Consider the following 442,532-nt stretch of genomic DNA (forward strand, 5'->3'; position numbering starts at 1 on the left):
TTAGGGAGGTGTGGAACTAAATCAAGCTGGAGGTCCAATCCAGCTCTGAGGTTCTCCTGTTTACTCAGCTATCTCATGGAGACTCATGATTCTGACCTAAGGAGCTGAAGTCAATGTGACATTAAAACAGCCAAGCAGGCACACAGATGCCCTCAATTAACAGGATTAGGACCTCAGGCCACAACTCTTCTGTATCTCTTTGAACTGCCTGGTGTCCAAAGAAGGGACTCTACACTTATCTGGCCTGGACATCAGAGATCCTGCAGTCGAGGTCACTGTGCAGGATCCCTGGCTCTGGAAACAGCCTTGCTCTGAGCTGCCCAAAGCCCACAGGATAGAAGATGGTAACTTTAGGGAGTGCCTCTTGCATTTCTCGACCATGAAACCAAATGCTCAGAATGGTGCTTCCAGCTGAAGCTGGAACCAAGTCAAGGAAGGGAATGACAAGTTGGGGTCAGATACGGAAACTAGGCAGAATCCAGATTTGCTCAAAACTAAGGTTAAGGGTGGAGCCTTGGTTCAGAAACTTAACCAAAAAAAGCATGGTGCCATGGAAAGAGCAAGTACTTTGGAAGCAAACAGACTTGCATTCAAATCCCAGTTCTACTGCAAGATCTTCAGGAATTTCTTTGTTTTACGAGCCTCCATTTTCCTCATAGGTAAAAAGAGGCTAATAGTTTTTTCTTTGAGAAATTACATGAGAATTAAATTAGATAGAATATGGCAGGGCAGCGAGCTAGGCTCAGAATGGGCATTCTATAAATATAAATTATCCTGCTCCCTACTCCTTGGCCCAGTGACTGCAGATTAGAATCAACTGGAAAAATTTTAACCCATTCCTATGCCTGAGTCTCCCCTACCCCAGAGGTTCTGATGTAATTGACAAGATGCGGTCATCAAAATTTTCAAATGTTTTTAAAATCTTTCCAGGAGATTCTAATATCTTCCTAAGAGTGAGAACCACTGTCCAAGCATATCAGAATGAGTATAACCCTTGGATTTGAGATGTTCTATTATGGTTTAGGCAAATATTTTCTTCTCTGAGGCTTAATTTCTTTATTATTTTAAGAAGGGGAATAATATTCTGATTTTATAAGATTGTTTTGAATATATCATGAGAGATATTAATAAAGCTCCTAAAAGAAGGAACTGACAATTAGTAGATGTTCAATGAATATTCATTTTTCTCTTTCTTTCTTGTTATTCGTCAGAGAACACACTTGGCCAAAATATTAATAAAATAAATAAGGACAACAGACACGAGATACTGCCAATCAGGCAGTTTTGAAGTTAAGATAATTACTGTCTACCTCAGGCAAAACTTTCTTACCTATCTTGTGGTGGAACATGAGGTTAAATCCTAGGATAGGGATGACAAATACGGTGCCCATTTACCCCAGTCCTCCCTGCCATGCTCACGGCAGACATAACTAATCAATTACAGTACTCTTTCCTATTGGGCCCTGATGAGGCCACAAAGTCCTTTACTATACAGCTCTCTCAGGCCTATGCGAACAATTAATCAGAGCTAGTACATGTCTTGAAACAAATCTGCCATCCTTATTTTAGGTCAGGGCTGCCTTAAGCCTACAAATGTGGCATATTTCAGAGATGATCAAGTGGGTTCCCTGGTCAGAAGGGAGTGTGTGGCCAGAGATAGAAGCAGACCCTGAGAGCACCCAGCTTTATGCAATCTGATAAGCAAATTAAGCTACTCGAAACGAAAGAGCCAACCCTACACGCTGCCTGGTGCACTCAAGGGGTCGCTACCTCCCACAACTTCCAGAAAGAGTTATCAGATTGTTTTCCCAAAGCCAGATTATTTCTTGGACTTAGGAAATGTGAAAGGAACTGTGGCAGGGTTTCTCCCCTAAGGTGATAGGCAAAGGCTCTGATGAGAAACCCCAAAGAAGCTCAAGTCAGTGGGTGAAGGCCTGACCTTGATGCCTACAGGCTTGTCACAGCTGAGACCTCGTGAATGCCAAGGCTGGAGGACTGGTGCAAATGGCTGGGACCCTCGCCTGCTGTGCCTGCCCAAGGACAGCCAACACTTCGGCAATGGAAGCTTCTGCTAATACTCCTTATGACTGATTGACGCCTTTGAAGGCCATCAGTGTGTTCACTTGTTACAGAGCAGCGTTAGCCCGTGCTGGGCAACATCAGGAAGGCTTTGAGCTGATTTCACAGCAAGCACAGGTTATCATTCTAATAGCCTGTTAAAAGTCTTCTGCTTGGGCCGCATAGCACAGGGAGATCAGCTCTGTGCTCTGTGACCACCTAGAGGGGTGGGATAGGGAGGGTGGGAGATGCAAGAGGGAGGGGATATGGGGATATATGTATACATATAGTTGATTCACTTTGTTATACAGTGGAAACTAACACAACATTGTGAAGCAATTATACTCCAATAAAGATGTTATAATTAATTAATTAAATAAATCCTTAAAAAAAAGTCTTCTGCTTGGGACTTTAAATAAAATTGTAACTTGCTCCACTCCATCGTTCCCTTTCTCTTTTTTTAAAGACTCGGTGCTTTTCTCTGTAAAAATTTAGGAACAGGACTTCCCTGGTGACGCAGTGGTGAAGAATCCACCTGCCAATGCAGGGGACACAGGTTCATTCCCTGGTCCGGGAAGATCCCACATGCCACAGAGCAACTAAGCCCGGGCGCCGCAACTACTGAAGCTCGCGCACTCCAGGGCCCACAAGCCGCAACTACTGAGCCCGCGTGTTGCTACTGAAGCCCACATTCCTAGAGCAGACTGTCTGACCATTGATAGATACATGATAGAGCCCGTGCTCCACAACAAGAGAAGCCACCGCAATGAGAAGACCTCACACTGCAACAAAGAGTAGCCCCAGCTCACCACAACTAGAGAAAGCCTGTGCACAGCAACAAAGACCCAACACAGCCAAAAAAAAAAAAAAAAATTTAGGAACAGGAATTAAGAAATAGAACTACTGCAAATGGAGTAAATGGTTTTGTTCACTTGGGTTTTATCCCTTCAAAATGTGTTGCCTGCTCCCTCTACTTCCCTTCCCAGCATGGAGAACTCAGCACAGCAACTGAAATCACAGGATGGTGAGGGGGTTGAGGAAGCCATGCAGAGGCATGGAGGCAGGGCAGGAGGGGGTGAGACACAGGGCAAAGAGGCAGGATGTGGAGGTGGTGGGCGGAAGAGACAGCGGGCGTGGTTGGGAGATTGAGCCAGTAAGTAAATATACTAGGATAATAGGAGCCAAAATTCTCATTGCCGGAGAAGGTATTTACAAACATTGAAAGAGGAAGTCTAGAAAACCATGAGGGTTTGGATTGAAACCACAGTATCAGTATGAACTTAGCTTTTATTATTATGTGTGTTGGTGTGTGTAAATATATACATACACACAGATAGATACAGAAATAGTTACAGATGTATATGTGTGTATGTATATATACATATATTAACACACATATATATCTCATATATATGTGTGTGTGTGTGTGTGTGTGTGTATTTCCTATGTCTGTCCACGGAGTGAATGAGCCTAAAAGCAATGACACCCCAGTAGCAATTAAAACATTGAGTGCCCAAATCTTGGTCTCTGAATATACCCTTTATTAAAGGAAACCAGAGGTCCTTGGGAAAATGGCTGATTCCAGGCCTAGAACAGGGAAAGTACAAGTTGAACCTGAAACATCATCTTATGCCAGAAAATAAGGAAATGCTTAACAAACAATGGGGACATGCAATGACATGGATGAATCGCAAAAACGCAAAAACGTTATGCTGAGTGAAAGAATTGTTACACAAAAGACATATTGTATTATTCTATGTACATGAAGCTCTAGGATGGATATCTATGATGGAAAAAAATCAGAGCAGTGATTGTCTGGTGGGGGAGTGGTGCGGAGGCAGGGAAGTACCCCAGGGCGAAGGCATGAGGGAACTCGCAGGTACAGTAAAGTTCTCTCTGGACAGAAGTTTGAGTTATGCAGATGCACACATTAGTTAAAACTCATCAAATGGTTCACCTAAGATTTGTGCATTTCCTGTGTGTAAATTTTACCTCACAGGAAAGAAAATGAACTATAAATAAATATTAAACTATAGTTGTTGATATGTATACTGAAGCACTTAGGGAAAAATGTACTGACTGATGTCAGCAAATTACTCTGAAATGTGTCCCCAAAAATGAAGTGGATCAATGGGTGCATAGAGAAATAAGTAGATTTGTAATAAAGCAAGTATAGTAAAATGTTAACTGTACAATCCGATGATAGATACATGTGTTCCCTGTAGATTTCTTTTATCTGTTCTGTATGTTTAAAAATTCCCATAATAAAGTGTTGGAAAATGTTTTAAACCTTGCCATGGACTAAAAGTGAGAGTGGAATGAGCTTATTAAGGTGAAACAGCATAAGGCAAAGAGCAACCAACTGAGAAGCCCAGACAAATTGCACTGGAGTGTTTCTCCCAAGAGCGTGTCCTAAAAGAAATGAGATATAGGAACATCTATGGGTCAGTTCTTCCCATCATCCCTAATGTTGAGATCATTCAGAATGACTATCCGTCTGACCATTGACAGAATACTCTAAACCAACAAATCAACCTAATCATTTTTACTTTCTCTTCTTCTGAAAGTGTTACCAGTTCATCAAATTGCATGAAAACACCGTGTTTGGATATAACTGAATGTCCTTTCATTCCTATTCTAGATCAGTAGTTATCTACTGGGACTGTGTCTCAGATTTTAATATATCATTTTTTGCTATTGTATTATAATGGTAATGCATGATATACTATATGTAATGTTCTCCTAGCTGCTTTTTGCCTGTTATACCCCTGGACAGCTTTCCATGTCAATACATATAAATTACATCATCTGTAAATGGAAACATGATAATTGTGAAGACAAATTTAGTTAATATTTATAAATAACTTAGAGCAATGTCTGGCACATAGTAATTGCTTAACTAAGATTAGCTATTTTTATTTCATTGTAAAGATGTTTCATGATTTGAATAATTTATTGATGGGCAGGTTACTGTTAGTTTTCCCCAACTACAAATAACGTGGAATTAAACAATCTTAAGCATATGTCTTGATACGTATAAATATTACTAGGATAAATTCCTAGAAGTGGAAGTTCTGGGTCACAGAGAATGTACCCTGTACCAATTATATATCTATTGTTTCTCAGCCAAACCCCATCCTCCCACACTTTTTTTTTCCCACCCTGGGGTAGGAATCTGTAAATTCCCTTTCCCAGACTGCCTTACAAGCTGGCTTCTTTTGGGTTTCCAGGAAGATATTGCTAAATCAACCTCCAAAATGGTTGCATCAGTTTGAATTCCCACCAACAGCGTATCAAAGGGTCTCTTTCCCTACTTAAGGAATTTTTAAACAAGAAAAAAATATAGCTAAAGGGCCCCAATCTAGACCTCCTAAGTAAGAATCTTCAAGGGTAGGGCCCAGGCATCTGTGTTTTCTAAGAGCATCACAAGTGATTCCAATGCACAGCCAGACAGGAACCATTGTTCTAGATCTTTGATTCTCAAAGTGCGTCCCTGGACCAGCAGTGTGGGCACCACCTGGGAGTTTGTTAGAAATACAGAATCTCAGGAGCTGCATCTTAACAAGATTCCCCAAGGGATTCAAATGCACATTAAGGCTTGAGAAACACTGCTCTATAAAGGGTGCTATCAGATGAGCAGCAATCGATCCAGTTCCTGTGGGGCCTAAAGCTGATACAATTTGGGGGCCCTTTTTACTGAAAGAAATTCAACATCACAGACAAGAACTGAGCACAGATCGAACATTTGTTTACAATGAAGTGAGAAATCATAATAAAATACTAATTTCTAAAACTGAAAAATTCCACAAACATCACAAAATCCAGGGGGGAAAAATGACAAAACACGTTTCCTAATGAGCTGCCTAAAATACATGTATAATATTTTTCGAAATCTGTAGTCATCTCTTTACATGATAAGCCACTTTTTTCTGCAGCCTTTCTGTAAGGAGGTGAGAAAGACAATTTCTGCAGTCTTTCTGTAAGGAGGTGAGAAAGACAATTCAGTCTAGCAGAAATTTGTTTTTTCATTATTGATAATTTAGAAAAGTTTTTTCCAACTTCCAACTCATTACAGCGTCATGTAACATTTTTAGAGTTTTGTCAAATTTGCGCTAAGCTTATCCAGTTTCCTTCACCTATGACCTAAAAGAGTCATGGTATTTCAGGCTTCTTGAGCAGTAGCTAATTTTATTTTATTTTTTTTATTTTTTGCGGTACGCGGGCCTCTCACTGTTGTGGCCTCTCCCGTTGCGGAGCACAGGCTCCGGATGCGCAGGCTCAGCGGCCATGGCTCACGGGCCCAGCCGCTCTGCAGCATGTGGGATCCTCCCGGACCGGGGCACAAACCCGTATCCCCTGCATCGGCAGGTGGACTCCCAACCACTGCGCCACGAGGGAAGCCCATCAGTGGCTAATTTTAAATACCCTTTGACACAATGACCAACTCATTAACTTTTCTGTAGTCCATGTCCTCATGCAGACCATTACTTTCCTCCTCCTGCTCTTCTGTTCTTTGTCCTGGAATGTCCCAAATTACATAAATTTTCTCTCTCTTCTGTTATTGTTTTATCTATACTTTCCTTGCTGTTGTGATCCTGTTTCTTGTCTTTATGACTCTGGCCATCAGAGTTTTTAGCTTCTGTTGTGATAAGAGAGTTTTCAACATTTTGAAGTCTCTGATACTCTCCTTTCTTTTAGTTTAGTTCATCAGTTTCCAATAGGATACATCCTTCCTTTCCTCTGAGTTTTAGTGTATCAACCATTCTGAAAATAGATACAAAATTAATCCGAAATTAAGGCATGCCCAAATACATTTCTAAATTGTGTCTACAATATATTAAGCTGTGTAATAGTATAATCGAACTACTCTTATTCTCCATCTATCACCTTACTGAGCAATATAGGCGTTCTGTCACTAGAACCCTTGTTTCTTGAGGACTTTTTAATGCATTGTGTCAATACTGCATGCTGTTTCATCTAAAACCAGCACAATTCATCTTGACAAGATGTGTCAGATATGCTAAGACTTATTTTGAGATGCATAAAACCTACAAAATCACAGACTTACTGCTTATAGTACTGTACTTAGCAGTACTTACTGCTTATAGTACTTAAAGGTTTTTGCTCCTACAAACACAGGCATTCTGGAAAATTCTATTTCAAGCACATATAATAAAAAAATAGAGAAAAGAGTGTGTTTATAATTGTATATGCTACATTATTAAGTATATTCCTGATGGAAGAACATTTCCATTTTGTTTAGGCATCATTGAGAACTGAAACCTCCATTTATAACTTTATGTGTCAGACAACTGGAAGAATTTTCAACAGACTAGCTTCTGGCTCTGTACATTTCACACTTGTCTCTCTCCCAATCCCCACATGCTTCCAGTGCCAAGAGTTGTAGGATAAGTTCATTCCATGGCACCATGTGTGCCTTGCACCTTCATGCCACACTGGTGAGGGAGCATGCATTGATATAACGCATTAAAAAGTCCTGAAGAAACAAGGCTTCTAGTAGCAGAACTCCTATATCCATCAGTAAGGTGACAGACGTAGTAGAAGAGTAATTTGATTATATTCTTATGTAGCTCAAAATGTTATAGACACAATTTAGAAATGTATTTGACTTGCTCTTGTGCGTGCTGGATGGCATGAAATATTCTTGGAAGCCATACCTAGATTAGAATGACGAGTAACAAGGTAACTCTACACAAAAGTAACTCTAGACTACATAGAAATGTATCATTAATATCCTCAACACAATTTCCCTTTATCTGAATCCCAAAAATGCCCACAGCCGTTTCAAGGCCACCCCACACCTGGGGAATTATAATGAAGGGAGAGAGGGAGTAAAAAGAGACAGCTGTCGTAACCAATTTCAGTTAAAATATTTTACTTTTGGAACTTTACAAAAATATACGACCATGTGAAAGATCTTATGGGGCCCTTCCCAGGGCTTCCGAAAAGAGCTGTGCAAGCAAAGATCCCTGACGCTTAAGCTTCATTACGTTCACAATCTGTCCCTACAGAGCAGCATGTAGGATCAAAATGATAAAGCAGAGAACTATCTTCAGAGATCCCTAGGAGAACCCTCTTGATATAAAGATGGAGAAGCTGAGGCCCTCAGAGGTTGTGTGACTCCCCCAGGATCACCCACTGGGTTAGTATCAGAGCTGGGACCGGACTCTTGACTCTAAAAGTCCAGTGCTTTTCTCTAGAGTGCTTCTAGCTTTGTGGGTTTTCCCATTAAGACCTTTAGGCTTTGAGAGCTAAATTTAATTGTGTACTGAAGGAAATAAAGTATTAGAAGAGGTATCCCTCCAGATTTCATTTAGGCAAAGTGCCAAAAAAATACCCTTTACTCCTGTGACCAGTTTGACAGCCTCTCACAAAGTACTTGCCAACAGAGATTTTTTGCTGATCCACTGAATCTTACATGGCAAAGAAAATAACCCTTTCTATAAGTCACAACACACGTGTTGATGAGATGTGGTTTGATACCAAAACAGGCATTCTCTACCCCAAAGAAGGAAGGATTACCTAATGCTAATACTAATGCTGATGTTCTCCTGTTACAAGGGTCTCGTGCTGTGGCTCTATTCTGATTTGTGCCTCGAGATAAAGATTTAATATCCCTCATTTAAATTATAGTATCTATTGGGCCTTTATGGGCTGCCCCATGTTCCTATACTAACATTTCAATGCAGTCATTTCTACCCCAAAGATTTATTTCGTCTGACAATTCAAACACATCCCACAATTAACTCAAATATCAGCTCTCTGGGCCGTATTCTATTGTCCTCATGCATGCAACAGTCATTTATTGGATGCCCCTGCTGTGCTGGGTGCTGTAATAGGGGAAATAGGAAAGGCATGCGACATTGAAGAGGGACTACAAAGGTGAAAGACACAAGATGTTTGCCCTCGTGGAGCTCCTAGACGAGAGGGAGAAACAGATACCTGGCCCCGCTGGTTGCAACGCAATAGGGCAGAATCTGAGAGCACAGAAGAAGGGAACTGTTACTGAACCGGGGAGAAGGAAATTCAAGAAGACTTTGGAGAGCTGACCTTTGAGTGAATTCTCAAAATAAAATGTTCACCAGAGAGAGAAGAGGAAGGGCATTAGAAGTGGAAGGGCCAAACTGTGCAAAGGTTTGGAGATGTGTTGGAGAATATTTAAGAGACAACTAAACCTTTATTTAAGCTACCACCTAGAAGCCTGGGGGCAGGGAGGGTGATAGCAGGAAAAAAAACTGAAATGCAAAGAGTGTCATACCTGCCTGCTAAGTCGCTGTGGACTTGCTTCTGCAGGAAAGGGTAAGCTTTTAGGCAGCGTGGTGACATAATCAGACCTGGGTTTAGGAAAGCCAAGTATAGGAGGCACGGACTTAAAATGCTGTGTGTGGCAAAGGTCCAGGCAAGAAATAAAGAACCTGTACTAGGAAATTCCCAATGACTAGGATGACGGCATCCACTGGATATCAAGAGATATCTTCCGAAAATCATCTCATTGTAAAGGTCTATAACTAGAATTGTCAGGGCTGCATAACCGGACTAGAGCCCTCCCCATTGTCTTTCATATAGCAAGCAGTCATTTACAACAAAAAGTTCCCAGATCATTTCTCTAAGTAAATGAGAAGTGTCCCAGGATGACCTGTGTCTGACCATTCTCACCTGTTCAAGCCTGATGACATCACATACTGTTCACTCTTTTTTCTTCTTTTTCTTTTTTTTTCATTTGGGGCTGGATCTAGATAGGCCAATAAGTCTGATCCGTAGAGAAAACAAACATGTACGAGGCTTGGGACCTGAGTCTCAAAGCTCCTCCCTTCTAGGTCAGACAGGAAAACACAGAAATGCACTGGCCCGGTGGGAATGAAATGATCAGTTTATTACTAGGCCAGCAAGCACCCAATAATCCCCCAAAGGCAGAGTTCACTGGTGAAAGCTAAACTGAAGAAAAAAAGATTAAACTTTAAGATAAACGGGGCTTTTGCTCCCCTCCCAAATCTATACCTTGGAGCCAGAACACTCCAGCATATCTATGATAAATGGGCCCTCAGAACGGACTGCAAGTCCACTGAATCATTGGGATGGATGTGTTCTGTGGTGGGCAGCAGGAAAAAGGGAGAGTATCTACCTCTTCCCCATGAGCAGCCCTGCTCAGGGGCTCTTTCAAGAGAGAGGGAGAGGAAGAGACACCTCAGCGCTTGTGTCTAGGCAGTGTGAGCCAAAGGAAGTCAAGGGCCTTGCCTTAAACACAGTTATCCTTGCCAGTCAAATGCAGCCAAGGAATTCTGCAGATTCTGACCAATCAGAGTAATCAGAAGGTCCCAGTAAAAGGATGGAGAGAGACAGAAACACCCTCCCCACGTAGTGAGAGGGGCAGATACGTTTGGTGGAAGGCAGAAGTCGCCAAATAGGATATAGAATGCCCAGTGAATTTGGATTTCAGATAAACAGCAGATAATCTCATAGTACAGGTATGTCCCAAATATGGCATGCGACAATGCACTAAAAAAATGTATTCATTGTTTATCTGAAATCCAAATGAACTGGGCATCCCATACTTTATTTGAGAAATCTGACACTGCTAGTAGAAGAATCTTCCTCCATGGCCTAGATGTTCATATCCCCACATCTAAATTAGAATCTCAGGGTTCCAGAAATGGAGAACTTTAAAATCACCCAGTCCCTCAGCTTAAATGTATCCATGATGGGAGTAAGGAGACCCAGAAAACTGCAATAGCTTGGCCCAAAGTCACACTTCTAATTAATGGCAGACCAGGGCATAAACTACATCTGCAGATCCTACTGCAATGCTCTTTCCCCTCTGCCACCCTCAGCCCCTTTGTCCCTTGGCTCACTAGCTCCTGAATTACATGAAAATTCCCTAAGGGCAAAGAGAATTATTTTTTAATACCTTCTCCCAATGCCTAACACAATGCTTTATGAGCCCTGGCAGCAAAATCTATATTGTGGAGTGGCATGCCATGGGGCCAAATTACCTGGATGACGGCCACCTCTCTCTACTCCACTCACACCTGTGTCCTCTGCTGCTGAACCCATTTGGGGGGCGTTGCTAGGAGGCTGACACAGCCTCCAGCCAGGTGTGAAAATTGTCTCAGCCCTCCTGAGAGGCCGTGAAGTATGACTTTCTGAATAACACACAGCCTTTGGGAGGGATCCTCTCTGCGGAGGTAATGGGTTCAAGGAAAACACAGCTGAGACCTGCGAGCTTCTGTGAAAGGCAGTCGTGTTTTAATCAGAATTTTCAGCTTCCTCCACAGCAAACCTTTGACCAGAGCTGCCAGCAAAGAGCCAGCTGGACCTGTAGGATTTCCTTCTCTCCTTTCCCTTGCCTCCCTCTTGTGGACAAGCAGGCGAGAAGTTAGCACAAGGAACATGAGGAGGCAGGAGCCTTTAAACACACGCTCAGACGGATAGAGCAACGGCTCTGCTAAGTAAGACGCTGGTCTGCCAGCCCTTGACAAATGTATGAAGTGGGGTGATCTCGACTGCCCCCTGGCACTTCTCACAGCTCACACCACTGTGTCTTCTCCTTGTTCCCAGGACCCTGATCATCTTCCCTCAGCCCCAGCCTCTCCTCATCTCCCTCTCTCTGTTCCTGACCTCCTTCTTCTATAACTCATCCAAGACCTAGGCTTCTTGGCATCCTAGTGCCCCTGACAAGCAATTCCTTACTCCGCCAGGGGACAAACCGCATCATTTCAATTAGAAGAAGCAGCACAGTCTTAAGCAGGATACTGAGATGCTTAATGACAACAATAATAACATTTATTTAGTGCTTAATAAGTGTAAGCTCCTTTTGCGAAACACATGACACACATTATCTCATTTACACTCATACTTCTCACAGCAAACCAGTGAGGCAGATACGGTGCTTATGTCCATTTTACAGAGGAGGAAATCGAGGTTTGGAAACGTTAAATAATACACTCGAACTTTTACTCTAAGTGGCAGAACTGGGATTCAGACTGAGAAAATCTGACTCTAGACTCTAGAAAGCCTTGCAGTAATGGAAATGTTCTGTGCTGTCCAATATGGTAGCCACCAGCCACAAGTAGCTACTGAGCATTTGAAATGTGACTACTGCAACTAAATTTTAAATTTTATTTCATTTTAATTTAAATAGCCACAGATGACTAGTGGCTGCTTTAATGACTAACACAGCTTGGAGTATAAGCCCTGTGTTATTCTCGTTACTTGCTTTCCCCTTCCCCACACACAGACGCACAAGCACACCCTGAGTGGGTTAGGGAGATATTTTGGTTACATCATTCCCCTGGCCCTTACTCCACATAGATTTAAAGTAGACCCTGACGAGAAAATTGATAGTTGATTTATGTCCTCTTTGATGCAATGAGGCAAGGGAAAGTGAATCTGTGACAGAAGAGATACGAGCTCTTATCCTCACTCTGCTAGTGACAAGTCATGTAATTTCTCTGGGCCTCAGTTTCTGCCTCTGGACAAGGACAGACTATACTCCCTGATCTCAAAGACCATGTCCAGCTTTAGTGTTCTGCCGTTGGAAAGCGCCTCCACAGAACCCCTCTCTGGCTCTCAAGGTGGCACATTGAAAACAAGACCCCCAGGCGAGGAGTCTGGCACCAGCAGTGATTACCTGGAGGAAGAGTCAGCAAGCACGCTTGATTGTGCACATCCAACACCCCATAATATATGGGGTTCTTTTTTTAGAATCCTAATCAGAGATGCCATTTGCATAATTAACATCTTTAGGCTTAATTGCAAATGACACATCTGTTCACCATCACCCCCTCCCTGGCAAACTATGTGTTATAAACACAGCTTCTTCAGCTCTGTAAACACTTGGTGCCTGTCCTTTGCTTGTTGCTTTAGTCACTTTCCACCTTGGGGCAGTAATAACCCCGTGTGACCTGTCCCTGTGTGGTCCCATCCCTTCTGCCTGCAGTGCTCAAACCAGATTAGGACCTGCTTGCGACAACTACCCATTTTGACTGGCTACAGTGCATGAGTTCTTAATCTTGGCTTCCTAAAGATGTTCCCTAAAGGCTTCAAAAGAGGCACAAACATTTTTGAAGTTCTGGGTGAATACACTTGTGTATGTACGTTCTGGGGAGAGGGTTCATTTCTTCCATTTGAGTTTCGATGGGTCTTCATGATCCAAAAAACTGTTCAGAACCACATGCTCCATGATTTCATTCATATGAAAGTCTAGAATAGGTAAATCTACAGAGATAGAAAGTAGATCAGTAGTTCCTTAAGGCAAGATGCAAGGGGGTTATGGATAGAAGGATGAGGGGGTAATCGCTAAAGGCTACTAAAGTTCTTCTTGAGGTGATGAAAATGTTCTAAAACTGACTGTGGTGGTTGCACATATCTGTAAATAAATACCACTGAAGTGTACACTTTAAATGGATGAATTGTATAGGTGGATTATATCTCAATAAAACTATTTTTTAAAGTGGCTAAGAACCCCTGCTTAGAGAAAAGAGCTGTAGACTGTGGGTGACCACAGACAGTGAGGCTGAGCCCTCTCTGCTCCCAGAAAGCCTTGGGTGGTACCAAGCACAGTTCTTTACTGGAAGTAAGGCCACGTTTATGTGGGTCTCCCGTGGGGTGTGAGTTAAAGGCATCAAGAAGGCTCTCTAGACCCATGCTCCTCAAACTTCAACAAGCATGTGAGGCACTTGATCTTGTTAAAATGCAGATTCTCATTCATGTTCTGGGGTGGGCCCAAGATTCTCCTGGTGGTCCAGTGAGTACACTACAAATAACAAGGCCCTAGACCAAAACTGCGATAGCACCCTTTTGCCTCCCTGGAATCTTCATGTCATCTAGCTACTTATGACGATACTTAATTTCCTGAGATATATGGCCCTGGGTACACTTCCTTCCTGACTACGGCTTTCTCCCCAACTAACTTACCTGCTCTCTTGCTCTAGTGAACTAAGCTGAACAGCTTGGAAACCTCAAGGGCCCCCTTTATCCTTCTCCCTTAAGTCTAAGCCAGATACAGACCCAATCAGCTCATTAGTTTTATTTCCCCTCAGTTCCACACTGGCCCAATTTAGCTCTTCAGAATGAGGTGGCATCCTGCAAAAGGCACACCTAGCTCAAATAGAACTTTGACAGAATAAGTTAGTCCATCTGTGTGTCCTAAATGTAAATGTTCTTTTGCTCATCTCACTAAAGATTTCCCTTCCCCAGTACTGGATAAGGAAAGATGTGACCCTAATGCTTATTTTGAACCAAGGGGATGTTCATCTAAAGGGAGAAGGCTGTGGGTGTTCTCCATGAAAAAGTTGCCTCTAGAAAGAATAAGGACCCTTTCACCAGCCTTATTCGATTAGAACAATACCACAGATGCTATAGCAGGGATTAAATGGTGGAGTAGGTTGAAAAATATGATCACAATATTTGGCAACAACTCGCATCAAAGTGTGGTGTCTGTTTCTGTGCCTTGAATCTGGGCTGGTCCCATAATTTGTTTTCACCAATTGAATACTGGCAGAAGTGCCACTGTATGAGCTCCAGAGCCCAGCCCTCAAGAGGCCTAGCAGCTTCCTCACTCTTGAAACACTGCCCTGAGAACGCCGTGTAAAGAACCCAGTCTAGCCAACTAGGATGAGAGGCTGAGGGAGGAGAACGAGGCACCCCAGCCGACAGCCAGGGCCACTTGAAGGGCAGACCAGTGAATGAGGCCATCTTGGATCCCCTCCCCGACCCCCAGTTTAACAGAGACACTGAAGTGAGTCCAGATGAAAACAACAGAGGAACTACTCAACCACCACACCGAACTGTGAGAAATAACACACCACTGTCATTCTAAGTCACTAATTTTTGAGGTCGTTTGGCATACAAAGCAGATAAATAAAATAGATGGGATGATGAACTAGATAACATCTAAAGGTTCTTCAAACATGATTCTGTGTTTTAAGAAATGCTGGGGGGGGAGTTGATTAAGCCCCAATCAAGCTTTTTTCTTCTGTCTACTTACAGCTCTCTTCTCCATTCACAACCAGTTGGCTTCCACATGTGCTTGTTGCCGACCTGCCATGTGAGGAAAACAGTGAATGCCCCCAAAGGGCCTCTTCACATCTTTAGTGACACTATTGCAGCAGGATGTCTTGCTTGAACTGCTGCGGGATTCAGGTATGTTCTAAGGGACTAGAGTTAGGTCACATCTCCCCCCGCCCGGAAGCGCAGTGCCTGGGGGCTTTGGGATTTAGATTGAACAGACTTGGAGAGTGCTGATATGGGGTGCCTAGGGGAAGAGAAGGGACAGCAGGATGGCAATGGTGGGGATGGAGTAATAGTCCCCCTTCCCCCGACTTCAAGCTCACTGCACAGGAGTAATTTTGAATCTCTAAGAAAAGAGGCATTATGGTAGAAGCTGAAGGAAGACCTTAAGAAAATCTAGGTACCCAGGCTGCTTTAGAGTCCCAGAGACAAAGCTGGAGACACGCCTCTCTTCCTTTACTCACCCTATCCCAACTCCGCCACACGTGCAAAGCAGCTTGGGCTTTCTAAGAAGGGAAGACGACGGATGTGCTTACTGGGGTCCCATTCTCACTAAGGGCTCGGTCATCCAACACAGGGAAAGGGCCCCTGACAAGGGAGCCAAAGCACATGAGCAAACTCGTTTCCGAGCCCAAGTGATGTATTGTACAAACACCCCAGGGACCCCCTTGAAATAACTAGAGGAGCCTCTGAGGGGAAGGTGTTGGAGGTCCAGCGTGGGCAGAGAGAGAGCTCTGTGGAGCATCGATGTGAATGTGTTCAAACGTGTACACACAGGCTGGTTACACAATGAAATAAAGACCTTTTTCAGTTTCTATTCTGATGGTCAGAGGTCTCCTTGACCCTGAATCAGATGTTCCGATATTAACCAGGTGCTTTGTACATTCATCCATTTTCAAGAGCTGTTTTTCTACAGGTGTTTTAGGTTATGTGAAAAACAAAGCTAATTGCCCAACCTGGGTATATATTTTAACTAAGTTTGAAGATAAAGCTATGGAATGAAGGTTTGGTGTTCAGATGGATAACTTAGATCCTCTCCTCCAGCTACTTATGGTAGAATAATATAGAGATGTATTATTATAGAGACTCTAATAATATAGAGTCTAGGTATTTTACCTCAAGGAGGATATAGATTGTATTATACTCTGATTTCAAGAAGGGAAATACAACCATAAATATCATGGACCAGGTTACAGTAAATAAACACAGTTTGCCTGATTCAACTAGTTTTTTTTATGTCTTGTTGCTATTGGTTTACTACAGCTTATTTCTCTATTAGTCTAACCACTAGGGGAATGCTATATGAACTATTTTTAAGTGCACAGTTTAACAATTTGGTAATTAAATGTAAAATTTAAGAAACCTCGTAACCCAGCAATTCCACTCTTAGGTATAGACAGACGCTGAAGAGAAAACCTCATACATGGACCTGAGGAGACTTCAACAAGAAGATGTATTGCAGCACTTTTTGTAGTAGGGAAAACATGTTTATCAATAGGGTAGAGTGAAATAAATTTGGAGTTATTCATACAAAGCAATACAATGCAGCAGTTAAAATCATTGAACTAGATCAACTGGTATTAACATGGGTAAATTGCAACATAATGTCACATGTAAAAAGTGGTTAAAGGTGGACCTAGAAATAATCATACTAAGTGAAGTAAGTCAGAAAGAGAAAGACAAATACCATATGATATCACTTATATGTGGAATCTAAAATATGACACAAATGAACTTATCTATGAAACAGAAACAGACTCACGGATACAGAAAACAGACTTCTTGTTGTCAAGGGGGAGAGAGATGGGGGAGGGATGGATCTGGAGTTCGGGATTAGCAGATGCAAACTATTACATATAGAATGGATAAACAACAAGGTCCTACTGTACAGCACAGAGAACTATATTCAATATCCTGTGATAAACCATAATGGAAAAGAATATAAAAAAGAATATGAATATACATATATATATAACTGAATCACTTTGCTGTACAGCAGAAATTAACAAGGCATTGTAAATCAACTATACTTCAATAAAATAAATTTTTAAAAAGGTTAAATTGAGTTACAAACACATTTTTTAAGTTGTTACAAGATACGTTCAGGGGCTTCCCTGGTGGCTCAGTGGTTGAGAGTCCGCCTGCCGATGCAGGGGACACGGGTTTGTGCCTCGGTCTAGGAAGATCCCACATGCCGCGGAGCGGCTGGGCCCGTGAGCCATGGCCGCTGAGCCTGCGCGTCCGGAGCCTGTGCTCCGCAACGGGAGAGGCCACAACAGCGAGAGGCCCGCGTACCACAAAGAAAAAAAAAGATACGTTCAGAATATATCCCAAGGGTTAATATTAAAAGTCCACCTTCAAAGAGGGCTACATATTCTGTCTGCATATGTATCTATATAGTAGAAGTAATTTTAATGAACAAGAAAGATAAAGTCTAATGCTGTAATAGCACTTCTCTCTGGAAAGAAAGAGAAAGGAATAAAACAGTGGGATGGAAGTACAGAGATGTAGCTATATTGTAACATTTTGTTTCTAAGGAAGGAAGGAAGGGAAGACTGGGAAGGGAGTAATAATAACAATAATACGGCAAAATAGCAACTCTTCAATCCGGGTAGTTGATACATGAGTGTCAATTATGTTTTTTCACAGTGTTCTTATGTATTAAACTATTTTTTTTTAATTTAAAAATGGACAGCTCACCAGCAAAAGGACTTCACCCCCTCTGCTGTAGTGCCTACTCACTTCTTGGGTTTATTAATGACCAAGGCACAAATAGGCACACCCGTGGATTAAACACTTATACCCATCTCTTCTCATCCCCACACAAGCTATTTTTCCTCACTGTTGCACACATGCATCACCTTTGGTTTCTGCAGAGGATACTAGCCCCAGGAGACAGGATAAGAAGGAAAAGGGGGGAAAACACGAAACCAAACCCTTGTAAGACAGAGAAACACTTGCTCGGTTAGAGCCCACTCTGGAACCTCTGCGTTTCTGTCACCTCAGGCACTCAGAGTCATTCTGAGCATCTCCCCCAGATACAAGTCACTCGGCCAGCCAACAGGAGTAACAATCACTGCTGCCTTAAAAGATTGGTTGATTTCTCCAGCGTCTATTTGCCTGCAGTTCTGGCTCTCTGACAAATCAAGTCAGATCAATTTGTACCCTAAAGGGTAAGTGGGAGGATGTGATTATTTTCTGGTTCAATAGAAAAACATTTCATCTCAAAAGGCTGCTGCATAGCATTTCTTCTGGGATTCACTAGGAAGGGGTCAGGTCTGTAGAGAGTAAATGATGGGTTCTCAGGAGGACAGCTCGGTTTTGCTTCCCACCTAAGCTTTGGGAACAGAGGCAGTATGTGGGGTTGAGCAGAAAGCATGCTCCACAGAGAGGAAGGCTCTGTATAGCCCATTGTCTTAGTTCGGGCTGCTGTAACAAAATACTATAGACTGGATGGCTTATCAACAACACAAACTTGTTTCTTGCAGTTCTAGAGGCTGGAGGTCTGAGTTCAGGGCCCTGGTAAGGGTCCTCTTCCAGGCTGCAAGTAGCTGACATCTCTTTCTATCCTCACAAGGCAGAAAAGAGAGCTAGCTAGCTCTCTGGCCTCTTCTTATAAGGGCACTAATCTCATTCATGAGGGCTCCACCATCATGACCTAATTACCTCCCAAAGGCCCCACTTTCAACTACCATCACATTGGGATTAGGGTTTCAACATATGAATTTTGGAAGGACACAAACATTCAGTCTGTTGCGCCCGTGTTTAAGGGATATTTTCTTTGTCTCATCAGGCGCAGCGAGTCTTCTAAGAGTTAGAAAACCTGCTAGAGATTCTGGAGGATTGAAATATAACTCTACAGGCAGCCACGTCAAGATCTAGAAAATTACCCCTGAAATGGAACAACAACAATGACCACAACAAAAACCCAGAAAGTTCTGAAGAACAAGAGGAAAACAGAGGTGGGAAAACATTAGAAGCAGTTTGGTCCTTGACATTCAGATGCCCTTTACTTGCCTGCTAACAGATCTGTTGGTTGAGACACAGCACTGGGGGCTGCTTCTGGGTTCCCGTGACTGAGGGCTTTCCCTGTGGGCTCTGCCTTCTCATATGTTACCCAACACTTGAACTCAATGTTCAGGGTTAGACTCAACCCTCACTCCTGCAGATTTCCTATTCCCTCACCCCACAGACATTACAGTTGACACATAGGAGTTGGAATAACGTAGGGGAAACACTGCAGCTTTGGAGGCAGACTGCGTGGGTTCAGTTCTCTGCTCCGTGGTTTATTAGTCATAAGACCTTGACAAACAATCTATGCTTCAGTTTCCTCATCTGTATCACAACAGTATCAGTGCCTTCCTCAAAGGGTTGTTGTTAAAGGACATGGTGGGTATGAAGCTCCTAGCACAGTACCTGGTGTGGGTCAAGCGCTCCACAGATGTTCACTTTGATTACTGTTGTTGTCTACTGCTTCGGCTATGTGATGCTCTTTGGTTTCCTATGAAGGACTTGGAGATTCTAAATCCAAATTTTTGTGGGAATATGTTTGTTACATGAACATCAGATATATCCATTTTAGTGGGGCTCTAACCTTAGAGGTACCATCAAGGCTGCCTCTGAGTCATTCCAGTCTATCATGGAATTGTCATCCTTCCCTACAGTGATCTCCATGGCAACCAGATATTTACTCTTGCTCCCCAACTCTACAACACTCTATGTGAGATACGTTTATTCAGGAGCACCATCGTGTAGCAATGGACACGAAGGCTGAAGGCAAGAGTTCTGGTTCTTTCTGTGGCGATAACCAGTGGTCTGTGAGCAATTTGTTGACCATCTCTGCCTTTCGGTTTCCTCATTGGTAGACTGAGGGTCATTTTTCATGCTCTATTTATTTCATCAGGTTATGAAAAACTGAAAAAATGAATGTGAAGGTATGTTGACTTGTAAAGAGTGAGGAGGAAATGCAAGAGATCACGGCTGGCTGGTTATCTTTATTCTGACATCTGCAAGTCCTTGAATGCATGAACCCAACCGTCCAACATGATCACACAGAAGGCAAGAAGCACATCTACGTGATACTGCTTTCACCGGCCTCATACTGTAACAACAAGGGGCTTCATAAATATTGTTGGTAGTGGTGGATCCCCAAGTAAAGTTTAAAACTTTTCAATATAAACTATAATTTCTATCTGTAAACTGTTAGTTGCTGCCACACATTACATAAACTTGGCAAATTAAAAGTCTTCCTTCCTTAAATTAGAAACCAATCATGCACAGTTTCTGGTTGGTTCATATATCACATTTATGTCTGATTTTAAAGTCTAATTTTCATAAAGGATTGCTAAGGGAGAAATAAATTTTTGGCTTGTTTTCTTTTTATTTTCAAAACACAATTGTCATGTAAAGGATTAACCAACTTTGTGTTTTCTGGCTATATTTTGAAAGTCTCTAGAACTGTCGCCAAGCCCATTAAAACTTTGTTTGTAATGGGAAATGGCTGCCACTTATGAACATTTTCTTTGTGTTTCTGTTAAGACTGGGCTAACACCTACTGTTACCATTATCTGCCGCACAGCTCCAACAGAAATGATGCTTACAAAGTAAATTGTAAACAGTTTATTTGTAACAAGTATTTCCCGCTGCTAAAGACTTATGAACACCCTGCTTCATATACTTGAGCAATTTGGAGGTGATTAATCACCACTCCTGCTTAGAGTATGCAAATATAGGCAACTAGGGGAAATGCATTTATTGATATTAATGGGATTTATTTCAGATTTTTTTTAAGTGTTCTGTCTCCCTAGTTATGGTGAGACTAGAACTCTCAGACCCTTTTGTTCCAGGGAAATTACTTTGTCCTTATCTTCAAGCCTTTGTTCATACTGTTTCCTCAGGCTGGTTGCCTCCACTCCCCCATTATTTCTATATCTGTCAAAATCCTTTCATATGCCACCTATTCTGTGATGCCTCCTTCCCCCTGCCCAACCCCAATCCAACTCCCCTTCCCCTAAGCTCTCATAGCCATGTGCTTGTATCTCTGCATGATATTTATTCTGTTCAGCTTTTTAAATTCTTCATCTCATATAGGATTTTATGTTTCTTGAAGGACTGTGACCTATGCACTTCAGATTTTTATCTCTCTCTCTCAATACACATGCAGGTACAGCACCTACATGATGCTTTGCACAAAGTAAACACACAATAAATAATAATTGACAGATCATACCAGCTGTAATGTACTCATTCAATAAGCATCTACTAAGTACTTCCTGTATAACAAGTACTTCCTGGCTTGCGCTAAACTCTGAAATTGGAAGGGGATAACAAGGATGAGTAAGACACAGTCTAATGAAGGAGAAGGCCATGCCAATAAAAATGACAACACATTGTGATAAATTCCCGGATAAAAACATGCAAAATAATATGGATGCCCAAGAGTGGGAGAGACCAACTCCACCAGGGGGAGTCCAGACAGGTTTCACAGAAAAGGCAAGCTTTGAACTTCAACTGAAAGGATGAGAGGAATTCACCAGGTGACAGGGGTGTGGTGGGTGTGAAAGGCATTAGAAGAAAAGGGAGTCACTTGTGAAAAAGTCATGGAGGTGTGAAAAGAATGATGGTGGGGCAAGGGGGGTAGGGTCATGTGATTGGAGCCTTGGGCAGGTGGAGGTGAATGTGGTGCGACAGGCTAGAGAGATGGAGCCAGGTTGTGAAACATGCCAGGCTAAGGCGCTTCTCCTTGACCCAGCAGGCAGGAGACCTGTGTCAGGTTTTGCAGCAGGAGAGAAAGTGGATCAGACCTGGGTTTTAGAATGATCATGCTGATGGCCGGCTGCTCAACTGACCGCCCCTTTTGGCCCTCGTTTCCATTTCCTGCCCCTGGCACTGGTGTTTCACTGTGCTCTGGGGAATTTAGAGCAAATGAGGGTGAGTTCCCAGGAACTGTTAATTCCCTTTAACGCTTCAGTCCAAAGCAGTCACATTCTCAGAATATAACTTTACTTTTGCATACTTTCACGTAGGTAATCACAATAAAATAAAAGTTGCTAATTAGTGTTGGTCTTAAAGACTAACAACATTTAATTTCTCCCCCCTTCCCCGTGAAATGGCGTTGCCTTCGTAAGGAGTCAGAGAAGGAGGGAATGGGGCAGGTGAAATACATGAATAAAGCAATCACAGTAGTTTAATTAAGTGAAACTCTGACAGCTGCTGTGAATGTGACCCCACAGCCTTATTTTGTTTATATTTCAAATCATCCTTTCCAACGAAAGAGAAGAAACGTGCCTAGTAAGAATCTTCCTACGCTGCCCCCCTCCGCCCCATACACACACCCACACACACGCTGTTAGGCAAACTAGATCTAAGTGGAATCATTTCTCAGACCAGCAACAGTGAGAGGCAGTGGGAGCAGTTGGCAGTGACCCTCTGAGCCTTGCTAACAGCACCTAAAGTGCTTCAGGATCCTGCAGGGAGTGGAAATACCCTAAAGCTTCCCAAAAAAACAGGAAAGAAGCAGTGGGGGATAAAGGATGCTCTAATTCTCAATTGGTTCTGTCGCTTTGGCTAGTCTTAAAGAGCAGGGAGGGGCCTTACTATGAGCTGAGAACCCTAATTTCCTAAATACCATGCTCTGTTTTTCAGGACCATAAGTTTTAGCAGCCCAGAATGCAAAGATCTCATTCCAAACAGCCAGGTTCCTTCTTCCAGTCCTTTGAGGGAAAACAATAAGGCCTGTTCATTTTAACTGTTGACTTATCTCTAGCCAGTGAGAGCAACAGTTCAAGTTTGGACTTGAAGGTCAGACCTGCCAGGTTCTGATCTTTAATCCACAACTTTCTGTGTTATTTGGGGCAAATTACTTACCCTCTCTAGGCCTTGAGTCTCTCATCTGTAAATGGAAGTAAAGAAAGCACCCACCCCAAGAGTTACTGTGGGGACGAAGTAATATAATGGATGTTGTCTGACACCAAATAAGGACCTTATAAATGTTAGCATCATCAGCAAGTGTCAACCAAAACTTATTACCTACTACGTCTTACCTAGTAATGCTAATTAGTGTGAATTGGTTTATCAAGTTGCTTTAGAAATAGAACTGTAGAATCTGGGTTGTTAAAAAAAAAAGTCAAAGAACACAAAATCCAACTCTTCAGAGAAGGAAACTGAAGTTCAGTGATCTGTCCTTGAGCCCCTGACTCTTTAGTGGTCAATCTGGGACCAGAGCCCAGGGTCCCCCATTCTAGGTAAGTGCCCTTTCCACCATGTCATGCTTTGCTCTGTGAGAAGAGAGACTACAACCACAGAAGGTCACTGAGTACCTGAGAAGCTGGTAGTCATACACTCAGCTCCTTGATAGTGCTGAGCTTAGGGCTAGGGTGACCAGTTGTCTGAGTTTTCTCAGAACTGAGGTGGGGGACTTCCCAGTTGGTCCAGTGGTTAAGACTCCACGCTTCCAATGCAGGGGGCATAGATTTGATCCCTGGTCAGGGAACTAAGTTCCTACATGCCGTGTGGCATGGCCAATAATCCCACTACTGGGCATATACCCAGAGAAAACCATAATTCAAAAAACCACATGCACCCCAATGTTCATAGCAGCACTATTTACAATAGCCAGGACATGGAAGCAACCTAAATGTCCATTGACAGAGGAATGGATAAAGAAGATGTGGTACATATATACAATGGAATATTACTCAGCCATAAAAAGGAATGAAATTGGGTCATTTGTAGAGACGTGGATGGACCTAGAGAGGGTTATACAGAGTGAAGTAAATCAGAAATAGAAAAGCAAATATTGGATAATAATGCACATATGTGGAATCTAGAAAAATGGTATAGATAATCTTATTTGCAAGGCAGAAATAGAGACACAGACGTAGAGAACAAACGTATGGATACCAAGGGGGAAAGGGGTGGGGAGGGAGGAATTGGGAGACTGGGATTGACACATATACATTATTGATACTATGTATAAAATAGACAACTGATGGGAACATGCTGTATAGCACAGGGAACTCACCTAGTGCCCTGCGGTAACCTAAACGGGAGGGAAGTCCAAAAGGGAGGGGATATCTCTTATGTGTATGGCTGATTCATTTTGCTGTGCAGTGGAGGCTAACACAACATTGTAAAGCAACCATACTCCAATAAAAATTAAATAAAACTAAAAAAACCCCAAAACAACAGCAACAACAAAAACGAAGGGGGTTCCTGGGACATAGTACTTTCAGTTCTAAGGCCAGGACAGTGGCAGGCAAATTGGCAGTTGGTCACCATACTTAAGGCAGACTCTTGGTAAGTATTTATGGAACAGGTGAATGAACGTCTCCTAAGGCCAGTTAAGTTCTCTGTATGAAGGTGCTGGCTTATGCTGGGTCAGGGAGACATGCCAGAAAAACAGAAAGCGGAGAGGTGGTTTGGCCCCTTGTGTCAACAATGAGAAGTCTGGCCAGAAAACTGTACCTTCTTGGTTAAAAGGAAAGCCTCTCAAAATGGATTCTTTGTGAGAAAAGAAAAACTGAAAAGATGAGCCATGATGGGCTTTGTCTAAAAGAAAAAAGCAGGTTAGCCAATAAAACACAGCCACAGCCAGGGGGGCTGGCTGGCTCTGGTTCATTTTTTCTTGAGGCCCCCTCCTAGCTGAGGGCTGGGAACTAGGCTAGGGCTCTCCCTGAATATGGAGAGGGACACCTGCACTGCTGCAGGGCAGGGACATGTCACGTAGGCACCCCCAACGGCTGCACGGCACAAGAGACGCTAGTAGAAAAGAAAGCTTCAAACCTGGAGAACTAACACTGCCTGAGAGATAGAAACGGAAGGACAGAAGAGAAAACACAGCCAGCCAGCCGGTTTCAGAATAATTAAAGGATTCTTATACTGTGAGTCACAGGCAGCCTAGCGAGACAGTCAGGAAGTACAAAGCAATATTTCAGGGCCCAAGAATTTGCTGTGCATAAACAGCCATCACTGTCCCTCCAAAGCAAATGGTATTTCCCTAAAATCTAGTGCTGCATTAAACTGGTAAAACAAGTGCCTTCCCGCCACAATTTATGTAAAATTGCATATTAGCGAACATATGGCTCTGGTTCAGTCGGTGAAAACAACACTGAAACATGTAGAAGACATTTATTCCCTTTTTATTAATAATAGTTTACTGCACAAACTCCACCTGATGGTGAGAGGTAATAATCAAGCCCACTGGTAATTTCTAATTCCTTTTTGGAAAGTTTCCACTTCCACCAGACACTCTTCAGGTGATCCTGGGTGAATCACAGCCCCCCTCCATACCTGAGCCTCGTCCTGGACATGGTGAATGAAAGAGCTCATTCCTGTTCTTCCATTCTATTCTGTGACAGTGGAATACTGGAAATATTTTGCCTATATTTTCAACACAGCCTTGAGTCTGACCAGTCTTAGACTGCCCTTAGAACTCACTGTCTGTAACGGACCCAGGGAAAGATGAATGGGACAGGTGTCTTGAGCTGCTAGAGGCTGGGTTTAGGAGCCCAGCAGACAGACTTGCCAAAATTAACCAGACCAACCCTCCAAACACCAGACGTGTATAAAGGGGCAGAGAGGTTGCCATCCTCCAGGTCCTCAACCAGTAGCTTTACCTGTTTCTGTTGGCAATTCATGCACAAGTTATTTTTGCAGCTGGACCAAGATTACTGAACTAGAAAGAATAAGGTCCATATGTCCCCCTGATGCAATTTGGCAGGAAGTCTGGGATTTCCTTCCCCAACAGGGCTGTGGATCTGGATACCTTTGGCATAAAATCAACTAGCTAGGAATACACCAGTTATTCATTCCCACCCCCATCGATAGGGCACTTTTTCTGATCTGCCACTACTGCTTCTCCTGCTGCTTAACTAACGACGCTAAGCAGGGCAAAGTATAGGCAAAATTTAACAGTACATGGAGTCTGCCTGAGAGATTCTCTCCATTTCTCTTTGAACATGATTTTGGCTATGCCAGTTTACCTCCTCCAGCTGCTTCAAGGTCAACAGGACACCACGACCTGGGCACCCCAGCTAGAACTGCCACATCCATGGTATTATGCTCTAGCCCTTCCTAGAACCAGGAATTACCTCCCTCTGTCCTATTTTCAGGGTCTTTATGGCCACCAAGCTAATGAATCTTAGTTAATTTAGATGCTAGTAAAGGATTCTGGTATATTTGCACTTTAAGTCCTTCACTTTTGTAAAACAAAGAAGTTACATAATAGTAGAACAAATGTCTCATCCAAAATGCTCTTCTAAAAGTAGCAGAACTGGGATTCAAAGTGGTCTGACTCAACAGAGACACAGATGTAGAGAACAAACGTATGGAAAGGGGGGAAAGTGGTGGGGAGAGGGGTGGTGGTGGGATGAATTGGGAGATTGGGATTGACGTATATGCACTAATATGTATAAAATAGATAACTAATAAGAGCCTGCTGTATAAAAAATAAATTAAATTAAATTAAACAAAGCGGTCTAAGTATAGTTCTCCCACTATTGTAAATAGAGATGGAGCCACACTCAAAGATATTTTTCTTAAGATGTGTTAGCTCAAAAAAAAAAAAGATGTGTTATCTCTTTTCTATCTGATGTCCTCAGTCTTTCTCTAATAATGCCTTATTTTGAGGGATACAATTGAGCAAGAAAGATCTGGTAACTCTTTGAAACTTTCTCCGGTAGAACGCTGCTCTCTGACAGAGATCCATGATATAAAATAATACACGACTTTATGCCTTTATGCTGAGAGTCAGTCACTATACTGTGACAACTCTGAACAAGAATCATCTTCCATATCTGCTTGTTTATACTTCTTTAGATCACATCCAAAGATACAAACAAGCCTAAGGACTTCTCAGGACATTTCCTGGCAATTGAGCAGAACATTTCCCAGACGGTCAAATGAAGCTGAGAGATAGCAGGAAAATTTGAATAAATAATCATAGATAAATAATTCCTGGCTTTCCTGGCTCCCTGAGCCATGATGCTAGAACAGGATCATACTGCTTTCTCCCCAGCTCCTCAAGGCATTCTCTTAGCCCACAGAGTCCCGACAGCTAGATACCAGGCTGTTAATGTTGAAAATGCTGCCCTTTGTTAGTTGGGAAGAAGTTCTAGAAATTTAGCAAGTGCAGTTGCGTGAGAGAGAAAGCAGAGTCCGTCTTAAGAGAGTTTGGGGAAATTTTATCAGTAAGCGTATTTCTTGGAGCAAGTTATTTTAGTTTTCTTTTCCCCTCTCTATATATAGTCCTAATGAATTACTTCTTAAAAAGAGGAGTAGGAGAATGGGGTAAGTGATAGGGAAACCATTCTGTAACTATTTCTTTTGTCTTCTTCTATCTCCATTTCAGACTTTCTTCACTTCTCTTTCATTAACAATAGTTAATTTGGTAGTTATTTTATAAACCTAAAAAAGTCTTCGAGTATTTCTTATAAGACCTCCTTCAATGATTATGCAAAATATGAAAATGCTGCATAAACTGTTCAGAAGTCAGGGCAAGGAGAGAATCCAGTTGGTATCAGGATTCATTATAAACTAAAATGCAAGAGACCAAGAGCTTAGGATAAAAATGGGGAGGGGGGGTGGAGAGTGTCAGTGGGGTGCTGTGGTCATGAGCAAGCAAAAGGTATAGGAATCAAAAGGTCAAGTGTAAGAGGAAGGAGTGAGTAGGTCCCGTGGGTCAGGGCAGATAAGGTCAGGAGCCAAGAGGTCAAGTCCATCCAAGGAATGGCCCTAGGAAGTAGAGATCCTTCCAAGTGGGCCAAACTGGGTCAAAGGTTCCATTCCACTTTGTTTACAAATCCTGCCTATGTAGAAACCAGCCTGGGGGTGAATCCAATGAGCAGATGGACATTTCTGATGAAGAAGAAAAGGGAACAAGAATTAATGAACCCCAAAAGCATGCCAAACATTGGACATACTTGCTTGGTTTTCACCACACTTTGAGAGGGAATGTACGTCATGTTTTCGGGTTGCCTCTCACCTTTTGTGCGTTTTGCTATGTTTGGGCAGTTCCCTGCCTTATGGGGTCTGCCTCCCTAAAGTCAAGTCAGAGAATCTGCTTCCCCAGAGACCTCAGCAGCTAGAACAAAGGCATGACGCCTAGGGTCTGCCACTAAGATGCTCCCAGGCAACAGTTTGATCAGAAAAGATGAACCAGAGGAAGGAGGTGATACCTGGGACCCATTTGCTGACAAGGGTGGTGGCAGAGGCATCCAGTCTTCTGGGGTACCAGTTGTTGTAAGAACAGTTCCTGGCCCAGAAGTATCAGTGCTGGCAGAGCTCCAGTAGAGTGTGCATTCCCGGCAGCCATTCTGGGCTCTGGGGGAAAGCAGGGTCAGGAGCTTCCTTATTGGGTCACTTCTGCAGCGTAGTTTCAGGCCTTGACCCCAGAAGCTTAGCCTTAAGCCTGCTTCTCTAGCCTTGCCAACTGCTCTGTGAGCTCCCCAATATCTTTTCTGCCTAATCAGCGTGAGTCAGCTGCTGTTGCTCATAATTAAGAGCCCTGAGTGTTTAGAGATAAGTATTGCTACTATCCCTTCTTACTGAATGGAGGCCAGGATGGAAAGATGAGAAGAAGCTAAAATAAAAGAAGAAAAGTAACTTGGGATTGACATATATACACTAATATGTATAAAATGGATAACTAATAGGAACTTGCTGTATAAAAGAATAAATTCAAAAAAAAAAGTTAAGTAACTTGCCCAAGGACATAAAGTTCAAAAGCACCAGAGGCAGAATTTGAAGCCAGGACCGTCAGACTATAAAAATCGTGGGGCTCCCCATTTATAACAGGAAAAAGATCAGGGAAAGTGCACTTCTGTAGGGTAGGATAGGGAACAGCTTGCATTTCTACAGATTCCAGATACCTTAGTAGTTGGGACACCTTTTTCTCTTTCCTTGCCTCAGTCACTTTTCTGACTTAACTGTGTGCCAATAAGCATATGGGCGATGCTAAAGATAAACCAGCACCACCAATTTCCATTGCTACCTTCAAATATTGCCGTTCACAGTTTCCAAGGGGTGGGACCACTGTCTGTGGATTGCTGAGGAGGTGGCCAACTGTTGGGGCTTTGTTTACCATTGCTTTTGATGAGTCACGGCGAGTTATGCATTATTCATAAACTGAAGGTTTGAAGAAAGTTCCCTTGTGCAATTTCTGCTCATTGGTTCCTCCAATCCAAGAATGAAACAAAGAGCAGCAGACAATGAAGTATATGACCCCACCTGCACTTTCTAGTAGTGTGGACTAATACCCCGAGAACAAGAAAGACAGGCTGGAAGAGCAAGTGTTAATGCACAGTCCTGCCATGTATATGAAAAAATGAAAACTGGGCATAGTGAGAGATACATAACAGATTGGAAATAATCTGTTGACACCTGAAAATGCCAATATCCTTTATTTTTTCTTGATTTTTTAATATTTATTTATTTATTTGGCTGTACCGGGTCTTAGCTGCAGCATGTGGGATCTAGTTCCCTGACCAGGGATCGAACCAGGGCCCTCTGCATTGGGAGCGCAGAGTCTTAACCACTGGACCACCAGGGAAGTCCCATGAAAATTCCAATATCCTTTAAGGTGAAGAAATAAAAATGAAAACTACCTCAAAAAAGTGCCAGGAATTAGCTCAGTTCCAACGAAAATGTGAAATAGCAGAAGTCTGTCTTAGAGCCCTCAAACTTCCATTCTTTCCTCCTTTATTCCTCTAATGGTTCCCTCAACCTTTCCACTCCTCAAATACCGAGATTAAATTCTCTCTCTCTCTCCAAACTCGATGCAACAACCCACTCATTTGCCTTCAAACCAAGATACAAATGACTAATAGCAACTTAAAACACTGCTCCTTTCCCAAGCATTCACGCTTAAACTCAGTCAAAACCTTAAGAACAGGGACTACATTTTGTAGTGGCCATCAGTCACTTGTAGTTATCCCCAAATCCTTCTTTATATCTCATAACGAACATTGTATTCTTTGATATATATATAAAATTGATGTGTGTCAATTTTGACTGGGTCACGGAGTGACCAGATATTTGGTTTAAACATTACTTTTGGGTGTGTCTGCGAGGCTGTTTCTGGTTGAGATTAGCATTTGAATTGGTGGATTGAATAAAGCCAATTGCCCTCCCCCTTGTGGGTGGGCCTTTTGAAGGCCTGAGTAGAGTAAAAGGCTGAGTGAGAAAGAATTCTTACCCTCTGCCTGATGGTGTTTGAGCTGGGACATTGGTCTTTAGCCTTCAGACTCAGACTGGAACTCTTATCATTGGCTCTCCTGGGTCTCCAGCTTAGCCTTCAGACTCAGACTGGAACTCTTATCATTGGCTCTCCTGGGTCTCCAGCTTAGCCTTCAGACTCAGACTGGAACTCTATCATTGGCTCTCCTGGGTCTCCAGCTTGCCAACTGCAGATCTTGGGACCTTTCAGCTTCCATATTCACATAGGATAATTCCTGATAGATAGATAGATAGATGCATACATACATAGATACACAGATAGATAGATAGAACGATCTTATTGGTCTGTTTCTCTGGAGAAGCCAGACTAATACACATATGTATTCATTATAAAGTATTAGAAAAATAATAAATCCTGGGAATTCCCTGGTGGTCCAGTGGTTAGGACTCCATGATTTCACTGCCAAAGGTGCGGGTTCGATCCCTGCTGGGGTAACTAAGATCCTGCAAGTGGCACGGTGCAGCCAAAATAAATAAATAAATAAGGACTCCTTGTGGGCCTACCACCCAATCCAAGAAGTCAGTTCCTACTGCTCTTCCCTTTTCTATTCTCCAGGCTCCTTCTCAGATGTCCAAAAATATTTTGAACACCTTCTTAACATTTTGATAGTTCTTCACTCTGTAGCTCCTGTCTTCTCAACAACAAATAAATAAAAACTTGTATTTCCCAGTTCTTGTGCAGGATACCTAGGGTGATTCACATTCCACCAATCAGATGCACCCATATTAGACTGATTCAAAACTGAGTTGTAGGGCTTCCCTGGTGGCGCAGTGGTTAAGAGTCCGCCTGCCGAGGCAGGAGACACGGGTTCGTGCCCCGGTCCGGGAAGATCCCACATGCCGCGGAGTGGCTGGGCCCGTGAGCCATGGCCGCTGAGCCTGTGCGTCCGAAGCCTGTGCTCCGCGACGGCAGAGGCCACAATAGTGAGAGGCCCGCGTACCGCCAAAAAAAAAAGAAATGCTGCCGGGTGTCCTGGTCTTCATTCCTTTTTAAATTGTTAGGCAACTCTAAGGTAAAGTTGGACTTCCTCTTCATTGTTTTGGCCTATTTGGGCTGTTTCTTTTTATTCTGTGTCCTTGCAGAGATTGGACCACATGGGACCTCAGGAGCAGGACTCAGCTTCCCCCTGGATGGAAACCCTCTATACATGAGCCCAGAGGGCACTTTTCACCAAAGCTGCCGAAGAACAATAGTGCAAAGAGCAGAGGTTGAACAGGACCAAGCCGTAATAGTCATTTGTAGAAAACTGAAAAGCCAAATGAACACTGACAACACAACACCATAGTCAATGCTACCAAATACGGGAGAATGCATGGTAAGGAGGCAGTGTGCCAGCCACAGAACCAGCCTGGGCAGTAGAGCACCTTCTCAAACTGTAACCAAACACAATCACCTGCGGATCGGATTAAAATGCAGATTCTGCACTTCACACCCATTAGGATAGCTACTATCAAAAATAAACACAAACAAACAAAAAAACCAGAAAATAACAAGTGTTAGCAAGAAAAGAGAGATGCTGGAATCCTTGTACACTGTTGGTGGAAATGTAAAGTGGTGCACCTTCTGTGGAAAACAGTACGGGGGGGGGTTCCTGAAACTTTTAATAATAGAACTGCTCTATAATCCAGCAATTCCACTTCTGGACACACCCAGAAGAACTGAAAGCAAGGTCTCGAGGAGATATCTGTACGCCCGTATTCACAGTAGCACTATTCATGATAACCAGGAAGTGGAAGCAACTCAAATGCCCACCGACAGATGAATGGATAAATAAGCTGTGGTATATACATACAATGGAACTTCATTCAGCCTTAAAAAGGAAGGAAATTCTGACACATGCTACAATATAGATGAACCTTGAGGCATTAAGCTAAGTGAAATAAACCAGTCGCATGAACACGAACACTGTATGATTTCACTTATATGAAATACCTGGAATAGTCGAATGCATAGAGAAGAGTAGAATGGTGGTGTATGGTCAGGCCACTCAAGATGGCTATTCTCTCGCTCTCTCTTGTACATCCCCTGCTCGACCAGTCACTGCAGCACCTACACTCTGCTCAAGTGAAACGTGCTCGCCCCCTGCCCAGCTAGTGATGATTCTAATCCTTAGACCAGAACAGCCACCCTCGTGATAACTGTTGACCTGAGGGGTCGTGAGGGATGTGTCTCAGCTGCTGGTTTCCCTGGTAACTGATAAGCCAAACTGACATCAATTCCCGCTATAAATGGTAGCCTCCTCCCCCAAGTAACAAAGGTTGCTGCCATGTTCTACCTGCCATCTGCCATATATGATGAGGTGTCGCTCCAGGACCCTTGTTTTGGACGTGTAAGATGCCCTGTCCAATAAATCATGGATGTCTCTGTTGCTGTCTCCCGGCTCTTTCTTTAGTTTCAAGGCTGGGCAACTACAAAGCTTGCCGGCCTGCAGAGTGCATCCCACACAGAGCCTGGAGAATGGGAAGTTGTTGTTTAATAGATATAGAGTTTCAGTTTTGCAAAATGAAAATAATTCTGGAGATTGATTGCACAATAATGTGAATATACTTAGCAGTATTAAACTGTACACTTAAAAATGATTAAGATGGTAAATTTTATGTTATGTGTACAGTTGACCCTTCATATCCATGGATTCCATATCCGCAGATTCAACCAAAGGTGGATTGAAAATATTTGGGAAAAAATTCCAGAAAGTTCCAAAAAGCAAAGCTTGAATATGCCACTCACCAACAACTATTTACATAGCACTTACATTGTATTAGGTATTATAAGTAATCTAGAGATGATTTAAAGTATACTGGAGGGTGTGTGTAGGTTATATGCAAATACTACACCATTTTATGTAAGGGACTTGAGCCTCTGCAGATTTTGGTATCAGCAGGGTTCCTGGAACCAATCCCTTTCAGATACTGAGGGATAACTGTATTTTACCACAATTTTTAAAAATTTATATGCAAATTCTGATTGTAAGATCTGGAGTGGGGCTAGAGATTGTGCATTTCTGGGGGATCTCTTTAAAATTCCAAAGCCCAGGCTACACCCCAGACCCATTCAATCACAACCTCTGGGGGTGGATCCCAGGCATAGGCGGGTTTCGAAGCTTCCCCAGGTGATTCCTATGTGCAGTCATGTTTGGGAACCACTATACTCCACTGAATTGGTTTTCACAAAGGATCCACCTCACTCTCTTCTAGTAAAGAACTGATTGAACAGGGACCCCAGAACAGGGACTCTCCATCCAGGCTGCACTTTAGAAGCATTTGAGGAACATTTAAAAACACCTGCACTTTGGTGCCACCATCTCCCACGTCCCAGGAGGTTTAATTGGTCTGGAGGAAGGCTTGGGCAGATTTTAAAGCGCCTCAGGTGATTCCAGTTGAAAACTCTTAGCTGAGATGTTTCCTATTAACTGCAGCCTCTGCTTAGCCCACCTCTCTGCTCTCTGATCTAGCCCACCTGCTCAGACTCTGCCCTTTACCTGTCCTCTGTGCATCCCACACTCTGACATTGGTTTGATTATCCTAGTATTACAGTGTGGTTGATGATTCAGGGAGCACAGTACCAACTAATCAAGTGTATCCGGCTGGCACTGAATGCTGTCAGAAATCACCAATCTACTTTTGTGCCAGTTAGCTCCATGCCCAGAAAATTTTGATCTAAACCATCCACTTTAGCCTCACAAATGCATTCATTCCTTACAAAAGTCACAGAAAAGGTGCTTGGTTCATGCAACTTGTCCTAAAATGGGAGTAGGATGGGTAAGGGATTTGGAGAATATATACGTGTCAACTTGCCTGGACCACAGGGTGCCCCTGATATATGTTGAAACATTATTTCTGGGTGTGTCTCTGAGGATGTTTCCAGATGAGATTCACATTTGAATTTGTAGATTGAGTAAAGCAGATTGTCCTCCCCAGTGTGGGTGGGCCTCATCTAATCAATTGAAGGCCTGCATAGAATAAAAGGATGAGTAAGAACAAATTTCCTCTCTCTGCCTGACTGCCTTTGAACTGGGACATTGATCTTCTCTTGCCTTCAGACTCGAACTTGGACTGGAATTTACTTATACCATTAGCTCTTCTGCTTCTCAGGGCCTTCAGACTTGAATTGGAACTATACCATTGGCTCTCCTGGGTCTGGACTCCTCAGTCTCCATAAGTGTGTGAGCCAACTCCTATGTATACGTATGTATGAATTATATATGTTTATATACGTATGAGTGTGTATACCTGTATATATACACACACACATATACCTGCATCTGTGCCCTAGTAGTATTTCATTTATTCATTCATCACTTAAAAACATATATTTATTGAAAGCCTACTATATGCTGGACACAGTTCAACATGCTTGAATAAAATCAGCATGCACTCTCCCAGCTCTGGAGGCCTCTCTTTCCCGATTAGCAGAAAACTCCAAATACCTGTACCTTATATACAAGACACAGATTCTGTACAGATTAGTATCAGGACTCGTTAGCAGAACTTCAGCAATCAGGCACCATATTAAGTCCCTGCCTGCCATCTCTGATGTGAGACCCAGAGGTTCCTGCCACCTCTGGGGTACAGTGCCAGGCAGGGCTAAGGAGAAAACCTACTTTATAAACACTGATTGCTTCTTGTTACACCTTGCTAATGTAATCTGTGTTGCAGATTAGAATTAGCATAATATTATCGGAAACGCTGGGCGAAAATGGTCTGAGGTGCTGTGCTGTTAGTGGTTTGGGTTCTGTTCTTCAGGAAGTTGTTTTAGGAAGGGCATGGCAAGACCTTGTATTTTCTTGCCAGAGTTTTAAGACAGAACAACTTCTTTGCCCTTTTCTTCTTCAAATAATGAATCATGAGTAATAAGCTACACCACTGCGTCATGTATGACTGCTCCTGGCCAAAGAACATTTAACAAAATTCTGGTAAGTCACAAGTTTTTTTTTGTTTGTTTGTTTGGGTTTTTTTTCCAGTTCTTTTTGACCTTTCAGATCAAAACTGTGACTAACAGCAATGTTTGGGACAATTCCATTTATGGTGCACTATTTGTAAAGAACCTAAGACATGGCCTTTCTAGAAATAGGAGCTTATACACACCTACACATAAGTACAACTCTTCCAAGCACTAGTTTTCTGCTGATTCCATGTGAGTCTCTCTCGTCTGCTGTATTTTACTATAAATCCCTCGCAGGCAGAAGCCTTGCCTGCTCATTAGGACACATTTCATGCCTGCTGGCCTGTTGGAATTTTGTGACTCTTGGAATATTGTTCGCTCACCTCCTTTAACATTAAGTTCAGACTATGAAAGGGACACTAGCTACTGATTCTCCAGTCAACCTTGGATACAGAGCGGTCAATGGCACTTGCTGGGTCCTCGGAAAATTCCTGTTGAGTGCGTCAGGGAGATGCTTGAGTCCATCTGCAGGCTTAGCCACTCTGAATGTGGCTCATTCTCTCAGACTCGACAGCCCCTCCCCTGCTGAAAGACATCCTACATTCTGACGTCAGCTTGAACACCCTGGACTGGGTCTCCAGCTCACTTCTCTTGAATCCCCTAATTCCCACACCTCTTTCCTGAAAAAACTGTTTCCTGACTAGAATGTTAGCAGTCAGGTTCACTCGAAAGTAAAATGAGGGGGCACCTTAAGATGGCGGAGGAGTAAGATGTGGAGATCACTTCCTCCCCACAAATACATCAAAATTATATCTACATGTGGAACAACTCCTACGGAACACCTACTGAACGCTGGCAGCTCAGACTTCCCAAAAGGCAAGAAACTCCCCACGTACCTGGGTAGGGCAAAAGAAAACAGGAAAAACAGAGACAAAAGAATACGGATGGGACCTGCACCAGAGGGAGGGAGCTGTGAAGGAGGAAAAGTTTCCACACACTAGGAAACCCCTTCACTGGGGGAAACGGGGGGTGGGCGGGGGGGGGAAGCTTCGGAGCCACAGAGGAGAGCGCAGCAACAGGGGTGCAGAGGGCAAAGCAGAGAGATTCCCACACAGAGGATCGGTGCCGACCAGCACTCACCAGCCCGAAAGGCTTGTCGGCTCACCCGCCGGGGCAGGCGGGGCTGGGAGGTGAGGCTCGGGCTTCGGTCGGAGCACAGGGAGAGGACTGGGGTTGGGGCGTGAACACAGCCTGAGGGGGGCTACTGCGCCACAGCTAGCCAGGAAGGAGTCCGGGGAAAAGTCTGGAGCTGCCGAAGAGGCAAGAGACTATTGCTTCGGGGTGCGAGAGGAGAGGTGATCCAGAGCACCGTCTAAACGAGCTCCAGAGACAGGCATGAGCCGCGGCTATCAGCAGAGACGGGCATGAAACGCTAAGGCTGCTGCTGCCGCCACCAAGAAGCCTGTGTGCAAGCACAGGTCACTATCCACACCCCCCTTCCGGGAGCCTGTGCAGCCCGCCACTGCCAGGGTCCCATGATCCGGGGACAACTTCCCCAAGATAACAAATGGAGCGTCTCAGGCTGGTGCAACGTCACGCCGGCCTCTGCCGCCGCAGGCTCACCCCGCATTCGGACCCCTCCCTCCCCTCGGCCTGAGTGAGCCAGAGCCCCCTAATCAGCCTCTCCTTTAACCTCATCCTATCTGGGTGGGGAAAAGACGCCCTCAGGGGACCTACACGCAGAGGCGGGGTCAAATCCAAAGCTGATCCCCAGGAGCTGTGAGAACAAAGAAGAGAAAGGGAAATCTCTCCCAGCAGCCTCAAGAGCAGCGGATTAAAGCTCCACAATCAACTTGATGTACCCTGTATCTGTGGAATACATGAATAGACAATGAACCATCCAAAAATTGAGGAGGTGGAGTTTGGGAGCAACTGTAGACATGGGGTTTGCTTTCCGTATCTAATTTGTTTCTGGTTTTATGTTTACCTTAGTTTAGTATCTAGAGCTTATTATCATTGGTAGATTTGTTTATTGATGTGGTTGCTCTTCCAGTTTTAATTTTTAGATATATATATATTTTTTTCTCCTTTTTCTCTTTTTGTGAGTGTGTATGTGTATGATTCTTTGTGTGATGTTGTCTGTACAGCTTTGCTTTTGCCATTTGTCCTAGGGTTCTGACTGTCCTTTTTTTTGTTTGTTTTTCTTGTTTTTTTTAGTATACTTTTTAGCGCTTGTTATCATGGGTGGATTTGTTTTTTGACTTGGTTGCTCTCTTCTTTCTCTCTCTCTCTTTTTATATTACTTTCTTATTTTTTTAATTTAAATATTTTTTTCTATTTTAATAACTTTCTTTTCTTCCCTTCCTTCCTTCCTTCCTTTCTTTCTTTTTTTTTCTCTTTCTTTTCTTCTGAGCCGTGTGGCTGACAGGGTCTTGGTGCTCTGGCTGAGTGTCAGGCCTGAGCCTCAGAGGAGGGAGAACAGAGTTCAGGACATTGGATGACCAGAGACCTCCCGGCCCCATGTAATATCAAACGGTGAAAGCTCTCCCAGAGATCTCCATCTCAACGCTAAGACCCAGCTCCACTCAATGACCAGCAAGCTACAGTGCTTGACACCCTATGCAAAACAACTAGCAAGACAGGAACACAAACCCACACATTAGCAGAGAGCCTGGCTAAAATCATAATAAGTTCAAAGACACCCCAAAAAACACGACCAGAGGTGGTCCTGCCCACCAGAAAGACAAGATCCAGCCTCATCCACCAGAACACAGGCACCAGTCCCCTCCACCAGGAAGTATACACAACCCACTGAACCAACCTTACCCACTGGAAGCAGACACCAAAAACAACGGGAACTACGAACCTGCAGCCTGCAAAATGGAGACCCCAAACACAGTAAGTGAAGCAAAATGCGAAGACAGAGAAACACACAGCAGATGAAAGAGCAAGATAAAAACCCACCAGACCAAACAAATGAAGAGGAAAGAGGCAGTCTACCTGAAAAAGAATTCAGAGTAATGATAGAAAAGATGATCCAAAATCTTGGAAATAGAATGGAGAAAATACAAGAAACTTTTAACAAGGACCTAGAAGAAAAGAGCAAACAAACAATGATGAACAGCACAATAAATGAAATTAAAAACACTGGAGAAGGAATCAATAGCAGAATAACTGAGGCAGAAGAACGGATAAGTGACCTGGAAGATAAAATAGTGGAAATGACTACCGCAGAGCAGAATAAAGAAAAAAGAATGAAAAGAATTGAGGACAGTCTCAGAGACCTCTGGGACAACACTAAACACAGCAACATTCGAATTATAGAGGTCCCAGAAGAAGAAAAGAAAAAAACAAAAGGGACTGAGAAAATATTTGAAGAGATTATAGTTGAAAACTTCCCTAATATGGGAAAGGAAATAGTCAGTCAAGTCCGGGAAGCACAGAGAGTCCCATACAGGAAAAATCCAGGGAGAAACACGTCAAGACACATATTAATCAAACTATCAAAAATTAAATACAAAGAAAAATATTAAAAGCAGCAAGGGAAAAGCAACAATTTACATACAAGGGAATCCCCATAAGGTTAACAGCCAATCTTTCAGCAGAACTCCGCAAGCCAGAAGAGACTGGCAGGACATATTTAAAGTGATGAAAGGGAAATAGCTACAAGCAAGATTACTCTACCCAGCAATGATCTCATTCAGATTCAATGGAGAAATTAAAACTTTTACAGATAAGCAAAAGCTAAGAGAATTCAGCACCACCAAACCAGCTCTACAACAAATGCTAAAGGAACTTCTCTAGGCAGGAAACACAAGAGAAGGAAAAGACTTACAATAAGAAACAAAAAACAATTAAGAAAATGGTAACAGGAACACACATATTGATAACTACTTTATTTTTATTTATTTTTATTTATTTGTTTTTGCGGTACGTGGACCTTTCACTGTTGTGGCCTCTCCCGTTGCGGAGCACAGGCTCCGGACATGCAGGCTTAGTGGCCATGGCTCATGGGCCCAGCCGCTTCGTGGCATGTGGGATCTTCCCGGACCGGGGCAAGAACCCGTGTCCCCTGCATCAGCAGGCGGACTCTCAACCACTGCGCCACAAGGGAAGCCCTGAAAACTACTTTAAATGTAAATGGATTAAATGCTCCAACCAAAAGACATAGACTGGCTAAATGAATACAAAAACAAGACCCATACATATGCTGTCTACAAGAGACCCAGTTCAGACCTAGAGACACATACAGACTGAAAGTGAGGGGATGGAAAAAGATATTCCATGCAAATGGAAAGCAAAAGAAAACTGGAGTAGCAGTTCTCATATCACACAAAATAGACTTTAAAATAAACACTATTACAAGAGACAAAGAAGGACACTACATAATGATCAAGGGATCAATCCAAAAAGAAGATATAACAATTGTAAACATTTATGCACCCAACATAGGAGCACCTCAATACATAAGGCAAATGCTAACAGCCATAAAAGGGGAAATCAACAGTAACACAATCATAGTAGGGGACTTTAACACCCCACTTTCACCAATGGACAGATCATCCAAAATGAAAATAAATAAAGAAACACAAGCTTTAAATGATACATTAAACAAGATGGTCTTAATTGACATTTATAGGATATTCCATCTAAAAACAGCATATTACACTTTCTTCTCAAGTGCTCATGGAACATTTTCCAGGATAGATCATATCTTGGGTCACAAATCAAGCCTTGGTAAATTTAAGAAAATTGAAATCGTATCAAGTATCTTTTCTGACCACAACACTGTTAGACTAGGTATCAATTACAGGAAAAAAATCTGTAAAAAATACAAACACATGGAGGCTAAAAAATACATTACTAAATAACCAAGAAATTACTGAAGAAATCAAAGAGGAAATTAAAAAATACCTAGAAACAAACGACAATGGAGACACGAAGACCCAAAACCTATGGGATGCAGCAAAAGCAGTTCTAAGAGAGAAGTTTATAGCAATACAATCCTACCTCAAGAAACAAGAAACATCTGAAATAAACAACCTAAATTTACACCTAAAGCAATTAGAGAAAAAAGAACAAAAAAACCCCAAAGTTAGCAGAAGGAAAGAAATCATAAAGATCAGATCAGAAATAAATGAAAAAGAAATGAAGGAAATGATAGCAAAGATCAATAAAGCTAAAAGCTGGTTCTTTGAGAAGATAAAAGTGATAAAGCATTAGCCAGACTCATCAAGAAAAAAAAGGAAGAAGACTCAGATCAATAGAATTACAAATGAAAAGGAGAAGTAACAACTGACACTGCAGAAATACAAAGGATCAGGAGAGATTACTACAAGCAACTCTATGCCAATAAAATGGACAACCTGGAAGAAATGGACAAATCCTTAGAAAAGCACATCCTTCTGAGACTGAACCAGGAAGAGATAGAAAATATGAACAGACCAATCACAAGCACTGAAAGTGAAACTGTGATTAAAAATCTTCCAACAAACAAAAGCCCAGGACCAAAAGGCTTCACAGGCAAATTCTATCAAACATTTACAGAAGAGCTAACACCTATCCTTCTCAAACTCTTCCAAAATATAGCAGAGGGAGGAATACTCCCTAACTCTTCTATGAGGCCACCATCACCCTGATACCAAAACCAGACAAGATGCCACAAATAAAGAAAACTACAGGCCAATATCACTGATAAACGTAGATGCAAAAATCCTCAACAAAATACTAGCAAACAGAATCCAACAGCACATTAAAAGGATAATATACATGATCAAGTGGGGTTTATCCTAGGAATGCAAGGATTCTTCAACATACACAAATCAATCAATGTGATACACCACATTAACAAATTGAAGGAGAGAAAGCATATGATCGTCTCAATAGATGCAGAAAAAGTTTTCGACAAAATTCAACACTGATTTATAATCAAAATCCTCCAGAAAGTAGGCATAGAGGGGATTTACCTCAATATAATAAAGGCTATATATGACAAACCCCCGGCCAACATTGTTCTCAATGGTGAAAAACTGAAACCATTTCCACTAAGATCAGGAACAAGACAATGTTGTCCACTCTCACAACTATTATTCAACATAGTTTTGGAAGTTTTAGGCACAGCAATCAGAGAAGAAAAAGTAATAAAAGGAATCCAAATTGGAGAAGAAGAAGTAAAACTGTCACTGTTTGCAGATGACATGATACTATACATAGAGAATCCTAAAGATGCCACCAGATAACTACTAGAGCTAATCAATGAATTTGGTAAAGTAGGAGGTTACAAAATTAATGCACAGGAATCTCTTGTGTTCCTATATACTAATGATGAAAAATCTGAAAGAGAAATTAAGGAAACACTCCCATTTAACTCTGCAACAAAAAGAATCAAATACCTAGGAATAAATCTACCTAAGGAGACAAAAGACCTGTATGCAGAAAGCTATAAGACACTGATGAAAGAAATTAAAGATGATACAAACAGACGGAGAGATATACAATGTTCTTGGATGGGAAGAATCAACATTGTGAAAATGACTATACCACCCAAAGCAATCGACAGATTCAATGGAAACCCTATCAAACTATCAATGGCATTTTTCACAGAACTAGAATAAAAAATTTCACAATGTGTATGGAAACACAAAAGACCCTGAATAGCAAAAGCAATCTTGAGAAAGGAAAACGGAGCTGGAGGAATCAGGCTCTCGGACTTCAGACTATACTACAAAGCTACAGTAATCAAGACAGTATGGTACTGGCACAAAAACAGAAATATAGATCAATGGAACAGGATAGAAAGCTCAGAGATAAACCCACACACATATGGTCACCTTATCTTTGATAAAGGAGGCAAGAGTATACAATGGAGAAAAGACAGTCTCTTCAATAAATGGTGCTGGGAAAACTGGACAGGTACATGTAAAAGAATGAAATTAGAACACTCCCTAACACCATACCCAAAAATAAACTCAAAATGGATTAAAGATCTAAATGTAAGGCCAGACACTATCAAATTCTTAGAGGAAAACATAGGCAGAACACTCTATGACATAAATCACAGCAAGATCCTTTTTGACCCACCTCCTAGAGAAACAAAAATAAACAAATGGGACCTAATGAAACTTAAAAGCTTCTGCACAGCAAAGGAAACCATAAACAAGATGAAAAGACAACCCTCAGAATGGGAGAAAATATTTTCAAATGAAGCGACTGACAAAGGATTAATCTCCAATATTTACAAGCAGCTCGTGTAGCTCAATATTAAGAAAAAAACCAACCCAATCCAAAAATGGGCAGAAGACCTAAATAGACATTTCTTCAAAGAAGATATACAGATTGCCAACAAACACATGAAAGGATGTTCAACATCACTAATCATTAGAGAAATGAAAATCAAAACTACAATGTGGTATCACCTCACACCGGTCAGAATGGCCATCATCAAAAAATCTACAAACAATAAATGCTGGAGAGGGTGTCGAGAAAAGGGAACACTCTTGCACTGTTGGTGGGAATGTAAACTGATACAGCCACTATGGAGAACAGTATGGAGGTTCCTCAAAATACCTGAAAATAAAACTACCATATGACCCAGCAATCCCACTACTGGGCATATACCCTGAGAAAACCATAATTCAAAAAGAGTCATGTACCACAATGTTCATTGCAGTTCTATTTACAATAGCCCGGAGATGGAAACAACCTAAGTGTCCATCGACAGATGAATGGATAAGAAGATGTGGTACATATATACAATGGAATATTACTCAGCCATTAAAAGAAACGAAATTGAACTATTTGTAGTGAGGTGGATGTACCTAGAGTCTGTCATACAGAGTGAAGTATGTCAGAAAGAGATAAACAAATACTGTATGCTAACACATATATATGGAATCTTAAAAAAAAAAAAAAAAAGAATAGGTTCTGAAGGACCCAGGGGCAGGACAGGAAAAAAGATGCTGACGTAGAGGATGGACTTGAGGACACGGGGAGGGGGAAGGGTAAGCTGGGATGAAATGAGAGAGTGGCATGGACATATATACACTACCAAATATAAAATAGATAGATAGTGGGAAGTAGCCACGTAGCACAGGGAGATCAGCTCGGTGCTTTGTGACCACCTAGAGGGGTGGGATAGGGAGGGTGGGAGGAAGATGCAAGAGGGAGGAGATATGGGGATATATGTATATGTATAGCTGATTCACCTTGTTATACAGTAGAAACTAACACAACATTGTAAAGCAATTATACTCCAGTAAAGATGTTAAAAAAAAAAAAAAAACAGGGCTTCCGTGGTGGCACAGTGGTTGAGAGTCCGCCTGTCGATGCAGGGGAAACGGGTTCGTCCCCTGATCCAGGAAGATCCCACATGCCGCGGCCCAGAGCAGCTGGGCCCGTGCGCCATGGCCACTGAGCCTGCGTGTCCGGAGCCTGTGCTCCGCAACGGGAGAGGCCACAACGGTGAGAGGCCTGCGTACCGCAAAAAAAAAAAAAAGCAAAATGAGTCCTTGAACCAAAAAACCTAATTAAGCTTGTAATTTTTCTGATGGTAGATCCAAGAGATGAAGCTGCGGTTTTTATTTTTTCCCATGTGTAGAAACAGGAAGATGTAGATTACTGTGCTCCCGACTGACTCTGGGAAACCATTTCTCTCCCTGAGATTGGCGTTGACTATGAATACCCCTTATTAACCCCATTTTCACTTTTCCCTGATTTTAGACAGTTCCATCTTTGCTATTGCACGTTAATTATAAAGAAAGGTGATGAATTTTTTCTTAAGTACTTAACTCAATGGAGGTTCTAATTTTCAACTTGCAAAGTACTGGAGATTAGGATGCACGAATTGCATCATATGGAAAGTTCAAGGTAACGTTATTTTGTGCAACTGATATTTTCGTGTTTTCCCCCATTAGAATATCCCCATTATTTTTCTCTCCATATAAAAACAGTACTTGCTCATTTAAAAAAATAATCAAGCAGTATAAGACTGTGTACACAAAGAAATGAAAATTATCTACAATCTCACCATCCAATAACTTCTGTCAATTTTTTTAAATTGAGATATAGTTCACACACTATAAAATTTATCCTTTTAAAGTGAACAATTAAGAGGTTTTCAGTATATTCACAAGATTGGGCAATCATCACCCGTATCTAGCTCCAGAAGTTTTTCAGCATGCCAAAGAAACTGCTGTACCTATTAGCTGTCACTTTCTATCCCCTGTACCCAAACCCCAGTCCCTTGCAACCAATAACCTATTTTCTGTCTCTCTGAATTTCCCTATTCTGGACATTGCGTTTAAATGAGATCATACAATATGTGATCTGTTGTGACTGGATTCCTTCGTTTAGCATAATGTTTTCAAGGTTCATCCCTGTTGTAGCAGGTAAAAGTACTTCATTCTTTTTTATGCCTGAACAACTTTCCATTTTACAGATAGACTACATTTTTTTAAACCACTCATCCTTCATTGGTGAATATTTGGGTTGTTTCCACTTTAGGGCTATGATGAATCATGCTGCTATGAACATTCATGTACAAGATACGTTTTCAATTCTCCTGGCCTAAGAATATTTTAATCAATAACATTTCAGACTTTTTCTATGCATATCTATATTTACAGATAAATATATTGTGATATATTATTGTCCCCAACTATTTACTCCCATTTCCTGTAGGAGAAATAATTCCTGTAGGCAATTAATCAGTTGCAAAATGACTTGCAGTGCCTTCGGAGAGAATATATATCCCTACCCCGCCATCAACCCCATCATGTTGCTTCCTTGGTCAATGGTCTGTGAGTGCATGCACTATACGCCACAACTGAGCAGAAGTTTTAGAGCCAGTGTGTTTTTCTGTTAGCTGTCCTGCTCTTTCCCTCTGCTGTGGGTAGGAGACTGCTTTTTCAGTTTAGGTCCCAGAACAGGACCAAGGAGCTGAAATGCAGCTGACTGTAGCCGTTAACAATGTGAAAGAGAAATGAATTAGTATTATGAGCCACCGAGATTTGGGGGTCATTGTTTCTGTAGCAAAGCTGACTAATGCATAAATAAATCATAGATTTTCTGTTTTCCCCACTTACTGGTATAGTGTTGACATTTTTACAGATGTAAATTTATAACAGTGGAGTTACTGCAACTGAGGTCCAAACAGACTAAGTGACTTGTTCTAGGTGACAAAATTAGTAAGAGAGACAAAGTCAATTTTATATCCCTGCTCTGACTTGCAATCCTGTTTTCTAAGTAAAGCAAAGGAGACGGTAATCTGGGACATTCTGGTGGGGTTACAGGACATTTATAAAAATCCTCATGCAACTGCACAATTGTTGGTCTGAAAATTCCAAACTGGCTCATGTTGTACTAATGAATGAGTTAATACTAATTGGAAAATTGTAAAAAGCTGAAATGTGTGTGCTGTGCTTTTTGCAAAAATTTCTCTTTTAAAGCGGGTAGCATATTATAAGAGTTAATCCTTATTCTTTATCTCTGCAGCCTTCAGGTCTGGAATCCGTACTGACAAATAAGTAGTTCTCTGCTTTCAATCCATTTTGTGTGCCTCACCCAACTGCCACTGTGTTTTGCATGATTTAACACAATCGCCTGCTTTTGCCCCAGAGGCTGGATGGTTTAGCCTCCAAGGAACCACGAAAGGAAGGAAATCTTGGCCAGCATCTGCCCACACTCCGTCTGGTTTAAGGCAGTATTTCCATCTCTTTTTCTATCTTAAACTCATAAGTAAATAACAGTTTTCCATAACTAATTTTCAGAAAGAAAGGATTTTGGTAAATCACCACTATTAGTTAATAATAGCCAATAGCTTACAAATTACCATGGTTAGAACATACAAGTTTTAGTCTTACTATCACTTATAGGTGATAAAATGGCCACTGGAGGTCTTCAGAAACCTGAACCCAATACCGGAAGAGTTTGTCTTCCTTATTTTCCACTGAGGAGGCAAAACTCCATTAAAAATAATTGACTTCCATGCTTTAAAAGAGGTGAGAATAGTTGTTTCTTTTACCAATTTATTTTTTTCCCTCTGATCTATTGGCACTTATACACATAAATATAGAGCATATGACCAGAATGCTACAAACTGTGAACCTTTTATACCAAATCTATTTTATATGTATTACAGCATAGGCTTTTAGAGATTATCTTAGTCTAATCGCCTCAATTTACAAGCAAGAACGGTAATATCCTCAGAACGTAAAGGGCATTTCCTAGGTCATGAAGCAGGTGGCAGAGCTGGGCCTAGAACACCCATCTCTTGAGCCTTAGCCCAGGTCTCTCTTCTCACTCTAGGCCACTCCCTTAGCAAATGTGTAACCCAGAGGGAATTTTTAAGACCTGTTCAAGATGGGAATAAGATGACACCATTGAATCTTCCAGAAAGTTGAACCACCCAGGGAAAGTGCCCTGTGAGTGGGCATGAGCCCTGTGGAGGAATAGGAACAAAGATACCTGCTAAGGTGACGGATGGAAGCAGACACAGGCCTTTATCTAGTGGCAAAATTATGACCAAGTAAGTTTCTCCAATCCTCGGATTGTCCCCCGAGTGGGACAAGCCAGGGCTAGTCAGTGACATCTAACGCAAGAGCAGTAGAACAAGGAACCCTGAGGGGGGTCAGTGGTTAAGACACTGCCGATATATTAACCCCTGAGCCCAGCAAGATCTGGATTTGGTCTATGAGAGGTAGGAACAACTTTGGCCTCGCAGCTGCTGTGAGGTTAATTGTTCTCCTCATCCAGCCAGGAGCCTTCAGTCCCTGGATCTGAAGGGAGAGCCACATCCTCTGGCCACATTCACCAGAGTCCACATTTCACCATGACCCAGGCATATCCTGGAACTGGGAGAAAAGTCAGAGGAAGCAAGACCTTGACAAGGCGGGTGGAGGGGAAACTAGAATCAGCAGGTGACCCCCAAATAATACTACCAACTCTGATCCAAGCTCAGGCTTTTAAGAGGGAATTAGAAATGCCCTTCACGGGAGGCTCACACAGGGCTTAGGCTATTTGTTTTTAAACCACCAGGTTATTCTTAGGCACAGGGTTTCATAAGGTCCCCAAGATAAGCCAGTGTTTGGAAGGCTGAAAAGGTGAGACACCCAAGCTCAGTAATAGGACTTATGGAAAAAATTAGGTCAGCCATTGTTCTAAGGCCACAGAGGGCCAACATTTGAAACGATTTTGCTTTTCTAGCTTTAGACAATTGCTAGGAGCATGGGGTAGGAAAAGGAACCTCAGATTATGAAACAATGTGGAAAACAGACATGGTGTGAATAATCATAATCAGAAGATCTTTTTTATATAAGTAGAAAGAGTTGTCAATCAGTAGAATTTTTGGTAGATTATATACCTAGATTATTGCTGGCACTTAAACTTTCTTTCCCTTTTCTCCTTTCTCTCAACTCCCCCAAATAGCCTCTGCTTACTGAAAAAACAAATCCAAAATGCCAAATAAATCTTCATTCTGATTACAAAACTCCAATGTGTAGGCATTCCGTCACTGCTTGTTATTAAGCAATTTCTGTTTCCAAAATGTAATTTTTTTTCCCTTTTTTTCTTCCTTTCAGACTTCCCCAAACATTTTATACTCCCAATCAGCTGTTTCTCATAACATACCTCTTAGGCAGGTCAGGGAGAGTTTTATCTGCACATTCCACTGGCACCCAGAAAGCAAGGTTAAGTGTAAGATCAAGGACACAGAGCCAGCTGGGGCAGAGCAGGAGTCCGGAGGCCCTACCACCCAGGGCTCCACACGCCTCATTATTTTTTTTTTTTTTTTGCGGTACGCGGGCCTCTCACTGCTCTGGCCTCTCCCGTTGCAGAGCACAGGCCCCGGATGCGCAGGCTCAGCGGCCATGGCTCACGGGCCCAGCCGCTCCACGGCATGTGGGATCCTCCCGGACCGGGGCACGAACCCGTGTCCCCTGCATCGGCAGGCGGACTCTCAACCACTGCGCCACCAGGGAAGCCCCACACGCCTCATTATTACACTGCCTTTTGAAAACCCTTGCTGAGACTGGAGTTCCTCCCCTTTTATTGCCACCCTTCAAATTATTAATGGTCCAAGAATCCAGAATCCCAACTAGAGTTTTGCTGAAATACCTCACCACGGTTGAGGCACACTCAGTGTGAAGCATCATTAAACTCACTGCCAATGGACCAAGCAAGACAAAAGAGCCACAGAATCCTACTTGTGAAACTAAAGGGCTATTAAAGTCACTTTCATTAGGCTGAGTTTTTCACCCACTTTATACTCGCTCCTCTGTTAACAAGGGGATCCCATTCCAAAAGTACTCTGGTGTCAGCATCATCATTACCAGAGATAGAAATTATATCTGAGATGTTAAGATGTGTTTAAGTGCTGGCTTTCTTTTCCTGGGAGGGCATGGGTTAATCACTCCTCTATCTCACCATCCCCTTGTGTTCTAAGCTTTGCAATTATTCCTTTCATGTTAATGATGGAGCAGAAGTATCATTCTGTTCCCATGAAGCTGAGCTATGTGGGCTCCAAGGGTGACCCTGCCCTCGGGAAGCTCAGAACCTAGGAGCACCTCCAATAGCATTGTCGGCTGTTGGTCTTCTTGACCATGACCCTGCGCTGGAAGGATCAGAGCTGCTGCCTGAACTTCATTAGTCAAGGCCGAATGGGGTGTATTCCCCCACCTACCCAGGCCTACATTAAACATATCTATCAATATAGCAACATTCAACTGGATTTAGAGCACAAATCTGGTGCTTTAAACCAACATTTGGACTGTTCACTATGAGAAACTTGGGGCTATAACTTTAAATTCTAATTTTAATCATTCATCCTGAGATGTTTGGTACCAAAGCAAAAAGTCCTCAAAGGTTAATCCTGGAAGCCATTTGCGTGAATCTATCTGACAAAAGCACAAAGGGGAAGAACACCTGTTTTCTAGTCTCATTTTCATCCATAACCAGCCATCTGACCAAGTCACAGGACCTCTCTCAGCCTTCTCACTTTCCTTATCTGGGGAAAGACAATACGTCACACTTTACCTTCAAGTATTTCAAGAATGATGTTAAGTAACACAGGCAAAGACACATGGTAAAATGTAATGCACTGTGTTCAAGAAGGAGAAGATTGTTATTTCTTTGTTCACTTGTGCTAGCATCCATCCTGCCATGTGAAAACTTACGGAGTCCGGTCAGCTGGAGCCAATGTCAACCCAAAGATTTTAATCATCACCAGTGTAGCCTAGTAGCTGTCCAAACAAGACTGAGCAACTGTCACAAATCGGAGAAGTGTAAGGACACAATGACTAAGTGTATTGTGGTGTCCTGAACTGGATTCTGGAACAGAAAAGGGGCATTAAGGGAAAAACTGGTGAAATCTGAATAAAGCCTGTAAATTCGTTAATAGTAATGTCCCAGAGTTAATCTCTTAGTTTTGACAAATATACCATCAATATGTAAGATGTTAACATTAGGGGAATTTGGGTGAAGGATTCACAGGAATTCTCTATGCTGTGTTTGAAACTTTTCTGTAAATCTACAATGATTCCAAAATAAACAGTTTATTTTATTTTATTTATTTATTTTTGGCTGTGTTGGGTCTTTGTTGCTGCACATGGGCTTTCTCCAGTTGCGGCGAGCGGGGGCTACTCTTCCTTGCAGTGCACAGGCTTCTCATTGCAGTGGCTTCTCTTGCTATGGAGCAAGGGCTCTAGGTACACGGGCTTCAGTAGTTGTGGCTCGCGGGCTCTAGAGCACGGGCTCTAGAGCGCAGGCTCAGTAGTTGTGGGGCACGGGCTTAGTTGCTCCGCGGCATGTGGGATCTTCCCGGACCAGGGCTGAAACCCATGTCCCCTGCATTGGCAGGCGGATTCTCAACCACTGCGCCACCAGAGAAGAGAGAAAGAAAGACTTCATAAACTTATCCACCAATCAAATTGTGGGACTTTATTTGAACCTGGATCAAAGAAACTATTTAAAAAAATTTATTTATGAGACAACTGAAAATTTAAACACTGGCTCTTTGATTATATGAAGGAATTAATTATTAATTAATTTTAGGTGTGCTAATGGGATTATGGTTATAGTTTTTTAAAGGAGTCTTTACTTTTTACAGACACAAACCAAATTTATAGATGAAATGATACAATGTCTTGAATTTGCTTCAAAAATAATACAGGAAGGGGAAGTTGGTGGGGGTGTGAAAAGCATGAGTAAATAATTACTGAAAATGGGTGATGGATGTTTGGGAGCTGATTATTTTATTTCACCTTCTTTGGTATGTTTCAAAATTTCCAGAATTTTTAAAAAATTAATTTAAAAGATCCAGCAGAGAAAAACCGTAATCCCGTACATTTTGATCACATCGCATCATCTCTGCTGCTGTATCTGCCACCTCAGCAGCCCCTCAGTTATTTTCATGCAGCCTCCCACCCTTACCAAACCCAGAGGCCAGCTTTGGGATCAAAGTTCTCCCCGGATCGCCCACTCACTCCCATGTGCCTCTGGGACAGGCTCAAAGGTACCAGAACATCATCTGGTACCAAGGAGGACTCTCAGCTGGGAAACCAACCCCGGGAACCTAAATCGGTTCTCCAGTACTCTGGTAGCCACACGGGCCACCCAAGCCCAGCAGTGAGGGAAGAGGGTGTTTATCATGAGTCTAAAGGCAGCCCTATCCTTCAGCCAACTCTAGGAGCAGAGAGGTCCCTTCTCTCTCTCTCAGTGATGGTTTTGACATTTTAGTTCCTTTCAACCTCCAAGCAAATTGGATCTGAACACAGATGAACAGGAAGAGAAGTGACGAAAAGTCAGGGCTTTATTTTAATGCCGAGTTTTTTTTCTTCCCCAGTGCAGAATTCATATTAAAGAAACAGCAGGATGCTGACAGGAAACTGTTGGTAAGTAGAAATAACACTTAAAACAAGTCAGAACAGCAGGCGTATAAGTTGGTTTGTTAATTATATCGGATTTTATTTTCTAATGAATGCCCTAAGAAAGGGGGGAATCATTCTGACAGCTGTTTGAAACCAATTTTTTTTTTTTTTTTTTTGCGATACGCGGGCCTCTCACTGTTGTGGCCTCTCCCGTTGCGAAGCACAGGCTCCGTACGCGCAGGCTCAGCGACCATGGCTCACAGGGCCCAGTTGCTCGGCGGAATGTGGGATCTTCCCGGACCGGGGCCCGAACCCGCGTCCCCTGCATTGGCAGGCGGACCCCCAACCACTACGCCACCGGGGAAGCCCTAAAACCAAATTCTAAGTCCTCTTAGAAAGATGATACGGAGCAAGAGCAATCAGATTGCTATGAAGCAAGAGGAGGTCTCCACCAGCCCCCGTCGTCGATCGGATCTGTGAAGCTTAATGATTTATAATCCTGTGGATGAGGATCTAAATTCCTGTTTTAACTGATGCCTGTGTTACTTGGTAGAGAAAGTCTTTTGCTCACTTATGGGGAAGGTACTGATCGAGACATACACAAAATGCACATGTAAGTTGCCCACATTTATAACAAGTAATCTATAGCTCTTTTCTAAGTATTATATTCCCAGAGAGAACAAAGTAAATTTGCCTTAGAGGAAAGTGTTAATTTTATCCTGATTAACTAGCTAAATGATTTACACAGTCATGAATCAGAAAGAAAGATATAACTTTTTAAATGATTTAAATGAGAAAGCAAAAAACTATTTGGGGAGCAAGGGTGGGAGTGAATTAACTGACAAGAGTGTTTTTAAATTGCCCTAGGGTGAATTAAGCCTCCTGCTTTTTTGTCAGAAATGAGTAATTAGTAAAAGGAAGCAGCATAGTTCACATCTTGGCATTTTTATCCAGAATTAAGGTTTCACATTATACATTCCCACTCTATGTGGCACTTTACAGTCTAACTACAAATACCTGCACATCCAATCAAGGACACCTTGGACATCAGGTCTATGCAGACAGAGCAGTCTGAATCATTTAGAACACAATATGTGATGGATAAAATACAATAATTAAGGGAAAAAGCAGACTTGTCATCTAGATAATCCAAGCATCATCTCAGTTCCCAGAGGGATGGCCCTCCCTCCTCTTCCCTTCACCCAGACCATCTTCAAAACTCTGCTTTGAATGGTGCCTCCTACAGGAAGCCCTCCCTGGTTCACTGACCTAATCCTTTCATTTTGCTCCTCACTGCCACAAGTAGCATGTCTGTTTTTTGCACTTGGTCCGTAGTAGCTTATCTTATATCATTATCAAAGTGTTCCTTTGCCTTTGTGTCTTTATTTTATCTACCCCCTTATAGAGAAGTGCCTTAAGGACCCCACTGTGTCTTCCATTTGCTGGGTATTTCCCCAGGGTGCTCCCTGTCATCAAGGAGGACTCACAGGAATGTTGCCTATCAACTGTGCACAGCCAGCATCAAATTGATGGCTTTGGCTTGGCTATCAGTCCTGTCTAAAAGTTTGGAGGGGGGAAATGTGAAATTATATAAATAATTTTTTTTTTTTTTTTGCGGTACACGGGTCTCTCACTGTTGTGGCCTCTCCCGTTGCGGAGCACAGGCTCCAGACGCACAGGCTCAGCGGCCATGGCTCATGGGCCCAGCCACTCCGCGGCATGTGGGATCCTCCCGGACCGGGGCACGAACCCACGTCCCCTGCATCGGCAGGCGGACTCTCAACCACTGCGCCACCAGGAAAGCCCTATATAAATAATTTTAATTAGATTCTTTTAAAATCTCCTGGAACCTGTTTCATTATCTGTTATGTAGAAATAATGTGAAATTTCCATCCCTCATCCTCCACCCTGATTTTCTTTAAATTGGCTATTCTTGGTTTTTTTGAATTGAAGGTTTCTTCAGGCTTGCTTGAATTTTACTAATACACTCAAAACTCAGCCTGTGGGCTAGATGCAAGGCTGTGTCAGCACAGATGCCAGCTCAGGGCAGCAGTGCTTCCTTCTCAAAGAGACTGGCTTGGCCACATTCCGAAGTTAATGCAATGTCTGTGGCTTGGGGGAGTTTGGCACAGTAAAGGGGTCTGAATTCCTACAGTCACTGACTCTGCAGTCCCTCTGGGGAGAAAGAAGGAAATGAAATTCTTTAACACATTCTCAAGTCCATGGAATTCTGGCAAACAACAGACGCGGTTAATTCAAGATGGGGCTGAATTAAGATAGAGCCAGAGATTGGGAATTGATTTCCCAGGGATTGACGTAAAATATTTTCTATTTGAAACACTTTCAAAATGGAATTTCTTACCCTCTCTTTATTAATATCCAACGTATTCAGGAACCTATCCTGAGGCTGTTTTAGCCAAGACATGTAGGACATGCAAGACATGCAAGACATGCACTTAAGAATGAGTGTATGTTGGGATTTGGGAAGGGAGGAGAAACTCGCTGTGAAGAAATGCATCCCTTCTGCTTCTGAGAGCCAAGGACAGCAATCCAATCTGCAAAATGTCTCTCATCAGCTTTCTTTCCACCAGCATCTCACAAAATTTCCTCAGAGTTTTCAAGAAAACTGGTGGGAGAGGTCATGCTGACAATGAGGGGCAGCTGTAGGCAAATTAGCTCAGGTGTGGAGTTAGGCAAGAAATCAGTGGCTACGGCTCCATGCTCCCAATGCAGGGGGCCCGGGGTTCGATCCCTGGTCAGGGAACTAGATCCCACATGCCGCAGCTAAAGATCCCGCTTGCTGCAACAAGGATCCCGCACACGGCAACGAAGTTCCCATGTGCCGCAACTAAGACCCAGCACAGCCAAATATCTAGGTAGATGATAGATATATAGATAGATAACAGATAAATAGAAAATAGTTTTTTAAAAAAGAAAGAAATCAGGCTAAGGGTTGGAACAACTAATGAAAGTGCTAAGAGCAGAATGTCCAGTTGACAGCACCGGTATGTACCCCAGCTGCCCAACCGTGATGACGCTGGGTAGTGGGAGAAGCCCATGAATGGGAAACCAAGCGGTGGGAGCAGTTTCCAACTGTCCAGTGACCAGGTTCTAACCATCTCTCCAGCACCCATCAGTGGGGGCCTGGCAGTGTCTTGCTATGCCTTTCCAGACCTAGGGTCCCCCATCTGTAAAATACGCAGGGCCAGCTCCACGGGCGTGCACTGGGCTTAGTGCTCGGCTGACACCATCTTGAAATTCTTAATAACAAGGGACCCCATATTTTCATCTTGCACTGGGTCCCACAAATTAGGTAGCTGGTCATGGAACTAAAAGTAGGATATTAAGGGGTTCTAGTTAAATGAATTGATTCATTTATATTATTTTGTTTTAAGCTATCTATAAAATTATCCTATGAAATCAGGGTGATGAGAGGATGGAAACTAGAAAGAGACCACACTTTAAACATGCTTTATTGGCAAATGGTGTGGTCTTGATCAAGAGGCTACTCCAATTAACTGACAAGGTTAGCTGAACTCCTCCATATAGATTAACTGTCAGCAATAAGATGCTGAGTTACTTACTAAACACAAAAATTTATACTCAAGGTATCTTAATCTCCTGGCTCTTTCGATGTCAGGGGATGCTCATTCTAAATTCTCATTGAATAATACAACATAGAAAATGTATGGCTGTTTTAGATTCTGGTGATTTTAGTTATATTAAGATCATAGTAATATTCACAATAAAAAGCAAGCATTTATTAAAGACTGACTATGAGGAGGGATCTTTTTTAGGCTCTGGGATTTGAGATTTAGGGCTAGGATCAAAGTCGGGATTAAAGTTATAGGGGTTAGGATTAGGGTTAGGGGTTGGGATTATGATTAAGGCACAGTAGCTGCCTTGGAGACATACTACACACAGAAACCTAGACAGACTATTCATGTGTATAAACAACATACACATGCTTGCACACACATACACACACTGTAGAGAAAAAGAAGGAAGTTTGGTTAAGGACCAGTGAGCCTCAGAATACTGCAGGAGTTCAGGGGAGGGCAATCTCAGGAAGCCAGTCTAAACCCATCATGGTCCCCCTTGGTGACAACAGGGTGGGCCCCATGGTATTCCCTGCAGCTGGTTCCTGTTCGAGTTTGGGAGTCATCGTTGAGTCAATGAATATGTGGTGACACCGCTTCCTGGGAGGCTCTGGCTAGTCCTATGGAGACCCAGAGGTGAACAAGCTGAGGCTCTGGCCTCCACACAGCTCCAACCCAAGGGAACGAGGAACACAGATGTGTGATGGATGCCATGACCACCACCCCCGCCCCCTGCAGCTGAGTGACAGGAGGACACTGAGAGAAGATGCTTCAATGTAATTCTCTTTGGGTTATTGATGGAGACAGTTGGAAAACGAGAAAATCATCAATCAGGGGAATCAAAAGAAGCAATCTTCCATCAGTAGGAGTGCACCAGGGAATGGTGAGGTGAGAATGTGACTTAAGATAGCTGGCTGCCGGGCAGTCCCAAGATCTTCCCAATCCTATTTGCTCAGAGTGACAATCACAAAAAATGTTACCCGACATTTCTAAAAGTAAAGAAATATGCAGCATCATTTTGCTTTGCTGTAAACAACTCTGATTTTTAAAACCCAAAGAGATAAATCACTGAAGAATCCCTGATTTTATAAAATGTCTCACTACAAGATGGCCTTAAAAAGGAAATTCCCACAGTAGTACATTTTAGGTAGAATTTGACTTCCACCCAAAAAATTTATATGCAACATGGAAGCAGCCCATGTACTATATAAAGTCAGGTAGGCTTGAAGTCGATCCAAGTCATAAAAAAAATATGAAGCAGTCATTCTTCACCAAGATTATTCAATTGAGAAATCTGGAAGAGCAATCTAAACAACAATCTTCCTGTCAGTGGCTATATTATTAGCCTGCAGCTTTCCAGTTTCCTGTATGTTGACAGGAAGCTGATCTCCTGAAGTAGAAAGAATAAGACAATGTATACCCGTGGGATAATTTCTTCAGCCCCATTAAATGTTAGTCAGGGCCAGTTTGTCTACACACAGCCCCTTCCACTGCAGAGAAAAGTCTGAAGTAACAGATTGGCATACAGGGATTTCCAGGAAAGTTCCAGAATGAAGTATTTAAATGACGACTTGTGAGCACTTAGAAATTGAGAAGTGATCACTGATTTGTATTTTCTTGAGCAGCCATCCTAAATGATTGATGAAAAGACTCATGTGAAGCCAGAGGGAGGGCCCTAATAGAATATCACAGGGCTCTTCCCTGCTCAACATTTTTTTTTTTTTTTTTGGCGGTACGCGGGCCTCTCACTCTGTTGTGGCCTCTCCCGTTGTGGAGCACAGGCTTGGGACGCGCAGGCCCAGAGGCCATGGCTCACGGGCCTAGCCACTCCGCGGCATGTGGGATCTTCCCGGACCAGGGCACGAACCCATGTTCCCTGCATCGGCAGGCGGATTCTCAACCACTGCGCCACCAGGGAAGCCCCTTGCTCAACATTTTATCAACTCCTAGAATAAACATTTGGAAAGCCCTTTTATCAAAATCATGTGGTACACAAAGCTGGAAGGCTAACCTATTAGGTAGCAGAATCTAGATTCAAAGAGTTTCAGTAGTATGGAAGAAAGAATCAAAACAAACAAAATATAGTTTATAAGGGATAAATGTGAAATTTTACATTTAGGATTTTATATAAAGGAAAAAATCTGGCTTGATGGAAGGTCATGTGACAGAGAACTAGGTGTCTTGGCTGGACACAGGTTTTACATGGGCCCTTAATGAAATATAGATATTAAAAACAACAACAAAACACTAATGGATTCTTGGCAGTTAACATTTATTTTCTCCTTGGTTATCAAGGATTCTTATTTTCTTTATACTCTTCTGAACTTTTCCAAGTTTTCTACAATAAGCATATGTTATTTTTATGAACAAAAAAAAATTACTCTTAGTCTTTGAAAATATTTGAATGACTGTCTATGGAAGTTGGAACAGGGTATTCTGTATAGTTGTAGAGGCTGGAACTAGGAAAAATGGCTAGTATCCAGTTCACAGTGGAGTGAATTCCTACTCCTGGAAGTGTCCACATAAATGTTGGCTAACTACAAAGGTAGCATAGTATAGCATGGTGGCTAAAAGCTCTGGTTCTGACAATGGCCTGACAATGGGTTCAAATCTTGACTGTGCCCCTTATTACTTGTATGACTTAGACAGGCATTCTACTATTTCTCCATCTATGAAAGATGCATGATGGCAACTGTACCCTTATGGTTACAAAGGATTCAATGGATTCATCTGTATCAATGTTCTTAAGACAGTAACTGGTCTATGCTCAATAAACATTAGCTACTAGTATCTGTCAGAAGTGGTACAGAAAGGATGTCTGCTTCACTCGAGAAATTAAACTAAATGATTACCAAGGGTTCCCTGCAATTCCATGATCTTATTGTTCTAGGTGGGAGATTGCCCCCCTCAGGTGGTACTCTCTTATTACCTAAGTCTGAAGTTCTGAACAGAATCTTGATAATGACAAAATTATTGCAGGAGAGGAAGTGTCCACAGGAGGATGCCGTCCAAAGGTTATGCAGAATCTCATGAGTTTCCTTACCAATAATAGAAAGGAGACCCAGCAATGGCACTGGACATGTAAACCAAATTCATGATTGAGGTTCCAATGACTAGATAAAAGATAGGGCATGGGTGAAACAGTCAGAAGAAAAGGGAGCCAAAGGAATTACAGTAAACAAAAGTCCATGTTCATTTATTTATTCATTCATTCATTTGTTCAACAAATGCATTTCCCAAGCATCTTCTATGTATGTACTAGGTACTGTGCTGGCTCTAGGCACAGAAAACCAGGCAAAGTCCCTACCCTAATGGAGTCTACAGTCAGTGGGAAGTTTATTTGAACCAAATAGTTATACCAATAAATATAAAATTACAGCCATGATCAGCATATGAAGGAAAAGTACCCAGGGTCATATGGTAGAGATTTGCCCTGGATATAGAGGTCAGGGAAGATAGCCCTGGGGAAGCCATGACTGAGCTAAGATTTGAAGAAAGGGGGGAAGTTACAAGATGAAAAGGGGCAAAAAGCAATTGGGGAGGGGAAGCACAGCAAGTAAAAGGAAGTGAAAGAAGACCAGAGTGACTGGTGTGCAGGAAGCATGGTGGAGCATGGTTTGAGATAGAGCTGTATGGGTGCAGGGCCTGTTAAGAATATTGTACCCTAAAATAATGGAAAGGCATTCAAGTATTTTAACCATTTTCAGGTGGCGTGGGGGTGGACATGAAGATCAGGTGAAGAAATCACTCTGGCTACATTGTGAGAGGCAAAGGTCAAAATGGCTGCAGATAGACCAGTAAGGAGGCTTTTACAGCAATCTGGGTGAGAGATGATGGTAGCTTAGGATAGTGGGAAAGGACGAAGGGAGAGGAGTATGGATTCAGGAGAGGTTTAGAAGGCAAAATTGAATGTGAAGGGTAAAGCAGAGGAAAGGGTCCTGGAAACTCCCAAGTTCTGGCCTGCTTAACCCTTCAGTGAGATAGGGAGCACTGAAGAGATTTGAAGTGGGGCCTGGGGGAGATCAAAAACTTGGTTTGGGGACAAAACTATAATTCAAGAAGATACATGCACCCCTATGTTCATAGCAGCACTATTCACAATAGCCAAGACATGGAAGCTACCTAAACGTCCATGAATGGATAAAGAAGAGGAGGTACGTATTATATATACAATGGAATACTATTCAGTCATAAAAAAGAATGAAATAATGTCATTTGCAGCAACATGGATAGACCTAGAGATTATCATACTAAGTGAAGTAAGTCAGAAAGAGAAAGACAAACACCATACGATATCACTTATATGTGGAATCCAAAATACGTCACAAATGAAACTATCTATGAAACAGAGACAGACTCACAGACATAGAGAACAGACTTGTGGTTGCCAAGGGGGAGGTGTGGGGGAGGGATGGATTGGCACTAGCAGATGCAAACTACTATATATAAGATGGATAAACAACAAGGTCCTACTGTACAGCACAGGGAACTATATTCAATATCCTGTGATAAACCATAATGGAAAAGAATATAAAAAAAGAATGTGTATATATATGTATAACTGAGTCACTCTGCTATTCAGCAGAAATTAACACAACATTATAAATCAACTATACTTCAATTTAAAAAAGTAAAATTGGAATAAAAGAGTTTGGTTTTGGATGTGTTACATTTTAGATGTCTGTGAGACTTCCCAAGTGGAAATGTTAAGTAGGAAGTTGGATACGTGGGTCTAGAGCTCAGAGGAGAGATCTAGGCTGGGGAAACATTTTTGGCATGAATAAAATATAGAATAAGGAGAGAAGAGTGTCCAGGAGTGAGCCTTGGGTGTTTTAATATTTATTGACTTGAGAAGAATAGATAAGGCTACAAAGGAGATAGCAAATTGGCTGTCAGAGAAGATAGAGGAAACCAGAAAAGTCTTGTGTCACTGAAGCCAAGAAAAGACAGTGGTTGCAGGCGGAGGAGTGGTGAACGGGGTGGACCACTGTTGGGAGGTCAGGGAAGAGGAAGAACCTCAGCACAAGCTGTTTGGTTGGGTTGATGGGTCAGGACCCAACCTGACAGTGACCTGAGGAGTGAGTGGGAAGTGAACAAATAGAGTCCACAAGTATATTCTTTCTAGAAGTCTCTAGAAAGGGGAGAAGAGAATGTGATGGTTTGAGAAGAAGGTACGGTTGGGATACGGTTGTCTCCACTCATCCCACTCCACTCTCAAGGGGAGTCTTGAGTATGCTTTAAAGCTGACAAGAAGAATCCAGTTGAGAAGAGACTGAAAATAAAAGCATGAGGAGAGAACATGCAGCACCACAGTGGGATAAGGGGCTAAAAAGGATACATGGCCAGGGACTTGCCTTTTGGCCAGGGAGATGACGCAGGAAGAACTGCCTGGTCACAAGGTGGTCACAAATGGTAGGACTCGATGTTATGACAATGCTGGTGGAGAATGAAGCAGCTGTGATCAAAGCTCTGTGTTTCTCCCTGGTTTAGGCTTCCAAGCCAAATATTTGTGAGAAATTGGTACGGTACTACCAAGAAATCTTAGCTCAGGTGTCCCAGAGATTGGATCCTTGCCCCAGATAGAAATAGCAGTAGTCGCTGTGGGTGGGAGTTCTTAGGGTTCTCTTCTGAGTTGAAATCCAGACCAATTATTATCTGAGGAAATGATATCAGGTATGTTTCCTCATTCAGGTCACAAGATTATTTCCCAGAACCATAACATTTTGCAAATGAAGAAACTGAGCTGCATCCCTAGCTATGGCTCATCTCAACCAGAATGGAAGAATTTGGAGTTTGCACGAGTCCAACTTTCCAGTGTTTTCTAAAGTGTAGAATACCAACATGGCTTGAAGCCATCGTCTGGGACACAGTGTCTTCAGACACCCACTCCCAGGCCTTATGAAGTCACAGCAGTGAAGGAAATCCAGTTTGTCGCGAGCATCTGCTAGGTGCCAGGCTGTGTGTCAGTCTCATTGGCAGGCATCATCTCATTTAATCCTCCTAACAGTCTCTGGATCTGAGCTTCTACCCAAGAGAAGAGAAATCTGCTTGACACCTTTCTGAGAGCTCCAAGCTGGTTCTTTTACTTCCCTGGTGGCCTTCACGTATGGCTCCAGGCTAACCTGGCCTGCCAGGCCCATGACAAAGTAGATGTTTGAGTTTATGGCAGCACATTTCCCTGAGCTTTTCCATAATTCTCCCAGCCAACCCAAGTGCCAGGAAAGGTCTGTATTTTTATCTCAACTTTCCTTTCTTCCAAGTTGTGTTCCAGACAAATATTTGTGGTCATTGCTCAATGAGACCAAAGTACACAAATGTCATGTGCTAATTAAAAAAAAAAAAAGATAAAAGGCAGGAGGAAGGATTTTCTGAGTACTTACCAGAGACCTAATACATTACTTTTTAAGCCAAGCAACCCAAGCTTAATTCCAACCCCCATTGTCAACATCCTTCCATCTCTCAACTGACAGAACCAGAGCAAGCCACTGAGCAGGGCTTCGAGGAGGAAGTGAGGTTTCCAACAAATAGAAGGCAAACTTCTTCTCCTCTCCATTTCTTAAAGACATATTTTGTCTGTGCTTGGCCACTAGGGACCCTTAGGATCAACACTTTCCTTGTTGCTAGTCCCCCTACCATAACTGCAACACCTCCTATGAGAATATCTCCCTAATCAGCTTCTATGTTCTGAATTTCTATAAATGTTTCTTGGTATCTTGTTTTTCCCAGTTTTATAATCAGGTGATATAAGCATAAGTAGAATGCTGACCACTGACCCCAAACTCATAAAAGCAATCCCTAAACAAGTTTGTTCCTAAGAAACAGCAGCTCTGATTCCAAAGGATACTCCTTCACAGGGCAAATAAACATGATGTGTCTGTAATTCCAGAGGGCCCTAAGGATTGCTGAAGTGGGTCAGGGATTCAGAAGGCTGCTCCATTCCCAACTGGGAGGAATTCCTACTTCCTTCCCTCTCCACCCTTTGCCTGCCCCCAACTCCCCACACTTCCTCCAAGTAAAAATGAGCGAGGCTTTCCTCCTCCAAGTTTGCACCCACCTGTCCCTGAGTTCAGTAATGAATCAGTCAGTAACAATGTACTGAATACCAGCTACATGGGAGACTAGATTACCTTTCATTACCTCTGTCTGCATAGCTCATTAAGAATGAGGAACATAACTCTTTGAAAACACATACTGTAGAAATGCTGAATAATAATGATAACTATTAATAACACATCAGCCTAAGTGGAAATCGAGTTTTACTCAGGTGGATAAAATTACCTGCAGAGTACAATACATCTATGGAATAAAGTGAGTCAGCACCCAGACACTTGTGCTGTTTGTAACAGCGATATTCTTTATTCAGTTTGTAAGTCACACCTGGCATTCAAAGCCTGTTTCTCAAACACAAGGCCCTTGAAAGCTTTTCCTTTTTAATATATATGCGTCATTGTCTTTTTCACTAGAATAATTTCGAGTTACAGGCTCTTTTCCCAACAAGATCAGGTAGGAAAAAAATGTTGATGTGAACTTATTGTGTGTTTAATTCATTCTTTCCTTCCTTCAGCGAGCATGTGTTGCAGGCCTGCTATGCTTCAGGTATTAGGCCAGGCACTGAGCTACCAGGGTTAGCAAGACACAGTCATGCCCACAAGTTGCTCACAGTTTAGCAGGTACCTACCCAAATTACAGCAACTGTTACAGGTGCCATGACAGACATCTGTGAAGTCGTTACGGTAGGGGCCCAAAAAGCCGATAAGGTGGGTTCTACCTATGAAAGGTCATAAAAGACTACAGAAGAGATGGAAAACAATCGCTTGGCCAAAAATGCACACCATTTCAGATTCACATTCAAGCATCATGTTTCAATGCATTTTTTCATTAAGTGACTAATCTCTCTAAATACAAAAGGATTTGTTATTTCTGGCAGAAATGATAGTCAAGCTTAGGAATTGCAGTACTGGCTCGATCAATATGTGAGATGTTTTTAATTGAGGTCTGTGGTTTGTATATTCTTCTATAGAACAATCCACAATTGCTGTCAAATTTTTCTATTCTCAGCTGGCTGATCTACAACCAAAATAAAGCAACAGTTTCAACCCATTCTGCAAAAATCTTCTGGCCCAGAATCTACTAAATTTGCACATCCTAGAGTAGTGACTTCACTATTTAAAATATATCTGGTGAAATTTGAATAATCTCTGCAGCTTAGTTAATAGTTTTGTACCAATGTTAATGTCTTCATTTGGAAAATTGTACTACGGTTGTATAGAGTTAAAATTGGGAAACTTGGGTGAGGGAATATATGGGAAAGCTCTGTACCAGTTCTGCAACTTTTCAGTAAATTTAAAATTAGTTCAAAATAAAAAGTAAATAATACATGTGTGCGTGTACAGATGCATTTACATTTTTATGAGATCAATGCTACACAAAATGTGTTTCATAAATTCTTTTTTTTTGGTGGGGGGCTTTGAGTCACCCATCCATGAGGTCTTTTCTCCAAGCAGTTTCTTTTATCTCCATGAAGATTTTATTTATAAAGTGCAGCTTATTTATAAAGTGCAGCTGTTAATATCTACTTTTTTTTACTTTACATTTTTTAAACACTTTTTAAAAAGTAAAATTATTTTATTTATTTTAATTTTGGCTGTGTTGGGTCTTCATTGCTGTGCACGGGCTTTCTCTAGTTGTGGCAAGTGGGGGCTATTCTTCGTTGCGGTGCGCGGGCTTCTCATTGCGGTGGCTTCTCTTGTTGTGGAGCACGGGCTCTAGGCACACGGGCTTCAGTAGTTGTGGCACATGGGCTCAATAGTTGTGGCACATGGGCTCAGTAGTTGTGGCACGCAGGCTCAGTACTTGTGGTGCACGGGTTTAGTTGCTCCGCGGCATGCGGGATCTTCCCGGACCAGGGCTCGAACCCGTGTCCCCTGCATTGGAAGGCAGATTCTTAACCACTGCACTACCAGGGAAACCCTACCCTTTTTTTTTTTAATTGAAGTACAGTTGATTTACAATGTTGTGTTAGTTTCAGGTGTACAGCAAAGTAATTCAGTTACATATTATATATATCAAAGAATATATATAATATGTATTATATATATAAGAATATGTATTTTTTTCAGATTATTTTTCCATTATAGGTTATAATAAGATATTGAGTATCGTTCCCTGTTCTATACAGTAGGACCTTGTTATTTATCTATTTCATATATAGGAGTGTGTATTTGTTAATCCCAAACTCCTAATTTATCCCTCCCCTCCTCAATATCAAAAAAAACCCCAAGCAAGCCAGTCAAAGAACGGCAGAAGACCTAAATAGACATTTCTCCAAAGAAGACATACAGGTGGCTAACAGGCACATGAAAAGATGCTCACATCACTAATTACTAGAGAAATGCAAATCAAAACTACAATAAGGTTATCACCTCACACCAGTCACGATGGCCATCATCAACAAGTCTACAAATAATAAATGCTGGAGAGGGCGTGGAGAAAAGGAACCCTCCTACACTGTTGGTGGGAATGTAAATTGGTACAGCTATTATGGAGAACAATATGGAGGTTCCTTAAAAAACTAAAAATAGAGTTACCATAAGATCCAGCAATCTCACTCCCAGGCATATATCCAGAAAAGGTAAAAGCTCTAATTTGAAAAGACACATGCACCTCAGTGTTCATAGCAGCACTATTTATAATAGCCAAGACATGGAAGCAACCCAAATGTCCATCAATAGATGGATGAATAAAGAAGATGTGGTATATATGTACAATGGAATATTACTCAACCATAAAACAGAATAAAATAATGTCATCTGCAGCAACATGGATGGACCTAGAGATTATCATACTAAATGAAGTCAGACAGAGAAAGACAAATATCATATGATGTCACTTATATGTGGAATCAAAAAAATGATACAAATGAACTTATTTACAAAAGACTATTATTACTATTACTAATCAGACTATTACTAATCAGAGAAACTAAATATGGACACTGAAAGCAAGCATTTAGAAACTTTTATAACATTTCCACAATATTTAAGCATATGATTGTTTTCCTAAAAGTTTATTTTTATTGCCTTTTTTAAAAGTATCAATCTATATGAGTCAGAGTTCTCCAGAGAAACAGAATCAACAGGATATGTGTGTGTTTGTGTGTTTGTGTGTGTGTGTGTGTGTGTGTGTGTTTATATATACAGAATTCCTTCTTGCTCAGGGGAGTTCAGTCTTTGTTCTATTAAGGCCTTCAACTGATTGGATAAGGCCCACCCATACTATAGAAGCAATCTGCTTTATTCAACTACTGATTTAGCTGTTAATCTCATCTAAAAAACCACTTTCACAGAAACATCCAGAATAATGTTTGACCAAATATCTGGGCACCCTGGCCTAGCCAAGTTAACACAAGTTATCACATAGTCCATGACAGGTTGGAAGATAGTTTGAGAAGCATTGTACAAGACAACTTTTAGTAGTCTACCAAATAGTTCCATTAATAAAAAATCATTCAGACTAAGAATGTTCATTTTATGTGGAAACAGGGGAACTACTGTGAGCAGTGCCCTGAATGGTCTGGGGGAAAATAAATAGAATCACTTTTCTATACTCACCATTGAGCTTAAGCCATTAAAATCCACCTTTGCCCTTTGAGACAGTTTGTATAGCTCTAATCTTGAGGTTCCCAAACTTTCCCAATTCACAGCATCTTAGTGTCTCAGTAATTTTTTCACAGAGCTCCTAGGCCAAAAGAAAAAAAAAAACCTAACATAAATCTCATTTATCCAGTAGAAAGTTCCCAACAACTTAGCCATTTGAAAATATAATACACTTAAGTTGAAAGAAAAAATATTTTTATTTTGTTCTTAACCACAGTTATTTATAAAAGGATATGTATGCCAGGCATTGAATATTGTCTCTCAAACCTTGGAACCTGTATAGACACCACCAGTTATTCACCTCGTATTCACACTGATTTTCACTTACTACTTGCATTTTATAACAGCTGCTGAAAATCCAGCTTCTCAAAGATAAGACATCTTTGAAAGGAGTGCAGCACAATCTAATGTTGAAACTGTGAACAATCTTGACCAAGTAGCTCACCTGGTGGCCAACAAATGTCAAGCATCACCACATCTCCCTCAACATTTAGCCTATGCCACGGGATGTCCGTGAGTTTGCTGTGGTGTCCTGGGCACCTAGCGCATAGTTTGTGATTCCTGGCTCTATTCTTTTTCCATTTTTGATTCTATTTTCCCATTTGTAAAATATAAGCACCCACTTTAAGTGTCTAGCAACTACCTCTGTTAAAGCTGGGATTAAGCAGAATATAACATTTACTGTCATGTTATAACTCTGACCTTTCACTGCTAGCACTCAAGAAGCTGTGTATTCCATCCTCTGTTCTTTGTCTCTGGTAAAGGCTGTAGCGGATGAGAAGGCTCCCAATGGCCAGGCATACCAAATATGTGTCTCGGAGAACAGAACAAAATCTTTTGCTCTGTTATACATTTAAATAAAAATACAGTTTTTAAACAAGTTCATAAATAAATACAGAGAACAGATGGGTGGTTCCTGGGGGAGTGAGGGCGGGGGACAAAATGGGTGAAGGAGGTCAAAAGGTACAAACTTCCAGTCATAAAATTAATAAGGCATGGGTATATAACGTAAAGTGTGGTAACTATAGTTAATGATACTATATTGCATATTTGAAAGTTGCTAAGAGAGTAGATCTTAAAAGTTTTCATCACAAGAAAAAAATGTTGTAACTATGTACGGTGATGGATTTAACTGGACTTATCATGGTGATCATTTTGCAATATATACAAGTATCAAATCATGATGTTGTATACCTGAAACCAATAAAATGTTACATTCAGTTATACCTCAGTTTAAAAAAAAGAATACAGTTTTTAACTCATGATGTTATCTTTTAACAGATCATTAGATCAAGACTGAAAGCAGTACAAAAATAAGTAGAATTTGGTACCTTTCTCCTAATTTTTAACCATTCTCAATCACATTTTAATCTAATCCTGATTTTTCTATCCAATTGTATTTATTTCACTCACCCTAAATTCCTGTCCCTTGGGTCATGTAAATGGCTCTAACAGGAGTACTTTGGGACTTAAGCATGGCTTGAAATCAAAGCCTTTGTTTTTTTCATCTGGGTCTATATGTTCTCTTCATCATTATAGTTGTCGTCATCATCATAATATGAACAATTTATCCTATTTGGCTGGCACCAACATTTGGAGAGATGGCCTCCCTCTGTCTCCTGTTTCTAGCTTTTCCTGGCTCCTTTTCCATAGGCAGAGGCAAGGGGAGAAAGAGAGAGACTCATATATCTTGCACTCCCTGCAAGATTGTCTCTTCCTGGCAACAACAAAAAAGCCTTTCTCCTTCTCTGCCTCTCTCCCCACTCCTTTTCATAAAGATCCCCTATGTTCTTTTATCTACTGTCTATTACCACCTTCATATAGTTGATACCACCTACCTCTGATATTAAGCTACTGTCTTGTAATGGAAACTACATTCCATCGCCAAGGATAAATCCAAGCTTATCAGAATATACTTTTTAAAGCATATTTCATAATAAACAGCACACAATTGTAGATAGCGGCACAGAGCCACTGGGACTCCAGAACAGGTATCTGATGCCGGAACGCAGGAGAGCAGTGCCCTTCACTGCTGCTCCCATTTCACCCAGCCTGATGTTGAACTCCCCCCTTCCTTCTTGCTGGAGATTTTCTATAAACCAGATGTCAACAAATATATTGGATTCTTTATACTTTAATCTGTTTAACATTTCGAAAGTGTTGAAAGAGTTGGGCACATTATTCATTTCAACTATAGCTACTTTCTGATTACCTGGGGAAGGGATTAGCAGGATACCTGTTTGAAGCAAGGTATCCCAGAAGCTACCTCACTGGGTTTAAAATCTAACTGGTACACAGCCTTCAGTGGGAAGACTGATGGAGGGCGTTCAGTAAAAATTAAGGGCCTAGGAAACACACAGGCCCCCAGGCCAGAACAAAGCAACTGAATGATGGTTCCACCTGGGAGTCGAGGTGGGAGTTTTTCCTTGCCATGCTCCTGGGGACAAAAGTGAAGTCAAAACTTCCTCGCAGCGGTGACGAATTCCTCATCAGAGGGCCTCCCGCTTTTGCCAAGCTGATTTCGTGAGTGGTAAATGAAGTGGTCCTCAAAGAGAGAGCTCATAGAGGAGGAAACAGGAAAAGCACAACCGAATCCCCAAACATGCTCCACATAGTGAAACAGGAGGAACTTTCAGAAGTGATGAGAGAGACCAGCCTAACCCCAGCTCTGTCTCAGACACGTTTTCTTTCTTCCTGACTCATCAGGTTTCTTTAGGAAAGCCTGGTGAGAAGGGATTAGGAAGCAGGCGAGGGAGCCAGCCTTTTCTGGCAACACGGGGCTTTGTGATTTCAGATTCTGCAAGTCTTCAAGAACAGACTCGGTGTGCTAGCATTCTAGGCTGGAGGTCAGCAACAGTTCAGCTACAATGAAGCACATGAGATGGCTGCTGCTGTCAGCCAGAGACCCAAGGACTTTCCTGGGGCTGCACCTCTCTGGAAGTTTGAAGCTATCGGGACAGGTTTGCCTTCTTGAAAGGTGCAAATGTCACCAGCCAGGAGTGGCAACCTTCTTGAAATGCGCAAACGTCACCAGCCAGGAGTGGCAGATGCCGAGAGGCATCTGAAAACAGATCTCCATCTGGTAATGGGTTAGGCTTCCTGGGACGCAGATTAGAATAGTTTGAAATAAAGCGACGGAAGCACCGGTTTGGCTTTTCACATATTGTTATGGTCTGTGGGTCATTTCCTGCCTTTGGAATTTATTTCCTTTCCAGGTTCAGCAGAACCCAATGAATACAAGAAAGAGATTGGGAGTTTTCTTTGCCTCGGGCCCAGCAGAGGGGTAGCTCTGTATCTGTGAACTTGTACCATCTGCTCTCACTGAGCCCAGTAGGAGGGAAGCTTTAGGAATGGGACAATAAATGGGGAAGGGAGCCATCTCCAGTTAAGTCAGATGAATCCTCTTGTTCCTAGAAAACAAAAAGGGAAAGAATCGATTGGGAGGGTGCAAAGGATGCTTTATGTGGGGCAGCTCTTTACTATCAGTATCCCGTTCAGGGAGGGACACAGCCCCTCTCGGAAAGAGGCCGACACCAGCTCCATGTAGTTAGGTCCTGAGGACAGGTTGCTTCACAACCATGACCTGTTTTGTTTTATTTTACTAACCTTCGTTTCCCACTTTGTCCCCCCAGAGATTTAACGTAGCAACAACTGTCTTCCTGGCAGCATTTTAATGCTCATTCTGGGCACTTTGAAGCTGATGTGAATCCTTACTGCAAAATTTCTCCACAGCTCCCAGTATGCCCTGAACAGCCGCTGTAGTTCTGCAGTGCAGGGATGCCCCAGAGGTCGGGGTGAACCGTGTAACTCAGAGGGCCGTAAGAGCTGGTCAAAACTTAATGCAGAGGCTGCTGCCACTGCCGTCTCTCTTAAGTCTGAAAAGGTTTGTCTCTCTGGAGAGTGATCCACAGTCACAAGTTCCTTCTGAAAAGCCAGCTCATGCAGGCCTTGCTGTCAGGAGGAAGCTCGTGGAGTCTGTTCACATGTCCACAGCCCAGCTCTCTCTAGACTGAGAGATCAGAGTTCACAGCTTTAGAGGAAGGGCTAATTTTTGCCCCAATCCTCAGCCTAAGCACTGCTAAATTGGCAGCAAGTGCGCTGTCAATGCAAAGGAAGGGGCAGCTGGTGATCAACCTTGATCCTGGTGGCCCCCTCCCCCATTCCCAGAAACAAGAACCAGAACACTCTCCACTGCCTTGACAGGAAGCCAGGAGAGAATCAAAGTGACCTTTCTGAATCACACCGTCTCATCGTCTCATCGGGTGTCCACAGAAATGGTCTGTGACCTTCACAGTGATGTTTCCAACACTGAGGAAGTTCCAGGGGAAGTAAGTAAGTGGCTAGGGGCAGACTTGGCTCTATAAATAAGCAGCGTCAGAAACACCTGTATGGTATGATTTGCAAAGCAAGGAGAAGTCTGCTGAAGAGCCCCATTCTTCCTCTACAAAAGAGCACTCTGGAGGATTAAGGCATTGTGTTTCCATGTAAAAGTGTAACCTGGGACTGGTTAACTTTCTACGCCTTTGCTTTTAAACTTTAGAGAGTCTTGGTTGCACAGGTCTGGCAGGAGGCCAAGGATCTGCATTTTTTATCAAGCCCACCTGCTGATGCTGGTACAGGTGGTCTGTGGCCCATACTTTGTAAAACTGTGCTGAGAGAATTGTGAATTATTGTCATATTAACATGGACTAACTGGTGATACCTGGATTCCAGGCCAGGCTTTGGTGCTCTGTGTGGGCAAGATAGTTTAATTCTCGGAGACTGAAGGCCTCAGGACCAGATGGTGACCGCTATAAATTTAGGTGGAGGCTGGTTTCTAAAATTATGGCTCAAAAGCCTGCAAAGTATGAGGATGGGTCCACAGGGTCAAAGAGGGCAGGACTTCTGCAGCATGTCCTGAGCACTCACTGAAGTTCTGTGGTGCAGAAAACCCCAGAGGCCCGAGAGGACCCTCTGACCTCAGGGCTGCAGTCCTGATATCCTACATCTTGGGGTACAAGAACTGAAGGAATAGATATATCTCCTTTCCTTGCCCTCAGCCATTTCCAAATGGGAAAAAAGAAAAGGGAGAAAATAGATTTATTCAGTGCTTTATATGCCTTTATATCTTTTAAAGTCTCAAGTAGCCCTAGTATCATTAGTCCCATTTTGAAGATGAGAAAATTGAGGATTAAAGATGTTGCACAACATTGTACTTCAGCTATACTTCAATAAAAAATAAATTTAAAAAATCACAACATTGTGATTCAAATATACTTCAATAAAAAATATATTTAAAAGTAAGATATCGGATAACTTTCGAAAATTCCCAAGGTCAGATGACTACTGAATGCTTGAGCTGAAATTTGAACTCCTGTCTACCAAAGTCCAAGTTCCATTTTCTTTTCACAAAACCATTCATAACTAAAAGTTATGCTGTGACCGTTCTGAGGGCCTAGATGTTTTGAGACCCTCAACATACCCTCGCCTCTCCCTGACCTTCATCCATACCGGTTACCCACTCTGTTTCAGAATCTCACCTCATCTTTGATCTTTATTCCATCCCTGGTCTGCAACCAATCTCTCAGTCCTGCTCATGTCTTATTACCATAAATTCTTTAGCCCCAGGGGTGAAATATCGTCACCTCTCCTGGGCCCAGGAGGACTTTTCTGATCCATAATTACTCCAGCCAATGACTTTAAGACCAGTGGGTCCTAGAGAACCCAGGATATCGCCAGAGGTTTCCACGGACTGAGAATCCTCAAATGCTTGAGTGGCATCCGTGTATTTACCGATCTGAGACCCCTCCCCTCAATCCCAATCCCTGTATTCCCTATGCCCCACCCCCAGATCGCTTCTCAAATCAGGGCAGAGATGCAGGAAACCTGGATCAGCTGTTGCCCTTCTATTAGGAGGAAATGCCGCCTCAAACCTCAACTTCCTAGTAACAGTGATTATTCTGGAATGCTGGGCACCCCCTAGTGGGAGTAACAGAGAGAAAAGACAGACTTTTGATGCTGTTCTCAATAACCCATCCACCCCCAGCTTCCTGCCCCTCAGCTGTCTTTGCCTTTGCGCCCATCTCACTGTTCTTGAAATGATTCATTCTTCCCATGATGACTGGGCCTTTTGCCCCATAAAACCCTCCCTGTCTTTACAGACATAATGAACTAAAATTAAGCAGAAGGCAACTCAGGCAGAACAGCAGGAAAAACTTCCTATAGTGAGAGCTCTTAAAACTCTAAAATTCCTTATAAGGCAAACTACGACCTAACTGCACTGGGAAAACAATAGAGAATATCTCGGAAAGATAATTTTGGAAGTGGGGAGGATAAGGGAAAGACTGCTTTCCTGATTTCGAAATACATGTTAATACACACGTCTGACCCCCTCAGCCTGAACTGAAGACTTACATTAATGCCCTGTACTATGTTTAATGCCCTGTGCTATGTCTTACCTCTTCTAAGGCCAAGGGAACACTCAACATTTACCCATTTTGGAATAAACTGATAAAGCCCTGTCCTAGCAGAGGGGCAGCCCATCTGTGGACTGGGCGCTGTAGACCGCTGTGGGACATTCTGAACATTTGTCACTATCACTCACTCTTTAAAGACCCTGGCCATAGCCCCCCCTCCCACCCCATGACAGGGGATGAGCCCTATTACATTATAATCAATAAACCATTTTCTGAGTACCTACAATACACAAGGCTCAGGTAGACCCGATCTTATGCATTTTAAAGATCTGCCCACATCTAGTTTAGTCCTTTGTCCAAAAAAGGGCTTTAACAAAAAAGAGAGAGAGAGGGCTTCCCTGGTGGCGCAGTGGTTGAGAGTTCGCCTGCCGATGCAGGGGACACGGGTTCGTGCCCCGGTCCGGGAAGGTCCCACATGCCGCGGAGCGGCTGGGCCCGTGAGCCATGGCCGCTGAGCCTGCGCGTCCGGAGCCTGTGCTCCGCAGCGGGAGAGGCCACAACAGTGAGAGGCCCATGTACCGCGAAAAAAAAAAAAGAGAGAGAGAGCTAAAGTTTTCAAGTGCATGCATTAAGAATTCTTCTGGGCATATTCACAGTCCACATTTTAGTTAAATACCTCATCATTTGCTCACTGGGCAGGGGTCAGCCAATCTCATCCTGCAGCCCAATGCCTGTCCCTAGGGGATGTTATAATTGCATAGCATCTCACCTCTATGCTTTTGGTTGTTATGGTCTTACTTGTTCCTGGATTTGAGTCATCAACTCATTAGTGCCCATTCAAGTTAACCTTTCCTGATAAGTTCCCTGAAACCTTGCTCATAATGCTAGCAATTCCAGTGCAGAATTATCTCTGCTCTGGCTTCTGCCTCATCTTGAACCAAGTCGATTGGACAGTCTAATCTCCCAACGGCTTACAATGTTGATCTCTTTCAGCTTTTCTTTCAGAGCCATTTGATGATGTTCATCTCTCCGACAACCAAGAACTTTGGAAAAATCTCTCCCCTCGGGCATTTCCATTTTTGTGTCCTTGCAAACTCAGCAGAGGCCTTTCACGAGGAACCTCCGTGGGGGGTTAGAGGACACACTGGACCCCAGTTCACGGGACCTCTGGGAGGCAGAGAAAGGTCAAGGATGCTCCATGGTCAGCCTCTCGGGCCTAACAGCAGAAGCTGGGACTCCTTCCTGCATAACTTGGGCTTCAGTTAAAGGCATTTTTTAGTCTGGAGACCTTTGACCTCCACTCTGAATGGAACACTCGAAGGGTGAAGTAAGGTTCTCTGTTGGCAAGAAAGACACACTGATCTCTGGCCCTGGTGTGTCCGCCAACCTGGAAAGACACCCAAACTGTGGTGAGTTAGCTGAGCCACCTAGAGTGCTACTTACTGGCAGAGTCAACCATTCCCCTTCATGTAAGCTGGCCTTGACTTTAGAAGAAAGGGTAGTGATGTGTTTATGTGCTCAGAGGAGAAAACACTATGGAGAGAGAATGAGAATTAAAAGGGATAAACCCAACTAGAGGCTGCTTTGGGTGACTGGCCAAGAAATCATAGAGAAGCTCTGACAGTTAGAGGTATAGGAACTTCCACTACTTCTGTCTCTATTTTAGAAGAAATAAAAATTAAATCATAAATCTAAAGATGAAGGTGCATTCATTTGGGGAGAGGAACAAACAAGCTGTTACATTTCAAACAGATATCAGGGCTGCAAAAAATGAATACTTTTAACCTGCTAGTAGAAGGGCTTCTTTCCTGAAAGTTATCATCGATTAGACACCAACACCAAAGAGAAGGTTACAAAAAATTCTTTTTCATGCAGGTTAAGAGGCATTAATTTGGGCTGTCTGTAGTTAGCTGGATTCCTAGTACTGGATGCTTTCCAAGAAGAAGAGAAAGGTGGGCAACCAGAGCAGTTATGCGAAATTCAGGTGTGCACTTTGTGGGTAAAGGTGAGGAGAGTGTGCTTCAGCTGGCCCAGAGCTGCATCAAACAGAAAGCAATGGTTATGGAGTTTGGGGGGTGCCCAGCGGTGATGGGGTCCCTGGATCAGGCCTTGAGAGACCCAACATTGAGCCCCCATGGCAGTGCTTGTGGGCAGGGGGAGAGGTCTAAGCTGCCTGCCAGTACCTACAGCAAGTTTGACCGATATACATTATCTGCTAATATCCTCAAGGGAAGGGAGTTATGTGCCAGCTGTTAACCTCCCAGGAAAGACAGGTGTGCAGCGCTTAGATGGCATTCAAGGAAACCAGGTGAGGGCTTGAACTCCGGCCAGAGAAGCAGGGTGTGTGACACTTGAGGGAGCTGAGTGGGAGTCATTAGGACTACACTCAGGCAGGGAAGAATGGGGTGTGGTGTGCCCATGAAAGGTGGGTGTGAGCATTCCAGAGCCTCGATAATGTTAATGAAAGAAGCTTTGGTAAATATAGACTGTAAGTCATTCTGACTGTCCTCAAACATTTTCTCCAGCTGAGCTTCTGGTTCTTTTAAAGCTACAACATAAGGACATTCTCAATAAAGTTGAAGTTAAGAAACAGCCTCAGGGACTTCCCTGGCGGTCCAGTGGTTAAGACTCCGCTTCCACTGCAGGGGGTGAGGGTTCAATCCCTGGTCGGGCTGCATGGCCAAAGAAAATTAGAAACAAAACGAAAAAAATAGCCACAGATTGGACGAGATGATAGCTGTGTTTTGGAATCATAGTAGCTGAAGTTAAAGCAAGCGCTCCAGGCCTTCATCAACTTGACTTTCTTCCCCTCACTTCTAGGAAGGCTGTAAACCACTCTACTGTGTCCTTTCGACCCTTTATTTCCTGGAGTGCGCTGGAGCCAGTGTGTGCCACCTCCCAACCCCGTGTTCAGTTAACCTCATGGCAGCTCACAATCAGCCATGGTGGGAGTATTTATACTATGGAAATTGGCCAACACTACAAATCAGAGCTTTATGTTTGTTTCTGGAGAGCCAGTACACCATGTACTGTTGCTAAAAGTCCTTACATGGGAGAAGGGACAGTGAACTGAGGATGAAGGATGTCCAGGGGTGGGGGAGGGATGGTGAAGCCCAGAGTGTCCAGAGGGAAGCGGTAGATTGCCAGGATTGGGTCTGCCTGCCTCACAAATACCGCCCCCTGCAACACAAGCCTTGCATCCAATATTTCACCTGCTGTGTGTCTACGACACATGGAGATATTGCTTTCTGTTCACTGGGGCGAAGCGGGGTGAACTTGTTTTGCGGTTTCTGGTGCAGGTATAATAACGTAGGTACAGAATGTTTTTTTCTATTACGGATTTTAAAGTGTTTTCACGGAGATTCAATCCCACTTTTCCTCTTCCAACCTCCCCTGCCTCCTGGCTTCCCCGCCACCCCCTTCCAACAATACGTGCTCTCTCTCCTTCCCCTATATGTGCTTCCCACTGACCTTCGGATGCAACATCTTATCTATTATAAAAATATCCCTGAGCCAGATAATTATTACTCCCTCTAGAAGGGAGTTTTTTATTGTACATGTAAATCACCTGGAGAATCTTGTTAAAAAGCAGATTCGGGGCTTCCCTGGTGGCGCAGTGGTTGAGAGTCTGCCTGCTGATGCAGGGGACACGGGTTCGTGCCCCGGTCCGGGAAGATCCCACATGCCGCGGAGCGGCTGGGCCCGTGAGCCATGGCCGCTGAGCCTGCACGTCCGGAGCCTGTGCTCTGCAACTGGAGAGGTCACAACAGTGAGAGGCCCGTGTACTGCAAAAAAAAAAAAAGAAGAAGCAGATTTGCATTCAGTAGGTCCGGCTGGGCCCTGAGATTCCTCATTTCTAACAAGCTCCCAGGTGATACTGACGCTGCTGGTCAGCAAATCTCTCTCTCAGTAGCAGAGCTGTCGGCTGGACACGTTAATCAACATGTCTCCAACAGTTGTCTCGCGCTTCTACCGTTTCTACTTTAAGAAGTTCCACCTCCATTTCTGGAAGAGGCAGCGCCTCCCAGGCTATTGGACCAGGAGGAGGATCATAACCCAGCAATCAAATCTATATGCCAGGCGGGCTGGATTCTCTTTCAAGAATCTGAGCTAGAATGCTGTCCTAGCCTGGGTTCCCCCACAAAACAGAGCCTGAGACAGAAGTTGGCACATAGCAATTTATGTGAGAATCCCATAGAATAAGAGGGCAGGATATGGGGAGCAAAAGAAGGAAGGAATAAAAAGCAGTACTAGGATGTATTTGTTCTTGAACTGATCCTGGCAAGGCGCAACAGGCACTCAGTCCCATGGGACGTGCCAGTGGGCCTTCTGCTATGCATCTCATTACTATCTCAAGCATTTATATGGCCTTTCCTTTACGAAATTACTGATTAAATGCTTGATAACCCTTTACTTTCCAGTTTTCAAATAATTACTTGGCTCCCTAGCATGGTTAGTCACCAATAAATTCTATTTTATATGATTATGAACTCATGGATTTAAATATATTTAATGCACTTCAATCCACTGCAGTTATTATTCTAATGGGTGCTCAAATTATCCCATCTTTGGTCAGTGGAAGCTTATTCCTGTTGGTTCCTGAGTTTTGTGATACAACCCCAGTAGTCTTTTATGGCTTCCTTCTTTTCTGGTATGATAAGATATCCAATAGAACTTTCTGTGATTATGGTAATGCTCTGTATCTGCACTCTATGATGCTTTAGCCACTAGCCACATGTAGCTATTGAAATGTAGTTAATACAACTGAGGAACTGAATTTTAAACTTCATTTAACCATTGATTGATTTTATTTTAAATAGCCACATGTGGCCAATTGCCACCATATTGGCCAACACGATTCTATTTTGTAACAAATGAAGAAACTTAGGTACAGAGAAGCAGTGGGATTTGTCTGTGATGTAGTTCAATTCTTATCATTAGAATCGTGCAGGGAATGACTGCCTCTAAATAATCTGGGAAACGTTTAAAATACTGATTTCAGAGCCTCACCCTCAGATATCCTGATTCATTACGTATGAGGTGGTGCTCAAGAATCCGTTGTTTTAAAAGTTGTTATTTTAATATTACCATGCGGGGACTTTCCTGGTGGCGCAGTGGTTAAGAATCCACCTGCCAATGCAGGGGACACGGGTTCGAGCCCTGGAAGATCCCACAAGCCATGGAGCAACTGAGCCTGTGTGCCACAACTACTGAAGCCCTCATGCCTAGAGCCTGAGCTCTGCAACAAGAGAAGCCACGGCAATGAGAAGCCCGCACACCACAACGGAGACCCAACACAGCCAAAAATAAATAAATAATTAAAATGTTACCATGTGATTCTGATGAGCAGCTAGGTTCCAGAACGATTATATTAGATTACTGGAATGTAGTATTTACGTTACAGCTATGGTTCATTGAAGATCATTCCAGTGAATCAACTGTACATCTTTAACTCCTTGTGGTAAGTTTCTGAAGTCAGAGGATCCACAACACTCTGCTAGTTATGGGATCAAGAGCTACAGGTGCTTACAGAGGCTCTCCTCTCTCTGGCTTCAGTACAGGTCTCTGGCCTTAGTCTGTTTTCCCTGCTATAACACACATACCATGGACTGAGTAGCTTATAAACAGTAGAAATTTATTTCTCACAATTCTGGAGGCTGAGAAGTCCAAGATCAAGGCACCGGCTGATTCAGTGTCTGGTGAGAGTCCGCTTCTTATACATCATCTTTTCACTGAGGCCTCTTTTATAAGGGCACTAATCTCATTCGTGAGGGTTCTGCCCTCATGACCTAATCACCTCTCAAAGACCCCCACCTTCTAATACCATCACCTTGTGGGGTAAGAGTTCAACATATGAACTGGGGGAACAGAAACATTCAGATCATAGCATGGCCCGCATTCATGCATAATTTTAAAAGACACAAAGCCAAGCCAAGGGCGGACAGCCTTCACCCTCAGACCAGCCTTCCTAACCCACTGTACCTTCTGTGTATGTCCAGAATTGTGAAAGATCTAAGATTTTACCCTGTTTACGCAATAACCAGTTAGCTGCCACAGATTCATGGATGCTGGTAGAAGACCCGAGACTCCTGGGCCAAAGACAAAGGACTTCATTACATTCTACACACAGAGCAACATGAGATTCATGTTCATGTCATTTCCCCTTGCCCTCCTCCAATCCCAAGGGGGTGACAGGGTAGCCCATGTGGATACCACACACACAGTGGGTTTCCAACACAGCTGAAGAACCCCAGTCTTTTATAATGGGCTGCCCAACTTTGAACTTGCCCAACTTTGCCCCAGAGGGAGACACTGTCTTTATTATAAAGTACAGAAAACAAAGCTTCCTTCTGCTCCAGAGGGAAGATACTATCTCTATCTGCCAAGGCTGTTCAATATAAAAATACCCCTGAAAAGACAGTCTCAACAAAAGGCTGCCGATGCCTTTGCTTGAAGACATGCAGAAACATGAAAGACCCATGGAGAATAGTCTCCCCACAGTGTACACCCCAGGGCTCTATTCTTGGTCCATCCTCAGCACAGTGAACCTGAACCAAGACTAAAGTACCTAGAAGGAGACCCTCTATGTTCTCCCAGCTAGGATGGTTTTGCACATGGCTCTGTCCCCTAGCAGGAGGTCGTAATGCATAGAAGAGCAGCCTCTAAAGTCACACCATCTGGGTTCGCATCTCAGCTATGCCACTTATTAGCTGTATGTCATTGAGAACTTTATTTAACCTCTCCATGCCTCAATCTCCTCATCTATAAAATGGGAATATAATAACACCTACCTTGAGGTTATTATAACAATTACATGAGATTACCAAATTATTATAAATATTACGTGACATTGTAAAGATTACATGTAAAGTATTTAATACAAGTTTCAGAGCGAGTTCTCTGTAAATATTAGCCATTGCTATTATCACTCTTTTATTATTCATGCATTCTCATGACTTTTCCTACCATGGTAGACCTACTTGCTCATATAGAGCTCCAACACTCACTCGCTTTTTTGGGTTTAGCTAAAATGTCCAGTTCTGACCTGTGTCTTCCCACTGCAACCTGAGAGCCAGTGTGACGCCCTGTTGGGTTTGCTCTTTTCTAGCATGGGCACACTATGGCCTAATTAGCCACATACAACCTGCCACCTGTTTCTTTTAATAGTGTTTTTGGAACCCAGTCACATCTGGTCATTTACATATCGTCTATGGCTGCTTTAGAGCAACAACAGAGTTGAACAGTAAAGACTAAAATATTTACCATTTGGTCCTTTAAAGAAAAAGTTTGCCAATCCTTGCCCTCTTCTATTCACAGCCTGTAAACCAACCCCATGCAACAGTCTTGGGGTTATTGATCACCAAGGGGACCAGGTAAGGGTGGAGAAGAATCACTACCAGCTCTCTTCATTTGAAAAACAACTCCGAAGTACTGTTAGTAGAGAAGGCATCAATTTAACCTTTTAAGAGCAGTGCTTTATATTATCCTTCTCTGAATTGGACTATTGACATACTTTATCATTTGGCTAATATCCATCCAGCAAGCAAAACGTTAATAAACTTTCTTTGTGTAAAGTTATTGGCTTAAAAACAGAAGACTATTTCTAAAGGAAACTTTCTTTGATTAAAGGATTTTATCAAAGAGGACTCTAAAAATAAATTAGCCTTTCAAATAAGAGTAAATATAGAAAGAATTTATCACTTTCATTTTCTCCACAAATACCTTTGACATGTTAATAACCGTCTAATGAAGACAGACATTAGATGAATATTTATGATGGCCATGGTTGATGAATATGATCCATGAACTATGCTTTGAATACTGGATTTCAGAACAAAGTCATAAGATACAGTTAGTCATCATAATTGAATATGCATTGAATGACCACTTTATATTAGGCCCTCAACCCACATAGAACTTTCAACTTCCTTTGTGCAATACTTTTTCAGGGCAGAGAGACAGAAAGTTACTTGAGAAGTCCAACTCTGACCAAATAACAACATAGATGCTTTTATCATGTTCAGAGGGCAGGCTTCAACAGCCTTCTGAAAGCAGCCCCAAACCCAGAAGTGCAAAAAGCGTGAGTGGGGAGGGAGTGTTTGGTAATTAGTGTTTTTTTGTAACGAAAACACTATAATATTTTAGAAGAGAAAAACTCCCTTTCTCCCTGTACCCCAGTCCATTTGCTCTTTTGTGTGTACATTTTTGTGTACTCCCATTTAGACTTCATCCAAATGCATCCACATGTGCACGTACTCTGAGAGTCTATCCCGATAAAAACCATTTTTAAAATGTGTACAGAGGTTTATCCACAACATGTTCATCACAGAGGAATCAACAGCATCACGTATCAGAGCTGCAAGCGGCTCTCAAAACTTGCTATACATGGGCACCACCTGGGAAGTTTGGGTTTTTTTAAATACTAACATTCTGGGCCCCCCTGCCAAACATCCTGATTTAATGAGGCTGAGGTGGGATCAAGGGTTGGCTATTATTTTAAAGCTCCCCCAGGTAATTCTATAATGCACCCAGGCTGAGAGCCATTGACTGAGCCCAGTACCTTAATTTTACAGGTCAAATACTGAGCTCTGGGGGTGTACTTCAAACCTGCTGCCTTTTCCCCGGCCTGGATCCCTGGAAACGACAGCAAATAAACAGCCTCTATGAAAAGGAAAATACTCAAAGCGTTCCTTGGGTGGGCAGGTTGGATGTACTCCAGGGGTCTGTGCATAAGGATTTAGCCCTTGCAAAGCATAGAACAAAACTTTCTTGAAATATTCAAGATCTATAAATAGAGGGTCTGGTATCATCCCTTAGGTGGAGCTGCACCTTTGACCTAGTTAGAATATATTGTCCGAATGTTTGGGATTGTGTTCTCTCAGCCATCCTCTCCTGAGAGCGTAGGCTCCAAAACTGAAGCTTCCGCTCTTCTCTTTTCCCTGTGGTTGAAATTTAAAGTGCTTCTGTGTCGTCTCTCCCTTTGGGAATAGCCTCTGGAACTGGAGATTAATCATTATGCAAATATTAAATACTTTGAAAGCTCAAGAAAGGAAGGGAACTTGTTTAAGCAATCCTGTTATTGTAGTTTAAACGAGAGATAACAAACAGCAGTTGCGATTTGACCTGCATTCAAATTCTGTACAGTTTATGTGATTTCAAATTATATTTAATTCTTCTTTGAGATTTATATGTACCCTTGCCAAAACTTCTGGATTCCCATAAATCTCCAGATACATTGTCCCTCACCCGGCCTGTCTGCACTTCCTCCCAGACCTAAAGGCTGTTCTGGGAAAAGAGATTAAAACATTTCTCTCTTGGAATGTTAGTTTGACTGAGATGTTATTTAGATTTTTAAAATAGCCTAAATGCCTGGGATGATCTGAAAGGAAATGCTGCGGAGTGTAATGTTGCCTAATAAATAGGGCAAGTCATGCTCACTCAGGCACAGCCTAGAGGGAAAAACAGTCTTCACTCTTATCCTGAAGGTCAAAACTCCTTGGGTTCACTTGTCATATTTTCTCCGTGTCCTCACGGGTTTCTAAACAACAGACTGCTAGTTAATAATTCTTTATATTAAACTTCCCCTGTTCAAATCACTGGGTGGTTTCTCTCTCTTGATCTGACCCATACTGATACCAGGCCCTTGCTAGACACTGAGTTCCCCAAGAGCAAATGAAGTGCTCTAGGGCTGGGACTGGGGTGAGGTAAGCAAGGCACATAGGTTCATGGCCTTGCAGTGTTGTTCAAGTGCAGGGTGGGCACCTGAGGGTGGGCACCTCCTATAATGCTGGGCCCTAGGTCACTTGTTTGCCTCTCCCTAGTCCAGGTCCTGCTTTTTTTCCTTTCCTTTCCTTTTCTATTCTTTTTTTTTTTTTCCAGAGCTTAGTCTAACATATTCCAGAGAATTCTAGTTAGTACTTGTTATCGACTGAATGTTTGTGTGTCCCCTCCCCTCAGTACACATATTGAAGCCCTAACCTCCAATATGATGGTATTTGGAGACGGGGTCTTTGGGAAGTAATTAGGTTTAGATGAGGTCATGAGGGTGGGGCCCTCATTTGGGGATTAATGACCTTATAAGAAGAGGAAGACAGAGAGAGAGCTCTCTCTCCACATGCATTCGCCAAGGAAAGGCCATGTGAGCACAGAGAGAGGCCAGGAAGTGGGTCCTCACCAGGAACTGAATCTATTAGCAACTTGATCTTAGACTTCCCAGTCTCCAAGACTATGAGAAATAAACGTCTATTGTTTCAGCCATCCAGTGATGGTATTTTGCTATGGCAGCCTGAGCTAAGACAGTGCTCAATTAGCATTTAGTGAAAGGTTGAATTACTTTTCCCTTTCAGAATCATTTCTCTAATTCAGCTTAAGAAAACAGTTGAATCTAGAAGCAGTACAGGGTGATGTTCAAAACTGAGACTCCGAAGTCTTGTAGACCCAAGGTAAAACCTACCACAGCCCTGATCCAGTTATTCTCTGTGCCTCAGTTTCTTTAGCTGTAAAGTAGACATAATAATACCTACTTGATGGAGTTGTGGAAAGGATTAAATAAGATTATGCATGTAAAAGACTTAGCTCAATGCCCTCAAATATCAGCTTGTAGTGTTGATAAGTAAGCTAAAGTTACTCCCCATCAAATTAACCAAAACTCCCCCTACTCTGAGGCACAAAATGAGGAAATTAAAAACCAAAATTCAGTATGTCAGTAAGTAGTCTTTCAGAGAGGGTCTAAAATCACAAAAGTTGAACATTGCCTCTCTGTGTTCCAAGAGCCAAACAAAAGCCAAAGTAAACAAAGTTTAGGAAGGAACGTAAAAAACAGAGCAATGGCATCAGTCGCCTTTCCCATAAGAGAAGAGACTGGTTTAGAGTAAATGTTCAGTCAGTTCTTTTTCTTGTTTCCCTTTCAAAAAGTTGAAACTTTATTCAAATTCAATTCAATGAGGATATTTAGTGCTTCTTCCGTGTTCCAGGAATTATGCTAGTTAGTAAAGATTCAAAAATAAGATATCCTTGCTCTCCAGCAGCTGAAGGTCTTGAGGTACAGACATAAGTATGTAAACAAAGCAAAGGTTATTTTGAGTGACGGTTACTCTGAGGTGAAGGTCACGGGTTCTGCAGGAGAGAAAGAGGGAACTGGCAAGGTCAGAAAATCACTCCCAGAGAGAAAAAGGTAGTATTTGTATTGCTATTGCCCTGCAGAAGTGGAAAGGGAAAAATGGAAGGCATGACTCGCATTTTTCAAGTGACTAGAGGAAGATGGTGTTTTGTCTGTGATGTGACCGACAAGGGTGTAATTTCCAAAATATACATACAGCTCAATAACAAGAAAAAACAAACAACCCAATCAAAAAAATGGGCAGAAGACCTAAACAGGCATTTCTGCAGAGAAGACATACAGATGGCCTATAGGCACGTGAAAAGAAGCTCAGCTTCACTAATTATTGGAGAAATGGAAATCAAAACTACAATGAGGTATCACCTCACACCCGTTAGAATGGCCATCATTAAAAAGTCTACAGGGCTTCCCTGGTGGCGCAGTGGTTGAGAGTCTGCCTGCCGATGCTGGGACACAGGTTCGTGCCCCGGTCTGGGAAGATCCCACATGCCGCGGAACAGCTGGACCCATGAGCCATGGCCGCTGAGCCTGCGCGTCCGGAGCCTGTGCTCCACAACGGGAGAGGCCACAACAGTGAGAAGCCTGTGTACCGCAAAAAAAAAAAAAAAAGTCTACAAATAATAAATGCTGGAAAGGGTATGGAGAAAAGGGAACCCTCCTACACTGTTGGTGGGAATGTAAATTGGCGCAGCCACTATGGAAAACAGTATGGATGTTCCTTAAAAAACTAAAAAATAGAGTTACCATATGATCCAGCAATCCCACTTTTGGGCATATCCAGAGAAAGCTCTAATTTGAAAAGATACATGCACCTCAATGTTCATAGCAGCAGTAGTAACACTAGCCAAGACACGGAAGCAACCTAAGTGTCCATCAGCGGATGAATGGATAAAGAAGATGTGGTATACACATACATAAATATATATATATATGTATATATACACAATGGAATATTACTCAGCCATAAAAAAGAATGAAATAATGCCATTTGCCTCAACATGGATGGATCTAGAAATTATCATACTAAGTGAAGTAAGTCAGGAAGAGAAAAACAAATATCATATGATATCACTTATATGTGGAATCTTAAAAAATGACACAAATGAACTTATTTATAAAACAGAAACAGACTCACAGACATAGAAAACAAGCTTATGGTTACCAAAGCAGAAAGGGGGTGGGGGAGGGATAAATTAGGAGTTTGGGATTAGCAAATACAAACTACTATACAAAACAGACAAACAACAAAGTCCTACTGTATAGTACAGGGAAATACATTCAATATTCTGTAATAAACCATAGTGGAAAAGATATGAAAAAGAATATACATACATATATAACTGAATCACTTTGCTGCATACCAGAAACTAACACAACATTGTAAATCAACTTTACTTCAATTAAAAAGTAATTATCTGAAACCTGTTGTTAGAGTATTTGTTCATTCTGAACTAATGATATTGACAATGATAGCTGCCACTTATTAAGTACTTACAATATACTAGGCATTTTGTATGCCTTAATTCATTTCAATCCTTTCCCAAACCCTGGAAGGTCAGAATTATTATTACCATTTTACAGCTACAGGAACTGAGGCTCTGTGAGATTAGGTAACTCTCAGCCAGAGTAATAGAGCAAAGACCACCACCTTCCCCAGCTCTGCTCTTGGCCTCCTGCTGTTGCCTTTGTCCAATTTCTAATAATCTCTGCTTGTATACAAAATCACACAGGGCCCAAGCATTTCTAAACCTAAGCAAACATGACCTAAATGTCTTCATGAAACACTGGCTATTACATAGGCCAGATTCAACCAGCTTTTATTTACAACTGAAAATTATATTTTAACAGAAAAATAGATGTGCTACCCAAACCCAATCAACTTATTATATCACATCTCTAAAACAGGTCTACCAGGTTATTAATTGCAGCCACAAAGAATAACAAAAGAAAATGTTCTTGGATTTATACCATCCTCAGCCCAATTAGTAAGGCTTCCAGCACATAGCCTAACACACTATTCTGTCTCCTTCCCTTCCTCTGGTACAAGTTGTAGAAATGAAACAGTGAGCTGTGCAGGCAGATCAGGAGAGAACAGCTGGAAAGCAAGGTATCCAAAAACAACGGGATAGAGAATTACAGGCTTATCACCCACAGGCGTGGCTCACAGTCCTCTCCAAACCACCTCTTGAGAGACACAATTGCCAGTTGTGGTTTCACCCAGGAACTGGCCTTGGCCCAGAGCCTTTCATTCACTTGGCCAGGGACACTACACACCTAAGAGGTCATTCCCAGCCAATAGATATGCTCTCCATGGTCCCTTTAATCAAGCCCTGTATTGATGTTGGAGATAAGCTCATTAAAAGTAACCAAAGGACAGAACTGGGAACCATGGAAGTAGGATAGGAAGAGTAAGCTACATAAAATGGAAGCCCTTGGAACAATTGTATGAAGAGCCCCAGGGAATAATTTTGAGGTGGAGGTTAGAGGGAAACAGGACATGTCTACTTAGATTCTGGCACTCCAAAAAGAGAATTTATGACATTTGAACACACATTTCCTAGTTTGGGAAGGAATAATAGTGAGATGAGATTACTCTATGCTGAGCACTTTGCCCAGTCCATAGGAAGCACTCAATAAAAAAGAGCTGCCACTACTATTATCATTAAAAATTTGCTCCTGGGCTTCCCTGGTGGCGCAGTGGTTGAGAGTCCGCCTGCCGATGCAGGGGACACGGGTTTGTGCCCTGGTCTGGGAAGATCCCACATGCCGCGGAGCGGCTGGGCCCGTGAGCCATGGCCGCTGAGCCTGCACATCCGGAGCCTGAGCTCCGCAATGGGAGAGGCCACAACAGTGAGAGGCCCGCGTACCGCAAAAAAAAAAAAAAAAAAAATTTGTTCCTTATCATTAAGACCAGTTAAGGATGTTATACAAGATATAGTGCATCTGTGTATATAAGGGGCTGCCAAGGTGGGTATTGTGGTAGGCTTAAAATGGCCCTCCTGAAAGTACCAGGTCCTAATCCCTGGAAACTATAAATGTTACATTATTTGAAAAAATCAGTCTTTGCAGGTGAGATTAAGTTAAAGATCTTGAGATGGAAGAGTTTATTTTGGATTACCTGTGTGGGCCCTAAGTGCAATCACACGTGTCCTTATAAGAGAGAGGAAGTTTACACACACACACACACACACACACACACACACACACACACACACACACACACACATGCTGGCAATGTGAAGATAGAGCAGAGAGAAATTTAAAGATGCTGGCCTTGAACTGGCCTTGAATATTGGAGTGATGAAGCCACAAACCAAGGAGTACTAGCAGCCACCAGAAGCTGGAAAATGCAGGGAATAGGTTCTGTCCTGGAGCCTCTGGAGGGCACATAGTCCCGCCAGTACTGAACTTAGCCCAGTGATACCGAGATTGGACTTCTGACCTCCAGAACTGTGAGATAATAAATTTTGATTGTTTCAAGCCACCAGGTTTGTGGTTTCAGTAGCCACAGAAAACTAATACAGGTATTAACTGGCTTTTCAACCTAGCAAAACTTATGGGTAAACTGTTGTCCAGCATGAGGCCTAGCTAATAGGTATTAATTGGCTTATGCAGTTTCAAAGGTATAGGCAATGATGTGCTGATAAACCAGTACTCTGGAGAAAAAACAAAACAAAACCAAACCCTGATTTTTAGCAGATGCCAACTCCTTTGCTATAAATACTCCCACCATGGCCCAATTTCCAAAGATTTAACATCTGGCTCACACAATTCTTTAGTACCGAACAATCAGCTCCCACAAACTGGTAGGAGCTGACTTCAGAACCTCCCTGTAGAGGTGCTCCAAACCACTAGCAAAATTGCTCTCAAACTGTACTGAGCATAATTTAATTTCTCCTTCATAATCCTAAAGGGTACTTCATGGTATTGTAGTTCCTGAGAGTCAACATGGGGAACATTAATTACCATTGCACTGTGTACGTGCAGAGTTGCTAATGAACAGATTTGTGGTGGATAGATTAAACACCGAAGGGCTGAGAAGGAAAAGGCAGAACAGAATGTCCCATCGGTTGTTAGCTGTATGGTTTTATTCCTTGGGGAGCTCTGGAAGGAATCCAGCAGAGGCTAACCCCTTCCTTAGGTAAATTTATTGTAGTGTAAATAGTAATAACTGTGACAGAAATCAAAATCATTTTCTTTCAATGGAATAAGGCTTTACAATTTTCAGAGTGAATTGGACTTTCACCTTGAGGAAAATAGAATAGAGGCTTTATCTCCAGAAACAAATGAAGTGTGTAAAATTCAGTCTCTCTCTTCAGCCTCATTCTACTGACTTCTCAGTAGCATTCCAGTTGCACATATCTGGGGCTTGGGAAATTTTCCTAGCTCTTGGGAAGGAAATTAACTGAAACATACAACATCTCTGGCAAGAGGCACCATTTCACACAAAAACTTTCTTGCAATAACTTCATGTATTGCTTCCCCCGGTGGAATCACTGTCTCTAGGGAAAGCTTGGGTCTAAAACAACAACTCTGTTTTTAATGAAAGTGAGAGCTGAATGCTAAAACCAGAAGCCTTTATTTCTCAAGGAGAAGTCTCCATCTTAAAAATCACTTTTTACGGATGCCGACATGACAGAGATACGTTCTTCCAGATTTTTTTCTTTATGTTTTCAGAGCATAAAAACATTTTAAAACTTCTTGAGTCAAAAAAATAAGCAAATATGGTTACTACTTCTGCAACTCAACAGTGTTTCCTATAGATGAAATATTCCAGAGTATCTGCTATTTACTGATACATGAAATTGGAGGTGGTGGGTGGTCACTGGAGAAAGATTGGTGGTTATGTGATTTATTCCTCAGTTAGGTTATGGGAATCAATGCTTTCAAATTTCAAAATTGCTTTATATGGCATATATGTATGCCATATATGATATATATTATATATGTAAATATATTAATATTTATTGTACATATTATATAAATAAATTATATATATTTATGGAAATAAAAGCCATATAGTTATTAGCCATCGTTGCTAGTAAAGGACAATAAAACCATTTCAATATTAAAGGATGAGGTTACCACTTGTGTTTCAATATGGATGCAGTGCATGCCCTTTATGTTCCCATGTGTACAAGGACCAGGATCTGAACCACAGGCTGTACTTCATGGTGTACCCTATTTATAAAAGATTTTCAGAATGCCTTTGTTGATCATCACAGTAATGAGATGGTATTAAGATGTTTGACAAACGCCTACTGCAGGCAACATGTTCATTCCTTAGAGGAAGGGGAGGGTCAGAGCTAGGAGGGTGAAGGACCAGATTTATGAAGCTTCAGTCCCTTCACCAAAGAGTGACAGGGAGCCAGTTCAAGCTCTCTGACTGTCCCATAGGCATTGTGGTATAAAAGTAGATAATTTGCTGTGAGCTTAAAATACAAAACCAGTAACCACTCTTAACTTTGCTACTGGATTGACTAATTGTTTTGCTTGTGAAATTATGTATACCTTGCAGAAAATTTTAAGAAAATCTTTGCAGTGTACATCAATTGAGCCCCCAAAATGACTTCCCTCTATTATAACACAAATGTCTGTCTGTAACAATTTTAACTAGCACTTTCCCACATGTGAGTGTGTTCAAAAACCTCTAAAAAGATTCTAATAATCAGATGTCAAATACAATGAGGTAGGAGGAGGAAGGAAAGTATGGAGAAGTAACAATTCACAGATAATCCAGTAATGCAACCTCTTAAATTAAAATATATAATCTCAACAGCTACTCCAAGAATTCCAAAGCATGTTCTTGCTCTTGGATAAAATCAGTAACAAAAAATGAGATGGTCAAAAGATAACAGCAAAAAGCGATCAGGAGAAATCATGATTTTGTAATATCCCCAAGCCAAAGGAACAATCCCCAAAGAGTGAGAGGAGCGGCTTCCCTGGTGGCGCAGTGGTTGAGAGTCTGCCTGCCGATGCAGGGGATACGGGTTCGTGCCCCGGTCCGGGAAGATCCCACATGCCACGGTGCGGCTGGGCCCATGAGCCATGGCCGCTGAGCCTACGCGTCCGGAGCCTGTGCTCCGCAACGGGAGAGGCCACACAGTGAGAGGCCCGTGCACAGCAAAAAAAAAAAAAAAAAAAAGAGTGAGAGGAATGTGGGTTTGTGGATTAAGATATAGACCAAGGTTTGAATCCTGGGTATCCATTTACAAGCTGTGGAATAACCTTGGGCAATTCACCTAATTCCTCTGAACCTTAATTTCCTCACTTCTTTTTTTTTTTAACAAAAATTTTTTTTAATTAATTAATTTATTTTTATTTTTGACTACCCTGGGTCTTTTTTGCTGTGTGCGGGCTTTTCTCTAGTTGCAGCGAGCAGGGGCTACTCTTCGCTGTGGTTCGTGGGCTTCTCATTGGGTGGCTTCTCTTGTCGCAGAGCACAGGCTCTAGGCGTGCGGGCATCAGTAGTTGTGGCACGTGGGCTCAGTAGTTGTGGCTCGAGGGCTCTAGAGCGCAGGCTCAGTAGCTGTGGCGCATGGGCTTAGTTGCTCCGCAGCATGTGGGATCTTCCCGGACCAGGGCTCGAACCCGTGTCCCCTGCACTGGCAGGTGGATTCTTAACTACTGCACCACCAGGGAAGTACCCCTCACTTCTTTTTTTTTTTTAACATCTTTATTGGAGTATAATTGCTTTACAATGGTGTGTTAGTTTCTGCTGTATAACAAAGTGAATCAGCTATACATATACATATATCCCCATACCATCTCCTTTTTGCCTCTCCCTCCCACCCTCCCTGTCCCACCCCTCTAGGTGGTCACAAAGCACCAAGCTGATCTCCCTGTGCTATGCAGCTGCTTCCCACTAGCTATCTATTTATTCCCTCACTTCCTAAGTAAGATAATTACACCTACTTCATAAGGTTTTTGAGAAGACGCATAGTAGAAGCTCAGTAATTCTAACTATCACCCAACAGATAGGAAAGTCTGCTGTGTGGTTCTCTCTGAGGCTATGGGTGAGTGGATAAGGATGCCTCTAGCTGATGTGTGTCAGGGGATATAGCTGTTCTGAGAGGCAGGAAGGGTTGGGAGTGTGTGAAGGCTCCCCTGCTCCTATACTTCATTTGTATACTTTTGTCACCACCACAGGAGTCACCTGGCTGTGGTTAAGCCTTCACTGAGATGGTATGCATCATTCCAATTCCCATCTGGACGGAGGAAGGCCCAGAACTATTGCCCTGCCTCTCAGCAAAGATTCACCGACTGGCCCCCTCCAGGAAGTCATCTGAGGGGCGGGTGTCCCGCGGTGCCAAGAGGCCTTGCAGCTGACAGCATACATTCTTTGCCCATTTTACGGATCTTGTACTGAGAGGCAGAACAGCACAGTAATAAGGAGGACAGGTTTTGATGTCAAACAGACCTATTTTCAAAGCCTGCCTCTGCCATGTGCCACCTCTAAGCCACAATCTTCTAAACAGTAAATGATGATCATAATAGCATTTACCTCACAGGGTCATTAGGAAAATTAATGGCCAGCATATACTGAGTGCTGTCTCCATGCAAGTACTATTCTAAGGGCTTTGTTTAATTTAACTCATTTTTCACTTCAACTCTGTGAAGTATTTAGCATCCCCATTTTACAGATGGAGAAACTGAAACACAGTTTCCACTGCTTGCCCAAGGAACCAGAGCCATATTAGTTTGGCTCTGTGACCGTGTTGTTAGCTACTCTGCAACCTGGCCTAAGGAGAATAAATGAAAAACGTACATACAGCACTTAGCAGTGTCTGGCACTTAGAAACCAATCCACGTGTGGTAGTAGTGTAGTAAGTTTAGCTACCGTGCATCTGATACTGCTTTATGGATTCCTGTTGGGTTGCTACCTGAACCTCTGTTGGTATGTGTTCACAGCATTTGTAGTCTGGCTCATCAGTAGATAAAGCCATGATGCAGATTTTGGGGGGCCATGCTGGCTGCATTTTCCCAAGTCACTGGAACTATCAGTGAACGGCTGAGCAGACGGATCAATAGGACCTGCAGTAACTGTTATTCATCCCCTGGGTAATTTGGCACTTGATCTCACCAAACCATTGAGAAATTGGTTTTATGGGCAACTAACTTCAGAAATGATGAATCTTGGCAAAAACTATATGGCCATCATTTAGGCTAATAAATTTTTCTATGTGGTAATTCCCTATGTGAGTTACAAACTTAGTAACATAATTTGAAAGGAAATTATTTTGTGTTCATGGTTGTGGGAACAGGAGAGTAAGAAGAGAGGGAAAGTTAGAGGTTAGCAGTATAATTCTGCAAATATCCCAAGTGGGGAAAAAAAAACCAAATGACAGAAGAAGGAACTATTAAGGAAGATGCAATTGCATTCTTATTGGATATATTTTTTATCACCATTTACTCCATGTCTTGTAGCTTTTCTGAAAATCAAGACTATCAAAGGGATCATAAAATGATTCCACTCTGCATCAACTGTTTTTTGTAGAGGAAAGAACGAAGGTTCTCAAGCACTACCACCAGATGGGCTGGCCTTTTAATACCAGTCTTCATACTTACCAGCTGCGCAAATCTGGCTGCATTACTTAACCAATGTGAGCAGAAATTCCCTGACAGCTAAAATTCAAATAGTATCCCTCATCCAACAAATTTGCGGCAAGGATTAAAGTGTGTTAAAGTTTTGTCACATAGGAAATGCTCAGTAAATGGTAGTTAATGTTGTTATTACTATCTTAGATTGGTTTCTCTTTAAATAAATGTCTGTGACTTAAATGAGGAAGCTCGTTCAAGGCATATATCCAGATAGTTCTTAAAGGGATTTTTTTCATCCAAATTATATGCATCAATATTGTTTACTTGAGTGGAAGAAATTCTAGAGTGGAGAACTGACTTTCTAATGACCAGACAAAATTAGTCAGGTAAATTATCCAATCAGTACAGGAGAAAAAAAAAAAACAGGGTTCAAAGGTTTCTTTCCCCCCTCTGCCTATGGGTTCAGTTTACTGCTGCAACCCTCTAATTTGCTTTAGCTGTGGAGACATGGCCATTCCATTGCCAGTTTTACCCAGAAACTGGAACTATATTTCAAAATAGGACAATTGGATTTAGAAAATTACTTTTATACGAACAGAACTCATTTATAACTAGTTATTCAAATATCCAGTGATGGCATAATAAAAATTTAGGGCTTCCATTTAATTAAACGCTCCGGTTTACTCTTCCCTGAAAGTAGTTACACACATTTGGGAACAGCTCTCTTTCACGTATTTAAAATCGCATCTAACATTAAGACAGTAATTTATTAAGAAATAACCTGCTGGGCTTCCCCGGTGGCGCAGTGGTTAAGAATCCACCTGCCAATGCTGGGGACATGAGTTCGAGCCCTGGTCCGGGAGGATCCCACATGCCGCGGAGCAACAAAGCCCGTGCGCCACAACTACTGAGCCTGCACTCTAGAGCCCACGAGCCACAACTACTGAAGCCCGTGCGCCTAGAGCCCGTGCTCCACAACAAGAGAAGCCACCGCAATGAGAAGCCCGTGCACAGCAACGAAGAGTAGCCCCCGCTTGCCGCAACTAGAGAAAGCCCGCGTGCAGCAACAAAGACCCAACGCAGCCAAAAATAGAAAAAAAGTAACCTGCTGATCTGAAAGTGCTGATGTGATTTCAAAATGTATTTAGGATGAATCCAACTCAATGAGGCTTACAGGCATAGATTTGAGGAATAAGAAGCTTATAGGATTTTCACGGCTACCTCAAAATGGCAAATGAAGAAAAATTGCAGAAATCAGGACTACATGTTGTAATCTAAAAGGAACCTTCCTACAGACTGAAACAAATTTGGAAAACAAATGAATGGAAGGTTAAACAATGAAGTCTGAGTAATATTACTTGTTTCCCTGTGATTAAAGCCTAACAGGAACCGTGAGTCAGAATGTAAACACATGCTAGTTATAGTGGACCTCACTAGTTTATACTTTGGTAAACCACAGCTGCCTCAAACTTACCATTGAAAAGGTGTTTTGAGGAAATGAAACTAGCCAGCACTTTTTTTTCATGCATGTGATATATTATTCATAATAAGTACTTCTTATGATAGGAGCAAGCATACTTATAATATTCTAATGATTCTGCAAGATATATTTATAATATATGATCCCCTTCACCTGAAACTAATATAATATTATGAGTCAACTATACTTCAATTTAAATATATATATAGAATTCTTTTATATTTCTCATACCTAATTCACAAAATATTCAAGCATTTCCCGTTATGTGCTGAATTTTACAGTCTAAATTTTTAGATGCCTTCCTTTTTCTGAGCTGGCAGCTTTACTAATGCACTACTACAAACATACATTGCCAGTGTCTACAGCCAAATGCTAAGTGATTTCTCTGCTTTGTTAGTAATTTTTATCAGCTTTTATATGAAACTTCCTTTCTGTAGGTCTAACTGAAGACCAAAAGATAAAACCTCCTTTTCTATACTTTAAGCTAATTTTCACTAAAGTATCCTGTCATCAGAAACCAACTACTAAGTCTAAAAGACCTTCCGTGATTTGGACTTTTCATTCACTCCTCAGACTATATTAACTACCTCCTGTGCACCATGCCCTGGGGTTACAGTAAGACATGAACTCTGCTCTCAAACAACATTCAGCTTATTAACAGAGACATGTAAACAAACCATGGCAAACACAATGTGCAATATATCACATACGAGAGGTAGGTAGAATGGAGGCCCAAAGGAGGAAGTAGTCAATTTTCACAGAAAAAAAAGTAAAGAAAATTCTAGAAGGCTTCATGGAGGCACTGACACAAAAGGTAGTCTCTTAAATGTAGATGAAAATCTGTGGCTCTCAGTGGTTGTTCAATTTACTTGCATGCTCAATCTACTTTTTTTAATCAAAAAATGAATTGTTTAAAAAAAAAACATAGGATTCTACATCTCTGTCACCTACTCTCTTATACTGTTTTACTTCCTATTCCTGACATTCTGTTTCTTCCAGCACCTATCTTTTTTTTTTTTTAAACATCTTTATTGGGGTATAATTGCTTTACAATGGTGTGTTAGTTTCTGCTTTATAACAAAGTGAATCAGTCATACATATACATATGTTCCCATATGTCTTCTCTCTTGCGTCTCCCTCCCTCCCACCCTCCCTATCCCACCCCTCCAGGCTGTCACAAAGCACCGAGCCAATATCCCTGTGCCATGCGGCTGCTTCCCACTAGCTATCTACCTTACTACGTTTGTTAGTGTGTGTATGTCCATGACTCTCTCTCGCCCTGTCACAGCTCACCCTTCCCCCTCCCCATAATCTCAAGTCCGTTCTCTAGTAGGTCTGCATCTTTATTCCTGCCTTACCCCTAGGTTCTTCATGACATTTTTTTTTCTTAAATTCCATATATATGTGTTAGCATACGGTATTTGTCTTTTTCTTTCTGACTTACTTCACTCTGTATGACAGACTCTAGGTCTATCCACCTCATGACAAATAGCTCAATTTCGTTTCTTTTTATGGCTGAGTAATATTCCACTGTATATATGTGCCACATCTTCTTTATCCATTCATCTGATGATGGGCACTTAGGTTGTTTCCATCTCCGGGCTACTGTAAATAGAGCTGCAATGAACATTTTGGTACATGACTCTTTTTGAATTTTGGTTTTCTCAGGGTATATGCCCAGTAGTGGGATTGCTGGGTCATATGGTAGTTCTATTTGTGGTTTTTTAAGGAACCTCCATACTGTTCTCCATAGTGACTGAACCAATTCACATTCCCACCAGCAGTGCAAGAGTGTTCCCTTTTCTCCACACCCTCTCCAGCATTTATTGTTTCTAGATTTTTTGATGATGGCCATTCTGACTGGTGTGAGATATCTCATTGTAGTTTTGATTTGCATTTCTCTAGTGATTAATGATGTTGAGCATTCTTTCATGTGTTTGTTGGCAGTCTGTATATCTTCTTTGGAGAAATGTCTATTTAGGTCTTCTGCCCATTTTTGGATTGGGTTGTTTGTTTTTTTGTTATTGAGCTGCATGAGCTGCTTGTAAATTTTGGAGATTAATCCTTTGTCGGTTGCTTCATTTGCAAATATTTTCTCCCATTCTGAGGGTTGTCTTTTGGTCTTGTTTATGGTTTCCTTTGCTGTGCAAAAGCTTTGAAGTTTCATTAGGTCCCATTTGTTTATTTTTGTTTTTATTTCCATTACTCTAGGAGGTGGGTCAGAAAGGATCTTGCTGTGATTTATGTCATAGAGTGTCCTGCCTATGTTTTCCTCTAAGAGTTTGATAGTGTCTGGCCTTACATTTAGGTCTTTAATCCATTTTGAGCTTACTTTTGTGTATGGTGTTAGGGAGTGATCTAATCTCATACTTTTACATGTACCTGTCCAGTTTTCCCAGCACCACTTATTGAAGAGGCTGTCCTTTCTCCACTGTACATTCCTGCCACCTTTATCAAAGATAAGGTGACCATATGTGCGTGGGTTTATCTCTGGGCTTTCTATCCTGTTCCATTGATCTATCTTTCTGTTTTTGTGCCAGTACCATACTGTCTTGATTACTGTAGCTTTGTAGTATAGTCTGAAGTCAGGGAGCCTGATTCCTCCAGCTCCTTTTTTTGTTCTCAAGATTGCTTTGGCTATTCGGGGTCTTTTGTGTTTCCATACAAATTGCGAAATTTTTTGTTCTAGTTCTGTGAAAAATGCCAGTGGTCCAGCACCTATCTTGACTTCATTTTTTCCTTTTAAGTAACTAATCAGTTTTGCTATCAACATGAAAATTCTTTTAAAAATAGTTATGATACAACCCAGTGATGCCTCACCTAGGTATGTAACTCTCACAAGGAGATATGTACAAGAATGTTTATTCCTGCATGATTTGTAAGAGGAAGATAACAGAAACAATTCAAAGATAAAATGTGGTCTTTTTATACAATGGAATACCATAAAGCAGTTTAAATGAATAGAAGATGTATATTAATCCATGTGGAGTGAGAACTTGAGAAGAAAGTATAGAATATATTATTTAATAAAGATGGAAAACAGGCAAATCAGCACTATTTATTGTTTATGGATGCGTATATAAAAATTAAAAAAACACACAAAAATTAAAACTGGAGATTCAGGATAGGTGTTACCTCTACAGATGTTAGGAGAGGAATGGGACAGATTAGTTACAGGGGCTTTAACTACATGTGTAAGATTTTATTTTGGAAAGAAGGAAGAGAGAGAAAAGAAAGAAAGGAAGAAAGGGAGGGAGGGAAGAGACGGGGAGGAAGAAAGAGATCTGGAGCAAATATGGCAAAATTTTATTATACGACTGAGTTGGATGGTTGATACATGATGTTCTGTTATATCATTCTCTATAGTTTTCTGTATGTTGGAAATAATCTACAGTAAAATGAAAGATGTGCTAATCTTTATAACTTCAATCTTCAGTGTTATTAACCAAATCTAATAGTCAAACAAACATTTTAAAGTAAAAAATTAGCAAACTGAACATACAATTTTCTAATTTTACTAGTAAAGAAACATACTTGCTTCTAGGGAAGATACTATGTACAGTGTAACTTTCCCACTCCCCTTCTAGAGCATCCTTAAGGAAGACGAAGTGGGTGTCTTGGACATGCTGGTGCTTATCAACTACTCTGCTGTGAACCAATTTGTGAAAGAGCTCCTGAAAGACCAGTGAAGGATTGACAATTTGCTCAACCCTTATTTACACCTTTTTTTTTTCAAGTCCCCTCAGAATTTTTAAGAAGAGTTTCACAGTTCAGCAGGCCTCCAAATGAAAAAGCTTAATGTTAATTCATTTGTTAATAATCAAATTATTAGTTTGAGAGGCCAAATTAAAGCCTCAATATGGCAAATCAAGGAACCAAGGTCAAATCCATATTGGGTCTCTGACATCAAAATAGGATGAAGATCTGAAGAGTGGCCATTTGTAGGGAAAAGAGCCCAGGACTGAGAGGATGGAGATCTAGCTCCTGGGGCTAACTGCCACCCAGTAGTAGGGTGGTTTTAGAGTATTTGCTTAACCTCTCTCTGAACCTTCATGTCCTTGTCCCATAAAGTAAACTATTGAATCTGATCATTCTGAAGTTCTTTCTAGGTCTAAAAATCTGTAATGTGGTATCCTAAATCACAGCAAGATAAGAGCACTTAGATTAAACCATGGGTAATAAGAAATTCTCATTAGAGATTTTCACAAGTCAATAAATGAGGTAGAAATATGTCTCTAGACCTAAGCTTAAGCAAATCTTTTCCCCTTATTCCCCAAAAGAGGAGGTAGAGATGGAGAATATATATGATATAGAAATTAATATAGTCTCTTTGTAATCTGCAAGAAATCATGGAAAACTAAAGCCAGAAAATGGAAAATGCAAATGCAGCCGTTCCATTAACCTTTCTGAAGCTATTATGTACAAGAGCACTGTTAAGCGCTAAAGGATACAGTCCTAGCCCTCAAAAGCTTAAGATTTTGTAGAAAAGGATTTGGATGCTAACTACATTTTTATATGTAATAGAGGCATATAAAAATGTGTTACAGGACCGAATAAGAGCACTTAATCCTGACTAGGGAAATCATGGAAGGCTTCCTGGAGGAAATAAGGTTTAAACTAAATTCTAAAGGATAAATAGGAACTAGCTGAGGGAAGAAGCAAGTAGGAACCCCACATGAAAATGCAGAGAAGGGCAATTCCCTGGAGGTCCAGTGGTTAGGACTCTGCACTCTCAGTGCCGAGGGCCTGAGTTCAATCCCTGGTCAGGGAACTAAAATCCCACAAGCTGCATGACACGGCCAAAAAAAAGAAAATGCAGAGAAGTAATATGAGAGCATTGTAATTTCAGTAAAGAGCAACTAACGTGGTATGGCTATAATTCAGAGTAGGGGAATATGGCAGGAAATGAGCGTGGCAATTTAGGCAAAGGTCAGATCATGAAAGGTACTGATTGCCAAAAAAAGGACTTTAGGTTTTATCAACAGTAATGAAGAACCACTTAAAACCAAGGATAGGGATCAGATACAAGGTGAATTTTAGCTAAATTTCTCTGAAAGCTCTGTGGGTGATAGATTGGAGGTGTGAGAGACTACAATCAGGAAGACCAGGTGTAAGACACCAATCCACTAATCCAGATAACAACTGACAAGAGCCTTGGCTAAGACAAGTGTTCTGATTCTCAAAAGGGTTCTTTAGAAAAGGATAGATTCTGGAAACTATAGATTGGTTAACTACATTTTCCTCTCTAGACAACTGCAAAAAATCACCTGAAGGGTCATTGGGGAGCATTAGAAAATGTGTTGAATGGTTGATCACTAGGAACAACTAACGAATGGTTCACCCAAACCAACCTCCTCTCCTTTTTGATGGGGCTGCCAGATTGAGAGACCAGAGAAGGAGGTATGGACCATGTGCCTTGACTTCTCTGCTTTGATGGTTCGTGTTCATCTTGGAGTGTGGACACTAGCCCCATCCCATGCTTTGTTTTCGGCCTTGCCCTTCGTCACAATAACCTAGATGAAGATTTCTTCGTAATTATTACGACCTTGGTGAGACCCTCGCAACTCAGAGATGGGCATTTAAATCTAAAAAAAGGTCAAACGAAAGGTACTGGGCCTTGCCTAAAAATATTGTCCAATTTCAGAGGTTATGGCAGCCAAATCACCCATGGGCCTTGACACTGTGATTTGTCAAGAATTCAACATAATACTCCAGATGAGAATTGACCAACCTGTCAAAGCCAATTGATTTTGTTTCATATCAGTTATTCTCAGCTTTAATCCTTATGTCAACTTGTACGATTCCCAATGGACAGCTGTGTATTCCCCAGATCCTGCCAGGCTCTCTCTTCCATACCAAGTTCTTTCCCACCCTTGGGCTTTTGCACAGCTGTTTCTTGCCTAGAGTGCCCTTTCCAATTGCTTAACTTCTCTGATTTCAGGTCTCATCTGAAGGCTTTCCTTGACCACCCTACCTAAAGTAGGGTGGCCCTTGGTTTCACTATCTCTCACCCTTGTTTTCCTTCAGGACATTCATGACATCCTGCACTGATTTATTTGTCTGTTAGGTTTGGTTTGGTTTGGTCTTGTCCATCTCCCAACAAGAATGAGGACAGGGACCAGTTCTGTCTTATTCATCACCGTATCAACAGCATGTAGCATGGTGCCTGGAACAAAATAGGTCATCAATTAATATTTATAGAATGAATGCATGAGTGAATCTCTGGCTTCCTTGATTCAGAGTGGGCTCATCTATATGAGACTCCACCTTGCCTCAGCCTCTCTAGTCTGCTTTCTGCCCTGACCAGCCACCAACCTTCTCATCCACAGAGAATCCTATATCGCCCATCACCCCTGCCTGGCTCAGCCCTTCTAGACTTGCTCTCTCCCCTCGGGCTACACAATGAACAGTGTGTTTGTCTTGGAGCTGTTTCTCTTGCTGCCTCAGTGATCAGCTAGAGCCGTTAACCTCAGCTGCTCTTTGCTGCCTCTACTTGTCAAAAAACAAAAACAGCCAAAACCACAGCTGTCTTGGGATCCTACAGCTAACCCTTGAGAACTGCCTCTAATTATCAAATTTACATAAGGCACAAAGTTGACAGTGTGGCTAATACAATGGTGAATCAATATCACAGTGATCTTCACCGGCTGGTTAATGACATCTCTGGAACATTGTTTTCAAGCTGGGGTCCGTCCTTTAAGGGGTAAAGATTGAAAACTTATGTCCAGAAGAGGGTAAGTTTGTAAGCTATTGGAATAAAAATGGAGCTAAACACACAGACTCTGGAGCCAGGCTGAGTTTGAATCCTGGCTCTAGTACTTACTATGTGATATTTGGTAAATTAAATAACCTTGGTTTCCCCAACTGTGAAGTGGGGCTAATAGTAGTGCCCATCTCATAGAATTACGAGGATTAAATGAGTTGATACATGCAAAGCACTTAAAACAGTGTCAGGCACATAGTAAGTACTGTTTGAGTGTCAGATATTATTATATGAAGAATGGTTTGATTTGTATTTGATTCATTATTCCTCAAGACCCTTGCTACTCACAGAGTGTGATCTGAGGACCAACTGCATTGGCTTCACCTGGGAGCTTGTTAGAAATACAGAATCTCAGTCCCTGCCCTTGACCTACTAAATCAGAGAGGACACAACAGAAGCCAAGTTGGGAGTGGGGAGAGACATAGTAGGATGTTGAGTCCATGTAAGAATAAAATTAGTTTTTTCATTCTTCTTACTGCCTCTTCTTCCCCCTCCCCCATCTCTATTTCGGTCTTTTTTTCTTTTCTTTTCTTTCTTTTTTCTTTCATTCTCCTTTTTTCTTTTCTTGTATAATATATTTTTAAAAGGGAAAGACACACCCATCAGATAAAAACAGCAACAAGCTTGGAGGGTGTGTCCCCTACCAAGTGTAGCACCATTGGGCTGCTGCCCCACATCGTCCTAGGCTAAAGGAACCCCGGACTAAAGCAGCCAACAGAGTTATCTTTCTTCACCCGCCAGAGAGCAAAGTCAGAGTCAAAAGTGGGCCAAGCGGGGCTGGGGTGGGGGGAGTGGGCCAGGTCTCCTGCCGGGCAGGAGTAATACTGACTCCTCTTACCTCCCTATAGCTCCTGACAGGAAGAACGTCCCCAAAGGTAGAATCCCAGCTTGACCAGCTAACTGTGCTCTGCACCACAGTCTAATGGAATGTCCTCACTCTGGACCCGCCCCATCCACCTGGGAGGAGTAAGAGGAAGCAGCCACGGCAGAGAAAAAAACCTGGAGGCCCTCATACTGAAGTGGCCAGAGAAAGGGTGTGTTTGAGTCCCCACCATGAGACCCACCCATGGGAACTGGGCCAACCATATAGTCAGGTCTGGCTCAAAATGGCCCATGATGTCTACTAATGAAACCCTACTTTCCTCCTCATGAAGAACTGTGACATGTAAGGGAAACACAAAGAACCTGGTAAACAGACTGCAAAGACATGCCAAGGAAATACGGGAGGAATGGGTTCTTGCTTGGTTCCACTTTGAAAGCAAAATATAGCTTATTTTGAGGTGTCATATTAAGAGAAACTTTGGTTGGAAAGGGAATGCCTTGAAAAAGGCAAGACCATTAAAAAGGAAAACAGTTTCACCTCACTGAAGAGATAAAGGAAATATGGTATAACATACAGCTTTTTAATGTCATTTTCTGTGCATTTGGCTTCCTAACTAGTATAAGATACTAGATGTCGGGGGCTGCATCTTTTTCTTTCAGTTTCCCCAAACAGAACCTAATACACTGCATTACACGCGGGAGGTGCTCACTAAATACATTGCATTTCAGGAGATGCTGATCTCACCAGAACTTAAATCAACTTGACAGTAATCAGATGATTAATAGCATTAACATGAAGAAAGTACATGGCACCAAAAGACCAGAATCTGTTAAAATCTTCTTCCTGTGTTAACCAGGTATCTACGTAGGAAGGCGGCAGGTGGGAATTGTTAGGGAAAAGTGTAAACAGATAAGAACTGAAAATCCTTGTTGCTCCTCTAATTTATTATATGAGTCCTGCTCTTAGTCACTTAACATGTATTATGACTTCAATTTCCTTATGTGAAATAAAGGTGGGAGACAGTAGTTATCAAAGCAAATAAGATTGATGGAGATGGGCATCAAACACATATCGGGGCAAAGAGTCATTTCTGTTGAAATTCCTGGCAGAGAGATGCCTGGTCTCACTCTGGCAGTGTCACAGCTTCGCAGGTTGTCCCACATAAGGCATTTATCCTCAATTACCTGCTGCATTTGAAAAATGAAGAAAATGAAGGTGGTCAGGGAAGCCTGATTGAATGTTTGAAAAAGACTCTAAATACATCCAGGTTCACAGTCAAATCACCCTTCATTACAACTCCTAAGCAGCATTTTAATATAGACGGTCTAACACAGAACTTGGGAGAGTGGGGGAGAAGGGGCTAAGTACTGGCTTTTGGGAGATGGAGCAAGATGTGGAATCAGTTGGTGCCCATTTGGTTTTTTTTAACAACTTTATTGGAGTATAATCGCTTTACAATGTTGTGTAAGTTTCTGCTGTATAACAAAGTCAATCAGCTATATGTATACATATATCCCCATATCCCCTCCCTCTTGTGATTCCCTCCCACCCCTCTAGGTGGTCACAAAGCACCGAGCTGATCTCCCTGTGCTATGTGGCTGCTTCCCACTAGCTATCCATTTTACATTTGGTAGTGTATATATGTCAATGCTACTCTCTCACTTCGTCCCAGCTTACCCATCTCCCTCCCCGTGTCCTCAAGTCTATTGTCTATGCCTGCATCTTTATTCCTGTCCTGCCCCTAGGTTCTACAGAACCTTTTGTTTTTTTAGATTTCATATATATGTGTTAGCATACGGTATTTATTTTTCTCTTTCCGACTTACTTCACTCTGTATGACAGACTCTAGGTCCAACCACCTCACTACAAATAGTTCAATTTCGTTTCTTTTTATGGCTGAGTAATATTCCATTGCATATATGTGCCACATCTTTATCCATTCATCTGTCAATGGACACTTCGGTTGATTCCATGTTCTGGCTATTGTAAACAGAGCTGCAATGAACATGGCACTACATGACTCTTTTTGAATTATAGTTTCCTCTGGGTATATGCCCAGGAGTGGGATTGCTGGGTCGTATGGTAGTTCTATTTTTAGTTTTTAAGGAACCTCCATACTGTTCTCCATAGTGGCTGTATCAATTTACATTCCCACCAACAGTGCAAGAGTGTTCCCTTTTCTCCACATCCTCTCCAGCATTTATTGTTTGTAGATTTTTTGATGATGGCCATTCTGACCGGTGTGAGGTGATATCTCATTGTAGTTTTGATTTCCATTTCTCTAATGATTAGTGATGTTGAGCATCCTTTCATGTGTTTATTGGCAATCTGTATATCTTCCTTGGAGAAATGTCTATTTAGGTCTTCTGCCCATTTTTGGATCGGGTTGGGTTTTTTTTTGATATTGAGCTGCATGAGCTGTTTGTATATTTTGGAGATTAATCTTTTGTCAGTTGCTTCAGTTACAAATATTTTCTCCCATTCTGAGGGTTGTCTTTTGGTCTTGTTTATGGTTTCCTTTGCTGTGCAAAAGCTTTTAAGTTTCATTAGGTTCCATTTGTTTATTTTTGTTTTTATTTCCATTTCTCTAGGAGGTAGGTCAAAAAAGATCTTGCTGTGATTTATGTCAAAGAGTGTTCTTCCTATGTTTTCTTCTAAGAGTTTTATAGTATCTGGCCTTACATTTAGGTCTCTAATCCGTTTTGAGTTTATTTTTGGGTATGGTGTTACAGAGTGTTCTAATTTCATTCTTTTACATGTGGTTGTCCAGTTTTCGCAGCATCACTTATTGAAGAGACTGTCTTTTCTCCATTGTATACTCTTGCCTCCTGTGTCATAGATTAGTTGACCATAGGTGCATAGTTTTATCTCTGGGCTTTCTATCCTGTTCCATTGATCTATATTTCTGTTTCTGTGCCAGTACCACACAGTCTTGATTGCTGTAACTTTGTAGTATAGTCTGAAGTCAGGGAGCCTGATTCCTCCAGCTCCATTTTTCTTTCTCAGGATTGCTTTGCTATTTGAGGTCTTTAGTGTTTCCATACAAATTGTGAAATTTTATGTTCTGGTTCTGTGAAAAAGGCCATTGGTAGTTTTACAGGTATTGCATTGAATCTGTAGATTGCTTTGGGTAGTATAGTCATTTTCACAATGTCGATTCTTACAGTCCAAGAACACGGTATATCTCTCCATCTATTTGTATCATCTTTAATTTCTTTCAGCAGTGTCTTATAGTTTTCTGCATACAGGTCTTTTGTCTCCCTAGGTAGGTTTATTCCTAGGTATTTTATTCTTTTTGTTGCAATGGCAAATGGGAGTGATTCCTTAATTTCTCTTTCAGATTTTTCATCATTAGTGTATAGGAATGCAAGAGACTTCTGTGCATTAATTTTGTATCCTGCTACTTTACCAAATTCATTGATTAGCTCTAGTAGTTTTCTGGTAGCATCTTTAGGATTCTCTATGTATAGTATCATGTCATCTGCAAACAGTGACAGTTTTACTTCTTTTTTTCTGATTTGGATTCCTTTTATTTCTTTTTCTTCTCTGATTGCTGTGGCTAAAACTTCCAGAACTATGTTGAGTAATAGTGGTGAGAGTGGGCAACCTTGTCTTTTTCCTGATCTTAGAGGAAATGGTGTCAGTTTTTCACCATTGAGAACAATTTGGCTGGGGGTTTGTCATATATGGCCTTTATTATGTTGATGTAGGTTCCCTCTATGCCTATTTTCTGGAAAGTTTTTATCATAAATGGGTGTTGAATTTTGTCAAAAGCTTTTTCTGCATCTATTGAGAGTATTATCCTTCAATTTGTTAATGTGGTGTAACACATTGATTGCTTTTGCGTATATTGAAGATTCCTTGCATCCATGGGATAAACCCCACTTGATCATGGTGTATGATCCTTTAATGTGCTGCTGGATTCTGTTTGCTAGTATTTTGTTGAGGATTTTTGCATCTATGTTCATCAGTAGTATTGACCTGTAATTTTCTTTTTTTGTGTGGCATCTTTGTCTGGTTTTGGTATAAAGGTGATGGTGGCCTCATAGAATGAGTTTGGGAGTGTTCCTCCCTCTGCTATATTTTGGAAGAGTTTGAGAAGGATAGGTGTTAGATCTTCTCTAAATGTTTGATAGAATTTGCCTGTGAAGCCATTTGGTCCTGGGTTTTTGTTTGTTGGAAGATTTTTCATCACAGTTTCGATTTCAGTGCTTGTGATTGGTCTGTTTATATTTTCTATTTCTTCCTGGTTCATTCTTGGAAGGTTGTGCATTTCTAAGAATTTGTCCATTACTTCCAGGTTGTCCATTTTATTGCCATAGAGTTGCTTGTAGTAATCTCTCATGATCCTTTGTATTTCTGCAGTGTCAGTTGTTACTTCTCCTTTTTCTTTTGTAATTCTACTTATTTGAGTCTTCTCCCTTTTTTTTTTTGATGAGTCTGGCTAATGGTTTATCAATTTTGTTTATCTTCTCAAAGAACCAGCTTTTAGTTTTATTGATCTTTGCTATTGTTTTCTTTGTTTCTATTTCATTTATTTCTGCTCTTATCTTTATGATTTCTTTCCTTCTGCTAACTTTGGGGTTTTTTTGTTCTTCTTTCTCTAATTGCTTTAGGTGTAAGGTTAGGTTGTTTATTTGAGAAGTTTCTTGTTTCTTGAGGTAGGGCTGTATTGCTATAATCTTCCCTCTTAGAACTGCATTTGCTGCATCCCATAGGTTTTGGGTCATCATGTTTTCATTGTCATTTGTTTCTAGGTATTTTTAAATTTCCTCTTTGATTTCTTCAGTGATCTCTTCGTTATGTAGTAGTATTGTTTAGCCTCCACGTGTTTGTATTTTTTACAGATTTTTTCCTATAATTGATTCCTAGTCTCATAGCATTGTGGTCGGAGAAATACTTGATACGATTTCAATTTTCTTAAATTTACCAAGGCTTGATTTGTGACTCAAGATATGATCTACCATGGAGAATGTTCCATGAGCACTTGAGAAGAAAGTGTAATCTGCTGTTTTTGGATGGAATGTCCTATAAATATCAGTTAAGTCCATCTTGTTTAATGTGTCATGTAAAGCTTGTGTTTCCTTATTTATTTTCATGTTGTATGATCTGTCCATTGGTGAAAATGGAGTGTTAAAGTTCCCTACTATTACTGTGTTACTGTTGATTTCCCCTTTTATGGCTGTTAGCATTTGTCTTATGTATTGAGGTGCTCCTATGTTGGGTGCGTAAATATTTACAATTGTTATATCTTCTTCTTGGATTGATCCCTTGATCATTATGTGGTGTCCTTCTTTGTCTCTTGTAATAGTCTTTATTTTAAAGTCTATTTTGTGTTATATGAGAATTGCTACTCCAGCTTTCTTTTGATTTCCATTTGCATGGAATATCTTTTTCCATCCCCTCACTTTCAGTCTGTATGTGTCCCTAGGTCTGAAGTGGGTCTCTTGTAGACAGCATACGTATGGGTCTTGTTTTTATATCCATTCAGCCAGTCTATATCTTTTGGTTGGAGCATTTAATCCCTTTATATTTAAGGTAGTTATCGATATGTATGTTCCTATTACCATTTTCCTAATTGTTTTGGGGTTTTTTGGTAAGTCTTTTTCTTCTTTTGTGTTTCCTGCTTAGAGCAGTTCCTTTAGCATTTGTTGTAAAGCTGGTTTGGTGGTGCTGAATTCTCTTAACTTTTGCTTGTCTGTAAAGATTTTAATTTCTCCATCAAATCTGAATGAGATCCTTGCTGGGTAATCTTGGTTGTAGGTTTTTCCCTTTCATCACTTTAAATATTTCCTGCCGCTCCTTTTTGGCTTGCAGAGTTTCTGCTGAAAGACCAGCTGTTAACCTTATGGGGATTCCCTTGTATGTTGTTTGTTGCTTTTCCCTTGCTGCTTTTAATACTTTTTCTCTGTATTTAATTTTTGATAGTTTGATTAATATGTGTCTTGGCATGCTTCTCCTTGGATTTATCCTGTATGGGACTCTCTGTGCTTCCTGGACTTGACTATTTCTTTTCTCATGTTAGGGAAGTTTTCAACTATAATGTCTTCAGATATTGTCTCAGACCCTTTTTTTTTTTTTGTCTTCTTCTTCTCGGACCCCTAAAATTCGTATGTTAGTGCATTTAATGTTGTCCCAGAGGTCTCTGAGGCTGTCCTCAATTCTTTTCACTCTTCTTTCTTTATTCTGCTCTGTGGTAGTTATTTCCACTATTTTATCTTCCACACCACTTATCTGTTCTTCTGCCTCAGTTATTCTGCCATTGATTCCTTCTAGAGAATTTTTAATTTCATTTATTGTGTTGTTCATCATTGTTTGTTTGCTCTTTAGTTCTTCTAGGTCCGTGTTAAACGTTTCTTATATTTTCTCCATTCTATTTCCAAGATTTTGGATCATCTTTACTATCATTACTCTGAATTCTTTTTCAGGTAGACTGCCTCTTTCCTCTTCATTTGTTTGGTCTGGTGTGTTTTTTACCTTGCTCCTTCATCTGCTGTGTATTTCTCTGTCTTCTCATTTTGCTTAACTTACTGTGTTTGGGGTCTCCTTTTTACAGGCTGCAGGTTCATAGTTTTTCTTGGTTTTGGTGTCTGCCCCCAGTGGGTGAGGTTGGTTCAGTGGGTTGTGTAGTCTTCCTGGTGGAGAGGACTGGTGCCTGTGTTCTGGTGGGTGGGGCTGGATCTTGTCTTTCTGGTGGTAAGGGCTGCATCTGGCGGTGTGTTTTGGGGTGTCTGTATGATTTTAGGTAGCCTCTCTGCTAATGGGTGGCGTTGTGTTCCTGTCTTGCTAGTTGTTTGGCATGGGGCGTCCAGCACTAGAGCTTGCTGGCCATTGGGTGGAGCTGGGTCTTAGTGTTTAGACAGAGATCTCTCGCCAATTGACAATACGTGGGGCCAGGAGGTCTCTGGTGGTACAGTGTCCTGAACTCGGCTCTCCCACCTCGGAGGCTCAGGCCTGACACCAGGGCAGAGCACCAAGACCCTGCCAGCCACATGGCCAGGTATGTGGGGATTTTCTTGCCTTTTTGGAAGTCTGAGGTCTTCTGCTAGCGTTCAGTAGGTGTTCTGTAGGAGTTGTTCCACATGTAGATGTATTTTTGATGTATTTGTGGGGAGGAAGGTGATCTTTATGTCTTACTCCTCCGCCATCTTGCATCCCCCTACAATAGGAGACTCCACTGACGACGCCAACCTCTGCAAGAGCTAGAGGTGCAGAGGCATTTTTTTCAGAGGGTTCACAGCTTGCTTTTTTTCTTTTCTTTCCCTTTGTGCTTCGTCTAGTTTCACTTGTTCACAGGGTGCTTCATGCAGAGGCCTCACACGCCGCACTTCAGATCAGAGTGTCTAGGGAGAATTGGCTGCACTGTCACTTCAGCTCGGCAGGCCAGGCCATGTTCAGAAGTGCTGCCCCTGACACTGCAACTCAAGATGGCGGTGGAAGGCCATGAGCAGCCTGCCCATTTGTATATGGAATTCAAGGAGCAAATATCCCTCCCTGCCAGGTGAGGGAATGGGATGGGTAGTGGGGAAAAGAAGGGAATCCAAATTATTCTGATTCACTACACCCTAGAGATACCCAGACAAGGTTGCTATATGTCTTAGTCCATTCAACTTGCTATAACAGAATACCATAGACTGGGTGGATTATAAACAACAGAAATTTATTTCTCACCATTCTGAAGGTTGGGAAGTCCAAGACAAGGTGCCAGTACATTTCAGTGTCTGGCGACAGCCCACTTCCTGGTTCACAGATGTTAGTCTTCTCACTGTGTCCTCACTTGGGGTAAGGGGCAAGAGAGCTCTCTGGGGTCTCTTTTATAAGGGCACTAATTCCACCTTCATGACCTAATCAACTCCCGAAGTCTCACCCCCCCAAATACCATCACATTGGGGATTAGGTTCCAACATAAGAATTTTGGGGGGACACAAACACTGAGTCTACTGCAACATACTTGAAAGCGTAAAAGAGGCTTACTTTCTTCCTAGGCTCCTCATTACTAAACCAAAGGTCAAAAACAGTAAGTACATTATTTATTGTGTTAAGACTGCATTGTAGTTTAATCTTTGTTCAAAGAGAATGGAACAGACTGATGTTTTAACGTCAGAATGGTAGCAAGAAAATCTGGTGCCAAATATGAGAGTTTATTATAATCAGAAGTGGGATGGGAAGCAAAGAATTAACAGGAACATAAGTAACACATACGCCCCTAAATTTTCAGCTATCTCATGATGAGTATATTTGTTGAAAGCAGTATTTCAGGAGGGCTACACCATATTTCAGGGCTATGTTAAGTAACAGAGTGAAGAGGAAGAGAAAGGAAATAGAATCTTATCAAGAAGGAAATGAGTCAAACAAAAGCAAAAAAAAATTTCTAGAATACTTTTGAAGTAAATCTATTTAGAAACTTCAGAGTCCCTTAAGCCTTTGGGGAGGAGAACCATGAGTCTAGGAAAACCATTAATCTAGGTCCCTTAAACCTCTGGGGAGGAGAACCATAATCTGGTTTATCATTTACAGTTCGGAAACTTGGCCAAGTTCAGTGAGAACCACAGGATTGTGTGTGTGTGTGTGTGTGTGTGTGTGTATATATATATATATATATATGTAGTATTACTGGAACATCAACTTGTCATTGAAAAAAACAACAAATTTCAAAGGAACAAGAAAAAGATGATGTAAAATCAAATACTACAACATACAGAAATCAACTGATTTCTGAATCAAAATGTTTCTAGCTCCAACTGGAGATTATTACCTGTCCCAAGAATATTATTTAGACAATGAAAGTTGAGCCCAAAGATATAACTCAAATTATTGGTAGGGGTTTGTGAAGTGGCTTACAGAAATAAAATTAAACAAATATTCTACCTATAGCGAGAGTAAGTTACACATACTGGATTCTGTTTACCAGGCAATTGTTATTGTCCTAATTTACTGCTTGATTCTTAACTCTTCCTTTCAAAAACAATAGCGGCTTATCTAACAAAATTCTATTCATTCCCTCATGCTATAATTGTAGAAATTTTTCACTCTTAAATTCCACTAAATTCCATTAATTATCATTAAATTAGTAGATTAAACTTTGTTGAGACCTTCTTTATTGAAATGTTTTTTCATCCAGTTCTGCCACTTGTTAACTCAAAATTCCATTATCCTTATCTCCACCTCCCCTAATTCTAGTAGTATCTATAGACCCCTAACACTAGGCAAGTGCTACCTCAAGCTAACACATCCCGTATAAAATTCATATAAAGGAAGGGACCTCCCGACCCTCTCCCCCTGTCTTACATTATTTCAAAAATACCACTCAAGGCTCAATGGCACACATTTATTAAGGCCACTAGCAATTTTTTTTTATTATTTTTAAAGAGATCATCGAACATTCGAGTTGATTATACTTGAACTGCAGAATCATGGAGTTACACGCAACAGCCCTCTCCTTTTACCTCAGAGGTTAAACGACTTGCATCACACAGGTCAGTAAATACAAGGCTTGCACCAGAACTCAGGTCTCGCTCCCAGGTGAGTAATCCTGAGTGTGTGTACTATAAGATAAACACAAGTAACAGCGTCGGGTTCTTTACTGAAGGGAAAAGGAGAGTCAGCACTCTAAAATACCATTCAGCTCCATAGGTTTCCAGGCTATTCCAGTTCTGTTCTAAATGAGTAGGAATTTGTAGAGTTTATAAAGAGAGCCAAATTTTCAAATAAGGGAATAAGACAACTGCAGCCACATAGGAGGTATGTGTGCTAAAAAAAGAATATGCCTCTCCTTATCTCAGAAACACTTCATATACATTTTCTTAACTTGAGCAAGTCAAGCTAAATTTGATTAAGCACATTTCTGCATATCACACGAGCCTACCACTAGTACAGAAGACAGTGCAAACCAAAAGAAATGCCACATATTTCATGGTGTGATTCAGCTTCTTTCCAAATGACATGTCCTTTGAAAAGGCATAGATTTGAAATCTGCCTTTTGGAAAATGCTTCTTTTCAATTTTCAAATATAATTGTGATGTAATTGACCTAATCTGCATTTCCAAGCGTCTAGAGCTGAGCTTACCACCAAAACTAAGCATGAGATCTCCTTTTATGGACCAAAATAAAGAACAGTGTATTGAATTATTAGATAAGCTTTTGTTCTTTTCTTCAAATATTTGCATTAATTATTCAGGCCTTGTATGGATGGAGCTTTGAAATATTCAAATTCCTTGAAATATTTCATTATTTAAGGTTCATACTTATTAAATCCTGTAGGATGTACTTTTCCTGTGAAAGTGCACATTCAGTTCAGTTATTATTTCTTCAGTAGAGAGTGTATATGGAGCAGAATCTCAGGTGATAGAGGAGATACAAAGATAAGCAAGACAGTCTTTGGAGATTTTACCCACGGGGGAATACAAAGCTATAAAATACTTGTAAACCACAAGTTATAGAGTTTATAAAGAGAAAGAGATACCTTCCAGCCAGGGGCTAAAGGACAAACTTCAGAGAGCATCTGGCATGTCAAATGGGCCCTGAAAGACCGACAGGAATTTCACAAGTAGGAGAGCCATTAAATGACGGGGCTGAGATCTCCATTTGACTCATGCCCTCAGTTTCATCTATGAAACCCCTTTTAGATATGATAACCCATGCAGTCATCTTCCCAGCCATGATGCTAGCTCCTCTGGTCTAAACCTTGATTTGGTCCCCCACCAGGCAAACACATTCTGACGAGCCCAAGAGCCCCTGTTTTCTGAGGGCTGCTCCTGCATTCCTTCTCCACAGATACTCCCCCATTCAGCAATTCTGGTCACAAGCAGCCCTAAAGAAGCAGTGCAGAGCAGCAATCACAATCTCATCAGAACCCTTAATACATACCCATTCCTTCTCTCCCTTAAATCCTGCTTAGCGAAAGATGCAATCCAAATAGCTACAAATGCGGCCATATTACCCCACGCCCACTTCCAATGCATCCATGATACCCCAAACAGTAGTCCTTAACTTGGAGTGGAAAGCTTTTCTGTCCAGCTTCATTTATCTCCATTCCCCCGGCTCACAGTGGCTCTTTGTAGACCCCAACACACACACACACACACACACACACACACTCACTAACTCACTCACAGGCACCATGTTATATTTTGGTTTGCTTATGCTTCCTGTTCTATCTGGAATACAAGCCTCTCTTCCCCCGGCTGTCAAAATAGGTTGTCCTACTCATCCTTTAAGTCTCAGCTCAAATGAATTTTTTTCTGTTGATAGTGTCTTGCTCTTTCTAATAGAAAAATTTAGCCTTTCTGGACTGAACCCACAGTGTGTGTGATCAATACAATACAACAGTCTTGATGTTTTGTCCATACAATAAAGGATTCTTCCTCCTCATTAGGGGTAAGGTGGCAGGGAAGAAAGGTATGAATATTTATAAGTTAAGTCTTTTCTGGAAGGGAGTTTCCAGAATCATAAACTTTGACACAAACTCATCAAAATTCTGCCACTTTCAACTACCCTGCTTTGTTAGGAAAACATTGAAATGGTCTAAAAGAGGAATGATAGGGGATCACAGCACATGTGTGAACAGTGCAATGGCAAGAAAGAGGAAATTTAAGGCAAGAGGATCAATAGAATGTGTAATTAACTGGCTCTAGAGAAAGTAGGAGGAATCAAGGATGGGTATGACTTTGACCCTTAGAAACTAGGAGAAAGTATCTGTGATGGAATTGGGAAGATTCAAAAAGGGAGGAAATGAGATGGAACAGCAAGACATCAAGTGGAACTACAACAGGCAGATGGATAGCTATAGAACTCAGGCAGAAAAAGTCCTGGGGTAAAGATAGGGACTCCATTTTAGAGACTACTGAAGACGTGAGAATGTGTAAGGGTAAAAGAGAGACTGAAACAAGAGGTCAAAGGCCTTGGGGACATCTACAGTTACAAAACATGGGGAGGAAGTGAAAGCAGTTTAAAAAAAGGAAGAGTCAGGGCTTCCCTGGTGGCGCAGTGGTTAAGAATCTGCCTGCCAATGCAGGGGACATGTGTTCCAGCCCTGGTCCAGGAAGATCCCACATGCCGCGGAGCAACTAAGCCCGTGCGCCACAACTACTGAGCCTGCGTGCCGCAACTACTGAAGCCTGTGCACCTAGAGCCCAAGCTCTGCAACAAGAGAAGCCACTGCAATGAGAGGCCCACGCACCACAACGAGGAGTGGCCCCCACTCGCCGCAACTAGAGAAAGCCTGCATGCAGCAACGAAGACCCAACAACGAAGACCCAATGCAGCCAAAAATAAAATAAACAAATAAACTTAAAAAAAAAAAAAAGCAAGAGTCAGAAGAGGTAGTGAACCAAGACAGTGGAGCACTGTATTAGCCAAAGACAGAGAGGGGTAAAAGGAAGAGCGATTAACATTGTTGGATGCTGCAGAGGAGTGAAGAAAAATGAGGGCTGAAGGAAAAAGCCATTTAATTTGGTGACTGAGTAATCACAGTGGTGACCTCAGAGAGAGCAGTTTCTCAGAGAAAGGTGGGATGGGAGGAAGCTAGATCCCGAACAGTAGAGAGAGCAAATGGGAGTGGACTTACAGTGCTCTGAGGACCACTCTAATACAAAATGATAGTGATAACAGATGAAATATAAAATGGGAGAGATGTCAGACATGTTTACACTCAAAAACACCTCTGCTGCCCAGAAATGGAATGGAAATAATACAGTAAGTGGCCTAGAGCTGTAGACCTGCAGGATTCGGCCAAAAGCCAACAGAGGCATTCAGGAACTGGACTCATGCAGGGTATTAAGGGCTAGACATCTCCCATGTGAGGCACCTGAAATCAAGGGCTGGACAGGGCTGCCCCCTTGAAAGCAGCTGCCTAGGACTACGGGCTTGAACAAACTGACATACCTAGGGAGGGTGGAAGTGTAAGGCACAGTGTCACAGCCAGAAGTTGCCTCTGGAGAAGGGATTGGATCTACAATGCTATAGAATAAGATCAAGGTCTGGCCTGGGAGTCCCAGGAACTAGATGGAGGAACCACAAAACTACTAAACAGGGAAGGTTGAGTTTGGAGGGACATAGGAAGGAAGGGAGGCAGGAAGGAAGGGAGGGAGGGAGGAAACTAATGCGAAGAAAGCAAGCCAAAAGTAGAAGCAACAACATGGAGAAGAATTCACACCAGACAAAAAATGGAGGGGAAGGTTATAAGACCAAAGAAAAGAAATCAGAGATTTAAATATTGAAAATATTGAAAGAGGTTTAAATACGGTAGTGGACAGCTTCTGTTTTCGCTCTGCCGAGCATCTATTTCCCCTTCTTTTGATAATGGCATTCCAATTTTCCTTAGAGAACCAGTCTTACTTTCTGTCTATACGTATATTCTAACACACTTACTGAAATGATTGGTTCAGAGATGAGCATGTGACCAAATCAAAGAATCAAAACCATCCTAGAATTTCGGCAGGTAGCAACAGGTAAACACTAAAAAGGAAGTTCTGGCTTTTGCTGAGAGAATACATGATGTAAGCCATCTTGGCACTACAGGGATATACTGACTAGAAAATGGAGACAAGACAGAGGGAAGTACACTAGAGGGACAGAGAAAGCAAGACCAAGATCTAATGATATTATCTGATAACCTGGATCCAGACACATTGGCTTCTTATTAGTTAAGTGAGCCCATAGTTTCCCTTTTTTGCTTAAGTTAATTTGAATTAGGTTTCTGTTATTCTTACCTAAAAGAATCCTGACAAAACACATGAAGAGACGTAGTGGTTTCTATTTCCAGATAACATGATCAGTTACCTAGAAACCCAAGAAAATTAGCTGAAAACCTATTAGAACCAATGATGCAACATCAATAAGCAAAAAAAAGTCAGTATAGGGCTTCCCTGGTGGCGCAGTGGTTGAGAGTCCGCCTGCCGATGCAGGGGACACGGGTTCGTGCCCCGGTCCGGGAGGATCGCACATGCCGCGGAGCGGCTGGGCCCATGAGCCATGGCCGCTGAGCCTGTGCGTCCGGAGCCTGTGCTCCGCAACGGGAGAGGCCACAACAGTGAGAGGCCCGCGTACTGCAAAAAAAAAAAAAAAAAAAAAAAAAAGTCTGTAGACCAATTATTTTAAAAATAGAAAGTGTGATAAGGAGAAAAAAATAGGTTCCATTCACAACAGCGACAAAAACTAGAAAACAGCCGCCAAAACAACTAATAAGATACGTGCCAGAACTACAGGAAAAAGCTATGAAACCTAGATAAAGACCTAAATAGGAGGACTTAATGTTGTCAAGATAACAGCTGTCCCCAAATTATCCATAAATTCAATAGATTTCCAACAAAACAAAAATTGATCAATAGCTCAATGGAAAAAAAGAGAAAGCCCAGAAATGGGCCCATGTTTATAGGAATTTAGTATGTTATAAAGGTAGTACTTCAAAACAATAAGGGAAGGAATGGACTCTTCAATAAGTGATGTTAAAACAATTGGCTATTATTAGGAAAAAAATTAAGTGACTTTTTTTTTTAACCTCACATTATTAAAATAAACTCTAGATAGATTTGGGTGAAAAAACAAAGATATTATCAAACTATTAAAAGAAAATGTATAGAAGACCATGTTTCTGATCTTGGGGGTAGGAAAGATCTCCTGAAACAATATACAAAATGCAAAAGCCATAAAGAAAAGTATTGAAAAGGTTAAGAAGCTTCACTTTATCAAAACTTTAAATCTGTTCAACAAAAGAAACCATAAATGAGATTAACATTCTAGTGATAGACTGGGTGAGATCATGGTAACATACATAGCAAAGGACTTACTCTTACAGATCCTTAAAAAAAAGACCAACAAAATAGAAAATGGATAAAAAACATGAACAGGCAATTCACAAAAGAGGAAACGTGAATGGCAAACATTTGAAAAGATGCTCAGTCTCACCGTTTTAGGGGGAAATGCAAATGAAAGCATGGGGATACCATTTTCCACATTTAACTGGCAATAAGTAAGAAGATTGATATCAAGCACTGACAAGCATATTGGAATTGAGGTACTCTCTTAAACCACTGCTGGGAATATAAACTGGGCAAGCCTATTTGGAGAACAAATTGGGCAGTAGCCCTTCCAACTGTAGATGCATCAATCCTTTCACTCTGCAGTCTCACAACCTTGGTATCTACTCTACAGAAATACTTGCATGGGTGCAAGAAGGAAAGTGGTAAGAGGTTGTTCACTGAAGTACTATCCGTAGTAGTGAAAACCTAGAGCAACCTAAATAATCATCAAAAGAGGATCAGTTAGATAAATAGCGATGCATCTGGCTTATGTAAGAGTATGCAGCAGTCAAAAAGAACTAAAACACACTGACACAGAAAAATCTCCAAGAGGCGTGGTTAAAGCATGGCTAAATTAAAAAAAAAAAAGCAAGTTGGGGAACAATCCACACTGTATGATACCATTCAGGTCAAAGCAAAATTCTCTCTCTTTCTAATTCTGTGTGTGTGTGTGTGTGTGTGTGTGTGTATACACACATATGTATAAAAATATATAATATACAGATAAATAATACATATATTTAAATATCTGAAAAGATGCAACGATACAGTCCAAAGTGAAATCTGTGTTGGCGGAAAGTAGAAACCTGAAAAGGAGGTGAGAGGAGGGGTAGAAAGAAAAATTCTTTATTTACCTGTAGTGTGTGATTTTTTTTTTTTTTTCAAGATCCCTTGTAGCTCTGTGAATGTAGGCATTCACTCTGTTTAGGAAAAGACCCTCCCCTTTCTAAAGGCCTGCTCCAGATCAGGCATCTGCGCCTCTGCGCTGCATTCCTGGTGAAGCTGTGACTCAGCCCAGTGTGCCGCAAGCCAGGCCGGGGTGCAGAGATTCTGTGCTTCAGTCCTGGGTCAACATTCACGCAGACCGACCATGGGCAAATCAGTTTCAGTTCCTTTCTCACCACTAGCTCAATTCGGAAGCAGGTACCTCACAATGTGGTGAGAACAAGGGTGCAAGCAAATCGCCACTCTACAAGCTTCCTCTCCCCGTTCCCTCAGTGCCTCTGGCCTTGCCAGTGGGGAGGTGGAGATTTCAGGGAAAATGTCTGGGGACTTTGTGCACTGCTCACAGCAAAAGGGCAAGCTGAGAATACCATGGCTGGAAATTCTTTAGTGCAGCCAAGTGTTCCTCGCCCATTTGGTTGACTACATGCAATTTTTCTTGCACTTCTTTGGTAGTTGTAGGGCAGACAAAATAGCCCTTCACCACGAATGAAGCCCTTGGAGAGATGATTTACAGACCACAAAGACAGACTGAACTGGGAAGGGGTACCCAAATGCTGTGAACAATCTCCTTAGGAGAATGCCATAAATAAAAACCCTACTTAACAGTCGGGGGTGTCCTAAAAGGAGAGGAAGTCAGCATGTATGATAAAACAGCTGTGTAAATTACACAGCTTCCAGGGTACTACCAACCACATCATGCTACTTCCTAAACACTGGATTCCTTTCTCCCTCTCCTCCTCTACCCCAAAATAATCTAAAGCCATCTTACAACAATTACTAAACTAGGGGAAAGGCAAACCACTCTGGGAAGGAAAAAATAGCAGCTGCTCTACATATCTTTTTCAGAGTTTGGCTACGATCGCTGAAGTTATCTGTCATTTTCCTTTCTTCGTGGCTGCCTTGACAGCCCTTCAGGATTTCAGCTGGTTCCAAGCACCTCTCAATAAAGATCATTCCAGAGAAGTTTCATATTCCTAAGATTCCTTACATCTCTCTTTCTTTAATTTAGGAAATGAGGCTGAAAAAGATGAAAAACAGCCCAGATTTCACCACTTTCTATGCAAGGTTCTTGCAAAGCAAGCTGTGTCTCCCTTTCCAACAGGGACGGAGAGAGGCAGTTCTGATTGGGAAGTAGGCGGCAAGGCCTTTGGAGCAGCAGTCGGATTAGGTGTCTTTGGAAAAGGCCCCAGCAGGCCCAAAGGCTGTTTGAAAACTTTTTGTAAAGGAGGGGAAGAAAAAACAAAACAGCAGACTTTGGTGCACTCAGCCATTCAAAAAGCCTGTGTCTGCACCATGGACTTCATTCATTCACCAAATGTTTATCTTGCACCTATGCGGTGCCGGGCTCTGTTCTAGATGCTGAGAGTAGAGCAGTGAAGACAACCAAGTGTCCGATCGCTGTAGGGAGTTTCTGTGTGAGTGGGGATGGGGCTGATCTATGAAGAGAGCTTCAGGAAGCCCTCTCCCCTGTTTCCTCCCAGCTGGGTGCATGCTGGCCCCTCCCTTCTTTGGGTTCCATAGTCGCTTCCTTCTGCTGCGTCCTTGGTTTATTATTCCCTTCACCTTTCCCCTTGATAATCACTTGTCCCTTTGTAAACATCAAAGCAGGACCAGGGAGCTGATGAAAGTGAGGCCTGTGACTCATAGGAGGATGTTTTTCTCTTTCTCATTTATGCGACTCTCTTCTCAGGAGAACCTTTTTGTTATGAAACTAGCTTGCCTCCTCTTTTTAAGAGGTTCCTCATTTCAGCTCTGATTGTCAAAATCTACTCTCAACTTTCCACTGGTGTTACAAATCACCTACCACTCAGCGGGGCCCTCGGAGTACCCTGGCAATCATTTCTTATTTCCCTATGCAGCTTTTTTGGTGGTGGTTGTTTTCATCCTTCATTTAGACTATTTCCCCCAAATCTCCATACTTCTCAGAGCTCCCTACACATAGCCCACCCCAACCTCCCTGCTCACCCAGTAAGCTTCAACAGATGACAGTGCCCATACTTCACAGAGAACATAGAAACCAACAGAAAAGAACTCCCTCCATTTCCAGTCACCTGCTATAGACTGAATGTTTGTGTTCCCCCAAAACTCATATGCTGAAATCTAATCACCAGTGTGATGGTATCTGGAGGTGGAGTCTTCGGGAGGTGATTAGGTCATGAGGATGGAGCTGTCATAACTGGGATTAGTCTCCTAAAAGAGGTCCCAGAGAGCTCTCCTGCCCTTTTCCCCATGTAAGGACACAGTGAGGACCAAGAAGGGGGCTTTCACCAGTCACTGAACGTGCTGGCACCTTGATCTTGGACTTTCCAACCTCTAGAGCGGTAAGAAATAAAATTCTGTTGTTTGTAATCCACCCAGTCCATGGTATTCTGTTACAGCAGCCCGAAAGGACTAAGACACTGACTATGAAGTCATCTGCACCTGCACACACTTTTTCCACCCCTGCACAAAGCAACGGTATCCTGCCATTTAAGGTGAGCCCCTGCACCAGAGCTTAGGACCACCCCATTTAACTTTCTCAGGGAGAGCACCCCATGAGTTATCCCTTCTTCACCTCACCCTCCATTCCTTCCCCTCTGCCAGATCCTTTCCTCCAGCCTAACACAAAGCCCCTAGCCTTTGCTTCTATGAACTAAAAGCAGATCCAGAAACCAAGGATGAATATAAATAATAAAAAGAACCAGGACAGGGACTTCCCTGGTGGCGCAGTGGTTAAGAATCCATCTGCCAATGCAGGGGACACAGGTTCGATCCCTGGTCCGGGAAGATCCCATATGCTGCAGAGCAACTAAGCCCGTGCACCACAACTACTGAGCCTGTGCTCTAGAGCCCACGAGCCACAACTACTGAGCCCACGTGCCACAGTTACTGGAGCCCGCTCCGCAACAACAGAAGTCACCAAAATGACAAGTCCACGCACCATAGTGAAGAGTAGCCCCTGCTCACCACAACTAGAGAAAGCCACACACAGCAATGAAGACCCAACGCAGCCAAAAATTAATTAATTAATTTAAAAAAAAGAACCAGGACAGGATCTACATAAAGATACTGTTAACTGACTGTTGGATCTTTTGAAATCATCCTTTACTTCTCTCATCTTTTCTCTCATATTCTACTTTTTGGGATATTTATGAGATCTACCTTCTAACCCTTCCAGTGAAACTTTTATTTTGCCAATCATATTTTCATTCCCAAGACTTCCTCATATTTCTGATCATTCTTTTTATCACATCCTTGCTCTTGTTTTAGGTAGGTAATATCTTCTCAAGTTTCTGAAAGCACTAGAGATTGTTGGGTTTTGGGGGTTTTTTTCGGGACGCGGGCCTCTCACTGCTGTGGTCTCTCCCGTTGCGGAACACAGGCTCCGGACGCGCAGGCTCACTGGCCCTGGCTCACGGGCCCAGCCGCTCCGCGGCATGTGGGATCTTCCCGGACCGGGGCACGAACCCGTGTCCCCTGCATCGGCAGGCGGACTCTCAACCACTGCGCCACCAGGGAAGCCCTGTTGGGCTTTTAAAAAATAAATTGACTTCTGTTCCCTAAATTATTTCTCTGTCGGCCTTGTGGGATCCTCATCATTACCAGGCATATACTGATGAGCATACACATTATATTGCTACTCCAGGTCACGCTCCTGAACTCCAGATATTCATCTTTAATTGCCTAATGAAAAACTCTACCTTGACATCCTAAAGGCACCTCAGACTGAACTCATATTTTCCTCCAAATAAATGCTTTTTCTTTCATCTCACTACATGGCACTACCATCACCGTTACCTGAATGAGAAACCTAGGAGTAATTCTTGACTGGCCCTATTTTTCCTCACCTATATCCAATACATTAATTCCTGGTGATTCTATCTCTTTAATATCACTCAATGGTACCCTAATGTTTCCTGCTTTGTTGAGCACACATAGGTGGTGTTAACTCCTGGCATCTCTCCATGCCATTTAAGCACTCTGTCTCAGGGAAGGTGGACTGACCCCGGATTTATCTGGGTGCGTTAGGTCTGAGCCACTCTTCATCCTCTTGGCCGCTAGTTACAGGGGACAGACATTCTAATCTTCCAGGTATAGCATTCTCCAGAGGTGTCACGGGTTGGGTTCACTGGGAAGCAGGTTCTCAGATAGATATTAGTGTGCAGGAGGTAGTGCTTCTGGAATCAATACTTGGGGAAGGAAAGGGAAGGGAAGAAAAAAACAGGAAGGTGAAAAACAGGATAGGATGGGAAGAACAGGAACAGGAAGGGAAGAGAAAGGAGCAAGATTGGGCAAAGGGAGAAGTTTAGCTGAGATTCAGTCTCAATAGAGGCCTCAGCTGACCTTGGGGGAGCTCCAAAGCCCGGATGACCTTCCAGAGTTGTCTCAAATTGGGGGTGGGGGACCAAAGCTTTGTTTTGCTCCCTGATCAGTCATTGGATGCCGGCCACCCGAAGGAGACGTAACTGGGCTAGTGGGTTTTTTTAGCCAAGGCCCTCCCTAAAAACAGCTCCTAGCTGAGGGCAGAAGCAGCCCTCCAGGCAGCCAGAGGAATAAGTCCTTTATTTCTGAAGAGGGATCCAGGTGGCACACCTCAACATTCACCTCAGAGAAGCCTGCCCTCATCTGGGGGTTTACTTAGCATCTCATCTGGCTCTCACACTAAGCTAAGACCTCTATGGTAGTTTTCTTCAGCAATAAATGGCAGGTTTTGGAGTCCATCTGCCTATATATATATTTTTTCAATAAATTTATTTATTTATTTTTGGCTGCGTGGGGTCTTCGTTGCTGCACGTGGGCTTTCTCTAGTTGCGGCGAGCGGGGGCTACGCTTCGTGGCGGTGCACGGGCTTCTCATTACAGTGGCTTCTCTTGTTGCGGAGCATGGGCTCTAGGTGCGCGGGCTTCAGCAGTTGTGGAGCACAGGCTCAGTAGGTGTGGCTCACAGGCTCTAGAGCACAGGCTCAGTAGCTGTGGTGCACGGGCTTAGTTACTCCGCGGTATGTGGGATCTTCCTGGACCAGGGTTCAAACCTGTGTCGCCTGCATTGGCAGGTAGATTCTTAACCACTGAGCTACCAGGGGAGTCTCTATCTGCCTATCTTTTGTTTTATTGCTTCATTTTCTCAGAGACCTAGGCTGAAACAAGGGATGCTACTTAAACCTCAGTATTCTTCCTGCTACTCGCTGGGATAAGGCCAGTCTCAACGCCTTCCTAGACTACAGCTGTTTGCCATCTGGCCATCCTACCTCGATTGTTGCCCCTCTCCAATTCTTTCTCCACACTTTAGCCAAAGGGAAATTCCAAAAGCACAAATCTGATCAGCTCACCCCTGCTTTCCCTTTGCCTTCAGAGATAAAGTCTAACCTTTTTAATGAGGGCGAGAAGGCCAACAAGATTTAATTTGAGCTCCCTTGTCTGGTTTGATTCTCTTAACACTCCCTTATCCCTCAGCTCTGTATTTGATGCACCAGCAAGAGAAAAGTACTTGCAGTCTCCACCAGTAACCCAATGGTTTCTTGACTCTGTGCTTTTTAAATATTTCCTCAGATTAAAATGTATTGAACTGCTTCCTTGTCCATCTCTCTCATTTGAATATGAGCATCTTAGGAACAGAGACATTTCCTTGTTCTTACACTAGGCACTCAATAAATATTAAATGAAAGCGTGAATATATCTGGAAAGGATTTATGGCCTGTTACATGTTTATTTATTAGCAAGGGCCACTGCACATGGAAAAATGTTCAACCTCGCTATTAAAAAGGTGCTCTGAAACAAGGAGATACAATTTTTCACTTAGAAATTGGCAGAGCTACTAACAATAATATTTGAGGCTAGCAAGGGGATGGTGAAATGAGCACCCTGATACACTGAGAATATCCGAAAAGCATTCTGGCAATATATGACAAGTCTTAAGATGCTTAAGCCATGTACCCTAATAATTGCACATCTAGAAATCTATGCTGTATAACCAGAGAGAGAAGTAAAATTTATGTGCAAAGGTATTCATCACTGTATGTTTTTCTATTATACTTGCACTCTTAAATTGTCCATCTATTCTAAATTGGGTCTGTTACAATTTAAAGATCAGCAAAACGTTAGTAAAATGCTGACAAGGTTAGAGTTGGGAGCCAGCCTACAGGATAGCCTAATGATTCTTGCCTCCTGGTATTCACACGCTGTGTGGTTCCCTCTCACATTGTTCCAGAAGTAGTGTCATCACTTCTGCCGTGCAACTTTCATGATAAGGTTATAAAAGACTCTACAGCATCCAAGTTAGCCTTTCTCTCAGATCACATGCTCTTGGGGAAGGCCAGCTGCCATGTCTCTCTCCATGGGGAGACACATGTGGCAAGACGTTGAGGCCTCTTTTTTTTTTTTTGGCTGCACTGTGTAGTTTGTGGGATCTTAGTTCCCTGACGAGGGATTGAACCCGGGCCCCCTGCAGTGGAGTCCTAACCACTGGACCGCCAGGGAAGTCCCCATTGTGGCCTCTTGATAAAACCACATGAGTAAACTTGGAAGCAGACCCCCCAGCCTAAGTCAAGCCTTCAGGTGACTGCAGCCCCAGCTGCCACTTGACTGCAAGCTTATGAGAGACCCTGAGCCAGAACCACATGGTTAAGCTCCGCCTGGATTCTTGGTCTAGAGAAGCTATGAGATAACAAATGTATATGGCTTTAAGCTGCTGAATTTTTTTTTTTTTTTTTTTTTTTGCGGTAAGCAGGCCTCTCACTGTTGTGGCCTCTCCTGTTGGGGAGCACAGGCTCCGGACGCGCAGGCCCAGCGGCCATGGCTCACAGGCCCAGCCGCTCCGCGGCATGTGGGATCTTCCCGGACCGGGGCACGAACCCGTGTCCCCTGCATCTGCAGGCGGACTCTTAACCACTGCGCCACCAGGGAAGCCCTAAGCTGCTGAATTTTGAGTAGGATGATCAACTGTCCAGGTTTCACCAGGACTGAGGGGTTTCCTGGGATATGGGACTTTCAGGGCTAAAACCAGGGAGGTCCTGGGCAAACTGGGACAGTTGGTTACACTAGTATTTTTAAATACAACTTTATTCAGATATAATTCACATACCATAAGTCGCCTGTTGAAAGTTCAATGGTTTTAGTATATTTGGAGTTGTACAACCATCACCGTAATCCAATGTTAGAACCTTATAAAGAAATCCTGAAAAAAAAAAAGAAAAAAAAAGAAATCCTGTACTCTTTAGCTATTATCCCCCAGTTTCCCAACTCCCCCCAGACCTAGGCAAACCACTAATCTACTTTCTGCTTGTAGACATCCTAGTTTTGAATAATTTATTATACAGCAGTAGATAATTACTATAGGGTTATGGATAATGGGATAAAGGATGCTTGCTTTTGCATTAGTCCCTTACCTTACACTTTACTGAATTTTGCAAATTTTTTACAATAAGCATATTTTCACTTAATATAAGAGAAAAAGTAGTAGTATTCTGATTTACTGAAAATATGATGTATGATTTCATGGAACTGCTGTTTGGGCCTACCCAGTATCCTTCTACTCCCTGCTCTTCTAGTAACAACACTACCCCTCTTCCTTAAAGAAGAGCCTTTCTCCAATTCCAGGTTGTTCTGATTTGGTTGCCAAAGGACAAGGTGGATACTTGACTCAGGCCAGAATAATCAGATTTTCTCTCCCAATAATTTGAAGCTTGAGTAGAGGCACAGGGGGAAGGAAGGTATTTAAAACTAGTTATCAGGAGGCAGAATCCTAGAAAATTTGTTGGGGAACTTCTGTTTCTGAAATCTCTGTAAACTTTCTGGTTCCTCTTCTTTCCTCTTGGGTATTCAGTAATTCCTTTGATTCTGTAAGTTACTCCTGTATGACTCTGTAAGTCTCTTTTTTATTTAAGCTAGTTTCTGTTGCTTGCAACAAAAGAACTCTAACTGATCCAAATAATAGAGAAAATATTTCTGTTGTGCTGGGGCGGGGGGCAGGGAGGGTGGCGGTTATCCCCTCACCCCCCCAAAAATATCCATAAATCTATCACTCCAACAGAAAAGTTTTTAATTTTTTCATATTACCCATTGGTTCATTTTCACATAGTTAGAATCATGGTGTACCTATCATCTTATATTTTTCTACCTAACACTGTACCTGCAAAAACTTTTAGTGTTTCTACAAAGTCTATTCATCATTTTAAATGTATGTTATCATCTTGTACTGGTATATAATAATTTATTAAATCTTGATCCACTGGTTGGATATTTGGGTTGATTTTAGCTAGCAGACATATATTTAAAATGAACATTTTCAAAGCAAGCTTTGTGCTTCTGTTGGATTATTTCTTTCCTTAGGATAAATGTACAAAATTGAAAAATGGATCTGCTATGGTGTTATCCTTGTTCCTTTCATGCATTTGATGTGTTGCTTTGTAAAGTGAAAGGTGCTTTTGTACTACAAGTAATTTTCTATTTTGAATGTTTAGATTTCCATTTATAAGATATTCTTAGATTGGGCAAATTCAGATAAATAGAATTTACTTAGTTCAAAGTCTACATTATGACAGTTATACAAGTATTCATGTGATTGTAACTATTTAAATACACCTTTTATTGAATATAACATACATAAATAAAAATGGCACAGATCATAAGGGTAGAATCTCAATGAATTTTCACAAAGTGAACACACCCATATATAACCAGTACGAATATCAAAAAGTGCTACTGGCACTCTAGAAGCCCCCTTACGCACCCACCCAATTATAACCTTCTGTCAGATAACCACAATCCTGATGTCTATTACCATAATTTAATCTCTTCGGTTTTTGAACTTTAAATAAATGCAGCCTTTTGTGTATGGTTTCCTTCCCTCAACATTATGTTTATAAGCTTCATCCACGTGTAGCAGTAGTTCATTCATTCTCATTCTGTGTAGTATTGCATTGTGCAGATACACATCATTTATCTACTGTTGAATGGATATCTGGGTTGTTTGCAAATTTTGATTCCTACAAATAGGACTAATATTGTTGGGTCATGGGTTATGCACATATTCAGCTTTCTTAGAAACTGCCAAATAGTTTCCCAAAGTGGTACCAATTTATATTCTCACCAGCTGTGGAGGAGAGTTCCAGCTGCTTCACATCTTCTGGTTTTGTGCTTTTTCACATGTTTGTTGGGCACTTGGATATTCTCTTTTTTGAAGTACCTGTTCAAATCTTTGACCAATTTGGGGGGGGGGGTGTCAACTTTATTGAGATATGATTTTCATACAGTGAAATTCACCAATTTTAAGAGTACAAGTCTATGAATTTTACAATGTATTCTATAATGTAATCATCATCATACTCATGATATAGTTCCCTTTTGTCCTTTGAAGTCAATTTCCTTCCCCACCCCATGACTAGCAACACTGACATGTGTCCTGTCACTATACCTTTGTCTTTACTATAATTTCATATAAATGGAATCATACAGAAAGGAATCTTTTGTGTCTGGCTTCTTTCAATGAGAATAATGTTTTTGAAATTCTATCCATGACATTTTATGTATCAGTAGTTCATCGGGTTTTTTTTTAAGTGCTAAATAGTATTCCATTGTATAGATATGCCACAGTTTGTTTATCCATTCACCTGTTGATGGGACGTTTTGTTGTTTCCAGATTTGGGCCATTATGAATAAAGTTGTGATGAACATTCAAGTACATATGTTTGTGAATACACGTTTTCATTTCTCTTAGGTACATATATCGGAATGCGATTGCTGGGTCCTACGGTAAATATATGTTTAACTTTATAAAAAAATTATCCAATTTTTCCAAAATGTCCATATCATTTACATTCCTACCAGAAGTATATCAGTGTTACAGTTGCTCCACGTCTTTGTCAACACTTGGTACTGTCAGTGTGGTTAATGTTAACCCTTCTAGTGGGTGTGTACTGGTATCTCACTGTGGTTTTAATTCCATTTCCTCGATGACTGATGATGTTGAGCATCTTTTCACGTGCTTATTGCCGTTCATAAAATATTTATTCAAATCTTTTGCCCATGTCATAAACTGAGTTCTTCTACTTTAATTATGAGTTCTTACTGAACTGTAAGCATTCTTTTGTATTCTTGATACAAGTCCTTTATCAGGTATATTTAATAAATATTGTCTTCCAGTATGTGGTTTGAATTTTCATTTTCATAACAGTGACTGTACTTTTCTATAAGTTTGAACTTATTTCAAAATAAAAGACTACCAAAAAGAGAAGAAATTACTAGTTTGCTAAGAGTTTTAAATCATGAATGGATATTGAATTTTATGAAATTCCTTTTCCGTATCTATAACGATGATCATATACATTTTATTTTATTTATTATTTTAGATTTTATTTATTTATTTATTTATTTTTGGCTGCGTTGGGTCTTTGTTGCTTTGTGGACTTTCTCTAGTTGCAGCGAGCAGGGGCTACTCTTTGTTGAGGTGTGCGGGCTTCTCACTGCAGTGGCTTCTCTAGTTGTGGAGCGTGGGCTCTAGGCGTGCAGGCCTCAATAGTTGCAGCACACGAGCTCAGTAGTTATGGTTTGTAAGCTCTAGAACGCAGGCTCAGTAGTTGTGGTGCATGGGCTTAGTTGCTCCGCAGCACGTGGGATCTTCCCTGACCAAGGATCGAACCCGTGTATCCTACACTGGCAGGCAGATTCTTAACCACTGCACCACCAGCGGAGTCCCTACATTTTATTTTATTAATTTGGTAAATAATAAGACTATCAATGTTAAACCAACCTTGAATGCTTGAAAGAAACGCACATTTTATATATTATATATTACTGGATTTGTTTTGCTGATATTAAATTTAGAATTTTTTTCATCTCTGATAAGAGAGAGACTGGTCTACAGTTTTCTTTTCTTATAATGACCTTAGGTTTGGGGATCAACATTTTATTGGCCTCATAAAATGAACTGGTACTTTTGTATTCTCTGAAAGAGTCTGTGCACTATTGTTGTCCTTTCTTCCTTAAATATTTGGAAGAATTTAATGGTGAAGTCATAAGAATCTGGAGATTGAGTGTGTGAAGATTTTTAATCACTATTCAGTTTCTTTAGTAGATATAGAACTATTCAGGTGTTCTTTCTTTCTTGTTTTTTATTTTTTTGGTGTCACTTTTTGTATGTTGGGTTGTCTAGAAATTTCCCATTTCATCTAAATTTTCAAACTTACTGACTTTAAGTTGTCTAAAATAGTTTTACTTCAGGTTTGTGGTATCTGTAGGATCCACAGTGATGTCCCCCTTTTCAAGCCTGATAGAGAATATGTATCCTATTTGGGTTTTTTTCTTTCTGCTTTGTATGTGTGACCAGTCTTGCTAGGGATTGGTCAGTTTTACTATTTCTTTTCATTGACTCTTCTCTACTGTACATTTATTTTCATTAATTTTTTTCTCTTCACTTTACTATTCCTTTCTTTATACTTTTACTATTCCTTTCTTTATACTTTCTTCAGGTTTAGCTGTTCTTTTCTAGGTTTTTGAGATGGATACTTAGGTAATTCTTGTTTAACACTATAAATTTCAGCCTTTAAAATTATAAATTTCTCACTAAAGACAGTTTTAGCTACATCTTAAAATTTTTGATGTCATATTTTCATAATAATTTGGTTCAAAATATTTTCTAATTTCTACTGTGATTTTTTTTCTTTGACTGATGAATTACTTAGAAATACATTGCTTAGGTTGTATGTGTTGGGGAATTTTGCAGTTGTTGGGTGCAATATTCCATATATATCCATCATGTCAATTTTGTAAGTCATGTTATTTAAATGTTTTGTCTCCTGTTCTATCAGTTCCTGAGAGACGAGTTAAAAGCTCCTACTGTGATTGTAGATTTGTCTATTTCTCCTTGAAATTTTGGCAATTTTTTTTTTGCTTTATGTATTTTATACTATATTGCTAGTTGTCTGCAAAATTAGAATTGTTTTATCTTCCAGATGGGTTAATATTTTTATTATTGTTAAATATCACACTTTGTTTCTAATAATGCTTCTATCTTTAAAGTCTACTTTATATGTTATTTATAGCTATACAAGCTTTCTTTGGGCTAGTGTTTGCATAAAATGTCTTTCTATTCTTTTACTTTTAACTATTCTGTGTCATAATTTTAGATTATTACTCTTGTATCTTTTATACAAAGCACATATATTTTTAAAACCAGTATGAAAATCTTTGTTCTTTTTTTTTTTTTTTTTTTTTTTTGCGGTACACGGGCCTCTCACTGTTGTGGCCTCTCCCGTTGTGCAGCACAGGCTTCGGACTCACAGGCTTAGTGGCCATGGCTCACGGGCCCAGCTGCTCCATGGCATGTGGGATCTTCCTGGACCGGGGCACGAACCCATATCCCCATCATCGGCAGGCGGACTCTCAACCACTGCGCCACCAGGGAAGCCCAATCTTTGTTCCTTAATAGAATATTGTGCCATTTATATTTATGGTAATTAATGACATATTGGGGTTAATAGCTAACATCTTACTATTTTGGTTTCTATTTATTCCACTTGTTACTTGCTCCTTCTTATCATTTTTCTTGCCTTCCTTTGGCTTAATTGAGTGTTTTCTTTATTATTATTCTGTATTCTCTCTTTTACTATTTATATAATATATTGTTTATACATACTTTTACTATTCTTAATAGTAACCCTAGAGTTTACAACATGTACCCTTGACTTGTTTAAGCTTAGTATAAGTTAATACTTTTACTACTGTTTTTATTTTGTTTTTTGTGGTACATGGGCCTCTCACTGTTGTGGCCTCTCCCATTGCGGAGCACAGGCTCCGGACGTGCAGGCTCAGCGGCCATGGCTCACGAGCCCAGCTGCTCCGTGGCATGTGGGATCTTCCTGGACCGGGGCACGAACCTGTGTCCCCTGCATCAGCAGGCGGACTCTCAACCACTGCACCACCAGGGAAGCCCTACTACTGTTTTAAAAATAAATTTATTTATTTTTGGCTGTGTTGGGTCTTCGTTGCTGCATGCGGGCTTTCTCTAGTTGCGGCAAGCAGGGGCTACTCTCTGTTGTGGTGCATGGGCTTCTCATTGTGGTGGCTTCTCTTGTTGAGGAGCATGGGCTCTAGGCACATGGGCTACAGTAGTTGTGGCTCATGGGCTCTAGAGCACAGGCTCAGTAGTTGTGGCGCAGGGGCTTAGTTGCTCCACGGCATGTGGGATCTTCCTGGACCAGAGCTCAAACCTGTGTCCCATGCAGCGGCAGGCAGATTCTTAACCATTGCGCTACCGGGGAAGTCCATACTTTTACTGCTTCTGAGACACCATATCCTTGCTGGCATCCCCGTGGAGGTCTAAACCATTCTGATCTGTTATTTGGAAGTGGACATGGCTCTTCACCATTTATGGAAACTGACTCTTGTCTGGTTCTCTCCTCCTTCTGGGCTCAGGAGATCCAAATTCTCCTGAAGTCAAGCCATTCCCACTTTCTTAGAACCCTTCTCCTTCCAGATAACTGAGTCTTCTGTCTCCCAAATCACCACATTTAGAAAATCACCACATTTTAAACTTCCCTCTAGAGAAGAGAAGGGAAAAGGACTTCTTGTCTTTCCATGGCAAGCCCAGAGACAAGAAAACAAGATGTGATTTCTTAATCAACTGCCACACCTATTAATATTATTTCGATTTTGTGGCCTTGACTTAGAATGTAACCATAATCAACCACACGATTTCCATGGGAAATCAATTCCAAGTTATAAACACTTTTCTTTTAGGGAACTTTGAGAACCCAACATATTCATTGGATATATTCTCTTTATAACAGCATTTTTCTTGCTTCTCTTTAAGGAAAGGAAAAATTGCAGAGAGCAATGATAAGATACATCATTAATATAAAAATACTCTGGTCACTGCTTTAAGGCTTTGCTTCAACATTAATGCCCACAAATGAGGTGAACATGAGGGAATATATTATCTCTTACCAAACGGCAAGATATTTTCTTCGCCAGGACACAAATGACATAGAGATAGAGGTGGTAATAATTTTAAAGATATAACCTCCCTGAGGTACACTGTAGAGTTAAGAATACCATCATAAATACAGATGTAGGTAAGGCTTAATTTAAGGAACTGTATTTTGGGTATTGTAGCGCTTAGGCCAAAGAACCATGAGATAGTGGCCTGGTTTAATAAAACATCACAAAGGTCCATTAGGAAAACTCACCAGGGACAAAATGGGGGTAGTTTTGAAATAGACCATAGGAGCTGCTGCTTCTGCTAAAAGTAACCACACTGATTCCTAAATTTATCTCATTCTGTGATAACCGACTTTTCATTCTGAGGAGAGACAATGCAGTCCAGACCTCTTACCATTTCCTATGCTCATCAGCTTTCCTCCTGGGCCTAGTATAGACTCACCTTTCACTCTGAGGTGTTAGGTGAGGTGGTTGCCTCAAATACAAGCACTTTTTACAAGATAGACTAAGGGTAAATTGAACTCAAAGTAAATTTTTTTTTCTCCAAAATCCTTCCCTGATTCCATAGGTGGAAAACCTTTTGTTTTTTAGTTTCATCGGACCACCATTCCCATGTCTAGTCTAATAAATACTGGAATGAAGGCAGAATGATAACAAGGTACATTTGTGTGTGATTATGCAACATATCATGAGAGGAAATATTTTTCAAAATAATTTGTAGGGGCTTCCCTGGTGGTGCAGTGGTTAGGAGTCTGCCTGCCAATGCAGGGGACACAGGTTCGAGCCCTGGTCCGGGAAGATCCCACATGTCGCGGAGCAACTAAGCCCGTGAGCCACAACTACTGAGCCTGCACTCTAGAGTCTGCGAGCCACAACTACTGAGTCTGCGAGCCACAACTACTGAGACTGCGAGCCACAACTACTGAAGCCCATGCACCTAGAGCCCGTGCTCTGCAACAAGAGAAGCCACCGCAGTGAGAAGCCCACACACCGCAATGAAGAGTAGTCCCCACTCGCTGCAACTAGAGAAAACCCGCGTAGCAACGAAGATCCAATGCAGCCAAAAATAAATAAATTTATATAAAAAAATAAATAATTTGTAAGTCTGGCCTAGGAGTGTCTGAAAACTGGAAATAACTATAAAACAATTCAATAGTCATAAAATGAATTTTTAAAACCTGCTTTTCCCCATAAGAGATTATCCACATTTAATCATTTAAGAGCTGATTATCCAGAATGTGTAATATACAAATCCATTATTTCTTCTTTTCCCTTCTGCTGCCTGATTTTTGGTCATTTCACAGCTCATTAGTATTCTCTCTCTTGGAAAATAAAGGCAAATGTAGCACAAACTAGTATTTTCAACTTTCTATGTAAAGGTTTTGTAGGAAGGGTTATGGTTTATATATCACTTTTCTTTAATAAGTATCTGGTTAGGCTCTACTGGGCACTGGTGAAGAATTAAAGACATTTAAGACATTGTCCCTGCTCTTAAGGCTCTTACAATTGGAGAAACAAGGTTTACGTGTAAAGTCAAATATTAATGCAAGACAATATATATTTAAACAACAGTATGAAAGAATCTGGTCATAAATACATAGTGTACAAGAGAGACTTATAGATCTATCATGGTTTTGAAAAGGGAGAGCAATAGTTTGAACTGACAAGATGGTCACAGAAATTCTCAGTAAGGTAGTGAGACTTGAGCTAAGTATCAAAGAATGGATGGAATTTTAGCATGGGCAAAAGAAAATAAAAGAAAATTCTGCACAAAGTAAAAAACACAAGAAAATCCCAGAATTCCAGGGTTCAAGGACCACAGATACTTTTAAATGGAATATTCTAAGCATACAGAGTATAGAAAATAATATAACAACTTCTTTTGTCTTTCCCGCCCAGCTTTGTCACATATTTACTTTTTGCCATATTTGCTTTAGATCCACGTCTTTGTTTTTAAATACAGATTTGGCTAAAGGCTTCTACATACTCTATCATTATCCTGCTTTCTCAGCAGAGGTAACAACTATCCTGAATTTGGTAATTTATCATAACCATGAATATTTTAAAATGTTATTACAAACGGAAATATGCAGTATTGTTTGATGTGTTTAAAGTTATGTAAACAGTAGCATACTTATTGTATCTTCCGCCACTTGGTTTTATTCACTCAATATTCTATTAGTTGAGATTTATGCATATTCTAATTCTAGTTCTAGTTCATTTATTTTAACTATAATATTGTATTCCACTGTGTGATCATACATCAATTTACTTATCCATTCTCAGGTTGATGAACATTTAGGTTGTTTCCAATTATTTTCCTGTTATAGACAATGCTTCAATGAACAGTCATTTACATGTCTCTTTATGCATTTGAGGGAGAGTTTCATTTATACATGTAGAAATGGAATTGTTAGATTGTAAGGGCATCTTTAGCTTTGAGAATGAAAAATTGCCTTCCAACGTGGTTGTACCAGCTTATTCTCCTCCCCACAGTATACGAGATTTCCCATTTCTTCCTTACCTTTGCAACTCTGATGACTACATCATAGGCATGGAACTGGAGAGTACCCCGGAGTCAGTTCTTGCTATAAACTAGCACTCTGTGTCGGTGACGCTCAGCTTTGGATCACACCATGAACCTGCCCAGCCCCAGCTAAGACGGGATATCAAACCTCTGGCAGAGAACTGGAGAAGAGCAAAGAAAGGACTGGTTGAGTAGCTGAGGATTGGGAGAACATTTTATTCATTTTTGCAACCCCAATATCTAATATAACCTGAAACTCAGTAATCAAAGCTCAGTAGATGTTCAACTGACTGAAACTAATTATAAACCCTGATCTGTTTCTGATTTTCACTCCTCTAAGCTTCAATTTCCCCATCTGTAAACTAAGGACGATAATAAATGAAGGAGTCTTTCCAAAGATAAAATGAGACATAAATATGAAAATATTTATAAATGCTAAAAAGTAATGCAAATTAAGTTATAAAAGATTTGAAAGCTGCTTCTGTGTCGTGACTTCTTACATATAACCAGATAATATTTTAGCAGTTCGAAAGTATTGGCAAATTTCTCATTGGCATTCTTCTTTTAACCTTAATTAATCCTGGGATCCCACCTACCTCAGACTCTGCCCAGGATCACATATAAAGATACATTGCAATCTTAAAAAGGTGTTCCAATCCTTACTTGCAGCTGTCAAAGAGCACCTATGAGGAACCCATTCATGGTTACAGAGCCACGCTTGAGTTCCATTCTATTCTCTCTAGTCCTAAAACACAAACTCTTTCTCTAGGACCCAGTTTATTGGGCTCTTGGTTATTTTCTCCCTTCTCACTTTCTTCCAACACCTGAAAGGTTGATTTAGCTCCTTTCTGGCTAAATTATTCCCTTTGTCTTCCTCCTTCCCCACCATCACGTCTCCACTGTCCTTTCCTTAAATTCCACGTCACAAATATATCACGCAAAGACAGGCTGGAAAACACTGCCTGGGGAAGAATGGTTACATATTCATACCTTAATAAATTATCCCACAGCATAAATTCTTGTTATGGAAGGTACATTATTTTCACTTTAAATGTTTAAAAAACAAGGCCCAGAAACATTTTCTATTCCTTTTAAGTGGCCTTCATTTAAAAAAAAAAGATTGCTCACCATTGCTCTACACTCTCAGACTCTCACTTAGAGATCTCATTATTCTACCGTCTTTATTTGTATGACTTAAATTTACACCTGATGATCTAATTTCCTCTTGCACTTTCTAAATCTGTCACTATCTTTGCAATGGCTTCTCCTTAATGCCCTTTCATCTTCTCAAACATAATATGCCTAAAAGTGAGCTCACATTCATTCCAAATTTAGCTTCCCCCCGAGACTTCCATATTTCCATCATTGGCATTTTAAGAAGCATGTTTCTTGGCCAAGTGTGGTATATCAGAAGAAGAGAATGGGGCCCGAGAGACAAATTAAGAGGCTTGTACCTCGTAGCAAAAACCAGACTGCACTCAGATTTGCAGACATGGTGTTTTGGATTTATTTGGAAGGACCAAAGAGGGCTCTCTTTAGATCAGAAGTAAGCCCTAAATATTGGCATCAGCAGTGTAAGAGTGTTATACTTTCAGGTATTGAAAGTTCATACAAACATTTTCAGATATTGATGCCCACTTAATGGTATTGATGTTGAGACAGAGAGAGAATGCCTGTACAGCTCCACACTTATGCTTGAAAAGGACTATTCACAAATTTCATGTAAGAGCTTAGCCATTTGTAAATGAAATACAAAGCAGCAGGGAAATTTTCATGAGTTTCCTTCCTTTTATTCCTTTTACAATGAGAACAATTATTCCATCAACACGTTTAAACTATTTCTGATGGCATCGGGTACTCAGCTGGGAAAGTTTATACTACCAGATGAGTCCTAATTTAAACATAATTTTTAAAAAAAGTATCTTAAGTAACCCAGATGATCAGATTCCAGACTGAAGTTTTGGCTCTAATGCTGAGAAGAGGCCCTGATCCAGTTGGGCTTTGCCATGAGCTCAGACCCAGCATGACCTATTTCCTGGGGCAGAGATCTGGGTCAGTTTAAGAAATGAGTCACCTTCACATCTGCCTTGAGCTATGAGCAGAGGGTAAGGAATAACGAAAAACTCCTGGCACATGTTATTTCAATTACTTAACTGGGCTTTTATTTCTGTTGTTATTTTTGTTTTTGTTTTGTCAAGAAAAATTCCAGTCCATGTTTAAACCAAATTCACGGATTTTTTTCTCCAAAGAGATGAACTTTTTAGATCTATGAGCAGATTGCTTTCCTAGAGGTTTTGTCGAGGGCAGGGGCTGGACTCCTCCTAAGGGAGTAATAGCAACTAGAATAAAGCTTCTAAAGAACAGGCCAGTAGGATAGCACTCTGGGCAGTAATCTACCCTGGAAACACAGTGTATGTAACTGCATTTGTTCTGGGTCAGCTCGATCCAATCTGGCCCAACCGTGGCCTCACTCTGTATTTGGGAACTAGAGGACAGGGCAATACCCTTTAACTGAGGGCACCTAAGGGGAATTTTAGGCTAGATGTTATATGAAAGGGAACCAGGGAAACACTGTGCACTGACTTATCAGGGGATAAAAGGTGAATATAACTAGGATTTTTATCGGTAGATTATCTCAGCATCTCTTGATCTCTCACCCAGACTGTATTCAGCCTGCCCTTCTTTACAATCCTTTAGTATTTTGTCTATGTTTCACAGAGCCTACACCCATCAAGGATTAGTTGGGTCTAAAGAGATATCAATTCCCTACAGTGCAGGCCCAAGAGCACCCCCTTGAAATTCTGGCTTCTCAAGAAGATAGGAGGTTCTTGTCTATAGAGACAAGGTTCTTGTCTAACTTGTTTGTCTTTGCAAGATCTCACCTGATAGCAACACGGGGTAGGTGTACTCTATGCCCTGTTTTGTTGGTGTGTTTTATCTGCTTGGTGATGAGAAGATGCTATTTGATCTGATAAACTGTTAGCAGGAATTTTACAGTAGGATCTATGAGATCAGGTTCTTGTCCCTGGCACTTTATGGCAATGGGGGTTCAAGAACACCTCTGATGATCTGATTCAGAGGGGAGCAAATACGTTTTTTGGAGATGTTACTTGATGGAGACCCAGGGGCCAGTTGTAGTTGAGGATTATATAATTATAGATTATAATCTGATCCCCTGGAGTTGGGCAGCACAGTGGCCCTGAGTTTGTTGCCAACTATAAAAAGCTGAATCAAAGTTTGGGCTACGATATAGTGTTGAGATAATAGGTAGTTATAGTCTTCCTGTAGTCAATACTGACCAGACTGCATGTGGAATACTGAGCTCAATGCTTAGTGCCAGAGTTTAGAAAGATATTAATACATTACATGTGTCCATAAGAGGGGGGTCCAGATGAAATGTATGAAGATCATGATGTATGAGAAAGGCTGAAGGGGATCTGGGAGGATATAACTAAGAGGACACACACTAGCAGGAGAAGAACTATGAACATCAATAGTTAGGTCAGCACTGACCTCCGTGATGACAAAGCTAATGATACTTTTTTTTTTTTCGGTATGTGGGCCTCTCACTGTTTTGGCCTCTCCCGTTGTGGAGCACAGGCTCCGGACGTGCAGGCTCAGCGGCCATGGCTCATGGGCCCAGCCGCTCCACGGCATGTGGGATCCTCCGGGACCGGAGCACGAACCCGTGTCCCCTGCATCGGCAGGCGGACTCTCAACCACTGCGTAATGATACTTTTATATCTCCCTCCTCAGTCTCTCTTTGGCATTTAACACACTCGCTCATTCTCTTCTTAAAATTCCCTCCTTCTTTGCTTCACTGATATTAATTGTACTAATTCTGTAGATGGTAAAATTGAATTAGAAGTGCAAGAGACTTATCTGTGGAAATACCTGGAAGGATGAAGAGGAATGGCGGAGTAAGCGGGACGAGTCTCAGACTGCACAGCAGCTCTGAGAAAGGCTCAGTGAGGCCACTGAGGAGCTCAGAGCAAAGACTGCTCATTAGACGATACTGCATTACATATTCTCTCATCTTGTCTCCAGTCCTGCCATCTGCCTTCAATTCATTCTCCACCTGCAGCTAGCAGAACATTTCTAAGGCACAAGTAAGATCATGCCACTGCTGTGCTGATAACCCATCAATAGCCCCCTTGTGTTCTCAAAAATCCAAATTATTTAACACAATAGAGCCCAGATTTGGCTGTATGTATGTATTACCAACAGCAAAATATTTTATTCTTTGTTGATTGCAAAAGCCCTTTTATTTATGTTGTAACCCATACGGCAAATCAGGCCCTTACATGCAAATCCATGTCTTTTCAAAAGGACTAGCTTGGCCTTGCCAAAATGGAACAAACAAAACTTTAAAGGCTGCTTCAGCCCTACTGAAACAATGCCCCTTAATGTACTGGTCCCCGTTTACCACTCTAGCCTCATCTGTTATTCACCCCAAACAGAACTACTTTCACTTCTTTGAATGTAAACTTTCTACCCTCAGTATGGAATATACCTTCTTGCCTGGCTAATTCTCTAACTTGTCTTTTAAGTCTCAGCTTAGAGTTTCCTTCCTCTGCGAAGACTTCCATAACCTGCAAAGACTAGATTCATTGCCCTCTTATGTGATCCCGGAAACTACATAATAAAGGGCAGGTGGAATCTTGGTTGTGCATCTACAGAGGGCAGTGAAATATCACTTGGGTGCTAAATATTGGAAATGTAATAAAAGGGACAATGTTTATATATCAGGACTTCTCTCAGGGAATATATTAAATAGAAAGGAATTCTATGATAAATAGTTCGGTGTGGGTGATAGTTTTCCAAAGGGACATGATAGGCAAACATTTTCACTAGTCACTACCTTCACCCCCCAGCCCAACCCTAGGCATATGGAAATGTTGATGTCAGTATGGCTGGGAGCAGTACTGACGGCGGGGCAGGGATGTTATAATGCTTGGGGACAGTCCCATGCAAGCAAGGACTATCCAAAATGCTAATGAAACCTCCACTGAGAAACACTGTGCTAGGATGTATGCAAGTCTGGAAGCAGAGCTGAATTGCTCAGAATAACAGAGAGGAAGCTGACAGCTGACACCTGAGGACTTCCATCTCCACCCACTCCCCATGCAGGGTTCCACCTCATCTGTAAATAAATGTCGAGTACATGCTTTCAAAAATATCCATTTACTATCTTAAAAAAATTAAGAAATTCATTTAAAGAAATTAAAAATATATATATAGGTTGAAAAAGAACCAAATTATTAGCCCAAGTGGCATCTAGTATCTTCTTCTTGCTTTGCTTCTCTGCACCTCAGTACTTATCTCACCGTCAAGAAATTATATGAGAACTTGTCTGTAGCCCCAACTTGAGTTCAGGGACCTACTGCATTGCCAGAACCTAATATATGTTTGGCACCTAACAGATGCTCAACAAACATTTCTGAACTATGGCTCTCCAAATTTAAAAATTAGTCCCGAAATTTTTTCTAAGTTTCAACCCTAATTTTTACTAGTGATAAATGTAAAATTTATCACTTATTTCACATTTCTATTTGAGCACCTCTAATTTAACAGATACAAAACAGAATCATCTATTTTGATCCAGTGTTATAACCCTCCCCCAAATAACCCCAGTTCCTCTTATTATGGCAAATGCTACTACCTTTTTGGGATCTTCCCAATAGTCTGAGCCAGAAACCTGCTTGTCATCCATGTCACTGTCTGCTTCCTCACCGTCCAATTATTTCCTAGTTTCCTTCCCTTTTCTCCATCCTAGGCCTCCCTGGCCTTAATTCAAGGTCTCTTATGTTATTGCCTTTGCTTCCTAAATCGTATCTCCATCCCCATCTTCATAACTGTCAGCCTTTAAAACATTCTAAAATGTACTCAAAATAACAGTAATTAATACTTTGTGGGATTACTGTGGTGCCAGGTACAGCTGACTTTTACAGGTATTTTCTTTTCGACTCTTCATAATAGCCCCAGTTTGAAATAACTTCCCAAGGTTGTTCAGTAAGGAGACAGAGACAAGATCTGAACCCAGGTAGCCAGGCTCAGAACTGTGTTAGGCTAGGTTATATAACCTCCTGGAACTTTCTGCCATATTGTTTCACAGGCATGTCTGAGTCTGATTCTCCTTCCCTGGCAGATGTAATGAGTCTTTTCTGTGTGAAGTCTGGCTCAGTATTCCTTTCCCAGAGCTGGTGGTATACTGAAAATGCGAATGCTGGCTATATGGTCAATAAACCAAAGAAGTGGATCCAGTGGGTTATTAGACAAGAGGTCCTGAAGATGAAACTGAAAGCTGGGGTGAAGACCAAGGAATTTTTAAGCCACAGATGCACGAGGGATGGGCTAACAGAAAGGTGGTATGGATATGGTGGCAACTGTTACTGTCCACCTTAGCCTTACATGCTCCCTACTGTGTGATGCTTATGTGGCTGGATGCTTTAAGGACCTGGGGCTAAGTGGTCAGCCTGGAGTATACCACCTCCCCCCTGTTTGTCTGGCAAATTCTGACATATTTTTCAAAATTTACTTTAGCATCATTCCTACATCTTCCTGTCTACATTTAGGTCCCTCCTTTGTTTTTCTCACACTTTGTTTTTCTCACACTGTTTTGTGAGACTGCAAATTCCTTGAGGTCAGGCACGCTGGTTTTTCTTCTTTGTACTCTACACCACTAGAATCTAATAATCACTGACTCCAATTGAGTAACAGGGAGTCAGATTTTGGCTTAGCATAAGATAAATTTTTTAAAGTAGACTTTAACTACAGACTAGTGGCTAAGAGCTTGGTCTTTGTGTCTACCTCTATTCAAATTTCAGCTTTCTGTATTACCTTGAGTAGCTTAATCTGTCTGTGCCTCAAAAAATGGAGATAATAATATCTATGTCATCAAGTTGTTGTGAGAATTAAATGAGATAATACATGGAAAGTACTTGGCTCAGTTCCTGGCACGCTGTAAGCACTTGGTAATTTTAGATATTTTTTTATTATTGTTATGATTATTCACTAGCACTATCTTATAATGAAGCAGGGTACTTCGGAAGCAGTGAGTTCCCTTTCACTGAAGGTATTCAAGCAGCAGTAAATCCAGGAGAGATGCTGTAGAAGCAGTTTAGGACTTCTAAGGATGCTTCTAATCATAGAAGAGGGAAGTTATTTCTCTGATTCAAAGAAAGTGTGATCATTAGTGTTACTTCTAGTGAAGCTGAGGAGTGTTAGAATAGAAAAAAAGACATCAGATTTGGCTGTATGTATGTATTACCAACAGCAAAATATTTTATTCTTTGTTGATTGCAAAAGCCCTTTTATTTATGTTGTAACCCATACGGCAAATCAGGCCCTTACATGCAAATCCATGTCTTTTCAAAAGGACTAGCTTGGCCTTGCCAAAATGGAACAAACAAAACTTTAAAGACTGTTTCAGCCCTACTGAAATGTCTTTTCCCTTTGAAAGAAGTCTATTAGTGATGCAAATGCAAAGTTATCTGCACAGAAGATAATCCTTGCAAACAAAACAGTGAAACCATTAGAACGTTCTTGTGCAGCATTCAATCCTGAGAATTTGGCTTTCCAGCATTAAAAAGGCAGAAAAAGAGAGCAGAACTGGTTCCTATTTGAGATCGTTTATTAAGTCTGCTTATCTGAACCCTGGGCTAATTATCCTCATGTTTGGCTTAAGGAGGCCAAACAATTCTCCAAAAGTGGACAGGCTGAAGGAAGTCTTGCCTCTGGGCAAGTGCCTTAAACAGGCAAAAAAGAGGGTCCTTAGCCATGGAATAATATTTATAGTCAGGAGTTTAATTCTCAAGATACCAGAGTCTTTTAAGGTCGATCCATCTAGAAGAAACCCAATGATAAGCATTCACAGGGCAGCAGTGTAGGTAATATGCTCCTAGTACTGATGCTTTAAAATAATTAAAAACTAGATAATTGAAAGTCTACTTGTATAGGTGAAGAGATGGTCATTTTCCAACATCTTTTAGTCAACAGATAGGGCAAACAACTTCTTTGAGAATTTAGTAAACATGCAATCTTACTGTAGGCAAAGAGATGGAAAAGATAAAAATGTACGTGGCAGTTAACTGTAAATAGTTCGCTTGACTATTATTTGATTATACTTATTTTATATTTAACGAGTTTGATAAGACCTAGTTTTTCGGGGAGCCACGAGGCCTTAGGGAATATTAACGGTCAGAAGGTGTGGTGCCTAAGGGTACTAGGAAACAGCTTCTGAAGCAAAACTCCAAAGCGGTATTGCCGAAGTGGCCATCACCTACCTACTTGATTACAGCTTTTGGAAATGCCTAGTGGGCAGTTTATTGAAAACAGAAAATTAGCCCTCCATACCCACGGGCTTTCTTGGACAGATAATAAGAGTTGAAGCTGGTGTCCACAAGGCTTGCAATCTGGGTCTGAAGCAGGGTGGGGCTTTGGGTAGTTAAGCTGTAGAGCTTGCGGACCATCACAGGTTGACATTTCAGGTATGGGAATGGATCTCGTCCACGCTCCACCCTTCACCCCCCACCCCACCTCTCCTTTGCAAGGTTGCTAGACAGCTTGCTGGTCCCCTCCCCCGTCTTTGATAATCCACACGCCTCTGGTGAAGGTCAAGCACTGCTTTAGTTCTGGCCTCTGGCTGCCTCCCACGCCCTCCACGCGGAAGGGCTGGCGGCCGTTTGGCGTGTTTTTCCTCCAGAGCTTCCCATGGCCTACCCACTCCACACGCCTCCCTGGCCGCCCTCCTGACCTGTCCTTTTTTGCACCCTGTCAGGTCAACTCAAAGGGCCCGAGTGTCAGGGGTCGCAGCAAGCACAGCTCACTTTTTTCAGAGGATTTCCTCAGGACAACAACCCCTTCCCCGCAATCCCAGAAAGTCTGTGGGACTCGGCTGTGTCCTATGTATAGTTGATTCTAAAAAAAAAGTTCGGGACACGGGCCGTCTTGCAAATTAAAACTATACTACCTGCTTAGGATGGGGACCTGATGCGGCGACGTCAGACTTTGTCGCTGGGTAAATGAGAAGCGAATAGGAGCTCCTTTCTGCCTGCCCCCCCTCCGCCGTCCCGGGGAGCAGGCGAGCCTTTTCTGGCACGGCACAGCGGCGGTCGCGCGCGGGTCCCCAGCGCGGGGAAGCCGCGGCCGTTTTGGCCGAATAGGGCCCGGGGACCGGGCCTCGCCAGGCAAGCGCGGGGAGCCGGAGCGCGCACGGGGAGGGCCGCGCGCGGGTCCGGGGAGCGCTCCCTCCGGGCTCGCGGCTGCGCAGTCGGGCGGGAGCCGGGAAAGGGGAGGAGGGTGGAGGAGCCGGAGTAAGGGGAGGGGGAGGAGCGGCGAAGGCGGAAGCCATGTTGGAGTTTCACCCCGAGCGAGGGGCTGCGAGCGTCCTCGGCTCTGTGTGGGTGTGACCCGGGTTCGGCGCCGCGGCGGGCTGCGGGGGGCGGGGACGGTTAGGCCGGTCGTCGTCGTCCGCGGCGGCGGCCGCAGCGTGGAGCCGGGCGATTGTGACCGCCGGGGGAGCAGGGGGCCCGCCGCGGCTCCCACTCTCCGTGTGGCCCCCTGAGCGCCCCCCCTCCCCTGCCCGGGAGGGAGGCTGGGGGCACCCGGGGCCCGCCATGAACCCCTGCTTCGATCTGTCCCGCCGGAACCCTCAGGAGGACTTCGAGCTGATTCAGCGCATCGGCAGCGGCACCTACGGCGACGTCTACAAGGTGAGGGCGAGGGGCCGCGCGCCGCTGAGGCCGTGGGGCGCTGACCCGCCGCGGGGAGGGCGAGGGGCGCCGGCGAGTCGGGGCGCCCGAGTCCGCGCTGCCTGTCGGCGGCAGACGCTGGCGCCCGGGAGCGGTGGGCGAGGAGGAGCGGCGGGTGCCCAGGGCTCCGCGACCGTGCAGAGAACAAAGGGCCAAACGTTTAATCCCGAGATCCCCGGGTCCTTACCTGAGCCTCCCCCGGACGCGCGTTTCCCGGGAAGCGCTGAACGGCGGCGGCAACTCCGCTCCTCACCGCGCGGAGAGGGTCTGCGCGTTTGTTGCATTGGCAGGGTCAGTGCGACGAGCCGGACAGCAGGGGTTTGGCTTATGTCAAACCTGCATGCTCTCCACGGACCTGGGATTGTTCGCGGTGGGTTGGCATCTGCTGCCCACCAGGCCCGGCGATAGTCATTTCACTGGGCAGCGTCCATCGACAGCCCCTCAACCTTAAGCCTCCTAGCATCCGCATACCAGTTTCTTTTAATTTTCCAAGTAATGACTTTCTTTTGTAAAAGAGATCTGGTTAGCATGACTTCTTTCTTCCTTCCTTTCTCCCTTTCTCCCTTTCTTTCTTTTCTTTCTTTCTTTCTTTCTTTCCCTCCCTTCCCTCCCGTCTTTCCTTCTTTTTTCCTTTCGAAAGAGCAACTTTTTCTCCAACTCGAATTGGACCGTGATGCCTTATTAAACTTGTTTTTGTCAGTGACACATAGGATTCAGCTTTTTTATATATATATATAAGTGAATTGAATACTTAGGAAAGGTACTGGTTTGGCAAGGTTAGAATTCAAAGCCCATTAGTAGCATAGCATTCCTGTTGTAGAGGGACCACTTCTAAATGTGGCAGATAAATCATGCTCCTCTGGCCAGCTCAACTCTTGGCCTCACAGAGACTGCCAAGAAGAGCAGGCTTGTGCCAAATGTGGCAGCAGTCTTGATTTGGTTGTGTATCTTCTTACTGGTAACTGAAGTGGAACTCCGCCTGTTTCACATAACACCTGAGGATGCACAAAGAAACTTAACTTTACTTTGGAAAGTTGAGTCTTAACTTTATTTTGCCCACCTTTAAGCAGTAGGTTTTTACTTTTACTTCACTTGTAATGCATATGGTAACTTAGATATTTAATACAGTGCAGCCAGTATTCTGCATTAGTCTTGTTTTGTGGATGATTTGCTTTCCATCATCAGTTATATCACCACTTTTCTCCATAGACAACACAGGTGTCTATGTTGTCACCTATGTGACACACCTACTGTGTATAAGGTACTGTGCATCTATCTAAGCACTTGGGTTGTAGCGCTAAGAGAGAGACATGTTCCCAAGTCTTACTTGTTTATATTTTTTGGATAAGAACAACATTAAACAACCATTTAAACAATTATTTTATTGAGTTTTCTTTTGTGCTGCCGAGAGGAGAGAATTAAGATTAGGGTTAGGAGAGTGTATAACAGGAGGACTTCATCTCCGCTGGGGAGTCAGAGGCAATGGGGAGAGGGAATTATGCCAGATAGAGGAAGCATGATCTGTGCAGGCTTGGAGGCCCTAAAGAACAGGGTGAGGATTTGAAAGAAGGCCTATGTGGCCTCAGTAGCCGGAGAGGGAGGATGACCCTAGATCATGCAGGCCTCTTTGGTCTTGTAAGGAGGTGGGACTTCTCTTTAGCACAATAAGGAACCATTGCAGGGTTTTAAGTAGGAGAGTGAAATTAGACTTGGATTTTTACAAGCTTTCAAGCTTTACCTACTGCAGTGTGGGGAGTGGAGATGGGGGGGCAGAGGTAAAGAGCAGTTAGGAGGCCACTGTAAGCATAACCATTACGGTATTGTGCTTGGAATTTGTAGTGATTGTGAAAGTTGAAGTGAGTGAATCCAGGTAGCTTAGAGTTGGTTAAGGGAGTCTGGTTAGGGCTTCCCTGATGGCACAATGGTTAAGAATCCACCTGCCAATGCAGGGGACACAGGTTCAAGCCCTGGTCTGGGAAGATCCCACATGCTGGGGAGCAACTAAGCCCATGTGCCACAACTACTAAGCCTGCGCTCTAGAACCCTTGAGCCACAGCTGCTGACCCCACGAGCCACAACTACTGAAGCCCGCGCACCACAACTACTGAAGCCCGCGTGCCTAGAGCCCATGCTCCTCAACAAGAGAAGCCACCGCAATGCGAAGCCTGCGCACCACAACAAAGAGCAGCCCCCGCTCACCACAACTAGAGAAAGCCTGCGCACAGCAACGAAGACCCAACACAGCCACAAAATAATAATAATAATAATAAATAAATAAATTTTTTAAAAAGGGAGTCTGGTTATATTGAGATGAAAAGTTAACTGAAACTTTGCTAATGTGTCAGGCTTAGGTGGCAGTGTAGACAGTAAGTTCTTTTTCAGTTCTTTACAAGAATAATTGGCCATGTATTTACTATATTTAGAAAAAACAGCTGGTAGTTAAGCCACACGATTAAAACGTAAAAAAATTAAGGCCTGTAATTTCCTAAGGACATCTAAGTGCAGTGCAGGTATAAGTTGATTAATCTTGTCATCTGTTTAAAATAATGATAATGGAAACTAACATTTATAGAGTGCTTATTACTTGCCAGGCACTGCTCGAAGACTTCTCCATGTATTACCTCAGTCCTTACAATAGCCCAATGAAAGAGATGCTGTTACTAACTCCATTTTGCATCAGAAGAAACTAAGGCACAGGGAAGTTACAGTAACTTGCCAAAGTTCGTAGGTGGCAAAGCCAAAATGTGAACCAGTTTGCTCTAGCTACTGTGTCCTTAACCAGCATATGGGCAGATAATGTATTATCGAATTTCCAGTGGAGAAACGGAGGCACACACTTATTTTAGCATGTTAGTTGCAGCCACACTCCGAGTTAGAGTGGATCTTTAGGTAGTAGTTAGAATACCTAACTCCTGCTGTGCAGCCAGGCCTCACTGTTTTTGTAGAGTCTGCCAAGTGGACATCAGATAATAGATACTTGATCCCTGCCTGCCAGACTCTTCTAATATCAGGGGCTCAAAGCAGAGAAACTCTGTGTGGTTTTTGGCGTCATATCCCGTTTGCTGAATGACCCAAAGCTTAAACTATTTGTATTTTTGTCTGTATATAGTCATGTTCATGCTATAAAGATAACAGATTTTTTTGTATTTTGCTGTTTTCGATTTTCATTATTTTTACAAATGGTGTTGATTAGAGAGTAGTGCCTTAAAGAATTTTTTTCAAAAGCCGGTATATATAATTTGCTCCTTAATTTGTCAGTATTTAGGTGCTAAAAATGGAATGGTCCAATTAAGTAAGTAAGTTAGAGGCCTAATTATTTATAGTCATTCTTAGAAGGTTGGTGTTTTAAGGGATTTTTATTTTGAAAACTATATCCTATGCAGTGTAATAATATGCTTATTATATTTAAGGTGGCATGGTTTAGTTAAAAAGTACTGAGCTAGGATGTGGAAGATCTAGAATTTATTAGCTCTTTGGCCTTATAAAATCACTTAGCCTCTCAGGGCTGTTTTGTCGTGAAGATATTATTACCATCATATGCCCTTCTGTTTATGGTGTTGACTTGTTTCACTCAACAAATATGTTTTAATTTTTTTGAGGCCAAAAAAATGCAAATATACATTTCCTCTGCACTGTCTTAAAGTACATGAAAATATAGTTTAAAAAGAAAAGGCTTACACACTTCTAAATGTGCTGTAACTCTGGGCTTTGTCAGATGAAGTATCTGTAGCAGGAGTTACTCAGGGGCTTGGGAGTTGACAGCTAGAAAGGGCTCTGGTTGAGCCGCAGGGGGCCCACGAAACCCTTGGAAATTTATAGGCTTAATGTTGTATGTGTGTGTGTTTTTCTGGAGAGATGGCTTTTGGTATTCATTACATTCTCAAAGAGTTCCATGATCCCAAAAAAGAAGAGAATGAATGAGCTATAGGTTTGTCACTTGAAAGCGATTACTTGGAGAAGCTTGGAGAAGTTAGGTCTTTGTATACCATATCACATTATCAACATTTATCAACATTAGTATGATTTTCACATGCATTATGCTATTTTTTTCTCAGGCAGTTTTCCAGTTTAATTTGTATTATTCCTATCTTAGAGTCTTCATTTACGGATGTTTTTCTAGATTTATTGCTAGAGAGACGATACTAAAGCTAGAGGTAGGGTAAGGCAGGGTTGTTTTGAAGTACTGGTCTTCATGTGTTTCTCAGGGAGTATCTCATCTGGTCTTGTGGAGTTAGCTTTGTCCCTGTGAATGACTCCCAGATGCCTCCAGCTTGTGCTTCTGAGTTCTAGCCCATTATCTCCAGCTGACAAATGGAGATAAGGTCAAAAGCCCCAGTAGTGTCAGTTTGTTAAGGCTTGAAGCCTTGGAATCATCTTTTACTTCCAGACTGGACTTCATAAGCATTTTCCAAACTGTGACCAGGGGGCTTCCCCGGCAGTCCAGTGGTTAGAACTCTGCACTTCCACTGCCGGGGGCACGGGTTTGATCCCTGGTCGGGGAACTAAGAAGATCCTGCATGTTGTGGGATGCAGCCAAACAAGCAAACAAACAAAAAACTGTGACCAGGATGCTCCAGGGAAAGTAGTACTATGAGTGTATCAGAGGCCGAGGAGTCCTATGGTAAAGAAACCTGGTAAACTTTGCTTAACCCAGCAAACTCCAAAGTTACTTGATGATGGGATTCTTCTCTGTAATACCGATTGCTTGTCCTTAGAACTGGTGTCTTGCAGAACATGCTTTGGAAATGTTGATATTGATTTTATCTATGTGTGTTTGGAAGCCATTCCCTCTGAAGCAGAGGCTGTAATGTGGCTAAGCTCCAAGGTAGCACTCACATGGTGATCTATGTAGAGAGACTCTGAAAGCTGACAGGAGAAAAATTGAAGGTTAGACAGTGAAATCAGGAAATTAATTTGTATGTTCAAGTATTTAGTGAATTATGTGTTGACTTGTTTGTAACTCTGCGTCTCTCATGGTATTCCGATTAATATCATCAAACACTAATTCTTTCATTATAGTCAGGATTTATAAGAACTTTTCTGGAAAACTCAGTTCTGAAACCTCGCCTCCTATGAGGGACATGAAGACCTTAAGCATTTAGAAAAGAACAGCTGAAGGAAAATAAAACATGTGTATCCGGATTATGCCCATTTTTACTTTCATGGAGGACAAAGTCTAGAGGGACCAGAGGAAGTGGTCCTAACTTCAGAATGATTGAGTATTTAAGGTAAATTAAGGTAGAGTTTTCTCGTATCAGTAGTTATTTTAGGTGGAAAATGACAGTGGAACAGATTGTGGGATAATTTCTGTAGATACAAACAGTTTACCTGACTTTGATATGGATCTGATTCCGTAAAGGAGGTACTTACCTCCAAAATTTGATTTGTATGTATATTTACTTGTGAAACAACATCTAATTATTTTGTATTGAGAGTGAGTAGTTAGTCATTCTCTCATGAGAGTCCATTTAACATTCATCCTACACTGAATAGCTGTAATATGAAAGGAAAGGTCCTAGGGACTGTGTGTGGAGTAGGAAAAATGACAAGACTTGGTACTTTATTTACAGGGACATAAATTGTAAACCTACTTTTAGCTATCGTAGTTTGAGATCAAAACTGTGTTGATTTCCTCTTTTCTAGCACATTAAATCTCTTACTGGCTGAGAGATTGTCTTGACACTCCATAATCTAGACAACTGACTTCTCTGTAGCACAGCACAGTGATTTTTTTTAACATCTTTATTGCAGTATAATTGCTTTACAATGGTGTGTTAGTTTCTGCTTTATAACAAAGTGAATCACGTATACATATACATATATCCCCATATCTCCTCCCTCTTGAGTCTCCCTCCCACCCTCCCTATCCCACCGCTCTAAGGTGGTCACAGAGCACGGAGCTGATCTCCCTGTGCTATGCGGCTGCTTCCCAGTAGCTATCTATTTTACATTTGGTAGTATATATTCAGCAGTGTGATTTAAGAGCAGGTTCTGGAGGCAGACTGCCTAGTTTCACCACCCACTAGCCAATTACCTAATCCTTCTCTCTGTGCCTCAGTTTCCTCAGTTGTAAAATGGAGATGCTTAGAAAAGTACTTGGGGGACTTCCCTGGTGGTCCAGTGGGTAAGACTCTGCACTCCCAATGCAGCGGGCCTGGGTTTGATCCCTGGTCAGAGAACTACATCCTGCACGCGTGCTGCAACTAAGAGTCTGCATGCTGCAACTAAGAAGCCCGCGTGCCACAACTAAGACCTGGCACAGCCAAAATAAATAAATAAATATTTTTTAAAAAGTACTTGGGACAGTGCCTGTCACATAATACTCAGTAATTGTTAATTGTCGGTAACACTGTTTATTATTATGTATTTCTCCTGCTCCTGTCTTCCTGACCTACTCTGCTCCTCGTGCTGCTGCCTCAGTGGTTCTACACTTGCTGTCTGTGCTCATAACCCCGCCCCCCCAATATCTGTATGGTTTGTTTCTTCATTTCCCTCAGGTCTCAGCTCAAATGTCACCTTTTAATGTGCCTGTTCCTTATCATCCTATAAAAAACAGCTCCTCCCCACTTCTGTCTTTACCAGGGATGGATCCAGATTTTGTAGGCCCTGAACTTTATATAGTAATTTGGGTACCCTCATTGAGAAAACAAATAAATTAGAATAAAAAGTTTGGTGTGAAAGTGAATAATTATTTGGAGTTAGAAAAGATGTCCCAACAAAATGCTGTAACCTTAGAGTCAGGTCCCTTTCTTCTGAGGCCTCTTTAGGCATTTGATCAAAAATGCTATCATGTAGTGCTTCCACTGGACTTCTCTTCCCCACCAGAAACATTCTACGTGTCCCAGTAACTTTCAGCACTCATAGAGGCCCCGGCGAAGTGAGGAGGCCTGAACTGTAAGTTTTATTAGCTTTATAAAAAATTCAGCTTTGCCTCCTACTCTCCGTAATTTTCACTGTGGCATGTATCACCTTATATTTATTTGTTTATTGCCTTTCTTTTCCCCCTAGAGTGTAAGTCCGGGAAGCTGGTGGTTTTGTTTTGTTCATGACTGTATCCCCAGAACACAGAAAAGTGCCTAACACATATTTAGACTCTCAGTAAATATTTGTGGAATAAATGAATGAACTGGCATGAGAGGAACAAACCGTGTGCTACTACCTAAGTTTAGAGGAAGGAGATCATTATTTCTGGTTGGGAGAAATCATAGCAGGTTTTAAAGTGGAGATGACATTGGGCTTGACCTAGATCTCTGGCCATAGTGGGTATAGAATGAATTAAACATTGTGGTTTATTATTAGGCCTAAACTAAATCAGTAGGTTTAATGTATCTTCTGCATACTGAGCAATGTTCATAACTTACATGCATATGAGAATACTCTGTCATTTTAAAGTAAAGACATTTAGTGACTAGTGAATATATAGCTATTACATACTGGTTTTTGTTTTTCGAAAATATGATTAAATTGGACTTCTAATCAGGAAGAGGACTTTGTTCACCAATACCAAAAGGCCTTAGATTTGAGAGAGGAAATCATGGTTGTTTTCCACTTTTGTTTTTTTACAGTTTTTTTGGTTCTGGAAGATGCCATGTTTCAGAGTTCCAGTTGCCTTGACCTGAGATTTTAGGTTTGGATTCCTAACGTGACAGTGTATCACCTCCCTTAGTCCTTAAAGTCTATTGGAAAAATCTTAGATTTGACCGTAAATTTAGGTATGTCCAAAGAAGACATTTATTTAGTTTGTTTAAACTCTTCTTAGAAACGTGAGATGGTAAGAACATTCTTTCTGTATAAATCATCCACCTTCTGCTCAAAGAATCTTCTCTTCATTGCCTATAAACTAAAGTACACATCTTTTTTTTTAAATTGAAGTATAGTTTCTGTACAATATTATGTAAGTTACAGGTATACAATATAGTGATTCAAAAATTTTAAAGCTTATACTCCATTGGTAGTTTAAGCCTGACATTCAAGGCATTGTCCTTTTTGCTCTCTGGGCCCTTACGATGAGAAAGTTTAGATTGGAGGAGGCAGAGAGAGAGGAGGAAAGCAGAGGAGGGAATAGGGGCTGGGGGTGCTTTCCAGGTGAGCATTTAACCATAGGAGTAAAGGGTTAGAGACTGAAAGGGAGGATTAAGTAACATGGAGACTTGTGTTGGGGAGCATGGAGAAGTAAAATTTGCTAGATAAGGCAGGGCCAATTTATAAAGTTCTTGAAAGCCAGGTAAAATTGTGTAGATAGGAAGTGACAGGATGTTGGGAACACTAAGGCTTTTGTGCAAGAAGTAATAATGTTGAAAGTGCCCAGGATTATTCTGGCAATCGTAATGAGAGTGAACCAGAGAGGAAGGACAGAAATATCTGTAAAATAGAGTCTGTTTCAGAATCCTTTTGTACTCTTAAAAATTATTGAGAACACCAAAGTTGTTTATGTTAATTATATCTATTGCTATTGACTATATTAGCAATTATACCTGAGAAATTTTTTAAAATATTAATTTATTAAAAAGAAAAATAAACCTATTACATGTTAACATAAATGACATTTTCATGAAAAATAACTATTTTCCAAACAAAAATTGAGTGAAGGGAGTGGGATTGTTGTACATTTTGCAAATGTCTTTAATATTTGGTTAAATAGAAGACAGCTGTTTCTCAGATGTGTTTCTTCATTCATCCTATTGGGATATTTTGTTTCGGTTGACATGTGAAGAAAATCTGGTCTCTCACATGTATTTATTTGGAAAAGGAGAATATTTTAATAGCCTTTTCAGGTAATTGTGGGTATTTTCCTCTTCTGCATCTCTACAACTTGACAATTAAAAGTTAGTTGCAGGGCTTCCCTGGTGGCACAGTGGTTGAGAGTCCGCCTGCCGATGCAGGGGACATGGGTTCGTGCCCTGGTCCGGGAAGGTCCCACATGCCATGGAGCGGCTAGGCCCGTGAGCCATGGCTGCTGACCCTGCACATCAGGAGCCTGTGCTCTGCAATGGGAGAGGCCACAACAGTGAGAGACCCGTGTACTGCAAAAAAAAAAAAAAAAAAAGTTAGTTGCAGAGAGAAGATGGCGGAAGAGTAAGAGAGAGAAGATGGCCGAAGAGTAAGATGCGAAGATCACCTTCCTCCCCACAGATACATCAGAAATACATCTACACGTGGAACTGCTCCTATAGAACACCCATTGAACGCTGGCAGAAGACCTCAGACCTACCGAAAGGCAAGAAACTCCCCACGTACCTGGGTAGGGCAAAAGAAAAAAGAATAAACAGAGACAAAAGGATAGAGACGGGACCTGCACCAGTGGGAGGGAGCTGTGAAGGAGGAAAGGTTTCCACACACTAGGAAGCCCCTTCACTGGGGGAGAGATGGGGTGGCGGGGGAGAAGCTTCGGAGCCACGGAGGAGAGCGCAGCAACAGGGGTGCAGAGGGCAAAGTGGAGAGATTCCCACACAGAGGATCGGTGCCGACCAGCACTCACCAGCCCGAGAGTCTTGTCTGCTCAGCCGCTGGGGCGGTTGGGAGCGGGGAGTTGAGGCTCAGGCTTCGGTCGGAGCGCAGGGAGAGGACTGGGGTTGGCGGCGTGAACACAGCCTGAAGGGGGTTAGTGCGCCACAGCTAGCCGGGAGGGAGTCTGGGAAAAAGTCTGGAGCTGCCAAACAGGCAAGAGACTTTTTCTTGCCTCTTTGTTTCCTGGGGCACGAGGAGAGGGGATTAAGAGCACTGCTTAAAGGAGCTCCAGAGACGGGCGCGAGCCGCAGCTATCAGCGCGGACCATGGGGACGGGCATGAGACGCTAAGGCTGCTGCTGCCGCCACCAAGAAGCCTGTGTGCGCGCACAGTTCACTATCCACACCCCCCTTCCAGGGAGCCTGTGCAGCCTGCCACTGCCAGGGTCCCGGGATCCAGGGACAACTTCCCCGGGAGAACGCACGGCGCGCCTCAGGCTGGTGCAACGTCACGACAGCCTCTGAAGCCGCAGGCTCGCCCTGCATCTGTACCCCTCCCTCCCCCCGGCCTGAGTGAGCCAGAGCTGCCAAATCAGCTGCTCCTTTAACCCCGTCTTGTCTGAGCGAAGAACAGACGCCCTCTGGCGACCTACACACAGAGGCGGGGCCAAATCCAAAGCTGAACCCTGGGAACTGTGTGAACAAAGAAGAGAAAGGGAAATCTCTCCCAGCAGCCTCAGAAGCAGCAGATTAAAGCTCCACAATCAACTTGATGTACCCTGCATCTGTGGAATACCTGAATAGACGACAAATCATCCCAAATTGAGGAGGGGGACTCTGGGAGCAAGATATATTATTTTTTCCCCTTTTCCTCTCTTTGTGAGTATGTGTATGCTTCTGTGTGAGATTTTGTCTGTATAGCTTTGCTTTCACCATTTGTCCTAGGGTTCTGTCCGTCCGTTTTTTTCTTTCAAAATTTTTTTCTTAATAATTATTTTTTATTTTAATAACTTTATTTTATCTTATTTTATTTTATCTTCTTTCTTTCTTGCTTGCTTTCTTGCTTTCTTTTGCTTTCTTGCTTTCTTTTTTTTTCTCCCTTTTATTCTGAGCCTTGTGGATGAAAGGCTCTTGGTGCTCCAGCCAGGCGTCAGGGCTGTGCCTCTGAGGTGGGAGAGCCAACTTCAGGACACTGGTCCACAAGAGACTTCCCAGCTCCATGTAATATCAAACAGCGAATATCTCCCAGAGATCTCCATCTCAACAACAAGACCCAGCTCCACTCAACGACCAGCAAGCTACAGTGCTGGACACCCTATGCAAAACAACTAGCAAGACAGGAACACAGCCCCGTCCATTAGCAGAGAGGCTGCCTAAATTCATAGTAAGTCCACAGACACCCCAAAACACACCACCAGACGTGGACCTGCCCACCAGAAAGACAAGATCCAGCCTCATCCACCACAACACAGGCACTAGTCCCCTCCACCAGGAAGCCTACACAACCCACTGAACCAACCTTAGCTACTGGGGACAGACACCAAAAACAACGGGAACTACGAACCTGCTGCCTGCGAAAATGAGACCCCAAACACAGTAAGTAAGCAAAATGAGAAGACAGAAAAACACACAGCAGATGAAGAAGCAAGATAAAAACCCACCAGACCTAACAAATGAAGAGGAAATAGGCAGTCTACCTGAAAAAGAATTCAGAGTAATGATAGTAAAGATGATCCAAAATCTTGGAAATAGAATAGAGAAAATGCAAGAAACATTTAAAAAGGACCTAGAAGAACTAAAGAGGAAACAAGCAATGATGAGCAACACAATAAATGAAATTAAAAATACTCTTGAGCTTCCCTGATGGCGCAGTGGTTGAGAGTCCGCCTGCTGATGCAGGGGACGGGGGTTCATGTCCCGGTCCGGGAAGATCCCACATGCCGTGGAGCGGCTGGGCCCGTGAGCCATGGCCGCTGAGCCTGCGCGTCCGGAGCCTGTGCTACGCAACAGGAGAGGCCACAGAAGTGAGAGGCCCGTGCAAAAACAAACAAACAAACAAAAACCCCAAAATACTCTAGAAGGGATCAATAGCAGAATAACTGAGGCAGAAGAACGGATAAGTGACCTGGAAGATAAAATAGTGGAAATACCTACTGCAGAGCAGAATAAAGAAAAAAGAATGAAAAGAACTGAGGACAGTCTCGGAGACCTCTGGGACAACATTAAACGCACCAACATTCGAATTTTAGGGGTCCCAGAAGAAGAAGAGAAAAAGAAAGGGACTGAGAAAATATTTGAAGAGATTATAGTTGAAAACTTCCTTAATATGGGCAAGGAATTAATCGAGTCCAGGAAGCACAGAGAACCCCATACAGGATAAATCCAAGGAGAAACATGCCAAGACACATATTAAACTATCAAAAATTAAATACAAAGGAAACATATTAAAAGCAGCAAGGGAGGGCTTCCCTGGTGGCGCAGTGGTTGAGAGTCTGCCTGCCGATGCAGAGGATGCAGGTTTGTGCCCTGGTCCGAGAAGATCCCACATGCCGCGGAGCGGCTGGGCCCGTGAGCCATGGCCGCTGAGCCTGTGCGTCCGGAGCCTGTGCTCCACAATGGGAGAGGCCACAACAGTGAGAGGCCCGTGTACTGCAAAAAAAAAAAAAAAAAAAAAAAAAAAAGCAGCAAGGGAAAAACAACAAATAACATACAAGGGAATCCCCATAAGGTTAACAGCAGATACTTCAGCAGAAACTCTGCAAGCCAGAAGGGAGTGGCAGGACATATTTAAAGTGATGAAGGAGAACAACCTACAACCAAGATTACTCTACCCAGCAAGGATCTCATTCAGATTTGATGGAGAAATTAAAACCTTTACAGACAAGCAAAGGCTGAGAGAGTTCAGCACCACAAACCAGCTTTACAACAAATGCTAAAGGAACTTCTCTAGGCAAGAAACACAAGAGAAGGAAAAGACCTACAATAACAAACCCAAAACAATTAAGAAAACGGGAATAGGAACATACATATCAATAATTACCTTAAATGTAAATGGATTAAATGCACCCACCAAAAGACACAGACTGGCTGAATGGACACAGAAACAAGACCCGTATATATGCTATCTACAAGAGGCCCACTTTAGAACTTGGGAAACATACAGACTGAAAGTGAGGGGATGGAAAAAGATATTCCATGCAAATGGAAATCAAAAGAAAGCTGGAGTAGCAATTCTCATATCAGACAAAATAGAGTTTAAAATAAGAACTATTACAAGACACAAAGAAGGACACTACATAATGATCAAGGGATCAATCTAAGAAGAAGATATAACAATTGTAAATATTTATGCACCCAACATAGGAGCACCTCAATACATAAGGCAAATAGTAACAGCCATAAAAGGGGAAATCAACAGTAACACAATCATAGTAGGGGACTTTAACACCCCACTTTCACCAATGGACAGGTCATCCAAAATGAAAATAAGGAAACACAAGCTTTAAATGAAACATTAAACAAGATGGACTTCATTGATATTTATAGGACATTCCATCCAAAACAACAGAATACACATTTTTCTCCTGTGTGCGTGGAACATTCTCCAGGATAGATTATATCTTGGGTCACAAATCAAGCCTTGGTAAATTTAAGAAAATTGTAATTGTATCAAGTATCTTTTCTGACCACAACGCTATGAGACTAGATATCAATTACAGGAAAAGCTCTGTAAAAAATACAAACACATGGAGGCTAAACAATACACTATTTAATAACGAAGTGATCACTGAAGAAATCAAAGAGGAAATCAAAAAATACCTGGAAACAAATGACAATGGAGACATGACGGCCCAAAACCTATGGGATGCAGCAAAAGCAGTTCTAAGAGGAAAGTTTATAGCAATACAATACTACCTTAAGAAACAGGAAACATCTCGAATAAACAACCTAACCTTGCACCTAAAGCAATTAGAGAAAGAAGAACAAAAAAACCCCAAAGTTAGCAGAAGGAAAGAAATCATAAAGATCAGATCAGAAATAAATGAAAAAGAAATGAAGGAAACAATAACAAAGATCAATAAAACTAAAAGCTGGTTCTTTGAGAAGATAAACAAAATTGATAAACCATTAGCCAGACTCATCAAGAAAAAAAGGGAGAAGACTCAAATCAATAAAATTAGAAATGAAAAAGGAGAAGTAACAACTGACACTGCAGAAATACAAAGGATTTGAGAGATTACTACAGGCAACTCTATGCCAATAAAATGGACAACCTGGAAGAAATGGACAAATTCTTAGAAATGCACAACCTGCCGAGACTGAACCAGGAAGAAATAGAAAATATGAACAGAACAATCAGAAGCACTGAAATTGAAACTGTGATTAAAAATCTTCCAACAAACAAAAGGCCAGGACCAGATGGCTTCACAGGCGAATTTTATCAAACATTTAGAGAAGAGCTACCACCTATCCTTCTCAAACTCTTCCAAAATATAGCAGAGGGAGGAACACTCCCAAACTCCTTCTACGAGGCCACCATCACCCTGATACCAAAACCAGACAAAGATGTCAGAAAGAAAGAAAACTACAGGCCAATATCACTGATGAACATAGATGCAAAAATCCTCAACAAAATACTAGCAAACAGAATCCAACAGCACATTGACAGGATCATACACCATGATCAAATGAGGTTTATTTCAGGAATACAAGGATTCTTCAATATATACAAATCAATGAACGTGATACACCATATTAAGAAATTGAAGGAGAAAAACCATGTGATCATCTCAGTAGATGCACAGAAGGCTTTCGACAAAATTCAACACCCATTTATGATAAAAAGCCTGCAGAAAATAGGCGTAGAGGGAACTTTCCTCAACATAATAAAGACCATATATGACAAACCCACAGCCAACATTCTCCTCAGTGGTGAAAAACTGAAACTATTTCCACTAAGATCAAGAACAAGACAAGGTTGCCCACTGTTATTCAACATAGTTTTGGAAGTTTTAGGCACAGCAATCAGAGAAGAAAAAGCAATAAAAGGAATCCAAATAGGAAATGAAGAAGTAAAGCTGTCACTGTTTGCAGATGACATGATACTATACATAGAGAATCCTAAAGATGCTACCAGAAAACTACTAGAGCTAATCAATGAATTTTGTAAAGTAGCAGGATACAAAATTAATGCACAGAAATCTCTGGCATTCCTATACACTAATGATGAAAAATCTGAAAGTGAAATTAAGAAAACACTCCCATTTACCATTGCAACAAAAGGAATAAAATATCTAGGAATAAACCTAAGGAGACAAAAGATCTGTATGCAGAAAATTATAAGATACTGATGAAAGAAATTAAAGATGTTACCAACAGATGGAGAGATATACCATGTTCTTGGATTGGAGTAATCAAAACTGTGAAAATGACTCTACTACCCAAAGTAATCTACAGATTCAATGGAAACCCTATCAAACTACCACTGGCACTTTTCACAGAACTAGAACAAAAAATTTCACATTTTGTATGGAAACACAAAAGACCCCGAATAGCCAAAGCAATCTTGAGAACGAAAAACAGAGCGGGAAAAATCAGGCTCCCTGACTTCAGACTCTACTACAAAGCTACAGTAATCAAGACAGTATGGTACTGGCACAAAAACAGAAATATAGATCAATGGAACAGGATAGAAAACCCAGAGATAATCCCACGCACATATGGTCACCTTATCTTTGATAAAGGAGGCAAGAATATACAGTGGAGAAAAGACAGCCTCTTCAATAAGTGGTGCTGGGAAACTGGACAGCTACATGTAAAAGTATGAAGTTGGAACACTCCTAACACCATACACAAAAATAAACTCAATGGATTAAAGACCTAAATGTAAGGCCAGACACTATGAAACTCTTAGAGGAAAACATAGGAGGAACACTCTTCAATATAAATCAGAGCAAGATCCTTTCTGACCCACCTCCTAGAGAATTGGAAATTAAAACAAAAATAAACAAATGGGACCTAATGAAACTTAAAAGCTTTTGCACAGCAAGGGAAACCGTAAACAAGACGAAAAGGCAGCCCTCAGAATGGGAGAAAATATTTGCAAATGAAGCAACTGACAAAGGATTAATCTCCAAAATTTACAAGCAGCTCATGCAGCTCAATAACAAAAAAACAAACAACCCAATCCAAAAATGGGCAGAAGACCTAAATAGACATTTCTCCAAAGAAGATATACAGATTGCCAACAAACACATGTAAGAATGCTCAACATCATTAATTATTAGAGAAATGCAAATCAAAACTCCAATGAGATATCATCTCACACCGGTCAGAATGACCATCATCAAAAAATCTACAAACAATAAATACTGGAGAGGGTGTGGAGAAAAGGGAACACTCTTGCACTGTTGGTGGGAATGTAAATTGATACAGCCACTATGGAGAACAGTATGGAGGTTCCTTAAAAAACTACAAATAGAACTACCATATGACCCAGCAATGCCTCTACTGGGCATATACCCCGAGAAAACCATAATTCAAAAAGAGTCATGTACCAAAATGTTCATTGCAGCTCTATTTACAATAGCCAGGACATGGAAGCAACCTAAGCGTCCATCAACAGATAAATGGATAAAGAAGATATGGCACATATATACAATGGAATATTACTCAGCCATAAAAAGAAACGAAATTGAGCTATTTGTAGTGAGGTGGATAGACCTAGAGACTGTCATATAGAGTGAAATAAGTCAGAAAGAGGAAAACATACAGTATGCTAACACATATATATTGACTCTTAAAAAAATGGTTTCGAAGAACGTTGGGGCTGGATAAGAATAAAGATGCAGATGTAGAGAATAGACTTGAGGACACAGGGAGGGGGAAGGGTAAGCTGGGATGAAGTGAGAGAGTGGCATGGGTATATATACACTACCAAACGTAAAATGATAGCTAGTGGGAAGAGGCCACATAGCACAGGGAGATCAGCTGGGTGGTTTGTGACCACCTAGAGGGGTGGGATACGGAGGGTGGGAGGGAGGGAGACGCAAGAGAGGAGAGATATGGGAACATATGTATATGTATAACTGATTCACTTTGTTATAAAGCAGAAACTAACACACCATTGTAAAGCAATTATACTCCAATAAAGATGTTAAAAAAAAAAGTTAGTTGCAATGTAGAATCCAAGACCTACCATTATGGTAAAACACTTATTATTGGTCTCTGACTTAAAATGGATCATTTTTACCCACGTATGATTTTTTTAACATCATGAACTGGTCATTTGGAAAATATGGATTCATGATGTTATCCAGATCTTCCCAATGTTGCCATGTTTCATTACACAATATCATAAATCATCACTCATCTCATCAGAAAAGTCTTAAAGTATTGATGGTAGATACAAGTTTTCCAAGATTCAAATTTCTCTTTGAAAGTGCTAAATGCATCACATGCAGCAAATACTGTTGTTTTTCATTGAACTGACAGGTTCATTTAGTTTATTTTCAAGAGAATGTCAGATACCTAAACATGAATAATCATGGTTTGTCAGCTGTTCTCTCAAGTAACAACAGTGTTCTGTGGAAAAAGTGGCTTGTTCGGTTTGCAACTCAATCACCGGTGCTGTTCTCTGAGATAAACCAGTGTACTTGGTATGCAGAAGTGTTTATGCATTTCATCAAATAGAATATTAAATTGATAAGTATTTAAGGGTCAAGATTTAATAAAATTAACAATGTTTATGCTTCAATAAGGGGATTCTTAAGTGAAACTGGCTTTTTTTTTTTTTTCCCAGCGAGTGCATCGCAGTGACGAATACACTTGACTGCTGTACATTGTGGGTCTGCTGCCTTGATTTGTGCTAAGGCACCAGCAGTTTTACCACCATTGCTTTTGTATTATTAGTACAGATGTCAACATGGTGAAAGGGGGCCAATAGCATTTCAGTATTATTATGAAAATAGTTTTGACTTTTTGAGACCCTCAGAAAGGAATCCCAGGGACCTCCACAGTTCTTCTCCACAGAACTGTGCTAGAAGATTATGTGGAGTAAGCTAAGGGTAAGGTAAGTGGTGATGGATCAGACAAGGCAAACAGTAGTGAAGAACAGAAAGGAAGAACAGATAGGTGAGAAGCATCTTGGAGAGAAATTCGACAAGGCTTTGTGGAGAAATACAGGGATGGAGAGAGATGATTCAGAGAGGACTTAACAATTTTAAGCCTGATGGAGGAGCACGTAGTTGGTGCTTTATAAATACTTGTTTAAATCAATTAATAGTGGGAGAATGGCATCAGTTACAAAGACAGTAAAGTTGAGAAGGGGGAGCTCTGTTGGAGATTGGATTTTCTGTTAGAAAATAGGTATCTTTGAGGTTTTTGGTTTTTTTTTTTTTCATTATTTTCTTACTGTGGTTACTCTGAAGAAACAGTAGTAATAATTACTTCCCTTCATTTTTCTGTGGAGAATAACAATTCTTTAACAGTGTCTTTAGGACTAATAGAGGCTGATAAGAGCCAGAACCTTTCTCCCAGGTCTTACTGAGGGATTATCAGGAGGACGTGTAAAACACGTCCTCCTATTGAAGAAAAATGCTACAGATTGGGAGGGTAATTGGTATAGGGGATTAGTGAACGGAACAGTAAAGTATGAGCTAGCTATTTTTATTCTGGCATAAATTTGCAGAGTGTGTTGTATTCTGATTATAACATGTACATTTTTAAAAGAAAAAATAGACAATCAGAAAACTATAAGAAAACAAAATGATGAGTAATCTTACTCCCAAGAGGTGGATACTCTTAGTATTTTGATGTTTCTTTGTAGACAGATATTTTAGAACACTTGTATGTTGTTGCATATTTTAAAAATTAAATTATGGCTTACTTAGAGTGAATGCACAGATCGTAAATCTTTCAGTTTGACAAATAATACAGCTGTGCAACCCATGCCTTTATTAAGGTAGAACATTTTCTTAACCTCAGAAAGTTCTTTTATATCCCTTCCCAGTCATGCTGTCCCCCCTCTTCCCCCCAGCCATTGCAATCACTGTTCTGATTTCTATCACTATAAAAGCTCTTCTAGGATGTGATATAAATGAATCATAAATGGATTACCTTGGCACCTTTGACAAAAATCAGTTGACAGTACATGTGTAGGTATATTGCACTCTATCTTGTCCTGTTGAGCTGTTTGGCTATATTTTCAGCAATACCTCAGTCTTGCTTACTGTAGCTTCATAAAAAGAAAGTCTTGAAATCGGGTAGTGAGTCCTACAACTTTATTCTGCTTTTTCAAAATTGTTTTATCTATTTTAGGTCCTTTATTTTTACCATACACATTTTAGAATCAGCATTTCAGTTACATGAAAAAGCCTTCCAAGATTTTACTTTTTATTTTAAAGTAATTCAAAATTCATAGGAAGTTGCAAAAAAAGTACAAAGAGGTCACATGGACCCAACACCCAGCTTCCCCCAGTGGTGATATTTTTGCCTAAATATAGTGCATTATCAAAACCAGGAGATTGATTGACACAATGCAGTTAACTAGACCTTAGTCAGATTTCATCACTTTTTGCAGGCACTCATTTTTTTCATGCCTGTGTGCATAATTTTGTGACATTTTATTATGTATATAACCTACTGGGATTTTATTGGGATTATGTGGGATCTGTAGCTCAATTTGTGGAAAATTGAGATCTTAACAGTATTGAGTCCTTTGATCTGGGAATACAGTATGTCTCTCCATTTATTTAGCTCTCCTTTAACTTACTAATGTTTTGCCTTTTTTTCTTTTTAATTTATAAATTTCATCTTTCACCTTTTCTACTTATATTGTAGTAAAAGATAACTATTATGTAATACTTCTTCAAAGTGGTACAGTAATTGTAATGTGAGGCACATTTTCAGTTTTTATTAAAATCTTCACTGTACTAGTGGTGTCTGACTTCCTTTGATTTAACCTTGAACATTTTTAGCCGTGAGCATATGGACTCTTTAAAGTTGGCAAAATGAAAACAGGGAAATGACTATTTAAAAAGCTGTCCACTTCACCTATATTGTCTAAAGATTAAAACAAAGTCCTTAGAACCTGATTTGTTTTTATGTATGAGATGTATCTGTTTATTGGTGCATATTTTGCAAAATTAATATCTTTTGTGCTTATTAAAGGAAAATAACTTAAAGTTTTCTTCATCCTTAAGTGAAAAATAAACAACATTGTGCTTGATTGTTTAGGAGATCCTAAAGAATTTCGTTCTGATCTTGACGAGCTTATGATCTGATTTGAGGAAACAAAATATGCCTAAATGGAACATCTAAAGAACATTTATAAGGCAGTATTTTAACAATTAAAAGAGCAATCACGGGCTTCCCTGGTGGCGCAGTGGTTGAGAGTCTGCCTGCTGATGCAGGGGACACGGGTTCGTGCCCCGGTCCGGGAAGATCCCATATGCCGCAGAGCGGCTGGGCCTGTGAGCCATGGCCGCTGAGCCTGCGCGTCCGGAGCCTGTGCTCCGCAACGGGAGAGGCCACAGCAGTGAGAGGCCCGCGTACTGGGAAAAAAAAAAAAAAAAAAAAAAGAACAATCACATGTTTTAAATACTACAGAAATTCAATTCAATTTAAGGGAAAGGTGAGTTGGTGTTAATTTGATAAAGATTTTCTGGAAGAGTGAATCTGATTTGGGATCAAAGAAATAATTGGGTTTTCATTTGTAGAGAACATTTCATTTATAGAGGACCTTTCATTTGTGAGGGAAGCCATTCCAAAAGAGTAGATATGGATAAAAATACAGCTGTGGGACAGAAGTGGGCAAAGAGATACTAGATATTCTGACTAAAGCAAGGGTCCACATTTTTGAGATGTGATAGATAATGTTTCACATATCCAAGATACAGACAAACAAATGCTTGGAGAACGTGCAACTCATTTGATTTACAGTATAATATTTTCCAGATTCGTTAGGGCCACTCTTGTCTTTCTGATCTTCTTGTGTCACTATTTGGATGGTATCAGTAAGTTTTATTTCCCCCCTTTCCCCTCTGTTGGGTTAAAAGTTATACATTTTATTTTTATACTTTTGGTGTCAAATTTCAATATGCATAATAAACTAATACATCTCTCTCTGTTCCCTTTCTGGTCAGTACATGGACTTGGGAATGATTCACTTCAATTACCACCTTCCTATTTTGTGGTGTTGTCTGTTATTTTGGTTCTATATTGCTTTCTTGTCTCCCAGATGAGTGTTTATTATCATTGTTTTATACATACAGTGCTGTTTTACGGTTACCCATATGTGTTTTCAATTTCTTTGCTCACCATTGTTTCTTGGCATCTTGCTCCATCATTCTGGCTTCAGTTTTCTTCTTCGTAGTGAGCATTATTTGGTAGGGTTCTTCCTCCCTCCCTCTCTCCTTTTGACTGTGTAAAGGTAAACTCAGTCTCTTTTTTTCAAAAATGTCTCTTTTGTCTTAACCTTTAAATCATAATTGAGTGTAGTGTAACTAAGTTGACAGTTATTTTCTCTCAGAACTTTGAAGATATTCTGTTGTTGATGCTAAGAAGTCTGTGGTCAATTTAATTGTTACTTGTAGCTAGCTAATCAGTGTTTTCTTTCTAATTGTCTTTTAAGATTTTTTTTCTTTGACTCTGGTGTCCTTCAGTTTTACATTGATGTTTCTAGATACGGATTTAAATTAAAATATTTGTTGTTTTTCTTTAAAGAGTAACTTGTTTCATCAGTCCTGGAAAATTCTAAGCTGGTGTGTCTTTGACTATTATTTCTTTCCTATCCCTCTGTTGTTCTTTCTTTAGAACTCCTATTGTATTTTCCTTCTATTTCTTCATGTCTCATAATGTCATGATTTTTTCAGCTCTGTATTCTGTCTTGTATTATTGAAGATATTACTTGAAGATATTACTTGAAGATATTACTTCATATCTTCAATTGTATCTATGTCTCATCTGCTATTCAAAATGTCTGTTGCTTTAAAAAAATAATTTGAACTCACAGGAAAAATAGAAGAATAATATAAAGAACTCTTATATATCTTTTTCCAAATTCACCAGTGGTTAACACTTTGCCACATTTGCTTTATCATTTTTCTCTTCTCTCTCTCTCTCTCTCTCTCTATATATATATATATACACATATACACACACACACACACATATTGTTTTTCTCTGAACCATTTGAGAGTAAATTACAGACATCATGCTCCTTTACCCATACACAACTCAATGTATATTTCTCAAAATAAGTATTTTCACTTAAATAAAACCACAGTACAGTTATCAAAGTCAGAGACTTTTAATATTAATATAATAATATTATCTGATCTATAGACCTTATTCAGATTTCTATCAATGGTCTTAATAATGTCCATAAGAGCATTTTTTCCTCCTAGTTCAGAAACTAATCCAGGATCATAGATTGCTTTTAGTTTTCAATCTCTTTTCATCTAGAATAGTTTTTTTAGCCTTTCTTTGTTTTTCTAGACACTGATATTTCTGAAGAGTATGTGTCATTTATTTTGTAGAATGTTCTTCATTTTCAGAGTGTCTGGTGTTTCCTTTTGGTTAAATTCAGGTGACACATTTGGGGCAGAAAAGTATGTAAGTGATGATGTGTTCTCAGTGAATCATATCAGGAGGCACATGATGTTGATTTGTCCCATTATTAATGTTAGTTTTGATCACTTGGTTAACTTGGATCTGCCAAATTTCTTCACTATAAAGTTGCTATTTTTTCCTTTTTTTTAAATTTTTTTAATTTTGCGTCACGCGGGCCTCTCACTGCTGCGGCCTCTCCCGTTGCGGAGCACAGGCTCCGGACACGCAGGCCCAGCGGCCAATGCTTACGGGCCCAGCCGCTCCGCGGCATGCGGGATCCTCCCAGACTGGGGCACGAACCCGCGTCCCCCGCATCGGCAGGCGGACTCTCAACCACTGCGCCACCAGGGAAGCCCTATTTTTTTCCTTTTGTAATTATTATAATAAGTAATTTGTGGGGAGATACTCTGAGACTATATAATATCTCCTTCCTCACCTAACTTACACCCATTAGTTTTAGCATCCATTAATGAGTTTTACTTGAATTATTAACTATGACGGTTGCAAAATAGTGGTTTTCTAACTCCATTAATTTCTTCTATATTTATTGGTTGGCATTCTGTTGTGATGAGGAGCTTTTACTTCTTGATTTATTTATTTTTGGACTTACGGATTCTTATTTTATTCATTGGGTTCCAATTAATCACTGTCACTTGTTTTGATGGTCAAACTATTTAAGCTTTAGTTAGCTGGATTCTATCTTAGCTCAGGCTGCCAAAACAAAATTCTATAGACTGGGTGGCTTAAACAACAGAAATTTACTTTCTCACAGTTCTGGAGACTAGAAGTCTAGGATCAAGGTGTGCCAACACGATTGGTTTCTGATGAGGGCTCTCTTCCTGGTTTATAGCTGGCCCTCATCTGCTTTCTTACTGTGTGCTCACGTGGCAGAGAGGGAATGAAGCTCTCTTGTGTCTCTTCTCTTAGGACACTAATGCCATATGAGGGTCCCTACCCTCATGACCTCATCTAAACCTAATTATCTCCCCCAGGCCCTGTCTCCAAACACCATCACCTTGGGATTAGGGTTTCAACACATGAATTGGGGAGAGGGGGGGACACAGTTCAGTCCATAGCAGATTCAGTTGCTTTTTAAATTTTAATAATTATATTTCGAGAAATTATATTTCTTTTTCAAGTCTGTATTATTTTTGCATAGTTTCTTGTTTTTAGAGTTTTGACCCTTTTTTATAACTTTGATTATTTTAACATACTTATTAACATTCTCTTTCAAATTACGATTCTGTCTTTTCAAATTGGGGGGGATGTTAATCTTTCTGTGTGTTGGTTTGTTGTGTTTGCTGACTCTCACTTGTGGATTTTTATTTTAATTTTGAATTCATCTGAAATTTCTCTAAGAATCTTTTGTGGCTTAAATTATGGAAGTGTCCTTCCAAAACAGTTTTGCTTTCACTCCTATCAGGAACCTCATGAGTCTCATTGGTCTGGGACTAATCTTTATGTTAAGTGCTCAGTTTGGAATTTCCCACACCTCATGGGTAATGCAGATTTGAACCCCAGACCCAAATGAGTAGCAGGCTCTTGGTTTTGAATTCTTTAAGGGGCTTTGTTCTTTCCTCCCTGCTTTAAGCATCTGTGTACAGAGGTTTTTGTGTGGACATAACTTTTCAGCTCTTGGGTAAATACCAAGGAGTGCAGTTGCTGGGTTGTGTGGTGAGACTGTGTTTAGCTTTGTAAAAAACTGCCAAACTTTCTTCCAGAGTGGCTGTACTGTTTTGCATTCCCACCAGCAGTGAATCCTGTTCCTGTTGCTCCACAGCCTTGCCAGCATTTGTGTTGTCTGTCTTTTAGATTTTGGTTATTTTTAATAGGTATGTAGTGATTATCTTGTTTAATTTGCAGTTCCCTAGTGACGTTGATCATCCTTCCGTGTGCTTATTTGTCATCTGTTTATGTCATTTGGTGAGTTGTCTGTTCAGATCTTTTGTCCTTTTTAAAATTGGATTGCTTGTCTTCTTATAGTTGAGTTTTAAGGGTTCTCTGTATATTTTAGATACAAGTCCTGTATCAGATACGTGTTTTGCAGTTATTTTCTCCCATCTGTGGCTTGTCTTTTCATTCTCTTAACAGTGTCTTTAGCAGAGCAGAAGTTTTTAATTTAGTGAAGTCCAGCTTATTGATTATTTCCTTCATTGATCGTGCCTTTGGTGTTATCTAAAAACCCATTGCCAAACCCAAACCAGGGTCACCTAGGTATTCTCTTCTAGAACTTTTTTAGTTTTACATTTGACATTTAGATCTATGATCTATTTGAGTTGATTTTTGTGAGAGGTGTTAAGATATGTGTCTAGATTTTTTTTTTTTTATTTTTTGCATGTGGATATCCAGTTGTTGCAGTAACATTTGTTGAAAAGATCATCCCTTTTCCCTCTAATTGCCATTGTTCCTTTGTCAAAGATCACTTGACTGTATTTGTATGGGTCTGTTTCTGGGTTCTTGTGTTAGTTTGCTGGGCTGGCAAAACAAAGTATCACAGACTGGATGGCTTAAACAACAGAAACTTATTTTCTCGTAGTTCCTAGTTCTGGAGGCTAGAAGTCTGAGATCAAGGTGTCAGCAGGGTTAGTTTCTTCTGAGGTCTTTCTCCTTGTCTCATAAATGGCTGTCTTCTCCTGGTGTCTTAACATGGTCTTCCCCCTGGAACTGTCTGTGTTCAAACAAGGGTAGTTTGAGAGTATTAAAGAGTGGTAATTTGGAGTCAGGTATAGCATAGAACTAAGGGAAGTAAGGACTGGGTGTCCATTGAGTCTAGTTAGGAGGACTTACTTGCTGTCTTTAGAGTTGTTTTCTGGAGTGGTTAGAATGGTTGGCAAAGTATCCTGTTTACAAGTGATTCAGAAGGTAAGAGGAGGTGGTGACATCTTCTGTAGTCTCTTGTTGAGGAGGTTGATCCTGTTACTTCCTCCTAGTATCATATCATTTATATCCTTCTCTTAGTGTGTTCCCCAGCAGTACTTACTGAGCATCTCTGCTGAGCTCTGTACCATGGCTGATGCAGATGGTGTGAGCCCTCTTCTCAAGGAGGTGGCAGACTAGGTATATGGGCATAGTACTAAGTAGTTTAATTACAGCATTAACTTGAAGCATTCTTTGATTTATGTATTGAGTTATGTGATTCTTGATAGACGTTCAGAAGATCAGAAAATGATTACAGTCCATGGCCAAATAGAAAAGGCTTTTTAGAAGAAACAGAATGAAAGCTAGTCTTTAAAATGTGATTTAGATTTAAATTGGTGAAGTGGAACGACATTGTAGTTGAGGTGAATATTGGAAAATGAAGACCTGCTGGGGGGAGGAATAAGTAAGAAGGGATCATGCAGGAAACAGGTCAGACTGCATCAAATGATTTGTATTGGGGAATAATGGAGAATATTGGATATTAATAACAACAATAATTATAATAATAGCAAATAGTGTTTATGGAGTACTTACTATGTACCAGGCATGCCCCTGTGTAAACAATGCCTAAACAATCCAAGGGTGAATGGTAATGATGTGAATTAGATTAATGACAGGGCAAGTTTTGGGCATGGGTGGCCTGGAGAGATGGGAAACTTGAGTAGAGTAGAGTTAGATTTTGGACAGATCGATTGAGAGAATACATTTAAGTAGAAAGGTGTTGTCCCATTACCCTCCCCATCCCTACCCCCACCCCCTGCAGTGGTAGACTAGCAGATTGGAAGGGACCAGTGGGGACATGTGGTAAAGAAGGAAAGAGTGCACATGAGAACAAGAATTCTTCAGTGATGGGAGCCAAGAGAAGGGACATCTTTTGCCTGGAGTTTTCAAATGAAGAAGAGCTCTCATCTGACTTCCTCCTCACCTTTAATGTCTAAGGAATTCAAAGGATTCAAGATTCGTGGTTTCAGTCTTTCTTTTGAGGTGTCATGTTTGAGTGAGTGAGTGAAATATGCCATGAAAGACCTATGCTGTAAGTACACATGTATGTGAAAGTCGTGGTCTTTTAGGAAAAGGTTTGGTATTACAAGTTACTGAATATGTTCTAGTTGAAACCGTTAAGAATAATGGAGAGATAGTAAGAGCTTACCCACCATTGTTATCAGAGTTTTCTTTCAACACCTGTGCCTCCTTAAAATCCTTTTTTGGGTTCCGTATTCCTTTCAGTGCCTCAGGAATTGGTGACTTATGATCTCCCACTGTCCCTACACAGGAAGATTCACACTTCTCTCCCTCCATGTCATCCTTAGGAGGTGACAGAGTTGATGGAAAGAAGAGAACAGTGAAGGTACCAAGTGATAGGAAACCCAGATGGACATGGTCATTATTAAAACTTGCTCATCTTTCCCTTCTCTGCTTCTTGCTGCATCTATCCCCACCCCCTGCTCCTTCACCCTTTCTCCCTTTAATGAAAACTCAAACCCCAAACCTTTAAAGAGGGTTGAGTAGAGACTATAAAGCTTTTTGCAGAAACAGGCCACACACAGAGTTATGTTTACTTTTTGTATGTCATTCAGTTTGAACAGTAATAGGTCAGTCACTGTCATTTCTATTTCATAACCATTATGTTGGCATTTTTCTTTGGGGTCTCATGTTTCTAGTTAGTGCTGTGATGTTCATTCGCTAACACTATTGGAGTCTGCTAATCGTATAAGATGTTTTGATTTGGAACGTAGACTTTTTTTCTTCAGTAAGCTGTGGTTGCATGAGGCTTGACAAACTTTTTTCTTTTAAAAACCAAAATTGAAGGTTACTGTTAATTACTGGGCAGAGTTGCTATTTTTACAAAAGGTTTGTATTGTTTGTGTTGAGATTTCCTTAGCTGCTTCTATCACATTATAATATAGTATTTGAATTAAAACTTAAAGAACATTTCTACAACATAACCTATATTGTTTTATAATAAGTGATCATATAAAAGGTGTGAAATTTAAATCTGTTTTATAAGATTTCAGACAAAGTACTTTAAAAGTATAATTTAACTTATTTTGGTGGGTTTTAGAAAAGTCTGGAAACCAACTTTACTTTATACATCAGTAAAGGGATCTGGGTTTTCTAGCAACATTGTTTGCAGAATATGATCAGCTGTTTTAGGAGACAAATACCTTTTTGTTTATCTGGCCAAGGTTTAAACTTACCTTTTTAAACTCATACCATTTTAAAAATTTAGTTTATTTTTTAATTCTTTGATAATTGAGATTAAAAATACTTATTTTAGAATATTTTTAGATTTATAAAAAGTCACAAAAATAGTAGAGAGTTTCTGTAAACTCCTCACCCAGTCTCCCCATTTGTTACCATCTCACATGACCATGGTATGTTTGTCACAACTAAGGAACCAACTTTGGTATGTCACTATTAACTGAACACCACCTTTTATTTGGATTTCACTGTTTTTTCCCTAACTTCTCTTCTCTGTGCCAGGATCCCATTCAGAATAGCACGTTAGATTTTCTCATCATGTTTCACAGACTTTGTTTGTGATGACCTTAATAGTTTGGAGGAGTGCTGATCAGGTATTCTGTAGTGTGTTTCTCCATTTAGGTTTGTCTAATGTTTTTCTCATGGTTAGACTGGGGTATGAATTTTGGGGAGGATGAAGTATCCACGCTATTAATTTGACTTATCCTTGTTGATGTTAACCTTGATCACCTGGCCGTGGTGATGTTTTCTAGGTTTCTCCACTATAAAATTACTTTTTCCCACCTCTCCATGTTGTGCTGTCTGAAAGCAAATCACTAAACACGACCCCACACTTAGTGGGTGTTGAGGTAAGCTTCATCTTTTTGAGAAAGGGAGTAGCTACATAAATTACTTGGAGCTTTTTTGTATGGAGATCTGTATCTTTGCCCCTCAGTTTTTTTATATCAGTATGGATTTATCAATATTTATTTTATATCCTGGGTTATAATCCAATACTCAGATTGCTCAAATTGTTCCAGCTTGGCCATTGAGAGCTCTTTCACATTACCTCCTATATCCCTTTGATATGTCCCCATCATTTTGTTTTGAACACTTCCTTACTCTGGCAGTATAAGATATCTCAGGCTCATCATGTATATTCCCTGCCCCCAGCCTTATGATCAGCCATTTCTCCAAGGACCCCAGGTTCCTTTTATTGGAGAGTAGTGTAAGAAACCAAGATTTGGGCTCTGGGTGTGCTTGTTCTTACTGGTGTGTCATTTCTTCTAGGACCTCTCAGTAGATGGATCTAGGAAATATATATATTTATATATAATGTATAGTTAATATATAAAATATGTATTATATAATATATATTTATAACATGTTGTATATAAGTATATGTATTACTGGTTCATGTATACATACATATCTATAGTTTTTTCTGTATTTATATAACTGTATCCATTTTAAGCTAAAGGTGAATTTGTACTGATGTCTTTGAATCTAATCCATTCCCACATGGTTCATTCTAGCCTTCCCAATGCTATCTGTAGCCTTCTTCTCTAATAGTAAGAAATCTGGCTCCCACCATCCGCCATCCACTTGTTTTTGTTCAATTTTAGTATATCTGTACAGCTTTTGAGGAATTGTCACAACTCTGTTTTACAAGTTTTCAAACCAAACTGTTCTCATACTTTAAGTTGCTCATTTACTCTTTGAAATAATAATTATTATATATCATGTGCTAAGCCGTTTTCTATGAACTTTTACCGATAATAACCAGTTTTAATCTTAATCTATACTATGATGTGGGATCTTTAATTATCCCTATTTTACAGATGAGAGTAGAGGGACACAGAGAGCTTTAGTGATTTGCCCTAGAGTTCCCAGCTGGTAAGTGGCAGAGCAGCAGTTGAACCCACAGTCTGCCTGTGGAGTCCGTACACTCAGCTACACTGCCAAAATTAGGTGTGTGAAAACACAGAGCTATACATCTGTTGTGTTGGTTTCTACTTTTTTAAAAATAATATTTTTTTTGCCAAGGAAGGAGGATTGGAAGTGATTCAGTGATATCAGGAAAACCCCAAGGTATCTCACTGGACATGAGAGGTGACAGTGGTTAGAAAAGAGTACATTTCCTAAAAAGGCAACCATACAGTGGGACTGTATATTTACTAAAGGAGAAGGTTTGTTATCTTCTGGTTAGTTGAAATTGAGTTTCTGAGGAAAGTAGTTTACGCTTTTGAAAATGTTCTGGTGTGAAACATGGACAGCTCCCCCTTCTCCGCCCCAAACCTTCCTCCATTGTTGTCAGAGTATTATTTTTTCCTTCTAGTAGAAGCTTGTGGTTCTCACCCTCTTCAAATATGTCCCTTGCACGGAGGGGAAAGGAGTGGGTCAGAACTGCAGTTACCAAAGGTGTTCAGCTGGCCACTGATCAGGTCAAGAACCCAATCGATTGAAGGGATTTCTTTATTAAAAGACCAGAAGCATTGGGCTTCCCTGGTGGCGCACTGGTTGAGAGTCCGCCTGCTGATGCAGGGGACACGGGTTTGTGCCCCGGTCCGGGAAGATCCCACATGCCGCGGAGCGGCTGGGCCCGTGAGCCATGGCCGCTGAGCCTGCGCATCTGGAGCCTGTGCTCCGCAATGGGAGAGGCCACAACAATGAGAGGCCCGCGTACCGCAAAAAAAAAAAAAAAAAAGACCAGAAGCATCAAATCTGTTCTATTTCACCAGAGCCTTTCGGTTTCATTGGTCAGCTTATATAGAAAAGCGTAGTTATTCTGGAGCTTTATTTTCAGACACTACCCGTCCACCCCCCTCGCCCCCTTCTCCCAACCCCAACTTTTGACTTAAATTTTTTTAACTGCTTGAGATTAAATTCACATACCGTACAACTCACCCCTTTAAAGTGTACAATTCAGTGAGTTGTACAATGATCTGACTTAAATTTGAGTTTTAAAATCAGAGACAAGATAGAGATAGAATTTATTCTTCCGAATTTATATATTTTATATAATATTTTATATAATTCATAATTCTGTTTTTACATTAAGTACTGTTAAGGCATACCAAAGGTGACTATTATTGCCTAACTTTGTTAACTTTTAAGGATTGGAGAGACATTAAAAGCCATTTGAAACGATCAGAATGTGGCTTTTTTTAGTGCTGTTTGAAATAATGTACATAATTGCCTTGTTTTCATCATAATTCCATTTTCCTTTCTTTACTGCTGTCTCCTTTTCTCCCACTCAGTTTTAAAGGGCATTCAATCCTGTAAACGTGTTTCAGCTAAGTCATAATTAAGCTGAAGCTAGATTCTGTTTATTACTTGTCTACCAGTAGGTGCAAAGGGAAGAGATCTGAAAATTCCCATTTCTTTAGTGTGGAACATGCTAAATTTCTCCTGTTGCTTAAGAAGAGTCAGATCAGTTAGCATAGCAAATCTGAAGGAAACTTTAATCATTAATTCTGATGCTTGTTCAGGTGGGCAACATGCTTTTAAAATGACGACCATACATTTGGAACTGTTTGAGAACCGTATCTTTTCATAAAGCACCTTACTTCCTAGAAGGAGTTTGGACTTTACAAGTACCAGCTGTCATTTCACAGAAAAGAGAACCTGATTGTGAACCACAGCCAAGTTGTGGGCCATTGCCCCTGGCTCGTATAATTGCTTATAGACTCTTGAAATTCATAGTTGTTCCCAAAATTGTTGGTGACATTAGTTAGGATTCTCTATGAATTTGGTGGTTTCATTTCAGAGAAATGAATTACCATTTATGTAATGAATTACCATTTACATGATATTTGGTTTTCATACAACATTCAAAGTATTAGATTGGTACATACTCTTAAAAGAATTGAGGCACAGTAGGCAGGGTAGGAAGTAGAGATCTGTAAGCAGGTGGCAGTGAAGGTGGGGCATGGGGGCAATTTCTCAAAAACATTACTGACAGATTTTCTTAAGAAAACGTATTCTTCTGAAAAGTTTGCCTAATATTATTGTAAGTAGCGATTTTGAATTACTGCTTGCCTCTCATTTGCCCCAGAATGATATGTAAAAACTATTTAATAGAAGATTTTAATGTAAAATTCTAAAATTCCCATGCACTGGGATTTGACAGTAAGATATTAATGTTAAGAGCAGGATTTTCTTTTTCTATTTCTTTTTCTATTTCTCTTTTTCTTTTCTGCATCTGGGCACCACTAATGTTTAGAGAAGATTGGTGCCTCTCTTTGCTTCTTGTTTTTGGCTTCTGATGCAGAGGTTGGGGGTTATGTTTCTGGTTTCCAGACTTGTCTGTTTCTATAAAGATTAGCAACACTGCTTGTTGTAAATGTATCAAGACAGAAAGGAACAAAATCATATTTAACTGTGACAGAAAGTTTTAATGCTGACCATGATAGTCGCGTTGTTCGGCTTGCAGATACTCCTCGAGCTTCTCTTCTTTTGGGGTCACCTTGGGAAAGTATAATGGGAAAGTGTGAATAACTGTGTGTGCTGTCAATTTAAAGATGCAGAAACTGATATGAGGGGGAAAGGAATGATGTGCTTTGGGAATGTATCAGAGTCTTGTACGTGCTCTGTAAGAAGCAGGAGATTAAAGCCCCCGTGAGTGGCAAAGTGATCCAAAGCTGGGCTTTCCCAGGAACTTCTTAGTCAGCATGTATGTGGTGCAGCCTGGACATCTTAATCCAAGAACTCTCCAGGTAGCTCTGGGAAAGACAGTTGCGAGCAGACTCCTTTGTCTGGTGGCACAGTGTGCCTGTCTCTACCTGGTCTTGCCTTTGTTATGAATTTTTCTGATTGTGTTCTCTTCTGTTTAGTCCCTGTTCCTGACACCTGCACATCTACCATGTTTGCTGTTCCATGTGCAGCAAATGGATTCTCACGGTTAATCTCAGTCTTTGTAGTTACTGGCTATGACCCACTTTTGGCTGTTCGTCTTTGGTTTCATGTATTTTATGGTTGCGCTTGTTTTTATCACCAATACCAGTATCTGACCGCTGACTATCCCCAGTGCGTCCTCCAGGCTGCTCTGGAGTTATCAGATTTCTGCCCTGATCTGGGCCCCATCCTCCAGGTGTGAGGATAATGGTGGAGAGACATTGAAGAGAACCTTGGTGCCGCTCCTAGCTCCCGCAACACTTCGATAAATGATTGTGGTTCAGTTACTTAACTACTCAGGACTATCGTCTTCTCATCTCTTGCTAAGTCCTCTTTAGTGTGTGTTGGAACTTGGTCGTTCCTGTCATTCATTATCTTCTGGTCCGAGGATGTTAGCTTGGCTCTTTCAGTGCCACTGTGTGCTCTTTGATGAATTCCTTTATATCCTGGGTAAAACTGAACATCGGGATACAGTTTCTCCTTTTGCTAAGAGAAAAACCGTACAATCCTTTGTTGGGTCTCCGTACTGGTAAATTCAGGGAGGTAGACAGGAGTTAGTTACGTGTGATAGACAATGAGAAGATGCAGGAATCTTTGGCCGCGCGGCACCACTTGCGGGATCTCAAGTTCCCTGACCGGGGATCGAACCTGGGCCATGGCAGTGACTGCGGTGAATCCTAACCACTAGGCCACCAGGGAACTCCCAAGAAATCTTAAAAACTGTTGAAATAGCAGTTTAGTATCAGACAAGTAGATACTGCTTGGTTAGATGGCCACATAGTTAGGAAGTTAGCCTCTTGAACTGGTGAGTTGGATTTGATTTTAAGCTCTGCTAGTTTTTTAGCTTTGTGACCTTGGACACTTAATTTATCTTCGCTATACCTGATTTCATTTGTTAGATGAAAATGATGAAATAGTACTTACCTCAAAAGGTTATTGTGAGGTTTAAATAAAGCATTTAAATCTTAGTATTTGTTCCTATTACTAATTATGTAAATTTGAGCCTGTATTCATGGGTCTGTTTAGCAAAGCCCTTCTTAGTGTTTCCAGGGGGTTTTTTGGTTTATTTTAGTGTCAGCCTGTCTCAGTCATACTCTCTCTGTCACATCATCCAGGTTTTGTTTGTTTGCTTTTCCTCCTACATAGGACTAATCAGTCTGATTTTTTTTTTTGCTTGTTTGTTTATTTCCCACAACTGGAATGTAAGCTTTGTGGGATCAGGGACCTTCTGTGTCCTCTTCATTGTTACATCTCCAACTTCTCGTGTAGTCCCAGGAACAGTAGAAGCTCAGAGGAAGACATTAATTGCAACAGTTACCTGTTCAGTGTGTCGCTGCGGGGAGATGGCAGCGACTGCAGCTAGGAATTGCGGGCATTTCGCCTCCTCTAGAGCTATTTTGTCATCTTCTTTCCAAGTCCCTGACCTTCTGGCCATCAGGTGACTTTGCCTCTGGGAGTATGTTCTCTGACACAATTCTTACCTCATTTGGTACATTAGTGTACCAGGTTTCCCCAAATTTCTTTTCTGGAACATTAGATTCTTAAAGTGATCCTTAATTAAAGGATTAAAGATTCTGTGATCAAATGAATTTGGGAAACGCTGCTATTCCCTTCCTCCACATGGAGATTCACATTATATATTGGCGTATTAAAGACTCTGAAAAGTCCTATGATAGATGTACTTTCAAACTTTGATCAGTTATTTTCCTAAATTAATTGATCCTAAATGTAAACACATTAATTTCTTAATTTTTTAATTTAATGACTATAATATCCCAATTCCACAGAACACACTGGGAAATGCAGGGCTAGCCTACTTCTAAAGGCCTGCTTTACCCTCTCTCAGTTCCTTCCTATGTAAAATTATAAGGCCAGGAAAATTAAAATGAAGTACCTTAAGGCATTCATTGTTGTCAAGCATTTAAACCTCCTTCTTTAGCCATCATGTGAATATGGTAACCAATATCGTTGGAATCTGAAGGTGTTATGTCTCATGTCTCCCTATCTGCAGACCTCCAGATTTTTTCAGTGCTAGTAGTCCCAGTTGTTCTTTCCCTTAGATTTGTTTTTTTCAACTCGAGAAAATTTCCGTGCCCATGTGTAGAACAGAGATACCTGACATATCTAGAACAAAGTGAGTGATGAGCCCTTGACAGATAAAAGTTCATTGGTTCCATCCACTTTCTCACCAATCTCACATGGTCATCCAGGGGAATGGGCTTTCAGAATTTCAACATTATAGTTTTACCATTTAAGAAAGACACTAAGCATATGCTAACAGTAGCTTTGTGTCCCAACACCTAGCACCATACCTGGCATGTATTTGGCTCCCAATAAATATTTAGTAACTGAACTAGACACTGAAATCATACACCACTCTTTCCTCGTTCTCATGTAGTGAAATGGAGACACTGGTTAGAGAGGGAATATGAATTGGTGCACTCAATCTGGAATATGCATCACAAGTTTAAAGTATAATTTAAGAAGGAAAAATGTAAGCAAAACACCTGCATTTATACCAGAAGTAAGGGAGTCAAACTTACTGTCTCTCTGTACTGTGCTTTCAAGTTGGATCTCAAATAACAGCCTTTGCTAAAAATAGAGGTCAAGAAGATTTTCTTCTCAGATGTAGATGTCCATTTATTTCCCAGTCCTCTTAGGAAATCCACTCTCAATTTAAGGCATAAAATTATATGGAGTATATCTTGCTTTAAAAAATTACTGTTTAGGGGCTTCCCTGGTGGTGCAGTGGTTAAGAATCTGCCTGCCAATGCAGGGGACATGGGTTAGACCTCTGGTCCGGGAAGATCCCACGTGCTGCGGAGCAACTTAGCCCGTGTGCCACAACTCTCTAGAGCCCGTGAGCCACGACTGCTGAGCCCCCGTGCTACAACTACTGAAGCCTGCACGCGTAGAGCCTGTGCTCTGCAATAAGAGAAGCCACTGCAGTGAGAAGCCCGCGCACCACAACAAAGAGTAGCCCCTGCTTGCCGCAACTAGAGAAAGCCTGCGCACAGCAATGAAGACCCAACGCAGCCAAAAATACATAAATAAAATAAATAAATATTTTAAAAATTACTGTTTAATTACTGTCTTACATTTAAGAGAATGTTGACTTCTGTCCATTTTTGTATAACTTTAAGTAAAACAGTATAATGACATAAAAATCTGCTGTTCTTTTAAACACATTTTATTATTTCTAAAAGGTGAATGCCTATGTGAATGATATGGCATGGTCATATTTCATTTGAATGAAAAAATAATATAGAAAAGCATTGCCAGAACATCAGTGTCATATATGAGATATATATATATATCTTTAATGTCATTATTTCATATAGCCTTTTATATATTTCAAATGGCTATTCTACACTTTGGTTTAATTGCTAGAATAAGAAAGTTTCATTTTTGAGAAGCTGGAAAGAGTTTCAAAAGTTAGAAAAATGTTATTATATTTTATATTATCAAAAGTACTAGTTTATGATATTTACCCAGTCAAAAGTCTTAAAAAAATAATCCTTTAAATATTATTTTCATTATTAAGTAATGAAATTAACGTTTACCTCTTGAAGACAAATTCTGGTTTTCTTCACACATTGTGTGTTTGTTCCAAAATCAAATAATAAGATTTTCGGCTATTACAATTAAATGGCTATAATGGTTTTCAGTAGAGTTTGTTATTACAATATGTGGGCATAGAATCAAAATTTATATAGATACAAAGTTTTACAAACACTTCTAAGATTTTTTTAATAATACCACTTGGCTTTATGATTATATTACTCTTAGTTTTCTAGAACTGTGAAATTCTGTTATTAAAATGTGTGCAAGTTGTTGCATGAATACAGGGCACTCAGAATTCTTGATTCCAGCTCTTTGTGGTATGTCCTGCCAATCCAGCGAGGGTTCTTCTGCTTCTCTTACCTTAAAGCAGTGGCATGTCCCGGAACTGCAAATGAGCCTTGTTGTTAAGACAGATCAGCAGCCTCTCCTCCAGCTAAAAGAAGCCCCCAGCTTCTTTTACTTACCTTCATTATTGTGAAATTTATCCATGTTGTTGAGTGTGTCAGTATTCCTTTTTATTGCTGAGTATTGTTTCACTATAGGGATAGAAGACAATTTGTTGGGGCTGCCCTGATGGCCCAGTGGTTAAGAATCCGCCTGCCAATGCAGGGGACACGGGTTCGAGCCCTGGTCCAGGAAGATCCCACATGCCACGGAGCAACTAAGCCTGTGAGCCACAACTACTGAGCCCACATGCCGCAACTACTGAAGCCTGTGCGCCTAGAGCCCATGTTCTGCAACAAGAGAAGCCACCGCAATGGGAAGCCCGTGCACCACAATGAAAAGTAGCCCCCACTCTCCTCAACTAGAGAAAGCCCACGCACAGCAGCGAAGACCCAAACACAGCCCAAAATAAATAAATTAAATAAATTTGGAAAAAATTAGATATTTAAAAAAAAATAAGACAGTTTGTTCATTCATGGTTCTTATTCATGCTCTTTTTATTTTATTTTAGAAATATTTGCCAAACTCAAGTTCACTAAGCATATCTCTTATGATTTCTTCCAAAGAATTTTTTGAAATTGTTTTTCAGCTTTGTTGATGTATAGCTTACAAACCATAAAAATTACCCAGGACTGTATGCAGTTGTGCAGCTATCTGTACAGTCTAATTTAGAAGGCTTCCCTTACCCCTGAAGGTTTCTTTATGTGCCTTTGATCTCAGTTCAGTTTGATTATGATGTGCTTTAATGTTTTTCTGCATGTTTCTTGTGCTGGGAGTTAATTAAGGTTTCTTGGATCTGTGGATTTATAGTTTTCATCAAATTTGGGGAAAATTTGACCATTATTAAAAAATTTTTTCTGATGACCTAGGCTGCTTGAAGTTGTTCCACAGCTAACTGATACTCTGATCATTTTATTCCAGTCTTTTTTCTCTCTGTATTTCATTTGGCATAGTTTATATTTGCTATTTTTTCGAGTTCATTAATCTTTTTGTCCATGGTGTCTAATCTGCTGTTATTTCTATCCAGTATATGTTTTACCTCAATTATGTTAGTTTTCATCTTTTAGCATGATTTGTATCTCTCATATTCCATGTTTGTAGTTAATTTGCTCAATCTTTGCTTTCTTTAACATATGGAATTCAGTTATACTGTTTTATTTCTTTTTGTCCTTTACTATCCTAATAAATTATTATTTATTATCTTATTATTATATCATCTTATTATTCTTTATTATCTTATTATTTTCTTGACTCTTTTTTTTATCAATTTTCCTTCTCATTTTACGGGCTGTATTTTCCTACTTCTTTATGTGCTTAATAATTTTTACTGGATTCTAGACATTGTGAATTTTGCCTCAAGTGTGTAAGATGTTTTTGTGTTCTTATTAGTGTTCTTGAGCTTTGTTGTGTGTTGCAGTGAAGTTACTTTGGAAGAAGATCCTTTTGAGGTTTGTTTCCAAGCTGAGTTAGGTGGGAACAGCAGCAGCCTGTAGCTTAGGACTAATTTTTCCCAATACTGGAGTAATATCTTTCTGAGTACTTTTACCCACTGCCTCTTAAATTATGAGGTTTTCTGCTAGTGGGAACATGAGCTGTTCTGCCCCTTAATGAGCTTTGGGAGTTGTTCTTTTTCCTCCTTTCTGGTGGTTCTGTTTTAGGCCTTATGCACTGGGGATCAGTACTGAGCTGAAAACTTAAGATGCAGATGGACTCTCTACAGATCTCTGAAGCGGTCTCTCTGTGTAGTTCTTGGGTACTTGTCCTATGAATTCTAGCTGCCTTGGTTTTCCCATGTTCCCAGCTCCATCTCCTCAACTCAGGGAGACCATCAGACTCCATCTGGATTCCCCCTCCCTGCACTGAGGCATGAAAATTATCTCTAGGCTATAAGCTGGGACAGTTGTAGAGCTCTGTAGGGTTTTGTTTTTCTATTTTCAGGAAACACTGTAGTTTACTGTCTGATGTTCATTGTCTAAAAACCATTGTTTAAGATTTTACTTTTTTAGTTTTTTCAGAGGGAAGGGTAAAACTGGTCCTGGCTACTGTATCTTGGCCAGGTACCATACTTTTGGAAGCTAAAAAACCACTCCATTACTCATTCGTTAAAGGAAGAATTACAATAAAAATTAATAGTAATCTTGTCAGTGAAAAATTGTCAAAACTATGGATAGATAAAGCAGGATAGATAGATAATTTGCAGTTGCTAATTTATTTATTAAAAAACAAGAAAGAACAAAAAAAAATAAGCATTCACCCCAGGAATTAGAAAAAGAGCAAAGTCATAGACACTGGAAGACATGTAAACAAAAAGGAGGGACGGAAATTAAATAGAAAAAAAAAATAAAAAAGAGAGAGAGGGACAATTGATCCGGAAAACCTAAAGCTGGATATTTGAAAAGACATGCCAAAATGACAAGTCTCTGACAAGATCACCTAAGAAATGAAAGAGAAGCATTCACCCCAGGAATTAGAAAAAGAGCAAAGTCATAGACACTGGAAGACATGTAAGCAAAAAGGAGGGACAGAAATTAAATAGAAAAAAAAAAAAGAGAGGGACAACTGATCAGTAAAACCTAAAGCTGGATATTTGAAAAGACATGTAAAAATGACAAGTTTCTGACAAGATCACCTAAGAAATGAAAGAGAAGGCATACATAGTATTTATTGATTGATTATTATTAAGGAAAAAAAGAGGGCATACCTACTAATCTAGCAGATGCTTTAAAACTCATAAGGAAATACTATGAGCAATTTATGCTGATAAAAGTGAAGGCCTGCTAGATGCATAGATTGTAAAAGTCAAGACAGAGTCCACGCTGGAGATAATCACAGTATTCCAGAGAAGAGATGATGGTGGCCAGAAGCCTAGGGCACTAGGAGTGGAAATGGAGCAGCAGAAAGATTCAGCAGACATTTATAATCCTGTGAGTGGAGAGGTGGAGAGTGTCAGAGAAGAGTTAAGGTGTTGGGTTATAGGATCCTGTCTTGGATGGTATTGTACAATATCATTACACCTGAGGAATAGCAGAAATTGGGGGGGGTGTTGAATTTGAGGTATATGGGGGACAAGTGGCATTGTCTAGTTGGTTTATATGGGTCTTGAACTTTGAAGAGGGGTCTGGGTAAATTGTCTGCTTATGTTGCCACTGGATTGGGTTCTTGTTTCTAAACTCACCAGCTTGTTTTTGTTTTTGTGAACATGCCTTTAAAAGTTCCCAGAAATATAAAATACCTTTTTTATCAGATTAAACCCTCCTCCATATAAGTATTATTTACCCAGTTAGATCTTAGATACAAGAACAAAGATCCTACTTAGAGCAGTCTCTTCTAATAAACACTGAAACGTATGCCTGTAACAGGAGCCCTTACATTTTTGGCACAGTTCTGTGTATGTACTCAGATTACTCTAAGTGATGTGGCTGTGACTTAGATTCTGATTCTCTGGAAGTCATTGCCAGGCTTATCTGACCCTGATCCTAGGCAGCTGGGGCAGCCTTTACTAGACTATAGTCCTTTCATTTTACCTTTCATTTCACTAATTGGTCCCAAAAATACTTTTTAAATGAGCCACTTTCACTTATGCTAGCGAAGTGCTAAATGTAGACTTTTCTTTCCTCTCTTTCTGGTCCTAAACAAAACTCCCAACCACCCCAAAGATGGAAGCAAGATGGTTTCCATCTTCTTTTTTGTTCTCTTTGGTAGAAGAGACTGACAGATATTGGAAGTGGCCTTTCCTCATGCTTTCATTCCTTCACTGGATTGAAGGCTACAGTTTACCGCCTCCACCCTGCCAGTTGTAGCATCATCCCAGCCTGAACTGCACTGAGCTGGCTGTTATTAAAACCTTTATCTACACTGTCACAAGTATTTACTGCCTGTCCCAAGCGTTTGCTCTTACTGCTGACTTCTTGTTGACATGTAAAGAGCAACTGTGTCTCCGACCAGGCGAACAGTGTGCTTTTGGCCACAGAGTGCAACGTGAATTTTCAAAGTGCAAGACGTTCTCTGAATTTAATAGATTGCTTTGAAATTTGCTATGAGCATACAGACAAGTGTGAGCGTGTTTGTGATGCTGATGTTTCACACAGTGATTAGTATTGCTGTCATTTTAGTTATTCCTTTAAATATCACTCAGAAGAAGGGCTTACACAATGGTCCAATAAATTTTTTTGACCAAACATTAACCAAGTCACCAGTTTCTTTTTATCTCTTTATTTCAAATGTAATTGTTAACTTGTAATATTTTGAATAGGGAATATATTTATTTACAGTGTTCAAAATCAAAATGCTATTTAAAAAAATGTATAGGGGCTTCCCTGGTGGCGCAGTGGTTAAGAATCCGCCTGCCAGTGCAGGGGACACGGGTTCGAGCCCTGGTCCGGGAAGATCCCAATGCCACGGAGCAACTAAGCCCGTGTGCCACAGCTACTGAGCCCGCGCTCCTAGAGCCCGTGCTCTGCAACAAGAGAAGCCACCGCAATGAGAAGCCCGCGCGCTGCAACGAAGAGTAGCCCCCGCTCGCCGCAACTAGGTAAAGCCCGCGCGCAGCAACGAAGACCCAACGCAGCCAAAAATAAATAAATAAAATAGTAAAAAAAAGACTAAAATATAATGAAAACAAAGCAGTGTTATTAAATTCCAGCCTGTGAAAGCAGAGGCCAAAATCACCTCTCTTTAAAAAAAAAAAAAAAAAAGGATATACCCTGAGAAGTCTTGCTCCTACCCCTCCCTATCTACCACTTCTCCCTAGCCCATTACATGGAACTGTTTTTACAAATTTCTATTTATTCTTTCCGACTTCCTTTATGCAAACAGCTAATTCAAATACATATTCTTGTTTTCCTCCTCCTTTTACTCAAAAGGTAACATACTGATATTTTTCACTTTGTTGTTTTGTTTTTCATTTTTATACCTTGGAGCTTTCTCCATATTAATACAATAAAATCTTCCTTTTTTTTTTTGACTGCATAGTATTCAGTTGTGTATATGCCATAGTTTATTCAACTAGTCCTCTGTTGCTGAGCCCTTGAATGTGTTCGATCTTTTGCTATTACAAGCAATTTTGTAGTGAATAACCTTGTTCATGTGTTATTTCATATGTGTGTAAGTGTCTTGTTTAGATTCCTAGAAATGTGTTTGCTAGGTGAAAGGGTAAATGTATTGGTGATTTTGGTAAGTATTATTACAGTCCCTTCATGTAAGGGTTGTACGTTTCGCATTTACACCAGCAGTGCCTGAAGATCCTTCGAGCACCTGATTCTCCACAGCTTGATGAGAGAGTGGTTGGACTTAGATCAGATTTTGCCTCTGATAAGAAATGCTGTCTCATTTCTGTTTTCATGAGTTAGGTTAAGGATTTCATGTTTATGTTACCTTATTTCTATTTATTTTTTAATGTAATCTGTCCATTTTTCTATCAGATTGTTCTCTCTGTTTCTGAAAACTATATTGGTCTATTTCTGGACTTTCTATTTTGTCCCATTGGTCTGGCCATTCATTTGCCACTTCTACACTGTTTTAACTCTTGAGGCTTTAAAAAATATGCTTTAATATCTATTAGAGTCGTTTGCTCATCTTTTTCAGAGTTTTCTCGGTGATTATTGCTTATTCGTTTTTCAGTAATTAGTGCAGTATAATTAGTGAAAACCCGATGGTTGACTGTATGTAATGATTGACAAAGTAAACCAAAGCCAGTATCATCAGTAATGGAAAAAGCTACTTACTACGGCCTGGTTAAAACAATTATGAGTTTAAAATGTGTGTGGAAGAGCGAGGGCAGTTGTGTGGTAAAATCTACTTTTTATGTACTTGTTTTAGATTTGTCAACGGCAAGTTATTAGTTTCCACTCTTAATTTCTGCAATATTTTTAACACGTTGAGAGCCCGGTGCAGATGAGTTTATTGCACATTATGATATTAGTACTTTATTATGAGTTGGTATTACTTCTTGAATGGAAACAATGGCGTCAGCTTTTTCTTTTTTTAATGAGTGTCAGAATGCTAGAAAGTTGATTAATTTCAACAGTGTATGGCTGAACTACTAGTATTTTGTCTGCTCTTAATACTAACTCAGTTGGACTTCCCTGGTGGTCCAGTGGTTAAGACTCTGCTTCCAATGCAGGGGATACGGGTTCTATCCCTGCTCGGGGGACTAAAATCCCACATGCCATGTGGCGTGGCCAAAAATTTAAAACAAAACAAAACAACAACAAAAAATCCACTAACTCAAATGATAGATTCTGGTTGCTGTCACAGTGGAATCAATGCTTTGTTTTTTGCTTCAGATTATTAAGAATTAGGAAATAAAAATGTTTTTTATTTTTGTGTGCTTGTACTTTAAAGGTACAAAATTTCGGTCAAAAAACATGTTTTACACATAATATCAGATCACAGTTGTATCATTAGGGAATCCCTCCCCGACTTCCTTAGTATCTAAATAAGATTCTGTCCCATTTATTCTCACAGCACACATCACGATTTCCAGTCCTGTATCTGTTTTTCTTCCACGTTAGACTATCTTCCCCTAAGAGCTCATTGTAAAGAACATCTTGCACAGAGCTTGACACTCTGTATTTGTTAAGTGAAGCAGTTGATGCATTTTTAAGCTTTCGCTAATGTTTTCCTCAAAAATGAAATCTAGGCACAAGTGACATTCACAAATGAATCTTTAATTTTTATGCCAGGCACTTGAAAGTGTATATGGTGTCTGCATAATGAATATTCATTTTCAAAGAATCTTTTCTGAGTAACATTCTTGGTTATGGGTAACTTGGTGATTAAAAGCATAGTTTTTTGGAATCAAGACAGCCTGGGTTCAAATTTGTTAACTTATCTGAGTGCTAGTTATGTCATTTATAAAATAGATTTAATAATGGTGACTACCCCATAGGGTCATTGTGGAATAAGTGAGCTTTACACATAAAGCTCTGACACAATGCCTGGCACATAAGTGCTTGGTAAGTGGTAAGTGCTTGGTAAGATGCCGTTCTTTAGTGTTTACTGCTGGTATGGTATCATCATCCTCATGATGTTCTGAGCAGTACTACCATAATTCATATGTTGAATTAGGGACAAAACATTCCCAGGTAGGAAAAGTGTAAAATTACATAAAACGAATATCCTGCTGAGTTAGGATGCTAAAAATATACCATTGGTATGAGTTAATATTTTATTAAAGATATCCCCTCCGCCAAAAAAAAAAAAAAAAACCCTTTTGGGAACAAAAAACCCACCTTGTTCAAGCATCATTAGCTTGTTCTAAGCAGATGTACTTTTTGAAGGTTGTAGGATATTTTATAATCCTCAAAGATTGATTATCCTTTTTGAGCTCCTCTGATATTACTAACACACATAAAAGAGGTTACTGGTTTTCATCTGCTTCACACTAGGAATTGTTACTAGAGTGGAAGTTGGCAAAAATCGCTTTAAGAGCCTGGTATCTGCATTGCAAAACTGTTGAAGAGATAGACCATGATCTGAAATGAGTACGTTGACAAACTAACATAATCCTTCTGTCAGTCTCATGAGTTGTTTTTTGCCTTATAATAGTTAATCTTTAAATATGCTTACTTTGAAATGCCAAGATTACTAACTGGAAAATACACGTATATTACTAACTGGAAAATACACATGGTTTAGCAAAGTTGCATTTCTTCATATAAATCTTTGCCTTTTCAGTTAGAAGCCTTAGGGACATTCTCTCATGTTTTCATGGAAAACCATAAAACTAAAATCTTTGTGCTTTTATTTGGCTCTATGCGAGATATGGTACCACTTAAAGCCTTCAGAGACTGAGAATCTGCCAGTACTCTGAATAATTTCGCTTAAATTGTAGCTGAATTGCATCCTCAGTTTCTTGTGTGCAATTCTTTATGTTGTATGTAGATTGTTGTGGTGCTTTTAAAAGTTATTAGCACAACTTTTTTACATTTTTGCTTTTCTCTTTTTGTTCTTAATCACATTTAAAAAAAAATTTTTTTAAATAAAAAATACTGAGAGTCCCTTCCTTTCACCTCCTCCTTCCTGTTACCTATATGTAACCACGGGTTACTGGTATGCGTACATTTGTAGAGCTTTTCTATATGTATGTGAACGGTCTGTGTGTATGTTTGTGTATGCTGCATTCTCATACATGTAGTTTTATTTTTAATACTGTATTATCATGCAACTTGCTCTTCTAATTCAACACCATGTTATGGAAATCTCATTATGTCAGTACATAAGGCTTTACTTCTGTGGTGTTTCATAGTATGAATTTCCTATAATTTTATTTGATCATTTTCCTAATAATGGACATTTAGATTTTTAGTTTTATTATAAATATTGCTGCAGCAAACATTTATATACATATATCTTTGTACATTTTTTAGAATATTTGTGGAACGATTGTTAGAAGTGAAATTGTCAGGTCAAAGGGTTTGTGTTTTTAAATGGTGATATTAAAAATTGTTCCTTTAAAAATTATTTTTCCAACATATACCCCCATCCTGATTATGTGGGAATGTCCATTTTCCTCATATTTTTTCCATCCTTTCATGTCCTTCATTCATGTCCTTCGTTCATTTGAATTTTGCCAAACTGATGTGCCAAAATAATGTGTTAAAAGTGTTAATTTACATTCTTTGATTTTTACTGAGGTTGATAATTTCTTAATAATATTTATTGTTTAGATTTCATCTATAAATTGCTATTTAGTATCTTCTTTTGTCCATTTTCTACTTAATTATTTTACCATGTAGAATTCTTAATTCGTATGTGGTCAAGTATATTGCTATTTTTCTCTGTGACTTCTGGGTTCATGTTACGTTTGAGAGGCCCTCACTCCCCGATTATCAAAATGCACTCTTTTTCTCTAGTATTTCAGTAATTTTTTTTAAAATTCATTTTTGGCTGCGTTGGTTCCTCGCTGCTGCGTGCGGGCTTTCTCCAGTTGCAGCAAGCGGGGGCTACTCTTTGTTGTGGTGAGCGGGCTTCTCATTGCGGTGACTTCTCTTTGTTGCAGAGCGTGGACGCCAGGCACGTGGGCTTCAGTAGTTGTGGCACACGGGATTAGTAGTTGTGGTGCACGGGCTTAGTTGCTCTGTGGCATGTGGGATCTTCCCGGACCAGAGCTCGAACCCATGTGCCCTGCATTGAGAGGTGGTTTCTTAACCACTGTGCTACCAAGGAAGCCCCTATTTCAATACTTTTGCTTTTTACGGTTAAGTCTTAAAACATCCGAATTTATTTTTGAGTATAACATGAAATAGTTTAACTTTTTTTTCCCAACTGAATAGACAGTTTTTCTAAAAATGTTTTTCATCGGTGATTTAAATTGCTATCTTTATCATATTGTAAATTTGTTCCATTGATCTGTTTGCTTATTCCTGTGCCAGAAATACACTTTTCTAAATACTGTATATTTTTAGTATATGTTTTAATACTTGGTAAAGCATTTTATCCTCTTCACTAATCGTTGAAAAATTTTCCTTGGTTAATCACACATTTTCACTTCCAGATGTGTTTAGAGTTTGTGTAATGGGATGTCACGCCCTTAGGCTATTTGCGAATGTAAGACTTTTAGGCTCAGGTACTCTGCACTTATACAGCAAGGCTTTGATCATATTTATTCTCTGACTTATTTCCCATGTCTGTTATCACTGCTGTTACTGCCTCTTAACCTTTTCTGTTTACCATTCCGTTCTCTAGCTGCTTACCAGTACATCCACTCGATTGGGTTCTTTGCTTCTGCTTTTCAGCTTTTGTGTGGAGCATCTAAGCTTCTCTACATCTCACTGGCCAATCAGCAAACAAACCATCATAGTATATCTAGTTATGATCTTAGGTTTCTTAATTCTCAGCCCTTTCATTATTGCCGACTACTTAGAGCACACTTCACAAATGCCAAACAAACCTTTAAAAAGAAATCATGCTTTTGGAGCTATTTCATTGCTCAGATTTGCAGGAAGTGTGTTCTAATAACTGAGATATTATTGGATAGTCATTATGGTAGCACGTTTGTGTCATGCACAATTTGAGATAACATACTTACTTGTTTTGCTACCCTTGCCCTAACTTTTCAACTAAGTCCTTAAATGTTGTATTAGGATATAATAGGCCAATGAAATCAGACCAAGTTTGGAATTAACTGGTACGATTAACTACACAGTCTCTACTGTTGGGTAACAGCTTCATGTAAATTTGTCTTTCCAAACCAGATAATTTTAAAAGATTTAAAAAATTTTATCTAATGATTATTTGGTTTGCACAAATGTTATCTAACTAGACACCTATGAAGCTCCTACTTGATTTTAAGTGCTTTCTTAAAGAAATTGGAATTAACTGTTTTTCCTAAATTCACCTAGTATAGTCCATTTAAAGCATATAGATTTTTCAGTATTTTCCCAGTTTATCCAAATTTTATCCAGTGAGTTGAGACAGTGGAAGACAAAACTACTGACTAATCCTCACAACTACAATGAGGTCGTTTACCTCACTTATTATCTTCATTTTGCAGATGAGGAAACTGTAAAAGGTTAAAGAACTTGCTCGATGTCATATAGGCTGCTAAATGTGTTATGTATGTATTCATAATAAATGATGGAGCTGGATCCAACCTCGTAGAACATACCAAGAACCACAATGCTGTATTGCCTTTGTATACATTTGTTTGCGGTTTAAGGGATTCAAATTCCATCTGACTCAGGAACGTCCCTTTCCGGACTTTGGGAGGAGGATATATAACTGGCCGAGGGTGTCAGAAACTCATCGTCCAGTTTCCTTACTTTAGCCCTTGCAGACCTGTGTGAGATTATCATGGGAGACCACAAGCTGTCCCGCCAGAATGTGGTACCTGAAAATAACATTCATCAGTACTGGCGAGATCAGTTTCAGTTATTGTCAACAATCTGCGTTTCTAGCCACTGCCATGCCTGTCTCTGTTTGGTCTTGTCTTTGGCCTCATAACTACATTCTCCCTGTCTTAGTCTCTGAACTGGTCTTCTTTTTTCCGTAATCTGCTCTTACATTTCTTTTTCCTGTCCATCTGGCCAAGCTCTTTTTGAGGATATGCTGTCTTCATACTTGGCAGCCTGCGTGAGCTCAGGTCCAGCTTTGTTGGAGAGGAACGGCCCTGCTCCATTATGGTCCTTTCTTGGAGGACTGTCTTAAACACCCTTGGACTGACAGTGCAGCAGAAAACATAGCTATTTATTCCTGAAAATAACTGCTTAAGCAAATAAAATGTGGGTCTTGTTAATTTTGGCTCTGGACAACCACAAACTGGAAAACATGGAGTAAAGTAGAATTTTAACCATTTCTGTCCACTCCCATTAAATTACTTTAGTTCAAGCAGTCATTGTTTCAGGCCTGCTCTAACACTGTGTCCTTAGAGATTGTCCTGCCTTCTCTTGGCCCCTCTTTTCAATTTATCCCCTGAGATCACCAAAGTATAATTGAAGTAAAAGCCTAGCAAGAACAGAAGCAAATAAGATGAGGTTGAAGGGTTCGGGGAACAGAGGAGAAATGTGAAAAAAGTGGTGTATTCATATTGGTCATTCTCCTGTAATAATAGATGGATTTTTAGTGCAAGGAGGAATAATAGTAGAAAAAATTTTATATACTATGATAACAGAAAAAAATGTTTCTAATATCATTGCTAAGAGTGCTTTGTGAAAGTAACATTCATAGATTTCATGAAGCTAAGTTCGTCTATTTGTCTTATAAATATATTTAAGTTTGAAATTTTGTGTCAGGCAAAAAACATATGTATGTTCTACTAATAGCACTGTTTTTAGTGAAAGATATAAATCTAGCCCTTAAATAAAGGCACATTTTCCAGTAATTTGTTTACTCATCCCAGATCTAAACAGAATTTTAAATTTAAAAGATGAAGTTGGCTTTTCCATTTTTTTTTTATGGATAGATTCTGATTATTACAGGCAAAAATGGGGTTCTCAAATGGATAAGTGCTAGGTTTCATGACTGATGTATTTGAAGGATATATTCTTTTGTAAGATAGAAATTATCTTAACATATTTAAAAATAAACAGAAGGCTGCTAGTGAGACAAAGATTTTATTGGGTAGAATATTTTGTGTCTTTTTATAATTAATCTGTACCACCAGTTATCTGAATAAATAAATATTCAGTTTATTTGACATAATATTTGCCACCAGTCAGTTTTCATGGTTTTATTTTCTTATTCACTATATTTGTAGGTGAATCCCTCAGTGATTTAATGAAAACACATTTTCTAACAAGCTCACTTATTTTAGCCCAGAGCAAATTAGGAGGTAGGCATGCCCTAAGCAGCACACTGACAGTAAGACGTAACCGTCGACAACCTGATGACACAGGAGGAAACCGAAACCCTTCAGATTCAACAAGCAGAGCAGTCAGATTTATTTGGAGAAGCGCATCTTAAACCTTGGGTTATGTACACCTTTGAGATACCTGATGGACGCTGTGGACTTTCTTCCCAGAAAGATGCATAAACATGTATCCGGTTACATTCAGTGTTGGGATTCTTGGGTTCCCTGAAGCCCATCCTTGGGCCCTTACCCTTACCATGGGTAAGAATCCATGATTTAGTAAATGAGCAAATAGCTTTACATACCTCTGTAGCCTTTAAGAGCATCACTGTATGACGGTTTATGGATAATTGACAAGACTAAGTTTACAGAAAATGTTAACATTTGTGCCACACTCTTAATAAATATACAATATTTCTTCTTTGAATTAAAAAATATACATTCTCCACTTAACGTTTATCCCATTATCTGGAAAACTCAGTCTTCATTCCTTAGGGGTACTGGTTAGTGAGGTGGTATTCTGTATTTGCATAAAATAAGCTACATTTTAGCATTTTAGTAATTGATGTCCCAGAGCCTTTTGGTGTTAGTGAGATTATGAGCATCTCTTCCCAAGCCAGTGTTCAGAGCTGTCCAGTTGGTACCTTGTGATCGCCATGGTGGGAATGTTTACAGTGCTGAAATACGTACTGCCAGTCAAGGCTTGCTCTGCCTCTATGCCCCACTCTGGTTTTTAAACATTTACTACATTCAGTTGATTTCAGTTACCCATTCAGCAAACATTTTTTGAGGGCCTTTTGTGTTCCAAATACTGTTCTAGGTACCAAGGATACGGCAGGGAATAAAAAGCATTTACTTAAGTGAATATAGTTTTCTAAATCTTAAATTCCCAAATAAAGACAGGGAAGTATTGGGAGTTCCTTAATCAGATCATGGAGGGAAATGTGGAGTCAAACAAAAGTAAATGGATGTCCTTGCTGTAGATCTTCAGAATCTTTTAATGTGCTTTTGTTCATTGTTATGCTCTAGGAAGAAAATACAGTATGTACTATTTTCAATACTTACTTAACCAAGGAGCTCTTTTTTTTTTCTTTTCCCAGAACATATCTAACATCTTTTAGAAATATGTTCTGCTGCTCCATGGCAGACACATCCCAGATGTTAGGAATTGATGTATGAAGGGCCTTTACCCAAGGGGTGTAGATCAGAGTGTGGCCAGGATTTCTGAAGACAGACCTTCTCACCATCTGGTTTATGGGTGGTCCATTTGTAGGTTGTAGATTGAATTATTTTACTGATGGTGTCCTGAACCATTCTATTGTATTTTCATTTCCAGTATTTAAATGAAAAAGCATCTTATATAATGAAAAAGCACTGTTCCACTTATACTGTTATTAATTTTAGAAAAATGCTTTCCCTTCTACTCTGCAGTTTCTGATTTGGGGACACCTAACGGTATGTGTATGTGAACTTCTGCCCCCACCTACTCCCTGCTGCTAGATTTCTCCTCAGCACTGGGTATCGCTTGCTCCAGATCCTCTTCCTATATGGGGGTCTCTGAAACCCCATTCATCTACCACTTCACCCTCACTAGGCTGTAGTGTTTCTCAGAAGTGTGGTTGATGGACAGTTGCATCACAGTCACCTGTGTGGTTATTAAAATCATAGGTTCCTGGGTCTCACCTCAGAACCTGTTGATTCAGAATCTGTTATATATGGAGCCCAGGAATCTGTGATTTCAAGTACATCTGCAAGTGATTGTTATTGAATTAATTTCCATGTTGAATTGGAAATCCATTTTTGGCCAGTGTATACAGTATTTCTCAGTTGTAGGTGCTCTTGGCATTTTGACCAGGACTGTGTCACTGTGTGGCACATTGCAGGCACAGCAGGACATTTAAAATCCTTGGTGCCTACCTGTCAAATGCCATTGTCATCCCCAGGTACTGGTACGACCCACAATGCCTTCACACATTTCCAAAGACTTCTTTTTCTACCATATGGAGGTAGTATCCTCCTTAATTGAGAATCACTGCTATATACTACTTTTATTACTCTAGAAGTTACTCTTAATAATTTTATACGTATAGCTAACCTAAGACCCCAAATTACTAACTGTGCACTTCCCAAGCAATACGAGGCCCTTAGAACATTTTAACGTCAATCACACCTCATTTACATGCTGTTTTGTTCAATATTTGAATTCCAGCTTTTTAAAAATGACATAAATTAGACATTATTATTATTATTGCCCTGTATAGTCATCAATATTTGTTTATATTGACCCAAGATTGCCATTTTATTTGATTTTTACTCCTTGCATTTTAGACTTTCCTTCTGAGTTTTTTTTTTTTTTAATCTTGAAATATACTTCAGAAGAATGTATTGCATGCTTTTTGGTGGTAAGCTTGGTTTTTGTTTGGCAAATAATATCTTTTTGGGAATGATGTTTTTACCTGGGAATATAATTCTAGATTGACTTAATTTCTCTTAGCACAGTATTGTGATTTTTATTGTTTCTCCGAGAAGTCTAATTTATTGTTCCTTTGTAGATAATCTGACTTCTTTTCTCTGACTGGTTTTAAACATCACCTCTTTATCTTTGGTGTTTTGCAGCTTCATATGATGTGTCTGGATGTAGATTTCTTTTTTATTTATCCTCCTTATGACTTGTGTCTCCTGAATCTGAGGTCTTATGTCTTCTATCTATTCTGGAAAATTTTCAGCCGCTGTCTCTTGAAATATCGCTTCTCTCCATTTTTTTCTGTTCTTTTCTTCTGAAACTTTAATTAGATGTATGTTCATCTCTCTTTCACGACATGTCTTTATGAGATAAGATGATTTTAAAATGTCTCTTAATCTCTCACATCTTCTGTCTTTGTCTCTTTTTGCTGTTTCAGATCTGTCATTTGGTTTACTAATTCTGTCTTTGTGTCTGCTCCAATTAGGCTTTTTTTTTTTTTTTTTTTTTTGCAGTACGTGGGCCTCTCACTGTTGTGGCCTCTCCCGTTGTGGAGCACAGGCTCCGGATGCGCAGGCCCAGCGACCATGGCTCACGGGCCCAACCGCTCTGTGGCATGTGGGATCCTCCTGGACCGGGGCACGAACCCGCGTCCCCTGCATCGGCAGGCAGACCCTCAACCACTGCGCTACCAGGGAAGCCCCCAATTAGGTTTTTAATCTCAAGAATTATATTTTTTATTTCCAGAAATTCTGTTAGGTTCTTTTTTTCCTATCTTTCAAGTCATTTTTGTTAGCCTCTTGTTTCTGGTCCATGTATTTAATACTTTCCTTTAGTCCTGTAAACTTCTAAAGCATACTTAACTGTAATTTTATATTATGTATCTGTTAATTCCAAAATTTGAACTTCCTGCAAATTTAATTTGTTGTTTATAACTTTTGCTGCTCTTGTAGTTTGTTTCCTTGTGGTTTGATAATTTTGTTTTAATTTCATATTTGGCTAAAGTAATTTAGGAATCTCCTGGGGCATGGATTGAAGGTACATTTCTCTACAGAAAATTTGCTTCTCTTTCTGTCAGGTGCCTTTCATTACCACCAACCCAGAAACAGCTTAAATTCATTTCTTGGCTTGAGGTTCCTGGTCCTTGCAAGAAGTCTAAATTTATACTCAACTGAGAATAGGCTGTAATTATGAATTTGAATTTTCAGGGAACCCCCCTCATTCTAGTGATTCAATGGACAGACACCCCCTTCCTCCCCTCCGATCACTGAGAGATGTGGCCTTTCAGGGGCATTGTTGGTTTTATGCAGTGGTCTCAATTCCAGCTTTCACTACATCCAATAAAAATCAAAATTTAAGTCTCTCGATTCTAAGTTTAAGCTAAGGTCATGGCTTTAGCTCTTGCTTACCACTCCGATTTCCTTCATTAAATGCATTCAACAGATACTTTTCGAGCGAATGACTGTTTTCTCTTTGTTTTCGCTTCCTGTGGATTTCTTTCCTTGTGTGTCCAGCAGTGCATTTAAAAGAGTACTTGTTCTATCTTATCTGCCATATCTAGGTATTTGTAATGGGAAGGGTTTTCATATCTAGTCTTACATATTTCCAAAAGCAAAACCTCAGGTGATTTTTATACATACCGGAGTTTGAGCACCTTTGGGTTAGAGATGCTGCTTCTGTCACTTCTGTAGTGGGAAGTGGAAATGTGGTTACATGGTCCCTTATGTTTTCCCAAACTTAATACCACTATTAAGTTTTATCCACATTGTTAGTTCATTTGACATTTGTGGTCTGCCAATTACCATTTAAAAGTGTTTTGTTATTTTGTTTGTTTGTTTTTTGCGGTATGTGGGCCTCTCACTGTTGTGGCCTCTCCTGTTGCGGAGCGCTCCGGACGCGGACGCGCAGGCGCAGCGGCCATGGCTCACGGGCCTAGCCGCTCCGCGGCATGTGGGATCTTCCTGGAACGGGGCACGAACCCGTGTCCCCTGCATCGGCAGGCGGACTCTCAACCACTGCGCCACCAGGGAAGCCCAAGTGCATCTTTTTTTAAAGTTAATGTGGTAGTCTCAATCTGTTTTTTTCTTTTTTGAAATTAGCATCATACAGTCCTAGAAATTTAGATATTTAATCATCTGCTTTTAAGAAACAAAGAGCCATTCAAGTTAATTCAAGTAAAGAGAGGCTATTGTGAAGATACATGTGATAGGGAACTGGAAAGCTGTCAGGAACTCAAGGCAGCTTTGGAGATATGTTTCTTTCTCATGGTCTCTTATTTTTTTCTGTGCATTTGTTCTGTTCTCTGCTCTTTATTGTCTGTCTGCTCACTGTATCTTTCCTGTTTCTTCAAATCTTTATTTGCCCAAGGTCCTACTTGCTAAGACAGTGGCACAACTTTATGGCATCATTTACACACTGGGTTATATTGCATGGTGGTTCAAACTTCTTAGAGCTGTGATGTCTAATACAGTTGTCACTGGCCACACACTGCTTTTAAAATCAAAATGTGTAGGATCTATGTGCTGAAAATACATAATGTGTAGGATCTATATGCTGATAATGTTTTTATAAAACATTCATGAAAGATATCAGAGAAAACCTAAATAGAGAGTAGTGTTCGTGGATTGAAAGATTCTGAATAGTCAAGGTGTCAGCTCTCCACAAATTGATCTATAATTACAATCAGAATCTCAGCAGGGTTTTTAAAAATTAAATATAGACAAGGCAATTCTAAAATTTCTGTGAAAAGGCAGAGGACCTAGAATAGCTAAAGGAACTTCGAAAAAGAAAAATAAAGTTGGAGGAATCACAATATCTCATTTTTAAGACTTAACTGTAAAGCTCTAGTAATCAGGATTGTGTGTGGTATGGGTAGAGAATAGACACAAGATCAATGGATCAATATAGAATCCAGAAATAGACCGACACAAATATGGCCAATTGATTTTAACAAAGATGAAAGGCAATTCAATGGAAGAAAGATAGTCTTTTCAACAAATAGTATTGGAAGAGTTGGACATATACGTGCAAAAAAGAAAAAAAGGAAGGAACATTGACCTAAACTTCACAAAACAAAATTAACTTAAACAAAAATTAACTCAAAATATATCATAAATCTAAATGTAAAACTTCTTCTTTTAGAAGAAAGCATAGGAAAAAATCTTTATGACTTGAGGTTAAGTAAGGTCTTGGACATGATACCAAAAGCATAATTCATAAAAGAAAACAGTTGATAAATTGGACTTCATCAAAGGTAAAAACTTTTGCTCAGTGTGTTAGTTTGCTAGGTCTGCCATAGCAAAATACCACAGACTGGGTGGCGTAAACAATTGAAATTTTATTTTCTCACAGTTCTGGAGACTGGAAGCCCAAGATTAAGGTGTTGTTAGGGTTGGTGTCTCTTGAGGCCTCTCCTTGGGTTGTAGGTGGCTGCCTTCTTGCTGTGTTCTCACATGGCCTTTTCTCTGTGCACACACAACTCTGGTCCCTTCCTCTTATAAGAACACTGGTCCTATTGGATTAGAGCCCATCCGTATGGCTTCATTTAACCTTAATTACCTCTTTAAAGGCCGTGTCTCCAAATACAGTTACATTCTAAGGTACTGGGGCTTAGGACTTCAACGTCCGGATTTGGGGGGCACACAATTCAGTCCATAATGCTCTGCAAAAGGCACTGTTAAGAGAATGAAAAGACAAGATATAGACTGGGAAAAAATATTTGCAAATCATATGCCTGAAAAAGAACTTGTATCTAGAATATATAAAGAACTCTCAAAACTCAACAATAAGAAACATCCCAATTAAAACATGGACAAAAGATAGAAGACACTTCACCAAAGGATGGCAAATAAGCACATGAATAGATGTTCAATGTTATTAGCCATTAGGGAAATGCAGACTAAAATCACCATGAGATACCATCACCTACCTGTTAGAAATGGCTAAAAAGTACAGTCCCAACTTCTAGCAAGGAAGTTCTGGAAGAACTGGAGCTCTCATACATTGCTGCTGGAAATGAACAATGGTACAGCCACTCTAGAAAGAACTTGACTGTTTCTTTAAAGATTATACATATACCCACTATATGGCCCAGTCTCTCTCCAAGGTCTTTTTATAATCTGTACACAGATGTTTATAGCAGCTCAATTCACATTTACCTAAAACTGAAAACAGCCAATATGTCCTTCCAATGGTAGTGAATAAAATGTGGTATATCCATACAGTGGAATACTGCTTAACAATAAAAAGGAATAAATTAATGATACATGCAGCAACTTGGTGAAAGAAAATAGTCTCAAAAAGTTATATGATGATTTAATTTACATGAAATTCTTGAAAAGACAAAACTGTAGTGGCAAAGAACAAATCAGTAGTTGCCAGAGGTTGGACTGAAGGGAGAATGTAACTTTCAGGGAGGTTTTGCAGTGCTGGAACTTTTCTGTTTCCAGATGGTTGTTAACTCATTTTATGCAAATCTATGCATGTATTAAAACTACTAGAACTATATTTTTAAGAGTTGATTGTTTTCCAGTTAAAGCTAAACGAGTCTTGGGGATGTAATGTACAGCATGGTGACTATAGTTAACAATACTGTATTATATATATGAAAGATGCTAAGAGAATAGATCTTAAAAGTTCTCATCACAAGAAAAAATTTGTAGCTATGTGTGGTGATGAATGTTAACTAAACTTATTGTGGTAATCATTTAGTAATATACACATATATCAAATCATTATGTTGTACACCTAAAACTAATACAATGTTATGTCAATTATATCTCAAATTTTTAAATATTTAAATGTCTCAAAAAAATTTAAAGCCTTTCCAATTTAAATATTGCGTACACAAATAATTAAATACAGCTCAGTTCTTCAGTTGTATTAACCACATTTCAGTTGATCAGTAGCTCCATGTGGCATGGGACTACAGTAGTGGACAGCGCAGGTATAGAACATTTCCATTAATGCAGAAGGTTCTACTGGATAGTGCTGTTTTAGAGTGGGGGTCAGCCAGTTTTCTCTGTAAAGGGCCAGATAGAAAATACTTCAGGTTTTGTGGGCCACATGGTCTCTATCTCAGCTGCTCAACTCTACTGTTGTATTGTGAAAGCAGCCATAGACAATTCTTAACCAGATGAACATGGCTGTGTTTCGGTAAAGCTTCATTTACAAAAACAGGCATGTTTGCTGACCCCTATTTCCGAGAATCTGATTGGCCTATTTCCTTTTTCATGTCAGCTCACGGTTTATTGGTAGAGTGACCTTATAATTTACCATCCAAGTTAAATAAAATTTTAATTATAAATTTGAGAGTGAAAGTGGGCATTGTTAGTAATTCTGCTAGGACAGTTGGCATAACCTGCAAATGTCCTGGGCAAACCAGGAATGTACATCACCCTGGCTATCAGTCTTCCTATGAAGTGGTTGCCTTTGTAGTAGGCTCATACCTAGTCCAAGAAACTGTGGAAAAGCAAACCAAACTATTCCTTCAGCAGGGGCTGTGGGTTAGCCATTTTTCTCTGAAATGAGTATTTATATGGGAGGCACCCTGAGGTTTGGCCCGCCCAGTACACTCAAAATAGCCTGTTTTCTGTCCCTGTGCCTTTGTTCATGCTTTTTTTTCTATGCCCTCTTTCCCATCCCTCTTCTGTGTTTGTTGTAATCCAGCCCATCTCTCAAACCTCTGCTTAGGTGGTATCTCCTTCATAAAGCCATCCCTGTAAACACCCCTTGCAGACTTAAAAGCCGGTACTTATATTTTATAAAATTCACATGGCACAGTGCCTTAGACCAGGTGCCCAGGCCTGGCTGAGCACCAGAAGCAGCACTTCAGTAGCTTTAAATACAGATTCCTGTGTCTCATCCTAAATCTGTTGATTCAGAAATCAGTGGCAGTGTTTTTATTGTTTTGTTTTTAAACTCCTCATATGATTCTTGTATAACCAGCCAGCTGGTTCAGTATTTGGAATCTGTTAATTTAGAGTTAAATTATTTGATGTAAACATTGACTTTCAGAATTAGAAGGAACCTTCTTAGAAGTAGTCTTTTTTCACTTTCTTATTTTTAAATTGGGGGGAGAAGACACAAGGAGATTACTTGCTCAGATCCCGTTGCGTGTTACTGGCAGAGCCAGCACTAAACTTTGCATTTTTTCACTCCCATTTCAGAACCTTTCTTCATATTCTCGTTGGACAGCCCCTTCTGAATAGTAAGCTTTGGGTACCAGAAGGTGCTTGTATACCGTAGATGATCAGATTTGTTATTGATAGTTATTTAACTCACTTTATATAACACATAGCACTTTTTTTTTTTTTTTGCTGCTTAATGATCCATTCTTTTTTTTTTTTTTTAATGATCCATTCTTGATTATGTTGTTTACTCCCATTCCCACACTCAAGGAATACTTTACTGATAATTGGAGATAACTCAGCAGTTTGCATGAAATCATCTCAGAAAAACCTTTTACCAAATTAATGCTAATATGAATGGCTTCTAAAAGTCTGACTGAATCAAACTGAATTTTGGGACAGCTTTGAAATGTAATAGTTTCCAAGAGCTCCTCTGAAACTGAGATCAGCTCTAGATCCGCAGGATTTTTCTCACCAGGTCTAACCTTTCCCATTTGAGAAAGGTTACTGAGGATCTGTGGGAGTGTGTGTGTGTGTGTGGGGGGGGAGTGCCTAAACTTGAATGGGGATCAGGAAAATTCTTGTGGGAAGTGATAATAACCTAAGTTGAGCTTTAAAAGATGTCTAGAAGTTAGGCCAGGGGAGGGAGTTAGGGAGAGCGTTTGTCTAGGCATTAAGTGCCAAAGGGCAAAAAGTGTGGATAGCATTGGAGATGGCCAGTTGTTTAGTTTGGTTAGAGCATAAAGTGCAAATTAAGGAATGACTGGAAATATAGACAGGAGCCAGGTAGTGAATGGTTTTACAGTAAAATGTTGTATTTCGCAATTGGCTATCCACATGCAAAGGAGTGAAATTTGAGCCCTGCCTGACACCATATAAAAAGTCACTCAAAATGGATCAGAGACCTAAATGGAAGACCTAAACTATAAAACTCTTAGAAAAAAACATAGGAAAAAAAATCTTTGTGACCTTGGGTTCCAGGCAGTGGTTTTTCAGCTATAATACTCAAAGCACAAGTAACTAAAAATAGGTAAGTTGGACTTCATCAAAATTTAAAAGTTTTGTGCTTCAAAGAACACCATCAAGAAAACAAAGACAACTCAGAGTGGGATTAAATATTTACAAGTCATGTAATCAATAAGAGGCATATGAAGATTTATAAAGAACTCTTACAAGTCAACAATAAAATTGACAATTAAAAATGAGCAAAGAATTGGATACACATTTTTCCAAAGAAATTCAGATGACTAACCAGCATATGAAAAGATGCTCAAGATTGTTAGCCATTAGTGAGTTTTAAGTCAAACCACAGAGAGACAGTACTTCACATTCACTAAGAAAACAAAAGTTAAAAAGCCAGGTAATAATAAATATTGGCATGGATGTAGAGAAATTGGAATCCTCATACATTGCTGGCGATAATATAAAATGGTGCAGCCACTTTGGAAGAAAGTTTGACAGTTCTTCAAAAAGCTAATCATACAGTTACCGTGTGATTCAGCAATTCCACTATTAGATCTGTATCCAACAGAATCGAAAACGTAGGTCCACACAGTGTTCATAAAAGCATTGTTCATAATAGCCCCAAATGGAAACAACCCAAATATCCTTCAACTGATAAAAGGATAAACAAATGTGGAATTGCCATGCAATGAAATATTGTTCAGCAACAAAAGGAATAAAGTACTGATATGTGCCGCAACATGGATGAACCTGAAAACCTTATGCTCAGTTAAAGAAGCTAGTCACAAGGGACCACATTTTGTATGATCCTATTTATGTGAAATATCCAGAACAGTCAAATCAATAGAGACAGGAAGTAGACCAGTACTAGTTGTCAGAGTCTGGGAGGGGGAGGAGTAGGGGAGCGACTGCTAATGGGTCTGGGGGTTTCTTTCTGGAGCAATGAAAATGTTTCAGATTTAGAGAGGAATAATGGTTACATAATTATGTGAATATACTAGAAACTGCTGCATTGTACACATTAAAAGGGTGAACTTTATGATATGTGAATTATATCCCAATAAAGCTGTTATAAAAAGTGCTGTATTTAGTAAGTAATTTAAATTCTCTGATAGGGAATTTGAATTTGTGTCTTTAAAGCAATGGTGTGTACTCCTGAAGAGTTTTAAACTCAAGAACAACGTGATCTGAACATCACTTTCAGAGCATGTTAGAATGGTGGTCAAATCAATGATGTGGCAGAAGAGTGGGTCTAGAAGCTGAGAAATACGTATCCTCAGTTTTCTGCCCTGGGCAGATCTGTAAATTTTATGTTACTGATACTGATTTAGAAATTTTTAACTTTATACGTGGTAATATGTTATAATATTTACCTTGCTCTCATTTTTTTTCCTAATCAGTTTCTCTAGGTGATTGAAAAAAGAATAGTAGGTACAGAGTATTAGAGTTAATATTAATTTTTAAATTTACCTGTGTGTAACCTTGGCTGCTGTGAGTTTAGAGACAGCAAAATATGACTTATTTTAGCCAGAGGACCAAGATTCTTGATGAACCATAATGCTTTAAACATCTTCCATTAATAAACGTAAGGATTTTGATGGGGAAAAAGCTCAGAAATTCAGGTTTACTGAGGGTTTTTTGTTATTCTCCTTCCCTTTTTGTGATTTATCTTGTCTGTCAAGTAAGTTACATATTGGAGAATTCCAATATTTTAAAACTTTTTATCCTTTAGAAAATTCTAGACTGATTTAAATTTTGAAAAATTGTATTCATAAGTCAAGCCTATAGTAAATAATTGACTTTAGTAAACTAGTTATCACTAGTTTACTGTCATAGTTTTTCTGTTAAATATGTGCTGGTGTAACCATTAATAAATCTATTTTTAGAAGAGAACATTGTGTACTGCAGCCATTTTGGACACTTTGTGTAACTTGTGTTGTCGGTAGAGATCGTGCCCTCTTGTGGTAAGCTGGGAACAGAATTTCAGCTGTAAAAGTAATCACCCTAGCTTTCTTTGAGTTCATATTTTTTGCTAGTGCATACTCTGAGTTTATTTTCAATAAACAGAAAACAAAACTATAGCAAAATTTTTAAATGGAGAATTGAGAATTGGAGAGAATAGTATGTTTTGTCTTATTTTATTTGGAGAAGTGCTAAAAAAAGATGTGGGTTAACGGACAGAGTATCAAGGAGGAGCCTAACAGGGAAAAGATTTCTCAGTGTGGAAAGGCAACGCGTTCTGAGAGTGTTTGAGAAGGTTTATGACTAACGTTGATGTGATACCCTGAATATTTTACAGGTACACTGTGCCCCATCCTCCTTAGAAAATGCTCCCAGAATGTCTATTCCGTGTGTGTGTGTGTGTGTGTGTGTGTGTGTGTGTGTGTGTATACCTTCTCATCCTAGGGAAGGGAATAAACATGTGGCACTATTTGAACTGTCTGTCTCATATAATGGAAATTAAGTTTAGTTTGAAATAAATGTTGAAATCTGTTTTGAACTGCCTGTAATAAGTTGGCATCCTAAGTGTTTATTAGTCATGGGGATTTTTTTTCCAAAAGGAATGAATTTTCCCTGAAAATTTTATTTTAATGTTTTCTTAATTTATATTTTTTAATACCTTTGTTCTTCTTTGAGTTTAAAGGTTAAATTTTATATTTCAGCAGTGACTGTGTCCCATATATATCTTCTTAGAAACTGATTTTTTTTGTTTTTTAATGCCCCAGTATTCGTAGAAGGATTCCGATGTTAATGCTGTTATCATCCCTTGTGGGTGATTCACTGATCTTTACCAATCCATTAATAAGAAGTGTTACAACTAAGTATTATTCTCATCACATGAATGAATTCTTCTGTGATCAGGGAATTGCATATATTGATCTTCATTGGTTGATATGAAAATCAGTTTATTAAGTTTCAGTTCATAGTTTAAAATATTATTTTGAAAATTCTGATTCAGTTATAGAACATTTTAAATTGACAAAAATAACTGCCATTTTTATACAAATTGAAAAGACAGTTTCTGCTTATTTATACCTAATTACAGCTGTAAACACCGGCAATCTAACATTATGGATTGATTTTTTTTAATATTTATATTTTTAATATGTGGCTTGTAAAGATATATTTGGTTTGTATTAACTGCACTTATTTCATTGTACTATCAGGTGTGTTTAAACAGATGCAGGGAGGTTGTTTTTACAGTTAAAAAATGGTGCTTGCTTTTCATATTATGAAGTTTTTTAATTTACAAGTTTAAAGCTAGTTAATTCAAGATTTTAACAAACCTTTGAATGAATGGCAGTAGAATGTAATGCTTAGAAAAGCTCAGACTCTAGCGTTAGACTGCCTGGGTTAGAATCCCAGCACCGTCACTGACTAGGTAGATGGCCTTGGCAAGTTCTTTAACTTCTTGGTGCTTCAGATTCCTCATCTGCAACACGGGAGTAGTATTAGTACCTACCTCATAAGATTGTTGTAAGGATTAAACGAATTAATATAAAAACACTTAGAGGGCTTCCCTGGTGGCGCAGTGGTTGAGAGTCCGCCTGCCGATGCAGGGGACACAGGTTCGTGCCCCGGTCCGGGAAGATCCCACATGCCGCGGAGCGGCTTGGCCCGTGAGCCATGGCCGCTGAGCCTGCACGTCCGGAGCATGTGCTCCGCAATGGGAGAGGCCACAACAGTGGAGGCCCGCGTACTGCAAAAAGACCCCCAAAACACTTAGAATAGTGCCTGATGTATGTATACTAAGGTCTGTGCTTCTGTTAACAATATTGTTATCACCATTATTAAATTTATACATAGATTAATGTTGAAATTCATTTTGAAGAATATACTGTTTGTTTTGTAAATATAAATCACTTTCGCAATTCTTGCTTTAAAAGACTTTTCTGAATAATTGAAAATAAATAAAAGCTAAAATTACATTTTATGAAGTTTTTATGAAAGCTTTTTTCACAATTATCTTTTCTTTTCTTTTAGGCACGAAATGTTAACACCGGTGAATTGGCAGCAATTAAAGTAATAAAATTGGAACCAGGTAAATTCATTGAAATTTGGTGTTTCTTATTGCTCTCAGCCACTGGATAGCTTTCAGGCTTGTTTTAATGATGTTTGGTCAACCTTCTCTTGTTGTTCCCAACATCTGGCAAATAGGACTAGTGTCTACTCTTCCCTTCACCTCTTTGAGACCTGTAGACATGTTGCCCAGTTCTTCCCTGAAAAATAGCTAATAATCGCGGGAGGGAGGGGAGCTCCTGAGGAGACTTTGTTCCTTCTGGACGCAGTTGAGCTCCCTTGTCACATGTCGTTAGTGGTGTATTTCCAGGTTAACACTGTCCAGTGATGAGGGGCAGTGTGACGCAGTGGAAAGAATGGGACTGAAATTTGCTGGTTGTAGTCCAGCTCTTCGTGTCCCACTGTCTTGCTCTGTGAACTTGGGCAGGTAACTTAAGCTCTGAGTCTCGGTTTCCCCAATAAACCTAGCTCTCATATTTCACAGGTCGTTAAGATTGTAATAGCTACCTTCCACCTTTAGTAGCTTGTCAAGCCTCTAGGACTGCTCCATATGTTTCGTCTGCTTCAACTGTATTCTATCCCTGAATTCCCCCCACTCCCTGCAAACATACCCTTCCCTCTTTTTCTCCCTCCCACCATAAGTAAGTAAGTGTACTAGTGTCTAGACTGAGTTCCACGGCGATGATAGTGCCTTTCTGAGGGTGCCTTTCAGTATGGGCACAAATACATCCAGTAATTTTTTTTTTTTTAAGTGTAGGCAACTTTTTCTATGAAAGTCGAGATAGTAAAATATTTTAGGCTTTTTGGACCACAGGTAGTCTCTGAATACAGTTCTCTCTCTCTTCCTTCCTCTCTCTTTTCATCCTCCTAAAATATAAAAACCATTCTTTGCTGAAAAGCCATTCTTAGCAAACCAGGCCACCTGCGCTTGTAGTTTGCCCACCCCTGATTTAGATCATCAGTAGACTTTTTAGAAGTGCTGTTAAGATGAAGTTTGAAGGATGTGTTGACTGACTGTGATCAAACCACACTCAAATATAATGAATTAAAAAAATACTTTTTAAGTTACAGGTATTTACAGATTTTTTATATTCTAATTATATTCTAGCATCACATGACAAAGCTTTTTCTGTTCTCTGAATCTCCTGTTGTTTAGCGGAAATTTGAAATTGACAAAATCTGAGGTTAAGAAAGAAATTAAAGGTTTGACATTTGAAGCAGGGCCTCCATTTTTAATCATTAAGAAGTGGCTATGTTATTGATGAAGTAGTCTCTAACTGGTAGCAGTATGTACATACATCATTCCTTCAAATCAGTTTAGTGCCTCCTCTTTCAGGAAGCCTTCCTCCCCTGACCCCTGCCCTGACTAAGATGACTCCTGCAGGAATAGCTCTGGAATACCACTTACCACAGGTGTGCTTCCAGAGTCGTCTTTCTTTGTTCCTAAGTTTTAATCGAATTTGTGTCCACAGCACTCAACTTAGCATCGGTGCATAGTACACATTCAGGACATCTTAAAATTTCCTTTAAAAAATTAGGAACTTAAAATCTTATTGTTCATCAAGTCATTTGTTTACTGATTAGTGAATTTTTTGTGTTATGTTCATCTTGAACACTGCCTTGTATATATAGATCATTGTAATAAAATAAAACACAATTAAATAAAAAGAAAAAAGCTTATTCCTATTCTGCCACTCAGAGATAACAAGAGTTACTACCATATATGTTATTAGTTGTACACTTAAATTTAGTTTATATTGGATTCCCTACTTGTGTGTTCATAGAAGTCACCTGAATTTTTTTTTTGGCTGCGTGTGTGGCTTGCAGGATCTTAGTTCCCCGACCAGGGATTGAACCCCGGCCCCCTGCAGTGGAAGCCGGAGTCCTAACCATTGGACCGCCAAGGAATTCCCCCTGAATTTTTCCGTTTAATTTCTTTATTTTAATTTGTTTATATCCTGTGAGAAATGTTTAACTTGTTGGTGAGCTTGAAGTATATGGCACAGTGGTTAAGTGCACAGACTCCAAAGCCAGACTACTTTGATTCTAGTCTGGCTTGACCACATTGCTTAAGCTTTTCGGATGGACCTCTGTTTCCTCATCCCTAAAATGGGGATAATAATAGTAACTTCCTCTTAACGTTGTTGTAAGGATTAAGTAAGCTAATATATCTAAAGCACTTTAAGAGTTTCTTTAAAAGTTTCTTAATTTGCCATAATGATGTAGCAATTCCACTCTTGTGTATCTACCCACACAATTTTCACACACAGATGTTCACAGCAGTGTTATTCATAATAGACAGAAGCTGGAAACAACCTAACTGCCCATCAACTGGTAAATGAATAGACAAAATGTGTCCATACAGTGGAATACTATTCAGCAATAAAAAGAAACAAACTGTTGATACATGCTGTGACATAAATGAACCTTAAAAACATGTAAAGTGAAAGAAGCCAGATAAAAGAGACTGCATATTATATGATTCCATTTATGTGAAATGTTTAGAAAAGGCAAATCTACAGAGTCAGAAAGTGGATTCGTGGGCTGATGTATGTGGCAGGAGGATTAATAATTAATGGGCATGAGGGATCTTATTGGGTAATGGAAATATTCTAAAACTGATTTATAGTGAACTTGGTGAATTTACTAAAAAAATCATTGAATTATGCACTTGATATGGATGAATTACATGATTTTAAAATATGCCTTAATACAGTTATAAAAAATAACCACAATACCATTGTAGTCTCTTACGATATTAATAATAGCTTCTTAATAACAAATAAGTTTCACACATTGTAATTAGTTGATGTGTCTCAAATTTCTTTTATATCCATAGGTTGTGCCTTCATCTCTGTTTGTCTTTTTCTTTGCCTTTTGTTTGTTTGAAGAAACTTGGTTATTTGTCCTGTAGGATTTTCCCTCAGTCGGGGTTTTGCCAGCTGCCTCCCTGTAGGATCATTTAGTGTGTTCTTCTGTGAGTTAGTGGTTAGTTCTAGAAGACTGGTAAGATTCAGGTTTGATTTGGCATGTGGTGGAAGAGGACAGCTTTGTTGGTGGTATTATGTTCTCATTTTTCTAAATTACAATTCTGATATCCAGTCTTTGACATTTTGAAAAACAGAAACTAAATCTGAAATAGTCAAGTGTAGTGGGAATGATTTTAAGAATTTGCATCCAAAGTTGTTTTTTTTTTCCCCCCTCTTTTTCTTTATAACGGATATCCAGTTTGAACGTGAAGCTAGATGAAAACTTCTTTGGACATTTGGACAAAATTGTTTACTTAAGTGTGAATTTGGTCTAAGTATCTCACTGGGGCTTCTAATCTTATTCCTGTGGCTTTAATTTAGATTTGATTTTCTCAATTGTTCTTTGATTAAGCATCAGTCTATAACATTTTTTAACTTAAGTTGCAAGGACAATGTTTGATCATTGTAATAAAAGTTAAAAAAATACAATTAAACAAGAAGAAGAAGCTAAACATCATTCATCATTCTGCCACCTCTATAAACACTTGACTTTTAGTGGTTTTCTCCAGATTTTTTTGTGTATTTATGTACAGGCATACCTAGTTTTATTGGGCTTCACTTTACTGTGCTTCACAAATACTGTGTTTTTTACAAATTGAAGGTTTGTGGTGATCCTGCATTGAGCAAGTCTGTTGGCACCATTTTTCCAGTAGCTTTTGCTCACTTTGTGTCACTGTGTCACATTTTGGCAATTCCCATAATTCAAACATTTTCATTATTAGTATAACGTGTTATGGTAATCTGTGATCAGTGATGTTAATGGCAAAAAGATTACGACTTGCCGAAGGCTCAGATGATGGTTAGCAATTTTTAGCAATAAAGTATTTTTAAATTAAGGTATGTACTTTTTTTTTTAGATATAATGCTATTGCTTAATAGACTACAGTTAGTGTAAACATAACTTTCATATGTACTGGGAAACCAAGAAATTAGTGTGACTTGCTTTATTGCAGTCTTCTGGAACTAAACCCACAACATCTCTGAGGTATGCCTGTACAAACACCTAACATATATACTACACACACAGAGACACACACACTTACCTACGCAGACCACAAAGGGCTGGGCAGAGTTCAGAGATGGATAAGAATGTCCTGAGATCAGCTTGATTTGCATGCTTACTGCTGAACCGGTAAACAAGCATTGCAAAGGATAAGTAAGAGAAGAATACCATGAGTGGGCACAGCTCCCCAGTGCTTCCCCAGGTCCTCAGAGGTGACCCAGACTGGTAGTCCGTGCAGTGCGTGATTTGGCAACCACAAAACACCTGGCTTGCTGCCATTTATGCTATCAGGCTTGCGGGGGGACAGCATCAATACTCAGCGAGTGGTGTAACTCTTCTTAGAAAAGGCAATTATTTGTTGTGACACTGTTCAGTAGTTTTGTGTTCTACTTCTTACTATGTCCTCAGATCTGTAGCTGGCCTGGCCATTGCCTACGAAAGATGCAAACACATGTATATGTACATGAGTGTGTTTTATCCATAAATGGGTTGATTTTTTACGTTTTCTTTTCATTTGAAAAGCAGTTCATGAATTTTTTCTGTGTTAGTATTTCTACACCACCATTTTTTAGTTGGCTGCATAGTATTCAGCAGTATAAATTATAGCTGTTTACTCAGTCCCTAATGATTATAACACTTAAGCTTTTACGATTATAAACCTTGTACCTCTATTTATTATGTATCATGTACCTATGAGGACATCTTTTGTCCTTGTACATATGATTATTTTGTCATGATAAATTAATTAGCTGGTCAGAGGATATGTACATTTTTAGGAGTTTTGACATATACTAGGGATTATGCCTGACATTTCCAGGGTTTGATTTTTTGTTTTTTGGTTTTTTTCCTATACATTTGCCCACAAAAGGATATCATTGTAATAAAATCTTTACTATTGATCAAAAAGTGATGTCTTACTGTTAATTAACATTTCTCTGTCTTCCAGTGATTAGGTATCTTTTTTCCCCATATACTTCTTGGCCTTTTATTTTTATTTTATGAAGAGCTTGTTTGTGTCAGTCATTTAACAAATATTTATTCATTGTCTGCTACGTGCCAGGCATTGGTCTAGGTGCTGGGCACATAGTGGTAAATAAGGCAGACTCTTACCCTTGAGAAGCTTATATTTTAGTTCAAAGTGACAGGAAACACGTAAACAGATAAGATAATTCATGAACTAAAATGAGGTAATGTTGAAAGTGGCCAGAGGCTACTTTAGCCAGTGTGGTTAAGGGAGACCTTCAGAGCAGGTGGCATTTGGGTTGAGACTTGAACGATGAGAAGGCAATAGTCATGTGACAGTGTTGCGGGGGAGAGCATCCTAGGTGGTCAAGGGCAAGTGCAGTGACTCTGAGACAAGAATGAGTGCTGCAAGGCTGAGGACAGAGAGAAGGCGTGTATGGCTGGATCATTGTGAGCCAGTGGGAGCAGGGTGTGCAAGGGGGCTGGAAAGCTAGTCAGGGACTAGGTTATAGATGGCCTTGGGCACTGTGGTAAGGAGGTTAGATTTTACTTGAAGCTCAGTGGAAAGCTTTTGGAGGATGTTTGGCCTGAGCAACTGGGTGATACTTTAGGTTCTGTTTACTGACATGGGGAAGACTTGAAGTGTGGATGGAATCAGTAATCCTCTATTTATTATGTATGTTTTAGGCATCTGCTAGATATCTAGTTGGAGATGTTGAATAGGCAGTTTGACACATGCATCTGGAGCTTTAGGAGAAGTTAGTTTACACATACAGATTTGAGGGTCCTCAGCATGTAGGTCGTCCATGAAGCCGTGGAAGTAGATGAGGTTACCTGAGAAGAAAGGAGAGATAGAGAAGGATGGCCCAGGTTGTAACCCTGGGTGATTTCAATACTAGAGGTCTGCTAGAGGAGGAGGTCCCAGCAAAGAAAACTTGAAAACAGGTAACAAATTAGGTAGGAGAAATATCTGCTGAGGGTTTTGTCAGTGAAGCCTTAGAAGAAAGTCTTTCAGGCAGGAGGGAGATTAAGCTGTGTCAGATGATGCTGAGATATGTGGAGTAAGATGAGGATTGAGAATTGGGCATTGGTTTTGATGACTTTGATAAATCAGATTAGTGGTTAAGGAGTGAATGAGAGGAAAGGAAGTGAAGATAGCAAGAAAGATTCTCCTCTCAAGGCCTTTTGCTGAAAAGGTTAGCAGAGAAATGGGGCATTAGCTGGAGTGGGACCTGGAGTTTATGGAAGGTTTTTCTAGAATACATGATACTCAGTTATGTTTTGTGCCAGTGCAGTGAGAATAAACCAGTAGAGAAGAAGAAATAGATGTTGCAGAAGCTAATGCAGATAACTCCAGGAATAAAGTCCGAAAAAATGAAGAGACAGGATCCAAGGCATAAGTCTAAGAGCAAGGAGACTTGATTCATTTTAACAGGAGATAAGGCAGAGGATGAGTATATAAGCAGGTAGGAGGACAGAATTGATAGTGGAAAGATTGGTTATTACCTGATTGTGCCCCTTTTCCTTTTGAACTATAGGACACGGTTATCAAAGCTTTATGCTTTGAAAGGCTTGCCAATCCCACTATTTATTTATATGTATGTGTATATTTTATATACACATATAAACTTTTGACTTTCGTTGTACTTTTTTTTTTTAACATTTAGATCTTAGATCCATGTAGAATTAGTTTGATGTATGATGTGAAGTAAAAATCGAACTTAATTTTTTTTTCTCAAATAGTTAAATCTAGCTCTTTGGTATAATTGGCTCTGTTTTGGGCTTTCTGTTTTAATTTAAGGAATTGCCTATTTATTTTGTTGCCAATACCACACTGAAGCTAGCCTTTAAAATAATACTTGTTCCTGAGATAGGTTGTTGCAAAGAATATTTTTTATAGAACCTGATGAAGATTAACATAATGATTGATAATGACATATTGTTTGGATATCAGAGATAGATAAAATAATGTAAGATACTCAATGACATCGGAAAATAAAGGATTCCATAAAGGTGAGTTTTCTAAAATCCTCTTTAAATTGCAAAAATTGTTTTAACCATTGTGTTTGTAAATATTTCTCAAATGCATTTCACCTCAAATAACATACTGAGAGTAGTGTAGTTATCATAATGTAACCAATAGTTATAAGTTGTCCTCAGCAGCTCATGACAAAGAGAAATATTGTGGTGCCTCTCAGAAAAAGGCTCTAAATGACAGTGACTGAACGACAATGATGTTTCTCCCTCTCTCCGTGTCACTAGTTGCTTCTTTTTGGCCACGCTGAGCAGCTTGTCGAGTCCTAACCACTGGACCTCCAGGGAATTCCCTAGTTGCTTCTCTTTAGGTTGGTAAACATTTACTGACATACATTAAGATAAATGGTAAGGCACATTTCTTGATTTTGAAGTCTAGCCCTTTATATCTGCCTCCTCTGTCTCCTGTTTCTGTTGTGTTGTTGGCCAGGAGATTGGACAATCAGATTTGTTAGAATTGCATCTAATGAAAAAGTGAATATGCTGTGAGCTTATCAGAAGAACTTTCCTTTGAACTTTGAGTCATCTCTTACCTTCTCAAGGTACTTTTTGTCCATGCCTGGTTCTCATTTATGTCCTGAAAAGTTAAAGTTACTAAATAAGTGCTTAGTTTGAAACTTAATCGTTTCTACGATGGGTAGTGGAAGTCAAAGAGAGAGCATATAGCATAGTGGTTAAGAATGCGGACTTTGGACCCAGAGTGCTTTGATTAAAATTGAGGCTCCATCATAGTAAACTGTGTGACCTTGGAAGATTATTAACCTCTCTACCTATTTTTCCTTTCTGCAAAGTAGGGGCAGTAATAGTTCTACCTCATAGGGTTGTTGTAAAAATTTAGTAGTTTAATGTATTTGAAGTACTTAAAATAGCTGTAATTTTTATTAATAGGGACTTAAAACTGTTATAAATACATTGATGTATTGTGCAATTAAAATGAATAAAATTGTAAGCTATTATGTTTTCTTGTTCTAGAAAACAAATGCAACAACTGATTTCTTATACTGTCTACTGACTTAATCCTCTCTCTTACTATCCACTCCCCCACCTCTCCCCGCAGTACACATGCATACACTCTTACACATGCCATAGAGCTGCTAGAGATACTGAACATGCTTTGGGTGTTAGACTTTTCTTTGTGATGCTCTGGGGGCTGTGGAGTGAGGCAAGCTTATAAAATTATTTCCTTAAACTTACCTTCTTTCAGTTACTACTCATGTACAGTGACATAAAGTTCAGGAATTGCCTTTTTTGAACTTAAATATTATGCCTACAGTAGACTATAAAATCCTCAATGGAGGAGGCTTTGTCTCTTAATTATAACCTTGAGACATTGTACAGCTCTATGCACATAAATGTTTGGTAAATATTTTACTGAATGAATATTGTATATGATAAACTAAAACATCCAGAATGATTTTTTTTTATGTGAAAACATTTTTTATGTTCAAAAAACCCCACAACTTACGAGTTCTGTTCCTAGAGTTCTTATACTTTGTGGAACAAAGCAACTTTCTAACCTTTTGAGCATACCCATCCTACTTGCTGGAGAAAAATATTTATTATTTGTAAGATAAAATAAAATCAATCTCCAGGTAAACAAATTAACCCTTTTTATATGTTTAGTTTGGATCTTAGATATATACATATTTAGTCTTAAAAGTCTATAGGTGTCATGTATATAAGTAACATTAATAGGCTCTGAAGTACTGACAGGTCCTTTTAAAATTAAAAACCAGGGGAAACACAGCTATCATATTGAGTTTGCTTTCTATGTCAGAGGAGGTACAGGGGAGAATTTGGCAGCAGAATTCAAACGGGTCCAGAAATCAGTAGAAAATAATGATGATGTGCAGAACTTGGCTTAAGAGGAATCCACTTTCTTTTTTAAAATATTGATTTATTTATTTTTGGCTGTGTTGGGTCTTCGTTGCTACGTGCGGGCTTTCTCTAGCTGCAGCGAGCAGGGGCTACTCTTCGTTGCGGTGCGCGGGCTTCTCATTGCGATGGCTTCTCTTGTTGTGGCTCACGGGCTCTAGAGCACAGGCTCAATAGTTGTGGCGCATGGACTTAGTTGCTCCGCGGCATGGGGGATCTTCCCGGACCAGGGCTCGAACCTGTCCCCTGCATTGGCAGGCAGGTTCTTAACCACTGCACCAGCAGGGAAGTCCCAGGAATCCACTTTCTTATTAGTGTTTTTCCAGATGGTAGAATTATTTTTCTTAAATTCACATATCCACATAGCAACTGCAACAGCAACACTAATGGTGATAAAAGTCACAGCAGCCACTTTTTGGATACTTGCTTAGGACAGTGTGCCAGACCCTGTACTGAGCTCTTCATCTGCATTGTCTCACAGTAATCACGCTGTGCAGTAGGTATGGTATTATCATCCCCATCTCACAGGATAGAGGCACAGAAAGATTAAGTAATTTGCCTAGGGCTGTATGACAGAGGAGCAAACTTAAATCCAGGTTATGTCTCCCTAGAGCCTGTGTTATTATGTATGTTGCTTTACAGATGCTTCCTGGAATTTTTAGAATAATTCCCAGTTCTCCAGCAATATTTTTTGAAAGTTTGCCTCTCTACTATAGAGCTCATTATTCATTTATTTTCAATGTTAAATTAAATTTTAAGTTTTTATAGTTTTTTAAAATTTATTATATTTATTATTTTTGGCTGCATTGGGTCTTCGTTGCTGCGCGCGGGCTTTCTCTAGTTGTGGTGAGCGGGGGCTACTCTTCGATGTGGTGCATGGGCTTCTCATTGCAGTGGCTTCTCTTGTTGTGGAACACGGACTCTAGGCGTGCGGGCTTCAGTAGTTGTGGTGCGTGGGCTTCAGTAGTTGTGGCTCGCAGGCTCTAGAGTACAGGCTCAGTAGTTGTGGCGCATGGGCTTAGTTGCTCCACGGCATGTGGGATCTTCCCGGACCAGGGCTCGAACCCGTGTCCCCTGAATTGGCAGGGGGATTCTTAACCACTGTGCCACCAGGGAAGCCCTATAATTTTTATTTAACATAATTTCAGACTTTAGGGGAAATGTTGAAAGAATAGTACAAAGAATTTCAATATTTCATCAAGATTTCTCAGTATTAATATTTGCTGCATTTGCTTTATCTTTTCCTTATCTTATCCACTTAAAGATACCCTCTTCCCCTGAATACTTTAGTGTGTACTTCGTTAGAGCAATGAAATGTCATTCATTGCCTTACATAACAGTACAATCATCAAAATCAGGAAATTAATGCTGCTACAGGGCTGTTATTTAATGCACAGACCTTATTCAGATTTTGTCAGTTGCCCCAATAATACCTTTTTAGGAAAAAGAAAATCTGGGATAATGTGTTGCATTCAGTTGCCAGGTCTCTTCAGTTTTTTTTGTCTGTTTGTTTTTCAATCTGAAAGAGTTACTGAGCCTTTGTTTTGAATGCTAGGTCTGTTTATTGCTACTGATGCATAGTTTCTACTAGGTTGTCTTAAGGGATAGAGCCAGGAAATAGATGTATGTATGCACACATAAATATGTACATACCCACACACCTCTCCCTTCCCTACCCCCCATCTATCTTTATCGAAAATTATGACTTCATGCTTATACCTCCAATACCAGTCTAACACCATAAAGTTCATTCTCTCTTTTCTTTCCATATATGTAACTTCCTTCTCCAACAGAGGGAAACCTGGTTTCCGTTATCGGTAGTATATTTACTTACTTGCTTAATCCTTGAACATAAAAGTAATTTCAGAATTGTTAACCTATGCCTCTGAGAACTCAGCTACTAACTGGAGGTCATCGTTTGTTTAGAATATTTATCTCTAGGCTGAGGAAGTATAGTGTTCTAAAATCTGGTTCTCCTTGTGTCTCTCCCTTTGAAAATTGCTTATGTTATTCTGTTGACGTTTGTATGGTGTATTAGTTTCCAGGCTGCCATAACAAAGTAGCACAAACTAGGTGGCTTGAAACAACAGAAATTTATCCTCTAACAGTTATGGAGGCTACAAGTTGGAAATCAAGGCGTCAGCAGAGTTGGTTCTTTCTGAGAACCCTGAAAAATATGTTCCTTGCTTCTCTAGCTTCTGGTGATGGCCAGCAACCGTTGGCGTCCCTTGGCTTTTAGGTGGTTCCAGTCTCTGCCTCCGTCATCACAAAGCAAACAGCCTGTGTCCAAATTTCCCCTTCATATGAGAACACCAGTCCTAGAGACTACCATAAAGGCCTCATCTTAGCATGATGACAGCAAGACCCTGTTTCCAAATAGGATCACGTTCACAAGCGCTGGAGGTTCAGTTCACCATATCTTTTGGGGGGACACATTTCAACCCATGATACATGACCAATTTATTTGTTTCTGTTTGTATTCATTTTGGGGATGCCTCCTTCATCTTTGATTTTATTTCTTTTAGAGTATTTTTTTAAGTATGTGCAACTTGAACATGATTCAGGGAAGTGTCATTCTTTTATCTTTTTTTATCCTATTCCCACTCCTCCGCTGTTGATAACCACTATTTTTGGTCTCAGGTTTATCCTTTCCATGTTTTGTTTTGTTTACCCAAATGAGCAGATACATGAATATTTTCTTATTTTCTCTTCTTTTCTTTTACAAAAGGTAGCATACTATAGCTATCCCTTTGAATTTTGCCCTTTTCACTTAACAGTCTGTCTGGGAAATCATTCCACATTAATTCTCCTTCTGCATAATACTCCATCGTATGAATCAGTCACTGTTCTATGTGTGCGCCTCTAGGCTGGTTCCAATACATTACATTTACAAATAACGCTGCTTGTAAAATTTATGTCATCCATATTGAGAAATGCTACAAAACGGTGAACCTCGGAAACGTTATGCTAAATGAGAGAAGCCAAACACAATAGGTCACATACTGTGTATTTCCATTTATGTGAAATATACAGCATAAGTAAATCCGTAGAGACAGAAAGCAGATTTGTTGTCGCCAGGGGCTCTGGGGAGAGGGGGATGGGAAGTGACTGCTTAGTGGGTATGGGGTCACCTTTGGAGGTGATAAAATGTTTTGAATTTAATTTAAACATCCTCTTGTTTTTCTTGCTGATGTTGGTGCTGTTGACATTTAGGCCACTGGATAGTCAGTGCATCTTTAAACGCCTCCCACAAAGAACAGACCCTGAAGTTTATCATTTTAATGACAGTGTGTGTAAAGTATACACTGTCTGTTCACACCTTTTTTTGATTGCCCCGTCAGAGTTAATTTACCTCCTCTGTCTTTCACTTTACAGAGTTTTGTTTTTCTGTTGCCCTGGAGAAAGTTGAAGTCTGATGATGCTGGCGCTAAAGTATCTGTGTGGGAAAATGGGGGGCATGGTCCAGGATGGGAGTGGGTCATAAAGGATGTAAGCCAGAAAGATACTTAGGGCCAGATTGTGTACCATGATACCTTCTATTTCATGCCAGAATGTCTAGAGCTGTGGCTCACTGAAGGTCATTAGAGAGAAGACTAATATTTAGTCTGTGTTTTAAAAGATAACAGGCAGTAATGTGGCGAATGTACTGAAATGTAAGTCAGTACTGGAAACAGGGAGACCAGTGAAGAGGTATATTGAGAAGGGTTTTAGGAAAAGAATGTGGATGTGTGTATAACTGAGTCACTTTGCTGTACAGCAGAGATTGGCACAGCACTGTAAATCAACTCTACTTCAATAAAAAAAAATTTTTTTAAAGAAGGGTATTAGAGTTCAGGTTAACTGCTATAACAAAGAAACCCCAAAATAAAGTGACCTAAACAAGATAGACATTTATTTCTTTCTCACATAACAGTTCTGAGGTGAGTCCAAGTTGGTAGTTCAGTTCTGTTCCATGAGGTCATTCAGGGATACATGTTCCTTCCATTTTATGCCATCACCCAGTAGAGCACTCATTCATCTGCTTATGTGAGGTTAGGTCACTGGTATGTCCATCTTTAGCTTGCTGGAAGAGAGACAGGTATTTTAAGGCAAGCAGCTTTTCTTTTAAGGAAGTGAGGTTGGAAGTCACATACCAGTCGCATACTCATTTTTGTGCTAGAACTTAACTTCCATGGCCACACAAATGCAAGAGAGGCTGGGAAATGTGGTCTTTAGCTAGGCAGCTACATGTCCAAGAAGAAGGAAAGAATGGCCATTGGAGGCACAAATCGCAGTCTACCCCAGGAGGCAATTGGGGTATTATTATGAGGATTTGAACCAGGATAGTTATAATAGGGCTAGAACTGAGATGTGTTTAGGAAGTAGACTGAAGAGAAAGAATATATTTCCATTCATCTGAGACATCTTGATTACGAGGTGTTTAGAGACTGTGTAGTTGTGTGCAGTTGTTAATTCGATCTACAGGTCTGGAGCTCAGGAGAGAGGTCTTGGCTGAAGGGGTGGACTTGGAAATCATTGGTGTTTGCTGGTAGTTGCAGTTGGAGAATTTCAAAAAGAAAGAGGGAGTCACTAGTACCAGATGTTGCTGATACGTCAGGTAGAATGAGAATTGATAAGAGGCCTTTGATTTGGCTCTTAGAATGACATGGACCTTTGCAAGAGTAATTTCAGCAGAGTCATGGAGTGAAAAATAGATGGTAGTGGGCTGAGGAATGAATGGAAGTCATGAAAAGGAAGCAAAGCTCAGACAGTTTTTTGAAGAAATTTGACTGTGAAAGTGGGGACTGGTTTAATATAGGAGGAGCAAGGTTAAGGGAAGGTTTTTCACGTTTTTAAAAAAATTAATTAATTTTATTTTTGGCTGCGTTGGGTCTTCATTGCTAAGCGTGGGCTTTCTCTAGTTGCAGGGAGTGGGGGCTACTCTTCGTTGCAGTGCGCGGGCTTCTCATTTCAATGGCTTCTCGTTGTGGAGGAGGGGCTGTAGGCGTGCGGGCTTCAGTAGTTGCAGCACTTGGGCTCAGTAGTTGCGGCACGCGGGCCCAAGAGTCCGTGGCCTTCAGTAGTTGTGGTTCGCAGGCTCTAGAGTGCAGGCTAAGTAGTCGTGGCACGGGGGCTTACTTGCTCCGCAGTATGTGGGACCTTCCCAGACCAGGGCTCGAACCTGTGTCCCCTGCATTGGCAGGTGGATTCTTAACCACTGTGCTACCAGGGAAGTCCGGGTTTTTCACTTTGAGGTAAGTTTGAGCATGTTTGTAGGCTGAGAGGAAAATGTGAGTGGTGATAGAGAGAATAAAGGTATCAAAGACAATATAAATGATGGAGCAAGGTTCTGAGAGGGCTTGGAAGGAGACAGGATCAGGAGGTACCTCTTTTGAAAAGAAAGAAAGTACCTCTTTTGGGATCACAACTTTGTAAAGGGCCAATAGTGGGCACAAAAAAAGATCAGTTTTAAGGTTGAGGAGAAGGTAGCGAAAGAAGATCTTTACATCAGGGTCTCCATTTTCTCAGATGTAGGAAGGTAGGTCCATAGCTGTGAGTGAAGTTGAGGTGGGTAGGTATGATATCTGAGGAATAATGGACGTGACTTTTTATTGTTGTTTTAAGAGCCGTTGTAGGAAATAGAAGAAACTGACTAGTTAACAGTGGTGGGACTGTTGTGCAGTGTTACATACCTAATTGAAGTTAGAAATCAACCATTTTTATTATTCCCATTGACATAGCTATGCTACTATTCAAAAGCTGTTGCTAGAACATCACCTAAAAACAATATGTAATTAATTTTCACCTATTAAAAGATCTTTTCTCTAGAAATTAGAGTTATGGGGAAATTAGTATTAAGAGAATTAGACAAGGTACTACCCCACGGTAGGTACACTTGTCTCTATTTTATTTTATTTTTATTTTTATTTATTTATTTATTTTTGGCTGCATTGGGTCTTCGTTGCTGCATGCAGGCTTTCTCTAGTTGCAGCAGGCGGGGGCCACTCCCTGCCGCGATGCGCGGGCCTCTCATTGCGGTGGCCTTTCCTGCTGCGGAGCACGGGCTCAATGCACACAGGCTCAGTAGTTGTGGCATGTGGGCTCAGCAGTTGTGGCTCGCGGGCTCCAGAGCTCAGGCTCAGCAGTTGTAGCGCACAGGCCTAGTTGCTCCACTGAATGTGGGAGCCTCCCCGCCCAGGGCTCGAACCCGTGTCTCTATTTTTAAAACTGCTCATTAGTGCATTTCCTGTCCTGTTACATGAATTATCCATCCATGTTACCTTTTCCCCAAAGTCTCAGAGGATAACAAGCATATATTCGTAAATTTATCTTCAGCCTTCCTCGTAAAGTGGGTAAAAAAACAAACCTGAGAAATGCTAAACAGTTGTTTAATGAGAGATAGAAAAGGGAAAAACAGTACCCAGATATGTCACTTGATGATCTCATCCGCCTGCAGAAAGTCTTCTTGATTCCCAATGTGTAATGCAAACCATTGACTTCTGGCATTTTACTTAAAATGCTGTTAATATAAATTTAATATTTATTGCACTCCCATAATATACCACTATAGGAGCAAGTCCAGTTTCCATTTAAGACTATTGCTTCTAACAAGGCTTACATTTTCTTGATGTTTTATGAATTACATTGTAGTCCCAGAGATCTTAACAATAAAATACTAACCTACACTTGTTATCTCATATTTTTTATGATAGCCATTCTGACAGGTGTGAGGTGATAATCTCGTTGTGGTTTGATTTCTGTTACCCTGGTGACTAACGATGTTGAGCACCTTTTCATATACCTTTTGGCCATTTGTGTGTCTTCCTCAGAAAAATGTCTATTTAGTTCCTCTGCCCATTTTTAAATCAGATTTTTTGGGGTTTTTTGCCATTAACTTCTGTGAGCTTTTTTAATATATTTTTTGGATATTAACCTCTTATCAGATGTATGATTTTTAGGTATTTTCTCTCATTCTGTGGGTTTCATTTTCTTGATGGTCCCCTTTGCTGTACAGAAGCTTTTTAGTTTTTTATCATAAACAAGGCAAGAGATAAGTGTTGGTGAGGATGTGGAGAACAGGAAACCCTTGTGCACTGTTGGTGGGAATGTAAATTGGTGCAGCCACTGTGGAAAACACTATAAAGATTCCTTAGAAATTAAAAACAGAGCTGCCAGGTGATCCAGCAATCCCACTTCTGGGTATATATATCCAAAGGATATGAAAGGATATCAAAGAGATATCTGTACTCCTGTGCTCATTGTTCACAGTAGCCAAGATAAATAAACAACCTAAGTGTCTGTGGATAAATGGATAAAGAAGATGTGTATTTATATATACAATGGAATATTATTCAGCCAAGAGAAAGAAGGAAATCCTGCCATTTGCAACAGTATGCATGGACTTTGAGGGCATTATGCTAATTGAAATAAGCTAAAACATTAAATGAGTACATGAACTTCACTGAGGTAAGATATGTTTCTTCAAAACCAGTGTATCTGCCCAAATTGGATATCTTTTGTGGAGAAATTGCTGCATAATAAACAAACCAAAAGATAAATCAGCAAGTAACCTCTTTTCTGAAGAGCATAATGTAATCAGTTTAATTAGCAAGCTGTTCTTTACACTCTGACATAAAGTGGAGACAGGAAACTCAAATAACAAGAAATTAAGAATCTGACCATTTATCAGGCTGGAATAGCAGACACAGATAAAACTTCAAACTTAACAGGAAACGGTATTTCTCACAAGAATGATAGAGCTGTAAAGTGTCATAACAAACCCTGTCTTTGAGTGACTGTGGCTTGCCTACTCACTGAAAAACTTTGCTCTGGAAAATCAGACTATCAGAAACTTCACTTGTGTATAATTATAGCAGCAAGAGTGAAACATCCCATTCTTGCCTGGAGAATTTGCCTGGAGAATCTAAGTGTTTTTGACATAGAGTAGCAGTCTTGATTTACAACCAAGACACACAGCTTCAGATAAGGGGTTTCTGGACACAGCATCCACATCTATCTTAACTTCGTAGTTCCTAAGGAAAGAGGACCTTGGTTCACTTTGCAGTCTAGTCCCTTTACACACAGCTCTGCTTTGCTCTAAGCCTATCTAAACACTGCTTCATGTAAATTTCACTTATACTTTACTCTTTCCCAAATCTTTTTTTTTGAACTTTATTTTATTTTTATACAGCTGGTGGTTCTTATTAGTTATCTATTTTATACACATCAGTGTATACATGTCAATCCCAATCTCCCAATTCATCCCCCCGCCCACCGCTTTCCCCCTTTGCTGTCCATATGTTTGTTCTCTACAACTGTGTCTCTATTTCTGCCTTGCAAACTGGTTCATCTGTACCATTTTTCTAGATTCCACATAGATGCATTAATATATGATATTTGTTTTTCTCTTTCTGGCTTACTTCACTCTGTATGACAGTCTCTAGATCCATCCACGTCTCTACAAATGACCCAATTTTGTTCCTTTTTATGGCTGAGTAATATTCCATTGCATATATGTACCACAACTTCTTTATCCATTTGTCTGTTGATGGGCATTTAGGTTGCTTCCATGACCTGGCTATTGTAAATAGTGCTGCAATGAATATTGGAGTGCATGTGTCTTTTTGAATTATAGTTTTCTCTGGGTATATGCCCAGTAGTGAGATTTCTGGGTCATATGGTAATTCTATTTTTAGTTTTTTAAGGAACATCCATACTGTTGTCCATAGTGGCTATATCAATTTACATTCCAACCAGCAGTGCAAGAAGGTTCCTTTTCTCCACCCTATCCAGCATTTGTTGTTTGTAGATTTTCTGATGATGCCCATTTAAACCGATGTGAGGTGATACCTCATTGTAGTTTTGATTTGCATTTCTCTAATAAGTAGTGATGTTGAGCAGCTTTTCATGTGCTTCTCGGCCATCTGTATGTCTTCTTTGGAGAAATGTCTATTTAGGTCTTCTGCCCAATTTTTGATTGGGTTGTTTGGTTTTTGGATATTGAGCTACATAAGCTGTTTATCAATTTTGGAGATTAATCCTTTGTCCCTTAGTTTGTTTGCAAATATTTTCTCCCATTCTGAGAGTTGTCTTTTCATCTTGTTTATAGTTTCCTTTGCTGTGGAAAAGCTTCTAAGTTTCATTAGGTTCCATTTGTTTATTTTTGTTTTTATTTCCATTACTCTAGGAGGTGGGTCAAAAAAGATCTTGCTGTTATTCATGTCAAACAGTGTTCTTCCTATGCTTTCCTCTAAGAGTTTTATAGTGTACAGTCTTACATTTAGGTCTTTAATCCATTTTGAGTTTATTTCTGTGTATGGTGTTAGGGAGTGTTCTAATTTCACTCTTTTACATGTAGCTGTCCAGTTTGCCCAGCAACACTTACTGAAGAGACTGCCTTTTCTCCATTGTGTATCCTTGCCTCCTTTGTCATAGATTAGTTGACCATAGATTCGTGGGTTTATCTCTGGGCTTTCTGTCTTGTTCCACTGATCTATGTTTCTGTTTTTGTGCCAGTACCATATTGTCTTGATTACTGTAGCTTTGTAGTATAGTCTAAAGTCAGGGAGTCTGATTCCTCCTGCTCCATTTTTTTCCCTCAAGACTGCTTTGGCTATTCAGTGTCTTTTGTGTCTCCATACAAACTTTAAGATTTTTTGTTCTAGTTCCGTAAAAAATGCCATTGGTAATTTGATAGGGATTGCATTGAATCTGTAGATTGCCTTGGGTAGTATAGTCATTTTCACAGTATTGATTCTTCTAATCCAAGGACATGGTATATCTCTCCATCTGTTGGTATCATCTTTAATTTCTTTCATCAGTGTCTTACAGTTTTCTGCATACAGGTCTTTTGTCTCCCTAGGTAGGTTTATTCCTAAGTATTTTATTCTTTTTGTTGCAGTGGTAAATGGGAGTGTTTCCTTAATTTATCTTTCAGATTTTTCACCATTAGTGTATAGGAATGCAAGAGATTTCTATGCATTAATTTTGTATCCTGCAGCATTATGTGGTTTTTCTCTTTATCAGTTATTTTCATCAGGTGAAATATTTGAAGAGTCATTTTCTTCATTCTCAATCCTTAAAAATACAAATATTGCTATTATAATTAATTTTTCCATATGTTGAAATATCAAGAAGTCAGTAGGATTATTAAACACTTCCTTTATATTTCTGTGTGGTATTAATTATAGTTTGACTATTTCTCCAAAAACTAAAAATTAGGTGCTGGTTCTGTGGTTTTACAAAAAATATTTTATAACTATATGTTGTAATTACTTAAAGCCAATTTTATCTTTTTATTTTTATTTATTTATTTATTTGTGCCGGGTCTTAATTGCAGCTCACCGCCTCCTTAGTTGTAGCATGTGAACTCTTAGTTGCGGCATGCTTGTGGGATCTAGTTCCCTGACCAGGGATCGACCTGGGCCCCCTGCGTTGGGAGCATGGAGTCTTATCCACTGCGCCACCACGGAAGTCCCAATTTTATCTTTTTAAAACCAGCCATTGGATTTCATGGTACCTAGTTTAAGATAGTAATTGGATTTCCTGGTATTCTTGTAGTTTGAGATAATAATTGACAGCTTGTTTAAGGGAATCAGCTCTGGGTAGTGAGCTGTGGTTTTACTGAAAAATATTATTTCCATTTATTGTTTCTGTAGTATGAAATGGAGTTTATAAATTGTGTATTTCGAATGTACCATGTATCATATTAAAAGGTAAATTAAAACTCGTCTTATAGTTAAAATACTTTTACATATAGCATAAATGGATATTCCCGTTTCTCTGTGTTTAAAATAGAGGAAGATTTGTGAGTGAGTACCCATAACATGGGCATGAGAAATCTTATTTGTTCCCCATAGTTTAAATTTAAATTTTTTCCTCTGGCCATAGGACAGTGTGTATATGTGTGTGTGTGTGTGTGTGTGTGTGTGTGTGTGCGCGCGCGCGCGCATGTGTGTTGAAAAACATAACATTAGATCTACCCTCTTAATAAATGTTTAAGTGTAAAGTGCAGTATTGTTAACAATAAGCTTAATGTTGTACAGAAGATCCCCAACATGATTGAAATTCTAGCCCTACTGAATAGCAGCTCCTCATTCACGCTGCACCCACTACTCCCCGCACCCCCTGCCCAGCTCCTAGAAACCACTGTTCTACTTTCTGTTTCCATGAGTTTGACTACTTTAGGTACCTCATAAGTGGAATCATATAGTACTTATCCTTCTGTGACTGGCTTATTTCACTCAGCATAATATCCTCAAGGTTCATCCATGTTGTTACATATGCCAAGATTTCCTTCTTTTTTATGGTTGAATAATGTTCCATTATATATATAAGTACAAACACCACATTTTCTTTGTCCATTCCTGCATCTCTTGGCCATTGTGAATAATGCTGCAGTGAACATAGGAGTGCAAATATATCTTTGAAATCCTGATTTTAATTCTTTTGGTTAAATACCCAGAAGTGGTATTGCTGGATTATATGATGGTTCAATTTTTAATTTTTTGAGCAGCCTCCATTCTGTTTTCCATTGCAGCTGCATCATTTTACATTTCCACCAAGAGTATACAAGTGGTCCAATTTCTTCACATCCTTTTCAACCCTTGTTATTTTCTATATTTTTTTATAGTGGCCATCCTAAGAGGTGTGAGTTGATACCTCATTGTGGCTTTGCTTTGCATTTCCCTTCTGATTAGTGTTCTTGAACAACTTTTCATATACCTGTGGGCCATTTGTAACGTCTTCTTTGGAGAATTGTCTATTCAAGCCCTTTGATTTTTTAATCAGGGTTTGGTTTTTTGGTGGTGTTTTGTTTGTTTTGGGTTTTTTTTTTTTGCTATTGAATTGTAGGAGTTACTTATATAGTTTGGATATTAACCTCTTATCAGATATATAGTTTGCAAGTATTTTCTCTTATTTTTTAGGTTGCCTTTTTGCTCTGCAACAGCTTTCTAGATTAATGTAGTCCCACTTGTCTATTTTTGCTTTTGTTCCTTGTTCTTTTCATATCATATCCAAGAAATTATTGCTAAGACTAGTGTTAGAGATGTTCCCCCCCTATGTTTTCTTTTAGGAGTTTTATTGTTTCTGGTCTTGAGTTTAAGTCTTTAATCCATTTTGAGTTGATGTTTGTGTATGGTGTAAGAGGTGGGTCCAGTTTCATTTTCCTGCCTGTGGATATCCATTGTTCCCATCACCAGTTGTGGAAGAGACTATTCTTTCCCCATGCTGTAGTCTTGGCACCTTTGTTGAAAATCCATTAACCATATGTGTGTGGGTTTATTTCTGGGCTCTCCATTCTGTTCCATTGGTCTATATGTCTGTCTTTATGCCAGTACCATAAGGTTTTGATTACTGTAACTTTGTAATATGCTTTGAAATCAAGAAGTGTGAGGCCTCCAGTTTTGTTCTTCTTTCTCAAGATTGTTTTGGATATTCAGGAACCTTTGTGGTGGTTCCATGTGACTTTTAGGGTTGTTTTCCTATTTCTGTAAAAAATACCATTGAGATTTTTAGAGGGATTACATTGAATCTGTAGATCACTTTGGGTAGTATGGACACTTTAACAATATTAAGTCTTCTAATCCATGAATATGGGGTATCTTTCCATTTATTTATTTTTAATTTATTTCATCAGGATTTTGTAATTTTAAGTGTACAGGTCTTTCCTAAGTATTTTATTCTTCTTTTATGAGATTGTAATTGAGGTTTTCTTAATTTCCTTTTCTGATTATTCATTGCTTGTGTATATAAACACAACTGATTTTTATATGTTGATTTTGTATCCTGCAACTTTGCTGAATTCATTTATTCTAACAGTTTTCTTGTGGAATTATTAGGATTTTCTACATGTAAGGTCATATCATCTGAAAGCAAGAGATAATTTTACTTCTTCCTTTCCGACTTGCATGATTTTTGTTTCTTTTCCTTGTCTCTCTGGCCACAGGACATTTAACATGATCCACAATAGACAAAGAATCAAAAAGATGAGAATTCTTCTGGGTATATCAATTCTTAAATAAGAGCTACTTATTTTAAAATAATACCTATTACAAAACTGTTCCCTCATGTTTATTTTTCCCAGATGAATTTAATTATATTTTTTTATGTTCAAAAATGATTCAGTTGGTATTTTGATTGGAATTACATTAATTCAGAGATTAATTCATGAGACAGTTGCCATCTTTACCATAGTAAATTCTTCTGTTCACAAGTGAAGTGTCTTTCCTTTTTTTTTTTCAGGTCTTTTAACTCCCAAAATACTTATAAATAAAGTATTTTATTAAAATGTGGCCTACACATTTTAAAGCTTCTCCTTAGATACATAATTTAATTTGATGTATGTATTCTCATTTGTTAACTTGAGGATTTTTTTTTTTGTTTCTGATCGTTTTTTTCAGTTGATTTTTGTTTGCTTGCTTTCTGGGAACACAATCATATATATTGCAAATAGTGAGAATTTTGTATTTCTACTGTTCATACCACCTTATTTTTTTCACTTGTGGGTTTCAATTGCTTCATACTTCTGGAATAATTCATTAACTCCTTCAGATTAAGTGCCCCTATTATGTGTTGGGAGACAGAGTGAATAAATAAACATATAGTATATTAGATGTGATAAGTGCTGTGGAGAAAAATAAAGCAGAGTAAGGGTGTTGTGGAGTTGTTGTGGGTTTCAATTTTATGTAGGGATATCAGAGATGGTCTCATCTTAAAGGCAACGGTTGAGTAGAGCCCTGGAGGAAGTGAGAAAGCAAGGCAGCTGGGTGGAAAAGAACACTGCAGGTAGCTGAATAGAAAGTGTAAAGGTTCTGAGTCAGGAGCTGTGTATGATATTCAAGGAAGAGCAAGGAGGCCAGTGTGGATGAAGCAGAGTAAGAGGGAGAAGAGTAGGAGAAACGATATAGGAGTACAAATAACAAATCATACTGGGTGATAATAATAGAGGTAATAGTTACTAAACATTATGTTTGAGGCCTTGTTCTACGTACTTAACAAGTATTCTTTCATTTAATCCTTACAATAACCTTAAGAGGGAGACGCTGTTATCTCTGTTTCATAATGAGGAACCTGAACTCAGAGAGAGAGAATATGAATATGAATGAATTTGCCCAAGATCATACAACCAGAAAGTTGTGAAACCAAGTTTCATAGTTCAATATATTTATTTTTTGGCTGCACCACGCAGCATGAGGCATCTTAGTTCACCGACCAAGGATCTAACCAGGGCCCCCTGCAGTGGAAGCTTGGAGTCGTAACCACTGGACTGCCAGGGAAGTCCCCATAGTTAAATATTCTGATTCCAAAATATATGTCCTTAAACATGACACTGTGCTAGACATGGTGAGTCCAGCAGCAAAGTATAGATTTAATGTTATAGAAATGAGGGAGTTATCCATTTCAGTGAATGACAACTCCATCTTTCCAGTTGCTCAGACCATAAATTTGAAAGTCATATTTAACTCATCTCATTTTCCCGTACTCCACCCCCAACCAGACTGAACCGGTTAGCTCTGTCTTCAAAATAGATCCAGTTGCTGATCACATTTTGTCATCATCATTGCTCCCACCCTGGTGCAAGCCACTGCACATCTCCAGGGATTAATACACAATCTTCTAGGGACTTCCTTGGTGGTCCAGTGGTTGGGACTCTGCGCTTCCACTGCAGGGGGCACGGGTTCGATCCCTGGTTGAGGAACTAAGATCCTGCAGGCTGAGCAGCGGGGCCAAAATAATCTTCTAAATGATTTCCCTGCTTCCACCGTTGCTCTACCCAGCAGTCAGAGTGATACTTTTAAATCAGATTAGCATGTCAGGTCTTTGCTGAAAGCATTTCAACAGATTCCTGTCTCAGGGTAAAAGCCAAAGTGCTCATATATGATGTGCCCCCTCTTCGTCCTCATCTTCTACACTCTCTCCCAGCTCACTCCGCTGCAGTCACAGCAGCCTGCTCACTGTTCCTAGAAAAAGCTGAGCAGCTTGAGCCTTTTCAGTGGCTCCCTTCCCTCATTTGTATCTTCAGTCAAATCTCATCTTCCTCACCTGCTCTCTTTAGCCATTCCTACTAAATCCCTGTTCCCTCCTGAGCTTCATTTTTCACCTTAGTACTCAACACCTTCTGATGTGCTATACAATTTTACTGATTTATTTTGTCTATTGCCTGTCTACTTACATTAGAATATAAGCTCTGAAAAAGTCAGGGATTTTTGTTTGTATTATTTTTTACTGATGCAGTCCCATTGCTGGCACATAATTGTTCAGTAACGATCTGTTGAATAAATTTTAAAAAAAGATAAAGAAGGGAGTTATTTAAGGTTTGACTTTAAGCTGTTATAGTTAAGACTGTGCACATTTTATGTCTCCTGTAAGTTTCTTAAAGTCAAGGAAAGTCTTGTTCATTTCTGGAACTCTACTCATGGTCTCCAGTACGTTCTCTTTTATATCATATTAGCTGCTCAGTGTATGGTGGTTGTTGAATGTCTTCTCAGCAGGGAACGTCCTAAGACTAACTATTCATCTTTACCCAAATGAAAGCATTAGATATTTTCACAAATAATATATATACACAAATACACACTCACACACATATTTCTTTACATACTTATATGCTAAAAGGTAAATCAGATCTATAACAAGTTAGCTTCCTTTACACTCTTTAAAAATTATAATTAAAAGTATTTTCAGTTCTAATCTCTATTGTTAGTTACCATGTAAATTAACTTTTGATACTGCAAAGAATTATTTCATTATCACGACACTTGTCAAGACACTTCTGGAAAACCATGGCAGCTTCTGAGAGTCATGAACATGTTAATCATTTAGAAGAGAGATATAAAGATGACTAAAGGGACATAAAAAAACAAAGAATTGAAATAAGAAACAACAAACAAAAGGTAATTGACGGTGACATGTAAACTTGTTTCCTTCATAGGGGAAAGAACTACAGAAACAGAAGATACACAGTTTACAAATAGACCAAGAGTTGGTTTCCTAAAGACTTGTCTGTTGTTTCACCTCCCAATACAGATAATCCTTACGTTTCCCCTGTTTGTTTTTCATAAAACCTCTACTTCCACTCAGTGTGCAGATACACATCAGTTGCTTTCATTACAATTACTCGGACTTAGATACATAAACTGTTAAAAAGCACAAAATGGTAACGCTACCTCCCAGCCAGTAGTTCTGTTTCAACAGCTTTACCATATTTATCTAACAAGAGTGATTGTGTAATTATTTGCTTTATTGAATTTTTTGCTTATTTTTAAAAAATGTGAGTGGATAGTTTATTGTCAACGTGCTTATGTTAATGATAAGAAGAGTAGGTCTTATAAACTTAATACAGTTGATGCCAGTGAAAATAATTAGGCATACCAAAAAGGCAGTTAGTTGGTTATCAGTTTGATCTAAGATTATGTATTATTTCGTCAAAAAAAAAGTAAATAATTGTATGAAATGTTGGAAATACCGTGATTGTCAGTTTGTATCTAAAAAGGCAAGAGGGCCTCCCCAGTCGCACAGCGGTTAAGAATCCACCTGCCAGGTGGACATGGGTTCAAGACCCGGTCCAGGAAGATCCCACATGCCACAGAGCAACTAAGCCCAGGCGTCACAACTACTGAGCCTGTGCTCTAGAGCCCATGAGCCACAACTACTGAGTCCACGAGCCACAAGTACTGAAGCCCACACACCTAGAGCCTGTGCTCCACAACAAGAGAAGCCACCCCAATGAGAAGCCCGTGCACCGCAACAAAGAGTAGCCCCTGCTTGCCACAACTAGAGAAAGCCTGCGTGCAGCAATGAAGACCCAATGCAGCCAAAACTAATAATAAATAAATAAATAAACAAACAAACAAGGCAAGGAAGTATTAGGGAGTCTATGTTTTATTGTAGTTTTCAGGGAGAGACCCACCCCCATAACATTCAAGTGTCCTTTTGCTCTCACATATTTGACTAAATATAGCTTTTTACAGGAAAGCACTGTATTAAAAAATAAATTGTATAAAAAATAAAAGCAAATAGAAATGCCTATGATCTTGTTCATTATATCTGTGCTCTATTAGAGGGACAGAGTCTCGTGTTTGTTAACCCACTAAAACATTTGTGAAGCCCCTCCTACGGTTTGGACAACCTTTTTCGTAAATGGATGGTAATTATATCAGTTTAGGATAATGCTAACTACTGTAATAACTAAGCTAGATCATAATATAATTTTATTTCAAGTTTATGCAATAGTTTAGAGCAGATGTTCAAGTTATTGGATGACTTTCTTTCTTTGGGTGACTCAGGGACCCAGACTTGCATTTTCTGGGACCTCACAGTGTCATGTAGCCTGCTAATGGGAAAAGAAAGAGTAGGAAAATGACACATTATTTTTGCTCGCATTCCATTGGCAAGAACTATTCTCTTTGGCACGTCATGTTGACTGGGAAATGTCTTTTGATGGGATAATTGCCTCCCACCAGTAACTTCCACATTATGGAAGGGAGAGCACAGATTATTTGTGAATGGCTAGCCAGCTCTGCCAAAGTGATAATGTTGATAGTAATCACGTATTAGTTTCCTGTGGCTATGTTAACAAGGTCTACAAACTTGGTGACTTGAAACAGCACAAATTTATTCTCTTAAAGTTCTGGAATTTAGAAGTCCAAAGTGTGTTTCACTGGGTCAAGATCAAAGACTTAGCAGGGCTGCCTTCCTCTGAATACTCTAAGGGAGAATCCATTTCCTTGCCTTTTCCAGCTTCTAGAGCTGCATTCCTTGCATTCGTTCATTCTTGGCCTCTTCCTCCATCCTCAAGGCCAGCAACATAGCATCTTGCTCCTTGCCTTCTTATAGTCAAGTCTCCCTCTGCCTCTTCTTATAAGGACACTTGTGATTACATTAAGGGCCCACCCAGATAATTCACGATAAACTCCCCATCACAAGATCCTTAACTTAATCATACTTGCATGCCCCTTTTTGCCATGTATGGTAACATTCACAGGTTTCAGAGGTTAGGACCTGGCCATCTTTGGGGCCATTATTCAGCCTACTACAGATAGTTAACATTTATTGAACACTTAGTATTGTGTCATGTTTATTCTGAGAACTTTGCATGTGTAAGTCTGTATTTTTCTGCCTGTCTACTTGATTTATTCATGATCTGCTCTACTTGTAGGCTTGCTTATTTTTCTCAATTAGGTTTTGTTTTTATTTTTGCCATCCTTTGGAAGATGTATTCTTCATTTTAATGTCAAAAATTTTACCGAAAATTCATAATCTCTCAGAATTGGAAAGAATTTTTCAAAATTATCTAACCATCCCATTGGGGGGGCTATTAATTTATCCTTTAGAATGTATTTCTCTTGAACTTTGAAGAAAGTCCTTTAACTCTGTTAGGCTCCTTTGGATTAATTAATGTATTAAACTGCTTTCTTTTTTCCTACCCAAATCTACCTTTTTTCAGTTACCTTTAAAAATCAAATTGTGGAATTTTTCTTTGGATTTTTTCCCCACAGAAATACTGAATTTAATTTGGCCATTGTCATAATCACGTGGGGATGACTTAATAGGACAAAAAGGATGCACTTTGGATCAACAACATTTCCTGGGAAAGACATGGTTGAAGGCTTAAAAAGCCATTCATAGATTTTAGTGAAACCACAGGAGTAGCAAACAAACAATTGTATAAAACATGCTAATAACTGGATGAAATTAAACCCAAAGCAGATGCTCCTGATTTAGAGTCATCATGTAGTAGAATTATGTGCTATGATTATGATTATGCTCTTATTATGATTCATTCAGGTAACAACTTCATTGATTGCATATTAGGTGCTAGGGATACAGAAATGATGAAGGTATCATTCCTGTCCTAGATGCTGTAACATTCCAGTGAGGACATAGACATGAAGACATTGATGCAGTGATGCTTACAGGTATAATAGAAACCACAGCTCAAGGTGGCTTAAACAGTACAAGGAGTTTATTGGTCATGAACAGGTATATCTGAAAATTACCAGGCAGATGAGGCTTCCTGTAGTATAGCTCAATTACACTGGTCATGTGCCTTCCTTCTTCCCCCCTTTTCATGTTTCTTCTCAGTGTTTTCTGCAGGTCAGTGTTATTCTAAAGCTGGCTGCCTTGGAGGTTGTGTGACGACTAACAGCTTCAGGGCTGCTCCTGGAAAGAGAGCTGCTGTCCTCTAACTATTAAACTAGTCCTAGAGTTCAGGCTGACTGTATCAACTTTGATCTCATGTAACCCAGTCACTGAATTGGGGAAAAGTATAATCGAAAGGCAGGTGAAAAGCAAAATTTAGAACTTTCAAAGTATTTCATATATCCCTGAAAATTGGAGTTCGTCTCATTATGGCCTTATTATGTTTATCTTGGATTTTTCTTAATATACTGAATCAGAAATTCTTACTGGTGGGAAGTAAACCCAGAAGATCCTAGTTCAGTGATTTTCTTTTGAGATTTTGAAGGCATAAAAATTTTCTATTCTCCCTTTGGAAAACTTGGATTTTGTACCCATTTCATTGCAGAAATTACGAATCTGACATACTGTATCTTCTCTACTACTTCTTCCCTTGTCACTGGGGCAGTAAGGTTGGTTTTGATATTGAGTTCAGGTGGTTCATGGTTAGGCTACTTTCAAGCCTGTTACATTTACAGTAGGAAAATGCCAGGCCAGAAGTGTCAAGGGCTTGCCATAACAACCTCATATTTACAATTTAAACTTTAGTTTGGGAAACCTATTTTTGATTCTGCCACTAATATACATTTAATCAGGCTATTCATAGTATATAATGCTTGAAACACTGAGTTAGTAATACAAAGCTGCTTTGATTTCAATGTAAGCACTTCCACGTGTTCTCTTTCTGCTTAGTCTCTGGTTTACCACATTTGCATTCATGGCAGTTCTGTCTCTCTCCATGACAAATGTTCATTCAGGAACCAGGAACATGTGTGACACTGTTACAGGATTGCCAGATCTTATTTTGAAGAATTTGGGCAGGGAGGGAGTAGAAGGAGAGAGATACTTGCTGATAGTCTGACCAGACTTAAATACAATCCCATTCTACATCCCAGCACAGCTGGAGCAAGGCACTTGAATACAGGATAAGCCTGTGGTAGGGGTGGTGGTGCGGGGGTGGGGGGGGGGGCTTCTGGTAAACCAGTACTGCTAGAGTAAGGCCTCTCAGCTCTACCAAAAGAGCTGTGGAGGTACATTTGATAGTCTCAGTGTATAAGGGTTCCTGCCCTAACTTAAAAAAGAATTGCTTCCTTGTGCAAAATTATATTAAATGTTGGGACTTCCCTGGTGGCGCAGTGGTTAAGAATCCGCCTGCCAATGCAGGGAACACGGGTTCACGGAGCAACTAAGCCCGTGTGCCACAACTACTGAGCCTGCGCTCTAGAGCCCGCGTGCCACAACTACTGAAGCCCACGTGCCTAGAGCCCATGCTCCGCATCAAGAGAAGCCACCACAGGAGAAGCCCGCACACTGCAACGAAGAGTTGCCCCTGCTTGCCACAAGTAGAGAAAGCCCACACGCAGCAACGAAGACCCAACGCAGCCAAAAATAAATAAATAAATAAAATTATATTGAATGTTATTTGCTAAGAAAGGGAAAACATAATGTATTTCTAGTGAATTATATGATGGCATAATTGTAATAATAGCAAATGCTTATCTAGTGCTTACTCTGTGTCACATACTGTTCTAAGCATTTTACATACATTAGCCCACCTAACCCTTACAATAGCCATATAAGATAGATTATTATTAGTTTTATCCCTATTTTACAGAGGAAGAAATTGGCACAGAGAGGTCAAGTAACTTGCCCAAGTTCACACAGCTTAGTAAGGGACAGAGTTGGGATTTGAATCCAACATAGTCTGGGACCAGAGTTCATACTTTTTAATCATTGTACTTTACTTTCTGTCAAGATAGGACTGAAATTGTCATTAAAAATAATATCAATAACATTTTTTATGTTTTGAAAGAAATCGACATTTTGAAATTTACCTACTAAATATTCAACTTGCTTATTTTTTATTCTAGGAGAAGACTTTGCAGTTGTGCAGCAAGAAATTATTATGATGAAAGACTGTAAGCACCCAAATATTGTTGCTTATTTTGGAAGCTATCTCAGGTACATTGTTTGTTTCCCTTATGAAAAGCAGTAATGATTTCCATCACCTAATACATTTAACAAAATAAAGTTAGCTCTAATACCAAGTTTTGTAGTTTGCTTCATGCTTTGAAAATAAGATATCTTCATATGAATGGAATTTTTATTTATGACCTCTTTATGTTAATTCTGTACCCCATACCATAGTCCATGATTTGTCTGTTATACTCTTGGGAATTCTGGGTGTAGTTTCAGTGAGGAAGCTGGCAAGTAAAAACTGACTTTTATGGTTAGTCTTCCTGTGGTAGACCAGAGATCTAAATACGCCATTCTGTTGCCCCTTTCTTCTAGTCTTGGGTGAATTTACAAAGTATATCTGTTGTTTTTATTAGAACCTTTAGAACCTTTTTTTTCTTTTGTGCTTCTAGCCTCAAAGTATTGCATCATCCCTTCCCTTCATTTTATCCAGAGGACTAGGAATTATAATTATTTTACTAACTTCTTATTTTCCCAGGTCCTAAAGTGAACTTAGAAGGACTGAATTTGCCGCCCCTTGTTTTGGTTTGGCAGGACCAAGCCAGGTTCCCCAGGTCATATTCCATAGGGGATGACCTCAAGGCCAGATCTTGCGTTTCCATTCACTTCTGTATGCAGTTGAGTTGAGCACTGTGACCTAGTTGTTTCCAAGGTTCCTTCCAAAGGGGAAGGATTAGAGAATGTTTTCTTAGGTATTTAAAAAACTCTTCTGTTTGGTTCCCATATACTGTAGGGTAAGAATAAGGATGTATCTTATTACAGCTCCCATTCTGTCTGTGAGCCAAGTACAAAACACTTCTTTTCTGATGCAGGCACAGCATATGGAAAAGACGGGGCACTTCTGCCCTCTCTTCCTTCCAGCTTGTGAAAGGCCAGGCGGACCAGCTCTTCTTGATTCTAACTGCTCTTGGATAGCTTTGATTGTCCACCTTCATCGAGGTCAAAGGGTGGGTTTAATGGGACTTTAGTTCACGTAGGGACAGGTGCTACCCCGAGGTCAGTGGCTGTTAAACATTTTGAATGGGTTCTTTAACAGCCAGTTTAAAACTTTTAATGGTGGGTGGTTCAGACAACAACCTAACAACAGTTTCTGCATCAGTTTTTATCTTATGGACAGACCCAGCACAGGCAGTTACTCCATCAGCTCAAAGAAGTCCCTTACAGTCATTTAAGCTCATGATACAAATAACTGATTTCTGCCAACACATGTAAATTGTCACTTCAAAACAATTTATTTCACTGTTATTGGTCCTAACAAAATGATCCTACTTAGACTCATTTGGGAGAAGCATTACAAAGTTTTCTTCCCCCAAGAGCAAACAGATCTTTTTTTAAGAGTTTTTGTGTTTCCCCAGGGCCATTGAACTGAGAATTTCTCAAACATGTTCTGAGTCTTCCAGAAATATGGGACCATCCAAAGCCTAACCTGTTATTCCAGGAGATCCCCACCCACTTACATGGCAACCTTGGTGTGGTGAAATGAGCATGATCTTTTTGCCACAGAGACAGTAGTATAGTTGGTAGTTTAGAGCTTGAGTTCTGGAGTCAGGTTGGTTGGGTTGGTTGAGTCCTGACTCCATCACTTACTAACTTTGTGACTTATGGCAAATTACTTAACCACTCTGTGCCTCCATTTCCTCATCTATAAAATAAGGATAATAATAATAGATACGTGATGTGATAACTACAAGGGTAGTTGGTAAATATAAGTAAAGTGTTAAGAACAATGTTTAGAGCATAATAAATGCTCAATAAATGTTAACTTGTATTGCTACTACTATTGCTATGATTACTATTACTGTTAACTGTTTTTTAAATACCGTCAGGTTAGTGCCTAATTTGATCTTTTCAACAACGCTCTTAGGAATATTACTCTATGGTAAATATTATTTCCATTTTACAAATAAGGTGTTTGAGAGTTTCACATCGAGTATTTAGTTCACAGTCTCATTTCAAGTTATTGACCGAGGAGGGTCCTAGTTCTTTCTGTGGTATTGTGCTTATGGATCACATGACTTTTGACTTGGCCTTTCTACTTCCTTGCCAAAAAAGCTGACCAAATAAACTTCCAGTACTTCACACCCACCCACCCCACCCCTCAAAATTCAAAAAGTAACATTAAGCTAAACTGGACATTTGACTTTCTGGGTTACTTAGGCAAGAGCCTTCCCACACAGGTTAGGCAGCAAAACGTTTGATCTTGTTACCGGAATACAGAATTCCTTTTGGGTTTGTATTCATTTTTGTTGAGACTTGGGGCAAAATAGCACAACTCTGTAGTAACACACTCTTTAACCTTAACCATGAGACATGCTACAAGAGAGCCAATTTGAGATTATGCCTAACAAAAATTGTACTTACTTTTAGATATCAGGAACCATGTATTCTGACTGTATTTTGAATATCCTTTTTTTTTAAAGTAAACCTTTTAAATTGAAGCATAGTATACATACAGAACAGTGTGCAAGTTTCTGTTTTGTGTGTAACTCGATGGATTTTTTTTAGAGGATACTTTTATTTTAATCTAAGTATAAGGATACAGAGAGCAAAACTGCCCAGAAACCGTCGTGAAACAGACAAAATTAGGGTCATTCTTTTTTTTTTTTTTAATAAAGCGTGTTCATTTGGAGTTGTATGATCTGATATAGGAAAACTGATTTAAACATATAATTTTATTCTGTAACGTGTAGTTGATGAAAGTGATACGAAAGCAATTGGTAGTATAATGTGGAACAGCGATTAATCCTCTCTTTCTTTAGCTCTTTTCTTCTATAGAAATTCTTCCCTGCTTCACTAATTAAAGTCTAGACTCAGGCAAATTTGGACTATGGGATAATGATTAGCCTTGTGGGGTGTTAGAGCTAGAAGGGACCAAGAGGTCTTGTCACTTAGCCCACTTTTTTTTTTTTTTTTTTGCTGATAGAAGAGAGACTGCTGGATAAACGACTTCTTTAGGTTATCCAGCTACTCATTGTTGGTGCTGGGATTTAAACCTGGCTCTGCAGGTACCTAGCCAGCAGTCTTTTTGGTGTACATATTACTTAGTCCGGAAATGGCAGATTTAGTCTCAGAGGGAACATGGTTTCTTGGCTTCTTTCTCATTACTGAATGAGTTTTCAGAAGGCAATGAGCTTGTTTGTTTGAACTTGATACAAACCCCCTAAAATATATACAGTTCTTATTGACCTTCTTCCTTCTATCTTGTTGCATTATAGCCTATTATAACAAATTTGGACCAAAAAATTGAGTAAACTGAAGTAACGTGGTTTGACCATTAATAAATTTCCCCTCCAGGAAATCAGACTTAACCCTATGAATTTACTGAATAGATGACCAGCAAATAATTAAGTTCAGAAGCGTATTTTATAACAGGGTTATAGTGAGCTATGCTCACTTCCCAAAGGAATATTGAGACTGAGCTCCTGTAAGACAGAGAAGCCTGATACTCTTGATGGGGCCGTCCTTACTTGCTCTTCAACATCATTAAAAGCCTGTGTTTATTAAGTGCCTAATTACACATACTGTACAACAAGAACTGGATAGAGAAAACTTTTCTCTGAAAGTTTAGAATTTAAAGTAAATAGACCTGGTGTGGTAAATATTTTTATCTGTGTATTTCTGTGTGTATATTTACAAAACAACAGATTTAAATCACCATAGACCTATTCTTTATTCTCAGTAGAGCTAAACGATTGCTTCTTTTAAGCAAAGAATGATCTTAACTTCAGATTCTTCTAAGCATTCCTTCGCCCAGCATATCCTTTAAGAATAAATTAAGAAAATTGGAACATTCCTTTCTAGTCTGAACTCATAATGCTCAGCTTTGACTAACAGCAAATGATCCTCAAAAGATGAGCTGTCAGAAGGTCAGATCCATGCACTGATAACACTTTTATTTAGATCAGATATTTTAAACCTTTGAAATCCAGAGTAGTAGTTTAGATGAACATGATTTAACTCATAGTAATAATATATTTATGAATCATCACCACTTACAAAGTGTGTTTACATTATTTCTTAGGATGTCTAGAGTGCTGTATTGATTTCTGGAGATGTTAAGATAGATAAAACAGTCCTTGCCTTTAAGGAGCTTACTATTGAATAGAAAAAATAGACATGAGCAAATAATTGCAATGCTAGGTGCAGTAATCGTTTTGACGTAAGATATAAAGTGATAAAGATGTGGTAGAATATCTGATTTTGTCAAAGGGAATCAGAGAGAGCTCTTTGAATGATGTTATTCCCAAATACTGGGTGTTAGAGGATTAGTATGCATTTACTGTGGTGTGTATATGTATGTAGAAAATTGTAATTTCTGACAAAGGAAATGGATGCATGAAAAAATCATGAAGTGTTCAGGAGATAGCAAATAATCTCATATTAGAGTTTAAGGGGAAAGGGTGTAGTTCAGCAGGTTAAGGCTGTGGAGATTTAGGCAAAAAAGAAACCTTTTATGCCTTAATTAGGACCTATATGTATTGAGCATACTTGTTGGAAGGTTTTAACACAGAGGTAGTATATTCTATGGGGGGATGGACTTGGGGTGTAGGGTATTGAGACAAGGAGTCAGTTAATTTTATACGGTACATTTATTACAGTAATCCAAGAAAGAGATGGTAGTCCCCTGAGTTATATAGAAACTGGAAGAAATTTTTTTTCTAGAGCCAGAGACAGGACTTGCCAGGACGTGTAGTCCCTTGAGTTATATAGAAACTGGAAGAAATTTTTTTTCTAGAGCCAGAGACAGGACTTGCCAGGGAAACCACAGAATCTTAACTGAAAATGCGTTTTTGAATGCTCACACTATGAAAATAAAGTAAATTAAGTCACTTTAGTTTATACCCAGCTACTGTCTTTTTTTAAAAAAGGAAACTTAATCTTGGAATATGTTAGATTTACATAAAAGTTGCAAAGATAGTACAAAGAGTTCTCGCAGCTTTCCCTGGTGTTAACATCTTACATAACCCTGGGACATTTGTCAAAACTAAGAAATTAACACTGGTACAATATGTTAGCTAAACTAAGATACTGCATTTGGATTTTACCAGTTTTTCACTAATAGTCCTCTTTAAGAAATTTGGTGGAACTACCTTATGAGATACTTCTTTATACCAGTATTGCTGGGGTATTTCTACGGAACATCTGTTCAGAGGGATGCTGATATGTGAAAAAATGGGTCTATGGAAAAAATAATTGGGAGATGTAGCGAACTAAACAAAATTAGAGAAGTTGTATTTCTTCTTTCTCTTCTTCATTTTCCCTCTCCCCTCTGCTCTGTTATCTTTTCCCCTTCTTCCTCTTCTGCATTCTCCCCTTCCCAACATTCCATCCCCTTTCTTCCCCTCTTTCTAATCTTCCTCCTCCTTTTCCCACCTTTTCTTCCCTCTCCACACCTCCTCCTTCCCTTTCTCCTTCTATTCTGTGCCCCACTCCCCCCCCACAGGATTTCTCAGAGACCTTAAAATACCAGTGGCGTTGTTAATTTCCAAGAGAAGAGAAGACTGTAGTATATGACATTTCTAAAACTGATTTAACTGTGCAGTGGTTTCTTTTGGGGAACATACTTCACATAGGACTGCTGTCCAGTGACCCATTCTTTGTCAAATATTATGCCAAACTGGGAGTGTTAAGTACAATTATAGAGAAATAGGTCACCTTGTATCCTCTGAATACATAGCTACCCCTCATTGTTAAAGGGGAAGAAGGTGGATGGGTTACGTATAACTTTTTGGAATGCGGTCGTTTTTGCCTATTTGTTTAAAAATGAACCAAAACATTTTAATTCAGCACACATTAACAGCTATCCTAAACTAAAACATCTAGCAGTTATTAAACTTTTCGTTTTTCACATTGACAGTTGAGGTTACAGTTGAATTATTTTGCTGAATGTGATGGAGTAGCCATTGGCAAGTGCTTTGGTCAACAAGATAACCTACAGTAAAGTACAGGGTACAGCAGTGTGGGGCATGGCTAGGCATCCTGTCCCGGGGGAGTGACTGGTCTGCTAGTTTCTAGCAGACATTTGAGAGCTGTTTATCCTTGGTGATCATGCTCATATTTTATTTTTCTTTTTAAATCATGTTATATTTGGGCAAAATACATAAATAATTATACTTAGTTCAGTGTGGGAAGATTAAAAGGTGTGTTTTAGAAATGATAACCTCTTTAATTTAATGAAATAGTTATTAGAATGTTAGTTCCTATATGCTCTAGTAAACATTGAACTAGAAGATGAAAATAGTGAACTTTTCCCCCCTCTACTTATTTTTCTATTCCTTGTCAGATAGAAAGATAATTTTACAGAATAAGAAAGAAGAATTATAAGGATTTGTTGAGCCAGAGAATTAATAGTGATATATTGTATATTTACCTCAGTGATTAATTTTATTTTAGTTCAGATACCCAGGGACAGAGATTTTGTAATTTATTGGCCTGCATCGAATGGACTGATCTGATTCAAGTCCTTTCCCGTTAGGCAGATGGCTTGGTGAGTGACCAAAAGCAAATGCAGATTTACCATCACAAGAGAGACATTCTTAGAACAGATGGAAGTCATTTTTCTAATAGACTCTGAATATTCAGGCGTTTTTGATAATAGCAGACTTAACTAAATAGAATGTTGTAAAGGTAAAGTGTTTTAGGCATCTTAAAAGGTAAAGTATTAAATATATAATTATGATTTTTTTTTCTCAGTCTGTAAGTTGGAAAGTCATTTTACATAGAGTGAACAGAAAATTGTGTTTTTAAGCAAGGTGGGAAAGGAGGTAGACCAGCTTCAAGTAGAGGATGGTATAATATTGAAATATGTAAGAAAGCAGAGAACTCATTTCCTGCATCCATTTTCTTTACAAGGAGAATTGTTTTCAAACTGGAAAGGGTAGGAAAATAATGCTTAATAAAAGCATTATTAAGAAGGAATTGAAGTACAGATAGGTGACTAGATAATTATAGAGCACCAGACACTTTAAATGAATGTAAGCCTTTTAGATTTATATAAATTATATCTCATTACTATACTGAAAATATAGCAGACATGATTGCCATCCACTGTCGTGAGTGTCTTGACAAATAGGAGGGGTGTCAAAAGATTAGTGATCAGCATTGACCAATTTGCAAAGGAAAGGAAAAGGTGATTTCTAGAAAATACAGACTGTTAAACTTGATGTCAGTCATCTGTCCCCAGCAAACATCTAAGATAAATTATTAATCACATAATTAGTGAGCGCTTATAGGAAGGAAGTGGTGATTAGCATTACTTTAGTAAGAAGTTATGTCAAATCAATCCCATCTCTCTTCTATTTTTTTTCTTAAAGAAAAGAAAAAGGCAAGTTTACTTAATTACACCTTCACTGAGTTCCAGGAGCAGTTTAAGGTGCCTCACATAAATAAAACACAACAAGACAAAATATAACAAAAGGAGTAGAAAACAGCTTACGTTTATTGGGCATATAGTCCAGGTCCTTTACTAAGCAGTTTACTTATCCTGAGCAGACCCCAAAACAATTCAGCCAGTTTCTGTGAGATGTGAGAAGTCCCTGCTGCCTGTTGCTTAAGCCCTTGAGGCAGGAATTTTATATGAAAGTTTCATGTGCAGCAGATGTGAAAATATTTTAGAGCAGTAGTTCTCAAGCACTTTGGTCTTAGAACCCCTTTTATTTTACACTCTTAAAAATGATTGAGTACCCCCAAAGAGCTTTGGTTTGTGTGGGTTGTATCTATTGATATTTACTATATTAGATATTAAAATTGAGAAACATTTGAAACAAGAATACAGAAGCACATATTCCAGTAGCTGTCAGAGGGATGACATCATCATCACACTTCCTGCTCCTGTAGTGTCTGGAAAACTCCACTGTATTTTCAAGACAGAGTGCAAAGGGCAAATAATTTTTAGTGTTGTTATGAAAATGAGTTTGACTTTGCTGACCCCCTGAAAGGATCTCCAGGACTCTCAGAGGCCTCCAGACCGCACTTTGAGAATCACTGTTCTAGAGGAAGGACTCAGTCTAGAGAGATCAGGCTATGAAATCCTGCATTACACATATTAAATTGGAGTCTAAGCATCATTTCAAAGAATATTGGTTGATAGACTTGCCAGTTTTATACCTCAGTTTAAGCAGCGGCACAGAGAGGTGCGAAATGGTCATTCTGAGCAGTCTACGTAGTTAGAGTGCCATTCATGTCACCAGTGGAAAAGTTACTCCTAATGCTCCTTAAGCTCATTAGTAAACTCAGTAGTGCAGGTCCACATAGTTTATACGCAAAGCTCTTGCTCCTGATTAGGGGCTTTCTAACCAACGACTTCTGGAGCGTGGGGTAGGAGGGGTGTATTTACACTTAGAAATAGTGTCACAATAGTGTCTCCAATTATTTTAAGTAAAATAATTGGAGAGCTAATAAGATGCATGTGAAAACTTCTTTTTTTTTTTTTCTTTTAAGGATGAAATTTAACAAATAAGGACAAGGTCCTGTGCATAGTTTCAGTGAACCAGATATACAAATAGGGAGCTAGAAAGGAAACTCATCTGACCACTTCTATGTAAAAAAAGATCTAGAGGTTTTAGTTAACTTCAAACTGCAAACCAGCAGTTGAATGCAGTTGCTAAGAAGCTGAAGTTAATAAGAAATAGAAGTGTTCACATAAAGGACATAATTGTTTGACTCTCAGGGGGATTTAGATTTCTCCCTGTGTAACAGTCACCAGTCATAAATGCCTTCATCGTTTTGGATGAGACCATGCATCTGCCAGCCCCCAGGCATCCATTCTGTGAGTTATTCAAACCAGGCCACTGGGCAACTAGGTCATACTTTACCATCAGCAGTCATGACTCAGTTTCACTGGTATGTGGACCACCTGTGAATTTGAGGTCCTGATTTCTTTCTCTGGGCTTCACTATCTTCAGCTTTGCCTCTAGAATCATGGTACTTTTTACTCTGTACTCTTTTAAGTTTGCTGACCTTCACACTGACAGGTTGTGTTCCCTTGATATATGGTGCATGGTCCATCACACCCAACCAAGTCAGCTCACCTCTCAGGTCTGCTTAATCACACCACCACTGCCATATGTGGTCCAATCCTGATAACAGCTCCACTTGTTAATGCACTGTTCATGCAGTATTCAGACTAGTACTTGATTCTGGGTGCCACATTTTAAGAGACATTGACAAACTAGAGACTATCCAGATGAAAGTAACTAAACTGAGGAATATACAAACCAACCACTGTTTTACAGTATGACCTCAGCCTATTCTAGCTTCACTTCCTGCCATTCTCCCTTCAGGTAGCCTGAGTTCAACTCACGCTAAATCACCCACGGTCTCTAAAATGTGTCATCAAATTTTCATTCTTTTGCACAGGCCCTTTCCCTGTCTCTTAGTGGTGAATTCCTACTTTAACTTCAAGACCCAACTCAAATGTTATTTCCTCCCTTAAAATTTCCATTGACTCTCCTAATTATTTTTACCTCTGGGTTCTCACAGAACTTTATACATGCCTGAATTGTGCATTAATCAAACTATAATACAGTCCAAGGGTCAGCAAACCTTTTCTGTAAATGACCATATAGTAAATATTTTAGGCTTTGTGGACTTCGTATGTTTCTCTCTGTCACAGTTGCTCACCTCTGCTGTTTTAGTACAAAAACAGCCATAGATAATATGTAAATGAATGAGTGTGACTGTATTCCAACATAACTTTACATGGACACTAAAATTTGAATTTCACAGAATTGTCACATGTCAAGAAATAATATTCTTCTTTTGAAACCACCCCCCCAACCGTTTAAAAATATGAAAACCATTCATAGTCCCTGGGCTGTACAAAATCAGGCAGCAGGCTAGATTTGGCCCACTGGCCATAATTTGCTGATCCTGGTACTAATCGATTTGTTTATTATTTCAATTACTCATGCATTCATTCATTTATGAAATAAGTATTCATTTACTGGTATCCTTCTAGGCACTGTGAATGCAGTGGTAAGAGACACCAACATATTATTAAGGCAGAATCTTTCTTCCGTGTTAGACTGAGCTTGCTGAGTTCAGAGACTTTTCTATTCCATCTCTGCCCCCCAAGAACAGTACATTTCCTGTTACATTTTGAGATGAAGTAATGAATGATTCAACAAAGGAATAAGAGATTATGGCTTTGCTAATTATTTCTCCTGTGACTATGTGGTTATGCTGTCTTATAATGTGAATGTGAAAGAGAAATGCTACTAAAGACAAGTGAGTGATAAATTTTTAACAAAGGTTATTTTGGAAAGATCTTTGTTGAGTCTAGATATGAGGGTAAAGTTTACATTTTGTCTGTTTTGTCAATGAGAAGAGCCATCAAAGTGATACACTTTGAGATGTATTGGCTATTCTCTGATGAATCTTCTCTATGTAATTTTTGGTATGAACCTTTTAATTAACATTTAACTTTTATAATGCAGTCATAGGGTAGATGGATAAACTGTGAGGGAGGGGACTTTTTAACTAAAGGGACATTTTCTCTCATTTGGATGTGCCAAATGACATCTTTACATCCTACAAATCGTGTATTTTAAGGATTAAAACCTTGGGTTGAGTTACAGCAACACATTATGTTAAGTAATTCGTTTACTCATAGATATTAGCTTTTCTCTTAGCACATTGCATTTATGTGGTTTTTCAAGGTATTGGCATACAACCTTAAAATACTTGTTACTTCAAATAACTTTAATCATGAAAATGTGATAATGCTTATTTTCTTTTTATAGGCGAGATAAACTTTGGATTTGCATGGAGTTTTGTGGAGGTGGTTCTTTACAGGATATTTATCATGGTAAGACCAAAGTATATGTGAAAGAGATTAAGTAGAAATTCTTAAAATACAGTTATTTACTATGTTAAACATTAATGTTGTTTTGAGGCAAGTGTGTTTTATCATTATGCTATTTGGATACATAAGGAAATTTAAGATATATACAGACGAAAGGAGCATTCACTTTATAAGTTGAGAAATTACACACAGTTGGATTATTTGCTAATTCTAAAGAAGGTATATTATATATAGTTAGTTCAGTTGGAATAGGAAACAGGAAAGGATAGATTTTCTGGAACTGTTTTAGAAGGCTTAATGAAGAAAGTGGGCTTTAAATTGGTCTTTAAAAGATAGGTAAACCATGGATACAAAGAAGAGACATAAGTGTACTCCAGCAGCACAGTGATGTGAAGGTGTAACATGTTAGATCACTCTCACTGGTCTGTCTAGGGTGTATTTGGAGGGTGTGGTCAGATCTAGAGAGCCTTGAAAGCCAGAAGGAGGGACTTGCCTGGTGGTCCAGTGGTTAAGACTCCACACTTCCACTGCAAGGGGCACAGGTTGGATCCATGGTTGGGGAACTAGGATACTGCATGCCGTGCTACATGGCCAAAAGAAAGCCAGAAGGAAAAACATGGGAACATTTCTGCTTCATGAAAAGTTATTTCTGAGACGTCCCTGGTGGCACAGTGGTTAAGAATCCACCTGCCATTGCAGGGGACATGGGTTTGAGCCCTGGTCTGGGAAGATCCCATGTGCTGCAGAGCACCTAAGCCCAGGTGCCACAACTACTGAGCCCACGTGCCACAACTATTGAAGCCCACGTACCTAGAGCCCATGCTCTGCAACAAGGTAAGCCACCGCAGTGAGAAGCCCATGCACCGCAACAAAGAGTAAGCCCCGCTCGCCACAACTAGAGAAAGCCCACACACAGCCACAAAGACTCAAAACAGGCAAAAAATAAATAAGTAAATAAAATAAAACAATTTTTCAAATGTATTATTAAAAAAAAAAATTGAAGGGCAGACAGCAGAAGCAAGAAGAACTACAGTCCTGCAGCCTGTGGAACAAAAACCACAATCACAGAAGCACAGACAAAATTAAAAGGCAGAGGACTATGCCCCAGATGAAGGAACAATATAAAACCCCAGAAAAACAATTAAATGAAGTGGAGATAGGCAACCTTCCAGAAAAAGAATTCAGAATAATGACAGTGAAGACGATTCAGGACCTCAGAAAAAGAATGAAGGCAAAGATCGAGAAGATACAAGAAATGTTTAACAAACCCTAGAAGAATTAAAGAACAAACAGACAGAAATGAACAATAAAACAACTGAAATGAAAAATACACTAGAAGAAATCAATAGGAGAATAACTCAGGCAGAAGAACGGATAAGTGACCTGGAAGACAGAATGGTGGAAATCAACCGCAGAACAGAATAAAGAAAAAAGAATGATAAGAAATGAAGACAACCTAAGAGACCTCTGAGGCAACATTAAATGCACCAACAATCACATTATAGGGGTCCCAGAAGGAGAAGAGAGAGAGAAAGGACCCGAGAAAATATTTCAAAAGGTTATAGTCAGAAACTTCTCTAGCATGGGAAAGGAAATAGCCACCCAAGCCCAGGAAGCACAGAGAGTCCCAGACAGGATAAGCCCAAGGAGAAACACACAGAGACACATTGTAATCAAATTGACAAAAATTAAAGACAAAAATTATTAAAAGCAACAAGGGAAAAACGACAAATAACATACAAGGGAACTCCCATAAGGTTAACAGCTGATTTCTCAGCAGAAACTCTACAAGCCAGAAGGGAGTGGCATGATATATTTAAAGTGATAAAAGTGAAGAACCTACAAGCAAGAATACTCTACCCAGCAAGGTTCTCATTCAGATTTGACAGAGAAATCAGAAGCTTTACAAACAAGAAAAAGCTAAGAGAAGTCAGTGTCACCAAACCAGCTCTACACGAAATCCTAAAGGAACTTCTCTAAGTGGGAAACACAAGAGAAGAAAAGGACCTACGAAAACAAACCCAAGGGCTTCCCTGGTGGCACAGTGGTTGAGAGTCCGCCTGCCGATGCAGGGAACATGGGTTTGTGCCCCGGTCTGGGAGGATCCCACATGCCATGGAGCGGCTGGGCCCATGAGCCATGGCTGCTGAGCCTGCGCGTCCGGAGCTTGTGCTCCGCAATGCGAGAGACCACAACAGTGAGAGGCCCGCATACCACAAAAAAAAAAAAAAAAAAAAAAAACAATTAAGAAAAAGGTAATAGGAACATACATATTGATAATTACCTTAAATGTGAATGGATTAAATGCTCCAACCAAAAGACACAGGCTCGCTGAATGGATAAAAAAACAAGACCTGTATATATGCTGTCTAAAAGAGACCCACTAAAGACTTAGGGACACATACAGACCTGAAGTGAGGGGATGGAAAAACATATTCCATGCAAGTAGAAATCAAAAGAAAGCTAGAGTAGCAATACTCATATCTGATAAAATAGACTTTAAAATAGAGAATGTTACAAGAGACAAGGAAGGACACTCCATAATGATCAAGGGATCAATCCAAGAAGAAGATACAACAATTATAAATATATGTGCACCCAACATAGGAGCACCTCAATACATAAGGCAAATGCTAACAGCTATAAAAGAGGAAATTGATAGTGACACAGTAATAGTGGAGGACTTAACACCTCACTTACACCAATGGACAGATCATCCAGACAGAAAGTTAGTAAGGAAACACAAGCTTTAAATGACACAGTAGACCAGATTTAATTGATATTTATAGGACATTCCATCCCAAAACAGCAGATTACACTTTCTTCTCAAGTGCATATGGAACATTCTCCAGGATAGATCACATCTTAGGTCGCAAATCCAGCCTCAGTAAATTTAAGAAAATTGAAATCATATCAAGCATCTTTTCCAACCACAACACTATGAGATTAAAAGTCAATTACAGGGAAAAAAAACCGTAAAAAACACAAACACATGGAGGCTAAACAATACACTACTAAATAACCAGGAGATCACTGAGGAAATCAGACAATACCTAGAGACAAATGACAATGAAAACACGACGATCCAAAACCTATGGGATGAAGCAAAAGCAGTTCTAAGAGGGAAGTTTATAGCAGTACAATCCACCTCAAGAAAAAAGAAAAATCTCAGTCTAACCTTACACCTAAAGGAACTAGAGAAAGAAGAACAAACAAAACCCAAAGTTAGTAGAAGGAAGGAAATCATAAAGATCAGAGTAGAAATAAATGAAATAGAAACAAAACAGTAGCAAAGATCAATGAAACTAAAACCTGGTTCTTTGAGAAGATAATCAAAATTGATAAACCTTTAGCCAGACTCATCAAGAAAAAGAGGGAGAGGAATCAAATCAATAAAATTAGAAATGAAAACGGAGAAGTTACAAGAGACCCCACAGAAATACAAAGCATCGTTAAGAGACTACTACAAGCAAGTCTATGCCAATAAAATGGACAACCTGGAAGAAAGGGACAAATTCTTAGAAAAGCACAACCTTCCAAGACTGAACCAGGAAGAAATAGAAAATATAAACAGACCAATCTCAAGCACTGAAATTGAAACTGTGATTAAAAATCTTACAAGAAACTAAAGTCCAGGACCAGATGGCTTCAGAGGTGAATTCTTTCCAACATTTAGAGAAGAGCTAACACCCATCCTTCTCGAACTCTTTCAAAATATTGCAGAGGAAGGAACACTCCCAAACTCATTCTACAAGGCCACCATCAGTCTGATACTAAAACCAGACAAAGATACTACAAAAAAGAGAAAATTACAGACCAGTATCACTGATGAATATAGATGCAAAAATCCTCAACATAGTACTAGCAAACAAAATCCAACAACACATTAAAAGGATCATACACCATGATCAAGTGGGATTTATCCCAGGGATGCAAGGTTTCTTCAATATACACAAATCAATCAATGTGATACACCACATTAACAAATTGAAGAATAAAAACCTACTGATCATCTCAATAGATGCAGAAAAAGCTTTTGACAAAATTTAACACAAATTTATGATTAAAACTCGCCAGAGGGCTTCCCTGGTGGCGCAGTGGTTAAGAATCTGCCTGCCAATGCAGGGGACACGGGTTTGAGCCCTGGTCCGGGAAGATCCCACATGCCACGGAGCAACTAAGCCTGTGTGCTACAACTACTGAGCCTGCACCCTAGAGCCTGCAAGCCACAAGTACTGAAGCCCACGTACCACAACTACTGAAGCCCACGCACCTAGAGCCCGTGCTCCACAACAAGAGAAGCCACCACAGTGAGAAGGCTGTGCACCACAACAAAGAGTAGCCCCGGCTCGCCACAAGTAGAGAAAGCCCGCGTGCAGCAATGAAGACCCAGTTCAGCCAAAAACAAATAAATAAGTAAATGTATTAAAAAAAAAAAAAAAACTCTTCAGAAAGTGGGCATAGAGGGCATAGAGGGCATTATCAACATAATAAAGGCCCATATATGACAGACCCCTGGCAACCATCATTCTCAATGGTGAAAAACTGAAAGCATTTACTCTAAAATCAGGAACAAGACAAGGATGTCCACTCTCACCACTCTTATTCAACATAGTTTTGGAAGCCCTAGCCACAGTAATCAGAAGAAAAAGAAATAAAAGGAATTCGACTTGGAAAAGAAGTAAAACTTTCACTGTTTGCAGATGACATGGTACTATACATAGAAAATGCTAAAGATGACACCAGAAAACTACTAGAGCTAATCAATGAATTTGGTAAAGTTACAGGATAAAAAATTAATGCACAGAAATCTCTTGCATTCCTATACACTAACAACGAAAGATCAGAAAGAGAAATTAAGGAAACAATCCCATTCACCATTGCAGCAAAAAGAATAAAATATCTAGGAATAAATCTACCTAAGGAGGTAAAAGACCTGTACTCAGAAAACTATAAGACACTGATGAAAGAAATCAAAGATGAGACAAACAGATGGAGAGATATACCATGTTCTTGGATTGGAAGAATCAATATTGTGAAAATGACTATACTACCCATAGCAGTCTACAGATTCAGCAATCCCTATCAAATTACCAATGGCATTTTTTATGGAACTAGAACAAAAAATCTTAAAATTTGTATGGAGACACAAAAGACCCCAAATAGCCAAAGCAATCTTGAGGAAAATAAAACGGAGCTGGGGCTTCCCTGGTGACGCAGTGGTTGAGAGTCCGCCTGCCGATGCAGGGGACGTGGGTTCGTGCCCCGGTCTCGAAGATCTCACATGCCGCAGAGTGGCTAGGCCCGTGAGCCATGGCCACTGAGCCTGCGCGTCCGGAGCCTGTGCTCTGCAACAGGAGAGGCCACAACAGTGAGAGGCCCAAGTACTGGAAAAAAAAAAAAAAAACGGAGCTGGAGGAATCAGACTCCCTGACTTCAGACTATACTACAAAGCTACAGTAATCAAGACAGTATGGTACTGGCACAAAACAGAAATATAGATCAGTGAAACAGGATAGAAAGCCCGGAGATGAACCCACACACCTATGGTCAACTAATCTATGACAAAGGAGGCAAGAAAAACAAAAAAAGTTATTTTCTGAGAATATTTTTTTTTAGGTGTGTGGCTATTCTTCATATTTGAGAAAATTTTCCTTTTTATTAATGACATTTTGATTTCAAAGGTTTAGTGAAAATTGAGAAATATTTGTCATCATTTTGCATTGCAGAACATACACGGTATTTCTGGAAGCTTGTTATAAATTAAAAAAGCTGTTTTCCCCTTTTTTTGTCTTCATTTGGACTAATTTCTCTACTATTGTTTCCACACTTACTGATTTCCTTCTTCCTGAAGATTTTTTCAGCTAGGCCTCTAGTGGTAAACTCTCAGTCTTTGATCCTCATTCTTAAATGATAGTTTAAGTGGACATAGGCACATTTTCTCCGTTGACAGGTATTTTTGTTAGCATTTCGAAGATGCTGGACTATTGTCTTCTAGTTTCTGTAGTTCTTGGTACTTTCTGCTGACTTGATCCTTTACAGGTAATCTTCCTTTCTTTGTAATTGCTTTTAAGATTTTTCTCTTTATTTCTGGTGCTTCTAGTATCTAAATGTAGATTTACTTTTCCTGCTTGGGACTTGAAGTGCTTATGTCCAAGATTTTAGTTCTTTTCTCAAGTCTGACAATGATCAATTATTATCCCTTCAAATATTTTCTCCTTCAGGTTCTCTGATCTCTCCTTCTAGAATTTCAGTTCGATGTACATTAGCTCTCCATGTCTCTTAAAGTGAGCTTCATTTTTCCACTTTTTAATCCCTCAGAGCACTGAGGGTACTCGTAACCATCTTCCAGTTCACTGATTGTACACCTAATTTGGTGACCATATTTTTCATTTCTAGAAATTGTTTGGTTCTATTTCACATCTCTTTCCATTTTTTGTCTTATTCTTTCCTTGTAATTTTTCATCCCTTCTTTTATATCTTTAGTTTATTTAAGCATACTTATTTTTTAGTCTTAGATTGTCTGGTAATCCCATCAGATACACATGATTGGTCTTAGGTGTCTGATTCTGTTTTCTTCATTAAGAAGCAAGAAAGCCAATTTAGTTACAGAGATAGGTTGTCATGATTGTTATTCCATTTCATCCCTCTGATGGAAGTAACATAGTGATATGAATCTGTTAGTACTGATTTGTTTATACAGCAACTGGGTCAGTGGAAGAAATAATTTCGTATTAACTTGGATGCTCTCAAACATGCATGCTAAGAATATACAGGCTTATATGCAGCCCCAAACCCTGTCTTTCTCTGTATGCGCACCTCTGATTGCACCCAGGTTTCTACCAGATAACCTCCTCATGGCAACGTATACTCCTCTTTGGCTGTAGTCTACACTGCTGTCTGCTTGCATCACCATATAAAACATACACCTCCATTTCTCTCTGTGTGTGTCTCTTTCCTCCTCTCCTCTCTCTCTTTCATCATGTTGTCATTCTATGGGGAGTAGAATAAATATCCTGGATTACCTTATTTGGTGAAAGACAAGTTCTACTTTTCTAATTACCACAGTGCTTGTGGGGTTTTGTTTGTTTCTTTGCTGGTGTATACAAACCAAATTTGATCCATCATGCAAAATTTTTTTTGATTAAAGCCTCCTTTTTAAAATTATTTCCACTTATTTATAAAGTACCATTAAGCCAAATTTTATATTTTGTCTTACGTCCATCATTTACTCCAAATGATTGTTTTGAATTTAACTCTCCTGAAAGGAGAACTATATTAGTTATCTATTGCTGTATAACAATGATCTTAAAATTTGTCATCTTAAAACAAACATTTATTATCTCAGTTACTAAGGGTCAGGAATTCAAGAATGGTTTAATTGGGTGATTTCCCTTGCAGGACAGGGCAAAACATGCATAAGACATTTGGTCCATGCCAAAGATCCTTGAAATTTGGTCCTGTCCAGAATGTCCATGAGCATATTTGGTTCATGCCACATGGTTTTGGACAGGACCAGATATCAAGGATCTTTTGGCATGGACCCAATGTCTTATGGACATTTTGGGCAGGACCAAATATGAACAAATATCAAGAGCCTTTTGGTGTGGACCAAAAGTCTTAGGGAGGTTTGGGGCAGGACCAATGTCTGCGAACTGGATGATTCTAGCTCATGGTCACTCGTGAGGGTGCAGTCAAGCTCTTGGCTGGAACTGTAGTCATCTGAAGGCTTGACTAAGGTTGGAGGATTTGCTTTCAAGATGATTCACTTACATAGCTATTGGCAGGAGGTCTCAATTCCTTGCCACAAGGATCTCGCTATAGGACAGCTTGAGTGTCTTCACAGGATGGCAGCTGGCTTCTCCCAGAGGAAATGATGCCAGAGAGCAAGGAGGAAGCCATAAAACCTTTTATGATGTAGTCTCAGAATTTGCATTCTGTTACTACCACCACAATTTGTTCTTTAAAAGCAAGTCATTTCTGTCCAGCCCACACTCAGGAAGGGAATTAAGTTCCAGCTCTTGAGGGGGATGTATTAGAGAATTCATGGACATATTTTGACCACGAGGGTGAGGGCAGCAGGGCAACTTTTGACGTTACATTTTTTCATGAGTTCCTTCTCCTCTCCTTCTGTTTACTTTTTCTTTGAGAACTAACATTAGAACCTTTTATTGTTCCAACATAATAGATTTTTTGTCTCTATTTTTCACTGAACATTTTTCTTTCTGTTTAATATTGTCCTTTAACAACTTTATGCATTGTTATATCATTTATGGTGAATTTTTTTTCTCATTTGTTTCATAATTTTGAGATCATCTTCAGGGGGAATTCCATATGGCTTTTGAGAGTGTGTCCTTCCGACAGTGTTGGATTTTTTTTTTCCCTGGGACCCCAGTGACCTCATTGTTTTCTATATATATTTGAACCCTAAACCTGAGTGAAGAAGAGGCCTTTTAAATTCTAAGAGGAAACATTTTTTCTCCTGTCCAGATCCCAGGCCGTGACACACAAATCCCTAGTCATCTGCTGCTAGTCCACTATTTTAATGAGGGTGTAGCCCTTTAAGGATTCTGGTTTTATGTGGGTGTTTGTTTTAACTCTTCTTCTACAGAGCTGTAACCTTTTCTTCTTTGCCCATGTAGGGGATAAAACTAAAGCCCTAGCTTACTAAGATTGGCCTTCCCTAAGAGACAACTAGACTATTTGTCATTTTTACCATTCTGTTTTACATTTTCGTTTTTGCGTTTGGCTTCTGGACAAGTCTCTGACTGTTTGTGAGCTTAGCTAGGCATTTAAAAGATTATTTAAAATTTTTTTTCCTGGTGTTAACTTTCAGGGTTTTCAGGTTATCTTATTTGCTGTATTGTGGGAACACACATCTCAAGAAGGTCTATCTTACTGGATGAGAGTAGGCTTACAAGCCACGGAAGTTAGTTTCTATATGGTTTATCCTCATTTAAACTTAGTCTTGTCCCCGAAAGAATCTAAGTGAAATAGATTCCTCTCTTCCACCATATTGTAAACTACAAGTACTCTGAAGTACGCATTTTTACAAAGCTGTTAAGTTTAGGTAAATGGGAGATCGCTGTCTAGCACGTGATTTCATGGTTGGAATTTGATTCAGTTTCTAGAATAGTTTTTCCTGCCTAACTTAACTTCTTTATTCTAAAGTGATTTAATAGCGAGAAAGAGAAAACTATTTAAATGTTTTTCATAAGTCGAAAGATGTGCACAGAGGAAATATTCAAATATTGTATGATTAAGCTATGTATATTGATATGGAAAGATGTCCATGATAAGTGAAGAGGCAAGTTTCAGAATTGTATGTGTAATATGATTCCATTTATGTTTATGTGTTTGTACACTACATACCTGTACTATATAAAACATGTATGCATTGAGTCATCTGGTAGACTATAGGCCAAACTATTGGTATTGTTTATTATTGAGTAATACTGGTTTGGATAAGGAAAAGACCTGTCTCTGTTGATTGGAATTTTTTATATTGAACATGTATTAATTTTATATCTATAAAGCTAATAATTTTAGGGGAAAAGTATTGATTTTTAACCTAGTCAATGTTACATGTCAGTTTTTTTAAAAAGCTTTAATAAAAACTAGCTAAACGTCTTGGCCATGCTTTCTTTCTTTTAACATTTAAGAGGTAATATGATCAGGTGTAAACATGAAAATGTAATTAATTTCAGTGACTATTTCAATGTTTTATTCATTCCACAAACACTGAGTAGCTTTTCCATGCCAGGCACTGTTCTAAACACTGGGGATACAATAAGCAAACCAGATTTTTTAAAATTCCTTCCCTCATGAAGCTTACTTTTTAGTAGAATTTAAGTATATTAAGTCTATTGCTTAGTGGAACTTGTAATCTTTGTCTCTTATTGAAAAACATACTTTGACTAATTTTATTAACATTAATTTTTTTCCTCTTATAGTAACGGGACCTCTGTCAGAACTGCAAATTGCATATGTTAGCAGAGAAACACTACAGGTAAATTCAATGTTAATTAAAAAGTAATGTTCTTTATTCAATTAAATGTTTAATTATTGTGCATTACCTGTTAAGCAGAGTAAGGATTTAAATATTCTAGTTTGGTAAACTGTTGAATTTAATACATTTCAAAGTTGTGTAGTAAACTCAAATTATATTTGCAAATAAACACGTTAAAGCTTCAGTATCATAATGTACCTCCTAAAATTTAAGCACTATGGATTGGTTATTTATTTTTATATTCCTCTTAATACCAAAGAAAAGCTTGAAAATTAAGCATTCTTATGGGATTGAAACTCATTCTGATACAAATTGGATATTTACTTTTGAAAAGTTATTTCAAACTATTTGCAGAGTTTAGCGAAAATTATTTCTCTTAGGAAAATTAGTGGTTCAAACTGAGCTCCGCCTCTCATTTTCTCGATTCTTTTATCTTTTCGGATACTCTGGTAAAATAAAATGATTATCACTAGTGCTTTCTGTGATGAGTAAATAAATAAGACAGAATACTACTCATTGATGACTTTAAATCCCAAAGGGTGTTCTGTAGTAAAGTCTTGTTAATTTTTCTTTTTTTTTGAAACTCCAGGGATTATACTATCTTCACAGTAAAGGAAAAATGCACAGGGATATAAAGGTATATATCATATGTTTACCTAATGGCCCTCTCTTCATTTTTAAATATTCTGACCCCAAACTGTTGAGCAAAATTGTATCAGTTATTCTGTTTGATGAATTTGTTATCTTAATATGTTACTATAATAAAATTGAGTGATACTTTGAAGGGTTTATTAATTTTTTTAAAGCAACTCTATTGAGATACAGTTCTCATACAATAAAATTCACCCTTTTAAAGTGTACAATTGTGGATTCATGTTTTAATAACACATTTTAGCTTATTTGTAGTTATTTATTTATAAAATGCAAATTAGGTCCATAGCTTCCATTAAGTTACAGTCTTTAGGAAGTTTCATGCTTTGAATATTGTAGTAAACTTTGGCAATCTTAAGGAACTGTCATTAATAATGTATAAAAATGGATAAACTAAGCCTTGACCTTTTCTGCTGGTCTTTAACTGGCAGAGGAGAGCAGGTACACGGGCCATGCTGTGGTAAACCACCCCTATCCTGGGACTCTGAGGTTATTTCCAAAGATACTGCCGTCTTCCCAGCCTGGATATTTTCTCTGTTGTTTATTTTTTCTTTTCTTTTCTTCTTCCTCATTCATCTTACCTCCTGATTTTTCTTTCCCCCTTTTGTTTTCTCTAACATAAAGGTTCTAACCCTTTTTTGCAGGGGATGTGGGTGTGGGAATCATGTGCTCTTTGAGTCTGATGAAAGCCATGGACTCTCTCCTCCAAAAATGCTCTTATGCACATGCCTTCAAATTTTGCATGAAATTTCAGTGGACTCTCAGATCACCTGCTGAGATCCTCTACCCTAAGTATTGTTCATAAACCACTTAAAAGACATAAGCAAAGAGCCTTGGATTCAAAGGTGGGAGAGATCCTAAGAAGATAAAGTGTATCAAGAAAGATTCTGTGTCATTGGCACTTAAATGATCTGGAAGGATTGATAGATTTTTGTCAGAAATGGAAGTTGGAATGCCTTCTAAGCAGAAGGAACAGTGTGAGCAAAGATACAGAGGTCAGAAAGTGTGGGGTCATTTTAGGGGGTATAAAGGCTGTACCATATAATTGAAGAGAAGAGAATGTAGGAGAGTGATAAGAGATGGTGTTGGCCAGGAGGTTTGGTGCTCCACTATGCAAGAACTCGTGCGCTGGACTTCAGAGTTTGGGCCTAATTGGATAGATTCTAGCCATCACCACTATTTCTACCCTGTCTAAGCCACCATTATATTATATCTCACCTGGACTTCTGGAATAGCCTTCTAACTGGTTTCCCTGCTCCCATTCTTGAGTGATCCTACAGTCAGTTCTCTACCTCACACCAAAGTGACCTTTGTAAATCAGATCTTGTCACTCTCCTGCTTATAAACCACGGTTGGCTTCCCACCATACTCAATACAGTATTCAGATGTTTTTACCGTGGCCATTAAGGTTATGCATGATCTGGCCCCTGCTTTCCTCTCCGACCTCATTTCATACTCTTCTTCGTTTTACTCATTCTGTTCTAGGCACACTAAACTTGGAGTTCCTGGAATATGTTGAGTTCATTCTGGTTCCAGGACTTTGTATTTGCTGTTACCTCTTTCTGGAATGTTCTTCTAGATTTTGGCATGACTCTGCACCCTCTCTTCAACTAGATCTCTGCTTAAATATCCCTACCTTAGGGAGGCCTTCCCTTCCTGCTTTATCTTCAGAGTGCTTATCTCTACCTGGCTTTGAATCATTTATTGGTTCATTCATTCATGTGTGTGTGTGTGTGTGTGTGTGTGTGTGTGTGTATGTATTTGTTTTTAGATTTTCTTTCTCTCCTGCTTAGATGTAAACTCCTTGAGAGCTGGAACTTTTTCATTACTATAACCCCAGAGCTTCAAGTAGCATCTGGTTGCTAGTAGTCTCAGGGAGAGAGGGATGAATGGACACCTAGATGGATGGATGGAAGAATGCATTATAAGTGCAGGTGACATGATATAAACTGTAATTTAGAAAAATTAATCTGGAGCTGGGGAAAGACCAAACTGAAGACTCTGGCAGAAGTCTAGATAGCTAGGGCCTAATTCAAGTTGAAATCCCTACTCTAGTTTCTTTTTCCTTTTTCTCATTTCTCCCGTTACTCCTTAGAGTTGCAGTAATATCAAGGGGTGCAGGTTTGGGTTATTTCTTCCTCTTTTGGGGGCTGGAAGGGGTTTCCTAGTATTTGTTACCCCGACCTTATACTTACAAAATTGATTGCATCCTGAACCATAGCGGATTACTTTTGCTTCCTCATTTAAAAGTTGCCCAGAGGCGGGACAGGGGTGGGGAGCCTGTGGTACCTTTGAGAGGCAGTATTTCTACCTCCTCCAAAAGCTCTCAGTTTTTTGAAGATGAAGTCATTATTATCACCTTCTTCTTTGAGCTTAGGTCAAGAAGCAAAAGTGGATAAAAATGCTGCTAGGTCATGCAAACAGGTGACATTTTAATTCTGTGGGACTGTGCCTAGTTGTTTATGTATTGAATGGCCCCATACTCTGGGCAGAGACACATTAGGATGGACAGCCCCACAGACTAAGTAGTAAGGTTCAGTCTTACACATTAGCATTGGTTCAACTGATGTTAAGTACCTAGAAAGGGAGATGTGTTTTGGTGGATTTGGACAGGAAATGGCAATGAAGTTTAACATGTAATTCAAGGAACTGAATAATGCCATTGTAAGGTAACAGTTTAGTATAGTGACAGCACTTAATCAGTAAGAAAATAGCATTCAGATTAAAACTAATATGACACTTTCATAATAACATTCATATTATTTTAATAGCAGCTTTTTGCAAGGCAGAACATTATGTAGGGATAGTCAAATTGCCTAAAAAGTGGACAGTAAATTTTCCTATGAATGTAATGGTTTAACATTTTAATTGGGCCTACTATAAATCGTCAGTATTTCTAGGGTTAAGCCTGCCACTTGTGATTATTTTAAATATATATATTTAATCTTCTATATGTGCTTTCTGATAAAATGTTTCCTACTTTAACTAAAATGTTCTCACTTTGAAGGGAGCTAACATTCTGTTAACGGATAATGGTCATGTGAAATTAGGTAAGTAAATTTTAATTTCGTCACTTGCACAAATTTATTCCAAAACATAGTAAGTTTATGTTTTCCTCTCCAAGACTAGGTTTCCCCTCCCTCAGCAGCATCTATATATCTTTAGGTGGAAATCTCACTGCGGGACATGACATATGTAATCTCTCTGTATCTATTTCTTCTTCTCTTAAGTGGGGATAAAGTCTATCCTTCACATGGGACAGATTCATTATAAAGATATAGTGAAATAATATCCCTTAAAAATTCTTTCACCTCTAACCCTAGGAGTGGGACTTCTAGTAAGAAATCTGTACGAGATTACCTTGTGACCAAAAAATAAGGCAAACAAACAAAAGCCAAAAACTCAGTAATGCAAAAAATCCTACCTGCTTACACAAGCTTTTAAAATGAAACACTGTATTAGTTATATAAGAATGTAATTTAGATGCTGAATCGTGCTTTATTTGAAACTGTAACTTTTATTTTGTAACTTTTGATTGTCAAGTTATTAAAATAGTTCAATACCTAAATAATAACTTAATCTGAAAGTTTAAGACAGGAAACATGTACAGTATAGTAACTTTATAAACAAAGTTATGTCTGTTAGATATTAAATGAAGTATTTAATAACAAATATGAAAATTATTTTGAACTACATATCACTATAAAATCAAAATTCAAGCAAATATTTATCTTCTAAAAATATGATTAAACTATTTTGACCTATAGCCTATAATAGGGACTAATCAGATTTAAAAGTATCATAATTTACGTATAATAAAATTTTCCTAAGCTACCTCTAAATATGAGAAAAGCAGTTAATGCTAGTCCATTAAAGTTACAAATTTTAATGTGATGTTTGAGAATATCTCATTTCTGTGAAATTAATTTAATGGAAATAATTATATGTTACTTTTAAATAATTTTACTTTATTTTATTTTCTAAACGTGTCTCTTTTTTTAATAGCTGATTTTGGAGTGTCTGCTCAGATAACAGCTACAATTGCCAAACGGAAGTCTTTCATTGGTACACCATATTGGTAATTGTATTTTAATTGATAATTTAACTTTTTGTTTTTCTATCATTATTGTATGCAGTGTTTATTAAAAACTAGACTGAATGGTCAAAATTATTAGGACTAAAACAGATTAAGGAAGTCAGCAACAGGCTAAGTAATTTAGGCATATATACTTTTGGATGAATTACAATACATAGCCATAGAATATTCTCCATACTATTTTTTATTATGTGGAAAGGGCTTCAAAGATTGATATGCTTTTAGAAACCTTGATATAGTTCCAGTTTTGCCCAAAAAAAACCCAACTCCTGGTCCTACACATATTACATGTATTTTCACAGATTAGTCTGTATTCTGACGAATTTTTTAACATTATCTTATTCACAGTATTCCCTAGCTCAAAACTTTTTGACATATCTTGGTTGCACACAAGATCAAGTACATATTTCTTGGCATTTGGAGTCTTCCGGTGTCTGGCCTCTGTCTGCCTCATTAACTTTATTTTTTTTTAATTAATTTATTTTATTTATTTATTTTTGGCTGTGTTGGGTCTTCGTTGCTGTGCACGGGCTTTCTCTAGTTGCTGCGAGTGGGGGCTGCTCTTCTTTTTGGTCCATGGGCTTCTCATTGCGGTGGCTTCTCTTGTTGCAGAACACAGGCTCTAGGCACGGACTTCAGTAGTTGTGGCGCGTGGGCTTAGTTGCTTCGCGTCATGTGGGATCCTCCCAGACTAGGGATCGAACCCGTGTCCCCTGCATTGGCAGGCGGATTCTTAACCACTGCACCACCTGGCAAGTCCCTGCCTCATTAACTTTAAGTTCTACTAGTTGCCTCCACAGACCTTCCTCTCTAGCCATGTTTTTGTCTGCTGGGTGTTCTTTGATCATTGTATACAAACTATCTTATTCATGCATTTATTTGTTCAATAAATGTTTTTACCACTTACTATGTGCCAGATATGCTGTTAGTCATTGTGCATATAGTGGTGGATAGGTATAGAGCTTTTTAGCACACATGATTCCCTTGAAGTAAGGGCACTCTGGAAATCTTAACATTCTTCAGCTTAAGTGCTACCATTCCTCCCCCAGTGCCCTCCTGATCTGCCTCCTCAGCAGTGGGATAGCACTAATCTAGATGACTTCTTTTCATGTTTAAGATATGATGTATACCATTTTTGATATTTGTCTTTTTATCAAACAGGTACATACTTTAAAAGTCAAATACTGCTAAAGAGACAGATAAATTCTTCTAGTTGTGTCTTCTGCCATCTGTAGCATTATTATTATTTATAGGCTTTTTGTTACAATAGGTGAAGATTTTATTAATAGTTCTCATCATTCAGTCTTCTTATCCTTTTAGTGTACTTGCTGAGTCAATTATTATACTACTTTACACTTAACTGTCTTTAAAATTTTTTCTTATATCTAATAATTCTTTTATTTGCTTAGTTTGTATTTTTTATCCTTGGCCAAGACTTCCATACCTCCCCATATTCTGCAGTCTGAAAGATGCCTCTATATAATTTTCCAAGCCATAAATAGTCCTGATTTGGGGAGGTTTTATTTGCTTTGTTTTAATTTGTTTTGTTTTGTTTTTATTAAAGTTAAGTCTTCCTGGGGTCCTCCTCCCTCCTATTCCAATCTGAAATGTTTATTTTCTAGGATTTTTCCATAGCTTCGCCTTGGGAATTCATTTCCTGGAATCCAGGTCTTCTTCCTCCTTCATAAATTTCTCCCTCTCTCACGTTTTGATAAATTCCTGAGAAATTTGAGGGGTAAAAATTTTTGAGACTCTGCATGTCTAGCCTCACACACACACGATTGATAATTTGGATGAATATGGCATTCTAGGTTGGAATTTTTGAAGCATTGCTCTAGTGTCTTTTCTCTGATGTTGATGGGAACTGTGGTGCCATTATGACACATGATTTTTATTTTTAACATCTTTATTTGAGTATAATTGCTTTACAATGTTCTATTAGTTTCTGCTGTATAACAAAGTGAATCAGCTATACGTTTACATGTATCCCCATATCCCCTCCTTCTTACATCTCCCTCCCACCCCTCTAGGTGGTCACAAAGGACCGAGCTGATCTCCCTGTGCTATGCAGCTGCTTCCCACTAGCTATCTATTTTACATTTGGAAGTGTACACATGTCAGTGGTACTCTCTCACTTTGTCCCAGCTTACCCTTCCCCCCGCCATGTCCTCAAGTCCATTCTCTATGTCTGCGTCTTTATTCCTATCCTGCCCCTAGGCTCATCAGAACCATTTTGTTTTTTTAGATTCCATATAAATGTGTTAGCATATGGTATTTGTTTTTCTCTTTCTGACTTACTTCACTCTGTATGACAGACTCTAGGTCCATCCACCTCACTACAAATAGTTCAATTTCGTTTCTTTTTATGGCTGAGTAATATTCCATTGTATATATCTGTCACATCTTCTTTATCCATTCATCTGTCAATGGACACTTAGGTTGCTTCCATGTCCTGGCTATTGTAAATAGTGCTACCGTGAACATTGTGATACATGTCTCTTTTTGAATTATGGTTTTCTCAGGGTATATGCCCAGTAGTGGGATTGCTGGTCATATGGTAGTTCTATTTTAGTTTTTTAAGGAACCTCCATACTGTTTTCCATATCAGTGGCTGTATCAATTTCCATTCCCACCAACAGTCCAAGAGGATTCCCTTTTCTCCACACCCTCTCCAGCATTTATTGTTTGTAGATTTTTTGATGATGGCCATTCTGACAGGTGTGAGGTGATACCTTATTGTAGTTTTGATTTCCATTTCTCTAATGATTAGTGATGTTGAGCATCCTTTCATGTGTTTGTTGGCAATCTGTATATCTTCTTTGGAGAAATGTCTATTTAGGTCTTCTGGCCATTTTTGGATTGGGTTGTTTGTTGTTTTGACATTGAGCTTCATGAGCTGCCTTGTATTTTTGGAGATTAATCCTTTGTCAGTTGCTTCATTTGCAAATATTTTCTCCCATTCTGCAGGTTGTCTTTTCGTCTTTTTTATGGTTTCCTTTGCTATGCAAAAGCTTTTAAGTTTCATTAGGTTCTGTTTGTTTATTTTTATTTCCATTTCTCTAAGAGGTAGGTCAGAAAGGATCTTGCTGTAATTTATGTCATAGAATGTTCTGCCTATGTTTTCCTCTAAGAGTTTTATAGTGTCCAGTCTTACATTTAGGTCTTTCATCCATTTTGAGTTTATTTTTGTGTACGGTGTTAGGGAGTGTTCTAATATCATTCTTTTACATGTAGCTGTCCAGTTTTCCCAGCACCACTTATTGAAGTGGCTGTCTTTTCTCCATTGTATACCCTTGCCTCCTGTGTCATAGATTAGTTGACCATAGGTGCGTGGGTTTATCTCTGGGCTTTCTATCCTTTTCCATTGATGTATATTTCTGTTTTTGTGCCAGTACCATACTGTCTTGACTACTGTAGCTTTGTAGTATAGTCTGAAGTTAGGGAGCCTGATTCCTCCAGCTCCATTTTTCTTTCTCAAGATTACTTTGGCTATTCGGGGTCTTTTGTGTTTCCATACAAATTGTGAAATTTTTTGTTCTAGTTCTGTGAAAAATGCCATTAGTAGTTTGATAGGGATTGATTTGAATCTGTAGATTGCTTTGAATAGTAGAGTCATTTTCACAATGTTGATTCTTAATCCAAAAACATGGTATAATCTCTCCATCTGTTTGTATCATCTTTAATTTCTTTCATCAGTGTCTTATAGCTTTCTGCATACAGGTCTTTTGTCTCCTTAGGGAAGGTTTATTCCTAGGTATTTGATTCTTTTTGTTGCAATGGTAAATGAGAGTGTTTCCTTAACTCCTGTTTCAGATTTTTCATCAATAGTATATAGAAATGCAAGCGATTTCTGTGTATTAATTGTGTATACTGCTACTTTACCAAATTCATGGACTAGCTCTGGTAGTTTCTGGTAGCATCTTTAGGATTCTCTATGTATAGTATCATGTCATCTGCAAACAGTGACAGTTTTACTTCTTCTTTTCCGATTTGGATTCCTTTTATTTCTTTTTCTTCTCTGATTGCTGTGGCTAAAACTTCCAAAACTATGTTGAATAATAGTGGTGAGAGTGGGCAACCTTGTCTTCTTCCTGATCTTAGTGGAAATGGTTTCAGTTTTTCAGCATTGAGAATGATGTTGGCTGTGGGTTTGTCATATATGGCCTTTATTATGATGAGGTAAGTTCCCTCTGTGTCTACTTTGTGGAGAGTTTTTATCATAAATGTGTGTTGAATTTTGTCAAAAGCTTTTTCTGCATCTGTTGAGATTATCATATGGTTTTTATCCTTCAATTTGTTAATATGGTGTATCACATTGATTTATTTGCATATATTGAAGAATCCTTGCATTCATGGGAGAAACCCCACTTGATCATGGCGTATGATCATTTTAATGTGTTGTTGGATTCTGTTTGCTAATATTTTGTTGAGGATTTTTGCATCTATGTTCATCAGTGATATTGGCCTGTAGTTTTCTTTTTTTGTGATATCTTTGTCTGGTTTTGATATTAGGGTGATGGTGGCCTCGTAGAATGAGTTTGTGAGTGTTCTACCCTCTGCTATATTTTGGAAGAGTTTGAGAAGAATAGGTATTAGCTCTTCTCTAAATGTTTGATAGAATTCGCCTGTGAAGCCATCTGGTCCTGAACTATTGTTTGTTGAAGATTTTTCATCGAAGTCTCAATTTCAGTGCTTGTGATTGGTCTGTTTATATTTTCTGTTTCTTCCTGGTTGTCTTGGAAGGTTGTGCTTTTCTAAAAATTTGTCCACTGTTTCCAGGTTGTCCATTTTATTGGCATAGAGTTGCTTGTAGTAGTCCCTTATGATGCTTTGTATTTCTGCAGGGTCTGTTATTACTTCTTCTTTTTCATTTCTAATTCTGTTGATTTGAGTCTTCTCCCTTTTTTTCTTGATGAGTCTGGCTAATGGTTTATCAATTTTGTTTATCTTCTCAAAAACCAGCTTTTGTTTTTATTGATCTTTGGTATTGTTGCCTTCATTTCTTTTTCATTTATTTCTGGTCTTATCTTTATGATTTCTTTCCTTCTGCTAACTTTGGAGTTTTTTTGTTCTTTCTCTAATTGCTTTAGGTGTAAGGTTAGGTTGTTTATTTGAGATTTTTGTTGTTTCTTGAGGTAGGATTGTATTGCTATAAACTTCCCTCTTAGAACTGCTTTTGCTGCATTCCATAAGTTTTGGGTCGTCGTGTTTTCATTGTCATTTGTTTCTAGGTATTTTTTGATTCGCTCTTTTTCTTCCTCAGTGATCTCTTGGTTATTTAGTAGCATATTGTTTAGCCTCCATGTTTTTGTATTTTTTACAGTTTTTTTCCTGTTATTTCTATCTAGTCTCTTAGCATTGTGGTCAGAAAAGATACTTCATATGATTTCAATTTTCTTAAATTTACCGAGGCTTGATTTGTGACCCAAGATATGATCTATCCTGCAGAATGTTCCATGAGCACTTGAGAAGAAAGTATATTCTGTTGTTTTTGGATGGATAGTCCTATAAATATCAATTAAGTCCATCTTGTTTAATATGTCATTTAAAGCTTGTTTTCCTTATTTATTTTCATTTTGGATGATCTGTCCATGGTGAAAGTGGGGTGTTAAAGTCCCCTACTATGAATGTGTTACTGTTGATTTCCCCTTTTCTGGCTGTTAACGTTTTCCTTATGTATTGAGGTGCTCCTATGTTGGGTGCATAAATATTTACAATTGTTAAATCTTCTTCTTGGATTGATCCCTTGGTCATTATGGAGTGTCCTTCTTTGTCTCTTGTAATGGTCTTTATTTTAAAGTCTATTTTGTCTGATATGAGAACTGCTGCTCCAGCTTTCTTTTGATTTCCATTTGCATGGAATATTTTTTTCCATCCCCTCACTTTCAGTCTGTATGTGTCCCTAGGTCTGAGGTGAGTCTCTTGTAGACAGCATATATATGAGTTTTGTTTTTGTATCCATTCAGCCAGTCTGTGTCTTTTGGTTGGAGCATTTAATCCATTTACATTTAAGGAAATTATCAATATATATGTTCCTATTACCATTTTCTTAATTGTTTGGGGTTGTTTTTGTAGGTCTTTTCCTTCTCTTGTGTTTCCTCCCTAGGGACGTTCCTTTAGCATTTGTTGTAGAGCTGGTTTGGTGGTGCTGAATTCTCTTAACTTTTGCTTGTTTGTAAAGGTTTTAATTTCTCTATTGAATCTGAATGAGATCCTTGCTTGGTAGAGTAATTTTGGTTGTAGGTTTTTCCCTTTCATCACTTTAAATATGTCCTGCCACTCCCTTCTGGCTTGCAGAGTTTCTGCTGAAAGATCAGCTGTTAACCTTAAGGGAATTCCCTTGTATGTTATTTGTTGCTTTTCCCTTGCTGCTTTTAATATTTTTTCTTTGTATTTAATTTTTGATAGTTTGATTAATGTATGTCTTGCCATGTTTCTCCATGGATTTATCCTGTAATGGACTCTCTGTGCTTCCTGGACTTGATTGACTACTTCCTTTCCCATATTAGGGGAGTTTTCAACTATAATCTCTTCAAATATTTTCTCAGTCCCTTTCTTTTTCTCTTCTTCTTCTGGGACCCCTATAATTCAAATGTTGGTGCATTTAATGTTGTCCCAGAGGTCTCTGAGACTGTCTTCAATTCTTTTCATTCTTTTTTCTTTATTCTGCTCTGTGGTAGTTATTTCCATATTTTATCTTCCAGGTCCCTTATCTGTTCTTCTGCCTCAATTATCCTGCTATTGATTCCTTCTAGAGAATTTTAATCTCATTTATTGTGTTGTTTATCACTGTTTCTTTGCTCTTTAGTTCTTCTAGATCCGTGTTAAACGTTTCTTGTATTTTCTGCATTCTATTTCCAAGATTTTGGATCATCTTTACTATCATTACTCTGAATTCTTTTTCAGGTAGACTGCCTGTTTCCTCTTCATTTGTTTGGTGTGGTGGGTTCTTACCTTTCTCCTTCATCTGTTGCGTATTTCTCTGTCTTCTCATTTTGCTTAACTTAATGTGTTTGGGGTCTCCTTTTTGCAGGCTGCGGGTTTGTAGTTACCGTTTTTTTTTGGTGTCTGCCCCCATTGCGTAAGGTTGGTTCAGTGGGTTGTGTAGGCTTCCTGGTGGAGGGGACTGGTGCCTGTGTTCTGGTGGATGAGGCTGGATCTTGTCTTTCTGGTGGGCAGGACCACGTCTGGTGGTGTGTTTTGGGGTGTCTGTGAGCTTATTATTATTTTAGGCAGCCTTTCTGCTAGTAGGTGGGGTTGTGTTCCCATCTTGCTAGTGGTTTGGCATAGGGTGTCCAGCACTGGAGCTTGCAGGTTGTTGAGTGGACCTGGGTCTTAGCATTGAAACAGAGATCTCTGAGAGCTCTCGCTGATTGATATTATGTGGGACCAGGAGGTCTCTGGTGGTCCAATGTCCTGAACTTGGCTCTCCCACCTCAGATGCTTAGGCTTGACACCCAGCTGGAGCAGCAAGACCCTGTCAGCCACACAACCAAGAGGGCTCCGCTCACATCACCTTACTTTTCCCTCTTGCCACTGGACTATGTGTGGACCACCGCCCCATCCTCATCACAGAGGGATGCTTTCATATAGGTAGATGTGGAAGGAATGTGTCACACACTGGTGGAGAGGTGGGGGGGCTGGCAGCTCATGGGCTCCAAAACTGGCTGAAATTGTCGACACATGATATTTGAATGTAACCCCTCCCTACTAGAATCTTTTTGATGGTTTGGTATTACATGGTAGTGTACTTCAGAATATTTTTGTTTGTTCTTTTGTCATTTTTACTTTTTTTTTTTTTTGCCGTACGCGGGCCTCTCACTGCTGTGGCCTCTCCCTTTGCGGAGCACAGGCTCCGGACGCGCAGGCTCAGCGGCCATGGCTCACAGGCCCAGCCACTCTGCGGCATGTGGGATCTTCCCAGACCGGGGCATGAACCCATGTCCCCTGCATCAGCAGGCGGACTCTCAACCACTGCACCACCAGGGAAGCCCTGTCATTTTTACTTTTATTCATTGTACTTGGCATTTGTGCTTTTCAATCAGGATTCGTGCCTTTCAGTTCTGGGAAGTATTCTTGCATTACTTCTTTGATAATTTCTTTGCTTTACTTTTTCCTTCTCTCTCTTTCTGAAACTCATTAGTTATATCTTGGATCACTTGGATTAATCCATTAATTTTCTGTCACTTTTTAAAAGTCATTTTTGTTCTTATTTCTATAAGATTTCCAAAGCTTTTGAGACTCATGCTTTCATGATGGAGGCTTCCCTCAAATGTCTAGTAACCCTTTTCTTCTGGTTTACATTGAAGAGCAAGGCACTTAAAGCTGATTTGTAGCCGTGTGTGCATGGGATGTAGCATGTAAACCCAGTTTTTAGTGTCCTGGAAATGAGTAAGTGAAGGAAGCTGAGGAACTCATTGTTATACACAGACTTCTACTGCTCGCAGCCCCTGCTCCCCTTTGTTCCTGATATGTCTGAGTCTGAAGCCCCTCGTCCAGTTTCTGTTGGTCTTTATCCAGTAGGAATGGGGAAGGAGTAATTGCTGGGCCTTAACAGATGAGAAGAGGAATCTGGTGGACTAACTATTCATTATTTAGACTTGACATTTGCAAATATACCTGTTTTCAACCTCAGGCTTAACTCTGCTTTTGTAAGTTTGTAACCCTAATTTGTCAGCCTTTCTGGGATTCTTAGGGGCTGAGAACCAGCTAGTTGGAACCTAGTCATCAGTAAAGTAGTAACTGACGTACATTAAATTTTACATATTTCTGGGGTTCTTGGCTTGCTAGTTGATCTTGTCCTCTACACACACTTAGGTTTGTCCTTCCTCCTATTTGCCACATCATTTAGTATTATTTCATTTCCAGTCCAAATATGTCTTCTGGATTTTTCAAAGGTGATACGTTTATATTTCTCTTTTTTGTTCTTATTTTTCGGGGTTGATTTCTGAGAGGAATAAGAGCTTAAAGAGCTATCTGTTATTATTTTTAGATACTCTGTCTCCTCAGTTTGATTTTAAACATCTGGAGGAACTCTCATTGAATCTCCAGGGTCTAGCATGATTCTCTACACATGCTTAGTAAATGTTTGTTGATGATAACTGATCTCCAACTGAAGCTTCAGAGTTAAAAAACTAATGTCATTCTTCTAATGATAGAGTAGGTAGTATCTTGGGAGCATGTGAAATTGCGAATTAGGCAAAATAATGTTTTGGAACACTCCGACTCTTCACCTCTCTCTAGTATCATGTCTTTCCCACCTAAACTCTAGGGATATAGGATAGAATGGAATCTCTCATTCATTGTGACTAAGGTTGGCAGTTATTCAGTTAATCAAAAAAGTCTGTGGAATTGGCAAATCTCAAAATTAATACACTACACATGTACCTTAAACATCTTATTTCAATTTAAGCATGTGAGTGTACTTTTTCTTTTTTTCCCCAATCATTTGATGTAGGACCAGGGCCTTTCCTTTGCGTAGATAACTAGTTAGATGTAAATCATCCACATTTCCTGGTTTGTGTTTCTCTAAAATGCAGCCACATACAAAGCATGTGACTTTTCCAGTCAGGTTTATTGAGGTATAAATTTAGACTCATTAGGTGTACAGTTCTATGAACTTTGAGACACTCTGTGGTAGTGAAAAATGCCACCACAATCCGTGTAAAACATAGGTTCCCATCACCCAGGAAAGTTTCCTTTTGTGCCCTTCTCGTAAATTCTTTTGGCCCGTCTCTAGCCTCTGGCAACACCTGATCTGATTTCTGTCTCTACAGTTTTGCCTTTCCCCCAGTGTCATACAGATGGAATTATGCAGTCTGTAGCCTTCCTAATCTTTTACAGCTATCATTTTCTTAACCTCATTTGCCAGATTTTTTTGGTTTTTTTGTCTTTAGAAACTTGTCTTTAACAAGTTTTTCTAAAGCATACACTTTAATTTTCATAACAGCTTACTCTTTTTACCTTCACAATAAATTAGTTTTTATTATATTTAATTAGATTATTTATAATAACAAACATAACAAATAAACAGGTTCAGAGATGACTCAGTTGATTGCGGTAAGCATGCAACTTAACTGGCAGGAGTACAAGTGCACTGGGTGGAATCTTTCACTCATATTTTTATAGAGGAAGGGAGAACATCAGCTGCTGTGGCCAGCTAGTTAAGAATATGTCACCAGTGTACTTCCATCCTCTACTGGGGCATTTCCACAGCTGGCTGGACTCTAGCTATCAATAAAGATTAAAAACATTTTAAGACCAAGCATTTAGAAAGTTAGAGGGATTTTTTTTTTTTTGGTTAACTTACTGACATATTTGACTTTCCTGAAATCATACCAGGAAAACAAACATACTTGTAAGGCTGCCTGTTTAACTCACACTTTTGATATGTAAGAGTTCAAATGTTTATCTCAAGTAGTTCTTTTCAAAACTACTGCTTAGGATTTGAAATTTTTTATATTTGAAAATCAACATAATTATTTAATAAAATACAAATTTATAGAGGTATAATTAGAATAAGACTACAGTAAAGTTGAAAGAAACAAGAAAAATACTGAATTCAGGTAACTTTCATCTGAATAAATATATATTTTTAAAAGCACTCATTTTTATAACTTTTCACCAACCACTTAAGTTTATAGTAAATGTGAGTTAGGTACTACATGAAGATTCTTGGTGCCCCAATAAATAGTATTGGTCAAGTGAAAACAGTCGGAGGCCAGATTGCAGTTTATTGACGTAAGAAGGAAGAGCTAAAAATGATAAGTTATTTACTACATGTTATGTCTCTGTAGAATTCTGCATGTACAGAGGAAGAGAGAGATTGGGATGTGGACAGATTGGTACATGTCGCTCTGTTATAGTTGTAAATTTTTATAAACCTTTATTGTAAATAGCTTAAAGTAACAAAGGAGAAATCAGGAGGGGCTTGGGATGGAGAGTCTTATGAGATGTTGAGATCTTGGGAAATATGAGCCATTTAAGTACTACATACTTATTTTTCAGATGTCAGGGCCTAAATAGGCCTCAGCTTACATAGTGATGGTGTGCCTCTGATGGGAATAAGAAGGAAAATGCAATAAATAGATTTTTCTTTTCTGGACTATTTCCTTCAGGATGGCTCCAGAAGTCGCAGCCGTTGAGAGGAAAGGCGGGTACAATCAGCTTTGTGATCTCTGGGCAGTGGGGATCACTGCCATAGAACTTGCTGAGCTGCAGCCTCCTATGTTTGACTTACACCCAATGAGGTCAGTGTGTCATAGTTAAAGAATCCTGTGCTTAAATTAAGGTCGCCTCCCCCCCCCAGTATTATTTATTATGTCATGAACAAGTAATATTCTTAGTCTTGCTTTACCTTATTTGGGAATTATAGTAATAGAATTAATATTATATATTAAAATATGCAATCTTAAAATGCTGTGTAATGGTTGTTGATTTTTTCAGAGCATTATTTCTAATGACAAAAAGCAATTTTCAGCCTCCTAAACTAAAGGATAAAATGAAGTGGTAAGTATTTTTGTGTTATTTACTTTTATAGTCATGAGCAAAAAAATAATTGAAATTTTAAAATCTGATTTTCAAAATTTCTTAGGTCAAATAGTTTTCATCATTTTGTGAAAATGGCACTTACCAAAAATCCAAAAAAAAGACCTACTGCTGAAAAGCTACTACAGGTATTATTTTTGCCCTGAAATATATCTTTTTTCAAAATATAAAATGTCACTCAAACAGACTTCTAATAAGTTGTTCTGTACTATGTTATTTTATTTTTATAGCACCCGTTTGTCACACAGCCTTTGACACGGTCTTTGGCAATCGAACTGTTGGATAAAGTGAATAATCCAGATCATTCCACTTACCATGATTTTGATGATGATGATCCTGAGGTAGGAACTGTTTTTACCAAGTAGTATATAACATACATGTATATATGTATGTACATCTGAAAACTCAGTTCTTTTAAGTTCTGAATCTAGTTTACATCAACTCTTGAGGGAAGATTAGCTCCTTGACTTTGGAAGTCATGAGCTGGATTTTTCCTGTTGACTACTTATAGAGTCTGTTTTCTGAAAATGGCAAAGGCAGAATTATCTAATCTACTTCTTGAAATTACTGTAGTTTTTTTAAAGTAGTCATTTTAGATGAAGTTGCAAATAAATAATCCATTGTAAAAGAGAATGAAAATGGGAAGCACCTACACAAGATGTTAGAATATACATAAAATTTCTGTTCCATTTTCTTCTCAAAAAGAATCCTTGTACAATACTTCATGAGTTATTAGTGGTTAGTAGAAAGTATAGGATTGACTTTGTTAGTTACTATTACCCAAATTGTCTGCTGTAGACGTGTTTAAAAATGAGCCAGTGTAGTTAGAGAATTAAATAACCCTAGTATCATGGGAGCATTGGTATGAATGGAAGCTTCACTTCGGCTGGCATATGTAACATTCCTAACTCAGCTAATAATTGTGGCACCTAAGATAAACTCAGTATATGTGACATGTCAGAATTCTGTTATTGGGTCTGTAACTGAGCTGGATAGCCTTGAACTTGACTGGCTTTTGGAAGGTTCTTAAAATGGTGTAAATTCCATTGATGATACTGAAGGAATGATAGCTCTCAGTGGTCAGAAAGGTGGTCTCAGATTGTCTTAGGTAAGAGAGAACCTTTCTATCAATTCATCATTGTTCTAGCTTGTCATCTTTATACAACTATAAATAAGCTACTATCCCTTTGTTTAAAGGTCTGGAAAAGCATTTGAAAACAAAAAACTTAAGAATTGTAAAGTATTATTGACTTTATACTAGGAAGAAATTGGGTTTTGTTGTTTTGCTTTATAAATTCTTCTATAATTTAATATACAGGTGTTCCTTCATTTTCATGGTAGTAAAGGACTGTACAAATGACCAAGTAAGGTGAAATCCTGCAAAGCGATCTTTTTTTTTTTTTGAAAGGATCCAACAGCATTTTTTGGCATGTAAATTTATTTATTTATTTATTTATGGCTGCATTGGGTCTTTGTTGCTGAGCGGGGCTTTCTCTAGTTGCGGTGAGCAGGGGCTACTCTTCTTTACAGTGCACGGGCTTCTCATTGCGGTGGCTTCTCTTGTGGTGGAGCACGGGCTCTAGGCGCGAGGGCTTCAGTAGTTGTGGCATGTGGTCTCAATAGTTGTGACTCTCGGGCTCTAGAGCGCAGGCTCAGTAGCTGTGGTGCACGGGCTTAGTTGCTCCGCAGCATGTGGGATCTTCCCGGACCAGGGCTCGAACCCGTGTCCCCTGCATTGGCAGGCGGACTCTCAACCACTGCGCCACCAGGGACGTCCCCTGCAAAGCAATCTTAATACTCAAGGAGACAAATTATAATTGTTTTGTGACCTTAAAAAATTTGTGTTAGAAGATTAAAAACTCTCTTATTGTCAGTTTTAAATGTATAGGGGAATGAAAAAATAGTAAAACTAAAATTTTATTTAGTACATTGTAAAGTATTAGAACCTGTGAGAATTGTTTCTTTTCTTTGTTTAAAAAAAAAAACCACTTCCATGGATTGTTTCATTATCAAGTAGTCTGTTTATTGAGTAGATTGCATAGTGTTTGCCTTCTTCTTGTCATATAACTTTATGACACAGAACAAGTATCTTCTTTATGCTTTGGTGAATGTCAGATTCCTTTCTAAGTTCAGATCAGCTTCCAGTATTTTATCCTTTGAACTTTCAATGCATGAAATAATCTCAGTATTCCTGTGATGTGAAATTTTTTGCTAGCGCCCCTTCTTTTGGGGCACCTTCATCCTTTTTATCAGAACGTCTTTCTTCACTTATGTCAGGTTCAGCCTCACTAAGTTACCCTGGCTGTGTGTCCACAGTCTCTTGAACAGTGGCAGCGTCAGCATTCTCACAGTCAGCTATTTTCTCCTGTAACTTCATTTATGTTTGATTCAAACTTCATTTCCAACATTATCCAGAGTTATCACTTTCTGTTTCTTTGCAGCAGTTTTATCTTTGTTGGCTAATTTCTTCTTTCAGTTACCAATTTTTGTAAAAATGTCACATGAGTATATTATCACTGAGAGACAAGGAGACAACACAACTACACACTTTGCTGTCTGTGCATGAACTGAATAACAGATACTCAGTGACCAGTCACAGACAGACTTTGAAAGTAGTGACGTGATTAGTTACGGATCATGATGTGCATCTGTTATTCACATAGTGATCTGTGGACTGACAAGCAGGCAGTGAAGTTTGTGTTTTATGCAATTATAATTAATATACTGAATGTTGATAAGATTAATATACTGAATAATATACAATTGTTATATAATATTATACAACTAATAAACTAGTGACTGAAATTTGAACCATGTTATAGAGGACTAGTGTAATTTAATTATATTCTACTAACTGAAATTTGTGCATATCAAGACTACAGGACGAGGACCTCCTGTACTCTTTCAGTGCACTAGATGCTGCATTGTTGTCCCTTACTTCATCCTGTTTACTTGTTGTGCTGAATTATAAAGTCCTTTAAAATGTGTTTAAAGAGGAGAAATAATAAACCAAATATAGAAGCAACCTGTGGAATAAAGATTCTTCTGAAATTTTCTCATATAGCAGAGAAAGAAATTTCTCCTTATCAAGACTATGTTATTAGTATTATAATTGTTGGATAGGGAGGAGGGTAACTTTTCTTCCCACCGTAGTTTAAGATCATACTTTCCCCAGAGAAATCTATAGTAATTTATACATATAGAATACTACAATATATGTTATACATAATAGGTAGTATCTGAGTCTTATTATTTGCAAATGATTTGTAATTATAATTGCTGAGTACTGTGTTGTCACTCAGAATTTGAATGTGTCTAACTAGCATTTCGGTACTTGCTGTGATACTATATAATACTGTGTGGAAATTGAATTCTCTTGAAAATATTTAGCATGTGTACTAGTTCTACTTTAGTCTTTAGTTGTTTTAGTTTAGTATACATTATTCACAGTGGAAGAAAGTTGACTTTTCATGTAGGGTTCCCATGTAGTTTCTATTTTAGAAGTACTACACATTGAAGTAATTGTGATTAATAGCATTGTCTTCTCCTGTATGTTAACCCATGTACTAGGTACAGCATTATAAGATTTAATAATTTTATAATTGCACTGTTGAAGCTGGGAAAGTAAAACTGTTCTCATAGAAAGCATAGATTTCATCCAAGTTCACTGATAACAGCAGTATGTGTGACTAATCTAACATGACACCTATTTTTGTTTGTTTGTTTTTGCTCCAAATATTGTGATCAAAAGTCCAGGGTTTTTCTTGTTCTGTGGCTAACTAGCTGAATGTCCTCATCTATAAAATGAAGACTGATACTTGTTTCACAAGTTTATTTTGAGGACAGAACGAGCTAAGGTATATGAAAGCACTTCATAAACTACAAATCACTGTGTACATGTAAAGTTTAAATACTTAATTTTTAAAATTATATTTGCTACTGTTTTACTACATTGATGTTTTAATATTTGGGTCTTAGATTCATATATTTTTATTTCCTGAGAGGTGCCTACACTGAGAATAGTTAACTCGGGTCCTGTTTTTTATTTGCCTTATAGAGTCTTAAGAATTTGAGCTCAAATGTTTATGAATTACATTTTCCAAAAGATATGTGTAAGAGTGTATCTCCTTCAAAGGTAGTAAAACTTCAAAGATAGTGTTTCACACACAGAAGAAAAAACCTATTTGGTACATGAAATAGATGCTGGCATCACCTCTTAAAGTGAAGCCTTAGAGTGTATAGAATGGAGTTGCAGAAGCTTTTCAAATAGGGCCTTTTTTACTCCATAAGGTTGGAGGAATGTCCATGAATTAATAGTAAGAAGAACTCATCCCCACTTCGCCTACCCCCCAGGATATTTCTCTCTGAAAGTGACAGTACACATAGAGAGATTTTAATAAAATAAAAGGAAAGAAAATAGAGTGCTGCTTCTACAAGAAAAAGCATTAAGGTGGGGAAAATGTTGTGTTTACTAGGTAAGAAGACCATAAATCATTAATGCCTTTAGCATTATTTCATTTCATTTATCTCATCCTTCTTGATATAAGAAGTTGAGGCAGATTTTTTTTCAATTACAATTTTCTCCTCTGCAACAGGGAAAGCTAGCTGCAGCTTTTGAACAGCTATTGTGTTGTTGAAATATTCAATTTTGAATATTTATTTCTATTCAACTCATAGAACATTTATTGGGAACCTGCTGTGGATAACGTATATCCCTAATCTTAAGCTCCCAGTTTGAGGAGTAAGAAGCTTTCAGTTTCTGGTTGCCATTTTTTAAACAAATATTAGCAAAGTTGTATTTTGTTCCCATTTTTATATGAAGAGAAGTATTTCTTTCATATTTGGGTAATTCTGTGGACCAGACTGTGGCTTGTCATTGATTTTGTTCTTTCCTAGCCTCTTGTTGCTGTCCCACATAGAATTCACTCAACAAGTAGAAATGTGAGAGAAGAAAAAACACGCTCGGAGATAAACTGTAAGTGTATCCTGTACACAGTTTATAATTTAACAATAAAAAATAAGATTTCAAGTTTTAATTTAGTTGCCGTTATTTTTGCTTCATTTTCTTCCAAGTAGTTTTTCTTATTAGATGCTTTGAAAGGTAGAGTTTAATTAAGGCAGTAAGAATTTCATTTTCCTTACTCCTGAGGACTTTCTGGTGGTGTCTGGGGGCGTGTATTTATGTTGTTTGGGAAGAGGAATAAAATTCCTAGAATAGGCAGGATAGAAGTAATCAAGGCAGTGCTCCCTAAACTTCCATGTGGATAGAACTTGCCTAGAGAGCTTGCTAAAATGCGGTTTCTGATTCAGTAGATCTGGGGTGAGACCTGAGGTTCTTTACTTCTAACAAGCTCCCAGGTTAGATAGAAGCTGATGGTCCAGGAGAGCCAGGAGAGGGAGAGGTCTGCACATGTAAAAGCTAAGTAAGGTTAAGTAGGGACAGGCACTATCACCATTTAATAGAAAACAAAAAGAAATGCAGAGATGAATAGATCTGCCTGTGGGATGGAGTCGTACACCTGGTTAACAGCAAGCCCTAGATCTCTCGGCTTCCAGCCCAGCGATCTTTCGCAAACACGGCTCCACTTCAGAAACCACGTCAGCACGCCTGTGTGGCTTTCACACTGCAAGTCCTTTGTGAACCTTCCTTTGGAATTTTGGCTGGACCGTACGCTGTGTTAAGTTCTTGGCAGAGTTTGTTGCTGAAGCTACCTGGAAATGCTCTTAAAAGAAGGAAATTCTTGAAAGAAAGCACCATCTAATTTACAAAAAGCCCATGACTGGGATTTGTACTTTGCCTACAGTTAGTTGTGTGACCATATAAACTTAACCTTTAAAGCTCCCTCTGAAGCCATGTGATTTAAATTTGCTAATTTTTCCCCAAAAGTATTTTTCTGAAAATGACAACCTTAGCATGTGAGCATTTCCCATTATTTTATTTTTTTTTTTTGCGGTACGCGGGCCTCTCACTGTTTTGGCCTCTCCCGTTGCGGAGCACAGGCTCCGGACGCGCAGGCCCAGTGGCCATGGCTCACGGGCCCAGCTGCTCCGTGGCATGCGGGATCCTCCCAGACCGGGGTATGAACCCGTGTCCCCTGCATCGGCAGGCGGACTCTCAACCACTGCGCCACCAGGGAAGCCCTCCCATTATTTTTTAATGTACAAAAAGTAATTACAATACATCTTTGTCATTTCTTTAATAATACAAAAGGTGATTAGAGCTGCCTTTGCAGTTAGAAAACCTTATGTGTTCAGTACTACTGAAAATCTAAAGTACTTTCTATCTTGTTATCCAATTCTGTTTTTAAATTGTATTGTCAGGCCCTTTACTGCAAATTGCAGTTTCCTGTTAGTCATTCTTTACTAGTTTATATCAGTGATTCTCAGCTCCTAACTGCACATGTGTGTACATGCTATTTGAAACTATAGATGCCTTCACCCTAGTTTTTCTGAGACTCTGATATGCCCTCCTTTTGATGGACATCTTCTCTTCTCCTGTGTTTGCCAGTAAGAAAGGTGTTGTATCCCTCTAGTATGTTGAGGTAGCAACAGGATTAAAACCACCACTTCTTACAATTTGTGGGTTTGATGTTTGAGGCTTTAAAATCTTATGCAGTGTTGTAGTATCTGCTTTCTTAGGATGTTTTATGATTTTATGTGAGATGTGATATATAGAATAATCAGTCATGCTATTGACGATAAAGGCAGGCTTTAGAGAAAATAATTTATTTTAGTATTTGTATACATTTGTTGCTCTTGATAATGTTTTATGTTTACAATTACATGGTATCTCTCCATGCAACCAGGGTTTTCTCTTTATTAAACTAAATGGTGTTTGGGCAACATATATGTAAAAATCGGCTCACTTGCAGAAAGTCTGTTGCTCTTTCCCTTTTAGGAAGTCCCCTCTGCCTTCAGTTAAATATGATAAGCAGAGACTTGCTTTAAGAAGAAATAATTCTGGGGCTCTTCCTGTCTGCCATAGTAGGATCAGTTTTGACCCCTAATGGCTAGTGATGGGTCGGCAAGTGATCATGTCGGAGCTATTTCAAAGAAGCTAAGAAGGAGTTTTCATCTGGATAGTAAAATATAAATTTATGGTGTGTCGCTTGACATACGTTCAAGGAGGTGGTAGCAGAAACAGAGATCAAGACCAGTAGACAATTACAGATAAGGAGGAATTTTCGACATTATTAAGAACATCATAAATAGCACTGTAGCCTGGGATGATTGCCCAGCAGTTATTTGAACAGTATTGCAATGTCTTGTGGCAGAAACTTATCATAACTTTAGGGAATTTGGATAGAACAGAAGAGTGATACCAGTGTAAGGCATGAAGAATGAATCTCTGTAGGGACTTCACTGTATGGGCTCCTGTCTCTGGAAAAGTGTTCCCACAGAGTACAGGGGTATTGAATACCTACTACAGTTGGGGTTCTGTCCTTGCTATGAAAATTAGTCTAGGGACTTCCCTGGTGGCACAGTAGTTAAGAATCCACCTGCCAATGCAGGGGACAGGGGTTCAAGCCCTGGTCCGGGAAGATCCCACGTGCCACAGAGCAACTAAACCCATGCGCCACAACTACTGAGCCTGTGCTCTAGAGCCCGCAAGCCACAACTACTGAGCCTGCATGCCCCAACTACTGAAGCCCACAAGCCTAGAGCCCGTGCTCCACAAGAGAAGCTGCCACAATGAGAAGCCCATGCACTGCAATGAAGAGTAGACCCTGCTCGCCGCAACTAGAGAAAGCCCGCGTGCAGCAACGAAGACTCAACACAGCCAAAAAATAATAATAATAAAAATGAAAGTCTAAGACAGCATCCCTGCACCCCTGTACTTAGTGATTATGCAGTCTGGTGGAAACAGGCATGTTCACATGTGATGATAACACAAGGCAGATAATGCATGAAACTGTCCTCATGTAATTTTATTACAGATTTAATTTTGCCATTTGATGACAAGTTTAGGTGAGAGTTGTTCAATAGGGCCTCTGTCAACGTGATATATGTATATATATATGTGTGTGTGTGTGTGTGTGTATATATATAATATGTTTTAATACCTTAATAAAATCTATTTTGTAATCTTTGATATGTGATCATATGTGCACAGGTTTGAGGAACCCATTATTGAACAGCCTACTTATCTCTAAGGGCCAGAATTTGATATCTAGTGCATAACAGCTATAAAGCATATACATACTTCTTCACACACAACTGGAGATCTTGTAGGGCTGTGTTTCTCAACCTTTTTTACTTGTGCCTCCTATTGCTAAATATTCAAATCTCATGATCTCCTTTATTTGGCATTAACATTCACAGTAAACCATACATACTAAGCTAAAATCAAAACAGTTATAAAACGATTGTACTTTGAAATCTCACTCGCTTCCCTGCCTCGATTGAGAACTGCTGTTTTGGCTGAGCTCTTACTAGTTGAGCGGTGATATTATTTGTGACTGTCTGTTTTTCTTCTTTTTAATGTTTTATATTTGTGCCTCTGCTTTTATCTCAGTGGTCTTGAATGCTGTACCCAGGTTATAAAAGTAGATAATGACAATGATAATGAGATACAGAAATTAAAGGTAAAGGTAGTGAAACATTCATTAAATTAGAATAGCAGGGGGAAGGGTGAATGTAGTACAGTCAATTTATGTTGGCTCTAGTATTTAGTTTATACTTTAGCTGCAGAAGTGTAGTTATTGTTGTATAACAAATTACCCCAAAATTTAGCAGCTTAAAACAATAAACATTTATTATCTCACACATATTCTAAGGGTCAGGAGTCCAGGACAGCCTCGCTGGGTGGTTCTGCCTCAGAGTCTGTCATGACAATCAGGGTGTCAGCTGGGGCTGCAGTCTGCCAAGGGCTTAACTGAGGTGGAAGATTTGCTTCCAAGGTTACGGAGCTGTTAGCCCAAGGCTTCAGTTCCTGGCAGTGTAGCCTCTCCTTAGGACTGCTCACAGCGTGACTTCCTCCAGAGCAAGTGATCCAGTAGAGAGAGCCCAAGACAGAAGCCTTATCTCTGAAGTTATATGCCATCATTCTGCCGTTTTCGTCTGGTCACATAGACCACCCCAGGGAAGTGGGAAGGAAGTACACAAGTTTATGAACACCAGGAGGCAGGACTCATTAGAGACCGTCTTGCAGACTGGCTTCCAGAAATAGCTCTGCCTGAATTGCTGTCTGTATACCGAAGTACTGAGTTAAGATTGTCTCTATTTTATGCTGGGTCACAGTGAAGTAGCACCTTAGATCCTGACTGTAACGTACACGTAATTTTGTTAATCATCTTTTTTTTTACTACAGAAAAGGCCTAGGATTATTAGATTAAGCTTTAACAGCTTAGACTTTCTTGGGTTTTTTCCAGCTAACAGATTCTTTATTTAAATCTTTGCATTGTGATCAGTCTATGGTAGATGGTAAAATTAAATAGGTTTTGCTATGGGAGTAACTTTTAAAATTATTATATCATTAAAAATATGGAAACAGATGAAGGCTTTACTGTTTTTCTCTTTTAGTTGGCCAAGTAAAGTTTGATCCACCCTTAAGGAAGGAGACAGAACCACATCATGAACTTGTAAGTAGTGTAGTCTTGGAATCTTAACACTGAAAGTAAATGTTTTAATTAGTCTTTGTGATATGTTGGTACTGACTACAAAAGCTAGTTATTAATATTTTCAAAGCATTTGGGGAAATAAAAAGGTAACTAATTCTAAAATTTGGAATAAATAAATCTGTGTTGCTGAGATTGAATATTTTCAAAATTATTTTAGGAGAAACTTACTAGTTTTACCATTTGTTGATTAAATGTTTTTAATGCTAGCCTTTTTTTTTTTTTTTCATTTTTGCTTTGCAGTTTTTGAGGGACTTTTTACATATGTATTTATTAGGACAAATGCCACAATTTTAAACTACAGTGTTGGGCCAGTAGTAGCATATCTTCTAATTAAATTTATGGGCAGTTTTTTAAGAGTGTAAACCACCTTTTCTAAATATCAGGACAGAATCCAATCTCTTTGGAGCAACTGAGACTCAGGAGAGACTAGGTGTACAGAGCAGATTAAATTTATCATTTACTTAAAGATTGCTAAAACATTCTTTTCATGATTCTTTTTTGTTAATTTTTTATATACCCCTTTCCAGATATATGATAAAATATTAGGTGCAGTCTCAGAAGCAAAATGCTGTACAAACATTTGAGATGTTAATATTCTATGGAAGAATAAAAAATGAGACTTAAAAAACAAACAGAATTAATCCTAATGAAATTACTTAACCAAAGCTCCAGATTATATGTTTCATTTTTTTCCCTTTTCTGCTTAATAATGAGAAGAAAGTAACTGTTAATGAACGCTCAGGATTGAAGTGGGAACTTTCTTCTTAAATGCTTATTTTAACCCACTTGACTAAAGGCATACAAAGGGAGTCTTTAACCTTTTAACTTAAAGAGTTGCTCTGATTCAGTATACCAGCATGGAGGAAAGGAATGCTAAAGAAAAATTCTTAAAATGATCATGTTATAATACTTAAGCCTGACCTTTATGTAGAAGATGGAGAAGGTTTAGAAGAAAACATAATCATGATGTTTATAAATGCCAATTGTTATTTTCTGCTTCTCTTTTTAACTTACCATTGCATGTATTTAAATTCTGTACTAATTTAGTAACTGTATTATAGAGGAAAGTTGTTGCACTGTTGCTTTTTTAGAAGCTCCTTAATCTGATTTGACTTTGCATTTACCTTAATAAAGTTATGTTAGCAGGACTTACTTCACTTGTGAGTTTCCCATTGTGAATTTGTGGCTTTTAGTCTAAGTGTTAATAACTTGGGTTTCTTGGTCTCTGCTAAACAGCCCGACAGTGATGATTTTTTGGACAGTTCAGAAGAAATATACTACACTGCAAGATCTAATCTGGTATTTCTCATCTTCTGATTTTCTTTGTCAGCGTTGTTTTAGTCTTAATTGATTTCAGCGTTTTTTAATCAAACATTTTGTCCAGTTTTAATGAACCGGTTTAAGCATTGTTTTATAAGGTCCTGCCAGTTAGCAACCTACCATATATAAAGGATGATAGCAATTTTTTCTACACATTAAATAAACATATTTACTCGAATATATTATAACGTTACAACAAAAAGTTAAAGTTTTTTCTTTTTTATAAGAACATTTTTTTCTCACTCAGATATGGATTTTTTTCTTTAGAAATTACATTTCCTTATAAAAATGTCCAGTTTGAATAATGTGACTTGTTTTAGTGAACTAGAAATCATCCATATATATACATATCCATGTATTACAAAAATAAAATATATATAATTTAAAAAAATAATTTACCCCTGATTAACAGTGAAATCAGTCTCAGATAAAATTTAACTTTGTAGCATTATGAAGTATCCAGTTTTCTCAGGCCAAAATTTGGGTTATAAAAACTCCCTGAAGTTATAAATATTAAGGCTATCTTACCATTAGGTAAGAAAAGATGGGCAATTAACCCTAGTAAATATTAAATAGTACTTTTAATAGTTGCTGTTAAATAGTTTTTTCTAGTTCTGTAGCTGGCCAGGGCCCCAAGTTGCCTCCATATTTACTCCTAGATTCCACTTTTCTGCCTTTTCAATTGAATTTTCCTACTCTTTCCTCCCTTTCTGCCTTAATAACATACCTCTTTCAATTCTGGTTAGTTGAAATGATTCTTTATATAAATCCCTATATCTATGCCCAGTAACATTTGTAGAACATAAAAGAGATTTTAGACATAATTTCTCTTTTAGGAAAGTTGCAGTCTTGGATCAGTGGAAAATATTTGTATATATAAACTCTTAGCCATGCAACAAAATGTACAGTGCATTGCCAAAATTTTTTCTGGTGGTGACTATTGATGAGGAAAGGCTAACATATAATAGGTACTATGGAAGTCAAAGAAGGAAGAAAGCTTTTGGGTTAATATGGTTCATCTGCCTTCTGGGAAGGACTAAAAGACTGATTCCAATATTGTATAGGAACCATTATATATTTTCCAGGAAAATAATGGACAGTTGACTACTAAGTGTCATGGGAATTAACGTGGGAACAGTCATTGGCACAGTTCTGAGAGACGGCAGATAAAGAGCTGAAATTATGGAATGGTCACACTACTACTAGAATTATGGGATTAGCTCAGAAAAGGAAGATTGAAGTCACCAAAGAGGAAATGATAGATGAAACCATGAGATTGCATGTGTTCCCCAGTTAGGTCTGAAGAAAGAAAGTACAGAAAATTGGTCACCACAGGGGTGATGCCTGTTTTGCAGTCAAAAGTAGAACCAACGCTGGAGGTGGGAAGAAGCAGTTGGAACACTAGAAGAGTCAGTAAACGGCCCAGAGAGGCCAGAAAGCATGAGGCCAGAATTAACCATGTGAGGGGACAAGTGAGGTGCAGTGCCTGAAGACAGCACTGCCAGTGATTTCTGCACTGAAAATTTCTTCAGAATTAGGCATATGTAGGCTAGAATGACAATAGTGACATTTGTTGTGGAAATAAAAGACCACAGAATCAAAAGTTTAAATTGACTGTTTTAGGTATTAATATTCTCCAGGAAAATACAACATCAAAACCAGAAATATACTACTTTTAGAGTTACAAATATTCTTTTCTCTACCCTGTGTGTAACTAGCCTAGTAACTTGAGTGAGTTATCATGGCTCTGTTCCCTAGAACTACCTCCCACACCCCTTACATAATCAGTAGTTTCTTATGATAGAGGGAGCAGCTGACAAGGGAGTCTTGTGACAGAGACGGGCTTTAGGGACAATTAACTTGTGGATAGTTCTGGCAGAAGAGGGATGAATGAAATATTTGTCAGATCCTACTATTTATAAAATCAACCTTAAAAAGCCCACTTTTAATGATAAAAGCTAACACTTACCTAGAAGTTTTTTTAAACCAGGCTTTATATTCTAAACACTTTAAATATGTTAAATTTTAATCCTTGTTTTACAAATAAGGGGATTTAAAGTGCATAGAAGCTGAAATCGACTTTAACCACCCAACTGAATAATAGTGGAGCTGGGGTTTGACCTAAGCACCCTGGCTCAACAATTCCACCTAAACCACTATTGCCTCCACCCAACAATGGCAATATTTTTTTCCCACTAATACTGGTCTTGTGCTCATGCTCTCTCTCTTTTTAATCAACATATATGTTCCATAGTTATTTTTTTACTGTAGTAAAGTATGCATAACATAAAATTTACCATTGTAACCATTTTTAAGTGTACAGTCCAGTGGCATTAAGTACATTCATATTGTTGTGCAACCATCACCACTGTTGATCTGCAGAACGTTTTCATCTTCTCATGCTGCAACTCCTTACCCATTATACAATAACTCCCATTCTGCCATTCTATTTTCTGTCTCTGAATTTTTCTGTACTCTAGGTACCTCATGTAAGTGGAACCATACATTATTTGTCGTTTTGTGACAAATAATGTCAGTGACTGGCTCACTTCACTTGGCATAATGTCATAACATCTTCAAGATTCATTCATGTTGTAGCATGTGTCAAAATTTCTTAAGCCTGAATAATATTTCATTATATGTATAACCGCATGTTGTTTATCCATTCATCCATCAACGGACACTATTGTGAATAATGCATCTGTGAACCTAGATATACAAGTATCTGTCAAGTTTCTGCTTTTAGTTCTTTTGGGTATATAACTAGAAGGGGAATTGCTGGATCATATGATAATTCTATGCTTGATTTTGGGGGGAATTACCATACGGTTTTCCATAGCCGCTGCATCATTTTACAGTTCCCACCAGCAATGCACAAGGGTTCCAATTTCTCCACATCCTCTTTGACGCTTGCTATTTTCTGGTGTGTGTGTATGTGTATATTATTGAAGTATAGTTGATTTACAATATTCCATTAGTTTCAGATGTATAGCATAGTGATTCAGGGTTTTTTTTTAAGATTATGTTCCATTATAGGTTATTATAAGATACTGGGTATAATTCCCTGTGCTATATAGTAAATCCTTTTTGCTTATCTATTTTATGTGCAGTAGTTTGTTATTCTCATACTCCTAACTTTTTTCTCCCCTTTCCCTCTCCCTTTTGGTAAGCATAAGTTTATTTTCTGTGTTTGTGAGCCTGTTTCTGTTTTGTAAATAGATTCATTTGTATTATTTTTTAGATTCTACATATAAGTGATATCATATGATATTTGTCTTTGTCTGATTTATTTCACTAAGCATAACATTCTCTAGGCCCATCCACGTTGCTGGAAATGGCAATGTTACATTCTTTTTTATGGTTGAGTAATATTCCACTGTGTGTACATACCACATCTTCTGTTGATGGGCACCTGGGTTGCTTCCGTGTCTTGGCTATTGTAAATAGTGCTTCTATGAACATTGAAGTGCATGTGTCTTTTCAAATTAGTGTTTTTGTTTTTTGATGTGAAGTGTCCATAATTATTTCAGTCTCCTACTTTCATAGTTCTAAAACCTTAGCACTGTGAACAGGATTTCAACTCTTAAATACTTACTGCTGGCCACTAGAAACCTGATGGACCCAAAATGTCTGGCTGTCATCTTAGTAGACAATTGGCACCAAGATGACAGCCCTAAATCTTTTGGGACCAAAAGAAACATTTACCCCCTTAAAGACCTTGCTGCCTAAAACTTCCATGTCATCAATGCTTTCTGATTGTTTTAAGTGCTAAGGGTATTCATCTTATGATTTTTGTAAATGAATTTAGAATCATTACTATAGTAAAGGTTTTTTTTTTTTAATCAGGCAGTCATAATATATGAAACCAGAGTAACAGAGCTTGAATTTTAACATTAGTTAAATTAGTTAGTGAGTTAGTTTGTGAGTAGAAAGGTCTTTAAATTTTGAAAGATGCCTGAGTTAAAAAAACAAAGAAAAAAACTCAGCAAAATTCCATAATAATAAGAGTTTTGCCCATAACCATAAGAATGGATATAGCCGGTCTACAAGATGCTGTCTTTACATTAAAAGATATTACACATCTGTTCAGCTGCTGCTAATTTTTCTAATTTTCCTAGTTCTACTAGGCATTTTGGCCCATATACCAGTGAAGAATATATTGAACATATTGAAAGGTAAGAACAGTTGACCCTTAAACAACAAGGGGATTAGAGACACCAGCAGTTGAAAATCCGAGTATAACTTTATAGTTGGCCTTCCTGTGACTCTGCCTCTTTGGATTCAACCAACAGCAGATCACATGGTATTGTAGTATGTATTTATTGAAAAAATCAGCATATAAGTGGACTCATACAGTTTAAACCCATGTTGTTCCAGGGTCAACTGTATATGTAAAGCACTATGTTAATTACTGTGGAGGAACATAAGTAGTGACATAATCATTGCTCTGAAGAAACTTACAGTATTCCTGAAAAAGTAAGAATAAAGTATTTAGGTTATAATTAAAAACATGTCCAAAAGATATACCCAATTTATCATTATCAGTAACCATAACAGAAGTACTACAAGATTACCCCTGAATTAGGTCAGAATTGAATAAAGTCTATAAATAAAGTTAAATTTATTCTGGAAAAGAAACATCAACTTTGTTAATTTTAAATCTGTTAAACTATTACTTACTATAAAATTTATGTTGTATGGTCACTTTTCTTACCTATTATATATGAAGCAATTTCTAGGGAAAACTCACCTTCATAACTGCACAATTACAGGACATTTTCTAGAGTATCAAAACTAACCTGCTTCAACTGTACTTCAGTAAAATTTAAAAAGAAAAAAAAAAAACTAACCTGCTGATATTCATTTCCAGCCTTGCTATACAAGTCATGTTTATTCACTTTGAGTCCCCTTAAGTCTTCTGCTTTTATTAGTCAGAACATTGCTTGTTCAGTTAGTGTTCTGACCCTACTTGCTTTTCTTTTTAAGAAATAAGAATTATCGAGGGTTTAGTCCCTTTTTACTTCTGTAAATTATCTACCACATTAAAAGGTGTCTCCTAACACCTTACTTGTGTGCCATATTTTCTCATTTTTTTGATGAGAAAAAATTCTGCTATTCTCTTTTTTCTTGGTTAAAACATATTGTTAAAGTATTTTTTCTTTAGTGTTTTTGTAGCCAACTGTAACAATTCTTTTGACTTCCTGCTGTTTTCTCATCAGGTATAGATAGACTTTGTAATCTCCAGATGGGTTTTAAAAAAAAAACAATAATAAGATTTTCTTGGTCATGTATTTTTCTTTTCCAGTGTTCCACGCCACATCCTCTGTTCTTTTTCAGCTCTTGCTGGGACCATGTCTTCTTAGAGGCTCTATCCGAGTTCACAAGTACTCCTCTATTCATTAAAACACTGAAGTTAGGACTTTCTGACCCCAAAAGATATTTTAATTGGGCTTAGGTTGACCATCTTAAATTTTTTGCTGCGTGTTCAATTTGAATCTATACTGGGCTATTGCATGTTGCCATCCATGTTGTTACTGCTTTGACTTTGTGTAGTTAAACACTGTCATTCATTAATAAGTTGATGCCTGATTTATGCTACTAAATTTTTTATGTCTATCCTGGCATGTTCAAATGTATTCTTATTTAGCTTATAAAGAATGGCCATGTTTTACCATCATTTTATAGAGTTATTTTGAGTGCTTTTCCAAGCATAACTTTGGTAGCATTTTTCTATTACAGAATAGCGTCCAAGTCCCTTTGGAAAGCATTTTAGATCAGTCTTTCTTAGACTACCCTAAAGATATGTAAATGACTACTAACTTTGCCCAAGTTTCCCTTTTCTTCCTTTCCTTTTTATTTATTCTCATTTTTCTTGTCTGATTTGCTGTCTGAATTCCTGCCATATAATGAGTGCTTAGTAAATAATAGTTGAATTAAATGAGATTAACTACTTATTAGAAGGACTTAGTGCAATCCTTTTCCTTGATGACATGCCTAGCACATGGGTTTTGTTTTTGTTTTCTTTCCCTATGGATGCTAAAACATAACTTGATTTACGGAGAAGGAATTAATAAAGAATGAAACCCTTTCAATTTTAGCTTTCCTGGTAGGGCTTAACACATGCCACATTTAATCATCAGACCTGGATCTGTCAGCAACTTCTCCCCATCCTGAATGTTATTCTGTATGTGAATTTACAGTCCATTTTCTATTAAAATATTTCATTAGTTATTTCAGATTCTTCTCTTACCTTCCTAAATATATCAGTTGATTTTTTTTAAATTATCATCATCAACCTGGTAATTGTCATGTAGCAGATGAGCTAGCTATTCTTAGGACATATCTATATTTATATAACACAAGCCATGGCCACTCTGCACAAATTACGCTTTTGAAAGCTGTCATTTGATTAAAGGCTTAACAGATTATATTGGCTAAAGAGGTTGCTGGTCTGGTAGAAGGGCCCAGTTATGCATAGCTGAAGAAAATGAAGTTGAATTCAGAAAGGTATTCATTGAGATTAGTACTTTTCTTTACTAAATACCAAAGCTTAAAGTCTCCTATATAAAGTCATGACCACTTAAATAGTGCAGCATAATAACTGTGTGGCAGTCTTATGATAATAGCAATTTCATCCTATTAAGATCTATCATTACAAATTAAAGAGAACAGGTATCCGAATTTCATTAGAATTTTATGTGATACCAGTGTGACAGTTCACTAATCTTTTTTGTTTATGATGTGTTATCTCTTCTGTCACTGGTAAGAACATATATTATTATGCATGGAAGAACACAATTATTGAAGAAGACAAAATTTGAGCCTTGTCTAAACCAGGCTTTTGGCTTTTGGCTTTTAACTTTTCACTTAAATGTGATGTATTGCTTAGAAGTCTTGTATTTCTAGGCTTAGTATTTGTGTGATCTATAATTATCTATGTATATCTTAATGAGGCTGAAGTGTTAGTTATCTGTTTACAGTAAAATAAACAAATGGCATTTGAACACGCATTTTCTTAGGGCCTAATTAGTGTGTGCCAGGTACGATGCTAGACCCTAGGCTGTGGGGAAAAAAGATGGATTTAACAATTTTCCTTTGTTTGAGGAGCTTATAGCCTGGCTACTATTTTTATAAACTTGTAAATAAGTTAATTAAAAGTCAGTGTAAACGCTAGAGGAGAACTATGTGTTAAATGCCGTGGAGTCGCGAAGAAGGTTACACCTATCTTCCTGGACAGTCTTGGAAGGCTGCTCCAAGAAGGTAACTTTTGCATTAAGTCCTCATTGTGCATCTGGCAGTATCTTGTAAAACTAGATAGCGCTTTAAGTACACTATATTCTAATGAAAATAAAATTCATTTAAAATGTTAAATATTCCCCCTTAATCATTAAAACGGTGCTTGAAATACAGTGGGAGAAAACGAAACTGTACTTTCCGTGGTTGTTGGAAATCATTTTTTTTCCTCAAGAAGGCATTTCAGTTGAGCACATAGATTGTTAGTTCCTTTAAATTTCAGTTCTTAACTCTACAACCTGCAGCGTTCAGTGGAAATGTTTAAATAGTTGAAGAACTGCCTTAATAATATTCGTTTGAAGTTTTGCTACTTAACTCTTTAAAAAAATATTTAAAGTCCTTAAATTTAGTTTATAATCTTGTGCAATTTCACATGTATAATTCACTTTGAAAGACCACCTTCTTTTTAACCTTTAAAAAATTATTACCTGCATGAAGCAGTAGTAGAAATATGTGAATGTGTATATATACATAATTATTGCAGATTTTATATACAAAGTCAAACCAAGATTTTTGTTGCTTGTTCTCTTCTGTAATCATTTTTGCTTCATTATAGCTTGAGCATAAATACTTTTTTCAGCTTTTTTCATTCCAAAAACTGATTTTTACAAATGTTAATTACAGTAGCAATAACCATAGATGAAACTTGCATATGGTGTTCACACAAGTTCCCAGGAAAATTTTGGTAACTTAAATAATAAAATATATAAATTAAGACTACAAACTTCTGAAATCTTTTATTGTTGGAAGTCCTACCTTGCTTTCTTTTTAAGAACATATAGCAATACAGATTTATTTGAAGTCTGGGGTTTCTCTTTTAAAGACAATATGCGTAGTGTATCATGATTTGTGATACACTACTATTTTGCTGAATATTATATTCTGTACTATTAGGATCTACAACTAGAATACGGACAAGGACACCAAAGTAGTTACTTTTTAGGTGCAAACAAGTAAGTAAAATTCTTTTAAAATTAAATTTAAATTTAAGAATACTTAAATTGCCTTAAAATATGTTATATATTAATTGTATTTTAAATATTTACAGTAGTAAATTGTACTAGTCTGGTAGATATATTTTATAACATGCTTTTAACTTTTCTTTATTACTGCCTTGCTAATCATCTACTCAATAATTGTCATAATGGGGAGAGTCACCTTAAATTTTTTGTATCAAGCTACTTTGTAGACCTTACCTGTTAGAGAAAGTAAGTACATTCCAACTAAAGATGAGTATATGTTTCAGCAATTTATTTCTTTTATTTGCAAAGTTGACCTGTTTATTACTTACAAAACTTGCTTTGGTACATCTCCCAGATGTGTTGGCCTATGAAAACAGATGGAAATATTCACACTCTTTAAAAATCTTTGTCTTAACTTTTTAGCTGTCAAGAGTCTTTTAAAAAGTAGATAGCCGTTAAAATATGTCTAAAGGTTTAGAAGTTATTTATTTTATACAAGAAATAAATCCAACGGTTGTTTAAGGTCTGCAGTATACCAGGCACTGTCTAGGTGGTGCAGCACGGTGGTGAAAAGGCAGCTTACAGGGTGTAACAATTTAAGATGTTCGTAGGCCTGAATTAGCAAGATATGGGGACAGGACTCTGCTCTTCCCCGTAGAGTCTCATTTCCTGAGTTCATGGATGAACTATCATTATAAAAGCTAATTTATAGGGAAATATTTAAATTGCCAAAATCTCCCAGCTATATGTAGATATTATTTCAATAATCAGAACTACTTAAAATTTCCAAATATAATTTCAGTGACATTAGAGGGTTGAGACATATTATATACCCATAGTTTAGTTAAAATATGTTAATATCTTAAGTTAAGCAAGTGACTAAAAGACAAGCAACTCAGATTTAGAGATAATAATGCAAAATCATGTTTCTTTTTTTATAAACGAAATGTTTAAATACTCTTTTCTTAACCCAGAAACGACTTTGAATGACAAGCTAGAGAAATGCATTAGTTTTGATTTTGCTGAACTTCAGTTAAATAACATGAAGTTTTTGTTTTTGTTTTAAACCTTATGTTTCCTAAAATGGAAAATAAGTCTAAAATTTCCCTGGTTGAAAAATGAAATTTTATCAAAATAGTAATATTTGCTGTTTATAGTTTGTCTTGATTTGTTGATGGGCAACAAAGGAAAGTTTGTCTCATAATGGGTTAGCAAATAAATTCTGATGTGTTTTTGTGTTATTTTGTCTAAATTTCAGGTCACTAGTTTTAAGGATCTTGTTAGCAAAGTTTGATGTATTTTTAAGAGATTGTATAATTTTGAAAAATATTTCATTTACTTTGGTTTATTTTAAATATATTTTTATATTATATACTTGCACAAATACCCCCAAAATGGCCTATCATTAAATGCTTTTCTAGATTCCTTAGTCCCCATTGTCTGATTTTTTGATTGTTAGACATTTTCATATTATATAGTTACTTTGGCTAGGTAAATGTTAATAATTTCCCCAACCTTCATTTTTTGATTAATTGGATCCCTGCTTAAGGAACTTTATTCTATATAACGAATCACTGGCAAGGTAGGTTGCCCCAAAGTTTGCCCTTTGGCTGTGTTTCGTGTACAGGTATATACATACATGTGACATGAGCATGGATGTAGCACTTCTCTTACTGTACTGCTATGTCTGCTTTATTCTTGTGACTAGGCAGTGTTTTAAAACTCACAGGATTTCCTGCTTTCTCCATAGGTGATCAGGCAGACAGATTTCCATTTATGGGTTTCTGCCTATTCCAGACCACGCAGGAACTAAGTTTGTCTGTTTTTTTAACAGAATGCATATGTGTTTTGACTTACTGGGTTGTTTTCTTTTGAATTGTTATTATTGGGGTCAACTTTTCTGACTATTTAAACCAACAAAATACTATTTTTAAAAGAAAACTCTAAATTATTTCTGATTTTGTTTTTAATGTAGAGCAAAAGTTCTAAAAATGAATTCTCTTCTAAAGACTTAAATAGTAGTGAAAGGAAATTCCTGGCATAATTAAGTATAGTAGTAGTAAATGCCAGATCCAGAGTCAGAACTGTCTCTTGCTACAAACTGTGTAACTTGGAGAAATTTACCTCAATTTTCTCTAATAAATGGGGATTATAATAGCACCTGCCTCATAGTATGCTAAGGGTGAAATGGAATAATCATTGTAAAGCATTTAGCACATTTAGGGTTTAATACACATTAGTTGCCCTTATTTGTAGTGTTTACTCAGTCAATGTTGATTGTAAGAGCAAGTGAATATGAGAGAATAAAATTGCTTTTCGGTTTTAAAGAAATAGGGAAGTTTTTTGGTTTGTTCTCAAATCTAATCAGGGCAGTACTTACAGATTGTTTTGAGTCAGTTAGGCAATTTTGAATGGTTCTAGTAACCAGCAGCTAATTCAAAGATGCCAAATACTTTGGTGGTGATTTTTGACTCCTCTCCCTATCGGTTTCTTCACTTTATCAGTTAAATCTATGATCTATGTTGCATGTTTTTCCATTTTTAACCTGTTCATCCAGATTTTCTGGTCATTTTCAGTTGACTTAGTAGTTCAGTATGAGGGCATCATTTTTGTTTTGTTTTATTCATTACTTTCTCAGAATTCCATAATAGAGGAATCCAAGTAGACCAGTGAATAGTGACATTATTTATTATGTCACATCCAGTATTGGTGATTAAATCAGTATCACATTTTTCTCCAATGCTCTCAAGATACGGTATAAATGAACCTTTATGCAAATTAGCCATATTTCATTTTCTCTTTTATAAAGGATGAAAAGCAAATCATATTTTCTACTTTTCATTAAGACTTCATGAGTTCTGTAACTTTATTAACAAAATATCTTAACACATAGTAGGAAATTTACAAGTAAATGAATTTAAAAATATACATATGAGTCCCTAGCCTTAGGATAGCTGCTTTTTCATGTTCTCTTATTCTTACAGAACGTATACTCCCAGGAAGATAATGTTTTAAAAAGTGGAATGCCATATAAGTCCAACTAAATATGGTAAACTGAAAATAAACTACATTTAAATTCTCCTCTTAATTATTTTCAAATGCTAATATTCTCTACTGGAAAAAGAAATGGCTCAAAAAATATTGTCACATGCTTAAGAAGAAGTTTGTTTTCACATCTTCTAAGATGATGTGAAAGCCCACTGTACAGTTCAGAGATATTACATTTAATTTGGTAAAATAATTTAAAGCAGTGCTTCTGAAATTTTTAGTCTCAGGATCCCTTTATGGTCTTAAAAATTATTAAGGATTCTAATGAGCTTTTGGTTATATCACTTATAAATATCAATATTTATAGTACTGGAAATTTAAACTGAAAACTTTTCAAAATATTTATTTCAAATAGTAATATACTCATTCCATGTTATCATAAAAAAAATTTTGTGTGTATTAAAAAATTCCTCATCTTTAAGAAGCAGTTCAGGGACTTCCCTGGTGATCCAGTGGTTAAGACTTCACCTTCCAATGCAGGGGGTGTGGGTTCGATCCCTGGTCAGGAGCTAAGATCTCACATGCCTCGTTGCCAAAAAACCAAAACATAAAACAGAAGCAGTATTGTAACAAATTCAATGAAGACTTTAAAAATGGTCCACATCAAAAAAAGTCTTTAAAAAAAAAAAGAACCAATTCAAATGCCACCTCTTAATGGTACCCTCTTTGCAACACCACTTTGTTCCTCTCATGATACTTAGAAGCAGCTTTAGATATGTCAGTATAATACAGCAAACATTTTGTTGAGGACCACAAGTAACATTTTTTATGAAGAATAGCTGTTTTTTTCCTGAAACAAAATAATATTAGTAAGAAAGGTGGGATTGTTTTATATTCTTTGCAGATCTCCTTAACGTCTGGCTTAATAGAAGACAGCTGGATTCTCATATCTGTTACTAATCTATTATGATATCATACATCTCATAGTCTCCAGAAAACTCCAGCGTTTCATTCTCAATGAAATAGTAAGAGTGAAAAAAGAAAGAAAAAGAGTGAATTAAGAGTAAAAAAAAAAAAAAAAAAGTGCTTTAGATTATGAAAATAGTTTTTTTACCTTGCAGACCTCTTACCGGACCCTAAAGGACCCCCAGGATCCCCAGACCGTGCTTTGAGAATTGCTGGTTTAGAGAAATGTTGCTTAGTTGATAATAATAAAGAAAACACTAATTGAGTACTTACTGTGCTCTGAAATACTATTCAAAGAAATAATTAATTGTATCTGCAGATAAACATTTTGACATAGGTACTATTGTAATTCCCATTTTGCTTAGGAAAATCAGAGTAACTTATCGAAGGCCACATAGCTTACAGTGGCAGAGGCAGGATTCAGATTCAGGCTGTCTTTGCTTCACAACCTGTCATCATTTTGCTATACTGCCTCTAGGTAGAAGTCCTGTCTTCTTAGAGCTAGTCCTTGAAGAGCTTTGTGAATAGGTAATACATTTGACTGAAGTACCTTAATTTTTTTATCCGCAAAATAGGATTTGCAATTAGTTTATGGTTTTCCTATGTCATTTACAAGTCCAGATTTAAAACTTTGTCACTTTTTAATACTTAAATTGTTATTAAACTATCCTGATTAAAACATTTGATGGCTAAAGTCTATTCTATTAATTATTTATACCAGCTAACCATACCTTTCAGTTTCTCTGGTTTTATGCTTTGATAATTCTGAGGGCAGTTTTTTCCACTATATATAGGAAGGGGAAATGATTAGAGGAGAGTAAATTTTCTGCTGAATCACTTTTACCACAGTAATCTGTCAGTAACCGTATTTCTATCTCGTTAGCTTTAAGAAGGCTATTGAGTTTCTGATGCTTGAAGAGTATAATATAGGAGGTATGTTGCATGAACTTGCAGTGAAAAGAAGTAAGGGAACTTCAGGAATGCCGTGAGTTCTCTCTTACGTTCCTGAATATCAAAGTTTTATAAATTGCTCCTAATGATAAAATCCTCGCACCTGGTCTGATACAGGCTTAGTCTCCCAAAAGTGTAAATGTGTTTGCCAGTACACCACTGGAGAACAGATACTTCAGGTAAGTGAGTGTCTTCTGTGAAAGCAAAGTGCTACTACATTCATGTATTCACATCACATGCATGCATGCTTTTGCAGAGATCCAACACGTTGAGTTTCATTTTGTAGGATTGCCTGAGAGCATGATGTTTTTTTAAAGTGTGTCACCTTTCTTACATTAAGAAAAAGAAAATATAATTTCAGGTGTCAGGTAAAATATTCCAGGTAAAATTTAAATCCTGGAAACCCCTGACTATGACCCTGCAATTATTGTTTTGTCAGTCCCAGTTGTGACATTTCATGGTGGGTTGTCCTTTGTCTGAATTGGTATTTTTCAATAAACACTTGGATTTATTTTGTTCATTTAAAATACATGTATAAAGACATTAGCAACAGAAAATAGATACCTCATTAAATATAACCTGATGTTTTATGGTATAGCGATGATCGTTACAGCAAGTTTTTAGTGAATAGTAAAAAAGTGTTTTAAATGTATAGATAAGGTTAAAGTGATGAAAAATTGTACTTAGTATTTCTTTGCTTTATTCACATTAATTTTTATTTTTCTCCTAAGGAGTCTTCTGAAGTCTGTTGAAGAAGAATTACATCAGCGGTAACTTTAATTTTTAATTAAGCTTAAAATACTTTGTTACAGATGAGTAAAGTCCTTTACCCCCTTCTCTATCATGTAGCCTAAGATTGTGTTGTTGTTGTTGTTTTAATATCCTGAATCCTGTAAAGACATAGAAATAAAATTCTGTCCTACAGTAGTCCTTCCTGCATTTTCTCAAATTTCTTCTTAAGCTGTTTTGGTGGTAAAGTCCATTTGGTAACAGTGGAATTATCCTTCTTTATCCTTAGAGGGCATGTGGCACATTTAGAAGATGATGAAGGGGATGATGATGAATCTAAACAGTAAGTTCTGTTTCCATTTTTGGTAAAAGAAAAAGTGTCATTTGACCTGATTTAGTAAATCTGACAGCTTAATATTGAAGTAATTTTAATATCATTAATAATGTAGTATCATGGGTTGTACCACAGTTTCTTTCCTTTTCTCTGTTCTAATTGTATTAGTCGGTTCGGGCATCCTTAACAAAATACCATAGACTGGTATTTATTTCTCATGGTCTGGAGGCTGGGCTGCTGGACAGTTTAGTTCCTGGTGAGAGCTCTCTTCCAGGCTTGCAGGTGGCTGCCTTCTCAGTATGTCCTCAGATGGACTTTGCTCAGTGTGTGCATGCAAAGAGGGAAATCTCTCTCCCTCTTTTTATAAGGCCACCAGTCCTGTCTGATTAGGACCTCATTCTTATGACCTCAGTTAACCTTAATAACCTCCCAGAAGCACTATCTCCAAATATAATCACATTTCACTGTAAGCAGTCAGAAAGAACCAAGCCTCTCCTTCAGCACTTGGCTTAGAAATCTCCTCAGCTAACTATCCGATTTCATCCCTTGCAGATTTTCCTTCCACAAAACACTAGAACATGAACACAATTCATCCAAGTTCTCTGCCACTTTATAACAATGATTACCTTTCCTCCAGTTTCCAATAACTCGTTCATCATTTCCATCTTGAGACCTCACCAGAATGGCCTTTAATATCCATTAAAGGACATTCTGTTAATGACTATTTGTGTATTCTCTAAGAAGATGGAAGCTTTCTCACCGGCTCTCCTCTTTTCTCATTGACCTCTTGCTCTTAACGTCTATACTTCTAGCATGTACCCCCAAACTCTTCCAGCCTTTACCTACTACCCAGTTCCATAACTGCTTCCACATTTTTATGTATTTATTACAATAGCACCCCACTTCTTAGTACCAAAATATGTCTTAGCTCAGGCTGCCATAACAAAATATCATGGACTGAGTGGCTTGAACAACAGAGATTTGTCACAGTTCTGGAGGCTGGGATGTCCAAGATAAGGTGCCCGCAGATTTAGTTCCCGGTGAGGGCCCTCATCCTGGCTTGTAGGCAGCTGCCTTCTTGCTGTGTCTTCACGTGGCCTTTTCTCAGTCTGTGCACAGAGAGACAGAGAGAGATCGAGATCGAGATCTCTTCCTCTTATAAAGCCACCAATTCTGTTGGATTCGCTCCCCACCCATATGATCTCATTTAACCTCAGTTACCTCCTAGAAGCGCTGTGTCCAAATACAAGCACATTGGAGATTAGGGTTTCAACCTACAAATTTTGAGTGGACACAATTCAGTCCATAGCACAAGTTGATAAAAAAAGAACTTTGAAAAAAATTTACAAAGACAGTAAACATATCCTGTAGTTTAATGTTATAAATTAGTCAGTAATAGCTGTAATTATTACTACAGCTACAAAGAGTCTTACTATATAGTTGATTAAATTTCATCTGATATGTTTCAAATAAATAATTTGGATATAAATGTATTTTTGAGGGGAGAATATTTTCACTTACGTAATTATTAATATTTAGTCCTTTTAGTTTTGGGGGTTTTGTTTTTTGTTTGTTTTTAAAGAAAGATGCAGTTTCATGGTAGAGTGACAGAAACACCTGAGAAGCAGCTGGGGCATTGATTTTCCTTTCTACCTCACCACTCTGTGACCTTGAATCAGGTCACTTAACCTCTCTGGGCCTCAGTCTGCTCATCTGAGAGTATATGCTCCATAATCTTTTAATTTTTAGTACTTCTAGAACTCCAGTTCTGAGTTGTAAGGAATCTTAGCTTCAACCAAAAAATTCTGCCAGTAATTTCATAGAGTATGTATATAGCTTTTGATGAGCTTCATCAGAGATATTCCATATCTAACAGTAGTAAAAATGAAGCTTACATTGTAATATATTTTTATATCATTTTGCTATTTTTCCTTAAACCAACTGTTGCTTGTGTTTTTATATTATTTACCTTTCAATTGATATAAATTGGAATTGTGGCTATCTTTTCCAGTTTTAATTACTAAAATAATATTTGAAAACAAGAAAGCATATCTAGGGCTTCCCTGGTGGCGCAGTGGTTGAGAGTCCGCCTGCCAATGCAGGGGACACGGGTTCGTGCCCCGGTCCGGGAAGATCCCACATGCCATGGAGCAGCTGGGCCCGTGAGCCATGGCCGCTGAGCCTGTGCGTCCAGAGCCTGTGCTCCACAATGGGAGAGGCCACAACAGTGAGAGGCCTGTGTACCACGAAAAAAAAAAAAAAGGAAAGCATATCTACTCAGTTACTTTTGAATAATACTTCATTTAGCATAACTTGAACATTTCACAAAGTATTTTGAAAATCACTCATAACCTTAGAAAAAGAAACTTATTTATACAAAATTTTCTTCCATATCTTTAAAAAAATAATCATATTTTAGTAATGATTTGTTTGTAAAATGACGAGTTCTGATTCTAAGTGTTTATGTTTTTATAGTTCAACCATGAAAGCAAAAGTTCCACCTCCTTTGCCACCAAAGGTAAGCAGATTTGTGTCTCGGTTTGAATTGTGTACGTGTGTCTGCCACTTTAATACTGTATTAATACTTACTCTGTGGCTTATTTAAACTTGGGATCCACAAAGAAAAGTCATGAAGAAGTTACTAACCATGATATAAGTAGACAATTGTGATTGTTTTTGTTTGTCTTTTTTAAATCATCCAACTTGTCATTTGGTGTTTATTCTAAATAATAAGTTCCAGAAATTTGTACATGAAAATGATTAAATTAATGGATTAGTATTTCACTTGGGTTAGAAAACTCATACTTTTAATAAGATTTTTTTCTTCAAAATCTATAATCTACTAGCAGCTGATTAAGTTCATATGCATAGCAAATTCTAATTATAAAATGGACTGTTTATAAAATGAGTTGTAAGGTTTGCAATCAATTATAAATTGATTTATAAATGAGAATTGGAGTCTGACCAGTCTAGATATCCAGTGTATTACTATATTTTGTTTTTATTTTACTTTTAAGAAAATCACGATTCACCCAGGTAAATAGGACTGTTCTTGCTTGTTCAGTTTTACATTAGCAGAAATACAGAGATCTGAACTTCAAAGAGATAAGTGCTGAGCAGTCTTCCTAATAAGGGACACATTATAAGAATTTATAAATTCTCCAAACCTTCAGCTGACTGAAGCTTTTTCCATTGTCTGCACAGTGTTCCCCAGGTATCCCATATTGCTGAGTTAGTATTCTCTCATTTGATAAAATTTTCATTGGCATCTTCTTCTGCCCCCTGTCTGAAAGATTAAGCATTAACATAAAAGATAATGAGTCACCTTAAAGAGACAGTTTAGATTAGCCTTGTAAGGAGCTGAACTTTGATTAGCCTGAATGTTTAAAATAAAAGGAGACTCATTTAGATTGGGGATCGTAAAGACCAGAATATTTTTATTTGGCAAGTCTAAGTGGGCAGGCTTGTGAGGAATTAATAGAAACAGGTCTTTTTTTTTCCTGAGAAAATATTTTAGGTGTACATTTTTAGGATATATATTAAGATTACCTGAACCAGATAGTTGAATAATCCAATAAGAGTTGAAACTCAACTAGTAAACACAGTTTGCAAGCCTCTGATATATAATAATATTTACTTCAGGGCAGATATTCAGTATTTTTCATGTTTAATGAAACACGAATAATTTCATGTGTAATCATTGGTCTCCTTTTCTGTATTATTTCAGCCTAAGTCCATATTCATACCACAGGAAACTCATTCTACTGAGGATGATAATCAAGGAACAATCAAGAGATGTCCCACGTCAGAGAGCCCAGCAAAGCCCTCCCAAGTTCCACCTAGGCCACCACCTCCCAGGTTACCTCCACAGAAGCCTGTTGCTTTAGGTAATGGGGGAAGGGAAGGTGAAATAAGAATGTTGCCAGGTTTTCATAATGTGTGAAAAAAATGGAGGGACTCCTTTTAAGAGATTATTTGAAATTCCTTTGCGGAAGGGAGAAGGAAGGCAATGGCTCTAGAGATGTTTTCTGCTTTTTGCCTCATCGTTTGTTTTTATGACAGGATTACCTATGACCCAGTCTGGGATATTTTGCCTTTTCTTTCTCATTTCATATCTAGCCTTCCCTCTTTTGGAGAATCGTTTGTACCCAATTCGTTATATATCTAGAGTGTGACAACAAAAGAAATTAAACTCTGAACAAACAAGGAAAATGTGTTTGGTCCTAGGCTACTACTGTTTTAGAAAAAGAAGAGGATACCTTGCCTGACTCCTTTATTTTATTTCATTTAATCATTTTTAGAAAAATGATTGTCAGTATGTGCTAGGTATTTGCCTCCAAAGTAATACTAGAAGGTACTGTTTTAATACTGTAAAGTGTCTTGTGTGTTATGCAAAAGAAGAAATTAAAAAAAGAGCAACTAATGTTTCTTGGATAACAGACTATAAATTGCCCCTTTCCTGAAAGTAGTTATGTATTCAGTATTTCTTTTATTTTTAACACAAATATATGTACTTAGATACAGCCTGAATTTTAATTTGCATATGTGAAAGAAATAGAGATAAAAGTAGAAGAACATATATATATAAGACTTCTTACAGTAGTAAATATTCTGATAGGGTAATCCCAAATGAAGGCTGAAACTGTCTCAGAGATAATATTTTTTGTTTCCTACTTGATAATTTTCTGAATGAAAATTTTCATAAAAATTAATCCTTTTCTAATATATTTAAATATATCTTACTGAAGGAAATGGAGTGAGCTCCTTCCAGTTAAACGGTGAACGAGACGGTTCATTATATCAACAACAGAATGACCACAGAGGCACAAACCTTGCGAGGAAAGAAAAGAAAGATGTACCAGTAGGTATTTATATTCATAAGCTCTACTTGTATGTGTTTCCTTTTTCACTATTAAATTAGTTTTGCAGTTATAATTGATGGAACTCTAGCAATTATATATTTTAAATTTGTATGTTTATATTTTAATATATGAATTATAATGATAATAGATTGTTTAAATCTTGAAAAAAATGACTTCGCTATGGTAAACATGAATGAAAGCTTTCTACTCGTCAAATTATTTAGGCCAATTTGTTATATTGCATATTATAAAATGTGACCTCTGCATACAGCTAAACACTTAGTATTCTTGTGATTGTTGAGAAAATATTATTCTTGTTGATTAGAATGATTCTTATACATTGCTTTTACAGTCTAATGAACTTACTGAAGGAAGGACATGGACAGATAAGGAAAGCCATAGCTTCTACCTCAGGACAAATTTCTGTTACATAATTTGTGATATTACTACTCTTACTCAAAGAAAATAGCTAACAAGGAAGAAAAATTAAGATTATTTTCTAATAGATATAAGATATCACTTTAGGAAAGGTGAAGTTAGCCTTACCAGCTATTCCTGTTACAAATGTTAGATAAAACACTATGACATAACTACTAAAACATAAATAGAATTTATCAGGGAGATTAAAAATTGTTAACATTTGTAAAGAATTTACTCTTAATCATCAGGCAACATTTGTCCATCATCATAGAACTTAAAACAAACAAAAAAAATCCTTAAAATTCCCAATTCAGCGGTTGCCAACAAGATCACAAGACAGTATTTTGGGAGAAGTTTTTGTGTATAATGACATTGGTTATTTTTCTAGAAATTTACAGGACATATGGTTATGTGCATACAGCTATACTTTGTGCACTAAGCACATTGCTAGAGGCTTTTGTTCTGTATCTGTTCAACTGTTTCATAAGATTTCACTATAGATATGACATACCATTTTTTATAATTCAGTTAAAGCACTTGACTGGGGTTATGCATTGTAATTTGTGAAACTTAAGACATTTTTAACAAAAGTGAAATGTCCTGTAGGAATAATAGGATTTATGAAGTCTGTACAACTGAGTAGTGCCTTTTTGCTTTCATCAGTTTAAATTTTAGCAGCCCTGCTAATGTGGTAGTATAAAAATGCAGCCTAATGATTTTGCAACACAGTATAATAACCTTTGAGAGATGAATACATTTTTGAATTTATGCACTTTTAATTCACTTTTTCTATTACCTTATTTTATCAGGATAAGGAACTAGTAATTAAACTAACAGTCTCAATAATTCTGAAATAAATATGTCATGACTGTATCAGGATAAACAGTATCCCTGGTATATTGAAACATGATTACAGTTTGTAGAGCTTCTTGAAATTATTTACAGCCAATTCTGTCAGTACTTAAGTTAAATCTGACAGAACATTCAGAGCTCCCTAATTAAAAATGATGTTTTGCTAAAATAGATGATATGTGATAAAAAATAAGTACATAAATCATTTGCAAAATGGAAAAAAAATATCAGAAATTGATGGCAGTATTAGGCTGTACATCCTCATAAACATATCTACAAAGTAAAATTTCATAGTCTTAATTTTAGAAATGTCTAAAAGTTACTCATGTAAGTAGTACTACACAGAATATTTCAATTGTATCATGTATATGAAATCAATTAACAGTAGCTTTTTAATTTTGGTCTCATTTAAACAATTCTGATTTATATGAGATTGAGAAAAAATTATAATGTCATTCCTTAAAACGCTCTTAAGATTAACCTCAAAAGAAACCTAGACTTTCATTAAATTTACGTTTAAATTATAATCTCTCCCAAGGAGATTCCTTCTCCAGGGATAAATCATATACCCCAGGAATGTAGCCCCTTGGAGAAATTTCTGGTACTGTTGAGAATATTGTAATAGTTGAGCGATGTGCTATTTTTCCTCTCCTTAAATTATCAGTATACTATGACCAATGATTCATGCATTTGAGTCCATCAAAATTTAAAACTTCACTTGACAAAACACTCTGTAAACAAGGTTAACATAATGTGCAGACTAGGAGAAAACATTTGTAATATATATATAACATAAAATATTTAAGTCTAGATATATAAGGAGCTCCAACAAATAGATAAGAAAAAGGTAACTCAGTTAAAAAAAAAGGGGGGGGGGCGGGGCGGGGGTGGGAAGAATTCACAGAAGAGGAAAAACTTTTTTACAAAGATTCTCAACCTTCCTAGTAATCAGTGGCATGCAAGTTAACGAGAAACACAGGAGAAAACATTTTTTACTCTTGTAAAAACTGTTATCAGTTTGAGAACATTAAGTGTCTGTGAGACCATAAGGAACCAGGACTCTCGTACATTGCTGGTGGGAGCGATATGAAGTGGGCACTTGGAAAGGCAGTTTGGCAGTCAGTATCCACTAAAATGTAAAGGTACAGACCCCATATTCCAGAAGTTTCACTTCTCACAACATACCTTAAAAAAAAAACATTCACACATGTAGTAAGGTATGTGCAAGGGTGATCATTTCCATATTGTTGTTATAGTAAAAATTTGAAAATAATTTTAAATATCCAATAACAATTAGGGAATTGCTAAATAAAGTATGTTATATTCATACTGTGCTGCAGTTAAAGCAAATGAGTCAATGTACTTATGCTGTCCAAGACCCAATGTTAAGGCAAAGAACAAGTTGATAAACAGTGAATAACTGTTTATGTTCTAAAACACACACAAAAACAGTACTTCTGTGGGGACATTGTATCTAAATATGTGCAAAAAGGCCTGGAAGGATACACAAATACATGAGTACATATAATTGCCTAGAGAAAAGTTTGGAAGGATACGCGATAAACCATTTTGAGGGGGCAGGTACTAGGAATAAGTGGAGTGTGAAAGGATTATAGGGGACTTCAGTATTATCTATAATGTTTTGTTTGACCAAGAGAATGTATTCATGTATTTTATTCTGATACATGTGTTTGAAATACAGTACTGATATACCAAACAACAAGAAGTATAATCATGCATGTGTTCTTTTTCTAGAAGCCTATTAGTAACGGCCTACCCCCAACACCTAAAGTGCACGTAAGTATAAATACCAAATAGGTTAAGTTCTCAAACTAAATACAATGACAAATAATTGCTTGAATGTGTACCTTTGGTTGGATTTTTTTGCCTGTTTGAAAGAATCCATTATTATTGAAAAAAACTAAAAGATTGCTAATTTACATATTAATTGATTATATCTGAAAAGTAACTTTTCAAAAGAAAATTACGATAAATTATACATTTTAAAAAGCTGCTTTATTCAAAAATTATTAATATTTTCTTTGCACATATTTTTGAAGGAATGTGAAAAATGCACGGTTATCAAAAACATAGAATTTTAGAACTAGAGGGAACATTGAAGGAGCATCTGGCCCAAACTCTATTTTTTGCCCATGAATGAAACTGAGACCCAAAGATCTTAGTCACCAAGATCACAAAACAGCACCCAACTCTAACCAGACCTAGAACTAGAACGTAAATGTCCTATGTTATAGTCCTTGTAGGTTTTTTATATCTATATATACCATGCTGTCCTTTTTAGGATTAAAATGATATTAACTCAATGTAATTTTAGGTTAGTATGGATAGAACTACATTTTCGCTGATACAAATCTCTAATCTAAAACCTTATGTAATACTAGTTTAGACAATGTCCATAATTTTTCTGGTTTTTAACCTCCCAACTCTACTATTTAGCCTTTTTACTTTTTAACTCTACCTTTTAATTAGTATAAAGATCTAAATAATCATACCTCATTTTACAAAAAGAAGTTTTGAGTGTAAAGGGCTCCTGAGGCTAGAGATTTATGTATACAATAGGGATGAGATTTCCTTTTGGGCTACAAGATGAAATTCCTTTATCAGGTATACAGTTGACAGGGAAGAGCTGATAACTATGGACCAACTATACAAACTAGCTTTAGGTTGGGACTGGTTTGATTGTTTTGTACCTCATTTCGTCATTTGGATTTTTAAGGGGTTTAGCAATACCTTAATATGTGAATTTTGGTACCTGTCTTAAAGGATAATTATCAGGGTTAGTTAAGTGATATAATTTCTGCCCTACACCATCAAAACATTTTTTACTGGTCTCCTACCACCTGGTGGTATTGCCAGGCTATTGTTCTTTTCTGGGAACCAAAATCTTAAAGATACTGGTTGGGGGGCTTCCCTGGTGGCGCAGTGGTTGAGGATCTGCCTGCTAACGCAGGGGACACGGGTTCGAGCCCTGTTCTCGAAGGATCCCACATGTCGTGGAGCAACTAGGTCTGTGAGGCACAACTACTGAGCCTGTGCGTCTGGAGCCTGTGCTCCGCAACGAGAGGCCGAGATAGTGAGAGGCCCGCGCACCGCGATGAAGAGTGGCCCCCGCTTGCCACAACTAGAGAAAGCCCTCGCACAGAAACGAAGACCCAACACAGCAAAAATAAATAAATTAATTAATAAACTCCTACCCCCAACATCTTCAAAAAAAAAAAATACTGGTTGGTAGGTTTCTGTGAGTAAAAAGGAAATCTTAAGATTTAATATTTTGATTATTTTGTGTTAATATTTTTACTCCACTGTAGTCAACAGTAATCGCTCACAGTATTATCTCCCTGTTGGTAAAGAAAACATTCCTGCTCTAAAATGATGCACGATGCTGTCCTTACCACATATTTCTGTATTCTTTTTTCCCCAAGTTTTTGTTTGTAAAAGTAATTAAATGGGTAAGCTTTCTTGTATTTTTTTATTCTAACCAGAACAATAATTTCAAAACTAACATCTTACTCTTTGACTATCAAAAAACGTTCAAATGAGTGATATTATTTTTCACTATAAGGTATTTATTATCTGAAAGGTTTGTAAATAAGCTTGATAAATAAATATTAACATCAAAAACTAAAGCTTTTTGTTGAATCCTTCCAGGGAAAATAATCAGATTGCTCAACTTTTTTAAAAAGTACATCTCTGTTTTGAGGTTAAAGTCCGTATATGAATTTCAAATCAACCATACCTTTTCCACTTTGTAATATTAAATTCAGTGCTTAGTGCTATTTTTAGGCTCATGAAACCAAGTAAGAAAATTTTCACCTTTGTAGAGATTATGATTTCCTTCTTACCAGAGAATATTGTATTACTCTTAATGTGGGACATGTAAGTAATTCTTCTGTAAGCAATTATTGTGCAGAATTAGTTGCTATTACTGCTTTGTTTATTTGAGAAGATAGGAAGAATAAAATGATTCTTCTAAGTAAAATCTTATATCATCTGACAGTTGTGCCTGAAACCTTTGTGATACCACTGTAAGGCAAATGACTAGGACTCGTTAGATTTATTTGGTTATTTTTTGTTTTTTCCAGATGGGTGCATGTTTTTCAAAGGTTTTTAATGGATGTCCCTTGAAAATTCACTGTGCAACATCATGGATAAACCCAGACACAAGAGGTAGTACTATATATTTTTATCTGTTATCTTTCTGATTGTTTAGTGTTTTCATGAGACCAGGAAAGCACTCAGTTTTAATCACTTTCTGCATACCTTTCTGAAGAAAATTTTGTTACAATTTAAAAAGAAATGTTTTTAAGGTAAATATGTTTCTCTATGTTATTAGCAGTGTTTGAGGTGACACATGGTATTAAAATTTCACTGTGTAGTCACCATATCGATGTACTGAAACCATATACTCTGTGCCATCTGTCTTTATAAAGATACACGTAGAGATATGTACAAACGTATGGTCTCTCCTTCTCTCTCTTTCTCTGTCTGTCACTCACACACACACACAGAGGTATTCTTACTAAATCTTTGAAAAATCCAAGCTGTAGGTACTTTTATTTCACAGGTGAAGAAAATGACACTCAAGAGAGGTTCATTGGGCTTCCCTGGTGGCACAGTGGCTGAGAGTCCGCCTGCCGATGCAGGGGACACGGGTTCGTGCCCTGGTCTGGGAAGGTCCCACATGCCGCGGAGCGGCTGGGCCCGTGAGCCATGGCTGCTGAGCCTGCGCATCCGGAGCCTGTGCTCTGCAATGGGAGAGGCCACGGCAGTAAGAGGCCCGCGCACCGCAAAAAAAAAAAAAAAAAAAAGGAGAGGTTCATTGTTTCACAGCCAGTCGGTAGTAGAGCTGCAATTTGATCCCAGTCCAGTCCTGTCTGACCACAAAGCTTATGCCTTTAATCTCCCAGTACTAATCCTAAATACTGTGCATTATAGGAATGTTCTTGGCATTCTAAGTTGTTCTCAGGATACTTCAGTTTAGCATGGAGAAGTTCTTCACCTGCTGTTTTATATTATCATAAAAACTGATCAAACAGAACCATGGTCAAACTTCTAATATCTTCTAGAAGATATTGAGTACCCTAGCAAGCATCCCAGTTTTAGTTAACTTTTTAAATAGGCTGTAGTCAGATCTTGGTTTTTCTGATGTCATGTTTATAATAATAGCCCATCTGCAAAAATACTTTGCGTCTGTATCAGCTGGTCTTGATTTGCATTCTGTATGTCAGTTGCACGTGATCCCCTCCAAGAGGGAATTTAGAAAAGTTGCTGCAGATTCTGTGCCAGTCCTTAGCACCCTCTGACGAGTGAGGAGTCCTAGCATGCCATTCTTCAAAACCTCTTTTCATAAAATTTTCTTCACTGCTTTGAGGCTAATATTTGCATATAACTCAATTCCTTGAGCTAGAGTTTCTAACTACTTATTTGCATTAAAATAAAAAATACTGCTTACAGACCACAGTAATTCTTTTTTCATATATTAATACATATATACTTAATTTTAGATTATATAAATTCTTTTAAAGAGTATTTTATATATCAAAATCAGTGGATTACTTTTGTCATTTCAGATCAGTACTTGATATTTGGTGCTGAAGAAGGGATTTATACCTTGAATCTCAATGAACTTCATGAAACATCAATGGAACAGGTATGTTATTTTGTATTTTTCCTTTTTTTTTTAATTCTTAAGTTATTGTACACAGACACTAAACAAGAAATGTTTCAGTGCTATGATTTGTTGCCTCTTTTGTTCGTAAAACCTTCCCAGAGCATATTCTATTTACCAGGTGCTAAAGACACACAAGATTAGTCCTCACCTTTAAGTAGCTCATGATCTAATAGAGGAAACAAACATGTAAACCAATAACTGCAACACACTTCAAGTTAGATGTCACAGGAGGAGTGAGTACAAAGTATAAGCCACAGAGGTGGGTATCAGTAGCACCTCCTGTGGGGAGCTGAGAAGGAGAGAGACATTTAAGATGGACCATAAATGATGATGAGTGGAAAGTTAGAGGATCAACATGAAAGAGCATGGCAAGCATGGGGAACTATGAATGGATAATTCGATTGGAGTATAGAATGAGTGTAGAATAGTAACAATAAATGAAGGTGGATGGGTAGGCGGGTGCCAAACCCCAGAGCTTTGTGTAACATGCTGATGATCAGATCTGTGTTTTAGAAATATCTGTTTGCATTGTGGTGAGAGGTGAGACTAGAGATTATGGTTAAACGGTAAAGAAGTGTTTAGTCAGAGCAGAAGTGGAGAGGACAGAGGGGGAAAAATGGGGTTTGGAATTGTATGGGGACATTTTGATTGTCACAATGACTTAGAGGAAGCTTTTGGCATTTAGTACCCAGAGACCAGAACTGCTAAACAACCTACCCACAAAAATGATGATAATGATGATGGTATTAATAGCCAATACCTGTATAAATCTTATTACGTGCCAGGTACTGTTTTTAAATGCTATTAATCTTCACAGTGACTCTTAGAAGTAGATACCATTATTATTCTCATTTCAGATGAGAAATCTGAGGCTCAGAAAGTAGCTTTTCAGAGATCCCACAGCTGTTAAGTGGCTGAACTGGGATATGGACCCAGGCGAGCTGGCTCCAGAGTCCATGTCCTTAAATACTTCACCATACTGCCTCTCCCACTTGTATCACTTCTATAGAGAAACACAGGACTTAGAGAATTAAAGAGCTACAATTGGCCAGACTGAATGACCAGTTCAACAAGGAGGTTAAGAAGTCTAGGTTGGGGCTTCCCTGGTGGCACAGTGGTTGAGAGTCTGCCTGCTGATGCAGGGGACGTGGGTTCGTGCCCTGGTCCGGGAGGATCCCGCATGCCGCGGAGCGGCTGGGCCTGTGAGCCATGGCCGCTGAGCCTGCGCGTCCCAAGCCTGTGCTCCACAGCGGGAGAGGCCACAACAGTGGCCACGTACCGCAAAAAAAAAAAAAGAAAAAAAAAAAAAGAATGGAAGAAGTCTAGGTTGACTTCAGTTTTCCAACTTGAGTGACTGGATGAGTGACAGTACAACTTGGCAGGATGTGGTATACAGAAGGAGAGGTCAGTTTGAAGGGAATAATGATGCATTCAGTTTGGTAACGTTGAGTTTTGGGTGCCTGTGAGATGTATGACTAATTCTCCATTATTAATGTAAATCGATTACAAATAAAATAGAAAAATCCGTAAGTAATGATGATTTCTTCAAAACTAAACATTTCCATCTTTTCTCATCACAACTTTTTTTTTTTTTTTTTTTTTTTGCGGTTTGTGGGCCTCTCACTGTTGTGGCCTCTCCCGTTGCGGAGCACAGACTCCGGACGCACAGGCTCAGCGGCCATGGCTCACGGGCACAGCCGCTCCGCGGCATGTGGGATCTTCTTGGACCGGTGCACGAACCCACATCCCCTGCATCGGCAGGCGGACTCTCAACCACTGCGCCACCAGGGAAGCCCATTACAACGTTTTTTAAACAGATTTTCTAACAAGATCCTTAACTGATATACTTACTCTAAATCTTAATCTGGAAAAAGGTATACAGTGAAGTGGCTGAAAAACACATATGAACTAGGGAAAAAAGAAAAGAATCTTGTTATTTATAATAACTAGTAAATAACAGTCAAAAGTGGTAAATTTTTTTGGATATAATAAGATACCTAAAAATCATAGTACTGTTAACAATATTAATTGTAAAGAACAAGACCAATGTCATGTTTACATGGGGTAAGCATTTATCAACCTAATTTAAAGGGCTGTTAAGTGAAGGTACCTTCAACCCCCCCATTCCCACTCTGCAGTAACTCCCCTTCTTAGGTGCTTTAGCATTTGAAATTACACTATTACGGTAATATTTTCTGAGCTAAACATGCCCATCAAGGTGAATGTTTTCCCTCCCAGAGGAAGCCTATAAGAGTAGAGAACACGTATGTGTGAGATCTTAAGTTTTTCCATCTTCCTGTGAAATTGATTATTAGGCTGGTTTTCTCTGTACTCTAAGGAAAGAAACTGGGTGGCATGAGTCTGCTAGATAGGGGAAGATGCTGAAAGGTGAGAAAATGACACAGAACAGGGTCTTGATTTACAAATCTTTTTCTGCTGTTATTATTTATAGCTAGCATTTATGGAGTGCTCAATGTACGCAAGTCTTCTAAGCATCTTACACCTACAAGGAACATCGTGTTCACTCACCGCAGCAACAGTGTTGGGATAGGAGCTCCATTTTACAAATAAGAACACTGAGACACAGAAATAAGTCAGTTATCCAAGGTCACAGAGTCAATGAGAAAGCAGCTGTCTAAATCTAGGCAAAATGCAGAACCTACTCTTCCTTTTTTTTTTTTTAAATAAATTTGTTTATTTTATTTATTTTGGGCTTTGTTGGGTCTTTGTTGCTGCACGTGGACTTTCTTTCGTTGCAGCGAGCGGGGGCTACTCTTCGTTGCGTTGCGCAGGCTTCTCATTGCAGTGGCTTCTCTTGTTGGGGAGCACGGGCTCTAGGTGCGCAGGCTTCAGTAGTTGTGGTGCATGGGCTCAGTAGTTGTGGCTCGTGGGCTCTAGAGCGCAGGCTCCGTAGTTGTGGCTCACAGGCTTAGCTGCTCCGCGGCATGTGGGATCTTCTCGGACCAGGGCTCGAACCCGTGGCCTCTGCGTTGGCAGGTGGATTCTTAACCACTGTGCCACCAGGGAAGTCCCCAGAACCTACTCTTCTTAAGCACTATATAGCTTTACTAAACTGATTATTTCATCCAGAGCCTATTTTGCTAAGAGAAGTAGGCATTAGAAATCTAGAAAAGCTTCAGAGTTTTATTAAACGTGGCTAAAAATGAAAATCCGAAGTGAAAATCCAACACTTAATAAAACTTTGCATAAATACTCTTCCATTGTCCCTATGTTTATATTACCGAAGGAATTTGTGTCTTACCCTGGTACTTTATATATGCTTGTATTAAATAAACTCACTTATATTTACAAATATATAGTCCCATGATAAATTTGTTTGGTTTGGTACTTGTAGTACTTTGTAAATATGTATTTTTATGGAAATAAACTCACTTCAACACTGAATTAAATAAAAATCAGTTTCTTGCTACTTTGGTAACATGTACTGGTATGTGACTTGGAATTATCTGCCTAATTTTCTTTTTTTATCTGCCTAATTTTCTCAATATAGCCAATGAATTCTCAATTCTTCTGTGAAACTTTTATGAGAGCATAAAGCAGGAAATGTTGTTTATGTTCTTGCAGTCTGAGGCATGGTTATAGGCAAGTTTTCTAAAATTAAAAACCACTTGGCGGGAGGACTTCCCTGGTGGCGCAGTGGATAAGACTCCACACTCCCAATGCAGGGGACCCAGGTTCGATCCCTGGTCAGGGAATTAGATCCCACATGCATGCCTTAACTAAGAGTTCACATGCCACAACTAAGGAGTTGGTGAGCTGCAAGTAAGGAGCTCAGCTGCTGCAACTAAGGAGCCCACATGCCACAACTAAGGAGCCCACATGCCACAACTAAGGAGCCTGCCTGCCACAACTAAGACCCGGCACAACTAAATAAATACATACATACATAAATATTTTTTTAAAAAAACCCACATAGCAGAACTTCCCTGGCAGTCCAATGGTTAGGGCTCTGCGCTTCCAATTCAGTCCCATTGAATTGCGCTTCCAATTCAATGGGATTGAATCCATTGAACCCAGGGGGCATGGGTTCAATCCCTGGTGGGGGAACTAAGATTTCACAAGCCACACAGGACAGCAAAAAAAAAAAAAACATAGCAGTGCCACATTTTACTTGCTTGGAGACATTAGGTGTTTTATGTGGGTACATTTTGCAAATAAATGAAACAGGTTTTATTAAAAATAGATTTTACTTTGTTTCTCACCCTTTTATTATTACTTATGTTTTAATTATTTAGGACCATCATTGTGACTTTTAAAGGCTTTTTTAATGTAATGTCCTTAGAGGCCTTGATATGTTTCATCATTAGTCTCTTCCTTCTTTCTGTTCCCTACCCTCATCCCAGTCTGTTTTGGAGTAACCTAGTAGGAATTGGCAGGGCAAACCCAGCAACCAAACTTGTTAAATCACAATGCTTAATTACATTCATCAGTGGTTCTCAAACTTCAATATGCAACAGAATCACCTGGAGGGCTGATTAAACTGTAGATTGCTGGACCCACCTTTAGAGCTTCTACTTCAGTGGCTCTGAGATGAGGTCCAAGAATTTGCATTTCTCATTTCTAACAATGCCGGGTGATGCTGATGGTGCTGGTGCAATGACCACTTTGAGAACCACTGATATGCGTATGAAATGTGTTAATGAGAGCAGTGGTTTTTTTTCCTTCAAAATATATGTTTCATGAAATCCCTTTCTTTACCCTAAATACTAATCACCTTAAAGCTTACAGAGAGGTGTCTCCCAGTTCTTATGTGCTAGATTTCAGTAATGAATTCCATATATATGTCCTTTATGATTTATAAGTTTTCATCATATTCTCTCTTGGCCTTTTTTTCCTCCATACCTACTATTTCCACATCCTGTGTTTCACTACACCGTGATCCTTTTTTCTCTTCTGCTCCAAAAGCCGTGCATGTCCATATGCCTAGATAAGACCGTTTTTTGGAAGTACACAGGAGAGTCTTAATTATTTAAAACCCCAGAACCAAAATAAAGGAATAGACATTGTTTGAAAATGTCCTTTTCCCTGTGTAGTTTGGGATTATGTAGTCCTAACCATAAGGAGAGTGGAGCTAATCATGTCATGTTGGAACTTAGATAATGAAATTACACTGCTAATTTATTTTTCTTCCATATAAATATGTATGTGTAGCATCTTGTTTTACTTGCCTTATAAAATGAATTTCTATTAAAAATAAGTTTCTTTTTTAAGAACTGGCCTAATGATATGATAGCTACATGGTTAATATGTACATATTTACACTGCTATTATCTATTATCCTTTGTAAACTTTGTGCTTTTTTTTTTTTTTAAATCAGCTATTCCCCCGAAGGTGTACATGGTTGTATGTAATGAACAATTGTTTACTATCAATATCTGGTAAGTCTTTCAGTTTTTAAATACCTTACAGTTGCTCCTATTTATGTTATCAGCTTTTATGACATATATTTTTCTCTGCAGGTAAAGCTTCTCAGCTTTATTCCCATAATTTACCAGGGCTTTTTGATTATGCGAGACAAATGCAAAAGTTACCCGTTTCTATTCCAGCACACAAACTCCCCGACAGAATACTGCCAAGGTAACTGTACATTTAACTATGTTTTCATCCTTAGAGATAATATGTTAATTCATTCTAAAAAATAGATATACTACAGAAATTGAAAAAGCACGGGTTTGTAGAAATCACGTGTAATGAAAAACTGTAAGAAGTAATGTATTTTTACAAGTGTTTATCACATTCTTCTAAAATTTTCTGCTTTATACTTTGTACTTATATCAAGCATTTTCTTTCTGAGTTTTTAATTTTTTTTCTACAAGGTTAAAACTATTTTTTTTCCTGTAATTTGCTGGTAATTTTATGTCACATATAGTGTTTTTGACTTATTTGTGTCAGTCTGAATAAAATGAATTTTCTCCAAGTAGTTTCTAAACTTAGAAAATTTAAGTGAGTTATTAAATGAAGATTTTTGTTAGAAGATAATTACTACTTAGAAATCGAGATTTTTGCTTTTCTACTTTCAGGGATTTTTAGTTATGTTCTTTCTTCTTTTTGGTTATTATTATATTGGGCCTCATTTGTTGAGTAAAAATCTTTTGAGTTTGGTATAAACTGTATTTTACAAAAACTTTATAATGTAACCATTCTTCCTTTACAATATTAGTTGTAAAGCAACTAATGTAGAACCTTAACTTTTAAGTACCTTGAAAATCTATTGTTGTTAATTGCTGAGTTTACAGTATAGCTAACATTTGCCCCTTCGTGCACAAAAACTTTTAAAAGATTAACTTTTGGATGAAAATCATTTTAAAATACACTGTAAGCTTTTCTGTCTTTAAAATAGATTACACTGAGTTTAACTGGATCTTTTCATGGTGACTTAGTTATGATTATGAACTTGATTTATTACATTTGTATTATAATATCTGTAGTTGGACTTAGGGATATTGCTCCTATAACTAGTCAGGGAGTTTCTTTCTTCCTGTACAGTTTATGTGCCCCTCTTTTTCTCCCAGCTGCCACTTTGTGCTGTTATTTTTCTGCCTACTTAAAGTATGACTCCATTCAGGTTTCTAACTTGATAATCCTAAATTCCTGTCAGCATGGAAACTGACCTCCAAGCTTTAAAAGTAAAGAGCCCCCCAAAAATGTAAGGCACATAAATGTTAATGCATTAACTTTTTGATATCGTTTTGTCAGAATAGAGACCTATTCTTACATCAGTTTGTGGCTCATCTTTTTACTTTCTCAGTGGTGTCTTTTGGTAAACCAAAGTTAATAATGTATTAAACAAATTCATTCAACAAATTGAATGCCACTCATAGTTTGAGGTGCTATGGATATAGCAGTGAAAGAAATATCAATTTAAGTTTATCAGTATTTTCCTGTATGATTTATTTTTGCATTTTTAAAAGAAATCCCAGGACTTCTGTGGTGGTCCAGTGGTTAAGACTTTGCCTTCCAATGCAAGGGGTGTGGGTTCCATTCCCCACGGGGAGCACATGCCTTGCGGCCAAAAACACAAAACATAAAACAGAAGCAATATTGTAACAAATTCAATAAAAAGACTTAAAAAAAAAAGAAATCCCAAGGTCGTATTCTAAAATGTAAATATTTTATAGTTTTGTTTTTCATATTTAAATCCTTAATCCATTTGGAATTGATTAGGGGGAGTTGAGAAAGATATCCAATTTATTCTTATTTTTAATAGATGATCTGTTATGTCAGGACCAGTTTTTAAACAACTCATCTTTTCTCCACTGAACTATAACAGTACTATATTTTCATATACTAACTTTGCCTACATGTATTATATATTCATTTCCATTTCCATTTCCATTTAGGAAATTTGCTGTATCAGCAAAAATCCCTGAAACCAAGTGGTGTCAGAAGTGTTGTGTTGGTAAGTAAACTGTCCAAAATCATGTAGCTCTCCTGCTTTGCAGAGTGGGTAAGAAGATGCTGTGAGGCACATTTTTAAATCTAGCGTAAAACAGTACTACTCCAGGACGTTCTGCCAGTAATAGTTTATTTTTCCCTTTTAAATAAAATACATATATTGGTCATTCTATGTTCATATAGTACCTTACACATGTAGTTGTTTTGCAGATAATTTATTGACTAGATAAATGGAGAATGACTTTATTACAGTACTTGATCACATCCTGTTCTCTAAGGAGCCCGTTACTGATCATTCACCATTTTGCTTTGTAATGGCTTATGAGGCTACGTTTATTCACTCAGCATACTTATTATTTATTCTCATACCTTTAATAGATGAAACGTTATGCTTGTGATGTGAAGGTTATAGTCTCCCTGATCACACACCACTAGCCAAAAGTCCTCCCCAACCCCCATAACAACTAACTGGTTGATTTGCATTTAGGGAAAACCAAAAACAGTTTCCTTTCCTCCCTTAAAAAACTCTGAGGCAATTCAGTTTTATTATTTGTAAACCTGTTATCTGAGATTTGATTAATGTCTTCATGTAGTGCGGCCCAAAGCATTACTGCCTCTGAACATGACTACCAAAAAGCACCCTGAATCACCTGCCCCTACATGTGCTGCAGCTATCAATTTGGGAAGTTCTCCCCAAACCTACTTAGACCCTTTCTTCAGGATCTTGCTAATCTCTCTGCTACCACAAGACCTCAAGTTCTTCTTCCCGCCCCCAGGCCCCATAAGGACCAGCATTTTCACTTGGGAATACAAATAAAAATCCTACAAGTGATAAGGGAGTTTCCTGCTACTACCTGAAACAGCATTTCTTTTTCACTCTGCAGTCTAATTAAGAAATTGAACTGGCAGTCAACTTTTGTTGTTTGTTTTCGAAGTATGCAACTGTTACTGTAAGGACTTTTTTGTATTATAAGAAAACTTACATATACTTTTTTGCCTTGACAGTGAGAAATCCTTACACAGGCCACAAATACCTATGTGGGGCACTTCAAACTAGCATTGTTCTATTAGAATGGGTTGAACCAATGCAGAAATTTATGTTAATTAAGGTAAGCATGAATGTCAACCTAAGTCATTTTTAGTATAAAAGCTTGTCAGTTTTCCTGTTCTTTCAGAAACTTTTTTTTTCCAGTTAATTCTCAAGATTTAATGTAATAATTTTTGATTATATGGCAGAGTGATGAAAATCTGCCCAATTATAAAAAACTCAGTTGGCCTGATAGAAGTTTTGAAAGAGACTAGATAAATAGTTCAGGGATATGGCAATGGGAGCTGGAAATACTGGATCACATACACAGTCTGATGTCAAGAACAGGAGGTACTAAGAGAGCAGTGAAATATTGTTTGAATATGTTCTCTGGTTGACCTGCTCTATCACAGCAGAGGGACAACCTGCAGGTTGGCATTTGGCCTTAAAAAGTCAAGGGATAACCATAATGAAGGGGAAATTATTTGTTTTGGATATATGCCTATGTATTAATTTTCCCAGTCCTTCCCATGGATGGTGTTTTGTGCCTTAGTTTCTCTAGAACCTTTAAAGAAAAAAAAAATTTTTTGGCCACTCTGTGCTGCATGTGGGGTTTTAGTTCCGTGACCAGGGATCTAACCCATGCCCCCTGCAATGGAAGTGCAGAGTCTTACCACTGGACCACTAGGGAGGTCCCTTTAATGAATATTTTTTAAAACATTTAATATTATTTAGCTATAAGTTAAATTTAGAGGAAAAACTAACTTAAAATGTATGAAGTGCTGGCTCAGTCACCCCAAGGAAATACCAAATGAATTTTTTAAGCTATTTTCTTCACTATTTTATATAGATTAAGTAGTCTTATTTCATGAGCATTTGATATCCCCATAGAAGTTGGGATCGGAATATAATTGGAGTGCATTCTTCCTCAATTATATAATATAGAGTTAGGATGTTTAAAGTATGGGCTTCTGTTATTTAAAATTTTATGAGTGACTGGGGAATCTAGTTTTAATTTTCACATCATTATTTATTAACCTCAAAATTAACTAGGGCTAAAGAAATGAAAAAAAGAGTTTCAAGAATTTACCACCCATTGAGGTAATATTTCCACAAATAAATTCACTGAAACAAAAATTCTTTAAACCAAAAACTGAAAGGGAAAATAGCCTTATAAATTATCCGAAGCAGAGCTGCTGAACCCAGCCCATTTCTGGCCACATGGTTTTGTTCTCAGTTCCTCTTTGTTCTTGCCTGTTTGACAAAAAGCATGGCGTATCCTAGATTGAGTGGTAAAGTGTATGTAGTTATTTTTCTATAGCCCTTTCCTTCCCTGTCTTCCTCCTTAGTCTCTTTTAGTATGTCCTTCCTTTTCCTTTCATTCCTAACCTCTATTAGAATGAAAACAGTTTCATTACATCAGTTGTTCATGGATACTAATAGTCTGATTAAACCTTAGTATGAATGACTTTTATGTGTTACCTGATATGTTAAACTATTTATCCTAATACGTAATGAAAGACCCTTTTCTCTGTTAAAGGAATTTTATGTATTAAGAGCATGCAAGAGAGAAAATATACTTTGAAGACATGGGAAGCTTAAAAATTATCCATCCATGTCTTCTCTTTTCCGGATAGATGGTACCAGGGAGCCTGCCCCTGACTGATGAGGCCTGTTGCCAGTATTCTAGGATGTTAGACTTACAGTACAGTTCTACTTGCAGGCCTCCTTCACGACTTCTTGCTCTTCCCACTTTACTTAAACTCCCTGAGCTACATGCCCCTATTTATTTCCCTTCATCTTAACCCAGTTCTTTCTCTGTGTCTCTTCTTCGAGATTTCTATATGTATATTTTGTTTCTACGTTTGGCATTATCTCAATTAGTATTTTTGATGTTTTCTATACTACGACTCTTACCAGATATGTTCAAAAACATTCTTATGCTTTCCATATACTTCCTCCTCATGAGATTTCTGAGTAAGTTTTTGCTTCTCTAGACTACATTTTCAATATAAATAAAAATTATAAATTGAAGCAGACATTCATGTACTTATTACGAATCAGGCAGAGTGTTGTTTAACTAGAGAGATAAAGAGTAAGATGTAGTCACTGCCCTCAAGGACCATCACCAATAGCGACTGGATTTTAAACTGTTATATGGGAATCCTCTTCTGTTAATGACTTATACATATTGTTTAGTTATTGTTGGAAGCTAAGTAGAAGTATTCACAATGTGTTGGTTTTCATATTTACTGAGGAAAAACTACGGGAGCATTTGTTTTCTTCCTGTCTTACTGCTCTTTCCACATTTCAAAGAGAATTTTTTTAAATGTTTTACCTTATTAAAAATAGGACAGATTTTATCCATAGCATATCCCCAAGTGGGAATGCTCCCAGAGAGGGTGTTTGGAGAGTATTCGTGAAGGAGTGTCTAGACCTCTGGGATGGGGGCACTTGGGCATTCACGGGGAAGGAAGAATGTGGGAACAACAGGTGTGCACAGAGCTTCACGTTCCAGCCATGAGGACCACACTGCATCTTCTGACACTTTAAGACTAGTAGTTATGGGAGCCCCATTTCACCTGTTTATTTTCTCTATCATTTATTTTCTTTAGAATTTACAGTGAGTTACCAGAGTAAAAAATAAATCAGGGGGCTTCCCTGGTGGCGCAGTGGTTGGGAGTCCGCCTGCCGATGCAGGGGACGCGGGTTCGTGCCCCGGTCCGGGGGGATCCCACGTGCCGCGGAGCGGCTGGGCGCGTGAGCCATGGCCGCTGGGCCTGCGCGTCCGGAGCCTGTGCTCCGCAGCGGGAGAGGCCACAACGGTGAGAGGCCCGCGTACCGCAAAAAAAATAAAAAATAAAAAAAAATAAATAAATCAGTTTCAGTAGTTTTTAGAGATACTAACAATAGCCATTTGGGAAGTATAATGGAAACACGGCCCATTTATAAGAGCAACAAAAATATAAAATATATTAAGAGTAGACTTAATAAAATATGTGTTAAGACCAATATATTTTTTAAAAACCTTTTTATCGTGAAGAAGAACGTTGCTAGCACCTCAGACCTCCCCGTGGCACCCCCTACAAAACAGCTGCCTTGTTTTCCATTTTTACCATGTAAGCATGCACTTCTAAACATTAGCATTAATTTTACCTGATACTTCAACTGTATACAAGTAGAATCATAAAGTATACATTCATTTGGGTCTCACTTCTGTGCAACATTATATTTGTGTAGTTGTTGGATATAGCCATAGTTTGTTCGTTTTCACTGTGGTCTAATTTCCCATTGTGTGAATGTGTCATCATTTTATCCATTCTACCATTGATAGGCATTTGGGTTACTTCCAGTTTTTGTTATTCTGAGCAATGCAGCTTGTGCATATTTTTGCATGTCTCCTGTGAGTGCATGTAGTCATGTTCTCTAGCGTGTATAACTAAGAGTGTTATTGCTGGGTTCTAAGAGATGTGTATCTCGGCATTAATAGGTATTGTAATTAACCATTGTGGTCACACCAGTTTATACTCCCACCATCAGCGTTAGGAGCATTTGTTTGCTCTTCTCTGAGTAACCCTTATTGTCGTTCTTCTGGCGGGTGTGTATGGTTATCTTGGTTTTATTCCCTGATTACTAATGAAGTTAATGTTTTCCTCTATTTTTCCAAACTTTCAGAGTGTGAATTTAGTCTCTTTGTAGCAAAATAAAAATAATTTTAAACTTATGTAAAATTAAAGTGGGTTGCATTTTAACTAAGTTAATTTATTAAATAGAATCACTTGAAATACAGGGCTAAATTTCTCTTATTTGTGGTTGTTTTTTTTTTTCTGTCCACACTTCTAAGCGGAATGTCTCTTGCTCATTAGCATTTCAGTTTTCTCATCCATGTTTGCTCAGCTGGTTAAGAAGGCAGAGGAGTAGTACTGAAGCAGCCTGGGATTAGGAGAGAGGAGACTCTGCCACACAGGGTGGGGGGCAGGGGGGACCCTGGGCCAGCCACCCAGTTGCTGGGTCTTAGTTTCCAACTCTGAAAAAAGAGGGTTGGACAGGTGATTTGTAAGTCTGTTTCACCCCAATGTGCTAAAAATGTGTGGTTTTTAACTTAAAAATTTTTTGCAGTGCTTAACCTAAATTCTTTATAAAGATACTTTCTTATTTAGATTTTCTGCATACCCTGAGTTTCTGTGCAAAGAAGCAATCTTTATAGTAGAGAGTACTATTTTATATATTCTCATAAAACTAAAAATTCTTATTAGTGTTCTCATGAAATTTTTTTTGCTTTTGTTTTCCTTTGTTTAATATATTTTGGTTTTTTCTAGCACATAGATTTTCCTATACCGTGTCCACTTAGAATGTTTGAAATGCTGGTCGTTCCTGAACAGGAGTACCCTTTAGTTTGTGTTGGTGTCAGTAAAGGGAGAGACTTCAACCAGGTGGTTCGATTTGAAACAGTCAATCCAAATTCTACCTCTTCATGGTTTACAGAATCAGGTTTGTGATTTTTAATGAATTATTAAGTAATAAATTTACTATATCTTTCATTAGGCAAAGGTTATTTTTAAAGATCTTGCAAAGGCCCTTTGTTCAGAGTCTTTGGCAACTAAGGGAAATGTTAAAGAACCAATTTGCCAATAAATATTGATTAGTCAGGAGTTTGTTGGAAGCCTGAAAGAGTGTTCACAAAAGGAAAAGAATTGAGACTGAGTTTTTTTGGCATTGAAAAAAAATGATCACAGACGTTCACAAAAGTCTAAAGACAATTTCATGGCTTGCTGAATCCCAGGGGACTTGAAACAGCTTTCCTTTGAGGACACATTACTGCAGGAAAACATGGCCAGCCCTTGACAACATTATTGTGGCTTCTCTTTGGTGCCCCTAAGTTCTCTGTTAAATTCTCTCTTTAGAGGCCCATCTTCCCTTTGAGACACGGGGTGAACTCCTGCTTTCTAATCTCTTCCTCCCTATTTAACAAGAAGGGATTGTTGGTTGATTAATATTTTATTTAGTGAATTTCAGTTGTCTTAGTTCTCCCAAGCATTTTAATTTTAAATCCTTTTCTACTAATTGTTGAACGAAGGGCCTCATTTCCTGACAAAAGAATTTTGTCCCTTCCTTCCCAGGAACTTTTGATTACTTCTCTTACCATAATGAAATCCCTTTATTAGAAGTTAAACATGACAAATATAATTCATCTCTGGTTTTGAGATGATGAGACAGAGTAAGAGACAGAAAGTATGTTTAGGATTTTGTATCAGCTGAAATTATAAGCTAGTGGTTTCCTAAACTCTGCTGCACATTAGAATCCACCTGAGAAGCTTTTAACACTCTTGATACCTCAAGTCACACACACCCTCGATTAAATAAGAATATCTGGGGCCAGCAGCTGGGTGTCAGCAGATCTCCAAATGATTCCAGTGTTCGGGAACTAATTGTTATAAGCAATTTGTAAATCTCATTTTCCTGGCTTTCTATCTAGTAATGCTAGACTGGCTTCTTGACTAATTTTCACCAAGTGTGTAAGAGTCACAAAGATCTCGTTGACCTGATGTACAGGAGGCCTATTCCATATCCTTCCAACCCTGGTTAGTTACAGAAGTACCAGGTCTAAAATACGTGTGAAGGTCTGAAATACAGCCATCCATGGATTTATTAAGATTCTAAATACTGTAGGAAGTAGAAAACAGGCAAGCTGGACTTTGGATCAGACCCACTCTCCAGAAACAAAGGCCTATAGTTTAGCTGTTTCAGTTTTGATGTTCATACAAAGCTTGGGATATCCTACTTTTTGCTTCCTGGAAAACTATGTCATTTAAACATTTTCAGTTTGTGAAAACTTTCTTAAATCATTATTATAAAAATAGGGCCTCTATGCATTTTTATGGTGCTTCATACTTCTCAAAATACTTCAGTTTTCTTCTTAACTCATTTGGACCTGAAGTTATTTGTTTGACTCTCTGATTCATTCATTCAACAAATATTGAGAAGTATGTACACAGCACAGCCCCTGGCCTTCTAAGCTTAAAATCAGAAATTAATCATTGCCATAATATAGAAGATTAGACTCCTAATTTCACATATGAATAAAATAGTGGCATCACCAATAGTAATGACAATAGCTAACCCTCCATTAAGCACTCACTTAGTTTAGCTCTTGCATCAAATTTTGAATCCAAGCCGCCTGGCTTAACCACTACATATGTACAGTTAAAAATATATATCCATTTCAAATTCAGTGATGTTCAGAATTCTTCTTTTTTTAATGTCTCTCCTTTAACTATTACTGTTTTCTGTAAGTTTTATCAAGTTTTTTGTGTTGTAGATACCCCACAGACAAGTGTTACTCATGTAACCCAGCTGGAGAGAGATACCATTCTTGTATGCTTGGACTGTAAGTTTTTATTTATGAATATCTTATCTTAATGAGTTTTTTTAATCTTAGTTTCTGAGTGACTTTTTTTCTCTCTAGGTTGTATAAAAATAGTAAATCTGCAAGGAAGATTAAAATCTAGCAGAAAACTATCATCAGAACTCACCTTTGATTTCCAGATTGAATCAATAGGTAAGCCAGAGTTTTGTGTTTCTTGTTTGATTGCATTATGAACTGCTTAAAATAATTTGTCTAATAATTATTTGAAATTATAAAAATATATTACTAAGGGCTCATTCTTTTAAATTGTAGGATGTAATGAATATGAGGTGAATATCAGTCTTTGCTTTTACACATTCTCTAAAACAGTTTAACAACCGTGACATAATCTGTAAATAATGTTATTTTCCCTACAGATTTGGCATTTTCAAAATAAATAATTAAATATCATTATTCATAACCTAGTTGTGAACTTCCATTTTCTCCAGACTCCTGCACAGTTCCCCTATAAGTACTTTAAAATTTAGTACTCAGTATGGTCTATTGTATTTTTGCTGTTGTAGCTCCTGATCAGAGAGATCCATAAGGATGTGGAATTCCCTTCTTGCCGTTTTTACATTTTGCTTGATGAGTTTTTTCTGAAAACGGATTTCTTACACAATCAGTATTCTAAAATGATTACATTCAGGAAAAGTAAGGTGAAATGACCATACACAGTTTTTCTGGTGTCCTTTATCAGTAAAGATACTTGCATGTATATGCATTGGCGGACGGTAGGGCCAAGGGCAGATAGTTCATTTGTCTTATTCTTGGTCCTACTTTTATTCTTTCTCCCAGTTAGAATGCCTCTCTCCCAACAAGCAAACACTGATGATAATAAGAAGTCAGTTTTGAGGGACATCTGCTCAAGATGTTAAAATGGAATCCATATTTAAAAACACATAGCTAGCTCAATAAAGAAGACAAAGAACAGAAACTCAAACTAGTATGCACTCCTGAGTGGTAAAGAAGACTAGCAGTGTCCCACAGGAGATGGGGAACCAGAGCCAGGCTTGTGGTTTGAGGTGCCTACTAATCAAGACTCTCCCCACATAAGGCCTCGTGGTTTTATAGGGGATTTTTATCCACCGTTGAAAGAAGGAATCGTTCCTGTGCTCTACAGACTGCTTCAGATTGTAGACAAAGAAGGAATGCGGAATAAATCAGTGTTTAACACTATTGATACTAAAATCAGTTAAATTATACAGAAAACAAAATTACCCAATCTCATGAAAATAGATTTTGGAAAATCTGTATAAAATACTAGCAAATAGAATTCCATATCATCAAATAGTAGACTTTACCTCAGAAAAGCAAAGATGGTTCAACACCAGAAAATTTATTTATGTAATATAGCACATTAAAGCCTATTAAAAGTATTGTGTTTAATGGTTAAACTAATTCCCATTAAGTTGGAGAATGAGATAAGGATGTTTGCTATCATCACATTTCAACATAGTCTCATTGGACTATGAAAAGGGAACTATGAGGATTAGAAAGATATAAGTAAAAAGTCCTTTTTTTGCTGATGGTATGAATATCTACTAGAATATACAACTCTAAACTGTTAGAACCAATAAGAAAATTCAGAGTTGCTAGATATGAGTAACACAAATGGATAGCTTTCTGATATGCCAGTAAGACATGTAATCAAACATATTTAAGACCATCATCTAGGAAATTCCAAATTATTGTTTAAAAGCATAAAAGAAGATTTAAACAAATTAACTACACCACGTCCATGGATAGAAACACTGAATATGGGAAAGATGTCAGTTCTTCACAAATTAATCCACACATTCAGTGCATTTGCAATAAAAATCCCAGTAAGGTATTTTCTGCCACTTGATAAGCTGATCTTAAAATTCATATGGAAAATCTAAAGGCCAAGAACAGTAAAATACATTTTGATGAATACTTGCCCTACTTGATATTGAAACTTACTATAAATCCATAGTGATTAAGACAATGTGGGATCAACACAGGGATAAATAGAAGAGGCTCAGAAATAGACCTACGTGTAATTGGAAATTTACATCATATGTCAGTGGGGAAGTGAGGTCCTGTTCAACAAATGATGCTAGTACAATTGGTTATCTGCAGGAAACAAAATCAGACTTTTTCCTCACTGAATACACACAAAAATATATGTTAAATATGTAAATACAAAAAGCAAAACTAGAATTTTTAGAAGGCACATATGCCTGTATCCCAGTAATTCTATTTCTAGGTGTCTACCCCAGAGAAAATTTTGTACGTGTATTTAAGAAGAGGTACAAGAATGTTTATTGCAGCATTTTTGTAACAAAAAAATTAGAAACATCATTTGGTTCATCATACTAAATGTATGGAAGTTGGAAACATCCAATATAAAGTTTACACTGATAATGTGAACTTATTGTGTTGTAATAGTAAAAACATGCATGAGAACAACAAATACCAAGTACATAACAGTGGTTATCTCAGGGAGGAAGGAAAGGTTAGAATACAACTAGAGTAGGAGTTTATAGGGATGCTGGCTGTATTCATTTTTATTTAAAACAAAAAGCAAATATGGCAAAATGTTAGCATTTGAGAGTTAAATGGTGGATACATGTGTTTTTAGGCTATTCTCATATTTTTCTATGTGTTTGAAATATTTTATCAAAACAAAAATTTCTATAGCAAAAAATATTTTCAGTGAATTTTCTTTTTCTTATCAAAAAGATGAGTAAGGTCTGTATAGTATTTATGCTATATAGTATATACTGTGTAGTTCTAGGCAGTATGGTAAAGATGCCATTATAAATATGGAATGACTAACACTAGTTATTAATTGAAATATTGTTATGCAAGGTAGAAAGAGGGATGAAATAATGCTTATCAGTTGAACTCTTGTACTATTAACAGTAACTGAGCTGTTCTTGCCTGCTAGTTTGCCTGCAGGACAGTGTGCTAGCTTTCTGGAAACATGGAATGCAAGGTAGAAGTTTTAGATCTAATGAGGTAAGTAATCTTTTAAAAAATTATGTCCATTAAATAGTCATGAAGCATTATCAAATTCTACATCACACAATATTCTTTAACTTTGGAAAATTCTGGATTGATGCAAGGAATACTTGATTTGCTAATTTTATTGATATTTTCTGTATTCAATCTAGTGATAAAATTAATGGCGCATACTTTATAGCAACCTCTCTCTGTCCATTCAGTCGAACAGTTTCAGTGCATATTTTATGTGCTTCCAGATAATCACCCTTATATTCAGAACAAGAACTTCCTAAATACTGCTAACAGTGAGCCAACTCTGATTTTCTTTCAACTTTCCCGGGCTGTCACCTGGAACAAGAGTACTGATGGAGGCTCTCTCTGTCTTGAAGCACCTTTTCCATTTTGTATTTCAGAAATAATGACCAATGCAGACGATAAGTAAAGGGTTCCACATTTCTCTTGAAGCCACCTTGCCTATTTCTGGTATTCTTATCTCCTTAGTCCTTCCTACCTTAATTTAACTCCAGGAATAATTGAACTCCAAGTCATATGCCGTGTTCAATTCAGTTCATCATTTATGCCAGAAAGTGCTGGGGTTATAAGCATGAACAAGACTTGGTACTTGCCCCCTAGAATATTACAGGCAAGTAAAATCATCCTAAATTCTTTCAATAACCCCAAGCCAGTCTCATTAGTAACTTTTACTTGAGCGTTGGCGGGAAGGGAAAACATTAGGTGCCTCAAGCAAGAAAATAGCTCATTTGTGTTTTAAACTGTCGGTAGTTAAGATCAGCATTTCTTCTAACCAGTAAACAGTATAGCAGAATGATCATGAGCGTGGGTTCCTGAGGAGACACCCGGGTTCAGTCTCAACTCTCCTGTTCAGTAACTGCGTGACCTTGACATATCACTTAACTTCTCTTTGCCTGTATTTTTTCATCTGTGAATTGAGGATAACAGCATAGTACTTATTTCATAGGGTTGCTAAGATTAAACAAAAGGAAGTATGTGGTGTGCTTGGCACAATGCCTGGCCTATGGTAAGTATTCAAGAAAGGTGGATGCCAGTATGTTTCTTTTTTTAAGATTTTTTTTTGTTTTAATGTGGACCACTTTTAAAGTCTTTATTGAATTTGTTACAACATTGCTTCCGTTTTATATTTCGGTTTTTTGGCCACAAGGCATGTGAGATCTTAGCTCCCCAACCAGGGATCGAACCTGTACCCCCTGCATTGGAAGGCGAAGTCTTTAACCACTGGACCGCCCAGGGAAGTCCCCTGCCAGTGTGTTTCTAGGATTAGTTCCCGCAAGAGGGCTCACCTCTCAGGAAGATTTTTTTTTTTTAATCACCTGAGGGAATGGAGCCTGGAGATAAGAATAGTCAACAGCTAATAAACACCAGGCAGAGAAAGAAAGGCATCATAGGATACAAGAGAATGGTTTAAAAAAGATAGTTTGTTCAAACAATCACCTGAGGGGCTTTTTCACACTACATAAGCAGCCCTTAGTAAATACAACCTCTCCAAAAATGCTATGTCCTTCAAGTAGGCAAATCCCAAAATATTGAATACTTTGACATCATGATGATGAACCGTTACTACTGAAGTGAGCATGTTGTATCCTTCAGGTGTGCTAAGTTACAAGAGAAGTCAAGAATCACTGACTGCTGTTTCCAGAATAATTTCAGTTTCAAAATCAAATTGTTTTTTCAGCCTACCAAATTTTGGGGAGAAGCTACTGCCATTATAATTGGGAATGTTTTGCTTTCAGTAAGCAATAAACAATGGGTTTCTCTTTCTCCTGTAGCCTTAGTCTTAACTCCCCAACTGGGAATGGTCACACTGAGGACTTCTTTAAGGACATATGCCATTAGAAAATATTATTTCAGGAGACTTGGAAAGAAATGGGAAAGAGAATTGTTATCTACTGAGCATTTCCTTAGCTAGGCATTATACCCATTAATACTTGCAAGAATACTGCAAGATACCACTGCAAAGTAAACACTGTCTATCCCATTTTGCAGAAGGTAAAACCGTTTCCAACAAATTACATACCTTGTGCAATTGTCACAGCTAGTAAGTGGGAGAACTGGGATTTAACCTGGAATCATGAGTTTGTCCCACCATACCACACTGTAGCCTTTTAAGTGAAAGGACCAGACCTAAGTGGCTTACTACTGCAAGAGTCTTGCTATTAGCATTAAGGTGACTGACAGGAGGTTTCTGATAAATAAAACGGACTAGGTGCTTTGCTGTTAACTTTTTCCGTTGCAGTCTGTATGCCAGCAAATGGTTTACTACTCTCATGTTTTATGATTAATTCAAAATTAGCCAAATTTTTCCTGGACTAACAAATGGATGCATGTATGTGCTGATTTAACAAGTTAACAGTCATACAGGGATCTATTTCCATCTTAGGACTTATGCTTCTCTTCTATAGAGTTATAAATTAAATGTCCATATAAAATTTTGTGCCTTTCATTTCAGAAATTAAATTGATATTTTAATTGAACAGGTAACACAAGAAATTTCAGATAGCACGAGAATTTTCAGACTGCTTGGATCTGACAGGTATGAAAAGGAGTTGTATTAAATACATAGTTCTAAACATGTTTTATAAATCCAACATGAAACTGGTTTCTTTTTTGAGAGAACTGAAATTTCTACAGTAATATATTCAACATTATATTTTTCATAATATAAGAATTCACAGGTCAGAAAGTTATGAAACCTTTGAGAATGTGCCTGAACTTCCAGTTACCAAGAATGTATAGATCTGTCAGTACTACTTTTGCATTAATCGTAATATCTAAAGTATGATTTACAGGACAAGAAAGAGGAGATACCATATGCTAGCAAACAGAAAAGTTTTCAGTTTTAGTACCAATAGGATTTGGAGTTCTATTCTGATTTACTTTCTGATTCTTGAACTACAGATTGTTTTCAGAATTCATGATAAGAATTAAGTTCCCCCAACTTATTCCTAGTACAGGTTTTACCCCTCTGACTCTTAGGACAGCACTGGCTTAGAGGTGGGAGGTGGTGGGCAACAAAGGTGTACTTCCCAGAGCTGGAACTGACTCTTCAATCATAGTGATTTGCAAATGGTTTCGGCCCACATATCAGATAAGGAGCATTTATTAGAGGCATACAATGAAGAAGCAGTGGAAGAATTTTCTGCTAACATTAGTTTTCAAGAATAACTTTGTTTTGTTGTATGTTTTTTGTTTGTTTGTTATTTTAGGGTCGTGGTTTTGGAAAGTAGGCCAACCGATAACCCCACGGCAAATAGCAATTTATACATCCTCGCGGGTCATGAAAACAGTTACTGAGAAATGCTGTGCTTCGACAGTTAGCTCTAGAGAGAAAGAACACTACCACTGCAACATTAACGGATGCTCGAAGCTGTACAAAAGCTGCAGTTACCTGGCTTCAGTTGCTTGTAATTTATTGTGGCATGAGACAAGATGGGGAAATGTTTTGTTTTAAGTGGTATGGATATATTTAGCATATTGAAACCACACAAGTGCTTAATTCACTGTTATGTAATCTTTGTACATATAGGCAGTATTTTTCTGTGAAACTTCATATTGCTGAAGACATACACTAAGAATTTATGTAGATAATGTATTTTATGAGATGTACAAGTTAAGTGTCTTATCTGTACAGATGTAAATGTTGATGAAAATGCAATTGGGATTAATATTTTAAGAATCCTTTAGTATATTCTTGGGTGCGGCTATATTACAAAATGGGATGCTGGCAATGAAACCGTACATTTAACACTATTGTATTTTTATTATATGTAATTTAGTAATATGAAGATAAATCTTGTAACTTTTAAAATTGCAATGGAGGCTGTAATCATTTTATAATCTTGTTTTTAATTTTAATGCAAGTACACTGGTGTGTTTATATTTGCACAAAGTATTGATATGTGATGTATTAAGTCACAAAAGTAAGCTGTGACATCGTCAATATGCATTTGGCTCCCCAGCATCTTTTTAAAATGTATTTGGATTGTTTTCTATGTGAAACAAACCAATTAACCCCCTGTTGTAGTAACTGGTCTTTTTATATTTCAGCAGAATCCTGTAAGATTGCTTGTCTGTGCTTAAAAACAATACCTTCGAAAAAATTTTTGAATCACAGAATAGCGGTACCGTGACGTAGCACTGCAGTTGTCTGAATTACAGTATGCACAAAGTATAAGTTAGCATTATCAAAGAGTCCACACTAAACATTTCTTATCATCACTTTGAAGAACTATAACATTCCATAGAGCGAAGTGGTTCAAATTTCTAGTGGGATTTTTACTTTTGTTGGCCTTATTTTATGATCATTTTCATGTTTCTTTTGATTTAGAGTATTAACACTTGGCCAAAATAATTTAGTTACTACCTCATATAAACAATATAATGGTTACTACACATCACAGGAACTTAGTTTTGGTTAAAGTCATTTTTGATTGCTTTTTTCCAGTGGAATATGTATATACCAAGTTTTAGAAAAATGCACACTTTGGCTCTTTTTTGCTATATGTTCTTTATATTTTAATGTGAATATATACACAAAGAACAAACTAAATTGTGATTTATGTTCTTCATTTATTTTAATTGACAGTGCTTTTAAATATGTTCCTGATTGTACATAGTGTAAAATAAACATGTTTTTTAACATGCTGTTGTATAGTAGCTTGTCATCTGGCTTAATCTGTATATAGTGAGACTAAAACATATTAAGTAGAAAAAGGTTTTTTAATTATTCTAAAATCCTTAGGTAACCATTCTGATCCTTCAGATCTTGATTTTTTATTTGGTCTGTCTCCTCAATTTCATAAAGGGGTAATATTCCCACATTTGGGAAAAGGGCATCTTTTGTAGAATCTTCAATTTCCTGATCAGGAAAATTGGTGAAACATTCATAATCTTTTGGTTAGAGCGGGGCTGCACTTCTCAGCCCAATCCTGCCTAATGCCTATTTTTATAAATGAATTTTATTGGAACAAATTCGTTTGCATGTTGTCTGTAGCTGCTTTTGCAAAAAATAGTTTTCCCCAAAAAACTATATTACCCACAGAGCCTAAAACATTTACCATCTGACGCTTTATAGAAAGAGTTTGCTGACTCCTGGGTTAGAGAAAGGAAGGGAGAATGCAGTTCTGGAGGCAAGCGGGGAAGATTATATGTGGGAAGAACTGGGTTGGGGATCACGAGGTGACATTTCTACTCTTGTTAATGCTCCTGCCTGTTGTTAGGACCTTGGATAATTAACTCCAGAACAGTTTCCTTATCTAAAAATGTGACTTCTAAATCATACAGTTGTTAATAATCATAGCAGTTGTGTACATTTATCACTCTGCTCAAATACATTCTGACTAATCTTAGCATTAATAACTGAATAATGACTTTTAAAAACACATCTTTATCAGTATAACATTATCATCAGTTTATTGAAAAACAGCCTCATGAAAAAGATTTTCAAGAAATCAATATTCTTTCCTGGGCATTTATTGACAAGGTTGTTGATCCTTTTTCTGGGCCACTGTTTTTTCTAATTTCCAAGTCCTATAAATTATATAAAGGGTCACATCTCAAAAAAAATAAACTTTCACGTTTAACTGTCAAGCATTTCAAAATATTTCCAGAAGATAACGTATACAACTGGTTGTGTGTTATCTATACAGACCCCTGGAATCAGTCTTTGAGAGAGAGGCCCAGTAACCTATGTTTCTATGAAGTTGTACAAATGATTTTGATGTGCAGCTCTTCATGAGAACCACTGGCCCGACATTGAATTTAAATCAGTGTTTCTGAGTGTGGTCCAAGTATCACTCGCCTTAGAATAATCTTTGATGACACTTAAGAATGCGATAAGAATGTAGCCACTAACTTCTGATTGAGGATCTTTATTCACTCAAAAGGAAGAGAGCCACTGACTGAAATGTTGGAAAAGATCTGTTTCATCTTCATTGAAGTTTAAAGCTGTCTGTCTTGTTAGCTAGTTTCTTAGACATTGGTGTTGAGAAGAATGAGATCAATTGTTTCCGGGCCTTACTGGCATCATTAATCTTGCTAGTATGTCCCCAATTTCAGTAGAGACCAGGAAATAAAGGATAGGTATCCCTTTTTACCATTACTAGAAGAAGGATAAAAGTGTGCTATACAAAATATAATAATAAGTGCCCAATGCATGTGTTTGTGCTGTTCCACATGCTATACATAGATTCTCCCACTGAAGTCCCAGAACAGCCCAATGAGGTAGGTAGGTATTGTTAACACCATTTTACAGATGAAGAAACTAAGGCACAGAAAGATTAAAAAACTTGCCCAAGAATATAGCCGGGAAGTAGTAGAGCTAGGATTTGAACCTGGGCACTCAGTTCAAAGTGTATACTCTTAACTACTGTGCTAAACTATGTACCACACAGAATATATGCAGTATATTCACCACCCTCTAAAATACACTCTAGCATTTCTCCCCTGAAATTAGACTTATTTTCTCCAGGAATTGGATTTCAAATTCTGATTTTCACTGTCTCTTTGCAGCAAGAGAAATTAACTCTCTGTCTTAATTTTTTACTTTATCAGAAAGGATTTTCCTTATTCATAGTGTTTTGTGTAAGAATAAAAGGATTTGCATGTAATTAATTTTACAATTAAAGCTTATGAAATATGTCTAGTCAAAACTCATTACAAAGACTTTCTTTTAGTTTGTTCTTATGAGATAATTATTTAACTAACATACATTGATCATTTACAGTAGATCCAAGCTCTTTACTGGCAGTGCGGAAAAGATGGAAAATCATCATTCCCAGTATTCCAGGAGCACACTTGGATGAATAAAGATAGATTTAAAGAACAATGCAAAAGGCTGTGCCTAATTCTGGTTTGGGAAAAGGAAAGCCTTTGTGCAGAACGTTGTATATAAGCCAGGTTGTTGATAGATGAAGAGGAGTGTATCAAGTGCAGAAAAAAATCAGGGTAGGGAGCTGTAGACTAGACTAAGGCATATGCAAAAATGCCGCTTGTTCAAGGAATAGTGACGTTAAATGCGGCTGAGCTTAGAGTGTGTGGAGCAGAGTAACAAGGCGTGAAGCTAGAAAATAGGGATGGGCCTGATTGTGAAGAGCTTTCTAATGAGAAAAGTAGCTCTAATAGTCAACAGTTATGGAAACTGCAGAGATCGAATACCATGAAGATGAAAATAGCTGTTGGCAAAAAAATAAATAAGGGGGAGGGACTTCCCTGGCGGTCCAGTGGTTAAGACTCAGTGCTTCCAGTGCAGGGGATGCAGGTTCGATTCCTGGTGGAGGAACTAGGATCCCACATGCTGCGTGGTGCGGTCAAAAAAAGAAAGAAAGAAAAAAAAACAGCCGTTGGGTTTGTACCTAAGGTTATGGTGATCTCTTGTATCCTTTCTGAGAAAGTTACCTAAATAGCATGATGAGGGCAAAAATGATAGAGAAATAAGTTGATGTTAAGTTTACCTGGGAGTATGTTTGGTCTTGAAGGAGGTAAAGGTTTGTGTTTTTGTTTTTATCTCTGTTTTTTGTTTCTAAAGATGGGCAGAGATTAGAACATATTTCTAAGCAAATGAAGGAAGTGGAAAATGGAAGATAGATGACAAAAAGGGAGAAGCGTTACCTCTGAGGGAAGAAGGGAAGTATCGACATCCTAAATCTGGGCATGATGGAGAGCATTTTACTGATGCTAAACAAAGTGTGTATGTGCTCGTTAACAACAGATATAGTGTTTCCAAGTTCCTCTTGGAAACAAGAAGGGTAGACTGGCAAAAATTATCTGTTCCATTGTTAATACCTATACCTCCATATAGCATTCGTCACATTACTTGTTTGCTTGACTTGATTCCCCACTGGGTGGCAAACATGTCTCTCATTCTGAATCAGCCCCACGTTAACTAGTACGATGCTTGCTGAATTATGAAAATGGCAGCAGTGGACCACAGGTAATACATAAAACTGCTTGTTACCAAAAAGCCTACAGAAGTCTGCTGGAAAGCTATTTGGACACCAAGGCGGAACCGAAGAGTAAAGATTAATAATAAGAGGATCTGGCTACCCGAAGGTCTCTGCCCAGGCAGGAAAACGAACTTCTGTAACTTCAACGTTTATATTTGCTTAATTTTAGTGCTCCCGAGGACTTGGATAGGAACAGGACTTGGTATAATCACAGTGTTATGGAAAAGTGGTTAAAACGTTTCCCGAGTGCCTCCTTCAGGGCAGCTTAAAAGGGTTCTCGGGGGCTTCCCTGGTGGCGCAGTGGTTGAGAGACCGCCAGCTGATGCAGGGGACACGTGTTCGTGCCCCGGTCCGGGAGGATCCCACATGCCGCGGAGCGACTGGGCCCGTGAGCCATGGCCGCTGAGCCTGCGCGTCCCAAGCCTGTGCTCCGCAACGGGAGAGGCCACGACAGTGAGAGGCCCGCGTACCGCACAAAAAGAAAAAGAAAAAGAAAAAAGGGTTCTCGGAGGAGAAACTGCTGCTGCGTTCACACTCTGCCGTTAAGGGCTTGCCCAAAAGTGACCCACCGAGATGCTGAACCCAGGCCGCGGGCTTCCCCTGCGGCGGGCGCCGGAGAAACCGGCTCCGGAAGCCGCCCTACCCCGAGCGGCCTGAGCGTCCGGTTGCCAGGGAGACGCCGCGGCGGTGGCGCACGGGAGTCGCTGCGCCGGGGGACGCTTCCTGCGCACTGCGTCCCGCGCTGGAGTCGGGCTGAGGGGGCTGCTCGAGACTGCGTCGCCGTCGCCTTGTCCTCGCCGTAAGTGCGGCGGCCGGCGGGCGGGGTCCGGCTGTGAGGAGGGTCGGCGCCGGGGGTGATGGAGAGAGAAGTGGAGTCTGGGTGGAGGCTTCCAGAGAAGGGAAAGTTCCCTGAGAGAAGGGGAGCGGGGCAGCCTTGCAGTTCGGCGGCCTCTGGAGGGACAGGCAGGGGTGGGGGGGAGGGGCTAGAGGTGACAGTGACTCCCGCTGGCCGCACGACCCACCCGATGCGGGCCCCTGGGGAGCGGAGCGGCTGCGCTTTGGGAGACCACTGTGTGGCAGAGAAGCTGCACTGTCATTAAATGTAGAGTCAAGACTAGTTTAGAGGCCTGGAAATCAAGTGGCTTATGCCAGACGTCCAGATCCGTTATGTGTTCACATGAAATGTGAGGCTTTTAAACAAAATTAGTTTCTTGGATTATGTAAATTATATGGGCTTTGATTTTCTGGGGATGCTTTTAGTTAATCCTATTGTACTATCACTAGGACAAGTTTATAAACACGTGTGTGTACTTTTGAAGTTCTGCGATTCAGTATTATGTTTATAAAACAGATGCAGAATGGTTTTATAGCCCATTTTCCTGGTCAATTTTATTAAATATAATTGCATGTTTGGTTGTGCTGGAAACAATAATAACAACATAGCAGACTGACTTGTAGCCTGTAGAATCTGTAACTGGTCTGGCCTGGTCTTGAAAAGGTCTCCTTACCGCCCCCCTCATTCCTAACGCCACTATTTACACAAGTTTCCTCTAAACTTTTAGATTAGGAAATTAATATGTTTTTTCACCCCATTTCCTCTCCGTTTCTTAATTTTGTTTTTTTTTTCTCTCAGCGTGTTCTTTAAAGGCTGGCTAGAGCCCTCATGACCTGCTTTTGTGATACAATTGTGGAAAATAATCTGCCTTCAAGTGTTTTCTCGGTTTCTATGTGCATCCTTTTGCAAATCCTCAAGACTAAGGAAGTTAAATAGAAAATTTTCAAAGAATTTAATAATCCACTCAATTATCTATTTTATCTATCTTCCTATATTCACCAATCAGCCCAAGTCTATACCTGCTTTTGCCTTTGTACACAGAACTTCGTTAACTTAATACTCAAATATTTGGTAACTTCTGAAGTCAGGAAGCCCTGCAGCCAAGAGGTACATAGGTTCAGACTGAAGGTGACTAATGATTAGGAAAAATATTTTCTTTTTTTTTTTAACATTTTCATCTATTCCCTGCAAGTAGCTATCTCACTGTGTCATCTTGATTTCCTGACCAGGTACTATTTTAACAATCAAAATGTATTACTGCCTTTGCTTAAAGAAGAAAGACATATTTAGTGGAAAGGTTAGAGAATAAACTTATGGTAGGATTACAACAGACAGGTTGAGCACCTACTATGTGCCAGACAGTGGGCAAACAAGGCACATCAGGTGTAATAAATAATGTGTAAAAAAGGAGTCGGGGAACTTAACTCAGTATGTGTGGAGAGAAAGAGCTTGCCTTTGGGGGTTGGGGAGGGCTAAGCAGAAAAAACACTTGACTTGAACTGCAAAAGATCAAGAGGATTTCGAGGTCAAACTTTCCAAGCAGCGGTTGGTATACGTAGAGACTTAGAGACTTGAAAGTGTTTGGGGAAGAATCTGAGAAGCACTGAGGGAAAGGTCCATTGGGACCAGGGTGGAAAGGACTGTAAATATCATACTACAGTTTGAACTTTATTCTGTGGCAGTAGAGGCCATAGCCATTTTTGAGGAAGGACGATTATACTGATGACTGAGAAAGATGTTTTTGTTTTAATTGAAATATGCTGAAAAAAAAGTGATTTGAGGGGCTTCCCTGGTGGCGCAGTGGTTGAGAGTCCGCCTGCCAATGCAGGGGACACGGGTTCGTGCCCCGGTCCGGGAAGATCCCACATGCCGCAGAGCGGCTGGGCCCGTGAGCCATGGCCGCTGAGCCTGCGCGTCCGGAGCCTATGCTCCGCAACGGGAGAGGCCACAACAGTGAGAGGCCCGCGTACCACAAAAAAAAAAAAAGTGATTCGAAACTTTAGTCCCACTATAGGTTTTTAAAATAGCTCTCTTTTGATATAATAATTTCAAAACTGCAAGCATAATACAATTAACTCCCATACATTTACATTCATTAATTGTTTACATTTTGCTCGTTTCCTTTCTATCTCTCTCTGGGTGTATATATATATATATATATATATATATATATATATATATATACACATATATATACATATACACACACATATATATGCATATTAATTTTTCTCTACCGTTTGAGGGTAAGTTGCAGACATCATGTCCCTTTATCCTTAAATAGTTCAGTGTATATTTCCTAAGAACTAGGACACTTACATAACCACAGTAAAGATGACCAAAATCAGGAAATTTGATATCTGATCCACAGTCAATATTTAGGTTTTGCCAGTTATCCCAGTATGCTTCTTTATAGCTCTTTGTTTCCCCATTCCAGGATCAAACCCCAGATCCACATTACATTGCATTTTCACATCTCTTCAGTACTGTTCAGTCTGGAACAGTACTTTGACATTTGTCTTTCATTTGTTAAGAACACAGACCAGTTATTTGTAGAGTGGTCCTCGATTTGGCTTTGTCTACTGTTTCCTCATAATTATATTCAGGTTTTGCATTTTTGGCAGAAATATCACAGAGGAGATCCTGTCCTCAGTGGCTCATTTGACTCTTCTAGAAATTGCATGTAAATGGAATCACATGTGTTTTTTTGTGTGTGTGATTTTTCTCAGATAGCATTATATATATATATATTTTTTTATGTTTATCACATTATAGCATGTATCAGTACTTGGTTCCTTTCTATTTTTTTTTTAATTTTTATTGGAGTATAATTGATTTACAATGTTGTGTTAGTTTCTTTGTTCCTTTCTATTGCTGAATAGTATTTCATTGAATGGATAGTCATTCATCAGTTGATGGACATTGGTTTGCTTTCAGTTTGGGGCTCTTATGAATAATGATACTATAAATATTTTCGGAATTCCCTAGCAGTTCAGTGTTCAGGACTCAGCACTTTCACTTTTGGGGCCCGGGTTCAATCCCTGGTAGAACTAAGATCCCGCAAGCCACCGGGCCAAAAAATATATATATTGATATATATTTGCAAACATGTCTTTGTGCAGACATATTTTTTAATTTTTCCTAGATAGATACCGAACAGTAGAATTGCTGTTTACATTTAACATTTTTTTTTACATCTTTATTGGAGTATAATTGCTTTACAATGGTGTGTTAGTTTCTGCTCTATAACAAAGTGAATCAGTTATACATATACATATGTTCCCATATCTCCTCCCTCTTGCGTCTCCCACCCTCCCACCCTCCCTATCCCTCCCATCCAGGTGGTCACAAAGCACTGAGCTGATCTCCCTGTGCTATGCGGCTGCTTCCCACTAGCTATCTACCTTACGTTTGTTAGTATATATATGTCCATGCCTCTCTCTCACTTTGTCACAGCTTACCCTTCCTCCTCCCCATATCCTCAAGTCCATCCTCTAGTAGGTCTGTGTCTTTATTCCCGTCTTACCCCTAGGTTCTTCATGACATTTTTTTTTCTTATATTCCATACATATGTGTTAGCATATGGTATTTGTCTTTCTCTTTCTGACTTACTTCACTCTGTATGACAGACTCTAGGTCCATCCACCTCAGTACAAATAACGCAATTTCATTTCTTTTTATGGCTGAGTAATATTCCATTGTATATATGTGCCACATCTTCTTTATCCAGTCATCCGATGATGGGCACTTAGGTTGTTTCCATCTCTGGGCTATTGTAAATAGAGCTGCAATGAACATTTTGGTACATGACTCTTTTTGAATTATGGTTTTCTCAGGGTATATGCCCAGTAGTGGGATTGCTGGGTCATATGGTAGTTCTATTTGTAGTTTTTTAAGGAACCTCCATACTGTTCTCCAATTCACATTCCCACCAGCAGTCAAGAGTGTTCCCTTTTCTCCACACTCTCTCCAGCATTTATTGTTTCTAGATTTTTTGATGATGGCCATTCTGACTGGTGTGAGATGATATCTCATTGTAGTTTTGATTTGCATTTCTCTGATGATTAATCATGTTGAGCATTCTTTCATGTGTTTGTTGGCAGTCTGTATATCTTCTTTGGAGAAATGTCTATTTAGATCTTCTGCCCATTTTGGGATTGGGTTGTTTTTTTGTTATTGAGCTCACGAGCTGCTTGTAAATTTTGGAGATTAATCCTTTGTCAGTTGCTTCATTTGCAAATATTTTCTCCCATTCTGAGGGTTGTCTTTTGGTCTTGTTTATGGTTTCCTTTGCTGTGCTAAAGCTTTGAAGTTTCGTTAGGTCCCATTTGTTTATTTTTGTTTTTATTTCCATTTCTCTAGGAGGTGGGTCAAAAAGGATCTTGCTGTGATTTATGTCATAGAGTGTTCTGCCTATGTTTTCCTCTAAGAGTTTGATAGTTTCTGGCCTTACATTTAGGTCTTTAATCCATTTTGAGCTTATTTTTGTGTATGGTGTTAGGGAGTGATCTAATCTCATACTTTTACATGTACCTGTCCAGTTTTCCCAACACCACTTATTGAAGAGGCTGTCCTTTCTCCAGTGTACATTCCTGCCTCCTTTATCAAAGATAAGGTGACCATATATTCGTGGGTTTATCTCTGGGCTTTCTATGCTGTTCCATTGATCTATATTTCTGTTTTTGTGCCAGTACCATACTGTCTTAATTACTGTAGCTTTGTAGTATGTTCTGAAGTCAGGGAGCCTGATTCCTCCAGCTCCGTTTTTTGTTCTCAAGATTGCTTTGGCTATTCGGGTTCTTTTGTGTTTCCATACAAATTGTGAAATTTTTTGTTCTAGTTCTGTGAAAAATCCCATTAGTAGTTTGATAGGGATTGATTTGAATCTGTAGATTGCTTTGAATAGTACAGTCATTTTCACAATGTTGATTCTTCCAATCCAAGAACGTGGTATATCTCTCCATCTATTTGTATCATCTTTAATTTCTTTCATCAGTGTCTTATAATTTTCTGCATACAGGTCTTTTGTCTCCTTAGGTAGGTTTATTCCTAGATATTTTATTCTTTTTGTTGCAGTGGTAAATGGGAGTGTTTTCTTGATTTCACTTTCAGATTTTTCATCATTAGTGTATAGGAATGCCAGAGATTTCTGTGCATTAATTTTGTATCCTGCTACTTTACCAAATTCATTGATTAGCTCTAGTAGTTTTCTGTAGCATCTTTAGGATTCTCTATGTATAGTATCCTGTCATCTGCAAAGAGTGACAGCTTTACTTCTTCTTTTCCGATTTGGATTCCTTTTACTTCCTTTTCTTCTCTGATTGCTGTGGCTAAAACTTCCAAAATTATATTGAATAAGAGTGGTGAGAGTGGGCAGCCTTGTCTTGTTCCTGATCTTAGTGGAAATACTTTCAATTTTTCACTGTTGAGGATGATGTTGGCTGTGGGTTTGTCATATATGGCCTTTATTATGTTGAGGAAAGTTCCCTCTATGCCTACTTTCTGCAGGGTTTTTATCATCATTGGGTGTTGAATTTTGTCAAAAGCTTTCTCTGCATCTATTGAGATGATCATATGGTTTTTATCCTTCAATTTGTTAATGTGGTGTATCACGTTGATGGATTTGCGTATATTGAAGAATCCTTGCATTCCTGGAATAAACCCCACTTGATCATGGTGTATGATCCTTTTAATGTGCTGTTGGATTCTGTTTGCTAGTATTTTGTTGAGGATTTTTGCATCTATGTTCATCAGTGATATTGGCCTGTAGTTTTCTTTCTTTGTGACATCCTTGTCTGGTTTTGGTATCAGGGTGATGGTGGCCTCGTAGAATGAGTTTGGGAGTGTTCCTCCTTCTGCTATATTTTGGAAGAGTTTGAGAAGGATAGGTGGTAGCTCTTCTCTAAATATTTGATAGAATGCGCCTGTGAAGCCATCTGGTCCTGGGCTTTTGTTTGTTGGAAGATTTTTAATCACAGTTTCAATTTCAGTGCTTGTGATTGGTCTGTTCATATTTTCTATTTCTTCCTGATTCAGTCTTGGCAAGTTGTGCATTTCTAAGAATTTGTCCCTTTCTTCCAGGTTGTCCATTTTATTGGCATAGAGTTGCTTGTAGTAATCTCTCATATCTTTTGTATTTCTGCAGTGTCAGTTGTTACTTCTCCTTTTTCATTTCTAATTCTATTGATTTGAGTCTTCTTCCTTTTTTTCTTGATGAGTCTGGCTAATGGTTTATCTATTTTGTTTATCTTCTCAAAGAACCAGCTTTTAGTTTTATTGATCTTTGCTATCGTTTCCTTCATTTCTTTTTTCATTTATTTCTGATCTGATCTTTATGATTTCTTTCCTTCTGCTAACTTTGGGGTTTTTTTGTTCTTCTTTCTCTAATTGCTTTAGGTGCAAGGTTAGGTTGTTTATTCGAGATGTTTCCTGTTTCTTAAGGTAGGATTGTATTGCTATAAACTTCCCTCTTAGAACTGCTTTTGCTGCATCCCATAGGTTTCAGGTCATCGTGTCTCCATTGTCATTTGTTTCTAGGTATTTTTTGATTTCCACTTTGATTTCTTCAGTGATAACTTCATTATTAAGTAGTGTATTGTTTAGCCTCCATGTGTTTGTATTTTTTGCAGATCTTTTCCTGTAATTGATATCTAGTCTCATAGCATTGTGGTCGGAAAAGATACTTGATACAATTTCAATTTTCTTAAATTTACCAAGACTTGATTTGTGACCCAAGATATGATCTATACTGGAGAATGTTCCACGCGCACTGGAGAAAAATGTGTATTCTGTTGTTTTTGGATGGAATGTCCTATAAATATCAATTAAGTGCATCTTGTTTAATGTATCATTTAAAGCTTGTGTTTCCTTATTTATTTTCATTTTGGCTGATCTGTCCATTGGTGAAAGTGGGGTGTTAAAGTCCCCTATTATGAATGTGTTACTGTCGATTTCCCCTTTTATGGCTGTTAGTATTTGCCTTATGTATTGAGGTGCTCCTGTGTTGGGTGCATAAATATTTACAACTGTTATATCTTCTTCTTGGATCGATTCCTTGATCATAATGTAGTGTCCTTCTTTGTCTCTTTTAATAGTCCTTATTTTAAAGTCTATTTTGTCTGATATGAGAATTGCTACTCCAGCTTTCTTTTGGTTTCCATTTGCATGGAATATCTTTTTCCATCCCCTTACTTTCAGTCTGTATATGTCTCTAGGTCTGAAGTGGGTCTCTTGTAGACAGCATATATATGGGTCTTGTTTTTGTATCCATTCAGCCAGTCTGTGTCTTTTGGTTGGAGCGTTTAATCCATTTACATATAAGGTAATTATCGATATGTATGTTCCTATTCCCATTTTCTTAATTGTTTTGGGTTTGTTATTGTAGGTCTTTTCCTTCTTTTGTGTTTTTGCCTAGAGAAGTTCCTTTAGCATTTGTTGTAAAGTTGGTTTGGTGGTGCTGAACTCTCTCAGCTTTTGCTTGTCTGTAAAGGTTTTAATTTCTCCATCAAATCTGAATGAGATCCTTGCTGGGTAGAGTAATCTTGGTTGCAGGTTTTTCTCCTTCATCACTTTAAATATGTCCTGCCAGTCCCTTCTGGCTTGCAGAGTTTCTGCTGAAAGATCAGCTGTTAATCTTATGGGGATTCCCTTGTGTGTTGTTTGTTGTTTTTCCCTTGCTGCTTTTAATATGTTTTCTTTGTATTTAATTTTTGACAGTTTGATTAATATGTGTCTTGGCGTGTTTCTCCTTGGATTTATCCTGTATGGGACTCTCTGTGCTTCCTGGGCTTGATTAACTATTTCCTTTCCCATATTAGGGAAGTTTTCAACTATAATCTCTTCATATATTTTCTCAGTCCCTTTCTTTTTCTCTTCTTCTTCTGGAACCCCTATAATTCGAATGTTGGTGCATTTAACGTTGTCCCAGAGGTCTCTGAGACTGTCCTCAGTTCTTTTCATTCTTTTTTCTTTATTCTGCTCTGCAGTAGTTATTTCCACTATTTTATCTTCCAGGTCACTTATCCGTTCTTCTGCCTCAGTTATTCTGCTATTGATCCCATCTAGAGTATTTTTAATTTCATTTATTGTGTTGTTCATCCTTGCTTGTTTCATCTTTAGTTCTTCTAGGTCCTTGTTAAATGTTTCTTGTATTTTCTCTATTCTGTTTCCAAGATTTTGGATCATCTTTACTATCACTATTATGAATTCTTTTTCAGGTAGACTGCCTATTTCCTCTTCATTTGTTGTGTCTGGTGGTTTTTTATCTTGCTCCTTCATCTGCTGTGTGTTTTTCTGTCTTCTCATTTTGCTTATCTTACTGTGTTTGGGGTCTCCTTTTTGCAGGCTGCAAGTTCGTAGTTCCCGTTGTTTTTGGTGTCTGTCCCCAGTGGCTAAAGTTGGTTCAGTGGGTTGTGTAGGCTTCCTGGTGGAGGGGACTAGTGCCTGTGTTGTGGTGGATGAGGCTGGATCTTGTCTTTCTGGTGGGCAGGTCCACGTCTGGTGGTGTGTTTTGGGGTGTCTGTGACCTTACTATGATTTTAGGCAGCCTCTCTGCTAATGGGTGGGGTTGTGTTCCAGTCTTGCTAGTTGTTTGGCATAGGGTGTCCAGCACTGTAGCTTGCAGGTCTTAGAGTGAAGCTGGGTACTGGTGTTGAGATGGAGATCTCTGGGAGATTTTCGCCGTTTGATATTATGTGGAGCTGGGAGGTCTCTTGTGGACCAGTGTCCTGAAGTTGGCTCTCTCACCTCAGAGGCACAGCACTGACTCCTGGCTGAAGAAAGAAAGAAAGGAAGGAAGAAAGGAAGGAAGGAAGGAAGGAAGAAAGAAAATAAAGTAAGATAAAATAAAATAAAGTTATTAGAATAAAAAATAATTAAGAAAAAAAAAATTTTTAAGTAAAAAAACAAACAAAAAAACCGGACAGATAGAACCCTAGGACAAATGGTGAAAGCAAAGCTATAGAGACAAAATCACACAGAAGCATACACATACACACTCACAAAAAGAGGAAAAGGGGGAAAAATCATAAATCTTGCTCTCAAAGTCCACCTCCTCAATTTGGGATGATACGTTGTCTATTCATGTATTCCACAGATGCAGGGTACATCTAGTTGATTGTTGAGCTTTAATCCGCTGCTTCTGAGGCTGCTGGGAGAGATTTCCTTTTCTTTTCTTTGTTCGCACAGCTCCCAGGGCTCAGCTTTGGATTTGGCCCCGCCTCTGCGTGTAGGTCACCAGAGGGCATCTGTTCTTCGCTCAGACAGGACGGGGTTAAAGGAGCAGCTGACTCGGGTGCTCTGGCTCACTCAGGCTTGCGGGGAGGGAAGGGTGCGGATGCGGGGCGAGCCTGCAGCGGCAGAGGCCGGCGGGACGTTGCACCAGCCTGCGGCGCACCATGTGTTCTCCCGGGCAAGTTGTCCCTGGATCCCAGGACCCTGGCAGTGGCGGGCTGCACAGGCTCCCGGGAAGGGAGGTGTGGATAGTGACCTGTGCTCGCACACAGGCTTCTTGGTGGCGGCAGCAGCAGCCTTAGCGTCTCATGCCCGTCTCTGGGGTCCGCGCTGTTACCCGCGGTTTGCGCCCGTCTCTGGAGCTCCTTTAAGCAGCACTCTTAATCCCCTCCCCTTGCGCACCAGGAAACAAAGAGGCAAGAAAAACTCTCTTGCCTCTTCGGCAGATCCAGTCTTTTCCCCGGACTCCCTCCCGGCTAGCCGTGGTGCACTAACCCCCTGCAGGCTGTGTTCACACCACCAACGCCAGTCCTCTCCCTGTGCTCCAACCGAAGCCCGAGCCTCATCTCCCAGCCCCGCCCACCCCGGCGGGTGAGCAGACAAGCCTCTCGGGCTGGTGAGTGCCGGTCGGCACTGATCCTCTGTGAGGGAATCTCTCCGCTTTGCCCTCCGCACCCCTGTTGCTGTGCTCTCCTCTGCGGCTCTGAAGCTTCCCCCCTCCGCCACCCGCAGTCTCCGCCTGTGAAGGGGCTTCCTAGTGTGTGGAAACCTTTCCTCCTTCACAGCTCCCTCCCACTGGTGCAGGTCCCGTCCCTATTCTTTTGTCTCTGTTTTTCCTTTTTTCTTTTGCCCTACCCAGGTACGTGGGGAGTTTCTTGCCTTTTGGGAGGTCTGAGGTCTTCTACCAGCGTTCAGTAGGTGTTCTATAGGAGCAGTTCCACGTGTAGATGTATTTCTGGTGTATCTGTGGGGAGGAAGGTGATCTCCGCGTCTTACTCTTCCGCCATCTTCCCTCTCTCCTACATTTAACTTTTAAGACATTGCCAAATTGTTTTGCAATGGGACTGGGTCATTTTACATTCCCACCATTAATATAAGAGTCCCAGTTTGTACATATCCTTATCAATACTTGATATTGTCAGTTTTGTGGATTTTTGCCATTCTAGTAGGTATGTAGTGGTTTCTTATTGTGGTTTTACTTATTTATTTATTTACTGGCCATGCCACATGGCCTGTGGGATTTTAGTTCCCCATCCAGGGATCGAAACCGCACCCCCTGCAGTGGAAGCGCAGAGTCTTAACCACTGGACCGCCAGGGAAGTCCCATTACTGTAGTTTTAATTTATATTTTCCTTGGCTAATAGTATCCTTTCATGTGCTTGTTAAACATTTGTGCATCTTCTTTGCTGAAATGTTTATTCAAATCTTTTGCCCATTTTTAAATTGGATTGTTTGACTTCCTACTGAGTTGTATGAGTGCTTTATGTATTCTGGATACAAATCTTTTATGAGATATATGATTTGCTAATATGTTTTATTCCATCTGTGGCTTGTCTTCATTCTCTTAATGGAATTTTTTTTTTGTTTGAAAAGCAAAAGATTTTAATTTTGATGAATTCTGCTTTATCAGTTTTTTCCTTTATGGATCATGCTTTTGTTGTCATATCTTAGATAACTTTGCTTAATGAGATTACAAAGATTTTTTCCCATGTTTTTTCCTAGAAGTTGTATAGTTTTAGCTCTTACATTTTGGTCTGTGATCCATTTTGAGTTAATTTTGGTATATTGTGTGAAGTAGCTATCTAAGATTTTTGGTTTTTATTTTTGTTTTGTTTTGATTATCCCAATTGTCCTAACATTTTTTGATGAAAAAAAATATTCTTTCCTCATTGAACTGCCTTGGCATCTTTGTCAAAATCAATTGATCATTGATCAAAGGGTTTATTTCTTGACTCTGTTTTGTTCCATTGATGTATATGTCTATCCTTAAGCCAATACCATACTCTTGATTTACCATAACTTTATAATAAATTCATTTCGGTGGCTTCTCTAGTTGCGGAGCATGTGCTCTAGGCACGCAGGCTTCAGTAGCTGTGGCACGCAGGCTTGGTAGTTGTGGCACACGGGCTTAGTTTCTCTGCGGCATGTGGGATCTTCCCGGACCAGGGATTGAACTCATGTCCCCTGCATTGGCAGGTGGATTCTTAACCACTGCACCACCAAGGGAGTCCCTATAATAAAATTTGAAGTCAGGTAATGTAAGTCTTCCAAGTTTGTTCTTATCCCAAGTTGTTTTGGCTCTTCTGGGTCCCATGTATTTTCATATAAATCTTAGATTAATCTTGTCGATTTTTACCCAAAAAGAAGCCTATTTTTTATATAGGGATTGAATTTACTCTATAGATGAATTTATGGAGAACTGACGCCTTACTGAGTTTTCCAATCCATGACCATGGCATTTCTCTCCTTTTATTTAGATCTAATGCAATTACTCTCAGCGAGGTTTTAATTTTCAGTGGACAGGTCTTGTACTTCACTTGTTAAATTTATCTGTAAATATTTTATTCTTTTGATGTTATTGTGAGTGGAATTGTTTTTTTAATTTTATTTTCAAATTGTTTGTTGCCAGTATAAAAATGTAATTTTTTATTGTATACTGATATTATATCCTACTACATTGCAAATTGGTTCATTAGTTATAGTAGCTTTTGGTAGATTCAGTAGGATTTTTTATATACTGTAGCATGCCATTTCCAAATAATGGCAGTTTATCTTTCCATTTCCAATCTATATACTTCTAATTTATTTTACTTGACTTACTGCACTGGTGAGAACTTTCAAAACTATGTTAAATAGAATTGGTGAAAGCTGACATCTTTTTCCTCAGTCTTAGGGGGAAAGCATTCAGTTTTTCACCATTAAGCATGATGTTAACTGTAGGTTTTTCACAGATGCCCTGTAGGAAGTTCCCTTCTCTTACAGTTTGTTGAGATTTTTATTGTGAATGGTTGTTGGATTTTTGTCATATCTACTGAGATGATCATGTCCTTTGTCTTTTATTCTATTAATATGGTGTTTTACATTATTGATTTTCAGATATTAACCATTCTTACATTCCTGAGATAAATCCCTCATAGTCATGGCATATATCCATGTTATATGTTTTACTAATTATTTTGTTGAGGATTCTTGTGTCTATGAGAATAATGATCTGTAGTTTTCTTGTGATTTCTTTTTCTGACTTTGTGTCAGGGTAATATTGGCCTTATAGAAGCAGTTGGGAAATGGTCCCTCTTCTATTTTTTAGAACAGTTTGTGAAGGATTGGTATTAATTCTTCTTTGAATGTTTGGTAGAATTTATCTATGAGGCCATCTGAGCCTGGGATTTTCTTTGTGGGTAGATTTTTAATTACCAATTCAGTTTCTTTATTTTTTATGGGTGTAATCAGATTTTCTATTTTTCCTTGAGTTACTTTGGTATTTTGTGTCTTTTTAGGCATTTGTTCAATCAAGTTGTGTACTGTGGTTGCGTAAAGTTGTTCATAATATTCTCTGTTAATCTTTTTATCTTCTGTAGGGTGGTTCTGGTTTTAGTAATTTTTCTTTCTTTTTTCTTAGTCCATCTAGATAAAGGTCCATTAATTTTGTTGATCTTTTTACAGAACTGAATTTTTGTTTTATTGATTTTTTGCTATTGTTTTTCTGATGAAGAGTCAGTCAGTAAGCATATTGCTGTTCCCTTGTATGTAAATAATTCTCTCACTGTTTCTGAGATATTCTCTTTGTCTTTGGTTTTCAGCAGTTTGACTATGATGTATCTAGGTACGGATCTCTTTGTGTTTATCCTATTTGGGGATTTATTAAGTTTTTGAATCTGTAATTAGTGTTTTCCATTAAATTTAAAAAGGTTTTGGCCATGATTTCTTCAAATATATTTTTCTGCCGCTTTCTTTCACTCCTCTCTTTCTGAGAATCTCATTACTATTGACTTTTATTTAAATTTTATTTATTTTATTTTTGGCTACATTGGGTCTTCATTGCTGCGTGCGGACTTTCTCTAGTTGCGGCATGCGGGGGCTACTCTTCGTTGCAGTGCGCAGACTTCTCATTGTTGTGGCTTCTCTTGTTACGGAGCATGGGCTCTAGGTGTGTGGGCTTCAGTAGTTGTGACTCACAGGCTCTAGAGCACAGGCTCAGTAGTTGTGGTGCACAGGCTTAGTTGCTCCACGGCATGTAGGATCTTCCTGGACCAGGAGTCAAACCCGTGTCCCCTGCATTGGCAGGCGGATTCTTAACCATTGTGCCACCAGGGAAGTCCCTCATTACTATCGAGTTTTGTCCCACAGACCTCTGAGGCTCTGCTCATCTTCAGTCTTTTATCTCTCCTTCATATTGGTCATTTTCTGTTAATCTATTTTCAGATTTACTGATTCTCTCTTCTGCCATCTCAAATCTGCTGTTGAATCCATCTATTGAATTTTTCATTTCCATTGTATTTTTTGCTTCTAAAATTTCCATTTGGTTCTTTTTTATACGTTTCATTCTTCTGTTGAGATCCCCTATTTATTGAGTCATTGTTGTCATATTTTCCTTTAATTATTTAAATCATAATTTGTGTAAATTATTTGATCATATTTATAATAGCTACTTTTGAAGTCTTTGTCAGCAAAATCCAACACCTGGATCCCCTCAGGATTCATTTTTATTGACTCTTTTTCTGAGTATTGGTCACACTTTCCTTTTTCTTAGCATGTCTCATAATTATTTTTTATTGAAAACTAGACATTTTGGATAAATATTATACAGAAATTCTGGATTCTGATTTTTCTCCCCTGAGGATTTTTTTTTTAAATGGGTTGATTTTTGTTTTTGCAAACTACCTGTATTGCAGAATCTATCTCCTCCCAAGTGTATGGCTGCTAATGTTTCTGTTCAGTTTTTTATTTTTTTTAGCCTGGCTCTCTAGAAGTCACCACTGTCTGCATAGCTTAGTGGTCACCAATAATTTTGGCAGTGGTGGTACTCAAACACCTCCAGCCATAAGTCTTTCATCTCTTCTAATGGATCAGCGTGTGGGTTGGAGAGTGCATTCAGAATTCAGTCATCCTCAAACCTGCCCAGCTTTAACTTTTCTCAAAGCTTTCTCAGGTCTTCCCTGTGTATGCCCAGAGTTTCCCAGTTAGCCAGAGATGTGTGGAAAGTTAATCTAGCCCTTCTATGGTTCTTTCATTTTTAGGATCTTCCCATAAATTTCTGGCTATTCTACACCTCACCCCAACTAGAACCACATTTTCAGGCTTGAAAAACTGGTTTCTTTCCCATTTGATTCATACTGAGTATTTAAGCATTTCACTGACATTGTTGTCACAGGTTTTCAGCATCTGAGCCATATCAAACACATCCCCTCAGGAGAGAGGCTGCTGGCTCATGGCCAGTCCACACTGGTCATACTACTACACTCACTGAGCCAAGGTAGAGGGGTAGATGACGGATGGCAGCAGCCTCAGGCAAGAAGCCACTGACTCCCACTGTTCTCAAGTGGGGTTCTAGCAGCTTATCATAAATAAATACTTCTCCATTTGCTATTGCTTTTGCTCGATTTCCAGATCCTTAAAATTGTTGTTTTTGTTTTTTGGAGAGTTTTGCTTGGTCTTATATGTGTGTTTTAGGAAGAAGATTTGCCAATCTCTTTACCCCACCATAGTCAAAGTCTGACCCCTTGTGCTTTTTTGTGGGATTTTTTTTTTTTTTTTTTAAGTAACTTTATTTCCTATACTGAAACCAGTCTAAATTCTCAATCGCTAATTGGGCAAATTTTGGTAACCTCTATATTTCTGGGAAATTATCCATTTCATCCAAGTTTTCAAATTCATTTGCATAGATGCCTGCAAAATAGTCTCACGATTTTTTAAAAGTTCTTCTGTTTTGATGGTTATTCCCTCTTGTCATTTCTTATTTGCATATTGTTGTTGTTTCTCCTTTTTTCCTTCATTAAGTTAGTTAATGATTTGTCTATTTTAAATTTTTCGAGGAAGCAGGATTTGGGTTTATTAATTAGATCTACTATTTTTTGTATTCTCTGCTTTATTAATTTCTGTTTCAATTTATTGTTTCCTTTCTTGTGCTTTATTTTGGTTTATTTTGTGTAATTCCTTTTCTATATTTTTAAATTTTGAACTTAATTTGTTAATTTTTAGTCTTTTATTCTATATGTTCGTTTTGATCTCTGGTTTTTCTTCTCCTTACTGCTTTATGTCAGGGTACCTCAGCCATGTCATTATTGACATTTTGGATCAGATAATTCTGTATCATGGTGGTCTGTCCTGTGCCTTGAGGAATATTTAGCAGCGTTCCTGGCCTCTATGTACTCATAACAATCAGAATGTCTCCAGATGCTGAAAAATTCCCCTGGAGGCCAAAACCACTAGTTGAGAACCACTACTTTAAATATGCCTCATTGATTTTGATATGTTATATTTTCTTTATCATTTTTTAAAATTTTATTCGTTTAGTTTGTGTTTCCCTCTTTACTCAAGAGGTGTTTAATAGAAGGCTTTTTAGTTTCTAAGTAGAAAATCTTTTTTTATTTATGTTTTTAAATTTTGTTCCAATTTCTAGTTTGATATTTTATGATCAGAATGTTATTTATAATATTTCTACTTTTTGAAACTTCCTGATGCTTTCTTTGTGACCTAATGTATAATCAGTTTTTGTGACTATTCCATGTGTGCTTGAGAAGAAGGTATATTCCAGATTATCAGAATGTAGAATTCAATGTATATTTCTCCTAAAGATTTACTTTACTGGTTACATTGTTTAGGTCTTCTACATAGTTAAATATTTTTGTTCACTTGCCTTGTCTTTTACTGGGTGATGTGTTTAAGTCTCTCATTATTAATTTGTTTCTATACATTTCCTTGCATGTCCTACAGTTTCTGCTTTATAACAGTAATTGCTGTTATTGGGGGCTATTATATCTACATTGTGAATTTTTGCTCTTAGCATTAAAAACTGCCCCCTTTTGCCACATTTAATACTTTCTTAGCTTTAATTTTACTTTGTCTGACACCAGGATCACAAACTCCTTTCTTATTGTTTCCATTTGTCCTGTATACCTTTGCCTGTCTTTTTATTTTTAACCTTTCTGAATCACTTTATTTTAGGTGTGTCTCTTGCATACACCTTGCTTTGTGAGCCAAATTGAAAATCTTTCTCATTTAATAAATGACTGAAGCCCATTCATATTTATTGATACAACTTATTGTGGTCCCTATTCTGCTGTATTGTTTTATAATTATTATGTACAGAATGTTAAATTTCCTGTGTTTCTTTATGTGTTATGTTGGATTTTTATTTTTTTAATTTCTTTTAGTATTTAGGAAAGTTTGTATTTTTAAGTAGTTACCTGTAGACTAATACGTTTTGTTTTGTTTTTTTTTTGGCTGCTCCGTGTGGCTTGTAGGATCTTAGTTCCCCAACCAGGGATTGAACCCAGACCATAGCAGTGAAAGCGCTAAGTCCTAACCACCGGACCCCAGGGAATTCCCTAGACTAATACTTTTTTTTTAAATGCTCTTAGTCCTTGTTTTCTTATTTAACCTTTTATTCTCTGGTTTGTCTTTTTTTTTTTAATGGTATTTTTTTATTCCCACTTATTCAGTTATCAGTGAACTTATTCTGTTTTCCTTTTTCTCCATTCTTCCAACATATTTTTAGTTGCATTACTTGCTACATTATCAAAACTTATAACATCTATAAGTTGTTTTCCTTATGTATTATTCTTCCACTTGTGTACCTACCTTTGTTTTAGTCTTTAATTGAATACATTAAGTGTTCACTATAAATCCTTTTGCTGAAGTTTTCCCAATCAACTCTTGGTTGGGTGAAAGTTATCCTCATAGATTTTTTAAGAAGGGCTCATGAATATAATATTCCTGGAATTCTTGCATGTTTTAAACTCTTTATCTATAACCTTGATACTTGAAGGACAGGTTGGCTGAGTTAAAATCCTTGGTTTTCACTTTATTCCCTTGAATTTCTTCAAAATGCTGCTGCATTTTCACTTTGCATTGTATGTTGCTCTTGATAAGTTTGATGTCACTCTAATTCTCTTACACTGAAGTTATTTAGTCTTTATGTCTGGAGGCTATGAGAATATTTTCTTTATCTTAATAGTTTTATTCAAACATATCTCTGAGTTGATTGTTCTGGGTCAGTTTAGCCAACTACCTGATAGGCCTTTCAATGTGTACATTCAGATCTTAGTTCCAGAAATTTTTCTTGGTTTATAGTTTCAAATATTGGTTCTGTTCCATTGTTTTGTTTTCTTTTTTAAGGAGCTCTAGTTATACCTTTGTTGTGTCTTTTTTTTTGCGTGTCTTCCATTTCAACCACTTTGTCTCTAAACTCTCTTCTTTCTTTCCCCTTCCTTTTTATTCTCTTAACTGCTATTCTGCCTTTCTTTAATTCCTCATATTAAATTTTTATTTCTATTCTCCTGTTGGCATCTTGTTATTTAGTCTCTATTTCTGAGATTATTTTCCTTTCTCTTGCATTTCTTTCCTGAGTTCAATCAACTATCATTTTATTTTTTCATCAACATTTGGTCTTATTATTTGAGTTTCCAATTTATTTTATTTTATTTTATTTTATTTATTTGCAGTACGCGGGCCTCTCACTATTGTGGCCTCTCCCGTTGCGGAGCACAGGCTCCAGACACGCAGGCTCAGCGGCCATGGTTCACGGGCCCAGCCACTCCGCGGCATGTGGGATCTTCCCGGACCGGGGCACGAACCCGTGTACCCTGCATCGGCAGGCGGACTCTCAACCACTGCACCACCAGGGAAGCCCCCAATTTATTATTAAATTTAATTTTATTTTACATATTTTGGCCACGCCATGCAGCATGTGGGATCTTAGTTCCCCAACCAGGGATCGAACCCATGCCCTGTGCATTGGCAGCGTGGCATCTTAACCACTGGACCACCAGGGAAGTCCCTGAGTTTCCAATTTAAAGTGGCTCTTCCTATCTCCAAATGATTGTTAGAGGATATTTAAATCAGATATTGTGTTAGTTTTCTTATGCTTCATGGTTAGGTTTCTTTGGAATGATTTTTTTTGGCCATGCTGTGCAGCTTGCAGGATCTCACTTCCCTGACCAGGGATTGCACCAGGGCCGCAGCAGTGAAAGCTCTGCAATCCTAACCACTGGACTGCCAAGGAAATCCCTCAAGCTATTTTTTTACTCCCTTATCAATCACTATTCCAGGGAACTCCCTGGAATGATTTTTGTCAGCTGAGATATTTAATTCTCATTTCTATCCTGTTCTAATAATAGCTTTGTACGGAGATTGCTTTCCTCTGTTTTATTTCTTGGGCAGGTTTTGGCTTGCGGTAATTGACAGCCATCCTAGTTCCAGGGAACCTACTCTGTCACTGTACCAAAGTGCACTTTCTTTAATGGATAGTGCTTTTTTTTTCTTAGTGGTGAGAGGAAGATTTGCATTTCCTTCAGTTTGGGGATTCTCTTTTGTCTTGCAGGATTGCGAATTTATCCTCTTGTTTCTTTTTCCCTTCACTTCTCTAGTCTCCAACAGAGACTTATGCCTCACCCTTCCCACTTACTCTTCTCTTCCCCAGGAGTAGTGCACCCTGACTGATGCCTCCTGGATACCCTGTACTTCTAAATCACGTCCCTATAGTGAATGCTCAGATCCACCAGGACATTCTCAGTACTTTTGCACTTGTAATGTATTTTTCTCTTCTGAGGAGTGATCCTAAGTCTATCTTAGGCCCTTCTTTTTCTCTTCTCTCTTTTTTTAAAAAAAAAATTATTTTATTTTTATTTTTGGCTGCGTTGGGTCTTTGTTGCTGCACGCGGGCTCTCTCCAGTTGCGCTGAGCAGGGGCTACTCTTTGTTTTGGTGCGCGGGCTTCTCATTGCAATGGCTTCTCTTTTTGAGGAGCACGGGCTCTAGGTGCACGGGCTTCAGTAGTTGTGGCATGTGGGCTCAGTAGTTACGGCTTGCGGGCTCTAGAGCACAGGTTCAGTAGCTGTGGTGCATGGGCTTAGTTGCTCTGTGGCGTGTGGGATCTTCCCAGACCAGGACTCGAACCCATGTCCCCTGCATTGGTAGGCGGATTCTTAACCACTTTGCCACCAGGGAAGTCCTCTTCTCTCTTCTTTATAGTTTTTCCAGATCCCATCCCACTCCTGTCTTTGCTCTCTGCAAGGGCTTATAATGGCAGCTCAAGAGATATCTCTTCCAGAATTGGGGGTTTACTTTTCTATTTAAGTTTGTAGATTCCTCTGTCTTCTTGTAATGTTGAAGACATTGGGTTTATGTGGTTTTATTGTTCTGGTTGACTTCTGTAGCTTTGTGAAAGGTACATGGAGAGAGATTCGATTTAAGCAGCTGTCGCTGTCCTTGGCTGCCTCAAGTTTTCACCATACTTATCTTGACAGGCCATTTAGGTGTAATGCGGAGCAGGTTTGTGAACTTTGGGTAAAGGCAGAGGATAAGAAAGAAGGCATTTGGTTTAGAGTGTACTGATTTTGAGGTGGTTCTGTCCATTCGTGTAGAGATGTTCATCAAACAGTGAGATATTTGGTCTGGACCTCTTTTAAGAGATCAGGAATTACCGCTTCTATAAACGCTGGTGGTGTCCTAGTAAACTGGAATTAAAGCCATAAATTCCTTTGTGGAATTCCTTCCTTGTTGTAACTCCTGCCTGTGTATTTAGTTTCATCTTCCATGAACATATAAAGGCTTTAGAAAACAGATAATATTGAGATGTTACCAGATAAAGTACTATTTTCTGGTGCTCTATTTTATTGTATTCAGGAGTATGGTTGATGTGACAGAGATCTAAATATTAGCCTGAGCAATCAGTCATTATTGAACCTGTTGAAAGAAAAGGAAAATCAGATCAGTAGATCAGATCACCTACTTGAGGAAAGAAAATAACACGAAGACTAAAACTTCATAATTAAGTTTTTGGCATATTCAAAATTTCCCTCAGTAACCATAGTACCTATCAAGTGGGTTAAATTCATAAATCTACAAAGTTTATGCCAATAACTTTCTAAGGCAAATGCCTAGTTTCTTCTGTCCTCTTCCCAGTCACCTACTAGGCTACAGAAAGACAAATGTATGCATGCTTATATCTAAATACCTTTAAGATAATAATACCTATTTTAAACTACAGTGTAATTAATAGTTTTAAGAATATAATCTGTGATGGATTTTCCATGTGTTACTTGAGTGTGTATGCTTAAGTTTTTTTCCTTTTATAAGAGAGAATAGAATCTACAATGACAACAAAGAAATAGCATTTGTATAATAGTGCAGTAAGTAGTCCTTTACCTCTTTTCCCAGTTGTCTGTTTTTATGGTTGCAAGTGAGAGTAAATGGTTTCTTTCTCCACTGAGATAATCTGTAGGTGGAAAAGACTGAATAATAGTGAAGTAAAAAAAAAAAAAAAAAAGTGTACTCATTTGAAACATGAGAATTTTTTAAAGTGGTCAGCTCTTTCACTTGACATTTCATTACTCCTAATACCTGGATAAAACGGTCTTCAAATTGTGCATTCCTTTGAATTCACTGAAAGGCAGTATAGTGTACTGATTCAAATTGTGATCTCTGGAACCCGACTGCCTGGGTTCTCATTCCATGCTAGCTTCACTGTGCCTGTTTTCTCACCTGTATAATTGAATAAAAATAACACCTACTTCATGAAATATTTGGGCAGATTATTTGTAATTTGCGTAGAACAATGCTATTTAATTGCTACCTATTATTATTAGTATTAGATTATATCAACAAGATTCTGAGGTGGGATATTTTGAGACTATTTAGAATTTGTGTATTTTTAATTGCTAGATGGATATATTTAATTATGTTGGCCTTATTTGTTATTTAGCATGTAAACCAGTTACCACAAAACTTATGAATGCAAGACAGAAAACTCAAACCTAGTATTTCCATAGAAATCACTATGGATATATATGAAAACATCCATGATGAATTAGAGGAAGCTGTCCTCATTTTTGTGCTTTATTAGTATTTTCTTTAGGATCTAAGAATTTAAGGATTCGTTCCTTCATACATACAAAAGCTAAGGGCAATAAATGATGCTCTAAAAAGATTTTGTTTTTGTTTTTAATGGCTGCTTTGTTCAACAGCCCTCTTTCTTCTGTCCACCAGGTGGCAGTAGAGCACTTTGTACCATGTCCTGTTCGCTACTCTTCCTAGTCTCTGCAGTATTGACATGGGTTAGAAGGGAAAAGATAAACACCGTACACCAGAGTATGCAGTGTTCCTTCAGCTGGGTTTTACAGCATCATATTTTAATCATCTTCTTGAAGATAATGGCAACAATAGATTGGATAAGTTTCCTGTCCATAAATTCTTTTAGTTCAACCGAAGTACACACAGACCCATTGTAAGAAACGTATGTGGAATCTTTGCAGTAGCTGGAATGACTGCGTAGGACTGAACTAAATTAACAAAATAATGTCCAGAAATTTTTTTCCCCACAAGGCTTCAAAAAATGGAGGCAACAGTCGTGCTTTTCCCTCCCCCTATGAATCTTTAGTAAAAGACAAAAGAGTCGCTTATGATCCAGCGGATCCTCCTGGGGAGGCCGGGCCGGGGAGAGGGCGCGGGCGCCGAGCGGCGGGGGCAGCGGGCGGGCGCGGCGACCGGGGCCCGGGCGGGAATCCGGGCAGCGACCGAAGCGGCGGCAGCGCCCCGGGCCCGCCGCCCCTCCCCTCGGGCGGGGGGAACCGCTGCATGGGGCCGGGGGGTCGCCCTGCTGCGCTGAGCCGCGGCGGCGCCGGACCCCCCAGGCGGGCTGGGGCTGAGCCCGGGGCCGGGGCGGGGGCTCCGGGGGGACCACGCCCGGAGGCCGGCCGGCCGCAGCATGGCTCACGGGCCCGGCGCGCTGATGCTCAAGCGCGTGGTGGTCGGCGACGGGGCGGTGGGCAAGACGTGCCTACTCATGAGCTCTGACAAGGATGCCTTCCCGGAGGAGTACGTGCCCACCGTCTTCGACCACTGCGCAGTCGGCGACACCGTAGGGGGCAAGCAGTACCTCCAGGGACTCTATGACACAGCCGGACAGGAAGACTATGATGGGCTGAGGCCTTTATCTTATCCAATGACTGATGTCTTCCTTATAGGCTTGCTTCTCTGTGGTAAATCGAGCCTCATGTCAAAATGTGAAAGAGGAGTGGGTACCAGAACTTAAGGAATACGCACCAAATGTACCCTTTTTATTCATAGGAACTCAGATTATCTCCGAGATGACCCCAAAACTTTAGCAAGACTGAATGATATGAAGGAAAAATCTATATGTGTGGAAAAAGGACAGAAACTAACAAAAGAGATAGGAGCGTGCTGCTCTGTGGAATGTTCAGCTTTAACTCGGAAGGGATTGAAGACTGTTTTTGATGAGGCTATCATAGCCATTTTAACTACAAAGAAACACACAGTAAAAAAAAGAATAGGATCAAGATGTATAAACAGTTGTTTAATTACGTGAGAAACGTCTTCAGTGGCCAAGTAAACTGTCCATTTCTCTCAGAAAGCATATGAAATGCTAAAGCTATACCCAGACCTCTTATAAATAATGAAGCAGTTTAAAACTTGAAAGGAAAAAAAAGAAAAAAAAAACCAGCCCTGTCCTCAGAATTCTATAAAGTTGATTAAGAATGTTTCTTAAAGGTCCAAGAAGCAACAAACAGCATCTGAAGCCACAATCTATTATAAATACTTTATTTCAACTAGAAGGTACAATCTCTCAGGGGCTTCATAGTTTAAAAAGCTACAATCACATCATGTTGTAACTACATAAAAAACAGTGCTGTTAAGTGGAACTGCCTGGCTTAGACCATATACATGTCTGCACAGTCTTTATGGAATCTGCACAAAGAAATATCTTCTCCCTTTGCTCCATTAAATTGTTCTTGTATGTAAGTTTCTTTCTATTCCAGTATATCCAGAGTGGCGAAGTAACAAGGCCAGCCACGTAGCCAAAGGTTGCTCCAAGCGTGCAGGAGATGGGCCATTCCTGAGCAGAGAATGTATGAGATCGAAAAGAACAAATGTTTTATTATTACTTGAGCACAAGTGTAACCAAAATATTTCTATATTAAAGCTTAATGTGCTTTCTCAAAGAATGCCAAAAGTGTAACAAGGTCATATCTGCATTTATCATGAACACTAAAAATGTACACATTTTAGTTAATGTGCATTCAACTGTAACAAAGTTTCTGGCGACTGTAGATTTAGTTTGATGCTCCCCAAACTGCATGAGATACATGCTGAAATTACAAACTAAAACTTTGGGTCAGACTTTGCCATTAAAAAAGAAAAAAGACAAAAGAGTCATTCGATTATGAAGAGAAGCACGAGTATAGATGTCCAGATATTTTTAAGTGTATTTAAAATTAAGTAAAAATAAAGCTCTGGCATCCTGGGCAAATTAGTTTTACATAGTAAACTGTGAGAGCGCTGTCCTTGGTAACGTGGTTAAACTGAGTCATTTTATTTTCCAGGTGCAACACTGTACTGCAAGTCAGTCAATACAGTGATTTAAGTCGCTTCAACTCAAATGGAAAAGTTTGAGAAATTAGCTAAGATTGGAGAGGGGTCTTATGGGGTTGTATTCAAACGCAGAAACAAAACCTCTGGACAAGTGGTAGCTATTAAAAAATTTGTGGAATCTGAAGATGATCCTGTGGTTAAGAAAATAGCTCTAAGAGAAATACGCATGTTGAAGGTAGGTTAACTTCCTCTGTACATCTGTAATATCACTCTACTGGGTGAAGTGGGTATGCCAAAATTACAAAGAATTTTAAAGTGATTTTTTTTCCCCCATTGGACTGCAATTTCTTTGTATCAGCAATATATAAATTGATCATCACTTTGGACTTTGGCCGCTCTGATGTTTAAATGGTATTATGAGCACAGCTACAGACTGTTAAAATTGAAGTCCTGTTCTGATTGGTAAATATTCACTGTCCTAAGTCCCCTCATCCCAGTGTTTATCCTCCCCTTCAGCCCTGGCCCTCCCCACCACAACCCCAGCCCCGACGCCTGCCCAAGTCCTTCTCCCCATAAACCAGCAACTAAAAGAGCATCCTGTGGCACAGAGGGGCCCATAGGGCCGTGCCAGGGCCCCTGTAGGCATCCGTATGGATTGGTCCCCGCCTGCGCGCCACTGGTTCCTAGACATATTGAATATCACCCCCAGCTACGTATACACATTTTACACAAAGGTTTTGTTTTAAGTTGTTTTTACTCTGATAGGATTTGATACGTAAGATTCACAAGTTCTCAATGTAAATTTTTTCCTATCCTAAAAATCGTACAATTTTAGAGTGATAAGAAATCTTAGAGATGCTTCTCATTCAGCACGCTTATTTTATCGGGAAGGAAACTGAGGCAGAGGGCAATGCTTCTCAAACATAAACGTGAATCAGAATCCCCTGGGGACCTTGTTGAAATGCAGATTCTGAGTCGAGGTCTGGGGTCGCCCTGAGATTCTGCGCTTCTAACAAACTCCCCGATGGCAGAGATGCTGCTCGTCTGTGGACCACACCTTGCACAACAAAACTGTGATCTCCTCAAGAACGCACAGCCACAGCCGACCTTTACTTTTTTCTTTTTACGAATTTATTTTTTTATTTATTATTTATTTTTGGCTGCATTGGGTCTTCGTTGCTGCACGCAGCTTTCTCTAGTTGCGGAGAGCAGGGGCTAATCCTTGTTGCAGTGCACGGGCTTCTCATTGCGGTGGCTTCTCTTGTTGCAGAGCTCAGGCTCTAGCCGCGCGGGCTTCAGTAGTTGTGGCACACGGGCTCAGTAGTTGTGGCTCAAGGGCTCTAGAGCACAGGCTCAGTAGTTGTGGCTCACGGGCTTAGTTGCTCCGTGGCATGTGGGGTCTTCCCGGACCAGGGCTCGAACCCGTGTCCCCTGCATTGGCAGGCGGATTCTTAACCACTGCGCCACCAGGGAAGCCCCTGACCTTTACTTCTGACGTGCATCATCTGTTTTAGGAAAACCCCAGAAATCCAGTTTTTAAAGGGAGATAATTATTACATTATCTGCTCTTTTCAAGTATTATTTGTAGCAGCTTTCCTCAACTAAAAGGTTTTAGTGTTTTGTTTAAAATGTAATTTGATATGCATGGAGTTTTCCAGAGCACATCCATCATGATTTTAAAAACAGTTCCCTGTTCCTTGTAGCCAGAAGAGAGCACTGGTCAGACAGCCAGCTCATCACAGAGCTAAGCTACAAGGTGTGTCTGAACCTGGCAATGGGCTGTTTTCTACTAGAAGATGCTTTTTATCCACCCCCTCCCACCAAGTCTTCCAGTAAAGTTAATGCTCAGGTAGCACCTCCCGGGTTACAAGTGCCCAATTTGAGGATGCACTTGAAGGTAAAAAATAGCCAGATTCCCACTCACTTTGGTCTCTGGTGATGGCTCTCAGAAGGTCCAGCTTTCCTGCCTTTGGTGTGTTTCACCCATGCGTGCCCTGAGGAGATCCCTTCCGTGATAAATCTACCTTACTTTCCTCACATACTCCTGTTATTTAAATTCGCTTTGATTTTCCCCTCCTTATTACCTGTTTTACCTTAGACAAGTCATTGTTTTTCTGGGCTAAGTTAATTTGGTTTGCAAAGAAGATATAAATTGCCGATCTGCCCAAAGACAGGAGACTTGACAAGGTTAAACCTTGCCTTCACATCCAGCTGTAGCATCTGTGAATCCCTGGCTCTCCTGGAAGAGGTTATTTCACCCCCATTCTAAAGTTTTTGCCTCAGTACAAAGCAGCTGGCTTATCTGTGTTACCTGTTTCCTCCACTGTTTGCCTTTCTGCTCTTTTAGGCAGTGGAACACGTAGAAAACAAATTGATTTGGTGCTCTGGGCATATCGTTAATGTATAATGGATTCCTTTTCCATATAATCAGGCATATAATCACAGGGTGATTTTTTTTGTTCTGTTTTTTTGGTCAAGTTGTGCTTACAGATAAGGGAGAGGATACTGTATGAGGCTCCATACTTAAGACTGTCTACTGGGCCTGCAAAATATTTATTGAGCTTCTACTGTATACAAAATACTGCATTCTCTCTCTTTATATAGCTTTCTGAGTAAATGGTACCAAGGATTTGGAAAGTAGATTTGTCTACTATACTGGGAAAACAAGAGGAAGATGAGTTATAAGTAGGAGTGATCAGATGTCCTGGTTTATAGCTTTACTCCCAGTGTTCAGTTTGGTTGGCACCCCTTTTTGTCTGGCTAGCGTCTTCTTTAAAAAGCATACTGGTTCGTATGTGAAATTATACAGTCACCTTACCTATAGGCAGGGTGGCCACATGTGCCGATTTGCCTGGGACAGTCCTGGTTTACATTAGTTACCCTGGTTGGATGATAAATTATGTAGTTACTTTAGTGATAGATTATTTTACTTAATCAGGGTTTTTCCTTTGGTTTACGACATTAAACAGAGGCTGCCTTGTGAAATGCTTCAGTTTGGGAATTGAATTTAACAGATTAAACATAAACATAAGACAGAACAAGAGACTCAAAGAACAGAGCTGAAAATAAGATAAATAAATTTAAAACACAGACTAACTGTAGAGACTCCTAGAATATGGAGTTTAATGAGATTTGAGGGTTGAAATCTAGTATTTCTGAGAACCAACACTAAAGTCCAGGCTGGGTTTAAATCCAGCTGACATTTACATTAAATCTATGCCAATATGATTGGGTATAGATGGGTATTGATGCTTTTTATAGTCTTTTACTCAATAATTCCATTACCATTCTATATTAAGGTCATTTTATGACTTGTGTATTTAGAATTTCCACTAAATGCATAAAGAATTTTTTATTTTAGTGCTTAGATTTTAAGTTGTACTTTATTTGCTGTCTCCAGAGAGATCCAAGCAGCTTAGATATCCTTTATTATGGGGTATATTAGGTAAATTCTTAAATTTCTTCCAACTTTAAGATTCTATGATACTAAGAGTAGTTTCTCTTGTGAGTAACTGTAGTAAAATTCTCTGCAAGAGATGCAGAGAGAATGATGAGCAAGGCCTTTTGCTCTTAAAATTGTAAGGGGTCTGGGAGAAACGATTACAGGAAACACATCACCAAACTTTGTATTTCAATTCCTTTGCAGCAATTAAAACACCCAAATCTTGTGAACCTCACTGAGGTGTTCAGGAGAAAAAGGAAAATGCATTTAGTTTTTGAATACTGTGATCATACACTTTTAAATGAGCTGGAAAGAAACCCAAACGGGTAAGTAATCTAGAAACTGAAATTCTGTGTGGCCGGTTCCCAGTTTCATTATGTGTGGGATTAACTATGGCAAATTTCACATCTGAGCCCCTTTCTACCCAGGTGTATCTGCTGGCTCTCCCTCTCCAGTCTCAATTTAGGATGTATTCAAAGGGCAAATGACTATTAACCTAGAGTAAATATAATATATAGTATTTAATAGACAAATCTACTGCAAATATAAATCACAATGTATTTCAAGGCTAAATTGTATGTTAGATTATCTGAATTCAAGGAATGAAGCACAGTTCAATGTTAGGAAATGTATTCTTATAATTCACTAATAGAAAGGAGAAAAAGTACATAAGTTTGATAAAATTGTAAAAGGCAGTTGATAAATTCAACATCCTTTCCTGGTTACTAAAACAAAAAACCTTAGCAAACTAGGATTAAAATACTCTTTACACACACACACACACACACACACACACACATGCATGCACACACACAAAAATTCTTCAAATAAATAGCTAATTTTATATTCAATGGTAAAATACTGAAGAAACTGTCACTAAAGTGAGAAACAAGACATAAGAGCTCAAGCCAATGTAATGTACTAAGAAAAACAAATAGGATATATAATTTTGGAAAATGAGATAAAATTGCCATTATTTGCATGATATTATTATTCAACAAAATCTAACAGAATTACCTAGCGTTACTAAAACTAATGGAATTCAGTATAGTGACCACAGCACTCCAAATTCCACACACAAAAATTAGCAGCTTTTGTATCAATCAGTGCTTTAGAAAATCTAGTGGAGAAGGATCCCATTCAAATATCAACAACAAAAAAGTTTAGGAATAAAGGTAAAAAAGAATTGTTCAGACTCTACCTAAAGACAGTTACAAAACTGAGATACATAAGGGATTTTGTTTAAATGAACATATATTTCTGGATGGAAATGTTCATCATTATATAGATTCTGCCTCCCTGATTTATTTATTTATTGCACAAAAATCGAATCAGAATGCCAACTGGTTTTTCTTAACTTGAAAAACTTAGACTAAACCAAGAAAAAAATCTTTTTTAATATTTATTTATTTATTTGGCTGTGCCGGGTCTTACTTGCGGCACACGTGGTCTTCATGGACTCATGTGGGATCTTCATTGCGGCATGCATCCGGGATCTAGTTCCCTGACCAGTGTTCGAACCCAGGCCCCCTGCATTGGGAGCGTGGAGTCTTAGCCACTGGACCACCAGAGAAGTCCCATAAACCAAGAAATTTTTTAAAAAGAATAAAGGGAACTCCAACTGCCAAATATACATCATATTCAATTTAGAGATTCCCTTTGACAAAAAGTACCATAAACAAAACTAAAAAAGAAGTGACAAATTAGGTAAATTATTTGCCAGATGAAGAATTAATATAATTTCATATCTACATATGTAGATTTTGCAAATCATATTTCTAAAAAGATTAACACCCAGTTAGAATATATATTCATTCAGAAAAAATTTTAGTGAGCTCCTACTGTTGTTCCAGGCTGGGTCCTGGAATAAAATGCACGTATTTTATTTTTTAAATAAAAATTAATTTTTAAAACAGTTAAAATGATGAATTAATTCATAGTTCAGCTTTATTATGAGCTAAATAGGATTTTGTATTTTGGCTTTAGAGGACAGATGTGTTCAGCCATCATATAAATTAATTTATAAATTAACATACATTGTCATAGAATTAGAAATGTATGATTAACGTCATGTATTGTTCAAGGCCCTGAAAATAAAACCTACAATACATAGAATCCGTGTACCAGTTTAACTGAACTGAACATCTTTCTTTTCCTTCTCTGTACCCTAAGCCTTCCTGCCTATAGGACTTAGCTCATGCTCTTCCTTTAACCGAGAATATTCTAACCTTTTCCACTTTCCCTATCTCTCTCATAATCTTTAAAATGTGAAATCCTAGATATTCTTACCATCTCTGAGATTCCTCTGTCTGGGTGGAATTGCTTCCCTCCTTTGAATACCCATGGAATTTTATTTTCATCCCTGTTATGGTACTTGGCACTTACTACCTTATATGTTTTTATGTGCATACTCTCTCTCTTCCCAGACTATAAGTTTTTTGAGTGCAGAATTCATATCTAATTCATCTTAATAGCTTCTTTAGTGTGCAGCATTCTGTTATTCACTCACTTCAGAAATATTTTACTGAACACTTCTGCTGGTGCAGAGAATAGAAAGATATAATGGCACAATCCTGCCCTCAAGAAGCTTAAAATCTAATGAAGAGACAGATATTCAAAGTAGCAATTACAAATGACAATGTAGACTGGGTTACCATTGGTGCTCAGGATACAAGAGAGGAGCATCTCCAACATCTGTTGGTCCTGGGGTATCAGGAAGTTTCTGCAGAGAAGGAACCATTTGGGCTGAGACTTTGAAAAAGGGAAGAGTTGGCCAGGTGGACAATCTTGGTGGAATGCCCAGATGTGAGAAAGGACAAGGCATATTCAAGCAACTCTTTTGTTCTGTATGTATTTAGCAACCACAAGGACCTCTGAACTACCCTACTTTCCACTCTAGTGGACAGCGTATTTGGTGTATTTAGTGTGTTTTACTAGTGTATATAGCAGTTCCAGTGTATCCAAAGTGCTTTGGGTCAGCCCTGAGACTTGGATCTACATAGAGGAATGCAAATGTGAACAATGCAGAATAAGCCACTCTTTCTCTGAAATGCTGGGTACTTCCAGATAACAATGATTAATTAAAAACATTCGTCTGCTTTCACTCCCATCTTAAAATCTACTTAAATAACAGCCAAGAGAGTATAAACCCAGTGAATAGTAAACAGAGGTAAACAACCAGACAGCATACATACCAAGCCTATTCGACCATTGTTTATTAGGGTAAATTCACAGTTTGAAGAAATAACTGGTGTGTAGATATGAGATGATCAAGGTAGTGGAAATGCGGGATGAGACCTGTGGGATGGTGAGATAGTCATGAGACTTGAGGACTAAATTGTATCATGAAGAACTAATTTAACACTGAAGTAAGATGGTGAAAGTGTACTGCCTCCCCCGCCAAGTGAAAGCTTCTGGTGTCCTCTACTTGGATAGAGGGAAGAGCATTTGTTAGATCAATGGCTGCATACTGAGTACTGAGACTGTGTTGGATTTGCTCCAGTTAAGAAACTACATGTACTTAAACAACTGCAACTGGTATCATCTGATTAAATTTAAAATAATCTATTCCCATTCTCTAAGATCCTTCTCTGTTCAAAATAGGTACAATAGGAGGGAATTCCCTGGCGGTCCAGTTGTTAGGACTCGGTGCTTTCACTGCCGAGGGCATGGGTTCAGTCCCTGGTTGGGAAACTAAGATCCCGCAAGCCGCACAGCATGGCCGAAAAATACCCCAAATAGGTACAATAAGTAAGCTAATTGGTAATGTGATAGGAATTACCACCCTACCAACAGGAAGGATTTCCCTTTACTATCATTGCACTATACAAAATGAGCTAATCCTGCCTTCAAGAAGCTTAAAATCTAATGAAGATATTTAAAGGAACAATTATAAATGACTGTCAGGGTGTGAAAACTACCATATGGGTTTATAAAACTACAGCCATCCACTTCTGGCTGGTGACAGCACATCATGTACATCTGTAAATCATGTTTCAATTTCTTTTTTTAAAAAAATTCAGCTTTACTGAGGTGTAATTGACATATAGAAGGCTTAATTTCCTTCTCAATTAACTGATCATAGATAATTACCCATACGACTATGGGTGTGGATTGGTGGAGGATGGCAGTGAATCATGAGCATTAAGAAATGCATTAGTTAGAAAAACACCAGCATCGTGTCCCAGATATGAAGCAGGGAGACTCTTCCTTTGAAATGGCTTCCTGATTTCCTGGGGATGATTGGCGCCCTGGATGGCAGAGGCCAAGAAGGAGTGCTTCACTTCCAGAAGTTACTGTAATAGGCAACAGAGCCAGAGTGGTGATCAGAATGGTTTGGTCTGACCATGGGTTCTCCCACACAAAGGAGATGGGCAGGTCACTAAGGTTCTATTTGTTCCACATAAACTAGTAACTAGAGGCCTGGCTTGAGTCACCATAATAGCCAGTTTGCAGACCCAGGGCCTCATGAATAAAGGGGAGCCAGCAGCTCTCCTTGGGGAATAGCCCTGCAATAACATCGTATGTATGTACTTAACTCTTCCTCGTAGCCTACCCCAGGATGGTCTGTGGCCATTTACCAGGATAGTTGTGTACTGGGAAAAGAGAGCTACCCAGTCTTTCAGGAATTTCTGGTCAGTGCTCTGCAGTAAAGCCAATCACCGGCGACTTTGAAAGCCACTGTGGTTCACCAGTTTGTGTGTGGGTGTGGGGGTGGGGGGGGTGATGGGCAGCTTAGTGAGAGTCAGGTGGCAAATGAAATTTTGACTTGAATCCATCTCCTGGCAGTCCTAGAAAGTCCAGGAATCCATCCTTGGGGTTATTTCCCCATTTCCTAACTGGATAGTGGAAATAGGTGCACTAGCAAATGGAACAAGAGCCACTTGGCTCTGATCCAAGGAATGAAGGCTGCTATGGTGGGAGGAGCCTAGTAGAAGCGTCTGGCATGCTGTTTCTTTACCAAAATAGAAAACTGAAAGCAATACTGCAGATTTGGGGACGAATGTAGATTAGTGCTACCATTAGATACTTTGGAGAGACATAGAGGAGCATGTTGCCTGTGACAAATCCTCTCTAACACTCCTGTCTCCTCAAAACTTTGGATTTCTTCCTCCTCATTTTACCAGTGAATTTCTGGCATTGCAACTTCATCTGGCACAAGCAACCATTTAGTCCAGCTTCCAATCAACCAATGCAGCAATCACCAAATGCAGCGATCAACCAGTGCAGCAGTCAAACCAGTGCAGCCGTCAGCTAGACTCACTCCTAGCTGCTCCAGGGAGTTTACTGAAACAGGCTCGCTAACAAGTGAGCCCATACTGTTATAATCCGCCCAAGTCTGAAATCTTGTTTCCTCCTCTCTGGTCCTACACTTATGAAATCCATTTCCACATACATTCTCCAGTATAAATTAGCATAATTGTATAGTTATTTTTGCTGTGTGAATCTTCTCTCCCTCTCTTTGACTTTGTAATAGCCCCCTTGGGATATGCTGGGATCTGACTTTAGTCAAGGTTTGGAGACCTTGACGGGTAGCAGGGAAAGGAGGCTTGAGGAGAATTGGCAGCACCCCCCATGCAACACAGCTGCCTCAAGTGAGATCATTAGGGGGGTCCTCAACAAGGCAAAAGCAGCCTCATCACACAAGCTCGGGGGCTACTTCACATGAGAAGAGACCTTTGGCAGGAAGTTGGGATGCTCTTAGTTCTGTGAATACTCCCAAAGTGCCACATTTCAATTCTCAAAGTATATCTCTCAGTTAATTAACTGAGAAATTAGTTAACCTCACATAAATTCAACCTGTGTTGTCATTTAGCACCCTGCAGGACTATTCTCGGCGTCCGATTTTTCAGTCATCTCAGGGTAATTCCAATGGTCAATGGAGTGAGTCTTAAAAATACAAGAACTAAGGGCAACCATTGAAACTTCTGGTTTCCTAACTGCCTTGAACCAAAATATCAAAGCCCTAAAGCTGTCCTTTTGTTTTTTCTTTAATTTTTCCAGTGAAGTGAGAAACAGCCGGCCCAGCCCGCTTTTCTTTTATTACTTTCCCATATGTTCCCATATTGTTCAATCACATTCAGTCCAGCAAAGCCCTGCCCTGAATAGGCACTTCATTCCAGATGACCACAGGTGATTATGTAAATAATTGGTTCATCACTGGGTGCCCATTTACCAGTGTTCCAGCCACTAATGGTAATTAGATCCCCCTGCCTTCAGACCCAGCTAAGTCAGATAACCTACATTCCCAAGGCCTTGACTTTGTTTCCCATACCCACTTCTGGTATCATATTCTGAACTAATCAGGATTCAACTACAGAATTCACTCTAGCTAGTTAAAGCAAAAGGGGATTGATTACAGGGTGTTAGTTTATACAGTTTCTGAGAGTGCCAGCGAAGGAAGCTTAGTTGAGAACCTATTAGGTACCCGTTACTGTTCTAGGCCCCGGAGCTACAATAATGGACAAGGTAAAGCCCTTGCAGAGTTACAAGCCTTTGGAGAACAATAAAGCACACTGAGGGATTAGAGAATGCCTGATGAGGGGCGTAGGTGGAACAATAAAAACAAAGCTTTGGAGGTCTGTTCAGGGAATAGCAGAGGCTAACTGGGCCAGAGTGGAGGTCGGTGGGAATGTGATAGGAGATGGAGGTGGGGAGAGTTAATAGAAGTGAAATCATTAAGAGGCTGGTAGGCCACAGTAAAGGTTGGATTTTATTCTAGGATAACAAAGGTTTACAGAGAAGGACTCAATTCATCTTGGGTACTGATAATGAAATCAAGTTTTCCATGTCAAGTTATATAACAAACTAAAACAAAGATAATGAGCTCTGATGTCAGCGCCAGGATTCCCCTGAATGGCTAAGAGAGCAGCCGCTGAGTGACCCAGTCTGAATTCCCTGACCCTGTCACCCTTACTAACCCCTACAGGCTTGAACCAGAATGTCTAGTTTTTGCTTTCAGGCCTTCACTATTCCAGTATTTGTTTGTGCACTCACCAAAGTATACTGTTTAAACACAGAGTATCAGTTGGTTTCTACAGAAGGTTTTATTTCACTCCAAAGTGCCTTGAAAAATGCTGAGTGTGGCTGAATAATGTTGCAATGCTCTACCTTTCTGGAATGAACACTGTGTGAATCTGTATTCTCTTTGATAACTATCTCCTCTTCCTAAGATCAGCGGTATTTGTTTGTAGTTGTTATTTTGTATAAATGTTGTTTTGCCTAAAATGGAATCTGCCTTCTTGGAATCTGAGATCACGGAAGGATTCTGTTTTGAACAGAAGCCATGACTCTTCCTGTGAGGTGCCCTTAAATACCCCTCTTTCGCAACAATAGCTGGGGAGTTTCTTAGGACATTGCTTCATGCCTAATTCGGTGTTACTAACACTAGTAACCAGGGTTCTGCCAGTCTCTGAACCCTTGGCCCTACCTGGTTTCCCAGTTCCAGTACTGGATCCTGGTGCCTAGAGTCCGTGGAACAGCACAAGCGTTCTGTTTCTACATGAATAGGGCCATGTGTTACTCTTGCCAGTTCCTCTCAGGATTTTTTTTTTTTTTTTTTTGGCTGCGATGGGTCTTCATTGCTACGCGCGGTCTTTCTCTAGTTGCGACACGCGGACTTCTCATTGCGGTGCTTCTCTTGTTGCAGAGCACGGGCTCTAGGCGCGTGGGCTCGGTAGTGGTGGCTCGCGGGCTCTAGGGCACAGGCTCAGTAGTTGTGGCGCACGGGCTTAGTTGCTCCACGGCATGTGGGATCCTCCCGGACCAGGGCTCAAACCCGTGTCCCCTGCATTGGCAGGCGGATTCCTAAGCACTGTGCCACCAGGGAAGCCCTCCTCCCAAGACTGAGATCCACTCCCTTCCCTCCACCTCTACCAGCCTCATCTAAACCACTAGATCTCACCTGGATTATTAAATTAGCCTCCGAATTAACCTCCCTGTATCCACTCTGCCCCAGAAATCCATTCTCTATTTATGTCACTTGCCTTCTTGAGTCCTTTCAAAGACTTCCCTTTGAACTCAGAGTAAAGTGCAAATTCCTGACCCAGATTGAGAAGGCCCTCGGGGGTCTGGCCCCCGCCAGCCTCAGCAACTTCACTCACACTTTAGCCACACTGGCCGCCACACTCCCAGCTCTTTCTCACCTCAGGGCCTCTCCCCATCCTCTTCAGGCTCTTTGTGTCTTTGCACTGGGTGTCAGCCCCATCTACTCACCTCGTCTGACCCCAGACCCTCATATCCTGAACCTGTGTTTTAATACCCAGGCTCTTAAGGGATAGACTTCTCAATAAACTTGTGAGGTATTATTCCAGGAAAAGTGAAAGCACAAATAACTTGCCCAAGGTTAAAAAACTAGGAAGCAGCACGGCTGGGGTTTGAACTCTGTGCACAAATGGCTGTACTATTCCTTCTGCCTCATTAAAAAAATATAAATAATGTAGTCTCAGGCTTGGCTCTTAGGTAAAGGAGGGAGAGGATAAAGTTATACGAGAATTCAGTATAGGAAATAAAAACCACTCTAGACATTTTAAGTGGAAAGGGACTTAATACTGAGAATTAGGTGCTTTCACAATACTGAGAAGAGCTAGAGTCAAAAGGCTGCCACCAGATCACTGATGCCAAGGGCTTGACACCGTCACTGTGATCTGAGATGGGGAAACTGCTCTGAGCAAAATACCTCCATTCAGTGGTTGCTATTTCTTGGTGTTTACCCAGACCTAACATGTCTTGTCACTGGTGCCATACCTGCGTCACACACAGGCCAGCCCACTGTTCTGCAAGACCAGCTCCATCTGCACGATAATGAGTTCAGTTTTTAAAACGTGATCTAAACACATTATTTAAATATCCAAATATGATAAAATATTAGAACTGAGTGATGGGAGTGTTTGGAATATTAGGTAATTTTACATTTTTTAATCAAAAAATCCTCACAGTAGAACATTTAGTGAAAAAAAAAATCTTATGTTTTCAGATTTTTGAAAATATGCCAACAACAACCTCATCTCCGCGAAGAGGGCTGAAAAGCAAACAACACACTGAGAAAAATATTTACAGCATCTATGTAGACTCTGATATACATTGAGTCTTCATAAATCAATTTAAAGAAGAGTAACTAGACCAATCGAAAAGCAATAAAGGGCATGAACAGAAAATACACAAAAGGAGAGAAGTTTAATGTTCAATAATGTGAAAATTAAAATCATTAGTAATTAATGAAATGAAATTAATGAAAACCAAAGTGAGATATCTTTTTATTTTAACCACAGCTTGGCAAACATAACACTGGCAAAACGGAATGTTGGCAAGACAATGAGGAGATAGGGACTCAAGTGCACAGATGCTTGGTGGGCATGTAAATATGTACAACCTTGCTTAGTGAGGGTAGTTTGGCCGTATGTAACTGTGAAGGCATCATCCTGGGACAGTGATGTGAGCAATGGAAAGACATCAACAGAAAAGTTAAAAGGAATGTAATTGCTGCAATTTATAGAAATGGTTACACAAAATACACTAAGTACTCCCAGACAGAATACAAGTTGCCCAGATCCCCAATTCCCCAATGGAAAACACTCCCCAATATTTTCCACAGAGTGAGGAATCTTCAGGGGCAAGAAGCTCCCAGCCTCCCATTCTCAAGGGCCCTTTATTCTCCCCAGCCTCCCCTGGCTGTGTACCTGCCTGCTTACCAGGCATAGGAAACTGTTATAAAACAACCCTGGCACATGCTTGAGTGTTTACCACCAATGTGAATTGGATGAATTGAAGGTCAACCTTCAAGAATGTCTTTTTTCCTGCAAAACCAAGTCTCAGGTCTACCTGAAGTTACTTGCAGGATCAAAATGTAACATGTGCCTACCATAGGTCCCAGAAATCCCACTTCTAGAACTTACCTTAAAAAGATAACTGCACAACTTCCATAGATGGGTGAGTAGATATTCACTGAAGCATTGCTTCTAGAAATGAAAATCGTGTCAGGCCTAATTGCTCATCAATGGGGACTAACTAAGTAAATTATGATACATCCATATAATGAAACCCTTGGCCACTGAAATATATGTATACATATTAGTATGTGTACCTCAATGCATAGGATGTTTCTGAAAGAGGCAGGGGAAGTTGCAGAGGATGAAATGATTGGCAAGGCAGGTATGAGAGAATTCTTCATGGATATTCTTTTAACTTTAAAAATATTGAACCATATGAATGTATTTAAATATTAAAAGGTAACTGCAGAGAGAGGAAGAGAAACAGAGATTCCTAAAGGGACAGTCACTATAAGTTACAGCAATTATTTTGAGCTAGCAAGATTTGAGTCAACACTTTTTATTTCTTTACTTTTCTATATTTGAATTTTCATGATAAGCATGGATCATTTTTACAGATGTAAAAATTTCAAATTACAAAGCAAAAATTATATAACCAAAAGAAAAAGTAGTAAAGCAATTTTCGTTAAAACATTAAAAAAAAAATTTCCCAGGGCTTCCCTGGTGGCGCAGTGGTTGAGGGTCCGCCTGCCGATGCAGGGGACGCGGGTTTGTGCCCCGGTCCGGGAGGATCCCACGTGACGCGGGGCGGCTGGGCCCGTGGGCCATGGCCGCTGGGCCTGCGCGTCCGGAGCCTGTGCTCCGCAACGGGAGAGGCCACAGCGGTGAGAGGCCTGCGTACCGCAAAAAAAAAAAAAAATTTCCCAGACTCCCTTTGCGCTGCATCCTTTGGCCATGACAAGCCCCGCCCATTCCATTTCTATTCCCAGTTCTGCTGCTGAAACCCTATCATAGGAGTTTTCATTTCCTTTTTTGTTTTTTCCCCCAGAGTTGCTGATGGAATGATCAAAAGTGTGTTATGACAAACACTTCAAGCTCTTAACTTCTGTCATAGACATAACGTAAGTAACATTTTCTAACGTATTTGCTGATTTCTTCATGATGACTCTTCTACTTAGCTCAGGGGTCTATTTGAAGAGCTAATGCCAGAGGGAAAATAAGGACCAAAAGAGCCAAACAAAAGAAAGTTACAGAATATGAGGAAAAGTAATGCATGATTCATGGCCCTTTTCCAATTTCTGTAAGAATCGAATTACTCCTTCCTTATAAATTAAAAGTTTGTATAAACTTAATGTTTCTTTTTGCCGCAATACTGATTCCTATAATTATTTTTAAATTGGATTAAAATAAGTTTTCAGGATATCAGAGGTGTAACCCTCCATGGCACTTGATTTTGTTTTGTTTTTAATGTCTCTTAAGTCTTTTATTCTATAGCAGTCCCCCTTCCCCTACCTTTTTTTTCCCCATCATTAATTTTTTACAGCCATGGGTATCAAACTTAAGCATGCATCAAAATCACCAGGAGGTCTTGTTAAGACACATTTTGCTGGGCCCATTCCCAGAGTTTCTGATTCAGTAGGTCTGGGATAGGACCTGAGAATTGACATTTCTAACAGTTTCCCAGTTGATACTGAAGCTGCTGGTCCTAGAGCCACACTTTGACTACTCCTGTGTTATAGAAATCATTTTGGCCGATTGCTTCCTATGTGTTACTTAACTTGTTCTTTCACCTGTATTTGCTATAAATTGGTGTTTATATCCAGAGGTTTGATCATACTCAGGTTCAGTTTTTTAGACAGGAATGCTTCACATATAGTGCTGTACACTTATTGCATCAGCATCATGAGGCATATATTATGTCTGGTTGTCTTTCCCACTTTTGATTGTCTTAAAATAGATTAGTGGGTTCAGGAGGTGTTCATTTGATCCCCTCCATTATCACTTTCCCTGTCAATCTTTTTTTTTTTTTTTTTTTTCCCAGTACGCGGGCCTCTCACAGTTGTGGCCTCTCCCGTTGCGGAGCACAGGCTCCGGACGCGCAGGCTCAGCGGCCATGGCTCATGGGCCTAGCATGCGGGATCTTCCCGGACCGGGACACGAACCCGTGTCCCCTGCATCGGCAGGCGGACTCTCAACCACTGCGCCACCAGGGAAGCCCCCCGTCAATCTTTTATTTCGTTTTAGCATTCATAGATAATTATTACCTCTCTCCAGGATTTCATTAGGGTTAAAAGGTGGTGATTTTCTAATTCTATTATTCCTTCTGCATTTGTTAATTGGAATTCTATGGAGAAGAATTTACCATCATGGACTCTGGCTACTGTAAAGTACAGTAAGATAAATATGTGATTATTCCCTTTGTTTGTCAGTACTCAAGAGTGATGAGCCAGTGTGTTAGCAGCCTCCAAGAGTGAATAATGAAGGGTTTTGGGGAGGTGTAGGGTATCGTCATAAACGAATGGATTTTATGTATTTGATGTGTTTCATTCCTCTGCAATAATTGTTCTCTCTGATGTTCAAATCTTAGGCCAGTGGGAGCTTCTTTAAGTAGGCTCTTGGGTGCTTTTGCTATAATGATAGTTTTTAAAAAATAACTCTAGACCTTTTGCGTTGGTGCCTACACGGAGGCAGTGTTGAGGCAAGGATACAGACTACCATATGGTCAATTTTGATGCCAGCAGAATATCTATCATAGTAGTCTAGGATTGCTGAAAAAGAGTACAGGATCATGGAACTAAATTTCAATTATTAGGGAAAGCTTCCTTTAGCTTTAAGAAAGTCAGTGAAGTTTTGTTTGTTTGTTTTGTTAGGATAAGTCAGAAGCTTTTATTTTCTATTGATAGAGTATAGAGGGATATTGTCCACAAGATACATAAACCTGTTTTTCATGATGCAAATTGTACTTTCAAATAATTACTAAAGATAATGCTGAATTGAATCCACATCTCTGTTGCTTTTCACCATGCTCTGAGAGGTATTCAAGTTCACCTAAGTTTGTTGCTAGAGTTTTATGGGTAATTAAAATGATTTTTTAAAAATTCGTTTTACCGTGTTGTACATTATCCCTATATAATCAGACATTTTCCTGTGTACTGATTATAAGCTTGAATACAGTGTCTGTGGCTGATTTATCTTTGTATCGCTTTAGCCTAGCATGGATCTTTTTATATAAAAGGTGCTCAGGAAACATTTATTGAATAACTGGATGAAGGAATGAATGAATGAGTGGGTCAATCAATCAACTTACCTACCTGATTACTACTTACTATTTCCAGTGGACCCAAACATTATTGTAGCTCAATGCAACTGCCACCATTTCTTTCTCTGCTTGGAACAACACGTTCTGTACCTTAAACTTTGAAATATTGAAAACCTCCAGTTTATAATCTATGGCCTTTATTAAAAATGGATAATTTTTCAGACAAAATTTCTTCCTCCAACGTGGAAATTACTTCTGAACTCTGGTTATCCCATTTTCTTATGCTGTGGTAAGCTTTTATGTATCTTTTTTTTTTTTTAACAAACCTATTGTCTAAAATGCACACAGAGGAAAAAAAATCTAAATCATATGTAAGTTGTTACAATACTACATCGAAAACCTTTATACTCTCCTTATTTTAAAGGAGCCCTCATGATACTCTCAAAGAATAGAAAAGGCAGTCTGACCCAAGTGGTGTTGCTGAAGATTCCCAGCTTTCAACCTGTGGTGACCATGACTACCTTTTCATCTCCAGAGTGGTGATCCTACCAAGAAAGGAAGGTTACGGTAGTAAGGGATTAAGGCCTTGCTACTCAAAGTGTGGTTTGTAGAGATCACCTGAGAGCTCATTAGAAATGCAGGTTCTCAGGCCCGTTCAGATCTGACTCAGAATCTGCATTTTAACAAGATCGCCAGGTGATTCATGTGCACATTAAATTTTGAGAAGCACTGGACTTATGAAAATACCTACTCATTTTGTTCTTTTTTTACCCTATAATATGGCTAGATTGAGGTAACTAAAGTGACCATTTAGCATCATTGTCAACTCATGAATTTTTATATATTTGACGTATCGATTAGAGAAAAACAACTTCATGTCTGGGAATTCCCTGGAGGTCCAGTGGTTAGAACTCTGTGCTTTCACTGCCGTGGGCCCGGGTTTGATCCTTGGTTAGGGAACTAAGATCCTGCAAGCCACACGGCACAGCCAAAAAAAAAAAGGAACTTCATGTCAAAATGACAAAATTACAGTGACTTCCAAAATACGAGTATGTCTGGCTGTAACATCCATCATCATCTTGTTGATATCAATGACTTAGTTGTCAGGGAGGAGGTTCCTTTCCTCTCTCATTATGAGTATCCATCCGTAAGGCTCAAAGAACAACCTTCTCAGATGTCCATTCAGGCTATATAAAGAAGCAGCTTCTAGTAGGGAAGCTTCCGGAGATGATTCCTAAAATTAAGGGTCAGGTTTAAAATACCATGAATACCTCTTCTTGCTGGCTTTTGAGATTGTAAAAATGAGATTGCGCATCAGCTGCAATAACCCAGTTTAAGCAATGTTTGCTAAAAGCTGTGTATGATACCCAAGTTTATCAAAGTGTTTTGGTTACACTGACTTGCAAGTTATTGCTCTTAGGTGGAAAATAAGCTGATTGCGAGAGGCATTACAGAGTTTGCACTGAGTGCAGCTTTGCAGTGGAGAAAGTGAATGCTGTATGTCTAAGCATCTTCTGTTCTCCACACTCTGCTTCTTACTGTTCCAGTGATTTTTACTCTCTTTTTCTTTCTTCTATTATATAATACTCCATCTATCCTTTTTTTTGTGGTACGCGGGCCTCTCACTGTTGTGGCCTCTCCCGTTGCGGAGCACAGGCTCCGGACGCGCAGGCTCAGCGGCCATGGCTCACGGGCCCAGCCGCTCTGCAGCATGTGGGATCTTCCCAGACAAGGGCACGAACCCGCTGTAGCTTCTTATTTGTAACTTCTGTTACCTGCATTACACTAAAAATTTTTTCAGTATTCTTCAATACTTCATTGCCTTTGTATGTTTTGGTTGGAAAATAAGTAGCTGTAAATTTCACATGGATTTGCATATTTAAATAGGCCAATAGACAGGTATCAATGTAAGTCCATTTACTTAGTAATGACACATATAGTACAGAAATTTTAGAATCCGATGCAAACTCACCTGAGGGATGTAACCTATTCTTATTAAATCACTAATTATTATAGGTGAATATGATGCAAAGTGTTAATCCAGTTTTTATAACTGTGTTGCTTTAAAAGGTAGGATGAAAACTATGCTGGCCTATATTATAACAATGTATTTTTAAAAATTAATATCTAGGGCCTTAGGACTTTTAAGAGGCCTTAAAAAGTTTCTTCTAACTGCTGGTTGTACAAATTATGAGACAGTTGACAGTAATTGAGACAATACAAACAAGCTTCTAGTACCAGTGCCGTTTTTGTGACCCAAAATGAATTTAAGGTTCAACATTTTCTCTTTTTAGATAGCTATTATAGAAGAAAAAAATTATTTCAAAATTGTCAATTTGACAGGAATACTTCAAGAGACTGACAGCACAACAGAGAAGTGAGGCAGAAAGAGCTGATTGTTGTGGTACTTAATCCGGAGACCGTCGGTAGCCACCTGCAATCACAGGATTGTTGCAAGGATGAACTAATTCATGTAGAAGTGCTCTGAAGAGTTCAGAGCTCTGCATGAGGGCTGAGTTGTACAAGAAGAGCAACATCATTTTTATCTGCGTGCTTGTTTGGAGGGAGGATAACCTGGAAAGCTGAAGTTCTGAAGAATAGGGCCTGAGTTGTTTTCTCCTGGGGCATCCACAGCATGGAATAGCCATTTCTGGACTAATAGTGAGTGGGGCTCACTCAGCCCACCTTCACCCACACCCCCAGCTTAGCCCGCTCATATCCAGGAAGGAGCACCTGCTTCACTCAGGGTCCTGGGGTGTTGCAGCAAGCTGTAAGCTCTCCACACATAGAGGACTCGGAGGGGAGAATGCCTCCCGCTGGTGACCCGCTCTCCCAGGGGCAACTCCAACAGCATCCTGTGGTCACGTTTCAAGAAAGCTGTTAATGGTTGCAGATTAGTTGGGAATACTCATCCCCTGAGGCCAAATATTTGGTATCTCTTGTTAATAGGTGACCGTTACATCCCAGCTTGCCCAGGACAGTTGTGGGCTGTTGTCCTCGCGTAGTAATTAATAGAGCTCCCTTTCACACATCCTTAATAGAGCTGGATGATAAATAAGATGGTCACTCTAATGAATTTTGTTTTTGCTGTCATTCAAACGTTTTTCCAGTTTCTCCAATCTGCAATATTTGTGCAACCTGCATTGTGATTCTTGGGGGGCAGCCGTTCTTATTAGGAGCACTCTGAGTGTTACCTCGTTCAGGGTTACCTCCTACTTGATTTACAAGGTTGTGTTAATTACTGCTGTACAACAGAGTGACTCCGTTATACATATATATATATTCTTTTTTTATATCCTTTTCCATTATGGTTTATCATAGGATATTAAATATAGTTCTCTGTGCTATACAGTAGGACCTTGTTGTCTCATTCAGGGTTTTACCTCTTACTGTTTAAATAGGGCTCAGTAAAAAGTGGAAAAAATAATTATATGATACTGCCTTCTCAAAAATATTTTTTTCAGTTTTCCTATCCAATAATTATTTTAATTTCTTTCCTAATATAGTAACTTTTTTTTCTTTTGGTATAAGATTTACAAATGAAAAAAATGGCAATTTAAGTTTTTAGAAAAATGAAGGAAAACCGTATTTGTGTTTATCTCACAGGCTTTGTTTATCATATAAACTAATAGTTAAGTATTCATTATGCTTCGTTGTCTTGATGACTCGGGGAAATAATTAAATATTTTCTTACAGTGTATTCACAGAGATGTAAAACCTGAAAATATTCTAATAACTAAGCAAGGAATAATCAAGATCTGTGACTTTGGGTTTGCACGAATGCTGAGTAAGTAGCAATTTTTTGCTAACTTATCCAATTCAGATGATTATGAAATGATACAGTTAAAATTCTTACTTTAGATACTGAATGTATGCTGATTGTTATATTGTTATTATTCAAAAAGGGAAATTTCACTGTAACCTTTTAGTCAGTACATCAGTTCACACTTCACCTCCATCCAATCAACTACAATTTATTGGATGTCACATTTATGTACTTTGTCCCATAGGAAAGGAAAAGAACTACAAGATGCATTTCTGGTCTTCATGCACTTATAATCTGAAGTAAAAGAAACAAAAGAATAATACAAGATGACAGGCAATAAAGTACTAAAGCGAAAGGGCAGATGGTTCCCTGGAGGGAGATGTTAACGTGGTCTAGAGTGGTTGGGAAAAACTTTGTGGAGCTGATGAGACTAGGAGAGTAAACAGAAAATGACAGAGAGGATTCAGAGACAGTGCTGAGAAAAAAGAAGTCATCCCAGAGAGGGAGGAACCAAGGGAAAGGGGGACAAATAATGACGTCTCCTTGAATCTAGAGCTGTGCACCAGGCAAAAAACATGCATTAACAACAGGTACACTGCACGGGGGGCATACACATAATCAATATCCTGATAGGACCCAAACACAGGTGACTTGACAATGCATTGGGAGGCTGGTTTATACTTGAAGTTACACTGTAGAAATTCTCCCTACCCCCTCGCCCCGGTCCTCTCTTTTTAGGATTATATAGATGTTAACTAGCTAAGGTACCTTTGGAAGTTGAATGTTTTTTAATTGAAGTATATAGTTGATTTACAATATTATGTTAGTTTCAGGTGTACAGTATAGGGATCCAGTATTTTTGCAGATTATACTCCATTATAGGTTATTACAAGACAACGGGTGTAATTCCCTGTACTGTACAGTATATTGCTTATCTATTTTATACATAGTATGGGGAAGGTGAATTTACTATCTGAGTACTGTTTACTCGATTAGTGCCTCACTGCATGAACTGTTAGGAGTATCGTGGCTTCTGAGAATTACTAAAGCTGATCTGAATGCCTGACTGCTCTTGGGAGTAGCTCCTCTCTTGGGAGAATGTGACCCACCTGATCTGACTGATGCATTTGCAGTTCCAGGAGATGCCTACACTGATTATGTCGCTACAAGATGGTACCGAGCTCCTGAACTTCTTTTTTTTTTTTTTTTTTAACGTCTTTATTGGGGTATAATTGCTTTACAATGGTGTGTTAGTTTCTGCTCTATAACAAAGTGAATCAGTTATACATATACATATGTTCCCATATCTCTTCCCTCTTGCATCTCCCTCCCTCTCACCCTCCCTATCCCACCCCTCCAGGCGGTCACAAAGCACCGAGCTGATCTCCCTGTGCTATGCGGCTGCTTCCCACTAGCTATCTACCTTACGTTTGTTAGCGTATATATGTCCATGCCTCTCTCTCGCTTTGTCACAGCTCACCCTTCCCCCTCCCCATATCCTCAAGTCCGTTCTCCAGTAGGTCTGTGTCTTTATTCCTGTCTTAACTCTAGGTTCTTCATGACATTTTTTTTCTTAAATTCCATATATATGTGTTAGCATACGGTATTTGTCTTTCTCTTTCTGACTTACTTCACTCTGTATGACAGACTCTAGGTCTATCCACCTCATTACAAATAGCTCAATTTCGTTTCTTTTTATGGCTGAGTAATATTCCATTGTATATATGTGCCACATCTTCTTTATCCATTCATCCGATGATGGGCACTTAGCTTGTTTAAATCTCCAGGCTATTGTAAATTGAGTGGCAATGAACATTTTGGTACATGACTCTTTTTGAATTTTGGTTTTCTCAGGGTATATGTCCAGTAGTGGGATTGCTGGGTCATATGGTAGTTCTATTTGTAGTTTTTTAAGGAACCTCCATACTCTTCTCCATAGTGGCTGAACCAATTCACATTCCCACCAGCAGTGCAAGAGTGTTCCCTTTTCTCTACACCCTCTCCAGCATTTATTGTTTCTAGATTTTTTGATGATGGCCATTCTGACTGGTGTGAGATGATATCTCGTTGTAGTTTTGATTTGCATTTCTCTGATGATTAATGATGTTGAGCATTCTTTCATGTGTTTGTTGGCAGTCTGTATATCTTCTTTGGAGAAATGTCTATTTAGGTCTTCTGCCCATTTTTGGATTGGGTTGTTTGTTTTTTTGTTATTGAGCTGCTTGTAAATTTTGGAAATTAATCCTTTGTCAGTTGCTTCATTTGCAAATATTTTCTCCCAGTCTGAGGGTTGTCTTTTGGTCTTGTTTATGGTTTCCTTTGCTGTGCAAAAGCTTTGAAGTTTCATTAGGTCCCATTTGTTTATTTTTGTTTTTATTTCCATTTCTCTAGGAGGTGGGTCAAAAAGGATCTTGCTGTGATTTATGTCATAGATGTTCTGCCTATGTTTTCCTCTAAGAGTTTGATAGTTTCTGGCCTTACATTTAGGTCTTTAATCCATTTTGAGCTTATTTTTGTGTATGGTGTTAGGGAGTGATCTAATCTCATACTTTTACATGTAGCTGTCCAGTTTTCCCAGCACCACTTATGGAAGAGGCTGTCCTTTCTCCACTGTACATTCCTGCCTCTCCTGAACTTCTTGTGGTAGATACCCACTATGGTTCTTCAGTCGACGTATGGGCTACCGGTTGCGTTTTTGCAGAGCTCCTGACAGGCCAGCCACTGTGGCCTAGAAAATCAGATGTGGCCCAACTGTATCTGATAATCAGAACACTGGGTATAAGTGGCATTTTATGGCTTACAGAGTTGCTAAAGTGTTATAGTAGTGGTATGTCACTGTAATGAACAATAAGACCTTTCTTTCTTCTCCAAAGTGCTACTCAGGATGGCTGGTCTGGGTTGTAGCCAAAGCCCAACCCTTTTCTCAATGTGTGGAGCCATAACTTGTGTCAGTGAGGAGTTTTCAGATGCCTTTCCAAGTCAAGTCAATTAGCCGTGGAATAAACTATACATTTACTTACCTTATCAGCCTAAGATAGGGCTAAGGGTATGAGTCAGCTGCATAGAGCTTACTCTAAAGATATTTACTCAAATGCACTTTCTATCCTCTGTAAAAGAGGAATTTTCCCCTTTCCTCTAGCACAGGGGTCAGCAAACTTTTTCTATAAAGGGCCAAATGGTAAATATTTTAGGTTTTGCAGGCTATACAGCCTCTGTTGCCACTCCTCAAATCTGCTTCTTTATACTTAAGAATTTACAAATTACTTTCACACACACCATCTCTTTCAGTCTTAAGAAAAGCCCATTAAGGACATTATAACATTTTTCATTGTGCCTGGTTTTACCAATGAGGAAACTGAGGCTCTGGGAGCTTCCATGAGTGGCCTAAAGCCCTACAACTAGTTAAGTGCAGAATAAGAATGGACTCAAATGCTCTCTTTCATGAGCTTTCATCACGATGCAGCGTCCTCAGCCCTTGTCTACTTCCACCTGGTTGGAAGAGAACATAACCCAAAAGATCAGCTGCAGCTTTACGCCAGCAGCATGGATGGAAACAAAGTGATGGGTGTTTATTAATCCCTTCCCATGGGCTCTCCTGGCAGCATGGCTGCTGGGCAAGGGAACTACTGCTGTCTGGTCTGATGCAATTCCCTGTGTGGTCCCAACACATTCTGCTGGAGAATTCCGCAGCATGAAAAGTGTGGGGTAGAGTATCACTACAGGCCACACCTTAAGCTTCTGCTGTTTAATTGATTTCCTGCAAGGTTGTGGAAATTTACATTAGGCAGATGTTAGACAGACGAGTCTGAATCCTGGGTCTGTCACCTAATGGCCGTGTGACTTTAGACAGCTGATCAAACCTCTGAGCCTCATTCTCTGACTGGGACAGTATAAATGAAAAATAGCGACAATTGTGAGATGGTTATGAGATTAAATGGGAGCATATGTGTAAAGCCCTCCAGACCACTTGCTTACCTCCTCTTCTGGTGGCGGCTGAATGGCAGACCAAACCATGTGTGGCAAAGAGAGTTCCTTGGGAGCATTGACCTTACCTGAGAAGGTATGTTTTTGCAATGACCCATTCCTCCCAAATCTGGAGGGAATGATCAGGCTCAGTATTTCTTTCACATCTGGACCTCAGAAGTTAACCATTTAAGCATTATGTTACTTTTAGTAAATTTTTCATGAGTTATGTGGTTTGTATTTAACAGGAAAACTAATCCCAAGACATCAATCTATCTTTAAAAGTAACCAATTTTTCCATGGCATCAGTATTCCTGAACCAGAAGATATGGTAAATTGCTCGATTCTGGTGTTTTGTTATTTGTGTTGCTACTTTCTTTAAAGGGGTACTTGTTTCTTCTTTAATGTTTGTGCTTTGGGCTCCTGTTTTCCTTACGACACACTGACACAGGTCAAAAAAACTATGTAAAAACTACATAAAATGAACCAGGAGAATGCTTTAAAAGTTTACTTGCCCTATGTATTCAAAGATTAGTTCAATTTTAAATTTGGAAGTGAAAGTATGCTTAGTTCCTTCATAAATACCGTGATCCTTTTATTTTTTTATTATTATTTTTTTTGCAGTATGTGGGCCTCTCACTGTTGTGGCCTCTCCCGTTGCGGAGCACAGGCTCCGGACACACAGGCTCAGCGGCCATGGCTCACGGGCCCAGCCGTTCCGCGGCATGTGGGATCTTCCCGGACCGGGGCACGAACCCGTGTTCCCTGCATCGGCAGGCGGACTCTCAACCACTGCGCCACCCGGGAAGCCCCCGTGATCCTTTTAATCAAAACACTCTGGTACCTTGCCCTGAAATAATTATTTTCTCATAAACAGTACTTACCATAGTTGTCTCTATTTTGAAAAAAAAATGCATTCTCTATTTTCTTCAGCTTCTGACACAAAGCTCAAATCAATAGAAACTATTTTTTCACAACATATATTTCCACATGGAAGGTCATTCCACAAAATGATCCTCGTTGTATCCAAATCAAAACTGCAAACCACAATGATCACCTCTGCACTCTTCCTGTGGTCTTTGCCTTTTTGTGGGAATCTACCAATGACTACTTGACCCTCTTACTCTCTGTAGTCATTGATTTCCTGTCTGTGTTACCTAAGTTTGGGCTATGATCTTTAAAACTCTGTATGATCTAGATTCTGCCTGTAGAATGAAAGGACGGTCAGGGGAAGCCTGTGCCACGCTCCAGCTGTGCTGGAGGTGGGGAGAGTCTGCTAAGCCAGGTCATGATTTATGGCACCTGTGAACCATCAGATTCAGGTGGTCCCAACTTCTCTAAACACCCTGTTCATCTTAAATTTATTTCGTATAATACCTTGATTTATGTACTGGATTTCTTTTTTAGTATATTTGTTAAGGCTTTTAACAAATACAATAAGAGGTTAAAAGTTGAATTACAAGTCTAGAGGTTGAATTACAAAAGATTATTTATATAACATGTTTGATTTAAAGACTAAAATACAACAAATTCACATGTACCTGCTGCCTAGTTAAGGAAGGAGAATATTGCCATTGACTTGGAAGCTTCTTACTCCCCATGTACTCTTCCTCAATCCCATTCTCTTCCCCCCTTACTATTCTGAATATTGTGTTCATCATTCTGTTGCTTTCCGTAGTGCTCTTAATTATGCAGCTCAGTGTATTTTCATTAATGCTCAAAGCATTTCTGTAAGTAGATCAGGCATCCCTATAAGTAGATATTAGGGTACTGTTGTAGGATTTCAGAAGGGGACATTTAGCACGAACATTTACCAAACACTAATTGCAAAACACCGTGAAGTTAATAGCTTCAATTTTTCCCAATACACTATACAGTAGTGTAAAATTATGTAAAAATATGAATTTAAAAAATCTTCAAAATCTAACCTACTAGGGGGTCTTTCTCCAAAGTATTCTTAATGCTAATATATTTAAAATATCCATTACTTTGTTGTTAGGTAACATTGAAATGCTTTACTTTGTTTTTTAGGAAACTTTTGAAGAAAAGTTCTCAGATGTGCATCCTGTGGCTTTGAATTTCATGAAGGTACCTAAGCATCAATTATAACCATTATTGACTGCAAGTCATAATGATTGAAGCTGGTAACTCTAGGCGGGGTGGACAGTAGGGCAAATAATGCCAAGGTAAAAATGTAGTCATTGAAACAGTTAAGGAACTGTAAAATAATTACAGTTAAAGGAACATCAGTGGTTTAAACAGTAATCTTTCTAACATATCCATTAAAATTAGTAGAAGATGAAAGAGTATAATTAAGGTCTGCCATGATGAAGACCATACTTCTGCATTCATTAGGAAATTTGACTGTTAAGTCAGTATATTCAAGACTATGGAAATTTATGAGGATAAATGTACTCCTTAAATTTGAAGATCAAGAATTGTGCTGTAGGGCTTCCGTGGTGGCGCAGTGGTTGAGAGTCCGCCTGCCGATGCAGGGGACACGGGTTCGTGCCCCGGTCCGGGAGGATCCCACGTGCTGCGGAGCGGCTGGGCCCGTGAGCCATGGCCGCTGAGCCTGTGCGTCCGGAGCCTGTGCTCCGTAGCGGGAGAGGCCACAACAGTGAGAGGCCCGTGTACCACAAAAAAAAAAAAAAAAAAAAAACGAATTGTGCTGTAGAGGGAAGAGATATGGGGATATATGTATAGCTGATTCACTTTGCTATAAAGCAGAAACTAACACACCATTGTAAAGCAATTATACTCCAATAAAGATGTTAAAAATAAATAAAATAAAAATTTTAAAAATAAAAAGAACTGTGCTGTCCAATATGGTAGCCACTAGTTACATGTTACTATTGAGCACTTGAAATATGGCTGATTAGAATTGAGATGTACTATATTTCTATGAAAATTACTTTAAAAAAGAATATAAAATATTTCATTAATAGTTTTTAAAATATTACATGTTGAACTGATAACAGTTTGGATACACTGGATTAACTAAAATTTTAAATTGCATTTTAAAAACATCAGTAGAAGATCAGGCAAAATCAGAACCATGCAGACACCAAATATAGCCCCTGTACCAGGGCCAAAAGAGATAGTCAAACAAAGGACCAATTCTAATAAAAAGCAGAAGAAACTCATCTATGACCAGTATGCCATTCATGCTTGACCAACTGAGGCCATGCTAGAAAGTGTGCCTCTTCCATTCAGTGTGGACGCTGAAAGCCTTTAGTGGTATAGGGATGGAGATACTAGTATCAGTATCTATCTTTAACAACCAATTAAGTTATATTTATAGCAATGACTTCCATACCACTGATCAGAATGACTACTCATCAGAATGAGCTTTTTAAAAATATACATTCCAATAAATAACCTCAGATTTACAGAAGCAGAATCTCTATGAATAGGACCTTGGAATTTGTATCGTTAAGCCTCCCCTTAGGTGATTATGATAAGCAGCCCAGTTTGAAACTCTTCTGATCTAGAAAGTAGAGCCATCTGGATGACCTAGAGTCAACTTTGTAGACCAGCCTTTGTGCTAGCGCTGGTCACTACCCAGGTGCTATCCAGGGTGCTGGATTCCTTCAGTATGAGTCCCCCTGAGACTCAGAGGCCGACACCTCTGAGCTCTCAGACTGCCCTTACCACTGCTCCACTGGACCTCACCTGCCTTCTACCTGTCTCACTGCTCTGACTTGCCCTAACCCAGCACTCTGCAGGCCCTGTCCTGGAAGTCTAATTCTCCAGCCTTGTTCTGGACAGGTTGTTCTGACCCGCCTGCAATTTAGCAACCCCCCCCCCCCCGAGGGGTTGGTGGAGGGTAGGTCAAGCCCTGTAAGCCCAATCCATTCTCAGGTGGCTTCTCAAACTTGAACAGGTATTAGATCCACCCTGAAGGCTTGTTAAACACAGATTGCTGGGCCCCACCCCCAGTGCTTTTGATTCAGTAGGCCTGGGGTTGGACCGAAGAATTTGTATTTCTAGCAAGTTCCCAGGTGATGCTGATGTAGCTGGCCTAGGGACCACATTTTGTGGAGCCCTACAAACTATTTGCTTTGACAAGTGATAAAGAAATGTCATTGGTGAAACGCACCTGACCTACATTTACCCCCTTTGAGACATTGAATGTTCATCAAATCTACCCTCAAAAGACTTTGAAAGGGCAAAAGAAGAGCAATTCCAGTTATTAACAAGTTCCAAGTACTGGATAATATACAAACTTGAAGATTTTCTAAACTCGTATTTGCTCTACCAAGTTGTTATTCAGAGTTTTTGGGCACAGTAACAAAACAGGCTCCTCTTTTAATATCTTCTTTGCTCTTCCCGTCTTCCATAGGAGTGTCTGAGGATGAATCCAGATGACAGGTTAACTTGTGCCCAACTCCTGGAGAGCCCCAACTTTGATTCTTTTCAAGAGGACCAAATTAAAAGAAAAGCATGTATTGAAGGAAGAAACAGAAGATGTCAGCAGGTACCTCCATTCAAAAGTTAAAGTGCTATAAAAATGATTCTTTATTTTCCTTCTCTACCTTTCAAAGTGAGACTAGGCGGGCACCAAGATCTTCTCTTTGCACTGGTTTAGTTGTATTTGTTTGTCTAATAAATATTGGTGATTGATGTCATAAAACCATAAAACTATGAAAATATACAGATTGTCACAAAATCTTATTCCAAATACACTTAAGTTATTGCACAATTCTTTTCTTACACTGATTCAATATCCCCCCTGCCAGGTCATGTACCCAAAACACAACAGTTTTAAACAAGTAAGCCCCAATTACAGCAGAACTGAGTTTGACCAGCATTATGGAAGAATCCCGGTACCTTCTGTAGCCTCCAGATGCCCAGTAAAGGAAACTTGACTCTTCTGTCTTTTCACCTGTGGCAGGCACCTTAGTCTGCCTTTCCTAGGCTTTTCCTGGTAGCCAAGGGCAAGCTTTGGACAGATACAAAGAGCTGAAACTCAGATATCTGAGAACCATATCCTGTCCTAAAATGTTCCAATATTGTAGAATAATACAGTGAATATAAAGACGAACACTGATTCTGTAGCTTATTAGGCAACTACCATTTACTTGCAAAACTCTGAAGTTAAAACATAAACTCCATGAAAGTAGGTTTCTTTGAGGTTGGATTTTTTTCTCCTCACCTGTATCCCCAGCACCTAAAACAATGTCTGTTACATCAAAGGTACTTAATAAATATTATCCAAATAAATAAGTAGGTGAACATTGCTTATTAATAAGCCAAGATGGTAATTTTCCATTTTTCAGAAACTGACAATTGTCACATTTTGCATTTGCTTAATCCTCCACCTCTGATCTACTTTTTTGTTCATTTATTTTCTCATTAGCATCTTTACCATAAAGGAAGAAAGTGGTCTCTTTCAATAGTTAAAATAGAAGTTTGTTGGGAGAGAAAGATGTATCCAAAATCTTTATCCAAAATAAATATCCAAATTTGTATTACGTAGGTCATTTTACCTTTAACTGTTCAAGTTACATGTTTGCAAGTTAAGCCCAATAGAGTTTACTTAAATAACCAAAAAATTAGGGTTTGTTCAAATGAGTCTGAGGCAGCAATTTGAAATACAGTGTGAATTTTGTGTAAAAACACTGTCCCCTCAAAAACATCTCACCAACTTCCCCAGCTTTGTCCTAGGAGGGTGGATGGCGGCCCTGATCCATCCTGCATCTTGGTCCCTAATCCACTTTCCACCACGCTCACCTCCAGGTGGGTGAGAACGCTGCTCTCCCTTTAAGTCTCCAGTTCACAGCTGTGCTGCCCTTTAATACTTTGTGGCCCAGCTGATACAGATCAGGGACTTTACAGAAGGCCTTCCCAAAGACCCAAGACAACAGAAAGAAAAGAAACACCAAGAGCAGCATGCACTTAGAGAATGTCATTTACAAAGACGATGTCATGTTCTCCGTGCTTAACCATCTGCATCCTGTCCATCTCTATGTGCTAGCCCCACCAGAGCCCTCACCATGAGACCATGCCTAGCCGCCTCCCTCCTCCAGGTGAAGTCCATAGAGAGCAAGGCCAAGAGAAAGACAGGGATGTCTTTAAAGTTCTGGTTTTCTTTCTGAGGACACACCTCTTTCCTAGACATTTTACCATATCAGAAAATAAACTAAAAATTCATAAAGATCTTTTCATATAGTGTGGTTTCACTTTGTAAGTTCAAATTTCTACCTAGCTCTTAGTTTCTGTATCTCTGAGTGGATAACCAGCAATTTCCCGAAGACTAAATATTGTTTAAAGTTGATAGTAAAGAGGTTTTAAATCTTTGCTGTTCTGCCAGTATCCTAAAATTAATACCCAAAATTGAAAATTTGAGATGGGTAGAATGTAGACTCTTAGAATTATTGTTTAATAGCTGGTGGACATCTATCTTTTAAACCCTGACTAAATACTCATAAATGAGTTTATTGAAATAAATCATAGTACATCTCTGAGCATCCTAGAGTAAATCATAGAAACAAATTTTCAAGTATCAGAGAATCACAATTTTTGGAAAAAGTAACCCTGTTTAATTTTAAAAATTGATGTCTTTTGACATCTTTGCACCATGTGTATCCTTTTTGTTTTATCACCTTTAAATCAAACTGTACCAATAAGAATTATTTTCAATTTACTTTCCTATTTTTGTCTTGTTCTGCTATTAGAATCAACTGTTGCATCTCATACCAGGAAGCCACATCTCCCCCACACCTGATGGAAGAAAACAAGTCTTCCAGTTAAAATTCGATCATCTTCCAAACATATAGTTCTTTCAAGTGGAAAGTAATTTAATAGGTACACATTTTTGTACCAGAGGAATAGGGATTCTCAGTGTTTCAAATGCAAATGAGCCATATGAAAATTAAGATGCTTTCTAGAATTGTTTTGCTCTGATCATTACTGATTCCTCTGCCCATGCTTTTTACATGCCAACTTTATCTTTTAGAACATTTTCTTTAAATGTTACAAAGTCTGAACCTGCACATATGGAGAAGACATTTTCAATTTCATCAGAGCAGCCCCTCTAGAAGCAATGTGTATCGAGAATTTGTGAGCTTATACTTTGATTTATGAGAAAGATTTACATTTATCATCTTGCTTCAGCTGACCACATACTGTCTTAGAGCAGTATCAAATAGCTTGCCTAGCTGTTGTTTGTGTAAGGAATAGCATTATGTTTCTGCATTTTAATTCACTCTTATTGTAACCAGGTCTGTTGAGTAATGCTGGTGTTTTATTTTGTGTTTTTTTATTGGTGTAGTAAGGGAACCTTGAAATGTCATCTAGGTTTATCCCTTAATTCCAGGGCAGACTCTACTTTCTCTGTCTCATAAGACATTGACAATTCTATTTTTAAAGCTAGCTAGAGAACATGCCATACATTTACATAGAAAATAGTGGATGAACTGCAAGGAATTACCATCCTTGTGACATCATGCCCTAAGGTAATTGACTGCTGACTCTACTGCTCTCCTTTGGTGCATCACAGTTCCTTATCCTTTTCTCCTCCTGACTAAATCATCTCAGTACCTAAACCTGTCCTCCTGGGTGTATTTTCTGCATTGTCAACACTCTCTTCCAAACATTTGCATCCATAGCCTCTATAAACTTGTGCAGCCCTACACTCGGGCATCATGGTCAGGTCAAGTTTGTAAACACGAGAGCAGGAAGATTATCATTCAATTAACTTCATTTTGTGTCTCTTATCCAAAAAGACACAGACAAACAAAACACCTCAATAAGTGAGCTGAGGGCTTCCCTGGTGGCACAGTGGTTGAGAGTCCGCCTGCCGATGCAGGGGACGCGGATTCGTGCCCCGATCCGGGAAGATCCCACATGCCGCGGAGCAGCTGGGCCCGTGAGCCATGGCTGCTGGGCCTGTGCGTCCGGAGCCTGTGCTCTGCAACGGGAGAGGCCACAACAGTGACAGGACTGCGTACCGCAAAAAATAAAAAAAATAAGTGAGCTGAATTTATGTTGAGATATTTTCCCAAGTAAACTTGACACACACACACACACACATACATACATATATGTAAATATATGTTTATAATTATAAATTTTGAAGCATCACAGTAAGATGCCTTTTATCCTGGACATCTAAAAATGATACAGACTGTTTGAAAGTACTTTTAGTTTGCTAGCAAGGAACTCATGTAAAATAATAGCATGAGGCTGTCTATCATCACTGTCTGGCTTAAGGCACAAAATAGTGATGTCTCTATCAATAAATATTAAGATTATTTCATTAAATTTTTTCTGCTCCTGGGTTTGGCATGCTTACCTGAACATTGTCAGATTTTGTGAATTATGCATAATTCCAGAAATTCTTTGTATTTGGCACCAAGGCACCAAGCATAAATTGTTATTACGAAAACACAGTTCCACCTTACGTTCATCTCTAAAAGTCTGTTGCACATATAAATATGGCTCTGTAAACTTCCAGAGAGTCTCATTCAGTTACTTGGGTGCATCTCTCTTTTTTTTTTGCGGTACGCGGGCCTCTCACTGTTGTGGCCTCTCCCGTTGCAGAGCACAGGCTCCGGACGCACAGGCTCAGGGGCCATGGCTCACAGGCCCAGCCGCTCCGCGGCATGTGGGATCTTCCCGGACCGAGACACGAACCTGTTGTCCCCTGCATCGGCAGGCGGACTCTCAACCACTGCGCCACCAGGGAAGCCCAGGGTGCATCTCTTTATTAAGGAATTATGGCATCTAAACAATAGTTTCTTGCTCACTGGAAGGATATTTTAAGTGGGCTTATTTAGCCATTTAACGTACTCAGTGTGAATATAAGCTGCTAGGATCTTCTTTATTTTCATCTTTTTATCAGAATGTGCCTCTTCAGATTTGTATGTTTCTTGCATTTTTAATAAGATGATACCAAAGGTGCAAGGGCAATGAGAAATAAAAGATAAAAGACAACATTGATTAAAAATTTCTTTTTAGCTTTCATAGTGCTTTTATCATTGAAGCCTTCTTATTGCCAAACCACGCATGCTGCTCCAGCTTTCCTAAATGTATATACACATATAGACTATATATATATATATATATATATTGGGTTGGCCAAAAGTTTGTTTGGGTTTTTCCATAACATCTGACGATAAAACCAGAATGAACTTTTTGGCCAACCCAGTAAAATATATATATACACACACACATACACAAACATATATGCAGGTATTAAGAAGACAGCACAAGACTCCATTATCCATTTTATAACTGTGCTTCAAACAACAGTGGAGTTTTGGACAGGGGTTGGTAGGGTGACTGTCTTCCCTTAATTTTTGCTTACATTTAAGAATCAATTCAAACTAGCATTTCTCTCAATTTTTTTCCTTAGACAAATCCATCGTTTAGGTATCACTGAGGAGAGGAGAGGGGAAAGCATCTAATGCTTAGGAAAATGTTCCGGTGCAGTCATATTAGCTTGAAGAAAAGGAATCTTCTGCTGACATTTGCATACTTATCTCTCTCTGGGTGGCCCAGGCCCCGGAGCACTACAGCTGCCTGTATCACTCAGGGGCACATGTCTCAAAGTGAGACTCCTTTCGAAGTGCGTATTTCTCACCTCCGTACTTCACAAATTCCCTCGCATTTCTCAGCCACATGGAAGACAGTTGCACTTGTGCCCAAATTAAGTAATGACTTTTGTAAAAGTTATCCTCAGCAAAAAGGCTTGCCCCAGGCTCTGTGCAGAGGCTCATGCGATTCTATAATCATGCGTTTCCTTTTACAGTCTTGCACAGTTTCTGGCTTACCTGGGACTTGTCTCACCCGTGCCAGCTTCCAGGCTTTTTAATTTATTTATAGAGCTCTTTCCTGGTGCTGTCCAAATGCTACACTGTCATGGTGAGTGACGCCACCTAAATACTCCTTTTCTCCGCCTAAATGAGACCTCTTGGCTCCCTGGTTTCCTCAGACTTCCCACACACGTGTATCTGGGAATCTCTAAGCTGCTTGCTTGCTTTTTCTTTCTTTCTTTCTTCCTTCCTTCCTTCCTTCCTTCCTTCCTTCCTTCCTTCCTCCCTCCCTCCCTCCCTTCCTTCCTTCCCTCCCTTCCTCCCTTCTTTCTTTCTTTTTCCCTTTTCTTTCTTTCTTTCTTTCTTTCTTTCTTTCTTTCTTTCTTTCTTTCTTTCTTTCTTTCTTTCTTTCCTCCTTCCTTCCTTTTCTCCCTCCCTCCCTCCCTCCATTCCTTTTTTCTTTTTTCCTTTCTTTCTTTCTTTCACAGAGCACTTTACAGAGAATTAAAAGTGCAGACCTCATTCTTAGTACTCGTGCTCCTTCGGGGGTGGGGGGGAAGGAAGTGCACCGTAGAAAGGACATTTGATTCAGCTTGTGTCAGCCCCGTAGGCCTGTTTGCTCAGACTCTGTCTTTGGTCTCTGTTTCAGTCCCGGTGATACCTGAATGTGATTGTTCTGACTTGCTGCAATCACAAAGCCCTTGAGGGGTCACTTTTTGAAGATTGTTTTAACTAGACTGAATCATTAAAAAGCGGTGTTCAAGAGGCAACTGTTGAATGCTTTGGATTAGGGAGATGATTGAGTAAAGGGTAACAGCAAAGCTCCCAAACAGGGAATGAAGAGGTGATCAGGGAGATTGTCCTTCTTCTCGGGTAGCTGTCTCACTCTTCTTTGGTGCTCTTGCAGATTCCCCAAAATACAAGACGTAAGAAAATTAATATGTTATTTTTAATAAGATGAAAACATTTTCAATTCCGAAGATGTTGTATGGTCCTTTAGCATACTTGCCACAGAATTGCAATTTTTCAAAAAGACACTTTCTTAGTCATTTGTCGCCACCAGGATTTCCAATCCTGGTTTTGGAACAACCTGAACAGCACAGAGTTCTCCGAAAGAAAAAAAATCTTTTTTTTAATTGAGACATACTACCAGAAGAGGAATGATCCTAAAATTCTACAAACAGTAAAATCTTGAAAAAATTGGGGCTTCCCTGCTGGCGCAGTGGTTGAGAGTCCGCCTGCCGATGCAGGGGACATGGGTTCGTGCCCCGGTCCGGGAAGATCCCACATGCCGCGGAGCGGCTGGGCCCGTGAGCCATGGCCGCTGAGCCTGCGCGTCCGGAGCCTGTGCTTCCCAACGGGAGAGGCCACAACAGTGAGAGACCTGCATACCCCACCAAAAAAAAAAAAATCTTAAAAAAATTGAAGTGTCAGTATCAGGTATTAGCTAAATCACAAATATGCCAATTTCTAATGCACATAGTTAAGACAAAGATAAAATGCCGCTCACAAGTTAAAGTGATATTCTGGGTATGTGTGTGTATTTGTTTTCTACTGGAATCGATAACAACTTCATTCTTGTTTTAACGGAAGACTGGAAGTCTTTAAGAGTGGTAGTTTAGAGAATAATAGAAATATCATTTGGTCTGCGAGTGGCCACTGGGTTCTAGGCCTGGCTTGCAGCTCTCTGTGTAGCCTTGTCACAACATGTAACTTTATTTTGCCTTCATTTTCTCATTTGTAAAATAAGAGAGTGGATAAACGAGGTGATTTTTTTTAGGCTCCCCTTCAGCTCTAAACTTCTGTATTCTCTATAGCACATGGTGTTTGCGTCCTGGACATATCTCCCACTAGAAGAGGCTTTCTAGAGATTGTTTAACAATATCAAGATAAATTTTGCTGTTTATGATCTATCCAGGAGCAAGGAGATTCTCCTTCTCTCTCTCTCTCTCTCTCTCTCTCTCTCGCCTGCTTTCTTTCATACTCACACAAACACACACACAACATCCCCTGCTAGTTCTATCAAGTCAATAGCAGTTTACAGACAACCACCTAACAGAGGTTAAATGTTATAAACGAAAGTGGATTTTAAAGCTAATTATCACTGGATTTTAATTAATGTAAATCAAACAGGTATTCTTCCAAAATGCAGACTAATATGTAATCACTCTTTGCTGTTTTAATCTAACTCTAATTAGCTTGGAAATGACATATGCTGTGAAATACTAATTTAAGATAACCATTAAGGCAAAGAACATTCCGTACATTTCTAACTTCAGTAAAACTTTTAGTAGTTTCAGTAAATGATAACTTAATGGAATTCTACAAATAGATCTGAATTATATCTTTTATATATTTCAACAACAGGGACGCAGGCTCAGTCAACCTTATACTTAACTTATTGTTTAAAGCTTATAATCAAGCCAAGAATTGGTTATCCTATTTAACAGGAATATAAATGACTTCTATTTATAAAGTTAAAATTCTTCTTTTCTATTATGAACGATAGTCACTGACTGTATCTCTAAGTATTGTTATATTGAGGATGTTGTATGTCTACTTAAGATTTTAGAGCATATTTGTATAAAAACATGTCCATTTCAAATCACATGAAATTATAACTATATTTCAATTAGCACTGATAATTAGCATAATGGCAATTTATACTCCAAGAAACAATTCACTACAAAGCAGTTTTAGCTGTATTATGTTACATATACATAATATTTTTAGAATTTTTCTTAAGATATTTGGAAAACCTAAGGATGGGATTAACTACTTAGGTGACTTTATGTTTGAATATATAACTTAACCTGAATATGTTCTTTAGCTTATTTTAATAAAAGTTAGAACTATTTCTGTCTCCTAATTTCTGTTCAACTCAGCTATTAGTCCATTGTCTATTACTTTGTATTCAAGTGAGAAAAACTGTCATCTCCATATATAAATCCCAGAATTTGTTATTTAATTTCCTATCAGTTGGAATTTCTGAACAGCTGATGTGGCAGATTATTCCTTTTTTTGCCTGGGGCTGGGAATTTTACAAATGGAAAAACTAGCAAAATCTTATAAATGGAAAAACTAGCAAAATCTTTCCCAGTCTGACTGGCTAGATGGTTATCTCTGAGAACATCTTTACAACTTTACTTTGAGGCTGTAAGATTCTTTTTCTTTCAGTTCAGATATTTCTCTGGCCCTTTACAATACTTAAACTACAAGATATGAAATGTTCTTGTATCTTCAAGCCCAAGCTATCACAACAGTTTCTGTTGTAGGTTTAAAAAGGCAAAAAGGCTTAAGACCAAACTTAGACTAATGATCAAATGAGAGGAAAACAATTGGTAAAATGATGAATGAGGTCACTATTTAAATATGCTTCAATTCTTTCATTTTCTTTTGAACTAACCTTTCTGCTTTCATTATTTTTAATGGCACTTATGTAAAAAGAGTGCGGCCAGTTATTTCCAGCAGTAACTGCAACAATTTCAACCCACGGCAGTTTTACTGTGACACTTTGCCAGTCCTCTTATCAGGAGGTGAAGTCTCCCTCCCTCTCCTCATCTTGTGACCTGTGTCTTCCTTAGATGCCCTGTGCCATTTCTGGGCCTAGCCCTTGAAAGCCGTGGCAGCTTCTGCCTTCTCTCTCTGGGGAAGCCAGCGTCCATGCTGTAAAAATGTTTGGGCTAGATACTACTAAGTAATAAGATACCACGTGGAGAAGAAGAGGCTGCTGGAGGAGCACCAAGGGGCCAATCATGTGAGTAAAGCCTTCCTGGAACTTCCAACTCTAGTGTAGCCACCAGCTGAATGTCACCAAATGAGTGTCCCTAGCCAGCATCAGGTAGAACAGGATAACTGCCCAGCTGAGCCCAGTCAACCTACGCCAACTATTAAGAATAATAAGTCAGTGGTTTTAAACCACTACTTTTCAGGTTGGATTTGCTATGCAGCAATAGATACCTGAAAGAGTATGTTTTTAAATTGTATACCATTGCAGTGGAGAAACATGCTCTCAAATTTTGTGCAAACTTAAAGTAAGGCATAAGGTCTGATGTTATTTTTTTTTTAATTTTAATGAAGTATATTTGATTTACAATGTTGTGTTAATTTCTGTTGTACAGCAAAGTGATTCACTTATATATATTCTTTTTCTTTTTTTAATTTTATTTTATTATTTGGCTGCATTGGGTCTTAGTTGTGGCACACGGGATCTTCATTGCAGCTTGTGGGATCTTGCATTGCGGCACACAGGATCTTTCATTGCAGCGTGCGGGATCTTTCATTGTGGCACGCAGGCTTCTCCCTAGTTGTGGCGTGGGCTCCAGAGCACACAGGCTTAGTTACCCCATGGCAAGTGCGATCTTAGTTTCCCAAGCAGGGATCAAACCCGCACCCCCTGCATTGGAAGGGGGATTCTTAACCACTGGACCACCAGGGAAGTCCCCTGTACCACATCTTCTTTATCCATTCGTCTGTCAGTGGACATTTAGGTTGTTTCCATGTCTTGGCTATTGTAAAGAGTGCTGCCATAAACATAGAGGTGCATGTATCTTTTCAAATTATGGTTTTGCGGTCTGATGTTATTTAACCTAGAATTAAGTACATACTCTAGGGTCTCTGAAAATCATTCTTCCCTGTTACCCGTTGGCCTCTACCTTTGAATCTCATTTATCTTAGTCAAGGCTGCTGTACTTCCAAGGGGGAAATCATCTTCTCATAAAGCAGGTATAACCACCCCATGTGGGAAATCTAAAGCACCATAATGAAGAAATGGTCCAGACATTGTAGTCTACGAAATTCTTGCTAGAAATCTGCTTGATTTCTTCACAGTGATTTAAGAGGAAATTTCCTTCTTTTTGCATGAAAAATATTCACATCCATGTTAGACAACTGGATGGATGCCAGAATACTCATTTTCTACCTTTTGCCACCTCCCCCCAAAAAAAATAACCACTCAGTCAGTTTGGGTCCTGATGGGTGTTTTTGAAGCAGTGCGCCTCACTCGTCTTCCCACTCACTAGACATCACCTAGATCATCTTCTGGCTCTTAGGGGAAAGACTAATCACACTGAAAGAGCTCCTCCTCGTAACCAAAGATCTCTAGCACTTTTGACTATTCAAGATAGCTGGTGCCATTGTCTTTCCACATTTCCCCTCTTTCTCTTTTAACTGCAAAGACATCCAACCAGAGGTGATTATGGCTTTGCCACTTATAGGTCATGACCTTTGATAATCAGTGTCTTCAACTCTAAAATGAGAATTTTAACACCTGAAGTTGTTAAAAGTATTAACTGAAACAATTATGTTAATATACTTTGTAACATAAAGAGCTATGTAAATACCAATTATTATTTTTAATACCTTCTAGAACTTTTGAATACATTTACTTCTACAGTTAATATGTAATCCCTTGAAATAAATCTACAGAGTTTTTTAAAATACCGTAGTTGCCATGTTCCCTCCCAAAGAAGTGTGAGAACTCATCCTGTTCAACGGCTCCTGTCTTCCATTTGGTGGCTCTTGCATTTCCAACATGAAAGGATCTTACCTTCCAGCAAACAAAAATGTCAAGTTTTTCTTTGTATACAATTTAGTTTATTGGCACTATTTTAAATGTCTGCTTATTGCCTAGCAAACACTACCAAGTACTAGGAAGAAACAGAAGTAAAGCCCTCAGTGGAATATGTAGCCACCAAGAAGAATCAGCTTAATGGGATTTAACCAGAAAGGCACAAATGAAAATCTCACCAGAAAACCTAAAGACACCAACACCAGCATCATGAAATAATCTGACCACGACTCCAAGAGATTTCCTAAAGAGTTGGAATCATCAGAGATAGGAGAGTTGGCTGGGGAGGTACAACTAAATTTTGAAGAAAAAGCACTTTAGGTATGGGAATACACAAAACAAATTTAATATTGTGTTTTGTTAAACAGCCCAGGATGGTTAGTTATAGGAAACTCAACTAGAGAAAAAGCAAGAGATCCAGGCTAGAGACACGAATCTTAATTTAATCTCTGTATTCTAGCAACTGAAGTTGTATAAACAATTTTTATTCCTGAGGCAGTGAGGAAGTGCCGTGAACGAGAAGGAAAGTCAGGCCTAATCTTTGAGAAATACTTGCACTGAGAGGAAAAAGGACAGGAGGGAGAATTGTCAGAGGCACCAGGCAGAGGAAGAATCAGTATTCGTCACTGGTCCGGCAGCAGTCCCCATCTGAAGATCTCCTTTCCACCATTCCTCCCGTCCTCTTTCCTAATTATCCTCCTGTCTAGCCACACCCCTACTTTTCTTGGATTTGAATCCCTATCCTATGTCTTCAGTTTCTTCCTTTACCAAATATCCATCACTCCACTCTACTCTGGCAAAGACAGGCTCCATTATCCAATTAACTTCCTCCTGGATTTGCTAATCTCCTACTACCAGTACCTGTAATTTTCAGGTCAGAGAAAAACATCCTGAATTTAATTTTCTCTAATATAAGAACCCCCTGTAAAACACCAGCACTATCTTATATAAACTAAATTTGGAAGTAGTCTTAGATTGGATTCAAATAGATCTATAAGATATATTTGTTTTAAAGACTGACATCTCATTGGATGTCATACACTCTGTTATTTCTTCAGTGTAATCCCCTTTAGGGGGGAAAAAAAAACCCTCACCAAAATTGACTCCATCAATGTTCCCTCTAAATCATGGGTTTTTAGCCATGAGTTGGCTTCAAGGGATCCATTGGAAGTCCCCTCCTCCGTTCCCAAATCCAGATTGCAAGTGTAACCGAGGGCTATTATTGCCTCAAACTCCAGAGAGCTTTGCTGGGTTAATACCTGGACAGCTCACAGTACCTCTAATCTAGGGCAAAGGACCTCTTCCCCTTTGCCCTGCTACTTACCAGCTTGCCTTTCCCTGCATCTCGAGCTCTTTATGACTTGAAATAGGGCAAAACCATGACTAATTCCACCTTACAGGCTGACTGGCCTAGAAGAGATAAAAATCCCTTCCTCATTCTGTCTTAAATAGTTAACATTTAGAAATGCATCTAGGTTCCAAAATAACCCCACTGAGAAGCTATTAGGGAGATAAAGTACCAGTTAGAATTTTTGTGTGAATTTGTTTAAAGGAATAGCTTTCACAAGAGCTGTTTGTCATCAGAATGTTGAGAAAATAGAGGTGTGGGCTAAGGTAGGTGGGACTGTCGGGTGGCTGGAAGGCAACATGAGGGCAAGGGGTCTTTCTTTAGGGATTGGGAGTGAAGGGCAACACAAGGGGTGAGAAATGGAGGTGGAAATATGCCTACCACAAACTGTGTCCGCTTTGAAACTTTATCAGTGCCATCTCTGGACATCATTTCTTACAAAGAACATGCATCAAAGCAGCATGCGGAGGTGGACATACCTTGGGTTCTAGAGCCAGATCTGCTACTAACTACATTGTTTTGAAGTGTTCCCTTCTCTCTCTGGCTGTAATAAGGAGTAGTCAAGCTCAGTGTTTTTAAGGATCCCTCCGGCTAAGATATTTTGTGAAGTGACATGGACAAAAGGCTGTCATCTATCTCTTGTCTTTTTCCTGTGTCCTCTTCCACTCTGCTTTTCTCAGGTCTGTGGACAGAGTAATGGCCTAGCTAAGGATCACACTCTATCTGCTTCACAAAGAAGGAACTCATCCTGTGTCCTTCCACTTTCCTGATCTACTCTGGGGTCTCCTTTCTCCCTTCTGTCTGCTGCAGAGAGCTAGCTCCTTATAGGCAAATGCAAAGTCCTGGGGGTGCACTTGCTTTGCAAGAGCCCGGCTTTCGTTTTGTAAGCAAACCAAAGATATCTGAGGTATTAGATGGTTTATGTTATTCAGCACTGAGCTTGGGTTTTGTTTTGTTTCGCCTTGGAAAGCACTTCAAACTCCTTGTTGCCATAGATGATGGCAACACCATAAATAGATGAGCTGGACGCCACTCTGAACTGGAAGAATACCATTCTTGCCCATAAGTGCACAACATGCCCTTTGATCAATAACATCGACAAAGAAGACTACACATGGCTGAGAGAATAGCTGTTAAGCACAAGTGAAATTGAAACTTCAATTTTCAAATTGCACAATTCCTAAGGATTAAAGTAAATCCTTGGCCAGGATCCCAAGAAGACTCCATCTAGCAGCATTGCCAGGGGATTTTCCGGCACTCTCAGTATGTAAAATCCCAGAACATGATTTACAGTACTTTTATTTTACCTCAACTTGCTAACCACATTACCTTATCTTGCACAAATTTACAACGTGTTTTTTGTTGGGTTTTTTTTTTAATTTTTCAGAATTTTTAAACCCATAAAGGAGTGGTAATAACCAATGCAGTTGAATATTTTAAGAAATTTGACAGGATCAAAGCTAGAGAGAAGCATTAAATAATGATAGAAATCTCAAGCCTTATGTAGTATAAAGGAAAGAAATATTTTAAATCAATATTCAGAATATAATGCAGTGATCATATGTTGATATACAAATCATTGACGAATTATGGGGGCAAATTATGGCTTTTTCGATTCATCCTTAATTTCACCAATTTATGCATTTACACATGTGTATTATTACTTCTTTTCTGTTGGCTTTTATGTTCTTGATAGATTAACTGGTCCAAGGGAATTAAATTACAGTCAGCTCTTATCGGATGTCAGGCATCGTACTGGATGCTTTATATCAATATAAATACTCCCTAATATACTCTACCAAACACCATAGGAAGTAGGTATTGTTAGCCACATTTTACAAGAAATCTCAGGTTCAAATACGTAGCCAGAAAGTAGCAGAGCCAGAAGGTAGCGATCTAAAAACTTCAGAAAACTTCCACCAAACTTTTCACTTATTTTTGCATTTAAAGGTGGTAAGTGTTTAAAGGTCTGAAGCTAACCCTAACCGTAGCCCTAACCCTAACTCTAACCCTAACCCTAACCCTAACCCTTGTTTTGGGGCATTTTCAATTTTTGCTGAATTCTTATATCCTGATATTTGTAATTTCCCTAAGGCCAACCTTAACTAAAATAACTATGTAAAAACACTGTGTCCTTACCTAAATAGCTAGTCCCAAACTATAACAGGGTGTTTGGTCTCTTTGCCAGTAGATCTCATCACATTTGTAAACGAAGGCATCTGCATATTCTTCTTCTGTATATGCAGGGTCTAGCTCTCACCAAAGTGATGGTACTGAAATTATCATGAAATGTGAGCAGTCTGAACACTACATAAAAAGGTATAATTTAAAACAGAGTCCTTTGTGAGATTACACCAATCTTCTGATTTTTACAGATAAGGAAGCCAGAACCTTGAAAAAGGTAAAGGACCCAAAGAAATGTCAAACATAGATTAAATATGTGGTCAAAACTTTGTTTTATTTAACTACTTGTGTCTCTTCATTGCCTTATTTGATCATGGATTTGAGGCAGTTTCTATTTATAATAATTATAAAATAAAATGAGAGAATAATTTCCTAAAGCAAGAATGATGAAATGTTCTAAAATTAGAAAGTGGTGATGGTTGCACAGGCTATGAAAATACTGAATGACACCGAATTGTGTACCTAAAGAGTAAATTTTATGGTATATTAGTCATATATCAGTAAAACTTACTTTTTTCAAAAGAGCAAGACTTTATTTCTTTTAATAGGTTAGAGGATAAAACAAAGGATGGGTGACTTTTTAATTTTTATTTATTTTTATTATTTACAGTCTCTCTTCTCTATTCCATATTAGAATATCACCAGTGCATTGGCCCATCATACTAGCTTAATGAATCAAGAACATTGATCTATTGCCACTAATTCTCAGTTGTGGAGTATTAGGCCAGGTTTCAGAGTTTCTACTGGCGTTGAAAAATTGTTTTTGAACAAGATTCTGGAATATATTTCCAAAGAGAATGCATTTTTCCCATGAGAAATCTCTGAGTAAATTAAAAGCCATAAACTAAGGGGTCTTGTTGATTTCTATTAAGAAATAGAAAGTTAAATCTGTTGCCCTTATTATACAGGCATACATTTGTATACAAGCATACATTTCAAACAAAATCTTTTAAGATTAGTACGCAGAAATTGATCTAGGAATCCTCCTTCAAAATTTTTTTTGAATATTTTTTAACATCTTTATTGGAGTATAATTGCTTTACCATGGTGTGTTAGTTTCTGCTTTATAACAAAGTGAATCAGCTATACATATACATATATCTCCATATCTCCTCCCTCTTGCGTCTCCCTGTCCTTCTTCAAATTTATCATAGAATATAACGAGCTCAGAGAAAGACTTGAAAACAGAGATATTCATCCTAGCATTATCATTATTCGTAGTAACGAAAAAGCTAAAACAAATCTAAATGTCCAACAACAGGAGAATTTTAGGTATAGTGGAATATTGTACAGTCCTTTAAAATGGTGTTTTTATGTATTTTAAAATCTATATTAATTTTCTGATTACAGAGATAATAACAATATACATATTATTTTAAAAATTTAAACTGCCAAACATTTCCACACAACTCCTTCTCTTAAGACATAAACAAAATTAAATGCTTGGTGAATATTTTATATGACTATCCTATAATACTGCTTTGCAACTTGCTTTGTTCACTTCATAATGAATCTTTGCACATCACTTTCTGCACATCTCCCTCACTAGCTTGTTTTTGTTTTTGTTTTAACATTGTTAAAAATTATTCAGGACTCAGGGAGATGTTCATGATATAATGTTAAGCGAAAGAAAAAGCAGACTATAAAACATTAAATATGGTATGGTCCTAAATTGGGTAGGAGGGGGAGTGGCAAAGATTATACACAAATTCATATAAAGACTGAAAGAAATACAACAAATTGTTAATTATGGTTAATTCTAAGTGGTAGAATTGTGAGCAACTTTATTTTCTTCTATCTAATATTTTATATTTTCCAAATTATCTATGATGAGCATGTTAAAAATAGCACTGGCTTTTTCTGTTTCCAAAAATAATTTTGGTTTCTTGTAGGCAATCTGGAAAACGCAGATAAACCCAAATAAGAAAATAAGTCACTCACAATCCAACTGCCCTGAGATAATAATCGTTGTCTTTTAGATACATTTTTTTAAATTGGGCTCTACAATGTTGTGTTAGTTTATGCTATACAACAAAGTGAATCAGCTATATGTATACATATATCCCCTCCCTCTTGGACCTCCCTCACACCCCCCATCTTACCCCTCTAGGTCATCACAGAGCACCAAGCTGAGCTCCCTGTGCTATACAGCAGGTTCCCACCAGCTATCTGTTTTACACATTAAGTAGTGTATATATGTCAATCCCGATCTCCCAATTAATCCACCCCCCGCAAACAACTTTGTGTGTGTTTGTATTTTACAAAGGTAAAATTACGCTGGCCATAATTTTTGTAACTGACCTTTGTCCCTTTGTCACTTAAATGTAGTGTGAACGTTTAAAAAATTTCACTAAACAATCTTCTACAAAATGTTCTTTTGGCTCCACAGGACCATAATTTATACATAGGATTCAGTTATTACCATTTTTGCTTTTATAATTGATGTAGTGAACACTTGTATGAATAGATCTTTGTGCATATATGCTGTACAATATTTTCACCTGGATAAATAGCTAGAAATGGAATTGCTGAGTCAGATGGTCTGCAAAATTTTAATACTTCTCATACTTATTGCCAAGACATTCTTCAGAAAAGATTTAGCAAGTTTTCCTCCCAACAGTGGAATGAAAAAGTGGTCATTTTCCACACCTTCAGCACTGCCAGGTGTTAGTAATCTGGAAACTGACTTTTATTATTTTTTCTCTTAGAAGGAAAATGATAAATTTTTTTTACAGAAAACTTAGAATGTACAAATAAGCGAAGAAAATAAAAATCATAAGGATATCATCAACCACTGATTCTTCCTCTGTCTATATATATGTGTGTATATGCACATATGCATATGTACTTTTTTTTTTGGCGGTACTCGGGCCTCTCACTGTTGTGGCCTCTCCCGTTGCGGAGCACAGGCTCCGGACGCGCAGGCTCAGCGGCCATGGCTCATGGGCCCAGCCGCTCCACGGCATGTGGGATCTTCCCGGACCGGGACACGAACCCGTGTCCCCTGCATCGGCAGGCGGACTCTCAACCACTGCGCCACCAGGGAAGCCCCATATTTACTTCTTAATAAAAGTAAATCATGTAATAAATGGCAGCTAATACTTATTAAGCATTAACTATTAGACTCTGTGCTATGTGTTTAAAGTGAATTATCTCATTGACTCCTTATGCCTTTATATAAGAGTACTTTTAGTAGTTAATATGTCTATATTTTAAAAAGGAAATCTGAGTAGAGGGATTAAGAAACTTGTCTTAGGTTATATGGTTAATATGTGGCAGAGCTGAGATTAAACTTTTAGTTTTTTTAAAGTTTCCTTGTTCTTATGTCCATTATGAACCCCTAAAAGGTTTCATATTCCCTGTCATGGGGGATGGCCAACTTTGCTAAAAGCATAAGTACTGACCTAACCCTTTTACTGAAATAAGAGTATTTATTATTTTGAATTTAAAAGATGCTTGTGTATAAATGAGTGGATGAACAAAAAAACAAATAAGGAGGGAGGTACGTAGATACTGTACCCTCCAAGAGATGGAGCTCAGTTCCCCTCCCCTTGAGTGTAGGTTGCACTTAGTGACTCTGTTCCAAAGAATAGAGCATGAAAAGGGAACATATAGTGACTTCAGAGAAAAGGGACCTGGCAGAGCCCACCTACCCGTGTGATCCATGTTTACATCACCAGGGATCAGTCTTCATGGTGATGACATGGACCCCCTGATCTGGTGCGAAGAGAAGGGTCCTTCCCCTCTGGTATTCTTCCTGCAACCCCAGTAGAGTCATGAGAAAAAAACATCAGAGAAACCCAAACTGAGGGACAGTCTACAAAATACCTGACCTATACTCCTCAGAACTGTCATAGTCGTGAGAGACAAAAACTAAGAAATTGTCTCAGATCAGAGGAGACCAAGGAGATATGACAACCAAATGCAATGTGGGATACCAGACGAGATACTGGAACAGAAAAAGGACATTTGTGGAAAAACTAGTGAAATCCAAATAAAACCTGGAATTTAATTTAGAGTAATGTACCAATGTTGGTTTCTGAGTTTTCACAAATGTAATATGGTAATGTAAGTGTTAACATTAGGGGAAACATCAGCCATATCTCTGCAACTCTTCGTAAATCTAGAATTATTCCAAAATAAAAATTTTTTTTTTTTAAGGAATGGATGCTTGTTTCAATACAAACACCACTTGTGCGTAGCAGAAATAAGATTCCAGCTCTGGCAGGCTGTTCAAACTATCAGGGTCTGAACCAGTCTCCTCTCTTTCTTTTTTTTTTTTAAATTATTATTACTATTTTGGCTGCACCACGCAGCATGTGGAATCTTAGTTCCCTACCAGGGATCAAGCCCATGCCCCCTGCAGTGGAAGCATGGAGTCTTAACCACTGGACCTCCACAAAAGTCCCAGTCTCCTCTTTTTCTGTTCTTGCTTCCCAGTTAAGGATCCAGTGTCCAGCCAGAGTGTGACCAAAAGGAAAAACTCAGATGAGGCAGGGCAGGCTGATCTCTAGGGCTTGCTCCCAGGGACACAACTAGTTTTCCTGTTAGGGTTTTTTTTTTTTTTTAATATTTAAGAATTTATTTATTTATTTGGCTGTGCTGGGTCTTAGTTGCGGCATGCGGGATCTTTAGTTGCAGCATGTGAACTCTTAGTTGCAGCATGAAGGATCTAGTTCCCTGACCAGGGATCAAACCTGGGCCCCCTGCATTGGGAGCTCAGAGTCTTAGCCACTGGACAGCCAGGGAGGTCCCAGGGTTGTTTTTTTTAGTTTCTGCAGAACTGAAAGGCCTCTGGTCACTCTTATTGATTAGTCCATTTCTCTGATATATTTCTAACTCAATTATTAGTGAGCAAAAGGAGGTGGTGGTGAGGTCCACTCCTGGGTTGACTTCAAGCAGCAGGGGCTGGGGTACTCCTACTTCAGTGCTGGCTGACATCACAAATGAGCATGGAAAAGAAAACTGTGTTAAGATTATCAAGCAGTTCCAACCTGGTCTCAGCAAAATGGCTCCCACAGAGAAGGGTGGAGAGGATAAGAAGGGCTGTTCTGCCATTAACAAGGTGGTGACCAGAGAATACACCATCAATGTTCACAGGTACATCATGGGGTGGGCTTCAAGAAGAGTGCCCCTCAGACACTCCAAGAGATTAGGAAATTGCCTCGAAAGAGGTGGGAAATCCAGGTGTGCACATTGACACCAGGCTCAGCAAAGCTGTCTGGACCAAAGGAATAAGAAATGTTCCATACGGTATCTGTGTTTGGTTGTCCAGAAAATGTAATGAGGATGAAGATACACCAAACAAGCTCTATATGGTGGTTACCTGTGTACCTGTCACCACTTTCAAAAACCTACAGACAACATGGATGAGAACCAATTGCTGATTGTCAAAATCATAAAACTGGGAAAAAAGAGAGAGAGATCACCAAGTACCCAGAGGACAATATAACCCTGTTTGTTATCTTTAGCTGGACTATCTCTCCAATATTTCTTTAGATCATGAACCAGGGCTGTTTCCCTGGTTACAAAGGCCAACTCAGTAGGACAAAGGGCACAATGGTTGTGTTATTCCAGGAATTTGTAATGGCAAATGCCAAGCTTTCACGTGAATATGTGTATGTGTCCTGAGCATTCGGAAGAGACTATTTGTAGACTTGTAGATTACTACAGCTCTCAACCACTTTGTAAACTGCTGCCTTATTTTTTCCCCTTAATAAATCATGAACATCTATTCATGTTATTAAATGTTCTTCTACAAATCTTCCACAAATGTGATCTTCTCAAAATGACTAAATAAATTAAGAGGTGCACATCAAAGGAATACTCTGCGTATTTGAAAGAATGAGGTAGTTCTCCATGTGCTAATATTGAACAATCATATTCAAGAATTAAGTATAAAAAGCCAAGGGCAGAGCAGTGTGGATAGTAAGCTACCATAAAAGAAGAAATGTATATGCATATATATTATTATATGTAATGTATATATGGAAGACTGTCTCTGGAAGGATTGAAAGGGAAACTGATATCAGTTGCCTTCAAGAAGGAAACTCAGTGGCTAGAAGACATGGGTGGAAAAAGGTTAATTTTTTTTTTTTACTGTATAGCCTTATATATCTTTTTAAAAAATTTTGTAAGACACTCATGAATTATTTAAAGGACTAATTTTTAAAAATTACAACGTTATAGTTAGTGCCTGCCTAGTACATACATTAGGTTATTTCCAATTATCACTATTATATATAACGCTTCATGCCACACACCTTAGTAGCTAAATCTTTGCCTATATTCTAATTTCCTTCCAATAAATTACTGTAAGTGAACTTGCTGAATCCAAAGGTGGGAACAGTTTTAGGCTTTTGGATATGTTTTGCTAAACTCTCCAGAAATGAATGAACTTACATATTTTATTTCGCTACACCCTCACACTAACAAGAAAAAGGTTCTATTTCTTTTTACCTTGATAGGATAAAATATAATATAGATGTGTATATTTATTTATTCCATTATATTTTATACTATATATATATACACACACACATATATGTATAATTATATGGTTTGTTTTGCTTCGTAAGGAGCGCATGGATGGTAAGACTTAAGTGCTTTCATATGGGAGTACATCTTCATAGTTTTTATCAATTATAGATTCTAGAGTCAGAATAATTTCCTCTCACAACTGTGAAGACAGGGCTCCATTACCTTGCTGGTCTTAAGTCTGACACTGTCTGACTTGGACCCTTTGTAAGTTACCAGATTTCTTTCTTCCCCTCTGGAAGCTTTTAGAGTTTGGGCTTCATATTAATCGGCTTTCACTAGATTAGGCTGCATGACAACCTCAAAATCTTAGTAGCTGACAACACCAAATATTTATTTCCTGCTCCTGTTCCTGGTCCGTGGCTGCAGTGTGGCTGCCGCAGCTCTTCTCCAGGTGGTGGATTGAGAATGGGCTCGTGTGTCTTCTCGTTCAGGGATCGAGGCTAAAGGAGTAGCTCCCATAGGGGCTATGCCCTTCTCATGGCTGAGAGCCCAGGAACAAAACGCCTGGGGGAAACTTGCAGTGCCTCTAGAATCTTCTGCTCAGAAATGGTACAGGTCACGTGTGCTCACCATGTGATGCTTAAGGCAGATCTCTGAGCCAAGCAAATCACAGGAAAGGGGGTGGTGAATAAGCCTTCTCCTTGGAATTCTCAGCTTTCTTCTAGGAAGTGTCCAGACATAAGTTCAGCTCCTTAAGTTTTGCAAAACTTTGACTCATCTAAAGCAATTTGTGGGTAATAGTCTTTACTAAGCATTGGAAGAAAATGAGAAGGCAGAGGTGGGGTATTTATAGCAGTGGCACAAAAAAGAAGTTCAAATTTGAATCTGGACATTCACGGGCATAAAAGTCCTTTGACTCCCCTCCCGCAAAGGTCTTTTTTCTCCCACTCACCCCATGCAGCAACCGTACATCTTGCTCTCCCCTCTGTCCTCCTATCTCTCCTCCTCACCCCCGCCCTCTCTTCAGTTCTTGGAATTTGGGGATTGATATTCTGGAACTTGAGCAGGAAGCAGGTGACCTGACAGAGGAAGATTAAATGTGTCTGTCTCAGTTATCTTTTGCTGCCTAACAAACCACCCCAAAACTTAGTGGCTGAAAACAGCCCTTTTATTATCTCTCCCAATTCTGTGGGTAAGCTGGAGCCCCGCAGGATGGTGATTTCCGCTGGTCTCAAGTGGGGTTCTGATGCTGCTGCAGTCAGATAGCTGTGGGGCTGGAACCTCCAAATGGCTCCACTCACATGTCTGGCTGGGAGGCTGGGCCCAGGTGGCCCTCTCTCTCCTGGTGATCTCTCCACAGAACGCCTCCAGCAGGGCAGCAGGCCTTCTACACGTTTCTCAGGCCTCCAAAATATGCAAGAGCAGAAGCTACCAGGCCTGCCTAAAGCCTAGGCCCAGAACAGGTAGGCTGTCACTTCTGCCACTTTCTGCTGGTTAAAGTGAGTCCCAGGGCCAGCCCAGGTTCAGGGTGGCAGGGAAAGCACAGAAGCATGGCTGGGGGCCACCTGTGGAGAAGAACACCACAACGCCTGAACACAGCAGCTAATAGGATTCATGCCCTTGTTAAGTGTGCTTATAAAGTAGTAATAAAAGTTAATAGCATCTGGCATTATTAAATATTAAAGTATTGATATTAAGCTGAATATTATTACTTTGTTTTTGTTTGTTGACTGAAGATTTTGATCCCTTTTATCCCTCATTTCCACCATCCTTCCCTTCCAAATAGATACAACACGATTTAGTTCCTCTGCTGGATACCTTCATACCTTTAATTGATTTTTTTAATCAATCAACTACACTCAGTTCATAAGGTGAGAGATGTTTATTGCAACATCATCTCGCCTCTCTTTACCTAACTTCTGTCTGCTGTAATTTGTAACGTTGAGGTTGGTAACATTTACCATGTTCTGCAATCAGACTTGTTTTCCATGCCTCTCTGTAGACTGATTCTAAAAGTTCAAAAACAGTAGGCAGTCAGGGCAGGTCTTGGGGACCACTGCCAGAACTCGTACTTGGACTTTGGGATGAGGAATCCTTCAAGTCCTCTTCTGCTGTGTCCTCAGCCCTGACTCTGCTGGCCACCTGCAGTCAATGTTTTCTAAATGAAAGAAAGGAGGGGAAGGAAAGATGGGGGGGGGAAGGGGGGAATCTGTGGCAATTTTAATCCACCACACCTGCTGCGGAGAGGGTGGGAGTTCAAGGTGGGGCGATCTGACCAGGAGTACCATGGAGGACCATACCGTACTGCTCACTGTACATCTGAATAGAATGGTATGACTACATTTCCTTTTTCCCTAAGTGTTGCATGCAAAAAAAAAAAAATAAAAGTTTTACTTTCATTTGATTAATAGCTAAGTATGCATAGGATTCTGTATTAGAAATACCTTCCCCCATAACTTTATAGGCATTGTTTCATAGTATTCTAGCATCCAATCATGCTGACAAATTGATCAATTTGATTTTCACTTCTCTACAGATTACCTGTTTTTGCTTTTGTTTGTGAGTCTGTTTCCTCTGTTTTCTCCAAGTTTTTAGTGCTCCTCTCTTTACCTTTAGTCTTCAGAATTTTTACAATGCTGAATCTAGGTGCAGACTTGTATCCTCCCCTCCTCCCCTCCCTCCCTCCCTCCCTCCCTCCCTTCCTTCCTTGTTCTTTCATGTCTTTCCATATGTGGGCAAAGCGTGTTGATTGACAGGTTTCCTTGAAGGCGAGCAGCTGAGGAACAGGCTGGAGTTCCTAAATGCCGACATGCGGGGCTTTGTTCCATTGCATTAGAGGGACCCCCTGTGCTTTGTGTCAGGGTTGGGTGGGAGTGATAAACGCTTGTTGCCAGGTGTTTCTGCGAGGCTTCAGGGAGGCAGATGGGCGGGGCTGGCTGCCCCACGTGCAGACGGGAATGAATACCAGTCTCTCCGGTTCCCCATCTTGCTGCCTCTTTGTACCTGGCATTTCCAAGCCACTTTGCCTAGGTTCTTCAAGGCATATCCGCTTTCTCCAGAGCTGTATCCCTTCGTCCATACTCCACGCTGTAACTCTTTCCACATTTCATCATTTAGCCTCTCCTTATACGTTAGCCATCTTCTGTAGACCTGTTGAAATCTCTCATCTGCTGTGGCTTCCCCTCCAGTTCTCTTTGTTATTTCAGGTTTCTTTGAAGCTACTCAAGCAGAAAGCCTGAAGTCTATCAGTTTCTCTGCTTCGAAAGCACAATGTCATATAAAAGATAAAAGGGGGAAAATATCCACTATTCAAGAAACCTTTTTCTTCCTCTCCCTGCGTTCCTTTCTTGATCCCTCAAATAGCATCTATGATCTTTTGAGAGAGTGGAGGATGAGCCTGCACCTTTTCTTCCACCCTAGCTCACCCACTCTTTCTAAAGAGGAGTAATCGTCTGATGGGTGAGGTCAAGAAAAGGGTCTTGCGGCTGGACCCCTTCTCGTCTTTCTAGGGTCAGCCTGTCCTCAGCAGACCTGAATTCTCTCTCTTTAGGCTATTCTGTCAATGAGTCCAATGTTAGCGGAGAGCAGTGAAACAGCCCTGGGGTTTGTCTCCTGAGGTGTTTTCTCCATCTAGAAAAGAAAGTGATATCATTACCCATTTCTGATGGCATTACCCTTCAATTTTATTAAAACTGTATTAAAATATTATTAAATATTTTTTATCCATTCAGAACTTAAGTGCAGAGTGCTTACAAGGAGTGTATTAGGATGATGGATGGATTTCTTGGTTTGGGGTGGGCTTGAGCCAAAAGAAGTGTGATAACTTACAAAAAACAGAACACAAGAGTTATGCAGAGTTATCTCCAAGTGGCTCTGGGTATATTTTATTATCCACAAAATGGAAATAAATATTTTCTGAATTCAGAAAAAGCAAAATGTCAAAACACAGTGTAACAAGGTAACTTGATGTGAGATTGAACCTCAGAACGTTTTGAGCTCTTAGGGGAGAGAGACTGGAAAAGAATAGACGGAACTTGGTTTAGGCTAACAGGGGCTTTTGGTGCCTCAGTGTAATTTATGACTAAATAACTCAGACATTGAGAAATATGCTGACATCACATTTATTTGCCATTGGCTTTTGCTCTCTGTTTGGGGGGGAAGAAGATTTCCCATAGAGGAAATTGATATTCCACTATTGACCATCTTTACATCAGATAAAGAAAGGCCCAAAGTGCTTTCATTATAGGGTGGAGCCATAGAAGGGGTAAAGCAGGCCAGCAATAAAGCAAAGCAAAGTGGGCCTGGTATGGGCACTGCAGACTTGTCTGCTAGGCTGCTGCCTCAGAGCAATTTCCTTCCTTTGTCCCCAGATTGTAATGTTTCATTAAAGATTGTAGCCTGGTATTGATGTACAGTGAAAAATTAGAGAACTTTCGTATAGATGTGATGGAGCAGCTAAGGAAAGAACAGTCAAGGGATAATAGCCAAAGTGACTGTATAGGAGTAAAAACCTAACATCTGTAAAGAGAGACTCCAAAATCCAGTGGTTCAAACTACATTTAAGTTGACCTCTCTGTCACATAACAGTCCAAGGTGGCAGTTCCAGATTAGCGGACATCTCTGCTCCACACACACACTCAGGGACCCGTGTTGATGGGGGCTCTGCCATCCTTTACATGTAGCTTTCAAGGTCAGTCTAGTCATCACCAATTAAGCCAAAAGGAATGGTGAGGAGGGAAAGTCCAGTGCCAGGAATTTCGTCCTAAGTAAGGGAGATGGAACTTCCCCACATCACCCTTACTCTTGTTCTATTGGTTGGAGCTTTGTCAGCACACCTAGGAGCAAGGGAGGCTGGGCAGTGTGCTCTCTGGGCAGGGATGTCCAGGCTACATCTCTTTTCTGTGGAAAAGAGGGTACTTAGATCTTGATGGGCAACCAGCTTGCTCTGCTACTGTGGTCACAGCAGAGACCAGATGATGCCTGTGGAGTAATGAGCTCAGCAAGGGGGCTGTGATGCCAAAGGGGCAGGGTGGTTGCTTGAAGATTTGACTAGAGCAGAAGAGGACAAGAGAAACCTATTCAGGGACTTGCCTGAGGCAGTAAGAGCTGGGAAACACTTTAAAGGGGGTTAATTTCATGCAACGAAGTTGGTAGGGATTCATCATCCTCATTGGAATGACAAGTGATTTTTTTTTCCTTTGCTTTTATTGAGAGGCAATGTGAGAGAGTGGAAGGAACAAGGGGCTTGGGATCAGAGGCTGGGCTTAAACCTTAGTTCTACCTGCCACTTAGCAACTTCGAGGTTCGAAGTTGCTCATTTTCAGTTTCCTCATCTGCCAACTGATAAGACCCTTCCTCCTTAGCTTGCAAGATTGTTGGGAGAGTCAAGTGAAACAGGATTTTAAAGTCCTTTGTAAACAATAAAATATCATGCAAACATAAAAGGGCTTATAATAGTAATAAACTTAGTTGGTTTATCCTGCTGTGAAATGACATAATGCAAGAATCTAAGCATCAAAACTCATAGACCTTTGGCAAACTCTACTCCGCAAGTGAGTGTCCTGGGTTGAATTTAGTAGTTAGTAGTTTTCATGCTGCCTCAGACCCATTTTGGAATGAGGCAAGGTTTATATAAAAATATTAACCAAGGATCATAAATCTGAAGGAACTGAGCGATAAGCCTTTTTGCTTCCCATTTTTTGCCATTTGGATATGTGACCAGAAGGTACCCAATATCTAGCAGCATTGTCTTGAGCCTACCAGAGTTTTCCTTTCGCAGGTCTTGGGTAAGGAAGGAACTTTAGAAGTGATAGCTTCACCGTTCATCTTCAGCTTCTAGTGGTCATCTCTAAGAAACAGAACCTCTCTGTATATTCAATAAAAAAAAGGCAAAAGAAAGAAGGCTCCCAAATAAACCCCAAACCAAAATGCCAGCCATAAAGAGTGAAAGAAAGAGATCAAACATTTTTCTTGAGGGGAGTTTTTCTTCAAGGGACTCTAACATCTTGAACCTGTCCCCTCAGGGACTCAAATCCTTATCACAGGCAGCCATCAGTAAACTGTGAGAAAGGCCATTTGCCTCTGTCTCTAGACCTTTTGCACACAGTCAGGTTCGCACTCATAAGGCAGGGACCCATGGCATTTTGCTTTCCCATTTACCCTAATGAAATCCTGTTCCCAGGAAAGGAGCCGAAGCAGTCATTCTTCTTGGGATGTCACTGATTAGTAAAGCATATATTTTACTTCTTTTTAATGTTTAACAAGGCAAAACTTTAAGCCGAAGGAACAGATCTCTACTTGTGAAATTTCAGGCATCTGGCAGCTGAGTGCATATGTGTCCATTTCCCAAAAGTCTCAAAAACACTTGTTATAAATTTGTATCTTTACCAATTTGTTAAATGAAAAATAATATCCTATGTTTTTTGAAAATATTTATTTATTTTGGCTGTGCCGGGTCTTAGTTGCGGCACTCAGGATCTTCATAGTTGCGGCACTCACGATCTTCACTGCGGCATGCAGACTTCTTAGTTGTGGCATGCATGCAGGATCTAGTTCCCCGTCCAGGGATCGAAACCGGACCCCCTGCATTGGGAGTGTGGAGTCTTACCCGCTGGACCACCAGGGAAGTCCCGATATCTTATGTTTTTAATGTGTATTTCCTTTAATTATGAGCTTTTCATATATGTTATTGCCACTTGTGTGTCTTCCTTTGAATGTTGCTCATTCCTGTCCTTTGGTAGCTGGGTGGGAAGAGTACAGGGCAGGGAGCCAAAACACCAGGGAGTCAGCCCCAAACCACACACCTCAGACCTCAGTTTCTTCAGCTGTAAAATGTGGAAGACTCTCCAGGTGACCATGATGTTCTTGAAGAGCTCTAAAATGCACAACTTACCACAGAATGACCAGTTTCTATAATTTTTGCTTAACAATAACCAATCTCATAGACAAACGTAAAACCAGAGCCAAAATCTTCTATTGCCTTTCCAGGTTTAATAAACAAATAGGGATGATTCACCTGGAGTCTGTATTTGCATCAACCAAGCCAATTTGCATCAGCCACTCAGGCCTACACCTCTTGTGGCTAATTTCAAGGTGAGTTTTTACCTGAGGCCTTTATTTGTTTGAGTTATGTTTATAGAAATTAGCTCAATAATTGCCTTTCTTAGGACTTCCCTGGTGGCGCAGTGGTTAGGAATCCGCCTGCCAATACAGGGGACACGGGTTCGATCCCTGGTCTGGGAAGATCCCACATGCCGCGGAGCAACTAAGCCCGTGCGCCACAACTACTGAGCCTGCGCTCTAGAGCACACGAGCCACAACTACTGAGCCTGCATGCCACAACTACTGAAGCCCGTGTGCCTAGAGCCCGTGCTCTGCAACAAGAGAAGCCACCACAGTAAGCCCACACAACGCAACAAAGAGGAGTCCCCGCTTGCTCCGCAACTAGAGAAAGCCCGTGCTCAGCAAAGACCCAAAGCAGCCAAAAATTAAATAAATAAATAAATTTATTTTTTAATTGCTTTTCTTAGACATTATCTACTACATTTTCCTTAACCGTGAGAATAAGGCTACACTAGATTGTATCTGCGTTGTTTAAATACTATATACAACCTTAACAGGCACAATGTGGTTCAGATGATGAATTGTTGAAATAAAACAAGTACCTGCCACTCACCTGATTCAATCCAGACACATTAATAGAAATAAGTGGTGGCTAAAATACCACAATGCTGGTTAAAAACATAATTACCTAAAGTCCTACTTTCTTTTCTTTTCCATTGTGGTTTATTACAGGATATTGAATATAGTTCCCTGTGCTATATACAGTAGGACCTTGTTGTTTATCCATCCTATATATAATAGTTTGCATCTGCTAGTCAGTCCCAAACTCCCAATCCATCTCTCCCCTGCCTACCTCCTCCTTGGCAACCACAAGTCTGTTCTCTATGTTTCTGTTTCGTAGATATGTTCATTTGTGTCATATTTTAGATTCCACATATAAGCAATATCATATTTGTCTTTCTCTTCCTGACTTACTTCGCTCAGTATGATAATCTCTAGGTCCATTCCTGTAGCTGCAAATGACATTATTTCATTCTTTTTTACAGTTGAGTAATATTCCATTATATATATATATATATATGCCACACATCTTCTTTATTCATTCATCTGTCAATGGACATTTAGGTTGTTTCCATGTGGCTATTGTAAATAGTGCTGCTATGAACATAAGTGTGCATGTACCTTTCCGACTTATAGTTTTGTCCAGATATATGCCCAAGCGTAGGATTGCTGGATCATAAGGCAACTGTAGTTTTTTGAGGAACCTCCATGCTGTTTTCCATAGTGGCTGCACCAATTTACATTCCCACCAACAGTGTAGGAGGGTTCCCTCTAAAATCCTACTTTGGAGACAGGCAAATAGAAGTTCTGCACCTACATTGAGATTTTCCTAGTGTAGATTCTACCTGGTAAAGAAGTAGAGATGAAATTCTAGATGCAAAGGTCCAAAAACTCTAGACTTTTTCCAATAAACCCACACATACATAGGCATATACTATTCTCGACAGATTTTTTGCTTCCTGATTTTTGTTGTTTCTTTTGAAAGATTGCTGGAAAAATATATTACACTTGCCTGTTTTCCACAGCCTAGTCCAGAATATAACAGCCAGAGTTAGGAATGACATTAAAAATAAGGAAGTTAAGTGATAATTAAAGCTCTCCAGAGCTGTGCTGTCCAGTAAAGTAGCCATAATGTGAGCCCTTGAGATGTGGCTGGTTCTAACTGAAAGGTACATAAGTGTAAAATATGCTCTGGATTTCAAATACGGTATGAAAAAAGAGAATGTAAATATTCATGATTAATTTTTTATCAATTGCATGTTAAAATAGTATTTTGGATATATTGGGTTAAAAAAAGTTTTAGCATGTACTCCTAATATACATATACATATATACCAACTTTTAATAATACACATATAAACACCAAGCTAAATCATGTGCATTAGAAAATATTTATTTTAGTTATTATTGGTAGAAAAATTTTGCTCTTATGAAAAATATCATTATTAGTGATAACAATATAATTAATAAGAGCAATATAATTGAATATGCCACAATTTTTTTTTTTTTTTCAGTACGCGGGCCTCTCACTGTTGTGGCCTCTCCCGTTGCAGAGCACAGGCTCCGGACGCACAGACTCAGTGGCCATGGGGTCATGGGCCTAGGCGCTCCGCGGCATGTGGAATCGTCCCGGACCGGGGCACGAACCCGCGTCCCCTGCATCGGCAGGCAGACTCTCAACCACTGCGCCACCAGGGAAGCCCATAATTTTTTTTAAAATTTATTTTATTATTTATTTTTGGCTGCGTTGGGTCTTTGTTGCTGTGCATGGGCTTTCTTTAGTTGCGATGAGCAGGGGGCTACTCTTCGTTGTGGTGTGTGGGCTTCTCGTTGCAGTGGTTTCACTTGTTGCAGAGCACTGGCTCTAGGAGCACGGGCTTCAGTAGTTGTGGCACATGGGCTCATTAGTTGTGGCTCGTGGGCTCTAGAGCGCAGGCTCAGTAGTTGTGGCGCACGGGCTTAGTTGCTCTGTGGCCTGTGGGATCTTCCCAGACCAGGGCTCGAACCTGTGTCCCCTGCATCGGCAGGCGGACTCTCAACTACTGTGCCACCAGGGAAGCCCACAATTGTAATTTTTGATTTAGGACTTTGCAATGAAACAGTCAGAGGTCTGGTTCTCTGTTCAGTTTTTTTAAGTTTACTTAAATTCTGTCAAAGCTAAAAAAATACTTCAAAACAATATGTAGAAATATATTATTGGCTAAGTTTACTAAATCATAATACTTATTTTTCAACCCTATATAATAATTATATAAATGTTTTATTGAAATTTGGTTAAGAAAGTTTTCCATTTTCCCTAAGGTCAATCAGTTATTCTTAGAAATTAATTGGATATTGTCAAATTCTTATTTTTCACAAGTAAGTTAAAAAACCTATTGAAACTCTTCCTTTTTAAGATTTTTAAACATGTTAGAAAATTATGTTTCCAATTTTTCCATGTGTGTACATATGCAGGTTTTTATTTAAAGGTATAATATTGTTTGAGGTATTTAAAAAGCCATAAAATGACTGGGACCCACTTAAATGAGGTACCTATAATAGACAAATTAATACAGAAGGTAGAATAGTGGTTACCAGAGGCTGGGGGAGAGGGGAATAGGGAGTTATTATTTAATGGGTACAGAGTTTCAGCTTGGGATGTTGAACAAGTTCTGGAAATAGAGAGTGGTGATGGTTGCACCACACTGTGAATGTACTTAGTGCCACTGAATTGCACGCTTAAAAATGCTTAAATGGTAAATTTTATCTTTTACCACAATAAAAAACAAAAAAGGAACAAACTACTGATACGTGAACAACGCAAACAAGAGACTTGTCATCTCAATGACATTATACATTATGTTGAGCAAAAGAATCCAGACACAGAAAGGAAAGTGCATATTGCACGATTCCATTTACATAGGTTCAAAACAAGTCTACCTATCTAACCTATGGTAATAGAAATCCTAACAGTGGTTACTTGGAGTTAGGCTGGGGTGAGTAAGATTGATTGGAAAGAGGCACAAAGGAACTTTCCAGAGGGATGAAAATGCTCTATACCTTAATTGGGTTTACACAGGTGTCAACTTAAAAAAAACACACAACCAAAAAGTTGAGAGTTATGTTTTATTATTTGGGGACATTACTGAGGACTATATAGCCTGAGAATCAGCCTCTCAGATAGTTCTGAGGAACTGTTCCAAAGAGGTAAGGGAGGAGCCAGGCTATATAGGAGTTTTTGCTGGAAAAAACAAAAGGAATGTGTAGTAGTCCAACATCAAAAGATTACTGCTAATCACAAAAAACAGACATCTCAAGTTAATGATTTTAGTGTTTTTCTATGTATAGAAAGATGCAAGAGTCTGGGCTGTCAATTATTCCTTTGATATGCATCTCAACTATCTAGAGCCCGTGTTCAGTTTATCTCCATCCTGAAATCCCCTCAGGATTCTGATTGGGGGGGTGGGGGGGTAGGGGGGCCTGCAGTGGCTGATGGCTTGATGGAGGGCATAATTCATTGTTTACCTGAATGGCAGGCAACAGTCTTTGTTTACTGAAATGACAGACAGCATTACTTGTCCACACAGGTGTATGCAATTGTCAAAACTCATGGAACTGCGCATCTAGTATTCATGCATTGCGTTCTATGAAACAATATGACGAAATAAAATAAAACCAAATTAAAATGTTTTAAACTGAAAATTTTAAAAATTTAAAAATAGGGTCTTCCCTGGTGGCGCAGTGGTTGAGAGTCCGCCTGCCGATGCAGGGGACGCGGGTTCGTGCCCCGGTCCGGGAAGATCCCACATGCCGCGGAGCGGCTGAGCCCGTGAGCCATGGCTGCTGAGCCTGCGTGTCCGGAGCCTGTGCTCCGCAACAGGAGAGGCTACAACAGTGAGAGGCCTGCGTAATGCAAAAAAAAAAAAATTTTTAAAATAGAGTTGTGAGACATTACAAAATAAAATGGTACTGAAACAGGAGGGAAGGGGGCAGGGCACAACCTTTAAAAGAATGACATTGCGCAAGGACATGACATAAACTGATTAGAACCAAATAGGTCCAAGATGGCAGACAAGTCGACTTAAGCCTCAGGATACATTCATTGTAACACACCAGCATGATAAATGACACACCCACCGGCACCATGACAGTTCCAGGGCCGACCATAAATGTCAAAAAGTGGGCAGTGGCCCAATTCTTGAAAATCCCCACCCCTTCCCCAAAATAGCTGGAATACTCCTCTTACTCATTAGCCTATGAAATTACCCACCTCTATAAAAACTGACATCCCCATACCCTGGAGCCGCTCTCTCCTCCTGAGATGGCCCACTCTGTGTCCGTGGAGTGTTTCTCTCTAAATAAATCCACTTCTTACCTATCACTTTGTCCCTCACTGAATTCTTTCTGTGATGAGACATCAAGAACCTGAGCTTCATTAAGTCCTGAGACCATGTGTGTGATCTCAGTTAAAAGACCATGGGTTCATGTTCCAATCTGGGTTTTGGCCAGGCTCAAGTCCTGGCCTGTGGGTTCAAGCCCCAGTCTGAGATGCATGGTTTCAGTACAATAAAATAACTGCTTCAAGAATTTAGGTTTTTTTAAGTAGCTAGAGCTCATCTCAGTGCTCAGGGGATGTCAACATGAAAAATCCAGAGATCTCAAGAAGAACTTAAAATATTTTCCATTGTTCTTTGTTTGTTTGCTTTAGGTATTGAGATGACTTAACATTCATCAGGAAAAAACTGAAGTAGTAGAGAATGTTAATCTCAACTCCAGAGTACGGTATTCCCCCATTATCCACGGTTTTGCTTTCTGAGGTTTGTCCCCAGAGGTCAACAGTGATCTGAAAATATGAAATGGAAAATCCCAGAAATAAACAATTCATAGGTTTTAAATTGTCGGCTATTCTGAGTAGTGGGATGAAATCTCGTGCCCACCTGCTCCATCCCATCCAGGACATGAATCATCCCTTTGTCCAGTCTATCCCTGCCTGTTAGTAGCCATCTTGGTTATCAGATTGGCTGTGCGGCATCACAGTGCTTGAGTTCAAGTCACCCTTATTTTACTTAGTAATGGCCTCAAAGCACAAGAGTAGTGATGCTGGCAATTTGGATATACCATAGAGAAGCTGTGGAGTGCTTTCTTTAAGTGAAAAGATGAAAGTTCTCCAAATAATAAGGAAAGAAAAAAAAAAAACTTATCCTGGTGTTTCTAAGATCTGCAGTAAGAACTAATCTTCTATCCGTGAAATTGTGAAAAAAGAAAAGGAAAAAGGAATTCGTGCTAGTTTTGCTGTCGCACCTCAGACTTGCAAAAGTTATGGCCACAGTGCATGGTAAGTGCTTAGTTAAGAAGGAAAAGGCATTAAATTTGTACAATAAGATATTTTGAGAGAGAGACCACATTCACCTAACTTTTATTACAATGTATTATTATAATTGTTCTTTTATTATTACTTATTGTTGTTCCTCTCTTACTGTGCCTAATTTATAAATTAAACTTTATCATAGGTGTGTATGTATAGGCAAAAACATAGTCTATTTAGGGTTCTGTACTACCGCAGTTTCAGGCGTCCATTGGGGGTCTTGGAACATATCCCCCACAGTTAAGGGGGGACTACTGTATTGCTTTCCCAAGTTATCTCCCTTATGGTCCATGGATTCTTGAGAATTTTCTGATTTTAGAAAAATACTCCCTTACACACTAGTTTTACTCTGTGGCATTCTATTTAGTGGAGTTTTAATTTCAAGAAAAAGAAATTTAGTCAGAAAAATATCCTGCTTGGGTTTCTCCTGAAAAAGGCCTAAAGGATAGATTAACTCATCAATGCAAACTAAAATGTAAATCCCAAGCAAACCTTCTGGGAACCACACCCAACTTCCTGGGTAGCAGGGCAGAGCCTGGGGAAATGGGGCAGCCAGGACTGCAGGGGGTAGGAAAAGAGAAGGGGGAAGGGGATCGCATTTGTTGAACCCTTTTTCAGGACATACAGTATTTTAGGAACTTTACTGTAATTGTGTCATTTAAAGAATATAGACAAGAGTATGGAAAAGGGATTCAAAAAGAGGTTAAAAAAAAAAATTCCTTGGCTATCTTTACCTACCAAGTAGAGTCATATCTTAGCAGAAGCCAACAATGACAGATTCCAGGAAGGACTGGGTGGAAGTGGTTGCCAAGAAGAGTCACCTGCTAGGAACTCTAGCACCTCCTCACCATGCCCCACCCTCACCCCTCCAAACAGGGGGCTGAGCTTTTGCAAGACTTGTCTAAACAGCCAATAAAAGAAAATGTGTGTTTAATTTTGGAGAAAAGGCCTGCTGTTTTACACGATTATTTTTAATTAGCTATTTTCTGGAGGTTGATTAAATTTGGAAATAATTGAATCTTGGGAACTATGGAAGAACCTCAGATTGTAAACCCAGGGCTGCCTCGGGAATCTGGGATGCATTGTCACCCTGTGACCAATTGCCAGTCGTGAAAACAAGCATCTTTTGTCTACAGAAGAGATGGTGGTCATGCAAATTTTTCTAGTTCTTCTCCGCTTAGAAAGAGAATCCCATCTGGCTGACTTCTCTTTTTTCTCCGGTTCTCCTGTATGAAATATGCAAAACACAAATGCCTGAGCTACCAGAGCAGCAGATTACGTCGCCTGTATATTGAAGATAAAATTGAAACATGGCAAAAATTTAAAACCTGCCCTTGGGAGAAGCATGTAAAAGATACTTTATTTGCATAATGATATAAAAATTTTAATAAGTCCAGGATAGAAATAATTATGGAGAAGAGAAGAAAATTATCAGTTTGAAAAATTCAGTCATAACTATAAGAGAAATAGTTGAAGAATCTAGAATATTTAAAACTGGGATGTGAACTCATTTTAAATTTTAAAAAGTTAAGATTTTTTTATATTATATATCTAATCCAATTTTCAAAGCATTTTCATGCCTAATAATTTTCATATTATCTAGACTTATTTTATAGATGAAGAAACTGAAGCTCAGAACAGTTTTGCCCAAGGTTATACCTGAGTTGTAGTTGGAACCTACATGCAGGTCTTGACATTCAAAATCCCTGGGCCCTTCTCACAGTATCCCACTGCTTCTGTTGTCTTCCTAAAAATATTATGAAACTAAATAATAAGTTAATCATAGAGCAAGCTCTTTAGTTAATTATAACAGCAACAACAACAAAAATCCCATTTACACGGGCAGAGGAACTGAATAGACATTTTCCCAAAGAAGACATACAAATATCCAACAAGTACAAGATGAGATGCTGAACATCACTAATCATCGGGGAAATGCAAAACAAAAACCACAGTGAGCTATCACCTCACACCTGTTAGAGTGGCTATCATCAAAAAGACAAGAAGTAAGTGCTGGTGAGGATGTGGGGAAAATGGAACTTTTGTGCACTGTTCATGGGAATGTAAATTGGTGCAGCCATTATGACAAACTGTGAAAGTTCTTCAAAAAATTAAAAACAGAACTACCATATGATCCGGCAATTCCACATCTGGGTATATATTTGAAAGAAATGAAAACAGGATATCAAAAAGATATTTGTGCTCCCATGTTTATTGCATCATTGTTCACAACAGCCAAGGTATGAAAACAACCTAAGTGTCTATCAATGGATGAATGGATAAAGAAGATGTGGTATATACACAAATGAAATATTATTCAGCCATGAGAAAGAAGGAAATCCTGCCATTTGTGACAACATGTAAAGACCCTGAAGGAATTATGCTAAGTGACATAAGTCAGAGAAAGACAAATACTATATGATATCATTATATTTGGAATCGAAAAATGCTGAACTTGTACAAACAGAGTAGAATGGTAGTTATGAGGTGCTGGGAGTGGGCGAATTGGGGAGATGTTGGTCAAAGGGTACAAACTTGCAGTTAGAAGATACGTTCTGAAGATCTGATGTACAGCATTATGACTATAGTCAACAACACTGTGTTATATACTTCAAAGCTTCTAAGAGACTATACCTTAAATGTTCTTACCACAAACAAGAAATAATTATGTGACCTGATGGGGATGTTAACTAACACTATATTGCAATATTAAGTGTATCTAATCATATTGCAATGTATCAGATCAACATGTTGTATACTGTAAATTTATACAATGTTATTTGTCAATTATATCTCAATAAAAAAAGAAGAAGAATGCCAGCTAATAAATGTTCAATAGATGATGGAAATTTACCATATTGCAACCCCAGTGTTATAATTCATCCAAGCAGGGATTATCTAAATCAGTTCTCAAATGTCACTGTGCTGCAGAATCACCTAGACACTTGTTAAAACACAGATTACTGGATGCCATCCCCAGAATTTAGAAGGTCTCGGGTGGGGCCCAAGAACTGGTTTTTCTATCAAGCTCTCAAGTGATGCTGGTTCCAGAAATATACTTTGAGAACTACTGATGTAAACGATTGGGGGATGGGTTGTTGAGAAACAGGTTATTCACACAAACAAGGGTTATTTAAAACAGAAAACACTTAAAAGGGAAAAAAAAAGAAATGAATCAGAGTGGGAGAAATTACCAACATCTTTTTCTGACTAAATTCAGATACTGTTCACGTTATCTGATCCTGGAATCTCGAGATCTGAAGAGGGCAGGCCTTCCCTAAAAAGCCAGGCAAGATCACATCTAAACTTTAAGAGCTTTTTAGGACCAAGGATTCTATTTCTATTTCCACTATTAACAGACTTGTTTGACCTTGGGCAAGAACTTGGCTTTTCTTTAGGCTCTATCTAGTTTAGTTACAAAATTAGGATCTTGAACTAAGTGTTTTCCGTGGGCTTACTGGCAGAGTGTTACAAAGCCTGAAGAAATTAGGCTGGAAAAAATGACTGCATCCTGCAGCTCTGAAATCAGAAAATAGCAATAGAGAGACACCATCTCTAGTGAAAATTATTTTTATAACATTGCATCAGGGATTTCTTTTTCTAAGAAAGATGCTTATCTTAGCATCTTAGCAATATAGATTTTAAAGGAATGTGAACAAGAAATATTGTTAGACAAGTTTTAAAAATCAATGTTGCTGCAGCCAGTCTGCATTATATAGGGGGTTAGAAATCACTTTACTCTGCAGAAATAAATAAGTAAATAAATAAATTGCCATTTTCTTGCTAGATGTAAAACCATAAACCACTCTTGTAAAGTTTTGTGCAGTAGTGAGGTAGCTTAAGGGAGACCTGATCAGGAAACAAATATGTTTCTTTGCTACCAACTCTCTGTAAAAAGCAGCTCATTTATAATCATTGCAGTTTAGACAGGTCCCAGGTTTATCTCCTTTATAGACTCTCCATTCCAGTCTTGAGGCCATTCTGAGGAATAAATGGAGTTGGAGCTACGATGGGCATCATTTGAAGGGTCCTCAAAGACCATCTTCCCTTGACCACAACAAGGAAAACACCTCAAGGACCACCAGAAATACACAGTGACGCACAGTTCCCATCCCTGAAGTGTAGTGCCAAGCGTGTAGACAGCTGGAAATACTGAGACTTGGTAAGACTGACTATCTCAGATTTGCTGTGCTCATTGTGGACTGCATGTGAATCACAGCTTCTGTATAAGAAGGTTATAGCTATTAAGTGTTGATGTGAAACTTGAAAGCAGCTCTGCTGGATTCCTATCAGAATCCTGCAGAAAGTCAGCCACCTGGGTTCTAATCTGCTGTAAAAGATGAAGATTTAGTTGACCTTAATAAACCTGTCCTGTGTCCCATCCATGAGGAATGCTCGTAGTGGGCTGTGGCTGTTTCAGACTTCCTGGAACACGCTGCTCTCAAAAGAGCTGATGTGTTCAGATAATCTGTGTAGGGCTATGATTTATCATTTAAACTTTCAGTTGTATTCTGAGGTAACCACAAATTAAATTCAACCAAACTCGGGTCCACCAAGTGGGAAAAGGGGTGGAGGAGGGAATAATCTTGTTTCTTTTAGTAATTTTTTATTTGGGTTGTGGTTTTTTTCTGTGTTCCATATTAAGGCCTTTTTTTTTTTTTTGCTTTGACTTGGAATAACTTCTCAGAGCATATTGCTTGGTTAAGTAACTTGAAATAGACATTAGAATTGCAAAGTGTCTCATGAATTTGCCAATCCCTAGATCCTAGAGTGGAACCAAATAGCCTTAATGTAAAGGGCAGTGAATGCATGGGGCTCTACTTAGGAACTGCTAAAGCCTCCTCTAAATCAGGTCTAAATTGTGTAGAAAACTGCGGTGGAAAGAGTATGGTTTCTGCTCAGGCCAAGGGATTCACTGACCTGTCCTTACAAAGTCAAAGCAATGTGAGCAGAACCTCAACTAAAACCCACTTACGTTTCATGGGTCTTGCATGATCTTTGACAAGAATTCCAGACACACTTGTGCCCAAATGTTTAAGGTATTAGACATTCTGTAGACGCAGTGATTGACTAGCGTAGCTCTCTAACCAACCCTCTGGTGTGTCTTTATGTTGTTCATTTGGAGAGTCAGGGGCAAAAGAAACAGATGTAGCACTTCTGTTTTTAATAATTACGCCTTAAACTATCCAGTAATTTTTAGTCCTGAAAAGGCACATGAGGAAGCTATCCAGAATTACTGAAAAGTCTTTCCATTATAATGAGAGAGTCTGGTAATTTCCTAGTTTTGTATCTTTGGTTCAACAAAAATATTTCAAAGTGGCATGGGACCACTTCATGCAGAGTCTGGGTTTCTCTATAATACATTCTTTTGCCAAATGTAGGAGTTGCAGGCTTGCTCCTGGCAAGAGTGAAGCAAACGGGTGAGTCGAACTATCCTGATGTGGGAACATTTTCCTCTAGGAGTTCAGTCTTGATAAAAGTGTCAGTGCAGGAATCACACTCCTTGGGAGGGTTACAGTATCACCTGACAGGACCTGCCAACCATATCTGGGCAACAGTGTTGGCATTATTTGAAGTGGCAGGCAGGATGCCTACATCCTGATGTGTTTGTGTGAGTAGCTGAGCCAGCCAAGGAGAGGTCGGATGATTGAGAAACAAGGGATTCTTGGTTAAACAGAAGACTTCATTTGGGAACCAAAAATCTTAATAAATAATCTTTTGGACCTTGAGCCATATATTTCCCCTGAAAAGTATGCATTTTTTTTCTGCAAAATTTTCTGGAGGGTTATGTTATTGAGGGATGAACTGAGATGAATATGTGGAACTGTTATTTCATGGCATACTGTCCTAGAAATCTGAAGACCTGCAGGAGATTTAAAAATTCCAACCCTTGTTATAACTTTTTAAAAGATTGAAATTATCAAAATGCACATGAGTCAAGTTTTAATATCCTGTATAATGGGTGGATGAGGCTGTCCATTGTACCATTTTTTTCTTTGAATTCTCAGGCATGGTTTGGCAGTGCAAGAACTCTGTAACATTTACAAATTCAATAAAAAGTAAATATATGGGAAAAAAATACCATCATCTCTCTAACTCCTAGGTTTTTACAGGAATTTCATCAATAAAGATACTTTCAGCCAGGAAAGGGCAGCTCATCTTGATGAACATGCAATGGGGGAACGGTGGTTCCCAAAGGAAAACTTTCACCGGAAGAAGCTGGGAAAGAGACTGGACAGGCAAAAGTAAGATTGCATGGTTCAGTGAAATTAGAGTCTCTGAGGAAACAGGAGTTTGGAGTTAGGCCGTAAGGCACTTGGGAAGTAAGACTTGGGTAAGGAATAGGGAGGTAGATCATGGAGAATGCCAGAGTGGAGTGAAGTTATGGGCAGCTTGAAGGCAGAGCCTGTCTGTAGGATGACCCAGAGAAACTGGGCTTGCTTTCATTTTTCCTTATGTTGCAAGTGGATTATAAATATCACTTTCAGAAAAGCTGATAAGGCCGAAATGATGCAGTTCTGGGAAACACTTTTGTGAATTTTTACCACATGTTCCATGAATTTTTACCACAAACAATTTCATGAATTTTTACTTCCACCTTCCGCTACTTCACACTCTTCTACCCCAGCAAGATACCCTTTTGTCACCCTCTGTCATAGCCATATGTTATAGAGCTAGGAAAGGAGGGCAAAGGAAAGCCCTCAACTGTAGACCCTCTTCTCGGTCTGCAGTATCCTTAGCTTTCATCTCTAAGGGGCCTTGGAATTTCCAAAGTCTAGTTGGGCTGCTGCCTTTGAAATAAAAGCTCGGACCAGATGTGCCCGATTGAGAGCCCACGGGGAGAAGTGTGTCTAGTTTTTGGCTCACCTGCATTCCATGATAATTATATTACAACAGAAACACATAATTACAGACATTCCAGAGTGCACTGACACATACACATTTATTTCTTTGATTTTAAGAGAATGTCCTAATATTTCAAAATCGAAAAGATTTGTAAAATTGTAGAAGACAGCGTTTTTTTTCTCCTTCTGATGGTGTTATACCATGCTAAATTGACTTAGCACGGCTCTCATTGTTGTGAGACTCAGTGCTGGTCTCATTTTTTAGAGCATATAAGGTGCCCCAGTACAGAGTGGTACCTGCATAAATCACAAACATGGAAATGTGGTGTTGGTTTCATGAACTTAGGCCAAGGATCCATTTTTCTAGTACTGAGTTTTAAAGGTAGGAGTTGAATTGTGACTAATGATCCTATTTACCGCCTACAAACAAAATGCTGAAGAACAAGAATGGGATTGAGCAAGGGGACCTCTTCAAGTCAGAGCCTGCCGGCAGCCCAGCTGGACCTGACAACAGCCTTTCACACCAGTGTCCTTCGGAAGATTAAAGAATTAAGCTATTGGAACTTTCGTTTCTTGAACAGTCTCATTTTTCAGAAAGATAAATCTGAAACAGCAGTGTACACCCAGTCCTTGGCATGAGGAAACCGGGACGGAGTGAAACAAGTATTGACCTTGGAGTCAGCTGACCACTTTGCACTGGGTGATGGAGAGGAGTGCACTCACGCTAGCTAAGCGTCAGTTTTCTCCTCAGAAAAGTGGGGATACTAACACCCACTTCATAAGCTAAAATATAAGTAAGAAAGCTAGGAAGTTGGAAATGCTCTAAAAGTGTTAGTTTCCTTTTGCCTTAGCCAAACCAGTTCTTTAAGAGTGGAAGCTCAGGGTGATAGAGCATGGTCTGAACATTCAGAATGAAGGAGAAGGATATAGCAGAATGAGGGAGCTCCAGGTTGATGGTTTTGATTTTCTTAATAAAAGTCAAAATTAAGAGCAAAAGGGAAGTGGAAATGGGTGAGGGAAATAAGGTATAAGAAAAGAGGGAAAGGTGTAAGTTAGGTGTTCTGCAGATCGATGTATAGAGTTTACCAGAGATTTGGTAGACTTCCCAGTGACAGTGAGTGCCCTTTGGAGGCTTGTGATCCTGAAATTAAGGTGACGCCTGCTATACAATTGTATGGTTCTGTAGCACAGCTCAAGTGCACATGTGCAGACACAAACTAGTGGATGCTTGGGGTTATCTGAAGCCAGACTTTTTGCAAGGCAAGTATGGTAAAAGGAGAGAGGCAAGACAATGCAGAGTATTTTCAAGGGAGTAATCATAGTGGTAATCATGGAATTTAAGCTAAATAAGGAGAGAAGGAAAGACAGTAGGAGACTTCCCTGAAAATGCAATGGAGAAGTATGGATATTTATTCCACTTCTGGTATGAATTATGTTGCCTTTACCCTTAGAAGGCCAATTTTATTTTAAAATAATTTTTTTAAATCTCCCTCACATTAGCAAACTAAATCCGGAAGTTTATTAACAGAATAATACAACATGAGCAAGAACCGTTTATTCTAGGAATATGTGAGTACTTAAATATTACATCAACAAATGAAAGAAAAATAACCAAATGACCACATCATTAGATATGGTATCAGTTATCTACTGCTGTGTAACAAACCACCCCAAACTTTGTAGCATGAAACCATTTTGTTACACTCATGGATTCTAAGGGTCAATAATCAGGACAGAGCACAGCAGGGACCATTTATCTCTGCTCCACAATGTCCAGGCCCTGACTGGGGAGGCTCAAAGCCTGAGATCACTTGATGACCGAGGGACAGAATCATCTGGAGGTGTCCTTACTTGTTTGGCACTTGATGCTGGCTGTTGGCTGGGACCTCAGCTGGGCTGTCAGGTGGAAAATTTACATGCCTCTCTGGGTACTTTCTCCATGGATTAATCAGCTTTCTCATAGCATGGCTGATGGGTTCCAAAAGTGAGCATCCCAAGAGAAGAATATAGAAGCATGGAATTTTTATGATCCAGTTTCAAAAGTAACATAGTATCACTTCTTCCATACTCTATTTGTCCACGCAATCACAAAGATCTTTCCAGGTTCAAGGAGAGATGATATAAACCCGACAACTCAATGGAAAAAGTGTCAAGCATGTGGGATGGGAGATAATGTGTGACATCTTAAAAAACATAATCTGCTACAGATATTAAAAAATTGTTTTCTCAAATTCAGCATCCCTTGCCTTTTTAAAGCTCTTATCAAAGGAAATAGAAGGATGGTTCTATATCCAAAATAATTGAAAGAAGGATCTCAAAAAAGATATTTCCACACCCTTGTTCATAGTAGCATTATTCATGATAGCCAACAGTTAGAAGGAACCCAAGTGTCCACTGACAGATGAATAAACAAAATGCGGTATATACATACAAAGGAATACTATTCAGCTTTAAAAAGGAAGGAACTTCTGACACGCTACAATACGGATGAACCTTGAATTCACTGTGCTACGTGAAATAAGCCAGTCACAAAAAGACAAATACTGTATGATTCCACTTCTATAACATGACTAGAGAAGTCAACCTCATAGAAACAGAAAGTAGAATGATGGTTGCCAGGGGCTGAGGGAAAGGGGAAATGGGGAGCAGTTATTTAATGGGTACAGAGTTTCTGTTTTGCAAAATGAAGACTTGTGGACATTGATTTCACAATAATGTGAAGATACTTAACACTACTGAACTGTACACTTAAAAATGGTAAATTTTATGTATGTGTATTTTATCACAATTAAAAAAAAAAGAACTAGAAGGGGACTTTCTGGCTATGCTAAAGAATACTGTGGGAGATATTGCATACTGGTACGCTCTAGGATGAGTGCACAGATGGAAGATAAACAGCTGTTTCCCAGGTGCTCTTGTGGTGAGGGCTCAAGATGTGATTTGGGTCCCATCAAACAGAAGCAGTCACGTGAGGCTTTGGTTTGGAACTGAGTCCTCTGTGGAGAAAGGTGGTGTGCAGAGCATCTGCTTTGTTGGTGTTGACTGCAGTAGAGGTGGCAAGGGTCTGGGGCCAGCTGCTATAGCAGCAGCTTATTAATTTGGCAGACGACTTCTTGATTCAGCAGCTTTCAACATTGGTGGTGGAAGCATTCCCAATTTTGGTCAAAGCAGAGTGGTTATGGGGTCCAGGAGTTGCCTGGATCCTGTTCCTCCCACCTTTATGAAAAGCCTGGAGGCAAAATCATCATGGTTTGCCTATAAAATGATTGTAAACAGAATCAAAGACACTGAGTTAAAAAGAAAAGTATTGGAACTAATGAAAGAGTTTAAATACGGTAGCCAGATTGAAGTCAACTATATTAAAAAGAAAAAACAGCTTTTTCTTTAACTCAACAATAATCAAGTAGAAATGTAATGTTAAAATCCCATTCCAAATGGCAATAAAAGTTAACAAGAACAAGGAATAGACGTACAAGAAATGCGCTAGATCTGTTCAGGACATGGGTTCCATTTTGGTCCTTTTTTCTCTGTTTCACCTTCAGAATATGTTCCACATTCTCCTAACTAAAATTAATAAACAACTAAAGGAATATTATAACAAAATACTTCATGAGGACTGTTCCCCCTGAAGTCTCAGTCATAAGAAAACCTATTTTTCCATGATCAGCTGAGCAAATTAAAATTCAATTCTTCTTTAGTTGTTATTGTTGTTTCCTATCCCTAGGTTTTATTGCTTTGTTTTAACTTCTACGTTAGAGTTAAGAAAACAAAAACTATACACACCGTAAATCAAGGCTAACTTTTTCATGTTTAGACAAGGGAGGTTAAGAGGAAAACAGTTCTGAAGCAGCAGTGCTTCTGCCTCAGGGAGAGAAAGTTTTAATATAATCCTTATGAACCTGTGGTCCTGGCATTCTCTTCATAAGTCATGCATGTATAAGTAATTTTCAAAGATTTAGGGAAATCAACCGTTGCACAAAGGATGATGGGATGTGTTATTTTGTTTTTGTGTTTTTTTTCCTCTCTCTTTTTTCAGAGTTGCTCGTAGTTTATTGGACAAAAAAATGAAGAGATTTTTCTCATTATTTCTTCTCTGTCAGAAGCAGTCAAAGAAGAAGGATAGATCTGAGGAAGTTTGGAAACTTTAGCTATATTTTTCAAAAACTCTGTTTAAGGAACAAAATTAGGGTAAACTGCAAGCTCTTAGAGATTCAAATTTCTGCACATATTATGAGAAATAAATCAGTTTTGAAAATTATTGATGTATTTCTAAAATCAGTGAATTTCAACAGCGTCTATGGATGCATCATGATTTAAAATATCAGTTGATGTCCTGCAAAACAACTTCATATACAAATGTATCAGTTGGGTCTGCTGGGAAGCAGAAACTGAGATGATGTTAAGAGTGCAGGAGGCTTATTGAGAAGTAACATCTGTGAAAGGAAAAAGAAGGAAGCTGGACTGGGCAGAGACGCCATCAGACCACAATACAGATCTGCCAACAACTCATCCATTGCAATGGGGAGCGCCAGAGCAAAGACTGCCCATTAGAGGAGTTCTGCCTTGGGTGGAAATTGCCAGTCTTTTGTTCCACTATCTTGCTGAGTCATTGATTGGGGCCACCTCAAGCAGAGTAAGACCTTGGCCTAAAAGCTGAAGGAGACTTGAAGGAGTTAACTGCTAGATGCTGTCAGCTAACTGCACAGTCCTTAAAGATGGACAAGGAGTCCTTTATTTATTTATTTATTTTTGGCCACACCATAGGGCATGTGAGATCTTAGTTCCCTGACCAGAGGTTGAACCTGCATCCCCTGGAGTGGAAGCACGGAGCTTTAACCACTGGACCACCAGGGAAGTCCAAAGGAGTCCTTTCTTGAAGGGACATCTGAGCTACACAACATCTCCATGTCTGCCACAACAAGTTAGCATCAGTGTTACATACAAAACAAATTATGTGCTGCATCCTTACAATTTTTTTTTTTTTGCGGTATGCGGGCCTCTCACTGTTGTGGCCTCTCCCGTTGCGGAGCACAGGCTCCGGACGCGCAGGCTCAGCGGCCATGGCTCACAGGCCCAGCCGCTCCGCGGCATGTGGGATCTTCCCGGACCAGGGCACGAACCCGTGTCCCCTGCATCGGTAGGCGGACTCTCAACCACTGCGCCACCAGGGAAGCCCCAATTTTTTATTTTTAAAAAATGATATGGATGTAAAACCTATAAACAACATCAGTTTTTAAGAAATGCCAACTGACCAATTGACCTGATTTATTCTAACATTTGCTTTATACACATTCTTGGAAGAAAACAGGGCTTTTGTAGGTCATGTGTGTTTAATAAAATCTAGGGTAACTCCACTAGTATGGCAGATCATTAAGCTCTCAATGGGGTAACAACCCTGATATACAAAGAATTGACAGCAGATTTATTTGTGCAATAAATTTATCTGTTGTAATTAAACTACATGCTTTACAAAATGAACATGGAATAAGACAATAGTATTTTAAAAATCACTTGTCTTATATAGTTCATAAGGCACTACCACCTCAAGGCATGAGGTATGACTTCAGAGAAACTCAAAACATTGATTCATAGTCCTTATAGATATTAATATAATAGGAATAGTCACTATTAGGTAACTAACTAAAATTTTCTCCTTTGTCTTATTATTACTATACCACTCCTAATGAGCACCCCTAAAGACATTAAGAACATTAAATAATTAGCCCTCTAGTTTGTCAATAGTTATCAAAATTGCAAAATACTTTCCCATTGGCCCAGCAGTCCTTCTTCAGGGAATTTATCCTCAGATATACTTGAATACAAGCAAAATAATTTTACTTATTCCATCACTGTTTATAATCAAAGGTTAGGGAAAAAAACCCAGATGTCCCTCAGAAGAAAATTAATAAAATAAATTATTGTATATCCATTTAATAGAATTATATACTATAAAAACATGAGAGTGTTCTCATGTATGGATTTGGAGAAATTTTTAAGATAAATCATTAAGTGTAGAAAAAAGGTGCAAAAAAGTGTTTGCTACAATTTGTTAATAAAATGGGAATATAAGAGTGTATACTTTTAGAGATAATAAATGAGTTTAGCAGTGTTGCAAGATATAAGATAAATTTTAAAAAATCAGTTGTATTTCTATATACTACCAATAAACAATCTGACAATAATATAAGAAAACAACCATTTACAATAGGATCACAGAGAATAAAATATTTAGGAATACATTTAACAAAAGAAGTACAAAACTTGTACTGCGAAAACTGCAAAACATTACTAAAAGAAATTTAAAATTGTACAAATGGAAAGCCCATGTTCATGAATCAGGAGAGTCAATATATTTTTAAAATTAATTATATATTTATTTAGGCTGCGCCGGGTCTTAGTTGCGGCACACAGGATCTTCGTTGCAGCATCAGGTCTTAGTTGAGGCATGCATGTGGAATCTAGTTCCCCGACCAGGGATCGAATCCGGGCCCCCTGCATTGGGAGCATGGAGTCTTACCCACTGGACCACCAGGGAAGTCCCTCAATAGTAAGATGGCAATACTTGCCGAATTGATCTATAGATTCAACGCAATCTCTATCAATATCCAAGCTCTCTTTTTTGCAGAAATTGACAAGCTGATCATAAAATTCATATAGAATTACAAGGAACCCAGAATAGCCAAAGCAATCTTGAAAAAGAACAAAGTTGAAGGACTCACACTTCCTAATTTCAAAACTTACTACAAAGTACAGTAATCAAGACACGGTAGCACTGGCATAAGCTTAGATAAATAGATTGATGAAGTAGAATTCAGAGTCCAAAAATGAACCCTGACATTTATGTCAATTAATTTTCAGTAATGCCATCAAGACAGTTCAATGGGAAAAGAATAGTCTTTTCAGCGAATGGTGGTGGGGAAACCAGATACCCATCTGCAAAAGAATGAAACTGGACCCCTTCTTCACACCATACACAAAAATTTACTCAAAATGGATCATAAACCTAAATCTAAGAGCTGAAGCTATAAGACTCAGGAGAAATTATAGGGATAAATCTTCACGACCTTGGGTTAGGCAAAGCCTTTTTAGCTATTTCACCAAAAATCACAAGCAGCAACAACAAAAATAGATAAATTAGTCTTAATCAAATTAAAAACTTTTGTTCTTCAAAGGACACATCAATAAAGTAAAAAGACAAACCATAGAACGGGAGAAAATATTTGCAAATCATGTATCTGTTAAGAGACTTGTATCCAGAATATATAGAGAACACAACTCAATAAAAAAGACAAATAATCCAATTAAAGAATAAGCAGAGGCTCTGAATAGACATCTCTCCAAAGAAGGTATACAACAGGTGAATAAGTACATGAAAAGATACTCAACATCATTAGCCATCAGGGAAATGGAAATCAAAAGAAAAATGACATACCACTTCATATCTACTAGGATGCTTATAGTAAAAAAGATATACAATAACAAGGTGCTGGTAAGGATATGGAGAAATTGTAATCTTCATACATTACTGGTTGAAATGTAAAATGATGTAACCACTTTGAAAAACAGTCTGGCAGTTCTTCAAAAGATTAAACATAGGGGTACCATATGCCCCAGCAATTCTATTCCTAGATACAAACCCAGGAGAAATGAAAACATATGTTTGTACAAAAACTTGTACACGAATGTTTGTAATAACATTACAACCAAAAAGTATAGTATAACCAAAAAGTATAGCCAAAAAGTGGAAATAACCCAAATGTACATCAACTGATGAATGGATAAATAAAATGTGGTATAGCCATACCATGGAATGTTATTCAATACTAAAAAGAAATGAAATACTGATATATGCTGTAACATGAAGGAACCTTGATATTATGCTAAGTAAAAGAAGCCAATCACAAAAGACCACACTTTGTATGATTACATTTATTTGAACTCTATGGAATGGGCAAATCTATGGAGGCTGAAAGTAGATTATTGGTTGCCTGGAGCTGTGGGAGTTTGGAGAGAAATGGGGAATGACCGCTAGTGGATATGAAGTTTCTCTTGAGGTGATAAAAATATTCCAGAATTGATTGTGGTAATAGCTGAATAAATTTGTGTATATATAAAAAAAGCATCGATTTGAATGCTTTCAATTGTGAATTGTATAGTATGTGAATTATATCTCAATAAAGCTGTTTTTAAAAATAACTTATGTTTGTACAAGTTAGTACTATTACGAAGAGTGAAAATAACTTTATATTGGAGAAACTTGGTTGACTCCCCCTTAACCAAGTAATCAAAATTAGCATCACTACTGACGGGATAAACTGTCATCATGTCCCCCGTGATGTGATGCACTCAGGATACCATACATTTGCTATTCGTATCCAAAATACAAAAACCTGAATCTTATCATTGGAGAATTTCAAACAAACCCAAATTGAGGGACATTATAAGAAAAAATGGCCTGTCATCTTAAAAAATGGCAATACCATGAAAGACGAAGAAAGTCTGAGGCACTGTTCCAGATTAGAGGAAACTAAAGAGACACAAAAACTAAATGCAGTATATGATCCTGCACTGGATCCTAGACCAGAAAAAGCAATCTCTGTAAAGAACATTGTAGGGACAATTAGTGAAATTTCAATAAGGTCTGTAGATCGGATGATAGTATTGTATCCATGTTAGCTTTCTGAATTTAATAACTGTATTCCAGTTAGGTAAATATAAGTCCTTGTTTTTAGGAAATGCACACTGACTCACTGAAATGCTTGGAGTAGAGAGGGATGATGTGTGCAAATTGGTCTCAAATGATTCTGAAGAAATATTAGACACACACATTTATGTATGTGTGTATATATGTATGTGCGTATGTATGTATGTATTCATGAAGAGACAAGGACAGAGATAGAGACAGAGACAGAGGAAATGATATAGCAAATGGGGTAAAATATTAAAAATTGGTAAGTCTGCATGAAAGTTATATGGGAAACTTTGTCCTGTTTTTTTTTTTTAAATAAATTTATTTATTTATTTTTGGCTGTGTTGGGTCTTCGTTGCTGTGCGCGGGCTTTCTCTAGTTGCGGCAAGTGGGGGCTACTGTTCGGTGTGGTGCACGGGCTTCTCCTTGCGGTGGCTTCTCTTATTGTGGAGCACGGGCTCTAGGCGTGTGGGCTTCAGTAGTTGTGGAGCGCGGGCTCAGTAGTTGTGGTGCACGGGTTTAGTTGCTCCGTGTCATGTGGGATATTCCCGGACCAGGGCTCGAACCCATGTCCCCTGCATTGGCAGGTGGATTTCTAACCACTGTGCCACCAGGGAAATCCCTCTGTCCTGTTTTTGAAACTTTTCTGTTAAAATATTATATTTGTGTTTGCAGCAACAAACTCTGGAGGAATATATAAGAAACTAACAAAAAATGGTTACCTGCTAGGGAATTGGAGGGAAGCACTATAGCTGATGGGCAGGGTGAAAAAGACACTTCATGAATCACGTGGATGTATTACTTACTTGAATTTTTAAATGCCAAGTTATTTTTTAAAATTAACCTTTGAATATCTTTGAATTACATACCATGGTTACTCATATTCAGATATTGAACTCCTTATACAGTGGGTGCTTACCTGATGAGGTTACTTCCTCTGGACTCACATTATGCAAGTTGTTTTAATAGATATTAAGTAACTTGTTTAAGGCAACAAAGAGCAATAAAGGACTTGAGTTGGTTGACCTGAGTTCAAACCAAAATGTAGCCCTTATTCTCACTCTTCAGTTGCCTTTCCAACCCTTAGTATCTGAGACTGAGAATCTTTGGAGATGTTAGCCTTTTGCTGCTGCGGAGAGGAGGAGAAAAGAGAAACTGGCAGTCAGTACAGATGCTTCATGTGATTTGTCCTTAAACTACTGCCTACTTGTGTCTACTTCTAGCCTCTTCCAACTCTGATCTATAATTAAGAGAAGGTAGATTTTATTTCTTAAGTGCATTACTGAGATTGTAACAGTCAATTCAGAATTGGCTATGAAGCCACTGTGCTCTCTCTCTATTGGCCCGTTGTAGCCATCACCCCCCCTCCTCTGTGTGTAGTGTGTGTTTGTAACATATTATGCATACAACAAAGAGTGTATGTGTTTAAATTTTAAAATAATAAGATGAACAGTTGTGTACCTACTACTCAGGTTAGTAATAGACCATTACCAGTATCTCATTAGAACCTTGTATAAAACCTCCCCAGTTGCGAACACTTTCTACACTATTTTTTTCCTACAATTTACAATATATCTTAAAGATCTCTCCATATGCATACAACCTTCACAACCACCATTATGAATTCAGTATTATTTTAATGTTTTGTTATAATTTGACTGCTTATGTATGTATCCGTAAAAATATTAGTTTTCTAATGTTGCATAACCCATTACCCCAAAACTTAGTGGCTTAAAACAACACACATTTATTATCTCATAGTTTCTGAGAGTTAAAGGTTTTGAAATGGATCATCTGAGTACTTCTGGCTCAGAATCCCTAAAAAAGTTGCAGTCAAAATATTAACCAGATTTCAATTATCTGAAGCCTTTACTGGAGCTGAGGGATCTATTTCCAAGACTGTCAGTGAGGGCTTCCCCTAGAGGGTTGCTTGGGTGTCCTCAGAAAATGGCAGTGATTTCTCCCAGAATGAGAGATGAGAGAGAGAGACAGTAAAGTGACCATGTCTTTTAAGACTTAGGCTCAGAAGCCACATACATAACTTCTGCAAAATCCTATTTTTGCAGGTGAGTATTGCCTAGGATTGTCTATTCAACATGGGAGTGTTATCTATACTGGGGAAGGAATACCAGGAAGTAAGGCTCATAGGGCCATCTTAGAGGTTGAGTATCACAATAAATAACATACAACTCAGTTCTACTTTTTTTTTTTTTTTGCACCTTATACAGTGAATCATATAGTGTGTAGTTTCCTGTGTGTCTTGCTTAGTGGTTTTTTTGTTTGTTTTCTCTTTTTTCCTTTGGAGGTTCACAGGCACATTTATATATTATCAGTGTTATTTTTAAAGGGTTTACCTATGTTGATGTGTGTCTTAGGTCTTTTGGGCTGTTATAACAAAATACCATAGACTGAGTACCTTATAAACAATAGAAATTTATTTTTCACAGTTTTTGAGGCTGGGAAGTCCAAGATCAAGACACCTTCAGATTCAGTGTCTGGTGAAAGCCTACTTCCTGGTTCATAGATAACAGTCTTCTCTCTTGTCCTTACATGGTGGAAGGGGAGAGGCTCTCTCTGCAGTCTCTTTTATGTTGGTACTAACCTCATTCATGAGGGCGCCACCTGCATGTCCTTACCACTTCCCCAAACCCAATCTCCACATACCTTCACATTGGAGATTGGGATTCAACATATGAATTTTGGAGGGAACGTAAACATAAACTGTGATTCATCCATTTTTGCTGCTCTATAGTATTCCACAATTTATTTACCCATTCTACTATTTATGCTATAACAAACAATGCAGTGAGGAATTTTCCTTGGGATATATATGCTATGGGAATAAATCTATGCCAGTTTGTATAGGACATGCCCATATTCATATTTCAAGAAAAGAAATAGTTATCTAAAGTGGTTTTAATCATTTACATTCCCATGGCAGTGGATGAGAATTTTAATAGCTTTACATCCTTGCCAAAGCTTAGCATTGTTCAACTTCTAAGTTTTTGCTAATTCAAATGGGCAAGAAATAATATCTCATTGTGATTTTAACTTGCTTTTCCCTGATTACTAGTGAGGTGAACATCTAACCATCATTATCTCCTTTAAAGTAAACCACCTGGGGACTTCCTTGGTGGCACAGTGGTTAAGAATCCACCTGCCAATGCAGGGGACATGGGTTCGTAGCCCTGGTCCAGGAAGATCCCATCCCACATGCCGTGGAGCAACTAAGCCCGAGCACCACAACTACTGAGCCTGCGCTCTAGAGCCTGTGAGACACAACTACTGAGCCTGCATGCCGCAACTACTGAAGCCCATGTGCCTAGAGCCTGTGCTCCTCAACAAGAGAAGCCACCGCAATGAGAAGCCCGTGCACAGGAACAAAGAGTAGCCCCCACTCGCCGCAACTAGAGAAAGCCTGTGTGCAGCAACGAAGACCCAATGCAGCCAAAAATCAATCAATCAATCAATCAATTAATTAATTAATTAAAAATAAAGTAAACCACTTGTCCTGGATACTAATTCTTTTTCGGTTGAGTTGCAACTACTTTCTCCTACTTAATGGCTTGTGCTTTCACTTTTTGTATGCCTTATTTTGATTTACAGAGGTTCTTAGTTTTAATAAAATCAAATTTATCAATCTTTCCCTTTATGGTTTGTGTTTTTTTGTGTATTATTTGAGAAATATTTTCCTACTTTGAGCTCATAAAGATATTCTCTTTTTTTCTTCTTTTTTTTTTCTTTTTGCGGTACGCGGGCCTCTCACTGCTGTGGCCTCTCCCTTTGCGGAGCACAGGCTCCGGACGCGCAGGCTCAGCGGCCATGGCTCACAGGCCCAGCCACTGCGCGGCATGTGGGATCTTCCCGGACTGGGGCACGAACCCGTGTCCCCTGCATTGGCAGGCAGACTCTCAACCACTGCGCCACCAGGGAAGCCTCATAAAGATATTCTTTATTTTCCTTTCACAATTTTATAATTTTGTTTTTTACATTTAAGTCTTTTATCCACATGCGGTTGTTTTGTGTCAGGTGTGAGTTAGGGATGTAATTTCACTTTTCTATATGTATTTATCAACTGTGCATATTTCATTTATTGAGCACTATACCCGTTCCTCACTCATCTGCAATGCTTGCTGTGTCATGAATTGTTTCTGTGTATTTGGTCCTCCACAACAAGAGAAGCCACCGCAATGAGATGGGTCCACTGGTATGTCTGTCTGTTCCTTTTCTGATACCACGTTGTTTTAATTACTCTAGCTGTGTAATGTCTTCATATCTGGCAAGTCAAGTTCCCCTACCTTGCTCTTTAACAGAAGAACTTTTTTTTTTAATTCCATATACATTTTAGAACCAGTTTATCAAGTTCCATGACAAACTTGGGAATTCAATGAAAGTTGAATTGGATTGGGGTGCAATCAGTTTGAGGAGCCATTACCACTTGAATCAACTGGAAAAAGGCTTTTGCCAAAAACTGGACTCTGCCGGGATCCTGAAAAAAAAAATTCCAGGAATAGTCCTAAATATCTTGGAGAGCTTTTGATCATGTCTTCTAATTGTACCTACCTTGCTCCCCACCATCTTTGCCCGAGAGAGAGAGAGAGAGAGAGAGAAAGAGAAGGGAGGATCAAAGTATTAACTAAAGGTGATAAAGGATGGCTATCCAGTGGTTTTATCAGCCACTGTTTTCTCTGGTGTATTTTTCTGGGGACATAATTGGAGAAATGGAATTGAAAGTGGGGATTGGGAAGAAAGGGTGAGGGGAAGCATTGAGAGGATATGCTGCTGGTAGAGAAGACCTTAACTTTATTGATGGCTGAAACCGCTGTTTCTTATGCCTATTGGACTCTAAAGTTTAAGGGGAGGAATCCTAAATGCGGGCTGAAAAAGACTTCAGAAAGAAGGCGGCATATGTGCTGGCGGCGACAGCGTGGATAAGAGTTTCACGGTGAGCGTGTATATGGGAGGTGGGGTGAAGCTGTGGTGGGATTGGAGGAAGATGATGAAGGGCATTCTAGGCAGATGGAACAGAATAGGCAAGAAACAAGAGACAGAAATAATGGGTTTATAGGAGGCAATAGTAGTTCATTTTGAGTGAGTGATATAGCTGGAAAGATAAGTAGTGGCCCCATTGTACAAGGCCATGAATACAAAACTAAGGACTTTGGACTTTATTCTGGTATGACAGTGGAGACTCGAACGGGAGAGTAACTGCATCTGAAGTTTGCTTCAGGAAGATCGTTGCGGCTGCACCCAGGCAGGGAACCCTGTGACTGCGTCCGGTTGCGGCGCGAGGCAAAGCGCTTAGTGCTGCACTCCCACCTGCAGGGGGCGCGCCGCCAGCCCAAAAGTCCTCCCCGCCTCCTTTCCCGCTGCCCGTGTTCTGACTCGACGCGCTCAGAACTCGGCTAGCCTGCCTGGACGCTCCCCCTTCGGGCCTCGGCTAGCCTGCCTGGACGCGCCCCCGTGCGTCACGTCCGCTCAGGCTCCTGGCTCTTTAGAGTCGAAGGTGGGGCGCGAAAGGAACCTCTGCGCCTGCGCCGCGGCGCCACAGTCCGCGGTTGCAGCTGAGGGGTCACAGGGCTTTCATATCTCCACTAGCAAGTTTCTGAGTCCGCCACGGTCGTCTTCTCTCGCAGCACGCCCATAGATTTTGATTTGGCTCAAGAGATACAAGCGAACGATGTAGAGGCGCTCGATTGCTCCCTGACCTTAGCGACGCCGAACCCAACACCACTCCCCTTAGGTCTCTCAGCTGCGAAGAGCCGAGTCTCTTCTCTGCAGTTTCCCTCCAGCTGCTTGCTGTCAGTCTGCAGCTAAAACGTTCATACTAGTGAAAACCTGCCCCGGCCGCTAAGCATGCCCAGCCG

At 39.2% G+C, this 442,532-nt stretch overlaps 2 protein-coding genes, 1 long non-coding RNA gene, 1 other non-coding gene and 2 pseudogenes across 8 annotated transcripts; 4 read left to right on the forward strand and 2 right to left on the reverse strand.

The window, feature by feature from the left end:
- Positions 1-29,562: 29,562 nt before the first annotated feature.
- On the reverse strand, positions 29,563-29,635 carry TRNAG-CCC (transfer RNA glycine (anticodon CCC)). Its single transcript has one exon. It is a non-coding gene; the product is annotated as a tRNA-Gly (tRNA).
- Positions 29,636-34,143: 4,508 nt separating this feature from the next.
- LOC132593316 (uncharacterized) lies at positions 34,144-141,851 on the reverse strand. 2 transcript variants are annotated; one of them, XR_009566233.2, is made up of 6 exons: positions 141,593-141,851; positions 132,619-132,782; positions 123,241-123,333; positions 75,281-75,497; positions 65,273-65,399; positions 34,144-34,271 (listed from the first exon to the last, which is right to left on the reverse strand). It is a non-coding gene; the product is annotated as an uncharacterized lncRNA (long non-coding RNA). The 2 variants fall into 2 exon arrangements; XR_009566232.2 differs by lacking the exon at positions 34,144-34,271 and adding an exon at positions 61,736-63,586.
- A 133-nt stretch (positions 141,852-141,984) lies between these two features.
- On the forward strand, positions 141,985-330,708 carry MAP4K3 (mitogen-activated protein kinase kinase kinase kinase 3). Of its 4 annotated transcripts, XM_060309558.2 has the most exons (35): positions 141,985-142,334; positions 204,042-204,099; positions 234,011-234,101; positions 244,859-244,923; positions 254,874-254,929; positions 255,519-255,566; positions 258,588-258,630; positions 259,586-259,658; positions 270,794-270,925; positions 271,122-271,184; positions 271,270-271,351; positions 271,454-271,564; positions 276,120-276,198; positions 280,746-280,804; positions 282,080-282,142; positions 290,351-290,409; positions 291,968-292,000; positions 296,055-296,093; positions 296,342-296,395; positions 298,862-298,904; positions 300,114-300,273; positions 301,135-301,247; positions 304,276-304,317; positions 306,624-306,708; positions 308,112-308,191; positions 313,551-313,611; positions 313,693-313,810; positions 315,574-315,632; positions 316,634-316,737; positions 320,975-321,146; positions 322,975-323,043; positions 323,122-323,214; positions 325,976-326,046; positions 328,545-328,600; positions 329,274-330,708. In XM_060309558.2, the coding sequence occupies exons 1-35, from the start codon at positions 142,239-142,241 to the stop codon at positions 329,359-329,361; spliced, it is 2,718 nt and encodes a 905-aa protein (XP_060165541.1). In that variant the 5' UTR covers positions 141,985-142,238; the 3' UTR covers positions 329,362-330,708. The 4 variants fall into 4 exon arrangements, with proteins under 4 accessions (XP_060165541.1, XP_030713720.1, XP_060165542.1 ...); XM_030857860.3 differs by lacking the exon at positions 291,968-292,000 and having other exon boundaries at positions 141,987-142,334; XM_060309559.2 differs by lacking the exon at positions 282,080-282,142 and having other exon boundaries at positions 141,987-142,334.
- A 3,975-nt stretch (positions 330,709-334,683) lies between these two features.
- CDKL4 (cyclin dependent kinase like 4) lies at positions 334,684-390,578 on the forward strand. Its single transcript, XM_060309283.1, is given in 11 exon segments — positions 334,684-334,809; positions 358,637-358,860; positions 362,272-362,393; positions 372,883-372,955; positions 378,790-378,880; positions 379,993-380,038; positions 381,484-381,635; positions 383,071-383,153; positions 384,854-384,910; positions 387,168-387,302; positions 389,503-390,578. Coding segments are annotated over 10 exon segments (1,029 nt in total). The 5' UTR covers positions 334,684-334,809; positions 358,637-358,692; the 3' UTR covers positions 389,605-390,578.
- On the forward strand, positions 357,001-358,345 carry LOC115854097 (rho-related GTP-binding protein RhoQ pseudogene; annotated as a pseudogene).
- Positions 390,579-406,692: 16,114 nt separating the features above from the next.
- On the forward strand, positions 406,693-407,131 carry LOC115854098 (large ribosomal subunit protein eL31-like; annotated as a pseudogene).
- The last annotated feature ends 35,401 nt before the right edge of the window (positions 407,132-442,532 follow it).

Source organism: Globicephala melas, chromosome 12 (assembly GCF_963455315.2).
Source record: "Globicephala melas chromosome 12, mGloMel1.2, whole genome shotgun sequence".
Taxonomy (NCBI): Eukaryota; Metazoa; Chordata; class Mammalia; order Artiodactyla; family Delphinidae; genus Globicephala; species Globicephala melas.

Bases quoted from the DNA above. Each gene is read 5' to 3' on its own strand.
- MAP4K3 (XM_060309558.2), top strand. From the start codon at position 142,239: ATGAACCCCTGCTTCGATCTGTCCCGCCGGAACCCTCAGGAGGACTTC. The intron at 280,805-282,079 runs GTAAGTAGTGTA...TCTGCTAAACAG, and splicing joins CAGAACCACATCATGAACTT to CCCGACAGTGATGATTTTTT. The intron at 296,094-296,341 runs GTAACTTTAATT...CTTTATCCTTAG, and splicing joins GAAGAAGAATTACATCAGCG to AGGGCATGTGGCACATTTAG.